At 35.8% G+C, this 576,716-nt stretch overlaps 1 protein-coding gene and 1 pseudogene across 2 annotated transcripts; both read right to left on the bottom strand.

Annotated features, from left to right (window-relative positions):
- Nucleotides 1-213,071: 213,071 nt before the first annotated feature.
- LOC143405749 (transmembrane protein 276 pseudogene) lies at nt 213,072-215,308 on the bottom strand (annotated as a pseudogene).
- A 12,393-nt stretch (nt 215,309-227,701) lies between these two features.
- On the bottom strand, nt 227,702-536,497 carry Ppp3ca (protein phosphatase 3 catalytic subunit alpha). Of its 2 annotated transcripts, XM_076865379.2 has the most exons (14): nt 535,711-536,497; nt 387,762-387,962; nt 307,076-307,200; nt 297,884-297,995; nt 296,686-296,831; nt 292,389-292,528; nt 284,159-284,236; nt 281,863-281,957; nt 266,608-266,733; nt 264,075-264,149; nt 243,586-243,670; nt 236,538-236,635; nt 233,412-233,441; nt 227,702-230,328 (listed from the first exon to the last, which is right to left on the bottom strand). In XM_076865379.2, the coding sequence occupies exons 1-14, from the start codon at nt 535,766-535,768 to the stop codon at nt 230,132-230,134; spliced, it is 1,566 nt and encodes a 521-aa protein (XP_076721494.1). In that variant the 5' UTR covers nt 535,769-536,497; the 3' UTR covers nt 227,702-230,131. The 2 variants fall into 2 exon arrangements, with proteins under 2 accessions (XP_076721494.1, XP_076721495.1); XM_076865380.2 differs by lacking the exon at nt 233,412-233,441.
- Nucleotides 536,498-576,716: the final 40,219 nt, after the last annotated feature.

Here is a 576,716-nt window from a genome sequence, read left to right as displayed (position 1 = left end):
TTTTGACAGACAGTTTGACTTAAAGCAATTAAACTCTGCCTCTAAGTTTAACATCTCAGTTCCACACGCTCCACCTCCCCACCCCCAAGTCAAAAACAGAAGGAAGGAAAGAAAGAGAAAGTGGACAAGATTTCATGTCGCTAGCTTCCCCGGCTCTTGATAGAAAGAAGTTCACGGATTCCTAAGCTATTATTATGCAATAATAACTACTAACTACAGCCAAAGCTCTCTTTTTATAAGGACAGGGAAAGGGGAGCCTATAAGTTCTATATTCAGTGAAAGTAGGAGACAGAAAATTTCAAAACTACAAATTGTACTTGTGGGCAAAAAGCAAGTAAAACCAGCAAAATCTGCAGGGAAGGTGATAGCAGCGTAGTAGAGAAAAACATGGAGAACAAAGGTAATCCAGAGGGGTGGATCTCAGTAATAAGCAGCAAATATGAACCCCTTCAAGGCAAAGGTCCCTCCAGTAGGAATGACTGGTAAGGCTGAGTTCTAATGGGCATGATTGATGTTGCCTGCCAGGATACTGGCAGTGGAAGATCTGAAAAAGCACCATCTTTCAAAAGCCAAAAGGAGGAGACTGAATTCTGGGTAGCAGTGTGAAGAAACTATGGGCTCACATTAGGTCTGACAAGCAAAGGAGCCATGGCCACACAGAGGGTTGTATTGTAACGAAGAAGTTCATCTCCACAAACTCCCAGCAAACTCTCCTGGTTCAACATTCCCACACTCCCCAAAGTCTCCTGGTGATGTCTTATTTGGTAAATTCAGTTCATTAAAATATGAGCAACAAAAACACCCAATAACATCTTGTTGGGGGTTTGATTATCTCTCCCCAAAATGTATGGCGAATTCTTAACCCTCATTACCTCAAAAGGTAACCTTATTTGAGAATAGCAACATTGCAGATGCAAATAGTTACCATGAGGTCAGACTGGAGTAGGGTGCACTTTTAATCCAATATTACTGGTAATTGTAAAAGAGACGTGGAGACAGGAGAAGATGATGCCATGTAACAGTGGAGCAGAGACTGAAGTGATATCTGCAAGTGAATGCATGCTAAGGATTGCTAGAAACTACCAGCAACTACCATCAGCATACTCCTGATGGGTTTCAGAGCAAGCATTCTCTCCCTGACATTTTGATGTTTCATTCACATCCTCCAGAACCGGGAACCAATACATTTCTGCTGTTTTAAATCATCCACTTTGTGTTATTTTTTTTTAAATGGCAACACTAGGAATCCAATATAATCCTTTCGATGATATTATAAAAACAGGGAATCATAGCAAAAAAAAATATTTGCAAAGAAAATTCATCAGAAAAATATTACCACAAAAAGATAAAAATTGCAACACAACCTTTTAGCATGAATATAGACGAAATTACAATTCTGAAGTAAGAACAAGGACTCAGGATGTTATGACCGCACGAAAGAAGCTAAAATGTAGACATGAGGACGTAGAGTGGAAACCAGTAGAATTTGTAGGGGACGGGGACAGGAATAGAAGAAAAGAGGAATATTTCAGAAACAAAGACTAAACTACAGGATTAGAAGAGATACTAATATCGTAGAAAATAAAATAAAAAATACAGATACAAATTGTGAAACAAAACCAGAAAAAGTGAAAGAAAAAGAATTAGAGGTAATATGATACCTAAAAGATAGGGAAAAAATGTCTAATATTCATATAATAGGAAAGTCACATAAAACTGAACAGTGAAAAGATTAATATTTAAAAATACATTTCAAAGGGCTGGGGTTGTGGCTCAGCAGAAAGCACTCACCTAGCATGTGCGAGGTGCTGGGTTCAATCCTCAGTACCATATAAAAATAAATAAATAACATAAGATTATCGTGTCCAACTACAACTAAAAAAATATATAAAACAAAAATACATTTCAAGAGACATATAAAACAAGACATCTACTATGAAGAGGAAACCATAAATCAGGAAAGGGGTACACTGTCACACTTAATGGTCAATATTGAGACAAAACCCACAAACATATTTAATTTTAAAGATAAAGCATCTCTAGGGAGCAGGAAAAATTAGTCAAGATGGTTTGGGTGAAGGAAAATTAAGCTATTTTCAGACTTCCCACACCATCTTTTTCCAGAAGATACAGAAAAGACACTTGTAAGAAAAGAAAGGGAGACACTTAAGAAAGATCAGTGTGAGATGAACTTTCTATAGCTGGTCAGACTGCCCTGCACATGTAAAAACTATAGACAAATATTAAGTTTTCTGGTTCATCCACAAGAATCAAGGATCATTATTCACATAAACTTCTCTTGGGGACATGATTAAGAGAGGAAACCCAACGAACTAAATTAAGATAGAAAATGGCAGGAAAAGAATGGGTGACAAGACTTCAGTACAGATCTACAGTTATAGTAAACTGTCCTGGCTCTCCGCTCTCCTAGTGACAAAAGTCTCCTGCTAATACTCCATTAGGGAAATTCAATTCATTCAAATCTATGATAACAAAAATACCTTCAACATCTTGTTAGAGGTTCACTTAGGATAAAATGAGAGGAAAGCGTAATCTGGAAATGTATAAACAGTGTAAAAACTGGGGTTGGAAGTGGGAGAAAATGTGGTAAGTAGTGTAAGCTTTACTGAAAGAGCTAAAAATTAAATGACATCATTTTAAAATGGGAAATCACATAAATCTGAAGCATTGGATTCTGATGGTCTGTCCTATTGAAATCTACAATGAAACTCATTGATTTTGTGGAATGACGGAATGACGTGCAGATTATTAGGCAAGAATACTTGTGGATGAGTAATGACCACAACAAAACAAGCAAAAAAAATGGGGACAATTGACATATCAGAAATAATATGGGATGTCATTTATTTTATCCAATTTCAACTTTGTTGATCCAGAAATAATTGATTCCTAACACCTATTTTCTATCTATATGCATTCTGTCACTTGCTCTCCATCTCTCTCTCTCTCTTACATACACACACACACACACACACACACACGCACACACATGCATAAACACATTTTATTTTCTGCACCAAAATCACAAATGATAACTAATACATTACTGAGCTCAGAATATTTTGAGTAAAATTGCACTTTCGGCTGCATAAATGGTACTTAAAGAAAACAATTCTTTAAATGATCATAGCAGAAATTGACAAACAGAAAGGAATTATATTGGCATAGCTCAAGTAAAGAACAGACTGTGAAGGATGAAGCAGCTGAAGAGAGTCTAAGTAGCAGAGACTGATGAACAAGCTTTTTCCATGTGCCACCATGGAGGGGGATGAGCTCTAACTTTTTAAAGTATTTTTGATACTTACAAATAAAATAAAAAATAAAAACCCAGGAAATTGCATGGATCACAGGCTATACATCATCCAGCTATATTTAATAGATAAATTAGGATACGCTCAAAAGAAAGAATATTGACTGGGAAAAGATGGAATAAATTCCCAAACAGTAAATGGTAACTAAAAAATATCTTGATCTTTGTGCCTACACTAGGGTATTTAAAGAAAGGAACCAGAACAATTTACTCCAGTCTCAGAGGTGAGAAGCTGGAGTAGAAAGAGTTGGAGAGGGTAGTACAAGAATGAGAGGCAGTCTGGGGGGAGCTCTTCCTGCTTATCTCCACCTCCTGTTCATTGTCTTTCTGCACGAACATCTTCACCCATGTAGTTACTGTGTTCACACTCACTCCTGCTTATTCACACTTTCAACCTCCTGCCATTTCAGGACTCATGCTCAGGGACATAAAATTGTTCCAGTTGTCTCCACCTTTCTAGAATTCTGAGACAGCCCCTTAAAGAGAATGCGCCTGAAGACGCCTATCTTTCTCCTGCATTAATCAGTAGTCCATTAATTAGTAGAAGATAGCAAAATCACCTTTGTTATCCCTCTGTGGTACCTTGAGACTTCCAGCTCAATGCAGTATTCTAAGCTTATGAAAATATATTCAATCTCCCTAAGTTAGGAGAACTGAAAGCTCCCCAAAACCACTGTTGATTAGGAAGGTACTTCAACCTGAAGCAACTTGTCAAAGGCCCATTAAGTTGACAATAGTATTCTCATAAGTTTCACAATACTGCAGTTTTGTTTTCTGATTCATAGTGTAAAATTTTCATATACTTCCACTTTGGGGAAGTTTGAAAAGTAGTAGAGAAAATTTAGGGGTAACCTAATCTTTCCTGGGTGAATTTTATTTTTGTGATGGTACCATCTGGAATTTAAAAAACAAAAGCAAAAGACAAAAAAAAAAAAAAAAGCATGAATGTGACTACATAAGCCATCTGCTACTGAAGGCCTTTGGCTATTCTTTTTCATACCTGCTGCCAAGGGAGGCCCACAAGACATTACATTTCCCAGATTAGCTTCACCAACAGCAAAACAGTAGCAGTGGAAACCCAACAACAAGTATTTGTCATATTTGTATGCTTGAATATTTTTGTATTTGTAATAAGTTAATTTTGAGATAAACAGATGAAGATGAAAGAGCAGAGTGAAATTTTAATCATTCTTAAGCAGGAAAGAGATAACTATTTTTTGGCATGGAAACTTTCCACTTTTAGTACAAGAAGATTGAGAGACGGCAGAGTACACTGTCAGTTCCACCAGGTTCAACAAATTGTTGCAGCCAAACAAAAATAGCCTTTCATGGTTCCCATTGTTCTGCAGCTGTTGGCTTCATAAAGCTTGTTGTCTCCTTCCTTGTGACTCATCATTATGGTTGCCCAGTTTCCTTTCTTGATTTCCTCCCCAAAGTGGTGATGTGTCATAGGAAGAGAGGACAGCCCTCTCAGTATCCCTTTCCAAGCCTTTTAAAGCACATCCATCCTGGAGCACTAATCTTTTTCTTCAAATAACTGAATTTCTTGTCCCATCTGGGCTCCGAGACTGCTTGAGAACAAAGATGATTCAGTCATTTGATAAGAGAGTCCGAATAGCTTCCTGCTTTAGAGGTCAAACAGTTGTGAGTTTCAAAGGGAACGTGTGCGTAAGTCTTAGGGCTCATGTATCTTTTTCTTTATGAAAATCTCATTTTGTTCCAGTTACTTTGTCAAAGAAGAGTTCTAGATTGCTTAAAGTATAATTTGCTTCTTGAGTTTAGCAATTACTGGAAAGGTTATGTCACATGTACATAAAACCCCATTCAGTTGAATATCAAAATTCTAACAATTTGACTCTTCAGTACTTAGAAGTGAACTCTTAAGTAAAAGGAAAAGATCACTAACATACAAAAGACTTCATACACTCAGATGGAAGAGCTTTCCATACAGAAATGTCTTAAAGCATACTGTCATTGCCCGGTATGTACTAAACATTGGATAAGTGTTTCTGATATTATTAGAACTTATTAGATCTTTTTAGACATAAATATAGCAAGCTGGGTTTCTATGTTTTTCAGGACAAAAGAAAAAGTGGACCAACAACATTTTGGAAATGGCAAAAGATAATAAAAGGAGGATGTTGTGATAATCTACAACAGACATCCAGCTATAAAAATGAAACAAGAAGGAAACCATATACGCAGTAGTTGGCCCATTTAACCCACTCAAAGATCTAGAGCACATCAGTTCACCCTTTAGCAGCACTTCATAGTGGTCATAGCGGCCACTATTATTTTAATTAAAAAAAGTCCAATGGAAAAAAGTCCAATGAAATTTCCTCTATGCCAAGATTGCAATGGAAGGCAATACAAATAAGGTCACAATTCAAAAAGAATTGTCCAAGGGCAGCACATTCGAAGATTTTCAGCTCTCAGTGAAGCCGTGCTGAAGCCATGGGTGCCATCAGACTTAAAGGTTCCCCCTCCTGCTCTCCTTGGGAACAGTTTAAAGACTCGGGAGAACTACATCATTCTCCCCTCCTCCCCTCCTCATGCTGACAATGTGTGACTCCCTTAGGAAAACCCTGTCTGATTGCCTGAAGCTTCTATCTGCCTTCCAGGAGTGTGGGGCTCCTCTGCTCTGGAGGCCGAGCCATGCATTGGTCCCCTTGGTCTGCTGAGGTGGCAGGGCTTGAAGTTATGACCCAGTCTCCCTTAGTTCTCTCTCCTGCCCATTTGAGCCTGCTGTCAGATCTCTCTCCAAGTCACCACAGTTCCTCCTCCGTGATCCTCAGAACTACACACTGCCACACTGCACCTCACACTCCAGCCCCAGGTGTATTATACACAGCCAGTTCCTTTTTGTCCAAGCTTGAGTTCCCAATGCTATGTCTCCCTGACAGGCTCTTTCCTTCTCCATATAGATTATGTGGTCCTCAGCGTCTCACATTTCATTCTCTCTTCTAGTGCCCCTCAACAATGATGGTATCTTTGATGATAATCTTTGGATGGTGATAACAGTGCAGTTAGGGTTAACAGAAAGGTCATCTTTAACTGCTAATAATCTACTGAGTTGGAATTAATGTCTAGTAGAGTTCCTGAAGTCAGACTGCCTGGGTTCAAATATGGGATCTGCCACCTACCACCTGTGTGACCTTGAGTGTATTAAACTCCCTGGGCCTCAGTGTTCTGAGAAATGGGTATACACATAGTAAAAAAAATTAGATTTTATGTTTATAGAATGTAAAGGACAGTGATTTCACCTAGTAAGAGCTATACAAGTGGTTGCTAAACAGGCATGGAAGGATGACCTGGTGTCAACCTCTTGCTTGTCACAAATGCATTACGCCAGGTAAATTACATCTCATTATAAAAATTACCCTGCTTTATTGCATTCCTGAAGAGACATGGGTGGATCTATGTTTGTTTGTTTGTTTGTTTGTTTTTAAAAGGAGTATTCAGGTCAAACAACTATGTATCTTGGTCAGACCAAAATAACTTTCCAAAGTTTCTGCAAACAGTTGATAGAGTATCTTAAATCTTGATGCACACACACACACACACACACACACAACACACCAAATACAAAAAAAAAAAAAACCACTCATCATCACTGGTTGCCACTATTGCTACATTGTAATTTTTCTACTTCAAACAGTGGCATTTTAATCATTCTGCCCATAGCAACTAAAGTCCTTTAAATTAACATTAAAAATTCATTCTTTTGGTTTATCCTTCCTGAATCAAGCTAATTAACCATCAGCCGAGAGCCCTTTAAATTATAACCTGAATATGTTACATTTTCTAATTTATAATGGCTCATCTAGGCAAATGGAAAACCCAAAAAGCAGTGAATTAATTAATGTTAATTAAAGAGTACAGCATGGAACAGATGCCAGGTCAATCTTTGGAGTGTGCCTGAAAAGCCATTGTTGGGACGAAGTCACCCTTTTGCAGAATATAGCTTTGGACAAAGGGCTTTGCTGTGGTGACCTTGTAAAGAATGAGAAAGAGAAACCAGAGATGAGACTAGAAGCAGCACTGAAGACTGACATTAGGTAATTGCATATTACATATATTACCTATTTTATATTACATATTATCTGTAATAGGAAACAAGGAGATAAGGGGAGTTATCACCCAAAGAGCTTCTAATATGAAGTAATGCTTTGCTGCAGAACTTTTGGCCACGATAAATATGTTCTATATCTATACTATTCAACACAGTTGTCATATGTAGACATTTAACACTTGAAATGTGGCTCATTTGATTAAGAAACTGAATTTTTCAATTTACTTAATTTAAATGTAATTACCATGTGACTATTGGTTATTGTATTGGGTATCTCAGTCCTGAAATGTCAGAGAAACATGCTATTTATATTTATTACTTTAAAACTTTGCAGACTTTGTTGGTGTTTCTCTTATGCCATGCCATGTGTCTCTATTTTGTCTCTCCGTCTGTCTCTGCCATTGTATCTATTTCTGTCTCTCTCACATATATATGCACACCTTTTGTTTTCTATTCAGTGTAATATTTATCAACTTAATTTGATTTTCCTTAGAGCTGTGATGATTAACTTGGAGAAGTAGAGCATATTAGAGTTTATGGAATAAATAAGAGAAAAAATGATGCATAATCAACATTATAATTTATTAGTGTAATTAGAAATATTTATATACAAATTATAGAAAAACAAATTGGAGAGATGATTCAGGAGACACACATAGTTCCCAACAAAAACCTGTGCTTGTCCTACCAGGGAAAGTATCCAATTTAGAAAGGGGTAGAAGAGAGAGTCCACAAGATTTTGATGTTGAACCAATTGGGAATGGGTTTATAAACTCCATGAACCCCTGAGTTAGCTTAAAAAGAGTTAAAACACATTGCACTTGAGGGTTGATTCAACCTTTTATCTCATGAGCTATCATATATAATTATTATCTCAATGGACATCAAAAATATTTGAGTGGTCTCGTGACTGAGCCTCAATAGATCCAGGAATGGGCCCTAAAGTCTCCAAAGAGTTGCTGACACAATTGCTAGTTATGCAGATTAGGCAAAACAATTTGGATTTTACACTAATATTCTTCATTGCCAACAAAGGTGTAAAGTTAGTTTTATTCACATTTTTAAAAACCACTGCATGCAAACAAAATACTTTCAAAATACAATAAAATTGTAACTCATTTTTCAAGATGTATAATTAAGAGGTTTACTTTTTTTTCCAAACCCATCTGTAATTCGATGGGGATATTTTGGAAGGAAGGCATAAATTACATAAAGTTTGTTAAGTTGTCCCTTTTCTCAAATGATTTTCTGTTCAACAAACACAGATTTCAAAGCCAATCATTTTCTTCACTGAGCCTTCAAATTACATGGCTTTCATCACCCCATGTTTTTGTACTTGACTTGAACAATATCAATGTCGCCACCTATAGGTCAAAAGGATATTGGGGTTGTTTGGGGGACCAAAATAAAGAGTTTTAAAAAACCATTGGCGAATTGATCATTCTGGAACATTGAATTTCATAGCTTCTTAGAATCCATGCTTTTATGCATTTTGTTGTGCTGTTGTTTTATTTTTTATTTTTACTTTGGTAGAAAGATTTTTCAAAGATACTAAGCCAGTTTCCTCACTTCTCAGCTCCTACAGTGAAAAATCATTAACACTTTTTGATGACTCAGGATGATCATCATTAATATGAATTACTATGCTAGTTCAGGGATATTTTTCAAGTGTTAAATGAATCCTTAGCAGAATCACCTCACAAAGCTATTCCCCTTGAGTATTTCACTCAGTAGATGACTCAGTTACCACTCTGGGCTCTTCAATTCCACTACTCATGGTACACACATATTCCCCCTTGGCAATTCTCATTCTCTAATATGGAGATCCTAGTCTTCTGCGGCTAGAAACAAGTAAGAGAAATTTGGGTTTCTCTTTGCCGCAATCTGGCTGGGCACAATTCAGGAGCCTACTCTAAACTTCTCTTAAAATAAGAGAAATTTGGAACTGAGTACATGCCTAAATAATTTACAAATCTTATACTGGGAATTTTGTGACTCGGATTTTGTCTCCTTGCATGAAATTTTTGTAACTTGCAACAGATACACCCTGCTTTCCATTTTTAAGTGCTCTATAGTTATGCATAATAATGAGGTTCATTTTGACATATTTAGAAGTTCCTGTAACACCATTTTCTCTCTTTCAATCCCCGGTATTCCCCCTTCCTTCTCCTCTTTCCTCTCCCAATCCCATTCCTCTACTCTACTGGTCTTCCTTCTATTTACTTATTTATTTTTTAATTGGTGCATTTAAATCGCACATAAAATTGGAATGGTGATATACACGCACATAGCATAATTTAGTCGAGTTTATTCCTCCGTTCTTCCCCATTGCCTCCGCTCCTTCTTCACCCTTGGCTCTGTGCTTCTGTGTCACTGCTCTCTCATCTATTTTCATGAGATCCCCCCTTTTTTTAAACAAAATTCATTTTTCTGACTAGCTTCCACAAATGAGAGAATACATTGAACTACTGACTTTCTGAGCCTAGATTATTCCCATTAGCTTGATGTTCTCCAGTTTCATCCATATACCAACAAACGGCATACTTTCATTCTTCTTTTTTTTTTAAAGTTGGACACAATACCTTTATTTATTTTTATGTAGTGCTGAGGATCCACACATCCAGGACCTCACATGTGCTAGGCGAGCGCTCTACCACTGAGCCACAACCCCAGCCCTTCATTCTTCTTATGGATGAATAGAACTCTATTGTATATACATATATTATCTTTATCATCTATAGATAGGCACCAAAGTTAGTTCCATAACTTGGTCATTATGGATTGATTATGCTGCTATAAACATTGGTATGCATTTATCACTTAGTATGCTGATTTTAGTTCTTAAGAATTGGGATAGATGGGTCATGTGGCAGTTCCATTCCTAGTGTTTTTGAGGAATTGCCATACACTTTACAAAGCAGTTGTACTAATATGCAATCTCAGCAATAATGCATAAGAGAACCTTTCTCCTCACATTCCTTTGGGCATAAGAATGCCATTTCTTATTTGGATGAGATGAAATCTCAGTGTAGATTTGCATCTCCTTGACAAATCATATTTAAATTTTTTCATATATTCGGCCATTTGTATTTCTTCTTTTGAAAACTGTCCCTTTAGGTCTTTTTGACCATTTATGGAGTGAGTTATTAGTTTTCTGATATTAGGCTTTTTTATTTTTTTTCATATATTCTGGTATTAATCTCCTGTTAAAAGAGTAGCTAGCAAAGATTTTCTCCCTTTCTGTAAGCTATCTTTTCATGCTCTTAATTGTTTCCTTTGCTATAAAGAAGTTTTTTAATTCGATGCTATCCTGCTTATTAATTCTTAATTTTATTTTTTGGGCTTTAGAAGTCTTGTTAAGGAAGTTGGTGCTCACACCAATGTGTTGAAAGGTCGTCCCTATATTTTCTTCTTGCACTTTCTCTATTTCTGGTCTAATTCCTAGGTCTTGGATCCATTTTGAGTTTGATTTCTGGTCAGGGTAAGAGTTAGGAATCTAGCTTCATTCTTCAAAATATGGCTATCCAGTTTTCCATGTATCATTTGTTAAAGAGACTATCTTTTTTGCCAACTTATGTTTGTGGCAGTTTTGTTAAGGATCAGATGACTATATTCATGTGGACTTGTCTCTGTGCCTTATCCCATTATCTGTTTTTATGTCAATACCATCATGTTTGTGTTACTATACCTCTGTTGTATGAATTGAGATCAAGTATTATGATGCCCCCAACCTCACTCTTGCTGCCCAGGATTACTTTGGCTATTTGGGGTAATTTATTTTTTCATGTAAATTTTAGGACTATTTTTTCCTAGTTCTGTGATAAATGGCAAGGGTATTTTGAAGGGGATTGCAGTATATGTGTACATTGTTTTTGTTACGGTGATTCTGACAATATTTAGTATACTTGTCCATGAACATGGTAGATCTTTCCATATTCTAAAGTCTTTTTTCAATTTCTTCAGTATTTTATAATTTTCATTATAAATGTTTTCACCCTCTTAGTTAGATTTATTACCAACTACTTTTTAAGTTATAATGAATGAAATAGTTTTCTTAATATCTTACTTAGCATCACACTATTAAAGTATAGGAGAACTAATGATTTTTGAGGGTTGATCCTTTATCCATCAACTTCACTGAATTTATTTATTAGCTCTGAAATTCTTCTAGAGTTTTTCTTGGGTCTTGTAAATATAGAATTATGTGATCAACATAGTTTAACTTCTTTTCCTATTTGTATACTTTAATTTTCTTGTGTCTAATTGTTCTGGCTAAAGTTTCAAGAAATATATTGAATAGGAGTGGTGAAAATGTACATCTTTGTCTTGTTCCAGGTTTTAGAGGGAATAACTTCAGTTTTTCTCCATTCAGTAGGATGTTGACTGTGGGGTTGTAATATACAGCCCTTATGGTATTCGGTATGTTCCTTTTATACACAGAAGCTATTGTACTTCCTTTCTCACATTAAAAAGTAGGCGAGGTTGGAAAGTACTGATGATGATAACTGGAGTTCTTTCTGCACAGACTAGGCTGATAAATTCCCATAGCAGGGCTGATAGCGAATTCAAAATGTGAAGTTCTGACCATTCTTTGGAACTTTGTTGGGTGGTATTTACTCCTGAGATATTAAATCCATATCCTCTGTTACTAGGCAGATACTGATCTCAGCTGGAATTCTGGGTCTCAGAGACATCCTGAAAATTTCACTTGTAGGATGGGGAAACTAAGCCTCTGCTAGTCTCACATCCTCTGTGAATGCAGACCACCCAGGATCAGAGCCCAAGTACAAATGCACCTGCTAACCAAATTCTGGCCTCTCCCCAGGTGGTCACATGAGATACCAGGAACACAGGGAAAGCAAGACTTTCTTCCCTTGGTATCCCCATCCTGGATACCTCTGGGCCCAATCCTCTCTGTCTGCTTCAGTCACACTCAGTCAGACATACACTGGACCCCATGTTAGGCATTGGCTGAGACAGCCTGGCAGCACTTTTTATGAATCCCCAGACTCCAGCCCTGAAACCTGCCCTGCAGCTGCTTCAAAATGGCTCCCGCCTCAACCCCGTTGCCACACACATACATAGAGCACTTTCAATCATAATCTTGCTTCAGTGTCTCTGAGTCAGTGAAAATCATCTTCCCTATTGGTTCCACAGGTTCTTCCAGGCCAGACTTATTTGCGGTGCTTTTCTCTCTTTTTGCCTGTGGTATCAATGTCCTCTGTGGTAAACTGGTAGCCTTGTCACCTTCAGCAAAACTGGCAAGTTGCCAACATATTAAATTTATTTTTATGGTCAAACTTCCTGAATTTCTGCGTGTCTATGATTATTGGATTTTCCAGTGTTGAATTTCAGTGAATTTCTTCCATTACCCACCTCTCTGAGAAGCAATATTTGGCTGCTTGTATCTCAAGACATGCAGCAACTGGAAAACACACCCTTCCTCTAATCCACCACCTTCCAAGTCACTGGTTTTGACTCAGAGCTGTGTTCTTAACAGGCAAGAGTACTGAATGACAGTTCAGGATAAGTGCTTCATTGATGACTTCCAGTTCTAATACTTTTAATTACAATGACTTTCCAAACATCACTTCTCATTATTTGCATTACTTCTTGTTATTTGAATGTCTTCTTATTTTTTTAAGAAAAACAACTTCTCTTATCCTTTTATCTTGTTTTGACTCTCACATGTGATGATTCTTCATGCTCGAAATAAAGCATCCATTTTTAATAAAAACTTTTTACGATATTAAAAATATTTTAAAATCTGTTATCCATAAATCTTTCAACACCACTTTCGATATGCCATATAACCATTACTAAAAACATTATCTTTTCTCCAAATCAGCCAAATGAATTATTCTGTGCAAGAGAATCTCCTCCAAACCTTTAACTTAGAAACATATTCTAGTAGTTTGGGCAAAGCCTTGGACAGAAATTCAGAGCTTCAAAGAAATTTGTAAAAGACCAAACTGTGTACCATCTACTGTAGACATTAAAATTATCAATAAAATTAATAACTTTTCTGGGGAAAAAGAGCTCCATTTAGACATCCATGATCCTTATTTAGAAAACTTGCTTTCTATTATCTCCCTATATCAAATATCTTATTATTTAAAAATGAATAACAGATAAGCAATTCATAATGACTAAAAAATTAGATATATTGGGAAATTATTCAGAAAGCAAACCATCCAATCCATCTTGGAAACAGCACCGAGAAAACAATGATTTTCCAGATGCTCTGTGGAGGCAAACAAAAAACAAAACAAAAAAATTCCAGAATTGAAATAATTCATTTTATAGTATTAAATACTAGCAATTTCACAATGAGGAAATGAAAAACACTTTTTTTTTAACCCAAACTTTCCAAATTTATTTAACCATAGAATCCATTTCCTCTTCTTGGAGTGCCTTTTAATGTTCAACTGAAGTACCTATTGCATATTCTGTAGCCAGTGGGCTACTCACAGATATTTCCTCCTCATCTCTTTTCAAGTCCACAATACATTTGCACTTCTTTCCATCTTTCACACTAAGGCACCACTAAGTTCTGCATATTTGTTGAGATAATGAAGCAGTTCTGACCTGCATCACTTCTTTGCATAAATTTGAATTGTCACTGTGTGATTTGCTACCTTCTCCTTTTATGCCTTGGGGAAATAAAACTGTGTCAAGGTGGTACTTGGGGCATCCTGGAGTAGTGAATGATTATTTTGAACACTGTCACAGGAAATGAAGAGGAATCGAGGAATTAGTTTAGTGGGATTAAAACTTCAAGATCCAGGGATGATTTGTTAAAGCAACATAACTAACTCTGAATGATACACTGGACTATGCAGAAAACAAAAAAATTAGAAAAGGCAAATCATCTACAAAGTTTTCAAAATAAATCACAGTATCAGAAGTGAATTCATTGAGATTTCTCAGGCTTTTTAATAAAGAAAATCTGTATATATTAAGAGTGCTCACTCAATGAAATTACAATCAAGCCACAGGGCTTCTGCTCATGACTGGGCAGGCATACAGGCATACAATTACAATAGTGATTATACACACTGGCTCACTTCCACTGACATAATTTTTTCAAAACACTATTCCTACCAGACCAAATTCATATTGCTCCTACTATTCTATTGTTATTAAAAGTTCATATTGTTATTAAAAGTTCAACTTGACATAGAGGTCAATTTAATTTTATTGTTTTTCTTGAATAAAACTAACTCTTCCCATTCAATTTCTGAACATTGATGAAAAGAATAGATTATTTATTTAATGTGCGTGTGTGTGTGTGTGTGTGTGTGTGTGTACATGCATGTGCATGGGTGCATGTTCCAGTGCCAAATGGGAGTTTCAATTTTTCTATTGAGGAAATTAGAAGAAAAAAGTCTTCTTTAATCATGACTGAAGAAAAAATTGATGTTATGCGTGAGGATGTAAAACAGCTTCTCTTCCTGAATAAGAGTCAGGTTTCTAAATCAAGGAAACTTCACAATATCAGCTTACATTTTAATTTGGTATTAACCTTTTCTAAAAACATAATAAGACAATAATCAATATTATTAGTCTCTCAGTTGACCAAACCACATTTCCTTGGACTTTCAAAGTCACTCATTTTTAATATCTGAACTTTTTTTCTTCTTGTCTCAGAGCCATGGAAAAACTAAATGAGTGATGTAGTTTAGATCACACTGAAAAATAATAATTAATAAATAAATAATAACAATAAAAAAGAATAAAAGCTTATTTTCTTGTTAATAAGCAAAGTGCTCCCTTAATTTGTCGAGTCTTCAATCTTTTAGCATTTGTTTGTTTCTTTATTTAAAATCACTGAGTATTCAATATCTATGCAGAGTTGTCAGGGAGCCTACAAAGAAAGCCATCAGCTTGTCTTCTCTACTTTCGAAATAATTCAAACTCTCAATAGGTACTTTAAATATGGTAGCCATTAGTCATATGTCACCACTGAAATAATTAAATAAAATTAAATATTCATCATCAGCATTAAACTCATCACAAGTGCTCAATCATCAGTTGTGGCTAAAGGTTACCATAATGAACAGTGCAGATACAGAACATTTCCAATGCCATAGAAAGTTTCATTAGATAGTGTAGGTTCTAGTACTAAAGCAGACATATTTGTAAACAATTATATAGTACTAAATGTCTTAAATAAGAGGAGCATAGGGTTAATAATACATGAATTTGTTTTACAGAGTTAGAAGAATTCAAAGATGATGAAGAGAAGATGGCCAGGAAAAAACAGAAGGTTGTTCTGGGCACAAATGTGAACATGTGCCAAGGTTCAGGTATTTGACATCATGTGTGATTAGGAACAGGGAGGAAAACATATGGCTAGTATTAAGCGTGGAAAGAAGGGATGGTATGAGATGAAGCTACAAACTTTTATCAGGAGCCTTAACTTGAAGGAGTTTGTGTGCCTTGTTAAACTTTGTTAACACCATTCTCAAGGAAAGCCACAAATATATTTTAAGCAGAGGTGTAGCATAGTCATATACTTTCAAAAACTATAATTTAATGTCTGCTAATGAAAATTAGTAAACTGAAACAAACTTCTGCTTCAATTCCATGGAAAGACTACAAAAAAATAAATAAAATATATGAATATAAAAATGATTTATATAATCTCTAGATAAGAAATGAAAAAAATAAAAAAGAAATGGAGAACATGGTAGAAATCATTGGTCAATAGGGCTTTATACTGAAAGGGCACCAGGTCAGATGAGGACCAGATTTACTGCTTGAAGCCAAGATTAGCAAGAAAAATCAAACCATTTCTGCAACATGAATAGATATGAAATATGGCTAATATCATGCAGGAAATAAACAGCTAGATAAAATGGAGCAATATCTTTGAATTTCTGAAGAAAAATAAATATAAACCTTATAAACCCAGTTTAAAGTCAATAATTAACCTTTTAAAGCAAAAAGAATAAGGCCTAGATGATGAGTTCATCAGTGAATTCCATCATACATGAAAATAAATTTTTCTAATATTCTGTTATCGCAGAAAACAGAAACAAAATTAATACTTCTTAATTAATTCCAGGAGGTCAGCTTATTCTAACATGAAAACTAAAGATATTATAATTAAGAAAACTACAAAATCTCATATGATATATACAAAATCCATGTCTGTCATGAACATAGATGCAAAAATCCTCAACAAAATATTAGAAAATCAAGTTACATAAGGTACAAAATATTATGCAACATAACAAAATGGGATTTATTAAAGGTAGTCAAGGATGGTTTAGCATTCAAAATACAATGTCATCAGGCACAACGATGGGTTAAAGAAGCGAAATCACATGATCATATCAACAGATGCAGAAAAAATGTTTAACAAAATAATACACTCTGTTCATAATAAAATCTCAGTACATTGGAATGGAGGGAAACTTCTTCAAATTGATAAAGACTATCTAGAAAACTAAAGATAGTATTGTATTCAATGGGGAGATGGAACAACAACAAAAAATTTTCCTACTAAGATCACGAATAAAGTACAGAAAATCACTCTTATTGCTGCTTTTCAACATTTTACTTTAAATCTGAGATAACACAATATGACAAGAAAACAGATGAAAAAGATGTAACCCATTTTTATCCATGAGAGATAAACCCCAAGACCCCCAGTGGATGCCTAAAACTGTGGTTAGTATCAAAGTCTCTATATACTATTTTTCCTATGCATACATACCTACTATAAAGTTTAATTTGTAAATTAGCACAGTAAAAGATAAATAATAATAACTACTAACTAAATAGAAGAATTAAAAATTATACTATAATAAAAATCATATCAATGTGAGTCCCTGTATTTTAAAACATCTTATTATATTTTTTTCTTTTCACTTAGGGGAAGTTCTTTCTAGCTTCTTTTGGCATATCTGAATTTATACCATTACCTTTCTTATGCTTTAGGAATATTACTAAGTAAAATAAGAAATACTTGAAAACAAACTCTATGATACCATAACAGCCCATCTAATAACTGAGATGACTACCAAATAATTAACAGATAAGTAGAGTACACAACACTGATATGTCGAACAGGTATATGCACATCCCTGGTCAATAAAGCAAAATGGCATGAAATCTCATTATGTTATTGAGATTATTGAGATTCAAAATTCATGAATTGTTTACTTTTGGAATTTTCCATTTAATGTTTTCAGATCATGGTTGACAATTGGTAATTGAAACCACAGAAACCTAAATTACAAATGGTGTAAACTATTGTATTAAATTGGAAAAGAAAAAATAAAACTGCTTCATTTATTTATTATTATATTTTTACAGGTGGCATTTCTATTTATACAAGTAAATCCAAAGAATCAACAATCACCAAAAACCTTCCTGGAACTAAAAAATAATTATAGTAAGTTTTTAAGATAGAGGTTTATTATACAAAAGTCAACCACTTTCCCGTGTACTAGCAATGAACACGTAGAATATGGAATTAAAGAATTTTACATTGGACAGTAAATTTTATATTTACCCTCCAAAACAAATCACTTATGTATAAATCAAACAACATATAGAAGACTTTCATGAGGAAAACTACAAAACTCTGATAAAAAAAAAATCAAACCAGCTAAATTAATGGAGAGATATTCCTTGTCCATGTGTAAATAAATATTTTGTATTCATGAACAACTAAATATTATCAAGATGTCAGTTCTTTTCAACTTCATCTATAGATTCAATGCAATCCCAACCAAAATTTCAGGAAATTCTAAGTTTTATTGGGAGGCAAAACAAACAGAACACACAACACAATAATATTAAAAAAGAATAATATTTAAAAAGTTGGAGGACTGACATTCAATATTCATTCTAAAGCTATAATATGGAAGAGGGTGTGGTACTGGTTAAAGAACACACAATGAGATTAATGGAACAGAATGGAGAGCACAGAAATAGAACCATATAATTATATTTGACTGATCTTTGACAACAGATTATAAGTAATACATGAGAAAAATTAGAGGGATTTCAAAAAATGGTGCTAGAACTGAACGTCTCCATGCAAGAAAATAAATCTTGGCATAGATCTTACACCCTTCACAAAAATTAACTGCATCACAAGGGTAAATGCAAAATTTCAAACTATTAAACTCCAGAAAACAAAAAGGAAAACAATCTTAATGATTTGGGGTTTAGAGATGATTTTTTGGATACAAAACCAAAGGCATAGTCCCTGAAAAAAATTAATAAGCTGATTTTTTTTCTCTTTGAAGGACTGTGAAAAGAATGAAAAGACAATACACAGTCTGCAGAAAATATTCACAAAAGATATAGAAGATACAGGATAGAACAAAATGTAATAAGAAACAAATTATAAATCAATTGTATAAATGATATAGAGGCAAAAATCATAAAATATTACCTTAGCAAATTTAAAAAAAAAAGGATATATTTCTGTTTCAGTCGACTTTTTCTGCCATGACTTGAGGACCCAACCAGAACAACTGTAGAGGAGGGAAGGTTTATTTAGGGGCTCACAGTTTCATAGAGCTTAGTCCATAGAAGGCCTGCTTCATTCCTCAGGGCTCAAGGTGAGGCTGAACATCATGGCATAAGAGTGTGGCAAAGGGAAGCAGGTCACATGATGATAGGAAAAAGAGAGAGACTCTCCACTTGCCAGATACAAATATATACCCCAAAGCCACACTCCAATTCCCACCTCCTGCAGCCACACCCTACCACTTCAATTACAATCAGTCATTCCCTATCAGAGAATTAATTCATTGATTCAGTTAAGACTCTTATAATCAATAATTTCTTCTCTGAACCTTCTTGCATTGTCGCACATGTGGGCTTTTGCGGGACACCTCGCATCCAAAACATAACAATTATTTTCAATTACCGTTCCTAGAATGTGTAGAAGACTCAATATCAGAAAAATACATTCATGTATGAAAGCACATCAACAAATTAAAGGTGATAAACCATATGAAGTTTTTCAAGAATTCTGGACAAGCTTTCTGCCACATCCATTTATGTTTTAAGCAATGCAATAATTATACAATACAATAATTACACCAAAAAGGGAAAGGGGTTTTTCTAACCTGATGATATCTGTTAAAAACCTATAGTAAATTCTTTCAGGATATTTTAGGAATACTCCAAATGAAAACAAAGATAAGAATACTTTCATCAATTGGATTTTCTATATCATATTGATCCTAATCTATGCAACAAGAAAAGAAAAATGTCTTTAAAATGTAAAACTTCTTTTGAATGTAGAGTATTTGACTATCTATGAAGAAATCACCAGTGAATCTACAAAAATAATGTTAGAACCCAATGAGAATTCATAGAGTTTGCTAGGAAAATGAATAATGTACAAAAACCAGTTATGTTGCTATATGAAATTATAAAATTTTACAAAATGTAATAGAATGAAATAAAAGGTCCAATTCACAATAAGAACTTATGTAAACACACATATAGACACATAAATAACAAATAAATACATATATATACATTAGACATGCAGACTCCCAATTGTGTACATGTGTCTAAAAATAAATCTGTTACACAGATTCAGTTTATCTTACATTTTATATCGTCAGACACTGTACACACTCACCATTAGTGACCATAGCACTGCACTAGTAGTGGCATAGCCAGAGAGCAGTTGCCTTTCAATATCTCAGGTACACTTCCATGTGTTTCCACCCCACAGAAAGCACTCAATTGTAAGAGAGGATGTTGAAGTGGGGGCAGACCACTTCAATTCAGAGATGCTGTCTCCACTGTTCCTTACATATTTCTATTTTATGCTTTATCCTTAGCCTCTGGGTAAGCATGGAAAGTTTCATTCCTCCCTACACATCTAAGAATTTCACCCTACTTTGACATTTTAGCTATATTTCTAACATCAGAATTCTGGATTAATACTTTCTCATCACATTTGGTTTCTGTTCTCATATCTATTTTGATAGATGCATTTCCAAAATTTCTAACAAACAAAGAGACAAATTAGTGTAGTAATAGATAAGACATGTAACATCTACTGCATGTTGGCTTGGACTTAACTATACAGGTAAGTTATTCCTTCACTTTCTGAAATATTCAGTGTGTTTTTATATAATTTGTTAGCCAATTTTCACCCAATTGGTTGCAAATGTACATACTTATAACCCAGTACTGTTTGTAAGTACATGTTCTTAAGAAACTCTTGCACATGTGTACAGAGAGGTATGAACACAATGCCTATTAGGAGATTCTCTATAATAGTGACTGTCTTTATTTAAAGATGATTTAAATGCCCACGATTAGTATGATGGAAAAATATATAGCAGTATATTCACAAAAAGTTATTGAAGGGAAGTTTGTATGCCCAATGTGCAGAGTAAATGTTAAGTCATAAAAATAAGGAAATCTGTCTCTTGCCAGCTGAAACTGAGATAGCAAATAGTAAGATATTGAGTCAATAAGTCTGTGAAAACTTCAGACTTGCTGATTATACCTGCACTTTTGATATTTGAAGAATGATCTTCCAAGGGCACTGTCCACCTATCACAAATTATAAAGCAAATGTCAGGTCGGGGCTTCTGCATCTCTGCTATGAATGCTCTAGCTTAAGTCATGATTGTTAATTAAAGAGTTTAATTTTTTCACTACCTTCTTTAAACTTTTACTTCACTATTTTTTAGAGTTCCAATTCTTTATGTCCCTTATGCCACCAAATGTCCTCTTTCTTAGGCCAACCAAACATTGACAATACATCTCCAGTTCACGGAAATATTGCCCTGTAAAATGTATGAAATGGGATATGTCAAGAACTTTGTAATGTTTTGAACAACTAATAATAAAAAAAGAAGAAAAAAGACTGTTGACCCTATCATTGAGGCTAATATTGGAAAAAGGAAATGCACTCATCAAGAAATAAAAAAAGACTTTTTCTTCTACTTATAGCCATTTATTTGCCTGGGAAAGAATTTACATCATACAACTGACTTGCATTCATTTCTAAATTTAGACATAGATAACTCTTGATCCTTTGTGACTAGAAGAAAATGGCTTGTTTTCTTTCCACTGTGAATAAATCATCTTTACAATATACCAATAAAAGATAACTAGAAATTTCTATATGGCATTTCATGGTTTTCCTCTCCCTACCCTAGTACTCTTGGTCTTTCAGATGCAAGCAAAGTCTAGATGTGGCACCTGTAATATTATAAGAATCTCAGAAAATAACTTGCTTCATCCAGTTGGGTAGGGGTTTTCCATTTCTTCCTTAAAAATTCTGTGTTCATCTCAACTAGTACATGAACTTCTAGCTTCACATTATTTACAAGGGTAATTCCATGTATACCAAATAAAAAGTCATTGCTGACCCTGGCTCCTGGCCTCAGACCCAGGGTCTATCTCTCCATGTGTAATACATTACTACTTCACCATTTGTTCCTGAGAGTGTTATCATTGGACATAATACCTCAAGGTATAAAGTATTTGTCCATTAATATCCTTACACTGTTATTCTGCCTTTGAGTATCCGATGTCAACGGAGTCATCAAGCTGGATCTGTGAGAACAATGAGCCGTAGAACCAAGATACAGACAGGAAAGTGGGTTGAGAGACCCACATAAGATCATGCTGTTGCTTTGAATGCACCGGGAGATGTTGATCATTTATTCTAATCTTTGTCACTTTAATGATTCTGTCCACAAATAAGGCAGTTCAGGGTAGAAATAAGGCCCAATTCCTGGGAAATGGGTTAATGGGGGTGGTGGTGAAGAAAGCAGTTTCTCTTATTAAATTGTTGGGTTTTAAACCTTTAAATAGCAATTGTATCCAAGACTCAAGCAGAAAGTGACCCAAACAGAAAGCGATTGATTTATCTGAGGAACTGCACAGTCCTGTGGCATCAATCAAGCATCTGATATGTTATCTGTATTCATTAGGGCGAATTAACATTGGCTGCTCTAATGAGTAACCTCAATCTCAATGGCCTCACACATGAAAGAGAAAGGAAGGAAGGAAAGAAGAGGGGGAAAAGGGAAGGAGAGAAGGAAGGAAGGAAAGAAAGAAAAAGAAAAAGAAAGCAGGAGGGAGGGAGGGAAATGTTTATTTCTTGTTCTTGACACAATTCCATATAAGTCAGGCCCTCTCCTGAGAAGCTCTCCTTGAGAGAAGAACTGAAGAAACCAGCTTCCTTACACTGGGTCCTTTAGTCATTTTAGAGTTCTGCTTTTTCAATCATATAAAAAGAGAAGAGGGGCGGGGCTTAAGCCCAGACCGGTGGAGTCATTTGAGAGACCAGGCCTGTGACCAGGCCTACCCCTCACCTCACTCTCCTCAGTAGCCCCAACATCACTGCAGCGCAGGTTGAGCAATGCGGCTTCTCTGCTTGTCTAAGAGGACGCAGGATCTTTAGGCTCTAGCAGGCCTCACACTGTCTTCTGGGAGAGTAATAAGAATTTTTTTCTAAGCAGCTAATCATGCCATAAAGCTTCTAGTGAACTGGACAACATCTTTCTCAGTGTTTCTAGTCAATAAAAAAACAGGTGGCTCGGATGAGACAAATCAAAGGCTAACAGGATCTAGCGGTTGCTTGAAGTCTCTGCACACAAGTTCTGAAGCCAACCCTGTTTCCCCTGAAGTTAATTTTGGAAATCTAGGTCATTAAGTAATTTATCAGCAAGAAGTCAAGCTTTCTTCTACTATTGCTGTGATCTGGTGCCCCAGTTAAAAATGGTGGGCCCCAGAGACAGGCTGCCTGGTTTGCACTCTGGATTGCTACCTATGTGATTTTGAACAAGTTCTCTCATTTTCCCTCTCTTGTGAAATTGGAAAAATGATCATACTTAACTCACTGGGGCCATGTAAGGCATAAATTTGAAACAGTTAAAAGTACTTAGCACGGTGATTAAATTCTGATACATTATCGCCATCATTATCATTATCATCATCATGAGCAGCAGCAGTAGCATCATTATCAGCATCAATATTTGCCACTGTTGGATTACACAATAATTGGGCACTTGTCCTATTTCCCCAGAGCCTGAAAAGCTGTCAATATTGATCTTTTGAGTATGTTTTGGAAAAGGTAGATTTCTAGTTTAGGTGAGTGATAGGTAGGGAAAGATGGTCTGGAGAATAAGGCCAAGAGAGACGTTGTAATTGAATAGAGAGCCCCTTTTGAGCTGCTTAAGCCAAAACCAGTGAACAATAATGGGTCAAGAAAAAATAGTCCAGAGCAAAACCTGGAATTCTTGTTTAGACTCCAATATCCACAGAACCACTGCTGAGCCTAGGTGGGTCAGGATTGGACAGAATCCAGAGAAAGACAGCCTTTGACAAGTTTAGTCAGACATCTGAAGATGTATGGACTCCATGACCTGCTTCAGTACTGTGAACAGGTAGAACAAGAAAGAGAGATGGGGGAGGGGGGAAGAAAAGAAAAGGAAGGGAAGGAGAAAGGGAGGAAAGACAAAGTTGAAAGGAAGGAGAAAGGAAGGGGGAAGGGAGGGAAGGGAAGGAAAAGACAATTAACAGGAAAGATAAGAGACAGAAAGTCTCACACAGAGACAATTTTCCTGAGGTAGACTATTTATATTCAATGTGCTATACTCTCACTTCTAAAAATCTCTACTTTAGTCTGTCATTCAATTTACTCACAAATTAGGTCCTGTCTTGCTCTTATCAGTAATCATGCCTCTGTTAGAGATCATCTAACATAATCATCTCAGCCTCTGAGATGATTTCCTTCTAAATCTGCCACATGTCTCTGGGGTCCATCGTTACCCTCAAATGTGAGTTATTGACGTTTTGAACCTTCCACCTCTTGGTTCCAGGCATCCACTGGTTTGCCTATTTATGTGCCATGATTTCTTTCCAACATCTGTTTTTGACCTTCAAAAATGCCATTGGTGGGCTGAGGCTGTGGCTCAGCAGTGGAGCACTCGCCTAGCATATGCGAGGCCCCGGGTTTGATCCTTAGCACCACATAAAAATGAATAGATAAAATAAAGGTATTGTGTCCAACCACAACTAAAAAATAACTACTTTAAAAAAATGGCATTCGTTTGTCAGACCCTAGATGTTAAGAATCTGACTAGTCCTACTACCATTCAAGTGCTGTTTCTCTCTCTCTCTTTCTCTCTCCCTCTCTGCTCATGTTTAGCAAACCCTCTCTTTAAGGAAGACACATCCTACAAAATTAAAGAGAAATTGCAAATGCGATCAATAGGGCAACTTTTCCTTTATTGAAGCTTGCAAGATTAGTTTTTAAAACTTGGATTGAAGTGTCTTTTAAATGTTCTGGCAGCTCTAGAAATAAATATTGGCATATATTTATTGAATAATTCCTCACACTAAACACTTGTTTTCACATTTTGTATGAATAGGTTTCACACCAGTTCCAGGTTCTCTGCATTAAGCATATCTCATGCTTATAGCTTGTATCCAAAGCAGGAACTAGTTCTCTCCAGGCGTCCTGGTGACATGCCATTAAAAAGAAAACATTGCGTTATGAAGCATTAGGAGCAACTGCTTGGTTTCACACATTTCCCACATTACTTATAGGGAGAATAGTATATTTGCTTCTTATTTCCAGGCTGAAAACAAGGTTGATTTCCTCTTGGGAAGTGGGTACCAGGAGGGGATTATGCTCAACAAGTTTCTTCTTTGAGTAATTATTGTTTTTGTCTTTTTAAATAGTATTTTAATTTTTGAATTGACATACAAAAATTGTACATACTTAGGGGTTGCCATGTGATGTTTTGATACCTATATAAGTTGTGTGGTATTCAAATGAGTTGATCTATATCCTCAAACATTTGTCATTTCTTTTTGGTGAAATCAAAGTCCTTTCTTCCAGCTTTTATGAAAAATACATTATATTGTCATTCTCTATACATACCCTACTCTGCCATAGAACACCAGGATTTATTTCTTCTATCTGACTATAATTTAATACATATTGATCAACCTTTCCTAATCCATCCCTAGCCTCTGCTGGCTTAGCCTCTGGTAACCACTATTTTACTCTCAGTTTCTACGGGATCAACTTTTTAGATTCTACATGAGTGAAAGTTCACAGTATTTGTATTTATGTTCCTGACTTATTTCGCTTAACATAAAGACCTTTAATTCCATTTATGGTGCTGCAACTGACTAGATTTCATTCTTTTTTATGGCTGAATAGTGCATTCTATTTTGTGTATGAACTACATTTTCTTTATGTGTTGATGAACACTTAGTTGTTTCCATTTCTTGGCTACTGTGAATAGTGCTGCAAATATCATGGCAGTGTAGATGTCTTTTTGATATATTGATTTGATTTGTTTTGGATATATTTCAAGTAGTAAGATTGCTAGATCATATGCTAGTTCAATTTTTAATTTACCAAGGAACCTCCATGCTGATTTCCATTATAGCAGAACCAATTTACATTTCCTCCATCAGTGTGCAAGGGTCTCTTTTCTCCACATCCTCGCATCATTTATGATCTTTTGACTTTTTGACAATAGTCATTTTAATTTCAATTTTTTAAAGTACTGAATTATGTCTCTGTGTTTTTTGAAGTTTGTAAAGTTTCCTTAGAGGAGCTGTTTTCACTTCTACACAATGGTGTACACCCCCTGACTACTCTACTGTCAATTTCTGGCATCTTATTTTGTCTGTTAGGCAATATCAATAGTTCCCTGAAAGTTCTTGATGTTTGTTGGAATGTAACAACCTCTATGTACTGAAGGACTATGTGTTTATTCCGGTCTTTGAAATCTGGCATTATTAATGCCTGCTTTTTCAACAAATTCCAAGCAGGCTGTTCATTTTCTCTAAGGCTCTGTGCACTTCTCTATTTCAGCACTAGATGATACCCCAAGTCCAAGTTTGCTATGAGTTGGCTGGTGTGTTGTCACTGTTTCAGCACTAGAGGGTGCCCCAGGCACACATTTGTCTCAAATCTTCTGTTGATTATTGTTCAGAATGCAATGGGGCTGTGCCTATAAAGGGTAGTCCATCCCTACAAGCCCTGGAGCAGACCCAGACATCTTGTCCATAGTCACCAACTTATGATCAGGTGCCACAGAACTCTGACTGCCAGTGAAGACTGAGACTTACTGTAGGGTGTTGTTCCTCGGCTCCTATACAACAGTTTGGTACTTTCATCCCTCTTCTTCCTACTAGGGGACAATAACTTTCTCCATATAGTGCTTCCCAACATTGAGGGAGGGATGGGATGAGCATTCCTGTAGCTATTGATACCACAACACAATACTGCAGGCTCCCCAGACCTTCAATCCTACCAACACTACTGCAGCATAGTAGTTTTGTGCTGTTATGGTGTCTTACGGCCTGAGATTGCTAAAGCCAGCTGTGGGTGATGCTGGCTGGAATATAAGTCTATCTGATGGGGGCTATGAGTCTCTGCCTGGCATTGGAGTGCATCCAATTCTCCACCCATGGCACTGACATGGGGACAGGGGACACTGAGATCACCCAGTGTTGAGTTTAACTGGCTTAGCAATGAATTCCAAGGTAAAATTCTGGACTTACTTTCATTTCCTACTCCCCATCAGATTGTCCTTCTTCATGTTGCACTGCCAAAGTTGGATGGGGTTGGGTGGTGGAGGCAGACTGTCTGTCATCACGCTAACACCAGCCTGGCAGCTTGTCTGTGGGCACCGGCCAAGGGTTGGGGCTATGAAGTTTTTCCTGCTACTGACTTTGATCACAGTGGGTGTAGTAATGGGCTTCAAGTCTACGGCCTGCAGTTTACTTTCTTTCCCTCCTCTAAGTAGGATGCATCTTGCCCCACTGTGCATTTGTAGTAGGGCAAGGGGTGATGCAGGCAACTCCTTTCTGCCTTCCTCAATGCACCCTTTCTTATGATTATGTTAAAACCCTATTTTGGTCTCTCTCCTCTTTCTCTAACTCTTGTGAAGGTAATTTTGTACATGAATAGCTGTTCAAATTGGTGTTTCTGTGGGGAGATGATTGATGGAAGGTCTTGCTCTGCAGCCATCTAACTTTATTCCAATGCTACTTCCTCCTTGACAGATATATCCTGTAGATGCACACAATACCTTTCTTTATTTTTTTAATGTGGTGCTAGGGATTGAATCCAGTGCCTCACATGTGCTAAGCAAGCACTCTACCACGGAGCCACAACCCCAGCCCTCCTTATGTATTTTAATCTACCTAATACAAGCTACATCATCTTGGGGAAAAGATTTGCATTTGCATTTGTAGCTCATTTTTTTCCTTCATGTCATTGCTTACAAGACTTAAATCTCCTCTTTTGATATGAACTCTTAAAAGCATCTAACATTGCAGTGAACTGCATTTTCAGGATAATTAATACACTTGAGATACCTAGCCTTAATTTAGATCACACCAAAATCTGAATGTATCAAAAAAAGAGAAGTGAAAAAGAAAATTCAACTTTTCAGATTTCTTCAGTAATCAATATAATTATAAAAATAAGTTTTCCTTGGCTGATATTTTTAGGATATGATTTTATTGTTGGAATATAATACATTTTTTATTATATATAAGTTTAAGATTCTAAGTTGTGAAAATTCTTAGACTTCAATAAACTAACATTTGTTTTAGACTTTAGAGTTGTTACTCTCTAAAACCAAAGAATGAAATATGTTAATGTTGTAGCTTTAAAGTTAAGTCTCCAACTTATTCTAATGGAGAAAAGCAACATGTTTTCATTTAAGCTCAATTAATGTTTTCATTTGAATAAATTGAATTTAATTTTGCTTATACACAGCTATATTACTGATGAAAGTACGAATTAGTAATACCTTCAAGACAGCAATTTGATATTATCTATCAATTTTAAAGATTTCTACATTCTTTGAGTCATCAGTTTCACTTTTATGAATTTTCCATTAAAATTCATTGATTCATGGGTTATGAATATACCAGGGTATTCATCCCAGCAGAGTTTGAAATAATTAAAGAAGAAATACTGCTTAAATGTTCATGAATAGAATACTTTCTTTAAAAATTTGTTAAATACATACAATAGAGTAAAATTAATTATAACATCTAACATATTGATTCATTAATTGAATTCCAGTATTTGTTGTATATCTATATGTTCCAGGCATTGTACTATAATGCACTAGAGAAGACTGAAATTAATAAATCAATTGAAAAAAATTACTCTTTGGTAGTTAGCATTGCAGTGGAAGTCAAAGACAATAAATAATTGATGATGGGTAGTTCTGGTCTTCCTCTTTATTAAGGATAGATAGTGAGGATATGGTCTGGGTGCTATGAAATTGCTATACTTAAAATAAAAATAAATTTTTGATAATAAATGGAAAAAATATACATAACAGTCTGCAAAACATATACACACCACAAAGTCATTTGCTTACCTCAAATATCTGAAAGAAACCAAGATAGTGATAACATTAGTAATTCTCCCTCTATGATAGTGGGTAAACAAAGGCAGGAGAGAAATTTTCATTTTGTACTTTCTGAATTGTGTACCATTTAAATATGTATATTTTAAAGGAAAGAGTTGGTACAAAAATAGGCTTAAATTTTCTCTAATGACATTGACCTCCAATGCTCTAGTGTCAGAACATGGTCCAGGGATTGGATGTGTGGGACCCACAGTTGGACAGGGAGGCTCTGCTGGAGTGGGGGCCCTGCAGGCAGGAATGAAGAGGAATGGCAGGCAGGCTGGCGCATCTGATGCCCTCTGGACTGGCTGTTGTCGGGCCTGCTCAGGCAGCTGAGTGTCAGTGGGCAAGGGGCAGGTGTGAAGGGCAGGCTCGCTGGATTCCCCTCTGGGAGGACAGGACCATTGGAGAGATCCTTAGGGCATGGGCTAGGCATGAACCTGGGAGACACAGGCTTCCCCTGGGACGTGTACCCTACCCTGGCCTTTCTGATGCTGGATGGTTGGGGAGGTTGCCCCATCGAACTTTCACCCAGGTTTTGTATGGATCAAAGCCCATGTCGGACAGGATGGTCATGATTGCAGGGTCTGGGTGTTTGTGTTTTGGGAGTGCCTCGCTACAATGACAGGGCGCATACGGCTCACCCTGCCTCAGCGATGGGTACCCTAAGATTTGCTGGTTCATGGGTCGCTTCTTTGGGTTTACAGTCAGTATCTTTTTTTTTTTTTTTTAGTTGTTGATAGATCTTTATTTATTTATTTATTTATAGGTGGTGTTGAGAATCGAACCCAGTGCCTCACACATGCCAGGCAAGTGTGCTACCGCTGAGCCCCAGCCCCAGGCCCTACAGTCAGCACAAAGCCTTTGTGCTTTGATGGGAACAGAGTAAGGGATGAAATACCTTGCAAGAATGATGTTTATTGGCACCCTGTCCGGGGTAGTCCCCATAAACAGGCAGCTCCCTGTCAACATAAAATACATCATGACACCCAGGCTCCCGATGTCTGCTGGAGGACCCTCATACTCTTGCTGCAGGATGATTTCAGATGCAAAGTATGTGAGAGTCCCTCAGAAATTGTTGACCTTTTGCTCAGCTGTGAACCTGGCGCTGAGGTCAAAGTCAGTGAGTTTAATGTGGCCTCTGGCACCCACCATGATATTGTCTGGCTTCAGTTCTTCACGCACGATGCCCTTGTCATGGCAGTAGCCCACGGCACACATGATCTGCCTGAAAATTTTCTGGGTCTTGTCCTCCTGCATGCTTCTGCCTGTGATGTGCTAAAGTAGCTGTTCCCCACCTGTGCCCTCCAACACCATGTTGTGGGTCCTGATAACCTGAAAGAGCTGGATCACATTGGGGTGCTCCAGCATATTTAACATGTTTGGTTTGGGGAGGACTGGGACGTTCTGCATGGCCATCTTCAGGACTTTCACTGCCACCTCTGCCCCAATGAGGCAATGGTGGGTCAGGTCAGGTCAGGATAAACATGCCATGCCCAATGGCCCTCACAATCTCATAGTGGTCTGTGAAGGCTTACTCATTGCAGGATCCAGGCCCCTGCAACTCGACACTACTCTTACTACTCTGGCTATCCATCCTAAGCAGCAAAACCCTCTAAGGATGTTAGCTTAAAAAAAGAAAAATAACAAACCAAAACAACAAATCAAAATCAAAAAACAAACCAAGGAAAAACAAAACAAAACAAAAAATCAAAACCCAATATCCACAGACCACAACCACCAAATGTTCTAATTATCTGGGAGTTCAACACATCACCACCAAGAACTTCCTGTACTAGTATACAAAACCCAGCCTCAGCCACCTACTTATTATATACCTTTTGCCCTTTGAAACGTCCTCACAATGGCTCCTTGTGAAGTCAAATCAAGAAATGGCCCAGTCATGCGTGGACATAACATCCAGTGGTCATCTCCCTTTGGGGCCTCAAGAACTTTTTCCAGAAGAAAACTTCGGGAAGGAAGGGAGGAAGTAGGTAAAGTAGGGGATGACATGCAAGGGTATGATTTCAGGCAGAGTCTCAACCTCAGGCTACTTTTGCAGGGGAATTCTGGCATCTAAATTACACCTCAGGGTTTGTCCCATCTTGGAACAGAATTCTGGAATTTCATAACTCATGCCTAACTGTCCTTGCCAAGGGAAGTCCTTGAGGATATGTAGCCACCCTGGGGCAATGGCTGTCTGTACATGCAGACACCAGGAAACCAGTTGCCCAAGGGCAGTTCTCCAAGAGTGACAGGTGCCAGTCAAGCACACTGAAGCCACAGGAGGGACACACAGAAGCAAGGCACCTGATGTAGTACTGGAAGTACCAACTGTGAATATTGTGGATTTCTGCCCTGAATAGAAGGGACAAAAATATGATCAGTTGCTAAATCTGTCATCAAAAGCCAGTTCAAGTCTCTATACCACCATTTTTTTTTTGGTAGAATGTTCACATATATTTCTAGAGTACTCAAAAAGTCTACATGTACATCCCAGAGGTAAATATGTTTATTTTTAAACTGTTTTTATTACTAAACTATCAGTTTTATTTACTGTTTCTGTCAGTTTTGTGTCACAGTGACCAGAATATCAGACAAACCTGGAAGAAGAAAAGTTTATTTGGGGATCATGGTTGCAGAGATCTCATGGTTGGCCACATCCATAGCTCCATACCCAAGCTGAAGCCAAAGGGGAAGGTTGAAATCTATGAAAGCTGCTCACCTCCTGGCAGCCAGGAAGCAGACAAAGAAAGAGGGGAAGTGGTTTCAGGAAGAAAAACCTTTCCAGGTCACACCTCTAGTCACCCTCCCTCCTTACCCATACCCCACCTGCCTACAGTTACCATTGGGTTAATTTATTCAAACTAGAATGGACTTACTAGGTTATAGCTCTCACAATCCAATCATTTCACCTCTGAACATTCCTGCGTTAACATAGGAGCTTCTGAGGGACATTTCATATCCAATCCGTGATATTCACTGTCATAATGTTTCATGCTTTCAAAATTTTTCCCTAGGCATTCATCTCTGTCTTTAAACCTCATTAACTCATTCAGGGTGCTGATGATTTTACTAGAACACAGTGTAACTCTTATTTCATATGTACAGAGAAGATTCCAGTTTTTCCTTATTTAGGCAAGGAGTAATCATGGTTTATTTGCATCCAGTTTGGGGCATAGAGTTAAAATGCCTAGTTTTCTCAAAAATAAAATAAATTTTAAAAATGGGGGGGAGACAGAATTGGATCAAGATTTTACACATTGGAAGATCAAAGAATTGGATTCATCCTCACTTCTTACTATATTCCCATATTTTTCTCTCTTAATTTTTCCCTACATTGTAATTCAAGGTTATCAATAATGAGAAGAGACTAAGTTTCAGAGGATCAGTTCACTCATGGTCCAGTTAGAGCACTGATTTCTGATTTAAGATTTCACACCTTTTAGGATATATAAGTAAATATAAAAAGTAAAAGGTCATGTGAACATCGCACACTTACTTAGGTCATGGATATACAGATTAACTGAAAGGGCAAGTTTACTTTATCTAAAAATTATATGAACCCAATACAACAATACTCTTCCAGGCTGATCAGAAGTTCTGTTGTCAGTTTTATCTATTTGATTAAAAGATAAGAATATGGAAACAAGTAGTTGTTAATAAATCAAATTTCTTTTGTTAGACGAATTATCTCAAAATTTAAGATCTATGAATAAAACACAATAGAGAGGCCTCTTCTTTGGTGAAAAAGGTGGAGAACACTTTCACCTGTCTCCCATGCACTTCTAGGGGGTTGAGAATATAGGGCTGATTATTAAGTGATCACTGATATTGGTCCCTATATGTTAGATGTAAGCAAGCCTCCTATCAATTTATTCTAGTGCTGCTAGGCTTTAATATCTTAATATTCAGATTTCCCAGATACCACTGCAATCTGTGCATTACACAACAGTGCCAGGCTTTAGGAGTGAGAGGGGGCTAAAATTCACCCATGCCAGGAGTCTCACTGTGGCCTGCGGGGCCCTACCTATACAGATGGTGCCCTTCTCAATTAACAAGTGGCACCACAGAGGGTAATGGCAGCTCTGTTCATCTTATTAAAATAACATATCTGACCAGATATTCTTTTCTTTGGATCTGCAAAGTTAGCTTGCACTCTAGGAAGAAAATTCTCAATAAACCTAGATATCCAATTATGAATGATTAATTATGTAGTTTTCAAAATAGTTCAAACTTGGTTTCAAGATGCCAAGGGAAGATTGTATAGATTGACACACATATACACAGACACACATATTTATGTATAAGTGAAAATATACTTAGCTAGGGGATTTATTCTGATACAGGAAAATGTATGCTCTTTTTATGTGGGTCAGATAATCGATCTTAACAGCCATGCTCCAGAATGCTCCAAGGGTCAGAGAAAAAGATGGCCTTTTTAGATTCTATGATTTCCTTAAATAATTTCAGTGAACCAATAGGATCCAATGCTTGGATTTTATGACCAAAACAAAATTATCCCTTCAGTTTCAAAATTAGCCCAACTCTTTAACCAGGTATTTATGACTAGTATTTTGTATTCATTAAATCTAAATGTCCTGATATATTTTTAATAAATTGATATAAAATAAATCTAATCCTAAAAATATCCACACTATCCTTCTGTGTCTTCAGAGAGCTTATAGAACTTCTCTGGTTATAAAATGTGGGTAAGACAAGACTGTCAAGTAGATACCTTTTCATTTTCACTTTCACCTGTCTTTCCACTGTTCCATTTTATTAGATTTCACTTCAAACCTAAAAAAATGCCATACTTGGTAAAAATACCATTTTGTTATCTACAAAGAGTGTTTTTTCTTCTTTGATAGAAAATGATAATGGTAGATTCTCAAATTTTAACTCTTTTATTTCTGACCCGTCTACCCCTTTGTCCAAGTTACAATGACATAATCTTTAAGTTTTCCTTTTTCCCCACTCCCTGCATAAGTGCAAAGACAGACAGACAGACACACACACACACACACACACACACACACACACACACAAAATTGAGTACAGAAGAAATCTATTCTTCTATTGAATACAGTTATCCTTCCATTGCTCTTTAAAAGGCAGGACCCAAGTAAATAGAAGTGTCAATCATTATAGATAGATATAGTAGAAAATAAAATTATATATTTTTTTTACAAATAATTTTTAACCATGTGGGAATCCTGAAAAAGAAAAATGGAAGAAAATAATTAGTCAGTAAGTAGCCTGACTTACTGTGTGCCTTGCGCTGGGCTACTTCCCATAACAGTTATAAAAGTAATGTAGAACACATACCTAGGTAAAGTGCAGCTAGCTACTGCTTAGGGAAATAATGTAATTATTGTTACATGATATTAGATTATATGTCTGTGCTACTAAGAACTCTAACACAATTCAGAGGTTCAATGGATTTCAGTGGACAGGAAAAATTTTATGAACATGAGGGGTCTTGAACTAAGTCTTCAAATGAGAGAAATTTAGATGAGTTGAGGACTGGAGAGAGCCAATCCTGGCGAAAGATACAGCAGAAGCGGGGTCCCTGGGAAAAGAGATGAAGAAAATATAAAGAGTAGGAGAAGGAGGTGAGGGAGGAGAATGGCCAACAGAGACAGAATTTATGAGTTTGCGCCCTTCAGATAAGAGGAAGCAATGCACCATGACAGCCTGCTAATTCATCTTGACATTGGAGTCAGAGGATCCTCATTTATAACCACAGATTTAAATAGTTTTCCAATTGTTTTTTGATTGAATGTTTCACCTCCACAACAGTCTACTATTGACAGTTGCTCACAAAGTAGAGAAAAACATCTAAATAATTCTGTCCCCATTTCAAAATTGAATTTTTAAAAATGCAGAAATTATTTAAAAATACAAACAGCAGAGTCATTTTTCTGTCTTGTCACTTGAAGGTCAATAAACATCCTATAAAAGAATAGGAGCAAGTGTGTCTAGCATCCCAACTGAGGAGGTCACAAAGACTACTGGTTCCCCAGAGATACAGAAGGCCCAACACTGAGCTCAATTATGTCTGTAGAGCACAAGTCAAATCTTGAGATTCATGTATAGTAAGCTGGATGCCTTTCATCCCCAGGGGAAATCAGGTACACTCAATTGCATATTTCTAAAGGCCAATTTCAATGTGCCTATTCAAAGTGGAGACCCATCCTTTGCCCTCTGAGAGTACAAATTTAATATCTGTCTCTGCAGCTCAGTGATAGTCCTTTCACCCCTCCTAAAGCACACAGCAAAGAAGTCATTCCCTCTGTGTATACCTTTTCAGAGATGATCCAGGGAAAAGGTGATATTTGTTCTGCATTAGTCTTTATGTTATTGACAAGGACTTCTCTATCTTCTGTGGCTTGAATAAAGCTACTGCACATGAGAGATGGATGCTAATGATAACTATGGAGACACCTGGCATTTGCTCTCTAGTCCTCTGACATTTATGTTTCCACTTTGATTTTTCTGGCTCATGCTCAAAGCTAGATTTTGTGTGTGTGTGTGGCACCCTGCTTGGCAGAAAAGCCTCATCTGACCTGGTAATAGTGACAGTGTGTTCTGGAGAAACCTTTGCAAGGAGTTGAATCAAAGGCAGAGATAAATGCAATTCTCTGCAAAACCAGTCTCTGTGGGAGCCTGGACTTTTGCCTGCAGGGACCATTCAGTAGAAGGAATCCCAGGCGGATGGGTGCTGTGCTGCATGGTGTTTATTCGTGCCACCTACTGGTGTGAACAAAATGCATGACCCAAGATTTGGAACTTAGTCACAGTTCCAGATCACACACAAAACTTGACAAAGTCATAATCTAATCAGAATAAATGGCACTCACCTTTGCTGTTTTTGCGACTAATTAAAGTTCAAAGTTGTCTTTCATTTCTCCTACCTAGAAGAGGTGAGTTTTTAAAGGTATCTGTTTATAGAGGTTGTTAGAAATGATGCCTGAATTATACACAATGTGGAATTAAAGAGGCATAAAAAAAATACTGTTTCGTGAACTAGACTAGAAGGGGAAAGGACTAAGAATTTTTCATCCATGAGCTAGGTAACAAAAGGGGATAAATGTAGTAACAGTAGAAAAGAAGAAATAAAAAGACATGCAGTTGAATTGTTGCATTATCATTTATTATTCCTATTGATGTGTTTTCTGAGCAATACAAGGTCAACAGCCAAAGAACATCAGAGAAAACATTTCTTAGGAATTAATTTGAATTGCAAGTGAACAGAAAGAATTAAGAATACAAACTTGCTTTATATCAGAATTTGAGCAGAATTGTTTGTTCCCTCTTCTCTTCTCCAAGACAGTTGTTTTTCTCCATATTTCTTCTCCTGAACTTGTCCTGGCTGGCTGAACTCTGGGGTCAGTGTCACCCTATCTTCTTTCTTCTGGTTGGGTTTGGCAATGATTGGGTACTGAAAGAGTGCAAAAGAGAGAGGCCAACATATTTCTTCCCTTATTTTGAAGCGGAACCTTGAGGCAATAGTTGAGTCCAATATCTTCCTCTTAAAAACAGAAGAACCCAGATTCTGAGAAGTAAAGCGGCCCTGGATCTCACAATCAGCCGCTATGATCTGAACTGGACCTTACCTTCAGGTCTCTTGACACTTGGTTTTGCTCTCAGTTCCTTCTACAGCATCCTACCCATTGCAGTGTTATTGGCTTATAAAAGGGAGAGTAAATTAAAATATGTAAATCACATCATAATGCAAGTTTTTTTATGTGTATGTGGTACTGGGGACTCTACCACTGAGCTTCATCTCCATCCCTTTTTATTTCTATTTTTCATTTTTACACAAGGCCTTGCTAAATTACCCAGGCAATGAATAGATGTTCCACAAATGAATGAATGTTTGAAAGCCATTTATATCAAATTCTTTGTTGAGATTTAGATTTTCACCATGACAGTTTATAGATCTTCTACTGAAACTGTTGTTCACTACCTTAATTACATCTGTTTAAAATCCTTATATTAAAAATGCAATGGCTCTATAGTACTACAAGTCAATTTTTTTAAAATATTGAAGGCAATACCTTGCATTCATTGGTAAAACAATTAAGAATAATTTAATAATTTGTTGTTCTGAAAATGCCCAGCCAAGACACATAGTGGTCATTTTCTTTCCTTCTTCCGTTCCCTAGAAATGTTCAGTATTTTGTATGCATCAGTCAGGTTAGGCTGAGGTGCAATAACTTCAAAATCTCAGTCTCCTAAAGCAATTAAAGTTTATTTCTTGCTTATGATCTATATCCCTTACTAGTCTCTTAGGAGGTCTTCTTCTTGTAATTAATTGTGGGCCCAGACTGATAAAGCAGGTAGCATCTCATACATTTTTCATTGCTGGCCCAGAGAGACAGTTCTAGAGAGCCTCATATCATAACAGCAATTAGTTGTTCCTGCCCTGAAGTGTCATGCATCTCTTCAGCTCTCACCTGAACTGGTCACATGGACAAACACAAGTGGCCTAGGAAGTGTAATCTTACCATCCCCAGAAGGCAGAGGCAGAAACTCTGGGCAAGCCTCATTAAGACTGCAGTAGGAGAGACAGAAACTATGATTGCTTTAGATAATCTCTTCCTACCCCTAACTCATTCAACACTGAGAAATCTTGCTCCCAACCAAGAAAAAACTTCCCTCTGTTTATTCTGAGGGAAAAAAGCAAGAGATTAGGGTGTGAGATGGAGAAATAGGAAGGAGAAGAGAGAAAATAGATAAAAACAAGAAAAGTCAGGAAGAAAGCAGGAAGGTAGAGGAGAGGCAAATCAAAGAAAATATAATTATTCCAGAATATTCATCATCAAGTGAAAAGGTCCAGCTGGCTTCAGTATATTTAGAGACTCCAACTTCTCTTGGAAATTTCCAGAATCACTACAGCTCCCAGAAGAGTTTTTTTCTGTTTACTTCTTCCTAATCAAATAAGAGCAACCGAAATTAATATTTGAGCCTTTAACTTATTCAGAGTGAGTTCACTAACATCGTCCTACAGAATCATTATTATCAAACACCAAACATAAGGCCCTGAGATGTTAAATGTGAATGTGTCATGGGTAGTGGGGCCTGACGTGGAGAAAAGCAGAAGGTAGAAGCAGAGAAGATACACTGAAAAGAAATACAGGGAAGAGATGATGTTCCTGGGGAAAAGGTCCCGAAAAGAAAAGGTCCTGGCCCCAAGCTTGGTGTTACAAACTGCCAGAGGGGTTTGAGTTTGGGGTTTGCTCTGGCCAATTTGGTCATGGCCTCTTGCACTTTGGATAATATTTGAGATTATTTTAAAGGCATAATAATAAGAACAAATGGTCAGAAATGATGAGGTAAGAATCAAGTTTTTCCAAGACTCATTTGGAATACAGGGTATAGAAAAGCAAGCTGTGGCCAAGCCACCTGTGCCAGTCCTGGGAGCCAAGGTGCTGCTGAGGGACTTCAGCTCATGGCCTTGGTCACTGCCAGGAGTAGCAGATGGCCCGTGCTGGACAGAGCTTCCTGTTATCTCAGGGTGCCTCCTCATAAAGATCAGCCTGGCAGTGTTCACTGTGGCTCCCTGGAGTCAGCTGCTATGGGAAGCCCCCAACACAGGAAAGCATTATATTAGGTCCCAGAGTTCCCCCAGTATATAGAAGGTAGGCAGTTCCCAGCTGTATGCTTTCTGAATCTGTATTTTATTTTTATATCTCTATTTTTCCTAAAAGGAGTAAACTATGATTTTGCAGGGTAACATGAACATCTTTAAGTCTTGAGCAAACTATTATTTTGAAGGTAAGATTTTAGGTTTTTTCCAGGGAAGAAGAAAACTTTTCCTGGGAAGAAGGCATTGGCCCCTATTCCCTTGACAAACATCCAAAAAGTCAATTATTGCATGTAATTTTAAAAGTTGAAAAACTAATGATGATTTTATGGGGCCATTAACCTCAAAGCATTTTTGATGTGTTCTCAGAGAACTCTGGAAGGGGGCGGCAAGGGTGGAAAAAAGTATTCCCATGAGTCTCCCACAGGGAAAAATCGCTGTGAACAGTCCTCCTTAAATTGTGTTAATAATTCAGTTGTGGGCACAGCCCTGCAATGTTGACACCACACAGGGAAGGGGGTCCCTGCTCCAGCGCACCTCCAGACTCCATCTCCACCCTGCAGCTCCTGCTGAGCCCGTGCCTCAAGTTGGCAAAGCCCGTGGGTGGCTGTCAGAGAATCACACTTTCCCCACCCACCTGGAGCACCACCCGCAGGGCTGCCATATGCTGCTGAGTCCACAAAGTGTTCTCTGCCTACAACTGTGGGTTGCAAATTCTCTGAAGATTGCAGGGTCGAATTTTCATGGAGTGTCTCAACCTGGGGGTGAAGCTTTTGAAATTTCCTGTTCACCTCTTAGCAGAGTATGCTTGAAAAATAGCAGATGGGTGAGCATCCAAAAGGTCATTGTTTTGTTCTGGATGGTTTCTTCATAATCAGGAAACATTAACAAGCAGAAGAGAGTGTTTTCTCCGACACAATACTGTGCAATACAGTTTTACGGGCCTGAAACTTAAAGTTCAAACATATATACATAAATTGATGCCATCTATCAATCTATGAATCTCTATATATGTATATATATATATATATATATATATATATATATATATATATATATTTCTCTCTGTGTGTGTGTGTATGCGTGCGCATGCATGCATGCGTGCATGTACTTGTATAATCTTTCTTTTAAGATGCACTTGGACATTGCTATTCAAAGTGTGGTCTTGGAACCAGGAACGAGGGCATAGCTTGGGAGCTCCTTGAAATGCAGAAACTGAAGCCCTAGTTCAGATTTACTGAATGAGAATCTATAGTTAAACAACATTCCCGTGTGGTTTATATACATGTAAAAGCTTGAGAAGCCACACCCTGAGACATATTTTACCCTTTGAGATACATAGATCAACTGAAAGGATACAGGATTTGAAATGAAAAGGTGGACTCAAGGGCATGTTGTGGGTGGCCATATAAAGTCCTGTCACAGATATGTTTTCCAGGTGAAGGAGAAAACTGTAGATCAAAACAGGATTATCAGAAATGGGATCTCAGATGACACCCAACCATTTCCAGCACCAGTCCTCCCCGTGGTGATAGCAATGAAGTTTTAAAAATCAACTATTGCAGCTTCAATTTAATCTGATTAGCATACATTTATATAGCATTTATGTTTTAGTTTTTCATCGCTGTAACCAAAACCCACAAGAAGAACAACTGAGAGGTGGAAAAGTTTATTTGGGGTTCACCATTTCGGAGGTCTCAGTGCACAGGTGGCTAACTCCATGCTGTGAGCCTGTGGTGAGGAAGCACATCATGGGGAAAGGGCCCAGTGGAGGAAGACTTTTCAGCTCATGGCAGGGCCATGAAGTAGGGTTGGGGGAAGGCCTCAGGGAAGATGAACCTTCTAGGGCATGCCCCTAGTGACCACCTCCTCCAGACACATCCCGCCTGTAGTTATTACCCATTCAGTCCATTCCAATGAGGATGGACTGATTATAATGATTGCAGCTCTCACAATCCAATGACTCTCTGAACACTCCTACATCAACAGAGGAGCTTTTAGGGGACACCATGTATCCAAACCATAACAACTTATTAGGTGCTAGAAAGGCTCTCAGCACTTCACAAACATTAACAGGGGCAATCCTGGTGATAAGCCTGGGAGGCAGGTATAGAACAATTCGCATTTCACCAAGGAGGGAACTAAGACACAAGATGACCAGGGTCAGGAAAGAACAAAACCAGGATTCAAACTATGGAAGTCTGGTTAATTGGGGGTCTTATAAAGGAAGGTCACTTTCTTCCTCAATGGTAGAGAAAATTGAAATCTGAATCTAGCCATTCAAATGTGACATTTTTAAAGAAGCTCTATATTATATTTTTAAAACTTGGTACCACTCTTGTTTTCTACTTCACCATACATCAATATTTATTTCAACCCAAAAATTATTTGTTTACCTTATGTTGATAAAAATGATGTTTCTAGATGCTTGCTTCACGTAATAGCTGCAATTTAGATGACCTTGTATGAGAGACATAGACTAAAATTTCCTCAAGAACCATCTATAGCAATATGAAGTCACATAGTCATGTCCTAAACCATTATCACGACACTTTAGAGGTTCTCCTGGGCTACAGAGAAGATTGCCAAACCACAACTTCCATCTGAAACCATAAGTTAGATAAGATAATTATAATTAAGAAATTAATATTAAATTAGAATGCAGTTAATATGAATTGCAATCTGGAGAACTGGTCCAAACACAAGAAAACTTATAAAAGAAAGTCTTAGTTCTGAGTTACTATTTTTATTTTTTGTAAATAACTATTATTTAATACTTTCAGTATTCTTGAAATTCTGCTTATTACTTACTATTTTTTTGTTTCTTTGTTTGTTTTTACTGCTTACTATTTTCAAAGACAAAAAAAAAGTTGGCACTTTATGATGTGACCTCTTTGGTGACAATTTAGCTATCATTAATCCATTTGCTATAAAATATCTAAATATTTGATATGAACCTGAGATATACTCAAAAAAACAAATAATGGGCCTGATGGATAACTTTTCTTCTAAAATAGAAAAGTCTACACAAATTTCCCATGTATTTTTCTTGAAAAACCTGAAAATATTGACATAAAATAATAATAATAATAATAAGTACTCCACTTGTAAGTACTAAGCATAGAAAAGTGTATTAAAATTTCTCAGTATCAAAAAAATATATTTTGAAGGTGAAACAGGAAGAGCAAGATTGATGGATAAATTCATCTTCATAACTTTGAAGCCTTCGGCCTTATTGGCATGGCTCCCCTGCCTCTGAGCTGCAGAGTCGGCCCACTCATCCCCACCTGGGCCCAGAAGCAGTGAAACAGCGCCTAGGCACAGGCTGGAGTGCTGGTGATGAGGGTGGGGCAGCCACGTGGAACTCGCCATGCCAATGTGGGCCTGAGGTGCATTGAGCCAGGACCAAGGTGAGCCAGGGCATGTGGACCTGTCACTCTGCAGCAGCCTACCTATGCCCAGTGCAGACACTGGCTCCATACAGTGCCACAGGCCCAGCTCTTCCAACATCCAAGATCCACTGACCTCAGCCTCCCTGTTTCCAACAGTGCAGGGAAAACAAAAGGGGAACAGATCTGAATGGAGATTGCAGGGCTAAACAATGGCAACGATACTTTTCCAAACTGTGATTAACATAAACTTGGACCAACAGGGTTGACCCAAGTGCTGTAAACCCCTAGACTAGCACACTCAGAGTGGCAAACTGTATCAAGTGTCTTCTCATCTTGTAAGAGCTCTAACTCTTTGGTTCCCATTTGAATAAATCCCACCCTCGTACACTCACTCTTCCTTGTCTGTGGGTTTCATTCTTCAAATTTGCAAAACAAAACTCAGAAAGAAAAATTGGTGGTGAGATGCTGAGGTCTGTTGCAACAGTGGAGGGCAGAGCCCACCATTAAGAGCTACAACATGCTGATGGACAGTAGTAGAAAAGAATCTGGCTTTGCCAGCTGTGACCCTCATAGCTGACCTCAGAAGGCATCCTTGGCTGTGAGTAGCTGCTAACATTAAAACAGGCTTGGTCATCTGCAGAAGGCCTGCAGCTTGTGGAAACCCCACCCACCTATAGAAGCAGTTTCATTATTAAAGAGTAAAATCAGAATCAGGGAGTAAAACCAGAACCAAGAAGATACCAGTGTGTTATTATGCCTGAGGACAGAAGCACAAGGAAAGTTACCTTCTGTAGCCCAGAATTCCTGGAACAACTTCATTCTGGTGGTTAAGAACATGGGTTTGAGGGGCTGGGGTTTTAGCTCAGTGGTAGAGCGCTCGCGTAGCACGTGCAAGGCCCTGAGTTCGATCCTCGGCACCACATAAAAAAATAAATAAATAAAGGTATTGTGTCCAACTATAACTAAAAAATATTTTTATGCAACCAGAGATATGAAAAATTGTGCTCTGTATTTGTAATAAGAATTGTAATGCAATGTCATATATATATATATATATATATATATATATATATATATATATATAATGTTATATTTTAAAAAAAGAACATGGGTTTGGTATGCTCACTGAAGATTGTTTTGGCTATTCTGGGCCTCTTATTTTTCCAAATGAATTTCGTAACTGCTTTCACAATACCAGACCTTAAATTATACTACAGAGCTATAATAACAAAAATGGCATAATATTGGCACCAAAACAGACATGAAGACCAATGGTACAGAATAGAAGACACAGAGTCAAACCCATGTAAATATAGTTACCTCATAGGAGACAAAGGCACCAAAAACATACATTGAAGAAAAGACAGCCTCTTCAACAAATGGTGCAGGGAAAACTAGAAATTCATATGTAGCAAAATGAAATTAAACCCCTATCTCTCACCATGCACAAAACTCAAAGTGGATCAAGAACCTATGTATTAGACCAGAGGCCCTGTCCCTATTAGAAGAAAAAGTAGGCCCACATTTCCATCATGTTGGCTTAGGAACCAATGTTCCCAAAAAGACTCTCTAAGAGCAAAAAGTAAAATCAAGAATCAATAAATGGGATGGTATCAAATTAAAAACTTCACAGCAAAGGAAACTATCAAGAACATAAAGAGCGAGCTTACAAAATGGGAGAAAATCTTTGCCACCTACACTTCAGATAGGGCATTAATCTTCAGGATATATAAAGAACTCAAAAATCTTTACACCAAAAAAAAAAAAAAAACAAACAAACAAATCAATAAATGGGCTAAGGAACTGAACAGACATTTCATAGAAGAAGAAATTTGGTCAACAAATGTATGAAAAAATGTCCAATATCTCTATCAATTAGAGAAATGCAAATCAAAATTACACTAAGATTCCATCTCACTCCAGTCAGAATGGCAATTATCAAGAATACAATTAACAATAAATATTGGCCAGGATTTGGGGAACATTATACATTATATTAGGAGGACTTGATACAAGTTGCCAATTTGAAGCCTCAGTGAAAAATTTTGCACCACTCATGAAAACTGGTACAGCCACTCTGGAAAGCAGTATGGAGATTCCTCAGAAAACAAGGAATGAAACCACCATTCAATCCAGATATCCCACTCCTCAGTTTATACCCAAAGGACTTAAAATCAGCATACTACAGTGATGTGGCCACATCAAAGTTTATAGCAGCTCAATTCACAATAGCTTAACCATGGAACCAACCTGGATGCCCTTCAACAGATGAATGAATGAAGAAAATGTGGTATATATACATAATGGAATATTTCTCAGCCTTAAAGAAGGATGAAAGTAAGGCATTTTCAAGTAAATGGATGGAACTAGAGAATAGCATTCTAAATGAAATAAGCCAATCCCCAAAAAACAATGACCAAATGTTCTCTCTGATTTGTGGATGGTAACACACATGGGGCAGGGAGAGGGCAGAATAGAAGTACTTCGTATTAGACAAAGGGGAGTGAGGGTAAAGGAGGGGGGATGCATTAGGATAGACAATAATGAATCACACATTACTTTCCTATCTTCATGTATGAATACATGACCAGTGTAATCTCATATACAACCACAAGAATGGAAAGTTATACTCCATGTATATATAATATGTCAAAATACACTCTACTATAGTGTATAATTAAAAAATACAATTTTTTTTTTAAAAAAGAGTATGGGGTCAAACAACGTGATAGAGTGACTGATTTTCCCACCCACTTGCTGTTCCTTCATAGGTTTGCTTGAAAATTAAACAAGAAATGTTTATATTACATTCAGCATGTTCCCTATCCCCTAGTAGAGGCTGAGAAAATGATTCTTTTATGGCTGTGTAACTTTGCCTAGATTTGCAATGTTGTACTCTACATTTTCTAGCCACTTACGCACACAAGTCTTTAACAAAAGAATTAACAGTCATTGGTTTCACTGACAGGACAATTCAACAAGGAGAAGCCTCAGTGTACAAGGTTGTGCCACAGAGAGATCACAGTAAGCCAATTTGGCCTCTGCCTGGGAATGTTCAAGTATCGCTGGCTTTATTTATTGAGTCATGGTCAATATTTACTATGCAGCGTGGTCATACCTGCTCACTACTGTCTGATGGAGATGGGAAGATTCCTGGCCCCTCTTATCTTAGACTTAACATCCTTGACAATATGAATTATTTTTCCCCCAAACATCTGCAATTCAGAATTTATATGCCAATTACTAGAGGTGGATGTCTATGAATGTTTGAAACAAGGTGAGGTTTCATTCAAAAAGGCCAGTAGGAACAGCTTCAAAGGAGGCAGCAAATGTCTGTGCAGGGCTTCCCAACAAAGGAGTCCAGCGCTCTCAGCAGGTCTCCAGCCTGTGCAAGGTTAGGCTCTTACCTCCTGTGCTCCTCTGATCCTGCCCCTCTGTCCTGCTTCCTGTGCCACATGCCTCCCAGGTTTGCTCTCCCTCAGGATCTCTGTCCTGGATGTCATTCTTCCTGGGACATTTTTGCCCCAAGTCAACATGGGCAGCTCCTTCTAGTCAGATCTCAGGCCGAGAGTCTGATCATTTCTCTCTCCTTCTCTGCTAGTTGGCTTTCTCTGCTCCCTCCTAGTTTCCACTCATAATGATAACATCCAATTTGCAGCTGGACCTGATTTGAGATGGTTTTCACGTCTTGACACCTTCCTCTTCCAACTACAAATCAACAAACAGTCTCCATGTTTCTTGGCTAGAATTCTCAAAATAGTCCTGTCTGACATCAGACTAGGTGAACTTTCCTGGCTCAGGTGTTCATAGCTGAGAGATGGAGAATATGGTCAAGTAAGTTCTAAAGGAGCCTAGGTGGAGAAGAGGGGGTAAAATATTCTTGTCTACTGTAATATATTTCTGACATCATTGCTAAATTATTTTATTAAGTCTAGCAGTTCCAAAATTTGCTCCTTTGGGTTTCTAAATATTAAAATGCAACATTTAATAATAATAATACTTTTGTTTTCTCTATGCTTTTTTCCTTAAACAAAAGAGTGGAAGATAAATTACAATTCTGAATTTATTGTGGGGCTTAAAAGAGTTAAATCATATAAAGTACTTAAGACATCACTTAGAACAGAACAAACAAATATTTGCAATTGTTATTGTTGTTATTAATCATTTTACAGCATATCATTTTGTAAGGCCTTGAAAATTCAGAATAGAATTTGGGAGTTGGTGGAATAGATATATGAGGAAGGGAAATAATCTGATGTAAAATCATAAGAAATGAGTAAATTTTTAATTATTAAATTATAGGCAAGTTACTTTGTTAGACATGCTGAAAAAAATTATTGAATTTAAATGCTGGCTTTCTGTGTTCCCACTGAGCAATATTTCTCAGTAAAATGTCAGCTCTCTTCCCTATGTTCTTTATTTTTTTTTTTTTTTCTGGTACCAGGGATTAAACTCAGGGGCACGGAGGATGAACCACATCCCCAGCCCTGTTGTTTTGTATTTTTATTTAGAGACAGGGTCTCACTGAGTTGCTTAGTACCTCACTTTTGCTGAGGCTGGCTTTAAACTCTCGATCCTCCTGCCTCAGCCTCCCAAGCTGCTGGGATTACAGGTGTGCACCACTGCGTCCAGTGCCCTATGTTCTTTCGACCATTACAGTCAACATCCTCTAAGCACCTATTATACCCAGGCCTTTATCTAAGTGATACCCATCTTAGATTGGTCTCTCCCAAGATGAGAAAATGAGTTCATATAGTTTGAGTTTGTGGTAGTAGTCCCAGGAAGCAACAGTAGGGAAGCAGGAAATTGAGGTAGGGGAAGAAAGAAGCTAATAATAAGGGGGAGATCATACAGGCTATTGCTATGACCCTTGGAGTTCAGTCTCACTAAGGAGCCAGTGTAGATTTCTCAGAGTCCCATCAACGGAGCCCAAGGGTGCTACTCCTGAGAAGTGTTCCCTCCTTGGTGCTTGCAGCCTGCCCAGCACCTCAATGGGCAGATTCCAGTCAGAAGGGAGAGCCACTGGACCAAGAGTGAACTGTGCTGGCTGTTGGAAGTCCTCAAGGAGGTCCCACAGAGGACAGTTACAGCATCTGCAACAATCAGGATTTCAAGATGGGAGACTAGAAAAATTTGCACAAGGTATCTCATTGCATGTGACATATGATTCTGCAGAGTACTTAATAAAGCACCTAGACACTTATACAGACTTTTAATAAAAAGGTGAGCCATGACAAATAGCTACTTGAATACATATATTCTGTGTGCCTTGATTAGGTAAGGATCGTTAAGACTTATAGTACTGTGGATTCTTAACTTTTGTAGTGTTAACTGTCTATAATAATCACTTTGATGATTAAGTTGAAAAAAATAAAGAAGATATAAAATACATAAAACAGTTCCTAATACTTATAAGCATTTAGTATGTGATTGTAAAGTTTTTACTGTATTCATAGCCTAAGTGAAAAAAAAAATAGTAAAAAATAAAACAATGTATGCTATATGTAGTAGACTGTATCATTATTCAAAAATATTTTCTGCCTCTTATTTAATAAAAGGATTATACTTCAACTTTGAATATGTTATTGGATTGGTCAATAAAATGTGAGTGAGAACTGAATAAAATACTTTTTAAAAAGCTTGAAGGAGCATTATTTGACCAGCTATTTCTTTTTTCTCTCCACTTCAAGAAGAACAAGTCCCTAGATTGGTAATACTTTTCTATCCTAGGCCTCAGAATGAAGACAAAATGGGACAAAATGCTGGCCCATGATAGTCAGAATATAAGCAAGAAATAAACTTGTTATTGAAAGCACTGACTTAGGGGCCATTTGTTACTGCTGCATAATTCAACTGTGGCTGACTGATAGACCATAATGAAAACACCACTCTCATGACAATTAGTACGTGTTTTAAGTTTTTTGAATACAAAGTGAAGTTACGGATCATCTAGCCAAATTATTAGGTTAAATGGCACTGAAAAAGGAAACAAGAAGTATTTAAGTAGTTATGGGCATATGCTTTAAGCAACGGTTCTCAAAACTATCACAATGCTCTATTTTTTAGAAATTTTAATTATTTAATACATTGAAGTGAAATTCATACATGCTATGATCCAATGCATAACTTTCTAAAAAATTATGATTTGTTTATGAAGTATTCCCTCAAAGCTCCTGTTGTTATCATGAGAATATTCAGAGGTAAAATGATTACACTATTAGAGCTATTCTCTAATTAGTCCATTCTAGTTTATTTTATTTTATTAGTTGCTCAAGACAATACAGTGATCTTGACATATCATACATTTAATTCAAATAGGGTATAATTCTCATTTTTCCACGTGTACAGATTGCAGGATCACATTGGTTATACATCCATGTGTATACATACAGCAATCCTAGTGTCAGTTGTATTCTGCTGCCCTCCTCTAGTTTAAATGGACTAACTGGGTGGTACATATAGGCACAATGGACATGGCTGGAGAAGGGTCACTGCACCCCTTTCCCTCTCTCCCTGGCTTCTATGAACAGAGAAGCACTCCTCGATTGCTCTGCTCTGCCATGATGTTTGTTTTACCCTGGGCCCAAAGCAATGGACTCGGCTGTCCATGGACTGAACCTCTGAAACCATAAGCCAAAGTAAACCTTTCCTCCTCTAATTTGCTCTTGTCAGATGTTCTGGTCACAGTGACAAAAAAAAAAAAAAAAGCTAATAGAAAATTTAATTATTTAATATTTGAAATGAAATTCATACATGCTGTGATCCAACAACATGCATAGCATTCTAAATATTCAAAACAATATTCTAACCATTACAAAAAGAAGAATTTAAAGGAAAGCAAGGTATAAGGTAATATATAATTTGATATCATAATAGAATAAAATGCATTTCAATATGTAAATAAATGTACAGCCATGCCTATACTTGAAGACACCAGTATAATTCCAAAGTACAAGAAAATGAAAGTGCAGAGGTCCAAGATACTTCTTGAATCAAAATCAGTGGTAGGACACTTAATAACAGATCATACTTGTTAATATGATAAAGAGAAAAATAGCCTTAATTGAAGTAGCAATAACAATATAATTATATATTTTGCCATAAAAGAAAATGCAAAAGTATATTTTTCACAAATGACTTATTACCTACAACTCTTATGCCAAAATAATTCACCCTTTTTATAATATATGAATATCAAAAATGTATCACATGAAACATACTTCTTTTAAATTTCTAACTTATGACAAATGTGTAAATAAATTTCATATACATGAAAAGACCTGGGGCATACCATGGAATATTACTCACTGACAAAAAGAAACAAACTATTTTGATACTTTGCAACACTGTAACTGAATCTCAAAGGCATTATCCTGAGTAAAACCCAGTATCAAAAGATTATATACTAAATGATCCAATTTATATGACATACCTTAAAAATACAAAAATCTGTAGTAAGCTTGACTGAGAAAAGACACTCATTGCTGCTGGGGTAAAGGAATGGTCAGAGTAAAGGGTATGACTCCTTTGAGGGAAAACTTGAGGAAGAATTTTGCAGCAGAACTATTCTGGATCCTGATTGTGGGGTGGTCACTTGAAATTTATACATGTCCTCAATTCCTATAGCTACACATGAAAGGGAGGGAGGAAGGAAGAAACAAACAAATGAACAAAGAAACAAAGAAAATGAACTCTACTATAGCTTAATTAATGACACTGGAAGAGTCAGAGACATAACCAATAGGATTTATAAAGAAATTAGTTGTTGGCTTTTGGGGTGATGGAGCCTGGAAGATCCCACCTTGCCTTGTGAAGGCCAGCAGACTGGATCCCTGGGAGAGCTGATGAAGTTCTAATACAGTCTTCGACTGATTGGAAGAGAGCAATCCATTTTCCTCAGCATTCACAAATGTAAATGTTGACCTCATCTCTAAGCACCCCCCTAGATGACTCACACACAAAAACTAGCCATTGTAACTGTGGACCACATACCCTTCTGTAGGCAAATTAATGATGAACAGGGGGAAGTAGTAATAAGAAAAGCCAAGTCTCATCAAGAAATACCCCAAACATACATAAATAAATATTGCATTATGACTTTCACAATTATATGGGTATTAAACATCAACATATTAAGAGCATGTGATGGGGAAAACAAAGAATTTCTAATATGCTTTGTTAATGAATGACATTTCATGTAATGCCTTAATTTTTTTTCTGTCTGTTCTTTGAATGACACTTAGTTTTAAGTCAGTCTCTTAAAGGAATCCCAGATTTTCAAGACCCTTTCATTATATGAGGTCCTCAGTTGACGAGGTACCTTGTAACTGAAAGAGCGTACATTGGATATCCATAAAGCAAGGGCACAGCTTCTTTGCTGTACCCAGGTTTTATGACATAGTGTCATAAAAACAAGAACCACCTATACATGTTACTCAGTTACAAATGCAAACTGAAACAGGTGTATGGATAAGCAGCTCTAGTGCCACAATAACACTCTTGACAACAATGTGAGTTTCTACAATTCTAAACAAAATTTCTAAATAAAAGAAAAATCTCTTCTTAGTTCTCATGAAGTTTTAATCCCTGGAAAATTCAACATGTATTAAGGTGTAGAAAAATGCTTTATGTTTATATGTATATACTTCAATACCTGTCTGCTAAATGTCAGTAGAATGCCCCTATTATTGTGATACACAAAAATCCCTCCACAAATTTGAAAAATGCTTCTAAAGAAGGGTCCTCCAGGGAAATCACTATTTAAGCTCTAAAAATTTATCATGAAGGCTATCACTGAAAGTTCTGTTGCAACTGAATTTCAGGAGACCTATTTTTCTTACCAAAATACACAAAGTAATTCTGTTCAAGTTTAGGGAGACTTGGCATATAGATTTCAGGTTAAACTGTTATAAGATCTTGGTCCATTGGCAGTTCATGCAGGGAGAAGATCTTCTTTCATTTCTTACATATAGTAGATGCTCAGTAAATTTGAAATCTAGGGTAGGTTCAGATTTTAAAAGCAAATCATTATTGGCATTATTGTATTATAATTCCTAAACTGAGTTTAGTAAAAGGGAGAATCAATCAAAAACTATATTTTCTTTAGTTCCTTTGTTACTTTCGGTTATCTCATTGCTATTTTACATCAAAACCAGCAACACTACAAACTGTATTTCCAAGGTAATAGGAGAAGTAGAATCTTCAAGAGAAGCTATCGCTTTTCATATAAACCAAAGCAAGGACTGATGGAAGGTGAAAATCTTGACCTTGGAATCATGCATGAGATATAAATGCATTGTGTAATTTACCTCATGAGCAATAGATATGTTGCTCTTCTGTTTTGTTTACTTGTAAACTAAATCACCATAACATGTTGCTAAGACAGTATGTATAACTGTTATCTCTGTAAATATTTTGGTATCCTATTAAAATGACAATTTACTGCTTCAGTTATGCTTCTGGTAACGTCATTTGTTTTGAATCATTGAACTAACTGAGACAGTAGGGGCCTTGATTATAACATGTACTGTCACTATTTCTGGAATAAAATACAATAAAATGAAGGGATGTGCTTCTCAATGATTGTTTATTACTTGATAATCACAGAGCCCTTGTAGCTATTCTCTATATTTCAAGAACTCCTATTTTTTTCTCAGGATCCAGCAGTTCTTTGTTTTAATTTATTTTCCTCTTAAATACCTCCTGCTATTTAGGCAATAATTCCTTCTAAATCAATTGTTAGCAGCAGTTAATGACTGGTTGGTTAATTAATAGCTCAAAGCAAAGCTGAGGGTGTTCTCTGTTCTAACAAACCACCAGACTCTAACTGGGGTATTATTGTTACTGTACCCTGTAATCAGTGACTCCTCACAGCCTCGCTGCCATGAAGTATTTTAACAGAAAGGATGAGTTGAACGGGAAATAGGAGATGGCATCATAAAATCAATCATAAGTAATATAGACATTTTAAAATTATTTGCTTGTCCAAATGATCCTTATTTCCATAGGATGTGCCAGTAGACGGGGTAAGATATCAGCTCGTGCTGGTAAGTAAGCTCATTTAACTGTAGCAGATTCCTCTCTTTAATCTCTAAGCCTCTAAGCCTAGAGTAGCTGCAGAAACCTCATGGCATTCTGAACGTTTTCTTTTTCAAAATGTAGTCTTGAGCTCTGCACTCACTGACACCAGAAAGAGAGAAAACACGCTGCACATTTTCTGCCTGAAAAACATGGTATACTTTGTGACATCAGATATGCCTTCTGTATGGCTAATAGGGAGAATGTGTGCTTAATCATTAGTGTGAGCTGCTAAACACCAAGAATCTTCCGTTCTATTCCTAATACCTTCTGCCTTACTCTATGTGCTCAGAGCAAAGGAGTTTAGCAAAGTTGTGCTTTGTATGACAACAACCCTATCAACCAACCAAAACTAGCGAGGACAGATATTCTGTAAGTCCCCCAACAAAAAGCTTAGAAGTGCTTAAATGACCTAAAGTTCTACCTCTTCTAGAAAAGTATTTTATGAACAGGTTAAACTGAAATGAATGCCAGGAAGATATTTTGTAGTTTACTAAAGTGATGCTTTCATTTTTCTAGACCCTCTTTTCAGCCCTCAATCCCCTGAGATGGTATTGGCAAGATGGCTTTGGTGACATCGTGACTCCCGCCCCCCGCTTTATATTTACAAGACATTGATATATACCAGGGTTAAATGATACCGTGGGGAGTTGAGATATAAATGTCAGCCACCATCTTCCTTCTACATTTCAGTGTAATAAGTGATTTTGGGGTGAAACATGAGATTATTGTGGAGGAGTAAATCTTCAATCTTCATTTCTGGCCTTTGCTGACAACAGAGCTTTCGGAACTGATAATAGAGGAGAAACAATGATGGAGCTGAAACTAGGAGGGGAAATTATGGGTAGGGAAGACTCTGAAGGGGAAAAGAGATGGAATATATGTAAACTCTGGAGTAAAAACATAAAACACAAATAGACAATATTACCAAATGTACAGACAGTGAGGGTCTTGTTTGGATGGTACACTCTGGTGAAAAACCACAAATAATGCTTTTGAATGAGTCAGAAAGGAAATAAAATGCAGAGCTCATGTCCCCTGTTTTCTGACAGGATTTCAAGCTTGGTTAGCAGGCTGTTGCTCAGATTTTTTTTTTTTTTTTTTTTTTTAGTAAAGTTTACTGCTTAGAGCTCCAGTACATGTATATTTTATTATTTTTGTGATTTCTAAAATCTCATAGTTCACTGAAACTGCCCTGGAATGACAGAATAAACATGCCCATTAAGATAATAAATTGCCAACAAGCTTCCTATCTGCAGAGATGATTAACAACTTAAAAGATTAAAACATCCACAGAAATGACTTTTTGACTAAACTGGGTTCTCATGTGGATTACCATCCCATGAGACTACTGGTAATGGTATAAGCTTCAGAATATAATGTTTCCACCAGTGATATTTCAGATATTCTTTACTTTATATCCATTTTAACAGTATTCTCAAAATAGGGAGAGTAGATTTATTTACATTTTAATAGGGGTTTATTTTCTTAATGTTAATATTAATGGAAAAATAATTATCTTTGCTTGCTGCGTATCTAGTTTATTCCCAGGGCCAGATTTTATTTCATTTAATGTTAGCAATAAGTCTTTCTGGTTAGTGTTATAATGTATATTTTAGGATGCAGAGTGAAGACACCAAGGTGTGGAGGTGTTTAGTGACTTGGCCAAGGTCAGCTAGCTGGCAGTTAGCAAAGCCAAAATTTAAGCACAGGTCTGTCTGATTCCAACAATTTCATCCAAGTAAGGAGCAGTGACCTTGGACTCTCACATCCATCTCTAAATCAAAGTGTGTATTTATAATGGTGACAGTTATTTTTTTCATCTCTCGAGCCCTATCATTGTACCATGTTCGTTTTATGTTTTCCAAAGTTTTATGTGCAACCATCAAATTATCTGGAGAAATAGAAATAGGGAATGCAAAGCGCTTCTTGCCTTGTGAGGTCTCAAGGTTAAGAATTACATGGCTGATCCTGAAATAGAATTCCCTGCCTCAAAGCTCATCCTCCTGGATGAACCAAGGGTCATTCTCAGGACATGAATCCAAGTACCATGCGCATACTGAGGTTTATTTTACTATATTCAGTGACTTTACTGAGAATCAACAGTAGGTGAAAATGTCTTAGTGCAGCCTCAGAAGTTCTAGGCCTAATAATTCTGCTGAAGAAAGACTGGAATTGTTCACCTAAACATTCACATGTGAGAATAATGCAACATGAGAATCAACAGCCAACTTTGGCACTTCTAAATGATCCTCACAATAATTATATCTGTGAGTCTTGAATTAACAATATTACTTCTACATTTGTCAAAGCAAAGGGAACAAAAATGTTATGCATGTCTTACTTGTATCATGCAGGGCATCCTTATTAAATTAGCTTGTATTTCATGACCATCACCTAGACTTCTCTGCTCTAAGGCAGGTTGGCATCTAAAACTGCCTCAACTATTAATTAGTAACGAATTGTAAAGCTGAGCATAATCTACAATTCTATGAGCCCAGGAGTACCTTTGTGGCAGATCACAGACTAATATTTTTATCAATTGGGGCATGTTTACTTTATGTAAAAATGTAAGAAGAAATAAGCCATGCACAATAAATTTGTTTTTTTTTTTTTTGCATATAACTGAATCAACATATTTGGCTTTTAAACCACACTAATTATTCACACAGCTGTAAATATTCAACATACTGCAGCAGTGGAAACTAATGCAATAAAAATAATTTTCAAATTCTGTGGAAATTGTTCTTCCAATTCCCTAAGTTCCCATATTCTGATTTATTAGAAAATGTTTATTCTCCACCAAATTGTATTCAAAGTGATATATTTTTCTATGCCTTCATATTATATCATCAGTAAATCATAATCTAAGAAGTTGTTGAAAAGTATAGGAAGTAACTCGGGCTCAGCATCTGATTTTGCAAGTTTCCAATTTGCAAAGAGAAATTTCAGGCTATGATCCAATTTTAGGAAAAAGAACTGAGAAATCAGGCTCCCCCTGGGGAAAAATCATACTAAAAAGAGCTGCTAATTGGAGTGGGGGACTTTTAGTCTTGGGGACAGCTTAAAGAGCACATATGGATAAGACATCAACAGAGGGAAATATGTTCCTTGTTAGAACCTTTGTTTACATTTGGCTAGAGAAGAAAATGGAAAAGGAGAAGATCTGGGTAAATCATGTCCCAAATGCCAGTAGAAGCATTTGGTTCCATCTCCTCGATTAGGTGAGAAAAATAAGAACCACCTCTTCATTTTTATACATAAGCAGAGAAAGGAACCAGTCACTCTACCCTATTTTTAATATGAAGAGCAAGAATAGAAATTCTAATGTGTCTTCAAATAAACAAGAACAACAACAACAAAAAAAAAATGACAAATCTCAAGGAAATCTTCATAATTTACAATACTGTCTTAAATTGTTTCTTCTAAGATGTACCTTTCCCAAAGAGGGTGTTCCAAAGTTAGGTAGTTGTAGCCAACAGAATAGACTCTGCAGAATTGAAAGAATAGCATTCAGAAGTTCCACTGTAGTTTAACTATGTGCAGGGTAAAAAAATTTGTGTTTGATTATTCCTCAGTCTTTTCCAGTCACTTTTGATTCATTCGATGGTGGGGAGAAGAAGGTGGTTTCTTGGAATGACATGGCTGGATCATTACCCTCCCTTCTCTTTTCATCTTGAGGGTGCTCATAATAAGAACCTCAGTACAGACCTTCCTGCCTTTTGCTGACTTAGGACAAGAACACAGAGGCCAAACTATCTGGAACACATACATCAAGTTGAAAAAAATCTTATGAAAAAATATATATTTTAGTGTTCTACCCAGGTAAATACCTTTCAAAACCACGTAAAGAACCAGATTGAAATTCTGAATTCACAGATGTTTCAGTTGCATCACAAGAAGGTGACAGGATGAAGATCTGTGTCCTGGGCTATGAAGCTTATAGATAGATATTTTCCAAGTCTGTGACAATTTTCCAACATGACTCCAAGAATGTGCAAATCCAAACTGAACAGAATATGCTCTGCTTTGGAAAGAAAGAAGGTATATGCATACTTTGGAAAAATATCCATCCAAGATAGTTTTTACACTTAAAATAGTAACTTATATCTGTTTGAAAAAAAACATTTGTTAAGAGTCAGCTCAGGCCTGAAAGGAATCAGCTGAATGTGAGTTAACTGGGCTCAACAAGGGTTGGGCTAACAGCATAACAGATGAGTCCTTGGATCATATCATTGTGGCAGATCACAGACTAATATTTTTATCAATTATGAATTATTTAGATTTTATGATATGCATGGTCACAGTTTAAGGATTTTATTTTCTAAATTATTTTCAGTATGGACATTCAAAACCCAACTTTTTGTTAGTTTGAGTTTTTAAATATTTTCTATTGTTTTCATTCATTCATTTTTTTTTTGAGTCATTTGCGTCATCTATTATTTACTGGCTACTTTTTCAGGTATGAGAGCTACACAGATGAATAAAAATAAGCTTTTTGCCTTCAAGGGACTTCTGATATGATTTGACCTACCCTGTGTTAAATAATCATTTGATAATATTATTGGAGTAATTTGAAAGTTTCATGTGTTTTTCCCCAGAAAAGCCTAAAATAAAATAGTTTGCAGAGACTCTGAAAGTTAGACACAATTTGAAGAATTCAACTAATTTTTTTTTTTTTTTTTTTTTACTGGAAATCAAGCAGGCCAGCAGCTCCACTTGGGCATCTAGTGCCATTATGAATTATGAAGCCCATCATATTCCTTCCTGTGTAACTAACTCATACTGAGAGCTCACTATAAGTAATTCACATTGCCAAGTTCATTATTTTATTTCCTCATAAAATCTCAAGATCTACACAGGACTGGAAGTTTCCTGCCCTCCTCACAGGAGAGTATCATGTGAAACTAGCAGCTCTGCAGGAATCTCACAGCTCTTTAAATATTACTTCCTGGCTAGAAAAGAGTCTAATTCTATGTTCTTCATAGTGCGTAACTCCATGTTGGTGCACCATAAATGCTAAATACCTATAATAACTGTGGTGGTAATCAGAATTTCTTCTCATATAAACTAGTTTGTCTCAACCTTGTTTTTACCCTGTGTCTCCTAGTAATTGTCTGGCGTTTCCCCTGCTGTTCTTGTCTTTTGTAATTACATCCTACTGACATGTCTCTTAAAGCATCTTAAAGTAAATGGAAGAAAGACTTAATTCCTTCTGCACAAAAGGAGCAGCAGGATGCAGGTGCCTAGCAGCCAGAATAATAATCTCAAAAGGAATAAGCAGGGTCTTTCTTTCCTTGCTCATAAATGCAAAAGAGGAAGAAGGGAAGGCAGGAAAGAGGAATTTGCTAGCATAAGTTGCTGAGGAGGGAAAACACAGCTTGTCTTTGTTTTCTTAGTTTCATTTCATTTCAGCTACAGCAAAAGTCATTCCTTAGCATTGGGGAAAGTACAAAGATGTGCATATAAATGTCATTTATTGGCATATATGGAGTATATGTTTCATAGAAAACATACACTTGTGGCCCGGTGGCAAACACAAAGTTGACATCTTTCCTACCTTACAGTTCATCATGCTGATTGAAAATCAGGCATTTTCTAGAACTATGGCCTTCACAACACCCTGATCTAAGAACACTGAGGTGATGTTAACTGTCGAAGTGCCACTAAGGTTGTCATAACCTAGTGGGCAGATACATTAGCTTAGGTCCACGGTAGTCTATCTATTACCTCGGGTACAACATAGTTACTTAAGCATGAAAATAAGGAACAAACATTGACTGCCTACTGTATGCACATTGGCTTATGATGCTTCATCTGATCATGCTCCCAACTGTATAAGAAAGTATACCAATCTTTGTTTTCCAAGTACAATCATCTAAGAGAGGAGAAGTGTTAGGCCAAGCCAAGATTTTTTTTTTTTGAGGTGCGGGCTACTGGAGATTGAACTCAGGGGCACTCCATGACTGAGTTACATCCTCAGCCCTATTTTGTATTTTATTTAGAGACAGGGTCTCACTGAGTTGCTTAGTGCCTCGCTTTTGCTGAGGCTGGCTTTGAACTATGATCCTCCTATTGGGATTGCAGGTGTGCATCACCACACCCGGCCCAAGTCAAGATTTCTGCTTGGGTCTGGCTCCACTTTCAGTGTCCTCCTGTTGACAAGTGCTAGTGATTGATTTGAGAAGAAACAAAGAAAAATGAAAGCTTGAGTCCATATCGTTCCAGGCTTCATTAAAATGAGACATACAAAGTGTGCTCCCATGTGATGGGGAAGGTGACAGCTCTTGCTAGGGAGGAGGAACTTACGTTCAGTGACTAGAGATGTCATTCTCTCCTTAGCCAACCATATTACGTTTTCTGTAGAGTATAATGAAGGGAGTGATGTCTGCAAGAATAGACAAAGTACCTATCAACACTAATCAGTCTAATGATCTCAAACACAGGACTGATCATCAGTGGATGAAAAGCAGTCTCTATAGGACAGCACTTCCCTGGAGGGTGGGTGAGCTCCTTACCCTTAGCTGAATGGGGAATGGCTGCTTTTTCTTTGTTTTTACCAGTTGCTTAGCAGACAGAACCATCTCTATCCACTCAAAAATATAAATATTCTTTATATTTTTATTGCCTGAAACACCTTTCTTTAACACTTCCAGGAGAAATTCTGATTGTCCTTCATGTTGAGCCTTGTGTGCTCTTCAGAGTGTGAAGAGAAGTAGTCATTCGTCAGTTCTCTAATTTACTCTCCATTAGAAATACATTGCTATTACACAATCCTATACAGAAGTTGTTAAAGTCATTTCCCCAAATCATCTTTGCATTCCCAGCTTTTGGCACCTTGCCTACCTAATACATAGTCGATATTTGATGTATCAATTTTAGTTAACTCTGGGTTAAGTAGACATAAAGGCCCATTCATGGAAAAAGGTCATATGTTGGTCCATCTGAAATGAATAAGTCTTTCTTTTTCCTTTCTTTTCCTCCCCGTTTTTGGGTTGGCTACTTGAGAATAGATGTTTATATTTAAAAATGATGTCACCCCAAAAGATCAAGCACTGGGCCCAGATTCTTTAGAATCTTCCATACCATGCAGAGAAACCCCTGAAAAACTTTTGCTTAATATCCACACATGAAAGAATGGGATCCTAATTAGAATAGAATAGGATCACTCCATGTATGTAATGTGTTGAAATACACCCTATTGTTATATCTATCTAAAAAGAATAACAACAAAAAACACTTGTATAATTTTCCAAAATCAGTATGTAATGTTAAACCCATTTATATATTTTTATACCAATATTTATGGAGCATCTGTGTTATAAGCAAGGAACTTATCAATGAAAACCATAGTCTTTACTTTCGAGTTTATAGTCCAGTGAAAGGCATTTTAAAACATAAAAAAATCATTTAATTACAATAATACATAAATACAATTGTGAAAATGATATACAGAAAAATACGAATAGTAAGGTAAGCATATAATAGGAGAAACTCATGTTTACTGAAGGGGTGACCTTAAAAAATAACATGAGGTAAAAGCAGGCTGTTAGGTAGTCCAGAAAGTAGATCTTGCTAGCTTGGGTTACAGTTCTGACTGAGCAGTAGATTCATTTGACACATATTTCAAATTTTTAATCAGTAAGACTTTGTGACTGGATAGAGAAGAGTTCGGGGAGAGAAGAATGAAAGAGATGACTCTCTGTAAATATTGATGCCATTGACTAAGGAACAATGATGAGGAACAATGGGTCCAGGAAGAGTGGGTAAATATGAGGAGTTCAATCCTGAACAAGTTTACACAGTGTTTGTATGAGTTATACAATGGAAACAAAACTAGATAAATAAGAATTTCATCAGCCTTCAAATGAACATTTAAAACAGTATTCTCCACTATTCCTGGGAAGGCCAAGGATAGTACTGTATTCCCAAATCTTAAATATCTCTGTACATTTTTTTTTTACTTGTGATTTTAAAAAAATTTTTTATTGATTTTTTTAAAAAAATGACAGTGGAATGCATTACAATTCTTATTACACATATTCAGCACAATTTTTCATATCTCTGGTTGTTTATAAAGTATGTTCATTTTGATAAGTTCCTATATTTTGAATCGTAGCTCCTTAAATTAAAACTTTAGGAAAAAAATACTGATTTCCAGTTTTCTTTATAGGTAGAGTACAGTCATGTCCCCTAAATTCCATCAATCAGATGTAGCTGCTGAGACTCTGATTTGGAAGTGATCCAACAAAAGCAGAAAGCTGGGCACCCATTTTCTGGTGTGCTGGCATTGTTTTGAAGTTGACAGTGACAACAACAACCCTAATAGTCCAGTTCAGAAGTCAAGTTCTGTTATTGTTCCTGAATGCTTAGAGCCAGTTTCTCCAACTCCCCCAATGATTCTGAGTAGTGTAATATTCCCTGGTAATTTCCATTCTGCTTAAAGTGGAAAGAGTTATTGTCTTCAATTAAAACAATTCAGTCTGATTAATACATAGAGGGCTGATTAGTAAAGTAATATATACAATATTAATATTAATAATATATATTACTATATATAATATATTGCATATTATTTTATAACAATTATTTTATACATTATAATACATAGTACATTCATAATATATAGCATATAAAATATCATATATTCAACATATAATATATATTATAAAATTTATTATACACTATATATTTTATATGTATAAATAAATAAACATTACATATAAAAAATAAAATGTCATATATACCTCAAAGAATGGAAAATATCACACAGAGATGCTTTGAAGAAAATAACCTAATAATTAACTTCATAGAATTAAAAGAATACCACATAAAAGGGAATAAACTTTCAAAACTTCAGGAAATAAATATAGAAGCTAATCCTAATAAGTCTATTTATAAATGGTGTCTAGGAGACAGGAAAGAAAAATGGAATGGAAATCTATGTATATAATTCTAAGTTTAACAGATGGAAAATTATTGCATAACACTCACACTCACACTAGGCTTTCAAATTTTCAATTTACATTCAATCCAGGAAATAGCTGCCATACAAAGCCCATTAATGGAAATGTCTGAAAGGGAATTTCATAGGCTGCAGTTTATATGCATAAGTTCATACATTTTCCAATAGGTATACTTACCTAAAACCAGGAAATCAGCCTTGCTCAAAACTAATTGTCCGGCTCCAAAGCCCCACTTTCCCCATCATAGCATATCATTCCCATCAAGATGTAGAAACGTCAAGTGCCAGCTTCCTCCCCCTACCAGTTAACATTTGTCTTACCAGGTCTGGCCTACACAGGCAGGCCCTCTTCCTCTAAAAATTAGATAGGCTAGAAAACTTGAGCTCCACGACTCATTTTTTCCTGGCTATAGTTTTCCCCTCAAGCTTTAATCTTGCAGAGGCTGAGCCTATTTTCAATCTGTGAGGATTGTTTTCAAATGATCTATTGAATTAATCGGAGTTCTTCACTAAACACTCCACTTTCATCCTTCTGCATTTTCAGCCTGTTTCCTATCTAGTCCATTCAACCTAGATCCTAGTTAAGCACAGTCGTAGACCTGAGGTTAGACTTTTCACTCCTTTTTAAATCTATTTAAATAATAAAGGGCAAGGGAGTGAATTCTCAACTTGACCTTGATTTTTTTTTTTAAATTTATCTCCAACAATTTTAAAGTTCTGTTAAGTTCAGTACTTCTACTAAGTACTTCCAGAATGCCCAAACAATGGTGTTATAACTCTCTTTAACTAGAAGCCATTATTTAAGGATTTTGTGTGTATATATATATTACTATAAGTAAGTATATACACACTAAACAAAAGTCCCCAGCGAAACTTTAGCATTATCAACAAGTGACATTTATCTCACTTTACCTATTACAAAGCACTTTCACTTTCACATTTATTGTCTCTTATTCATTATAAGGTAGTGAATACATGTATGAGCCATAATTAATGAAGAGTAAAGTTTCACTTAATGATACAGACTTAACTAATGGGCCTCAAACTTTAGCTTTTTGACCCCAAACTTCATTTCTCTGGAAAGTAATCAGTACTTATGACATATATAATAAACTCTCCACCCAAATTCACTCAAATACATCAATAAAACATTAAGTTTCTGATAATAAGTTTAAAACTTACATATAAGGAGCAGAAAAACATTTTACCATAAGTAAAAAAAATATTAATTCTTCATTGAAGTTTAAATCAACAATATCAGTACTTTTGTAAAGCTCTAAATGTAACTAAACAGGTTTGGGGTTGGTTTTTCCCAATTGGCAATTACATGTGATTGAAGCTGAATTACTGACAGACATGAGACTAGAAATATTTATATGAATGCATGTAGGTCTTACACATTCTATCTCGTTGACATGTAATAATTTACTCACTTTCTTCAATAATGTGCCTATACTACTAAATTAATCCCTGAAGAAATTTATAGTAAAAAATATAACATATAATATAAGCTTGTAACAGAATTGAATGTGTGCTTATGAAAATAGCTGTTAGTGGAGTTCAGAGAAAGGAGGAGATTGCATGATAGGGAGCAGGAATCAACAGTCCATGGGTTAAGGCTGGCCATGTGGCCACCACATGCTTTTGTGGATGAATTTTATTTGAAACAGTCACACCCATACAGAAGCAGTATTTTCTATGGTTGCTTTTGTGTGAGGACAGACCTGAGACTGTCAGTCCAACAGAGACTTAAGTCCCCAAAGTCTAATATTTACAATCTGATTCTTTCCGGATTAAGTTTGCTTGCCACTAGTATAATTGCAGATTTTATGGCAGTAGAAGAGCCATATCTGGGTCATACTGGGAAGAAAGCAGAAAGGGTTGAAATCAGGTGATTCAGGTAACAAACACAGAAAAAACAGAGGTGTAAGTAGGCTGTGACTGGGAACGGTCAAGGGATACTGAAAGGCTGACATGACTCCAAGAGAGAGTGATATTTGATATTTAGGTCATATAAATTTGAAAAGGGAAATTGATACAATTTGATCACCTTTTATACCAGGGTCATTAATTGACTTTTTTCTGAAGATCTTCATGGACAAACCACTAAAGTTGTGATCCAATTAAATACCAGTGTCCTTGTAGCCCAGTTTTGGATATTTTAAAAGAAGATATTATAGAAAAAAATTTTTGAACCTAAAATTACAAGGAATTGTATTCTTCGTTTTTTTCTATCAGTATTAAAAATGATCCCATTTGCAATAAAACCAAGATTTCTAAAAATCCTTCCACTCCTATTTTCTTAATTCCTATCTTTCTCCCTGTCCCTAACCTTTCACCTTCTATTTTCCATCTCAGCTTACTCAATATTTGGTACTATCCCTCCCTCCACACCTCTGCTTTCCTTCCTCCATCAATTTTCTTCCCTCCCATTTTCTGTTCTTCCTCTTCCAACTTTCCATCAATTCTCCTTTATACAATCTCAGGACACTAGAAAAGTGGATTCCCCTTATGGCAGGGGATTGGAGCTTTTTTTGTCATTTAAGACTGGCATCTTGTGAGACCTATGAACTCTACTTCAGAACAATGTTTCCAACTGCCTAAAATAAACTTCAGAAGACCATAAAGGAAATAAGATATATTGAAACATAGCTATCAAAATATTGAGACAAAAACTGTGTTATAGGAATAGATGTTTTATTAACGCATTTAATATCAGGATCTGGTGATAGTAATAACTGCTGCAATTGCAAAGTCATACATAGTATAAATGATATTTTGAAATATCTGAAAAACCAAAATATTGTCTATAAATACATGATTTCTATCTGTGAAAAGTACCAGCATTATTAATATGATTGTAGTTCATTGCTACTTATGTTCACAGTCAAAAATGTTTAGTTTTAATTAGAGTTCCACAAAAAGAATGATGGAGGTTTTTATCTTTGGGTTTTACCTATTTATTTATCTATCTATCTATTTATTTATTTATTTTACCAGCCCAGCCAGTTGGATCTAAGTTAAAAACTATTTTTTAGTTATTTAGGGAATAAAGAAGGAGAAAAGCTAAATCAAAAAATAAAGGCAAAAATATTTTCACAGGTAGAAACCTTGAGAGAAGGCTAAGAGTCTTGTTAAGAAATAAAAATTTTTAACCATCAAAATTTTTGAGTGAAAGTTAAATTAAATGTGGGATTTTTATTAAGGATTAATCTGGTAGCTACATACAAAATAATTTGGGGGAAAGGAGATATTATTAAATTAATGGTAAGGCTTTTATAATAGTCATGCATGAAGTAAACTACATTGGTTGGTTGCATTCAATTTGGAAATAGAACAACAGGTTATTACTTGACTTAGTATTTTATTTAACTGAAATCTTTAAATGAGAAGTAGATAACAATTAAGCAAATGTTTTCAAAGAATATTAATTATTTTGTTCCACAAAAGAGTTGTATCCCCTAAATTCTGCAAGACACACACGCACAGTCAGAATCATATACAACTAGAGAAACTAGTAAAATGGTTAGAAATCTATTGTGTTGAAATTGTTCAACAAGGAAATTGCTTGAAAATTCTCTCAATACACAAGGATTTTGGAGAATGGTTTATCTGTACGTCATGGAATAAGTATTAGAATTGGAGTATAAATTCCCACTGTCATTGCTAACTCTTAGGCAAATTTCTTTAAGTTTCAGTGCTTTGTCATTCTTAAAATGAGAACAATACTAATGATAGCTACTCCACAGGGATACTGAGAGAATAATTACTCTGTATAAGCAAAGCACCAGTCATGGTATTGGATACACTGTAGGTACTTTATGTGTGTTGATTTTATTTCAAAAATAAGAATGCACTAGATCCACAAATTAAGATGCTATCATTTAAAATCATCTTCAAATGAAAGGTCTCCTATGTTCTCTTTTCTTCTTGAATAAATCATGTGTTTGTTGTCCTAGAAAGAAAGCTATAATTTTCTTCCCCATAAAATTTCCTTGATCCTCAAACAATACTGAGGCTATAGCACTTAAGTATTCAGACTATTAGAAAGTTGAGTAGTTAAATTGGGTACTTTGAAAGAATTTTGATTGCATTGTATACTCCCATCTTATTGCCTCTGTACAAAATAATTATACTCTTTTGAACTCATGGTTTCCTGCACTAAGCCAGCATTCCTGAAGCTGTGCAGTCTCTGTGAAGGTAGAGCTTGATGCTATAAAGTGTGGTTTTACCGTGTTCTCTGGATAATGAAAGCAACTGTTAAAATAAAAAATTTGAGTTCCATGCAGTAGCTGGTAATGCAGCACAGGAGACTGGGGAGGGCTTATATGCTGGCTTCAGTGCTACAAAATTCATTTAAAGATGAGCTGAGTTTAATCTGGAAAAAAAGAAAAAGAAAAAGAGCTTTTACACTTTTTTTTTTTTTGAAAGGAAAATAGGTACTCAGGAGACACAGTCAGCAGTAAAGACTCTTTCCAAAGAAAATATATTTTAATGAATTAAACCTTTTCAAAACAACGGCTGCCTCTTGCCTCAGAGATAAAATGCCAGTCATGTTCCCATGACACATTTCTTGAGTCAAACTTGTATTCATGTTGGATTTTTCTGTGCCTTCCTCAATCTGACTATGACTTTTTACCTTCCAGATTCAAGAAGTCCACAGCAACTTCCTGTTGCCCATCACTTCAATTGAGCAAAACAGGATCATACAATTGGAAGTTTAAGCCAAGATGAAAAACAAGCATGATTTTTCCTGGCCCTTTCCTGGACAATAATTAGTCTGTTTTTATGATACTTTACTGAGTTTGCCTGAGAAGTCTACAAGCCGCCTCTAGTCACTAATATGACACTTTTCCTGATAAAACCACATTAAATTTTCTTCTCAGATTTTACCTCTTTGCATGCCTCTCTGTACACTGGAGTAGGTTTTCTTTGAAGACTGCTCTCTACTCAAACCTCATAACCAACGATTTATCACTTTTCTGCTTGCATTTCGAGAGACTCCTCATGTTCCTCTGTAGCCCACACACTGACATAGAAACAACACTATTTTTTTCTGCTCCCAAAAGTTTGCATAATTGCAAGAGCTGTGTGTGGGAGCTGTGTAACCATGCTGCCACAGGATGAAAGGCAAAGGCAATTTTTGTAATTCTGCTACAATTTAGGAAAAAGTATTGTAGAATTGCAGAAACAGGACCTAGGAGAATATGGAAAACAGAGGTCACAAATTTAAATGCATTTTGAGTCCAGGTGGGTAAAATTATGTAATGTGGTTATATGTTAGACAACAGAGTACTGCGACCTCTGGTGAATTGGATACAGTAATTGACATTAATTAAACACTGTGGTGTCCAAACAAAACCAGCAAATGAGCCAGTTCCACCCACAGTTTTTTCCAGTTCTGTGACCCGTAACCAGTCAAACTGCTCTCCTCCTACTCCTTTAACCCTCACTCAGGAATATATTCTCCCTCTTGCAGCTCAGATAAGAAAATACTAATATTACACTAATGTTAAGAAATCTGATTTTCTCACCAATATCTAATCCAAGGAAAGGTCTTGCTGTTTGCTTCTGAAATATATCTCATTTCAGTGTTCAAGACAAGATTACTATGAAGATTGTCATCACCTTGGGTTTTGGCCTACAAAAACAAACACACACACACACACACACACACACACACACACACACACACAACCTTCCAGCTGATATCTAAATGTTCAAAATTATGTTTCACACAACCACAGAAACCATTGTCCTTAAATATGTGATAAAATTGTGATAATATTCTTTTCTCACCTAAAAACCTGCAAGGAACTTCAATCATTCCTTGTGCTCATTCTAAATTCTTAGTAAGGATAAGGCCCTTTATAAGCACATTCATTTTCAATGACGCTTCCTTCTCTCTTACCCCTCTTTGAGCTCATCTCTTGTTTTAAGCAAGCTTGCTTATTACCCTGGACACCAACCCCGGTTTCTGAATTTCAGCTCATCTTTTCCTCACTTACTTCTGCCAGAATTATCTTTCCAATTTCCTTTTTATAGTTCTCGCCCCTTGCTCCTTCCAAACACTTCAAACTCAAGAGCTCACAGAAGAAATCACAGAGAAACCTTATAGATTTGGGGTGCATCAGTTATGCAATTACCATCTCAGCATTTCTGGACATACTGAGTTTTAAATCTCATATAGTTACCCAGCACATAATTACAAGAATTATGCAACTACAAGTATGGAATAGTAGCTAAAGTACAAATGAGAGTTGGACTGGGTTTATATCTTCACTTCTACTAGCTATGGGCCCTTAGCTTATTTAATATTTTAATTTTGTTATTTGTAAAGTAAGAGTGGTATAATGATATACATGTGTAATTCATCCATTTATTGAGCATCTATTCCATGGCCCAAAATGTTACCAGTGCTAATGATACAATAATGAAAATCTAAGATAAAAATATCTAACTATGTGGAGCTTAAGGTTTAGTGACTTGTAGGAAGAATAAATGAGATAATCAATAGATTAGCACTGTATTTCTCATAGGTTAAGTAGCATGTGAGTGTCAGCTATGAACAACATTCTTCAGCTAAAATGATATAGTAACTTGAGTGAACTAACAAATATTTCATGGAGAAAATGTACTGTGGCTACAGGGCTATCTCTGCACAAATTTAGAGGGAATTGAACTAGATATTGCAGTTAAAGATCAGCATGTGTTTGGACAATGATTAACACTTAGTAAATGATTTTTGTTGGTATAGCTGCTGCTCTGGTTGTTATAAATAAAAACCTTCAAAGTATTCTGGTCCCTAGCATGATACAAGCAAGAATTATTTTCCTCTTCCCTAATTTTGTTCTTGCAAGAATCTAATGCTCTCTTGGGAAAGAAGAATTTGTATGCCACTAGAAATACCAAATTACAGTCTCCTCTCTGCAATCATCTTTTTTGCAGTTTCTATCCCTGTAGCTACCTTTTTAATCTTCTCATTTAATGATGAAATCATGAGTATTTTCTTTAAAATGTCAGTAGTTATGCATATTTGTCAAAATGTAGTTTTCCTATACCAAATGTGGCAGAATCTGTTGAGCCAGGTGCTATATCCCTAGAAACAGCAGGAGTAGGATCAAGAAAATGTGTTCTAGAGATTCTAGAAACACTATTGGCAAGTCTGTCTAGGTCTGAGTGATTTAAATATTATTAAAAAGAGAACCTTGAGCTCTAGTAATTACTTCTTTTTAGATCAAGGTCACTAAGAGAAAAAAAATGTAAACCATATTGAGAATTAAAAGTAAAGGCAGAGAAGAACAAATCACTGATGATAAAAGAGAGCTTGTGACAGGCCTTCTGTAAAGCCCTTGTGCCAAATGTCCCTGGGCAGGAGAGGAGCTCTACTTCTTGGGAAGCAAACTGCTTAAATATACCCCTGAAGTTAAACACCAAGGTTGTCAAAAAGGCTCTTTTGAACTATTTTAAAAGGACCTTGGGTACCTCTCAACTCATTCTCTCTTATTTGATTCAGCTGTCACTGATATTATTTAGAAAGACCTTAATATATCCTCTCATTTATTCCTCACAAAAAGCCCATTTTCCCAACAAAGAAAATGAGGATATTCTTGTAACTATGTGGCTGGCAAATAGGCAAAGCCATGGCACAAATCCTGGTCTGTTGAGCTCCAGAACCAAGGTTTAATTTTTGTTGGTCCTCACAAATACGTGAAGTACTACAGTTTGGAAATTGGTTCATAAGCATAAGTGTTGGGGAATTCACATCACCACCACCTCGCTGGGTGCTCAAGGCATTGTACTTCTTTGCTTGGATTTCAGAGTATCATAGGAAGATGCCCTTGTGGGTATCTGTATGGCTGAGTCATATGGGTATGGAGCAAAGACTCAGGATTCTAAGGACCCTGACCTCTGTGCAGCCTCTAAGATAGGACAATGAATGGTATTTGCTCAGATAACATCTGAACAGTCTGCAGAGGATAATTCAGCTCATACACAACTCCAAGGTGATTGTTCCTGCCCATGTGACCCCTTCAAATCCTGTGACTCTTTGCCATTGCTGTTCTAAGTAGGCAGCTTTGTCACCACCTAGAAGCCAGATAAAAATGCAGAATCTTGGGCTCCATCTCAGACCTCCTGGATCAGTATTTGCATTTAATGAGATCCACAAGTGAACAGTAAGTTAAGAGTTTAAGAAGTTCTCAGATGTGTTATTTCTACAACAAGCCTGAGACAGAGGAAATCTTTGTGAGGCTTTCTACAATCTCATCTGCCTAGGCCTTTCGACAAGCTTTCAATCCAGATGCCTCTCTGGGAATCTACCTAGTAACAGATCCCAGCGTCCTCTTATTAAGAATTATCAAGCCTCCTATTTTCATGACCCATCTCCCATCTTCTCTTTACAACCCATAGGATTGTTGTTTTTTTTGTTGTTGTTGTTGTTTGGTTTTTTTCCTAGTCTGGGTGGACTTTAGCTCCTGTGTATTCTTGGTCCTGTACATTTCATCTGTCCTTATTTAGGTCCACTAAGAACCTACTAAGAGCTTAATCCCAAGAGATTAGGAAACTACCTCCAACTTCTACTTTGCCTCAACCTTTAACTGAAGAAATTAAATAGAAGGACCTCTATATTTGAGTTAGGAAAAAAGAAAGAAGCAAATTGGCAGGGTAGGGTGGGAAGGAGAAAACATTGATGAACTACCAAAAAAAAAAAAAAATTCCACAGCTCTTCTGTATAATGCAAATGTTTGAAGTGCATTCTCAGTAGCATGTTTCTGTTCATGTCATATAATATGTAGATTCCAAGAAACTAGGGCCTCGATTTGCTTTATCTTGTTCCCACATAGATGTTAGAAATATTTGTGGATAATTGTAATGGATTTAAAGCATCTCTGGCTTTGAGATTCATCAACAAGAAAATAAGCTCATTCTTGTCCTCTAAGTAGACAGGGCGGCAGTCCAGCCTAGCAGAGAGGGCTGACATGCAACTCTAGCACTTACCCACTGGGTGGCTCTGGAAAAGATCCGTAATTTCTCAACTCTTCTTCTTGTGAGTGAACATAATATTGTACCTAACTCAGAGTTTTTTATGAGGATTAAATGAGAAGATGAATGTAAATGTGAATTCAGTATAGGACATAGGATATACTGAATAAAGATAAGCTTCTGTTATTATTTCTGCATTACACTCACCTAGGCAACTGAAAAACTATGAGAGATTTTCATCTAGACATCTAGGATAGTAGATTATTATAAAAACTTAGTTGGAACCATGAGTAATATTAATAATTTTTTCAGTAATGTTTGAGCATGAATTATGCGCTACTTTCTCATACATTATCATCCATATTCCTCATCACTTTTGAGGCTGTTTTTGTATGTCTCTTTTACCTAATCACCAAGCCTGTTTTCTCTTTTCCCAAGAACACAGAGAGAGATCGACCAGATGGGTAGCCACCCTTGCACATGGGTGGGACCAAAGAACAGAGTGGAGTGGAATGTGTGAGTAACATGGCCTCCTCCATGGGCACCCGAGGACAGTATGTTAGGGATACAGGAGCTCAAAGATGGAAAGAGCTGAGGATCTTCATCTCCTCCCCCAGGAAAGTCTCAAAGCAGACTAGGAATGACCATTTTCAGTCTGATATTGGTAGGAAATAAAACTCTCCTATGTTCAGTTTCTGGCTTGTATTTGCTACAGTCACTAATCTGATCATGATTAATTTATGTAAGAGGTTAAACAGTTTACCTAAGGACACACAGTCTATGACTGGGGACCAGGTATTCTAGGTTCCCACAGCCTGTGTTCTCATGCATTAAACACTACTGGAATCAAAATTCACTATAAGAAAACCAAAGAATGTCTTGATGTTAGCCACCTAAAAAAATATGCAGAACAATAAATAGTAGCAGGGGATGAGTCTCAAACCTAGAAATACCTAAACTGGATTGTATTAGGAAGCAAGTGCATGATCAGACCAGTCACCAACCCTGGGTGTTCCCCACAGCTGTCGTCAGCTGCTCTTGGGAAGTGGTAATTTATTAGCAAAACAATTTTGCCTCCAGAACTTGTCATTGATTTTTTTTGAAATCTGTTGTCAGTTTTACTTCTCTCTTCATGGGTATTGAACCAGTGAATTGTGTGTTTGGAGCCTCTAATGAGGTTGGAAATGGTCCTGTGAAGTCACCATGGAGCTCTCACACCTCTAATTGAGAATCAAGTTTGAGACTGGGCAGAGATCAGGAAATGTTCTCAAAGTGCATGCTCACACTGGCAGCTGTTTGCTCAAAAGGCTCACAGGGCCTTTTCCTGACCAGAACCTTCAAGAATTAGGGCACATCTGTCTCCACTTGATTGAACAGATACTCTATACTCAAGTAAAATACAATACCTATGGTAACAATGAACACTTGCATGCTACATTTCAGATAACAAAGTACTTTCCAATGTATAGTTTTAGTGTCCCTGGAATGAAGGCATTTTATTAGTGTGATTCCTAAGAATCAGTGAGGTGATTTGGCAAGAGCAGAATAAAACAATGTATGAGCACTGGCCTCTGCACTCCAAAGCCATCATCAAACTATTGCAGCTCTCTGGGCCCAAATTCTCAAAGATCCTTGTCATCTCACAGCAATACCAATCAATGGGGCTGACTGTCACATTTTCAAATGATGGAAGCTGACCTATAAACAGAAAAATTATAGCCTCTGAGTGAAGGGGCTTTTTTTCACCATCGTCTCTGCTCTCCTTCCAGTCCACTCAGGAGCAGTGTGCCAGGCTTGGTCCCTTCAAACCTGCCAGGTGCCACTGCTTTGTCTTCATAATTCTTTGGTTTAGGTAGTGGTCAACATGGTTTGTGTAATTGATTTTTTTCAGCTTCCAAGTCAAGAAGCAGAGTTCTGCAGGCTCTGAGCTTCTCCTTCTGCTCAAATCTCAGCCTGGCAAAAGCCAAGTGAAATAACCTGAGCAGAGGGCAAGATGGTTTGCTCTGCTTTGCAACCCTCTCCCGGGCACTTCTCAAGAATAATAACACATGCAAAGGGGAGCATTCAGTTTATTATTTTCAAAAAACTCATTACTGCCAGTTCCATCTCCTCAGAGCTGAACTGTGAATGTGTCTTCCCACCTTACCACAGTATATCGTTAAAAAAAAAAAAATCCAAAAATGGGCTAAAAATATCTGAGCCAACTTTAGTGCTTCTGTGAGCACACCGATGACATCCATGGTGAAGGCAGTGCCAACATTAAACCCCAACGTCATGCCTTGATGAGTTAATTGCCCTAATTGAACATTAAGTGCAATGGAGGAAAAGGGTATGTTAATGCACGAGGCTTTATTTGTTCACACATAAAATAAATGGCAAATGGAGATTTAACATCTCATGAAAATTTGTGCAAAGACAACGTTTAAGGAGAAATAAGAAGTGTTCAGATTTGCAGATGGGGATGTCTCAAAAATATTCATGTTTCATCAGTTTTAAAAGAAAAAAAAAGAGGTAGGAAATAGAACTCTTATCACAGTTCCATGTCTTTCCCACTCAGCCTGGGTTAGTGGAAAGAGTAGGAGCCCTAGAATCAGGAAGACCTGAATTTTAAATTCCTCTGGCCCTCTTATTAGTTATATGATGATGGCCAAGACTTAATTTCTGTTTCAATTTCCGTATAATGTAGTGTTGCGAAGAATGCCTGTTTCTCTTGGGATGTTTCAAAAATTAAATAAAAATCACACACATACACACACACACAGGGCCTGGAGTCATTCTTAGTAAACAACAGGTGTTTAATAAATGTCACTTTCCCCCTTCACAGTGCACTGCATTGGAATACAATATTCCAATATTCTGCTTATTAGTAGAATCAAAAAGTGGATAGAATTAAGTGGAAAGAAAATAGACAGTAGGTGGGCTGGGGATATAGCTCAGTTGGTAGAGTTTGCATTGCATGCAAAAGGCCCTGGGTTCAATCCCCAAAACCGTAAATAAAAGAAAATAGACACTAGAATTTGATAGAAAGGTATTGTAAAAGCTGGCCAAAGGTCAGTGTGCAGGTTAACCTAAAAGTGACAGGACAGAAATAGTGGGTTTCAGAGCCAGCTCCCAAGCACAGGAAAATCCCCTGACACCTGCATTGTCCCCACCACAAATGGATGCTAATGAAATGAGAGACTATAGAGATTAGACCTTCGTTATTGCTGGGGAAAGATAATAAAAGAGTGGCAACCTACCCAACTCAATGTGGGCACAGATGCTGCTTCTATAAATTTCAGTTTAGGTCTCAGAGAAGTTGACTACCAGACTTTCCGCTACTCAGCAGCATAGCACCAAGGGCATCCAGAAAGCACCCAAATACCACTCACCTAGACACCTACAACTGCACCTCCTCCTGGGAACAGAGGGAGGATTGCCCTTGTTCAAGATTCATATGAGGCTGACCTCATTCTTTACATAAAAAGCACAGAATATTAACACAGCCCTGGACATATACTGGCAGAGGGGAGCAAAGTGTGCTGGCTCTATGGCCACCTCTATAAAGAAGGAGCCCGAAGGAGGGACCTTGTGTCATTCCTTATTTCTACACACTTCATCCAAATTTCTTTAACTAAAATGAAACTTTTACAGAAACTATTTTACTGTCAAAATTCGATGTAAGCTCTTCAACAGTGGATGCAACAGAGCAATGTAAGTTTCCAGAACAAGAAGGGGAACTTTTAATTACGACAAGTCATTGCAACTGCTCTTCACTTACCCTCTGACCTCAGCAACTCTCAGCCCTCACTTCCACTTCCCACAATGCCTTTTGCCTCCAGTGATTTACAGTGTTTATATACAAAGGAGTATTTTTGGTTTATAGAGAGAGTTTTTAAACCAATACCTCATGCTGTTTTATTTATCTAGCCTTTCAGTGACATTTCAGTATTTCTTTTCATGAGCTCCTAAAATATGCAGAATGCTAGATCTCTCCCCACTCCAATATTTCCACCCACTGGTGGACACACCTTGTCTAATAATCCCCTTGCCTTGATGTGGGCAAAACCTATCATGAGATGGAATAGTCACTCCTTGATTCTGTTGCATTATACCCACACTCACTTATAGCAGGGGAGAAAGATTCTCCTATGGGTTTTGAAGAAAAATAAAAATATTTAGGGTAAGCAATGCAAGCCTCTGTTTTTAAGTTTTAATGCATTTACTTTATGGTTTGGATGCAATAGGTCCTCGAAAGTTTCATGTGTTGGCAGCTTGTTGCCCAGAATGGTGATGTGGTAGCTGATGGAAACTTTTAAGATGTGGGCCCCAGTGGGACGTCATTGGGCGCTACCTTCACTAGGGAATGCTGGTTTCCTGGACTGAGTTCTCTCAAGAGCAAGTTGTTACAATTGCCTGAACTAAACCCCTGAGTCACTCTCTGCTCTCTTCCTTGTGATATGAGGTCATCTGCCCACACACACTCCCATTGTTCTGATCCGCTACCAGGCCTTCATGACAGCCCAGCTGATACCAGCACCAGGCCCTGGGTCTCCAGAACTATGAGCTAAATCAAGCTTTTTCCTAAAGTTAGCTTGCCTTGGTGCCTCATTATCATGATGAAAAGTTGACAACTACATAAGCAGACATGCCATGTGGGATGTTCAGTACAGAAAATGTCAAAGTGTGTGTCTCAAGTGGGTCGTCAATGTTTGAAGCAAGTTTTGTAGAACATTTCAACAATTTATTTAATATCTCTGAGTTTCCATTTCACACTTTAAAAATTGAGATAATAATAATGATGATGACGATGATGTTGATGCCTAGATGACATATTTGTTTTCAGAATTAAATGTAGTAATGCCTATTGATTGCCACATAGCCCTGTTCCTAGAGGACAGGCAGTCCAGTAAGCCAGCTAAACTTGTTCCAGATGTTTTTCTTTTTCATGGGAGAGAAGACCCATGCACCAGACAAACTGGTGCAATGCAATGCAATTCTGGAAACTGTAGTTCAAAGTTATGGAAGGACTCTTTGTCATGCAGTGGTACAGAAGGATGCTTTATTAAGACCTGCTACATGGCAGGGACAATACTTGATTTTTATTGTATAGGTTGGGAAATTTGAATATTATTATTCCTATTCTACAGATGAGGAAACCAAACCTGAAAGACATTAATGTCTTATAGCTAATGAATGGAAGTTCTAGTGTTTGTATCCACATCTATCTTATTTTATGTAGAATTCTGTTTACACAAAGAGGGCTTACATACAACTTGTAATTCGCTATAAATTGGGCTATAACCTAATTAATCATCCTATTACTTACTAATAAATATCTATGCCAACCATATATACAAGTGCATATGATATTTAAAATTGAGTTAATTATATTTTTTGCTAGATTCCCCCAGCCATAGCAACTTCCTTTTCTATTATGAGTTGACTTGTATTCTGTCAAAAAGATAAGTTGAAATCCTAACCCACAGTACTTTAGAACATATCCTTACTTTGAGAGAGGGTTTTTAAATAGGAAATCAAGTTAAAATGAGGTCATTAGGGTGGACCCCAGTCCAACATGACTAATAACCTTATAAGAGAGGGAAATTTGGACACAGACGCATGTAGAGAGAAGATAATGTGAAAAGACACAGAAAGATGACCATCTACCAGCCAAGGAAAGAGACCAGGAACAGAATTTTTTCCCTCGCGGCTCTCAGAAGAAACCAAAATCACCTAGATATCAGACATCTACCCTCTAAAACTGAGGGAGAATAAACTCCTATTGTGTAAGTCATTTAGTTTGTGGGACTCTGTTAAGGCAGCTCAAACAAACCAAGCATCCTGTGTTGGCCAGCTTTCCATCACTATAAAGGAACATCTGAGATAACTGACTAGTAGAGAGAAAAGGGTGTTTTTGTGTTTCATTGGAGGTTTTCAGTCCATGGTCAGCTGGCCTTGTTCCTTTGGGCCTGTGGTGAGGCAGCACATCATGGTGGGAGCATGTGGTAGAGAAAAGTGGCTCACATCTCATCACTAGGAAGCAAAAGTGAGGAATGGGCTGAGGTCCCACAACCTCCTCCAAGCTCATGGTTCCGATGACCTCAAAACCTTTTATGATATCCCCTCTTTTAATCATTTTATTACCTCCCAGTAAGCACCAACCTGGGAACCAAGATTTTAACACACAGCCTTTGGGGAAAATTTAATATCCTAATTATACCAACCCCCAACTTTTGCTCTGCATATTCTTTGTCCAAGTCATTGTATTCATTCAGCGGGCTCTGTATCCACATTTTCCCTACGTGATTATAGCTTTAGCATTCTCTTACGGGAAATTTTGTTCTTTCTCCCTTTGTGCCTTTTCAAGCTTATTTATCCTGTGTGTTATCATTCAATGGCTCTATCCCTAAAATACTTACAGAAACAAGACTTGAACATCATCTTGAAATATATTTTATGAAGACAGGAAGAAACAATAAGTAAAGATGCATGTTTTGATGTGTTAGACAAATTGAGGATTGGTGAGAAACCTAGTCTGAATTGATTAGAATTAATCCCCCAAAGAAATAAGCTACAAAAAAAAATCTATGTGAACATATTTAAGAGAACTTTAGGAAAGTCTGAATTTTATCCTGCAGCTATGAGAAGTAATCAAAGAGATTTCCAAGTTGTTGTTCTCTTTTGTTTAACAGGAGTATTATAATGGATGCAGTCTTTCAGAAAAATGCATTTGGTCACAGTATAAAAAGATTGATTAGAAAAAAGGACCACCATTATGGAGATCAGATGGGAGGTTATAAACAGTCTCGGGCTAAAATATTAAGGCCTGGGATGATAATGATGCAATAGAAATGGGAAGAAAAAACATGTATATGAAAATCTTATTTAAAAACAATCAATAACTCTTATGAGTCTTACTAGAATACAAGATGACCTTGAGTTCTCTGGGTAGAAGATGCAGACTTAATTTTCCTGCTAGTGAAAAGGAAAAAACAACAAATAACAAGTATCTTACTCTGCATAACACATGCTATTTTCACAGGCCTGCTTGGTGAATAAAAAAATATATTAATAGTTATTAATAAAACATTTCTGTTTTCTAGGTATAGGTTAGAAATCTTTTCTCAAATACAGCAGGAGTCCAACACCATGTGGAGTGTTTAAGTGTTGAATTGTACTTGCTTGTTAAAAGTCACATGCAAAGTAGTTAACCTCTATTTTGAGGCAAGCGATTTGTTCTTTTCTTCAGAAAGTGAAGGGAAATGTCATTTTTATTTATTAAGAGAAAAACCTGATTATGTTTACCTTGTGTTTACTGAACAAGTGTTCCTCTGGTGTGCACATACAAACACACACACACACACACACACACACACACACACACCCATTTACACCTGATCATACAAGATACACCAGAACTATATTATAAAAAGACTCACTTCTTCAGCACTTTTCAGGTACCATGAAGCTTAGCACATGCTAACTGATCATGTAAAGAAGAGCCAATCTCTTCCATTGTTTCTAAAGAATCCATTTTAATATTAGTTGGAGTACCTTACTCTGGATCTGCGTGAGCAACCAGGCCAGATAACAATGGGAAGACTAAAAACATCTTATATTTAAATCAATAATCTTAATTAAGGACATGTAATTCCTCAGTCACTTTCTCCCTATCATGTTCTTCCCTTGAATTATTATTATTTTTTTTTTCATTTATTTTTCTATTTTTTATTTTTTTTCTTTTTAATTTTTGTATTTTTAGTAGTGCATCATAATTATACACAATAGTGGAATTCATTGCTACATATGTGTACATGCATACAATATAACAATATGATTTGGTCAATTTTGGTCCCCAGTACTTTCCCTTTCCCTTCCCTCATCCCTCTCCTGCATCTTCTTCCTCTATTCTACCTGTCTCCCTTCTCTTTCATGAGATCCTGAATATTTTTTTTTGTTGGTTGTTCAAAACATTACATAGTTCTTGATATATCATATGTCACACTTTGATTCAAGTGGATTATGAACTCCCATTTTTACCCCTTATACAGATTGCAGAATCACATCAGTTACACTTCCATTGATTTATATATTGCCATACTAGTGTCTGTTGTATTCTGTTGCCTTTCCTATCCTTTAATATCCCCCTCCCCTCCCCTCCCCTCCCCTCTTCTCTCTCTACCCCCTCTACTGCAGTTCATATCTCCCCCTTGTATTATTTTTCCCTTTCCCCTCGCTTCCTCTTGTATGTAATTTTGTATAACCCTGAGGGTCTCCTTCCATTTCCATGCAATTTCCCTTCTCTCTCCCTTTCCCACCCACCTCTCATCCCTGTTTAATGTTAATCTTCTTCTCATGCTCTTCTGTTCTCAGTTACTCTGTTCTTAGTTACTCTCCTTATATCAAAGAAGACATTTGGCATTTGTTTATTAGGGATTGGCTGGCTGCACTTAGCATAATCTGCTCTAATGCCATCCATTTCCCTCCAAATTCTATGATTTTGTCATTTATTAATGCAGAGTAATACTCCATTGTGTATAAATGCCACATTTTTTTTTATCCATTCGTCTATTGAAGGGCATCTAGGTTGGTTCCACAGTCTTGCTATTGTGAATTGTGCTGCTATGAACATGGATGTAGCAGTGTCCCTGTAGTATGCTCTTTTTAGGTCTTTAGGGAATAGACCGAGAAGAGGAATAGCTGGGTCAAATGGTGGTTCCATTCCCAGCTTTCCAAGAAATCTGCATACTGCTTTCCAAATTGGCCGCACCAATTTGCAGTCCCACCAGCAATGTACAAGTGTACCCTTTTCCCCACATCCTCGCCAGCACTTGTTGTTGTTTGACTTCCTAATGGCTGCCAATCTTACTGGAGTGAGATGGTATCTTAGGGTGGTTTTGATTTGCATTTTTCTGACTGCTAGAGATGGTGAGCATTTTTTCATGTACTTGTTGATTGATGGTATGTCCTCCTCTGAGAAGTGTCTGTACAGGTCCTTGGCCCATTTGTTGATTGGGTTATTTGTTTTCTTATTGTTTAATTTTTTGAGTTCTTTGTATACTCTGGATATTAGGGCTCTATCTTAAGTGTGAGGAGTAAAGATTTGTTCCCAGGATGTAGGCTCCCTATTTACCTCTCTTATTGTTTTTTTTTTTTTTTTGCTGAGAAAAAACTTTTTAGTTTGAGTAAGTCGCATTTGTTGATTCTAGTTATTAACTCTTGTGCTATGGGTGTCCTATTGAGGAATTTGGAGCCCGACCCCACAGTATGTAGATCATAGCCAACTTTTTCTTCTATCAGATGCTGTGTCTCTGATTTGATATCAAGCTCCTTAACCATTTTGAGTTAACTTTTGTGCATGGTGAGAGAAAGGGATACAGTTTCATTTTGTTGCATATGGATTTCCAGTTTTCCCAGCACCATTTGTTGAAAATGCTATCCTTCCTACATTGCATGCTTTTAGCCCCTTTATCAAATATAAGATAGTTGTAGTTTTGTGGATTGGTTTCTGTGTCCTCTATTCTGTACCATTGGTCCACCTGCCTGTTTTGGTACCAGTACCATGCTGTTTTTGTTACTATTGCTCTGTAGTATAGTTTGAAGTCTAGTATCGCTATACCGCCTGATTCACACTTCCTGCTTAGTATTGTTTTTGCTATTCTGGGTCTTTTATTTTTCCATATGAATTTCATGATTGCTTTCTCTATTTCTACAAGAAATGCCAATGGGATTTTGGTTGGCATTGCATTAAACCTATAGAGAACTTTTGGTAATATCGCCTTTTGATGATATTAGTTCTGCCTATCCATGAACAGGGTATATTTTTCCATCTTCTAAGATCTTCTTCTATTTCTCTCTTTAGGGTTCTGTAGTTTTGATTGTATAAGTCTTTCACCTCTTTTGTTAGGTTGATTCCCAAGTATTTTATTTTTTTTTTTGAGGATATTGTGAATAAAGTGGTTGTTCTCATTTCCATTTCAGAGGATTTGTCGCTGATATACAGGAATGCCTTTGATTTATGCGTGTTGATTTTATATCCTGCCACTTTGCTGAATTCATTTATTAGCTCTAATAGTTTCTTTGTAGACCCTTTTGGGTCTGCTAGGTATAGAATCATGTCATCTGCAAATAGTGTTAATTTGAGTTCTTCTTTTCCTATTTTTATGCCTTTAATTTCTTTCATCTGTCTAATTGCTCTGGCCAGTGTTTCGAGAACTATGTTGACCAGAAGTGGTGAGAGAGGGCATCCCTGTCTTGTTCCAGATTTTAGAGGGAATGCCTTCAATTTTTCTCCATTCAGAATGATGCTAGCCTGAGGCTTAGCATAGATTGCTTTTACAATGTTGAGGTAAGTTCCTGTTATCCCTAGTTTTTCTAGAGTTTTGAACATAAAGGGATGCTGTACTTTGTCGAATGCTTTTTCTGCATCTATCGAGATGATCATATGGTTCTTATTTTTAAGTCTATTGATGTGGTGAATAACATTTATTGATTTCCGTATATTGAACCAGCCTTGCATCCCAGGGATGAATCCTACTTGATCATGGTGCACAATTTTTTTGATATGTTTTTGTATCCGGTTCGCCAGAATTTTATTGAGGATTTTTGCATCTAGGTTCATTAGAGATATTGGTCTGTAGTTTTCTTTCTTTGAAGTGTCTTTGTCTGGTTTAGGAATCAGGGTGATGTTGGCCTCATAGAATGAATTTGGAAGTTCTCCCTCTTTTTCTATTTCCTGAAATAGCTTGAAAAGTATTGGTATTAGTTTCTCTTTAAAGGTTTTGTAAAACTGCTATATACCCATCCAGTCCTGGGCTTTTCTTAGTTGGTAGTCTTTTGATGGTTTCTTCTATTTCCTCAGTTGATATTGGTCTGTTTAGGTTGTCTATATCCTCCTGACTCAATCTGGGCAGATCATATGACTTAAGAAATTTATCGATGCCTTCACTATCTTCTATTTTATTGGAGTATAAGGATTCAAAATAGTTTCTGATTATCTTCTGCATTTCTGAACTGTCTGTTGTGATATTGCCTTTTTCATCCCGTATGCTAGTAATTTGAGTTCTCTCTCTTCTTCTCTTCGTTAGCATGGCTATGGGTCTGTCAATTTTATTTATTTTTTCAAAGAACCAACTTTTAGTTTTGTCAATTTTTTCAATTGTTTCTTTTGTTTCAATTTCATTAATTTCAGCTCTGATTTTAATTATTTCTTGCCTTCTACTTCTTTTGCTGTTGTTTTGCTCTTCTTTTTCGAGGATTTTGAGATGAAGTATGAGATCATTTATTTGTTGGTTTTTTCTTTTTTAAAGGAATGAACTCCAAGCAATGAATTTTCCTCTTAGAAGTGCTTTCAATGTGTCCCATAGATTCCGATATGTTGTGTCTGTGTTTTCATTTATCTCTAAGAATTTTTTAATTTCCTCCTTGATGTCTTCTATAACCCATTGATCATTCAGTAACCTATTGTTCATTCTCCAAGTGATGCATGATTTTTCCTTCCTTCTTTTATCGTTGATTTTCAGTTTCATCCCATTATGATCAGATAAGATGCATGGTATTATCTCTATTCCTTTATATTGTCTAAGAGTTGCCCTGTGACATAATATATGATCTATTTTTGAGAAGGATCCATGTGCTGCTGAGAAAAAAGTGTAACTGCTTGATGTTGGGTGGTATATTCTATATATATTAATTAAGTCTAGGTTATTAATTGTGTTTTGAGTTCTATAGTTTCCTTATTCAACTTTTGTTTGGAAGATCTGTCCAGTGGTGAGAGATGTGTGTTGAAGTCTCCCATGATTATTGTATGGTGGTCTATTAGACTCTTAAACTTGAGAAGAGTTTGCTTGATGAACATAGCTGCACCATTGTTTGGGGCATATATATTTATGATTGTTATGTCTTGTTGGTGTATGGTTCCCTTGAGAAGTATGTAGTGTCCCTCTTTATTCCTTTTGATTAACTTTGGCTTGAAATCTATTTTATTTGATATGAGTACGAACACTCCTGCTTGTTTCCGAAGTCCATATGAGTGATATGATATTTCCCAACCTTTTACTTTCAGTCTATGTATGTCTTTTCCTATCAAATGTGTCTCCTGTAGGCAGCATATTGTTGGGTCTTGTTTTGTGATCCATTCTACTAGCCTGTGTCTCTTGATTGGTGAGTTTAAGCTATTAACATTTAGGGTTATTATTGAGATATGAGTTGTTCTTCCAGCCATATTTGTTTATTTATGTTACTAAACATGGTTTGTTTTCCTTTTTGATTATTTTTCCCCCCTTTACTGTCCTACCTCCCACTGTTGGTTTTCATTGTTATTTTCCATTTCCTCTTCCTGTAATGTTTTGCCGAGGATGTTTTGAAGAGATGGTTTTCTAGCTGCAAATTCTTTTAACTTTTGTTTATTGTGGAAGGTTTTAATTTCATCTTCCATCCTGAAGCTTAATTTCACTGGATACACGATTCTTGGTTGGAACCCATTTTCTTTCAGTGTTTGAAATATGTTATTCCAGGATCTTCTAGCTTTCAGAGTCTGTGTTGAAAGATCAGCTGTTATCCTGATTGGTTTACCCCTAAATGTAATCTGCTTCCTTTCTCTTGTAGCTTTTAAAATTCTCTCCTTATTCTGTATGTTGGGCATCTTCATTATAATGTGTCTAGGTGTGGATCTCTTATGATTTTGCACATTCGATGTCCTGTAGGCTTCTAGGATTTGGGATTCTGTCTCATTCTTCAAGTCTGGGAAGTTTTCTCCTATTATTATTTCATTGAATAGATTGCTCATTCCTTTGGTTTGGACCTCTATACCTTCCTGTATCCCAATGACTCTTAAGTTTGGTCTCTTTATGTTATCCCATATTTCTTGAATGTTCTGCTCATGGTTTCTTAACAGTCTTGCTGAGCTGTCTATATTCTTTTCAAGTTGAAATACTTTGTCTTCATTGTCTGATGTTCTATCTTCTAAGTGTTCTACTCTGCTGGTAGTATTCTCAATTGAGTTTTTAAGTTGGTTTATTGCTTCCTGCACTTCTAGGATTTCTGTTTGTTTGTTTTTTATTACCTCTATCTCCCTGTATAGTTGATCTTTTGCTTCTTGGATTTGTTTATGTAATTCATTGTCGAAGTGGTTGAAGTGATCTTTCATTGTCTGATTTTGCTGTCTAATGTCTTCCTTGAGACTGCAGATCATCTGAAGCATGTATATCCTGAATTCTTTATCTGACATTCCATCTGCTGCAGCTATTACCTCTTCTAAAGTTGAGTTGACCTGCATTGCTTGTGGTCCTTTCTTTCCTTGTCTTTTCATATTGCTCATGTTTCTTTCTGCTTGGTGAAACTGTTGTGTTTTTGAAATTGTCCCCCTGTATATTTATATTGCTCTTGTAAAGTTGAAAAGTCTCCCTTGCAGGGGCGGGCGGCGGCTCTGCTCCTCCTCCAATTGGGGTGATCTGTCTACCACGCTGGCGGGCCGCTGGGACTGTTCTGCCGGTCGGTCGCAGGTCTGCCTACCTTGAAGGCGCGGGTGGCGGCTCTGCTCTGCCCCTCCTCCAATTGGTGTGTCGTGTCTATCACGCCCGCGAACCCGTGGGCCTCTCTGCCGGTCGGTCGCAGGTCTGCCTACCTTGCAGGCGCGGGCAGCAGCTCTGCTCTGCCCCTTCTCCAATTGGGTTGATGTGATACCATGCAGGCGGGCCTCTGGGCCTGTTCCAGGCTCGGGCGGCGGCTCTGCTCTGCCCCTATTCCAAATGTGGTGACGTGTCTGCCGTGCCGGCAGGTCGCTGGGCCTGTTCCGCTGGTCGGTCACAGGCCTGCCTACCTTGCGGGCGCGGGTGGTGTCTCTGCTCTGCCCCTACTCCAATTGGGGTGTCGTGACTACCACGCCGGCAGGTCGCTGGGCCTGTTCTGGGCGCGGGCTGCAGCTCTGCTCTGCCCCTACTCCAATTGGGGTGACGTGACTACCACGCCATCAGGCCGCCTGTTCCAGGCGCGGGCAAAGGCCCTGCTCTGCCCCTACTCCAATTGGGGTGATGTGTCTATCACACCGGCAGGCTGCTGGGCCTATTCCGGCCGCGGGTGAAGGCTCTGCTCTGCCCCTACTCCAATTGGGGTGACGTGTCTACCACACCGGCAGGCCGCTGGGCCTGTTCCGCTGGTCGGTCATAGGCCTGCCTACCTTGCAGGCGCGGGTGGCGGCTCTGCTCTGTCCCTACTCCAAATGGGGTGACATGACTGCCACGCCAGCGGGCCGCTGGGCCTGTTCTGGGCTCAGGAGGTGGCTCTGCTCTGCCCCTCCTCCAATTGGTGTGACGTGTCTACCACGCCAGCAGACCGCTGGGCCTGTTCCGGGCTTGGGCGGCGGCTCTGTTTGGCCCCTACTCCAGTTGGGGTGACGTGATACCACTCCGGCGGGTCGCTGGGCCTGTTCCGGGTGTGGGCGGCGGCTCTGCTCTGCCCCTCTGGCCTCCACAGTATTCAGCAGGACCCGGACCGAGAATCAGTTTCCGCGGGTTCTTTATCCCTGGGCCAGAGCAGTTCCGGGAGCCAGAATTCGGCCTCTCCGGGCTCGGTGTGTGTTCTGATAGGAGCAGGCTCCAAGAAGCAGTTTCCACGGGTTCTTTAGCACTAAGTCTGAGTAATTTGTCTGCGAGACACAGACAAATGTCAGCCTGAAATTACCTGTTCTATAGCTGAAAGAGCTGCGATCAGTCGAAAACAGGGATGGTGACATCAGCTCTCCAAGATGGTGGCTGCTGGCTTCCTCTGTGGTCTGACCGGTGTGGAGAACCGAATTGGACCGTTTCCTTCCTCCGTCTCAAACCCAGAATTCAGCTCTGAGTACAGTAAATGCACAGCTGGCAGGAGCCCGCAGAATCAGCAGTGCTGAATCTTTGTGTTGCTAGCTCGTCGTTTCCCAGCGCGCGCCGCAGACTCTAGCTGCAGGGCGATTTGCTGAATAAGCAGCATGACCCTCCGTGCGGACATATCGCTAGCGTTTGAGCCCCCTTAGCTGATCCTCGTGCGATGAAAATCCTTCCACTAGGTTTTGGAGCACCCCAATTTTGCTGGAAATTCCTAACAAGATAGCTTTTAGCCGTTCTAACTCATCATTTTCTCGCACAGTGACGCGGTACATGGAGGTGATGCACTACCTTCGCCGCCATCTTCCCTCTCCTCTCTTCCCTTGAATTAAAAGAAGAGAATTTGACAACTAAAGAAAGCAAGAAAATGCTGCAGAAATGCCAAGGGCAATTGAGGATTTTGAAAAGGGGGAGAAGATTTTATGGATAGCAAATATTTGCTCCTGGGAATGTCAATTTTAAGACTCCAGATATATTTAAAGTGCTGTCACTATCTGAAAAGTGACAAAACAATGTAAAACCCCCCAAACCTTAAAGTCATCATTTGTTATTATATAACATCCCTAAATCTCAGATCATTGGATATTACCTTCCCTGGACAAAAGTTCCAAGGTTTGGGCAAATTTTTTTGCGAACTATTTGCTTAACTTCCTGTTTCAGCCTTGGCCAGGCAAATACAGAACTTCCTCTAGTCTAGAAATGAAATTCTTTTCATTTCAGGGAAAAAGTATGAAAAGAAACAACCTTTGAAAAATGCTGATGAAATGTAACTTTTTCCCATAATAATCTTCTGGCATTTATGACAAAGATCTTCCGTTACTTACAACTTGCAGTGAATTTCATTCTTGGCGTAGTTGCAACCAAAGAACTGACAGCGGAGGGATATTAATATATCTCTGAACAGTGAGGGAGCTGTTTTTCAAGTGAGACAGAAGCAATGAGTGTTTGGAACACCTCATACTTCAGTGAAATCCAATTTTCTCTTACAGGTTTCACTCAGTAGCAAGAAGGCCTGAATATTGCAATGCTTAGATTCTAACAGTGCATGAAACAGAAAAGACACTCTTCAGGGATGTTTTGGGTTTTTGTTACTTGTGAATGTAGTTTTATCTTGTCCAGTTCCAGTGAATTCTAACCACCAAGGTGAGACCTCGGATTTCTAATAATTTGTAGAGAATTATGTTTCCAGTAGTTTTACATATCCATCATGTCTCAACCATCTTGGTTTTGTGGACGCATGCTTTCAGGGATTTTCCAGTAGACTGGGTAATACTTTAAAGAAAATTCTTAGATCGTAGAAAAGGAGGGGTTTCAATAAGATGATATGGCATATAAGAAAGGAACTATGGTACATTTTCTGGTAGGAGGACATTAAAAGGTTCAAAAACTTCAAGGATGGAATAAACACTTAATGGAATTAACACTTGTGTGTTAGCCCTGCAAATAGGTCCCTACCTAGTCATGAGATCACCGTAGGCTCACTGGGGCAATGTACCTTGGAAAGCCTGTATCCTCTATGTTAAATTTTTGATACTAGGGGGAAAAAAATCAAACATAAAGAAGGTTGTTATGGCCAGTGAGGTATCTCAGTGGTCCTTTGTAAAATCTGCCATTATCAGCTAGACTCATAATCAATGATTAAAATCTGAGAGGTAGCTCACAAAAGCATTTTTTTGTCTCTTATGTGTGAGTCGTCGTTGTTTTAGCAATTGATAGAAAGTTACATTGTAAGTGTGGCAAGAATTTGGGAGAACTTGAATCTCCCGAATGAATCTCTGTTCAGAAAGAATAATGTCTGTTAGTTGTAAGGAGATTGGGGGACCCTATTTTAAACTCCAGGTTTAAGATATATGTGAAGATAAGTCTTAGAAGGAAATGGTCCACTTTCACAAGTATCCACAAATATGTGCCATATTTATTATGGTTCTAATGGCTGAGAATTAAAATCTGAACCAGCCCAAAGTGGGGTCTCAAATATTTTCTGTATTGCATCAAGAGCCCCCTAACTTTGAGGGGTGAACATCATCAGTAAATTCTTCAATTACTAGATGGGGTTCTTATTAGTGATAGTATTATTTTATTGATAAAGAAATTAAAGCAGCCATGTCAATTATTATAGCAGCTCAATTCACAATAGCTCATTATGGAACCAACCTAGATGTCCTTCAGTAAATGAAAGGATAAAGAAAATGTGGTATATATATTCAATGGAATATTACTAAGCTTTAAATAAGAATGAATTTATGGCATTTGCCAGTAAATGGATGGAGTTGGTAAATACCATGCTAAGTAAAATAAGCCAATTACTAAAAACCAAAAGCTGAATGTTTTCTCTAATATGCAGATGCTAATTCACAATAAAGGGGGCACTAGAAAAGAATAGAGTTACCTTAGATTAGTTAGAAGGAAGTGAAGGGAGGGGAGGGGATAAGAAGGATAATAGAATGAAACAGATATTATTACTTTATGTATATATGTGACTGCATGACCAATATGCTTCTACAACATATAAACTCAGAAAAATGAGAAATTATATCCCATCTATGTATGATATACCAAAGGCATTCTACTGTCATGTATAACTAATTAAATTGAATTTAAAAATATAAAAATAAAGCCTTGGCCAGATAGCTAGTTCATGATAAGGTGGGATTTGAACTTGGCAATGATGTATTAATAGCTGATTTTCCTCCTCTTGATATCAGACACCTTGCTGCTCTTAACTATTTGACTTGTTATTGGACACATCATCTTTGTTTAAAAAGGAGATTCTATAAAGATAGTGACATAAGATTTTCAGTGACACCATGTACTGGAAAATAAAATCCATTGAATCAAGGTGAGTCTAAAGAAAATTTTCCTAAAATTTGTGAATAATATCATAGCAATAGTTCAATCAACAATTCACTAGGGCTAGGGATATAGCACAGTATTAAAGCACTTGCCTAGCATGTGCGGGAACCCTGGATTTGATCCCCAACATCACAAGAACAAAAGAGAAAAATAAGAGTCAAACAAAATACACCATCTTTCAATACATGGACCTTATTGCATGGTACAGGATGGAATAACCATTTTTCATCCTGAGTACATCAGAAACAATAATCAGTATCAGCAGAAATATTTTAGGGTATAATTGTGCTCAGAGAAATAATAATTATTAATTTTGCAAAAAGACTTAGATATTGTTTGAGATAATGAACCATTTGCTATTCTGTTCGATTTGTTGGCTGTTGAGTCTTGATTTGATCAAGAGAAGATATGTTGATGATGGCACTTAAAATGAGCAGAAGTCTGAAGTTTAATTAATGGTAGGATGTGTGTATTTTTTTGTTTTAATTTTGCCATTCTGACCTATCAGCATTTCTGTGAGGAGAAATTAAACAGGCCTTTCCTCTCTCAGTAATATATTCTAGTCTCTTCCCCTTCCTCCTTCCTCTGCCTCGTCCTACCACATCACTGAAGAGGATATCTGGTCCACTGGATCTAAATATACTGAGCTCCAACCACATTGCTTCCAAAATTTCTAGTAAAATTGATCAGTAGCCATTAGAAACATCCAGAAATTTTGCTCTCAAGGAAATCATGCTTTCTTTTTTAAATCTCAAGATGCCTGTGGGAGAACAAAAGGAAACCTGGTGATACAGAAACCTAAATGACCTATCTATCAGTTATGATAATGTATGCTTTTTCTTTTTTTTTCTTTTTCCTCCAGAGTATGAACAATCCTTGTGAGGTTTCCTCCTACAGAACAGAATGATGTAGGTTTCAGACTGCTTATCATCCGTTCCTTGACTTGTTCAGGAATGTTCTAACTCCACTAAAGTGTGCATTATATAAAACAGAATTGATTGGCCTGCTTGTGGTGGTGAGAGGAGTCAGTATCTTTGTTTAATTAATCAGTATGTATGTTGAGTTGAAGATTAGCAACTTTTCTATATTCTTTCTAGGGAATGTAGAAAAATCAATGCTCACAAAGATGTTCTGATCCTAACCCCTACTTCCATTTCCTCCTCTACCTTCACTCATTCACAACACCCTTTAAAGATGTCAGACAACTGTGGAATTTGTGCTCTGAAGTCAAGCCCTCTCTGTATCTTTCTGTCTTTTACATACACCACACACACACACACACACACACACACACACACACACACGAATAGATATGTTTTCTGCAGCAGTAACCTAATCTGGACACCAATAAGAGCTTTCATAGTCAACCACTGAAAAGAATCTCCAGAGAATGAGAGGTAATTGCAAAGTATAAATTGTCCTGAAGTTTCTGATCCCTCTCTAAGAGAGGAGTTATGCTCAGCCAATGAACAGCTCCATGTTCTTCATTCCAGGATTCATTTTCCAAACCCTATGTTCTTTCTTATTGACCACAGTAATATCAGTTATCATTACACACTCAGTCTGGGTGATATGGGAGCCTTCCTTTGGCCAAACACTGCAGTCATAAGTTTTCACCAAAGCCAGCCTGCTCTCTTGTCCTTCCCTTTCACAGATACACAGAAAACTAGAGTCCATCCAAGGAACTTGGAATGAGAAAAGAGATCAATTAATGTTGCAGAGACTTTGATGAGAATCTTGTAGTTTTTCTAGCTTTGCATGATCTGATAGATGCCTGGAAACCCTGATGAGAACTTCAGACGCAGAGATTTCTCCATCAAAGATCAAGTTTTGGCAACCATCCATTTTCCAACTCCGCTGTACTTACGTGGACCTCTTGTATTTTAATTATACCAACTTTTACTTATTTAATAGTTTTTCAAGCTCATTTGTTATAAACAAATATTTGCATTTCAAATACATAAAAGTAATACAGAGATTCTTAGATCATTCTAAATGAAATTTCTAGGTTTTTGTGATGCGAATTTATATGGTGGTCAAGCATGCTATTTTGGAAATGTCAATGTTTAATATGATCCTAACTTTTTTTTTTTGTAGAAAAAAGCTCATCTTTTTCTACCCTCTCTGGACTTGCTGCTGGCCTTCCTTTCCGAAGGTTGAATTACAATCAGTTAAACATGAGGATATTTTAAGTTGGGAATAGCCTGCTAATGAAACTCATATGGAATTTCAAATTCTGGTTTTAATCATTAGTTTTGACTTTTTCACTAAGTAAATCTTTATACCAGAATGCTCATGAGACAATTCTGAAGTATCATTAGCATAATTGTTGAGCCCTAGGGATTAGAAATAGCACAGGTCTGGGCTGACGTCCATCTGTGCCACTAACTAGTCGTGTGACCTTGAGCCAGTTTTTGTATTTACATGAAGCTCAGGTTGAAGCTCTCTATTTAGCTTTTGTGAGGATTAAATATACTAAGGCATGAAGAATGCATTATTTAATGCCTGGAACATGATCAGTACCCAATAAATATTACCTAATATTATTGTATTATTAGTTATTCTTCTTCCCTCAAACATTAAAGGAACTGAACATACATCACTGAACGAAAAATAGACTGGCACCAGAATTTTCATCATAAAGATGAGGCTTGCAGAAAGTAGAGCAATACTTTTCAAATTTGAAGACAGTGAGATGTTTTTAATCTAGAATTTTATATCCATCCCGATTACAAATATGCCAGTGTCCACCAAAGACCACCAGGAACATACTTGTAGTTGAACAAGATTGGGTTAATAGGTCCTTACTGTAGTAAGGAAGACGTCAACTCATGGAGATCCCTGGGAAAACCTATATGAGAGTCTCAGGAGAGTTCTTGTTATAGGATGTAGGCTTGTTTTCAGAGATTTTGCATTGAGTTCAAGTAAACAGGAGCTTTGGTGCTGCCATCATATAAGAATGATTGTACGAGTAGTTACCTTAATAATTTTTATCTCAGCATCAGATGAAATGAAACAGAGAGGTCTAAAGCTTAATTGGTATGGAAGTAACAGTCATCCATGTTAACTAAGAGAAGGAACAATGGATGTTTTTATGATTTTCTCAGTGTTCTTCTGTTATCTCTTCTTAGACATGCTTTTAGAGTGATTCTGCTTTAGTTTGCTTTATTATGATCAGACAGTGGATGGACTTTTGTAAGAAACTACATTCCCTGGGCACTCATCAGACCTCATCAACCTGTAGATCAACAAATTCAGAGACTTTGCACTGGACACTATAATGCCTGAATGAGGCTCCATGTACAGTCCAAGGCTTGTTGAGGGAAAGTACTGTCCATCCTATCCCTGCCCTCCTACGGACTGTGCTCAGAATGGACACTAGCCACTGTGCCTTTCGTTTCCCCTGAAGTTCTTTAGCAACCCTATTCAACAATAAGGACATACAATGCCACTAATAAGGACATACAATGCTAAAAGGAAACAAAGGAGATGACATCACCTACCTTAGGGGAATCTGAAAGTGAGGGAGATAGATAACATTTTCCAAATAATTAATATTTTAAAATTATTGATCTAAACTTTTATATCATAAAAGGATCAGAAAAAAAGTGAAACAAAATAGAAGGCAAAAACTTTGAGAGGAAGGAGGGTGTGGAAAAAAAGAGAACACTTCTACACTATCAGGGGGAATGTAGATTGGTGCAGTCACTAGGAAAACAGTATGGTAGTTTTTCCAGAAATAATTATCATATTATCCAGCAATCTCTTCGCTTGGTATGTAAACAAAGCAAGTGAAATCAGTATGTGGAAGCCGCATCTGCACTGCCATGTTCATTGCAGTGTGAGTTACAAGAGCCAATTAATGGAAGCCACCTAAGTATTGCTCGAGGAATATACAAAGAGAATGTGAGGATATTACATTGTGTGCAAATGTGTATAGGCAGGATATTCATATACGCACACACACACACACACACATACGTATACATATGTGCCTTAAAAGGAGGTTATAATACCTTGTGACAACACGGATGTATACAGAGGATATTATACTAAGTGAAATAAGCCAGGCACTGAAATAAAAATACTATGTGATCTCAGTTAAATGTATAATATTTAAAAGAAAAAGTCAAACACAAAGAAACAGATAATTGAATGGTGGTTTCAAGGACAGGGGAGGGAGGAAAAGGGGAGAGTCAGAAAAAGTTACAAACCAGAAGTTATGTATCGTGAATAGGTTTACATATCTAATGCACAACATGAAGACTAAAATTACCAATATCATATTTCCTACTCAAAATTTGCTAATAGAAGGTTTTAGGTGCTCTGTCCCATCATGAACACAAGACGTGGTGAACTACGGAAGGTGATGAATAGGTTGATTGACTTAACTGTATGAATCATTTCATTATGTATATACATATCAAAACAGCATGTTGTGTCTCTCACACATATATAATAATAATTTTAAGAACCATAAATCAGAATAATTATGTTATAATATATCAAAAATATTCAATATTCTATTTTGAAATAATATAGCCAACTAAAACCACATGTCATCTCAAATAAAACACAGACCTAATATAGAGTACAAAAATAAAGCCAGGCATGATGGTACACACCTATACTCTCAGTGACTCAGGAGGTGGAGGCAGGAGGATTGCAAATTTGAGGCCAAGTTCAAAACCAGCCTCAGTAACCTAAGGAAGCCCTGTCTCAAAAAAGTGATGGCTAGGGTTGTACTTCAGGGTTCTATTTCTAGTACTGAGAAAAAATTCGAGTATCAAGATAAACATATTATCACTTTTATCATATTCTAAATATGAGAAATAGCTTCAGGATTTATGAATAAAGATTTGTGATCAACTTATTTAATTGCTCTGTTTGGGGAAAAGAAACCCACAAGATGAATTCTGAATCTGGGGAATAGGAGACAGTCCCAAAAAATAACATTTGAAGACTGCATTTAACTGATCTGGATTGGCTTGAGACTTGGCTGGCAAGCTACAAAATGAATAGCAACAAACAGTGATGTGATGTTCTGAGCGCCTGATGAGGTGTCCCACAAGAATTCATCAGTCTCACTGAATGCACAGTTTAACAGCACCCTTTCTGAGGTCGAAACAGTACAAATCTTCATAGAAACATTTTCAAAGTCCCTAGAGGATTTGGATTTTGGATTGAATGGGTTTTGGCACAACTTTCCTCTGTTTAGGAATTTTTTTTTTTTTACTTAAAAAAAAAAAAAGCAGGGGTGTAGGCAGCCCTCCAGTAAAATTGGTCAAATTTAACAAATGAAATTTCGTTCCTTTGCTTGTCTATTTCTATTTACAGATGAAATATAGGTATAAGTGAGAGAAAGCAAAGAAACTCTTCTATCAACTATGAAAGACAACCCAGAAGAGGGACATATGGGAGGCTCACTGGTGGGCCCAGGTGGCAGAAAGGCGAGTGAGGTGGACGCTCAAAGGTGAGTCCTTCCAGCTTCCCACTCTCTGCTGCAAGTCTTTAGGGAACTGAAAATTCACTTCTTTTGGCAAATTCTGTAGCCAATTAAATGTGAAAATTCTTCACACCTGTTCCTGTTAATAAGGCAAAGGTATTCAACATAGGAGAGGACTACAACCATGTGAATTGCAAGTTGCATTCAGAAATTGATTTTATTCTGGTAAAATCATGCCATTAATCATGCAGTGCTTCAACTGCCCCATCTATAAACATCAAAAATCTTTGCCTACACAGTCCTCACAGGATGGTATTAAGTCCAGAAAGTACTTTTCCTTGGAGAAAGGAATTGCATGAACCCAGGATTTTTCCCAACCTAATGAAATACTGACTTTCCTTCAAATCTACGTGGGGATATTATGATCTTCCAACATACCACCTACATTCCAAATATTATCATCAATATTGAAGTTCTTTGTATGACAGGGGTCTGAAAATCCTTCTCGATAATTCAGTCCCATATAATTATGTACCTGATCTAATATTCATTATGAAAAATTAAAGGGTAGAAATCAGTAAGCAATTGAAGCATAATATGCACTCAACTAATTGTCTAGAGGTATAATTAACTAGTTTATATTACTGAGGTGAGGGGCATAAATATAAAAGAATGAATAAAATAATCTCATTCCCAAATGAACAGTATTACCCTAAAGACCATATTTGCTTTGTTTTTATGAGGTGTACTCAGTTTTTATTTGAACATGAGGGTATTTTCCCGTGTGAACAAAAGATCTTTCTACTCGAGCCAATCTCTCTCTTCCTGATTTGTGTACAACAAGGATTTATCCTCCATGGTCCTGAACACTACGGTGACCATGCACCTGCCTTCCCTGTCCCCACCACCCCTATTCAGCACACACCAGAACCAGCATTTTTGCTGCTTTAACTAAAGGACCCAACCAGAACAACTGTAGGAAGAAAAGTTTATTTGGGGACTCACGGTTTCAGAGGTCTCAACTGGTAGACAGTAGCCTCCATTCCTCAGGGCTCAAGTTGAGGCTGAACATTATGGCAAAAGAGTGTGGCAGAGGGAACCAGCTCACATGATGATCAGAAAGCAGAGAGACACTGTACTTCAGATATAAAATACATACCCCATAGCCAAGCCCCAATGAACCACTTCCTCCACCTGCGTCAAGTTACCACTCAGTTAATCCCAGGTGGGATTAATTCACTGATTAAGGTTAAGGCTATAACCAATCATTTCTCCTCCAAACCTTCTTGCATTATCTCACATGTGAGTTTTTGGGGGACATCTTCCATCCAAACCATAACAACCTGCAAGAGCAACCCAGGAAGCTAATGAGACCTTATGGTCAAGGTCAGAAGACCAGTTTCTGCTTAAACTCCCCTCCTGTTCTCTGGCTTTTATTCATTTCAGTGTGCACTAAAACTTCCTAATCTTTTGAAGTCCTTGTTACATCAACCCACTAATGTCACTAGTAAGTGTTTACTAAAAGAAGACTCTAGTGCCTGATCTGACTTCCTGCCTCATCCTCCTCTAGGCTGCCCTGCTCCCTACCTTGGGTGTATACATCAGTGTGAAACCCTTTCCTAGATTGCATGGCCAACCAATGCCTCCGCCAGACATCTAAGACCCCACCTAAAAGGCCCTAGGTAGATTGTTCCTATTACTTTACATTGATCCCCTGGATTCTTAGTTTTTAATAAACTCAATTCCTTTTCATCCCTCAGAATTAACAAAGTAGATCTTTTGTCTCTCCTGATGAGAGTCCTCTCCTTCAATAGAACTACTTTAAAAATCCTACCAATCTTTAAAATCAGGTCCAAATTTACTCATTTTGTTTTCTTGTTTGTTTGTTGTTCTGTTTTTCATAGAAAATGTTGTGATATCTACTAGTAGAAATCCCCTGCATTTCCTTTTGAGTATCTCCCTATCATGTTTGTCATTGTCATCGTCATCTTCATCTTTGAACTACCTTAAAAGTTCTAAATTCAGGCTGGTACCACAAGTAGTGTGTTTATTTCCAACGCCCAAGCCCAACATCTATTAGATATCTATTAGATGCTAACTCCTTGGAGGCCAGAGCACTATGTCTAGGAGTTGTGCATCATCAATATTGAGCCAGTCAATGACTGACACTCTCCTTCACTATTTTCTCATCCGGTCTGTAAATGACAAAATGAGAAGGAATGATGAGGGAGTGCAGACGAAAAAAATCAGGGCATGCCAAAAATCAAAGTTCTGCTGTCCTATTTTTCCCCTCATTTGCAAATTGATTCTATGCCTTTGTAGCATGTTGTTTCATAGGAAAGAAAAGACTAACCTTGGGGGAGGGCGCTTTATGAAGAAAAATGAGGTGAACTGTGTAAGATTGCAAGGAAAGGGAAAGCTACTATTTTTCTTGTTTTCTAGTTTCATGATTCATTTTCATCTCCATTTTCTACAGAAGACACTAGAAGAAGACAAAAGTATCTAAGTTTTAACAGATTAAGGGGTTGTCAAGTGTGGCTCAGTGGTAGAATACTTACCTAGCACACACACAGCCTGGGCTGGGCTTATCCCCATCACTGCATTTACATATATGGCAGATTTAATCCTGTCCTCTATCGCCGATGAAGTTAGTAGGAGATCAGTCAACCAGTAAACAGGAATGGAGGGAAGACCTGCTCGATCCTCCTAATATTTGTCTCTTTCCCTGAACTCACACTTGGTCAGGTAGGGCCATTGTCCTTCTGGGATCTACTGGAACATACAATATCTTGCCATCAAGAAGACCCTCATGGATTCGAAAGAGAATCAAACAGATGACCATTGTTTTCCCAGAACTTTCACTCTTTAACATACACACAGACTTCACATTAAATAATTAAATAGTTGGAAATGTACAAAATGTTATTTGCATATCACCCACAGGTGTCACAGTCAATCTTTTCCATTTACAGGGGAAGCATCAACAGCATTGAGCACATATGTATTAAGCACTTACTAGTGGCATCACATGAAAGACTTTAGTATAATGCTTGTCACATATTAAATGTTGAATAAATGACGAAGAAAGTATAAATAGCCCCTTGTTAGGAAATTAGATATTTCTCCTTCTAAGTCTACTTCTCATTTCACTCCAATTAAATTAAGGAACATTGCAAAAGTCATTCCATCTTTACTGTGTTGATATACCATTCTTTTTTTTTAAAGAGAGAGAATTTTTTAATATTTATTTTTCATATTTTGGTGGACACAACATTTTTATTTTATTTTATGTGGTGCTGAGGATCAAACCCAGTGCCCCATGCATGCCAGGCGAGCGCATTACTGCTTGAGCCACATCCCCAGCCCCTGTTGATATACCATTCTTAAAAGCTTGATGTACAGACTGGGCCTGGTGGTGTATGCCTACAATCCCAGTGACTCAGGAGTCAGAGGTAGGAGGATTTCAAGTTTGAGTCCAGCCTCAGAAAGTTAGTGAGGCTGTAAGCAACTTAGCAGGATCCTGTTTCTAAATAAGAAATAAAAAGGGTTGAGAATGTAGCTCAGTGGAAACACATCTCTGGGTTCAATTCCTTGTATACAAATACGCACACACAAATAAAATAACCTTGATGTACAAAGTGTCAAGGGTCCTAAGTGATGATGGGAATCTCTTAAAGTTCCCTAGATTTGCAATTAAACTATACCAGTGATTGGACCACCTATATCTAAATCATCTGTGAAACAGAAATCATGGTACTAAGTACATATAACCTCTGTGAGCCTGAGGTGGGAGTGCAGACAGAGATATAGTCAGTTACTGGCAGAGAGAATTAAGGTATGTAAGTTGCTGCCTAGAAAAATATAAGACTCGATCCTTTATTTATAGGCCATAGATGCCCCAAAGAGTCATGAACTGATAGCACCTTCTTAAGCACTGATTCAAACCAGTGATTAACATTCTTCCAGCAAGTGGGTCATAGAAGAGGACAGGGGCTGCCTGCTTTCCACCTCTTAAATGCCCCAGTGGAGCTGCCCTTCCCACTTAGAGCTCAACTCAGATACAAAGGCACTCCAAGAGTGGACCTACTGTCACTGTTTCAACGACAGCCAAATGGCAGACCGCCGCTGCCTTTCTTTCAGTCTCATTCCAAACCCTCAACTTTATTACACCCTGTAGTCTCTAAATTGCTATGCAGGATTTTCTGAGGACTCGTCTGTGAGAACATCGTGGGCTGTTGGATGTGTGCACGCACTTACACAAATAAGTAATGGAGAGCTGGTTCAGGCAGGAGGACTTATATTTTTTTCTCAAATGACATATTTGAACATTAAAAGCAATGTATTCTGTTCTCCTGCTAGCAAGAATAATGAAACCAGAGCATTGCCTTCCCAGCAGCTCTCCCCTTTGAATCGTGCAAACCAGAAATGATCCTCTGTTTGTAGGCAGTAACAGCCCCCAGAAGCTGCAGGAACATTGCCAAGATCCCTGAAAAAACCTCCACAGCTAATTGGGAACTGGCTTATTAGTGACACTTTTGAGAGTCAGGTTGTCATTGAAGAGAAACGAAGGGGAACACGGTGGGCGCTGTAGCCTGGAATTAGGCAGTGGGAGGAGGGCTGGTTCCTGCTCTTCATGGGAACATTGCTCTGTAATTTTCTCAAATGCTGTGCTCAGCTGCCTTGCAAAAGCATTGGATCTGGGGAGGCTGCAGGCAACACCTTAGCCTCCACTCTCCCTTGAATGGTGCATCCCAGGATCTGCAGTAGGAAAGCTCTGTGGCCATTTCAAAGGTGCCCTGAATTACTTACCACAACTGACAAAAACTAATCTCACCCTCTCAGTTGACTTTGGACCATGTGTCTACATTCTTTGTGTAGTTAAGTGAAAGTATTTTATTTCATAATCATTAGACAATTTTGGTAGCAAATAACCCCTAAGGCTTTATGTCCATAATAAAACTACAGTAAAAGGAGGAATGAGTTGAAGAACTTTAAAAAAAAAAAAGTTTTAATTAAGTCAAAATACCTGTCAGGTGAATAAATTAGGAAGCATTACAAGAAATGCATATGACTAGTGGTTTCAATTAAAACCCTTGATTTATTTAATAAATAAATAAATAGATAGATAAATAGATAGGTAAATAAATAAATAAATGAAAGACACAGTGTCAGTTTCAGTCAAGCAGGTGCTGAACATGTCTAAGTGTTGCCTCGAAGCTGCTGGTGAGATGTTACTCTGATAACAAAGTGGGTCTTCACTCTTGCTTATTTACATCATGGTGCCTCATCTGGAAAACGCTTCCTGATTTCTGTGCTAATAGGCTATCCCTCACCCAAAAACATTTTTAAAGAATTGAACACAAGGAGACTCTATGTCCTTCAGCATTAGCAAGAGAGCTTTGTGTGGTAAGAACACACACAGCTTCTGTTTGTTGTACTCCCTACTGGGTGAAATGATGGGATATTGCTTCTGCCCTGTGAGAAAGAACAAAGCCTAGATGCTGGAATTAACTCCTGGAGATCCACACTGGGGTGGTGAACAACCCTGAGGAACTTTTTCTGATAGTACTCAAAGTCTACCTGAGCACAGAGAAATTGGAACATGGAAAGCATAGTTTGTAGCTACCTATTTTTTGTCTTACTCCATTAATCATCTATCTGATCACTTTCTGCAAATTCATTCTTTTCATAACAGCACTCTAGCTGGTGCACATTTCATAATTCAGCTCAACTTGTGACATAATAGATTCCCTCAATTTTAAGGTATTTTATTTCTCTCTTCAGCTCTTGCTCTGACCACATACATACACATGCATGCAGGTACACACACACGTGCACACAGTGCATTTTAGTAGCAGACCATATCGGGTTTGTTGACCATTTTCTTCTTTTTCTTCTCTGCTAGCAAAGCTTGCCTCCCACAAGAGAAGCTAAAATGTCAGTTATCAACATTCATAGCTTTCAGAATTAATGATGTGTCACAGATTTAGGGTGGCCATGTGACAGTCATGACAGTTTGATACAGTTGTTGGATGAGGTGTGTCAGAATCCTGAAGCAGCAATGTGAAGATGTGACACAATTCTAGAGCGACCATGTGATAAAGTTTATAGGTGACAAAGTGACACAATTTGGGGTGGCTGGGTGAGACTGTTCGGGGTTAGCCATGTATCAAAGTACTTGGGTGGTAGTGTGACACAAATCTCTGGTGGCCATGGAACACAGACCTGGGATGGCAAAATGATGCAGTTGTGGGGTGGGTATGTGCAAAATTCTTGGGATGGCCATGTGATACAATTCTGGGATTTGTGTGACATGAGATTGTGTGAAATGTCTCTGGTCACTGAAGTCTAAAGAATATTTGCTGGAGAATTTCTAGGAAAGACTCTAAAGAATGAGATGGAAAAAGACTTCACTGGGGCTGGCCCTCCCACTTCTCACCTTTAAACAGACTGACAGAAGCACAGGATGATGGACAGCTGCAGCAGTCTTCAAGCTGCAACCATGGCTGACCTTTCGTTCACTGGGGACGTAGACAATTGAAAGCTCCTGGAACCTTGATGGCATCCTATGCAAGGGCAGCATCCACTGGCCTGTGTGTCCTTAGATTTCCTCTTGAGATAATAAACTCCTGGCATTCATGTCATTACACATGTGTGCACTGTTTAGTTCTATCGCTTATATACCATTTCACTAAAATAGGAAATTATAAGCATTTGCCTACAGAAATTAAATGTATTTTTTTCTGGCAAAGACACATGCTACTTTTTGATGAAAGTTCAGGGCAAAATACCACTTTGAAACTTCATAGAGGATAACGTGAGTAATCTCCTTTAGTTATAAGTAGGATGTAGGCAGAACCCCAGACCTAGAGTAAAGACACCAAGACTTTTTGCTTGAACAAGTAATGTGCTGAAGACTCTGTGGTAAGTAGGGCTACTCAGTGAGCAACCAACTGGCACAGGAGGCCCAACGGCTTCTGGGAGATTAGAAGTCTCCCAATTCTTGCTCTCCACAGTTCAAAAACAGTGAAAACAATCAATTTTCCCCAGGGTATCTATACCTACAACAAAATTACCAACCAAAGAGGGGGTAGTCTCTCTAGGATTCAGTATAGATGAAGCTGAAAGCACTTTCCAATATCTATAATTTGTTAGTTTGCACAATAGTTGAGCATAAAATCTAAATGCCTTAGCACTAACAGAAAAGGTTGTGAACAAGCAAGTGTATGAAAGAGCCAGTGGCCAAATTGTATCATCTGTGCAGGACATGGACATGAATAATGGTAACATTGGGATTACCAGATGGCTACTCCCTAGTTGGTTTTTGTAAATGCAAGTAGGCTGAATCCCTTATCCCAACTCACTTGGTACTATGAGCAAGTGGATGGTCTCCTGGACAAATTGGGACTGAGGAAACCTGAAGGCAGAGTTAATGAAACTCTCACTAAAAGACTGATAGAGGTCAAATCATTAACTATATAAATGAAAAAAAAATGAATGAATATCTCAGTTTTCTCACATTATTGAATATAATAAATATATAAATATTTGCCTTGTCACATATGTGTCTACTTAAATATCCATATGGAGAACTAAATGACAACTTTAAATTGCTCCAAAATAAAATAATCAATTGAGCACTTATTCTTTTCTAATATAAACTTTCTGATCTCTGCCAACATGTCTTATTTCAGAGAGGATTCTTTAACATTTAAATAACTATTCTTCAAGAAACTTTCTGAGGTCAAATACATGTACAAAATATTCCTTACATTTATACTGGTTGTTTGAAGCAAGCCTTCTGTAGCCTTGAAAATTCAGTATGAATATTCAAGATGATAAATAAATAGATATGACTCCTCTAATATTATGTAAATACTGAGGCTTTCTTCAAAAACTAGTTGATACAGAACATGATTTGAGAAACACAGATTTAGTCTTAAATATAATGCAAAGATAATAAATGTTTAATTTTTGTGTATATTTTTAAATTAAGGATTTAATTATTCTAAAGTTATTCTAATTATTTGGAATTTAACCTGTATCAACTGGATTATTACTCCTCAGAAGTCTCTTTTTGACATCACGACTCTGGAATTTCTAATGTCAATGCATGATTTTGATGGTTGGAGTAGTTTCTTCAAATAACTTTTCAAAATTTGTTCATGGATAACACATTTCCTACTTCCACCCAAATATATGGCAATATTTTGCCTTTTGTTTTATTGCATGACATTTATCTTTGCTGTGTACAAAATCATTGGGTCCTCAGTCTTACTCTCATAATGCAACTTAAAATCTGTTATGTACTACTGTGTACAAGTTAGGAAAAAGTCTGGTTTTGTTCTTCTGTACATAACTATTGTTCAGGGAAAACAGTGGGATTACACCTATATACCCACAGCCTGTTTGTTTTGGTTTATATAATTTAATTTTTTGCTAGGATGTGTTCAATGTGTGTATCCAAAATAATTCCAAATGAAATTTGCAACATATTTTAAATCCATATGGTTCATTTACTGGAAGTCTCAGTTTGTTGGGGTATAGACATGAAAAGCATCCTTTTGATCCAATAATTGATACCTTCCCTTCACAGCAGTACTGGCCTTCCCTACTGTGTTTAGTTTCCTAATTGGCATCTAGGTTTGACTCAATAAAATATTATATGTTCTGAAAATCTCATTTTGGTTATTAAAAGATAAAATGCTTATTTTAACTTTGAATTTAGAAAATTAAAATTTACCCCCATTCACCCCATTTCTTCAGCTGTATTTGTGATTTTAGAATTTGAGATGTAGGGGTTTGGAGTAAGTAGCTCTGTGAGTGGCTCTCCTTCAGTAGAGATTTCCTTTAAAATTGAGGCACTGGAAAAAAGGGAAGAGGGAAAAACATCTTACTGTTGCTGACACTTGATTGGTAACTGTTTCCTTGCATGCTTCCAAAATTTGTCCATATTATATCATATATATATATATATATATATATATATATATATACAAAAAAAATATTGTATTTGTGCAGAACACAGGGGAAAATCATGGGGGGCATAATTGGGGCCTCCATACAGCTCTGAAATAGTAACTTTTTTTTTTTCAGCACTAGGGGTTGAACCCAGATGTGTTTAGCCACTGAGTCACATTCTCAATCCTTTTTATTTTTTATTTTGAGTCAGGGTCTCACTAAGTTGCTTAAGGCTTTGCTTAGTTGCTGAGGCCGGCTTTGAACTTGTGATCATCCTGCCTCAGCCTCCTGAAGTCAATGGAATTACAGGCTTGTGCAACCCACTCCTGGCTTAGAAAAATACTATTTATTGTAAGACAACAAAATATTAGTACCATTGTTTCAAGGCATCCATGAGGGACTGATGCTAGCATTTCCTGTTGATGCCAAAACCTTTAGACATTCTAGTTCCATATCCAAAATGGAGGAATATTTTCATATAAATTATGTATATCTTCTCCTATGCTTTAAATCAACTCTAGATTATTTGTAAAATCTAATATTCTATAAATTCTATATAAATAGTTGTTATACTATAATGTTCAGAGAATAATGCCCCTCTCAAAAATCCCATACATGTTTAGTAAAGACATAATTTTTTCTCGGAATATTTTCTTTCTGTGGTTGAGTGAATTCATAGATACAGAACTCCCCCCACAGAGATGACTTTATTGGATATATGTTAAATATTGAATCTATTTATCCTTCCTCAATAAAACATTAATCATATTTTTAATCAACTACTTGATTTTATCTAAAGAAAATATTAGTACACCTTTAAAATTCTTCCCTCTCATCCTTTTCCCCTTCCATTTCTATGCAACAACCTATTTATTTTCTGTCACTTTGTTTTGCTATCCTTGAGATTTAAATCTTGAGATTTAGCTATGCTGTTGCATGTATCAATACTTAATTTTATTTCCAAGAGTTATTATGTATAAATTAGCTTTATATTGCTGTGACCAAAGTTCCTGATATGAACAACTTAGAGGAGGAAGTATTTATTTTGACTCACAGTTTCATAAGTTCTGTCCATGGTTGGCCAACTCCATTGCTTTGTCCATTGCTCTGATCCTAAAATGAGGCAGAATATCATGGCAGTGGGGCATAGCAGAGAAAAACTGCTCAGCTCATAATAAACAGGAATGAGAGAGAGAGAGAGAGAGAGAGAGAAGAAGAAGAAGGAGGAGGAGGAGGAGGAGGAGGAGGAGGAGGAGGAGGAAGAGGAGGGACAGATATAGTTCAAGGACCTGCCCCAGTGATCGACTTCCTCCAGCCAGGCCCAGTAACTGATTAAAATCATTAATCCCTAAAATGAATTAATCCATTAACGAGGTTACTGCTCTCACAATGTAATCATTTCACCTCTGAACATTCCTGTATTGCTTAACACATGAATTTTTGGGAGGACATTAAAGTTCCAAAATACAACATATTCTATTGTAGATTCACTGCTATTTGTTTGTGGATTCATCTATTAATGGTAAATTGGGAGTTTTCACTTTGGGGTTCTGTCTCTTTCTTCCCACCCACTGTTTTGCTCTTTGTTATCGTTTAGATATGAGGTGTCTCCCAAAAGTAACTCAATGTAGGAAAGTTTAGACGTGAAAAGATTGGGTTAGGAGAGCTTTAACATAATCTGCAAATTAATCCAGTGATATGGATTAACAGGGTAGTAACTGTAAGCAGGTGGGGAGTGACTGGAGGAGATGGGTCACAGGGGACATACCTTTGGGATTTACATTCTATTGCAGATGAATGGAGTACTTTCTGCTTCCAAATTGCCATCTTCTGAGCTGCTTTCCTCCTTCACAGTTTTCCACCATGATGGGCTACCTTACTTTGGATCCAGAGCAATGGAGTCAGCTGCCTATAGATTAAGATCTCTGAAACCATGATTGTCAAATAAACTTTTCCTCCTCTAAAATTTTTCTTATCAGATGTTTTGGTAACAAAGGTGAAAAGACTGACTAAAACACTCTTCTTTTAGCTCTTGTTTTTCCCTTTTCTCTTCATGTTTTATAGATTTTTAAATTAATTCTATAAGTTTTATTGCTTAATTTTTCATCCTACACTCTATTACTATTACTCTTTCTTCTCTTCATTTGGTGGAGTCATGGTGATCATGCTTAAAGCTTCTATCACATGCTCCTATATGGTTTGCTTTCAAGTTGACATTGTTACTGGTGGTTATTCTCTCTGATTAAACAGTGCCAGGAATTGAATATAGCACTTTAAACATGTTGATTGGGTACTTTGATGCCAAGGTATACCCCCAGTTGGGACACATAATAAAGTGAAAATAATTCTTTGAAAATAACCTTACATGACAGTTTAAGAGATATCCATCCCAACAGATATATAAATTTCAATGTATAAGTACTGAAAAACTGAGAAAATAAGGTGATGAGACACCCAAAAAATTCTTAACTCCCCAGTAATTGAATACATATTTTTGAACTGGAAGACAAGCTATACAAAGAACTCAAAAAGTTTATTTAAAAAATGAATAAAAGAAGTGAGAAATGAGCTAAGGAAGACAATACAGATTATTTTTTAAAAATGTCAATAAAGAGACATAAATTCTAAAAGAGAACTAAAGAGAAATCTTGGAAATGAAAATGCAGGTAGTCAAATAAAAATTTAATGTACAGTTTTACTAGTAGATTAGATTAAATGGAAGAACGCATATCAGGGTTTGAGATAAGGCAAATGAACCAGAACTTTCAGACAGTAATTTACAAAATAAGAAACTATGAAGAGACTATGCAAGAGCTCTGAGGCAAGATTAAAAGACAAAAAATTTAACATGACATGAGAAAGGAGGGGAGATACAAGATAATAAAATAGAAAAATTATTCAGTGTAAGAATAGCAGAAATTTTGCCTAATCTTGTAAGTGAGATGGATATGTAGGTACTGGGGGCATTTAAAACTCTAAATTGACATGACAAGAAAAGAGCTTCTCCATAACACATTATCATTAGAAGGCCAAAAATTTAGGACAAAAAAAGAATAAAAAAAAAACTGTAAGAGAAGGCTGGAAACATGGTTCAGTGGTCAGGCACTTGCCTAGCACATGCAAGGCTCAGGGTTTGATCCTCAGCCCTAACATACAAGAAAAAAAAACTGCAAGAGAAAAATTCAAGTCATTTATACAGGCAAACATATCAGGGGAAACAGCATATTTCTCTTAAGAAACTCCACAGGTCAGGAGTGCATGGAATGAATTTCAGGTCCTGAAAGAAAATAATTGCCAACCTATATTATTATATATGGCAAAGTTATCCTTCAGAATAAAAGAAGAACAAAAAACCTTTCAAAGGTTTTGCAATAAAAGCAAAGACTGGTGGAATTCATGATCACTAAGCCAGCACTGCAGAAGATACTTAAAGGAATCCTACACACAGAAGAAGATGATAATAACCAAGAGATCAAGAAAAAGAAAAGTTTCATTGAAGGGGTAGATAAGCAATGAAATTAGAAGTGACTCAAACATGAATAAAACAAAATGTCCAAAAGTAATACATACCTCTGTATAATAACACTGAATAGTTTTAATTCTCTAATTAAAAGACAAGAAGATTGAATTAAAATTAGACCCAAGTGCATGTTTTCTGCAAAAAAACCCACCTTACCAGTGAATATATTCAAATGAAAATTAAAGAATGAAAATTGTATTCCATGCAAATGAAATTCAAAATCAAGCAGGAGTAACTATTCTTGGATCTGACAAAGCAGACTTCAAGATAAAACTAGAAGACACAAAGGTCACAACACATTGGTAAAGACAGCAATCCATAAAGAAGTTATAACAATTGTAAATATTTTCACCCCAAATGTTGATTCATCCAATTTTATAAGATAAACATCACCCAATATACAGGAACAAATAAGTACCAATACCATATTGGCAGGTGAACTCAATACACCACTCTCACTAACAGATGGGTCAACCAAATTGAAAAAAATCAACAAAGATAATGTAGAGTTAAACTGTAACTTAGATCAAATGGACTTAAAATACATCAACAGTATATTTAATCCAATGAAGAGAAAGTGAATACACTTTCTTTTCAGCTTCTCATAAAACTTTATCCAAAATATATCATAGATAAGTTCACAAGGCAAGTCTCAGTAAATTTTTAAAAAATTGAAATAATTCCCTACATTTTATAAGATCACAATGGAATGAAATTAGAAATCAATTGTGCAAAAAAAAGACATGAAGATTGAACAACAAACTTTTGAATGATGAGTGATTCATTAAAAGAATTGAGAGAAATTTTTAAATTTTTAGAATTAAGTGAAAATACTTAATTGAAATTAAGTGAAAATACAGCATACTACAATCTGTTAGATATAACAAAGGAATTATAAAAGAAATGTTTGAGAGTTCTTACATTAAAAGCATTCAAAAAAAAATCTCAAGTAAATAACCTAATAATTTATCTCAAGGTCTGAGAGAAAAAAGAACAAGTGGATTCCCAAACCTGTAGATAGAAATAATGAATATCAGAACTGAAACTAATGAAAGAGGACAGAAAAACAATACAAAGTATCAAGGAATTTGTTCTTTGAAAAGAAAAACAGGATTGATAAACCGTTGACCAAACTAGCCAAAATAGAGAAGGAGCTCAAATTTAAAAAAATTAATTTGAGAAGAAGCCAGGCTCAGTGGCACATGCCTGTAATCTCAGTGTCTTGGGAGCTGAGGCAGGAAGATCATGAGTTCAAAGCCAGCCTCAGCAATTTAGTTAGGCCCTAAGCAACTGAGAGACACCTTGCTTCTAAATAAAATATTTTTTTAAAAAGGGCTGGGAATGTGGCTCAGTGGTTAAGTGTCCCTAGGTTCAATCCCTGTTACAAAAAAAACTAAAAAAAAAATTATGGAAGAAAAGAAACTATTACAACAGACACCACTGAAATCCAGAAAATCATTAGGCACTATTTTGAAAACTTATATTTCAATAAATTGGAATTTGAGAAGAAATGGATAAATTTCTAGAAATAAGATTGAACCAAGAGAATACAGAAACGCAAATAGCCAATAACAAGCAATGAGATTGCCAATAAAGTGGCAGATGGACTGAACAGACATTTCTCAAAAAGACGTAGAAATAGCCAAAAATTATATGAAAAAGTTCAACATGTTTAGCTGTAAGGGAAACACACAAATCAAAACCACATTGAGATTCCATCTCATAACATTTAAAATGGCAATCTTCAAGTGCAAATAGCAATGAATACTGTTGAGAATGCAGAGAAAAAGAAGTATTACACACTACTGGTGGGACTGTAAGTTGGTACAAGCATGGAAGTTCCTCACAACACTAGAAATAGAATTCCTATATGATCCTTAGTATTTATCTATACCTTTCCTTGGTGTTTATCCAAGAGAAATAAAGTCAGCATACTTTATAAATACATGCACACCTATGTTTATCACAGCACAATTCACAATAGCCATGTTGTGGAATTAGCCTAGGAATTCTTCAAAAGATGAATGGATAAAGAAAATGTGGTGAATATATTGAAGGGCATCTAGGTTAGCTCCACAGTTTAGCTATTGTGAATTGTGCTACTATAAACATTGATGTGGCTGTGTCCCTGTAGAATGCTGTTTTTAAATCCTTTGGGTATAGACTGAGGAGAGGAATAGCTGGGTCAATTTTCCAAGAAATTTCCATACTGCTTTCCATATTGGCTGCAACAATTTGCATTCCCACCAGCAGTGTATGAGTGTACCTTTTCCCTCACATCCTCACCAACACTTATTGTTGTTTGTCTTCATAATAGCTGCCATTCTGACTGAAGTGAGATGAAATCTTAGAGTGGTTTTGATTTGCATTTCTCTAATTGCTAGTGAAGATGAACATTTTTTTTCATGTGTTTGTTGAGAAGTGTAGATGAATGGATAAAAATGTGGCATATATACACAATGGAATATTACTCAGCAATAAAAGAGAATAAAATCATGGCATTTGCAGGTAAATGGAATGGAGTTGGAGAAGATAATGCTAAGCAAAGTTAGTGAATGCAAAAAAAAACAAATGCCAAATGTTTTCTTTGATATAAGGAAGTGGTTCATATGGATAGGGAAAGGGAGCAAAGGAGGAAAACGAACTCTAGATAGGGCAGAGGGATGGGAGGGGAAGGTAGGGAACATGGGGTAATTAATGATGGTTGAATGTGATGGTCATTATTATCCAAAGTACATATATGAAGACACAATCGGTGTGAATATACTATGTATACAACCAGAGATACGAAAATTTGTGCTCTAAAATTGTAATGCATTCCACTGTTATATATAAATTTTTAAAAATGTAGGTGGGGGGCTGGGGTTGTGGCTCAGTGACAGAATGCTTGCCTAGCATGTGTGAGGCACTGGGTTCAACTCTCAGCACCACATATAAGTAAATAAAATAAAGGTCCATCGACAACTATAAAAATAAAGAATTTTTTAAAAAGTCAAAAAAATTGTGGTGTATTTAACAGAATAGAGATTCAGTCATAAAGAATAAAATTTTGTCATTTGGATGAAACTAGAGAGCATCATACTAATTGGAATAAAGCAAACACAAACACATAAATACCATGTTTTATTTCATATGTGGAAGTTAGATGAGGGGAAAAGAGACTGTCATGAAAGTAAATTGAAGATCAGCAAACAGAAGAAGGGGTAAGGGGGAGAAAAAAGGGAAGAATAGGGACAGTTAATTGAGAGTAAAATTAATCAAATTATATTATTATTATTATTTTGTAATTAGCAATATTGAAAGTCCTACACAGCCAAATTTCATTCAAATTATATTATATGAATGAATGACAATGCCACAATGAAACTCACTATTCTGTGTAATTCAAATGCAAAATAATAAAAATTTTATTTTTAAGTTTGTCACATTATTAATATTGTAAACAGAATTATTTTTAAATTTCAGTTTGTGATTATTGCCACTATGTAGAAACCTAATTGAATTTGCATACTGACCTTATATCTTGAAAATTTGTCAAACTCACATTTTACTTGTAAAAGATATTTTTGTCAGTTACAGAAGATGCTGTACACTGATAATTATGTTATCTACAAGTAAAGACAGCTTTACTCTTGCCTTTCTAATCTAGATGACTTTCATTTATTATTCTTGTCCTATAGTGGTCTACAGAACTTTCTGTACAATGATGAATAGCAGTCATGACAGTACACATCTTCAATTTTCCAGAATAATTTGTGCAGAATTGGTATCATCACTTTCTTGATTGTCTGATACAGTTTGTTAGTGAAATTACCTAGGCTTGTAGCTTTCTTTATGAAAAGATATTTTTACTAAAAATTAAATTTCACAGAGCAATACCATGAAGTCAGTAAAAGCCTCTGTTGGTTTACATCTCCTAAAATTTAGTGTGGTCATCTTATTATTTTGTACATATTATAATGGGTGGCTAGTAATAGATAATTTTATTGTCATTTTCACTTGCTTTTTTCTAATTTATAATGAGGATGAGCATCTTTTATATATTTATTTTATATCTGTATATAAAATTGTTCAAATATTGGCCCATTTTAATTGAGTCTTTTGTCTTAATATTAAGTTATAAGTGTTTGCAATATTTATTCTGAAGATAATAAATATAGTTTCCATGGGAGCAGAAAGAGAGATAAATGGGTGGAGAAAAGCAATGAAACTATTGTGTACAATGCTTTAAAAGTGAATTCTTATCATTGAATGTTGAAATCAGTAGAATGAAGGACACCAAGAGTGAACCCTGATATAAAAAATGGACTTTTGTGGTAATCATATGACATTATAGGTTTGTGAATATTAATAATTGTGCCATTTGGTGGGGGATGCTGAATATGCATGGGTGGGGTTGAAAATTATATGGGAAAATTGTACCTTCTTCTGAATTTTGTTTTGAACCTGGAACTGATAAGAAAAATATATCAATTATTCTAATTGTTAGAAAGTTTACTTTTAAAATTTATTTAATGTAGGATTATTGAGGTTATCTATTTCTTTTTTCTATTTCTATTTTTTAATGTTTTAATTTTAAGGTGCATTATAGTTGTACATAATAGTGGGGTTCATTTTGACATATTCATAAATGTGAATACCATAGTTTTCTCCAATTCAATCTACACCACCTTCCTCCTCTCCCGGTTCTCCTTCTTCTACTGTATTGGTGTTCCATGTATTTATTCTTTAATTGATGCATTATAGTTATATATAAAATTTCAATACATTGTGATATATTCACACATGCACCCAGTATAATTTTTCAACTGAATTTCTCACTTCTTTCCCTTTCCCTCCCCTCCTTTCCTGACCCACTTGGTCCTATGCTTCTATTCTACTGCTCTACCTTCTGCTTTCAGAAGATCATTTTTTAAATTCTTTTTTTCTCTTCATCTTTTGTGCATAAAAGAAAACATCAGACTCTTTCTGATCTGGTTTATTTCATTTAGCATGATATTTTTCAGTTCCATCCATTCATTTACCAGCAAATGACAATCTATTTCTTATTGTATAGATATTTAAAATTTTATCATATTGTGTATTAAAATTTAAATATATACAATATTACTTTTATTTTTTCTGATCATGATAATTTGTGTGTTCTCTGTTTTTATCTTAGTTCGAGGGTTATCTATTAACATACACATATGTAAATATATTATATATATTCACATATCAATATGTACAAATGAGATAGATCTAGATCTAGATATAGGTATAGATGATATAGATATAAATACAGATATAGGTATAGATATGTAGGCAGTCCTAGGGAATTGAGTCCACGGTTCAACATATGCTAGGCAAGTGCTCTACCACTGAGCTACATCTCAAGTTCTATCAATTTTGTTAATTTTCTTATAGAAATGCTTTTGAGGAGTTGGGCATGGTGACTCACACCTGTAATCCCAGCTACTACAGAGGCTGAGACTGGAGGATGGCAAGTTTGAGCCCAAGTGGGCATGACAGTGAGATCCCATCTCAAAAACATGGGATTTCATTGTCATGCCCACTTGGGTTTTCTTTATGTTTTTCTATTTCTTTTTGATTGTTTTCTGATATGATGCTATTTTCTTTCTTTTATCTACTTTGAGTTTCACTTGGCCCTTTTTTTTTCTTTGTAGCTTGAATGGAAATCAAAGTCATTTATTAATCTTTTTTTTTCTTTCCAGTAAACATTTTGAAGAATATACTTTTTCTTCTCAGTACTTTAATCACATCTTACAAATTTTAATGTTGTATAATCATGTTGATTTATTTCTAAATATTTTAATTTCTATTGTGACTTCTTCTATAACTCTTAAGATTTTAAATTTATATTATTAAGTTTTCATGGGGCTGGGATTGCGGCTCAGTAGAGTGCTCGCCTAGCATGTGAGAGACCCCAGGTTTGATCCTCAGTACCACATAAAAATAAATAAATAAAATAAAGATATTGTAAAAAAAAAAATTTTCAGACATTTGGGTATCTTTCTTTTATTGATTATAAATTTAATTCCAATGTGGTCAGCAAACATAATTATTAATTATTAATTATTAATACAATCTATCTTGATAAGTATAACACATCATGTACACAAAGGATTTTGTATTTGATGGGTTTTGACAGAATCTTCTATAAATGTTATTTAGTTTAGTTATTTGTTGAAGTCATTTGTATCATTACTGTTTAAATCTCTTATGTCATTACTGTTTTTCTGCCTACTGACTTCTGTAAATTTATAAAGCTATTAAGGTGTCTAACTACAATTATGGATAGGTCTATTTTTTTCCTTGCAATCAGTCCTATCAGTACTTTTCCACATGTACTTTGAAGCTCTACTACTGGAAGCATGTATGTTTAGAATTGTTATTTTCTTTGGATGAATTGATTCCTTTGTTATAAGAAATAACCTTTTTTAAATCTTTGATAATATTCTATACTCTGAAAGCTAGTTCATGTGATGTTACTATAAATATGTCAGTTTTCTTTTAATATTATCATAGTATACATTTCCTATCCTTTTACTTCTCCTTTATTTGTAGTTTTATACTTTGAGTGATTTTCTAAAGGTATGAGATAGAATTAAATTGAATTGAAATTTAACTTTAAACAATGTGTATGCTTCAAATGGCTATGTGCAGTCTTGACTGAAAAATGTTTTTTAATCTTGTTAACCCTCTCTTGTCTGCTCCTCCCTCCGCCATGGCATCCACTCTCTTCCTGGTTCTGAATTGTCCCTCTTCTACTTCCAGGTCATCTTTTCTTTGTCTAAGATTTACATGAGATACTTGTCCTTGTGTGTATGATTTATTTTGCTCAACTTCATGTCTTCCAGTCCCATCCATTTTTCTGCATACAGGATTTCTGGTACATGGTATAGCACATAATGTCAGGATTTATTTTGATGTAATTATACAGGCACAGAATATAATTTTCTCTAATTTAGTTCCCAGTAATTTCCTCCTTCTAGCTCCTGTTTCCTTTCTTCTGCTTTACTGCTCTGCCTTCTATTTATTTATAGTTTTTTTAATTAGTACTTTATGGATATACATAAAGGTAAAATTCACTGTGGTATGTTCACTTATGCACATATAGTTTGGGCAGTTTTATTCCACCATTCCTCACATTTCCTCTTTCTCTTCCTTCTCCCTCAATATTTTTTCTCCACTAATCTGTCTTCTATTTTCATGGGATTCCCCCAACTTTCCCCCCATTGATGTGACTGTAGCATTGTAGCATGCTGATTTTAGATTTTTTTGACATATACCAAGGAGTGGGATAGCGGGGTCATATAGTGGTTTTATTCCTAGTTTTGTGAGGACTCTGTACATTGGTTTCCAGAGTGTTTGTATTAGTTTGCAGACCAACAAATAATGTATCAAGATATATTTTCCCCCATCCTTGACAGCATTTATTATTATTTGTGTTCTTGATAATTGCCATTCTGACTGTAGTAAGATGAAATCTTTGCATAGTTCTGATTTGCATTTCCCTGATTTCTAGAGACATTAACATTTTTCATATATCTGTTGGCCATTCATGTTTCTTATTTTGAGAAATGTCTGTTTAGTTCTTGTTCTTTTGCCCATTTACTAATTTTTTTTTTTTGGTGTTAAGTCATTTGAGTCCTTTATATATCCTGGTTGTTAATCCCTTATCTAAGAACAGGTGGCAAAGATTTTCTCCCATTCTACAGGATCTCTCTTTACATTATTAATCATTTCCTTGCTTTGCAGAAGCTTTTTAGTTTGATGCCATCCCCTATTGATTCTTGGCTTAATTTCTTGCACTTTGAGACTCTTATTAATAAAGTTGATGCCTGTACCAAAATGTTGGAGTGTTGTCCCAGCAGTTACACAGTTTCTGATCTAATTTCTAAGTCTTTGATCACTTTTACTTGACTCTTATGCAGCATGAGAATTAAAGATCTAGTTTTATTCTTTTTTTAAAAGAGAGAGAGAGAGAGAGAAAGAGAGAGAGAGAGAAGAGAGAGAGTTTTTAATATTCATTTTTTTAGTTTTTGGTGGATACAACATCTTTATTTTATTATTATGTGGTGCTGAGGATTGAACCCAGCGCCCTGTGCATGCCAGGTGAGTATGTTACTGCTTGAGTTACATCCCCAGCCCAAGATCTAGTTTTATTCTTCTACATACAGATATCTACTTTTCCCAAAGTCACTTGATGAAGGATATCTTTTCTCCAACATGTTTTTGGCACCTTTTTCAAGTATCATATGACTGTACCTATGTGGATTTGTTTATGTTTATTCTACACTATTCCATTAATCTTCATGTCTGTTTGGTTCCAATACCATGATGTTTGTGTTACTACAGCTCTGTAGTATAGTTTGACGTTTAGTATTATAATGTGTCTGCAATCATGTTTTTTGCTCAGAATTGTTTTGTTCATTCTGGGACTCTTATTATTCTAAATAAATTCTTTAAAGAATATCATTGATATTTTGATGAGAGTCTCATGGAATTTTCATAACAATTTTGGTAGTGTGGTCATTTTTGATAATATTAATTCTGCCCATCCAAGAATATGTGAGGTCTTTCCATCTTCTAAGCACTTCTTAAATGTCTTTATTCAGTTTTCTATTGTTTTCATTGTAGAAATCTTTAAACTCCTTGATTAGATTTAATCCCACATATATTTGGAGGATTATTTTGAATGGAATAATTTACCTGATTTCTTTCTCAGTAGATTCATTATTGGAGTACAGGAAAGTCATTAATCTTAGGTTTGTTGATATTCTATCTTGCTGCTTTGCTAAATCTGTTTATCAGCTCTAACAGTCTTCTGGTGAAGTTTTTCAGGTCTTCTAAACATAGAGATGAATGTCATTAGCAAATAGATAATTTGACTTCTTTTCTATTTATATCCCTTTAATTTACTTCTCTTGCCTGATTGCTTTTGCTAGAATTTCAGGAATTTATTGAATAGAAGAAGTGAGAATGGAAATCTTTGGCGTCTCCCTGATTTTAGGGGAAATGCTTTGAGGGTATTTTTGTTTGTTTGTTTGTTTTGTTGTTGTTGTTGTTGTTTTTCTGTTTAGTATGATATTGGCCTTGGTTTTGTCATATATAGCCTTTACAATATTGATGTACATTTTTTCTATTTCTAGTTTCTTTAGTGTTTTAAATATGAATGGGTTATGGACTTTGCCTAATGCTTTTTCTGCATCCATTGAGGTAATCATGCTATTCTTGTCTCTAATTCTATTTATGCAGTGTATTACCTTTATTTGTTTGCATATGTTGAACCAACCTTGCATTTCTGGGATGAAACCCACTTGATCGTGAGGTACTATCTTCTTCTTTTTTTTTTTAATTAATTTTTATTGTTGGTTGTTCAAAACATTACATAGTTCTTGATATATCATATTTCACACTTTGATTCAAGTGGGATATGAACTCCCATTTTTACCCATATACAGATTGCAGAATCACATCAGTTGCACAACCATTGATTTACATATTGCCATTCTGGTGTCTGTTGTATTCTGCTGCCTTTCCTATCCTCTACTATCCCCCCTCCCCCCTCCCCTCCCCTCTTCTCTCTCTACCCCCTCTACTGTAATTCATTTCTCCCCCTTATATTTTCCCCCTTTCCCCTCACTTCCTCTTGTATGTAATTTTGTATACCCCTGAGGGTCTCCTTCCATTTACATGCAATTTCCCTTCTCTCTCCCTTTCCCTCCCACCTCTCATCCCTGTTTATTGTTCATCTTCTTCTCATGCTCTTCGTCCCTACTCTGTTCTTAGTTACTCTCCTTATATCAAAGAAGACATTTGGCATTTGTTTTTAAGGGATTGGCTAGCTTCACTTAACATAATCTGCTCTAATGACATCCATTTCCCTGCAAATTCTATGATTTTGTCATTTTTTAATGCAGAGTAATACTCCATTGTGTATAAATGCCACATTTTTTTTTATCCATTCGTCTATTGAAGGGCATCTAGGTTGGTTCCACAGTCTTGCTATTGTGAATTGTGCTGCTATGAACATGGATGTAGCAGTGTCCCTATTGAGGTACTATCTTCTTAAATGTGTTTTTGAATGTGGTTTGTCTTTAGTAAGGATTTTTTTATCTGAGTTCATTAAGGATATTGATCTGTACTTTTCCTTCTTTCCTCTGTCTTTGTTTGGTTTTGATATCAGGATGGTACTCATTTTGTAGATTGAATTTAGCAATGTTCTCTTCTTTTCCATTTCATGGAATAGTTTGAGGAGGATTAATATTAGTTCTTCTTTAAAGGTCTGATAGAAGTAAGCTGAATATCCATCAAGTCCTGGGCTTTTTTTAAAATTACTTTTTCAATTTCATTAATGGTCTGTTTACATTTTTTATATATTTATGATTCAATTTAGGTAGGTTATGTATGTCTAGAAAGTTGCTAATATCATCTAGATTGTCTAGTTTATTGGAGTATAAATTTTCAAAATAGTTTTAACAATCCTCTGGATTTCAGAAGTGGTGATAGCGTCTTTTTTCTCTAATTTTGTTGATGCGTCTTCTTTTTCTTTAGTTTGGGTCAGAATTTATCTATCTTGCTTTGCTTTTCAAAGAATAAATTCTTTATTTTTTATTGATATTTAATTTAAATTTTTTAAATTTTATCAACAAATTTTGCTTTCACCACTAGACAATAAAAGATTGATATCATTCTATTTTTAAAAGTTTAAATACTATTTATAGAGCTTAACAGTCTTTATTGTCAAATGCAACATGGAATTTTCTTGTGATTGATGAATGGTTTGTTTGTTTATTTATGTAGGTATAGTGGATATCACCAGGGACAACATCTCCAGACTTTTTTATTCTTCATTTTGAGACAGGATTTCACTAAGTTGTTAGGGCCTAAGTAGCTGAGGCTGGCCTTGAATTTGTAATCCTTCAGCTCCAACCTCCTGAGTTGCTGAGATTACAGACATGTGCCACCATGCCCATCTGATGAATTGTTTATAAAAACTTTTCTATATTAATTATCTCAAACTTGTATAAGAGCTCACACTGTACTGAGTAGATAGCTTATACCTAGTTTGAATGCAACTGAAAAGCACATCTGTCTCAAATGAATAAAAAAACCCAATATGTATAAAAGCAAAAATTCAGGGTGCTACCATTCTTGGTTATACATCATCTTACTTGTATGTCTGAAACATTGACATATCTAGAAATTCCACTGTCTTCTTGGCCATCGTAGGTAGGGCCATGCCTTACACCTGGTTACTAAAGAAAATGTCCAGGTCTCCCTGGTAAAACCCAACACACAGTAGGTTGAGCATCAATTGCTGACATCAAATTATATTGCTTGCTTATCTGAGCCCTAAGACCCTATTACACTTAAGCCATCTTCCCCAAATTTCTTTAACTAAAACACATATGGCTATAAGTGACTAGACCATGTACAATAATTACTCCAAGTTTTCCATTGTCCCACTTTTTACTAATACCCATGTATTAAATATCCCTATACCTAATTTCAAGGTGAAGAAAATACAGTTCAGCTTGACCTCTTAGGATGCACTCTTATAATGACACAATGTGTCACTTCACCCTTACTGCTTCACTTCACCCTTACTTCACTTCACTTCTTATTGCTAAGTTTCCCTTACCTGGAAGTGAGATACTTTTTCCTGAGAATTTCTAGATGTATTGTCTACCTGCTTTTCAGATTGCTATACCAAAGTGTGGAAATGCAGACTACCCTAGTCCCCTGAACTGATTCTTCAACTTTGCCATTTTTTGCTAACCTCTTTATCAAAGTTTCAGCAATATAGCACAATTTTGTAACTTGGCTCTTACAGACAAGTGGCAGGGCAGGGAAAAATTTAGGCACTTTCAAAGTTTTATTGAGTAGACATTGAACATATAAAATGAACCCCTCATTAAGCTTTGTTGGTTAGTGACTAGCCTCTGAAGCCGATATTGTTCTTGATGGCTCTTGTTCTTAGCTGAAGGTTTCAAAAAACAATTTCAGACAACAAGAAAAATGCCATTCAACATTTCATATTATCTTGTTATACCAGCATGCACTGATTTTCTCCTTTATCACAGGAAATTTTGTCTTTGACTATTGATTCTATTCTAATTTTTTTTCTCTCTTAAGGAATATAGCCAACTTCTGTAAGCCAGAGGTTTAACCTTTCTAGTACATTCATTCAAATGTCCACTCCATAATTATTTACTAAGTAGTTTCATGAATCATTCCAGGCATAATAAACAAAAACAAACAAAAATAGACACTGAGGTAAGAAAAATATGCATGATCACTTTTCTCACCATTTTAAGAAGCAAAAATGACAGGTAATTAAAAACAATTCCAATTAAGTGTGATACAATAAAATATTTAGAGAGAGGTTACACAAAGGTTGCATCTATACCCTTTCCTAGTACAGGGCTTGTGATCACCCCAGTGTTTCACTGCATATTCCACTGAACTTCAGTTTCCAAAGTTTTTAATCAGGTTTTCATAATACGAGCATGATTAATTAAAGAACTGTCCTTATGGTCTAACTCAGCTCTCCATTCTCTCCATCAAGTTGGGCAATCAGCTGATACAAGTAACTCAAAGCTCGAACCCTCTAATCCTGTGGTTGGTCTTTCTGGCATGGTCTATACCTGTCCTGAGTCACTCCATTAGCATAAACTATCAGGACTCACTATAAATATCACAGAGTTCTATCACTTAGGACATTCCAAGGATTTAGAGTATCCTCTCAAGAACCAAAGATAAAGATCAGATCAATTCTGTCATACCACTTTTCTCCAGGTGGAGATAGTTAAATATCTGATCTCTATCTAGGGATAGAGACATTGTGTACCACTATTAATATATGGTTTTAGACAGCATTCATTTAATGTATTTTTGATATTAAGCATCTTTTTGTCCCCACTCCCTAATCCTATGATGAAAAATTCAATTACATTGAAATCAAATCCCCAGAATACACTCCAAGACTTTCTTCCAAGACTCTTTAAAGATAACAAAGCCTATATGAATAAAATGACAAGATGGAGGAATAGAACTCTTTCATGAAAAGGCAGATAGTTTAATTTACACATCTGATATTCTTGTTTCTAGGCAGACATGTATCCTTAGGTGCTGAAATCAAGGTGAGCAATGGGAAAAGTATAAAACCTAGTGCTACCTTCTCTTAACTGAGTAGAATATTTTATTTGAGGGTTTTCTCCATCCTGATGAATTGGCTTTTTCTTTTTTTAATATTTATTTTTTTAGTTGTAGTTGGACACAATACCTCTATTTCCTTTATTTATTTTTATGTGGTGCTGAGGATCAAACCCAGGCCCCTGCACGTGCGAGGCGAGCACTCTGCCGCTGAGCCACAACCCCAGCCCCAAATTGGCTTTATTTTTCATAGAAGATTTCCCTGAGGTTTTTGACAGTCGTCTTAATTGACAGAAATGCTGGAGATTTTTTAATTTGAGTAAGAAGTAGGGGAAAGCTGAGCAAGATGTGAACTAAACATCATTTCAAACTATGAACCCAAAATATTTGTTTAAATTGCTTCTTTAAAAAGTGTTATAACACCTACTCATACCTCATTATACTTTTTAAATCTATTAATTAAAAGTAGGGTCTGAGTTGTTATTCTCTAGTAAAGTATACAGGGCAAAGTGGACTGATGCAGCTTCTTCACAAGAACATTTTTCTTCTGCACCACATTGCTCTTGAATTCAGAAAAATCAAATCTGTACACAAGTACAGGCTCCCACTTCGTAAAACATGGTGGTTGATAATCTTAGACAAAAGACCTCTCATCCAATATATTTTAAAATTTACCTTCTGTTTCTGTTTTATTAGAAATCTCAATTCAATACTTATTTATAAATCTAGATCTGATCTCATGTAAAAAATATAGTCACATACCAACCCTGCATCAACCTAATACTCTCCTTCCAGAATCTAATTAGCCATGTAACTTTCCCTGAAATTAGCCAACAACTGGCATCATATTCTTTTCAGATTAACTCTCTGTAAGGTCACCAATTTTATGTCCCGGGAGGATGAATTTGCAGCTGTGCACTAAACAATTCATCAGGGTATGTGAAGCATGAACTGTTGAGTTTAAAGGTGAAAGATAATTTCAGTTATCACCATGAACTATCGGCATCTTATTTTTTTTGGAAACCAACAGGGGGAAATATAGTGCATAAAAATAATTTAAACAACATCTGTTTTGGTCACTGTTAAAATTCTCTCTGAATCAGCTGAAAGGACAATCATTTCTGTCATGTGTGAATGCAGTGTTCTATTCTAAATGGGTTAAGTACCTGCTGTAGAAGAACACACAGGAAAGGCAGAATGGAAAAGTAAGAATAGAAGATGGCTCAACTGTGAGTCTTACAGCCTAATTTAACACACACACACACACACACACACACACACACACACACACATTAATCCACAGAGAAACTTTCTCTGACAGGTTGTGATTAGGTCAACTAAGCATGCTAAGCATGAGTCTTTCAGTCAGTTCCCTGGGTAGCCAGTCACTGAAGTCTTTCTGCTTTACTTTTCTCAACTCATAATGATACTCATTCCAAGAATGTGGACTCTATAAAGGTAGGTACTTTTTGTTCTTATTTCACGCCAGTTTAAGCACAATAGCTGCACAAACTTGACCCCTAATTAATAATCATTAAATCATTCACTCATCCATTTAATAAACATATAAACTGTTACAGGCAGCATGGGGAGAGAAGTGTGACCTATGCACCATCAGGGATATCACTGCTTTAATGAGACTGAGCACTAAAAAGAAGGAAACATGAGGTAAATATGTAGAACGACCTCTTATAATGGACATACATCCCAAAGGCCACAGGAGAAAGAGAAAAGAACCATTAAGTTGCCTAAAATATTTTCAAAATATACCCAAAGAAGACCACATGAACTTGATCCTAGTGGATATCTGAAATATATCAATTAGAGAAGAATGATAAAGATATAACAAATGGAGGAAATAACATGCTCAATAATCTTAAGTGAGAAAAGAGTTTCTCATGCTCCTGGGTCACTCAAAGTTCATTTGACAGCACAGAGCCATGCGGGGTAAATAACAGAACACTCAGGTTTGGGAACTGAAAGCCGAATTGGAAAGGGATTTATATCTCACACCAAAGAAGTCTAGATGTCTCTTAGTTAAGAGCCATAGAAGGCTTTTAACAAGATCAAAATTATTGTATTGAACAAGGTTTAGATTTGAATGTAGCTAAAGACGAGGACTAAATAGAAAATTCTCACACCAATTCAGTCAAGAAATGACGGGAATATGTACCTAAGGCAAAAGTAGAAATGGAAAATAAATACAATTTAAGATATTTAAAGGGAAGAAGAGTTAGTATTTGATGATTATTTTCAACTGTGTACTGGACATGATTCTAAGCTCTGGGGATAAAACAAAGAACAAATTTAACCAAGGAAGGCCCTCATTCCTGTGGAGCTCACAATCCAATGGAAGAGAGATAAGGGGGGTTCTATGGTGATCTGTTAGAGACATGGGTAGAAGGCCCATTAACTGATCTCTGGCACTTGAGAGGTATCAGAGACATTGTCTGTAAGGACATGAACTGAGGTGATTGTGGCCAAACACCACTGGTGCATTGCAGAGAGCTAAAGACAGGATAACCATGGCTAATCATTGGTTCAAGACAACATGTAAAAGTCAAGTGCCTTTTTAGTTACATTTAATATTCCTAACTTTCTGAAAATGGAGAACAAACAGAGCCAAATCCAGACCAGGTGCTGGATTCAAAGTATAGTTGAGCTTCAGTGAAGGGAACATTCTCGATTCTGGAAGTTCTGTTATCCCAAGGTGACAGTAAACATGGGACAGGAATATCTATGAGAATACAGTGGGGAATCTTGAACAGCCGTCCTCTGCTAAACCTACTGGACCTGAAGCAGGAGCATGCCACTCTTCTCGGTTAAAAAGTGGCCCTTCTTTACTTGAAGATCATGCAGAGGCAACTTACAAAACAATGCTTCTTTCCCCCAGGATCTATTTCGCTGGCTCACAACTAGACAATAAGATGGGCCAAATCCTGGTAACAGTGAGCTAAGTCTACTGAGGAGGAAAAAAATGCTGCAAAATTTTGGCTAATTTGCATTGCCAAGAGCTGCATGCTGAACACAGACCTGGACCCTGGGATGCTAGACTCGGAACATGAAACTGGATTGACAGTAAGGAGAGAGATAGGAACTGAAATAACAGAGACTAGGTGGAAGCGCTCAACAGTCAGAAGCATGGTGAGTACTGTTATCACAATAACAACAAGATCAGAGAGTTAGCCAGGGTCCCTGAAATAAAGAACTTTTACGATGGTTTATACAGCATCATTACCAGAGGCAAAAAGCACAGGAAGCCAATTATATATTGTGTAATTTATATAATCAAAAGAAATCCAAGTTTGATGGTTATAAGTCCAAAGATAATGACTCCAATAAGGAGTCATGATCCTTTGTCCAGTTTTTGGATAGAGCCAGTATTCTGGCCCAGAACCCACTGACTAACAAAGAGGCTAACTCCCTATAATAAAAAATATGTATATTACAGAAACACCACATTAAGCATATGCAGTATCGATTCTCCTATTTTTTAAACACCAAAGGGATTTATTCAGGAAACCATGAACTAGGAAAAGAGAAAAAGTTGGACTTTTCAGGGATTGCTGAGCACAGGGTCTAAAGTAACTCTGATTCCTAAAGATGCAAAATATACTGCTATGGTCCCCTATTAGAGTAGGGGACAAGTGGGGGTCATTAGTAAATGGAGTTCTGGTCAATAGTAAATGAGTGAGGCTTATAGTGGGACTATAGGATTCAAGTACAACACCCACAGTCTTATTCCTAGTCCCTGAATATATAATTGAGATGCTTTTACCTCATCATCAACTCTCACACTGGCCTGTGCTACAAAACTTATTTTAATAGGAAAAGCTAAGTCAACACCTCTGCATACCTCCCCTAGGTAAGAGAAAATATTTAAAAATTATTACTACATATACGGGGAATGGCAGAGATTAGTTGCAACCTCAAAACCTTGAGTGTAGGAGTGCTGGTCAATATCGAGGCTATTAGGAGAAATTTCAAAGGAATCATGGGCGTAAAAGCCTGACTTCAATGGATGCAAGAGAAAATGAGGATAAGCAACTTCTTTCAGGATGTTTGCTGCAAAAAACAAACAGGGGGGAAAAACGGCTTTAAATGTAGATTGTAAGAGAAATGAAAAAGATCAAAATCTCTAGCTTTTTTGATTATGTATGTGTTAGCGTCATTAATTAAAACTAAAAATAGGCATAGGATTAGGATTAGGGATTTGAAAAAGGAAAATAATCAGTTTGCTTTGAAGTCTATTTGGTTTGAATATTAAATTGCTCAATCTGGGTTAGCCACAATCAGGGACCAAGGCTTTTAGAACAGGGCTGTCATCTCAAGGGCTAAGATGTCTCTCAGACGGAGAATTTAGAATTTGAGCAATTCTTTGGAAATATGATACAGTCTGTACAAGACACAATGAGGTTAAATACCTGGCTAAATGGATACGTAGGCTCAAAACCCAAGAGATACCTTCAAAAGAACTAAAAGTACTAGTACCAGAATCTGTCCAATTTGGCTCCTCTTTTCTTCAAATGGGGAAGAAGTCTTTCAGGTTTGCCCAGATTCTCCTTCAAGTCACAAAGCTGGTAACAATAAAGCCCAGAGAAGGCAACCAAGGGATGGGGGTTAATCTACATCATAAGGAGCAACATCAGCAGGGGCTGAAGACTGAGGAGGAAAGGTCTTGAGAGCTCAGATTCAAGAACAGGCAATGGAAGCCTCAGAGAGCAATTGCTATCTGCTGCTGGATCCTCAAAGTTGCCAAAGTAGTGGCACCATTTTAACATCTGTTGTGCATGGAGAATGCTCCCAGTATATACATTTCACTGAGAGGCCATTTAAAGTCTGAAGAATTTTATTACCTCAAGCCTAGTAATTATTTTTTTTTTTACTGCAATCTTTGCTAAACAGGTCTACAGAGTCTTTATTCTAATGAATATATATTAAATGTTTGCTTAAGCATACTGGATTGTTTGTAGCACCATCCCATGCCATATGTCATTCGTGTGATTTTAATGTCCAATTTACTCTCATGTGATCACCAGGGAGTGTAACTTTAATTGTTATGGGGAAATTGTAAAGGAGGAAAAAATAAAATAAAACTAAACCTGATGACTAATGTTAGATTTGTGCCAGGTAAGTACAAATGAAATAACAATGCTCCAATCAAATATAAGTTCTCCAGTAGTTTGAAAACAACAACAACAAAAAAAAAAAAAAAAATTGAAAAAATGAGTTGCTGCATCATCCACGGTAACAAAGCAACATATCATGTAAAGGGCTCCTGTCTTAACAGTCCTCAATACATTTATCTTTCAAGTAGAGATACAACACTTTCATTCTAATCATAAATCTACCCCATTAAATTGATTATGCTAATTTTAAATATATTATTTTAAGTTTGTCTAGGATTTACAAATTTATGGTGCTTTTAACATATGATTCATGTATGAGCATGTTTAAGTAGCATTTTCACTAAAATAATTTAGGTTCATGTGGGAAGAAAGACCTTTGCCTCTAAAAAGGAGCTCTTTATTACTAACTTTGAGAAATAACTGAATCACACCAAGCCACAATGTAAGACTAGATGAAAAAGTGTACTGAGACAGACACAGGCAATAGGAGGTAAATAGCAAAGATGTAGAAAAGACGACAGAGAAGTATCAGAGAAAAGTAAAATGTTTTATAACTTTCTAACAAATCCACAGAAATTGTTATGCCCTTTGAATCCCAGATAATAGTATCTCAGAGTTTGAATTCAATAACATTCATTTATGTTTATGATATTTTTCACCATTTCACACATTTATATAGCAGACCCAAATCGTAATTTTGTGTTTTGTCTAAGTGAGCACTATATTATCTAAATGTGAGAAGCATTTTGGTTCTCTTGGTAACCATAGTTTAAAATAATGTAGTCATATTATGAACAATGGGGCTGAAAAGTGACATAATAAGGTATTATAATGTTGTTATGGCAACTGGAACATTACTGTTTAAACCCCCATGAATTTATAATTTTAAATCACACCTAAGCAACAAAAACTGTATTGATAAGTAATCAATCTTTATTCAGGGATTTCTATTCATTTATAAGTTCTACTTGCTCCCTTTAACTCTTAATTTATTGCTTATGCAATGTGAATTTTTGAGTAATTACAGCATTCAGGTAATCACAGCATTTACATCTTTAGTCTGGGTGAAATTACAATAAGATTTTGTCCCTCTTCTTCTTGACTTATTCCTTGTCACTGTCCCTCCCCCTGTTCCAACTAAGCTGCAACCAAACTGAAATTCTTCTCTTCTCTGAACAGGCCATGAGCTCCCTAATCTTAAAAATGCCTCTCAAATGTTCACTCCATGAGTTCATGTCACTCCGCAGCTTTCCCCCTAGATGTCTTTCTGCTAAGATAGAAAAACCAGATTCAGCAAATAAAAATTTAAGAAACCAAATTAAATTTGAATTTCAGACAATAAGTGTTTCACCTATGCTCATATATTGCATAGGACATATTTATACTATATTTGTTATTTATCTGAAATTCAAATTTAACTAGTATCTATTATACATAACAGCCCTGAAGCTAAAAGAACTCTCAGTGCTGTAACTTTTAATTTGTTTTAAAGCACACCCTCTCCCTTTGGTATGGCTAATAAAAGTAGAATCACTTATATAGAAAATTAAGACAATGGCCTAACACCTGATCCAGGCAGCCTTCAGCATAGCATCAAGCTCGTCCTCCCTGTGGATATCCTGAGTGTCTTTCCAAATTAATTGCCCAGACTATGGTGCCATGTTGATTGGTTTTATTGTCTCTTTTTCTAAATTCTTCTTAGCTTTCTCACCTAGTCCTAGGCTCTGACTGATCACAACAAAACTTAAGCAACTATAGCCCTGTACTACCTCATCTGGATGGTACAGGAACATGTTCCAGAAACTAGATGAAAATTATCCTAGGTTGTGTAGTTTTGATTTATTGAGACTTGCTTTATAGCTCAGTATATAATAAGATTGGGTAAATATTCTATGTACCCTTGAAAGGAAACTGTATTCTACAATTGTTGGAGAGAGTCTTATATATGTTAATTAAATCAACATCATTTTAAAGTATTCTATATACTTCTCAATTTCTGTCTCTTGTTCTGTCAGTAGCAGGATGGAACAAATGTTGAAGATAGTATTAAAATCTTTCACGAGTGGAAACTAATTTTGTGGGTTGAGTATATTTTCCTATTCCTTAGCACAAAAGCCATATATATATATGGGGTGTTTGTCTCTTAACACTTACAATAAACAATAAACACAGGGGCAGAGCATCGGAGAAAATAAATTGCCAAGTTTGCCTAGAAAGGTCCATAAAGAAACATGATACCTCTGATCACATGTCTTTCAGCTACATCTTGCAGCTAGCTGCTTGTGTACATCTCTTCTAAGGAAAAATAAGCAATATATGCATTCCTTGTTTTTTTTCATCCAGACTGACATCTCACAGATTGTGCCCAGACTGAAAGATGGATATAGATGTACATGAATGTTCCAAAGGCATTCTTGAAAATTATCCTAGACTCTTCCCTCTTGTTTCTGACCTGTTCTTAATCTCACTCCATCCTCCTTTCACCCTAAATTCTTGGCAGGCTGTGTCTTCTCCCCTCTGGCAATTTAGACTCAGTGCTTATAATTGGTCTCACTGGGGCTGTTCTCAGCCCTGTGTAAGAGATTTCAGTCCACATTCTAACTCTTTCCTGGACAGATTGTCTCAAATAGTATTGCCCATCCTAATCTTATCCTCTCATGTCTTGGCTAATACCCCAGCCAAACTGGGACTGGAATGGAACACTATGTCTCTCAAAATCAGATTATTTCACAGTATTTTTTTCTTTTCTGCTCTTCTTTGTGTTCCATATAGGTAAACAAGTGCCCTGCATGGCTGAAGAAAATATTCTGAGAATAGTGTATAAATTCAGTGAAAAGCTATTGGAGAAATAAAATTTGGATTTTATTTAATTGTTGAAAATATAAACAATTAGCAACCGAGTTGACAGCACTCCTGTTTCATGTTGCACTGTGTTTGTTTTATGATACTGTGCCATGTCTCACTTCTTCCAAACAAAAAAAATCACCAGGCCTTTCTGTTCTTGGTACCAATTTAACTGAGCATGTTTAGTACCATTATTACATGCAGAAAAGTGGGCCTACTGTTTTTGACAAAGATTTGGCCCCATTCTGTGACCACATGAACATATTATGCAGCCACCTGTTATAAGAGCCAGCAACTTGGTCAGCAACTATTAACCTTACTTTACTCTATCAAAGTGCTTAAAATGGGATGGCAATTATGAACAGAAGAGTTGAACAACTCATTTCTCAGGTATTTTATCAACCATATGCAATGTTACTGAATAGATCAAATGAGCATTCACAACCATTTCTTCTCTTTGCATAAATAGGTTCTAGGGTTTAAAAAATTATTTACTATATGACATTTCCTCCTGTATTGATATTCATCACAGCCTGTAAATGTAGAGCAGTTGATGTTTTATATCATTTTATATACACTCAAAAAAATGAGGATACAAAGGCAAAATAGTACTCAATAACCATTTGCCATCAGAAGCAAGGGATCCTTAAGAGAAGAAGTAGACTATCCTGTTAAGGTCTGTAAACAAGTCAGATTGGCACCTGTTATTTTGCCAGAGAAATGTTAGAGTCTGTAAACAAATCTGGATGGCGCCTGGCAAAATGCCAGAGGGAGTGGTTTGTGAAGTAACAAAAGTGAGCCATTAAGTGTGGAGATTCCTTATTGGTTGACTGCTGTATCTATTTTATGCTAATTAGATAAGCTGTGTAAAATGTATAAATACTGCTCTTATACTACAGTAAAGGGCTCCTACTCCTGCTGCATCAACGTACACAAGTCATTCGTCACCCCCTGGTTATTCTGCTGTAGCCGGCCTGCGGCACTATCCCATTGGGAATTGTCAGTGATCTAACTGGACAATTGACTTGGGCATGAACATATTTTGACTTTGAGCATATAACTCAAACTCAGTAAAACAAAGTTTTGTCAGTAAAATAGGATAAAAACCTATATCATAAGATGTTGAAAATATTGAATAACAGCATGTCAACACATAAGAAGTTATAAATAGATGATAACTATTTCTACTGAACTTTGTTTTACTAAGTTTGTTTAGGGCCCATTCTATAAACATCAGTCTGCAGAGGTAAGAATTAAAGTGGAAAAGGGGATACTTCAACCAATTGAGCAGGAAAGCAATTACAACCAAATTATAAGGTCACTGGGATTGGGAATTGAGTAGTACAATTTCTTGTGGAGGACTGGATGAATTGTTAATGATAGAGGCTAAGATGAGATGAATGATAGAGAAAAATCTGACGAAATGGTTTTGTGACTGACAATGTAACCAAGATACTTCTCTGAAAGAAGACCAGCTTCTTCTACAAATGCTGCCCCTGACTCAGAATCCTTTGGCTCTGTGGAATTTAAAGATGATTATGTAATTGAAAGGATTATCTACTTTGTGCCAAATTGTTCACACCCATAAACTTATTTAATTTTACAACTCTTGAAGCATTACTTCTTTTATAGAGATGATAAAAGTGAGGCTCATATAGATTAAATATCTTGTTTATGGTTTTATGGTTCATTAAAATCGAAGGCCAGAAAACCAAGGTCCATCTAACATGATAGCTGGATTTCATGCTCTGTAGATATACGAATTTTACTCATATTCTCTAATGTTGAGTGTGTTTCTAAGTTCTTTGCATAGAACCATGAACTAAAAAGGGCTGACCCATCATTGAAACAAAGATTAGAAAAACTCTACCACTACACTAAGGATATCACATAAAAGTTAGCTACCATAGAGAGTTAGGTGGAAGATAAAACTGAGACATTCAAAACCCAATCCTTCAGTATAAAAGCTTAGAAATGTGAATTTGGGGAATCAATGCAAAACCTATTAAGTACTGGCAAAATCAGAGTTTGGAAAAAAGCAAACATAAAACTATCCCAAAGAGATGTCTTCGTATGAATACAAGCAGGTCTTCCATAGAAATAATTTCTTCCAAAGAGGATTGACATTCAAACTTACAAAAAGACAGAAGGAGCAAACTACCACAAAGCATAGAAGCAACAAATATAAAACAATGGAAGAGATATTAAAACAAGTATATTTAAAGTGGTCAAATAATAATGGGAATAGAAGTCTAAGCAAGAAGAAGACATTGTGGGAAAAAGGCAGACACACTTTAGGTAGAACTAAAAGCAAATTCTTGAAATAAAAATATGGAAATCAAAACCAATAAAAACAACTTAAATTTAGGTTAAGTAGCTTTACTAGATACAGATAAAAGAAGAATTACAGAAATGGAAGGTTTGTAGAAATTATTTTGAATGCAGCACAGAAAGATAAAAAGATAGAAAATTTGAAGGAAATTAATAGACATGGAGAATAGAAAAGAATTTCCAAGATACATCTAGTTCATCTTCCAGAAGAACAAAAATAATGACATAAACACTGTCCAAAAAGATAAACTTTTTAGATTGGAATATTGGAAATGTCCAGTGAGTCCTGAGCAGAATTTGTTTAAAACAAACAAAATTCATACTTAGATTCTATCTAGAGAAACTTTAAAACCAATGAAGAATGACTTGGATAATCATGAACAGGGTGTTGCAAACCTGGATGCTGAAATTATGATGGTCTGATGGATGAAGAAAATACGAATTTGTCACACATTCACTAAAAACACTCCTTTGAAATTAGGCTTAAATTGCAGTATTAAGAAAGTATTTATATTAGAAGATGAATTTTCAGTGTTTATTTCTAATTATTTATCACAATGTCCCAGTCCACAAACTTCCATCTTAATGAAGCAGTATATATTAGGATTGTCTTGGGTTATTTGACCAAGATGGAAGCAAATGAAGACTCAATTTCTCATTTGCTTGCTTAAAATCTTTCTTGGCTTTATGCAGAAATTCTTAATATAAAACGAATTTAAACTGAAGTTTTGACAAGCAAATTGAGGCAAATAAAGTTTATCTTGTATGTAGTTTCTTACATTTCAAGTTCATGCAATATTTTCAATATGAACATCATTTTTAATTGAATCAAACTTCTGATATAAAAACTGTAATCAAGAAGAAGCTAAATATTGTATAATTTCATGAAATTTTTGATCACCAAAGATAACCACTTCCAACAATTTAATATTTCTATGGATGCAGAGATAATAGAACACATTATACCTCTTTCCAATTTCTTTGGTTATCATTTTACTCTTATTAGACCCTTAATAAATCAATTTTAATATTATCATAGAGAAAGTAGTTTGACATTTTAAAGCACTTCTTTTTTTATTTATTTGTATGTAGATATTCTTTTAATTAAGCATCTTTTCAGCATAGATAATCTCTAAAGGGCTCAGCAGTTTTTTTTTAACTTTCCTTTAATTTTCTAAATATGAAATGCAGGACTCAGCAGATTTTTCACTTTCCTTTAATTTTCTAAAAATAAAATGTTTTAACTCAATTCTCTCAGAGGCAAATGAATGAAGTTAAGTGAAAATCATGTAGCTTCAAGAATTATAATTATAACTATAATTCCATTATCTTCAATGAATGCACAAATTGCCTTTTATTATCTCAACATTTCTCCTAATTGTCAGAATGCAAGCTTTCTCTGTACTTTACCACTTAAGGGCATCTATTCATTTCCCAAGTCAGAAATCTTGACTTTTACTCTCATTTTGTTTAGATAATTAAAGATAGCACTGTAAAAGTACTCTCAAAGTGTAATGTACAGCCTGTAGTCCTAGCAGCTTAGGAGGCTGAGACAGGAGGATTGTGAGTTCAAAGCCAGCCTCGGCAAAAGTGAGGTGCTAAGCAACTCAGCGAGACCCTGTCTCTAAATAAAAATACAAAATAGGGCTGGGATATAGCTCAATGGTTGAAAGCCCCTGAGTTCAAGCTCCAGTACTATCCCCACAAAAAATGGTATGTACATAATTAATGGGAAGCATTAAATGCTGTTGAAAGTAAAAAAAGACAACAACAAAAAAAAAAAACAAAGAAAAGAAAGAAAAAAAGAAAATAGTAATACTTTCATTTATACCTAGTTTAGTAATATTTTCATTTATACCTAAAATAGTAATACTTTCATTTATACCTATTTTAAGAAAAATACATAATGCATTTATTATGAGTGACACAGGCCCCTCACTCAGTTCAGAGGACAGAGTGAGAAGGAATAGTACCTGGGATGGAGGATTGAGAATAGGGCCCTCACATATTCAATAGCAAGTGCTCAGTCGGGTAGATTAACAGATCATGCCCAGTTCAAACTAAGTTAATGCTTGCTCAATAGGTAGTGCTTTAAAAAGATTCTTGCAAAGAAACTGTTGATTAAAAAAATGCTAATACTGCATTTTTTTTTTCCAGTACCAGGGACTGAACCCAGGGGCACTTAACCATGGAGTGACATCTCCAGCCCTTTTTTGTATTTTTATTTAGAGAAAGGATCTAGCTAAGTTTCTGAGGGCCTCACTAAGTTGCTGCGGCTAGCTTTGAACTGTTGATCCACCTGCCTCAACTTCCTGAGCTGCAGAGATTAGAAGCATGTGCCACTGCACCTGGCTAATACTGCATTTTTAATGTGAACAAACTTCCTAATGTGAAACACATCACAACAATTTTAGCAATATTTAAAATCATGCAGCATCTTAATCCAACAGTTTGTTAATATCTACTAGCAATAATAGTATATTTAAAATATACTATTTGAAATTGCTCATTTTCAAAGCATATACTATTTCAAACCTATATATTGTTGGGAAATATCTTTCTGTTGTGCAAAAACTGACCAAGGCAATACAAATAAATCAATAACATGACAAGGCAATATTTGTTTCTCTGTTAGCAAATACTGTTTGAAGACACAAATAATTGCTAAAGATTAAAAGAAAATGTATTAGAACCATTCAAGCTATGTGGGAAGTTATAGTGTCTAATCATATTGCAAATATTTCCCCAATGCTCCAGCTTATAGTATTTGCTATATCTTCTTTCAATAAAAAACATATAAAAATACAATCTGTGATACATTAAATGATATATGTACTCCAAAATATGTGTTCTCAAAAATAGTGCATAAACCCACTGATATAGTAGCCACTCAAGAATTCTAAAAAGGATCTTGGGAGAGGATCACAATAAGGCCAAACATGCAATTCAACATTGCATTTTGTTTGATAAGCCATTGTAAAAACCAACTGAAGAAACACACACAAAGTGCTAAGCTTGTCATTCAACAAATTAAATGTATATTTTAAAATTAGACCTTTGAATAGAAAGGTATCTTTATAACGGATGTAATAAAACATAGAATGACCATGGAAATTTTGTTCCATAGAAAGATTTCCTTGTAATCACGTAGTTCACACTTAAGCATTACAGAACTTCAAGCCAACTTTATATATATATATATATATATATATATATATAGAGAGAGAGAGAGAGAGAGAGAGAGAAAGAGAGAAAGTATTCTAGGTTTAGGTTTGCTTTCCTTCTGCTATTCAGAAAGGCACTATTGATATAATGTAAACATTAAAAAAAAGTTTAATCCATCCATTATAAGTAAAGGTCACATTTTTACAGTGAATGAGAAAAATAAATGTTTTATTTTAAAAAGCAGAGCTACAGAGAGAACATTTGAAAATGGACATGTGAAATTATTTTCCTCATTATTTCTTGTTCTGAAAATGATGAACATCACATTAAAAGCACCATCCATATTTTTAAGAACTTGTTAACAGAATATTCCATGTGAAGTTTTGAAAAGTTTCAAATCAATTTGTAAAAAAAAAAAAATAAGAATGCAACATCTTATGCAATTAATTAACTTGGCAAAATGGCTAACTTACACTGAGATTGAAATTTATTAGAAATTTAAAAAAATTTGCATAATCAATAATTAGAATTTATTGCTTTATTAAGCATAGTGAGTATATACCACTTGTATTTGAATTTTTATTCTTTCCTGCAGTAACGTTTTGAGGTATAAAGACCATATGAATTCTTATTGAAAATAACCTTAATTAAACTTAATCAAATCATTACTCTATCACTCTCTCGCTTAAGCCAGATATTTATATTTTGTTTTCAGTAGTGAAGAATATTATATCATTCACATCATGCTCAAATTATTGTTTTTCATGCAGTTAACAAAATATTAATTTTAAAATAATGTTTATTCTCTATTTTATATTTAGAATGAATTTTATGTTTTATAATATATATCATTAGAATTTGTACATAATATGTAAGTATATAAATATGCATATTTTGTGGGTGGGACCTTAAAAAATTTTCTAATGAAGTTCTGAAATTCAAAAAGATTGGTGATGACTCCTTCCTGTTCTTTACACATTGGGTGGGAGGGTGAGGGGGTACGGGGTGGTGTCCACCTCATGTTCTTTGGTGCATTCATGCTCTTAACCAACCAGTATCAATATCACAGAGACGGGCTGGATTTTCCTTTGGGCAGAGAGGGACTGTTACCACACACAACAGTGAAAGCCTGCCACTCCACTCTACAAATGGAAAAAATGGCAATGACTTGGTGAAAACACTCAAGGCTTTTGCAGGAGGTCATGTTTCACTGGCAAAGATGAAAGTGCGATTTTGCATTCCTATATAATTAAATGGGTTAGAAGAATGAACATCTTATATTGGATTGTGGGAGGGGCCGAGGGAAAGGAGACATGGAAACACATTATTTTAAAGCCATCTGCTTCAGGCAGCTTTTCACTGCCATGACCGAAAGTCCTGACAAGAACAATCGTAGAGGAGGAAAAGCTTATTTAGGGGCTCACAGTTTCAGTCCACAGACAGCCAGTTCCATTCCTTGAGGTTTGAGCAGCTCACTTGATGATCAGTAAGCAGAAAGAGACTCCACTCATCAGATATAAAATATATACCATAAAGGCATGTCCCCAATGACCCACCTCCTCCAGCCACATTACCTGCCTTCAGTCACCACTCAGTCAATTCCTATCAATTCCTATCATCTCATAATCCAATCATTTCACCTCCAAATGTTCTTGCACTGTCTTACACACAAGGTTTTGGGGGACACCTTATATCCAATCCACAATGATCTGATTACTGAGGTTTGATTAGAAAAGTGAACTAAGCATGTGCTGTGGAGCAGGATATATGGTTCCCAATTGCATTAGTAGTGACTTCATGCAACTAAAATAATAGCTTAATATCTATAAATTAATCTGCCAGGTGTATGTAAAGATGCCCAAATCACAAGATTATTGTCAAGATTACAGAAAGTAGTACAGCATATCCATCATTCTGAAGCCTTTTACACATTGAATTTACAAAACTTCAAACAATTTAAAAAAAAAATCTTGAGTATCAGTATTACTTGCTTTATCCTGCCTTGACTCAAGGGTATTTCAAGAATGTGGGTTAAAGTCTGCAATAAGATGCATTCCAACACCCAGGGATCCCCCCTTCCTCTCTCCCTTTCTGTCTCTCTCTCCTCCTCTCTCATCCCTCTATTTACATGTACAGCTTCTCTGTGGTATAACTGACATGTAAAAATGGCACATAATTAAAGGGTGCAATCTTATGACCTTTGGGCTATGTATATGCTCATAAAACCTTCACCACAAAATTTAATGATGGTTTAGATATGAGATGTACCCCATAAGGTCATATGTGAGACAACAAAAGAATGTTCAGAGGTGAAATGATTAGAGTCTGAGAAGTTTAACTATCATGAACTTATTCCACCGATAAGGATTAACTGGATGGTAACTAGGCAGGTAGGGTGTGAATGGAGGAAGTAGGTTACTAGAGTCATGCATTGGGGATTTATATTGTCCCTGGTGAACAGAGCTATTGCTTCCTGGTTGCCATACCTTGGCTTCTTCCTTCCACCATATCCTTCAGCCATGATGCTTTGCTACAGAGTTGGCTGACCATAGACTGGACTTCTGTAACCATAAGCTAAAATAAACTTTTCCAGCTCTAAGTTATTCTTGTCAGGTCCTTTGATCACAGCAATGCAAATCTGACTAAAACAGAAATTCACATAAAGGGTGGGGTCATTGCAGTGACTACACTGACCATGAGGTTCAGAAGGCTTTGGCACTGGTCTGTGAGAGAAATTTTGAAAAGTTTAGAGATGCAAGCTGAAAGAGTTTCATAATGTTGTAAGTGGAACTTACTGGACAATTCTAGTGGGAACTCAGGAAACCATACTGCCAATAATGTAGACAGTAAAGACTGGGTTCATGAGGTTTTAGGAGAAGAAGAACTATTTTGGAAACTGTACTAAAGGTCATTCATGTTAATTTGGGCAAAAATGTTGTTTATATTTGCCCATGTCCTGAGAATTTCTGGGAGGCTTAATTTAAAAGTGATGGACGAGCTGGGCACATTGGTACATGCCTGTAATTCCAGTGGCTTAGGAGGCTGAGACGAGAGAATCACAAATTCAAGATCAGCCTCAAACACTCAGGAAGACTTTAAGCAACTTAGTGAGACTCTGTCTCTAAATAAAATATGGAAAGGGTTGGGGATATTGCTCAGTGGTTTTGTGCCCCTGAGTTCAACCTCTGTTTGTGTGTGTGTGTGTGTGTGTGTGTGTGTGTGTGTGTGTGTGCGCGCGCGCACGCGCACTAATAAATTTGATGGAGAAAATTCAAGACAGCACCGTATTCAGGTAGTGGCATGGAGATTGCTGGCAACTTTTAGCCAATTTTACTGTGATAAGCAAAAGCAGGAAGCAAAGCAGGAAAATTTGAAAAACTTGCAGTTGGAAACAAAACAGAGGCTAGGGAAGTTGTGGTTGTTGAAGGTAATATAGCCACCAAAGAGATGCTAAGTATTTTACCCAGAAATAATATGAAAGATAGCTCAAAGACATCTCAGGAATTAGCAAGACCACACCCATCTCAGGCTGAAGGGTCTAAAAGTAAAAAAAAAAAAAAAAAATCATTGCAGAAGAGACCACATGGGCATCCTGATTGCACAATGGAGCTCAGGAAGCTGTTTCACTGTGCTCAGCCCAGGAACTCAGAAGTGTATGTAGACTTGGCACCAACAGGTGATGCTGGTGCTATATGAAGGCAGGATGTGGAGTTAGAGGGTCATGGAGGCTTCCACCAAGATTTTTAAAGGAAGGTCTGAGAAGCCAGGTAAAATATAGCAGTCCCTGTGGGCTGCTGCTGAGAGAGGGACGCATGGAGACATGAGAAGGAATTGGAAGCTGCAGTAGTGACCCTAAGATTAACAAATGCCACTAATGTGAAATGTATGCCAAGAAAAGCTTCAGGAGTTGAGCAGAGACAAACCAAGAGAGGCCATATGGACTGCAACCATCAAGGCCATAGGGGTAGAGCTACACAAGCGCTTTGGAAAGAACATCAGAATGCCATGTTCCCCAGATGCTGGACATGCAGCTATAGACCTGTTTGCTTTCCTTTGATTCCATTCCCTCTTTCTATGTCCCTATTTCTCCCTTGTAAAATAGAAATGTTTCCTGTGCCTAAATATATATATATATATATATATATATATATATATATATATATATATTAGATATACGTAACTTGCTTTTGATCATGGCTCATGGAGAAGTTTGCCTTGGATGTCAGATGCAATTTTGGACTAGGACTTTAGGGAACTCTGTAATTGTAAAACCATGGGGATTCTTTGAAATGGACTAAATATATTTTGAAATTTGAGATGGGCATAGACTTTTGAGGACCAGAAGCTGAACATTATGATTCAGATATATGGTGTCTCCCAAAAGCTAATGTGTGATACAATTCAAGAATGTTCAGAGGTAAAATGATTAGATTGTAAGAACTTTAACCAGTGGATTAATTCAATGGTATGAATTAACTCGATGGTAACTCCATCCAGGTAGGGTGTGATTAGGTGAAGAAGGTCACTGGGGGCATGAGTTTGGGGTTTATATATTTTCCCTATCTCTCTGCTTCCTGGCTTTTATGTCCTGAGCTGCTTTCTTTCACCACATCCGTCTGCATGATGTGCTGCCTTACATTGGACCCAGTAGATTTGGTCAGCCATAAACTGAACTTATAAAACCATGAGCCAAAATAAACTTTTGCTTCTCTAATTTATTTTGTCAGGTCCTTTGGTCACAGCAATACAAAGCTGACTAAAACACCAATCCTCCCAGAAGTTTCCTTATGCTCAATTGCAATACTTCTTTCTTGCCCCTTTTCAATCCTCTCCATCACCAGAAAAAAACTGGTTTGCTTTCTATACCTATAGACTATCTTATATTTTCTTAGAATTTTGTTTAAGTAGAATATATATCACTACTTTTTTAAAAAATCTGGCTTATTTTATCCAGTGTATTTTGAGATTCACACATCCTTTCTTCACTCATTTTCATTACTGAGTAGTATTCCACTATGTGGATATGTCACAATTTTCCCTTGACTCATTACTGGTCATTGGAGTTAGCTATTACCAATAAAGATATTATGAATGTGCTTATAAAAATTTCCCTGTGGACTTGTGTTTCAATTTGATTGGAAAAAATGGTAGAAATAATATGTTTTATATTTTAAGAAATTGAAAACTATTTCCCAATGTGATTGTACAACTTTAGATTCCCAGAAGCAGTAGAAATTTTCTTCAACAACATTTGACATGATTATAATTTTCTGTTGTACTCATGTTTAAACTTTTTAATTTTAGACTTTACAATCTTTCTTTGCATTTCTCTCGGAACTTTTGTTATTGAACACCTTTCCCTATGTTTATTAGCCATCCATGAATCTTCTTGAGTAACATTTCTATTCAACTACTTCACTAGTTCTTTACAGAATTGCTTATTACAAATTTTAAGTGTTCTGAAAGTCCTTCACCACGTATGCAATTTGTAAATCTTCTCTCGCTGTGTTTAACTTGTTTGTCCATTTTCTTAATGGTATCTTTTAAAGAGGAACTGTTCTTTATTTTATGAAGTCCCACGTATCACATTTTTCTTTTAAGAGTTATACTTTTTGGGCTGGGATTGTGGCTCAGCAGTAGAGTGCTCGCCTAGCATGGGCGGGACCTGGGTTCAATTCTCAGCACCACTTAAAAATAAAGGCATTGTGCTGTGTCCATCAACAACAACAACAAAAAAAGATTCATATTCTCTCTCTCTCTCTCTCTCTCTCTCTCTCTCTCTCTTAAAAAAAAAGAATTATACTTTTTACCTTGCATCTAAGAAATCTTTGCCAAACCTAAGGTCACAAAGAATTTTCTCCTGTTTACCCACTAGCTGTTTGTTAGTTTTAGGATTTACATTTCATTCTGGGTCACACATGTTGTGTTAATTGTTATATAATTTGTGAGAAGTGAGATAAAAGAAATTTTGCTACAGGGGAGGGGCATATTTATATTCAACTTTTCCACATCATTTTTTAAAAAATACCAACCTTACCCCTTAGAAGTACTTTTGTTTCTTTCTATGAAATTAATTGATCATATATGTGTGGGTCTATTCCTGAACTCTGTTCTGTTCCAATGAGTATTTATTTGTCCATCTTCACATAAATGGAATGTAGTCTTGATTACTTCAACATTAAAGTAAATCTTGGAGCCAATATTATTAAGTACTACAACTTTGTGCTTCTTAAATTTATTTGGCTATTCTAGTACTTTTGCATTTCCATGTGAATTTTAGAATCAGCTTATATAAAGACATTATACAATGATTATTCTGGGACATGAATTATAATTGCAATCAATCTATAGATTGCTTGGGGAAAATTAGCATCTTAACAATTACTGAGTCTTAGGATCCAGAGGCATAGGGTATCTCTTCATTTATTCAAGACTGCATTCATTTCTCTTGAAATATTTTATAGATTTTGCTGAGATCTTGTACCTGTTTTGTCACATTCATGTCTGTTTTATATTTTTATATTATAAATGATGTGTTTTAAAATTTGAATATTCAATTGTTCATTGCTAGTGTACAGAAGCACAATTGACTTTTGAATATTTATCTTTTACGCTGCAATGTTCTAAACTCATTTGTCAATCCTTGTTTTTTTTTATAATCCCATAGAACTATCTTTATTGATCAAAGTGTCAATATATAAAGATCATTTAGTTTCTTAATGTCTAATATTAATGGTTTTTAATTTCTTCTACTTGCTTTTTTGGCTAGAACCTCAAGTGAAATATGAAACATATTGATTATAGCAGAGGACTTCCAATAGAAACACTCAACTGTCTTAACTTTTTAACATTAGATATAGATTTTTCTTAACTTACCTTATCAGATCAAGAAATTCCTAATCTAAATTTTAGTATTGCTTTTTTTACATCTATTGAAATTATCTCATGTGTGTTTGTGTGTTTGATGTGTGTGAGTGTGTGTGTGTGTCTGTTATGGTGAATAACACTGATTTTCAAATATTAAATTACCCTTGCATTTCTGGGTTAAAAGCTACTTGATTATAATGGTGTTATACCTTTTATATATTGTTGGGTTTGTTTGGATAATATTTTGTTGGGAAGTTTCTCTCCTTGTGAAATATTGTTTTTCACTATTCTTTTTTTATAATTTTAACTTTTATTCACATAAAAATGGACCTATTAGAAACATCCAGAACATTGTGCTCAACAGCAGTCTACATTCTTCTCAAGCACATGTGTTTTTCACTATTCTTAACATGCGTTTTCTGGATTTAGTATCATGGTAACATTGGATTCATGGAATCCATTAGTAAATATTGCTTCCTCTTCAATTATCTGAAGATGTGCGTAAGTAGTCATTTTACACTTAATGTTCGACAGAATTCATATTGAGCACATCATGGTATAGAGCTTCCTTTCTATGTAGGATTTAAGGTAAACTTCAAATTATTAAGTGGACATTGAACATTTATATTATATGTGCATTCTTCAATAAGCCTTGGTGTTTTATAGCTTCCAAAGAACTTATCCATTTTGTCCATGTTGTAGAATATATTGACATAAAGACGTTCATTTAATTCTCTGTCAGCCATCAAATACCACCAGTAAGTTAGAAGTGACTTCATTTTCTCATTCATGATGTTGGTGATTTATATATCCTGTCTTTCCCACTAAGTAATACTATACTGTGAATATATTCATGTGATATGTTTTTAATTTTCACTCCTTTCAAAATGTTTCAATTTTCATTTTGATTTCTTCTTTGAGACACAGTTTGCTTACATAGTCCATTCATCCATCAGTTGATTAATCCACTGAAGAGGTCAGAGCCCTCATAATTTAAGCACTTCCCCAAAGCCCCACCTCTGGAAAGTGTTGCATTGGGAAGCAAGTCCTCAAATACATACATGAGCTTTAGTGAACAGGCATGGTGGTGCCTGACTGTAATCCCAGTCTGATGCAGAAGAATGACCAGTTTGAGGTCAGCCTTAGCAAATTAGTGAGAACCTGAGTAACTTAGTGAGACAGTATAAATAAATAAATAAAATAGGCATGGGGATGTGGCTCAGTAGTAAAGCACCTCAATCCCTAGTACCAAAAATAAATAAATAAAAATAAATATGTGAGCTTTTGGGTGACAGTAGAGATCCAGACCATACAATATATACATACATATTATGATACTTGAAGTAATTATTTTTTTAGTGATTTATTTTGGATAATGCTATTTATGTTTCTTCAAGTTCACTCATCTTTTCCTTATTATTGTCTAATCTTCCATTCATTCCATCAAGGCACATTTAATCCTCATTGTTTTAAGATACCTATTTATCTATGGTTAAAATTTATTTTACGTCAGTACCTAGTATGTTTTCATAGTCATTTTCAATCAACAGCAGAAAAAAACAAAAACAAACAAAGATATTTAAAAAAAACCCAAGAACGTGTTACACAACATACGTATTCCAAGTTGAGGTCAAGCAATATGAAGTTATAAAGCTCTGTCTTGCTGTTTAGGCATCCACACTATAAATAGATATCATTTTTGAGATCTATTTATTGTCATTTTTTCTTTTTTTTTTTGCAGTGCTGGTCTTTGAACCCAGGGCCTTGTGCATGCGAGGCAAGCACTCTACCAACTGAGCTATATCCTTAGCCCCTGTTGTCAAAATTTTTACATTTTTTATTTTTGTTGATAATTTCACTATTCAAAATAGTCTGCAGGCATAGTGTCAAAGTGCTGCTTAGTGTTCCAAAGCACAATAAAGCTGTTTTGTGCTTTATGGAGAAGATACAAGTACCAGAGAATCTTGGTTCAATCATTTAATGCTGTTAGCCATCAAATGAATATTAATGAATAAACAATGTATATAAAATAGCATGTCTTTAAACAGAAACACAAATAAAATATATTGATTGGTTGATGAAAATTTTTGAGACTAGAAGCGTGTAAAAACCTCAATCTATTCTCTATTTTGAATGTAGGCCCCTCCAACCTCAATTCTCATGTTGGAACTTATGACCCAATGCGACAGCAGGATGAGGTGGAGTCTTCAGGATGTGATAGGCCATGAGGGCCTCACACTCATGGATGGGATTAGTTTCCTTATAAAAAAGACTGGAATAAGTTCATCCCCTTTGGCATTTCCTGTGTCTTCCACCATGTGAAAACACAGTGCTGAGCCTGCAACTTGGTAGCAGAATGGGGCTCTTATCATACACAAAAACTGGTGGTCCCTTGAGTTTGAGCTTCTCAACCCATAGAGCCATGAGGAAATAGATTTATGGACTTTATAAATTATGTAGGCTCAGGCATTTTGTTATAGAAGCACAAACAGACTGAGATATCCTCTATTTCCCATAGGCGGTGTTATCACTAATATCACTAATATTCACTAGTATCGCTAGTATTCACTACTTCAGTGATCACAATGACTATGAATTATCAGAATTACTCCCTTTTTCATCTCAGACATAGTTCTCCTTTGTCTAAAATTTCCATTCTCTATCATTGTGATTTAGGAATGTTTTATATTGACTAATTATTTAATTGGTTTAATGTTTTCTCCACCTTGTTGAACTTGTTATAAAAACAGTTCTGATTTTTTCTACTAATTCTATCATCCGTGTCATTCCTCAATTGTTTTTTCTCCTCATCTTAGGTACTATTTTCCTGCTTCTTTGAATGTTTGAAACTGTTTACTTACAGACATTGTGAATTTTACTTTTGGGGAGTTGATTTATATATTTGTAGGCCAAAAATATACTGAACATTGTTGTAGGATGCAGTTATTTGTAAACAGTTTGATCCTTTCAAGTCTTGTTTTTAAGCTATGTAAAAGCAAAGCTTTATCACAAGCCTCTTAAGGATCAAACTGACTGAGAAGACACAGAGAAAAACCAATATAAATACAGTTATTTTATACTAAACAATGGTGCCAAAAACATACATTGGAGAAAAGACAGCCTCTTCTACAAATGGTGCTGGGAAAACTGAAAATCCATATGCAGCAAAATGAAACTAAACCCCTACCTCTCACCATGCACAAAACTCAACTCAAAGTGGATCAAGGACCTAGGCATTAGACCAGAGACTCTGCACTTAATAGAGGAAAAGTAGGCCTAAATTGTCACCACGTCAGATTAGGCCCTGACTTCCTTAACAAGACTCCTAAAGTGCAAGAAATAAAATCAAGAACATTAAATAGGATGGAATCAAACTAAAAGTTTCTTCTTAGCAAAAGAAATAATCAATAAGGTTTGGGGGCTAGGGCATGATATTATCCAATGCCATCCATTTACCTGCAAATGCCATAATTTTATTTTCTTTTGATGCTGAGTAATATTCAGTGGTAGAGCACTTGTCTCTCAGGTGTGAGGCCCTGGGTTCAATCCTTAGCACCACATGAAAATAAGTAAATTATAAAGATATTGTGTCCATCTACAACTAAAAAAGATATTAAAAAAAAAAGAAAAGAAACAATCAATGAGGTAAAGAGAGAGCCTACATTTTGGGAGCAAATTTTTGCCACACACATATCAGATAGAGCACTAACCTACAGGATATATAAAGAACTCAAAAAACTTAACACCCCAATCAACAAATGGGCCAAGGAACTGGACAAACAATTCTCAGATGAAGATATAAAATTGATCAACAAATAAATGAAAAAATGTGCAACATCTCTAGTAATTACAGAAATGCAAATCAATACTACTCTAAGATTTCATCTCACACCTTCAGAATTGTCGATATCAAGATTACAAACAACGATAAGTGTTGGCGAGGACGGCGGGGAAAGGCAAACTTATACATTGCTGGTGGGACTGCAAATCGGTGCAATCAATCTGGAAAGCAGTATGGAGATTCCTTAGAAAACTTGGAATGAAACCACTGTTTGACTCAGCTGTCCCACTCCTCAGTCTATACCTAAAGGGCTTAAAATCAATGTGTGTGTGTGTGTGTGTGTGTGTGTGTGTGTGTATGTATATATATATATATATATATATATATATATAGAGAGAGAGAGAGAGAGAGAGAGAGAGAGAGAGCGCAGAAGCGTGTAAGAACCTCAATCTATTCTCTATTTTGAATGTATGTCCCTCCTACCTCAATTCGCATGTTGGAGATATACATATCTCCACATCAATGTTTATAGCAGCTCAATTCACAACAGCTAAATGTTAAACTGTGGAAGCAACCTAGATGGCCTTCAATAGATGAATGGATAAAGAAACTGTGGTATATATACACAATGGAATATTACTCAGCATCAAAAGAGAATAAAATTATGAAATTTGCAGGTAAATGAATGGCATTGGAGAATATCATGCTAAGAGAAGTAAAACCAATTCCTAAAAAACCAAAGGCTGAATGTTCTCTCTGATAAATGGTTGCTAATCCATTTTTGGGCGGAGCATAGGAAGAATGGGTGGGGCATGGGAGCAGGAAAGATGGTGGAATGAGATGGACACCATTACCCTAGGTACATGTAAAACTACACATATATTGTGATGATTCGTTGCATACATTCAGAGAAATGAAAAGTTGTGCTGCATTTATGTACAATGAATCAAAATGCATTCTGCTGTCATATATACCTAATTAGAATAAATACATAAATTAACATGAAAAAACTCAAATATATCTATGGAACATTGTAAATATTACAAAATTTTATTTAATTTTGCCCCACTATTGATAACAAATCTCCAAATCTCTAGAGTTATGATCTTTTTTGCGTTCTATTCTTTTTTTATCTGGTATTTTGATTTGGAAATTCTCGCTGGTTTTGACCTCCCTGGCTTCCAGTTCTGTCTTCTCTATGTGGCGAGACTGCTGGCTCTGCCTGAGGTTCTCTCACTGTGCTTTGACACAGAAACTCACATATGTTATTTCACAGGAACAATTATAGGTCTCACTCCATTTGTTTCTTGTCATGTTCCTGGTATTGCTGTTGTATAATATCTTAACTATTTCTTCATAAAATTTAGGCAATTTTTCATTTTATCAAGTATAAGTGTGAATTTGGTCTTGGTTCATCTTTACCATCATTCTTTACATGCATTTTCAGTACTGGAAAACTGACAATTAATTACACTCTTTTTAATCAAACAGGCTCAAAAATTATCCAGGAGAATTAAGCAGGTGAAAAAATTATGGGCTTACCTCTTTTCTGTATTTTGAATTTGAAATAATGTGTAAGCACAATCAAGCCACATGTCAGTTAATGTGAAAATTCAGTGAATTATGATAACACACATTATGGCATTTGCAAGTACATGTACATACTAACATATGTACATGCTGGTGCTAAGTTTCATCATAAGTCCTTAGCATCCATGTACCTAAAGTGCACAGCTAAATGTTATAAAGGGTTCAAAAATCCCTGCTTTCTATGAGTTTATATAAAAAATGATTGTGTGACATCGATGTAAAAATTTAGGTTATTGAAAGTTGGGCAATAATATGGCCTAATCCTTTGTTTTACAAATAAGAAAAAATGACTCATAAAAATTAAATGACCTTCCCCAAGATGCCACAAGTTATTATTAAAGGGTAAGGAAAGAGTCTTGGTATTGATGTATAATGCCTATTTTCTTTCTATAAACATTCCTTTCACTTAATTGTGAAGGTCTCTGTTCTATACGAGTGGGCGAAACATCTTCCTAAGTGATGCCAAGTGAACCTGGTAGGGTCCCAACAGGAGGTAGACAGAGTGAAAAAATTTAGAGAAGAAAGAGGCAAAGACATTCAAAGAAATCAGCCTCCTGGGACACACAGGGAGGAGGCTAACTAGACCAAGGGCCTGGTGGAGCAAGAAGAAATAGTATACCTGACATCCTTTCATATAAGCATATGAAAAGAATTTTGGCCACAGAAATGTCAAGAATATTGAAATTATCAGTTAATCATTTGGGGATAGTTAAAAAAATGTTTTAAAAACCATCTCTACTTTTTTTCATAAACCCAATTATTTTTAGGCTGAAAAAGAAATTATAATCATAATTTCCATTAAGAAAATATAGCTAATGAAGGAAAAATGACAAAATTCAAAATACATTTCTATTCCTGAGAGACCTAACATTTTTTCATCCTCACTAGAAAGGACCTTTTAACATATTACAAAGTGTCTTTCTTGATGGATTAAAAATCAATTCTGAGTGTCATGATTGAGCACTCAGCGCAATTTACCTAAATTTTATCATTCAGTCCTAAAAATGCCACTGTCATATTTGTTTGAAATATCAAATTGAGGAAATATAACATGTACAAATGACAGAGTAGAACTCTATGTTGTCTTTTGGATACTTCATTTGACATAAACCAAAGGTTGTTTTCACACTTTGACTTGGTTTACTATTTGTGGCACCAAGATGATCAAGTGGAATCATTTACCTCTCCTCCTACCTAATCTCAGGTAGGAGGAGAGGTAACTTAACACTTGTTATGTATCCTTTACAATGCTCATCACAGAGTAGTACACTCAGGTTTTTCACCATAAAATTATTGCAGAAGAAACACACACACACACACACACACACACACACACACACATACAATCTCCTCTCTGTTAATTGCTTATCTCATGGAGTCTTTTAAAATGGTCATATCACAATGAATTATGTTGGCAATAAAAAGATGGCTCATTTATAACGTTCATATAAATGATGCATTGGGAAGGAGGTTTTGTTCTGGTTGATAAAAGTTAATCAAATGCAAGATAGCATAAAGCAATTCAGCATAAATCTTCCACAGAGCACTGCTTACGCCTCCCATCTCCCAGGTAGGGAGAACATTTATCTGACTATTTCTAAACTGTCCCAATAAATCTTTGATTAAGAGAACCATATCAAAGTAGCTGAATAATGACTTGTTTTTTAGAACTGTTCTAGTAAATATATTATAAATGGCATCTCAGATTTTCAATAGCCTGAAGGCAGAGACTTAAATTTGTGAGAACCACAAATGGATGAAATAGGGAAAGCCTTTGTCCTAAATGCTGAGCTTATCCTTAATATCAGAGAATGTGCCACAAGGCAAAGTAAGAGGAACATGGCAAGATTGGGCTCTCTGATGCTTCCAAACCATTAGATTTTGTCTCCTTTCATTCCCAGAGTGAATATCAGATTCATGGGTAGTGGTGTTTGTAAGCCCAGTGGCAAAAATTCTATTACTCTTCATTTCAGATACTGTCCAAAGACTGAGACAATAATTTCAAAAGATAACTGCTGCCTTTATTTAGGATGCTGAAAAGGAAAATAGAGCTCACTGAGTAGACATAGCTTAATGAATGGGAGAAAATGGCTATAGTTTGAAGACACATGAATCTAACCCATAAAAATTGTTTGTTTGTTACCAAGTTTGTCTGATATACCCTTTTGTGCATGGAAACATTATGCCATATTATTCAGGTTTTAAAAATTGCTTAAATGAGTATTTCATATAGGACTAATTGATTTGAAGTATGATATTGAGAGAAAATGTTTTATATATATCTTGACATTTTATTTTCAGACTAGAAACATAAATGACTTCTGGTGATCACAAGCTTGGCAACCATTTTCCTTCTATTCTCACTGATCAGATACTAGGTCTTCATACTCCATTTGCTGATTATAATAGCTAGAAGTTACAAAGGATTTTTCTATGCACCAAACTATGCTTAGGACTTTCCATCTATTATTGCATTTAAGCCACAAGAGTCTTTGGGTTATGCAACCCTAGATCACAGAATGACATTCTTCTCCTGAGCACAGTGCCACTCCACAATTGCAATTGTTTATTTGTTTGTTTAATATGAGAGATAAAAGATAACAAAACATGAAATCCTCTAAGCTGTACTTCATTTTTAAAGCCAACTTTCTTTGAATATAATATACAAAACAAACAAAAGAAGTGCTTACTTTTGGAAGACTAACTACAAAAGAAAGGGGATAAAGATTCATAATAATAAAAACTTGCTCATGTTGCATGGCATTTATAGTGGCTCCATGTTATCTTTGAAAAGCAAGAAACATGTCTCCTCTTTTCTCTCTCCTGTTGCATTTAATTAAAATGTGATCTTTTCTAAATTGCCTGAGTCACTTGGCTCTGCTGTGTATATTGCAGGCTCCACATATAAATTCTTTACCAGATTTTCCATTTGGGGAGGATTAACCATTTTGCAATCTAATTTCCTTCCAGCAGAATGTCTCTTGTCCTTTGTCAATATTCAGGAGAAAAAAAAATGAGATCTCCAAGGGCCTAACTCTTTCTGTACAAATGAACTCTCAGGTTAATCTTGGTGATTACTTTCTCTTTCTGCACCCTCAGGAGAGTTTGCATATGGACAATTTCTTCTCAAATGGATAAGGATTGAATCCTATCATCCCCCATGTGTTCTGCCTTTACCACACATGGCTTGTGGCAGATTTCATCAAACAAATTCAAGCCTCTAGGCCAGAACTGTAGTCCCAGAGATTTTTCTCTTGGATAAGAATCTGGGCTATGATTTGGAACTTCCATCTTCTTGCTCTGGAGTTCCTTGACTGTTAGTATCGAAGAGCCTCTGAAAATCACCAGGGTCACTTTCCTCATTCTTCAATTAAAGAATCAGAAATCCAGATGGTGAAATAAAACTGATGCATAGGATTTAGTGGAAAAATACGTGTAATACGTGTCCACTGCTTTTTCTGCAAAACAGTTCTGCCTCATACACATGACTTTTTCATCATTTTTAAAAATTGTTGATATTCACTTTTAATCTATTGAAATATATCTAAGCAAATACTCCTATATTTCATCATCACTAGAAACAGTTTTCTACTTTTAACTTCTGTATAATAAGGATGAATCTAAGAAATAATGGTATCCTATTATTGCTTTAAGCAGGGCACAGTGAAGATATAAATGCAATTACCTATTCATGCACAATCTTTTTTGGTATTCTGTGAGCATAATTGAACAACTACAACCCCTTGACATTTGGCTGTAAAATCTCTTTAAGAACTTTGGAAGAATTAATATGTCTTAGCTGCTGAGTTTAATTAACTTTCTATCATATGATCAAAAAAAGATCCAGTATCGAAACTTGCAAAATGGGCATCATTATCCGTGTCCTGAAAGAATATATCAAAACAACAACGAAGAACAGCTACATTGACATCACTCTTTCACTCTTGATAATACAGAGAATGAAACTGTTGGAAAATGCAGGCATCAGACACCAAGTCAAAAAATTATTCAAAACAGAATCTCTGAAGAAGTTTAAGGATTTTCTTAACAAATGTATTTAGCTTACATATTCCATTTGTATGTGTACAGGAGTACTATATAATTAAAATCTCAATAAATTTAATTCTAAATTATATTCATGTTTCAGGATTATTGATACATCCAACAATGTATCTTGCCATCAAATGATGGCAATTTGGATTTGTCAAAATAATATACATGCTTAGTTTTGAGTATATTATTGACTGGAGAAAAGGTCTAAGTCATATTCTCAGTCTGTAAGAAATCTAATTAAAAAAGAAAAACACAAACCAGGAAATTCTCAGCAATTAAGACACAACATAATCAAGAATTAAATTTTATGATGGCAATCGTGTACTTGCTATTCATCAAAGAAAGCACTGTGAGGGGGCTGGTGTCTTCATTCAGGAAGTAAGGTATCAGCCGATCCACAAACCTTGTTTTGGAAGAGAATAAATAAGATATTCTCACCAGCCAAGTCAATAACATTGTCTCTGGGATGACAGGTTGAATAGGGCTGCTATATACCATGAGTGCTCCACAGAGGCACCTGGCTGAGGGAAGGAATGGATGAGGGCTAGAATCCCACCCTTAGTAGGCCATCAAACCAAGGATCCTAGCAGGGACATAATATGGTTTGGGGAAAGCTGTATTTTTACATGATTGACCCATCCAATGGCAACACGCTTTGCAATTCCCACTAAGGTGCCAGATGGGCTGGTAGAAGCCAAGGATGACAATACAGTCAATCTCCTTCTCATCCATTTGGAGATTAAAAGAGAGTTGCAAGGGAGGGTAGAAAGAGCATGACCAAAGGCTGATAATGGAAAAGATGCATTGCAAATTCAGAAGAAAGTAAAGAGATTCTTGTTGAGGAATAGAGGGGACTAAGACTGAATAGTAGAATAGAGATTAGAGAGGGTCTTCAAGGACAAATCTCTGAGAAAACTAGACTGAACTGTGAAATCAGGGGATCTTATTTTTCCTAGGAATAGTTAATTGAACTATAAATAAAGAACATATATTGGATTTTGTCTGCTAAATCTGAAAGGTTTCATCTGAGAAAAGACTGAGCAACTCTTATCCATTTGAACCTAATTCTAGTTAAAAGTAAGGAAAAATTTTCAGCTGTGAACATGGGGATAATGTAACAGAACAATGCTCATGGGAGGAGAAGATCATAGCATGGAGCCAGGACGGTGGTGAAGAAAAAGGCAAACTTGAGTCTGGAAGATCATCAAGGATGCACTTAGGAGTACTTGATCAGGTAACAGCAATAAAGGACAATGACACCCATGTCCCATTTTGGGTGACAAAGAAATCAGTGCAAATAATTATAAGTTTAGGAAAGCAAAACCAATAAGGGATGCTGAGAAGTGACAAGAGACTGTTTAGTAAACTAGAAAAGCCTCATTAGTGTTTCAAAGGTCTACAGAATAGAATCCTTTCATCTCTAGATAAACTCTTTTTTTCTTAAAACAAGAAGTAATATGCCTAATAAAAGAAACCATCAGGCTCAGAATGTACATAGAAAATGTTGCTGATTAGCCTAAATGCAGCCAATATTCCATAAATGCTAAATAAATGAGAAGTAAATATGCTAAACATTGATTTGCTTTACCTGCTCTACATTATTCTAAAGCCTTGATGGTACTATTCATTTTTCCCTCAGTGGGATGTACTGAAACCTCATTTTATGTTGAGGACAAATGTAATGTTCTTTTAAAGTCATGACAAATTGCACTGCACTTCAAGGAAGGCAGCTAGGATTGGGGTGGTGTAAGCATGCTGCAAGGGACCTGGAACAGGATTTGACCTGTAAATAGCACAGATAGAGAGGCAAGGGGGAGGAGTGAGGAAAGGAGATTGAGCTGTCAGTGCTGGGAGAAAGGCTAGCACAATTAATACAACACAGTAAACAAGAGAAAGACAATAAAAACACAGCTTCCATAAGTCAAATGTCAATTCTGAAAACTATGATGTCAGCACATTCAGCAGCATGTAAAATTCCAGACACGGACAGCCAGCATCAGAACGCCTGTTAGCAGGTGGAAAATGCTTGAGTTCCTTCAGGTAAATAAAGCAATGAAAAACCCAAGCATGAGCCAAAATATAGGGATCATGTAGGCTACTGAATCTCAGACACACAGACAAAACAGGGCTTTGCGAATGGGAGCACCCGAGAAGCCTGACCTTCTGAAATAAGGCAGCTATAAAACTAGAATGGAAAGTACCAGAATTGAATGTACAACAGAGAGATTTCCACTGTCTTCAAGGAACCTATCTCACAGTGAAAACTACTACCCAACACTGCAAAGTTCTTTAATTTCCCCAAGCCTCCATTCCCTCCTTCCTCATGCTAATGCTAAGCGATGTTGTGAAGTGAAAAAGAAAATCAGATATGAGGCACACAGTCGCACAGAGGATCTGAAAGGTAAAACATTCCACCATCATTAGAAGAGGAGGGGACACTTCCAGTTTTAGCATAATTTTTTTCTTTAAATATTTTATAAAGTGTATGCATTAACATATTACTTTTCAGAGAAAATACATTTTAAATTATCTAACTCAGAGGATTGCCACAGGGTCTCAACAAAAGTAATGCTTATCTCGAAAGTGTGCAGTATGGAAAGGGTCACACAGTTACATTCCACAGAAGACAGCGTTGTTGTGATTTTATCACTATTGCTACTGCTAACAGAGAAGGAAAGGCAAGCATCCACATGGTTCATATGAGCACAGCAAAAAGAAAATAAAGGCAAAGGCACAGTTAGGAGCATAAACAGCTATATTTAGATACAAGTGCTGGAATACTGACATGATTTAAGTTGAGTGGAATCCACCTAGGAAGGTCCCATGGTGGTGACACAGATTGAACAGAACTGAGCGTGGGAGAGGTGTGGCTTATAGGCAAAAGCATGAGAATTACAAAAGTGGTTTAAGATCTAGAGATTTAGTGATGACAACATATTTAAGTCCATTTTCTGTTTAGAACAAGTCAAAGCATTTGTCCTCTGTGACCAGAAGATCCAGCAAGCCGTGGGAGAGAGCCCCCAAGATCCTCCAGGAGAAAGGCATGAGGAAGGAAGCAAAATGTGGATGATTGATAGAGATGGACCCACTAACAGGAGGGGAGTGCTTCCCCTGCTACAGTGCTGTATACAAAACACCCCACTCACAGAGCTTGATGCAGTGGTCAGAATGGTTCATCCAGCTACTCCTCACTCCCATCTGCCTCATGGAGGTGGCAGCAACATCAGGCCAGGCTGCTCCAAGCATGTGAAGAGCTCCATCAGTTCACCTGTATGGACAAGGTCTTCCTACTTTCTCAGTGTGGTTCCCCTGAAAGGCCTAATATGGTGAGTACAAACTTTAGCTCTTGACAGTCACAAAGTGCTTTGTGTTTACACCATTTTCAGGACCATAGACAGGGCTTTTAGATATACCCCTTATTTTATTTTTTAATTATTATTATTATTATTATTATTATTACTATTATTATTTTGGTACTGGGTACTTAACCACTGAGCCAGATCCCCAGCCCTTTTCATATTTTATTTAGAGACAGGGTCACGCTTAGTTGCTTAGGGCCTCACTAAGTTGCAAAGGCTGGATTCGAACTGGCAATCCTCCTGTCTCAGCTTCCTGAGCCACTGGGATTACAGTGCAAGCTGGACCTACCACTTATGACATCTGGCTGGACCTACCACTTATGACACCAGCGGAGCCATTAACATGTGGGTGACAAAAATTTCCAGATTTTCTTAAGTGCTCCAATATGTTGTTCCCTTTCTTGGTCATCAGAGTGCTCTACCAAGTGATGAATTCATGTGACTCCCTGTTCACACTTTCTCCCATGGAGCACAGTCTAGGTCTTAGCTTTCTCTTCCCACACTCCTCTGTCTTACCCTCATGACTCCCTACCTCACAGTGTTCAGGTCCCCAGCAGCTTTTTTTCTCTGTCAGCACATCAAGATACTCATCTGCGTCTTAGGGGCAACCATCAGTCAAGAGATCCCTACAGGTTTCACCCAGTGCCTGATACTGGGTGTGTTCCTCAATACCCTGAGCCTTCTCTTGGTCAGTACCAACCCAGACCCTGGGAGTTCATTCCAGCAGATTTCTCAACGTGCTTTGAAGTCATCCTTTAACTTTTGTGTATTTCAAAATAGAAACTCACATCAAGCCCCCATTTATGGTTTGAGATGGGAATGAGATGCAACGTGGCATAATGCCTATAAAGGAACAGGTTCTACCATCCCATCTCTGGTTATGCAAACCCAAATTTTCCAGCACAACTTTGTGAAGTAGGAAAGCATCAGTATCAGAATACTCAGTTGAGGTTCGATGTAGACATGCTACAGAATAACAACATGGGAAGGACATGTGGATGGACTAAGTATTGACTTACAGATAAACTTGGGGACATGAAAGTGAGTCCAAACCATCTGGACTTGAGTGAGAAGAAAGGTGGTTGAGGTATAGTAGTCCTACAACATTGCATCCTGGTTATCAGAAATTAGTTTAGTATTTTTCCCATTGGCCATCTCAAGCCTCAAGCTGAGGAATAAATGATCATCCCTGTGACAGGCGGCTCACACCGTCATAATCAAATACCATGAACTAGAAAACTTAAATAACACAGACTTACTTCCTTATAGTTCTGGAGACTGGAAGTCTAAGATCAAGGTACAGCCAAATTAAGTTCTATCCTGAGGCATTTTCTCTTGGCTTACAGACAGCTGCCATCTCACTGGGCACTCACCTGGCCTTTCTTTAGTTTGTGTGCCAATAGAACAAAAGAAAGAAGTCTGACATCTCTCTTTAAAAGGACGCTAATCCTTTTAGATACAGGCCTCACTTTAACGACTTCATTCAACCTTAGGTAGTTCCTTAGGGGCTCCATCTGCACAGATAGCTTCCCTGGGAGTTAGAGTTTCAATACATGAATTTCAAGGGAGTATCAACATTCAGACCCTAAGAACCTATAAATAGAATGAGGATCTATAAGTAATATTTAAGAAGGCCCATGGGAAATTTAGAAATATAACTTGACTCTTAGCATAACATGAAATATTTGTTTTATAATTAAATGAGATGCTTTCCAAAGGAATACCAGGGAGGAGAAGGAAGATCATCTGGTTGGGCCATTTTTCCTTAAAAAAAAAAAAAGGTGTGGGTATGCTAGGGACTAGATAATACTTATTATGCAAGAAAGGGAAGCAAAAGGATTGCTGTGGTTAGGATCTAGAATGTTCCTTAAAGAACCATGTGTTCAAGGGTGGGGCAGTCAGGAAGTGATTGGATCATGTGGACACCATCCTCACCAATGGATTAATAATGGATGGCTGAATGGACTCCGAGGAGAAGGAACCTAGTTAGAGGGAATAGGTCACTAGGGGTGTGCCCGGATGGTTTCTCCTTTCTCTGCCTCTTCACTTCCTGGCTGCCATGAGCTGAGCAGCTTTCCTCAGCTGTGCCCTTCCACAATGTTGTCCTGCCCCACCTCAGGACCATAGCTACACAGTTGGAGGACCATGGACTTGAAACTCTGAAACCATGAGCCAAAATGAATAATTCCTCCTTTAAGTTGTTCATGTCAGGTGTTTTTGTCATGGTGACACACACACAAGAAAAAACTGACTAACATAAGGATTCAGTGTTAGAAATAAGAACTTAGGGGGAAATGTTCAGAAGTGGAGCTGGCAAGTCGAAAGAAAGCCATGCAATAACCAATATCATTTCACCCTACGCCCTTAACTCACAAGATCATAAGTCTCTTTGGACCTCATTTAACACAGTGATGAGGCTAAGCTGACAATTATTTAAAACTAGGGTAATGTCACCCTAATAGGAGGTAGGAAGCATTTGGAAATGTGTGACGATGTTTTAGATTGTCATGATAACTTCAGAGCACGATTTGCCTGTTTGATATCTGCAATGCAAGGGACAGTCCTCTAGACTGAAGAGTAGTTTCGTCTACATGCCAGTAGACACAGTCTAGATTTCTCTAAGTCTTAAGAAATACCTAAGACCTAGGGTTACGTTATTTTTCTATTCATTCATACATACATTTGACATTAATTACATTTCTGTGAAATATAAAGCAACTTGAACGGCCCAACATTAAGTAAGACATGGAGCTTACTTCAAAGAATCCATAATGTATAGAAGCAGACTTCTTGATACTTTCTGTAGTAATTGAACAGAGAAATAAGGAAGTGATTAATTAAAACTAGGTGAGAAGAATGGAGCACATCAGAGTAAACATATTTGAGCTGAGATGGAATGAATTAGAATACCAGCAAGTTACCATTGTGGTAAAAAGAGAGAAATCCAGTCAGGCAGAAGGAACAAGAGCAAAGATATGAGTGTGTGTGTCATATGGCATAGGATATAAAAGATAGTTTGTGTAGGTGAGATTGGCAAGGCAGGTTGAGACCAGATTGTGAAAATATTTATAGGTCATTCTAGGAAACTCATATTTCAATTTGTAGAAAATTGAGACCTATTAAAGGATTTGATGCAAGGAAGTAACATAATTAGTTATGAATTTAAGACAAGGGAAGGACTACTTCAGGATACTGTATTATTACAGAGAAGATGAGAACATTAGCAAAGGAGAAAGAAGAGACTCAAGTATTTCAGATCTAAAAGCAGCATATACTCTGTACACTGAGAAAGCTTATTTTAAAAAAAAAATGATAGGGTTGAATTTTCCAGGATACAGTAAAACCAGTTGAAGGTTAAAAAAAAAAAAAATTGGTGATACAAATATCTCCAACATTGAGGTTACTCAAGAACATGTAAAAGTCCCAGTGAAGGAAAAGTGACATACAGCAATTTATTATGACAAAACTGCATGGTTTATGACTTTTTTTAAGGTTAAATCAAGCTTTATTACTGTATTTTTATCTTTTGTATGAAAAAAGCTTTAACTTTATATTTTATTTTCTTTTTAGATGAAGATGACAGAGTATATTTTGATGTAGTATACATACATGGAGTATAACTTATTCTAATTAGGATCTCATTCTTGTGGTTGTAGATGATGTGGAGTTTCACTGGTGATTTTATGCTAATTAGGAGTAAGACTATGTTTATTTTAACAGTTTCAAGTTCACTCATCTACGTTTCCTTCAAGGATTGATTGGATTAAATCAGTTGTTATATTTCTAAAATACCAATGGATTCTAGAGAAAAAGTCTCTCAAAGTAATGATTTTTTTTTTTTTTTTTTAACATAGGTTGTTTCTCTACCAACTTGGCTGTCAACTGAGTTGTTATTTTTTTCTCAGACCTTCAGGACATAGTCCATCTGTTCAGTAATTCCTTAGCCTAAACAATATGAATAGGATGAATAACAAAGAAAAAAGCCAGCTATATGGTGTGGTGGCTATCTTTAATCTTTACAATGCTTAAATATGTGCATTTTGTGTTTCTACCAGTCATAACACACAAAACAATATATCAGTCTTTTCCCAGAGAGAAAACAATGTTGTTTTCCATTCTTCGTAAGCACCAGTGTTAATTTCAAGATTTGGTAAAAGTAATTAGAGTTCTGGATTGGCTCTGTTTTCATTAATTTCCAACAATGCTGACCAGATTCTTAAAATATATTCAGCTATTAGAAATACTATGGCGGGGAGGGGGGGTACCTGGTAATTCTGCTTGAGGAATCTAGGCAAGAGATTTCCACACTGGTTGAATTATAGACTCTGGCAACCAGTGTTGTTAGAAGCAGTAACAGATTTGTTCCCCTGTTTCTTTTTTGATTTCCAATTATTTCTACACTGTCAGAAAGGAAGTTTTAAGTGTCATACATGTTTGGTATTGATCATACTATTTTCATATAATCTTACTGTTTAATTATTTAAATATAGTGCTTATATATTTAAAAGGAAAATAAACATGTAAGACACAAATCAACTGTAGTCACACAGTCTTATTTAGGATGTGAGCTGATAACACAGAAGAGGTTCAAACTCAATAAACAAAAAGTATGATCATTATATACTATGTATTGTCATTCTAGAATTTCCCAGGATTGTGTCTCCTTCGGTCTTAAAGTATCGCTTGCCTATTCAAGTAACTCACATGCATTAAACACCCAATGTCCTTGAATACTTAGCTAGTCTAGGGCTATAAGACAATAAGAAATCTTTACAATGACACACACAGAAAAATCATTAAAAAAATTATACTAAAAATGTTTTAACTGGTGGGATTCACATGGTTTCAACTATATTTTCTTACTTTCTATTTTGAAATAATCTTAAATTTAAAAGAAAAAAACTTCATAGAGTTCTCATATACTCTTGATCGTGTTTACTTTAATGCTGTTATCTTATATAATTCAAGTATAATTTGAAACTAATATTAGTTAAGTGATGGATCTTATTCAACTTTCACCAATTTGTTCACTAATGTCCTTATCTGATCTAGCATACACACAAATATCCCACTTTACACTAATTGCTGTATCTCCTTGGTTTCCTCTAATCTGACAGTTCCCCAATCTTTCCATGTCTCGCATGACTGTAGCACCATTGAGAATTACTGGTTGATTTAGAATATTTGTAATTTGGGCTTAACTATTGTTTTCTCAACTTTAGTCTGAGGTTATACATTTTTTGTTAAGAATACCATGGACATGATATCTTCTCTATGAAATTACAGTTTGCCTGATGTCGATATATTTTAATTACAATGATGTTGATATTGAAAATTTTAAGTTGGTGTTTCTTAACTTTCTGTATTGTAAAGTATATTGAGTAAAATTCATTAGGACTTATACAAACTTATACAAATCTCCTTATTTCCTTGAAGAAAAAGATGTTATACATGATTCTTGCATTTTCCCTAATCCAGCTTCGTAATCAACATATCTTCAGAGACATGGATAATCCAAAATCAAGGGGGCATTAGGTCTGCTCATTCCTACTGTACTCTGTACTCTCCTACTGTACTCTCCTCTCCTCTAAGCCCTCTCAGTGGATGAGAAGAAAAATATAAAATACAAGTATATATAGTAGCTCACATATGCATATACATCTCTGTTTATCTCTGGATCTATCTACATGACTGCATTGAACATAAATTCACACTGGTGCCTGTAATATCAGTCCAACATCACAGAAATTATTCTGGGCTTTTCCTATTCCCTATTTGGAAAATTTTCTTCAACTATAAGAAATATTGATCTCATTATCTAAAATACATTTTACTTATGTATATAATCATAGTATACATAAAAATCAGTTTCAGAATTAACACATATCACTATGAGAAAAAAATGTACTGACTAGAATATACTATCTTGTATAGTATAATTTTTTTGGTCTGACCTCACAGATACTGCTTTCTAAAATTTTTGTTATTTTCTTTCCTATCTCTAGTTTTCTTTTTTATTAATTATATATTTTGATATCTGATAATACACATACATCACTGTGTGTGTGAAAGCATTCCTTATCAAAGACCACATTCTCAGAGGTCTCACATTGGCAGTAGGATAGGAATTACATGAATGAAATAAAGTACAGTCAGCTCTTTGTATTCATCATCTTTCCATCTATAGATTCCATCAACTGAGAATGGAAAATATTTGAAAAAAAGCATTATATTGAAGATGTATGGAAATTTTTGCTTGTCATTATTTCATAGACAATAACTAGTCAGTATTATGTACACTAAATCAGGTATCATAAGGGATGCAGAGATGATTTAAGGTGTACAGTGTGGGTAATGTACAAATAGAATGACATTTTATATAAAGGCCTTGAACATCTGCAGATTTCGATATTGAAAGGGGACCTAGAACCAATCTCCTATGCAAAATAAGGCAGGACTATGTTAAGATGATGTGCAATATAGGGTTCTTATGTTATTTTTTAAAATCTCATCATATCAGTAACGTTTTTGTTGTGCTTAGCTTGTGTTTTCTGGTATCTCTAGATGAAGTCTCAAGGCTGCTTTGCAGTTTTAGCCAAATCCCTTTCCTGTTTCTTCCCAGCTTACCATATTTGCCAGCACAGAAAATGGTCACATAATTTCATACCTGGGAAAAGTATGCTGGACATTTCATAATCACAGAAGATAGTGTAATCAAGGATGTATGCTTTTCAATAGAAATTAAAAGTCAACAACATCTTCATGTCCTTTGTAAAAAGTATATTCCAGGAAGATTTGGGACACATCATGGCCTACGAAGGTTTGTGTTGATAAACTTGCTCCCTCTCAAACAAATGATACATACTTGTTTTTTCTTATGCAAGTGTGACCTTGTGATAGCCAAGAAGATGGGAAACATCCAATTAACTAACCCTTCCTTTTGCCACAAAGAAAAGTAACACTTGGTCATTCATTATATACGACAAACCCAGACTTTTAACTCAAAACCTTCACTTAAAAAAAAAGAAAGAAAAAACAATAACTCATTGAAATAATAGTTTTATTCCAAAATTACTGGCAATTTATTATAACAATTATATTTTACAAGACCAGTTTGTATTTTCTAATGAGGAAATTAATATAGAGACACCATTTTGTTTTAATCGTTACTTACTTGTCTTCAAACCAAAAAAAAAAAAATCTGTCTGTCTACCAACATGCTCCCATTTTCCCCAATGACTGACTGCATGGAGCCCCATCAATTGTCCTCTCTGGCAATAGTCAATGTGGCCAGTTTCCCTCCTGGCAGAGAACAGGAAGTTTGGTCTTTAGGAACTTCCTGAATCTAACTGGGGGACTTGCCAGCATTTTCAATTCATCACAATTCCAATTTTATTTTATTTGCATTTCAATTTCATCCCAATGCATTCCTGAAAATCATGTTAAAAGAAAGCAATATTTTGCCTTAGATGTCTGAGGCTTTCTAGCACAGTATCCAGATAAATCATATATATGCCCAACAATATGCCACAGAAGCAATGATAAAACAACAAAAAGCCCTTTATCAAAATGTACTTGTCAAGTGTATGTCACAGACCCCATTGTAGTAAAAAACACATAGGAAATGAAACTTCAGTGGAACTATAAAACAGAAACTAAACTAAGATTAGTATACTGCATTGTCTGTAGCCCTAGTCATATGTATAATTAGCACTCATAGATTTAAAGTTTAGAGGATTTGGAATGAGAAAAGTAGAGATTATGGTAGTAAAAAGAATTTAGATGCATACTAAATGACTCCAAATCCATGAAGCTGGGAACATGCAAAAGTAACGTACGCTGTTAGAAATTGAAGAAACTGACTTTTTAAACGAGGTATTAAACAGAAAGGGACAGAACAGTGACCCAGGAGAAATTTTCAAACCTATTTCAACATGAAACAATGAGCTAAATCTCATCTACTTATCACATAGAGAAGGTACAAGGAATGTAACACTAAGTAAGTGGATCAGTGCCACAGAACTGGATGAAGAGAGGTGTTAAAACACCAGGCATATGCTCACTCCCTATAGCTGGCTGATCCATCAATCCTACTACTGCAATTCAAAGACATAAAACAATCAACAAGCATTCTATAACACAACCAACAAGCATTCTTTTGGGTATCAGTTTTTACTGAAACCAGAAAAACAGATGTTTCAGAAAAACAGATGCTAACATTTCCAGGGGTCATTTATTTTGCTCTCTCACAAATTAATGCTCAAGTTCAGCCATTCTAAATCTAGTCTTATGTTAACTCAGTTCTACTGAATGGCTTTTCCATAATCCAGGGGCAGAGACCTTGTCAAAAATCTTTGCTCAGTACAATTCCTGACATTCAGTTGAGAATGTATACTAAAATTAAAAACATTAAAACACACGGAAAATATATACCTCTTGCAATTTGCAAAAATACAGAGCTTCAGCCATGATACACGCTTGATTCAGAAACAATGACAAGAACAATTGTATTCAACAAATTCACAAACTCCACTAAGCTGCAGGAAAAACGATACTTATTAGTCCAGTTCTCCTACTGAAATAAGATAAGCTAAGTAGGATAATGAACTGTTCTTAATGTTTATCTTACATAGTGAAGGTTGATGTCTTAGTAGCTACCTAAAAGCAAACCTTTTTTGAAGGTGAAAGAGATTAAAAGTGTGTGTGTGCAGGGTGCACTGTGTGTATGTCTTGGTATGTGTTTGAGAATGTTAAAAAAGCATTGATAAGTAGGCTAATCGAGGAAGAAACAGTAATAAAGTAATTTGTACTGAAAAGATTATTTGTATAATTAATGAAATGAGTTCCACCTTTAGCTCTTTATTCCCACTACAAGAGGAACTACTCGTATAATGAGAATTAATAAACATTCCCAAAAGGTACAAAGTTTTTAATCTCTTTTTTTTTCCCCTTTGGAAAGCAGCCAACATCTAGTCTCCAATCCTCAAGTCAGGAGGATACATCATACTTTTTCAGAAAAACAAAAAGCTCTGACCCATATTTCACAAAAACACCTGTCAAAAAGCTCCAGGACACGAGGGATTTTCCTCAAATTCAGTGTTCTTCTAAATACCCCCTTTTTACAATGTCTGGGTAAGATGCTGCAGTATGCACCCAGCATCAGCATCACCTGAGAAATTAAAACTCAAATTATTCCTCTCTGCCCAGACCCCAACTCTGGGGAGAGAACCAGGCAATTTGGGTTTTAACAAGCCCACTTACTGACTATGAGGTGTGTTCAAGTCTGCATTGTTTGAAATCAGTTCCACATTCTTCACCATCCATCTGCAAAAAGCAACTCTTTGCAAGTTGCTGCAAGTTCTCTTCCTACTCCTTTATTTTTTTTTAAGATAATTATTCTTCAAGGTAGAATCATTTGTCCCACTTTCCACCGTTGATGATATTATTTAAACAGAATATACTCTCCCACTGGCAATCATTAGATATAAGAAAAATTTTGTCTATCACAAAATGTCATCAGCATCTGTTAAATCACATCAGGTCTATTGAAAACACAGAAGATATCTACAACCCAATCCTAAGCATGTTTCCAAATGTTCCATAGGACCAATACCTCACCTCCAACACACAGTGCTCCCACAGAGACGGAAAATTAGCATGTAAGACTTCCCTGGGAGACACTCTAGCCATCTTACTGATTTCTACATAATAATACAGAGTTAGTTAGTGTGTTACATACCTGGATTGAGACCTTTAAAAAACAAACAGGTGTAACTCTTTTCCATCTACCCTCTGGGGACAAATGATGTGAGTGATATAAACCTGGAGCAGTGCTTCTCAAATTTTACCCTGCCTCACAATCACATGAGGGCCCTTAAAATTACTGCTTGCTGGATCCTACCCCGGTTTCTAGTTCTGTTGATCTAAGGTGGCTTGAGAATTTGCATTCTACTAAGGTCCTAGGTGATGCTGATGCACCTGGGTCTGGTATCCTACTAGGAGAACCACTGGCCAAAGCCATTATCTTAGAGTGTGGTAAAGCTCAAAGAAGGAAACTGCTTCCCCAAGAGACCATGGGGAGGGGAATGGCAGTTAACCAGGAACGCTTGAACAATAAATAAAAAACTCCTACTGGTTTTGAACCAACATGCTTTTGAGGGGCTACTGGGTTTTTAAATTGTTTTTTTTTTAATCACAGTTTACTCTTAGCAATGAAATTCCCTAGAAAATTTTGACATCTTTTTAAAAAGGCTTTAATTTGTGCATTATAATTATACGTAATAGTGTGATTCCTTATGCCAATATTCCTACATGCATAAAACAGAGTTTGTTCTAATTCCTTCCCCAGTATCTTCCCTTTCCTTCCCCTCCTGGCTCCCCCAATCCACTTTCTCTACTATACTGTCTCCCTTCCGTCATTACATTCATCATCATCATCATCATCATCATCATCACCATTATTATCATCATTTTAATTAGTGCATTATCATTATATATTATTATATTTACATATATGTATATTCATATATGATTCCTTGTGGATATTTGGACATGAACATAGCATAATTTGGTATATTTTTTCCCCCGTATATTCCCATGCGTTCCACTCCTCCCTCCTTTTTGATCCCCTTTCGCCACTGTATTAGCATTCCTTCTATTTTTGTAAGATCTTTCCTTTATTTTAATTCATTTTTAAAAATTCTTTTTCTCTAGCTTCCACATCTGAGAGAAAATATTTGATCCTTGACTTTCTGGGTCTCACTTATTTCACTTAGCATGATGTTTCATCCATTTAGCAGCATAGGATATAATTTCATTCTTTATTACATCTGAGAAAAACTCATTTTCTTTATCCATTTGTCTGTTGACAGCTACCTAGGCTGGTTCCATGACTTGGCTATTGTGAATTAAGCTGCTTTAAACATTGGTATGAATATATCACTGATGGGTATGAATGCATCACTGATTTTAGTATGCTGACTCTAGGTTGTTTTTTTTTCTTTTTTTTTTTTTTTTACAAATACCAAAGAGTAAGATAGGTAGGTCATATGGTGGTTCCACTCCTCGTATTTGGAGGAGTCTTTGTTCTTCTTTTAGAAGTGGATATACTAATTTTCAAACCCACCAACAATGCACAAGTGGACCACTTTCCACACATCATCACCAGCATTTACTGTTTTTTGTATTCTTGATGATTGCCTTTCTAACTGGAATATGATCAAATCTCAGTATAGTTTTGATTTGTATTTCTCTAACTGCTTAGAAATGTTAAACATTTTTCAAAGACCTAGGAATTAGACCAGAAAAACTGCAACTGCTACAAGAAAATTCAAGGTTAATGTTGCAGCATATTAAAGCAGTCACTGACTTCCTTAATAAAACATGTAACTCAATAAATAAACAAAAAATCAATAAGTGGCACACCATAAAATTAAAAAGCTTCTGTATAGCAAAGGAAACAATTATGAACATAAAGAGAAAGCCTACAGAATGGGAGAAAACCTTTGCCAGCTCCTCTTCCAATTTAAGCATCTTTGAGAACTTACATAAGCAATATATTTAAAATATTCACTGATATGAAACAGTAAAGACACTACAAAACATAAAAACTACACAATGACATTTTGTACTTCATAATGAGAAATCATTGATTTCTAATTTTTAATCTTTTTGGTATAGTTTTTTTGGTAGCTATCTCCCCTACAATTTCAACAAGATACTTATGAGTTAATTTTCCTTTTTGCAATAAAGCATTGTGTTCTGGCTAGTTTTTTTTCCATCAACTAATATCTTTCATTGATGATAGCAGGACAGTTTCTTTGCTTTCTTGATGATTAGCACAGTGCCTTGGCACATGTTTAGATCCAAAAACAAATAATTCATGAGATGAATGACAACAAATAAGCAAATGTGGAAAATGAATAGATGAAGTTTGTAAGACTAGGCTTTTTGACTACCAGAGTTTAGGTTCCATTAAGTCCAATAAATGCATTCAATTTATACCTCCTTGGTGTGTTCCAGGCACTGTTGCAATGGTGGGTGACAAAATAGTGAGTACAACATTAAGGTCTCTACTCTCAAAGAGCTCAATCCCAGTGGAAATAGAACAAGCAAACTTTTATTAAATGCAATAGAGTCAAAAGGAAATAAAACAGAATAAGCAGAGTAAGTGGTCCATTCACTCAGAAAATTTAAATAGGAGGGTGTTATCTAAGATACTTGACATAGACAAAAGTGCCAAGCAAATTTTATTTGACATAGAAAATGGAAAAATCTCTATCGTGTTGGCAATACTTAATAGGTCCCTGTACTAATAGCTTTCACTTCACTAGTGTTGAAAAAAGAAAGTTTTAAATCCATTGACTTTGACAGAGCATTTATTGACTCTCACAATTCCACACAGCAAAAAATTTCCTTCTGTTTTGCGATTTGCTATATATACCTTTGTCATTTCATCATCAGCTTCTTTTTAAAATACTCTGACCAGCAATTGCTTGATTGAGAATAATGCCTGGGCTAAGAGCTTCAGCACAGGGGTAAAAGAAGACCTGGTTCAAGTCACTTAACTTTTGGCATCAAGTAAGTCTGTTCTTGAAAAATATTTCATTTTTCATTAAATAAAGAAATAACAATAGTAATGACTATTTCATACAATTTAGGGGGGAAATTCAATGAGATAATCACACAGACAATATTTACATTTAAACTGTCATTAAAGTTGTGGGATTATAATGAGGACCTAAAAAAAATTGTGTTCAATAGGAGTGAAAAAGTAAAGCAGTCATATGAAGAGTATCACAATTGGTGACCACAGTGGTAAAACCATTCTGGATTTTGGAGTTTTAAGATGAGGTTATTGTGGTGAGTGATTGAAATGAAGTGAGATGGAATAGAGTGTATAAGTCAATAAAGGGTTACAGTGATAGGTGTTGGCAGAACACCATGAGGATGGTGATGGTACGAGCCAAGTGCCAAAATTCTTAAGAAGTGGAAATAAGAAATCAGCAGTTGACTTTCAAAGAATAAGTGCTCTTCAATTACATTCCTCTATTACATGATCTAATGTTTCTCCCTTATGACAGTCAACTAAACTGCAATTGATTAATTTATTAATGCCTATTTTCCTTCAAAATTCTAAGTTTCTTGAATGTTGGAACCAAGTATATCTTGTTCCAAAGCGCCCGTATTTGTTTGTAAAATAAAGAGATGGATGGATATGGTCTATAAATGAATATGACATAGTACTAAAAATAAACACATCAAGATCAAAAAAGAGGAGAACTTTCAGGATAAAGTAAATAAGATGATTATGTGCAAAACAAAATTATCCTAAGAATACAGGATTTCTTAGTGATAGGTTACTCATTTCTTCCCTGTTTAATTTCTATGTCTTCTTTTCGAGATTCATAAACCAAATCATAATAAATCTGATCATTCATAACTAATTGTCCTTTAAACAACACTAAAGATGCTCTCAGAATCTCTCAGCATCATTTAGCACTGTAACAATACGTATTACAATTTTAAATGATTGTGGCTTTGAACCAACAATACTATATCTAGAAATTTAATCCTACATATATATTCATTCACGTATGTATGATATGCATATACAGATTCCTGTGCAAGGCTCTTTATAGTACCAAAAGACAAGAAAGACTCTAAAGGCAAAAATAGGGAATTTCTTAAATAAATAAAATAGCATATTCTTTTTTTTAATTTTTATTGTTGGTTGTTCAAAACATTACATAGTTCTTGACATATCATATTTCACACTTTGATTCAAGTGGGTTATGAACTCCCATTTTTACCCCGTATACAGATTGCAGAATCACATCAGTTACACATCCATTGATTTACCTATTGCCATACTAGTGTCTGTTGTATTCTGCTGCCTTTCCTATCCTCTACTATTCCCCCTCCCCTCCCCTCCCTCCCCTCCCCTCCCTCCCCTCCCCTCTTCTCTCTCTACCCCCTCTACTCTAATTCATTTCTCCCCCTTATTTTTTTTCCCTTTCCCCTCACTTCCTCTTGTATGTAATTTTGTAAAACCCTGAGAGTCTCCTTCCATTTCCATGCAATTTCCCTTCTCTCTCCCTTTCCCTCCCACCTCGCATCCCTGTTTAATGTTAATCTTCTTCTCATGCTCTTCCTCCCTACTCTGTTCTTAGTTACTCTCCTTATATCAAAGAAGACATTTGGCATTTGTTTTTTAGGGATTGGCTAGCTTCACTTAGTATAATCTGCTCTAATGCCATCCATTTCCCTGCAAATTCTATGATTTTGTCATTTTTTAATGCAGAGTAATACTCCATTGTGTATAAATGCCACATTTTTTTTATCCATTCGTCTATTGAAGGGCATCTAGGTTGGTTCCACAGTCTTGCTATTGTGAATTGTGCTGCTATGAACATGGATGTAGCAGTGTCCCTGTAGTATGCTCTTTTTAGGTCTTTAGGGAATAGACCGAGAAGAGGAATAGCTGGGTCAAATGGTGGTTCCATTCCCAGCTTTCCAAGAAATCTGCATACTGCTTTCCAAATTGGCCGCACCAATTTGCAGTCCCACCAGCAATGTACAAGTGTACCCTTTTCCCCACATCCTCGCCAGCACTTGTTGTTTGACTTCCTAATGGCTGCCAATCTTACTGGAGTGAGATGGTATCTTAGGGTGGTTTTGATTTGCATTTTTCTGACTGCTAGAGATGGTGAGCATTTTTTCATGTACTTGTTGATTGATTGTATGTCCTCCTCTGAGAAGTGTCTGTTCAGGTCCTTGGCCCATTTGTTGATTGGGTTATTTGTTTTCTTATTGTTTAATTTTTTGAGTTCTTTGTATACTCTGGATATTAGGGCTCTATCTGAAGTGTGAGGAGTAAAGATTTGTTCCCAGGATGTAGGCTCCCTATTTACCTCTCTTATTGTTTCTTTTGCTGAGAAAAAAACTTTTTAGTTTGAGTAAGTCCCATTTATTGATTCTAGTTATTAACTCTTGTGCTATGGGTGTCCTATTGAGGAATTTGGAGCCTGACCCCACAGTATGTAGATCGCAGCCAACTTTTTCTTCTATCAGACGCCGTGTCTCTGATTTGATATCAAGCTCCTTGATCCATTTTGAGTTAACTTTTGTGCATGGCGAGAGAAAGGGATTCAGTTTCATTTTGTTGCATATGGATTTCCAGTTTTCCCAGCACCATTTGTTGAAGATGCTATCCTTCCTCCATTTCATGCTTTTAGCCCCTTTATCAAATATAAGATAGTTGTAATTTTGTGGATTGGTTTCTGTATCCTCCATTCAGTACCATTGGTCCATCCACCTGTTTTGGTACCAGTACCATGCTGTTTTTGTTACTATTGCTCTGTAGTATAGTTTGAAGTCTGGTATAGCTATACCTCCTGATTCACACTTCCTGCTTAGCATTGTTTTTGCTATTCTGGGTCTTTTATTTTTCCATATGAATTTCATGATTGCTTTCTCTATTTCTACAAGAAATGCCGTTGGGATATTGATTGGCATTGCATTAAACCTATAGAGAACTTTTGGTAATATCGCCATTTTGATGATGTTAGTTCTGCCTATCCATGAACAGGATATATTTTTCCATCTTCTAAGATCTTCTTCTGTTTTTCTCTTTAGGGTTTTGTAAGTTTTCATTGTATAAGTCTTTCACCTCTTTTGTTAGGTTGATTCCCAAGTATTTTATTTTTTTTGAGGATATTGAAAATGAAGTGGTTGTCCTCATTTCCATTTCAGAGAATTTGTCCCTGATATACAGGAATGCCTTTGATTTATGCATGTTGATTTTATATCCTGCCACTTTGCTGAATTCATTTATTAGCTCTAATAGTTTCTTTGTAGACCCTTTTGGGTCTGCTAGGTATAGAATCATGTGATCTGAAAATAGTGATAATTTAAGTTCTTCTTTTCTATTTTTATGCCTTTAATTTCTTTCATCTGTCTAATTGCTCTGGCCAGTGTTTCGAGAACTATGTTGAACAGAAGTTCAACATAGTTCAACAGAAGTGAGAGAGGGCATCCCTGTCTTGTTCCAGATTTTAGAGGGAATGCCTTCAATTTTTCTCCGTTCAGAATGATGCTAGCCTGAGGCTTAGCATAGATAGCTTTTACAATATTGAGGTATGTCCTGTTATCCCTAGTTTTTCTAGAGTTTTGAACATAAATGGATGCTGTACTTTGTCGAATGCTTTTTCTGCATCTATCAAGATGATCATATGGTTCTTATCTTTAAGTCTATTGATGTGGTGAATAACATTTATTGATTTCCGTATATTGAACCAGCCTTTCATCCCAGGGATGAATCCTACTTGATAATGTTGCACAATTTTTTTGATATGTTTTTGTATCCGAGTCACCAGAATTTTATTGAGGATTTTTGCATCTAGGTTCATTAGAGATATTGGTCTGTAGTTTTCTTTCTTTGAAGTGTCTTCGTCTGGTTTAGGAATCAGGGTGATGTTGGCCTTGTAGAATGAATTTGGAAGTTCTCCCTCTTTTTCTATTTCCTGGAATAGCTTAAAAAGTATTGGTATTAGTTCTTCTTTAAAGGTTTTGTAAAACTCTGCTGTATACCCATCCGGTCCTGGGCTTTTCTTAGTTGGTAGTCTTTTGATGGCTTCTTCTATTTCCTCAATTGATATTGGTCTGTTTAGGTTGTCTATATCCTCCTGACTCAATCTGGGCAGATCATATGACTTAAGAAATTTATCGATGCCTTCACTATCTTCTATTTTATTGGAGTATAAGGATTCAAAATAATTTCTAATTATCTTCTGTATTTCTGAAGTGTCTGTAGTGATATTGCCTTTTTCATCCCGTATGCTAGTAATTTGAGTTCTCTCTCTTCTTCTCTTCATTAGCATGGCTAAGGGTCTGTCGATCTTATTTATTTTTTCAGAGAACCAACTTTTAGTTTTGTCAATTTTTTCAATTGTTTCTTTTGTTTCGATTTCATTAATTTCAGTTCTGATTTTAATTATTTCTTGCCTTCTACTTCTTTTGCTGTTGTTTTGCTTTTCTTTTTCTAGGATTTTGAGATGAAGTGTGATATCATTTATTTGTTGGTTTTTTCTTATTTTAAGGAATGAACTCCAAGCAATGAGTTTTCCTCTTAGAACTGCTTTCATTGTGTCCCATAGATTCCAATATGTTGTGTCTGTGTTTTTATTAATCTCTAAGAATTTTTTAATTTCTTCCTTGATGTCTTCTATAACCCATTGATCATTCAGTAGCCTATTGTACATTCTCCAAGTGATGCATGATTTTTCCTTTCTTCTTTTATTGTTGATTTCCAGTTTCATTCCATTATGATCAGATAAGATGCATGGTATTATCTCTACTCCTTTATAATGTCTAAGAGTTGCCCTGTGACATAATATATGATCTATTTTTGAGAAGGATCCATGTGTTGCTGAGAAAAAAGTGTAACTGCTTGATGTTGTGTGGTATATTCTATATATGTCAATTAAGTCTAGGTTATTAATTGTATTATTCAGTTCTATAGTTTCCTTATTCAACTTTTGTTTGGAAGATCTGTCTAGTGGTGAGAGAGGTGTGTTGAAGTCTCCCATAATTATTGTATGGTGGTCTATTAGACTCTTGAACTTGAGAAGAGTTTGTTTGATGAACATAGCTGCACCATTGTTTGGGGCATATATATTTATGATTGTTATGTCTTGTTGGTGTATGGTTCCCTTGAGCAGTATGTAGTGTCCCTCTTTATCCCTTTTGATTAACTTTGGCTTAAAATCTATTTTATTTGATATGAGTATGGACACTCCTACTTGTTTCTGAAGTCCATATGAGTGATATGATTTTTCCCAACCTTTCACCTTCAGTCTATGTATGTCTTTTCCTATCAAATGTGTCCCCTGTAGGCTGCATATTGTTGGATCTTTTTTTTTTTTTTTTTTTTGATCCATTCTACTAGCCTGTGTCTCTTAATTGGTGAGTTTAAGCCATTACATTTAGGGTTATTATTGAGATATGGATTGTTCTTCCAGCCATATTTGTTTATTTATGTTACTTAACATGGTTTGTTTTTCCTCTTTGATTATTTTTTCCCTTTACTGTACTACTTCCCACTGTTGATTTTCATTGTTATTTTCCATTTCCTTTTCCTGTAATGTTTTGCTGTGGATGTTTTGAAGAGATGGTTTTCTAGCTGCAAATTCTTTTAACTTTTGTTTATCGTGGAAGGTTTTAATTTCATCTTCCATCCTGAAGCTTAATTTCGCTGGATACACAATTCTTGGTTGGAACCCATTTTCTTTCAGCATTTGAAATATGTTATTCCAGGATCTTCTAGCTTTCAGAGTCTGTGTTGAAAGATCACCTGTTATCCTGATTGGTTTACCCCTAAATGTAATCTGCTTCCTTTCTCTTGTAGCTTTTAAAATTCTCTCCTTATTCTGTATGTTGGGCATCTTCATTATAATGTGTGTAATCTAGGTGTGGATCTCTTATGATTTTGCACATTCGATGTCCTGTAGGCTTCTAGGATTTGGGATTCTGTCTCATTCTTCAAGTCTGGGAACTTTTCTCGTATTATTTCGTTGAACAGATTGCTCATTCCTTTGGTTTGGACCTCTATTCCTTCCTGTATCCCAATGACTCTTAAGTTTGGTCTCTTTATGTTATCCCATATTTCTTGGATGTTCTACTCATGGTTTCTTAAGAGTCTCGCTGAGCTGTCTATGTTCTTTTCAAGTTGAAATACTTTGTCTTCATTGTCTGATGTTCTATCTTCTAAGTGTTCTACTCTGCTAATAATATTCTCATTTGAGTTTTTAAGTTGGTTTATTGCTTCCTGCATTTCTAGGATTTCTGTTTGTTTTTTATAACCTCTATCTCCCTGTATAGTTGATCTTTTGCTTCTTGGATTTGTTTATGTAATTCATTGTCGAAGTGATCTTTCATTGTCTGATTTTACTGTCTTCCTTGAGACTCCAGATCATCTGAAGCATGTATATCCTGAATTCTTTATCTGACATTCCATCTGCTGCAGATATCACCTCTTCTAAAGTTGAGTTGACCTGCATTGCTTGTGGTCCTTTCTTTCCTTGTCTTTTCATACTGTTCGCGTTTCTTTCTACTTGGTAAAACTGTTGTGTTATTGAATTTTCCCCCTATATATTTATATTGCTCTTGTATAGTTGCAAAGTCTCCCTTGCAGGCACGGGCGGCTGCTGTGCTCCTCCTCCAATTGGGGTGATCTGTCTATCACGCCAGCAGGCCGCTGGGCCCCTTCTCTGAGTCACATGGTCTGCCTACCTTGCGGGCAACAGCTGAGCCCCTCCTCCAATAGGGGTGATCTGTCTACCACGCTGGCGGGATGCTAGGCCTGTTCTCCAGGTTGCAGGTCTGCCTACCTTGCAGGCGCAGGTGGCGGCTGTGCCCCTCCTCCAATTGGGGTGATCTTCCAACTTGGCCAGGGGGCTGCTGGGCCCCTTCTCCAGGACGCCCGGTCTGTCTACCTTGCAGGCGGCAGCTGGGCCCTTCCTCCAATTGGGGTGATGTGTCTACCACGTTGGCGCACCACTGGGCCTGTTCTGCTGGTCGGTCGCAGGTCTGCCTACCTTGCAGGCTCGGGCAGCGGCTCCACATATTCTTAAAATTGAATTTTACGCACCATTTGAAATATCCTGACTGGTAACTATATCCATGATGTACTGTTAAATAAAAAATATGTATAGAATAATCAGTATAGAATGAACCCATTTTTAAACTGTGTTTACACAAGAGGAAAATGCAGAAATAGAAAAACAAACAGTGAAAGAGTGAGAAGGTTCTGGATAATACCATATTCTTCTCTGTTTCTTCCCTCCAACCCCACACCCCCATCCTGTCAGTTCTATTAATGAGTAGTCGTCTTTGGTGAGATTGACAATTTCATAGCATAATACATAAACATTTGCTAAGATATTATCCCCCCCACCAAAAAAAAAGAATGGTTTGTCTTGTGGATATTTCCCTCTGAAGTCTGTGAGGTTCTGTAGTGACCCCAGCTCTGCACCACTCAGAAATGAAGGAGCTGATCCTGTCCTTCACCAGGTGGTTCACAGGTGCTTCAGCATTGATATTTTTGGTGAAAGGTAGATAACAGAGATGAGCAAGCACTTGTGAAGGAAGAGAAAGAGGATACCAGAGTGAGAACAGACAGGATCACTGGGATGAACTCCACCATGGAATCTATATGATGAGTGACATGAAGTAAAAGCAAAGAAATGCTTTGCATCTCCCTCTGGACTTCAGACACAAGCATGAATACTGGTCCACATTTCAGGTGCCCTTGGTGTAACATAGTGTAAGATGCATGTGTTTACATACATGATCACACACGCAGTAAAAACATATATAAAAAATACACACTCTTATCAGTAATTGTTTTTCTGGAAAGGTTAGTTGAGCTGCGGTGAAGATGGAGAAGCATTTGTGGGTTGCAGATCATAAAGGAATGAAGACACAAAGGGGGGGGATTTTATTAACTTCTGTATTATTTGCATGATTTATAATGATCAAAATTGCTCCATAATTTTTAAAAGAGGATTTTTAAAGCCTACAAGTGAACTTCAACTCACCTGCTCAATTAGCGGGCCTGAGCAGGAGAAACAAGCTGTTTGTTTCACTTTCCTAAGGATGGTCCACTCTGCCATTAGAGTTGTCCCCATGTTTGGAATGAAATGGCTCTGAACCTTTACCAAAAAACCAAGTATTTGCTCTTTGTGAAAATGTTCATTCACCTATGCAAATAAATGAAGTACATATGTTATAAATTTTCATAATCAAGTGGGAAAAAAGATTAGATTATGCCATATGTCCTCACACATCTCATAGATCTCACACTACACTGATTAGCTATATTTTTTCATTGACAGAGCACCAGAATTTGTATTTTCTATTACCATCTAATTTAACTATCTTGAATTCTTTTAAGGTAAGAAATTTAGTGATTACCTATGGTATTCAAAGACTCAAGATATAGTGAGCAAACTAAACAAATTAAACCTTTCACGTAAACGGACTACCAGATTTTAGAAGTTAAAGTCACAATTAGCACTTAATAACTCATTGATTCTAGCTACAAACTGTACATTTCTATTTCTACATTAGATTGTGAGTGCTTAAAAGGCCAATGTAATCTTTTTTCTTTTTCTTACAACAGCTCCAAATGCAGTGTTGCTTCAAAAGCATACACCTCCTTGAATCAGCAGACTGAATTCATCACCCACAAGAAATACACAACTGCTCTTCCTAACTTTTTCTGACCATAATTACTTGGTTTATCTACTGATAAAGTATAATGTTTTAGTTCATCTGTTCATCATTCTTTTTGTAAGCTTACTTCATTTGGCTGTTTACTATAATTTGGAAAAGCAGAGAAGAGGTAAAAATTTAACTAATAGATTTGGCACTGAAAATAACTTGAAAGAAAGATCGGTTGGGGGTTAGATGTTTAAATCAAGGCCCAGCAACCACAGCGCCCTAGACTATTGTTAACCCCGACTTGTCGACAGTCAGGATCTAATTAGACCTCTCTAGACCTCTTTCTTATTTCACCTGGAAATGCCCCTGCTGTTGATCCAACAAATGAGCAAGTGCCTAACCACAAAGTCATGGAAAATGTACCTCATGAGTATCATTTGCTCTTATAAATATTGGAAAAACTCTTATCAGATAATGGGTTTTTTAAAATATACTTTAAAAAGATTGGAATGAACATTCCTGTTCATTTCGACATGTGTTTGCCTACCGTTTTTCATGTAAAACAGCTTCCCCATACTTCAGCTGCAGAGCCCGACTCCAAAATGCAAAACTCGTGACTGGGTGTGGGAGGGAAAAGACTAAAATTAGAGAAACCAACAAGCTCTAATATTAGGTATTTATTTTGAAAATGTCACTTCTAATGAAAACTAACAAGGAAATTCTTTAAAAATGAATTTGCTTGGTGTTTTTTGTTTATTATGTTGAAGTTTTACCCTACCCTAAATAAGAGAAATGGCTGTCCTGTATGCATTATTTTTAAAGATGCACAGTTAAATTTTAGAAAAAAAAAATACATTGTCAACTTAGTCATGGAGAGGAAGAAAATATTTGGTCTAAATAGAGAAGAAACTGACCAGGACGTAGGTGAGGAAAAAGTTAAAAAAAAAAAAAAAAAAAAAAACTAGAGTGATATTCTTCAATTTGTCTGAACCTTATAAGCTGCTCCCCATTTTCAGCCAAATAGTTAACACAAAAATTAGACATCACATACGGCATTTAGAAGGGGTACTGCATCTCCATGGTAACTGGTTTTGCTTAAACATAGCTCTGTATGTACGTACAGTCCAAATTAGCTACAGAAAAGAGAGACACACACACCATATTCCCGGAACTTAAAAAAATATCAGCCTGTTGTGTTTTTCTTAAGTGAGGTATTTGAGATCGTGCTTGTAAATGCTTTTTCTGTAAACTTTTCCTTTCTAGGTAGGTTTGTCTCTGATCACTTCAACTGTTATAATCCTGGAAATGATATTATAGATTAAATTTCAAATGATAACATGTGAAAGGGGTAATTTGTTTTTGCTTCTGGCTTTTGTCAGTAAGTTCCTTGTGCATGGAATCTGAATTGTATAACCTACCACTCTAACTTCCTACCTTTAAAATGCTATTTTCTTTGGCTTATCTTTGTGGAGTATTTTGGATCATTTTTCTTGAAAGATTAGCCCCAAATAGCATTTCCACCCCCACGGACTCCTCCTTATGATAAAATTGCTAAAAAAACAACTTAATGCAAATTAACAGAACTTAGAGAAAGAAAGGAAATTGCCACATTATGGTATCCAAACCAAGAAATGTCTCCAGCATTCTTCTAATAATTTTTGGTTGAGGAGTTATCTGAAAGAAAAGAAAAAAATAACTTACAGTTTGAACTCCATTACATGACTCTGGGGAAAATGTGATTCTTTGTGCTTTTCAAGCCTCTTGTTTTTTCTGACCTTTTTTCTTTTGTTTTCTGAGAAGAGAATTTAAATGTGATATAGTTGGGGGAGATTACATCATTTGCTATTTTATAATTTTAAGGACCACCCTGGTTTTTTGGCACTAAAACGGCATAATTTCCATAGTGTTAGTTAATATTTAACTTTTTTAAAAAAAGGAAAATTAATCATATTTCTGCTGAACACAAGTGAAATTATCCTTCTGCCTTTGGCTACAGGATGGATTCACAAAGTTTGCCCAATGTCCATACCTATCTCCTTTCAATTTACAGGAAAATTGGTACCATTTAATTGAGCCCTAATTATGTGCCAGGGACTTTGTGGAAAATTAATATGCTGTGCTTATAAATTTTCACAAAATGTTGTAAATTAGTCACTGCAGAAAAGGAAACCCATGCTCAGAAAGGTTGTCTTCCCAGTTTATAAACTGGCAGAACAGAGATGCAAATGTAATTTAAGAACATAATTTCTCAGCCCATTTCTAATGGTTCAACTAACTATGTACCAATATCAGCATATAAGAGCTTATCTATAGAGCATATTGTATTCTGGGTGTGCTATTGCTGATGCTGTTTAAGCATTAAAACTCACGCTTCTGTTGAAGGATCATAGTGGTGATCCACCAGGAGGTCTGAATCAAAAGTCAATACATCATCCATGTTTTCTTCCTCTGACAACCAAGACTCTCCATCGTGAAGAAACATTTCTTGAAAATTGTTTAAGGACATAAATGTCTTGGCCTCTGCATGCACTGAGAAGAATAAAGACAGGTTCAGCAGTAACTTCACAAAGTATGTGATTAATGGCAGTGTCAAAAGAAATGAAGCAGTGGCCATGGAGAGACCCATGCTCTTGAACTTCCTCGGAAAAGTTATTCCAGATAGTGGCAGCATCATCTGATTGGGTGAGACGGATGAAGAGCTACAGTCTGTCCCAGGTAAAGAGACAAGGACACCCTGCTGTGACACCAAGTGACTGGTGTATGGAAGAGAGATGACCTTCAAGAATACCCAGTCCAATGTTGTGTGACATCCTGGAGAGGGTCTTATGCCCAGAGTCAACAAAGAGAGTTTCCATTGGAGACTTTGGCTGAGGCAGTGCATCCCAACTGTGTGTTTTTGAATCCATGTTTCCATTTTTAATCAGTTTTATATTTTGGAGTTTCTGTACAGATTTTTAGACAAAAACCATCTTTTTTTTTTTTTTTTTTTAAAGAGAGAGTGAGAGAGGGGAGAGAGAGAGAGAGAGAGAATTTTTAATATTTATTTTTTAGTTATTGGCGGACACAACATCTTTGTACGTGGTGCTGAGAATCGAACCCGGGACGCACGCACGCCATGCCAGCGCGCTACCACTTGAGCCACATCCCCAGCCCTTTTTTTTTTTTTTTTTAAGAGAGAGAGAGAGAGAGAGAATTTCAATATTTATTTTTCAGTTTTTGGCAGACACAACATCTTTATTTGTATGTGGTGCTGGGGATCGAACCCGGGCCGCACGCATGCCAGGCGAGCGTGCTACCGCTTGAGCCACATCCCCAGCCCAACAAAAACCATCTTAAGTTTTAAAACATTGGAAAGGTCCTTCTCATATAAATGAAGACATTGAGTTGTAGACATAATTCATCATTATATTTCTTGTTTCATTAATGAGCAAATTGTTGGACATATTCCTTTTGATAGTAAATACATGAATGACCAAGATATTGTACAGTGTCATGATTCATCTTTAGTAACCTGCTAAGAACAATGAACATCCGAGGAAAAGAACAATGAAAATCTGAGCTGAAGGTCAAGGCCTCAACTCTTCTCAAATGTTTCACCATTATGTGCTTTGAGACTAATCAGTGACAGACACCTGCCTTTATTTTCTCTTCAAGATAAAAAGTGCAATATTAGCCTCCTTTACTAGAAATAGATTCAAAGGGCTGAGCTGGCAGGATGTTGTATCAAGAAGGAGCAAGGTTAAAAGAAACAAAATTATATGTCAAGCAGAGCAATTTTTTTGTATTATTAACTCAAAGCAGGAAGCTCTAATTCAGCCAGGGGATTGAAAAAAATACTGGACTCAAGTGTGAACTAACCCCAGGATTCTTTATTTGAGGAAACAAAAACAAAAACAAAACAAAAGTAATTAATTAATTAAGTTATTCCTGAGAAAAGTTTCCATAATTTAGAACAAGAGAATGATTTGGAAAAAAAGTTTTAGACCCAGACTTCCCTAGGTGTGAATCTAGCATGGCTGGGTCCCAGTTGTGTGTCCTGGACAAAGTTGTTCAGCCTCTGAGGACCTCAAGTTGCTCTTTATAAATGCCTGCAGGACTATGGAAGGATTACAGAGAACATGTAAAGGGCCCAGCACAGTGCTTGTCATTATTATTACTGTGCATTGTTGTTGTTTTGCTTGTGATTGGATCTAAAAACAAAAATTCAGACTTAGAGGGAAGCAGCTATTATAACTTTCTCACAGTAAAGATTATTCTGACTTCACCCATTTTATTCAGCAGGGAAATTCTAATTATTTGGTAATGGACGTTTTGAGCACTATGGGGGAAATTATGAAGCTTCTTAGCAAGAAAAAATGATAATACAAGAGAGAATGGAGATGCTGCAAGAGTGGTAGCACAAAAGTTAGACATAGATGTGTGTCTCTGTGATAAGAAAAGGAAACACGTGTTGAGCCCCAACTTTGTGTCCGATGTATTACTGATTATTCATGGAGGAGATTGGAGAAAACCATCAAAAACTGCAATGTTTTGGGCTGGTACAGAACTGGCTGTTTGTAGAGCTTCAATGCAAAGCCCAGTTTACTATGATAGAATTTCAGGAGATACGGAGGAAAAGCCATCAACTTAATGAGCAGGACTTGAGATCAGTGAGAAATTGAGATGGAACAATCTAGGTTAGAAAGGGAGAGTATATCTTGACAGATGTCACCTGGTATGCTCAGCATTTGTTCAATCAGGAAAATGCCATTTCACCTCTTGGAGGTTTATGAGGTTTCTTAGTACCACTGTAAACTCATGAAAAAAAAAAACAAAAAACTTCGCATTAGGACAAAAGCAGGTTGAAGGTTAAACTCACAAGAAAAATATTATCTGGACAACTTTTCTCAAGGAACCCCAGAGGTCTGGAGTCAGTGCTTTTAACTAGTGCTTGTGGTTTGAGGCTTAGAATTATGTCTGAGTCAAGAGACGCTCTGTTAGGGAAAAGAGTGGAATTGACATGATTGGGGAGGGCTTCCCCAAAATGACCTAGGTCACAGAACATGGAATTAGAAACTTATGCATTTTGAGGGCTTTCTAGAATAATGGACAAAATAATACAGAAAAATAGTACCTCATGTGGGTATAAGTTTTTTTCTTTACATATTGTTATGTTTTTTGGAAAAATAGTTTAGAAAGGTAGAGTATATCTTGACATCATTGTTTCTCACGTCAAGAGTCGATCAGGCTGACCAGCCACCTTTTAGTAGGTAGAATTAGAGTTTTAAAAATCTAAGCTGTATGGTTCATGCTGTGTGTGTAGGCCGGCAATGTTGACCACATGGACTGAACAATATAGGTTTTCTGTCATCTTGCACACAATGTGTCAGCCAGACCCTCCAGTTCTCCCAGGACAAGTTACTAATGTAATCTTTGTGGCTTCTGTTCTAAAGCTGTGCTACTTACTTGGCCTTTTTTGGATGTAATTACATGCTAAAGGGAAACATTTTTCTTTTGCAAGCAAATAGCTTAGGCTGAGTATATGAAATCACTCCATTTGAATAAAGGATTCATTTAATATCTTGAATTAAACAGGGTTAATGACTTGGTTCCTTCTGTGTGGTCCTTGAATGTACCCAGGAGGGATGCATGCTGCTGATGTATTCCACAAGGATAGTACATGGGGCAGGAGCATCCTGCAGCTTGGATGTGAAATCTTGGAGAAGCAACGTGCTGAGCATTCTAAACCACACTGGAAACTCGGGGTTACTTTGATCTCTGTGGATGATATTCTCCAGCATGCTGAATTGGCCATGTCCTTTACAGAGTTAGAGTTCTCCTCTGTTTCCTGTGTTCCCCTGTCTCTCCAGGCTGCATCATCAACTGGAGTTTTTCAATTTACACGCTGTATTTTCTCTTACCTTAGCCCTTGGGTGGATTATGGGATCTCTCTTTTCTTTTCAGACTTCCAGTCTAGGGAATCTCACTCAGTATCTAATCAATGTGTCATGGACACTCTCAGCTATTTGGTTCTGCCTTTGGTCCATTCATTGGCTCTATATTTTTATCCCTATCTATATTTGTGCTGCCAAGGCCATTCAATTCATCAAGACCTCATAAAGACAACTCATGACTCCTGCCATTGGCCTGGACACTGTAAGCAGCCGTTGTCCAAAAAGCCATGCAACATCAAAACCATCAGAAGTTTGATGCCCTTACCCTTTAATCCTCTAATACTAGGGTTGTCATATTTAGCAACTGAACATATAAATGAACAATGTTATATTTTTTATATGGATTATCCCCCAAAAAGCCCATCTGTAAGATGATACAAGAAAGTTTTGAGGTGAAATGATTGTGTTGAGAGCCTTAACCCAATCAGTACATTAGTCTCCTGATAGGGATTAACCAAGTGATTACTGAAGGAAGGAAGGTGTGGCTGGAAGAGGTGGGTGCCTAGAGGTATGCCTTTGGCACCTGTATTTTATCCTTGTTGAACAGAGCTCTCTCTCTGTGTTGTGCTGGGGATCAAGGACCTTGTGCATGCTAGGCATGCCCTCTACCACTGACTATACTCCCAGCCCTGGATGTAGCCTTTTTGAATGAACCATAGGGAACTCTACTCCACACTAAATACAATATTTAAAAATTCTTACTATCTTAAAATCATTCACATAGACAGAGTGATATGTATGTTTCTCCATGAACAGAAACTCACTTTCCTTTCATCTGGTTGCTTTATGAAACATACATATGAAGCATATGTTGGAACTAAGGATGGAACTTCCTCTAAGAAGAATCTAAAAAGGATAGAGCAGAGAAGTCCCCTAACTGTGTCTCTACTGTATTTGACATGCATATTTTATGCTGTCCTTTTTTTATTCAGTCTGTTCCTGAAAACCAAAGTGACTTGACTTATTTTCTTACAAAAGTATTTAGTAACTTCAAGCTAAACGAAACTTTTGGTGTCTTGTGTGTTAAGAAATGTAATCTGTACACTCTGGCTAGGACCTTTTAACTTTCAGTTATATTTAGAAGGGAGCTTAGGTTCAGAAAAGAATCTTTCTACTGTAAGGAGTCCTCATTTGTTGACTGTAACTACCTTAAGCAGGTCATCTGCATTAAAAGATGATCTGGGAGTTAACTCTCCTTTACAATAAGGAGACTTGTGTTGCCATATGGCATATTTTGATTCAAAATACATTAGAACATGGGTTACAAATGAGTTTCTAGTCACTTCCTGCAGCACCATGTTAGGGAGACTTCTCAGGCCCCATTCTGGCTCTGAAAACAGTTTCCTGATTGATCAGCATATTTTCCATGGTTTCATGTTTGGAGAGAAGTGAACACGGGTCTTGTATTTAATGTGTCTATATTAGAAGCATAAGGTAACCACATGAGACTGGAAATTAACTTCATATTGCTGGGATAAGAGAGCATTATCTGTAACTGGCAAAGGCAGCTGCATCTCTTCCTCAAATTAATGAGCTAGGACATTTGCTCAGCAGAGAAGCACAACTGCCTTTCCTTTATACTTTGCCATGTTCGTTTGCAAGAACTTGTGCTATGACTGAATGCTGTGTCCCTCCTCTCAAATTCATATGTTGAAATTCTAGTTCCCTAGTCCCCACCTTTTTGAGGTGAGTAAGTCGTGACAATGAAGCTTTCACGAACTGGATAAGTAAAAAAAAAAAAAACACCAGAGAGATCCTTGCTCCTTTCACCATGTGAGGACATAGTGAGAAGGCACTATTCATGAACCAGAAGTGAGCCCTCAGAAACCGAATCTACTGGTGCATTGATCTTGGACTTCTCACCTCTGAAATAGTCTGAAATAGTGAGAAACAAATTTCTGTTGTTTATACGCTACACAGTGCATGGCACTCTGTTGCCATAGCCTGAACATACTAAGACAACAACGTACAAAGCACACAGTTGCACATATGCTTGCACATCATCTGCATATAATCTCAGCTCAGAGAAACGTGAAGATATGTCATTAGCACAGGTGATGAACTCAATGCCTTTTTCCTCTCCATGTTCTATTCCATCAGAAGAACCATGTTTATGTTGCTTGAACTATTGTCCTAAATTTATAAAGTTTTTAGGGAAATACTTTTTAAATTTTACTTATAATTCTATTTATTTTGCTTATAATTTCTTTTTACTAATAATTCTATATTTCTAGCATCAGGCATTGTTTTCTCCAAGATCAATTCAGTTAATGGCAAATCAAACTCAGATCACCACTGCCACGTATGTAAAAACAACTTTCTTTATTAAAGAAACCAAGTCCTGGGGTGGGCGTTTTTCCCTATGTATTAGTTTTCCTGGGGAACCCCTCTGCCCTCATGCAAGCAGACTTGTGTGAGTTATTAAGAAATGGACTGGGGCTAGGGATGTGGCTCAAGCGGTAGCACGCTCGCCTGGCATGCGTGCGGCCCGGGTTCGATCCTCAGCACCACATACAAACAAAGATGTTGTGTCCGCCAAGAACTAAAAAATAAATAAATAAATAAACCTCTCTCTCTCTCTCTCTCTCTTAAAAAAAAAAAAGAAAAGAAATGGACTGATTGATGCTAATTACACCACATCTGTCTTGGGATTCCTGGGCAGAATTTCCATAATAAACTGGGTGAGGTTCAAAATGGGTGATTGGTTGGTCATCTGAGAAACCCTTTGGCATGCAGGAATTACTTGGCTAGGAAATTTCCAAGCAACTTTTTTTTACATCCATGAAGATTCCCAGAAGTAAGCCTGGGTAATTTCCAGTCCATATGATTCCATAGATAAGATAGCTCTGCACTTTCACAGCACCATATATGATGAAGAGGATGTTAAGTCTATTCATGAGTGACCCTCTGGACCTAGAAGCATCAAGGAATAACTGAACTTGGAAATAAGTGCACCTTTCTCCCCTTTACTTTTACAGTAGCCTGAACAGACTAAGATGATTTACAGACTAAGACAGAACTTTACTGTTACCTCCAGACTCACACAGCACTTGAAGTTGGTTTGAGGGTGCCCTGTATAATAGCCCTGGGAAGTGGGTAAATGGAGGTTGGGAGGCATCCTGGTTCTCACTTGCCAAGCCTTATGCTCAGCTCAAGTCTTCATCACCCCAAGGAAGAGAAGTTTTCCATTAGCTAGTTGCAGCTCAGTTAAGTCACAAGTTCTCTGAATCTTCTGGATAAATACATATCCTTTGAGCAGATCCCAAATCGGATGGACAACCTTAGCTGTTGAACAGTATTGATCCATCACTTTGGAAACCAAAGGGAGGTAAGATGGAAAATTAGGCCATATGTTTGAAACACACTGTTTTTCCTACATTTGCATTTCCCCTTGCTAATAATAGAGATGTTTGGAGTAAAGAAGGGGGTCAGGATTAAAAGCACTATTTGGAAGGTCACACTTTGCTGAGAGCTGCTGTGGTGTACTACAAAAGCACTCAGCACAAAAGACCCAAACCAAGGTTGCACTCTGCCACCCACGGCCTCCCTGTGTTTCATGGGAGAATAAAACAGAGGCTCTCTCTATATTTAAGAAACACTTAAAATTAACTTTTGCCTGTCAGTGTTTTAAAATTTAAGCTTTGGAAGAACATGTAGTATGATGTTCACACTCTAAAAGTAAATTAAAAATCTGTACCTTCACATTTCTATGTTTCGGTTTTTAAATTTTGTGATCTTGATTTTAATTTTTTGAATATTTTAACTGGTACACAAAAAACAGAAACATATGAATGGAGGTACCATGTATTTGATATATGTAGACATCATGTGAGGTTTAAATAAGATTAAACATATTTATCTCCTTCAGCATTTATCGTTTCTTTGTGATGAAAACTTCCAAAATGCTTTATAGTTCTAATCATTTTTTATCATGAAGGGACATTGAATTTTAATAAATGCCTTTTCTTGATCCATTGATATGACCATATGATTTTTGTCTTTCATTCTGTTAATATGGCACACTAGGTTTATTAATTTGTGTATATTGAGCCAACCTTGCATCTCTGGGATGCATCCCACTAGATCATGGTGAGTAACTTTTTAATGGGCTGTTAGATTCTGTTTGCTAGGATTTTAGTGAGGATTGTTGTTGAGGATATTCATAGGTAGTTTTCTTTTATGTTGTGTTCTTATCTGGGTTTGGCATCAAGGTGATGCTTGCCTCATCGAATGTATTTGGAAGAATGACTTCTTCCTCTATGTTTTGGAGTAACTTAAGGAAAATTGTGAAGTTCTTCTTTAAATCTTTGGTAGAATTGAGCAGTGAAGCCATCTGGTGTTGAGCTTTTCATCCGTGAGAGGCTTTTTATTAATGATTTAATCTTGTTACTTGTTATTAGTTTTCTATTGCTTTATGATTCCATTTTGGAAAGATGAACATGCCCAGGGATTTACCCCTTTTTCTAGATTATCCAATTTGTTTGTGCATGGTTCATAATAAATTATCTTTTGTGCTTCTGCTGTGTCAATTAGAATAGTTCCCTTTTCTCCCTTAATTTCTTTTTCGATTCTTCTTTTTCCTTTTCTTAGTGTACTTAAGGGTTTGGCTACTTTTTTGATGTTAGCATGGATTGCTATAAACTCCCATCAGTACTTCTTTTGTTGTATTCATAGGTTTTGGTGTGTTGTATCTCCGTTTTAATTTGTTTCATAAATTTTTAAAATCTTCTTGATATATTCCTAATTCCATCAAGTCTCCAAATGTAAGTTGCAACTTAACAACAACAACAAAATGAGACAATCAGTAAATTGGCAAAAAAAAAAAAAAAAAAAAAAAAAAAGGAGAAACTTCTGAAGAGAAGAAAAACAAATGGCCAAAAAGAAAAAAAGAAAAAAATGTTCAACAAGCCCAGCAATCAGGAAAATGCAAATCAAAAGTACATTATTTCACCTCACTGCAGTTAGAATGACAATAATCAAGAATACAAATAACAATAAATGCTTGCAAGGAATAAAAGGTACACTCATGCATTGTTGATGGACTACACATTAGTACTACCACTTTGGAAAGCAATATGGAGATTACTGAAAAGACTAGGAATGGAGCCACCATCAGATCCAGCTATCCTATTTCCTGTTGTTGGTTTAATTTATTTATTTATTTTTAAGTCAGCATACTATAGTGATACAGGTACTTCAATGTTTATGGCAGTGCAATTCACAACAGCCAAGTTATGGAACCAGCTCAGGTGCCCACAAACAGATGCAATTAAGAAAAGGTGGATTAATAAAACATGGTATATATACACAATAGAGTTTTACTCAGCCATAAGGAAAATTAAATTATGGCATATTCTGGTAAATGAATGGAACTGGAGAATACTATGTTAAGTGAAATAAGCCTGATTCAGAAAATCAAGGGTCCAGTGCTTTCTCTCAGATGCAGAAGTTAGAGCACCGTAAGGGATCTCTCTCCCAAGAGATCTCACAAAAATAGGACATTGGTGGAGTAGAGGAAGGAGATTAAGGAGGAGGGAAAAAGGATGAGAAAAGGGAAGAAATGTGGAATGAAAATGACCAAATTACACTATGTACATATATAAATATATATATGAATCTCACCTTTTTGTGCATCTATAAAGCACCAATTTAAAGAAACAATAAGTACATAGAAGGACAACCGGTAGAGTAGAGGAAGGGGAGAAGTGGGAGGGAGAAACGGAGAAAAAGGAAGCACTGGGGAATAAAATGAAGCAAATCATATTCCATGCTTGTATGATTTTGTCAAAATGAACCACACTACGATGCATAACTATAATGCACTAATGAAATTATTAAAAAGATATGAGAAAAAAGGAAAACTGTACCTTGGGAAGTTAAAAACAAAAAGAAACAACAAATTGCCTATTTTCCATTATTTTTATTGTTTCCAAAGCTTATCTTTTATTGATTTCCTGCTTTAATGCATTTGTATTATGATCAGAAAGATACTTGGTATGATTGCAATGTTGTAAAATTTGTTGAGACTTGTTTTGTGGCCTATCATATGATATATCCAGGATAATGCTCTATATGTTCATAAGAAAAACATGTACTCATCAGTTATTGGATATTTAAACAGCTGTAGATGTCTTTTGTGTTCATTTGTCTAGGTGCAACTTAACTCTAATGTTTCTTTGTTGGTTTATTGTCTGCATGCTCTGTCCATTGCTAAAGGTTGCACATTAAAGTCCCTAACTATTACTGTATTGCCTTTTGGGTCTATTAAAACCTGATGAATATATTTGAGTGCTCCAATATTGAGTGCATATATATTTAGAATTGTTATTTTTCTCTTCCTAAATTCACTTCTTTATCATTGCATAAAGACCTTCTGTGTCTCTTTACTGGTTTTGATGTAAAGTGTTTTTTATCTTATAGTAGCATGATTATTTCTGCTTTCTTTCCACTTCCATTTGCATAGAATATTTTATTCCATCCTTGCACTTTCAGTATGCATGTGTCCTTAGAGATGAAATGAGATCCTTGTAAGAAATATATAGTTGGGTCTTGTTTATTCATCCATTCAGTTCCTCTATGTCACTTAATTGGATAATTTAATTCATTATATTTAATATGATTATCAATACATAAGGTCTTGTTACAGATATTATGTAGTTTGTTTACTAATGTTTTGTAGCTCCTAGGTTCTAGAAGCTCAGTCCACAGGTAGGACTATAAGAAAGTTCCTTTTCTCTTATGTTTTTCCTTGGTGATTAAATGAATTACTCTAGTCATTTGTTTTGTTTACTTGCACATTAATTTTTGTTTTTCTATTACAGATTTTTGGTTCATGCTTACCATAATGCTCATAAAATATAATTTAATTATAACGAGAATTTTTGGAATGATAGCAACTTAACATGATCATAGTATAAGAAAATAAACAAGAGAAAATATCATCATAAGATGACTCTGCAGAGGTATTTCATTCTTTTCCAATTTTTGATTTTTTATATTCCATTTTATACCTTTGTATATTGCTTAACACTCAACACATTAGTGTAGTTACTGTTTTGGTTTTTAGCCTTTATGCTAAAGGTATGAAGGGTTTATGCCCCATGCTGACAACATTAGAGTGGTTTGAGTTTTCTCTATAATTACACTTATCAGTGAGATTTTTACTTCCTATGTCTTTTTTTTTCCCCATTCACATCTCTTTCTTCAGTTCTGAAGTGCTTCCTTTAGCACTTCTTGGTCTGGTAGAGATATATTCTTTCATAGACGTTGTTTTAATCCACTTTTCTCACTGCTGTGACCCAAACAACAACTTTTGAAGAGGAAAAGTGTATTTGGAGCTCACAGTTTCAGAGCTCTCAGTCCATAGATGGCCGACTCCATTCCTCATGGCCTGGAATGAGGAAGAACATCATGGCAAAAGAGTGGTAGAGAAAAGCCACTGAGGACATGGCATCAGGAGGGAAAGAGAGAGAGCTCTGCTCAACAAGGACAAAATACAAACCCCACAGGCACTCCTCCAGGGACCCACCTCCTCCAGCCACACCCCACCTGCCTATGGTTACCATCCAGTTAATCCACAAATTAGGTTAAGACCCTTTTAACCCAATCAATTCTCCACTAAACCTTCTTGTATTCTTTCACACATGAAATTTTGGGAGGCACCTAATATCTAAACCATAACAAATATGTTTTCTCTCAGTTTTGATTGTCTCAGAAACTCTTTATTCACCTTCATTTCTAAGGTAAGCTTTGCTGGATACAGTATCACAGTTGGCAACCCCACCACCACCACCTGGCTTCAATATACTGAATATCTCACTCTCTCTTTTACTGAGAAGCTGATGTTAGGCAAACTGGGACACCCCAAGGGTCATTTGTTACTTTTCTCTTGCAGCCTTGAGAATTTTTTCTTCTTCTTTCACATGTGAAAGCTTGATTGTAAGATGTCTTAAGGTAGACTTGGTTAACTGGTGATCTTTAACCTTTAACTTTCCTGTACTTCGATCTGTATATCTCTCTCTAGGTTTGGAGAGTTTTCTCTTATTTTTTCACTCAAGAATTTTTCTGTGATTTTAAAAAATTGTTTCCATTTATTTATTAGGTTTACTTGTTGGAGTATTGAGCCACTTCTGAGTATTTTTCTCAAGCTCATTGAGTTTCCTTAAAACAGCTGTTTTCAATTCTTTGAGAGTTGTATTCCATATTGATTACTGTCTGGTCAGTTTCCAGAACTTCATTTTGAGTACCAGGTGAGGTCATATTTTCCTGAAAGTTCTTAATGCTTGTTGGTATGAGACATTATCATACCAACAAGCATTAATAACAATCAGGTATTTATTCTAGTCTGCTTATTATAGCTTACTTTATGTCTGACTTTCTAGAAATTATAAGCAGTCTGCTTTTTTTTTCCCTCTGAACCTATAATTAGTTCCATTCTTTCAGCACTAGATGGTGCCCAGGTCCCAATTTGCCACAAGTCTGCCGTTGGTGACTTGTCACTGTTTCAATACTATAAGGCAGTCCAAGCCCAAGTTTGTCCACATTATTTTGTTGGTATATTGTTAAGAAAGAAATAGAAGAGTAACTAGAGAGGGTAGTCTCTCCCTGGGGCCAGGATAGGCTGCATTCCTTGTCCATAATTACTGGCCTGTGGTCAGGCACTGCAAAATTCTTCCCTGGGCAGAAGTTACTATGGTTGGACTAGTCCCTGGCTCCTGTGTCACATCTGTGGCCACTGAGGGCACCAAGCTGTGTCACACCCTGAGTCCAGCCACAAGACTAATACAACACTGGGAAAAGACCAAGGCCTGTACTCTAGTGGGCTGCCTGGGGCTGAGCAACATATTTAGACCCAGGGCCAAAACTGCTGTGGTAAGCCATAGGGTTGCTAGCTGAAATAGAAGTCCAACAGACTGGAGATGCAGGTCTTCCCCCAGCACTGGAGCTACTCCCAAGGCTTTGTCCACAGGTGGGCCTGGGCATGGGCCATCATGATTTGCCCAGTGTTAGATTTCCCAGTTCAGCCTTACATTTCATGGCAAAATCTTGTGCCTTCTACTCTTTTCTACTCCTAGCAAATGGGGTCTTTCACCATGCTATGCTGCCCCTGGTCAGGGTAGAAGGCTGACCCATGATCACCAGGGCTGCTGCTAAGCTGGGTCATACGTGAGTCTCCCAGCTGCAAGCACAGTGTCAAGTACACAGGCCCATGCCACACATTACTGGTAGTGATGCAAGCTGAAACACAAGTGAGTCTGCGCCTCTGGGCACATTTACTCCTGAATCAAATATTTTGAGGTCTTGAACACAAAGGATACCATAATGTTGTGCAGAAAACTAGTGGGAGTGATGGCCCCAAATCATGGATACAAGTAATATATAGTAACAGATATAGATGAGTCCTAAGAATGTAGGGGGAAATTTTTTTGAAGGTGTAAATAAAGCATGCTGCAAGAATGGGAATCAAGGCCAAATATCCTTAGTGGAATGATATCTGTGCTAAAGTGAAAACAGTAAAAGGAGTTGACCAGGTAAAAGGGCAAAGGGTGAGTACTGAAGGAGAAGTTTAAAAAACATGTCAGGTAAACATCATGTGTGAAGGCCCTGAGGCAAGAGCAAATAATTAAAATAAGAAATGATGTGATCAGTTTTAGAGAGCAAGACAGAGGCCAGAAAACAGATGCATACTTACTTGACATATTTTTATGCATTTTCTAAGTATTTAAATGAAAAAAAAAGAATAATAAGAGGAACTCAGAGATATGAGGCAAAGAGGTAACATTTGCCCCAAAACCTAAATGAAGTAAGGGAAGGAAGCATGTGGATGGTGAGGAGAGGGCTTTCCAATAGAGAAATCAAGAAGTTATCTGTAGTGAGAGCTGCTTGGTATGATTTAGGAAAAAAAAAAAAAAAGATACCACTTAGGCCACTATGGGGCAAGCAAAGGGAAAAGAGTGGAAATGAGTTAGAGAAATACTGAAGGGCATAGCCCACGGCTCTGGGTGAAATTCAAAAGTACTGCGAGATTGGTTGCAGAATTCATCATGTGGTTTCCATCTTCAGGGCCATCCTGAGCACTGTCTGAGGAATGTGGCCCAGGAATGGAGACAGACACAGTCATGGGCATAAATGAGAGCGGTCAGGAACAAGAGTCTGGCCTATGCTCTTGGGAACAGGGGTGCCACTCATGCAGATCAGCAATACTGGAAGAGGGTCTAGCTTTCTGGAGACGTGGCAGGGGGATTGCCACAGTGGAGAAGAGGATGAAATATATCTGCCTACTGGAGCTTGACGTCCTTTGTAACATCCAAGGTACTGGGATATGACAGTGGGTATCATCAGCTAACAGAATACACCTGAAATGGTGAGCTCAGACTAGGTTGCCACAGGAGAGAGGACATTCTGAGCAGAGAAAGGACCGGAGATCCAGTCACCAACAATATCAGCGTCTAAGTGTGGAGAGAGGTGAATAAGAATCATGGTGACAGCAACAAGAATGCATGAAGAAGAGGAGGCAGAAAAAGCAAGAGACTCAGAAGAGTTTATCAAGTGTTCATTGTATTCCAGGTGCAAACCTTCACGCCTGACACGTATTAATCTTCACAGAAAGTCCACCAGGGTTCTTTCGTTACCCTTGAATTTCAGTCATGTGACTAAATATAAAATTCTGTTGTCAGCTCTGTATTCATTTCGCTCAGAGATCTGCAGATTTCAGTTTTTCTTTATTTCAGGAAATAATTTCATTATTCATATCATTAGACGTTTCTTTTGCTATCATTCCACATATGCTGACCTCTTTTTCTCTATATATACTTTTATCCTTCTTTGTCATACACATTTTTTTTTCTGACATTGCTTCTATCTCTGTGGGTTTTCTTTTTTTATTTGTGCAATTTCCAGAAGCCTACCCACAGAGTTCTCCTCTTTCCACTTGTGTTTAATTCAAATTGTTTCAGTGTATTTTTAATGGTTGGGAAAGGGCTTTCCCTCTCACTCTCACTCTCAATTCTTTCTCCCTGAGCTCCAGACTTTAGATCATTTCCAGCTCAGACTTGTGGCTTCTTATTTTCTCTCCCTAATTACTCTGTATGTCAGTTGCACAGATTTAAACAACATCTATTTTCCCATTACAACTAAACTTAAATTTTCAGTCCAGCCCTATCCCTAAAGACCATTATTCAACTTTCTAACAAATTCATCTCAAAGTACACTGGCCTCTCAAACACTAGATTTTCTCTCTCTCTCTCACTAGCTTTTTTCTCCATCTCTTTTCATTCCATAAATGGTACCACTCTCCCCCCAGCTGCTCCCACTAAAACCAGTATTTATCACAGGTGTCTATCTTCAAACACTTGCTACCATTCGGAGAACTTTGCATTCTGAGATATGGAGAAAAGCCACCTCTGAGCTGCTAGGGACCACATTTCTAGTGGAATAAATGATCTGTCCCTTAAAAGGGTAACAGCAATTTGCTTGGGATGAATAACAATGGTTTAGAGAAGGAAAAGTCACTTAGTTAGTGGTGAAGGTGGCTTTAATCCTGGATAAATTGAGAAGTCAGGTTATAAATTATAAAGTGATCCATATTTTTAATACTTTTGCATTAGAGTAAGAAATACAGCTGGGGATATAGCTCAGTGGTAGAGCACCTGCTTAGCATATATGGTTGCCTTGAGTTTTAACCCCGCTACCCCCCAAAAAAATTATAAGAAATTATCTTTATATCTTTTTTTAATTTAATATGACCATAATATTTAAATAGTTTTGGTGTGTTTGAGTTATAAGAGCAATTTAAAATATGTAATTAATCATTTACATATGTGATTTTTAAGTTGAAAGTATAAAAATGTTTTAGGACATATTTAAGATACACCGTATTTATAAATCTACATTATTAGAATCAGAATACAGAATTTCTTAAGTATCTTGTAAGTTTTTGGTTTTTGTTAGATAAATCATTGAAATGTTTAAAAGAAATATGTTAGCTGTCTAAATGAAATTTAAAATACTGAAGTCCTTAAAAGTGGTTATTTTCACTTTATCAAATCTATAAATAGAAAAATGGGACTTCAGGGGGAAAAAAACCCAGTGTTTTTAATCTGACTAAGTGGAAGTGCAGAAGGGCTACAAAAGCCCCAACTCAATGCTACTTTTAACTGCCTGCTGCAAAGTAATTTTTTTGACAAATATTTATTGAATGAAATATTGAGATTGACTTTGTCTTAAAGAAATTTATAATCCATTGTAGATCTAAGCATACAATAAGACAATTTATTTAACAAAGATATAAATAAAGTTTTGGGGAAGTGAGAATTAAGAAACTGATTTATTTCATTAACCTTCACAGCAACCATGTACTTAACTATCTTTTCTTTTACATTACTTTTAACTTGTTCTTTATAGATACACATGACAGTAGAGCATATTTTGACATAGTATACATTCATGGAGTATAACATTCTTGTAGTTATACAGGATGTGGAATTATACTGGTCATGTATTCCTATATAAACACAGAAAAGTTACGTCTGATTCATTCTATTGTCTTTTCTGTTCCCATCCCTCTTCTTTTCATTATCCTTTGTCTAATTTAATGAATTTCTATTCTCCCACCATGTCTTTATTGTGTGTTAGCATCTGCATATCAGAGAAACATTTGGTCTTCGGTTTTGGGGTATTCGCTTATTTCACTTAGTATGACAGTCTCTAATTCCATCCATGCCAGCAAATGCCAAAATTTCATTCTTCCTTATGGCTGATTAATATTCCATTCTGTATATATATCACATTTTCTTTATCCATTCATCTGTTGAGGGGAACCTAGGTTGGTTTCATAGCTTAGCTATTGTAAATTGAGCTGCTATAAACATTGATGTGGTGGCATCACTATAGTATGCTGATTTTAAATTCTTTGGATATAAACCAGGAGTGGGATAACTGTGTCAAATGGTGGTTCCATTCCAAGATTTCTAAAAACTGGAATAAGATAAGGATGCAGTCTTTCACCACTTTTATTCAACATAGTTCTTGATAGTCTAGCCAGAGCAGTTAATCAAAGAAATTAAGGAACACCAATAAGACCAATACTTGCCAATGACATGATCCATTTAGAAGATACCAAAATATCCACCAGAAAACTTCTAGAACTCATAAATGAATTCAGCAAAGTAGCATAAATAAAATTAACACCCATAGATCAAGTGTGTTCCTTTATTAGTGATTAATGAACTGAAAAAGAAATTATGAAAGCTATTCCATCCTCAATGGCCTCAAAAAAAATGATTTGGGAATCAATCTAACAAAACAGGTGAAAGACCTCAATGATGAAAACTACAGAACACTAAAGAAATTGAAGAAGACCTTATAATATGGAAAGATCTCCTATGCTCTTGGATAGGCAGAATTATTATTGTCAAAATAGCCATATTACCAAAAGCACTATACAGATTTAATGCAATTCCTATTAAAATTCTAATAACATTCTTCAAAGAAATAGAAAAAGCAATCATAAAATATATTTTGAAAAATAATAGGCCCAAAATAGTCAAAGCAATCCTTAGTGAGAAAAAAATAAAGCAGGAGGCATCACAATACCAGACCTTAAATTATACTACAGAGCTATAGTAACAAAAATGGCATGGTATTGGCACAAAAAACAGACATGAAGACCAATGATACAGAATAGAAGACACAGAGACAAACCCACATAAATACAGTTACCTCATACTAGACAGAGGCATCATAAGTATACTTTTGAGAAAAGATAACTTCTCCAACAAATGGTGCTGAGAAAACTGGAAATCCATATGTAGTAGAATTAAATTTAACCCGTATCTCTCACCTTGAACAAAACTCAAAGTGATGAAGGACCCAGGTATTAGACCAGGAGCCCTGCCCATACTAGTAAAAAAAACACAGTTCCACTCTCCATCATGTCAGCTTAGAAACCAACTTCCTCAACAACACTCCTAAAGCACAAGAAGTAAAATCAAGGATCCATATATGGGATGATATCAGACTAAAAACCATCACAGTAAATAAAACAATCAAGAACATGAAAAGAGAGCCTACAGAATGGGAGAAAATCTTGGCCACCTGCACCTCAGATAGAGCATTAATCTCTAGGGTATATAAAGAACTCAAAAAACTTAACACCAAATAAACAAATATCAATAAATGGGCTAGCAATTAAACAGGCACCTCACAGAAGAAAAAATACAGTCAACAATTATATGAAAAAAATCTTCAACATCTAGCAATTAGAGAAATGCAAATTAAAACTACACTAAGATTCCATCTCACTCCAGTCAGAATGGCAATTATCAAGAATACAAGCAACAATAAGTGTTGGTGAGGATGTGGGGAGAAAGGCACACTCATACATTGCTGGTGGAACTGCAAATTGGTGCCACCACTTTGGAAAGCAGTATGGAGATTCCTCAGAAAACTTGGAATGGAACTTAACTACTTTTTTTTTTATTGGTTGTTCAAAACATTACAAAGCTCTTGACATATCTTCTTGATGCTGCTGAGTGAAGCATCTGCATGGCCCCTCCTCCCAGGCCTGTTTCTCAGACTTTGTTCAGACAAAGGAATAGGAATTTTATGGCAGTGTTTCCTGCTCTGAGGAAGCTGGACACCTCATGGCATGGACCAACACTCTTGGATTTTATTTTGAAACTGCCAGAGGGAAGCTGTTTCAAATTTGACGTGCATGTTTGATCTGGGACTACAGAACCATTTCTCAAAGTCCCATTTCCATGTTAGCAGCCTATTCAGAAGAGTATATTGTTAATTTGATCAAATGTGTGAAAAATTCAACTTGTAAGCTTGGTGAAATTTCAGACTAGACCATGTTACCTCTATCCAGAAGAACCTTGCAGAAAACCAGCTTTGGCTTGTCTCCATTCCCATTTAAAAATAAACACATCTATTCCTCAAGTTGTAGACCAAGAGCTGAAATGGTCCATCATCAGATGCTCATCTAGGGGCACTATACGAATTTTTCCAGAGCCCAACCATTGCATCCACTCCCTAACACCAATTTTACACATTGAAACCATTTATAGAGTAAAAATACCAAATCTTCTCCATGCCAGACCTGACTCTCTTCCTTTGGTAATCTGTGTTTCTATGTGTAAACTTTGTGGATGCATCTGTTTTAAGTTACATAAATATACCAAAAAAAGTATTTTTTAGCAGGAAAATTTATGCATTTCATATTCTCACAGCTTGAAAATGGCCAAGTTTATTCTCTTGAATAGATGCTCTGTGGAAAAAACCAAAAGAACAACTCCAAAGCAATATTTTGAGAATTTTTGCCAGTCTTGGAGAATAAGCAGCACATAAAAATAGACACATGTATATAACACATATGTTCATATTCTGGTAGTTCTGCTGAGATAGGGGAGACACTACAGATAATTCCAAATTGTCTGATGATTCAAAAATGTTCTATTTTGGCTCGAAATATGTTTCTATGCTAATATTTATGTTTTGAATATAGGTGTATTTAATATTCTTGTATATAATTGAAAGAAAATAAGGGAGACAGTAAGGTGCCCATTGTGGCCATACAGAAGAAAGGGTTTTGTGCAGCACTGGTATAACTACTAGAAGGATCTCACCATCAAGATAGCATCATTGAGATTGCCATCTCCCACAGCTGTGGGGGGTAGGAAGAGTTGGATATCTATGCAAGTGTCTTTCTTACCTCATTCCATAGGAAAATGTGAGTCTGTGCTGGAACCCCAATAACCACACTCTTCCCTTGGCCTCAGATAGCTGAAACAGAAGATGGTTCTAGTCAAGACTAAAGACAAGCAGGTAGTGAATCTCGGAGATGCATTTCCTGGAAGGGACTTCAGAGATGATTGAGGAGTCCTTGATACAGAGCTACTGTGTGCTTTAGGAAGTCCTTTACAATTTCCCAGCATTAACCCATAATCTCAGACAGTAATTGGTTTCCACTCACACTTCATAATGCCTGGTATTCTCTGTTAGTTCCTGCCCTGGGACCATACAGATGCTTTCATGTAGCTTTAAGGCAACTCTGCCCACCTGCTCCTGTGAATATGCCCCACTCAGCATGAGTTAAAATTACACTGGGAAGACCAGCTAGCAAAAAAGTCAGAAAGCTGTTAAATTTCCTGATTTTGTCTTTTTTACAACTTATCCTAATTCGACCTGTCTGTGCATGCTTTCTTTCACTGACCCTTCACAAATCTCTCCCTGAACCACACGATTACTTTTTATGCTGGCTACATTTTAAAATCCACTTTTCTTCTCTTTTTCTCTCATTTCCCATTAGTAACCCAAATATAAATCCAGCCCTAACTGATAAACATAGAAAAGAGATGAACCTCTATCAAGAAAACAAAAACAAAAACTTTTTTTTTAATAAAATTGGGCATAATAATAAAGAATTGGCAATCTGAAAATATAAATTCCTTTAACAGCTTAAGCACTTCCTTAACAAATTCCCACAATACTTTACATTTCTGTTACTACTTTTAATTTTTCATAAGAATCTATATTTAATAATGAAAAATAAGTCAAAATTTATTATTCATTTTAAATCATGGCAAACCATGTTTTTTATACTATTTTTATTGCAAATGTATAAAATTGTCAGATTGTGAATTTAATTAGTTTTGCAATGATGACCTGGCCAAGCAGTGGTAGTTTGTAATGTTATATCTATTAAAGAAGATATCATAATATCCTAATATCAAATATCCTAATATCAAAATATCAAAAAATTTCAAGTACAATCATTTTACCCTGAAGTGTGCCCAATTACAAGTTTTAAAAATATATCATTTACGTGTCTAAGTTTCCCAATAATGTAAGTTTTTAAATTTTTCCCTTTTATTTTATCAGCTATGGGATAAATAAAATATGCTGTGAATTCTGCATTTGCCTTCATTCTTAATAGAGAACTACCACGTGCTTTAGGCCCCAGAAGTCCCTTACAATTTTCAAGTCAGGGAAGGCCACCTGAATACGTTTCAACTTTCTTGCACTGTGATTGACGGGGATATACAACAGCTAACTGCTCTGATTTCAGCCCCTAAGAATTGACTTCACATTAGTAGAAAAGCAGTCATTTTCATGTGCCTGGGTTTGAGAACTTGTCATGGCACATTTTGGTAAAAAATAATTTAACCCACAGATTCTGTCATGAAAATCCACAACTATATACCTCTGAAACTAAAACTTTTATGTGCATAAAAAATATCTCCCTGAAGTTTTGCCAATAATTTTTCATTGACTGAGCAGAACTTGCTTCTTCAAATCCCTGGGGATTAAGTGTCCATATATAGCTACGCGGCTACTGAGCCCTGCTTGCACAGTGTAAAGCTTCCACGGAGTTTGGAAGTAACTCTAAAAGTAGACATGGTTTTCTTTAATTATTAAAATGTCTGAAGAATACCATTTTCATGGCTCACCAGATAAATAGTTGAGATAAATTTTGTATTTAGGCATTTGGCAGTTTTATTAGGCCTGATAGTTAACTAATTTTTCTCGAATGATCTATGCCCTGATGATTTCATCTTTAATTAATCTTGGTTTTGTGAAGAACTAAGTTTAATTTCCAGAAAGATTATTCCAAAATTACTTTCACCAACTTTCTATTTTCACCAAACTTCTCAACTTTCTTCAATCTAAACACCAGGTTATTCTTTGAAAGTTCATTTTATTTAAAATAAAACTGCACCTTCAGAAAAAAGTAAAATTTTACCCAAATCCTAATACAATTCACTAACTCAACAAATATCTGACTGCCTAGTCTTTGCTAGATACCTAATCCAGATAAAGGGATAAATTGGTTATGGAGCCATCCAATTTGATAATATTTTCATTTAGCTAATATTTATTAAATGTGTCCTATGTTCTAAGTGTTGGTAATAGATGTACAAAAAAGGTGGTTTTGTTTTGTTCTGTTTTGTTTTGTTTTAAGCCTAAGCCCTTGAAGGTAGAAAAAAATATAAACACAAAGAAATAAATGTCAGCCAGGTGCGGTAGCGCATGCCTGTAATCTCAGCAACTCTGGAAGCTGAGACAGGAGAATCATGAGGTCAAAGCCTGCCTCAGCAAAAAGAAGGTGTTAAGCAACTCAGTAAGACCCTGTCTTTAAATAAAAATACAAAAGAATAAGGCTGGGGATGTGGCTCAGTGGTCAAGTGCCCCTGAGTTTAATCCCTGGTACCCCCCCCCCCCCCACACACACACACAAAAAGAAATGCCCAATGGAAGTGCTGTATAAGTCTAGGAAAAAAAGAGAAGAGGTGGGGGTCTAATTCATATGTGAGGCAATGACATCAGGGAATCTTCTCACAAGAGGCAGCACTCAAGCTGACTCAGGCTTGAATGATCACTGGGAATTTTCCAGAGAGAAGAGTAGAGATGGGTGTTCCAAACGGATACACAGTATGTATGAATGTACAAAAATGAGAGAGTGAAGTAATTCAGTGAATGAAACAGAATGAAGAGTGTATATTGATTGGGAGTCATAAGATGTAAAGAAGGTCCTGAAATTCGAAACTGCTCAGGGATTCTATCCCCGGAAAATTGTCATATGATTCACCTGGTCTCCTAGTAAATACTGAGAATGGCTGGGTGGTATTTTTTGCCTCTGTTATTTGCTAAGAAACAGAAAGGCCCAGGGCTAGGGTACCTAGAAGAGTAAGGGGTTAAGAGTGGGTCTACACATGATTTGGAGGAAACAAAATTTTTCAAAAAGACAAAGAAGAGTTCTCACCCCCCACTTGACTCTTCACTCAACAGCAGAATGAGCCTCAGCTATACATTTCAAGAGGGCATCTGGAAGCCTGCCTGGGAGCGCTTTGTGCAATTACGTCATGTTTTTTTAAAAAATTATTTTTAATCAAAGGCATGACTTTTAATGGAGTATCAGTTTCTTTCTGCAGTAATAACCATGCATTCCATCCCCCATCCAAAACTTTGATTTTTATTTATGGGAGTTATAGCTCATCAGTTTTAATGATGGGAGTTAAAGTTCATCCTACAAGTGAGTTTAAGGTAAGTGCAAAAAAGACTGAAATAAAGAGAGTTTTTAGCTGATTGTGGTGTTAATTAGATAGTAGAAGAGTAAGGAGTGGTATAGGGAATGGAAAGAAAAGATTTGGAGATATGTTGTCTAGACAGAATTTAGTAATTTAACAGATGGATGTAAGAGGTGGGAGAAAGCAATAAAATCTCTGGGGATTTCTACTTACAAGTACAGAGATTAGACAGTCTCAAACAAAATCCACACTAATCACTGATGTAATTAAATATTACCAAACTAAAAAGAGAAATATATAAATCTCTACACATCTCCCATAACTGTGCAAATAAGACCAAAAAAAAGAAGAAGAAAAAAGAAGAAAAGGGCATATAAAATATGTGAACAATATATTTTAAAAATTAATCTAATTGTTATATATAGAATGCTGCACTCACAATGTCAGGATAGACTTTTCAAGTGTATTTGAAACATTTATCAAAATTGATAATAAGCTTGGAAATTGTCAGTTCTCTAAACATTCCAAAGATTGTAAAAATGGCAAAATATCTTTTTTATTTTATTTTTATTTTTATTTATTTATTTATTTTTTACTTTTTTGCTGGGCTTGAATACAAGGTCTTGCCCCACTAAGCAACACCTACAGGTTCCAGAATCTCTTCTTAAACCATAGTGGAATTAAACTAGAAAATAATAATATATCTATAAAATTTTTAAATGTTAAAATTTTTCAAGTACCATTTTTAACAACCCATAGATCAAAACAGCAGTTACAATGGAAATTACAAGGTATCTTAAGCATCATACAGGTAAGAATATAACATAATGCTTGCTCTGGTCTGCAGAAAAAGGGATACTAAGGAAGAAATGCTAAGGCCTTACCAGATATTTTTAAAAAGAAGAAGATGAGAAGATCACTGACCTAAGTACTTTTTAAAAAACATTTTAAAAACCAAAATCATCCAAAGAAGTTAGTCTAAAGAAAATAATCAATATAAAAGAATTACTTAAAGAGACACAAATATAAAACAGAGAAGATCAATGAATAGAAATATTGGTTTATTGGAAATATTGATAAAACTGATAAGACTTCAGGAAAATTGATCAATATAAAAGTCATAAAATTAATACCAAGAATTCTGAAAGTCCTTATGAAGTTAGTAGGTTTTTACAAATAATATTATGCCAAACATTTTCAAATAGACATTTAAATTGATTAAGTTCCAGAAAAACAGTCTATACCACATTGACACCAGACAAAATTAACAAAACAAAAAACTGTTATTCCAAGTCAGGGTAATTCAGCATTGTATATCCAGAATATACTCACAAACTTTACAATTTTTTTTTTTTAAACACAGAAAACCAATGGAAAGAGAAGCAAGTAACTTAAATAGAAACTTCATGGGGGCTGGGGTTGTGGCTCAGTGGTAGAGCCCCCCCCCCAGCATGGGTGAGGCTCTGGGTTCGATCCCCCAGCACCACATATAAATAAATAAATAAATAAATAAATAAATAAATAAATAAATAAATAAATAAATAGAAACTAACTGTTGCCTGGGATTGTGGCTCAGCGGTAGAGCACTTACCTAGCATGTGTGAGGCCTCAGGTTCGATCCTTAGCACCACATAAACAAATAAACTAATAAAATAAAAATTTTTAAAAAGAAACTTCTTAAGAGTAGACATTCAAATGCCAATAAATATATGTAAAAAAGTCATCAAATATTATTTTTTCTTTCAAAAATTTTATTCTTTTTAGTTATATACAACACCAGCATATACCAGTATACACCAGTATAAACCTTGACATTATTACAAAAGCATGGAACACAACCCATTCCAATTGTGTCCCCACCACTCCCTTGTTCTCCCTCCCTTCCCCTAGCCTCCACTCCACAGATCCCTCTTTAATCCATTTATAGTTTACTTTCTTGTTGTTTATAATTAGTGTCCTGTGGATGTGCCTGATGCTGAGACCCACCATGGCACATCCAAGGACACATTTATGGGAAGTTTGGTCAGATTCATTTCACTTTTCTTTTGTTTTCCCCTCCCATCTTCCTCCCCCTCAATTCTCTTTGTCTATTTATTCTACTGCTCTTTCCTCTATTTTGATGAAATTCCCTCTCCCTTTTTTTCCCCTTTCTTTCTCTCTCTCTCTTTTAAATCTCCCTCCTCCCATTTTGAACCAGCTTCCACATAGCAGAGAAACCACTCAACCTTTGACTTTTGGAGACAGGCTTATTGCAATTGGAATGAGAGACTCCAGTTTGCCAATTAAAATCTTAATGAGATAGCAATAAAAATATTTGAACATAACTAAAATTAAATAGACTGGAAGAATATAGACAATATGTCTATATTATTTAATATTAGCAAGGGGCTGGCATGATGGTGCATGCCTTTAATCCCAGTGGCTCTGGAGGCTGAGATAAGAGGATCATGAGTTCAAAGCCAGCCTCAGCAACTTAGTGAGGCTGTAAGCAACCTAGTGAGACACTGTCTCAAAATAAAAATGGCTGGCTATGTGGTTCAATCACTGGTGTAATACACACACACACACACACACACACACACACACACACACACACATCATTTTATTCATTCAAAATTTACAAGCAAGCTAAACCAACCTGTGACAGTAGAAGTAAGGAGAGAGAGAGTGTCTTCAAGAAGGGAGTTAGTGACTGAGAGAAGATTTCAGGAAATCTTTTAAGATTCTGGAAATATTCTAGTCTCCTGAGGCTCTGGAAATATTCTATTTCTTTTCTTGGTGATGTACACAGGAATCTTCAGTTAGTGATAATTTACCAAATTATAGTACACTTTTACAGATGCACTGATTAAATTTTTGCTACTGGCCAAAGAAAAAGCAACATAATATTCTGTGCTGTTCTATGGTTTCCTAATTCATTTGGTTTTCTTTTGAGTTTTTCCAAACTAATCTACCTTTTGAGATGCAAGGGTTAAAATTTGGGTAATAAAATAGTCACTGGTTCCAGATAAAACATTAGACATGTTCATGAATTATTTAGTTTTATAATTTCAGATTACTTTGCCAGAACAAATATGTGTGCCAGAACAAATACCCATCTAGGTTAATGCCAGCTAGATTTCTTTTTTAAATTCTCACTTCAGAGTGCCGAACACTGCAACAGGACTGAATCAGTTAATTTTAGTAAATTCAAGTGGCCCTGCTGACTAGTTCTTTGGTCTTGTTTGGATAAAGATTAAAATACAGGAGAGCAGAGACAGCTGATGGACCTTCTGTAGCTCTGACCCAGGGACCTTCCACTGTTCTCTGTCCTTCCAGCCTGCTGCTGATGACATAGGAGCATAGAGAGTAACAGGTGCTACAGAGTTTATCATTGCCTAACTGGAAGTAAACAGAGTGGTATCACCAGAATAGGAAGAAGGAATACATCTGAGTCATTCTGGGATAGTTAGATATATTATTTTCTGAAATAAGGAGTACTTCTAAACATATCTATTCAAAATTTTATCCTTGACACGGTGAAGGCTGTTATGTTTATATGTTCCAAATGACTCTATTTTCATTGTTATAATAAAATAACTAATCCTGGGTCATGTATAAACAACAGAGGTTTTGGGCAACCCACTGATTCAGTTCCTGGTAAGGGATTAATAGTGGATGGCATCATGGCAGGATATCCAGTGAGATGAGGAGGGAAGAAGCCAGAGGGGGAAGGGGCCAGTGTTGCTTTCCTTTTTCAGTAACAACTATGTCTGAGAAATAACCAGGGTCTCATGAGAGCTACATTAATTCCTTCTGAGATCAGTGCTCCCAATGACCCAGTTACTTCCCACTGGGACCCATCTCTTATGGATTCTGTTACCTCCCACATTGCTACATTGGGGACCAAGCTTCCAACACATGTATCTACCTTGGGAAAACCACATCCAAACCATAGCAAAACATACATATTGATTCTTTATTTTTTTTTCTTACCCCTAGGAAATAGAATTACTTAGGGAAATTTTATTGCTAGAGAAAAACTTAGAAGTGACACCTTGGGCCTCTTAACTGTGAGGGAGATGGGTGAAGAGGGAGCACAGAGTAGACACATCTAGACTCCTGGATTGAGGGTGGGGTTCTTTTTTCACACTTTCAAGGGTCCCCCATTGTCTTGGTCTCAGTCATTCAGAGACATCAAGACAAAGGAAGTCTTTATTTTCCCTTTGGAGAGAACAATACTTATGATTTTTTTAAACTGTGTTTCTTGCATGATACACTTAGTTTTTCTCTTCACTATGTACCCATCCCATTTTAAAGAAAATGCCTAGGTCCAGCAAAGGTAAATAAGGAGGTTCTGTTTTTATCCATGTCCATACTAGCCACTTCAGATCCTGGCAGGGCTAAAAAGGTAAAGAGGAGACACTAAATTTTCTGAAAAATGGAACCTCCTTCTCCTGTTTAAACTCCTTGGAATCAGTGTGCCTCTTTGACAGCAGCTGACTACATCCTGGTGATAAGTGGTGTGAGTACATAAGGCATCTCCTAATGGCTCGACCACACAGACAGCTACTCTGTCTGGTGACAATTCTAAAATCCTCTTTCCAAATTGTAAAGTGTCTTTAAAATCTGGAACCGTTCTAACTCCTTGATAGGTCCAACTGACACCTGGGATTAAGGTCAGATACATCACGGGGCCCCTTTGTCTAAAGCTGTGATGCCTTTTTGAACTGAAATAATGGACTGAAGGCACTGAGGCAGAACACAGCTCTCTGCAAACCCCCAGTGACATATTTACAGAACCAGGTCTGGCTGGAAACAAGGTGAAGGAAACAGTAACTTTAATTGCAGGCAGCAAAATGCAAAGGCCAGTTGGCTGAAAACCTGCCAAACTCCTACCATTAAAAAATACTGCAGTATTTTGCTGCCAGAAGGGGTGTTGGGACAAATTGCCAGAGGTAACTGTTATATAAGCCAGAACTCGCCCTGCCAATTAGCCAGAAACCATTGCTACATCTCTTCTGTCCAGAGTTACTCTGATAGGTCATTTGCAAGCTGTCTAGCGGTTTAAGGACTATACCAGAAGAAATCAATACTTCAGTGGGACAAGAGAAATATACCAACAGGACAAGCAGTTCTGTGGGTTTAGTTCCTCAGGGAGTGGTGATTCCTTCCCACTGGTTGGTGGTTTCAGTAAGAAAGCAAGATAAGCTCAGAGAACTCAGGCAAATGTCTTTTTAAAAATTGCTGTAGGTTTCAATGGAGCAAGGGTAGTAAAGCAAAGAAATGTGCCTTGGCTTGTAAAAAGGACGGAAAGGAAAGAAAAAAGCCCATTGAATTACCTCCTTTTCTTCATTAAAAGATTCTTGCACTCTGATTAGCTCTGAGCTCTGTAGCAGTTCCTTTAGGACTTTTCTCCACAAGAAAATTAAAGGAAAGCACAGGGGATGATTGTCAAGGTAATATAGATGAAGCCTTCCCTTCATGTTGCAGCACTGGAAGAGGCGGGTGTGAGGGTGATACGTCCCAGGCTCATCAGGAGGCACTAGCTAAGGAGGCCTGCCACCACCTTCAGCTTTCTGATTCCATCATAGGATCCCTCTAAGAAATCTATTTCATTTTTCTAGCATCCTGCCCTTCCCACCCCACCCACGCATACACTGACAATGGCACATTTGCAGTCTGTCCATTCACTGGCCACCTATCAAAGCCTCATTTTAATATATAAATTTTGCCTTGGCATCCACCTGCACAAATCCCTCAGGAATATTCTACTGCCTTTGATATTAAGCCTGAGCATGACACAGCAAACTCACCTACTTTACAACCATTATCTCTACCTGTTCCCCCTAAACTCTGTATTTCAGGTAGAGGACAGTTTACAAGGCTCCCAACCTGTGTGGCACATTCTAATGACCAAGGGAATGTCTGTAAATCCCAATGTCCAACTCAAACCCTATACCAATTATATCCAAATTCCTGGGGATGCAACTCAGCCATCAGTATTATTAAATATTTTCCCATGTTCCCAAGTTTGAGAACCAGTGCTTTAGGCCAGCTCTTACTCTTGCATTTTCCTAGATGAGGAGTGTGTTGATTTACATTGTTGTCAAAATGTCTCCTGATCTTCCTGTGGGACATAAGTGTCTGCTCCTTCAACCCATCAGTTAGTGAACTCCCTTAGATTTCCTACAGCAACCAAGGCACACTTGCATCCCAGTTCATAAGGTTTTTATCTTTTCCTCTCTAACTGGCTGAGGAAATCATTCTAGGCAGGAATTGTTTCCTTTGTCTCTGTCTCCACAGTGCCTATTGAGGGAGGAGAACAGATGCACTCCAAGACTCACTGACTTCATCCTCCAGACTTTTCTTCCAACTTCTGGAAAACGAAAATCTTTTGTTTAAAAAAAAAAAAAAACTTCACAGGCTTCCTAATTTTAGGACATAATAGAGAAGAAAGACATGTGGAGGTTAAGAGCATCACAATAACTTCAAGACTACCATTGTGCACCTGAGGTTTTGTTACTCACTGCCACTCTTGTTTGGGTGGGGGGGCCATTTCCTTCTAACTTGCAGATCAAAATATTGAAGAATGGAATTCTCTAGTACTCAGTCAAGAATGTGAAGTCTCATAAACTGTTTGATTTCATGGCCTTTGCCCAAATGGATTTCGTTCTTTTTTTGGCAAGACATGGTCCAAGATACATGAAAGCGGGAAGAAATTTAGATGAGTGTAGATTGGGGGCTTGGGTTTCCATTAAGAGGAAACTCAGATCACTTCCAAACCAGAAAAGGCTCCTGGATAAGATGCAAGAAGAACATTGTGAGAAAAGATCCAGTTTTAACAAAAAGAATACAAACATGGAAGCAATTCCTTGTTGGAAAGACATTTTAAAATTCTGAAGTCTGCAGACCAGGGCCTGCCATTGGAACTGGCAAAGAAAGAAGAAACAACTGACTTTCATTTTGGCTTTTGCCACAGACGCGATTCCTTTGTGATTCCTGCCCAAAGTCTCTGAATGAGATGCCTAGTGTGTATTCCAAAGACTCTGTGTTTGAGACTAGCACGAAAGAAGACACCGCACGCTCTTCTCCTGTTCCTTCCAATGGAAAGAGTTTTAGAAATTGAGCTGCTTTGAACAATATGTTGATCATGTTGTTTGTTTTGCAACATAGGCGGCCACCTGATTATCCCTGCTTAGGAAAATCACAGGATACGTAAAGGCAAAGTATAAAGTACAAAAACACAAATAAAGAGCAGTGTGCTTTCTTTGCTTATCCTTTGTCCTTTTTGGAATTGTAAGAATGCTCATGAGCAAAATATTCACACTTTTAGCAATATTGAGCTGTTTATGTTAAGGAGTTTCTGTTTTCAGGAGTAAATATAGAAAGGCACAGAAACTGTTTCCCAAAGAAACTAATATTTGAATGCAAACATAGCTTTTAATAATATCCTAAGCCTAAGATAGGTGTGTGGGCAATTGAAGATATGGGACAGAATACATATTAAATGTTTTGTACACCATTTATATGTGGTCAGATTTTTAATCATCAGTTTAATACTTTATCTCTACTTATTCTTTGGATACAGTAAAATTAGCTTAAACTATATAAAACTACTTTTTGTATAAATCAAAAACTGTTGATATCAGCAATTACCTTAACTTACTGTCATAACAAACTGAGTTTGATGTAACACAGACATTAGGTCCTAGAGATAAATGCAATCCTTTTGAATTTTGTCTTTGAATTTCAATATTTATCAACTTTTAAAATATATAGTTATTGCCATTTTACAGATGAAAGAACTAAGGGTTATAAAAGCTAAGTGAGTTATCCAAAGACACACAGCTTGTTAGAGGCAGAGATCTGGAACTCAAAACAGTTGTGATTCAAACACCCTGCTTTATACCTGTGGCTTGCTTTGCACTTCATATAGGAGCCAGTCAGGCTATTTCCAAAGACCTATTTGTAAGAGGTGCTAAAACATAAGAAATAATAGGAAACAAACTAAACCTATCAGAATTCTTCTCAGGATGAGTGCTGTGTGTTGGTTGGGAAACATACTTTGTTAGGCTGCACTGCAGAGGGGGATTGGTGGTGAAGGGCTACAGTCCACAGAATATGTGTACCCTCAACTGCCAGCTGTCAATCACTCACTCACTCACTTGCCCAGTGTGACTATACCAGAATAGTGCCTACTTGCCACCCCGTGCAGCTCACATGGTGTGAAGTGAGTGTGGAATCCAGTGTTTGTCCCCCTTTTATTTACACTTTCAGAAGTTCTTCCAAATGAATCCCTCAATTCCCTGGTCTTTCAAAGGCTGTGAATCAATATCAAATCTTAGGGTATGAAAAATGACCTCATCAATACTTTGCTCAGTGTAGATAGTTTGCTGTGTTTTGCTTTTTTGTATCCTGCAAACTCCAAATAGTTGTTCTTGTCAAACAGATACTTTATGCAAATTCGTCAATGGAAAAAAAAAAAGCACATTTTGGTGATCAAATAACTAAAAGCATATTGAGGCAAAAGATTCAAAAACATTAAAAATGTCCCTAAAGCCTTTCCCAGCTAGTCTTATTTTTCCACTGTTTTTAAGCCACTAACTCTTCTTCTAAGTTGCGTGAGAGTGTAAGCAACTTTCCAACTCAAAAACTACAATTGCTTCCCAGAGCACAAACGTGCAAACTTTTAGCAGGAAGTAGCACGCAAAAGGCAGCCTTGTCTCTAAAATCATCCATTAAGGCCAATCCTCAGAACTTTTGATCTTAATTAGCTAGACATGTTCCTAGGGCTTATTGGCAGGGCCATTTCAATTAATTTGACTTAATCACATCTCTTTTTTCTGGGATCTAGTTTTAGTCATAGTAAATTAAGAAGATGACTACGATCTTTAAAAAATACTTTATCACATGAAAAATATTACTATAAGCTATAAACATCATTTCCTGTGATTTGTGACTAAAAGTACCCAGTATGTTATACATGGTAAGCTTCAATTTCAGCATCTCATTTGATTCCTATGATCCTACATTTAAAAAACACAGTAATCAAAACACACTGTCAACAACCACAGTAGACTTTTGCCTTTAATAACTGGTCTCTGCTTATGTCTTTGTACCACCTAAATATCCTTGATATTTAAGGTTGACAAGATTGAATAAGAAAGGCATAAACACTGCAAGCAAACTTCAAAATTTTCTTTTAAATTTAATAGTTAATTTCAAAACAAAATGGGTTGAATGCTTAGGCATTTGCATATAGCTTTTCCTTCTGTTCAAGCTTAGATTTGCAAAGAAATTACTGTGTAGAAGAATATGTATAGAACCACATACATTCTATGGGATAAGTAACTTTTTTGCTTGTATTTATTTTCACATTCTGCATTGATTTTAGAGGTTAATTCTCATAATTCTTCTGAAGATATGAGTTAATGGGCCCTCAAAGGAAGGGAAAATCATTCAGATTGAACCACAACTAGTTAGGCTATAGTAACTTTTCTTCATAATTAGTCTTTGTTAGAATGTGATTTTCTATCTTCAGACATTTATGTGACAGCCATTAAGAATACAAATTCCTCTTGAAAACAGTTGAAAAATCTTTTTTTCTATGGTAATTCTTGCCTTCCTTATGTCATGTCTTTACCTGGTAAATGGCATCAGGGGCCAAGACTTTTTGGCCCCTGAAATTTCAGAACTTACCTCCAGTGTATTTGAGAGAGTCCTGGGTGAGGAGGGCATCGTACTTCTCACTTTGTCTTTTCCCTAACTTTGGATTGGAATGAGAGCAAATTATCTCTAGGGTCAGGATAAACCAATAGCTTCCTCATTTTCGTTCTCACCCTCTTTCACATACCGGGCCCAACTCAGGGAGGATGTGAAGATGCTAAGTACCAGACTGATGGGAATGATTTCCACCAACTCCAAGGAGAAGGCTCTGGCACCCTAGAGGTACAGTGTTGTCACACACTAGATGGTATGCAGGGAAAGGCTTTCAATGTGCTATATTTTATCATTAAAAATTCATATGGTTATTTTTTTAACATTCTACTTTAAAATCTCTGCCTGTTTAAATACAAAAATGTTTTAGATTATTTCCTAAGGAATCAAGTTGACTTACTCTGGAATTGAATTACTAACCATGAAATCATGTTCCAGGGATATATTCCAACTATTTCTATAAAATCCTGTGTTCTCTGGCATACCAGTTCGAGAATCTCAGATCTAGATAAAGGGGAATTGGTAGAGAATAAGACCTACATTTGAACTCTGGTTCTGTCAGTAATATGCAATCTTGGTTATTTCATTTACTATCTATTCTCTGTCCCTCTTTTTGATGAATGGAAATATTTTAACATATGTCAACTCTAAAATTCTATAAAAAATTTATTTTACAATTTTATACATATTATCTTTAAAATAAATTAAATCACATTAAAACTTCCTCTAAAATTTAATGTTTCTAGGAATAAATGAATGGAGTAGTTGTGAAAACACAAAGATTTCTTAGCAGTACGAAGAGTTTGTTAAAGTCGGGGAGTCTGATATAAAGCACAGAAATTGGTACCAGTGACTGATGATTCTGAGCTTCAAGATTTCTGCTATTCTCTACTTTTTGCATTTCAGGTGATCAAGAAAAAATTATTTAGTAAAATTAAATATACATTTATTTTTTTTCCTATGGCAAAGATACTTCAAAGTATCTATCCTTAAAATATGCTGGCAAAAGCACAAGGATGGCACTATTTGCAATATTAAAAGACTAGAAAATATCCACAAATTCATCACTGAATTATAGGTTGATTAAATAATGCTTTGTCCACATGATGGGGTACCATAGAGCTACAGTCACGACAGGGAAAGGATGTCCACATAGGTTGACTTCCACAGTATATTAAATGAAGGAACAAAATGGGGGAAATTGTGCATAGTATAGTTCACGTAAGAAAGGAATGAATAGAAACACACACGTATGTACATAATCTTTAAATGGAAGGAAAAACCAAAACCTTATTAGAAATAGTATCTGTGGAGGAAGGAGGAAGTTTGTTGGAGAGAACAAGCATAGACAAACTTCTTTGAATATATTTTTATTTTGCAAATATGACTGAAAATTTTACATAATTTTAGCATAAAAAATTTTCAAAAACAGTGCTAAAAAGCAAATGCAACACTGGTTAAAAAAAGAAACAGAAAAAAAACTTAAGTGTTTACCAAGTGGGTAGCTTAATTTCAAGGGAGAGATTATTTCAAGGAACTTTATAGCTCAGTAAATTGATTACATATTCCTGGTGGTATATATAATCAGACGAAAAGGACTACATCAAAACAACAACACAAAATCTTAAGATATTTTCAGTAACCACATTGTCAGAGACAGTGTTGATATTCTTATTCTCAAATTACTGTACATGGATTGTAGCATAAATCAAATGGGTGATTATGTTGATTCATTAGGAACTCAGATTTTCTCTGTGGAAGAAAAGAGGAACAGATGAAAGATAAAGTCAAGTAAAAGCATTGCAGTCCTGGACTTAAATCAGAAATCTTAGTATACACTCCTCTGTACATTATCTTTGAAAAGAAGCTCTAGATCTATCCCTGGATTGGTCTAGAGGCAAAAGTACTGAAGTGCTTCCATGGTGCTTACGTTCTCTATATTCCACTAACAGAAAACAGAGTGGCTCAAAGAAATGGCTGAATCCAGACCCTACACAGGAAATGTACACAACAAGCCAGGGATCTCTTGTTATATCAGGAAGTACTCAAAGACATGAATGTTATATCAACAAATTTCAGGAGCAGTGGTGTGCTGGAGCCAGGACACAGACAAGACTCATCAGAGTTCCTTGATGTTATGCTACCCAATGGATAAAAATTGAGTTTTTTCTGTTTCTTTTTTAACCAATATTCTGAATATTCTGACTCTGTTGTTAAAATCTTATGGCTTCTTTTTTATTTTTATTTTTGAGAGAGAGAGAGGAAAGAGAGAGAGAGGGAGTCTGTTTGCTAGTAAGAACAGCTAGATAGGACTTAAATTGAGAAGGTAGCCATGAACAAACATTTGATCATCAATAAAGAGACTACAGTGGAGTCAAATTCATCGAGTATAATTAAGTCTATGTGTTTGTAATGCTATTCCCTCACACTAAAAAGAACAAACCAAACCAATCAAAAGCAGCTCACTTGAAAATTAGTAAAGAAAAGGGTTCACATTTATTTTTCTTTCCTGGAAAAAAAAATATATAGGGTAAATAAAGCCTAATAAGTAAATATTATCCTTATAAATATTTGTCAGCTAATAAATGATAAAGAAATGATGGAATATCACCATTGAAAAACTCTAATTATTAAATGAGTTGGAGCAATAATCAATAAAAGCATCTAACATGACAAAGAGAATCAGACATTTACTTAACTAATAAATTCCATTCATGTAATAGTTTTGCTTCCTACACTCCCAAGTCCCTGCCCTATTCCTTGAAATTTAACCTCTGTAGCTATGGCAGTGCGTGGTGGGAGAAGGTCCCCACCAATCAGGTATCCTACAATCCAGTGATAACATTAGCTCTCTGGAGTTAGCGTAGACTCTGCAGCAGTGGCCCCTCTTTCAGGCACAGGTAAGTAGTAGGTACCCAAGTCATCCACATTTCTAACTTGGCTACAAATCAGGGTTCCCATGACTTCTTTCTCAAGTTTGGTAGTTTTCTGTGATGACACAAAACTCAAGGAAACATCTTTACTTGTTTGTTATAAAGGATAATAAAGGATACAGAAGAATAGCCAGATGAAGAGGTGCATAAAGCAAGGACCAAATGTGTCCTGGGTACAAGAGTTTCTGTCCCCATCAAGTTGGGGTATGCCACCCTCCCGACACATGAGTTTGTTTGCCAAACCAGAAATTCTTTGTACCTCATCTTTAACAAAATTTTCTTGAAGTCTGTTATCAAATTGGGCATGTTGATTATTACCCGAGCTCCAGCCCCTTTCCTCTCTCTGGAGGGTGGAGGTAGGGGCTGAAAGTGCCCCTCTTCTAATTGTGGTTTAATTTTGTTTTGGTGACTGTCTCCCATCCTGAGACTCTCCAGGGGTCCACCAAGATTTGCCTCATGAGAAGGAAAGACACCAATAACCAAGGAAATTCCAAGGTATTTGTGACCTAAGTGGCAGGACTGGAGTGAAAGACACTAGAACAAAAGATGTTGTAGCATTCTGAACTCTGGAAATTACAAAATTCTCAGCAGCTCTGTGCCAGGGAACTGTTATATATCAAAATAGCTCCATGTTTACAGGAATTACAAGGAACCAAGGGTCATACCAATTAAAACCACATAATCAGGAAAATTTAGACTATTGTAAAAGTAGTCAACAGGACAAATTTTTCAATATATTCAAAAAATGATTTGAAAACAAGTATAAAGAAAAGAGTGAAACAGTGTGCCTGGGAGACAGATGTTACAGAATAAATAAATTTTAAAAAGGAGTAACTGGTTGCAACAAACAATTGTAACATTAACTAATTGCAATGGATGGACTTTATTTCACCTAATTCAAACAAGTAGGGGAAGAGACTAAACAATTGTGAGACAATGAGGGAAATGGAAATAATGGCTACATATTGAATGTGTTGAGAAATTATCAATTTCCAAAGTAAAAGAATAGAATTGTGGCTATGTTTTTAAAATTAATTCATATTTTAGTGATATATGTTGAAATATTTAAAATGAAATGATATGATATACGGAGTTCACTTCAAAATAAAGAGTGAGCCAGGGTAGAAGTAGGTAGGGGTATATAGCTTTGCTACTCCGAAAGTGATCCACCAGCTAGTAGGAGTCAGTCATCTAGAATATAAGAAATGGAGAGTCTCACATCAAGCATAGAAAATGCATTTTAACATTCAGAGTTGCTTCATATGTTTTTTTGAAGTTTGCAAAGTTCTAGTACAGCAAACATAATAGACCATTTTAAGCTGAGTGCCAGATATATTAGGATATTATACTTTCTATATTTGTATTTATCTGAAAAGTTCCATTATTTAAAAAAAAAAACTTTTAGAAAGAAAGGAAGGTAGTTAGAGCCTGAATATTCCCAAAGTATTTTACTTCCCTCTTTACTGTCTTAATTTCCCTTAGCCCCCTGAGTCTTCTACTTAACCAATAGCACATTCCTTAATTCACCAAGATATCATCACAGGGCACACTCTAAATCCCTTGAATTCTAAGGTCATTCCTTCTGTGTTATCAAGGCCAAAATCCAAGATCTGAAAGTAGTTTTTAATGTCTCTGATTCTAGAGCCATCTGCAACTTCCCACATTATAGTCTTTTCCAGGGGAGTTAAACAGTGGGTGATGCCTTGTGCCAGGCATGATTTATGAAGCTTACAAGGGGACAGTGTTTTCCAGCTGTTTCCATGTGATGGCCCAAGTGCACTTGTCACAATGGTCATTCTTCTTTCTTTAGTGATTTTTAAAAATATTTTAGCACCATCATAAAAACAATTAAAGGGAGGGGAAAATTCATCATTTTATCCTATGGTGTCCAAATACAAAAGAAAATGGGGTTCAGAGGATCAGCCAGAGTAGAGAATAAGGAAAAGGAGCATCATTTATTTGTATTTTCCACCGTCTGTTTTAAGCAAGTTTATTTTAATAAACAAATGCATTTTCAAAGAGGTTCAAAACAAAAAACAATTAGTTCACTTCATGTATACATTGTCCCAGATGATTAGTTTTCTCTCTTTCCCACCAATTTTATAAATGATTGCCAAATAATATATAAATCCAAGGTTTTTAGAGAATTGCCCTGTCCCTGTCCAGAAATTTTATAAGCAAACCCCGCAGTGAGTGTTAATCAAATTCCATGCTGTGTGTGTGTGTGTTGTTTTGTTTTGTTTTTTAGAATTCCTAAGGTTGATTGGAGATCACACCTCTCTGAACCTGCAACTTTGCTCTTACCAGAATCAGGCCCCAAACATGTCTGGGACCCTGGCCTTTTCAGGTCTAGGCAAGTTCCTGCACTTGACTGGAGAAGAGACAGCACCTAAGCTCCGTTCCTGATCAATCATCCTGCAGAAAGCCCACTGCAGCAGGAGGGAGAGCCTATTCCTAGGGGATAGGCTGGTGGAAAGGGAGCTGGTATCCAAGGGAGAAGCCCTGCCTTGCTGTGTGCAGCTGTCATTCCCACTGCTGGCACTTATGCAGGGCCTGGCAGTAGGCCCAACTGCCTGCAGCCAGAGCCCAGCTACAGACATCCTCCTTTGTCAGTAGCAGCAGCAGCAGCCTCTCCTCCCCCAGTCGGCTCAGAAGGCCTACTACACCTAGCATCCGCACCCTCTCACCCCCTCATCCTATAAATGTTGGCTCTGAAAATAGCTACAATTATGATGGTCACTGCGACCACCAACAGTACTGCCTGACCAGCCACAGAGCAGCCTTCAGGGCCAAGGTGGTCACCAGCCACTGCCAGCACCATGACCCCGCCCAGGAGTAGGTTAGCAGAGGAGCATCCCCGTGTCCCCAGTGGAAGTCGAAGGCCGATGACTGTGATCACCCAGGCTCCAGTGAGACAATCTAAACGTGTGCCCAGCCCTGGGGACCAGCATGGAGACAGCAGCCAAAGCCTGTAGCAGGAAACCAGAAGCAGCCCCTCGACTTGACTGCGCAGAACTCACCACTCCACAGAGAAACCATTCCCAGCACCAGGTGGGACAGGACGGTGCTCCACTCACCCGGGACTTGGGGGCCATAGCCCTCGGGGCAGTAATGAGTTTGAGGAGACGGGAGAGAGTTTCAACTTGGTGTGGAAGAACAGAAGCGGGGGACTTGGAACCCTAAGGGCAGCTCTGCAGGAATTCCAGGTTCCAGGGTCCCATGACTACATCATGGCATAGGTACAGTCCTAAACTTTCCAGAGTCCAGAGGCCACTGGAAACACCTGTGCAGAAGGACTAATTCGACTGGAAAAGGCGGGAACAAAGCTTGGGAGCGGGGCAGGGTGGGCGTGAGCTCAAGTGGGCGCTGGACCAGGGAGACCCAAGGGCGGGACACGCAGGCCTTTGCTGAGGAGGCCTGGACCTGTCCCAGCGCTCAGGGAAGCGCTGTCCTGGCCTGGAAGGATCCGGCCATTCACAGTTCCTAGAGGCAGTAAGCCAGAGGCCGGCGGAAGGCCCACGGTGGTCAGCCCTGCAGCCTCTGGTGGCCTCCGGTGGTCCAGACAAAGGGGTCCCAGCCTCCATCCTGTGTATTTGTAACAGCAGCAACATTCTTTTAACCATTTGGAAGAAGTACATTTTACTAGTTAAGGTTCTTGCACATTGAGTTTGTAATTTTAATCAAATTTAGATTAGTGCAACCACTGTTTCTTTACTTTTTTTTTCTTTTTTCTTTTTTACTGTCCACCACTACTCTTTACTTTCTTTTTGAACTCTTAATTATATATGTGTGTGTGTGGTGTGTGTGTGTGTGTGTGTGTGTGTGTATATATATATATATATATATATATATATTTGAGCCTCTTGAATCATCTACCACTCACAGATATTTCTTTTGTTTTCTTTTTTGAATTGTTTCATTTTGGATAGATTCTGTTTATGAATTCAATATGACTAATATTTTTCTTCTACACTATAATGTAATCTTCCCCTAATCCCATTCAGTATACTTTTTCATCTCAATATTGTAGTCTCTATTTCTAAAACGTTCATTCGTCTTTTCTTTTTTTAAAATACATGTATTTCCATGTCTCTATTTAACTTTTGAACTTTTGAACATTTTGGTTACATAACATACTTGTTTTCTGTTGGAAAAGTCTAGGAGGTTATAGCAAAACCTGTTTATTCATTTGCACGATGAAATTTCTTTATTTTTTATCTCACTTATTATACTTTCAGCCCATTTTCATCAATCATATATTTTTATATACTTATATGTCATGCTACATTTTCTGAAATTTAATTTTGAGACACAGAATTTACAGAAAACTTAGAACAATGGATTCTGCCAAATAGCTTTTACCTTAAGTCTCAGTTAACATTTTTGCACAAAAATTAAGTTGCAAACATTAGCATGAAATATTTTCATCATATAGGCACATATAAAAAAGACTATCAAACGCCTATGAATTTGGTTGCAGGTCACTGACTGCCACTTTCATTTAGATCACTTCAAGACAAATACTTGTACCTGTCAAAACATACCTGGCCAGGTATGAAATGATACAAGCACACCCAAGGCTGCTGTTACTCAGAGAAAAACAGCATTATTCTATACTAGTGGATGGGTGAGAACACACTATTCAAATACAAATAAAAGCATAACTAGAGAAATTTCGTCCTTCCTTACTCCTGTGGCAAAACCTATGCTATCTACCTGATTGTCTCTGTCTGTAGCTTCTTACCCATTTCATTCCTCATGGTATCAATTCATCTTTAAACAGCATTGAGCCATGGGACCATGGGGTTAAGCACAGAGAAAAGAATTCCAAGAATACCAAAATATTTGATATTTGATTTGGATGACTCTGGGATATTTCCCAATTTGGCAAAAATAAGTATGGGGATATATGATTTGCTAGTTGTTATCCCCAAACACATTTTATAAGATCAATTGAGCAGATAGATTTGCATTATACTATTTTTTTTTTCCTCACTTGTAGATTTGAATCCTGTTTTGGCTCTGCATCAGGAAAAGCAGTCCTAAAATGCCATCTGCAGTTAATGCCTTGGTTCTGTCATGTCCCCTCTACCCCTGTCTTTCTGTTTCAATGCAGGTGCAGGGAACAATTCCTTTGTTTGCACATTCTTCTTAGTGTCTAGACCTAAAGGGAAGATCTTTATGCAATCTTCCCTTATCCTAGAACCAGCAGGAGCTCTTGTGGCCCACATGCAAAGCACAGGGCAGGATCTGGGAGAGTTTACATGCAGACTTCAACCAATGGGAATAGCTGGATAAATATTCCTATCTCCTGGCTTTTGAAGATGCAGTTCTGGGGCATTCTTCACTTTTAAATTACATTAGCAACTCTTTCCCAGGCTCTGCTTTTGAGAAACCCAAGCTGGAATTCCTTTTCCTCCTTTTATATATTTAATGCCTGGTTTACTAAAGTTAACTAGGTTTAACTTTACTTTCTTTATCAAATGTCCACAAGAACAAGAACTATGCCTGTTTTTGCTTTATCTACCACCACTTTTTTTTTTCTTCCAGCATATGAACTTGAGCAAAGAAATCCTAGTTTTCACACAACCAAACCAGCTGAATGCAGTAACACAAACTTGTAATCTCAGCTACTCAGGACACTGGGGCAGGAGGATTGCAAGTTCCAGGGCAGCCTGGGCAATTTAGAGAGATCCCATCTCAAAATAAAAAATAAAAAGGGCTGGGGATATAGCTCAGTGGTGGAATATCCCTGGGATTAGTCCTCCATATGAGAAGAAGGAAAAAAGCCTCAAAGCAACAAGTTTAAGTGAAACAAAAGGAAACTGATTCATGATTTAAAAACATAATATGCACTTTTCTCAGAATTTCATAAACTTTTCTCAGGAATCTTTTATTCACCTTGTTAATTTCATAATAACTATGCTGTAGACTCAAAAATTCAATAGCCAGGAGAAATTTGACCAGTTATCAGTATCTAATAAAATCCTTTGAAATTCAAAGCTTCCCTCATTTTCAGACCATGTTTATCTATTTTAACATAGAAATGGTACAGAGCCATCATTGTGTTGGGAGAGGTTCTCTTACTCTGAGATCACTCGTGTGTCTTGTTCTATCAGAACACCCACCACCACATGCATTTCACATTTTGTTATTACCCTCTGATTGTCTCTGTTCTCTGCTAAGTTGCATGTACTATGCTTGTTGTATCCACCACCCCAGATAGACACTTGGTTGGAACCAAGTGTATTGTCTGTAGCCAGGATAGCCTAACTCAGTTCCTAGAGCTCAGTGGATCTTGACAGCTGTTCACCAAATCAATGAAAGCGTCTTTCTCTTCCATTGAATCATTTGCTGTGCTCAGAATTAAGGACAACACAAGATAGGAAAGAGGAGGATGCAAGAAGAGAAAAGAAGGGAAGGGATGTTAGGAAAAGGAAGGAGAGAAAAAAGAATGGGAGAGGAAAGGAAGGGAGAAAACAGGAGTCAAGTAGACAGGAGTTCCTCATTAAGTAGCTTCACCAATTGCTGTTGAGTCTGAGAGACAATAGAAAGAAGTAAAAGTAAGGGCATTGCTATCCCAACCAAACAAAATAGTATGTAGAAGATAGCTAGACCATATTTAGAATGAAGTCTTAATACAAACTTAACCAACGCCTTTTTGTTCCTACTTCCTGAACATTTAGCAAGTACAGTTAGTATGTTTACATGAACTTCTCACTTATATTTATGAATATATATAGAAAGAGACATTACTTGTTCTTTTTCCATTTCACACTTTTAAGAATGTAAAAAAGCACATTTTCACTTTGGTTCTGAAGAGATAATTTTGATAAACCAATTGTTGACTGTTTTGTTAAGCAATTTTCAAATCTACCATGGGAATAACTATTAGTTAGTCCATACCTAGACCAGGTCATCTTCCATGTCTAACATGGTTTCTTCCGAACCGTTGATTAAACGCACCACTTCCCCATCCTTCTAATTTCCTTTCACCTAAAGTGTATTTGGCATTCTTATTGCTTCAATTCAGTGTGAGAATCAGAGAAATCCTATAGATTCTACTCTTTTCTCAAGTATCAAAAGACTGGAGATTCAAGTCTGCCTATTTTTAATTGAACTTGGAAGATAACATCTGTGTAACTTTCCTTATAAAATAATGGAGACCTTCTCAAGTGGGTCAAATTTCAACAAGTGATTTAAATTTGGCCTCTGAGAATCAAATATTCTTTCTCATTTTTTTATTTTCCATTCCTTATTGAATGACTTGGAGTATGATTATTACTTTCTTTCCCAATAAAATGTAAGGATTATAGACAGCTTTCCTCTTGGATACCAACATTGTACCCCTTTTCCTTCTTGGATGACTGTTGTAGTATGTGTGGGGGAATGTGAGGTGAAAGTAGTGAAGGACAAGTTAAGGAGAGTTTTCAGAGTCTAGCACCCCATCATGTGTCCATTCCCCAGCTGTAGATGCTGATATCCCCCGATGACTTCTCCAATCTGAGAATTCATCTATAAATTATATGTTCATGTCACAGTAAGGCTACTAGTGATCTGGATTTGTCAGCTGCTCGTGAGTTACTGGTTAACATTCTGAGCGCCAGATAAGCTCTCTTTGGTTTCAGTTTATTATCTATTTTTGAGTCTTCTTCTTCTTCTTCTTTTTTAATCAGATTCCATATTTCCTCTCATAATTCCTGTCCTGTTGTTAATCTTATCCAGTATTTGTTTTTTTCTTCATTTTTAAAATGCTTAATAAGCAGGCTGGCATTGGCTTCCTGGACAGAGGCCTCTCATCTGCTAAAAGAGTCTCTTTCATTTATTACATGGTAAGCTGTATACATACTTAGGTTTCTAGGAAATAAACTATATATTCATTATGGTACATCATATATCTCCCATAAGACACTAAAGACTATCTGTGATTCATTCATTCATTCCTTAGATATGTCTTGAGCACCTTGTTTGAGAACTGCTATAATTTTCTTTAAATAGTTTAGATGTTAATGTGCATATTGAAATCTGTTGCGAACACAGGGGCCAATGTGAGAACTCTTAGTGGCAAAATAAAAAAGGCACATTTATATCTATTGAAATAGAAGCGTGTCTGTAAAGAAAATTGTTCAATGGTTCAGTGGGAAAGGTATGAGTTGTACAACTCTTTTTGAAACACAATGGGCCAATTGGAGAAGGGCCATGAGATACCCTGAAGGACATGGAAGGACCTTGAGATACCCTGAGAAGGCAGTAAGAAGATCTGTGATGCAGGTTATAGGTGAGAATGAGAGAAGATGGTGGAGCACATTGACCATGACAGACATAAAGTTCTTTTTGAATAGAATGAAACTTTGAAATCATTTATAAATGTTGAAGAGGCAGGAAGACAGATGTACCAAACTAACTGTGTTTAGAAACTATAGTGACTTATTCCTCCAAAGTCCAGAATTAGCAACACTATTTAAGAGAAAGAACTGTTAGTTTTGACTGTAGATTTTTCCTAGAATTTTTGCTAAGAATTCACCAGTCTTTCAAGTTCAATTTCTAAAGAAGAATTCTAGTTCACTGCCAAGATGTGCTTCTTTCAGTCTCTCCTTCAAAGCAATGACACTTGAAGACAAAGTCTTAGGCCTGGTGTCCCATTTTCATTATTTTGTTTTTGTGTGCATTCACAAAACTGATCTACCAAACTTTTCTCATAATTAAAACATGATCAAGATATAATGGGCCATATGAGCAATTCTGCCTTCTAAATAATTTGAATTATTTGTGTTTTAATAGTACACAAATTTGCGAGAGCCAAAGATTTTTGATGTTTAAGAACAAATATATATATATATATATATATATATATATATATATATATATATATATATCAACAAACACATGAAAAAATGTTCATTATCACTAGCAATTAGAGAAATGCAAATCACAAAACCACTCTTAAGATTTCATCTCACTCCAGTCAGAATGGCAGCTATTATGAAGACAAACAACGATAAGAGTTGGTGAGGATATGGGGAAAAGGCACACTCATATACTGCTGGTGGGACTGCAAATTGGTGCAACTAATATGGAAAGCAGTATGGAGATTCCTTGGAAAATTGGAAATGGAGCCACCATTTGACCCAGCTGTCCCTCTCCTCAAACTATACCCAAAGGATTTAAAAACAGCATACTACAGGGACACAGCCACATCAATGTTTATAGCAGCACAATTCACAATAGCTAAATTGTAGAAACAACCTAGATGCCCTTCAATAGATGAATAGATAATGAAAATGTGGCATATATACACAATGGAATATTACTCAGCAATAAAAGAAAATAAAATCATGGCCTTTGCAGGTAAGTGGATGGAGTTAGAGAAGATAACGCTAAGTGAAGTTAGCCAATTCCCCAAAAAACCAAATGCTGAATGTTTTCTTTGCTATAAGGAGGCTGATTAATAGTGGGATAGGGAGTGGGAGCATGGGAGGAATAGAAGAACTCTAGATAGGGAAGAGGGGTGGGAGGGAAAGAGAGGGAGCAGGGGGTAATTAATGATAGTTGAATGTGATGATCATTATTATCCAAAGTACATGTATGAGGACACAAATTGATGTGAGTATACTATGTATACAACCAGAGTTATGAAAAAATGATCTTTATATATGTAACAAAAAATTGTAATGTATTCTGCTGTTATATATAAATAAAAATAAATAGTTTTTTTAAAAAAAGAACCAAAAATTGGATTTCAAAAGAAAACAATATTATGCCCAAAACTTAAGGCTCTAAACAGATGAAATACAGAGTGAGAATCTGGAGTGTACATCATTTGTAAGGATTGAATGTGGCAGAATTATGATTGCAAGCAACTCCAACAAACTGACTTCAACAGAAAACCAAGAGAAAAATAGAAATGTTGGAAGATTTGAGGAGCATCTGGAAGCAAGAACAATTAAATCAGTGTTTTCAGGTGACTTCCTTATGTAGAAAAATTAATTTTTCTCTGTTCTTCTTTTCAAGAACCAAATGCTTAAGGAAATTACTTTAATCGGTATGGTTGCAAAATAAGTTACAGATGAGATGTTAGACTTATGTATTAAATTAAACACAGCTATGTTCCATCTTTTTTTTTTTCCAGCTACTATATTTATTGATCGAAGTGGCTTAATTTACATATATTTCCTACAAAAATGCCTTGGAAATAGGAAGTCAACAACATTTGTGGTGAAATTAATTAACCACATTCTAAGCCAGTTCCCCAAAGCATCAGCTCTGCCTTAGGACATAGTCTGAGAAAGTTTAAAAAGAATATTGGAAAAGAAATTAAAACTCAGGGTAGATGGCCTGGTTTGTGATTGGAAAAGAGGTCAGGTGTAACATAGCATTCCATTTCATTTCTAAAGTGAAAAATGCCTACATATTGGCAGGAAAATCTGGTCTTCTGATTCAGCCAAGGAGGTCAGGTCAAAACTTTATTTTTAAAAAGAAATACATCATGTAATCGGTTGCTTGAAAGTAATTGAAGCTTGGCACAATGGGCAAACCATTTCCCCTGAAGACTCACTCCTCTCGTATTGAGCAAATGTCAGAACCAGACATTAAAACCTAAGGTTTGTCTTCTAATTCTCCAAGACTTTATTGTGTGTGTTTCACATGGACTTGTGTACCTGAACTTTCCTGGGCTGGTGTAAATGGTTCAGACCAGACTGCCTCTGATCACTGAGCACTTAAATGGAAGCAGGAATTGTAGGAGAACTAGACTAGAAGGAATGCTTAGAACAGCAATTTGTAAACCTTTAAGATCTAATGTTTCATAATAAACCTTCTTTGCTTGGTGGTATTTGATTTTTGTTAGGTCTTTTTCTTCCTTCCTCCCTCCCTCTTTATTTCTCCTCCATCCCTCCCTTCTTTCCTTCCTTTCTTTCCTCCTCCTTTCCTTCCCTTTTTGCTTCCTTTCCTCCTTCCTTCCTTCCCTCTTTCTTTCTTCCTTTCTTCTTTATTTTACTATAATCCAGGGGGGATTTACCATTGAGCCCCAGCCCTTTTTTTATTATTTATTTTGAGACAGGGTCTCACTAAGTTGCTGAGAATCTTGTTAAGTTGCTGAGGCTGGCCTCAAATTTGTCATCCTTCTGCCTCAACTTCCCAAGTTGCTGGGATTACAGGCATGTGCCACAGTGCCAGGCTGATTTTTGTGTTTTTTTAATATTCTAATTTACTTTCAATAATGTTAGCTTTAATTTTGATGTATAGTTTCTGTGTTTTAATACTTATATAAATTCACATAACCAGAGAAATCTGTTCACAGAATAGTTCTATAACACCCCAAATTTCCCTTATCCTGACTGACTCTTTGACCCTTGTCCCTGCCCTAACCCCAGAGAACCATTGATCTATGTAGCCTGTCACAATAGCTTTGCCTTTGCCAACATGACATATAAGTGCAAGCACTTGCATGAAATTTTTTGAGACTGGCATCTGTTGTGGGGCAATTCTCCATTGTTTCTCTGCATATCTGTGACAGCTTTTGTTGTGGGGCTAGAGGAACCCATTAAAATATGCAGCTCACTGCTGTTGGTGCTGCACTTTGCTGTACCTTTGTCTCTGACATGGGAGTGCTCTGTCTTCAGTCAGCATCTATTACACTATAATATTGTTACTTTTTAAGCAGGCAAAACCTCATACTTTGCACAATTCTTGATACTTTCTCCCCCATCTTGATTCTTATGCTATTGTACATCCCAATAATGTACTAGTTTCTGCTGGCTGCTGTAACAAAGCACCACAAACTGGGTGGCTTAAAACAACAACAACAATGTATTGTCTTACAGCACTGGGGGCTTCAAGTCTGAAGCAAAGGGTGGCACACTTCCTCTAAAACCATAAGGGAATCCTTTCTTGTTTCTTCCTAGCTTTTGGTGGTTTTAAGAACTCATTTGTGGGCATGGGCTTGCAGCTGCATAACCCCAGTCTCCATTTTTATAGTCACATGATGTTCTCCCTATGGTGTCAGTTTTTATATAGCTATCCTTTCTTTTATAAGGACACTAGGCAAATTGAATTAGGGGTCCACCCTCTCCAACTAATCACGTCTACAATTGCTCTATTTCCAAATAAAAGTAACATTCTGAGACACTAGGTGTGGGGACCCTGATCTATCTTTTTGGGGGGGAGGGGGAGGTACCAGGGAATGATCTCAGGGGCACTTGACCACTGAGCCACAACCCCAACCCTATTTTTTATTTTTATTTAGAGACAGGGTCTCACTGAGTTGCTTAGTGTCTCCCTTTTGCTGGGGCTGGATTTGGACTCACAATCCTCCTGCTTCAGCCTCCCGAATCACCGGGATTACAAGCATGCACCACTGTGCCTGGCTTTGTGACCTAACTTTTTTAGTGGAACACAATTCAACCCTTAACATGTAGTCTGTTTCTTTTTGTTGCTAAATACTATTTCATTAAATGGTTTGTACTACTTTTTGTTTATCTATAATTTGTCCATCAAAGGGCATTAGTGTTATTTCCAGGTTGTGGTAATTAAGGATAATGTAGCTATAAACATTCATATACAAGGTTCTGTGTAAACACAAGTGTTCATTTCTCTACAGTAAATACCTAAGAGTAGAATTACTTGGTTATAAGGTAATTTTATCTGAAACTGCTTAACCTTCTAAGAAACTGGTTTCTAGGTTGGTCTGTTATATTATTTTTGGATTTCCAACAGGAATGCATCCAAGTTCCAGTTGCTCTGCGTCTTTATAAGCATTTGATGTTGTCAGTTTTTTTTTTTTTTTTGTCCTGTATGAGGGTCCCCCCCTCCACATTGAAATAGGTGTGTAGAGTTATGTCATTGTGGCTTTCATTTGTATTTCCACATTGAGTAATGATATTGAGCATATTTTTATATGCTTATCAGTCATCTATATATCATGTTTAAGGTGTTTTTTGCAATGTTTAGCTCATTTTAAAATTTATTTGCTTGTTTGTTGCTGAATTTAGACAGATTTGCAGATATTCTGTATACAAGTCCTTTGATATAGCTGGGATCTGAACACATTTTCTCCCAGACTATTATGTTTTATCATTTTCTTAACAATTCCCTTCCTTTATAAAGCAAAACATGAGAATTGTGATGTAATCCAATTTGTCACCAACTTTCTTTTATAGCTTATGCTTGGGGTGTCATAAATGTCAACTGTTTGCCTAGTCAAGGTCACAAATATATTGTTCTATGCTTTAATTTTTGGATGAGGTGTAAGGTAGGGATTTCTGACAATGGATCTCTAATTGTTCCAGCTTAATGTGCTGATAAATTATCTGCATTGAAATGTTTTTGCATCTTTCTCCACTGACCACTTGTATGAGTCTACTTTTGGACTATACTCTGTTTTATAAATTTATGTCTCTATCCTTTCAATAATACTATACTCTTTGGAGTCATATAAATCCAGAGTAAATGTAAAAATTGAGTAATGTGAGTCTTTCAACATTGTTCAACTTTGTCAAAAACTGTTTTGGCTGTTTCACCTCTATATTTTCAATATAGATTTTAGAATCAGCTCTTCTATAAGAAAATCATGCTAGGATTTTGGATGGAATTGCACTAAATCTATTGATTCACTTGAGATGAAATGACATCTAACAATATGGAGTTTTCAACTCCATGAACTCAGTATGTCTCTACTTCTAGGTCTTTTTGATTTCATGCAACAACATAATTTCATAAGTTTTTGCTTCAGTTGTCATAAATATCTTAAAAGAACTTGAAAGAGAAACAAAGTCTATTAATCTTAACTAGATATTTACTGTCATCTCTTCAAAATATGCTTAGTAGTCATCCCTATGCTATTTCTTCTGATTTTAAACTGTACATTCATAAACTTTCTCCAACCCTTATTAGATGCCTACTCAGAAGAACCAATCAGAACCAAACAAACTGCTATAAATATTTTGCTTTTGCTTTCTACTCTCTAGATTTACTACACCTCTGTCAAGGTAGTGGTTACATTACTGCAGTAAGCAATAAATTCACCTTTGCTTTCTTTATAGGTTATTTTGGTGTTATTTTCCAGTAATCCAACTGTGTTGTGTGAACAGGTGATTCCAGGAGCTGTGAGAGGTCTTCTTTCTTTTCTTTTTCTTCCTTTCATTCTTTTTTTCTTTTCTTTTCTTTTTTATTTTTTGCAAGAGAAACCAACAGAAGAATAGTGTGAGGATGGAAAGAGGCTAGGTTCTTCATCATACTACTGATATACCAAATTAATCCTGTGACCTAGCCTGTAGTCCCAGATGTCCTTGTCACCTAACTGTAAATATCCTAGTGGTTGGAGCACAGTCAGATATTTGATTACTTGTGGCTGGCTTTCTGATACATGTAACTGAGTGGATGGCACCCTAGCTTATCATTCTCATCTCTCACTCCCCTCACTGGCATGCTTTAGCCAAGATGAATGACATATCTCCTCCTTTGCTCTTACCTTTTCTCTCAGGCTGAAAGTACCCTCCATACTAGCCCCATCCCCAGCTTGCCCAACTCCTCGTTCATTACCAAGTCATCTTCCTAGGAAGGGTCAATCCAAATGCCGTTTCTTTTAGTAAGTTTTTCTGACTACATATATACTCTCAGCCCCTGCCATATACACAATCTTCAACTACAGAATGTTTATATTAAGCATTCATGTAACTCAGCATGCTGTTGAACACCACGATAATAACTAAAGGTTACTGAGTGTTTATTTTGTGCCAGGCACGATGACAAGTACTTCATTTACATTGTCTCCTTTAATTGCCATGAAAAATTTCTGAATTGACTACTCTTTAAAACACTTCCTAAGTTTCTCAAGGCCACATAGTAGCAGAGCTAGAAAAATTCCAACTCTGGTCTAATTCTGGATCAGAATCGGTATGGAGTACATCACACAAAAGTGAGCATGTGTGGCAAAAACATTGATTTATTTTTACTGCTATTGCATTTTGCAAGATTTAAGATTGTTTCTCAAATTTCATTGTATGATGTTCTGTACTGGGCATTGGCAGGTGCCTAGTACAGAATTAATGTACCCAGTTGGTCCTTCCTCTGAGCTCCGGTACTCCCATCCCTCCTCCCCAAGCTCCAGCAGTCCCCTCTTTATATAAACAGACCTATCTTTATTAGCATTTGACCAACCCTGTCAGAATGGTGATTAATTATTTCTTACTAAGATTTTAGTAGCTGACAATGACTTATAGTTTCCTTCTATAATATTAATATATATTAAAATTTTTTGAAGGTAAGTTTTGTTCAATACACATTCAAAAAGCAAGAGTCAGATGGCAAATTGCCTCACATGTCATCCTGAAGAAGTTGACATATTATAGATAAATTAGAACTATTGTGAGGAAAACTAGTCGTCCCCAGAATTTGATAAAAAATTTTTGAAAGTAGAGGTTGAGCATCCATAATCTTAAAAATACAAAATCTGAAATTTTTTGAGTGTTTATAAGACTTTAGATGTTTGGATTTTGGAGAATTTCATATTTTCAGATAGGGGATGCTCACTGGTAAATTTTATGTAACTGTTTCCAAATCTGAGACACTTATGGCCCTAAGCATTTGGATAAGAGATACTCAACCTGTGTAACTTGACAAGAATGTCTTAAGACTGGAGTTTAAGTCAACTTCGTTATATAATTCATTATATATAATTGTCAATTTAAAGCTTTGCTGCTATAATGGAAACTTCTCAATTGATATCTTATATAGATGCTTAGTATGGAAAATCCATAAAAGGGCTACTGTAGCTGATGCACAGAGCTCAGCCCCGTGTTAGTATTCCCGTGAACACAGGCAGCCAGGGCACAGGTTGCCTATCAAAATTCTGTTCTTCCAAAAATTGAGTAGTTGAATAGATATTTAGAATCTTATTGGTGAAGAGTAATTTAAATATGATCTAATTCAATCTCTTTGAAGACAGACCCTTCTACCATGTCTAGTATGTGGCTCCTTCTATTCAGCATCTGTTAGGAGGTATTTGTGGTGCTTAAATTGGCCTGGGTTTTAACTCTTCCTATACAGGCAAAGCACTCACACTGTTTACTCTTTGAGTAAGCAGCCCTTCTTTGCTACTTCTACTTCATAAGTAGACATTTTTCTGACTTAGTACTATGTCTTTTGGAATAAGCACTCAATATCAGAGCTGTCAGGACTCCTGTTGTTCACCTTTTTAAGTTTCTTCAGTTTTTCCTTGAAACACATTCTTTCTCCTGCTGGGTGTCTAAGCCTCCCACAGCCATTTGAATTTGTTGATGCTGCCTCTTGAAAATGCAGGCACAAGAAGCAGCTACATTGCCTCTCATTACTATGCATGGATTTTTTTGGTTGAAAAACTGAATATAACATTAAGCAGGCTTTTCTGGTTAAACATTACCGTATAATATATCCAAAAGGAATATTCATGAAATAGAGGGAAAAGCAGCTCAGTGTTAAGCCAGAAACTGACTCACTGCTAGATGGATTGTTGACATTTAACATTATCATGAACACTGATATGTTGTTACAATTGCCAGATGTTGTGTGTGTGTGTGTGTAAAATAAGACTTTAGAACAGTGAGAGGAACACTGAGAAGCTCAATGTTCACGGAATGAATATAGAGTGCACAGTCACAGAACAAAGAAAAATGTTTAGGAGATCTCTCAATTGTTCAATTCAAGGGCTTCCGGTCTTAAGGAAACGTTGATACCCATGTAGGGTGAACTGAAAGGTCTAAGCTAGAAGGATCCAGTGAGAGAAGGAAGCAGTCCTCCCATGAAACACTAAGTAAGATCACATGCACTGTCCCAATTGTGGTGCTGAGTTCATGTTGGGGGCCCTGGTTTCTGCCCAGGGGGTGGGTAAAGGGCAGTGGACTGGAGGGTGATTTTGTGTGTGTGTGTGTGTGTGTGTGTGTGTGTCTGTCTAAAGGTACACTGGCATAAAGAATTCCAGAATTCAATAGTTTTTTTCAAAAGTTAAGTGAGATAAATCTAATCACTGAGACCTGGTGTGGAAGTATTGTACTTTTTGAAGAAATAAAACTTCAGCTCTGTAATGATTTCTTTGATAGACCAAAAGCTTAAGCAACAATATAGAATATTACTTTCCTTACCACTGACCAGAAAGACCAAGCAATACTCACATCAACTGCTTATTTTAATGTCAAATGTTTATTTCTATGCCATAGTTGCCTTAGCACAATTTGTAAAAGAAAGGAATCAAAAAAAAAAAAAAAGATTTTTTTCTTTTTGTCAGGATATTTTCTCCGCAACTGAAAGAAAGAAAATAAACACCTTGGTACCAGAATTACCATTTCTTTCACATCATTCTAGTAAGTTGCATCTAAATATTTTTCTTGGCTATCATTTTTTTTTTTTAGAAGGGGAAAATATCCACAGGAAAAAATGTTTGGATTCAGTAGAATAAAGATGGATTGTCTTTGTCAGAGAATATATCTGGAACATCTTTGTTTTGGTACACTGTATTACTAATCACCATATTCTTATTATTTCATATAACAGGCATACTTTATTACATAAAACAAAGTGCACTGAACATGAACAATGTTAGAAACAAACTGAAATCTGGTGTGTCTTAAATCTTTCGGTGATTTGATATTAGTTGAAGTACAGGAAGGAATACAAATTTCATATCCATACAAATGCAACTCTCCCTTGATGAAAATGCACTTAGTAGCCTAGTTCCTTCTTCCTTAGGAGACAGGGCAGCCGATACAACTGAAACAACCTGATAACAAATGGATGTATTTTTTTTTTTTCCAATAAAAAGGAATGTACGGGCTTCTTGACTGGTTCCCACATTCGAGGGAGCCAGAAGGTGGCATTTGCTAACAGACTTCTCTCATCTGATTTGAGACACAAATCCACCAAGATTCTTACAGCAGAAGTAGGCACCACACCTCAAGGTCACGAGGCCCTTAGAAGCAGCCTATCCAGGTAACTCTGCGCCCAGTGGTGGTGGCCCAGCACCTGGAAGACGCCCTGGTGGCTGTGCACATAAATCCCTCAGCAGACTCAGTCAAAGGGTGAGAGTTCTTTAAGTTCATGCACATTTTATTGAGTAGTAATATAAAATGCTTTTTCTTTTTCATTGTTACAAGTGCATGCTTTGATTGCCAACATTTCAGAAGTCAAATTACAAAGGCCAGGCTTTAGGCTGTAGTGAATTACTTGGGCACTTATACAATTGTTAAAAAATATGAATGGACTTTTGTTGTTGTTATTGTTGTTGTTTTCAGAATGAACCAGTTGTAACCCGTAACTGATATACAAAGGGGAAAAAAAGTGAAAAAAGTACATATTTTTGTGGCACATGACAGAACGGAACGAAATAACTAAACCGTTATGACGTTAACAGTTACCATGCATTAGAGTTTCACATGTAACTACAAACTTATTTAAATTTCACAAGGTTTGTTAAACATGCTAACCATCTATATGTGCACTGACAAGCTTATGTTAAAAACTTTTAAGAATACTCTCCCCTTTAGATTTTTTCAAAGCTTTTTGATTACAAAATTTCAAAGGCATTAAGCATTTTAGAGAATATAAAGTACGCCAGTATACATACATTTCCAGTATATATCAGACCACTAAGCGCATTACAGTCCCATACAGGCCGATACAGCCATTTTTTTTTCTTAAAAAACATGCATAGGCAGATTTTTTTTTTTACAGAATATAGATGCTTTATCACTGTACTTAATATGGTGTCTTGTTCACTATTACTTAAAAATGCACCACTCATAAATATTTAATTCAGCAAGCCACAACCAAGACTTGATTTATCAACAAAACCCCTAAATATAAACAGCAAAAAAGATAGGTGTAATTATTCCAGTTTTTTTAAACTTAAAGAAAAGATATTCATTGCCAAATTAATAAGATAAGTGTTATATGGAAAGAAGGGCATTCAAGCACACTAAAGAAACCTGAGGTAAGCATAATCTGTACAAAATTAAACTGTCCTTTTTGGCATTTTAACAAATTTGCAACATTCTTTTTTTTTTCTTTTTCTGTTTTTTTTTCTAAGACTGCCTAATTCAGTTGATAGCCATTGTGACAAGAGTAGCAAAACATTATCAATAAATAGTCCTTATTTAGTTTGTACATCATTTTTTGTTAAAAATGTTTGATGTCATCCATTTTTAGTGCTGCGACTGTAAACGTACAATAGAGTAAGAAATTAGACAAAATTTTCATGTCCAGTAACAGAATAAAAGGCCGTTCATTTACCTATCTATAAGTCCCCAATGCAGTAGGAAAACATGTTCATTCCCCTAACATTGCAGAATATACTAGCATTAGCTTCCTTTGAAAATTTTTTCCCTATAAGCATTTTTAAAAGGCATACCCAAAAGAGGTGTTTAATCACCACCCTCACCAAAATATAGTTTCTCTCTCTCCCTCTTTTTAATGATAGTGTAAACTGAATCCAATTCCTGGCCCCCAGAGCAAACAAGCTACCATCAGAGGCAAGAACATCCAACTGCTGATATGCAGCAATCTCCCTCATGCCCTGCAGCTCAAAAAAAAAAAAAAAAAATGTGAACAGGAAGTGGTCACTGAATATTGCTGCTATTACTGCCATTGCTGTCCGTGCCGTTAGTCTCTGAGGCGAGAGCTTTGTTGATGGAGTTAAGGTTGGCATCAGAGGGCATGGCATCTCTGCGAGGCGGCATCCTCTCGTTAATTCGGTCTAAGCCCTTGGCCTCTTCGAAGCTAGTGATCTTATGTTGTGGCGAAAATCCTTTGATAGCTAAACAGAAAATCATTAAGAAAAAGAGAAACAGGGTTAGCCAGAGGCAGACGAAGGGCACAGGAGGCGCATCAGGTGATGTTAGAGACTTCGCGGTGAGTGGGAATCCTTTAGTGGAGAACAACGTGACGGGACCTGAACACAACACAACAGACTCCTTACCATACTTGGAGATAACCAAAGGTTTGAAAACAGCCAATGTCTCTTGCCAACCAAAATGTCCTCTTGAAGTTTTTAAGATAAATGCATTTCTCTTGTCTTCATGAAAGTTTAGATCAAAGAACCCCAAGTGGATATGTAAAGAGGAAAGTGGCTTCCAGGGACAGGCCTCTGGAACCAGCATCATCTGGCCACATCCTTAGCATGGTTACCCACAGGGCCCGGACCTAGACAGACAGCATGTCCCCACTGTTACTCTCCCATGTGCTCTCGATGGCATATTCAAGAGAATCACTATGTCTTCTATGCCTCAAAGTCCAATGGACTTATAGCAGACTGTAAAAGGAGCCAGAAAAGAAATCGACTTGGGTATTTCCATGCCATCTCAGAATCCCACAAAGCAAACAACTCAATGGTGTCATGAAAAAAACGAAGAAATTATAAACTCTTATTTTTGCACTCAATTTTGGAAGCATATAGAGTGGGTGACAAGTTAAGATAAACTCAGAAAAATCCATATCAGGTCACTATGTAGAGAGGCTTTGTCTGCCCTTCAGCAGTGAACAGGCCAAACTGATGTTCATCTGGTGTCCAAAGCAAAGCTCTTTCTTAGTAAATCAATGTAGACATAAGTGGTGATTAAAGAAGAAAAGGGGGGGGGGAACCCTCTTTTTTACACTTTTTAGGAAAAATGAATTGGACTGGTTTAGATCCTATTAGCAATTAAAACACAGAATTCTCAAAGTGGGCACAGTGATATTTGAATTGTTTTCTAGTAACCCTCAGTACACTACAGAGATAGGTAAGAATTTGTATAAGGAACTTAACGATTTTCTTCCAAGGATGCATCAACCAGTGAGCTGCAAATAAAATACACAAATGTGGAACCAATGACATCAGTTTGCTTTACTCCCTGTGAAGTGCAAGACAGGTACTTAGGGGCCAATCACCAGTGCTGAATGAGGCTGCATCTCCATGGTGGATTAAGGACAATTTCAGAGTACCTTTATCCTCCCCACCTTATTTAGGAAAAAACGGAAAGCAGTTTCCAGCTGAAACTCTGCCAGCCACTCCTACATGAGTGCCTTTCATCAGTATGGATGGGATTCTTAAAAGAAAGATATACAAAGCTCATTACAATAACGATGAGAAATAGATTATTCCTCCTCTGTATTTTAAAGGTTAGCATAATGGTGATTAGTCAACCGTGAGAGGAAGTAGATGGGGAAATGGGGAGAGACCAAGGCCCAAAGCAAAGCTTCTTAATTTTTCTATAATTCGGTAATAAATTGTGAAATAATAGAGCTGTTTAATGAGCACCCACCCTGAAAACTAACTCAATTATTTTGAGGAACAATATAACAGCACAAAGTGGTACCCTACTCTTTTTCTAAACTACTTTGAATATCATTTCGTCATCTTGAATGAGTATAAAACATTTGTCGTTATAATTTATGAAGCGATTTTATTAATTGACATGGCAAAAGTGGAATCTCTAGGTTGTAAAAGCCAATAAAGAGGGAGCTTAGAAGTAAAAATCTAGCTAGAACAATGGATGTTTCTGGGATGGGGCTCCATTCTAATCATTTTTGTCTATGCTAGATGGAGGAATGTGCTCTGCTGTAGTTGCTGGTCAGACAATGGGTATTAGCAATTTACATTGGTAGTATACTTAACACAACACAGAGTCACAGAAACCACAGAAAACAGCCAAACTATCAACAAGAATGCACACTGCAGATTAGAATTTGCCAAGAGGAATAGAGAATTCCCACATAAATAGCAGTTTGTTCACTGCTATTTAGGAAGCAGTTGTATTTTCTCTTACAGTGCTGTCATTTCCCCTACCATATCCAAATCACGTACAAATTGTAAGTCTAAAGTGGCACGTTTTTACATCATACCAAAAGGACCATATGCAGACAATTTTGGGAAAAATAAGAAGTTATCTTGCAAGAACAAAATACAACTGAAGAATTTTGTTTTAAAGGGGAACTTCAAATTATACTTTATCAAGTTATCAGAAGATATGGCATAGATAATATTAAAATCTATTTTGATATGCAGTTCTCTCATAACCATATACTTAAAAAAATTTGCTCAAAACAGTTACAGAGGGGTTCAACTCTACTGTCATTGAGCAGAGTTAGGACACAGTTAGAGATGGTACATTCTGGATTTCCCCTGCAGCTCCTAGCACAGTGCCTGGTGCAAAGCAGACACTCAGTGAAAGTTAATTAACGGAGCGATTGCTTGATACTCACTATTCTTGTAATCGGCCACTTCCACGGGTGTCTAAGTGCATTTAGACACCTTATAATATTTTGCTACTGTTAACTGTCCTACAAATATCAGTAGGTTAAAGTTGATAAGGCTAAACAAACCTTTTATCTCATACACATCTGTCTCGTGTTGGAATAATTTTAGAGACATGAAGTAATACTGAACTATAACAAAGCACTATTCAAATGAACTGTTTTGGGCTACAAACTTCTGAAAGACTGGAAATTAATAAACTATCTTACTCTTCCTTTTCAGTGCTGCCTGAAAGTGATTTGAGGGAGGGACATGGTTCAGCTCCAAGAATACTGTTTATGTGTCATTTGTCAAAACAGCTGCCATAACCCCCACCCCACATCATTCAAGATATATAAATTCCTTTTGTTTTCTGTAATTATACTAGGTTCATTGTATACAGAAGTCAAACATAGCTTTAAGGGAAAAAACAAACAAACAAACCATAGAAGGACATTTTCCCCTTTAAAGCAAGAACATTTTGGTTAATACTGAGCCACAACTGTTAGCCCAACACCCACACACTCTGTACAAGCTACAGCAAAAAAAAAAAAAAAAAAAAAAATGAATACACCCAGCAGAGCCCTTATCTGTTGCAGGTACAACAGAAAGGGGACTGGCCAATTTACCTTCATCAGCCTCAATAGCCTCAACAGTAGCTGAAGAGAAGAAAGGGGGTGCAAAATGAATGAGAAAAATGAGCAGAGGATTTTTTTTTTTTTTTTAAACTCTAAGAACAAATCAGTGACGATCAAAGGAGCTAAGAGAACTAATGATCCTGTAAGTGCTGGATTCTGGCACAGACAACAAAACAGAAATGCTAAAAAGAAAGGAAACAAAAAAAAAAACACCACCAAAAAATGATAAGTTTAAGATTTGGCTACATCTATCTGAGTGAACTGCTTGGTTTTTGCTCAGTAATTAAATGACAAAATAATTTAACCCTTTATGAAAAGACTCAGAAAAGTTTTCTTTTACTTGGATTGAATTGATAAGGGATTATGTCATCTAAAATGTGCTTCTGTCTCACAGAACACTTTAAAACCTTTGCTGAATTTGGTGATTGATTTACTGCTTAAAAAGACCAGACAAAATGGTAGAACTTGAAGCAGAGCCATGATATCAGTGAGATAATTCACACTATTTAATATTAAAAGGTACTATTTCCTACTGCCATGCAAAGACAGGGGATGCAAATTTAAAGAAGGATAAAATCAATGTGTTCAAGCTCAAGTACATGTGATTCTTTAAATATAAACACTTGGGGGTAGGGATTGGCAAGAGGGTGAGGGAGAAGGGAGAAAGGAAGGAATGACTGTCTGGACTTCTTTTGCCAGGAAGAACAATTTAAAATCAGTTTTCTTTTCCATATGGGAATATCAGTTTTGGAAATGAAACTCTTGAAGTGTTAAAAACCCAAGTGGTAACATGGCAGCAGCAGCAAGAATTCTTTCTATCTGCATTTGAAAGAAGAGGCAGCCTACATATTGAAACCTCATCTAGGAGGTGTCTCAAAAATACACTGAAACAGCATATTTCAGAGTCAGAACTTTTATAGTCCATTGCTTTATGAGCAATTTTTATAATAAGGTCTGGGTCTATACTTTCACAGGTACATGAGTCCTTCTAAGTTATTAAGGCTAGTTGGTATTTCCCTAATTAAATGCTAAAATGCAAAATGTCTCAGTAACCCTTAACTGTTTAATATTAAAATTTTACCCCTTAACTTTAATTTGCATTTTTCTTATACTTTAAGATTTTACAAGTGGAACGACTGCCAAATCTGCACGCTAACTTCCTTCTGGTACATTCTAGATTCCTTATGGCAAAAATAGAGGATGATTGCCACCAAGGAGAAGAGCTGAAGACCAAAACACTGAGAAAGACCCCTGTGAGACAAGTAGAAGGGTGTCAGACGATGGGTTTTCAAGTTTTATTAATGTATGTGGTTTACAATACATATTAAGTTTTCCAAATCTGGGGACAAATGAGTTTCCAATCCACATGTCTTTTGCCTGTCTGGGGTATGTGGGGGTGTGTGTGTGTGTGTGTGTGTGTGTGTGTGTGTGTGTGTGTAACACAGGATAACACAAACCAATGGTTTTAAAATAAAGGAAAAGAAAATGCAATGACTGAAGTTAAAAATGCAGGTGGAAATCTAGAAAAGAAACAAAGAATTATAACAACTTAAGTAACTTAAGTTTCAAAAGTAAAGCAAAGAATCTGGAACCACACCAGCACTGACATATTAGAAATATGTACTGCCCGCTATTAAATGCATCCTTCTAAACAAATGAGGCCCCGAGTTTCTGATAATACACTTGCTGTGTCTTAAAATGTGCTTACCAGAAACTATAGATTTCAATCATTTAGGTAGAAGTGCATTTTGTGCACAAGTGATTTATCTATGCTTACGTTTTAGTGAGCTTTGGTGGAAAAACTTTTGTGTTTGTATAAAGCTATTAAAATAAATAATTTCCAGCTATCAAATTAAGGGAGAATTTACTTTAGTACTTTGTATTGTCTTATCCTCATTTAAAATTCTTTGAATTTCTGTGGAAATTCAGAGTGATTTTGGAATAAATTTATCTGATAATAAAGAGAATTACTGTGATCCTGCTTGGATGTGATCATTTAGCAATACCGTATTCATGAAGTTGATCATTAGCCTTCATGTAGCATTGTCTAAATAATGTAACCGTAAAAATACCTGAATCTTCTAAGATGAAGGACAGGGATGGAAAAGAAAATATGAGAAAGATTCAGGGAAAGACACAGGAAAACATGAGGCTGAAATTATTTAAAAATGTTATAGTGTATTTTTCTTTTAATTTTTTTCTGTGGAAGTCAAATCTAATACCAAAATTTCCACATTTTAAAATTTTATTCTAAGTAATGATAATAATTAAAATTGATAACCAGACCTTAAAAGAGTGTGTTGAGCACCATGCTGTTTAACATGGTTGCCACTAGCCATATGTAGATATTTAAATTAAATTTAATGAAAATTAGATAAAATTTAAAAATAAGTTTTTCAGTTGTATTAGCTGTATGTCAAGTGCTTGACAGTTATAAGCTACCAGTGACTTTGTACAGATAAAGAAATTTCAATCATCACAAAATTTCTGTGGTACAACACTGGTCTAAAAACTATGGTTTTCATATAGACTCTCTTAAAGGAAATATTGTAATTTCTTTCAAAAATAAAATTAGCGTCTTCTTTTTATTTTGGAAAGATAAACCAAAGGACACATAAGACTTCTAATATCTATTTAAGTGGATAGTGAAATCAATCTTTATATATTCTTAGACTGTTCAATAAAATCTAGTTATGGATGTATATTTGGGTGGGTGTATGTTTATTTCATCAATAAAAAGATAACCAGATATCTATTTAAAATATGTAATTAAAAACTTACTTTCAGCGATTGATTGGCTCTTAGTAGTCAAACCTGTTGTGCGTGTCTGCAAGCTGAATGAGTCTGCATATATCTCAGCCTGCAAATGTAGATTCCTATGTTGATGAGGGAATGGGTGTAAGGGTTGGGAATGGGTGTAAGGGTTGCACTGCAGTAAGTGGAGGTGCTATTATCATGGATATGACTGACCAAACTGATGTGGGGGTTTCAGCCCTTCTTCCAGCCAAGAAGAACTGAAGACCAAGACAGAGCTTGAATGAATGGGTAAATCAGGGCTCTGGTGGCTCAGCTGGCTATGATGCTCCAGGGTCAAGGTCATACCACTGGCCTGCTTACCGCTTTGCAGGGTTTGCTTCCCTCCAGAAAGTACTCCGCTGGGGAGCATGCCGGTGGGGGTCAAGCCTTTCAGTGTCAGCACACTCTCACTCTCTTCTCTGGAAGGCACAAACAAAGAGCAGGTATTAGTTTGGAAGGAAAACATTGCATGTAAGAACCGACATTGGCCCTTGTGTTGGCTCTGTGGGATTTTTGTTCATTTGTTTTACTTAGAATACACCATATTTTTTATACATTTACATAGAGGAGATGCCACACAAATGATGACGTTACATTGTGCAATTGTGGAAATATAACCTCTTCTGAGTACTGAAGATACAGAAAATAATTCCGATTTTGTCATCAGATATCATATTACAAAGTGTTTGTTGTGTATCCCCCAGGATAATAGTAAACACGTTCAGAGAGAATTGTGCAGAATGCAGATGCAAATTTTTCAGCCAAGGCTCAGCAACAGTAAGTAGACTGGAAGGGAAAACCAGAATATATGGTAGATTGAGAAAAAAAAAAATTGAACTATGGATTAGAGTTCCAGGGTTTACTTCCAGGGATCACTAAGGAATTTTGACAATACTTGGGGGAAACAAAAGAATAGCAACTAGTCAATAAAGCAAACGGCAAAATGTCTTATTAGTTTTTCTTTTTCAGCCACTTTCCCCACTGATTTGCTAATATAAAATTATTTTATTATCCACTAGGACAATTATTTCACAATAATTTTAAGTACTTCAGTACTTTAATTACATTTATTTATCATTTAACACTATTAATCACTTTGATTCACTCATAGATTTCAATGATTACATTAGCATAAAATAAGAATAACCTTACATCTTTTCACTGCAATCCTTCATAAGTAGAAAATCCTCCATAAGTTTTTTTTTAATTTATTTTTTATTTTTTTAGGTGGATACAATATCTTTATTTTTTAATTTTTATGTGGTGCTGAAGATTGAACCCAGTGCCTCCTGCATGCTAAGTGAGCACTCTACCACTGAGCCACAACCCCAGCCCCTCCATAAGGTTTTAATATATACATATACATATCATTTGTGATGTTTAATATATATATAACTACTCAACATTTTTAAAAAGATTTCTAAATCTCAAAACTCTTCCCCAAATCTGCTACTTTCATATCAGTAGCCAACTCAGAAATTGAAAATTTCATCTTTTAGCTATTTGAACTTAAAGTATCACCCTGCAACTTCTTTCATCCTAATACCTCAGCTACTCTACCAATAAATCCTGATGGCTGTACCCTCAACATATTTCCAGTGCTGTACCACTTCTCAGAAGCTTACTTTCTCATTCCTTTGGTAAACAGCTTCATTGAAATCCAATTAATGTAGCACACAGTTCGCCTATCTGCAGTGCATGATTCATTCAATAGTGTTTTGCTTATTCAGAGAGTGGTACAACTACCACCATTATCAATTTTGGAACATTTCATTACCTACAAAAGAAGCCCTATACCCATATTAGCTGTCACTCCCCATTTCCTCCAGCACTGTGTAACTCCTAGTCTACTTTCTGCAGGTTAATTTACTCTGGACATTCAGACAAATGGCATCATATACATGTGATCTTCTGTGACAGTGTCTCTTGCTCACATCTAGCCTCTCTTGCCTGCTGAGAGCAGCCTCCCAATAGTCTTTTTGCTCTACCCTTGTCACATGCCTGCCCCTCCTCCCATAGCTATTCCAGCACCACAACCCCAAGGAGTCTTTTAATACCAAAGCCAGATCCTGTCACTCCTCTACTCAAAACCTCTAATGGCTTCTTTGAGAAAGGGTGAAAGGTAAAACATTAGCAAGTTCCTCATGGGCCTTTAAAACACTAGACATCTAGTATTTTAAGCCCATGCTCTCTCTTCTCATTCATCTCTCAGACTACATTTCCTACTTTGTCCATTAGGGTCCCTCAAACACACCTAGTACACTCACCTCAGGGCACTGCACTTGCATGGAATCTGACCCCGGGTGTCTGTGTGGCTCACACCCTCTGTCTCTTTTAAAAGTATTAGGGTTGAGCCAGTCAATCAATCATTGTGTACTCTCATGCAGGTATTTCACCCTTTGCAGGACTCTGCAATCAAATCACTAAAGGTCACACAAAGAAGAAATATCCTGAATGCTAAATGGATATGGAAAAATTAAAGAGTACTGCACAGAAATGTACTCATATTTATTTTCTTTTATATTCAGATTCAAAATAAGGCCTTAGCCTCATGACTGGTTATTATTCATACTTAAATAAATTTGGTATCAAATCCTATATTAAAAAAAATAGGACAGCTCCAACAATAAAAACCTACATTGCTCAGAAGATAAACTGAATTACTAGCTTCATACCTATAAAAGGTTTGTTAGTCTAGAGTAATTTTTTCTCAATGTTCAAAATTTTGACTTTTGTGGCCAAAAGTAGAAAGACTTCTTCTTCTTTTTTTTTTTTTTTAATCATACCTTTGGGCTTAGACACCCTCAGGTTAAAATCCTGTCCTATGAGGTCAGGATGTTGTTTAACTATTTTGGGTTTCAGTTTCCTTATCTATCAAACCATATCCATAATTATAGGATTTCTTTGAGGATTAAGTGTTATACTTTATGTGAAAGCCCTGGTACAGAAGGTGGTCATTTTCCTTCCTTCCTCACCAGCTTTGCCTTTGACATTCAACTACATTCCTTACCTCCCTCACTTGTGACTCCCATTCCTGCCTCACAGGGAAGCCACACCTCAGGTTTCTGGAGGCTTCATCATTTCTGAATTCCAATAATCTTTGCTGCATTCTTATTCTTACTGCTTTCTTTGCAACATTTCCCACTGATGCCCGTGCCCTCTGTCTGGAAAGGCTTCTCATACCCAGGTTTTATAACACTTTATTTCTTCTTCTTCTTCTTCCTCTCTATTATCCTTCTCAGTTCCTTGGCTGATTTTTGCCATCTCCAGCCCCTGCCACACATGGCTCTTAACCCTTAGAAACAAGGCTAGTGTGAGCTGAGATGTGCTGTAAGTGTAAACCACAGGTAGATTCCAAAGACTCGGTGAAAAAAACAGGCATGGAAAAATAGCTCCTTAATAGGTGTAACACTGATTTTTTGTTAAAATGACTAAATTCTGAGTCTCTGTGTTAAATATTTTGTACTCCTTCACTGTGGTTTCTAGAACATTTAAGATGACAGATGTGGCTCAGCTTACATTTCTATTGGAAAGTACTGGTCTGAGGATTAGTTTCTGCTCCTGCCTTTCACTATTCGCTTTAGCAAGACCATCCTGTATACTGCTGTAGTCTTTTCTCCTCTCATTCAATCCTCTGTCTGCATTTCTAAACCCCCACAGTCTCTCTGAAGCTCCAAGGCAAAATTTCTAACTGCCTCTGCATGAATGTTCTGCCAAATCTAACCCATCTTTTAGATATTCAAATACTTGTTCTTTCTTCTATAGCAGCATCTTATAGATGCTGCTATAACCACATAGGCTAGTACCTCTATAGAAAACCCTCAGAATATTTTCTCTCTCTTATCACCCCTTAAATAGGTAAAGGGTTTTGTACAAACAACAGAATCTGTTCTATTTTTTTTTTTTTTTTTTGGTACTACGAATTGAACTCAGGGCACTTGAACACTGAGCCACATCCCTAGCCCTATTTTGTATTTTATTTAGAGACAGGGTCTCACTGCTTAGCACCTCACTTTTTGCTGAGGCTGGTTTTGAACTTGTGATCCTCCCATCTCAGCCTCCCAAGCTGCTGGGATTACAAGCATGTGCCACCATGCTGGGCAGAATATGCTCTAATTTTAACAGTAAAGAGATGGCTAAAAGGCTATTAGAAAACTCTCAGATCCAGAGAAGTAGACTTATATGTTCTGTACCAGTGCAAATACCAGGACCTATCTACATTATGGGGTCAATATGGGGTCAGCTCCATAAAATGCTACCATGGATGCTGACAGCCAACACCTAGGCTCTCACTAATGCTGTGTAGTTATTCTCAAAAATACCAAGACAGAGCTTTTACATGGCTGACTTTTCAGATTCCACACCTCACAGAACAGTTACCTTCTCCACTTGCTGCTTCCTTATGGTGTTCAATGAGAAACAGAAACGTTATGTGTGTTCATCTAATTGGCAGATCCTAGACCACTTGCCTATACTTTATCTGCAAAGGCTGCTGAAAGACAGTTTTCTGGTTCCCCTATAATGTTGCAAATTTCTGAAACATGAGGTATGTGTTTAGTAGCTATATCTAACCATTCTGGACTACTGCCCGCGTTCACTCATCATGTTCTAGGCTTATAAAATCTAACTTTTCAAATTCCTTTATAGATCTATCCCTTCCTTTGCATTCCTCCTCCCACAGTTGGTCTAACCTTTTGCTTGCATTACTTCAATAGCTTCCTCAAAGTGTTTCCTGCTGCCAATAAGTCATCTTGCTAGCCAATCTTCACACTTTCATTAACACACACACACACACACACACACACACACACACACATCTAATCATGACTTACAGCATGCCTCTCACCCTGGGAAAACCATTCCAGGACTCCTCGTTGCCTACACACAGGGAAATCAACACACTTTATCATGGTTTCCAAGGCCTGTAAAGATCTGGGCTTTCATGCATTTTCAGCCTCAATTTTTACAAGATTCCTCCCTACCTTCACATCTTGTAAACTGGCCCTTCTACGTGCTTAGAATTCATCACCACGCTGCTGGTAGCACTTGGAATCACACTAGACCACCCAGTTCACTTTGGAGTAAGACTCCGCTCCACTCATGTGGAGTGCTGCCGGGGACAGGTGGTCAGCCTTTCCCAATTTCCTCCCTAAAGGGAGGTCACCGCAACCTTGTAAGCTGGCTGTGTGGGTTGCGGTTCAACGTTCATAACATGGGGCACGGCACCTGGCATTTAGCAAGCACCTCACAAGAGGATGCCACCAACACTGCTCTGAGGACATGCTTTCGCCTCTTTCAGGAGCGCCTTTACCACAGGAACCCCATGTCCTGGAATCCAGCCTCTCCTTCACAGCACTCCTCCATGAACATTCCCACTCAGGAAACAGAAAGGCTCCCTCCTGTCCAATACCACAGCAGAGCATCTGTTCACATATTTAGCAAACACTTCATAGTCTCATATTAACCTACATGTCTGCCATTCAAATTTCGACTGCTAACTCAAGATGATTCCTTTCTAATGCTCAACCATTACTTACTAAGCTCAGTTTACTTTTTCCTAGATATGATCCCTCTGCATACCACTACAGATGCTTTTATTACAGGAAAGCAGTACCATGCACCTTATTCTACTTCCAATTGACATTTGTAATCTTGTAAGTCTTTGATCATCACTGGGTTCAAACAGTCCATTCCTTAATTAGGAATAATCATATCTTGAATACTGATATTCAAGGGACTGAAGGGATCTTCCAATAGTAAGACCTATAGGATTCTGTAGCATTGCTTCTACTACCATCATGGATATGAAAAACTCACATAAAAATGTTTTTTTTTAATATTAAGCAAGTATTCTCCCATTTTCCTAACTGCAGTTTCATATGGAAATGATGAAGCCATTCTCATTTCCCCTCATAGAGACTTCAGATAGAAAAAGAAGAAAGAGCATTTATTGGTAAACCTAAGGCACAATAGGTGAGCAAGTATTGATGAGGTGCCATTTGACCTTCTGCTCTTTATATAGCTGTTGAAGCCCATGTCTTCTTGCTGGTCCTCAAAACTGCTAGAGTTGTTCCACTTAAGGGTCTCTGCACTTGCTGTTCCCTTTACCCTGAACTGCTTTAACCTGTTCCTTCATGAAGGTCAGCCACACGGGCTCCAAGCCTCTCCTCAAGAGAATTCCTTGTTGGCCGTACACTAAAGTCAGTGCCTTCCCTCCCACTTGTTATACCCTTATATCACTTTATTTTTTCTCTATGATATATAATCAGTGTTTTAAATTTTATTATATTTATTTGTTGCCTGAATGAATGAGTCTGTTTAGTTAGAAATGAAGAGATGAGAGCAACGGTGGTCTCTTTCTTTAAGGTGTAGGGAGCAAGGACATTCCTGTTCTCCGCTCAGCAGGCCTTTTGTGATGACACTGGCTGTTGAGTTACTGCTGACTCGTTTTGGGTGTGTGTGAGAAAGGATGGTGATGATTTCATCCTTCTTGTGGCTTCCTGCTTTCTGCACCAAGCCACATAGTTAAGATAGAAATGGCAAGAGGAGAAACAAAAAGACCCTGCATAGCTTTTTTTTTTTTTTTTAATGAGAATTTTTGGAAAATCTTGACAAAAATTAGAACATGAAATTATACAATATGAAAGTGCAGTATTTCCCAAAGCATTTCTATTTTTCCTAGTGTATGTGAAGAAATGTGAACTGACTGTACTCCAAATAAACACACAATATTTTACAATAATCTTCTAAAAAGGAATATAGTTACCACATATGATCTAGAAATAGTTGAATTTAAATAAAGTGAATTCCATTCAAGAAAATATTTGTTTTCAAAACCCATGCTTAATAATAACAGCATGATTCATAATCCACTTTAAACAAACAAACTAGTATATGGGAACTAAAACATTAAATAACTTTTTTTCCCTTTTAGTGATTAATGAGAATAATATGGGTTCACATGAACAGCTCTATGGGTTGATGCTCATTTCCTAGAAATCTAGTGAAATGCTCTGGATAAATTCATCTTTTACCGCAAAGCCAGAGTGAAAAATAAAAAGGATTATAATAGCTTTCCCTGTTTCACAGGATACCCAACCTATTGTGAAATAAATGTTTTAAAATCCTGCAGCAAATAGAGGGATAAAATGTGATGCAATTGATTAACAATTTCTTCAGAGAAATAATTTAGCAGATTGCAATGTAACTAAAGCAGTGGAGAACTCACACTATCATTTAAAAGGGACAAAATAAAGAAGAGCAAATATATATTAGTAAAATCTTTAAATTACCAGATTAAAGTGTTAAAATAGTTATTCAGTGACACATGATAAAATTCAAAACAGAAATAGAGGAAAAATGATCCCACCTGAGAACTGAGAACACTCTGGCCATCTTGCCTATTGCTCGGATCTTGTTCCTAATCACCTCCTTCCGGGCTGCAGCTGTTGCTCCTGTATTTTAAAAGAGAGTTGAGTAGTCAATGACATTTATCTAAATGCAATTATTTTGCAAATTTATGTAAGTAATAGAGTATAGTAAGCAAAATCAGCTTTCCTTTGTTTTTCCTTAAGAGGATTCATCTTTATGTCAAATTTGAAAATCTTTGCTTTGGGCCATGTGATTCTTGAGGAGTTTCCCAAATACAAAGGAGTAACTTTTGAGAATCCCAAAGGATCTGGAGTGAGTAAAGAGAGAGTATCTCAATTCACAATAGCCAAGCTATGGAGCCAAACTTAAGTGTCCTTCAACAGATGAGTGGATAAAGAAAATGTGGTATATATACACAATGGAATATTACTCAGCCTTAAAGAAGAATGAAATTGTGGCATTTGTTGTTAAGCAGATGGAAGTGGAGAATATCAGGTTAAGTGAAACAAGCCAGTCTCAGAAAACCAAAATCCAAATGTTTTCTCTGATATGTGGATACTAACACATAACAAGGAAGGGAAGGGAGGAGAAGTATAGAAGTTCAGTAAATTAGACAAAGGGGAATGAAAGGAAAGGGAGTGGGTATGGGAATAGGAAAGAAAGTAGAAAGAATCAGACATAACTTCCCTATACTCATATATGAATATATTATTCCAGTGTAAATCCACATCATGTACAACCACAAGAATGGAATCCTAATTGGAATGGGTTGTACTCCATGTATGTATAATATGTCAAAATACACTCTACTGTCATGTATGCTTAAAACTAAAACAAAACAGAACAAAAAGATAGCTGAAAAAAATATCATGAGAAGATAAGGGTAGGCTCTCATCCTTCTCTTTTGTTCCCCTCTTCTACCTACAGTGGAAGGAAGAGTTGAGTCCCCAACACCTGTCACTTATTCCAGACTCCTGCTGGGAAAGCTACTTAGTAAACTGTTTTTTAAAAAAATCTCCCTTGAGGTGATCAAACTGGGATGGCTCTGAACTCCCCATGTTCCTTGGAAGATCGTTTATAGGATTTACTGGTCATAAAACATTTGTTTTAGCACTTGATACTCCTTTATCTTCTGGCTGGTTCAAGAGCTCTTAGAGTAAGAAGTAGAAAGCTGAACTGGATTTAGCTGAGAGACAGAGGCACTATCTATGTTAAAAAGTTATGCATGGGTCTGTCCAGGTTAAGTTTTCCAACTTATTCCATTTCCTAAATTAAAAAAAAATCAATCTATGTAGGCTATTGTTGTTAAAGCATTTTCTTTTTTTTTTTAACCATGTTTTCTTAATATAGGACCTTTAATTCAGCCATTTTGTATTTTTCTCAAAATGTGTTTGGATTAAGAAACAGAAAAATACTTCTCTTAAGACTTTATAATACAAGGTAGAAAAGGATAAAAAGTCATTTGAATACCTTATATAGGACTTTATAGAAAGTGTTAATTCAAGGAGATAGCCTTTCTTTCTACTGCCTCTAACAGATACACTATAAAACATTCTTTTCAAACAATATCATGATGTTCCTAATCTGGAAGAACAGTTGAATCACATAATTTGCTGAGACTGGAGTTTATAGATGAACACTGGTGTTATCTTTTGGTCTTTCAATCCATGAGAAGAAAAAAATTTCTGACCTTTCTTGAAGAAAATATTTCTGCTATTTCTTTTGGCAGTTTTTATGAATGCAATTTGAAAATATTTTTCATTCTTTAAAAACAGCCAAACAATTAATGCCCATGCTAACATTTATATAAGAAAGAAAACTTGCAACAACATGTACAATTTTTAAATGGTTAGAGAAAAGGCCTCTGCTATTCTCTCCCTTCCAAGAAAATGGAAACATAATGCCCCACTTTCTTTGCCTGGGTGGGTGAATTTCTGAAGGTGAAGCTGACATCCATCCATGCCACAGGTATGGATGGGTATTCCCCAGAAGGTATGTAACAGCAAGGGAGTCAGTATTCTCCAGCTTCCTTCCCTTAGACTTCAAAGAAACTCACATTTTTGTCCATTTCGTTCTCTCCTGTTGCAATAGTATCATGACAGCTATCTCTTACCTCCCAACATATTCAATAAATGGCACTTACTCTTGCCAGCTATTCTGCCCGCAACTGGGTGGAGAAAATTTAAATCCATGTGGGAGAAAGCAATTCTCCTACTCAGTCCCTGTGGCAATCAAGAACCATGGCTTTACTGGGCGCATGGTGCATGCCTATAATCCCAGCAGCTCTGGAGGCTGAGGATTGAGAATTCAAAACCAGCCTCAGCAATATCGAGGCACTAAGAAACTACTCAATGAGACCCTGTCTCTAATAAAATACAAAATTGGGCTGAGGATGTGAGTCAGTGGTTGAGTGCCCCCGAGTTCAATCCCCGGCACCCTCTCCAAAAGAACCATAACTTCTCATTCACTATGAGTTCACAGACTCATTATCTCCTGGTGGTGTGTGTAAGATTTCTACTTTAAAATTATGCTGAGAATTTAACAATATTTATTATCTATGGTTTGTCATTAGTATTCTTTGAACAATAAATTTTGCCCTGGAGGTCATCTAAGAGGCTGACTTCATTGTACCTGGATTTAATATAATAATCAATGATGAAGAAACTTGTAATGGATAACTTTAAGAAAAAAAAAGTGAGAAGGAAGTAATTTCCTTATGGTGATCTCCATATATGTATTTAGTTATTCAGGTTGATGTTGTTTTCAGTCTAACATTGTGGTATTACTATTTTTTTTAATTTAATATTTCCCACCCCTGCTGACCCAATCAACTTAGAAATTGTGATGCGCCAAGCAAGGGAAGAAGAGATCTTGGCTATTTCAAAAACACACTGTGGCCAGATTGTGAAATCAATCCAACAGACACAAGAAATGGAAAATGTGGGGGAAACTCCAAAAAGGGTGACTATATTTAGAAGTACAACCAGAAAAGCAGCAAGGAATGGTTGAAGTGTCTGGAAATAAAATTGCATATATTTAAGAGAATGAGGAAAAAAAAACCCATAAATTTAAACAAATGAAAAATATATGAGAAGAAGAATCTCACAGAAAATTTTCCAATGAGGGACTTAACAGAAACCATAGAGCAGTGGAAAGTAAGAATCTAAGTTGAAAACAAGATAAATGGAGAGAACTCTGCTTCCCAGCTCAGAGGGAGCTGATGCTAAGAAAAATGATCAAATAAATACTAAATTTCAAGTGCAAAACGAGCATTCTGACAGAGCCAGTATACTATTGCACATATTTTCAGCTCAAATGGAGAGTATATAATAGATATTTTATTATCTATCCATAGTTATATTTTCCCCAAAAATGGTGAATAATAGATTATATAAATTTTCTTAATTAAAAAAAGCATTTTAAAATTTACCAATAACTCAGGTAAAATATTTTATTATCCATTTTATAAAATTAGAATATATTTACTCAAAAAGTCAAATAATGTTAACATGGAGTATAAGAAGAGACGTTAAGACAAGTCTCTTAATGTTTTATCCTGGGATCACCTTTAATATTTTCCAAATAATCTAAATCTAAATTAAACTCCTACTAAACACTTGCAACTTCACAAAAATATAAAAATGCAAATAAAATGTGTAGATTAATACATACTTGAATTTCAAGGAATAAATGTAGTGGGATAGAATGGAGTCAGATATAAATGTCTTGGTATACTTAGTATTGCTATTCCTAGTTTTGGTATTTTTCAGAGATCATAGCAAGTCCTCACAGCCCAAAATTGAATGGAAAGATCAAAAAAGAGCATGTTTTTGGAATTTTATAATCAACATGTAAATATAATGTCATATTATCATGTAAACATTCTTGGTATTGTTCTGGTGAAGTTGTGGCCAGGTACTACTGTAGCACAAATTAAAATTCAGTATATTAAAGTACTGACAACACATAAAATACCTTTGACAGAAAAACTGAGGTGACTTATTTTTTTTTCAGTGAAAAATATAAAATCTCTTATTTTAACTTGAAAGTTCAAATCAAAAGGCAGTATTTCATATGTTGAGAAAAGAATAATTTTAAGTAAAATTTCATTTTGTGTTTTCATTCTTACAATTATCGCGCCTTTTTTTTTAAGCTTTTCCTTTCAACTTTTAAGTTCTGATCCTTTTATACCTGGGGCATGATACTACCCTTTCCAGAATCTAAGCAATCCTGCATAGTCAATTTTCCTCAACATGGAGGAGGTTAATATACAGACCAAGGGAATCTTTAAAGATTTTCTTTAAAGTGTGTCCCTCCTGGCCTTAACGCTGCACCTTGCTGGCTTCTTCTGAAGGTTTAAAGGTTTCTGTGACAAGTGGCCTCCTGAGTGAGTGCTGCAACCCCACAGGTTGGGTTTTAGTCTCTGAAGGGAACAGGAAAGAAGATTGCAGAGAGGAGGGGCCAAGTGCTGTGGTGAGAGAGACTCAAAACATGGGTATCTGCCACACATTACAGATGCTGGCTCTGTCACCCTGCTCACATTTACCACTGTGAGCTACTACTATGAATTTCTTCGTTTAAACTGAACTAGGAGTGTGAAGAAAGTGCTATGTTGAATACAACTTCTTACCCAAATCAATCATTCATTCATTCATCAAGCATTCATGTGAATCCGATAGCATAGAGCAGGTATGGCTAGCAACAGAAATGTGAATAGGGCATGGACTCTGCTTTAGGAGATCATGGGAAAGATGATAACAGACATTGACAAATGTTCCAGAGGAAGTGGCAGCAATGCGTTGGACTTGACAAGAAGTCGGCAGAGGATACTGAGTGCAGCTCTTCTAAACTGCACATTCCCTAACTTCATGTGGGGAGTCTGAGAGCAGCCATATCATGGAAATCTGCGAATGCTATAAACCAGGCCATTTTCCCTTGGGAAGATAGGTTGTTAGACATTGAACAGTATGCCACAGGACGCAGGTGCACAAAAGAACTCTCACAGAAACAGTGACAGTCAAGACATCTTGAAGGATCTTATTGAAGGATAAATAAACATCAAAAATAGGGAGAATGAGCCTTCTCCAGAGAGAATTTTTAAACATATAGAGGCAGAAAAAACCCGTGTATATTCAAACAATGGTTGAGAAGTCTGGTGTAAGCAAAGTTTAGGCACACAGGGTCAGTGTTTGATGAGAGGGAAACAGGAAATGGCCTGGGAATAACTTGTAAAGGCTTCAGCTGAGAACTACAGGCAAATAAAGAAATTGAGACACTGGCATATGTACAATGTGTGTACAATAAAATTTTGTCAGGCACCAAAACAGAAACCCATTGATGGATGGGTAGAGGGATAGATATACAACCAAGCAAATATAGTCAAGTGTTAGTTGTAGAGAATAAATGGCGTACCTTGGCACTGACTATAAAGTTCTTTCAACTTACACATACTTATGTAACATTTTGCAATAAGATGTGGAAATATTAAACTACAGTTGGAAGAGACTTAGTTTTGAGGCAAGACACACACATACAGAGAGAAAGGGAGAGAGAGAGAGAGAGAGAGAGAGAGAGAGAAGAGAAGAGAAGAGAAGAGAAGAGAAGAGAAGAGAAGAGAAGAGAAGAGAAGAGAAGAGAGGTCTCAATGTCCAGCCCTTCTTTCAGGTGATTGGGATAATGCACAAGCTTGCTGATAGAGGCAATGACAAAGTTTCTGAAGTCACCCTCTTACCACCCTCTTCTCCTGCAGGCTCCTGCTGAGAACCGAACTGTTTTGTTTTATAAATCCAATACAACGGATTCTAACTAGTTTCGATACATCTTTACAACTGTAAGAAATGAAGCTGGCCAGGGATATGAAAATTTTATACTCAGATATCTTATGAAATAGAAATATCTTTTCTTATTACTAAAATATAAAACACTGCTTTAAAAATTATTATTGCCATTTAATTATTTTCTTTTTCATAAAAAGACTACAAAAACTTTTTCATTTCATTATTATATTGGCCTCAAACCTTTGGTTATTATGTAGGCTTCTTATTAAAGTGTTTTTGTTGTTGGTATTGAAGATTGAGCCCAGGGGTGCTGAGTCACATCCTCAGCCCCTCTCCCCTTTATTTTTACTTTGAGAGAGGGTCTCACTAAGTTGCTTACGGCTTCGATAAATTGCCTCAAACTTGTGATCCTCCTGCCTCAAACCTTTTGAGCTGCTGGGTTTACTGGTAGGCATTACCATGCTCGACTCTAATAATTGAAAGTATTTTTAACCAATTCAATTATATCTATAGATGTATATTTAAATAAAATATTATATAAAAACACGTGCTTATGCTAATATTTCATACTTTTTCAGAGGAGAGAGATATTTTGAAGTCTGCATTTGCTGGTAGACTTCAAATTTCTTTAAATTTTTAATTCAAATTCTAAGAAAAAAATACATTTTTACCATTCACTGCTTTTCCAAATTCATTAAAAGTTAAAATTCATTTCATTTATATTCTATATTTTAGAGGTATTTTACTGGAAAGTAAAATTCTATCATGGATCATTATGAGTAAACCAAGTTTAGAACTAACTTCAGATTTTATTCTTCAACAAATACAGCAAATACTGAATGTGAATAAAGAGTACTGATGGAATGAAGCACAAAGTGTTAAGATAAGAAATATCTTTTGTTATGTTACATTAAAGACAATTATGGGTTTGGTTTCTATCCAAAATTAATACCTCTAAAATATAGAATATAAAGCAAAGGACACAATGTGACTTAAGATGCATCTAAGAAACTTAAATAATAACTTCACTCCGCACCTTTCTACAGAAGATGATGGAAGTTATAAATGTATAGACTGTCCTTTTTGGGAAACTGTTTGTCCCACATTTGAGGTAAACCATGTGCTATATAATCCCTAAGTCTTAGCTTCCATGTCCTCTCATTCTTGACCTGGTTCAACAATAACACCCCTTGGGCTTCTATGTTCAACAAAGAAATACTTTCCAGAAGTTATCTGGACATCCAGTTGTTTTTTTCCTTGAAATAAAAACTGTAGCCATTAAAATTTTTACTCAGGTAGTGCCAAAAGAATATTCTTTAACAAACATTCCACTCAGCCCCAATTTTAAATAGGTATAAAAAATATAATATTGTAAACATTGTAACTTGAAAATGAAATAACTACACTGTTAATAATGATATATTTTAATTTTAGCAATGCATAGTCACCCATTTAAAGAAAAATTCATGAATGAGAACTTCAATGTTATTTACAAATCTCATATTATCCTTTTCTTCTTTGAAATTGTACTTGTATTTCTCCAATTTCGTATACTACATATTTAAACTTTAAAATGTTTTTAGCACTATATGATAATTTTCTGTGAAAAATATGCTTAGAAATTTAAAGATGGTTTTAAAAATTTCCTGAGACAATAAAAGGATCTAAATGTTTCAAATTTTCTATGGAATAAATAGCTGATTTATATTAGTTCCTAATTGAACCAGACAGCACAAATCTATGAAAAATGTTTACAAACATTTAACAGGCATAGCAATAATGTTTCATTGGAATACATCTCTTAATAATAGGGATGAGGGGAAATTACAATGACTTAAAATTGAGGAGGCTTCCTAGATACTAAGTTGCTCCAACATTTCTGTTTAGTACTTTTAAGGTAGTTGCACCTCAAGGCAATGTTCATAGTGATTATGTCCAGGAATACCTATGCCTTCCTCCTAAAATGGGAGAAGAAACAATGAGAAAAAGGTGATGGGAAAGGAAGCTGTGCTGAGGCCTCCAGCCTCTACCTCAGGCACCTTTAAGAAGAACAAGAGGAGGTTGAATATGCTATCACCGAGCCCTTAAAGCTCTCCTTGAAATGTCCTGGGGTTATCCCAGAAGTACAAGTGTTCCAGCTCCCCAAACTGCAGTTCTATTAAGAATTACATTACTCAGTTGCTAGAGGTGAAAGATGTCAGAAAATCTCTGACTAAACTTGGAAATCCAAGTTTAGAGCTGCCATCTAGGAAGGGTCAGTGCTGGTTAAATCTCATCCAAAGAGATTGTTCACTACTGCCTAGGCACATGTGTAGGTTACCCTTTTAGGTACAGGAAAAACACCTTTAGACAACAAATTTTTAAAAAAAATCCTACAAAAATTTGTCTTTTTTGAGGATTAATTCCTAAAATATTTAGAAGACTTTCTTGATTTGGATTCTAACTCTACTATTTATTCACCAATAGGTAATAAAATTGCAATAATGGCTACTCACTTCAAGCCACTCCAAACCACATATATTGAATGTCTTCCATATATTTCTTAAATCAACTAAAATCTCAGCATGTCATAGAGCTCACAAGGGTGCGATATTTGGCATAAGGCTATTCTGTCTTATATCCAATTTTGAAAGCAGCAGAAGATTCTGTAAAATATATATTTTAAAAATAAGAATCCTCTTCTGTGTAATGGATTTTTAAGGAAGGCCAAGATAGGTCAGATTGTTTTTTCCCCACCTTTCTGGTCATGAGCTATAACGAAATTCTTTAGATGGAAAGTCTTAAAAAATGTACAGACTACTCATGTGTCCAATCCTGTCATTATTTGAATAATTTCTACTTAGTTAAAAGCTACTTTCATTTACAAACTCCAGTTTGACATGCCTGCACTATTGTTCTCTGAAATGTCTCTATTTGACTCTTTAGTAGAGTTGCAGATATTGACAATATATATAATTCTGACTTGGTTGAAAATTAGACTCTACAATAGACTAGGAATCTTCTGTTGACTTTTCTGGAAATGGTCACATTCAGCCTGTGCCTTACAAAGGACATTTCAGATTCTTTATATTTACAAATGGAGAAGCTAATAGCAGAAAGTCACTGATTTTATAAAATGACAAAATAAAAACAGAACAAATAATAATTATCAAGTTAAAACTGTAGATTTATTTTCTAAGAGAGAAACAATCATAATGCCTGTCTAACCTTTCAAGGACAGTTGTGGATATAGATGAGGCTGTAATAGGTTAAAAAGGTATTTATTGTAGACCTAATTGTGCTGGATGACTGTATGCAGACTAGAACTTAATTCTGAACTTGTGTAGGTTTATAATTTACCCAATACAATGATATTTAAATGCCATCTCTGAAATTAAACAAAAAGAAATGAATATACAGACATGGCAAAATAGTGTTCTTGTCCCAGGCTCTTTTCCCTTGATATTAAGCTAATCAGGCACCACAGGACTGTGCACTGATCCTATGCAGAGGTGAAGGAAAAAATGCAATTACTTCATCTGGAAGCAAAGAATGGCCCAGGCACTGACAAGTATTCAGCCTACCCTAAACAAAGTCATCTTCTGATGCTGTTTACAACCCAGGCAGGTTGTTTTACTGACACACATAAATTGCAATGAAGCTGTGTAGAAAGAGGAGAACTAGGGAAATGAGCAAGAGGTTCTGTTCAAAGATCAGTGCACAGGCATGCAGAGGCAACTTAAAGAGGCAGAAGAGACTTCAACATCACTTAAATATACAACTCTCTTTGAAGAAAGGGATGTGCCAATCAAAAACCTGTCAGGTAGTCACTGAGGCAAACATTTGAAATGTGCAGGGACATTTGTCTAGGGAGGTACTGTCCAGAATCAATGGCCTTCAAGTCTTTTGGCCCTTCTATAAAGCTTCACACTGTACATAAATGAACTCATCACTTCTTTTATTTATTTATTTATTTTTGGTACCAGGGATTGAACTCGGGGGTACTTGACCACTGAGCTGCATCCCCAGCCCAATTTTGTGTTTTATTTAGAGATTGAGTTGCTCAGCGCCTCGCCTTTGCTGAGGTTAGCTTTGAACTTGGGATCCTCCTGTCTGAGCCTCCCAAGCCACTGGGATTATAGGTGTGCGCCACCGTGCCCAGCCTTCATCCACTTCTTTTAACATACCTAAGTACACTGGCATGTGAGATCCAGAAGACAATATTGAAGAAAATCTGCCCTGCAGTTAAAAAAAACCTAGGTTTGAACCCCATCTCTCTCATTACTAGCTGAGCTATTTGTGGCAAATTAATTACTAAGCTTCATTAAGGCTCACTCCCTTATCTGTAAAGTGAAGAATGTTTTACATATTTTATTTGAATTATATCATATAATCCTCAGAACAGAATCTATGAAGATGGTACTGACTCTTCATTTTACAAAGGGTAATTGTAAGGGACAGAAATGGCAAGTTATTCCCCCAGGGTCATCAGCTAGAAAAATGTGACCAGAGTTAGAATTCAGTGAGGCAGCAGACCAAATGGTCTATTTCATGGGTGGCTGGAAGAATTAAATAAGTGGTGTGTTCTTATTCTCATCCTCCAGCAGACACCTGTGCCAGGTACTGTGCTACTTTCTAAGGCACTTAAGCATTAGGCTTTAGTATATGGTAAGTATTCAAAAGGTTTGCTATTATTAAGAAGAAAAAAAATGCTTGTGAAGATATGAATATTTCAGTTCTTCTAATAATTATGTTTCTCTCTGCAAATTAAATGACTGAGTATGTGATCTCGGTGAATATCAAGCCTGATTTGTGTTTTGTGCCAAGCATGGAGTCCAGACAATGGCAAATCACTAGGGGAGAATGTCAGCAGCCAGGATGCTGCTGGCTGTGCCTTCAGAACCAAATTCACTACCCCAAAAAGATGCACTGGTGAAAAAGAATCAAGATTTCTATTTCTATAGAGTTCTGAGAAAAAAATGGGAAAACAGTTTTATAACTTCTCATGAGCTAAGAATAAAGATACAAAAATAAGATAGCTTTTTTTTTGAAGAGTGGAAATAGAATATCTCATAGAAAAATACTTTTAAAATTGAAGTTTCCTGAGCATTTGTTAAACTTTTCAGTGTAGCCTTTAAACATGCCATCAAATCAAGCAATTACTCTGAAGAGAATGTTTTATAAGCCTAGAATCACAACTCTTTTGCGGTTGTCCAATCGGTATTGATTGGACAAAAAAAAATTGATATTTTTCATAAAAGTACAACTTTCAGGTTAAAACCTGGACTTTTAGTATGTTTACTATGATGAGAATCATGAACGTGCTGCCAGAAAAATGGGAAGTATAGATCTTTTTGGGGAACGGTACCAGTTTTCAGAAACTGACATTACCCACTAAAATTTCTCCTGGGAAGAATTCTACATGCTCAATTATCTCACCTCTGCTTATGAGAAGTGAAGTTGTCCTAAACCATAGAGAAATACATACAAACAAAGCCATTACCTTCCCTGAGAATAAGACCTCTATGTTTTGATGTCTTTCAAATAAAAAATGCATTAAGGCTTATAAAACACATGCTTATTTTGCTTATTATACAATCTGTTCTGTTACCTCAAATAAATATTACAAATAAATTTATGCTTAGATATTCAATAGCTCATATTTACTGTGTTGGCTAATGCCATCATTAGTTGAAGAAAGGTTCTAATGCTAAGAAAGTCAATTGATTTTAAAAGTATAAAATTATCATACATTACATTGTATATGTATATCATACCATGTATAGAAATACAGCATAAAATATGGAGAATTTTCAAAGCATTTTTAAAATGTGGGAATAATATTCTTACCCATGAACATAATAAAATCAACTAACTGCAATAGGAGTATGGCTGTTTTCTAATATTTAGCTTATTCTGCAAAGTCTGAGCTTCCATGCAATGTGAAAATTATGCCAGGTAATTAAGAAACACATTTGTGCAAAGTCATGGCAGTATAATACGTAGAGAAAACAGTGCTTTGGATACCTGCATTACTGAAACAAAATGACAGGCCAGACTTGGAACTGATTAAAATATGATGGCAGATACATTGTTTGATAGTCAAGGCTGAAAACATCAGTAATTGTAAATGTGATGGGAATCATACATCTCTGCCATTCAAAGCCCATGCATTTTTTTTAGGTGTAAGTGTAATTAAAAAAAGTAGTCATCTATCCTAAAGAATACAAAGTACAAATAATAAATTTATACTGACAAAAATTATTTACTTCCTACATGAAGCAATGAAATACCAGGCAACTGAAAAACATCAGCAATAAACTGGGAACATAATTAACAAAAGACTTAAAAAATGCTATCTTTTACAAAATATTAAATCTTTCTTTTTATATTTTCTTTTAACCCTTCCCCAGTTATATAATGAAAACTTAATTTTTACAAAAAGGTGAGAAAATTTATATACATCCTTGTGTATAATTTTTTGGAAAAATTATATGATCTAAATTTCTCATATATTCATATATTTTAAAATGGAAAAATACATAAAAATATTTTTTCTTGAACTTATCAAGTAGACAAATACTAGAAAGATGTCCTCCATCTTCTTCTTTTAGGTATCAAATACTTTATTCTGATTTTACCATAATCACTCCCTAAATCTTCTAAATATTCTATATGTCTAGCATGTTTAAAATTGGTCTAATTCTTGTTCCACTAGACCCTTCACCAGATGAAGGCAGGGATACATGTATTTTTATTCACTACTGAATACACAGAAAAAAAGATATTCTGTGAATATTTTTAATAGATAAATGGAAAGAAAAATATAATATGTAAAATAAAAAATATGATGTTAAAATTGAGGCATTCTGAATTTTATTTATTCATTTTATTGTTTCTAATTATTTCATTATTTTGGGGCTTTCATAATAATAAGATAAATTTTACTATTTTCCTGTTTTCAATAATCTGATGTCTGATAACCTCAGTAACTGTCTTTATATTTCCTTTTCTGGTCAGACTTATAGATCAGATTCATTTTTCTGTATTGGGTACACATTTTTAAGTAGCTTCCACCTTAGTTTTTGCATTTTCCTGATTCTTGTGCCTTCTCTCTGATCAATCCTACTTTCTCCTTCAGTCGCTTATCTTTTTTCCCCTCAATTTTTGGATATTTCCTACCACATTCACAATTTTGGAGGCCTATTCACCTTTAATAGATTCAGTTATGACTTAATTCCAAGGCTCTGTCACCCACACAGATTTTGTCCCCATTTCCAAGACTCCATTTCCAAATGCAGTCTGAGCACTTCCAGAGTTACATGTAGGTCCGTTCTACCCAAACTCATGTCCCTAAGAACTCATCTTTCTCCTGAAACTGATGAGTTTTTCCATAAATGTTATCCTAGGCACCTAGGTTTGAACCATCAAAATCAGCTCTCAGTTCCCTTAACTTTTGTTTAAGTCCTGTGGATTTCATGCTGTGAAGTGATTAGAAAGCGCTTTTGAAAAGCTCCTTTTTAATTTCTTTTGCACCTCCATCTTTGTTCAGTTCTAGGCACCTCCACTTGGATATATTTTATTGAGTTCCTAAATTATACTTCTATTCATCCTTTGTTCAATGGAAATTGAACAAATCATTTGAACAAAGCATTTTTCTAGACAGCATTTTCTCAAATACTGATTTTATTATGCTACTTGTCTCTTGAACAACTTTAGGTTAGACATCAATATGAACCGAATAAGGACCAGATCACCATTGTGCTGCTTAGGGGATCTTTTTTTAAATTGTTATTTTGTGTTTATATCTCTATTTTAATTTCTACACTAAAATTTATCACATTCTTGGCTGGGGGTGTAGGTCAGTGGTAAAGTGCTTATCTACCAGGTACACAGTTCTGGGATTGATCCCCAATTGTCAATTACCATTGGGATAATAGCTTTTTTTTTTTTTTTTTTTTCCCAGACCAGGAACCTGAGATACAGGATGCTAAAATGAGTTTCTCTAAGAAATCAGTAATTACAGCTACAAGAAGAGCTCTAAACTAAAAGCTCTTTGTACTTCCAGATGCACAAAGCAGAGGGAACTTTCCAGAATGAAATTTTCACCTTTAATTCATTCACTCCACTTAGATTTTTAAACTAACCAATCACATTTAGATGTTGTCGATATTTGCCAAAGACAATCATTTGACTTTGGCAAGAATTCCTTTACTTTTAGGGTCCCAATGTATTTCTGCATGAGTTATTGATGCTAAGTGCCTTTTTAGTAGGTCAAACATTTGTCATGGCAAATAAATATAGTTTTTGTAGAAAATAATATGACCAAATCCCTACAGAGGCACTTATCATGGACCAATAAGATGTCATGTTAGTCCCACTAATTCTCAACACTGCACTTAAAAAAGTTCTATACAACTTTTTAAAGCTAGACAGAACCAAATGATGAGACACTCTGGAATCTGTGATTTAGATATGAAGAATTACCTAATAATCTAAAGCAAGATAATTTTCTTGTATACAACTTAGATGGCTTTGCAAAAGGCTTACAAAAATCGGCTCCCATCCCATATTCAATAACTTCCCTGTGGTTAACATGAGGAAAAGACAAAAATGTGGACAAAGGATAAGAGCTCTACCATGTGGTTTTGCTCTTTAGTTGAAAGCAGAGACATAAATTCTAATTCAATATTGTCTTTCCAGTGCAGCCTGAATTATATTTGGCTTGCAATATATTGCTTTTATTATTTTTTTCTTTCTTTTCTTATTCTGCAGGATTTCAGTTTCACCTCTACAATTTTTCCTGGTTAGTGAGACTTATCATATATCAAAGTCTCAAACATAATTTATGTTTTAAAAATATGGTCTCAGAGTCTATGACTTTAAGGAACCTAAAAGAAAGTCTCAGATAAATACATATTCCTATCTCACCAAATCATCTCTAGGATTCTAAGGCTTACTACTAATTCAGATTTCTTTACTATAATAATAAACAAGAAAAGAAAGTTTTTTTGATGAAGATGGCTTCAATCCTGTCTGCTTTCCCCCTACTTTGGGATCTCTTTCTATTTCTTGGTTTAAAATGAATCTTCTTCATTAATGAGGATTAACTACCAAATGAGATTCATCTACTTGGATTTCTTTCTTCTCTAAAATGTTCTGGTGAACAACAACCCTAAATTGAAAACAGACTGTCATTTTATCATCCAAAATCAGAAGTGGAAACAGGAAACAAAGACCCCAATACATATAAATTTGATCAGCAGAAGACATTCATTGGCATTAAACTTCTTCCAAACTTTACAAGATAACAGAAGTTTTGTATTTTTATTTTCAACATAAAAAATATAAAACCAACCACAGGCCAATTTGAAACAGCAACTCTTCTCAAGATTGGCTATCAAATTCCTTCATTTGTAAGGCAGAAACTAATGAGAGAATCATGATGTGGTTTCAATACAGCAGAAAACTGTGTGAGCCAGGGGACTTTCTGTCTGCTCAGACATACCTAAATTTTTAACATGATGAAACACTTCACTTTGTAGACTAGGCTGAGGTTGAACAAGTAGAATAAACCTATTTCATTTGCACAGAGTTTCATGTGCAGGAATAGTGTGAAATCCATTTCTTTAAAAATTTTACATAATATTTTACAAAACTTTTAACAAAACAGTCTAAAAAGTATATTATGTTTAATTACTAGTTTACTAGTTTATTTATTTTTTCCCATCCTGTTGGTTTTTTGTAGTCTCAGGCATTGGAAAGATCAAAAGTCTGAGAACCAGGCAGATGCTAGTTTGAATTCCATCTGTTACTTTACCAGCTCTATGAACTCAGGCTTTAAATTTGCTGAGTCTCAATCACTTCAGATGTAAAATAGGGACAATAATAGTACCTATATAAAAAAGCTGCTTTGAAGATAACAGTTAATATGTTACCTAATAAATTATCTAAGACACTTAAACAACTTATAATGATGCCCAACACATAAGTGTTAAATTCTGTCATCTTTACATATCGTCCCCATTAAATGCTAAAGGGAAGTTGACAGATGCTGAAGGGAATGAGGAGAATCCCTATTTGCTATAGCCCTACAGACAGTAAGAAGTCAACCTCATCAAATAAAAATGATGGACTGTAAAGTCATTATTACCTTGGACTTTTTAGTTGACATCAGATATGGGACAAATTTTGAGAAGGGCCTGATAGATGACTCACCAGGAGGTGGCCCCACTTAAAATAAATAGGAATTTAAGGAAGAGCATTAATTAAGTCCTTTGATGTCTGCTGACTCCTGGTTGTATCTATGCAGGCAATAGGAGGAGCCTGGCAGGCAGATGCAGAGGGCCAGCCCCCAGGGACAGGCTGCAGACTGCTCGTAGGAAGGGTAGGGTGGAAGAACTGGAACTTTATCCCAAGGTTGGAAATAATGCCACAAAAAAGACAACTTCAAAACATATGCTCAACAAATTGTATTTCCAAAGGGAGTCAGATTTGTGGGAGGCTCAAGGTGTTCTTGGAGCACTCTAGAAGTAATTGATGGTTTTTATGTCATGTTGAATAAAGTGCTAAGTCCCTTCCTCATTGCTCACATCAAAATGTACAATGTACTAAGCTGAATATATTTCTAACTAAAAAAAAAAGTTATTAGTTCCCCCTTTAATGGGAAAATTTATAAGACAAGCTAAAATATCAATGTCATTTAGAGGTCAAATCTTTGAAACAGGAGGGCAGCATCTGCTAGCCTTGACTTTAGCCCATTTCAGATTCTGGATCCGGAAATCCTTAACAGTTTAACTGGACATGATCTTCAACTGCCATCTATTTAAGTGCTGGCAGACAAGACTGTACTAAAGCTAGGAAATTCTGGATGTTCTTTATATGTTTTACATCTAATAGTTTCCAAATTTCATAGAGAGGCATCTTGGGTTTTACTATCACCTTATTTAGAGAGGAGAAAACTACTCACAAAGGGCTAAAATAGAGCCTAAGATTTTTTCCTCATAGAACCAGCTTCTTCTTAATCAAAACCTATTTTTAGATGCATATGGAGCCTGTCCTTGTTAAACATAGTTTTTCTTCTTTACTTCCTTGAGGTTCTTTTTCTGGGAAACTCTTTTCAACTGCCTATCTCTTTCCTCCTGCCCACCATAACTTCTACACTAAAGACATAAAGCAAGAGATCAAGTAAATGTGTCTCTTTAGCCTGTTTATAGGAGACAAACCAACAAATTTTGAACAAGAGAATAAAAGACAGCGGGGGGGGGGGGGGTTGTGGAATTTCCATACTACCTATGAAGCAAAATATGTTATGTCCAAGAGACAGGATACCAAGGAAATGCCATCTACCTCCCCTAAAAAGTCTGTCTCCTTCTTCTCATCCCCAAACTGATAACAATTATATATAGAAAGGTAGAACTTTTAATATATCTTAAACACTTCTAAGTATTCTGCATTAATATTGCTTCAAAATTTTAAACATTAGTTGTATTCTAAATGCAGATAAGGAAGATGACATGTATTAAAGCAGAAGAAACTGTTCAGAAAAAGGAAGAACTGACTGATATTTAAGTTGACAGAAATGGACCACTGAAGAAAGCTGAAAAAAGTAAAGAACACAGTTCTCATGTATGCCAGCTGGCAAGATCATCTGGACCATTTACCACCCTGCACTTGGATAGGGAAGAGTCATATTTCTCTGCAGGACTGACCTCAGACTTCAGGATAGTGGAGTGTGCTCAGAAAGAAACAATTCTTTCAAGGGTCTTGAAAAAGAAAATGCACTCCCATAAGTGGAATTAACAGGCTTCAAGCCAGTTGCTGATGAGCATGGCACATTGATTGGAGGTAATTATTTGAAAGCAGAGGAAGTCAAAATATATCCTTTCATGTAAGTGATTGAAGGGGTGTGTAAGGAGAGATGACTGGAAGTGAAGTAGACACAGAGTTAGTCTTGGTAATGTTTATCTGCAGGAATAACCTGTGCCATTAAAATATGCAGGCACTTTTGGCCACAGTACCTGACACATAATAGACACTCAGTACATATTTGCTGAGTGAATGGGTTCATAAATAATTACAAACATATGTATGCCTACATAGTTCTATTCTACATTATTATTCTTATATTCTTATTTTTCACACTCATATATATTCTGTATACATAAATATTATATATTATATTCTTATATATTATATTATTATATAGTCTTGTGTTCTTATTCTACATATATGTGTATTCTTATTTTACATTATTAGGGCATATATTTATAAATATTGGCTAATGGACTTGACTAAAACAGAAATTTGTTAACAGGGAAGTATTCTTGTATTAATGGTAAATAATTTTGAGAATTTCAGTGTTCAGAATACCACATCCTGAAGTGTAACAACTTGGCATGCTAAACACTTAGAACTGAGAGACACTCAGTTCAAAGCCTCAGAATCAAGGTCTTTCTGACCTTCTCCCATCCTGCTCTCTCTCATCCCTTTCTTCTCCTCTGAAGTATATAAAACAGAATTGCCCTCCCCCAAAGCAAGCCATAAAACCTAGCAAAGTTACTGTCTCCTTTATACTTTGAAGACCCTCATTCCACAGGGGTCTTGCCCTGAATGCAGGAAAAAGGAATCTAAAGGAATTCAGGAGCAATCTGAACAGGCCGACTTTGTTGGGCTTTTCCCCTCAGTCATTACCATGTGATCAAATCCTTTTGTCTAGTCACACTTTTATATGCTGCCCATGCCTCACTGGACCCCAGCATAAAAACAGGCATTTTTTCCTTGCCTTTCTGGGTCTTTATTTCTGTTGTCTCCCATGTAACACAAAACTTTGCTTAAATAAATATATTATGCTTTTCTTTTGTGGACCTGACTTTTGTCATAGGATTAATCGTCCATTGTGACCCTCATGATGGGTGAGCAGGGCTTTCACACCTGTCCACCTTTACAAGGGTAAAAGGAATAGTGAGAAGCAGCTACTAGAAAGTGTTGATGTTAGTGTTCTTCCCTTAGGAAAGAAGTTTCTGCCATTGTGAATATATTATCTTTTAAGTGATAACACTATCCAAGAAAAAGTTGAAAAGAACAAATAAAAAATCTTACAAAGATAACTATAGCAAACTTGGCTATAACATGAAGCATCTAGAATCTAGATGAAATGCAAAATGTCCATTGATTTTCTGCAAATTTCAAAAACATATCAACAGATTTGCTTAAGTTCTCGTGACTATTCTTAGTAATCTTAATAAAACTTTATTTATTATCTCCATTTTCTCTTTCCTTCCCTATATTGCACATCCCCATGCCCTTGAAATGTGGTATATGCTTCAAAAATAATATACAGGAACACATAATGAAGACAAGAGAAGTTACAGAAAGGAGAGTAAGTATAAGATGTTGGGAAAAAATTGAGAAGTTTATATTTATTTATGTATATAACTGCATGACTTTTATTTATTTATATATTTATTTAGGCTTTATTTATATAACTGCATGGGTTATATTTTATTTTTGCCTGAAGCTTAGGTATTTTGCATTTAAAGCTTTGACTGGCATCAAGATCAAGTAAATATTAAATCAGGCCACTCAGATACTAAATTTTAGAAAGGGCCTCATTCTCTTTTCATTTTACCCAAGTGCAGTTGTTAATGACATGTTAACTACTTAAATTCACCATAACATCTAGTTTCCCTCTGCCACCTTCAGTTTATTTGTCTTAGTTTATAGACATTATCTGTTTACACATCCCTAACCAAACTGCAATCTCTTTAACAAATAGGTCTCGAAGGCTTCTTGGAACCTGGAGTGACCTATGCAGAGGAGGAACTTACTAAATGTTTGTGAAAATGAAATTCACTCTTGCACATTCCAAAGCTACATTGTTGTTTATTTCCATTCATTTAGGTGTACTTTTGTAAGACCCAGAGAAATTTTTTTCCCTTCATTTTAACCTCACGGATCTTTGTCTTTTGTAGAAAAAGTACACTCTTTCAGGATAACTGAATACCAAATTAAAAAAAAAAAATCACAACAACAGAAAACCTCTCATAGCTTATTCATACTTATTACTACAGATATAAAAAAACTATTGGGGCTGACATAAGTACTAACAGATAAATGCCTTCTTTTATCTTAAATGTCAAAATATTAATAACTGACAGGAACAACCCCACTAACGGACACATTCAAAAACCGCTCAGTTGATGGTAATATCTGCCAGAGATAAAGGATGATATCTTTTTTAAGGATGTCAAAAAAACTCATTAGCAATATGAGCTACAGAGACATGGTTCTAACATATTTATTTAATATATTTATTTATACTGGGGATTAAACCCAGGGTTTACCAATAAGCTCCATCCCAGGTCCTTTTTTTTTTTTAATGTTTTACTTTCAGACAGAGTCTCATGACATTGTGAGAGGCTGACCTCAAACTCATGAGCCTCCTGTCTCCTGAGAAGCTAGGATTACAGATGTGCCAGCTGAAAGATGGTTTTTAAGGGAGTTTACTATTTAAACAATATCTTCAAAGCAATGGAACAATTCTCTCATGGTTTTTGTTTCTTATGTTTTTTTTAAGAAAATAGAAAATAAAATTATGTTTTTCAATCTCAATAGTATGTTGAGATTTAAACATAACCCAAATCTCAGAAACATATGCTTAGGGTGAGCATTGAATTGCCAAGTAATATACCTGGGAAATAGCATTAGTACAAAGACCTAGGACTCTTACCATCAAATCCATCTTCTTCTGACCCCAGTTCATCATCTGAGCAGATGTTGAGGACATTTACCAGCATTTCAGTCACTGGATAGAAAAGAAAATAAAATCCAGATTTTGTTATAACCTTAATTACTACTCTCAACAAGTTTAGTACTGGAGATTCTCAGTGTACAGAATCACCTGCAAAGCAGTTTATATAAAATCCACATCATAAAAGACACAGACTTTGTGATTTTATGTAGACTGTATATTTATCAAATTATTATCTCATCCCTATAAAATGTACTGCTAAAATCTATCAGCTGAAGGTCAACAGAAAATGGGTAAGTCAAGTATATGAATGTGAATATCAAATAAATCTGTGAAGATGCAAGTAGTTATTTTTTAATTTTTTATTTATTTGCAAAATGATTCTGCATGATCTAGATTAGATTATAAACTTCTGTTCAGTAAGGACTAAGTAAATTCAGATTTCATTTTTAATTTTTTTTACTCCTCCAGAGAACCCAGCACAATGACAGGCATGTGGCTTTGTACTTAATAAAATTTGTAGATTGATGAATTAATACATTTGAAGTTATTTTGAAAACAAAAATCTTCAAGAAGAATATTAGAAATTTTCCAAAAATGGCTTTAAAATAACTTAGTTATAGTTTAATCAGAAATTTGTTAAGTAGATTACAATAGACTTACTAAAATAAAAGTATTATACACATACTCAGGAAATTAGTGCTGTATTATTCTTACACTAATGTAAATGGTATTACATTTAATATTTTTTGAAATTAGGTTAAGTTACTTTCTTTCTTTTCTATTTATTTATTTTATGGGAATTGAGCCCAGGGTGCTTTATCATTGAGCTACATCCTCAGACTATCCCCCCTGCCCCAACCCTGCTTTTTGAGACAGTGTCTCCCTAAATGGTACAGCCTGATCTCCAATTTGTAATCTTCCTGTCTCAGTCTCTCTAGTCACTGGGATTACATGTGTGTATGCCACCAGTTGGGCACAGTTGAGTTTTATCATACATATGAAGAGAAAGTTGCAGACTAATTCTTTAAAAGGTACTTTTAAAAGTAATATGAGGGGCTGGGGCTTTGGCTCAGTAGTACAGCTCTCATCTTGCAAGTGTGAGGCCCTGGGTTTGATCCTCAGCATCACATATATAAAATAAATAAATAAATAAATAAAAGTAATATGATATTTTAAAAAAATGTTCTTGAAGATAAAGTAAAACCTCAGTGGAGCCAAAATTAATGCAGAGGTTCAGTTTCATAATAAAAAATGAATTATCTTTATTAATATATTAGTGTGTTGTTTTATAATACATGGTCAAAATTTGAATAATTAATGGAAGCCATTCAACTCAAGTGTGTTCAAGAGCATCCAATAGTTATCAGGATTCAAGCTGCTTTGATTTCCGGAGGATCCAAGAGACAATTTTACCAGGTGCTGCAATTTGAGCAATGCAAGAAAGCATCCAATGTAGCACTGGCAGGACACTATGAAAATGTACTTGTGACTTATTTTGGTTTCCAAAGGGAAGAATTTTTCACTGACCACTCACAATTTGGTTTGTGATATTAAAAAAAAAAAAAATATATATATATATATATATATATATATATATATATATATATATATAACTCAAATATTATGGGGCTTCAGAAAGATGTGTAGCTCTTCTCTAAAGCTCCCCACAGCACACCCTGTTTTTCTGAAACACGTGAAAACTCTTATCTTTATTACAAACCCACTTGTGTCCTTGTGAGGTACATGAGAAGATGCATTAGGAATGATCTGTCTGTCACTGAGAGGCCTCATGACTAAATGTTCATGGGTTTTTGCTGAGGTTAGGAATATATAAAAGTAAAACAAAAAAAGAAAAGAAGGAAGGAATGAAGAAAGGAAAAAAGGGAGATAGGAAGGACAGGAGCCAGAGAGGAGAATAAAGGAGAGAGAAAAAGGGAGGGAAAAAAAAAAGGAGGAAAAGCCAATTTCTGAAAAATTCGGTCAAGTTAATACACAAGGTTTCAAATATAAATTTGTCTCCCTGTTCCTACCTTGTAACACACTAATGCTCAATATATTTTTAATGAATTACTCTTTTAATTGTTTTATGAGCTATTTTTCAAAATATGGTGGCCATAAAGGGCTACCAGTACCATGACCATTACTCACATTAGAAATGTAACAAAAGTATGTTGAAACCAGCTAAAGCTATCTTTCTGCTATTTTAAAATTAGATTATTCTAATAAGACTTTATGAGTTCTCCTAATATTCTAATGAATTCTCCTAATGAATTCTTATAAATTCTCCTAATATATTCCTCATTTCCTGTTAACCCATTCATTGTATATTGTTAATATATACACAGTGACACACACTTTTGAATCTCTTCTCTCATGGCCCAGCTTGTCATTTTACTGGTTAGACCAAAGGATTTCTGTTTCTGAACACTTCCTATTAAAACAGAACAAATCTCCTCTCCTCCCATTATATGCCATCTAGTTAAGGACCTCTCAAGATTGTACAACACACCTTTTTCCCCAACAAATGGCAGGGACCAAGTGAAAACATCCATGAAATTTGGAAGCCAGTATGGATGGGGAGAGCAGTTGAATTGCCTGATATTCATAACGTTGTTCTCATATTTCAATACTGCAGCTAAAAACAACAGAAAACAAACAGAAAGAAGCATGTTAGATTCACAGCACGTTTCTGCTTCTATACATGGTTTAGTTGATTATGAAAACTCAATTATTTGACTTAAGTTCCAAAACATCAAACCAAATTGCTTTATCAGTCCTGAGTGCTTAAACTACTTATGGACTTAAGCTGTACCCACTGTAATGTGTTTCTGCACAATATGTGAATAGTAAATATGAAGCAGCATCATAATTGGGCAAATATTTATATAAAACAGTTAATCAAATGTCTGTTGAGAATTGTATCAGGCTGCTCTTGCAGCCAAGAGCATTCCACTCTTATTTAATACCCGATGACAAGAATAAAGGTGGCATGGCTAAGTTAGTTAGAAATAATTTAATAGTCTCCTCAAATATTTGAATTGAATTTCTGTTAAAAAAGCAAACCTTTTGTTCTGTAGAACTCACAATAGTTGTACAAAATAGTTCAGATTAGATTGCTTTTCTGACTTAATCAAATGTTTGGATTGCATCCTACATAAAATGATATGCCGCTGACCCTATCCTTGACTTTTGAAAAAAGGCACAGAATGGATGACTTACAAAATCAAATCTGCATATTTCACTCTGCTTCCAGAAACACTTGATTTATACCCCTATACTGCATTTATCACTTGGCTTTAGTCACAGGTATCCTGTATACACATGTTCTTTCTCCCACTGTCTTTAAAGATAAGTACCACACATCAAGCTTTATAGCCTTTGTTTCCCACATATCACCTCACTCAGTGCCAGTGCTCAGAGGGTAAAGACAAATCTTGATATTTCCCTTACATTTTTTTTTCAAGCAAACTATTCTAAATTTCCCTGAACTTCAACAAGAAATGTGAGATCATTTCTTTGTACTTTTCATCCCCCTGTTCATCTCTGATCTAGAGGCAGGCCAGATTGGCAATGCCTCTGTGTAACTGTGGCTTAGTGTGCACACAATCCTTCAGGTGGTCTGGATCTACATAGAGTATGAAAAAGATATATAGTTTTCTGTGAGTTGGTTACTATGTGTATCATACTGCAGCCTGATGACAATGTTGATGTTTTCAGCAGCTTCCAATGGACTAAGCTCCTACTTATGCACAATAAGGGCTTTGCTTTGAATTAAATTCCTGGTGCATGACAATGGTTCCAGGGAACAAAGAATCACAAACACTTTGGGAATAAGACATTCAACTACTACAGTCAACATCAATATAGAGGGAGTCATCCTCTTTTTCTTGTGGAACCTTGAATCCTGCATATATTTCTGGAATGAATTCTCTTTTACCTTATTCTATAATTTATATGCTATATGTCATTTGGCCTAGGAATACATTGATATATGGTATTAAAAACAAGCAAAATAAAAAACCATGGCAATGATTTTATTATATTGAAATCATCATATCAATACTTCTGATTTGGGGGATGGAATAGGCAAAGTATTTCTAATGTCTGCCAAGTTCTACCTTTCCATGTAAAAGTTCTTTACTATTTTTGAATATTGCACATTTACAGCAGGTGTATATCCTCATATATTCAAAATAATCTTTCAAGGCTCTAAGTTGTATTTTCAAAGAGTAATTTCACATTTAAGTTTCCCCTGTTTTTATTAACATTAGGGTGGGGAAGTAACAGGAAGAAAAGAAAAGAATTATAGTCATTCCTCTGTATTTAGAGTTCCGCATCCATGGATTTAATCAGACTTGTATGGAAAATACTTGAAAAAAGGAAAAATGTGTCTATATCGCATATGTATGAACTTATTTTTCTTGTCATTAGAAGAAATTCAGTATAAGAACTCTTTACATAGCACTTACATTATATTAAATATTATCGATGATATAGATGATTTAAAGTACAAAGGAGGATATGCATAGGACATATGCAAATACGATGCCATTTTATATAAGGGATTTGAATATCTGTGAATTTGGGTATCCACAGAGGGTCCTAGAACCAGTCACTTGTGGGTAAAGAGGCATGACTATATTATTATGAACAGTGCCCTGAAGTACAGAGAAAGGCTTTATAGTGAACTGTCACTTAATCCTCGAGGTAAGTCTGAAAAGCAGTGATGCCTGACTCTCATGTTATGGATAAAGGAAGTGGTGTGGACAAATGAAACTTGCTCAAGATCATGCAACCAATACCTGGCAGATCTCACCCACACTCCAACTCCGCTTTTCCTGACACCACATCCAGTCCCCTTCCACCATTTCCTGCTCTTTTCCATAAATTATAAATGCATGAATTCTAGTTGGACCAGTTATTCTAATTTAATTTTGAATGTGGAATTTATAATTAAAGAGGTTTTAGCTTTGCCAGATTCCATGTTTGAGTGAAATGGGGTGCAAATTCAGAAATGAAGGTGGCGCTTGTCTTAAGAGATTAAACAAAAGTACTGTTTGGTAGCTGGTAAGATAAAAGTGATTATTCATTCTACATTGGCTCTACACAATTGAGTATCTACTGATAAAGTAAATACTATTATTACATTTTATTTTTGCTTATCAATAACAGAAAAAACATATTTTAGCAGTAGCTACATTTACTGAGCATCTACTATATACAAAGTGCTGTGTTTGGCCCTTTACAAACATGATCACAAATCTTCACAATATTTCTCAAAACTGGTTATCATTTGCATTTTGAAAATTAGCAAAAGCAGAGATTACATTATTTGCCCAAATTCACTGGAATTAGCAAAACTCAGTTTTGGCCTTAATCTAAAATTGCTGCCTTTTCTAGTATATATGTACCCACTCTAACAACATAAATCATTTAATGTCTATCAAGTTTTGAACACAGATTATTTCTCCTTTTCTGTTTAGTCTCTTTATAAAAGAGCACTGAACTGGAAGACCAGGAGTCCAGATTACTAGATGGATTCTAATTACTTACCCAGTTACTTTTAAGGTCCCTAAGTTAGGTCTCAGTTCCCTCATATGAATATAAGGGATAATATTTTATTTTTATAATATTTTAGAATTTATATAATCTCTTTCCCATTTGAATGATTGCTAAAAAACTTCTAGAAGAAAAACCTCATCATTAACACAATGACAGATTAATATTCTCAGTAATTTTACATGTTATTAGTAGAACTTTTTCTTACTTTCCCTAAGTTTAAAAAAAGAATAACTTTTTCTTAAAAATTCAAATACACCAAAATATATATTTTTTTCTTGGCAATATAATCTATTTATGAAAAAATACTCTTTGAATAACCTTATATTAATTAGTTATTCACTAATTTTTTATATTTTTGTATAACTACAAATCACCAAAATACATGAAAAAAATTAAACCAAATTAGTTCCAGATATCTGCAGTCACGAAATTCACAGTTAACATTTCATGTTCCACCTCCTACATCCTCCGTCCCTGCCACCTGCCTCCGACTGTCATTGGGATTACAAAACCCAACTGGAGCCCTAATAGTGTGCTTTTCTCTGAAGTACTTGAAAGATGTCCATCCCCAGTGCAATACAAATAATACAATTGGTTGTACTTAGAGAACCACTTGAGACCACCTCCTGAAACCTTCTTAGAGAAATAAAGAGAGGAACAAAAGTCTACTAACAAGGAGCTCTTGTATGTTGCTGGCAACTTCACATGACCTCATGCTATTAACACTTGTATCAGAGGTCTGGAGAGAGACTGTGACATACATATGGGCCTTATGCTATTAACTGTAATTTAAAGCAGACCAGACAGCAGCACAGAAACAAATACTTTTCTGTTGCACCTGCAGGTGTGAAGAACAGCTGGAAGAAAAATTGTTGTAATGGAACAAATACTAATTTCATGAATCTGGAGGCCTGACTGGTAGTTCTTTTCCTCGTGTCTGAATTAACATCTGAAAATTATGCAAATAATTGACCCATTCAGGTACCTGTAGAACTCTGTCTTCAAAGCCATGCTTCTTTAGATTTAAAATCAGTAAACAGCCCATTCCTACTTAGGTGAATGGGGAAGGAACACTGCATGTGCCCTGTTTTGAATAACAACACTGGGGTTCTGTATTCAGTGAAGTTCAAGGAACAGAATGCATACCTTATTCCATTGCTCTATCTAATAAGCCATGCACTAAATTGTTAGACCACAACTAAATCTAGAAAAAAAGGGGGGGGGGCTCTTATTTGACAATATGAAAATTTCATGAGGCATAAAAACTTTTATTTCATAAGAACTTGGTAACATGTATCAAATCTTTCCATAATCGTTACCACCCAGGGAAGCTGATGACAAAGCAATAAATGGCAAGAAAAGAAAGATCAAACTAAAGCATCAAAGTTAAAAGAAGTCATTAAAATATTGCTACTAAGAAGCACTGAGTAGTTCACCAAAACACGGGCTCAGCACTTTTGAAGTGGGTTTCAAGAGGAACACATGAAAAACCTCAAGGTTTCCACATTTCAATAAAACCCTGGTGAAGAATGAATGCTCCCACCACACACAGACCTTCCCAACACTGCTAATCTTGTTTTAAGATAGGGGACCGTAGAGGGCAAAAGACAGAGAAGACTTCAATGTTAGTCCTTCTTTCACATTTTGCTAACCTGTAATTGGCCATCCACTCTCATCTTCAAGAGATGGGAAAGTGGGACAGAAAAGAAACAAAAATGAGAGGAAACCAAATAGGGACATTCCAGAATCACATTATAATTCATCCAGAAATAGTAAAAAAAATGCATAACAGATCTAAGATATGTTTTCCTTCCCATCCTTCTACCTGCAGATGCACTCGCAGAAAAAAAAACTAGCACCTATGTGTTCTTTGGGCAAAGTCCTACCATTAGAATGAGGTGTAAAGGCTTGGTAGATATAGTTCTTGAGGTAGGATGCATATACTCATATTCTATGCTGGTATGTTGCATGAAAGGGGTGTGAATTCTGGGAAGCAAGCTATACAGTTTATTAAAATCTTCTTTTTCTCAAAATGATTCCTTTGGTGGTATAATTTTCATTTAAGATTATGAGGATATATATATTCCTACTTGGGTGAATGGGGAAGGAAAATACAACCATTTGTGTGTGTGTGTGTATATATATATATATATATATATATATATATATATATATATATATGGCATACTTTATGTACATATAAACACAGCCTTTATGATTCCTTGTATTATTGTTATTATCCACTTAGATAAAAGGCAATTTACTAATTCAGGATGGTTACTGTATTTGGTGAGCAAGGATTGCCCTTATAACTCATTTTTACTGTATACCTCATAGGATTAGCCATAAAGTATGTGTTTCTATCATTTATCAATATAGATCTCCGCTTTTCAATTTGTAGTAATTTGGCCATAATGATATTCTTCATATGAGGAATTTAACAATTACACTACATGATTTAGTACCTAATACAGAGTTTGTCATAGGCAAATTCTAAGTAAGTTCCATATTATGACTAAATTTCAAACAACATAAACATTTATTATTAGTGAATACCCACAATATATATCTAACTTGAAATTGCAAGATAATGAATTTCTAACAATAAATTTTACTGTGTATATTTAAGGTCTATAGCACGTTGTTATACGATACCCATAAAAAGTACCACATTAACTATAATGAAGCAAATTAACATTTTCAACATCTCACATAACTACTGCTGCTTGTTTTTGTGATCAGAGCAGCTATATTTCTACTCATTTGTATGTGCCAAGGGCACACTTGTGTCACCACATATCATACTTTTATGACTTAGCCTTAGCCCTATTCCTATTACTTCATCCAGTGGGAAAATCTTCTCAACCTTTATATACCTTTTATCCTTATATATGTCAGCTTCATGGTGCCTACAACAACTGCTTTAGCTTTTTTACAAGATTCCTTCATAAAATTTGGTTAATGTTATCTTATCTACACCAAGGAGGGGGATACACTAACTATTTCTGTGAAATAATTTGAGTCGATCTTATACTTACACGTGTTGGTGTGTTCAAGCATATCTCATGCACATTCAAGAACATGTGCTTCCCTTTTTAATACAGCATTAGCAAATTACAGACCAGATTATTATTCAAATACAGAAACATGAGTAAAGCGGTCAAAGGAAGAGGAGGGAAGAAATGAAGAGGCATAAATCCCTTTGATGCTTTTACAGGGTTATATACTAGATCTGGCATATAGTTGATGGTCGATTGGGTTGGTTGAAGAAAAGATCAAGAAAAGAAAAGAGAAAGCAAGGACAAGAGGGAGAGGAGAAGAAGAAAGAAAAAAGGTAGGAAAAAAGATAAAAGAAGTTTTCAGAAACATAGAATATGATCTTTCCGGAATACTAATCACATAACTAACTCTCTGTATGAACAGGAGTCTGAGGGGAACATGAAGGAATTTAGAAAACAAAGGCACTGTGCCACATCAGAGGCCACACTCTTTGATTTCAAATTGCAGGGGTATGTAATGGAAATCAAGTAATATTGGCTCTGTCATAGCAATTGCATGAACATTATTTTCTCCTTATTTCAGCTTTACCTTCCCAACATGTAAAATGGAAATGATAATAACTTGATCTCCTACTTTTCATGTACAAAGATTGAATCTAATATATGATCAATATACATGATAACAGATATGATCAGATGAAATACTTGTCACCTGAGAAATGTGAAGTGCCATATGTCAGTTTCAAATTCCTTAAGGAGGAGATATCAGTCTGATTTGATAGCTTGCCATTTTATAATCCCACCTTATGGGTCACATCTATATACTGGGATGCAGAGAATCTGGGGCCAAAAAGTTATCCTGGGATTTAGCTCAAATCAAGTCAAACAGTGTGAATCATCACTACTACCACCAAAATCACACAGAAAATTGAATTTCTTCCAGTACATGTATTTTGTTAACAAGAAAGAATTACTGATGAGTTCTTTACCAGTTTCAGCTTCCATACTGTTTTATGTTCTAATACATATTATTATAATGCTCAGAGGAGGCCAATGTAAGTCCAAACTAAGAACATAGAGCTTTGGCAGAAACTTTAAGATTCTGGAGGAGATGCAAGGTCACAGTAAGCACTGTGCCCCTGGCCTGCTGTCATTCAGTGCAGGTGATACTTACATATCCAAATGTAAAGTAAGGGTAAGTGTGTCCTGATGGGAGGCACCTGGAAACCACAGATCCATAACAGAACCACCTTTCAATCTTGTCTTTGGTATTAAGCCTTGAGCCATAGCTTACATTGGTAGCTTACATTTAGATTGGTATCTCTTAAGATATTCCTGGTACTGAGTTAGTGTTAGTCCATACACTTGCTATCAACATTGTTTCCCATGGAAATAATGGACTTTGGCAGGTCTAGAATTTCTATATAATGAATATAAAGTGACAGTCTATTAATTCAAGTCTTTAACATTACTTATATTATACTGTCCCTCTTCCCAATAAATGCTTTGTAGTGAATTAGATTTCTAGAGTAGTAGTTTCAATCCATTGTAAGAATCTTTTGACTATCAGATCTATCAGAAAAAAAGGATTTCAATGTCTCAAGACACATTTCTTGGTTGTTCCTGATCAAGGGACAAAAGGACATCTGACAGTGAATCTTTGTGAAAATGTATGGAGGCTTCATTCAGCTTGAAGGTAGGGCCTTTGTTTCAGTTAAGGTCCCACATAATTGTGAGATCTGAAATCCAGTAATTCTATAGACAAACCCCTGTGAAAAATAAATATTTTACTCACATTATCACTTTGTTGAAGGTCCACAGTTACTTTACCAAGAAGGTTATGTATTATTATTATTTATTAGAGCAAAGGTACATAGATTACTTGTAGATTAATGAAGTAGAAATATACACTGAGAATAACTCATAAACATTAAATCTCAGTGGCTAGTTTTCTATTTTACCATTATTTCCATTAATTCAATGTTTAAATGAAAGCAAGAGCATACTGGACTAAAACCAACCTACTTAAAAAGTGGCCCGCGGCAGTGACACTTATGCATTGGAACTGAATAAATAAAGACACAAGTGTAAGTGCTTGAGGGGCTACAGTTTAAAGGGAGAGATGAATTATTTATTTAAAAAATGCAAAGAGTATTCTTACTACATTTTTTTATTAATGGAAAAATTTGGATACCTAGCACTCACATAATTTTGAAGTGATAATAAATGACTTTTCATTTCAAAAGCTTTTCTTTTCACACTGAAGAACAGTTAGAGTCACCTAAACACAACAGAGCCATGATTTGAAGAGCTTTTCCCTGTGAAAATTGCCCTGAGATCTTTCATACAGCAAAGCTAAGGACAGAGGTTAATAGGTTGACTCTGGAGGCAGCAGGCTGAATTTCCATCTCAGTGCTCTCTGTGACCAGCTTCTGTGAACCCTGGGGAAAATGTGCAATCCCTCTGTGCCCTAGCTTTTCAACTATCTAATCAAGATTATAAGGTACTTCATAGGGCTGTCGAGAGAGTAAATACATTTAGACATAGAAAACACTTTCAGCAGTGTCTGCACATGGTAAGGACTAAAACAATGCTGTTACTGGTATTATTGGCTATTCGTAGGAATAAAGTAAATAGCATATGCATAGTATGCTATCAAAATCAAGGGAAATACTAACATTTACAAGACACATTACCAACTTCAGATTCTAAAGAAATATATTCAGCTGTATCATTCACAGTGACAACAGAAATGACAATGGAAAAGAAAAGGTAACAATCAAAGACGGACGAATTCCACATGTTGAGGGGTCCTGGATTTGAAGTCAGTGAATAGAAGCTCTCTGCCGAAACCTCTCCAATGAATGTTATCTGTCCTTCTCAGATAAAACTGATCAAAACTTCCTAATCTCAAACGCTGTTCAGCCTTAAATGTCTACATCAATTTCTTTTCTTTTCTATGAACTTATATTCATGATAAAAGAATTAACATTGAGTTTTTGCCCATAGTTTCTGCTTGGCCCCTCATAAATTCTTATATTCTACACTTTTTCTTGGTAGATCCTCTTAGTTTTAATAGTTATTAAGAAAACAGTGAGTATAATTGTAAGATACTCCTAGGGCTAAAGAATAACAATGTTTATTGAATAAATCCAAAAAATGAATTTTTTGAGGGAAAGTATTTTACATATTGTTTTTCTTAAGATTAAAAAAAAAAAAAAACCCAGAAGCAAAACAAAACAGAAAGTGAAGCACTAGGCTTACAATTTGTCAGCAAACATCAAATAACAAAATACTGCCATGAATATACGTTTACAATTTTTAAATATTAAAATAAGCGACCTGAGGTAAAGAGTCACGCAAAACCAATTAAGAAGAGTTTTAGAGATAGTGGGAAAAAAATCAAGAGCTGGCAAAACTGCAGCCATGGGAAAAAAAAACCCTCTGTATCAATTTTATCCAAAGTGTAAACAACTAGCAATCCTATTTACACCTGTGGTTTTAAGGACACAAAAAATGCTTGAAAAATGTTTGTGTCAATGATAAATGTTACGACCAAACTTGACAGGCTTCGGACTCTGCACTTATTATAATGGCATTTTTCTGCCAAATAAGAATCCTCTTTTTATTTATCAATGTTATCTTCTTGGAAAATATTTGAGGTTATTGAAAATGTCATATTTTGGTAACACACACACATACTAATGCTTTTTATTAATCAGCAATTCTTCTAAGTTGTATAATTGAAAAAAATCTAAATATCTCAACAGATTTTTCCCAGGCCTGGTGATGCATGTCTATAGTTTTAGCGACTCAGGAGGCTAAGGCAGGAGGATCTTGAGTTCAAAGCCAGCCTCAGCAAAAGCAAGGCATCAAGCACCTCAGTGAGACCCTGTCTCTAAGTAAAATACAAAATAGGGTTGGGGATGTGGCTCAGTGGTTCAGTGCTCCTGAGTTCAATCTCCAGTACCCCTCTAAAAAATGGTAGACCTAGCTGTGCATAGTGGTGAATTCCTGTAATTCCAGTGACTCAGCAGGCTATGGCAGGAGGATCACAGGAGGAGGATTCAAAGTTAGCCTCAGCAACTTAGAGAGACTCTGAGCAACTTAGTGAGACCCTGTCTCAAAATTGAAAAAATAAAAAGAGCTGTGGCTGTGGCTCAGTGGTTAAGTGCCCCTGGGTTCAATCACTGATACCAAAAGAAAAAAAAAAAAAAAAGGACCTTTGCATCTTAAAATTATAGTAAATTATATTCTTCTTTTCCATCTTCTAAATCCAATTTTCCAGCTCTCACTTACCAAGTACTTTAATATTAAATTCATTTATTCCCTTGGCTGTCATTTTAATCTCTGGTCTTGATTGCTATATTAGTTTGGTTGCTATTTATATTTTCCTCTCAACCCAAAATATGTTTCATTTAATAAATTTCCTTAATTTTACTGTCAGTACCTGAAATAGTTTTAAACCTCTGGTATATATGATTACATTTATCTAAATATATTCTATATATCCATTAGCTCACCCACTCACCCACCCACCCAAGAATTATAGAAAACTTGACCCACATGGAAATCCTATGCAATCTAAATTAGATTCCTTTGAAGCATAGGTGTTTCTGTAGAGAGAAAAAGGACCTGCTCTTTTTTTTAATCAGGTGTAAAACACATTTTTCCAGAGGTTCATTAGAGTATTTGTACAAACTAAAAATTTTAAAGCAGTGTTTACATCTGCCACAGTATTTCTGAATTCTAAGTGATTGTACTCTTAAATTTCACTTTCTCAGTTAAGCTCTTCTGTTCCCATAGACTAATTTCCAAATACTACTCTTTTCTTTGTAGCATTTTCCAAATATTCTTTAATATTGATTGGTTGAATTATTTACTTAATATCTATCACATTGCAAGATTATAAAGCACACTGGGGCAAAGACTATGTCTGCCTTGTTTAAATTATATTCCCAACACCTAGTATGGTACTTGAGGTATACCAAGTTTTTGGTAAAAGTTTGTTGTATTGGTGTATGGATATGGTTGAAGCCATTTTTCCAGGAGGCAAATTATGAAGAAAAAAATGAAACTATGTTTCATTACTTCATTTTTCATCTGGTATATTTAAAGAATTAAGAAATAACTTTTTCTTTAGGGATCAGATTCACAGAAGAAAAACAATTCAAATGCACAAAGTGCTCTGCAAATGTTTAACTCCAATTTGGAAAGGGTATTGGCACTGATTACGGCAATAATTTCAAGTGAGATAAAAAAAAAATCTCTGAGTCAATACTGATAGGGCACTTATTGGGCACTGTCTTCTATTAATTCCTAGAAGAAAAATGCTCCAATCGATTCATGTATCAACTGCCTACCAGGTACAATGTACACAGTCTGGCTTCACAATATCAATGTACCATGTACAATGTTAATTCAAAAGCTTCATATTTCAAATAAAAAATAAATAAATGGTTGGCATGTAACTGGAATTTATGGGAAAACTAACTAAAAATATATGATATGTATAAGAAAAAAATGACTGGCATTGAAAACATTCAAAGGGGGTCTTCATGAAAACAGAGATGGAAAGGGTCTAATCTACCTAGATGGGCAGGGTGCAAGTCAAGCATTTTAGATGGAGAGATGGAAAGTCAAAAGTTGTTGAGGGAAATGAGCAGAACAAGTTGTCTACAGTAAAGGGTTCACTCTGAAGTGAAGAGGCAGGTCATAAGGTAGGTAAAATAATATATAGTGAAATGATAAGTAAAAAGCTGAAGAGAAGCAGCCTTTTCCTGCCAGCTTTAGTGAAGCCCTGAACTAACATGTGGCATAATAATAACCTAACATATTCAATGATGATAATATCTTAATATTGCATAGCACTTTGTTTCAAAGCAATTCCATGTATTAGTCACAAAAGAACATTTTCCCTCATTTTACAGAGATAGCACTGCACATCCAATAAATCGAAATGAGTTATTTGTTTAATGTGATTCAAACCTACATCTTTTGCCCTGGCATCTTGCAGTTGTCAGAGTGAGGAAACAGAAGCAGGGAGACCAGTGAGAAAACAATTATGTTACAGCCGACTGCAAAGGATAAGAGCTGACAGAATTAATGTGGGGTTCACCAAGAGATGGAACACTCAGTCCTCACTTTCCAAGCATTTCTTATTAGCTATAAGCCATTAAGGATTACTAATCAGAACTATTGGATATATAAATACACATCTGATCACAACTATTACTTTTTTAAATTAAGATGGCAGAACAAACATACTTTTATTTTGTCAGAGAGAATCACTGTTGTCTAAATCTGCAGGAGCTTTACAAATCAAACCATAACATAACTATTGGGTTATAATTCCAGAATCCTTTATGGTCATCCATCTCTAAGAATCAGATGTTTAACTCAGAGACTTTTCAGTGTTATTTTTCTATTAATTGTATTTTGGAGGATCTCTCAACCCAATTTCATTGCACTGCTTTTTAATATTCTAGTTAACACTGATTTTATTCAAAAAGAATAATCTTCACTTTAGCTGTGAATAATTGACTCCCACTCCCAGATACTGTACACACTGTTAGCATAATAGCTTTAAAGTGCTTCAGAAAATTTACACAAAAGTCTTTTGAAATTATGTTCTAACTGAAGAATATGTCTTTCTTTTTCCTATCAGTTTATCCTTTTCTCTTGGGAGACTTTCTTGTTTTATGAAAAGGTTCCCAAAATGAAACACTTCTATCTCCTTCCTAAAAGACTGCTCTACCCTAAGGCAAGAGGAAAGAATAAAGAACAACACAGTCTCAAAACTCAAAAATAGCTGTGCCCTGATACCTGTATGTGTGTGTGTGTGTGTGTGTGTGTGTGTTTAAAAACACACGTGTTTTTAAGTTCCTACCTTGTTATCTCAGAACCATATACAAAGAAGCAACATACACTATATGTGACGAGTGGTTTTGGTCTTAACAAAAATCATATTACCTACGATTAGAAAAAGCAAAAAGAGGCAAGACCATTCTTACGGAATAAAATCCCATTTTAATTTTTATTATTCTATTTTTGTTTAATTGCTAGAAACCTTGTTTGTACATGCTACTTAGCAATCAGTCTCTGAAAAGAACATAACTTTTTGGGTGTTCCTTTCCCTAGGTTTAATAGAACAAAATTTAAATGACATAGAATAATAAAAACTCGTGTTCATATTTTACACACCTAAGAAAAATTATAGGATCCTGATGGGATGTGTAATACGACCTACTGAGTTCTTAAACTGCTTGGTGCTACTTCAGGTGCCCTCTATAGAGCAAGATTGAAAACCCTGGGAATTGATTTTATATACAAAGTATTTGCTGCTTTAAAAAAAAATTCACTTGTTTTGACTTTGTGTTTTCCTCTTTCTCACCAAACACTGGCCAATATTTATGATTCAGGTCATATTTTATCTCAAACAAGGACTTCTCTGACCATTCCAGAAAATTACCCCTTGTCAAATGTATTTCATATTGAGTCCCTTGGTTTCAGCTAAATCACATTATGTCTTATATTTTTAGTAAGCCACTAAAATCTTGCTTTGTCAACTGCCTCACAAGCACATGGCCTGCAGAGGACACATGTTATTTGACTTTGCAAACTTCATGCCACAAGAGGCAGCACCTCATTTCTAGAATTGTCTTGTGCTCCCTGCCACCCTCAAGTGTGACAGAAACCGCACTGTGTCTACTGATAATTATGTTCCTGAGTACAGAAAAGGGGGCCATAACTGTCCATATAGCCATGAAAAAGATTGTACAGTGATGGCAAACTCCATCCAGCAGATGTCTCTCTCTGGGCTCTTGGGAAGGGAGTGGGAGGGTTGTAGGCTCCATCTGTAGGAAAGAGCAAGTGTGTGGAGGGAGAAGTAAGGAACAGGAGGAGAGGTGGGGCAGCACTATGATTACACCAGATTTGCCTTTTGTGGGAAGATCCCTGAGAGCTCCAGAATATATGAAGGTCATGGTCTATCTCTGAGAAGAAGGAAGTGGGAAGTACTAGCCAGGGAAAGTGGAACACCAGAAACCAAGGCAACAACCTATTAAAGACAGAACACTCAGCAGGCACTTGGGAATACTGGAGGTGAAAGCCCCTATTAGGCATCCTGTACACAAGGCAGGAAGACATCCATCATACCTGACTTATGCATGGGAATGGCTCCTAATTATAGGAGTTTTCAGACTGACTCAGAAACCAGGCTGCCTTTTTCTGCTTTTCCTGGACTACGGCTTGATTGAGTTTTCCCTTCTGGTCTCCATTTCTCTTCATCTCTGAAAGTTCTACTCAGACTTGATACCCATGTAATGTGCAGACCAATATCAACTAGAGGTCATGTCACTTCCGCATTTGATCACCTATCCTGACATACCTATAACATCATGATTTCCAAATTAAGAAACTACCTTTATGAAAGAGGGTAATAATGGATCCCTTGCTTTTCCTCTTTTTTTCCACAGTGAGTAAATAATGTCCTCTTGTTTCCCAGTTTCCCCCTCACCACCTCCAGGCATAATGAATATGGAATTTCAGAAAGCAAGTGCAGGTCACTGAACTTGATGGTTAGGTTTCATCCCAGTTCATTACTTCCTAAATGAGTGACCTCAGGCAAGGCAATTAACCACAGGGATTCATTCTGCATATCAAAAAGGGGGAGATTAAGCTAATAATATTTACCTTGGAGCTTACTTTTACTTATTCTTTATTTTTTTTAAGAAATGAATCCATACTTGCCTAGAAAGAAGACTCTTGGTAGGTGCTCAATAAATACAATTTGAACTTGAATTTCAAGCTATAGTTTCTTTATGCTGCACACCTTTTTGCTGATCATTTATACACAGGATCTCACTACTCTTATTCAAATACACATCCTTTTTAGGGACCATGATATTAGATTACCTTTCATTGTTTTTTTAAAATATCTCTAACTGCCAGAGCAGCAGCTGATATTCTTTACAGACTTTAGAAATGTCTTGAAAAATATTTTAAAGGTACCAGTGCCTGGACCCCACCACTGATCAAATGTGTCTCCATGTGGAATCACAAAATTGGCATCAAACAAAAATTAAAAAAGTAAGAGAAAAATAAATGGTTAAAAATCCTTAAAACCAAATCAAAATAAGGCAAGTTAAAGATTAATTGCACATGTTATACAAGACCTCAAGAAGAGTTTAAAAAGGTCTTACCTTTGTTATTGTATACATCTAAATAATTTGGTGCTGAAAAAATTGTAATTAGAGAAGGGAAGCCTGTTGTTTGGCTTTTCCTGTACATGCGATACCTAAAACAACAAATATGAGTTAAAAAAAAAAAAGGTTAGTGTGCAAAAAAGGTGATATCAAATTACAGATCTGGAAATAGAAATTTAAATGAAAATTAATTTCTATCTTTCAAAAAGGATTCAATTACATAATATTAAATAAAATATTCTCTCTGAAGTCTTTTATAATCCATTTCAGGAGTGACAATGAAAACATACAATCATGTATAATTTCCAAACAGATATGTTCTAAATTCAGCAAACCTCTGGGGAAGACAGGATTTTGTGGAAAACCACAGTTTATTTGCTTACTTAAAAATGTGTTGTGTGAATCAATTAATATCAACAGGACTTTTTAATTGAAAATGAGCAATTGATGAATCCCTCCTTGGGGAAATTGTGAATATGTCATCCAGTTTTTTGTTTCTTTTTGTTGTCGAGTACACATAGCCAGCTTCAGTATACAAAGTCAAGGTGTTAGGATTAATAGTGTTACTACTGTCTTTCACACTGATCTTTTTCCCCTTGACAAAGCTCAGTTCCATAAACAAAATGCTTCTAGAATACTTTAAGAAGATTTTACTAGTTGTTTTCTTCAGAGAAAAGTAGTATACCTGAATAGTTTCAAAAAGAAAAAAAATCGAAGTCTTTTTAAACTTATAAATTTTAAAATGGCTACCTATCAAAAGGTACTATTTGAACTACTTTAAGAACCCAGCTATATAAGGCACAGTTCATCTACCAGAAATAACAAATGCAAGACACCAAGAAAATGATAAAATTTTGTTTTCTAACCATGCTTCTAAGTGGGTATTCCTTACATCTATTTCATAGAATTCATGAGATGCTTTTTTGCCCTGATGGAAAAGATGTCCTGATTATTTGAGAAGTATAGTGCTATTTTATAAATTAGTTTTGTTTTAGTAGAAAAATGTCACTGGATTGCTGGTTTATTTCCAAAGTTCTTATGGCTGGTCTGTTTTAGTACTGATTGATTAAATATTACCCTGCTGAGACAATAATCTTTAACTTGCAGACACCAGCAAAGCTTGGTAATAAATAAAATTCTAAAATGGAAACAGTCTACAGATGTCCAAAAATTTAATCAGATATAAATTTCCATAGATTTAATCAGATATTCTTTGGAAAGAAATCACTCAGTCCAGGCAAAATGCTTATATATAACCTTCATATAGTACTGAAGACTTATAGAAAAAAATGGCCTGGTTATAAGTGGCAAGTCTTTGTATATTGCTTTATTTATTGGACCATTTTATGTCAAAAATATTGACAACTTTCTGAAAGTATAATGGTTACAAGTTATCAAGATAATTGATTGTTGTTCTCTCTATTGATGAACTGCTTCAAAAAAAGCTAACTTTGAAAGGAACTTAAGTTTCTGCTTTGTTCCTGGAGCATGCTTGAGTGTGGGGGGGGGCTTCTTAGAAACAATGTAGGTATCCTATGTTGTCAATTTCAGAAAAGTTCTAAAATCCAATATCGAAAATATGAATGAATGCATTTTTAATAATTTAAAGGCAAACAATGCCTTTCAGTGGAGCATAATGGAAAAGGGTATTCAAAGTCAAACCCTAAATTTGTTATGCTAATTTCTTCCTCATGTAGATTTAATGAACTGCTGAAGTGAATATATTTGACATTTCTTAGTTTTCTAAACTCTGAAAATTGGTCTATGGTTTAAAAATTTACCAATCAATAATCAATTTTATGTAATTATTTACTGAGAACATATGAGTTTTTCCTTTGTTTAAATGTCCCTATATGTTTTGTTTTTTTTTCCTTTAGAGCTCTACAGTGATCAGGAATAGCATTCTTTAAAACAAAAATATAACATGCAATATATTTTAAATATATACATGAGATTCTCATTCATCTTGTCAACCAAGACTGAAATGTAGCTGGTAATTTACTCAATTAAAAGACAGTGGTCAAAGTAGGAACTGGGAAAAATAAGGGAGGAGGTTGCCTTACAGTACTTTAGAAAAGCTGAAAATTGACTTGTTTAAGCTAAAGACTGAAGAACTTTAAAAGGGGCTTTACCACCAGGGATTCTGCCCTACCTGCCTTGTCACTGACCATTTTAAGACCTAAATCTGTCTGGGAGTGAGTCTGGCAAAAGGGAATCCACAGGGCCTGAGCACAGGAGGAAGTTTTCAGAAAGGGGCAATGTACAATTTTCCCAAATCCTCAAGTGTGCTTACCCTGCATCTTGGGCTTCATGGGCTCGGAGTATAGATAACAAGTTATTGTGCTGCAAGAATTCACAAACAGCTGGGTAACTGCCAGAGACAAAAAGAAAAGAGAAGTATCTGTTATCAAGTCATCAGGAGTCCCATATTCACCTCTGATATCCAGACCAGTTTGATAGAGCATAATCAAACATACACCATTCCTGAAACAAGCTTCTTGGCTCTAAGGACAGTTTGGTCCTATGGCAGAAAAGGCACCTATAGCAGTAATCATGATCAAACAGGGGGTGTATGTGAATTGGAAACAAAACCAACCAGGCCATTATATAATAACAGTGGAGTGTTCCCTCTCAGTCATGATCAATTTTTACAAATTTCCATTTAAATACAAAGTAAACAGAAACATAAATATATCATGAGAATGAAACCTGAATATTCCCAAACACGACACCGTTTGTACATGTGCTTGCATGCACGAGTATGCAACAGAAAAGTGAGCTACGAAATGCAGGAGAGTAAGTGTACTAGGAAATCAAATTCGGCTGATCTAATATTGTAGGTACATTAAGCTGACTGTATTGTGGCAACATCTAAATAAAATTATAGACCTTCACAAGATTTTTAAATTGTACATTATATATTATCAAGAGCACTTCATATCAAAACTTATTTATCTTGACTTAGTAAATATATCCAATATACAATTATTATGTTTGTCTTAAAAGTTGCAAACTCGAAGGACTCCATTATACGTGAAATTGAAACTACAAATTAAAATCTGAGAAACCTTTTTTACAATCACAATATCTCTGTTGTACAAGTTTTTAATGAGATAAATGTGTGTTATAAAAATGAATTTTGACAATTCAAAACCAATACTCATAAACAAACTGCAGATATTTACTAAAACCTAACCTATATATACAATAGACAGCATTCATCAATTATAAAATAGCACTTTGTGGTAATATTTTAGCTGTTTATACTACTAAAATAATTTACCATAAAAATGATGAGTGTACTTTCTATGCTACATTTGTATAAATTCCCTCATCAACAGGAAAAAAAAAAATACCACTAAGATGGCACAGAGTTATACATCAATTGATTGTAACAAAGTTTCAGTTCTTTAACAAAAATGGGATCAAATGCTGAAAATGATCTCTGTGCACGTCTGTGTGTGTGTGTGTGTATGTGTATGTGTGTGTGTTACAAGACAGAGAAAAAAAGGAGACATGCATGACGCCCCCACTTCCTAGCTGTCCCAGGTCCACCTGGTCAATAAGCCATCCACCTAATTGGTCAGGAGTATGTCTGAGAGACTGGTGAAGATGGCCTATGCCTCTATGTGGGAATGTGCCCATCTGGTATCTAAGACCAGGAACTGACTAGCCCATGTCTTCAAAGTCTGTTCTACTTAATGAAAAGGTGAGTCTCTACCCATTTCAAATAAGCTGAGAAAATAAATCTTTATTTCAGAGACAATGGCTGGCCTTTCAAAAACAGCATGTTTGTTTGGTACATTTTCAGCTATAAATGCTCAGCTAAGGAGTGTCATTGGAGTATGTTCTAAATGAATGTTCCTCCCCCATCACTTGAGCGCTTTATAGTCCTACTGCCTTTGAGGCTTTCTTTGAGGCTTTATAAGACAGTGTATTGTCTTGTTACATTGTTGGATGGGGACTGCTTGCCTAGTTTGTCACTTGCCAGTGTAAAATGGCTTCGTTAGGCTCTCCCCTACTCCTGCCTTTTGAAACAATTTACACTCCCCTAATGAAAATATAATTTCAATATATTTTATTCATGCTAAGTTTGATACCGTAATATGTTTAGACTGTGTTTTTCCTCATAAAAAAAATATGACTTTGAATGGAAACCTGAAAAAAATAAAATTAACTAAGCAGCAATTTGTTGATTAATAGTATTATATAAGGTATACTCTATTATTTACATGGAAAAAACTCGTTTTGAAGAAAAAAATTATAAATTTAAAAATATGCATAATTAAATGCTCAAGCTTTTAAAGAATTACCCACAGTTTCCTAAATAATTTTTAGAAAATATCAAGTATCCCCTAGATTCCCTTTACTGATGAAATACTTGCCAAGGGTGCATTAAAATCTTAAATAGTATTTGAAAAACAACCAAAACATTCTACAATATTTCTATGCTTTTTTAATGGAAATGATCACAAAACAAAATATTCAAGCTGAAAAGCCATATATTTATATGTAATAAAATATATGGTTCTTCATAAAAATATATGTGTATATATGTGTATGTGAGTGTGTGTAAGATAAAGATAAAATAGCACAAGTTTTATACAACCAATATGAAGCAAGAAAGCATTTGGTTCTGCAGTTAATTAGGGAATTGTTCGTGAAAAATCTCCTTTATGTGAGATCTTCAAGGAAATGATCTTTGTGAATGAGTAGATGGGAAAGGGGTAGAACCTTATCCAGAAGGGGTAGACAGAATGTGGACTGAGTAAGAACAAAGGTGAAGAAGGCAGAAAAGACAAAAATGTGATAAAAACAGCAGGAAAACCGAGTTGGTACTAAGCAAACAACTCCATTATATTAGCTTCGTTCTGTTTGTTCTCCTCTTTTTCTTTCTACAGCATATTAAACTATAGTTTTGATGTTGAATTAAACCTCTCAGATTGAAGACTTTATGATTTTACCCAGCAGGCATTATTAAGATGTGGTTTTATGGTTATATCTTTGTAGACACTCCATTTTTTTTTCTCCTTGAAAGGTGAATTCTTTTGCCCTGTATTGGTGAAATGATGCTTCTCACTGGAGAAGCCTTCACCAAAAGCCCCCACACCCCAATCCCAATCAGTGCAGAAATGCTGCATCCTCTGCTTTTATAATGCACAGATCTAAGGTATCACTTATGTTGTAATGCAAAATATGTTCACATATCTGCCCTCAGCAATAGTGAGTGTCTTAACAGAGGGATGAACTGTTTTTGCCACTCTTCCCACCTAAACAGTTGGCAACAATCTGTCAGCTTACTAGAGTTCAAGCAGAGTTGGGGAGGTAGCCTCAAGAGAAGCAGTTAAGCAGGTGAGAGGTGCAAAGGGTTTCTCTCCTGCCTGATGCTTCAGCAAAGCAGAGGCAGAAAGGCTGCAATCACTTGCCAAGGTACCTCGTTGGCAGCCTCCACCTCCTAGGTACCCTCAACCTCTCCCAGCCCTACTGCATTCTCACTTGCTTCTTGATATCTACTGTAGATGGGCACTTAGCCCTGGATGATCTGAGTCTTCCAAGACACTGTCAGGATTATCTTTTTCTAGTACTTGCTGTATTTCTTCTTTGCCCCAGGGTTCTCCAACTAATTTGATTTTACCCACTAGGGCTCCAACTTTTCCTGCCAGGCTTCTGCAGAGCTTAAGTCCTCACTTATACTTGGCTGCAGGCGGCCTCAGGAGTGGCAAGCAATCTTTATTGAAGGTAAACTTTTTATTTTATTTTGTGATGTTAGGGATTCAATCTAGGGTTCGTGTTTGCTGGGTAAGCACTCTACCACTTAGCTACATCTGCAGCCCTACAGCAAACTTTTTATTGAAGTAAAAAACCAATACAGAAAAGGGCACAAATCAAAAGATTACAACTTGATAACCTTCCGCAGAGTGGACACCTTGGTAACTAATATTCAGATGAAGACAGGGAACATAATCTGAACCCAAGAAACTCACTGCTCCTTCATAATCATTTCCTTACTAAGTATCCATCATCCTGGCTTTTAACATTATAGATTAGCTTTCTCAGATGCTGAGCTCATTTGGATGGAATCAAATAACATGTACGATTAGTAAATAGTACCTGGTCTCTTTTGCTCATAATTATACTTGTGACACTCATCCATATTGCTATGTGCAGTCTAATATACATATTAAAGTTTATTATTCATGCTATAACTTGGTATACATATGTACATACGTTTACCATGTATAAAAATAGAACAACTTAGTCATATGAATGTTCAGCTTCAGTGACAACAAAGCAGCTAAATGTAATTTGGGAACAGAAGGGAAGTAAAACAACCCAAGTGGCCATTTTTGCAGAACTCCCCCACATTCCTTGCCTGTAAGAGCTACCCCTCCATGACTGGATGGATATGTTCTCTTCATCTTTTCAAACTCTGGTAACACCTGTGCCTAAAGCCCTAGTCCACCTTGTCTTTGGGTTAAGACTCCTAACTCCGTATTTGTATGCATGTGTGTAATGGCCTGCACACCTGTGATGGCACTATGTATCTTGCACTTGGTCTGTTTTTGCTGTTTGCTCTCTGCTACTAGACTATCATTCCCTTAAAGGCAGAGACTCTGAGCATCTATACAACTTAGCAGAGGGCATATACAAGAGGTGCTCAGCCAATGTTTGTTAAATAACTGAATAAGTGAGTGGATTCTCATAAAGGATGCCCATGAATGGAAGTGTAGAAATAGGGAAGGGGGGGGGGGGAGAGGATAGTGATAAAATTGGGAGCAGAGAGCTCTGTTGTGATTTCAACAGATTAAAACTGCCCAAATTTTCTTCAACTTAGAATGGGAGGGAAAGAAGGCAGGATGGTTTAGTTATTGGTGATATTATAAAGAAAGTTTTAATAAGACATGATGTCTGATTGGTGCTAATTTCAATATAAGAAGAAAAGGCAAATGTACCTGCTAGTCTGTATAACTGGGAGACTGAAATGCTATTAAAACTAAACAACCAAAACCTCCAAAAAACCAGGAGGCATCTCCATGGGGATTAAGCAAGTGGGAAGTATATACCTGCTTCAAACAAGTTAAGTGCAGGTTAAGGACAATGGAATACCTAGACAGAAAGTTGCATCAGACAAATAGACATAGGGGATTGGAGCCCAGGAAGATAAAGAGATGAAGGGCAAGACAGAGATTAAATAAGCAAACCACAGAGTTTAGAGTTTACAGTGGACCTGGGCAAGTGAGCCAGGTTCCTAGAAGAGAATGTGAATTAAAAAAAAAAAAGTATGAAGAAGACAAAGAAAGAGGCAGCATCTGCTGCTAAATTAGAGGAAAATAAGTTGGGAGTAGGGAGGAGGAATTCAAGAATTTCAAAAGGGAAGGGAATGATAAGAAGGTCAACTGCTGCAGAGAAATTAAGCAGCATGTAAAGAGATGAAACTTTGTGATCAAGAAATCAGAAATGATTAGAGTGAGATGTAACTGCAGCCTTCAATACTAACAGTGTCTGTCAATATGTCCTTCAAGACTGAGCGCTTAAAGGAACTGAACTCACTCATTTTGAAGCAGGAAAACTCAAAACAAGAAGCTAATATGATTCATTCAAGGCAGAGCTACAAATTGACAACCTAAGCACCATATCCTGCCAACAGTTTTCCTTTGTTTACAAGAAAGTGAATATTTTTCCTCCTATGTCATCTTTAGTCTAACACTTGGCCTGCTCAAGTAGCTCAATTACCTGCTTGAACATTATAGGCATTTGAGTATGCAAACTCTAAGATCATAAAAATAAATGTAGCACGGGGGCAAAAACAGATTCCCATGGATTTTTTCCTCTCCATCACTTTGCCTGTCTAATAAGTCTCAGGGACAAAAATCCTTCTGATGTATTTTTCTGTATAACTTTTGTTTGAATGTCAATCATAACCAAGATAATATGTTAGATAGCGATAGGATTGCATATTGTTATATATGCAAACTATACATGAACATGAAAAATAAATCTGGACGTGGTATATGTAAATTACTCCAATTAATTGAACAGGTAATTGTTGCTAAGTTTCTCTACTAATTTCATGGCTTGCTTGTGTCCATCTAGATGAACTGTAGAAACCATCACCTTAGAAAAGGCCTCAATATTTTCAAGATGTTGCTAAAGGCAAAAGGACCAAAAAGCTCCAGGAGAACAGGAAAGACATTTTTATCTTTCTAAGACAAAACATAATCTAGACTTTTCTGCAAATAGTTGGAATCTGTGAGCTGCAGATTTTAATACTCAACCTCACAATAATTTGTTATGGCTAAAAGATTATAATACCTGTAAGAACCTCCTATGAAATGATTTAATCATTTTGTGGAGAATAAAATCTGAAAACATGCTTAATTCTCAACTTATCCAGTTGATAGATTTTATTCCTGATCTAAACACATTTTTGAGTATATGTTCACAAAATAAAAATACTACACTTTATGTAAGTTCAGTATGGGACTTGTTTCAGAATGGTTTATATGGATAGCTAATGCAGAAAACTCATGGCAGTATGCCATGCTATGAATTAATGAATGGAACTCTATTAAAATCCAGAGTTTGAATTTTGTTTGATACTATGATAATAAAGAACAACTCAGTGGCATCACACAGGTAATTTAAACATCTAGTATGATTGGGGATTTAATACCAGGTTTGGAAAATTGAACACTTGGCTTTTATATACTTCAATCATACTTAACTTTTCTCTAGAAATAACATCTTTAATAAAGGATCATTCCTAAATTAACTACTGCAAAGAATCTTTAGGATTTTTTCATAAATATTATACGTGTTTCTTCATTTTGTCCAAAATAGCTCCTTAGACTTGGTGCCCAAATTTTCAAAACATAGAAGTGGATTATAACTTTTGGATAAAAAAGTTTAGAATAAACCTCTCTATTACTATGTATAAAAAGATTTTTTTAATCCTTCACAGTGTATGATTTTCTACCTACAACCTATAATTTCTCAATCACATCAAAAGAATAACAACACTTTTCCCTCATAGTAAAATTATATATATATTTATATATAAATATAAATAATGTAAAACAAAATGTTCTACCATGGAAAAGACTGATCAAAGTTATACAAAGGATATCTGCTTAATTCACAGATAGAAGGTATGCAACTGGATGTGTTTTACAGAATTCTTCCAGCTCTGCCATTACCTTAACTGCCTGCCTGGAATTGAGCCCTAACTTTGGGGAAATGCCAGATTCGGTTTTAGGAAAGAAAGAAAGAAAGAAAGTAAAGTGATGGGGGAGGGAGAGGGGAAGGGGAAAGGGAAAGGAAAGGGAAGGGGAAGGGGAAGGGGAAGGGGAAGGGAGGGATGGAGGGAGGAAGGAAGGAAGGAAGGAAGGAAGGAAGGAAGGAAGGAAGGAAGGAAGGAAGGAAGAAGGGAGGGTGGGAGGTAGAGAAGGAAGAAAGGGAAAGAAAGAAAGAGAGAGGAGGATGGAGGAGAGAGGCAAGGGGGGAGGAAGAGAGAGAGAATGAGAGAGCAGGGGAAGGAAGGAAGGAAGGAAGAGAGAGGGAGAGAAAGCAGATGGAAAGAAAGTGTAAGTTAGTTAATGGGTAGGTAGATAGATATACTCTAGAATTTAAATTCTCAACTTTTCATAACCTGTTTCCCTCTTTAAACTTTCATGTAAGCCACAAATCTAAGACAGGAGATCCTAGTGAAACTGAAGACAATCAGACAGATACACTGAGCTAAAATTGGGGTGACATGTCAAGAAAACAGTGAGCACATGCAGAAACCCAATTATTTGGTAGATTTCTTTGTAAAGTGTTCTGAAATGCTATGGAATGAATAAATCCCCAGAGATCTGCAAATGTAAAAATATTTTAACTTGGTTATCAAGGTGCTAAAAATAAATTCCCTATATACCTATCCAGCTGCTAATTTTAATTTATAGAGGAAGCTTGACAAACTGAAAAAAAAAAAAAAAAAATATATATATATATATATATATATATATATATATATATATAAATGTAATTTAATTAACCAACAGAAAGTTATTTTTCTGATTGAATTCATGAGAACTGGTAAAAATTTTTAAATGTGATTGCATATTTAATGAAAACTCAAGGTCGGTCATGGATTTTTTTCCCCTGGAGTTCTTGAAGTAGAACAGATTTTCTACTTAATCCTACCATCTTCTTCAGCAGCCTCTCCACTCTCACATCACATGATCTTTTCTGCCTTTTCTATTCTTCACAGAAATTGTGTATTTATGTATGTGTGTGTGTGTGTGTGTGTGTGTGTGTATATATATATATATGATATTTCACATCAATTTATTCATTCATTTATTTATATTTTCATTGTGAGAATGCTAAGAACCCATTTGAGCCAAACTATCAAAGTGAACCTTTCGCTTATCCTGGTTACCTAAAGGAGTTATACAAATGTCATTAAAGAATCCAATGGCTGCTACATTCCAGCATTTATGAGGCAAACCTGTCCCAACCGGCGAGCCCTGGGTCCTCACCTGTAGAAGTATGAACATCCCCTGACTGTGTTGTGAGTGAAATGTTCCTGAGTCTTCTCATTTCCAAAATCCTCCAGGGGGTCTGACCACAGGATATCACACATGGGTCCATAAGCAGGTGGTTCTTTGAATCGGTCTAACTAAGAAAAATAGAAGACAGAGCAAAATACTAATCTTTGGAAACTTGGAATTCAAAAACCAGAGGAAACCATGTCCACCTGCCTCTCCCCAATAGGTGAACTCTACTGCTCACTTCTCCTCTGATTTCCTTCTTTCCTTCCCATCTTCTTTCCTTCCCAATAGGTGAACTCCACTGCTCACTTCTCCTCTGCTTTCCTTCTTTCCTCTTCATTGCCAAGTCCGACTCCTTCCTTCTTTCTCCAGATGAGCTTATTTCTTTTTGGTCTTTATTATTACCTTTATCTTTCTCTTGTCTCAATAGCCCCCAAAGTTTCTTTTTCCCTTTCTCCTCTCCTCTTTTAATCTTTACCTCTCCTTACTTATTTTATTTATCCAAGTGTTTTAGCCACTGCCAATTAATGTGACTCCATCTGTGTTTCATTTGGAAAGGAGAAGCGTTAATTATCTTTGGGGAGATTCCTCCTACTTCCTCCATTAGATTTTTTTATATTAACAACAGGATTTTGGAAGCAGAAAGCTTATGCTTTAAGAGGAGCTACTTGCTATATGACATTATGGATATTAATTCATTAAGGCCCATCTAGGTGTCTAACAAAAGCACATGTCTAACAAAAGCACAGTCTTCCATACAACTATGGAAGAAGGAAATAAAAGAAATGATAAGGAATCAAATCATTCTACAATTTTGGGGTCATTCTTTAGCTTACATTCTGAACATTACAGTTTTACCTGAATCATTTATATAAAAACATTACAGTTTTACCTGAATCATTTATATAAAATTTTCAGTGATAAATGTTTATCAAAGTCATATTTCAATTTAAAAAGGTGCATTTAGGAAGTATGAACAACATAACTAGAAATAATAGCCCACCAACAATCTGATAAGATCGTTACTTGAGTTTATCATAATTTAATTGCAATGAAAAAATGCATAAAACTATTATGAAAATCCATTAATAATGGATGTACTTCAGAGTCAATACTTGACTATTTGGAAAAATCCAGTAGAGACAGCTGAAATATTAGGCTGACAAGCAGTAGAATTCTCTATTTCACCTGGGACATACAAGATGATGAAGTAATGGTTTTTCTATATTCTGGTGTTTCATATTATCTAAAGAAAATAAGGAAATATTTCACATTTTCAACACCCAATGAAAATTTTCAATAAGACACCTCTATATTTCAACCATTATATGAGCCATATTCATTATAAATGTAGACTTTGTTTGAGATATTTAAATAACTTATGTCTTTGAAACAATTCATCCAAGAAAAATATTGCTTGTTCATGCAAATACATAATTTCTTACAGAGAAATAAGAATTTATTACTAGAGGTAGAACAGTGGAGGAGGGAAGGTTTTCAGACCAATATAAATTCCCAATCATAGGTTGGGAAAGCAACCCTAATATAGAATATATTCTGGAAAAAAGTCAGTCTAGAGGCTCACATCATCTACACTAAAATATGTAAATACAAAGTGAAATAAAGTTAAGTGTAGTAAAAACTCTGACACATAGTGAAATGCAAACCTCAAAATCATTTTATGGCAAAGCTTAGAATTTGATGATATATATATAAAATTGTATAGAATATCTGAAATATGCCAAAAAGTAAATTCTGGGGATTGCAGGTATATTTTTTTAACTATTCAATGTACCATGAAACCTTTAGTGACTGATTTGAAGAGTCCATCAGGTTGTAGAAGAATTTGGCTAACTTCATATATAAAGGAACTTTCTATACATGAACTCCATGATTACCTTTCAACAACATATCTGTATAGCACTTTAAATAGAAAGCAAAGACAGATTGCTAGGAGGACCAGAAGCAAATATGTAGTGGTGTCTTAAAAATTAACCCAAGTAAAGTAGAAAACAGAGGTTTATTTAATGTACCCGTCTTTGATTTTAAAAATAACAATCATGTAATTCCTTTCTCGGAGGAAAGTAAATCCGGCATAATTTACAATTTATCTAGAACACTATTTTAACACCTGCTCACTTGAACCTTAAGGATGGAAATCTCCTGATAGAAAAAAAATTGTATGCTTTGCTACCCTAAATATATTTTTTCTCTAAAAATCAATAAGCTTTTTAAAGAACACTGAGTTCCTGGGAGTAGAGATTTATGATATCTAAATATGTTCATGATTTAATAAGTTATTTCCTCAACATCATGAGTTTCATGAAGAAAAATTACTAAAGAAACACAACAAATGAGAATCATGTAGAAATGATTTTTTGTGTGGGTTGTAGAGGTTTGTAGATTATATTTTTATCCATGATAGTATCTTTAACAAAATAGCTCAATAGCCATATCTTTTTTATTTATTCTTTGTGGTGCAGAACTTTATAAATCTATATATCAGCTGTGTTCAGATAAGGAAAGGGCTATATTGAGTGAATTTTTCACTCATCCTCCCTGTTAGGATACTTGGCAAGTTTCTCATCCAAGTAAGTCCATAAAACTGGATAAAGTTAACTAAAACATAAATGCACATCCCTGAAGCCCATTACAGAACAACTACAGCTATTTATACTCTGACCTATTCCATTTTCCATTCTGTACTTATTGTAGTAACTGATTATAAGGTTACTAATAAGCGAAAAGCTCACATGACTCTTTGATTTCCTTCTCTACTAAACACTATGGGAAAATACTATTTACTAATTTAATATTAAGGCAATTGATGGAATTAACTGATAAATATTATTCAACATATAGATTTCTGAGATTAAGCACTGAAATTTTCAAACACAGGGAAATGTAAAAAACAATTAAGTGGCAATGATTCCAACAAGTGACACCAAGGGATCTTTGTAACAAATACCACTTAAGGAATAATAAGCAAGGGTTGGAATTTGAGTTGTGTCCACTATCAATCTTAAGTAAATCTATATTCAAGCAAAAAATTCTGTACTCATTGAAATTAGGCCCTCACTTGTTTGAGCTACAGTCTACTTATAACACATAAGGCTTAAACAAGTAAATATTAAATTACATATTTAATATTTACTTGTTTAAGTAAATATTTATAACATATTTATAACAAAACTCAGCAGAAACCTGATTCAGTTAGAGCAATTTAAAAAAAATGTGACCAAATTATTATGGCAAAAATTACTGGGAGGAGTAATAAAAAAATTAGAATTATTTTCACCTTTCTTTTCTTCTTTGATATAAGTACAAGGAAAGTTTCTTAGGTCTCTAAAAGTAGAGGGTGGAAGTTTTGACAATAAATATGGTTCTCAAATATTCAGAATTCTTGAAGAGAAATCTTAGTTTAGACTTCCTAAATGGAAGCTTGGTAGTGAACAAAGTCTTCTCATCACATATAAAATGCCATATATATTTGTAAACAAATACCTTAAAATAATTCCAGGTAATATTATTTTAAGATAATATAAGAAGATATGTTTTTGGGGATTTGGGCATCAAGAAAAAATGTGTGGAGTTTTTTGATTATTTTTTTCTCACACTGTTGTAATCAATAATGTTCAAAAGCTAAGTAAAGAAATAAAAGAGAGATTCTTATATTATGTAAAACTATGCTATATTACTACATTTTCTCATTAAACAAACATAGCATGCTTCCACATTCAATATAAATAATCTTCCTTTCTGGCTAAAACAATAGTAATAGCCAATGCTAAATTAATTTTTTTTAAACTTCTTAAAAAGTCCATTTTTTTTCTCGTATCTCTCAATACAATTAACAGAAAATTATCTTTGCCATTGTTAATCTGTTACAATATAGTAATAAAGAGTAGAGATAAATACATAATAGGTACACATTTTAAAGGCCAACTTTGTGATATTTTCCCAAAGACAAAGCACCATTTCTAGCCTAATATATCATGAATATCCAATGATTATTTGAAAAAATCTCAAGGGCAATGTTTTATATTTATAAAGATACATGCCACATGGACAGAGAAACCTTGAGGATTTAGAGATGAAAAATCTTCTAGGTACAAATATAACTTCCTTTTAAGAACAAAACTTTAATACAAAGAGGAGACTGATGACTACCTTCAATCATTTTAATTCAAAAAGATACAATTAGTGATGAATGTAGGGAAAGTGATATCTTTATTTATTACAGAAGCACACAAAAGTATCACATTTGGAAAATAAAAGGACTTACTTTTCTGATGTCGTCTAGAGTGTTGATCTCTGGAGACAATCCGCCATGTACACACAGGAACTGCTGGTTCATCAGGGCAGCCAGGGGAAGGCAGTCGAAGGCATCCATGCAGGCGTCATACACGCGCTCCGAGTACTTTATTTTACCTTTCAAACGTGGTGAAATGTTTACTCTCATGGTTTCATCATTAGTATCAATGCATTAAAATAGTTTTGTTTCTTTTTAACATTTTCTTGCCAATATGACATGATAAGCATAAAATTACACTTTGCAAAATTTTGAAACAGAATCAAATACAACTTTTAAAGATTTATATGTAAATCTTAATATGGTATTTTATATTTTTATTACTCAAGCATATTTTATAATTTTTATGACTTTTTTATAGCAAAGAAGAGACTTTTTACATATATTCTGGCTAATCATCTGTAGACATATCACCACAAAAATACACACTTAACTGGAGACCAAAAGAATGATGGCCATAAAACTGGCTGATATTACTGAATAATTTTATAGAAAAGCCGATGGCAAGAAGTTTTCTAAAGTTATTCATATCTCACTCACTGCATATTGCTTTTCCCCTATTGATTTGTATCTAATGTTTTGAGAGAAGTCTTCATGCTCCATTGAATACATGAACACATGACAGAAATTGACGTTTTAGTGGAAAATGGGGAAAATTGAGAGGAAGAAAATGAAATTACATGATGTACTACAAGCTCCTAGTCTTGATATCTAAAGAAGAAAGCCATCTCTTTAATTTTGTAAAGTAGATCAGAGGTTAGAATACATCAGATTCAAAAATAGGAACGAGGTTCTGTCTGACCTCCATTTGCTTTTCTTGAGTGATGTGAGATTTAAGGGTAGAATTATTGTCTCAAACAGTAGTACGCTTAACTGGTTTAAAAAGGAAACTTACTTGCCTCTTAAGATCAACTATACCAAATATCAATTTGAATTCTCAAATATACTCAAATATTAATCTGAATATTAATTGGAGAATTTTTAACTTGAAAATAAAATTTGAATTCCTATAACTGCTCAAGCTTAGAAAGAAATAGGCAATAACATGAAACAGTGTCACTTGAAATTTTTGACTGTTAGGCAATGGATCACATTGTAATGTGCTCTTAGTTGATTAAAATGACAATTTACTACATACAGCATAAAAAGAAGAAGCTTACAGTATACTTACATTCTTGTTTAAATGTGAAATACTCTGTTAGATGTCTACATTCATGATTTCCACGAAGTAAAAACAGTGTTTTGGGGTAAAGAATTTTCAAGGCCCACAAATACAGCACACACTGAGAAAAATAAAAAAGAACATGAACATCAACATTTTTCATTATACTTATTCATTCCATTGCATATCAGGAACACATGAATCAAATGTATTCTCATGACCAAAGACCCGCAGCCTAGATCTTATTAGGAAGGATAATGACAATCATAACAAACACCCAGCTGGTACAAAGCCCAGGTTCACCTGTGCTTGAAATACATATGCACCGAGGATCACAGGCTACAGGAAACAACAGGGTGAGCGGTCAACAGAAAGAAACTCATGTGGCCTGTGGGAAGTGAGGGAGTGGTATGTAGAAACACAGGGAAAGAGGAAGAGGCCTAAATCAAAGTACACTAGAAAGAAAATATACTGCCTAACAGTAGGAGAAGGATTATGGTGAGCAAACAAATAATAAACTTAAAAAGACACTTTATTTATACATCTTCATTATTTTAAAAAAATTATGTAACCGAAATGGAAGAAGAAAGCAAGGGCAAGACATGATTTGCAATTCAATAGACAAGCCAAGAGATGCGGATTTTGTTGTGATTTTCACTTACTTTCTCTCTCCTTCACTAACTCCCTGACTTCTCCCATGGAGGCTCCTGTTTTACCTTTCAGTTTTACATATAAACATTATTAACTCAATGGCCAGAGAATCTCACATACTAATGACAGAAAATACATTTCATATACCTTAAAACTCTAAAAGTAGTTATGTGTCGCTGCATTTTGTGGGACAGTGATGGCCATCGATGCAGGCACCACGTGTGGAATCAACCTGCACTGCCACCCTCTTCCTGGAAGGTGCGCTAACTGGAGCTAAGCAGAGTACTCAAGTACTACTATGAAGTTTGTTATCCTCAGCTGGCATTCATAAGAACCCTCAGGGAATGGGAAACCATGCTTTGGAAACAAGTGTGCTACCTCATCCTCATGAAGTTTACCTTCTAAAACTGAAGATGAGCAGGCAAAACACCACAGAAATACTGAGGCAGGTCCGATTCTGGATACTCAAATTTAGGACAAAAATACACAAATAACAATCAGCTTCCCAACATAATATAGATATGCCCAATAATATCTATGGAGAAAACTATTGCCAATTTATTTGCTGTGCTACCTGTGAGGAATAATTTCTTCCATCAGTTTCTATGATAATTTAAGAAATGAGTGGAGATGAGTTATATTTGAATAGACAGCCCAACATTTGGAGAAAATACTAATTATCAAAGCACATGAGTATTACTGTAATGTTCAGACAAGATTTGTCTTAAAATAATAAAAATGTGATTGAAGAAAAAAATAAAAGATTGATATTAAATTATACATACATCATTTCTTTGATTAATTTTCTCATTACCACTTCCCAATTTTAGTTATTAGCTAAGTGCATGAGAACTACGATATGAGTCCTTCTGAAGAGGTGACCACATGGGCTGTATGAGTGTTGCTTGAAGCCTCACGAACATTGTATGTGCAGTTCCCTGTCATCTCAGTGGATGGCATGGTGGCTTAAGGAGGCTCTTGTGTATCAGGCTTGATAACTCCACTGACATGTTTTAAAGAGTGATGTGTGTATTACTCAAACTTTTCTCAGGGGCTGGGATTATGGCTCAGTGGTGGAGTACTTGTCTAGCATGTGTGAGGCACTGGGTTCAATCTTCAGCACCACATATAAAAAAAATAAATGAATGAATTAAAGGTATTATGTCCATCTACAACTAAATATAAAAATATTTTTAAAAAGCTTTTCTCACATTCCAGGGAAGATATTTATAAACTATCATCAACATCAATGAAAGGATAGCTCCCAATTTAAAAATGTAGAAGACTGTATTTTAATTGAAATTATACACACACACACACACACACACACACACACACACATATTTTTTTCCAAATAGGTCATTAACTTAAAATGTGTAATTTGGAATAGAAATGAGTATGGAAAGTCCTTTAAAATATATTTACATGTAGGCCGGGCCTGGTGGTACAGGCCAATGGCTCTGGAGGCTGAGGCAGGAGGATGGCAAGTTTGAGCCAGCCTCAGAAACTCAGCAGAGCCTAAGAAATTTAGCTGCATCCTGTGTCAAAATAAAAAAAGAAAAGGAATGAAGATGTGGCTCAGTGGTAAAGTGCCTCTGGGTTCAATCCCCGGGAAAAGAAAATGAAAATAATAAAAAAAAATAATATATATTTATATATACATTATGTATATATAAATATGTATTATATATAAATACATATTATATATGTGTATAATGTATATGTAAATATATATATTCACTTGCTGAAATTGCTATTTTGAATGCAATTTATTTACATGCTTAGACTGCACTGTAGCTATCTTTTGGGTACATGCCTCCCAAGTCATAAGTCAATGAATTTTTACATACGTATACTTCCATGGAACTGCTACCTAGATCCAGGTATATTCCCATACCCAGAAGGTTCCTGTGTGCCTCTTTCCAGTCAGTATCTTCTGAACATGTAATTTGACCTTTAGATTAGTTTTGCCTGTAACAAGTTATCTTAAAGCAAAGCTTTAATCTCTTCATTTTAAATCTTAACTACATTTTCTTTAAACTCTAATACTCTAGAGAAATCACATTTTAGAACCCATATTTTCTTTTGGGCCATCTGTTAAAGATCTTGTTTTGACATTAGCATGTGGCTTTATAACTTTATCACCTCTAGTCGTAATTACTTCTTACTGAAGCACTTTCCTAATTGAGCAAAGAGAGATACAAAATTGCTCTGCTAAATATTCTTAATCATGTCTGTTTACGGCTTTCCAGTGATGCAATACACATTTAATTTCCCTTATTATTTAATGAATGCACAGTACCTATGGTAGGAAATTAAGAAATTCTGACTCTATTTCTGCAAATAAAAAGGAAGGAAGGAAGAAGAATAAAGGGAGGGAGGAAAGAAGAAAGAAAAGAGAAAGTAAGAAGTCAAGAAAAAAAAAAAGATAATAACTCAATTTCCAAATGGTTGGCTTTAAATACTCCAAAAATGAAAGTTCTCTTTTCACATTTCATTTCCTCTTTCTCTGTGGCAAGAATAAAGTGTCTTCCCAAACACTGACTTAAACCACAAATGCAGCAATATGGAAGAAGGAGCATGGCAAATGAAAGGGTAAGGGTGGACTGGGGAGTGGAGCCCTGCCAGCCCTCGCCCTCCACATCTGGTGGACAGAGCTGCCAAGCACAACATTGTCTGGCTAGCAACTATTTTGCCATTTAAAGTTCCAATATTCTGCACATTAGTTTTTGAAAAAAAAAAAAAAGAAATACAGTCTCTTGTAAAAAAATATTATCATAATCAATGAAGATAAATAAAAATTAGTTAAATAATGGTTATTTTTGTCCATGTGGTATCAGATGGTAAACTGAACACAATTTTCACTGAATTAATTGCTCAGGTAGAAATAGCACAATGTTAGCTAGCTTTTCTACACAGATGTAAATGAGTTGTACCAGTTATATCAACTGAACTGAGTCTTTTCATTCTTATCCTTAATTAAACAAATATTTACAATTTAAAGTAGACTGAGTCACTCAAAATGAAAGATGAAGCATCCTTTATCTTTGGATTATTTTTCTGTCACAGACATCGCTTTCTCCTAATTCTGTATTTTCTCCAACAAAGCAATACTAAGGATATCATTTTCTTCATTAAGTTGTTGCTTTGACAAATAACATTGCAATGGTTTGCTTTGTAATTTATGCTTTTTAACACTATCCTTAAAAAAATGCATAGGACAGAAAAGGAAAATGTGAAGGAGGAAACAAGAAGATAAAAATGAAAACACACACAGCTTTAGCTATATATTAATCAGCTCCCTCAACTCATTTATTATCTGAGCTGTGAAATGTTCCAATCAAAAGTGCTCCACCTCTATCACTGGACAATGATGAATCCAAAGATGTGCATTGTTTGGGACAAGATCCAAACTCATGAAATGTTAAGTGAGCTTCTCTAAGACATCCGTTGCCTGGTCTGACATGCATACAGAGAAGTACCAGGGGAACAGCAATGCCTTATAAGATGAGACAGCCAGAACATTTCTTCCTCATGTCTGTGGCAACACTCTGTCACCTAACATCCTCTGTTGTGCTACTTGCTCGTTATTCTCAGGCAGAAACACGGAGCATTGCCTGGCTCGCTGAGGTTCACTCTAGTCTATGAGTTCACAGCTAATAAACAGGATAACTTTTCACCCTTAAATATGTTTGAGACCTGGGTTAGGATCTGAATGTAAGTGGAACAGGCAGGGCCAGCTTGCTCTAAAGCCCAAGGCACTGTATCGCATAAGGGCTAGAAAGAGAGTCTAATGAACGACAGGGAAGGAAACAGCTGTGTGTGCCTCTGTTTGCAATTCTGAATTTTTCCCTGTGTTCTCAGAGAAACACACTCAGCCGGTGGACCTATATATACACATATGCTTGATCAAAGAGATTAGGTGGTGTAATGCAATCATCAAAAAGAGGAATACTTGATGTAAGGCAAATTATTACTCAAAACAAAATTACCTCTTTCATCACTACTCAAAAGCTTGCTTGTTTGGGGGCTAACTTTGTGGGAAATGATTTCTAATCTTGGTAAAGAAGAAAATTGGGGAGGCAGGGGGAGAGCGCATAAAATGAGCTATATGTGCTCCCCAGAGTATATTATCTCCAGTCTGTAAATATACCAAACAAAAAAATACTAGAAATTCGAACCTACCCTTCAAAGCTGATTTGGTAAAAATTACATTAAGTGGTCCTTTTTACTCAAAGGGTAACCAAACAATGTCTGCAGTGTAGCCCTAAATTATTGAGACGAATTAAAAACCTTTTGAAACCTGTTAGGATAACACACACTGTAAAACTAAGCTCTTATTTTAGGATTTTTCTTAAACCAATAATACCATTCTCATAGAGAATATTTTCTATTTAATGCTTTGCCCTTCAGATTATTTATGTGTGAATGTTAGTATATTCATGGGTAAGTGCAACAATGTGTATCCCTTTCTGCATTACTGATGTGTGCATTTTTTTGTGTTACACTGTGGTACATCTGGTGAATATGTTATGACCAGGGTGTAGGATAGTAGAAAGAGGACAAGTTTCGAATCCTAGCATTGGCATTTACCTTGTGTGTGGCTCTTTCTAAACCTCAGTTGAGACACTTCTGAAAGGAGTTTAGGCATTTACATGTAATTTTCAAAAGGCATTTACATGTAACTTTCAAAACTTGAGGAATAAATGAGATAATTTACACCATGAAAACAGCAGCATTTATGGCCTGTGAACAGTGTCAGCTTCCTTAATCCACAATAAATATCCCTGAAGTATTTTTGGTAAGTATACTTTATATAAATGTCTGTTCTATTTTAATATGATGTTGATATCATTGCACCATTCTTAAGTGCCCTCAAAAGTCACATCTAATCAACAAGGATCATTTTACTTTGAAACATTTTGTCATTTTGTGTGTGTATGTAGCAAGTTCCTTGGGCTGTACTCTCAGACCCTTGAAGTTTAATTAAAAAAGTGTTTGATGATGGAGGCTCTAGTATGTGCACCTCAGAACTTTTAAATGTCCCCATTTGATATGTCACTAACTTTTGTTTGCTCTCTTGATCTTTTGTTTGAATATTAAAAGAAACACACTATACAAAATATTGCAAATACTTTTGTGATTCAAATATATATATTAACTGTAGACTAATCTACTGAGGAAACAAGTTAATCATTATTGCTTTTCAAATTAAAAAACAAACACAAAACAGAGCTAAAAAAAGCTTTAATTAAGAAAAGCTTAGGACAAGTGGTTTGAGGCCAGAGATTCAGAACCCTACATTTTTCAATTAAAAAAAAGTCAAAGGTAAATAGAGATCCATGAAAGTTATGAAATATTAAAATCCAAAGACAGTTGATGAGATAAGAAAGTCCAGTTGTGCTGTTATTCAAGCAACACAAGATTTAGTGCTTTTTCTTTATTACCAATTTAGTAAAAATCATTATTGTAATTTTTATATTTAAAAAGATACAAACTAAGGTGTTAAAATCCACAAATATTATGATAATAAATTTTTTTTTAGCCAGGCACCATGACACACACCTGTAGATACAGCCACTTGGGAGGCTAAGGCAGGAGAATTCAATGTTCCAGGCCAGCCTGTTGGACTTAGCAAGACCCTGTCTCAAAACAAAAAATAAAACAGGCTGGGGCTATAGTTCAGTGCTAGAGCACCCCTAGGTTTAATCTGTAGTAAAGAAAAAAAAAGTTCCAGCATAATATTCTATCATTTGACTGATAAAAATAGTCATTCTTAAGAGAAGAGTGTCAGGATTTCCTCACTTAGAAGGTGAGCTTTGAAATATGCAGACCACCTATTTCATTTATCTTTGGAATCTTTCTTAGAAGCAATATAAATATTAAATTAGTAAGATTACTTTAAGAAGTACTAATCTTTTTATTATTTTACTATTTACTTACTATTCTATGAAGCCCTATTTGAAGGGGAATGGCAGAAATCTTAACCTCTCCTTGCTCTTTTCTGTGTCTCACTGTTTCCCCTCAAACCTGGAATCACTTTGGAATCACCAGTGGTCATATCAGCAAATTCCCATCCATCAGAAACAAGTTGAGGTATATGTGTCACTTTAGGGAAACATCCTTAAACAAGACTGCAAACCCTTCTCGTATTTTCTTTTTATTCTTGCTGAAAGTACTGCGGAGTCAGAAGAATTGAAGCTACTATAGATGTCTTCGGTCATAGAAGTTTACTTTGAAATGAGGCCATGAACATCAGGGAAACAAGGCAGAAAGAGGCTGGGTCCAGGGAACTATGGGGGATCACACAAGTCCTGGTGTGTCCATATGGGCTTCTCCTAGAGAAGTAGACTTCTATATTGTTCAAATTACCATTATGTGGGTGGGGGCTTTGTTTTGTTTTTGTTGTTGTCTTTCCTTGAAGATATTTACCCTAATGTGAGATAAAAGTTTTACAAAATTTGTACTCAGTTGCCCTTCCCTGCTGGTTATGTTGATCAAGTAGCCCAAGAACATGACCAAGACTTATGAGGTTAACCTAGGTCTTCTCTGTACTTTGCTCACCTCAATCTCCCTGCCAGCTAAATCTTACTTGTTCTCTGATTCAGTTCCTAGTGAGCTGCATCCCACTATTCTCTCATTTTTCTATATCCTAACAACACTTATTTTCTGTTCCTCCTTTATCATAAAATTTTTAATAACCCATTCAAAGAACTGAACCATGAATGATGACCTATTCTAGGCTTTGGATTCTATATAGATTTTTGTACTTACATATTCCTGTATAGATTTATGCTTGTAGAGATCAAGGATATATGTTACATTTCTCTATATTCTTCCTAGTTCCAATACCATGTATGTATTTTTTTACATATGTACATATATGTGTGTCTATACATATATATTTCTACACCTAATGGTGATGGACATAAAGAGAATTAATGACTTTAGGTTAATCAAATAATCAAGAAACAATTGCTATGATTTTAAAGTAGAAGCTGTTTGAGGGTGGATGTTTTTCAACATTAAATACTTGTTCAGTAAATCAATATGATAATAAAATTTTAAAAACAGAATCATTTTTATATGATTGTGAATATATGATGTTTGTGAGGCCTCCACACAGTTGATGTATTTCTTGGAATAGATGTTTTCTTTTTTAATGTTTTTTAAGGACACATAATGTCATTTAGTATACTCTGATCTTTAAAGCTATATTTATATATCAAACCATTTCTTTCAATAACATCTGTTGAGCTTTTACTGTGTATGAGACACCATCTTAGGGTACTAGGAAGAACAAACATTAAAGAAACGAGGTACTCTTTGCCTTTATTTTTAATGTCATTTCTATTCATGTAAAGCAGATGCAGATGGGACGCTGAAGAAGAACTTCTACTCAAAAGTTATCTGTTTTGTTTTATTTAATCAGTTTGATAAATTACTGTAGTCAGATGACAGGTGCCAAGAAAGACAAAATAGAGCATTCTCACATACGCACACAAATACACATTCCAAGCACAAACCCATATGCACTTTGTTACAATTTACAAAGGTAACACTGTCTCTCAGTTATAAGCCATAAACATGCTAACACATCTCTTGTTTACCAACTTTGATTAGTTCTTTTAATGGGAAATAGAATTATCTACTGTAAATTAAGGTAATTTTTTTTCTCAAATTTGCAAGTGTAAAAATGTACAAAAGGCAAAACCTTACTCCTAATCAGTTTTTTTCACATTAAAAAGCACATGCTGGGGGGCTGGGGTTATGGCTCAGCGGTAGAGTGCTCACCTTGCATGTGCAAGGCCCTGGGTTCAATCCTCAGCACCACATTAAAAAAAAAAAGCACATGGGGGCGTTAACTAAAAGTAGGATTTGTAATGTTCTATCCACTAAGTGTACTAAAATTCCTTTGTTATAGACTAGAAATTTCTATAAGGCAACTACAATTATTGCTCTTATTTCATAAAGATATTATTGGACCATAACTGAATGGCTAAAAAAAAAAAATGACATTTCTTTATTTTTTTGTGGTGCTGGGGATTGAATTCAGGGCCTTGTGCATACCAACTGAGCTATATCCCTAGCCCTTGTGGCATATATACACAGTGGAATATTGCTCAGCAGTAAAAGAGAATAAAATCATGGTATTTGCAGGTAAATGAATGGAGTTAGAGAAGATAATGCTAAGTGAAGTTAGCCAAATCCCAAAATGAAATTCCGAATGTTTTCTCTGATATAAGGAGGCTTGATTCATAGTGGGGTAGGAAGGGGGAGCAGAAGATGAAGAGACGAACTCTAGATAGGGTAGAGAGGTGGGAGGAGAAGGGAGGGGGCATGGAGTTAGAAATGATGGTGGAATGTGATGGACTTTATTATCCAAAGTTCATGTATGATGTCACGAATTGGTGTGAATATACTTTTTATACAACTAGAGATATAAAAAATTTGTGCTCTATATGTGGAATAAGAATTGTAATGCATTCCGCTGTCATATAAATTTAAAATATTAATAATAAAAATAAAAAAGAAATGCCATGGACTTACTTCAATACTGAAGTACCCTCTGTCAACATAGTCCCCCAAGAAGAGGTAGCGAGTGTTGGCAGGAGATCCTCCCACTTCAAAGAGCTTCATCAAATCAAAGAATTGTCCATGGATGTCCCCACAAACTGAAAGATAGAAGTAATATTTATTGTATGGTCATATTGGGTTACGAATCAGAATTTGATCATAAAATTGTAGATCCATAATTAACTTACAGTTAATTTTTAAGCCAAAACATTATTTTGCAAAACAGGAGAATGAGACAGAAAAGCTAAGTACATTGTTCAAGATTCACAAGTTAGTTAGTAGCAATCCTGGCTCTACCATCGAAGTCTACTATTTTATAAATTAACTGGAAAAAATATGTATAATAATAATAATAATAATAACTATTACTGTTATGCATTTAACAATTTTATAGAAACACTGTCAAGAACTTCATTAACATTTTCTAGTTCAATTCAACAATGTCATGGGATATGTTTTCATATGCAATTAAGAGATGGAGAAAGATGTTTGAGAATTTGGCATAATCTGAAAATGAGGTCTGACTGCATAGCCAGTACACACTGCCTCTTAAAGAAAGAAGATCTTGAAATGTATCATAAAATCAATATTTTTTTGAATATAAAATGTAATCAATTACAACATACATTATTTTATGCATAACTAAGAAAAAGCATTAAACTCAAGTTATAAAATAGTATTTTTATAAAATATATCCTACTAACAGATGTTTATATAAAGGCAAATTGTGTATTAGAAAATATTAAAAACAGTACAAAAATTAGTGGGAATTGATACTTCTTTAATTTCTTACCTCTTTTTTTTAATATTTATTTATTTTTCTTTTAGTTTTTGGCGGACACAACATCTTTGTTTGTATGTGGTGCTGAGGATTGAACCCAGGCCACACGCATGCCAGGGGAGCGTGCTACTGCTTGAGCCACATCCCCAGCCCCATAATTTCTTACCTCTTTTAAACACAAATTCTTGAAAGAACATTTAGTCTCTCCTTTTTAAAATCATTTACTCAGGACTTATTATTTCATTTGCTACTTTCAGAGCCTTCAAAAATCAATATTATAATAATATTACAACTGAGAAAACAGTGTACCTTAGAAAGATTATGTAGCTTGGCAATATGACCATTAAAAATGAATGATCCAAATGAAAGGAGGGGAAGGCAGGGGATGTGGGGATAAGAAAGATAGTAGAATCAAACAGACATTATTAATTTATGTACGTATGTGTCTGTATGACCAATGTGATTCTACAATATGTATACTCAGAAAAATGAGAAATTATATCTCATCTATGTATGATATATCAAAGTATATAAGTGCATTCTACTGTCATGTATAGCTAATTAAAACAAATAAAAAATTAAAAAATAATGTATGATCCAGTGCCTAAATTTAGATTTATTTCATTCAAAGCTTTTCTTTTCAACCATCACAGTGTAATATCTTCAATATGTGTATTTATATATATTTGTTATACACATAATATTTTATGTACGAATGATGAACATGATGTGGTGGTTTATGCAACACCAAGAGGCTCATGAAATGAACGTATTAGCAAATAAGAAATCAGGAAGCCAAAGGATGATATCTCAGATACTGTGATCACAAGAAAGTCACTAAAATATTTTAACTTCATTTTTTTGCCTGATAGAAGTTGACAGTAATAAGAATGAATCCAAAGAGTCCATGGTTGAAACAACCATAAAACAATAAATGAAATAAAATGTGCAAATTCCTGTTTTTACCACTTAGGAACAGCTAATAAGGACCACAACTCTCTAAGTCTGCAATAGGTACAGGTGGGCTCTGTTTTTGAGTGTGTTTCTTCAAAATCTTAGTCCACTAAAACATAAGCTGTAACTACTAATGAACCCCTTTTGTGGATAACAATCACATTGCTTCTTCCCTTCCTTGAGCATGAGGTACACTGTAGAAATATCAGAAACATCTTCTCCCCTTTTAAAAATAATATCACAGGGCTGGGGCTGGGGCTGGGGCTCAGTGGTAGAACACTCGCCTAGCACATGCGAGGCACTGGGTTCAGATCCTCAGCACCATATTAAAAATAAATAAAATAAAGATATTGTGTCCAACTACAACTAAAAAAATAATATCACAGGTTAGAAGATTATATTTATAAATCTATACATTTGTTTTCTTCTTAGAGTTGAGCATTTTGCAAATGGATCCTTATCCTGAAGGATAGTGAGGAATACGATATCTTAGATACAATACATCAAGCCTTTTCTTGTCATATCCTGACAGTATAAAGAACATTATGGTTCAAAATGTGCCGGGCATAAATGCCAGTACCCCCTCTGGAGGAGACTTTCATCACTACATTTGGAGTTACAAAAACAAAAAGAAAAAAAAAAAATTAAAACTTAAAGTAATAACAATAAATGTCTATTTTTAAAACTGCATTAGGTTACCTTGTTGTATGATTTTTAAAGAGATAAAACTAAATCTTATTAGCTAACAAATAATAAAATAGCTCATCTGGTTTATTCTTTAAAAGGATAAATTGGTACAGTTTACTTAACAAAAGCACCGATTTCTCTCAAGCTGTGGGAATTTTGATACCAGTTGTGTATGTTTCAAAAATTACAAAAGAAAGAAGATGTTTGGCTGGAAATCTTTTTTTTTTTTCCCCCATGTCCTCCAGTAAGCTAAGAGTGTGAAGGAAGGACCTTCCAGGAAGAAAAGCATGAAGTAGTCACTTTCTCAGACTGCTCTGGCCTGTCTTGCAACTGACCCTCTTCCTACAGTGAATCCCTATAATAGGGATGAGGGCCAATTAAGAGGCAAGGCTCAAAGAAACTATGAAGCCAGGTGACAAGGTGAGACACAGGCTTCAAACATTATTTGTAATATTTATGACGGCTTTTGCCTGAATAATCACATTTTACGCTACTATTAAAATATTCACAAGTGAAAATGGTTCTATCAAAATCTTTGAGGCAGTATGATGTAGTATTTAGACTTGGACTCTGAAACCAGATCATTCAGCTTACAATTCCTGCTGTACCACTTACTAAGTGATCTTTTCTCTAAGCTGCAACATATTTATTTTATAAAATGGGGTGATATTGGGGTCTTACCTTACTAGGCTATCTGTGAGGATTTAATGAGCTAATATAGTAACCAACTTAGAAGGGTTCCTGGAATTTGATAAGAAATGGATAAAGTTTACATCAAGTCGCATTTCCAAAGAGACACATTTAAAATGTTCAGACCTCAGAAAGAATGGTATTCTACTGCTTGTGGTTGGAGGGAATGTGAGATGGAAGGCATTCTCAAGACATTTTAAAGCATCTTCCCTTTCTATACAACCCCCTTGGTATGTGTTGTGTGTGTGGGTGAGTGTGTGTGTGTCTGTCTCTCTCTTTTTATTTTGAATCAGGGATTTAGCCCGTGGTCATTTACCACTGAGTAACATCCACAGTCCTTTTAATTTTTTTGATACAGGGTCTCACTGAGTTGCTTAGGGCCTCACTAAGTTGCTGAGACTGAACTTGAACTTGTGATCACTCCAGTCTTAGCCTCCTGAGTCCCTGGAGTTAAAGGCTCTTTCATTTCAATTGCTGTCCATAGCTGAAAATCCCATGATAATTACTTTTCATTTCTCCAATCAGTGACATAAATACCAGGACATCCATTCAGGTTATAGAATGCAGTTTAGGAATTAAAAGATTTTAGCAATTGACAACATAGCATAATTAGGTAGCCAGAAAAAATAAACAAATAGGTTCTAGACCATGAAAATATTATAATATTATTTTCAGTTGGAATACAGAAGTACGTTATCATTAATATAGTTTTGTCAAATCAGAAAATTGAGCTCTTTTTCTGTCTTATAATAACTTTGTGATAAGAGATCTCAATGATTTACAAGATGACTGCAATTATTGGATCTTGGCTTGATGACATAAAACAGCAAAGAGCAATTAATGCAAACCAGGCATGGAAAACAAATAGCTTACAATCCAGTTACTTGTATAATTGTCATATTATCACAGACTTAACCACAGAACAGCCACAGAGTTCTAAAATCATGCTTTTATAGTAAGAACCACTTTTAATAATGTTCAGCAAAGGAAAATAATTTGCACATATAATTATTTTTAAAAATTGAAGCCCAACTCAAGGAAACAAAAACTCAAAACTTGCCTGAAAAATAAGGATTTTCAAGATCAACTTATGATCATTTTTAAGATAAATCACATTGTTTTGTCTTACACCTTTTTCACATGACTTACCATTATCAGAAATTACCTAGATGACTTATTTTCATGTCTGTTTCTCTCCTGTCTCTTCCCGTTGGAGAACAGCCTCCACTAGGGTGGGTAACTTGCAGTGTTGTTCACTTTACCCCAGGACTACAATGTCTGAGGAGTCCTCCACTGAGCCCAATGTCATGCTTACTTTGAAAACTCATTTAGTAGGAAGTTAGAGATTTTGAGGGGTTCTTGAGATTGCTAGAGATGAGGACAAGTTTGTGGAATTTGCTTTAGTGGAAGCCAGAGGCCTTCAACTTAGAATCTGAGATAGGGGCTATTTTAAGTCTTTCAATTGCAGGAATCAACAATGTACAGTAAGACTGGGAACTAGTGCAGGACGCCCATGCATTTTATGGTAGTTTCCTCACTTGGTTCTACATCAGAATACCCTTGGGCAAGTTTTGAAACTAAAAATTCCTGGGCTCTGAATCAGTATCTCTAAGAATTCATATTTATTACCAAGCTCTTAGATGATTAGTTCGAACGACTAAACACACCTGGACTTTTGAGCATCTGTCAAAGCAGACATAGGTCTCATTCTGCCTTTTTGCGTGGTTCTGCTTATAGGTTAGATGTGGAAGAGATATACATCAGACAGGCAAACTCTTTCCATGCTCATTCCAGGTTAGTGTGAGATCAGGATTTTTACTATTATGCGAAATGATCATAATGAAGTGATTATTTGATAGAGTCTATGGGGGGAGAATTTAACATAAAAAAGGATTACAAATTTTGTTTTTTTGGCAGCATTTTGTTGTAGTTATTGCTTGGACCTTGTGTATTTTAATTATAAGAGACTTATTACAACGTTCTGAAATTTAGGTCATTCTTTGGATATCAAACTTTAGAAAGAAAATGACCACTATACATTGGTACTCAAGAGGATGGAAAGTGAGATCCAGAGGAAAGGCTGCCTGACTTTGTTTTCTATTTACCATGGCCCCACCCTCCATCCTGTAGGGGTACTGAACACAATGATATCCAAAGAACTACAGCATTCCCAGTACCTACTGATGAGGCAAGCTGTCTGCTCCCAGTTGCCCACAAAGCTAAGTTCTACAATCTTCTATTTCATTTAGTTTTGACAGCATCTCTAGGTCAAACAAGTTATTATAAGTTCTGTTATGCCTTCAAAGCAAGCTCACACTTCATCAACATATTCTGGTTTACTACATTCCAATGATTCCCATTATTTGCTTCTCATTCCCAATGAAACACTGCTAGCGGGCAAGGTTCAACAGATATTGTGCATATTTTTTGCAGAAAAGTAAAGAGTCATGACATTTAAAAAATTAACATGGTAAAGACATTGAAATAAAAAGTTTTTTTTTTTTTTTAGCCATTGCTAATTATGTACATTATCAACCTAGGATACCACAAGACAATGGTTATTTTCCCTGAGAGAACTTTTCCCTTTGCCTTTGATAGGAGAAGTAAGAACTAACAAACACACTGAAGAGATGAATCTATTTGAAGAGGAGGTGGCAAAGTGGTCAGTAATATCTTGGTGCATCCCCTGGGTGACTCAGTGGTTCTGAGTATGGCTAATCTAACATACTATATATACTGAATGGGGCATGGGTAGCCAGCACCCTGCAATGCTTTTACACTCTCTCTTCCAATCAGGAAATACACACATACTGCCTAAATACTCAACTGCTAACTATGACTTAAGCAATCATTACTTTGGCATAATTGTCTTTTATATGGCTTTCCTTATTCCATAATTCCTGGATCAGTTTAAATAAAACTTTACTGGAAACAATTTCACACTGGAATGAGGTGAACAACTTTTGACTTAAGTGAATTTATCTTTTGAATTTTGAAGCATGAAACATAAAAATAACAATCAGAAAATATGGGTTTTTATTTCTTACAGAAGGCAAAAGTCTCCTGCCCCCCATATCATTGGTAGAAAGCTAGTTTTAAAGCTTTGAAATCATTCGCTCAAGGGGGTTCACATATAAACAGAAACACAGACATAAACATGTCTGTGTATGTGTTTGTAATATAGCTACTCACCACAAATGAGGATTTAGAGATTAGTGTACTTATCAGGGAGGCATTAATCAGAATTTCAGAACTTTTACAGACTACAGCAAAATAGTGCTAAAGAAAAACAGGAAACAGCGAGGGAGTAACAAGGGGGATCTGGAAGTCAGCTAAGTAAGCTCTTGTGATATACAATGAATCACAGGACAAGTCTAAGAGTCTCTAAAACCAGCCACTATGAAGTAGAGAAAATAATGACTAGCTTGTTGAAGACAAAGAGACCCTTAAGAAGAGGATCTCAGGCAAAGGAGGAATGAGAAGTTGGAATGCTAACCATACCTAGGACAAAATGTTTGCCTTGCATATCCTGACCAGAGAATTATGTATGGTCATTGAGAAGAAATGATCAATACCAGAATGTGAATTATATTATATGTGTCCTAGGTATACTAACTTAATAAATATACAAATGAGAATATCTATAGTATAACAATATTTTTCAAAGAATTCTACTGCTTCTGTGTTCCTATTGGCAATTAAATTATTCGAATAGAAAATATAAGCCAAAATACAGAGGGTTAAGGACCCTACAATGAGGTCCCAGTAAAATTGCTACATACTTGATAACTTGAAAAGGTCTCCGATAACACTGTTATCCTGAATAGAAGGGAATAAAAACTAAAATGTGAAATATATGCTTTCATATGAAAGCATTCACAATAACGTGTACTCAGTGTACAGACTTACATATTTGGTCCTGTTTACTTGCCTATATGAAAGAAAATCTACCAGAGAACAGCATTAATTTAACTTGTTTTTGACAATAAGCAAAAATTTTATGATGTCATATAATTCCAGAAAATTGTTAAAAAGAAAAAAGAAATTGAAAAAAAGAAAGCCCCCAAAGTATCAAACAACAAAAAATAAATTATACATAAAAATAGATTTTTAATGGACCAGCATTTAAAAATTGCTTGGCAAGATGGTATCAGAACCATGACTTAGAATTCAACTGCTTTTAATTTTTGACTCATTATTTATTTTTCTGTAAAGACCTTTTAGTTCCTCCAAAATACTGGTTTTATCATCTTGGAAGTCTTGCATGAAGTAGAATAACTTCCTGTACAAGTTATTCCAGTTCATACTAAACTAAGAGATCACAGATTTTCCTTTAGAAAAGACATTCCTGAGTTGCTAAGGAATTTTTACTATTGAGTTTCACCCCACATTTAGCTTCATTGACTTTAACCCCATATTTTTTCCCTAATAGTCACATATTCCCTGGATAATAAAATCCTTAATGTCGAGGAACTAACATTATGTCTATTTCTCAGCATAAGGGGATCAGCCTATTGAATCTATTGGTTTGATTTTTGAATACTCTATCCTACTATAACTTTTTCTTTACTCAAATCTGCAATTTTTCAGGGAGAGATTCTGTGTGCAGATATTGTGTTGGAGGTTAACCACAGAGGGTACTAAAGTACCCTTCCATTTCCTCCTGCTGGCAATCCCCCTCAAGCAGCCTTCAGGGTATGATAAATTCAAGTACAAACCACGGAACCAGTATGTGCAGTTCATTAACAGAATGTGTGACTTCTAAAGTCAAGTAATTACTGAGATAAAGGTTACACAGGAATCATATTATAGTTTGTTATAACCAGAAGTCTCCATCAACTGTATACTAAAACAGAACAAAAGAATAAGGTTTTAATTCACTAAAGAAGTGTACTTCAAAATGATTACTATTTTCCCATAATAAATGTCATTTTTCAGTTGTTAAAACATGTACTAGATAAATTCTTAAATAGGTCACTTGGGTTTGATGATGTAGGAAAATATTGAAAAGTATTCAAATTAAATTAAAATGTACTAAAAATAATTTTAAGAATAAGGCTATAAAATCAAATATATAATATTAGCATCAGTTCAGATCAGTAATAATTTTAAATCTCATCATTTGTGTATTTACAAATCTGTTTAACAAAAATAAATAAATTATCTATTAGCCAGCGTTAATAAGAAATAATACAGGGTAATCAAAAAATGACTGGAATATACTATAGATTACAATAGATAATAACAATTTACAACAATCTGGTACTAAATACTTCATTATTACCTTAAATATCAGTTTGTAACCATAATTATAAAGAAAGAAATTAGGATAGTCTGTATTTTTTTAATTATTTCATAAAAGGAGCAAGAATTTACAATACCATGGTTACTACCACAGTGTAGTCTAATCAATGGAAAGCAAATTATTGAAACTTATGTTTATGTTATTTTTTTCTTAGAGTTAAGTATTCTTGCTCTTGAGATTGTTTTTGTAGTTAACTTTTCCTTCATAGACTGGATAAATTAGATTTTATTCACCAGAGGAACTTGATTTATTGAACAATAATGCATTTGTTTCAACTGTTATCACTATTTTTCCATTTAAGCAAAAACACATTATAATAAAGATGCATAATTATTACAGGTTCAAATGCCATTGTGGAATTATATAAGTCACATTTTGGTTGTGGTAAATAATAATAAATAAATATGGACAATGCTAATACATTATTTATAATTAAATTTGTTCATCATTCTCCATTTATCTAAATTCGACCATTCCTAAAAACTACTGGTTATTTCATAAGTAGATTTATTTATATTATGCTGATCACTAAACTTGTGATTGTCATCTTTAATGAAGAGCCTTTGATGAACATTATGAGTTGATACAATTTTAACCAAACATACATCAATTTGCTAGTATGTAGAAGCTACTTAAGTTTCAGATCCCTAAAAACACCCACCAGGACCCTAAAGAAGATCTCATTCCTGCTATGAGATATGAGGTGTGTATCTACATTTTAGTGTTCTGAATTTGGGCCTTTCAAGGCTATATTTCTAAGGTCTTGTTTGTTTGGCAATCGTATTCTCTCAGTTCTAGCTTTTTGCTTTGTCCCAGGTGTGTTATGTCATCTGGGGGAGAGTCAGTATGGATGTAATAGTTAAGAACAGGGACTCAGATGCTGGATAGTCTGGTCCTCCAAACTAAGCTCCAGCACCCAACCAGCCCAGTGACCATGGAGAAGTTAGCCAACTTCTCTGAATTTGTTTTCTCTTTTGTTAACATAAATAGGAAAACAGCACCTTTCTCCAAGAATTAAAGCTAAACCAATTAATATCAGTTAAGTACTTAAAATACACTTGACTCATAGGAAATGTTATAACAAAGTTTTGCTATCATCCATCTCCCTCTTAGCTCAGAAATTTTTGCAACATTTGCATAAATCAGTTTTTTTTGTTTTGCATGTATATTCCTCTTGTTTTGCCTTAAACAATAAGCTGTAGTTTCTCTCTTAATTAATTTCCTATTCATTCTTGCTGAAGCAGCTGTCACTATCTAAGGAATGCTTGGGCTCTTCCAATTTGCTTTCCCCAACCCTCTCCTTTGCATATTCACGCTTTATTCTTTTTTAGTACATTTTTTAGGCTTGGACCATCTTGCTGTGTAAATTAGCACTTGTGTAACTGGGACAATATATTTATTCTTCGTAGGAGGCCCTCAACTGCTTTGTCTATAAGGGGCCTCATAACAAAACTTATGTTATAGAATTTTTTGTAAAAAAATAAAATAAGGGAGAAAAAGTTTTAGTGCATGCCCCGCAGTGGTACAATATGAAATGTTAGATGTAGCAGTCATCTCACGGATTATCTGCCTAAGAAAGATTTTAAATATTCTGCAAGCTTTAGATACAGGAGCTATAAATCCATACTCAATGTAGCCATAAGGAGAACACATAAAATTTGTTCTGTTTTGGATTGTTTGCTTTACTTTTTATCCTAACATATGCTATTATATGTATTAAAAACTGTTAAGGCTAAAATCAAATGGACTAGGTCTTATGCTCTATAATTTCCATTTTCTAGGAGTAAATATTTCCAAATGGCTTTAGTGATATTACCCATCTTTTAGTGGGTGGCCCATGATGAGATTCCAGTTAGTCTCATTTTCTTTTCTAGCAAACCTCATTAACAAGACCACTCTGGTTCATGACTGTGTAATGGTAGAAATGTTCTAAAAGCTGGAAGTAACATAGTAAGTAGAAGAAATGTAAGACATTTCACCAAAAAATAAATAAATGAATGAATAAATAAAATACATTTCTTAAATTTCTGGAAAACTCCATTAAGAAAAATCTTCTAAGATAAAAATAATCTCTTTTTCTTTTCATGACACTCCTCAATTTTGACAATTTAAATAACTACATTGTTTTTAGTATTTTAAAAACTCAAGGCAAGTAAGTTAATGATATTAAATCTAAAGATCACATATACATTATTAATTTGGAAATTATAGACAGTGGGAATATTAGTCAAAGGTGACTTTAGCTAAAGGTGACTTTCAAGCAGTCAGTTCTTTATGCCTACTTGTATATAAGCAAAGCTAGTAAGTGCTATGCTAAAACTTGTAAGTCCTAATAAGATGCAAGATTAAAGTGATTATAGCTACCACTTCTTCAGTAAAAATGTATAGGCTTCCTTGTCATATGTAGCATTTAGAAATTGAATTCTTAATTCTGAATTGACAAGTTATTTAAAGTATATGACATTATATCCCATAAATATGTATAATTATTAGGAATCAATTTAAAAATAATAATAAATAAATTAAATAGGCAATAAAAAACATGAACAACTTGGACGTGTTAGAACATATTAATCTGAAAAGTAGTTAGAGAAAAGTATTACCTTAAAAACTGAATCTGACAAAAATAATAACTTGTTTCTTAATTCTAATTTTCTTTAATCTTTTATTTCCTTTTCTAAATCCTAATAAAATATCTGAAAATAAAAAGAATAAATCATTGAAACATGAAACTTCTGGGCACTGGTTCACAGTTAGAAATTATAGATTCAAGCCTTGGGTCTTTTGTTAGTCTTTGGTGGGCAAGTCATTTCTTTGAGTGTTTGTCATCCATCCAATTTCTTAATAGAGGCATCATACACACACACACACTTTTAAAATAATTGTTAAATTATAAATATAGTTAATTTTAGTAATTTTTTAAAAATAAAATTTGGGAACCTGTATTAGAGTATCGCAAATATCCATGTCTGGACTAATATTCACTCAATTGAAGAAGGCACATTATTTTGGGGTCTTAGTATATGTTATAGTGATATGAATCATTTTTGTTTATGTCTATGAAACAAAGCTGGGTCACAGTTTCCTAACTTGATATTAATACTTGTATCTATAAATTTATACATTTTTTACATTTAGTTATTCGCTTGTCTCAAATTTAAGCATACATCAGGTTTTATGCAACTTGTTTCTTTACATACAGCAAATATCTAATTAAATTATTCAAAAACCATGTTTGTCTAACATGTCATACAGAGCATTACACTCAGTAATCATGGCAAATTAATGTAGGTGTTTAGAAAATATAAAATAGCTGCTGATAACTCATCATAACTTGTGATTCATTAGCAATCATAATTTCAAATTTAGTTTAAGTTTTATAAATTAAAAATGATGAATGTTTGTTATACATTTGAATTGCTGAAAAGGCAAATCAAAATTGTCAATCAACTCTTACCCCATCCCTTAACAAAATAAATATTAAAAAACATGTTCATAATGCATGTTTGATAACTGATTAAATTGCTCTTTATAAGGAAAAAGTTTGTTTCATAACACCCTATAATTTAAGTCACCTTTCCTCATAGATTCACTTCACTGAATTTGCAGAAATTTTTGCATCTTGCATATTCACTATTTAATATATGATAAATAAAATTTTTGAATGTTCTTAATACATGTAAGACTATCTTTTAAAACAGTATCTCTTTGTTACTAGTCATGTATATGAAATATATTTTTAAAAAAATACTTGATTTATTTTAAGTCATGATATTTTATGTATTTCATGACAGAGTAAAAAATATTTCTATAATCTTAAGTAATAACTATGAATTAGAATATTTTATTCAGCTTTAAGGGTAGGTAGTTGTTATTTATCTCCTATATGGTTGGTGTTATAAATATTTAAAAAGTCATTATGTTTGCAAATTCATAAAAAGACAAATCTATATGAATATAAAATAATTTTAATATGTGTAATTTTATAACAATGGGATACAAATGCAACAAATTCCCTTCAGAAATACAGAGCATGCTTAGTATATACCATCTTAAACACATGGATAGTGACCAAATGGTGCTTTCAACCAATGCTGTTAATCTGATCTTTCATTAAGGAGACACTGACATTGACCTCACATTTTTTTCCCTGAGGCCCATCCACAGACATGTGAAATGTAGATGACTACGGAAGTGTAAGAGGTGTTTAGTCTAGAGGCTTCTTAGCACTTAAAGTATCTCAACTAGAGGAAGAGAGAAAATCAGACTCTACTCCTCAGGGCCCCCCAAATGATTCTTAGCAAGTGACAGAAGTGAAAAACATGGGGCTTTTCTGGGCATGGTGGTGCAGGGCAGCAATCTCAGCAGCTCAGGAGGCTGGGGCCTTAAGCAACTTAATGAGACCCTGTCTCAAAATAAAAGAGTATGGGGATGTGGCTCAGTGGTGGAACGCCTCTGGGTTTAATCCTGGGTACAAAAAGACAGAAACAAATAAACAAACAAACAAAAACCTGGAGCTTAATTGTTTGCTGGAGTAGCCATGGCAAGTGTGATGCTTTTCCTCAGTTTCTGAGTAAGCAATTTTCCTCTCTGTGCAGTCATCTTGATTGTTTGTAACCTACCCCTTGCTTATTAATAGCAAGACCAAACAAAGGCCAGTGTGGCTACAGTTCCACAATGGCTGCAAATGTCTTCTGCAGGCCCGGAGGTACATGAGAAGTGTTAGGGGTCACTACTATAGGAAGATCTACTTCCTTTTTTTTTTTTTTTCTTTTGGTACTTTAGTTTCATGCAAAATTTCTTTCTGTATCCATGCAAATGTACATGTGTATGTGAGGGGTGTGGTGGGAATAGATTGTGCTGCTTAGAATTCGTTTTGGAATACTGCTCATATAGAGAAAATCCTACACAAAATCAGAAATTAAGGAAATGAAGGTTGGCTATCATCATTAAGGTCACTTAATGAAAGGTAACTGACTTGCTGTGCTGATAAACTTATAATAAACTGAGAGTGAAAGGAAGCAACCTCTAGGTAGAAAAGTGAAAATGAACCAACATAACTGGATTGCAAAATTAAAAAAAAATGATTGATTATAAGGTCTATGTGAAACAGCAGGACATAAATTAGAACAGAAAGGTGGCATTAGATTACAAGGGGTCTTAGATTCTAGCGCAAGGTGTTTCAAGAAAAACCATCTCAACAATGTTCAAGAAGATAAATCTTGGAGCTCTATGGAGCATCCAGTGGTGCTTTTGACTGGAGGTTCACTGAATTAATACAGTCCTAAGGCAATAAATTATAACATGTGTCAGTATGAAAAAGTAACAGAGGCCAAGCAGAATGTTCTTAGACATCTATATGATCATTATAAATTAACAATGTCATTCATTTGTACCTTGACTTTATAAATATTAGGTACCTATGACATTCTTACAATATCCCATTTTATATTAGGTCCCAGGAATGTAACAGAACAATTTAGACACAATCAGTGCTTTAATAAAATAATATCTGAATATAAAGAGTAACAATAGTGTATAAACTATATAAAAGCAGAGATTTTCTTCTCTCTTTTTACTGCTGGATCTCTAGTGCCTAGGATTGTGCCTGACACATTTGGAATCCTCAAGAAGTATTTGCTGAATATCTGAATGCATAAACAATACAATGGGAAGGGTGAACTTAGAGAAGTTTCCTAAAGGGTATGGTACTGGAGCTGAAACCCACAGAGTGCAAAGGAGTTAGTCACAGAATGGCAGGGACATGAATACTGTTCACAGCAGAAGACAAGAGTGGCATGTTAGGAAGTAAAAGTAAGATCTGTAAATTTGGAGTCTAGGCGAGGAATGAAAAGAGATGTGGCTGAAAAGATTAACAAGGGACAGATAGTAAGGATCTTGTCATTCAACCTGGGAAGTATGAACTCTATCCAAAGAGGAACCATGGAAGGAATCTGGGCAAGAGAAACATTCTATCTTGCCTCTGGCAAGTCACTCTTGCTTCTCTAAGCCTCAAATTCCTAATGTGGGGAATAAGGACAATAACACCTACCAGGCAGAGTGGTTGTGAAGATTAAATCCGATAAAGCTGTCCTAATTGGCACAGGTTAGGAAATCAACACAAGCACAGCTCAGCTCCACTTGATTGGAACTGCCCCCTTATAAATGATTACCATCATATTTCAATGTTTAAAATCTCACTAGTATCAACCTATGCTTTTAATAAATTTTGCATATCATATTTTACATTTTTCCTTCTTTTCTTTAATGTTAGGTGATAAGAAGCCAATGGTCCAATTCTACAACTGTAAGTGCAAAGTGCAAGACATTCTTATTCATCTCTTTTCACACAGTATATTTATATCAGAAAAAAACTGTAGAAACACTTAAAGTAGAAACTATACATGAATAAATTATGCAGAAATTACTAGTCTGGTGTTGGGTAACACATTTTTTATTACCATGTTTTCAAACTGCAGAGTTCCTTAATTGATATTTATTATTAAAGGACAAATAGCTAAACATCTACAGTTTTCTGAATTATTAATTGATGTACACAACTCTTTTCACTGTTTGCAATTACAAGCAAAGAGTTTCAAAGTGTATTAAAATACAGTGATTGAATTCATCAAAGCTTTGGCATGAAACAGAGAAGTATAAATTTTTATTAGTGTGTAGGTGGAGGGATATAAGGTATCTCAACCTGAAGCTACAGGCAGTATCTGCTCCCAAGATCTTTGCAAATCTTGCAGTTCGGAAATATTAATAAGGATTTTTTTCTTCCATAAAATGCAGAACAACATATGCACCAGCTTCAGGCACAAATGGATCTGAGATTAAAGAAACCTCCCTAACTTTCCACTCTCTTATCAGCTTCCGTCTGCACATCGGTCTTATTTTCAGACCATGCAGAGTGAAAGTATTTCAGACTTAACTACAAGTATCCTTCATATCACATCCTGTCACTTTACTGACTTAAGAAGTGCCCCCCTTCCCCCAATTCCAATTGCAGGAAATCTTAGCCATGAAACAGCTGTGACTGGTCCCTTAACAGTCCCCTGCTCAACCTTACATCAATCCCCGTGTTAGGGAATGGTCTATTCTGCCAATCTGGAAACGCACACCCACTCCCACTTCTTGTTGAGAGGGAGACAAAGTCTTTTAACAAAAATATAAGGAATAGGGGGAATAAATATTCTAGGCAATAATTTCAGAGGTTTGTGCACTGAAGAAAATAGTGCAATTCTTGAACTTCTTTTTATCATAAAGATTATTTCAGTAGCCATTTCAGTGCTTTGACTAGAGGGTAAGTGCCCAATTCTGGAAACTCATTGGAATAGTTATAATAAGCACTTTATCTAGATTCTGTATGGAGTTTATGCTGGCTTCTTTTATATTACAGACCCAAATCCCTGAAGAATCTGATTGTCTATTCTTTAGCTTTTCTAAAGCCATTCTTTCTGGCTATAAGTCGTGTGTTTATCATTTTCTTCTGATTATCATTTTCTCACTTCCAATGGAGTTGAATTTCTTTTTATAGACATCTTTTTTTCCTCCCAGAGAAAATACATACTCATACCACACAGTGGTGGGAGGAGAAGGAGACAGATGTACAGGTAAATATATACACAATGCTTTTTAGAAAATTGATAATGAAATTCAGATGCTGAGGGGTCCACTATCCTAATGTGTGAGTTAAATTAATACATGTAATGAACCACTGTGAAAGGTCAGAGCTTAGAATGTAAAAACTGTGGATGCCAAGAGACTACTCTTCTACCATATCCTGTGATGTCTAAAATATGGTGAAAACATTTTAAGTACCATGACTCATGTCTCTGAATATGGCAACAGTTTTCATACAAAGATCAAGTGTTAGAAAGGCATGGAAAACTGGAAAAGAAACAACTATATAAAAACCCACTTAGGGAATGATCTAATCTTCGTTGATTCAAATTCCTGTAAGGATTAGAAAAATTCTACCTTAAGTACACTTTCCATATTTCTCTTTCCACAGTTATCATTAATACAGTATTTACATAAGACTTTCTAAGACATATAAGAGATGAGTTTATTAATATTTTAGCTATTTATTGCTTATTATCTGTAGCCATAGTCCTCTATTTGGGGAATCATGACTGGTTAATCTGGAAATATTGAGATGCAGACACACAGATTATTGTAATAAACCTCTATTTTGTGATGTGCCTTTTATTCATGGTATTTATACATTTATTTACTTATTTACTTATCTATCTATCTATTTTTGGTATCAGGGATTAAACCCAGAGGTGCTTAACCTCTGAGGCATATCCCCAGCCCTTTTTATATTTTATTTTGAAACAGAGTCTGGCTAAATTGCTTAGGGCCTAACTAAATTGCTGAGGTTGGCTTTGAACTTTCAGTAATCCTGATTCAGCCTCCCAAGCCACAGGGATTACAGGCCTGCACCACCATGCCCAGATCATAGTATTTTTAAACATGTTAAAAACTAAAAAACTCATATCCACTAATAACACTCTCAAGAGCAGATAATACCTAATGGCTACCCACAGCAAATCAGTTAAGTTCTTCAACCTGAAGAAAAACATATTGTCATCCTTAGGAGACTTTAAAATCTCCTTACACAAGAGATATCTATCTGTGTTGGAAATTGGTCAGACAACTTAAACCTAAATGCTGTTTTTATGAAGTTTTTTTAAAACTATCTTAATACTCCAAAGCTTTCAAGATCTTATTTATTCCATGTTGTAGGAAAGGTACTTCCCAAAGTGAACAGGCTCCTTGGTGCCAGTAGTAGGTCTATAGCTAATTTCTCAGAAAACTATTTAATATTGCAGTTATTCTAGGATTTAGATTCAAGCCCCAAACGATCCCCTGCCCTCATAGGACTAAAATATTGCTTTCCTTTATCAGAGGTTTAGTTGGGGTTATATTACTCATTATAATAAATGTCTAGGGCTACTTAGCAGATAAATTCAAAATATCACCTTTTCTTAGATCTCAAACTTCCAAACCCGTTAGAGAAAACATCCAGTTTTTCTATTTTGAATGTCCATGTTCTCAAAATTATATGGGTTGAGCAGCAGTCCAAAAGACATCTTGCTGTTCTATCCTCTTATAGCTATGAATGTGACTTTATTTGGTAATAGGGTCTTTGCAGATGCAATCAGGTTAACATAAGATCATACTTCATTAGGATACGTCCTAATGAGATTCATCTGATGTCCTTGTAGGAAGAGGAAAAAAAATTGAACACAAAGACGCAGAGGTCATGTAAAGATGGGAGGCAGAGATTGGGGTTTTGCTGTCATGACTCAAAGAATGCCTGCTACTCTAAGGAGCTAGAAGTTGAGAAGCAAAGATACACTCCCTCCAGAGTTTCTGGAGACAAGATGGCCCCACCAACATTCTGCTTTCAGACTTCTAGCTTCAGAACTGTGAGACAATAAATTTCTGTTGTTTTAAGCAACCTGGTTTGCAGTTCTTTGTTATGAAAGCCCTAGGAACCAGATATACCAGATTTACTCTTCAAGTATTTGAGTTTTAGTCACATACACATAACAACAATTTGAGTTCTTACAAAATATCAAGTAGTGTTTCTAAGCATTTTAGATGCACTAGTTCAATTAACTTGCTTTCCTCCTACAGTCCCAAGAGGTGTAATAACTACAGAAAGTAAGTACTTATTATTTATCATCACTTTCTAGACAGAGAATTGGGAAAGGTGAATATAATTGTCTAAGCTGGATAAGTAGCAGAACTGGAATTCAAACTCAGATAGTCTTATCCCTATGCCTACACTCCACACACAGGACCTTTAGCCATCATAAGTATCTGGGTCTTTATGGTAAAACATCCTCCATATTCATACATCTAGGCCATAAAATCTTCCAGTGTACCCTATATTCTAGTAAGAGTTTGGCTATTAGTTGGCCCAAGAGCTGACATGAAAATCCTTCTCAAAAAAAAAAAAAAAAAAAAAAAGAAAGAAAAGAAAGAAAGAAAAACCAGGACAAGGGGATGGGGGAACCTGAGTTCAAAAGTAGTACCTTGTAAAGGCCATGGAAGTTTCAATTGAGGGCAAATTGTGTCATATTCATGCTGAAACCCCTAATGCAACAGTTTATTCTGTACTCTGCATTTTTAAAAACATACCAACAAAACAGAATATACTCAGGAAGTAGGATTAACATTATTTGAGTCTTGAAAGCATTTTTTTTAATAAATAAAAACTATTTGGTCTGGAAAACAAAATAGATGGAAGCAACATTGTACTCAAGTACAGAGAAGCTTTCATGATGAGGCTTCAGGAGTATTTTGTTTATTTGGTTTTTTTAGAGGGCAAAATAAAGGCAAATGAAGTTAAAAGAAAGCCCTCCTTAGTCCAATTTTTTTTTTTTAAAAGACTCATTTTTAACAAGAAAATCATTCAGAGGAATAGCTGGCACTGTGGTATAATGAGCTCACCCACAAGTACAAATATTTAAGCTCAGTGTGCAACATCAAGTTGTTATTTCATCATACCCCTGTGTCTTCCTTCCATCTTTTTTCTTTCTTTTTTTTATTAATGATTCTCTTCATTTGCCACAAAACAGCTTGAACTCTGGTTCAAATGGCAGCACAACCACTATAAGGAATTGAGTTAGTCACTTAAATGTCCCCATTTGAAAAACTGAAATAATAATGTTACACCTCTTGGGACTGTAGGAGGAAAGCAAGTATACTGCATTGTGATTGTCACTATTATATTCCTCCTCCCTTTTCCCTTCTCCCTTCTTCTCCCTTCTCCCTTCTGCTTCTCCTTCTTCTTTTTTTATACCAGGGATTGAACACAGGCATGCTTAAACCACTGAGCCACATCCCCAGCCCTTATTTTATTTTTTGTTTTGAGACAGGGTTTCAATAAGTTTCTGAGGGCTTCACTAAGATGCCGAGGCTGACCTTGAACTTGTGATCCTCCTGCTTCAGCCTCCTGAGCTGTTGGGTAGGATTACAGGTGTTCACCACCATGCCTGGCTCACTATCACATTTCAATGACCTGAAGATACCACTAGACTGTGAGATACATGATTAGTTTATGTACAAGTAAACATTAAACAATAAAAATTTTCTTATCACTTAAACTGTTTATTACTCATTATGAATAAAACATGGATTAATATATTTCTAAATCTCCTTACCATTGAATTTGATTCATCAGACTCATTTTTCACCTCAGTACCATTGCTGCTGCTTTTTGCACCAAAATATCATCTGTGCTCCTGATCATCAAAAGTGCTCCTGATCCCATGTTTCTTAAAGTAGCACTCCGGTACTATAACAAGGTTTCACTGATGTATTTTGTGATTTGACATATGATAGGCAACTCTCTGCTTGTGTGTTAGTAAGAAAACATAATGCATTTCATCATCTTAACAGTAATCTTTATATCTGAGGTCCTTCCTGTAAAGCGCTTGGTTTTTGCTTTGTGTGAAAACTGGAAATTGCATGTAGCCCATCAATAAGGAATTTTTTTTTACTAATATTAAATTATACCTCACTGTCCTATTTCTGTGCTTTTCTGTTCCACAACATTTAGTTACTTGAAGACACTGTAAACAGCAATTAAAGTCAACACTTGTGGTTCCAACAATGCGCGTAACTCAGACTAAAAAATAAAAATAGCTTTGTCCAAGTCTGTACATGAGAGCTGGCAATGGTAACCACATCATGATTGTAGCAATGTGAACCAGGGGCGATTTTTAGAGGAATTAACACAAGAAAAAAATGCATCTGAGAAGTAGTGAAATATGGTTATTATTGGATTTTTATAATTTTCCTCAACTATAAGAGAAGCATCTATCTAAATATGTACCCCCTTATTTACATAAAAGGGTAAATATTTGTTTACATAAATAAATAAACATTTGTTTCATAAACATTTGTTTAATGGAATGAATTCTGGAAGGTATAACAGAGAGTGTAGTTTCTGCTACACTTAACTGGAGTAGAAGATTATTCAATTACATTCTGATACTGTGATTCTTTCATCCCAAAGCAATTTAAAAGGCAAGAGAGGTGGAAGTAATGGATCTCTGATCAAGATCATGCCTTGAAATGCAACTAATTAGGAATCACAGAGTTGTCTGTGTGTCCAAGGAACAGTTTGCAGTTCCCCAGCATCATGCCCAGTTGGTGTGAGAAGTCACATAAACATGACGGAGCTTTCCTGGGTGTGCTAGTGGGAGACGTCATTTCTACAGCTCCTCTGTGGACTGCCTAGATACCACCCTCCCTTCCCCATGCACTCAAAGAAAAGTCTAGGTCATGCGGGAGCAGGGGCAGACTTGTGTCTCCTAGAGATGCAGGGTTCCCACCGGCTTTGGTCTAGATGCCTGTCCATATGCTATTTTTTCTTTATATCGTTGCTGATCTCATTCTTTTCAGAGTCTCATCATCCCCCATGAGTATTAATTGGTCAGTGCAGTGCTGCCCTCCTCCTCCAACATTTCCTCCTAATCTAAATGTGTCATTAAAATGAGAGCAATTTACTACTCTCCATGAGCTGAGAGTAAGCATGTATAAATTTGGTAAGCTCATTATAATTGTAGCTGTCAGTCCTCAAAGGAAAAAAAATAACATAATAACCTTCCACAAAACAAACAAAAGCAAGCAAGGACTGTGTCTTTATTTTTTGTAGGTGATAAAAAAAATGTTCATTAATGTTGAGCGATTGTAGTTATATGTCTGTGAAGTTGATATCTTGCTCATCTTCTTTTTTAGAATTAATTAATTAATTTTTATGATGGCAGAATGCAATTCATTTCGTATTACACACATAGAGCACAATCTTTTAAGTCACTGGTTGTATACAAAGTATTTTCACACCATTCATGTCTTCATACATGTACTTAGGGTAATGATGTCTAACTCATTCTACTGTCCTTCCTACCCCAAAGACTCCCCCATTATCCTTCCTCCCCTTTGCCCTACCTAAAGTTCCTCCATTCCTCCCATGCTCCCCCACCTCCTCCATTGCCATTATGAGTCAGCATCCTCATATCAAAGAAAACATTTGGCTTTTGGTTATTTGGGATAGACTTATTTCAATTAGCATTATATTCTCCAACCTCATCCATTTACCTGTACATGCCATGATTTTACTCTCTTTTAATGCTGAGTAATATTCCATTGTGTGTATATATCAAAGTTTCCCTATCCATTCATGTACTGAAGGGCATCTGGGCTGGCTCCACAACTTACCTATTGTAAATTGTGCTGCTATAAACATTGATGTGGCTATCTTCCTGTGGTACGTGTTTTTAAGTTCTTTGGATATAAACTTAGGAATGGGATAGCTGGGTCAAATGGTGGTTCCATTCCAAGTTTTCCAAGGAATCTCTATACTGCTTTCCAGATTGGCTGCACCAATTTGCAGTCCCAGCAGCAATGTATGAGTGTGCCTTTTTCCCAACATCCTTGCCAACATTTATTGTTGTTTGTATTCTTAACAACTACCATTCTGACTGGAGTGAGATAAAATCTTAGAGGAGTTTTGATTTATTTCTCTAATTGCTAGAGATGTTGAACATTTTTTCATATATTTGTTGACTGATTGTATATCCTCTTCTGAGAAGTGTGTGTTCAGTTCCTTGGCCCATTCCAAAACCAGTTGAAGACACATCAAAGAAAGAAAACTTCAAACCAATATCTCTAATGAACAAAGATTAAAAATTCTCAATAAAATTCTGGGAAATCAAATACAACACAGTATTTGAGTTCATCTCAGGGATGCAAGGTTGGTTCAACAATATGGAAATCAATAAGTGTAATTCATCACATCGACAGATTTGAAGATAAAAATCATATGATCATCTCAATAGATGGAGAAAAAGCATCTGACAAAACATCCTTTCATGTTCAAAACACTAGAAAATCTACAGATATCAGGAACAAATATCAACATTGTAAAATCTATATATGCTAAGCCCCAGGCCCACATCATTCTCAATGTAGAAAAATTGAAAGCATACCCTCTACAAACTGGTAACATACAGGGATGCCCTCTATACCACTTCTATTTAACATAGTTGTTGAAACTCTAGCCATAGTAATTGGACCGACAAAGGAAATTAAAGGGATTTGGATAGGAAAAGAAGAACTCAAATTATCACTATTTGCTGATGATAAGATTCTATACCAAGAAGACCCCAAAAATTCCACCAGAAATCTTCTAGAACTAATAAATGAATTCAGAAAAGTAGCAAGATATAAAATCAACACCTATTAATCAAAGGCATTTCTGTACATCAGTGACAAATCTTCAAAGAGAGAAACTAGAAAAACTACCCCATTTACAATAGTCTCAAAAAATATAAAATACTTGGGAATCAACTTAACGAAAGAGGTGAAAGACCTCTACAATGAAAACTACAGAAACACTAAAGAAAGAAATTAAAGAAGGCCTTAGAAGATGGAAAGATCTACCTTATTCTTGGATAGACAGAATTAATATTGTCAAAATGACCATACTACCAAAAGCACTATACAGATTCAATGCAACCCCAATCAAAATCCCAATGACATTCCTCATAGAAATAGAAAAAGCAATCATGAAATTCATCTGGAAAAATAAGAGACCCAGAATAGCCAAAGGAATCCTTAACAAGAAGAGTGAAGCAACTGGCATCACTATATCAGACCTTAAACTAAACTACAGAGCAACAGTAACAAAAACAGCATGGTATTGGCACCAAAACAGACCTGTAGATCGATGGTACAGAATAGAGGACACAGAGACATACCCACATAATTACAGTTATCTCATATTAGAGATAGGTGCCAAAAACATATATTGGAGAAAAGATAGCCTCTTCAACAATGGTGCTGGGAAAACTGGAACTCCACATGTAAGAAAATAAAATTAAACCTCTCTCTCTCACCATGCACAAAACTCAACTCAAAGTGGATCAAGGATCTAGGAATTAAGCCAAAGTAGCAAAGTAGCAGGACATTTTCTCCCAGTGGAAGAAAAAGTTGGCGCAAATCTCCATCATGTCAGATTAGGCCCCAACTTTCTTAATAAGACTCCTATAGTGCAAGAATTAAAACCAAGAATCAATAAATGGGATGGATTCAAACTAAAAAGCTTCTTTTCATCAAAAGAAATAATCAGTGAGGTGAATAGAGAGCCTACAGAATGGGAGAAAATCTTTACCAAAAGCACATCAGAGAGAGCACTAATCTCTAGGATATATAACGCACTCAAAAATCTTACTCATCTTCTTGAAGTATTGATTTTACCATAACACTTCTATGAGCAAAAATAATGGCTATTTTTTTGCTTAAATGACAAAATCCAAATTTCCCATCAAAGCACTGCATATTTTTCTTCTCATTCAATCCAGTCCTGTCCCACCTCTCCAGCCTTATCCCCAGTGAGCCTTTTTGGAGAAGCAGTTGATACTGTGAATAAGTGCATGAGCTTTATTGTTCACTTAGCTGATTCAAATCTGGGCTTTACTTCTATTAAGTGCACAATTTTTGGACAAATAAATAAACCCACATGGGCTTCAGAGTACTTATGTCTAAAATGGGACTAATACATCTAATTAACTGGCTTATTATATGATATCATATTTAATTACCAAACTCATTATCTGACACATAGTAAGTTAATATAAATGGTAGGTATAGAATAACAGAAGCATTTCACTCTGCACTCTTATCTGAAATATTAGTAAGCTGGTGTCACTACTCATTCTATACTTACAATAAATTCACATCTATTTATATATGGTTACATTTAAGGTTATGCATGTGACCTTATGGTTCTATGATACACATACATAGGGTTACATCTAGACCTTTATGTAACTTTAATTATAGTTAATACTTTCATATTATAATATTATATGAAATGAAAATGACATGAATTATATAAGTGTTATAAAATGATGTATATAAAGAAAACTTTCACAAATAATCTTCAAAATAATAGCAACGAAATGGAGTATTTTAGTTTGCTAAATAAAAATGTGGAAACTAAATCTCAGATTCAGGATCACCTATTAAAGTGATTGGGCAGATTTAGTGACAGGCTCAGGCTCAGGATTCTTTTAAGCCTGATGCAGTGATGTTCACCATCCCAAATTTATGTAGGTTAACTAGAGGGCCAAGAAAACCTTTTTCATGTTCTCTATAGTGACTAATACTATACCTGGCATTTGCACATTGTTGAAGCTCAAAAAAATTTTATTTAATCCCTAAAAGAATAGGGCATATGCATAAAAATGCTTTAATACCACCAGGAAAGAGTAAAATCTAAATAAGAGTCATGTTATATTGACAAAATGAAATGGACCTTTTACCCAAAGTGAGTTTTGCTTTGTTTGCTTATTTGCTTGGTTATTTTGTCCTATAGCTGTGGAACAAATAACAAAGGGCTTTGAGTATTCATTCTGTTTTCTATTGGCTTTAAGCGTACATCTCTTCCAATACTACTATTATTTGAAAAAACACACTGAAATAAATAGGGTGAGGTAATTCGGTCCCCTAAAGTCTATAACAATAATTTCTCTAATGGAATTTTTAAGCCACCAGGCAATAGAGTGTTACCATGTAATTACAGATTTTGGCCACTAGCTGTCTTCTGCATTGCTTTTCCAATGAATTTTTCATAGTACTTACTTTCCTATTTTACTAAGCTTGTTTGCTTTCTAGAAGTGAACAATTAGGAATAAGAATTCCCCATTCCAAGCTATTAATTAATTAATATGAGTTTTGTAAAGGTTAATGATCATTTCCAAACATCATTCTATCTCAGTTTACGAAGGAGATTATCTGCATAAAATGTGTATCTGTCCTCAGGAAAGTGGAACTTATACTGTATTTCTCTTTACAATTTACTTTTTTGAATTAAGTTAGATTTTAGCATGTATCTATGCTGAGTTATAAATGCGAAATTCAGCATTAAAGCCTTAATAATATTCTCATTTCCATAACATTGCCCTTTTAACACATAAATCTCAACAGACAAACACACGTGCCCTATGCAATACTTCATCATGCTAATGTCAGGGAAGCCCTAGGAAACTTGAACAACTCTCTTCAGTGGCACTTGGAAGGTGAATCAAGCATTACTGGTGCCCGAGGACACTCTCCTTTTCTATCTTCTCTCTTTCTTCAGTGTTATCCTCTCTGGATAAGATGTATTAACTATGTGCTTCAGAATAACATGAAAAAAAATGTATTCTGCCAGGCATAGTGGTACGCACCTGAAATCACAGTAACTCAGGAGCTGAGGCAGGAGGATCACCAAGTTCAATACTAATCTCAGGTACCTTAGTAAGACCCTCAGGTCCTCAGCCAGATCCTCTCTCAAAATAATACTAATACTACTACTAATAATAATTTTTAAAAAGAAAGGGCTGGAGATATAACTCAGTGGTAAAGTGCCCCTATGTTTAAATTACTGGTGCCAAAAAAGAAAAAATAAATAAAAGAAGTGGTGTTCTAACTCATATTTTTATTTCGGAAGAAATAGTTTGCCCTTTTCTTTTGAAACCATTTTTGGTAAAAATCAAATACATCCATGACCAGGTCATAAATATTACATTATGGGCAACGAGAAATGACATCAGGATTATCATACAATGTTCCAAAAGCATTCCAATTAAGTGTACAACACTGGAATTATGGGCCTGGCTATCTCTGTGTCCACAGACACATAAATTTCTTTTTAAGTACATGGTTAAATTAAGCAGAAATAATATTATCTGTTTCTAGTATTCTACCCACACAAAACAAATAAAAGTGGGTAGAGAATTTAAGCTTAAATTATCCATAACATTCACCAGTAGGATATTTTCATAGAATACTAATTTGGATTAGTTGCTCATAATTCAATAAACAGCCTAAACCATAGTGGAAACAAAAATAATATAATTTTAAAATGTCAAAAGACCAATATTTCACTTCCCTGCTCAAAACCCTTTAATGGCCTCCTATTTGAATTGAGTAAGTCAAGTCCCCTATACTGTAACCTCAATTTCCCTCTCACCTAGACACTAACTTCGCTTCAGCCACAGTGGCCTTGATTTCCCAGGGTTACAAACCAGCACCCGCTTCAGGGCCTTTGCACTCCTCTGCCTACAGAATTCTGCCCCCTAAACATGTACTCTCATCTTATCTGGCTCTACTCAAGACAGTGCTCAAGTGTTATCTTCTCAGAGAGGCCTTTCTTCCCTTCTTCTCTACCCTATATTCTCTACCCTACATCTTCCATCCCTCATCCTTCTTCAATCTTCTTCAAAGCACTTGTTATAACCCTAGATTAAGTATTTTTTAAATTTATCTGTCTCTATAGAATGCAACATCAAGAGAACAAAGCTGTGGTTTCGTTCATTTCAGAATCCCAACAAAATATCAGTGACAGTCTCAAAGAGCTTGCTGAATGAGTGGCTGAATGTGAGGTTGGGTGATGTAAAGGCTGAATTTGTACAGTGAATGTCACCTCGCAGACCCCACCTAGTGTGGTGCAAGAATCCTGACCTTAGCATGTCGGTGGAGGAGGACTGAGAAATGTGCTGATTATCAGGAGAAAACCAGGACTAACAAAAGAAAAATAGTAGCTGTGGTTGATTACATGTTATCTGGTCAGATTAAGAAAATGGATAATATATTTAAGACACTAATTAAAAAAAAAACTGGTATGTAAGCAAAACTATGTTATAAAGGGGAGATTTCATGATTCTGGATATGTTCGTAAATATCTGTGGAGAAGCAGAACATCTGATAAATACTAAATTGGGCGTGCTGTAAATTTCTCCCCAAAAAGAAACAGTGAGGATCACTACTTGTCTATATCTGACTTCTATGCACAGAAAAGACCTGGTGTGTGTATTGGAGGTGACCCCAAGTTAGTGGAATCAACTAGCACTGGAGATGGAGAGGAAGGAGAAATAACAAACTCCAGACCCACATTATAGACTTTCAGAATGAAAAATAGTGGTAAGGACCGTGATGTCCATCACTGACCATCCATCACAGGGTCTGTGTTGTACAAAGTGCTGTGCACTCAACCTTCTTCCACCCTCAGCCTTCTCCCATGGAACTTTTCAAAGACTAATAAATATACAAGAAAAACATCCATCAGATATTCAGGTAAGGGAACTGACAATGGGAAGAACTCAGGTCATCCATTTTCCCAAAGAAAAGCAGCAAGGGATCCCAGAAGTCTGAGCATCATGTTGATACTTGACGATCAAGGGTGTCACATCACATAGGGCAAGGAGGAAGATGCCGCTCACCCTGAATACACCTGGCCACGTATCTGGATCGCATTCCTGATCTTGCTGTGCTTTTTACCATGCCTCTGGTCACCTCTCTTTCCCGTCACCTTTTCAGGTTTCTATGTCAACTCTAGGTTTTGTGTTAAGACTTCACACTCAGTAATCTTTACCACATCAGTAAAAGGTGAAAGGCTAGGATCCGCATTCTCTGTGACCTGGTTCCCCACTCCCTACCTCACCCTTTTGTCTTCACTCTGATCTCAGCTGGTCTTTACTCCTACCTGAGGCTAGCGAATCTGCCCGCCATCTCGCTCTTATTTCCTCAGCGATCATGCTCCATCATCTGTTATTTATTCCCTCTTTTATATTTCTAACTTCTTTTTCTAATTATTTGTTTCAAAATATATTACTTCAAAATACTTATGGTATCTTTCATAGTCAAAATCTTCCTGGTCCCTCTTGTCCTTTTTAGCTACTAACATACATTTCTCAGTCAAGCTACCTGAAGGAGCGGGCTACTTTGAGTGCCTCCCTTTCTTCAGTTCCCAGTTACTCTCCTTATTTGAAATGCTTTGGGACCAGAAGTGTTTTGGATTTTGGAATACCTGCATATCTGTAATATGGTATCCTGGGGATGGACGTAAGTCAGACATGATATCCATTTGTTTCTTATATACCTCATATACATGGCCTGCAGAAAATGTTATATAGCATTTGTAGTGTGCCTGCATTTTGACTGCAACCTGTCATATAAAGTCAGGTACAAAATTTTCCACTTGTGGCATCACATTAACACTCAGAGCATTTCAGATTTGGGGGCATGTCAGATTGCATATTTTTGAATTAGGGATACTCAACTTGTATTTACTAAGTCTGTGCTTGTAAATCCTAAATATATAAATACTCAATAAGTATTTCTGAGTTAAATAGAAGAATGAACACTCTATTTAGTCCACTCTACTCTTCTCAATATTCTCTGAGGTTGACAATTCATGCTTCAGGAACTCTCTTTCATGGTTTTTACTATGCCTTTATCTCTGAAGAAGGGGGATTTTATGCAAGGTTCTGTGCCATAGGCAGTGTTTTCCAAAATTACCTGCTCACAGACTAAGGTTAGAAATATGTTTAAATCATAAGCTATTATAAAAATACATCTCTACAAACACAAAAATATGGCTACTTCCTTTATTTTGTATGATGAAATTATATATTCTTTAACATTCTAGTTTTTTCATTAAATAAAAAAATATTAGATTGATACAAAAAATTGTTTTCATGATTCATAGATTGTGATGCTACATTTTTAAAAACATTGCTACATGGCTCTGTGTGATGGCACATGCCTATAATTCCAGCAGCTTGGGAGGCTAAGGCAGGAGGACAGTGAGTTCAAAGCCAGCCTTAGCAACTTAGAGAGACCCTATCTCTAAATAAAATATAAAAAGGGCTGGGGATGTGACTCAGTGTTTAAGCACCCCTGGATTCAATTCCTAGTACCAAAAGAGAAATGAAAAGAAAGATTAATATTAAAAAATAAATAAATAAAAATTAAAACACCACTGTATATTTAATGTTTGCAGAAAATAGCTTAAGGAACTTAACATTTTGGATTAGTTATGCCTTTTTCTTACCAAATATTTAACCATATTTGTTATTGGAAAGCAGTTAAAGTTGGTCCAAACTGTGGGAAAATCCATGTAAATGAGTGGAAAAAAATTATAGGACATTTTTAAAGAAAGAATATGTTATTTCTTTGAAGTTCACACTTTACTTTAAACTATAAAGAACTGAAGGTCATGGCTTTAATGAATATATAAAAAAAGGTTTTGTATAAAAGCTGAGCTTAAAGTCATTAGCAACAATGTTAAATGCTAATCATCCCCTTTGAGCTATATTTCACATTTAATTTAGTTAAAAAACATAAAATCTACTCACAAACATTTTCATTGCAAACTTCAGCCTTGTCCAGAGCTAAGTAAGAGGAACCTAAATTTAGAAGTGCTTAAGTTAATGAAATTTTCTCCATTCCTACAACTAGAATAGTCTCACCTGTATTTATCTTTTTTGTGATTCAGTCTCTGCTAGTCTACAAAGTTCCCAATGGATATTCCTTATTCTCTGTTTCATCCAAATGCACTCAAAGAACAGCAGAGATTAGGTAGGGGCTTTGCAGTAAAGCTACCATTCCCCAAGCACTAATGTAAATAAGGCAACACTTGGTGAGGAATATTGCTGAGCTCTTCTGATGTCATTCATAATTCTCACAAGAATCCCGAATGTCGACATTGTCTTCTGTTTACAAAGGGTATAGTAAGTAAAGTGACTCAGGATATACAGTTAGGACACACAGTATCAAAACTTGAGAAAGAACCAGAATATGATGTATATTTACCATCTACCAGACATTATGCTTTACATGCAGTCTTTAATATGTACAACATCCCTCTGAGATAAGTACTATTTTTATCCCCACTTTTCCAGATTAACAACCTGAAATAGAGAAAGATTAAGGATATAGAACACACAGAAAGTAATTGAGGTAAGGTTTAAACTCAGATTTGTCTCAAAGTCTATAGACTCTTTCTATTGAATTTTCCTTTGCCAGATGTATTAGACTAAATTATCAAGGACTTAGAATTCAGAGTTTTTCTTTTTGGTGAATCATTTCCCATTTTTAAAAATTCTTCTCTAGAACATACAATTAAATCCAGGCTTAATTTTCCTTTAAGTTTTGCAAAAAGCCATTGCATTGTTAAACAATTTAAAACAAATTTGGAGACTATTTTTCAGACACTCCATGAGTGAGAGTTTGATAGCTAGCTGTAGTATATGATGAAAGAATTCAGAAGGATGCCTTTTATCTGAGCATATCAAAGGCCACTAACTAAAAAAAGACACAGAGTTCCTATTACAGTGAAGGGAAAAAAAATAAGCTGAGTCCATTGAAATATAATACAAGAATGTTGGCATACAGGTAATTCACAGATATTATTACCTTTGCTATTTGAAATGGGACCAATCTGGATTCTCTCCAAAAGCTATTCTTTTAAAAGCCTAATATACTCAATTAATTTGCAACAATTTCCACTTTTTTTCGTTACCACTCTCCCATACTTCATTCCCACCTTTACACCCATATAGATGCGCGCGTGCACACACACACACATACACACAGGAAAATCAGACATCATGCAGCTCTCTCCATGACTCACAATAGCCTATACTGAAAAATATCTAGCATCTATCATTTTAGAAACTAAATTTTTAAATAACTGGGTTATCAAATCGCCTAGGACAATTATTATTTCCAAAATCTAATTTAAAAACTTGGCTTCTTTAAACTAAGATCCATTTTTTCTGCCTGAAATAGATACAATCAGGTAGTTTCACTGGTTCTGGGTATACGGCACACACACAAAAAACCCATCTCAAAATGTTTGTTTCAATTCTTGCCTAAAATGTAAATAAGAGAAGAACCTTTTTCTCTCAGATACATCAAAAGTAGCATTATTACTGAAATACACTTAAAATTAAATTTCATCATGGTATCAAACATGTTAGGTCTTATAGAATTTTTAAAATGTTGTTGAAAAAAATATTCCCATTGAACTAGATATGAAATAAAAATAAGTTAGGAAAGGTGAGTGTGACTTATGAATCACACAACTCCTTAAATTACATATATAGTTTTTATTAATTACATCAAGGTAAGTACTCCCATTAAAATCTGTGACATTTTATTGCTCCTCAATATGACTTTTTCATGTAGAATTATTTCTAAACATTTAGTGCTCCAGTTAGCCTGTTTATTAATATATTAAAAGTCTTGCTCATGAAGGCTAATTTATCTTTCTAAATTCAGAAATTACAGATGCCATGGAAAGAAACATTACCATAATTTATGTTTTATACTTATAAACAGTGGATTCCTGAATGATATTAATGACTTGCTATCCTGTTCAGAATGCAGAATTAATAATTTAGAGTTGTTGACTGAATTCCCAATTGAATCAGCACACATATTTTAAAAGTAACAAGCAGATGAACTGACACCTGTTTGGATTCCAATAGTATTTTATCTATCTATCTATCTATCTATCTATGTATCTATCTATCTATCTGTCTATCTATCCATCCATCCATCCATCCATCCTCCATCTATCTATCCATCCATCCCAGGGATTGAACCCAGGGGCACCTTGTCACTGATCCACATCCCCAGGCTTTTTTCTCTTTCATTTTGAGACAGGGTCTCACTGAGTAGCTTAGGTTTCACTAAGGAGCTGAGGCTGGCTTTGAATTTGCATTCATCCTGACTCAGCCTCCTGAACTTCAACAGCACTTTACAAGATAGTGAGTTCTTGGGGGCCTGAGCCTGTCTTGTGTCTCAGATGGTAAGTGTATCATCAGACCCATGAAAGGACAGGGGAACAGAGACTCTGAAGCAAAGTAAGAATGGACAGCTCTCTCAAGGGCATCATCATATCTGTCAGAATTTATATATTTAATGGTTAAAAGGTGTAAAGCAGGCAAGTCTCTCAGGGTATCCTATTACCAGATTCAAAATTAGAAAAAAAAATTTTAAAGCACAATATATTCATATATTTAAAAAAGCAACATATCACAGCAATAGTTCGTATTTCACTAGTATATCATATTAATGAATAAAGCTCGATTTAAATGTTTTTGTGTTGTGTTGAGGTTTCTTGTTATATTCTCAAAAGCAAGAGAAATTGGTACTTTTTAAAATGCTGCTGTTGAATATGCCATGATTTTATTATCTTTGAAAGCAGGAACTCGTGTGAAATAAATTGTTAATTTCTTTAAAAGGTATTTAAGGCAGAAATAGATAAAATTAAATTAGGAATAATTATAAAATTATTGAGCACTTACAGGTATGAGGCACTATCTTTCCTTATATGAACTGTATCATGTAACCTTCACAGCAACACCAGTAGCTAAAAAGAAAGTTATATGTGATACCAGCAAGACATGGCTTGGGTCTCACACGCTTTCTTATGTAATTCGTGTGTTAGGAAAGATTGTTCTCAGAGATATAACCCATGTTAAAAATCAATGAATGCATTAATCAGAAGCTAAGGAAAGAAATTGCTTTCTAGTTCACAAAACTGAAAAATCACCTTTGAGAGTCTGCATTAATTCAACCCCAGGGAAAGAAGAAAATCAAACATGAGTAGAAATGGAAGAATTCTGCTGAAGGTTACACGTTTGGTATCAGGACCAAAAAAAATTGAAAATGTTTGCTTGTTTTGTCTTCATTGATGCTTCTCACACTGCTTAAGTATTAGGTGTTGAAAATTCAGACAATAATGCATTCTGTATCACAAAGGACATGATTTTCCCTGACCAATAGTGGTGAGCTAAGCAGGGCAACCCCAAGCCTAACATTTGCATTTCTCAAATATTTATCAAACACTGATAAAATTGTCAAGTACAATCATTAAATTATAATTGAGATCTTAAGTGAGAGGTGATGGTAGTATCAGCAGTACTCCCAGGGTTCAACCATCTCATTAGGTCATTACACCAGCAATGACTAGGTTACTGAGAGAGAACAATGAGTAAAACCAGGTGGTAAGGTCCTTAAAAACTCTATTCCCTATATACCACCCATTCCAGTTTAATAGGGAGCAACCTAAAGGTAAGAGTGATAGAATGGTTGTTCCAGAGTAACATGAATTCACATTCATGATAAATGAAGCCAGGATTTGAAGGCAGGCTATCTGTCTGTTCTTGATACCCAGACTATACTGCCCTATAGTAGACCTTCTACTCTCTGTACAAAGACTGAAAAAAAGGAATATATAATTAGAATTTTAAAGGAAATTAAAAGATTCATAATATGCTCATCACCATGAATATATACTCTATTGGCATGTGCATCTTTTAAAAAAATACAAAAAATATCAAAAGGCCAAAATGCTTTATGCTCATCCCTCAGCATACATGAAGGATTGCTTCTAGGACTTATTCTGGATACCAAACTCCATAGATGCTTAAGCACTTATATATAAAACTTGCATATAATATGGACATCCTCCAATGTCCTTTAAATCATCTCTAAATTGCAAAAAAAAAAAAATTCCTAATACATTGTCAAACTGCACACTTTGCTACTTAGGAAATAATGACAAGACCAAAAAAAAAAAAGTCTTAGTTTTTTATAACAGATTTAATTTTTTAAAAATATTTTTTGATCTAGCATTCTTTGAATCTGTGAATGCTGAACTGGCAGATATAGTAGAGTGACTATATTCTGCAGTTTATTCTAGAGTTCTTGATTTTTGAGGTTAGATCGGTGATTCTTCCAAATTTTGTGCTTGTACTACTGCTGATTCTTGAGTTTTCTCAGTGCTTTGAAACTATGATAGTTCCTAGGCAGCATTGAGCAGCATGAAGAGAACTCACCATGGAGACAGAAGACTTCAGCATAGCAGGTTTAGCACTTTACTAACCTAATTCTTAAAAGTTTTATGTTACTCATCCATTAAACAAATTAACGTTTGCCTTTCTTGCCTCAGTTATTGAGGGAACATGTATTAAATTGCTTTGAGCATAAAGCCCTTTATGGAACTACTGTTATCACTGTTAGAATATTAAAAAACAGAGTGATAGCATAGTTATGATCCATCATTATTTCCATTAACTCACTGGAACCAAAGTATTTTTTGACTTATGTCAAAATATTGCTATAATAAAGCATTATATATGACATTTTGTGCAGAATAAATAAAGTACTAAAGAAGCAAAATAAAGACTAAATGCTTTAGAGTATTTTCTGAGTCTATAAATTCATACAAATGGCTTCGTCTTTGGCATTCACACACTAGATTGTTTTTCATTTAACTTTTGGATTTTGTCAAGGTATACAACATATTATTTGGGGAAACAAACACAGAATCCCAGTCCTAAGGGAGACCCACATGACCTTTTCCCTGTGTGTATCTTCTAGGCTTACTTACTCTTCTATGCTATAAACTCTACACAGTCAACAAGTTAGTTTAAAATGAAATAAAGATTGTGTGACCAAATTGTACAATGACTATAACTATTTATAATACTTCAAAATTAAATTAAAACATTATCCATAAGACATTCCCTTTAACATTACTAGTTCATGCTGGAGAGCTATTTTATTGCATGCTCAGGGAATACAGCCATGGACCTTTGGTCAGGATTTAAATATAATAGTTGAACAATCTAGTTTGTTCTGAACAAATAGTCATCTGTTTACATTTTATCTTGATGAGTTTCAACAGATTTACATTTTTCTTTTTTTTTCTCTTTTTGATATTGAGGATTGAACCCAAGGGTGCTTAAGCATCAAGCCACATTCTCGTCCTTTTTATATTTTATTTAGAGATAAGGTCTTACTGAGTTGCTATGTGCCTTGCTAGATTGCTGAGGCTGGCTTTGAACTCACAATCCTCCTACCTCAGCCTCCCAAGCTTCTGGGATTACCCTGATTTTTCTTTCTTTTCTTTTTTTAACCTAGGAAGGGATACAGATTATACCCAAACTTAAGCCAAAATTTTTAATTGCTTTATATGTATTCAAATATTCTTGTATTCTGGAAATAAAATATAGACAAACCTCATTATTTCAGCACAATTGGAAAGATAATGTATATGTGAACTGCTGAAATTCAGAACTTCAGAATATTTTTCAAATATTTCAAGACAGCAAAGATAGTATTTTAAGTTTTTTTCTAAATACTCACAATTTAGTATTAAAGAACTTTTAAATTAATTATTTTTTTCAGTAAAAATGTACTGACTAGATACATCAGTGATCAAATATATAGAAAAAATCACTTTTAATGCCTGGAAATACCTTGAGACTTTGTCCTTGAATGTAACAATCAAGGATTTTATGAAACCTGATAAGAAATAGATAATAACTGAGTATAATGAAAACTAAGTAAAAAAAACGCCTTTTGGATATTTGAGGGTTTTTCTTTTCATGAGTTATCTTGAAAACTTGTCAATTCAAACTGTCTAATCACATTCTGATATGAGTGCTCAATGAAGATGTTTGATTTTATAAGATTATAGAATATTATCCCTTTATCCATTAAAGTAAGAAATAGGCCATTGTTAAAAATTGTTAAAAATACAATAAAATGCAATAATGTAACTCAAGAGTTAATTCTGCTAGAAACAGACTTCTCCATCATGAGGTTAGGCTCTTGCACAACTTTTTCTTCTTATCAATCAGTCAATCAGCAAATATTTAAGATAACCTACCATGAAGCAAGCAAAATATTACACAATGGAGAGAGAAGAAGAGAGAAAGACATGGTCCTTGTAAGAAATAAACAGCCTAGAAAGAAATACAGATAATGTAGATCACAGAGAGTTTGATTAAAAGCAAATTTAAGTGCACTGGTCTCACTAAAAGGAAGAGTGTGTAGGCAGCAGATTGCAAACATTTATGGATAAGATTCCTTGCAGGAGTGACATTTAAGTTGAGACTCAAAGGGTAAATGAGATTTATCTGGGTTAAAGGGGAACTTAACAAATTCCATGAAAGGTTAGTATCCAGTAAGACCAGAGTCTGTAGTGTCAGGGGAAAGGACACAGAAAAGCCCGGAGAAGAAAGCCACCCTTAGCCTTCCAGCTGTGGTAGAGCCTGGATTCTGTCCAAAGGGCAAAGAGGAGTTATTAAGGGGTTTTATGCAGGGGCAGTGGCCTGACTTGTACATGCAGAAAGGACTCTGTGCGTGGGTCTGAATGAGGCAGGCAGTATGTGGAAAAAAGAATTCAGGCTTTTCTCAGCATGAAAGCTAAACAAAGCATGATATTATATCAAGGAAAGGAGCATCCCTTGTTAAGTTCAACTATTAGCAAAAAACACATTATCATGTTTATTTCATCTTCTTTTTTTATAATATTCATTTCAACAGCACATATTGCAGTTCAAGATTTCTGGAGATATACTGATGACAAAAGAGAACTGTATCTTGGGCACATGGCATATAAAATTCTAGTCATCACTACACATGTGTTTGTTTAGCCACTAAGAGATCTTTGAACAAAGAATCAGGTCAACAGAGAGGGTGTCAAAATATCAACAGAATAAGATTCTGTCAGAGCTTAATTAGGGCTGCCAATTAGAATAGGAAACTGAGTATCCTATTAGCACTCAGCTGGGCTTCCTCCTCAGTGAGGGGGGCCCCCATATCTTATCTACTGAGAAGAAAAGGAGTTTTATGAGGACCTCTTCCTGGTGGGCTTAAGTTAACAATGACAAGGAACACAAAAATCCCACTCTCAGAACTGCACTGAAGACTCACACTCCAGTAATGTCACCACATCTGTCCCAGCTCGCTTTTATTACAAGAACAGACCCAAAACTACTCAAGGTCTTGTCTGCTGTTCTTTGATAAAAGTTATTAGAGAAAGCCCATGGCCACATTTGAGACAAAAAAAAAAAAAAAAAAAAAATCTGTAATTCAGAAAGAGCAAATATTCTATCAATGAACCAAATTGGTTTTTCAGGAAGTACCATGTTCATTTTCACATCATCAATATGATAAATACTGCTTGTTTGCCTCCCTATTTTCCTCATCTATAAATTAGTGGTTTTTTGTAGTTGTAAATGGACAGAATGTCTTTATTTTGTTTATTTATTTGTTTTTGTGTGGTGCTGAGGATTGAACCCAGTGGCTCACGTATGCTAGGCAAGCGCTATACCACTGAGCCCCAGCCCTATAAGTTATTTCTTATTCAGAATGTTTTAAGAACCATGAAGGGTCCTATTAGTTAATGAGAAAGTTTTTAGTGCAGATGTTCTGTACAGACTTCAGACACTACCAGCGAGTAAACAAGAGAAAATATTCAAATCCAAAGTAGCATACCCAGTAACAATTCTGACTAGCAAACCTACAAACAGTATCAAAATTTAAATTAGTCCCAACTACTGAGCAGCACATAGCTTATTCTACACAGAAATTTGGAAACAGTTCTTTCCCTAGGCAGGTGAGATGAGTGGTAAAAAATATTCTGTGCTTTGGGGCAATAAAAATGTTTTCAACACATCTAAAAATCATAAAACCTTCTACTTGTAACATAAATTCCAACATCTTATCACAAAGGTAATACAAAGTGACTGGATTTTGGAAATTGCTGGTTAGAGCCTACCCCAGAGTTGCTTAATCATTGCAACTCCAACTATGACTGGGTTTCTCCACCTCAATAAGAAAATCTCCAGCTACTCAAGTGCTTCCATTTTATGAATTTTAAATTGCTCTGCATTCCACTTCTTCCACTTGGCAAGGAGCTTAGCAAATGTAAATCTGTTGCAGAACATATTCATTCCCAGAAGAAATATTTTAAGATTTAATTCAACTCACTATGCTAAAACACACAAACAAAAACCTCCCTAACCTCAAGGCAGAGGAATCAATCTCATTCTTTCCTTTTGTTGTATCCAGTACCTAGTAGACTGCTTGTCACCTGTTGTACACTTAATAAATGGTTGATGAACTGAACAAAGAATTAAAGAGTGGGTAAATGCATAAAATTCATACATGTGGAATGGTTTCCTTGAGCCCCCTTTCCAATGAAGAACTAAAGCGGGCATTTCTTTCTGTACCGGAGGCCTCAGATTGGCTCCCAGGAAGAGAAAATGACCTCCCTGCTTTTATGCCTTAACCATACCTACTCAGGAGAAAGAAGCAGGACCTCCAAGATCAGGGAGGTGGCAATGCTTAGAGGATGGCTGGCCTTTATACTCCAACCTTTGTTAGGCCAGGAGAGATAGTTTCTTTCTCCTGGGAATGAATCCATTTGGCCCCAGGCTTCTAAGAGAAGGGATAATTACATGACTAATATAAGGAATTGTTAAGCATAAATGATTCCTTTGTTGTAAGTTCCCACTTTGGGAAGCATATAACTACTTCGGTGAGCTAAATGCCTCATTACTGCTTAAAGGTAGAGGAATTTTTCTTCTAACTTGAAATAGACTTCATTTTCAAAGCAGGAAATAACTTTGAACTCAACATCAAATGTGGTAGAGTAAATGTTGAGAGACAAAATAACAAATTCATCAAAAAATATCTATACTACCAATACTACTACTAATAATAATGGTAGCAGATTATAATTATGAAGCTCTTACCATTGCTGACTACCATTCTTATACTCACAACTACCCTACAGGTAGGGAGGCAGGCATCATTCTTATACCCATTTAGAGATATGAAAGTACATTCAGGAGGAGGCAGAGGGAGGCTTCATAACCAACCTGATTCTTGTATCTGTTCTATGATTCAATTATGGCTTTTCACATTAAACTGGGAAACCAGCTTTGCTAAAGCAATAAGGTAGCAAAGATAAACAATTCTGAACTGACTTGAATGCTTCTTTTTAGTATGTGGTCAACCTCTCAGTCCTAATTCAATTACCTTTTTGTGTCAATAAGCATTAATAATGGAAGCAATGACATTTGATTATGCCTTTGGAATCCTCTTTAAGGAACATGGAGTGCTCCTTAACTGCATTTCAACTGCTAGGCCCTTTACAACCACTCAGGTCCTCAGGCCAAGCCCAGAGGACCTGAACACAGACAGGAAGACATTAAAGAAAGAGTACCAGATTTGAATGCTGTTTTAAAGAAATTCAGAAAAAAGCACAGAGATAGGAAAATTATACTCCAGGGACAAAGAACAAACTGATTTAGCCAGGTCTGCAATGTTTATGAAGGAAAGCAGGGGATAGATGGGTGTGAGGCAGACTGTGGGCGGCCTGAAAACCAGCTTCATTGTGGCCTTTGAACTGATTTCTAGAACTAATGGTGAATCACTGCAGATTTTTAAACAAGACATGAGGAATGCAAAATGGTATTTTAGCAAAAATTAATCTAGCAGATTAAAAAAAAAGAATTAGAAGAGAAAGAGACTAACTACAGGCAAAACAGGCAGGAAATACCACAGCCCCTTAGCAATCAGACTTAACATTCACAATTTCAACTTTTCCCAAGTGATCTCCAAATGTTCTCATTTCTCATTTTTCTAGGGCACAGAGTTATAAGGTCGGTTTGTGAAAGAAGGCAAGCTGTTAGCCAGCACCACGCTTCTGCTTCTCTGTGAGGTTGTTTTCCCCTCCCAGGTCCTGTACTCAATCTGGCTTACTAAATGATGAAAAATGTTTCTTTATACAAAGTGCCCCCAAGTAAACTCCAACTGCAGGTGCACAAATAAACAATGAGTTTGGAAAGTAATAGGATTGGTGATTTAAATGTTAAAGCTCTACAGATGAGTTCCTTGGGAATGTCAAGCCCTTTTGTACTTTCCACACTCAATGCCTTTATGTTAACAAGAAGAAAGTGGAAATAGTTCAGGAGGAAACAGAAACAAGAAGGCATGAAAAGTAAATAGGGGCAGGCATGGTGGCTCAGTGGTAGGGCACTTGCCTGGCATGCATGAGGCACTGGGTTTGATCTCTAGCACCATAGGAAAAATAAACAAAAAGATAAAGGTATTGTGTCCATCTACAACTAAAAAAAAATGTTTTGTTTTGCTTTGTTTTGATTTAAAGTAACATAGGAGTCAGTAGGTGATGAGAGAAGTTGATGAGGGAAAATAAGAAACGAAGAAGGTCTCTAAAATTTCAAGCCTGAGAGACAAGACGCATGCCAGGGTCTTGAGTAAAATAAATCTTAGAGGGGACCCTGCACAAGAAAAAAGAGCTGGTGTCTATGAGCATAAAGATTGACTTAAGTGAACCCATGTCAGGACAAAGAGAACTGATCTGTGTAATTTTGGCCAATACTCTTTTAATGTTAAGGACTTTGGAGCACTCTAATTGCTTAGTTTACAAATCAAAATTGTATAACTTTACCTCTTATTTCAGAAAATGGTCATGAATCCAGAAAGTTTCCCTGATAGGCACAAAAAAACTCCCAGTTTTCAGGATCTAATTCCAATTAGTATCCAAAGTGGTATAATGCTTCAACTTTCCTGTATTCAAATACGTCCCATTGACATGCATTATAACTGAGAGAGTAAGGCCACTGTGGAAGTAATTTTACTATGTTAATTTTTCGTCTTTGTTTTGAAGGAAAAGCTTCAGAGTGACAAATGTTCTGTGAAACAATTAAAGCTAGAAAATCACCAACAAGGTGAGAAAGAAAGAATAACCCACCAGAAACCTGAGACTTCAGACCCAGAAAATTGCTCACAATGACAAAAAGTCATTTTCTTGAGTTCCTGCCAGTTCCTGGTAGCAAGGCAGCTTCATCTGTGCTCCCCAGGGAGGCAGCAGCTCCAGGGGAGATGTGCAGTGAACAGAGAATGTGTTATGTGGAAATAGTTTTCAGATATATCACAAATGGGAGCCTGGTGAGGAGAGAAAAGCTGAAGCAATGTACAACAAGAAAAAACAGTACTTAAGCTGAGAGGGATTTTGTTTTGTATAAAAAGATGTTTTTGCAATTCAAATGAAAAATAGAGACATTTAGGGGTCTCTTTTTTCGGTTTTAATGTTTAAGACTCTGGACCTTTGCACCCTATCTTATTGAAATGTTTCCGGAGGAACAATGGGACCAGTTAAAACTTGGTACCATATCCTGGGTCAAGGTTTTCTGGGCCTCAGTGACATCAATTGTGGCCTTTGCTATAACAGACAGCTGGCACTCAATAATCAGTATCTGTAAGAAATCAGCCAACTGCAATATTCAGTAATGAGATAGAAATCTTATATGCACCATGAATAGAATACAATTTACTAAACACAGTCAAAGCTTTGTGTTCACATTTGATGCAATGGCTAATGAAGTTACCTAGAGTATTTTAATCATCTTAAAGTTAATGTGTATCTCAGTAACATTTACAAAATATTTTTAATCAATATCATTCATCTTATTTAATCTTCACACTGCTCATGATACTCCATTTTGTGAATGAGAAAACTAAGGCTCAAAATGTTTAAGCAACTTAAACCATGAAAACAGTGGCAGCTTAGCAGACTCCAGGGTTTGGCTCAGAAGTCAGGACTCCAGAGTTCCCTAAGGTTGGTAGCATTATTGTCTATCTTCTGCAAATGAGAAACTGAGTCGGAGAGTTTTAGGTAAATGGCCCAAATTCTGAAGATAGCAAGTCACACATTCTGCCAAAATGTGAATCACTCCTGGCAGTATGGCCTAGGGCCCACAGGGAGCTCATCAGGAGGGGGAAGTTGGATCTAGAAAAGGGGCAGATTCTAAAAGCCAGTGCTTGGCAGCCACTGTTCCTCCACATCAGGTGGTGCTGATCTAAGCAGGTCCTCACCAGTTACCTCCCTTGCTCTCCTCACCCCACTTGCCCACTAATCCAGGCCCTCCACTCCTGCCTCATGACAGGAACAGTGGCCAGCCCCAGATTTCATCTTAATTTCTGTTATCTCAGGAAGACAGCAGGGATTTGACAGTAATACAACCTTTCCACTCAAAAGCAGGTTTAGACTTGCAATCAGTTTTTACTTTACGTTTCTTTCAATTAGGTAAACTGGATTGGCCTTTCTGGTGTCCATAGGAAGGAAGCTTTGTTTATTACAGGTTAATATTGGTCTAATTGGTCATAAGTTTGTTAAATAAAACTGATTCAGAAGTCCTCATAATGTTCCTAGTCTTGAATTTATATTTATACAATGTGCTGTATTCTCATTACTTTAAAAATTCACACAAAATAATCTTATTAAAGCACTGAATAATTCCAGAAAGAAATCTTTCAACAATATACATTTATGGATGTAGGGCTAATTCTAAAATAGATATCAACCAGGACTACGTCTTTCTGCTTGCTCCAGATACCTGAAATACATACATCAAAACCATCTGTACACAGAAATGGGGCCACTGCTAGGGGCAGTATTATTCTTAGAGTTACAAAAATTGAAGCTATGGATATTATATTCTGTGTGATTGTTATTGAAAACTGCCTAATCAAAAATATTAACGTGCACATCATTATAATAATCATGAAGGGAGAAGGCAGCAACTACCTTGGGAAATTAAAGAAGGAAAATGTAATAGAAAATAGAAAGTAGAATAGAAAAGTGTGGCTGCTACATTCCAGACTATTTTGAACTGCGATGTGTCATATAATTTAATTGTGTTATAGGTAAAAACTTTCCTAGTGACTGCAATGATGAAGTAGCAATACTGATTTTTTTTTTTTTTTTATCATGGCAAATCCAATGACAAGGACTGTTGATCATAAATAATTCTAATCCTTACCAACAAGGTTTGGGTGGCTTTGGGCAAGCAATTGATCCCTTCTGCCCCAATCCTTTCATTTAAAGGAGGAAGAAAGGGGCTAATGTAATTTCTTTAGTTTCTGCCAACTTTAATGTCCATTAACCCCCTGAAAAATAATAACCTCAAATTTATGTCTAAATCAAATATGAGGCAGTCCAATCACGATAAATGCACAAAAAGATCTCAGTACAGGATAACTATGATGCATTCTTAGGAGGCAAAGTACACTCTGTGAGATTATTAATAGTACCCTCATTGGTTTCTGTGAAGTAAAATTTTCATTTGAATTGCTTAAAACAGGCCCAACCGGCTCTCTCACTCAAGCAGCAAACACCTTTCAATGACTGTGCTTCAGAAAAAGATGGTGTGCTTTCGATTTTTACAAGCCAGAAAGTCATTTGTGTGTTTTAGATACCAGAATGTATTTATTCTTTAAAATAATATTTTTTAAGTCAGATGAATGAAGATCTTGTTTAGAATATGTGTGAGAGCAAAAGTATCCAAATAGATAATAAGGGGTCAGATTTTAGAAACAGAAAAAAATGAGCCCAGGAACTTAGATCTGCTAATGTCAAAGAAAATCTGAATGATTGTTGAGGTTCAAAGTGACAGCTCAGGATTTAAGGGTTTCTTTGTCTCTACAAAAATAAAAAGATAATAAATCAATAAATGTTTATTGATTATTTTTAAAAGCTTCTCCCTTCATCACCATGAATTCAATCACCCATAAATCATTTCACTAGGTGCTATAATATGGTATGGCACATTATACGTTTTCTCAGACTATAATTTTTGTATTTAGTGAAACTAAACAGATTGCCTTAGTGTTGCTATGGGAACATTTATCAGATGGCAAGTGGTTCGCAGTAAGCTATCTGCTGCCAAATGGGAGAGGATTCATAGCTCTAAAAGACTGGCAGTCCCAAGAATCATTTAAATTCAGACATTAAGAAAAAAAAAAACATTTAGTTGACAATTATGATTTTACACAATCCAAAAATGTCTTTCAACACATACAGGTGAGTACAGTGTAGATCTTACAAAACCTGGTGAGGGATTCTGAACAAATTCAAGTACAGGTGCAAATTTCTGAAAGATACAGGAAAAGGAACAGATGCAATTGATATGTAAGAGAAAATTCATTTGTTCCCAAAGAATAGGAAAGGCCACTGTCTTCTTCGCCAGCATCCCATAATAGGCATTGTCCTAAATCAGGCATATTCATATTTTTTCATCAGCAACAATCTGTACATAACTTGGGTATACATACATTCATATATTCTATAGGAAAGCTGATAGTGCACACTTCTTTTTTTAAGATAAAATATATAAATATATTAATTACATATCAAATTAACTTCTGTTTCTTTGATGCCTTGTAGAAAATGTGACTTTTGCCGAGCCCTTGAAAATGAATTTCTTAGCCAAAGGAGTAGAGTTCACAGACACATGTAAACATACACAAATTATATGTAATTTACAATATCTTGTCCCTGGGTTTACATTTCTTACTAGCAAATTTGATTCTCATTCTCTCCATTTAAGAACCTTGGGTTTCACTTCACTTAGAAAATAGGCAAGGCTTTGACAAATCTTCATTGTTAGCATTCATTACCACACTCTTACATACTCTCCCTGTATAACAGGGGCTGGGAGTCTAAGAACTACACTTCCCAGATTTCCTTGCTTCAAGATATGGCTTAGGTTCTTCCAGGGAGATTTACGTATGTGATGCTTGAAGGTCAAGCAAGGTGGAAGTTATCCTTTCTCTAGCACTCAACCTGGCTGTGGTTGGTGAGCTTTGGTAAATACTTTTCAATGACTGGCAATTCCATGTTCCAATATGAGTCCCCAGTTTAGGGGCTATAGAGTAGATATAGTCTGAGCAAGAATTTCCTGCACCGTGGATGGCCTCAGTATTCTCTTATACTCCAGTTTATACCACCATATTGAACCAAAACAACAACAAAAAACCTTGGCTGACAGATACTCCTCCATGTGTTCCAACAATCTGGATCATATTTAATTCATTACTTTAAACTTCCTTACAGTTTTAAATGTCTAGTGTTTCTATTTCTTGTCCTCAGCTCTTTATCCAAGAGAAACCAGTGTCTTAATCTGCCACATTTCCAGAGGTGCCAGTGCACAAGTCAAGGTTATAGTCTGGAAGTCCACACAAAAACATAGAGCATAAGCAAATATGGTCTCTGCCACTGTCTGGTGGAGGCTTTGAAGAAGATGGAGCTAGCATTCTCTCATCCTTTCCTTCTCATGCCCTCAGGAAAAGGTGCATGCTCCCTCTTCTCTCTACTCCTTACACTTGGCAAAAGCCTGAGCTGGATTCTGGAGAAAATAGCACTTGACAATGAGGGTAGCCATTGTGTTCAACATTCTCTTCTTTTTTCTGGCTTGTCTATGAGATAGTAGGTTATAGTTTAAATATTTTGGCTAAATTTAGATGTAGAAAAAGGTAGAGCAGACCTTATACAGTTTTTGAGTCTAGTGCAGAGAAAAAGAATAGAGTATTCCATTTCTTTCTGCTTAGCTTCTCAGGTTCTATGTTGAGGTTTAGTGCCAGAGGCTGAGCTAGTAGCCATTTATCATAAATAAATGCATTTCTATCATGACTTTAGGTGAAAGATGGTAGATGAAAGGATTTTAGTATTTGTAACTCTACATCTAGGCCTTCATTATTTGTACTTATAAATGACCACTGGAACCCACTGGACATGAGTGGAAGAAAATATTGGTAAAAACTGTTGTGCATTTATATGCAGCATATTATATAATTTAACCTAATTCAGGATTAATAAATATTTAAGTTTCATTTTACCAAAACAAATAAATTAATTAAAAGCAATGCAAACATATAGGAATTTATACATACAAAGTGTTTTCTTTATTTATTCCCATTTACTATGATCTAGTGATTAGCATTGACTTTGTGGGAGTCAAAGTCCTCTTTGAAGTATGAAGGATTGGAAGATTTTGTCCAGTAATCTGTTGGGTAGAGTAATACCTGAAAAGTGATCCCTGCATCTGTTCTGCAGAATTTTCAGTTAAACAAAACAATAATAACAAAGTCAACAAAAGAAAAACTAGCTTATTTCATGTCAGATGACGCTCCGTATAGAAAACACTTTTTTTGCACTCCTTTTGAGGGTTAAGGTATGATGTATATGATTTAAAAACAAGAGTAATCAAAGAAACACAGACATTGCACATTTATCATTGCATAAGGAAAGTCTTTCAAATATGTGAGTAAAATAATGCCCTTTTAATTAATGGAATACACATTAGCTCTTTAAAGTGCTGCATACAGCTCCTTTTCTATTTAATCAGGTATGTTCTTAACATTTAAATTTTGAGATTAAACCCTTTTCCTTGTTGCTTTACGAAAAAAGAAGAAAAGTTTACTAGCATCTAAACTTTTTCTCTTCATTAATGTCTAAGCTGTCCAAATATTATAAAACTTGGGAGTACATATCAACAAAACTTATCGCAAAAGAACTAGAAAAACACAAGTACAGAGCAATCTTTTATGAGTCATGGGGGAAAAAAATAAATTTCTCAAATAATATTATTGACGCCTATGCAATATACTGTCTTGTTATAGTTTGGATCCTAAAGGCTCATGTGTTGAAGGATTGGTCCCCAATGCAGCAGTATTCAGAGGTGGGGCTCTTGGGAAATGACTGGATCATAAAGGATACAACCTCATCTAATGATTGATCTATAGACAATTCATAGCTGAATGGACCTTTAAGAGGTAGTAAGAGATGGGACTTAACTAGAAGAAGCAGAAAACAGGGTATGCTTGGGAAAGGCACATCCTGTCCTCAGACCCTTCACTCTCTCTCTCCCTCTCTCTCTCTCCTTCTCCTTCCCTCCCCCCACCTCCAGCAGCCTAGAAGTGAGGACTTTTTTCTGCCACATGCTCTGCCATGATGTTTCTGTCTTGCAAGTAGGCTGAAAGTAACAAAGCCAGCTTACCAATAACTGAAATGTCTGAGGCCATGTAGCAAAATATTTCTTTCCCCTTCTAACTTATTTTTCTCAGGTGTTTTGTCACAGTGACAAAAACGCTGACTAACTCACTGGCATTAGCTTTACTGGTAAGGCGACGAAGGCCAGAGATACATAAAAACTTCTAAATAACAGCAAAAATGATTTTTATGTTAGAGGGACACATTTCACCTCATTAATTTTATAAAGGCAGGATGATGGAGTGAGGGAATGAGCAAAGTTTGAAGATTGCAGGCTTGCTAAATTAGTGAAGTAAAATTTCAAGTTACAGTGAGGTAATAAAAATACAGTCTGGAGAAGCTGCAATACAAATTTCCTTAGCAAATTTCGAAAAGATAAACTTGAATTTGCACTTACATTATGACCCCAAATCATTTTAGGAGGAGACATATACAACAACTATTTGCATCACTTAACAAAGTATTTCTAAGCAAAGAAATTTTCCTTGTTATAGGCAATTAACACTAAAGCTAATGTTTTACAGATGCTGTGAGGTTCGAATGATAAGATTTTCCTTTCTCTTCAACCCATTGTTACTGCAAGTTTTCTCAGGTACACAATTCTGTGATGTTTGATGACTCATTTCTCCTGCAAAAGTATTACAGGACTGCCCATCTAGGGCAGTGCAATGGACAGTTCCTTCACATCCAACCAAGTGGATTTTTAATTTGCAATAATCAATTTTGGGTCTGGGATTGTAGCTCATTGATAGAGCACTTGCCTCGAATGTATGAGGCACTGGGTTTGATCCTCAGCACCACATAAAAATAAATAAAAGTATAAAAAAATCATTTTCAATACAGACATCCCACTTTTATTCATTTTTACCAATTCCTTTTGAATATTTAGAATATTTTTTCCTGAACACTTTCTTGTCCCCAAAGAAATTTTTTTAAAAAGGTGTGGGAAAAGAAGAAGACCACATTTCCTAAATTTAATTTCTCATTGCCTAGGTCATCTCTGCCAGCAGTGGTGTGCCCTGATACACAGACTTCACCTAGTATAATTAATTTCTGAGGAGACTAAACTGTTGTTATTTTGGATTTTAATCAACATTATTACCTTCTATAAAACTAATCATTCAAAAAGTAGCTAGTTCATTATTTAAAATACGAATAATAGAGTTTCTGCCTCCAGGGACTCCAACACTCCTGGTAGTCACATGCAAGCAGAATCATCTGGAGCAGCTAATTCTGCAGCCCAAAGTACAGACCTCCAAAAATCCCAGCCTCTGTGTCTGCATCACCCATTCCTGGGCTTCTCTGTGTTTTACTGTAGCTATGGCAGCTACAACACCCTCAGGATTCTAAGTGTGTCCCACCTGGCTCTCAGCACTCTTTGTCTTTGAGGGGAGCTGAAGTTGGTTTCTACCTCTCAGATTCCAAAACTAAGGATTTCAATAATGTGAACACACTTATTGGTTGCTACTTATACTGTTCATTTTATAACATTAATATGTATGAAAGCTGCCTATACTCAGTTCGAGCCAAAAGACTGATTTCATCACCTTGTACTATTGGTGTTACCAAGAACTAGATTATTAGAAAACAATGACACAATAAGAACAACAACAACAACAAAACCCTGATATAATAGCACATGGCCAGTCTCTCTTTCTTGCTTCCTCTTTTTAATTCTACTTGCAAGTGAACATTATGACCTGAATTCGGGAGAAAAGTAGGTGAGCAATGATTTGCCTTAAGTCAAAATTCAAACTTTCATGCTTCCAAATGAATGCATTTGTGTCATTAATTGTAAGAAATGGGACACATACAAAACATTTTTTTTTAGGTAAGATAAATAATAGATTCTGTAAATGTCTGTTATTGTGTCAGACTGAGAAACCACAGTCATTAAAGAGTAATAATGGTGATGATTCCTAGCATTTCTGCAGAGGCTCTTGGTTAAGATCCCTTAAGAACAAATTGTTTCGCAATGCACACAAAACAGCATGTCTTTCTGGCTGAATCCAAGCCACATGGTTATCAGAAAATCTTCAGCTAGAGGGCTTCAATATAAAGCTCCAAAGAAGGGATTAGTCAATATTTAAATCATTATTAACTGAATGGACATGTGTTTACCAAGTGCTTAAGATATATCAACTATTATTCTAAACAATAAGAAGAGAGCAATAGGGAAAAAGAAAAAGAAATAGGAAAAAATAAACATCCCTTTCCTCCTTGCGTTTACAATCTAATGAGGAGGACAGATAATAAGTAGATTAAAAGCTGAGCTGTAAATTGCATCACTGGATGATAAGTGCAATTAAAGAATATAAACGAAGTATGCCTGAGAGAAAAACCCAAGAAATGGTCAGTATTAGGGGAAGAGGAGCTAAAAATTCATATAGAGTAGTCCGTAGGCAAACTGGGTAACTTACTTTTGAGCAAAGACATGAAGGAGGTCAAACCATGTGGGTGAAAAGTGATCTGGGTAAAAAGAATAATGAGTACAAAACATGTTTGAGGAACAGAAAGGAGGCCAGAGTGACTGAGATGAATAAATAAGGGTGACAGAAGAAACAGATGAAATTAAAGAAAACTGGAAACAGAAGAAGAGAAGTGTTAGGGACAGGTCTTAGATGAATCCAAGGACTGGCTGTCTTGACCTCTCTACCAGGAAGGGGTACAAAAGTTGTATGATTCTACTTAGGATGATTCTACATGATTCTACATGTAGCCTGCCCATCAGTCAATGTGATCCTAAGTAGAATCCCACAATTCTACTGATTCCAAATGAATCATGCAATTCTACCTAAGCAAGGGAGGATCTGGAACACACTTTAAGTAGAGGCCACTGCAATCACCTAGGTGAGGTGGCATGGGTCAGCACAGAAGTGGCAGAGATGACAAATGTTCAAATCTGTCTGATTTGTTCTAAACACAGTCCTAAGAATTTTCAGAAAGGATGTGAAAGAAAAAGCAATGTCAGGAACTCAGTTGTAATATTCCAAGATGGGAGAAGAGTGGAAGGATCAGATTTATGAAGGAATTTCAGGAGTGGGGCTGTGCTCATCTTTGAATCTACGATGTCTCCTAGTCAAGGCAAATGAAGTGAGCAGTTAGAAATAAGACTGGATTTAAAGGGAAGGACTGGGCTGGAGACACAGGTGTTTACGAAGCATCCAATAAAAGATAGTTTTGAAAGTAGAAGAACAGGCCAGATGTCCAAAGGGAGCTCCTATAGACAGAGGAGGGAAGGTGTCTAAGCACTACACCTCTGGAGATTCTTGGAGGAGGAAGAGCTTCCAAGGACACTAAGTAAAAATGGCCATGAGCTAAGGGAAAGGCAGGAAAGCATCATATCTTGAAAACCAAGTAGACAAAGTATTGTAAGGAGGAGGGAAAGTCAACTTGTCAAGAGGCCCCAAAAGAGAAGGACTCAAAAGCTGATGGAGAAAAAAAAGGCTGGCACAGTAAAAAGTGAACCTCATCTATAAGACCATGAACACTAGTCCTTGAAAATGAGTATTTAGAAGCATTCCATCATATCCACATGTCTAGTAAGTTGGACCTCATTATTACATTAGATAGTCTAAGTCTGCTGCATTGGATACATCTGCTTATACACAGGTGTTGTTGCTACATGTCCTGAAAAAGCAATGGTAAACCCTTGGAACTACTTTTTGATAATGCTATCTTCCCTTTATTCAGAGGATGATCAATATGTACTAAATTAAACAATGATAAAGCTTCTTCATGGATTTTAATAACAAATGCAAACAGGAAATTGAGATGCTCTCTTTTCCACAAGGGCAATTAATCACAATAAAGAACTACAGATAAGCAGTTCAGCAATTATCTGCTTGCAAGGGTCAACAAGTAGGCCTGCCTGTTCAATGAATCTCAAATGAGTGTCTAGATGGGAATCATGTGTAGGTAAGTTATGAAACTGAATATTGCCTAATCCTAATGAAAGCACCTAGATGAAATTCACCTGCACCTCCTCCATGGATTTAACTGGGCACCTAGAGAAGATGATGAGTGAAACGGAGAAGGAGTGGCAAGCATGCACAGAGCTGCTTCAAGGACCAAACATGCTGTGCCCTTTGCAACCCCAGAGGGCACTGTTCATTAGGCCCCAGGACATGGGACCAGGAGCCAGACCTCTCTCACCACGTGGGCAGCTCCAGCGAACATTAGTCAACCTCTAATCCTAAAATGAAAAGCAATCATAGTAATGTCACATGCTAAATATCCTTTGAGATCAACAGAAAATAGGCAAAAAGGAAAAGGTGGTTACTAAATGCCTGTTACAGTTTAAGATCTGAGGTGTCCCCCAAAAGCTCATGTGTGAGACAATGCAAAAAAGCTTTAAAATGAAATGATTGGATTGGAAGAGTATTAACCTAATCAGTGCATCAATCTCCTGATAGGGATTAACTGAGTGCTAACTGCAGGCAGATAGGGTGTGGCTGGAGGAGGTGGGTCATTGGGGGTGTGCCTTTGGGGTTTATATTTTATTCTCTCTCTCTCTGTGTTTCCTGTTCATCATGTCCTGAGCCACTTTCTCCTACCACACACTCCTGCCATGATGTTCTGACTCATCTCCGGCCCCAAAGAATGGAGTCGGCTGTCTGTAAACTAAGACTTCAGAAATCATGAGTCCCCAAATAAACTTTTCCCCCTCTAATATTTCTTGTCAGGTCTTTTGGTCACAGCAGCAAAAAAGCTGACTAAAACAGTCTACATGTGGGTTTGATGATTTTTTCCTTGCTACACCTATGTTCTTAGTATTTGATTATAAACTGCTAAAAGGCAGGAATTGATCACACAAATGCTATGTATAAGAAGCTGTAAATATCTTTCTTAATGCTACCTTTCATATATACAATACTTAGAAACCTTATAGCAATCTGTAAAAAGAGGCTGCAAGAAATGCTGATTCAGAAGTCATTTATTTATTTTTATTTTATTATTTTTTAGAGTGGAAAGTTGAAGCTTTATTAAAGGACAGTAGAAAAGACTTCTCCCTGGAGGAAGAAGGGGACCCAAGAGGTGTAATCACCAGAAGTCATTTATAATCCAGGTTTTTAAGACAGACTGGTGATTTTTATCCTCTTCAACTTTGGGAGTCCATGAAGATTCCAAAGAGAAAAATATTTCATTTTACAGTGAGTATCATGTGGTATAGTTTAAATTTGGGAAGTGAATTATCAGGCAGGACCATGTTCTTTAGCTTTGCCATCAATTATAGAAATTTTCCTATTTCTATGATTCCCCATGTAGAATTCAGTATTTACTGAATTTGCTAGTATTTTATGATCTGCATCACCCTCAGTGGAGTTACAAATCATAACACAGGATACAAAAGTGACTTTCAGTAACCCTCATGTAATAATTTAAAATTTCTGGATTGCTTATTGAAATTATAAAATGATAGTGACCTTAAAACAAATCATGCAAAATCTACCATTTGAACTATCAAGAAATTATTTTTTCTGTAAGTATATTAAAACATACAGAAAAAAATCCTGCTTCTTTTGAAAATCACCAACAGAGACTGGGCATGGTGGTACACACCTTCAATCCCAGCAATTTGGAAGGCTGAGGCAGGAGGATCATAAATTTGAGAATATTCTTCAGCAACTTAGACTTTGTCTTAGAAAAAAAAATTTAAATGAGAAGGAATGGACAAGGATAGTGGAATGGGATAGTCATCATTATACAAAGTACATGTATGAAGACTTGAATTGGGTGTCAAAAATACCTTGTATACAAACAGAGATATGAAAAATTGTGATTAAAAAAGAAAGAAAAAGAATGGAGATATAGTTGAGTGGTAAAGTGTTCCTGAGTTCAATTTCCTGTACCCCCCCCCCAAAAAAAAATAAGTAAATAAGTCAATAAATAAATGAAAGAAAAAAGAAAGAAAAGACAAGTAAAAAAGAAATTATCAATGGAGAGCAAATAGCAGAATATACTGCAAAGTACCTGAGATGTTTGGCTTTAATCTCCTGATCCTCAAGGCTACAATAGAGTCTGCAGGAATCCCTAATTATTCATTTGTTTTGCTTACTGATCACATATTTCCAACCAGCTATCAATACTCACTCAAAGGCAGGCAGACATACAGAGCAAAGTTCAAAGGGCAGTTTGTCAGTACTCACACTCTTGCCCTGCTGTGTGTGTAAACTCCTTCCTGGGTCACTGAAGCTCCTCACTCTTACCTTTGAGGTTTGCATCAGCACTCTGATGCATGAAGATTTTGAAAGGTAGAGCTCAATTCTAACTGAATAAGAATCTTCTACAAGGGGACTTTAGAGATGTGTATTATTTAAAACTCTCCAGTTGGTTCTGACGCACACTCCATCCAGCTTAAGAACAGTTCTTTGAATAAACTCTTCTAATGAGGCTAATAGGTGAATACTACAGGATACAGAAAATTCCTTGAGAATTTCTACTACATGGTAGTTGTACTAAAAATAATAATGACTAAGTCTTACTGCACACCATGTCTTGCCCTGTTCTAAACTGTTTCTCAGTGTTCTTCCTTTAGCCCTTATAAAACCAATACTTTCTCTAATCTGCAGGAAAATGGAACACAGAGAGGCTTAGTGAGTTGTGTAAAGTACCGAAGCCAGTAAACACAGGGCTGGGTTCTGATCCCTGGTATGAGGATGCTCAGCTGCTTGTGCTCAGTCACTATTTTGCAAAGGAATTTATACTAACTATCCATTAATTCACGAATTAGTTTGGTAAATAGGAACAGGTATAAAAGACACAAATGATTCTCCATTTATCCTTTGGTACTCATCACAAATACAAAAAGTTGTGTAATGAGTTTAACATCTATTTCTGCTAGGATAAAAAAAACGCATGAGAAAATGAGCATGTATCTTGTTTACATGAGCACACTGTATTTAAAACAGTGCCTAACAGCACTCAATAAATATTTGTTATGTTTGGCTGACTGAATGTATGACAGTATGGAGACCACAGATGTGTATTTTCTACTGGAAAAGTCATACTTGTGAACAGAATTAATATAGAGTGTTTTATACCCTATCAAAATACCTATAGAGAGCAGTGAGAAACAAGAAGAAACTGAAAACCATCACAGTTGATTCTGTACTACTTGATTTTCACAACAAACCCAAAGAGGCAGGACAGATATTTTTCTCATATTCTGTAGGCAAAAACCCCCAACATAAGTGTGCTGCATTCTCCAAAGTGGAGCTATAGAAGTGAAGAGATCTGTGTTCAAATCCTATTTCTAATACTCCTCTCCCACACCGTTGTGCAAGTTCTAACCTCCTTGAGTTGTGGCTATTTCATTTATGAAAAGAGATACACCACTATCTTGCTGATTATTCATTGATATATTCCAACCACTTAGAAGAGTGGCTGGCATATAGTTGGTGCTAACGTAATAACTGAATTGTGGGGCTCTTAAGGGCTTTAAATATGAAAACATGCATAAATTAGTGAGGACTGTGACTAACTATATGTTAGTCATTTAGTCCCCTTGTAACTAAATATGCCTAAAATGTTATCTCCACTTCCCTCTCCCTTTAAAATCTTAAAAGGAACTATTTGTAAACCTTCCCCATTTCAGATTCCTTCTGAGCACATGTGGCCCCTTCCACAGTGAGTCTTAGGAGGGTTAGACCTATTTCCATGAAATCACCTAGTTCACTAAGGTGGAGGTGGGGACAGAATTTAATCTTTAAATCAGGACAGGCTGTAACTTACACTCGGAGTTCATTTGCTTTATCATTCCCAAAAGACATATTAAACATAAGTACCTAAGCTCTCATTTCTAAAAACTGTAGCATCTCTTTAAATCATTTTATAATGATCCTATTAAAATAAACAGTTTACAAAATTATAACACCACTTTATTTTCACAATTCAGACTAATAAAAACCAAATCACTAAATAGTCACACATCAGATTTCTTTCCATGATAAAAATCATTGCCTGGATATTTAAATTTCATATTCCTGGATTTATGATAGTCCATATAGATACCGAGTTCCATAGCCCATCTCCTTGCTCACTCTCCTCTCTCACTATTGCCTCTTAGTGGAGGACTAGAGACATCTGCCCAGTGTAGCAGTGAGGCTATGATTTTGAAGATAGATTCTGGGCATTGAAAATGGCTTTTAGGGACTAATGGACCATTAATGGGTGGTGGCCTAGGCTATAAGTGAAAATGTCCTGTAGGCTCAGCTAGATCCCTATGAGCAGAGGATGCTATGTGGAGGCCAGGACATTCAGCCTTGTGCGAGGAGGGAAAAACAGCGCTTGAATGTTTAAGAGTGTGCAAACCTGGTGGTTTCCAACTTGAGTGTAAATGAAAACAAATCCTAACATAAGAGGACCTATGGTTTTAGTACTAAAATGAAACCTTAGATGACTTCTACAGTTATAGACAGCTGTAGCCACAGTCATTTTTATTGATAGGTAAAAAAGAACATTATTGTATTTACATCACACCCATATTCTTCTGCAGTAGGAAAGGCTGTGGTGTCAGGATTTACACAGACAGAGATAACAGTGCAGATACAGGTTCAGACTCAGAGGTGGTTAAGTTTCAATAACAGTTCTGTGAAGATATTTTTTTTTTAATTTTTAGATGTCAATGGACATTTATTTGTATGTGGTGCTTAGAATCGAACCCAGTTCCTCTCACATGCTAGGCAAGTGCTCTACCACTGAGCCACAGCCCCAGCCCCTGTGAAGATATTTTCTATCCAAATGATTTTAATTTTTTCAATCAAAATGATGTGTTTGATAATAGCTAAATTAATGTTATGATATTAGTAACGATCATGTCAATACTAATGATAGATAACATTGAAATGATAGCATGACTTAAAAAAAAATCAGGTACATGCTTCTAGTGTCATTCCTATTTTACAGATAAGACAATTTTATGGGCTAACTAAAGTGTAGAGATGTTAAGTTGCTTAGGTAACAAAACAGGCAGATTCAGAATTTGAACCTAGATCAACCTATAACAAAGCACCAGCTCTTTCATACACATGTAATCTTCCAAATAATCCTCAATAACTATAACAATAATTTCATGGCACAAAAGTGGAATTAAGTATAGAAATCATGCTTACATAGAATTAAAGCAACTGATTTCTACTCCAACTTCAGCTTTTCACTAGTCAAACAGCCTTGTAATGAAAGAGAACTCTCTGAGCCTCAGCGTTTTCAGATTAGAATGAGAAATGAAGCAGAGCACCTGTTTCCCAAATCTGTTTCTTATGTGATTTTTTTTTTTTTATTCTGCTGGTGACTAGGGCCTCCCATTTCATGTTTAAAGTCTTGCACAATACTTAATTTGAAGAAAAACCTGAGCTGTTAATAAATAGTTTGGAAGTCACTACAGTCAATAACTTTAACCTTATCAAACTTCTACAAAGTCTATAATCTATTCAATATTTATGTTTTTATCAGTTTGCCTTTTTCAATAGTAATTAGTTCTCTCTCTCTCTCTCTCTCTCTCTCTAAAGAGAGAGAGAGAGAGAGAGTAGATGGACACAATATCTTTATTTTATTTATTATTTTTATGTTATGCTGAGGATGGAACACAGTGCCTTATGCGTGCGAGGCAAGTATTCTACCACTGATCTACAACCCTAGCTCATAATTAGCTCTTTTTAAAGTATAAACCTGAAAGGTTTATTTCCAAGGAAGTGAAAAAAAATGAAAATATTCAGTGGATTGATCTTCTCCTCTAAGATTTCACAAAATTTCAGGAGGCTGAGGCCGGAGGATGCAAGTTCGAAACCAGCCTCAGCAACCTAAGAAGGCCCTAAGTAACTTGGTGAGAACCTGTATCAAAAAAAAAAAAAAAAAAGTTGGGAATGTGGTTCAGTGGTGGTTAAATACCTTGGGATCAATCCCTGATACAAAAAAAAAAAAAAATCACAAAATTCTGGATTGGGGGATAATTCACCAAAATCCAGATTTCAAATATTTTTTTTTCCCAAAAGGAACTTAAGTCATCTTGTATTTATGAATTCTTGTAATCTGGCTTAAAGATTTTCTAAAAAATCTTGAATTGAGTGAAACATTTCCTCTAATAATGTATGGGAGCTTTATGAACTCTGAGAATGACTTTTAGGACAAGAGGAATCTAGAGTAGATGTGTGTGAACCTAAATTTGAGATTGTGTAAAATTTGAAGTACCTAAGTAGGCACCATCATATGTGCAGTCCTTGATCTAAAAGAACATAAAAGGTCATGAATTCTGAGTCTGAGTCAGATGAAACCCTCAGTTGGCTACACAAACTCGCAAGGTGAAGAAAGAAACAGAGCCTGCAGTAGTGACAGTAAAGCTAGGGCTCACACAGTGTGTGCTATGTGCCACATGCCACTCCAAGAGCTTCGTAGATATTAACTCATTTAATCCCTACAACGACTTTCAGGGACACACTGACACACCAACAGTGCAAGTAACTTGAATAGTCACAGAACCGGGAAATGACAGGCTGGGATTTCAGTCTATGCACTGTGACTCCAGGCCATGTAGTCACAAAGGGGTACGCTTTGTGCAGCGGGAGCTCCGGGGACAGCTGGAGGACTAGGGCAAGACTTAACATCCTGGAAAATATCTTGAGACATGATAAAGATCTAAGATAATTCTTCTGGTTGAAGAAAAGGAGATGTGAATGCCCTGAAAGCCAATGTTAAAACAAAGACTAAAGAAAGGAAACAAAAGAATTTCCAGGAAAAGCTGGAATAAAACTAGGCTTATTTTTGAAGCCACAGAAATCAAAGGAACCTGTAAAAGAGAAAGGTCTTACTTATGAGAAATTAAAGAGACCATGAAAGGTGAAAGCTTCAATGGGGACATAGGGACCCACTGTGGGAGGTTCGAGGAGTGAATGAAACCAAAGACAAGGCATGGGTGGGTGATTCCTGCACCACTGGGCTGCCTCCTTTTATTGATGAGAAAACAGGAGGAGTGAGTTGAACTGATGTGCACCAAGCCTCCTCCAGCTGGTCAGTGGCAGGTTCCCATTCCTTTCCTCTGCCACTTGAGTTGTTTTTTGTGGGGTTTCTTCCAGATATGAGGCGCTTTTTTTTCTGATTTTATCTTAATGTTCACTAAAGGAGCATTGAATGAAACAAAAGGAGTTAAATCTTTATGATATATACACTTTGATTTTTTTAAATTGTGCAGCCCTGTATAATATTAAGAACATGCATATTTGAATCTGTTTTCCATGCTTGATGAGAAAGCAGCAGCTCAGAAATGATGATCTTTGGGTATGAAATGCTTTCTATTTTCAAATTGAGAGGGGAGAACCAGAAAGAAAACTCAGCAAACAGTGGGGCAGAATGTTGTTTGCTTTTTAGGTATAAAGGAACGAATAAAAGTTGGTTCTATCACGTGGAGGAGTGAGTTCGAAAAACTTAAACCACTCTATTTTCCACAGGAAATAGAGAATGGAGACCTGTGGTGCACTCCCATTAGCATTATGTGGTCTCCACCAAACCCTACTTTCTCAAGGCTGAAGACATTTAAAGGTAATTATGGGGAAGATGAGGGAAACTTTCCCAGCACTTAAATAGGGATGGCCATGGAATGGACAAACATCAGGCTTCTCAGGTCATTACCTCTGTCCTGCTGCCAAATATGATGTAAGAAGAAGAAGTGGTGTTAGGTCAAGGACAAAATGAGAAGTACCTTAAGGGATTACTTTATTTAAAGGCTAGTGGGGAAGACTGAGTTAGTGTGTGTTTTCAGGATTTAATTGAACATAAATATATTATATTCTAATAAAGCCAAGATAAATTGAGAAAGTATCATGAACATGCTAAAAAATGAAATCACTGATGCTCTCCATTTTTTGTTCACAGAGCAAAGAAGGGCAGTGGAACATAATGTGGAGCCTTCGGGGCACAGAAGAGACCCAAGTTCTTAGCCCTAGCTCAGCATCAACCAACTGCACATGACAGGGACAGACCACTCAACAACCATTTCATCAGACCTTCTGATCTGTAGCTACCGTGACCAGCAAGTCTCTTCCAAAAGCAAAATTAGGGTGACAATGCAAAGCACGAAAATAATCACAGTAAATAATTCAATGCAGAGGGACAAATGATTAACTCTTAAGAACAATCAAAAGATAGAGGAAAAATGGCACTGTTCATTAAATTAATTACCATTACTTACTACCTCTATGAAATACTTCTTTAAAAAAAATTTTAAAGAACTACAGTGAAACATGGCCAACATCTAATAAAACATCAGAAATCATGTGATACATTAGAATATTTTTCTTAAAATTCATAAATCTACTTTCGTATCGTTATGATTTTTCTCTTTAGCCATACAGAAAATGATTCAAATTAAAATACGACTGATCCACTTATTATTACGTGACAAGAATATGAAAGAACACGTACTTAAAGAAGAAAAGCATTTTGGTGAAAAAGAACTCTTCTAAAAAAAAAAACCATAGGGATGAAAAGCTTCTGCTATAATAATACAGATTATGTTAATGACATAAGTCATTATGAATATGGAAGAACTCAAAAATATATAGAAATGGTTCTGAAATTGTTCAGGAAACCATGATGTGGTGGGAAGCAACCAAAGTTGAGGGTGTCCTTCACTTTGATATAGAAGTGTTTTAAGAAATGACAAAAGGAAATCCCGATAAGTCAAATCAAATTTCTAATGAAGATTAGTCACTTTGAAGCTATGTAATATATACTCTGAGTAAGAAATACATTTAGAGACTCAAATTTGTCTCTTAGAGAAGGCTTGGGTGTATACATATATACCTGTATATATATGTGTACATATATACATTAATTTTACTAGTAATAAATGATAACTTTTATTTATTGGATTCCTACTACAACAATTATTGAGTGAGAAACTTTTCAAACCTTCTTTCAAGTCTTAACATACTGTAGGGTAGAAATTATAATCATGTTCCACATAATGACACATCAATGACAGACTGCATCTACAATGGTGGTTCCAATAAGATTCTATTGCATAATGAGGACACAGCTGTCAGAAACAGTTGTAAGTACAATTGATGGTGTTCGCCTAAGGACAGAACCACCTAATGACCAGCGCTGGGAATTTGTCCCATTGCTAAGCAATGTTTGACTGCATCAGACACATGCACAGAGGTGTAAGTGCACAGGAGCATGTCAGGCAACTTGTTAGACTGAATTAAAACCTATTTTTGCTTAATTCTTAAGCCAGTGATCTTTCCACTTGGTGACAGGGTTACTCTTATGACATTCTAATTACATATACAATAGAAAGCAGATGTGACATAATGAAAGAAATCACACAGGATTGAATACATCCATGCTCCAATTTCACTTTCTATACAAGTGTTCATATTTTTCTACTTAGCAATCACATGATGAATACTGAATAAATCTTTAACAGTAGACTTAGATTAAATAAATAGAAAATCAAATTCTCAAAAAAACTTGCTTTTATATTTTAATAATTTATTTGAAATCATGTTCATTACTGATCCTTAAAATAATCTATCCAGCAAAGACAGGCACAATGTCCGCTTTTACCTCAACTAGTCAGACTATGTCTTCTTTTCCAAGTCCGGCATTTCTCAGAATCCTTTGATTAAATGAAATGCTTAATTAACTACAGCCCTTCCTATCTCCCTTTCTACCCTTCCAAACTGGACAATTACGTACAGTGAGTCAACCCCCAAACCTATCGCAGTCTATCCTCAAAAAAGGTCATGTCTATATCCATGGTAATTTTCCATCAGTGCCTTTCTAGGAATGAGCATTTGTCCATACATTTACCTAGTGGTGTCTAAATCCAACATAAAACCTTCATGCTGGTAAGGGAGCCCAGACATTCCTCATATGAACAGAAGTGTCCCTATTGTCCCTCCTGACTATTTACTCAGATATGACCCAATCACACATGAACTGTGTCTGATGAATCCTCTCCTGATCCTCAAAATGGGCATTCTTTGGTCACTGTCAGCCACTGGATAATTATTTCTTTCATCCATGGCTAGTTTCCAGTGATTTTTGCTTTGTCTATGGATCCTGAGCCTTTTTGGCCAACTGGACCAGATCCTAAACAATCTTATGAATGCTTTCATCATGTTTGATCCACCCTTCCTTCAATTTTCTTCCCTTTCTTGAACTCTCTAAAACTGTGTGCTAGTCTATATTGTTCATTTCTCCTATCCATTTCTGCATGCACTGAAGAACATTATAAAGCATTCTAGTTTTGTTATAATTTTTGAACAACTGACTGACCTACTCCACCATCACTATCCTAAATTTCTAATGCTTCATTTCCTCTGGTTCATCTCATGCCAGAAGTATCCAGAAAAATCACAGGTCCCCTTATAAGTTATTTAACTTCTTGTAAAGTATATTTAGAATTAAAACAAACAAACAAACATACATATCTAGGTCTAAATTCCATCTATGATCCATCTATGATCTCACTCCATTTGGGGATAAGATTCCTAGTTTTGGATATTGTCTCAAGAAATCCTCCATCTGGCTGAAGTAGTTCCATCAACAATGGAACTCATTCATTGCTATAACCACTCACCTTGTCCCTAAGCAAATCACCACTGGCCTCAATTAGGTGAATTGCCAATGACAAGGAACCAAGAGCACTGTCCTATGTAACCATTCCACCCTGCGTAAGATTCTGCCTATAGAACGGGGCATGCACACCTTGGGCAGAAGTGACTGCTGCTACTTTTTCATCATAATCTACCTGTTTCTGCGAAACCCTGCAATGTCAGAGGTAGAGAAAGCTTTCTCAGGGATGCGGTTCTACTGACACTGACAAGTTGCTAAGAGCCGCTGAACACCTCTATAGGTATGTACTCAGCACAGCACCTATTTCAGGGTAAATGCTCAAAAAATGAAAACCATAAAAATATTTGGATCAGCTTAGTGTGTCAGTCTATATTGTTCATTTGTCCTATGCATTTCCCCCATGTGTACAAGAACATTATAAAACCAGCACTTTTACTTTGTTATAATTTTTGACATTTGATTGGCTTACCCAACCATCACCATCTTGAATTTCTAATGTTTCACGTTATTATTTCCTGGAAAATCACTCACATCTATATTTAAATATAAACACATGAAATTTATACAATTTATTGATGTCACCCACACCTTGCTAGTGAAGATCATCCTAATATGTGCCTGTGGTATACTGTTCTGTGGTCAGCCACAAATGATAAGACTATGATTAATGTACCCAAGTTAATGTACCCAAAGTTATAGTTCAGCTTGCCCATTATTGAGACCACATGATCAGATCTGGTGGACTTGACAGGATAGAATAGGGGCCTTGAAGGCACAGTTCCAGGAACAATTTAAGCTGTTTTGTCTGGGGATGGTCCTAAACTAAGTGTGTTGTGCTGCTGTAATTACTAACACCATACCTTTTGGGATCCTAAATAGAACAAGTTATACTCTATTTATGTATAATCTGCCAAAATACATTCTACTGTCATGTATAACTGAAAAGAACAAATAAAAAAAGTGTAATGGTTTGAAACCTAAATTATTCTCCACATTGGCCATTTTGAAAAGCCCACCTGCTTATGTATTATGTAAAAAACTTACCTATGTCTTCACTAATTCCAGAATTTGGCCTTCTCTGGGACTACTCCAAATATTTATTTGAAAGAAATAATTAGCATTCTATCTTACAATAATAATCTCCAACAACAATAATAATAATATGTCATAATGAACTCAACTACAATGTTCTTATACTGGGAGTTTAAAAGCACAACCAAATCAAGTGGTAAATAAAATTTGCGGAGCAACTTCATGTTGGAATAAATATTGCTCCAATAGCTCTGATTTAATATTTCAGAATGTGGACTGAAAATAATGCAATTTTTTCTTTACTAGCTATGGATGAGAATCTTTTCAAACTGATGCAATATCACAAATTTACAGTCACATATTAAAAGTAGAAAATAATAACAAAAGAGGTATATCTGCTTTTAACACTTCTACTAGGTATATTATGGGCCTTTATACATATGTTGATGATCACTAAATAAAAGCAATTAAACATCAGAAGAAATAATACTCTAAAACCCTGAGAATACTTTGTAAAACAAGTCCACAAAACTACCATACAAAGCTCAAAGAAAATAATGAAACCCAAATAAATGAAATTTTTATAACTTAGAATCAAAAAGAAAGAAAAAAAAACTATAAAATTATTTCAGGGGGATAATCCTCTGTTATGCAAATTATTTTTCTGATTTTCGATAATCCTCAAGTAACTATAATCTGGTACCTAAAAGAATCTGATGAAAACACACAGAGGAAAGCCCATCACATTTTCAGACAGACTGCTCAAAAATCACATTTGACATGTAAAATAGAAAAATGCTAAGAAGTTGCTTTTTGACATGTAAGAAAAGAAATACATTACTATGAAAGGATTAGATTAGATAGAGTCTCTTACAATTCAATGATTCTATCAAAGTTTGGCAATTATGAGTTTACCCATGAAAGGCACAAAAGTAAGTTGTCAAATCTTTACATAAGAAATTATGAGAAGACATATATAAGGTGACAAGCTAAAGAGCACAACACAGATGTTATGAAATGCAATCGTGACAATCAGTAAGCCTCTCAAGTCAAAATAAAATAAGTGTTGACAATAGTTTATGTCTCATGTAAAAAAAAAAAAAAAAAGAGTATTCCAGGTGTGGTGGTGCACACCTGTAATTCCAATGGCTTGGGAAGCTGAAGCAGGAGGATTGCAGGTTCAAAGCCAGTCTCAGCCATTTAGTGAGTCCTTAAGCAACTCAGAGAGACTATCTCAAAATAAAAAATAAAAAGGGATGGGGATGTGACTCAGGGTTACGTGCCCCTGGTTCAATTCCTGGTACAAAAAGAAAAACAAAAGGTCTGATTTCACCTGACCTATGTCACATGTAAGTCATCACAAGAAGCTATGCTGTGATCTACTCTATTTCCAAGACAATGTAACTGGAAGAAGAATGAAAAGTAGCCCTAGTTTTTTCAGACAAAAATAATGTATATAAGTATCTCCAAAGCCTCTAAATTTTCATGATGATAGAGTAAAGTACCTAATACAGGCAGGCATTAGGATAAATAGTAAGGTTGCTTTTGAGAAATTTTAGCTACCATAATTTCCCCCAGGGAACTTGCAGTCTTATTGAGAGACAAGATACAAGACAAACATTCAACAACAAGCATACAGGGGAGGAAAAAGCACTTCCTATCTTATGGGTCAAGGAAATCTTTTCAGAGGACACAAGACTTGGTCTGCTCAAGAAAAAAACAAAATATTTACATCAATGGGAAAAGAAAAATTCCAGAGAAGCTATACCTCAGATAAATGGAATTTCCCAAATGTACCTCAAAATAGAGAAACAAAAAAAAATCAAGATTCATTAAAAGAACAATATATTAGCTTCTCTTTGGAAAATAATAGTGTTTATGGAAGGACTTCATATTAGTTATGCTGGATCTGTAGGGGAGACATGAATGGATATAGACTCAGAATTAGAATACAAATTATAATAAAGATGCACATGTAATAATGTCTTCAATATGAGAAAACAATGGCTTAAATATGAGAAAATACTTCTTTGTATGTGAATAATTGAAGCTAATGTGGCAAGTACACAGAATTGGAAGCCAAGGACCCTTCTATATTGGTACTTTGCCCTATTCGACATATGATTTCCGTCTCATGGAAGATGGCATTTTCAGCTTCTGCCATGCTAAGTATATTTGCAAGAAGGGCAAAGCAAAATGAGGAGGGCATTACATTTCTTCTTGGCTGCATGATCTAGAAGTGACCTACCACTTTTGCTCAGACCCCCTGGATCAGAACTTAGTCAACTATATATAGCTACAAGAGAGGCTAGGAAATTTAGTCTTCAGATGAGCAGGCATGTGAACTACTTATGAAAGGTAAGAATTGGAAGAATATAACAGGGAGACAGCAGATCTGATTGACTCACTTCTATAGAAAAGTGCTTTACAATGTCCCCTATAGAACACTATCAAAATCTTCTGCCTTTTATTCTACCTGATATCCTAAAATCTATGAATGTTATCATTACATATAATCAAAACATGCATGAGGCCCTGGGTTTGATTCTCAGCACCACATTAAAAATAAATAAATGAAAATAAAGATATTGTGTCCATCTACAACTAAAAGAATATTTTAAAAATGTATATCATGGACACATATGAAAGCAATTATTAAAAAATTTAATTATAAACATTGCACATTATAAAATTTTGCATGGAGTTAAAGAGTATGAAGATGTGAAAAAAAGAAATAGTATATATACTCATTTAATTAATATTACAGCCCTTCTAAAGTATTTAAAACTATGTAAGTATGATTTTGTGTCTTCTCTTACTTCGAATGTTTTTATTTTATGATTGTTATCCTAAGAGTAAGTTTCTCTATTTGCCATTGTGCTAAAGACAAATTGTCCAGTTGGTCACTTTCTGTATGAAGTCTATTGAATTCTCCATTTTTCTACATCCGTGCTTCAGTATGCCATTATATTACCCCACCTGGTTCCTTAAACATTGCAATACACTTACCTGTGGACACTGTTCCACGCTGATTTGGAATTATTACTGTGAGAAATGGATAATCAGAGATGCTTTCTAAGCAATGGAGTGGTAATCGAAACACTACCTTACTGAAATTAATATGGTGGCTTTTTGCAAGATCACTTGGGAGTATAAAACAAAGTGTGTTGGAGTGGACAGACCAGAAGAATTAAAAACAAAATATAGCTTTTGCCAAATGGAAATAGCAAATAGTGCATAGTGTAGAGTTATAAGCTAACAACTATGGGAAGACAGAAATAGCTAAATTAGAATAAAATAGACAAGTGACGCCCATAGATTTCCACTGGTGTGTGATTTGACATCCATTACCCAAAAAGGAAAGTGATCAAAGACTACAGAACACAACATCTCAGGTTCAACTGAAACAGAAAGAAATAGGTAAAGAACAGAAACTGACCATTCCAGTTAGAGGAGATGCAGGCAATTAAAGCCACTGAACAGTCTGGCAAGGATAGAACTGTAAATTGAAAGAAGAAATCAGCTATCTAGCTCTTGAGATAGAATAGAGCACTTTCTGAGAGCTTCTAGCTCAGTCTCAGTTACCTGAATGTGAGTCTAGGCTGATGCGTTAGATTATCGAGGCTATATATCATGAGCATGTTATTTGTGTAAGCTCTATCTAAAATTATTCTATCCAGTATTGCTCCCACTATTGGCTATTGAGCACTTGGAAATACAGTTCATCAGAATAAAATGTGCCATGGGTATCAAATAAATGTAATAATTCAGAGTTTTTAAGAGGAGAATATGAAATAATTTATTAATAATTTTATATTGACTATGGATTAAAATAGTATTTTAGATAACAAAAGCTAAACAAAATTTTTTTTGGTGGGGGGTACCAGGGATTAAACTCAAGGGAACTGGAACATTGAGCTACATCCCCAGCCCTATTTTTTACTTTGTTTAGAGACAGGGTCTCACTGAGTTGCTTAGCACCTCACTTTTGCTGAAGCTGGCTTTGAACTCATGATCGGCCTGCCTCAGCCTCCCGAGCCACTGGGATTACAGCATACACGGCTACGCTAGATAAATCAAATGCTTTTAAAATTAATTTCACCTGTCTCAAAAATTTTAAGTTGTTATTATAAAATTTAAAACCACAAGTGTGGCTTATATGATAGATTTCCAGGAAAGAGTCCCTGTCTACAATAGGATATAACAATAGTCCCTACCTCACCAAGTGGCATAACACAGGCCATACAGTCTGGTATGCATTGTTAGGTGTGTAGTAAGAGTTCAAAGAATGTTAATTACCATTCTTTACCTCTTGGAGTTGGGAAAGACCTAAGGTAGGAGCTTCTTTCCAGGGGGAGTCAGGGCATGTGGCCTGGACACCCCAGTGCCAGGCAAGCATCAGAGTCAAGGGGAAACTGCAGCAGGTCTATAAAAATGGAAGAAGCAGCTGGAAGCAGAAGGGTAGAAGCTGTTAAGGCCCCAAATATATTTTGAAATAGAAACCAAACTGTTGAGAGCCACAGCCAAGCGGCCCCAGCAAACTTCCAGCTGATTGGCTCACCAGTGAGCCTCTCAACCCCCACTCCTCCCCGCTCTTGAGGCCGATTGGTTGGGTCACATGGGTGGAGCCAAAAGAGTCCCCCAATGAGCAGCTCCGTGGTCTGAAAGGGCGGGGGAAACAGCCCAATGAGCATCACCACAGAAGAGCCAATCAGCTGGCAGCTGGAAGTTTGCTGGGGCTGCTGTGAACCAATCAGCTGGAAGTTTGTTGGGGCCGCTTTGGCTGTGGCTCTCAACACCAAACGCCATCATTAAATTTCCTTTGGTCCTAGTACTTGCATGTCATTTTTCCTGAAAAAAAAGGTACAATTTTAGAGAAGAAGTGACAAGATAAATAATAAAATTATTAAATAATAAGATTTTGTTATTTTTATCAAGGTTTTGCAACAAATGCTATTTAATGGAAACTTCAGAGGAGGGGGCAAACAACAAAATTTATTTTGGAGTTCATCCTTCACTAAAGAGCCAATAGGAACTGAGGGCTTATATAAACTGAATTTCATTGAGTGGTATTAAAAGGACTTCAGGTCTTCCAGCATATTTTAATTCTTACTTCACCTCACTAACTGTACTTTCTCTATAATTTGCATAACATTGAGGGCATAATTTGGATGATTATAAACATAAGTATCATTAGTTACTTGCTTCAAAGCATTAGTTAAGAATATCAGAGAATTTCCTGTTCAAGAATATTTTAATGAACTGTCTATGGGGCAACCACCCTGCCTCATTGGGCTCTGAAGCAGATTTTTATGGCTTTGTATAATATTATGATGGAAAGATCAGAGCCCTCTAGATTATGGATTTTCCAAGTCTGTGACCCTGGGAAAGCTCTGTAAATCTCTCCAGGCCTCAATTTTCTCATATATAAAAATAGGCATTTAAGAGTATCTACCTCCCAGAGTTCTTGCTGAATCATTCACTGCTTGAAATGGAACCTGAAACATTTGGCTAACTATCCAAAAAATAGCTTACATTCCTCTATTGTACATGAGAGAATAAAGGTATGTTTGAAACCAATCAATATATATCCAATGTATATTGTTTTGACACATGACCTCTTAACCTACAATTTCTTCTTTTCTCTGTCTAAACTTCATATTTGCCTAGTGTTATCTTGAAACATACTAAGAAATCATTATAAGGGTAGCCTAAGCTTAGAAACTGTTGCAAGACTTTGACAAAATGGTATACAACAAAATATTCCCAATGGATTCCTCACCAGTAGGAGGGGGAAAAAATCACTGGAAATCCCTGCACCAATTTTCTGCTTAAATGTGAGAAAGCAAACTATGGTTGCATATTACTTGGGAAACACAAAATCCAGATAATGTACACTTTGTTGGTAGTTCCATGAACTGTTATTTAAAAAATCAATCACAAAAATTAGAAATGAAAGGGTATTGGTGCAGAGGAATTGTCATCAGTGAAAAGAATCATTATTTTCAATAGCAATTTGTGAGAAACACCCACTCTCCCTCAGTTTATTACTTCTAATTAAAAAAATCTTTAAGTTCATATTTCATTGTACTCTTATTTCTTATTTTCTTCTTTATCATTGATGTACTGAATGTAAGAAAAAAAAACTTCATGAAAACAAAATTTATTTTCTTTAACTAAAATTAATGTGCATCTGGGCTGGGGTTGTAGCTCAGTGGTAGAGCACTTGCCTTGTATACATAAGGCACTGGGTTCAATCCTCAGCACAACATAAAAATAAATAAAAAATAAAGATATTAAAAAAGTTAATGCTCATTTCCCAGTAGTGAAACTCCATATCACACACAACCACAAGAATGGGCTCCTAATTAGAATAAGTTATATTTCATTTATGTATAATATATCAAAATACACTCTACTGCCAAGTGTGGTGGAACATGACTGTAATCCCAGCAGTTTAGGAGGCTGAGGCAGGAAGATCATGAGTTCAAAGCCAGCCTCAGCAAAAGTGAGGGGCTAAGCAACTTTGTGAGACCCTGTCTCTAAATAAAATATAAAATAGGGCTGGGGGATGTGGCTCAGTGGCTGAGTGCCCCTGAGTTCAATCCCTGGTACCTGCTGCCCTTCCCACCAAATATACTCTATTGTCATATATATCTAAAAAGAACAAATTAAAAATTAAAAAATAAATTAATGCTCATTTGGAATTAAGAAAGGATGGATAGAGGATAGCTATGGGCCTGAGGAACTGTCAGCTCCTTTTTCCATACCAGAGCCCTCGAGGTTTTACCCCTGCAAAGTTCTGCTATTTTGTTCAAACTGACAGAGATACAAGGTCTCTGTTCTAATCATCAAGCAAGGGAACAGAACCAAAGCAGCATTAAGACTAACAGCCACAGCAAACACTTCCTAGAATAATATACCAACACAGTTACTACTTGGGGTACTTAGTTTACCAGTTTTGTAGTTGCAGCTTTGAACTACATCTGAGCCACAGGAGTGGGAACAACACTAGTGAACAGATGAGGAAGCTGAGGGTCAAACAATGGTATACAACTAGGAGGTAGCTGACCTAGAATGCTAATGGATGATTTTTACCCAGACACCATAAATTAAGTCCCTATTGTTATTACATGATATACCTCAAGTGACTTGTACAGGAGGCATTATATCACACTTTCTATTCTCATCCCTTTTTATTCTAGTCACTTTATTTATTTATTTATTTATATTTTAGGAGAAACTGGCTGGACCAGAACTCTGAGTAAAAGCTGAGATGCTAAACAGGTTATAGTAGGAAAAGAATCTATACATTGGCTCAAAGTCACATGCCCTTAATAAACTAAACTAACCAGCCATGATTTATTAAGTGGACTGGACATTTTATATAACAATGCAAACAACTTACTAATTTTTGCCTAGCTTTGATATATATTTAATAATTATACCAGCTTTCTCTTAAGAAGACAAAGAAAGAAGTACTTAAGATTAAGCTGAAGTTCACATTAAAAGGAGGTGGACTTTAATGTTTAAAACATGACAAAAAGCATTTCAAATGAGCAATTTCTTTTCACGTTTGTGGTTATCTGATAATCTCTTATTTACCACATGATGGCTAAATACCCAAATTTTATCTTCCAAAAACTAAATGAAAAACATATGCAATTAAGTTTTGACAGGTGATTCTAAATATCTATGCATTTTTAGGAACAAAATTGAGTCCCTAAAATTGGAGCCCAATTATAATGTTTTTCCCTAAAGAATCAAATTACTATGCTAATAAGGCAAAGCAAATATGCTTACTATTTTGAGAAAACACAAAGGAAGATATAAAGTATCTGTTGTTTGACATGTAAACACATGTCCTTACCTGTCATTTAAAAAACATTCTTCATTAGCAATAAAGGACATACAACTCTGATGGCAGTTAAAAAGTACAGCTACATGTATCAAATGCATACCACCAGATGGCATCTTAAATCAGGCAACACATTTGGAAATCCTGAGCATTAACAACTGTTTCTGAATCAGGTTCAAGAATCCCAAATGGATTTTTTTAATATCAAAATGTCTGACATTAATCATGAAATCCAAAGGACCCAATCATAATACTTTCCTTTTAAAAATACTCTTTTGAATATAACAAAACATGAATCTGAAAATGAGCACAGTATAAATAAAATGGTAAACTTGACATTAATTTTGTGAAGGAAAAAAAGAATTCATTACAAATGGAGCCAGAAGAGAAAAAAGGATGCTCAGTTAATCATTTTAGATAAATTTTTTGTTTTTGTTTTTGTCTTTGTGTTGTGGTGCTGGGGATTGAACCCAGGGACTTGTACATGCGAGGCAAGCATTCTAAGACCTGAGATATATCCCAGCTTAAAAATGGTATTTTTATGTTCAATTTTCCTTCCCACTAATCTTTATTTTATTCTTGCACAGAGGTTTGTTTATTGTAAATAAATTAATTAACTTTTTTAAAAAGTATAGAAGCACAGAGAATTAAGAAAGAAACTAAAGAGATAAGTTTACAGAAAGAATAAAACAGGCCAGGTTTACTTCACCGACATATTTAACTAGTGACTATGAAATTCAAAAGCCACACTGTCCAGACCTTGAGATCTCCAGGAACACAATGAAATAAAGCCGCTTACTCAGATAAGTGGACACACCAACTGCCAAACCAAATAAGAATAGAAATTAATTGCAGAAAAATATATGATACCATAAATTAGAATCAGAAAATAACCACGTGAGCAGACATGGAAATGTTCAGAATTTTAAAATAGGATGTGGTTTCATCAAGATTTCTGAAAACAACAACAAAATACCCGAATAAAGACCCCTGAAATGGGATTTGCTGTAGTTTCTCCACCGACATATAATCAGTACAATCCTATTTTAACAAAGTACATTTTGCTATAAATGCTATTTTCCTTATGATAAAAACAACTTAAAGAGAGAATTATTACCACTTTGTTATTTCTCCCTACATTTTAATGTACACATACACATACACATACACACACACGCGCGCGCGCGCGTAAGTAGATATACACAATGCACTACATAAACCTTTTAGGATTTCATATGAGGAAAACAACACTGGATTTGAAAGCTATTTCTTCTCCTCTTCAACAGATTGACCTAGTTCTCAAACCATTCCATGGACTTCCATGTTACTTGATGAGAAAAGGGTCACTCAATGATGCTGCTGGCAATCTGTACAAGATTCAGGAGAAGGATGAGCTTTTGCCCTCCAAGACAGAAGCAAAGACAGGAAGAAACTGCCTACAGGCCTCCTCTCAGGTAATGAATCTTTCCATTAGCAAGATGTTTATAAAAGCGATTAATGTTCTTAAATAATACATTTTACATACCAAGAAATTATTTTCAAGTACTATACAAGTAAAGCATCTACCTCAAAATTTAACACATTCTTTCTCTTACTCTTCAACTAATTAAACCACAAATTCTTCTAGGTGAAAAGACTTCTGACAAATTTGAGTATTTTATTTATCCAGTATCTCAGGGTCAAACACTTCACTAAGATCAAAATCAATACATCCTGGGAAAATCAACAATTTCAGAAAAAGAGAACAATAAAAAGATAACTGCTATTTAAATGATTCTCTCTCTCTCTCTCTCTCTCTCTCTCACACACACACACACACACACACACACAAACTCAGAGGTTTCCATTATATTATTATTATGATGCACTCTGTGCAAATCAGCAGTGCATTTACATTAAAACTATTCTGAAATAGAAGAACATCCCAAAATGAAAATAAAAGATATGTGTCCTATATATTTAACATTTAGTGGAACAATAAAAAGAAACAACAATGATAACAACAAAAAATAGTTCAGGACAATAGAGCTAAATGGCCACTCCAGACTTAATGATTTCATGGACTTGTAAAATTAACCTCTATCACCATATAAAATGCAAAATCACACAGCCAAACTGCCTGAATTCTCACCCCAGTGCTGGTACTTGCTACCTGGTTAACTGTCCTAAGGATACTCAATTTCACTGTGCTTCAATTTCGTCACTCCTAAAATGGGGGTGAGAACAATAACTTTTTCATAGAGCTGTGTGAATTCTAAGGGTTGAAAAGAACAGTGTTTGTAACAGTGACTAAGAGTTGAACAAATATGAGTGAGCCCCTACAACAATAACAGGTCATTATTTTTTCCACCAAAAAGCCATAAAAAAGAATTACCATCCACTGACACCATAGTTTTTTATACAAAAAGAAAGTATTCTCACTAAAATAGGAAAGATAATTCCATTCTGGCTCAGTAAAAACTTCATCATGGATCAGTACCAGTCCACAACCCATGTTTAGGACTTTCCGTTATAGCCCCTAAGTGTTACTGGCTCAAGAAGGAGCCAGTGGGAATCTAGAACATGAATCAGATTGAAAACACGGATACAATCTGGGTAGATAAAAGCAAACACCTACATTTTTCCTTTAAAGTACCTAAGAGACTTTCTTTACCTGTAGGTATTTCAGCATTATTTGAAACACCATCATTTGAAATACTTTTTCTCTGAAAAGCCACAGTAGTACTAATTTTCATATATCCAACCTTCTTCAAAAGAACCAGAGTAGTTATTACTCCAAGTGATCCTTTTCAGATTTAAAAGAATTTGGGGGAATGTTCATGTTTCTATGAAAACAACTACAGGAGTTGCATTACTAAAGCACTCAAACACTTCTCTATTTGTGAAAAGTAACAACTGACCAAATACTGAGAAATGCATGGAATACTGAGTTTTAAAGTAAAAAATACCTGTGTTTGTAACTATAGTATAATTGTAATGACCATCAGAAACGTTCTGTGAATGGTGGTCCATGTTTATTGAGGTCAGTAGATTATTACTGACATATGCACACAAACATTGAATTTCCGTGGCTGAGCCACAAAAGTGGTGTTTGTCACCCCCAGTTCATTTAAACATGCTTTTGATTCTTTCTTTCCTTTACAAATTATAGTGGCTTCCTATACTCAACTCTGGGACAGGATGTAAAGATAAGTCCTGTGAATGTTTTTTACTGGAAAAACTAAATAGATAATACTCTATGCCCCCAAAATGCTAAGCACTATTGTTTTGCTTTGCTTGTATTATAGTAACACATTTTACTATAGAATGCAATAAATATAATCGGCAGGCAAAATAATTTATCCCTTACATTTCTTGAGAACCTTTAGCTTCAGCATTCTTCATAGTTTCTTTAGTTAATGAATAAGAAAGAAATTCTCATCAAATGAACTGAAAGCATGTGACTCCAATTCTTTAATATCCAGGTTGAACAGTGTATATACAACATAGTATAACTAAGAATGAGTTGAGTAGATGATATCTGAACAAAGCAAGGTCTTCCCCTTACTAGCTATGAAAGGGCAGTCCAAGTACTTAAACCAGTGGTTTCCATAGTTTGGTGCCTGATCAAGAGCATCATTATGACTGGGGAATTTGTTAGATATTCAAATTGTCAGGTCCTACTCCAGACCTAAGGAATCAGAAACTCTGAAGGCCATGTAGGAGATGCAGAAGGGCTTAGGCAGCCAGGACAAGATAGTGAGTGAGGAAGTTAGTGGTAGGGCCAGAAAAAGGGAGTATAGAGAGGGTCTTCTGATGAAGTCAACTTCCTACTTGACAAAAGCACTCATGGACATAAGTGGTGAACCCAATTAGACAGACACTTCCTTACTTGTGCTCCTCAGTGGAGGATCCAACAGAAAAAACTAAAACAGATTACATGGATAGAGGGGCACCAATCAATAATAGTGAGGAGAGCGTGGACAGGGGAGGAGAAAAGGGAAAAAAAGAAATTCCAGAGAGCATAAAAAGATTAGGCCAAAACTTCCACACCAGATTCCCAGCTCCGGGGCCCCTTCTTTCCACAGAAGTTTCTCTCTGTACCTCTGTTGCTTTTGCAATTAACCTGCTACTTGCATGCTCTCTCTGTGTCCTGTTCTTCAATTCTTTGCTAAACAGAGATGACAAACCCAGAAACCCTAGATGGTAATAGACAGACCAAGCAACCTATGTTTTACAAAGCCCTCCAGGTAATTCTAATCCATGCTCAAGGTTGGAGATATCATTGTGGTAGAGTTGCCCTTTTCTCATTTATAAAATGGGCTTCCTAAAAACATCCAAGACCAGAGAGGTGAATGGATGAGTGAAAAGGACTTTGGCTCATATGCAGTGACCTGTTATCATCATTATCTCAAAAACAAACCAAAAAAAAAGCCTAAAATTAAAGAGAATAAGGACAACAAGATGATGTGCTGCTGTCACAGGCGAGGACAGAAAAATGCTGACTTGCCAGCAGTGGGCCAGATACCAAAATAGGCCTCTGGCTGCAGAGCAGGCCCCAAAGATTCGGCCTCTGAAGTTCCAAGTGGGCAACATGCCCCCAAAGCAATATTTTATCCCCATATAAACTAAGATCACACCGCCTCATAATGACAAGTGATAGTACGAGAAGAATAAACACTGATCTTTTAGGTCGCAATCGGATTCCGATCCCCACTGAACTCTCCCCAGAGCACAGGCAAGGGGAATTCTCCTAATTGACGTCAGCTGCTGTAAGGGAAGGAATGCCATGACCTTAAACTTGGCCACCAGTCCACTCTCACATCCAGGAACAAAGCCAAAGGGTTCTCCTGGCAACTGCCTGACATGCTAAATGGCAGGCCCGGCCACCGAGGGAATCCTTTTCTGCTCTAGAGACAAATCCCCCACCGCAGGAAACAGACAAACCGGAGAGATTAGCAGTTTGCCCAGCGGATGCTGGCCTATCCCCTCAGCCCAGAGAGCAGAAAATGAGTTCTAAATCACTATTCAGCTCCTGGTCTGCCTTTGCTTTACAAATAAGCAGAATGTTCCCTGCTAAGCCAAAGGGAAAACAGGAAAATATGAGAAATTCAAGAAGAAATGTAGCAAATTGGATCCCTACCTAAACCCTTTTACCATAGTCAAAAGTCTCTAATAGATGTTGATATTTAAAATACAAACTAAACAGATGTTTTAAAATCAACTTTGACAGTCATTTATTTAAAAGGCCATGTAATAAAAGTTGAATCCAATCCCTCGACTCTGCCAAAGTCATCCTGGCTCCCCTAATGGAGTATAAAAGGTTCCTAATCAACCTCTCTCCCAAGAGTTCCTCTGCCCCACCCTACTTTATCTCATCCAGGATGCTCTCCTAGGCACACACTTCATTATGTAACTGCCCTGCTCAAAGACCCATGAAAGCATGGACTACCCACTACTTACAGAGCTTTAGAATGTGACCCTGGCCTTCCAACCAGGTCTCACTCACTGGCCCCTCTACCTCTCACACCCTCTGAAACCCTTTCTTTCCACAACAAACCTCCAAGAACAAGCCTTGCCACTTCACAAAACAACACCAGAGTAATCAATATATTAATATGCTCTTGTCTTAATCTAGAATACCCTTCCCCCAGCATTTTATTTTTTCTTTTTGGGGGGATACTGGGGATAGAAGCCATGAGTGCTATACCATTGAATGACATCCCCAGGCTTTTTATTTTTATTTTGTTTGTTTTGAAACAGGGTCCCACTAAGTTGACCAAGTTGGCCCTGAACTTGGGATCCTCCTGCTTGAGCCTTCAGAGTTGCAGGGATTATAGGTGTGAACCACCATACCCTGCCCCTAGCATTTTTACAAAGTAAAATTTTACTCATAATACGTGGTTCAATTTAAACATCATGTAATATGTCAACATTTTCATGGCTCTCTACATTTCTTTCTCTGACTGCCACACCAGTTCTTAGATACCTTCAATACAGATCTTTAAAAATTATATAATGGCCGGGTGCAGTGGCACATGCCTGTAATCCCAAGTGACTCAGGAGGCTGAGGCAAGAGGATCACAAATTCAAACCCAGCCTCAGCAACTTAGCAAGGCCCTAAGCAGCTCAGTGAGACCCTATCTCTAATAAAATATAAAAAAGAGCTGAGGATGTGGCTCAGTGGTTAAGTACCTCTAGATTTAATCCCTGGTACCAGGGATAATATGATTAATATATATATATATATATATATATATATATATATATATATATATATATATATATTTTATAGTAATTATATGTTTATGTGTCTGACTCTACAATTGGACCTTGAATATTCTAGTCAAGGACTACATCTCATACATCATGCATGGTACTAACCTTCTAAAACAGATCTCAATCATCTTCAGGTCAGTTAGAATCTCAGCTATTTAGTAGTTTCTTAAACTCAAAAACAGAATAGAATCATCATTGAGTACTGTTAGAGAAACCTTAGAAACTTAAACTATAGAAAACCTTTTTGTCTATTAATTAGCTATATTTATTTGGATGCTTCTTAATTTGTTTGAGAAGAATCTAGGCCTTTAATCTAATCAATACTTTGATAGACTTATCTTGGACTTATTCCCATGTGTATAATCCATACCTCCTGTACCAGGCAGATGCCCAGTAAATGCTTGCAAAATTGAATTTCTAAAATGAGTGGCCACACTGATATGTGAAGCTTTTTTGAATCTTTCATATGTACACTTGCAAGGGAACTGAGATAAATTCAACTCAATTTTCCAAAGAAAGTTAAAGAGTGATACTTATTTTCTTCACAAGATGCCTTGAACTCAGAAATACACACTTCAAATTCAATCTCGGAAACAGCTGCCACTTGAACCAGGAAAGTCAGCTTAGAGGAAAGAAGAGAACTTGTGGTGTACCCCTCTTGTTTTGACAGGGAACTCAGAGAAGATGGCTAGTTGGCTTCCACGTCCACACTCACACTGCTTCATCACTCTCTTCCAAGGGACAGGTGCAGGAAACACCCTGGTCTGTCTGTCTTCTCCAAAGTAAAACATACAGAATTTTAGGGGGGAAATTCTAAATGAATAGAAAACTTGCATTCCTTTATGTACACATGAAGGAGGAGGCCTTGTGCCCTTAAACATTAAAGAAATGCTAATGCCAAGAAGTGCAATCCAGAGCTCCAATATCTAGGACATATATTCCCAGGCTTCTTTTGAATGTGAGTAAACCATGGCAGATGTTAGCATGACTCCTCCCTAAACAATTAAAAATAAAATACTTTTATCAACAAAATAGGAGGGAAGGATAAAGAGAAAGCTGAGAAGCAACTTCATGTATAATTAGAACATATTTGATACATCCTTTTGAGAGTTTATATTCTACTCAAAAAGTTACTAGGTTTTTAGTTTCTACCTTAACCCACCACATTAGCATTTTTAGGAACTTGACATATCCCGGGTGTGATATTATATTGCATATCATTGAAAACCACTAGAAGGTCAGGGTTCAGGCTTTTACCCTCCCTAATAAGAAGTCCTTGCTTCTTTCTCTTAATCTTTCTTCACAGATTCTCATTTGTAACTATACTATTTTCCTTCTCCCCACCTCACCCCTCCCTTCTTCTTCTTTTTATTCTTTCTTTTCTAAATTTTTAGATACTCTATCTTCTAAAGTATGGAGTTCTGAATTGCATAAAGAGTACTTTAGCTTGAAGATTTTTAAGTGTAGACTATGCCTTTTACTGCACACCCTAATATTGAAGACTTTACTGATTCAACTGCCCAAAGAATAAATTCTAAATCTAAAAATAAATACTATCCTGTTTGTTCAGCTGTCCAGATAAAATGAAATCTTAGAATACAATCATGTATCATAAAATTTCACTGATAAATTATAAGAAGTACAAGTTGAGTATCTGTTATCCAAAATGCTTGGGATCAGAAGTGTTTCAAATTTTGGAGTTTGCACATTTAGGAATATTTGCAGAGACTTTATTCTTCATCTAAAAATCTGAAATGCTATGAAATTTGGAAATCTTGAGAAGACACCTGATGCTCAAAAAATTCCAAATTTCACAGCATTCCAGATTTCAGATTAGTTTAAATTTTATCTCAAAATACAAAGAGATTGTCATTTTATCTGATGAATGTACCGTTTTTCTTGGAATGCACCCCATGTTTCAGCTTTTGCTTAGAAAAAAATCATAAACTGGAATATATATCCTAACTCAGTTGCTATGGTCTGGATGTTTCCCTGGAATTCCTATGTTAAAATCTAATCAACAAGGGGCAGGTATCTGGAGGTAGGGACTTGGAGAGGTGATTAAGATCAGGGGGCAGAATCCTACTGATTGAGATCAGTGTCCTTATAAAAGAGCCTTCCAAAATCCTCCCTGTGTGATCCTTCAGGACAGAGCCTAATCAAACAATAGATAACTAAGCCATTCCAGAAAACATTTTACCTTGAATATCTATTTTACACATTTCCTTTTAGCTATAATTATCACTTCCATTAACACCTACAAGGCTCATTAGTGAATTCAACATGAATTGTTCATTGGAAGTGAAGAAAAAGTAAAGTAAATAAAATATCATGCCATTCATTCTAATCAAAATTAATGATAAAGATATAATGCTTATATTAATAACATATGGGTGTGAATTCATTGCAATGGATTTTTTTTTTATTCGTTTCACCAGTACTAGGGTTGAACACAGGGCCTGGCACATGCTAGACAAATGTTCTATCACTGAGCTACATCCCCAGACCCCAATGTGGATTTTTACGTAATAGATACTTTAAAATTTTAGAAGTGTGGTATGCAAGAGAGTAAAGCATGTGTTGTCCTTGTATTTTTACAGTCCTGAGAGCTGGAGATAACAGGTAACTCAACTGTATAATTTGTTCACAGTGCCGGGCACAGGGTTAGCTCTTGATTTTGTTGCCCATGGCCCATCAATGGGTTAAAACTACTAGAGCAGACTCCTCCTGCTGCCAGCCTCTACCCATGGTCATTTTTTTTCTATGTTAAAAGCAAGAAAAATAGCCTTGCTAATCAAAACTAATATGTGAATAAGGCCAGTTTCTTTAGAATAGGAATTATTAGAAATGTTTTGATAAAGAATGGCCTAGTCTGATATTAAAGATTTTCCTTCTAACAGGCACACTCAAATATGCATATGAAGGACAATAAAAGACATGAAAATTTAAAAGAAAGAAACTCTTCATAATGTACATGAGATACTTCCAAATGACCCCTCTCTTTCAAAAAGAATAATATGCTGTGTCTAAATGTTTTTCCCTTGCCAAAATAAAAATATTTCCAGGAAAAATAATCATTTTTAGTTTCTCTAAAAATGAAAACTTAGAAGTCCAGCAGACTCCACAAAGAGTCAATCAAAATTCCATGGGTATTAGGTGCTCTGTTTTTCTGATAAGATTTAATGGTTATGACCTAAAAGAAGCAAACTTACACAAAATATGTATCTGTCCACAGGAAGTAACAGAACCAAAAAATTTAAAAAATAAAGACTTATCTTCCAGGTCTGGGGTTGTAGTTCAGTGGAAGAGCTCTTGCCTAGTGTATGTGAGGGTTTGATTCTCAGCACCGCATATAAATAAATAAATAAAAGCAACTAAAAAAAATATTAAAAAAAAGACTCATCTTCTAAGCAGAAAATGCCATAGGAAAGAGAGAAATTCAGACTTCTTCTAAAATCCAGTGCTTCTCAAATTTTAATGTACATTGGAACCCAGAGGACCACCCAACTAGAGGACCTGATAGAACACAGATTGTTGGGCCTCCCCCCAGTGAATCAGATTTGCCTGATTCAGTAGTCAGAGAGTAGGCCCTGAGAGTTTACATTGTACAGGTTTCCAGGTGATGGCAATGATGATGTCAGTCTGGGAATCACACTTTGGGAACCACTGCTTTAACTTGGTGACTTTGTCAACACTGTAGAAGGCTTACAATAATCTTTCCCAGTGAATAAATCTGTATGCTTTATGGCAATTCATGTTTCCACTGGCAGAGAATATCAATTCTTAATTATATCAGAATATTTTCACTATATCTACATTGCACACCACTTTTAGAACATGACAATTTTATAGGTACTTAGTACAGGAAAATAAAAAATATTTTTGTAGACATTCTATCCTTAGTCCTTCAGTGGAGATTCAACAGTAAAGAGTATGATGGTAAAGTATTTGAAGACTCAGTGTAGGCACAAGTGGGCAGACTCCATTCTCAGGACTTACCTGTGACTGGTGCATCGATATCCAGCAAGTTTTTTTCCTGTCGAAGAATGGAAGCACCCTCTGTTATTATTCTCAACGCAACGCTCTCTTCCAGCCTGCCCTCCTTCATGAGATGTGCTTTTAAGATATCCACACGAGGTTTTCCATCATTATCAAACACTTCTTTTGCTGTGAGCCGGTGACTTGGAGGAAATGGAACAGCTGAAAGACAAAAAGTCAAATTATTACATTAACTGAAATTCAACAACAAAAGATTTAGTCATAACCACCAAATATCCATCCCTGTCTCTAACCACCTAGAGACATATTTTTAAAAGTTCCCACATTAAAATATGATCATGCATTATCAAGAATTAAAGACATCTTTCCCCCTTTGATTCTAGATGTAATGTGATTGCTGAAAGGAAATTTGCAGTTTGTTATTCATTCAGTACTCTCTCCGACACATAAAAGATCCTGGTTGAGTTTTGTTTTGTTTTCTTAAGGAATGAAAAGTGTCCTGTTAGGCAATAACTCGTTCCACAAAACACAATAATTCCTAAACATCCAACCATAACTGACCAGGGCAAAGATACTTCTCCATTGTGAAGCAGGCTCTTCTGCTGGGATTAAGGAAACAGAAAACAGCTGCCCCACCAGATTCACTGCTCCAACTGGAGCCCAGCACTGAGCTACTGATTCTCTGTTTAAGGAGAGAAGGGACTCAGCAGAAAGGTGCAAATGCACCAAAAACTAAACAGGAAAAATCAAGATTTGCATGTGAAAGTGTGTGCCCTTGAACTGAAAGGGTATCTTGAAGATCAAGGGAAATGATATAAAGACAAACACTACTTATTCCTTGGATTTAGAACCAAACAGCCTCTCTTCTACCCATCCCACCCCTTCTTTACTGTGAGAAGTTCCCTTATAGCTACAGTCATCCTCATGTCTGTGAGTCTCTCAGTCATTCATTCAGCCATAGCCTATTCACCAAACTCTAGTATAGTGCCAGGACATCCGACATATGTCAGAGATGGTATCACAAAGGTTAAATAACTGATAAAAGGTCAATGAGCCACGCAAAAACTCACCATTTCTCTATTTTACACACTGGGTGACAACTCGGATCTATGAGCACTATCTGGCAATGAGCACAAACGTGGATTCAGGTTACTTTCAAGTGCATTTGCAATGCCCCACATGCAATGGGAGCTGATCCATGAAACTTCTTTTCTCAGGAAGAAATTAAATTAAGGAATACACCTGACCCTCCCACTTTCTAAAATGGTCTCTCAAAAGAGCAAGACTGAAGGTGGATGTGTGCCAAGAAATTCTGTGCAATCTAATAGCACAAATTTGTTACCTGAGTGAACTTGTAACTACTTTATAAAAATATCAGGAAATAAACCTTTATGGATGGATGCAAGCATGATTTTCCTAACAATCCAGCCACATCTATGGAACTACGGCGCCACAATAAAGTGGCAGGGACAGACTCAGTGGATAAGCAGGAAGCTTTCATGGTTAAAGGAACCTGGGTGCAAACCTTGGCAGTGCACACTCCCCAGCTCAGTGACCTTGGGCAAATTCAATAACCTCCTTTGGCTTTAGTTACCTCATCATAAAGTGAGGATTATGTCTACCAGATGACTGGTTTAATAAATAAAGTAAATAGTAATGGCAGTAGCTAATAGTTATAGAGCATTTATTTTCTGCCAGGTGTTGTTTGGTTAATAAAATTGGACACAGCAGTAATGCTGAAAGATGAGTAAGGTATATGTACATGTGTTTATGTATAAACTCATTTAGTTCCCATAACATTGCTGTGGGGGAGAAACTTGAGGCTCAAAAATATAAACACCTTCCTAAGATAATCACCTGGTGATTTGTGTAGACACATTGAGTTGAAACTCAGGCAGTTGGATGCCAGAATACCTGTGTTAGCAACTAAACTGCTTTCCAGAAAGCATTTAATAATTAAAAAGTGATTACTAACTCACTTTTTTTTTTGGAATTGAAATTCTAATAAATACTGAGAGATGTTTCTTATAAATAGAAAAAGTTTCAATTAAAAATCTTTAGTTTCAAGATTTGGGGCTGCTTTATAAAATAAAAGCAAAATGTATAATTTCAAAGCATCGGGCTCAACAGAAAAAAATTCAAGCTTTAAGTAAGGACGTAAGAATAGAAGGAAATTAGGTCATTAAATTTGGGAGTTATTTGGTCCACTTTATTTTGTTGCCACCCCCACAATTTCTTGCAGTGATGACTAATGTGGATAATAAGAAAACATGGGGGGAAAAAAAGGAAAGAAAATATGGAGACATTTCAGCGACCACATTATTACTGTTTTTTAACTGAGCTCTTTATGTGTGTTTAGAGGTTAACAAATATCTTACCTAGCATTGCTTCAAAAGTATTCAGGCTATAGGATATAAACTAAGATGAAGGATAGAGAGGGGGAAACTTCAAAAACATACTTGGGGCCAGGGCTGATTTAAAAATTAAAAAAAAAAAAATGATTTGCCAAGATGTGAGTTAGACAACTGCGAAGGTTTAAATGGTTCTGCAAGATTTTCAGACAAGAATCACAGGAGCACAGACAGTAAGGGGGATGATATTACTGTCAGGCAGATAAAAGCAGTGGGCTTCTGCCACATTGCTCTTGATGGTCTTATTGGACTTCACACAGATCAAAGGATTAAACCTGAAAGTGCTGCAATATTTAAGATGAGAGGCAAAGAAACAGCACCATAGCGAGAGCCTCAGCTTCGTGAATTAGACTTTCTCCAAGTCCCTAGACTCTCCAAGCCAAGACCACTGCAATAACAGATGCTCCACCCTTCAATGCAGATTTTATTCCTTCCAGTAATTGCTAATCCTAAAGTAACTGGCTAAGGTAAAGCCACCTGCACCGAGATGCTGGAGTTGGTTGCAAATAAACAGGGTGAGAACGAAGAGGAAAATGGCCAATCAGAGGGCAGTGTTTCCAACTGGATGATAGGGATTCTGATGAGATGGGGCCCTTTACCAGTTAGACAGATGGTAAGGCCTCAGGGAACCAAGATGAGCAGCAGTGAGGCCAAGCATCGAACCCAGAGAAACTGAGAGCCAAAGAGAAGTTTTCTGGGACAAAAATAAGAGTGGGCTAATATTTGTGTGTTTGTGCACCTTTTGGCTTCATAAAGAAAATACCAGCTTTATAAAGGTCACATTTATTTGCTTTCTCTGTTCATCTAGTGTCCCACATGTAGGTCTGTGCCAAACATTGAACAAGAACTATTTGGACCAAAGAATCCAATGTGCTTGGAAAACATTTTTTTAAATTTTATTTCATTAACTCATTGTGAAAGTGTCTATGCTTCATATAATAAAATTAGATTTCTCCTCCACTCCTTTGCTTTAAGTATTACAACAAGTTGCTTTCCTTGATATATACCAGAACTAGTGAAATTAAGTTTGTGCATGCTGCTTCAAAGTCTCAAATAGCTGTTGATATTTGGGTTGGCTCTTTCCAAAACAATTTTCTTAAAATTTCCTATTAGGTACAGAATATAATGTTGTAAGACTTCTTAGAAGCATCCTATAAATAGATAAAAATTCTCTCAGCTTTCTCTACAATTCCCAATTGATGCCACTTTTTTTCCCTCAAATTAATAAAACAGTAAATTAGCTATAATTTGGGACATGTACGTCCTTGACTGACTCCTAACAGGAAACATCACAGATGGCTTTAAAAAGCAAACAACACAGTGGACTAGGATTGTGTTCTTTTGTCACGAACGGGATATCTGGCAGATCTTCATTTCCAATGGTCAAGAATGTGGCTTTGCTGCTTTTCTATTTCCTGGTACACCAGATTTCATCTATCTAATGTGGAGAAAAGTTACCAGATTATGTACCCAAATCACATATATCCAATATTGGCATCTATACAACTAATATTGAAGCTGTTATCAGTTATACATGCACCAGAAAGAGAAGCATTCCAATTTAGAAACACCTGTAGTCAGAGGATGTGTCTGATGATGGCAAACACACCTCCAAAAGAACAGGGGTCTCTTCCTGAGTTTTGGGTTAAATACGTTTTAAACAACTACTATGTGGCAAAGTAACTATAAGTGTTCTCTTACCATCCTGGGGTAGATCCAGGTATGGAATATCTGTTTTTCAAATATGAGCTGCTTCAACCACTATTGAAGAGATTCCCAATATTTTATAGGAAACATCTGAGTCATTGTCATGGTAACACCTTCCTCACAAGGAAGAACAGGATTCCTGCTGCCTGACCTCTGCCTGGAGTAGTAGCATAAATGCTGACAAAAAGGAATAATGCACTTAAAAGAATATTTAACAAAGTGTTATTTTTTTTAAACCTTTGCTTTTATCCTCTAACAATATCATACCTGGAAACTCAAGCATATGCAGAGTAGAAAGGAGCCTAAAACAATTGGCTCACCTTGCTTTTCTCTGCTGATGGCTTCCAAGGAGTGCTAACCAAATCCTGGGGCTTTTATTGTTTTGTTTTTGTGTTTCATTTATTTATTTTGTCAGAACTGAGGATGAATCCTGGGCCTTGTGCATGCTAACCCATACTCTATCACTGGACTTGCCCTATTACCTACTCCTGCATTGTTCAATATGGTACTGACTAGCTAACATGGCTCTTTAGCACTTGAAAATAACTATTCCAAGCCAAGATATGCCACCAATCTACAATAAGCCCTGGATTTAGAAGAGTTGATATAATTTGTTCCTGAAGTTAAATTCTAGCCTTTGTCCTGGTCAGCCTGGCAACCAAGGAGCCAGTTGGCCGACTAATCCCCAGGAGAAGTGTTGACAGAGGTGGAATGGGCAGACTGGAGCGTGGGCTGGGAGCATGGGCAGCAACAGCACAGAACCTGCCATCATCCCCTCACAAGTCTGAGGCATGGTGAGCTAGGGTATAATGACCAGCAGCCCAGCAGTGGCCTGGCCCAGGCAAATGAGCAGCAAGGAAAAGGAGGTTGGGACAGGCCCAAATGGTGATTGCAGGAACTTTCAGACTCAAGGGCTAACTAATAGTGTTCAAACTTTTCTAAGACTTGATTAGCATAAATGTGGACCAATGATGGCATTAGCCCAAGAGCTGTTATCAACCGCTAGACTAGCTGCAACCTGCAATCAGGTGCCCTCTCGCCCTGGGAGAGTTCTTTCTCTTTCTTTCTCACTTGAATAAATTCTACTCCTTTCACTCTTTCACTCTTGCCTTCCATTATTGCCCATGGATTTCATTCTTTGAATTTGCAAGACAAGAACCCAGAAAAAATTGGCGGTGAGCTGCTGGAAGGCATAGCCCACCATTTAGAGCTGCAACACGCCACTCAATAATAGTAGAGAAGAATCCAACTTTTCCAGCTGTGACCCTCAGAGTTGATGCCAGCAGGCATCACCTGCTGTGATTAGCTGCTAACACTAAAATGGGCCTTCTCAGCTGCAGAGTCCCACAATTTACACAAACCCCACCTGCAGACAGAAGCAGAGAATTGAGTTTCATCTCAAACCCTGGATTCTGAGTTAATTCCACCTATTTTTGTTACTTTTTAAAAATATGGCTATGTGAGCATTTAAAATGACATGTAATCCTTTTACTAGAATACTATGTGACATATACTTCCTATTACTGGACAATGGTGTTCTAGATTCTGCATTCCTTCTCAGTAAATGAGAAAAAGGTGAATGGAAATTATATTCCTTAGCGTTTCTTTTAACTTTCATTTGATTCCTACAAAACCTCAAACTACTTCAAAACTGACTGCACATTTGGAATCACTTTTGCAAAGAATAATGCCCATTCTTTACCTTTAGAGATTTCTGATTTAATTAGTTTAGGGGAGAACCAAGTCATTGGTATTATTTTAAAGGGGTCCCAGACAATATTAAAGTATGGGCATATTTTTAAAGAATCCTAGATAATACCAATGTGAAGTCCAATTTGAGATCCACCAGCCTATACTGCAAGCAAAGGCATACAAATGCCAAGCCATTTAATCTTCCCCCAAACAGGCTTCAGGCCAGTCAATCAACCACAGCAGATGCAAAGTCTTTGCAAGTCCAGACACGTTTATTTATCCCTTTCTGTAATCAGGACATGCACAGGAAGAGCTCTTGTCCCATATTTTATGTGGCTATTCTGCACAAGGGCTGTCAAAGATACTTGTGTCAGCACATGTTAAGAAAACAGCTTAAGGATATCACATGTCAGACACAAAACACATTCTGGCCTGACCTCAGATTGGCACTCCATCCATTCCCTTCTGGAAATTTGTATATGTTACCAACCTCTATTCTAATCAAACCATATCAATTAACCAATCCATCATGAAGCACCTATGAGGTATTTATGCACCACTTTACATCCTAGGCAATGAGAAGGGCTGGGGAAATTGGATAATAGAAAATAATCATAAGCAGACACAGATACTTGAAGAGTTCACTGTGTCCTACAATTATTAGTTGCTTTAGAAAGTTTGCAAAATGATAGACTATAAAATTGAAGAATTAATTTAAAGATAATAAAACAAAATGTGAGCAGTAAGGGGGAGGAAAAAGTATCTTTATCCACAAAAAATCTTTATACATCCAATGGTTAAATTTAGGTTCCTAGAAATACTTTGATCTAGATGAATGGTTCTCTTCAAGTGTTTAATAAATACATAAACTTTAGATGACTCCAGAAGACAAGATTCTATTGTAAAGGGACATAATGAACTGTTTAGCTCAGCTATTCTAAAATACAATATACCAATTAAAATATACAAAAGTAACTCCACCATCAGTCATCAACATATGCAAAATCTGACCCTACTTCTGAAGAAAATAAGGAGTATGTAAAAGGAAGTAAAAGACTTTTTGCCTTGGGCTGGGGATGTGGCTCAAGCGGTAGCGTGCTCGCCTGGCATGCATGCGGCCCGGGTTCGATCCTCAACACCACATACAAACAAAGATGTTGTATTCACCGAGAACTTAAAAATAAATATTAAAAAAAAAAAAAAAAAAAAAAAGACCTTTTGCCAAATTTTTTTTAAACTTTCACTTTTATATATATATACATATATATGTGTGTGTGTGTGTGTGTGTATATATATATACATATATATACATATATATATCTGCATTCTTATTTTTATGTGGTGCTGAGAATCGAACCCAGTGTGTCATGCATGCTAGGCGAGGGAGCTACCACTTAAGCCACATCCCCAGCCCCCCAAAATTTTATTTGTGCTTTAATATTGAGCAATTTGGTTTAATTTATACAGAGTTCAGAATTTTTTTTTTAGTTTTATCAGTACGGAGATAAAAGTTGATCCACACACAGCATATCTGTATGCAAAGTATGCAAAACTTTGCATGGAAAATAGAGCTAAACTGCAGCTATTCTCTAAGAAGATCCAACCATAAGAACACATTTATACTCCTGCAGATAGTCATCACTTGCTTGTTTGGAAGTCTAGTTTTTATTGTAGATATTAATGCCTGTCAAATTAAAATATGCATGCCTACCTCAAGTGTGGTTGACTATCTTGTAAACAGAAACATCCAGTCCCACTTAAGATTAAAAAAGTGATTATTCATAGATCTATAAGTAAAATTCTGATTTACTAATTTGCTGGTGTTTTTCCTACTGCTGTGATGAGGACTTCCATCCTTAGCACAGATCTCCTTACCCAGCTCCTTTAAATGCTACCATAGAAGTCCTAAGCCTTAAAATATATTCAATTAACAAACACAGTATGTGTCCTGATAATTTCACTAGCAAATTAAATACCTCCTTTGGTTTTCTTGAATGTTCACATGCAAATACAGGACAAATCGTATTTTATGTAACATCCCAAAAGTGATAATAAAAGGGTACATTATGAATGGACTCCAGGCTTTCATTGAAATAGCAATTTTGTTTTGCTTTCTGGCTCATGGACTATATATCATTCATAGTATGTATCAAACTTAACTGTGTTATATGCTATAAGCAATTATTCAATAAATATCAGACAACAACTTACTACAGGGATTAATGATTAATTAGAGAAAATGAGTACCTGAATAGTATAGTCACAGCTTCTTTTATTAACTGAATTTTAAAATAGTTTTCATTTAAATATGCTTATTTGTATACAGGACTTCTTTTTGTTCCCACATATAGCTTTTCTCATTCTCCTGCCACCATGCATTCTTATCTATAAGGACCTAAGAACAAAGGAATGGGTAATAGTTCACAACCCCCTCAACACATAGTCTTGGGAAATTCTATCACATAACTATTTTAATTTTTGATATTTTGGGTAATTCGTTCCATTACAATGTAAAATAGCTTATATAATGAATTATGTAATAGTGACTCAAAATGAAAGGTTATTTGACAAAAGTTTTATTTTAAGAGTTTCAAAATATTTCAGCATTGCTCAAAAAATATTTTTTAATTTGTAAAATGCAAATGTTATATCCAAAAGTCTAGTAATTTACATGGTGGTCACTGTTTCATATATGGACAGGAGCAAAACAAAAGTATATCATCTGATTTTGAAATACTATTGAATGTTTACATTAAATTAATAATTTTCATTAAACATTAAATGTTTTAATTCAAAATATTTAAGTAAAAATAAATACTTTAAAAGTTTTAAATATATAATTGAGGAGCTATTGTTTTATAGAGCTTCAATTTTTTTTTAACTTTAACTTAAAAACTTATATATTTGGTTACATTAGGAAGTACTTTAGCTACACTGAAAAATCTCAATACTGTGTGAAATGACTATAGCAATATTTTCAGCAAAGAGTATTTACAGTAATCTCCAGAACAAAACTTACAGTAATGCATAAAATTCTCTCATTGGGATGACTTTCAACAGATGAGTTTCTATTTATTTATTTATATGCTCTACTTTATTTATTTGATTTTTAAAATTATTTTTATTTTTTGGTTTGGACATTTTCTCTAGAGAAATACATCATAGGAGATTAAAATCAAGAAACAAATAATGATAGATACTTCACACAATTATGATTTATATCCCAAGTGAGCAAGCCCTTTAAACATGATAATCGCCCTGCAGAAATGAAGACTTCCCAGGGATTCTAAAACTTTAGTTAAGCCAAGGCACACTGGACTCCTCAGAAGTCCTCTATTCAACAGTGTAAAACATAAAGTAAGCAAAAGCTTTACCTATAGTGGAGCTGAACTACTTTATTAGACATTCTGTGATAAATAAGAACTTTAGAAACCTCTGTATTAAAAAATAACAACCCTGCAAAATGGAATACTGACTTCTTTGTCCTCAGTGAGCAACTTGCAAATGGATATTCAAAAATCCATCTATGCCCACATACAAGTCTTTCCTTTCACATTCACAATTGAACTCTAGATGGTCACCTGTTTTCCATGCCCACCTGTGCCCAACGCAGTCCCTATCATCTGTGATTAAAACACATATAGATACATGAATCATTTTTTTAATGAATAAACTTTCTCCTTTGAAAGGGTCTCCATAAAAGGGCAAATCTCTGTCCCAAATAACATCAAATAAAGTAAGCCTAAGTGGCAATGTGGGGATGTTACCATGTTGCCGCTTTTGCCTATGAAGGGTGATCATTTAACAGAAAAAGAAAAAACTATTATACAGCATTTTGTATCTTTGCACCACAGTGAAGCAACGATCGAAATATTTGGCCTCAGAGGAGTCACCCCCCTGAGAAAGGGGCAGGAGTGAAATCTCCAGGTTTGCTTTAATTCCCTGGGGCCCTGCCTCTGTCTTCCCTTCTCCCAGTAGGCACCAGAGCAGTTTGCAGTAACATGAGGCCCAGTGGGCCTCTCCAGGCTTCAGTAATGCTTACGCTGTTTGCCTCATTCTGATGACCAGACTTGTTAACTGCTTTTAATGGTCCTTGATAAAGAAACACTTGCTCATGTGAATAATACAGCATACAAGAGACCCCAATCCCTACTTCCCCCAATGTGTAGGACCCAAACCACAATATTTCACTTCTCTGTATTTAAAAAGTGGAATGTTTTAATGAGTATCACCTACAATCAGGTCCTCTCAAACTTTATTTTCATTTTTTGTATTTAGCCTTAAAATGAAATTGCCAATTCTCATTTAAAACCAAACACTAATTTTCTTAAGCAAAAAAAATAGAAAATGGGCAATTTCACAGTAAAGCATCAAGAGACTACAATTCATTCCCTTTAAAAGAGTCATTATTAAAAAATAGTTTACACTCCTATGTAGAGCATATCTTGAACATCATTAAAATTTTTTCAAATGATGAAGGAAACATTGTTGGAATTATAATTCCAACTGAAAATTTACAGGTAATCCTAAACCTCACATTAATAATCACTAATCAAAAAAACAAAAATAATTACATTCAACAATTAATAATCAAGTTCCATTGAGCTCAGTGACCTGGTATTGGGTAGATATTTGACCAATGCGTTTTTGAATGAATAAAAACTTCCTACTTGCTCACAATTTGGAAAAGTTTCCCTGGTAGAAGAAAGAAAGAAGAAGAAGTATTCTAAGAAAAGGGAATAGAAAACTGACTTTCTTCAGATCTAAAAGTATATAATTATAAAAATGAGACCTATTGTCATAATAACTCAGAAACTAAAACCTTCTTTTTTAAATGTCATTTAAAGTACCTGTTCAGGAAAGAGACCACAGATACCACATGGTAGGATGGGAGCTGGGGCCACTCCCAAGATGACTCACAGACAGACACAGTAAAAAAAATGAGCAACTTCTAGACAGAACACTGCAAAAAGAGAAGAAGTCACTTCAAAAGTTTTCATGTGCTACGTGATTCTGGTCCCATATATGAATGTAGGATCACAGATAAAATCTATTGTTACTTATGACAAAAACTAATGCAATAATAATAAAAATAATGATACATCAAGACCACAGGGCTTCAGTGATTTTACGCTCCTAAAGTACTATCCCATTAAGTTTCAAAGAACAGTTCAAATATTTCCTTTAGACAAAATGTTCTCTACGTTTATAGGAATTCTATTAATAAACATTTTATGAAGTATGCACCAATAGAAAATAACTTTTATTGTTAAATTTAAAACAAACATCTGAGATTTTATGAAACTCACTTTCTCGGCACCTTTATATTATAAGAAATCCAGGAGGAGAAAAGCCTCCTGTCCCCTCTTTTAAGTACCTGCAGGACAAGTTATCTGCCACCAATCAGACTAAGTCCAAATCTTACTAGTAGACACAAATGGAAATTTTTTTGTGAAATGCATCTGTCAAGAATAGCTAAAACCGAGATTTATCTTGCTCATTCTAAGCACATATTAAATGATAAACAGGACAACAAAATTCTCATGATATATGACTTTGGGTTATGGTTCCTCAGAGCACTCAAAAAAGGATCAGTCCCATAAATTGTTCATTATTCAAGTTTAAAACACTCCAGACGTGATGGTGGGCCATTTAGGAATCACTGTCAGTGGTATTTTTAAATTAATAAAATTGAATTTTAGTCTTTATTACATGTGCAGAACTCAGAGCTGGTAAAATGGACATTTACTATTTTTTTAAATGACCTGGTTATTTAAAATCATTCACAGCCTTAAAATCCCCACTTAAGAAGTCAGTATTACTAAATGTAGAGATATTGAAAGGCTAATACAAATGTAAGATATGTTCAATGAAAAGTAATCACACAGAAATATAAAATCAGATGGAGTAACAACATGCACTACTCCAAAAACTAGGTTGTGTTTCACGTTGCAATCCCTTGACACATAATGCTGCTCCACTCATTCAGAGCTGTGCCTACCATCATCCTCACCAACCACAGGGTCATTCCACACTCAGAATAGGGCCTTGCCACAAAATCTATGCCCCTTATTCCACAGGAAGCAAATAGAGCCATTCTCAGCACCCTAAATAGAAAGAGGTGAGCTCCTGACATGATTGACATCTGCATATAATTCTAAATTTCCTAATTCCCTGAGGGATGTCAGGGCATATTCACAAAGTCCATGATGATATATATTTCACACTTCATAATTATGTCTTATAACAGATCACTCACTAAACAATGCACTCTGCTTCAAAGAAAGGGAAAGGTATACACTATCATTATGCAGAATTTTAAATGACTTACTGTTTTTAAGAGCTGTCCTAGTTATGTGATAATTTCATCTTCAGCAAAATACCTCCTTTCCTGATTCCGGTGGCACTTAAACAAAGGTTTAAATACCTTGCCAATCCTTTTATTTTTGGTATATGACTCAAATCAGGAAAAGGTCTTTATTCCCAAAAAATGTGGGAATTCATTATGAAGTTCAAAATATTCTTCAATTTGTTAATACTCAATGTATCAGGTGTATTTTTTAAAATGACAAGTAGGGTACACTCATTCATTAAATATTAGAGAAAAAAATCTACCCATTATGTAAGTATAAAAAAAAACTAACTTAAATCAATTTTCATTATAAGCCTAAAATCTAAGAAAATATCAAAACCTACAAAACTGCTTTTCTGATATGCTTCTTTTCCCAAAATAACTGTCATTAACATTGTTGGGGAAATATTTACAATTATTAGATAATTTATACATACATAAAAGGGACTGTGGAGTGTAGTAAACACTAAGGGCTAATTTTTTTTAAATAATAAGAAAAAATTGATTACTTTTATGTCCTGAGGAAGAAAAATTCACGTTCAGCTCACTAAATTGCCAAGTTACTTTGTATTTAAGGAGAGAGAAAGAAAAGAAAAAAAAAGAAAAGAAAAGAAAAGAAAGAGAAAGAAAGAAAGAGAGAGAGAGAGGGAGAGAGAGAGGGAGAGAGAAAAAAGAGAGAGAGAGAGAGACACGGACAGACAACCCTAAATAGCATGTGAGTTTTACTAGACAATTTCTCATAGCCATTTGCAATAGTGACTCCCCACATAGTCAAGTGGGACTCAATTATTACGCTCACACCAAATGATAAACACGACAAACAATAATCACTGGCCCAAACTCTTCTGAACTCCCATGCCACTAGACTCTAATTACCCTGAGGGTTTCCATGCTCAGGAGACAGAAAAAGTATGTCCTGAAAGCAAAGGCAGAATCTCAAGTTCTGATTCTCTACAAGAGGATTTTTAAGGTGTATTTGGAAACAGGACTGATGTCTTCCTTTTAATGCAAATAATTTTTCCATCCCAGATATAGCTATTCAAATAATGAGCATCTGTGAATAAACATTGAATGCTGTGGCTCACAGTGGAGACTATCCATTGACCACAAGGTCTGCCACCACTTTTGTACTCATGCAACAAAGAAATGGAAATATGGATAATTTCCCTACAAGCATTTCTATATATACATTTATACATTTGGATACAAAGATGAGTAAGTCATCAAGAACCTCCCAAGTTTCCAGTGGCTCAGGAGGCTAAGAAAGTAGGTTCACGAGTTCAAAGCCAGCCTCAGCAATGGTGAGGCACTAAGCAACTAAGTGAGACCCTGTCTCTAAATAAAATACAAAATAGGGCTGGGGATGTGGCTCCGTGGCTGAGTGCCCCTGATTTCAATCCACAATACCAGGGGAAAAAAAAAATCCCGCCAAGCTTATATTTTGAAAGTTACTGATCAAAGAATGGGTACCAAAAAAAAAAAAAAAAGTGAAATTTTTAAAAAAATTTTTTTAGTTGTAGTTGGACACAATATCTTTATTTATTTGTTTTTATGTGGTACTGAGGATTGAAACCATGGCTCATGAGTGGGAGACAGCACTCTACCACTGAGCCACAACCCAAGCCCAAAAGTGAAATATTTTAAAACACAATTACTATAAGAAAACACATTAGAACACAAAACAAATACCAAGTAAAGGAAAATTGTAGACTTTTCTGAAAATACACAATTAATACAAAAGAGGAAAAAGGCAAGCTAGACAAAGCATCAAATAAGTAATGGGTTTATGATATTTTTGCAATTTTGTTTATCACACAAATATCTGGGAAGAAACTCCATGGTTTAACTGAGTATCAAGAGTGCACAACCCAATGAAGCTTCAAGTCCATTTCACCATGCTTTCTTCACCATTACCATGGTAACTATCTAGTCTAGTTCCACAGTAGATTGTTGTCTGGGTTATTCCAATAATGGCCAAACTATTTCTCCACATTCCCAGGTACCTATTCTTGATTCACCTTAACCTCATACCCTATAGTTTACCTATTCCCAGGAACTCACTCCTCCAATTTAAATTTCATATATTTCTTCAAACTTTTCAGAGATGATAAGGAGGTAAAAGCACAAATCCAGAAGCCAGAATGCTCACGTAAACTACGTCATCTTAATCAAGTTATTTAACTGCTTCTATGCTACAATTTTCTATTGGTAAGTTAAACACTAGACAAATATTTGTAAAATACCTACAACATTATTAAAATAAGTATTTCATATGCATTCCTCATTATTAACAAATATTTTGCTTACCTCCTTCATCATATGACCTCCTAATCATCCCTATTCAAATGTATTCAAATGTTACAACCTCTGAAAAGGGCAGAAGCCTGATTTCCACCTAAATCCTCCACACATGTGGATACAGAATGCCTATAAAATGTCCCTTCGTCACCAAACGGTTTTCTTTACTTCATGTTTATCTCTGTCTTTAAAACACAAAATACTCACTGCCTATAATAATTTTCATACTCTCACATACAAGATGCTCCACAAGCCACTAGACGGCTTCCATGATAAATTTTAAAAAATGTATTCAAATCTGAAGTCATGTTATTTCAGATTATTCAATTTAACCCCCAAATTTTCTACTAGGAAAAAAAACCCTTAGTTTCAGAGTAAGAGGAATAGTAATAGCAATAATAGCAATAAAATAATAAAAATACTAATCATTAGCACTTGCACAGAACTGAACACATGTCTGATACTCTTCTAAATACTTTATATGTGCTAATTTACTGAACCTTCCAAAGACAATGATATGGGTATATTATTCAATTTTTCTATATGCTAGACATCAGGCACAAAAAACCTGAAATGACTATATCAAGTTCACAAAGCAAATAATTAGAGAAAGCCAGGGCTAACAGCAGGGCTCCTGGTTGCTGCTTTGTGCTTTTACGTCTTGCTATACTACCTCTGTGGATAAGAGCTGATTCATCCAAGGATCCAAAGATAATGAAGGGCAAAGCCAAAAGTACTTAGTTCTCCAGATTCCCTTTCCTTGTGAATTCACCATTTTTTACCTAGTATGATAAACATAGCAGCCTTCCAAACTCATTTATCTATTATGATGTATGATTCACATCTCAACACAATTTTCTAAATGTGATATTATTTATCCTGCATGCACACTTTGCTCCTTGAACATCTTATTTGGCTCCTTTATTTTATTATTTAATCACTTTCATTATTGAAAGAAACCAAAATATTTCAACGACCAAATAGTTCAGTATTCAGCTTGCAAATGGTAGAAGTTTTTTTGTTTTAATTTGTCTTCGGATGGGTAAATCTAGAGGCAAAAGAATCCTGCAAAGTATTTCCACTGAGCTTGGGTTATATCCAAAATCCAAAATTTTTCCATCAATGCTAGCTGCTACCTCTCAGACAGGCTTGGAATTTTGTTTAAAGTGTTCCTCCCCTACCTTTACTCTTTAAAAAGCTTTCTGGCCAACCTGCTATTGACAATTTCCAGCAACATGGAGCAGGATCTGAGCTCTAAATGTAGTAAAGTGTAGTGGTTATTAGTTCTAAATTAGCAAATTGCCCATCATCACATTCTCTTTAACAGCTCTGGGTCCTTGAGAAAATTCTTATGAAACTAGTTACCTTACCTGTAAAATGAACACAATAAAATATTTACCTCAAAAAAACTGTTGAAAGGATTACATAAGATAATACTTGCATAAGTACTTAGCACAGTACTTAGTGTGAGGTAAGTACTCACATTTGTTAAGTGCACACACACACACACACACACAAACACATTTATTGCTATTGTACTCCAGTGAATTCCCACAAGATTTCCTTTGTTCAGAATGCCTATATTTTGTAATATCCTTGAAAACCCTCATTATACTTGGCATATTGATTACTCAAAACCCTGCATATTATGTAAATGCTTATATCATCTAACTGGCTTAACAGGAAAGAACTTATCTGCCAGTTGGCATTAGGGATGGTCCCATGATGGCTATCTAATCAAAAATTTATTTGTCCTCATTGGCAAATATGAAAATTCTGACTATCAGTATAATATGACCTTAGTGGAAGGCTCAAAGGGGCAACTCACAAAGAAGCCTGATGATGAGCAGGCCTTCGAAGAACATCAGATTTTATGCATACAGAAGCTTCTCCCAACTATAGTGCTAGGATAAATAGATGTTTTATTACTAAAAGAAAAAAGAAAAAAACAGTTTTCAAGGGGAAATGAGCTTCAGAATATCTATGTTAAATGAGGTTAAATGGTTTTATTTGGGGCAAGTTTTCTTAGGGATTTGAATGGGTTATATGTCTTGTGACATCTGGGAGGATGATCAAAAACTTAAAATAATGCCAAACAAGGACCAAGAGTTCAATCAATGTTTACTGTTATATGATGAGTGAAATGAGAGCAAAAGTAGAAAAATTTGACAGCTTTCTGTGTTGGGACTTACCAGGAAAAATATCAAGAATTATTCTAGGCCAGCATTGAGAGGTGACCACCTCTCATACAGTAGGACATGTTGGTCTTCAGTTATTGATAAAGTGTCTCCAGGGAAGAAGATCTGCTCCTACATATTCGGTAAGCAAAATTAAAATCTCAAAACTGTAGAGTGTAACTCTTCCCATAGCAGGGTATTGTGACAGTTTCCTTTCTCAGGTTGATGCATTTTGAAGTCACTCATATAGGTTTATTGATATGACTAGCTACCAAAATCACCTGGGAAATCTCATTGAAATACGCAGTGATCAAAAGCAAAGATCCAAACTTTGTTATGAAAAAGTCTCATTTCGATAATCTCTGACTGAAGAGAAATCCAAAAATCACTGACACACTAATTAGTCATGTGCCTGCAAACTACCATATCAACTTTCTTCACAGTCATTTCTCTCATTTTCATTTACATTAAAATAGTTCTTTACGCAGCATGCAAGAGACAAATGTTAAAAGCACACAATCTATTCCCCCTAGTAGGAATAATCGAGAATTTTCATTGCTATGGTCCAAAAGTATAATTGTGGACACTTTCCTAATACAACTCTTCTGTCCTTTCTTAGTATTTTGTCCTGTATATATTCACTGGATTGAGTGTGCACTAGGGAAAGTCATTTTACCAAATGTGATTATTTACAATGATATTTATAATTCATAACATAATAGTATGCAATATATTATTAAATTTATCAAATGTAATGTTATTTCAAGTCAAGAAGAGAAATTTATGTCAAATTTATTTAAATACATACAAATCACCATATAATTGAAACAAAATTATTCAGTTAACCAAAAGTGTTTAAGCAAAATATAAGAGAATATAAATAAACCTCTCTTGCTAAGAAATACTTATATGTAACAGAACAAGGATGTCAAAAAGTGCACAGAATATTTTAATCAATATGCATTATGGTGATTTCTTCCAAATTCATCATTTATAATATTAGAAAAGAAATAAAAAAGTTGTCTCTATTTTCTTTTCTACCTATTAACCAACCAGTTAATTATTAAGCAAAGTATAATGTTTCAACTTGTTACAGTGCAAGCGTTTTCTTTCCTTTGTTAGAGAAAGGTAAACTATAAGAGGAGAAAAAATTAAATTATGTATGCCAGAGGATAAGAACTTGATTACAGTTCTAATCCTTATTCCCCTTCTAAGGATTAGAATCCTTATTCCCCTTGTAAGGATTAGAATGGTAAATAAGTAATGGCTAAGTAAAACTAACTTGTTGATTTCATTTAAGTATTTTAAATGAAAAATTCAATAACTCAACAAAGCTAATGAAATTTACTCTGCAAGAGACCTCATATTTTCAATACACTGTTGATTCTAAAACAACAGAAGAAGGTAAAATGTATTTTACTATATAAAATCAAAATAAATGCCATGTAGCAAAGATTTTAAAATGTTCACTTTAAGGTTAATGCTCTAAGTATCACCAGAGTTCAATAAAAGGAACATAAAGAGGTGGAGAAATAGAAGATGCATTCAGTAGATGAGAGACTGCATGAAAACCAATTTAGAACATTTTTCATTAAATAACTATCTGACTAAACTGAAGAGAAAAAAAATCCTTAGTCTTCAACCTTTGTGCCAATAATGATTAATAGAAGAATCTAATAATTATGCTGCTTATTGGGGTGATTTTTTTGGCTGACCTACATATTAATGCAGAGGAAAGACACTTCACTATCAATAAACTGCATAGCACTACACCAGACTTCTCATCTGAAAATATTTTTTAGCCATGTAAGGAAAAATGTAATATGGTACCCCCAAAACTGTAATTAGATGAACTATTTTCTTCTCATTTTAATGATGAATTAAGGAACTGTGGTGATAAAAAATAAGCAGAATTATACTTTTTGAATCCTAAATTTTCTTTAGTGTTTTCAATCACAATACAATGAATCATACTTCACCAAGGCATCGCCAGATTGGGGTCTTGCATGACAAAACCACATAAGTCCTTCAAAACCACTTAGAAGTGATAAATTCCATTAAAAGTGTCCCATGGATTATAATAATCTACTTCTTAAAATATAAAATAACCACATACATCTATGGTAAGTCATATGAGAAACCATTTTGAAAGACAGGCTACTAAAAAAATCCCTTTGCTAAAGTCATATACAAATATTAATAATGTACCTTCAATAATGAGGAAAAATAAAAATGTTCCAAAAATTATATAAGAATGCTATTTGAGATAACAAATGAATTACATGGGGTATCTTAGTAACTTTTCTAAAATTCATTTAAGAAACAAACTACAGTAATGGGTAATCTAAGGCCAGACATTCTCTGTGGGTTTCATTTATCCCTGAGCACTTTACTATGGTATCTAGAGTTTTAAATACTTGGATTTCAGACCTGGCTCTACTACGATCATATAAAGTGTTTATTTTTCCAATTTGACAGATTAAGGAAAAGAGGCTAAATACCTTATATAGGTTCACTGTAATATTAAGTGGCAGGGTTTGGATGTACACCCAGGGACATCTGGTTTTAATTCTATATACTATGCACACTAAACGACCTAATCTATGAAATAAAATTGGTATTCTAAATAACTTTCAGAAATGTATTTGATTTTTAGACTAACAAAAACAAATTTATTTACAGGCTGAGTGAGTGATACAATGTGGTATAATATTTACTGGTCCTCAAGTTAGCAGAAAGAAAGATTGGGGTAAGGATCTGCCATTCACTAGCTACATAAACTTGCCCTTTCATTTCATTTCTCAACCACTCAGTTCTTTTGTAGAATGAAGAGCGAAGAGTTCCAACAATCTCCAGATCCATTCCATTTTCAAAATGAGAACCACACAAGGGTGTGGTATGCATGTATGCACCTCTGATAGCCATCTCAATATTTAACAAAACCTAGGGGGTTATTCCCCAAACTACAATTTTAGGGGAACACTTTGAAAAACAAAAACAAAAAAAAAAGTGCAGTCAGTTGTATAGAATGGATGTTGTACAAAGGGATAAGGTAGAAACTACAGAACCAAAATCCTAGCATCACTGGAGGAATCAAACCCTGGGCCTTTTTTACTTCCTGCACTGGGTAGACCCACACCCGACACAGGCCAATCCCAAGCCCAGAGTGATGCTAAAGGGATCTACATATTAATAAAATATTGGTTTGTCTGTTTGGGGGAAAAAAAACAAACAATGGTTCCATTACTCCTCTCTGCTTTCTGAAGCTTGAGAGTGAACCTCACTTGGAATAGCAGACCAATAAGTGAATTCGTAATTAAACTTGATGCAAAGAAAATGGGAGGAAAGAGAAAAACAAAGAGAAAGAGGAAAAATCAGAGAAGTTGGAAGAGAAAGAAAAAGAAAGAGGAAAAGTTATTAAGTGGACTTATAAAGAACATACCCAAGTTTTCCTTCTCAATATGAGTAGAAAAGAGACTTAGTACACTCTTCCCAAAGAATAGGATTATATACCCATCCAATTCAAAGTTAAACAAAAAAAGCAATTTGTTTTTACTCTCATATATTTCATAGCTAACATTTACTACGGTAAGGGAGGAAATGCATTATATTATATTATCAAATAATTTTTTCCCCTTTGGAGTTGGAATGTGGAAAAACAAGCACATTCTGCCATCCATGTGGAAGAATTTTTCCCCTCATTTAAAATTTTTTGTTACACCCAAATTTGCCCATAGCACTCAATACTAAGGTCAACTTCTATTTTCACAAACACTAGGAAGGCTGAATAATAATCACTAAAAGTTTAAAATTCCTTTCTAGAAACAATTCATTTAGAGAAAACAAAGGAAAAAAATCATGGAAACAATGGAAAGTACAGTACATTCAACATCCTGATAAGGTAGGAACACAAATAATAGAATATTTCAGTGATGAAGATAACTGAAAAACAAACTACTCTCTGAGAAAAAGGAATAAGACTTAATGAAGTAAAGGATACGAAGGGAAAACTGACACGGTTGATGACTGAAATGAGCAGACACAATTTTTTTTTTTAAAACAGTCTTGTATCAGACACAAGCAATCAGCAACCAATAGAAGAATCTCTCTGCTCTATGTGTCCTCTATATTTTTACTAGATATCTAAAAGCTCCCTCGTAACACAAATAAACACTTAAGTCCTCTTGAGAACATCTGTTGAAAATTTGAGTGTGTCCATTCATTTACACAGCCTGTTCAAAGTGCCCACTGTGTCAGACACTGAGCTAGGTGTTGTGGGAATAGTCAATGTTCACATGACATCTCTTTGCACCAAGAGCATGAGAATGGTCTTGGAACGACATGGATGAGGTCCTCAGCTTCACTGCAGAAGTCTGATGTGTCACATTTTATGGTATTGTATCCAAAAGTTTCCTATTTCCTCATTACATCTAGGAAGTATAATATTCAAACAACTGTTTAAAATGTGGGATCATAGAATAAGGAGAAAATAAATTTTATTCCACAGTAAGAATAAAATTACAAATGCAACAAGTTTGGGACAAATACAATAGTCACAAGTTAGTTCTTAATAGAAATACTTGAGATACCAAAAGACTATTTAAAGAAGATCTAAATGTAGTAATGAAATTACATAGAGTATTACTGACATTTCCATTAATATACTAGTACAATTTCCTCAGTAAGACTCATTAAACATATGGGGGACATTTCCAACACATACTTACTTCCTTAACGACATCACTAAATTTATAGCCTGATTCTTCCTCTACTTTTCATTGAAGAGACTAGCCTACCATGAGTGACACATGTACAGAATTTTAATAAAATATTCTCTCCTCTCCCAAAGTATTTTCCAGTACTGTGAATATTGCAGATATATATTAAGCTAAAAGTGAAGATCCAGAATATTATTTTCCCAAGTAAGCTTCTAAATCAGATTTTGAAAATTAAATTAAGAACTAGCATGAAAACAAAGACAAAAGGGAATTAATTTCTTCTTTAAAAATAATTAGATTGTGATAATAAAATCTCACCATTAAGCTCAGTACACATGCTCTGTTTCATCTACCTTTAAGTAGACCAGCCTATAAGCAAAGGTCACTTACAAGTTATTTCCAAAGAGAAATTAAATCACTTTATTCTGAACCTTCAGTGGTGAAAAATGAAAACTTTATTCCCAGAAGCTCCATTTTCCTTCAATTAAAGCAACCTTAAAAGTAGTCAACGCCTACAACGAAATGAATATTCAAAACATGTTACAGCCTTCAGTACTGTCACTTAGGAGAGGCTGCTTAACAAATTATATTCCATGTAACAATGCAGACTGATTTTCTAAATGTATTCTTTAAACTGCAAAACGAATAAGTCAAACTCAAAATCAACAGTCCCACATTTCCTTCATTAACAAGATATACAAATGCATGACTTCATAGCATTAAGAATGAAACTAACTTCACATGTAATGTAGCCAAATGAATGTTATTGAACATCCATAATGATCATTTTCCATGAAGTTAAATACTTAATCACAAGGTTTGATTAACATGCTCTGGTTTCTTGCATGCCATGTCATCATTATAATCAGAAAACTGGAAGAAATTTTCTTCAATTAAGTATAAAACAGATGATCACACTCAGGAAAAAAAGTATGTCTCATTTCCAGTTACAAAGTTATGCTACAAATACATATGAATATTCACACCTAAAGGAAAGCAGATGATTCAATGGCCTAATGTTTACAACAGACTTGAATATTTTCAAATCCTCTTGGAAAGGTTTACAGAATGGATTTATAAAATAATTTTATGAGTATCCAATGCTTTGTTTTGCCTGATTATTCAGTACTGGGGATTGAATTCAGGGGCACTTAAACACTGAGCCACATCCCCACTCCTTTGTGATTTGTTTTGTTTTGTTTGAGACAGGGTCTTACTAACTTGCTTCAGGCCTCGCTGATTTGCTGAGGCTGCCCTTGATCTTGCAATCCTCCTACTTCAGCCTCCCAAACTGCTGGGATTACAGGCTTGCACCGCCATGCCCAGCCTGATGTTTTGTTTTTTACAATTTCATAACAGCATGTTTGGGGATTTTGGTACTTTAGTTTGTTTGTTGTTTTTTTCTTTTTGCCTTGTTTCCTTTAATTAACAGTGAAAATGATAGTCAAGTGAGAGATGTGAAATTAACATATTCCTTTCTCACAGAAATATTTCAACTTCTATTTTAATCTATTTCTTTATAAACAAACTAAAATATAATCCAAAAAATATATGTTATTGACACGTGTTTTATTTAACATAATTACTGAAGCTTTCAGCTGGAGATCAATAGGTTTGAATTTAAAAGAACTAGTTTTTATGATGTTCAAAGTAGAATATACTTATCTGGATACAATCAGAATTATGGAAACCCCTTTTTTCTAGTTTAATTATTCTTTTTACCTGTTACGTGACAATGAAATATTTCTGTTATTTTTCCAAATTCCCATTTTGCCTAAGGATAGCATCTGTTGTCCAATGGCTCTCTTACACAATCTCTGTCAATAATTCACTTATACAGTCACACACATACATAATAATTCATATTAAATTATGGCAGGTATGAAACAGATTGTCCTCCTTGGACTAAACCATGAGAAGTCCAAGTATTCTGCTTTAAATCACTCTACATCAGTCTTGTAACAGAAATTCCACTGACCAGGAAATTTCTGATGATCAAAAATAACATCAAGGAAAGACAGTAGAATGAAGCAGACATAACTTTCCTATGTTCATATATGAATATACTACCAGTGAACTCCACATCATGTATAGCTGTAAGAATAGGATACTAATGAGAATGTTATACTCCATATATGTACAATATGTCAAAATACACTGTACTGCCATGTACATCTAGAAGAACAAATAAAAAACTTGAAAAAAAATAATAACATCAAGAAGAATTGAGCAATTCCAAGTAAAATTCATTCATGGTACAATTTGTTAAGAGACAGCTTTCCAAATTCCTCTTATATGATGACTTGCTTCTACAGATTCCAAGTTTCACATACATTTTCCATTAGTTGTGAAAGTTAGCAAACATTGATCACAATTTTACGTTCTGTGAAATCTGAAGTGTTGTAATAGAAAATTATCTGAAGACCATAAAAAACTGGACATCGCAGTGCGACTTTCAAGGGATTCACATAAAATTACATGAAATACACAGCAGCCTCTGTAGCTCTTATATGTTATAGAACTAAATCAGTCTATTCATATAACTTGGTTTAGTAAAATGATATCTTATATAACTATTGAAGATTTGCAATTCTATCAGATCTGATGTATTCTAGGTCACATTGCTTAAAAGTTTGTTTCAAAGAAAAAAACACATTTTGAGAATTAAAAGGCATTCTTGTCTGCTTCCCTTCACAGAAAAAAAATATACATTTTCAAATTGGAATTTAAGTCTCAAAATCATTTTACTAAAAAACAATAATATAAAAAATTATGTCAAGCAGCTTGCTTTAATGAAAACCACATTAAAAAATCAAACCCAACCATCAGCAATAAGTACATGGATAGAAATGTAAGGAATTTCCTAGTTCCCAAATGTCAAGTGTTAAGGATGACTGCCTGTCACCAGAGTGGACACATCATAGTACATAATAACATATGCAACTCCAGAACATATGGATTGTACAAAAATAATATAGAACAACATCAGCCCCAGTTACTTTTAAACAACTGCTTTATGAACAAAGCACACTTCCCTCGGACAAAAATACATGTCCTAGTCACTATTGATGACTGAAAGCTCACACATGCTTTCTCTCCTAGACTGTGCTCTTAACACTGTCAAAACACATTTTAAAATAGAAGCTATCCAACCAACAGGAGACATCCAAATAATCCTTAATTTGTTTTTATTTTCTTATGAGATGTGTCTTATTGGATTTTTCTCCTTTTTTCTTACAAATATAAAATATCCTATATTTAAATTTAGGGGTCTAGATTATGAGTGAATTCTGAAAATACTTTAAGTCATCATAATTATCATTTTTTTAAAACCATTTGGGAAGTCATTTCTGTGCTGATGTATATTATTTGAAGAATTACATGAAGCAGCAGTGGGACCCCTATCACAAGCACATTGCCACATACCATAGGATGTTTCACTCGAACCGCCAGTCAAATAAGAAAGGAGAAGTTGGCACTCACAGGATCAGGAGTTAGACATACAGCTGGGTTCTCCAGTCATGCATGACAACCTTATCATTAAAATATTACTCAACAATAGAGGAGAATAAAATCATGGCATTTGCAGGTAAATAGATGGAGTTAGAAAAGATAATGCTAAGTGAAGTTAGCCAATCCCAAAAAAACAAATGCCAAACGTTTTCTCTGATATATTCATAGTGGGATAGGGAGAGGAAGCATGGGAGGAAGAGACAAACTCTAGATAGGGCAGAGGGGTGGGAGACAAAAGATGGTGTGAAAGTATTTTGTGTACTATCAGAGATATGAAAAATTTGTGCTCTATATGTGATATGAATTATAATGCATTCTGCTGTCATATATAAATAAAAAATTAATAAAAAATAAATTAGATAAATAGTATGTGGTAAAAACTCTCTTTCTAAATAACAGAATAGGACAATACTTGAAACTGACCATCTACACCCAAACTAAGAGAGATCTAGTCTTAGAGGAGTGTTTTCTGAACAATGCAGGGCAAAAGTACTAACATCTTGAATTGTCTTCTTTTATATCGAACATCAGTTGAGAAAATAATAATGTAAAGCAAATTCTGAAAATTTCTGTATTTTAAAACATACAAAATGATTAATATTTTACATAGGTTTTGGTTTTAATTTTCTCAATTCAATACATTTTTCAGACAATGCTCTTTTACAATTAAGGATATATGACTTCTCTTTTTGGTTCAATGATACATAATAGGAAGAAACAAAACCTTTACCTATTGAGGTGTTCACTGTTAAAAATCTCTATTTCCTCATTCTTCTATATCATATTTAAAGGTAAATCCATTCTTTTTCAAGACAACTGCCAGCAGTATCCCAGAACTAAGAAGGGCCAGAAGTAATACATCAAACAAGAAACCATGAATCCAAGAACCAGGGCTGGTCAGGAACTTCTGTTCATTTTCTTTTTTTTCTTTCCTCCTTTTCCTCCTCCTCCTCCTCCTCCTCCTCCTTTCCCTTTCATTTTTTTCAAAGAATATATATATATAATACATGGATAGAATTCATTTTCATTCTTAAATAGTATCCCAACTTATAAAACTGGGCTACTGTTTCAGAATAGTATCCCTTTCCTGATCTTGTCTCAAACACACATTAAAAACACATTCAGTAACAGTGTTAAAACCATGATTGTTCTGTTTGGCCATTGCTTTTCTAGTCCTCAAAAAAAAATATCACACAATAGGTTAATTTTGTTTTTCTTTCATTCCTGTGTGCTTAAGTAAGTGTGCAAGAGAGGAAGGGCACACCTCATACCATTCGCATTGCCCAACATCACATATGGAAATGTGATTATTTTTCCCAATGTTTCTTTACTCCAAGGTCATGACTATCTGTTGGCAGGTATCCAGGAATGGACAATTTGTTACACTGATAAAAATGTAGTTCATAAAACTATCCTTTGTATCAAAGATAGGCCGATTGTACAAGGATAGAATATAGAGCTACTCTTAATCAAATAATAAAAATATGAATGAACTTTCATTTAAAAAATATTTTTAAACTATTTAAACACAGTTATTTTTATTCCCAAATCTCTAAGGATAAAGCTAAGCAATATCCTATACGACACATAGTTACCAAGCTAAGATTAGCTGTAAAGACACAGTTGAAATTTAATTATGCATGCCAATTGTGCAGGAAACTGGGTATCATAAACAAAAGGATACATATGTGAAAGATAGACATTTGGGTATCTCTAACAGTCTATTAATGCAGATTATTTTCAATGAAAAAATGAAGTCATTCTGAAAGGTCTATTTAGATCTATTTACCAAGGCTTCCCAACCTGTCAAACTATTCACATTTAACTCCTGCATTCCCCCATGCAAGGGATGGACTAAGTAGTCTCCCAGACTAATGAAAAGATTGGCTTAAATTTGACCTTGGCTCTCTCTTTATAATTAGCTGATTTACTCCCTAGGGGAAAGAGGTAATTAACTTACTGGTTCAGAACTTCCTTAGGAAAGAAATGTAACTGTCTCTCTTAAAAGGGCTTTCCTTATTGCAAATTTGATGTAATCTCAGATTTAAATACAAATTATTATTTACAAAAGTTTTCCAAACATATTAGCTTCTAAGCTTCACACACTAGCCTAATAACTTAGTTTGGGCCAGAAGCCCTAAGGGACAGATGGGTCTAAACCATCACAGAATTAAAAAAGAAAACAAAACTAGAATCCAGGTTTCCTGACTCTCAACTTAGTTCTCGTCATCTGATTCCACAATTACACGTCCATAGATTGTTACAGCAATATTTACAATATAGGGATGTTTCAAATGTAGATAATATATTAGCAAAGCTAAACTATACACACTTTTGAAAGCATTCATTCCAGAAAATTACCTTTAAAATAAAATTTTCATCTTTCTCTCCTTCTACAAACCAAAACTCTAATGCTTTTATACAATACACAAATAACACCACAATTTTATGTGCAATTATATAATACAATAATAAAGCATCACTCTAGAAACCAAATGTAACTTTTAATCTAAAATAGTTTCTTACTCAACAGGCAGAAATGTTAGAAAAAATAAAAATCAATGTTCAGTAGCCCTTAAAATTAAAAAAAAAAAGAAAGAAAGAAAAGGTATATTCTTCAGAACTGCCTAGAAAGTGGATAATCTCATCTCTAAAGAGAAGTCTGTGAAACCATTACCATAGGGGAAAAAAATGAAGAGAAAACAAAGTTATGGAATTAATATTACCTCAACTCAAACAAAAATCATGAAGACAACCAAATCTGAAATGACTAAAAAGTATGAAAGGTGTGAAGCACAATTATGGAACCATATGTTAAGTGACCACAAATTTATCATCTAAACCAGGACACTTTGGAGAATGAAAAGGATGCTATTAATAATTACTGGGACAACAAGCATAAATTGGGATTGTCCTGGAGGAAAAAGGAAAGCAGGACGTATGGACACTAATTCTATGTCTTCACCAAGTGGATTTTTTTCAAGGATTCCCAAACATTTCAGTTTTGGGGTTTCCTGATAGCTTGTCTGTCTTAAAGGTCAGAATTTTTTCTTCTTTAATTCCCTTTGACCCTTATTTCTCTTTCCCACTCTAGGAAAATATTGTCCAGGTCCCTTAACTTTTCTTCTGCGCAAGTTCTCTTTTGTGTATTAAACGGAAGCAAGAAATGTTTATTAGTCTAAAAACTTCCTTTAAAAGCTATTACTTTGACAATTTCACTCTATTACCCCAATGTTTCCATTTCAAAATGTCACTGAAAAGCCCTAAGGAGAAAAACAGCAGTCTGATTTCTTCCTACACTAATACACTGTTCTAGACTTGAAATCACCTGAAACAGGACTATGAAGGAACTGCTGTAGCCAACTTGAGCAATGACTGTTACAAATGCAAAGTCTTCCAAAATTAAATATTCTGAATAAATAAGAAAATTTTTGAGGAAGCTAGTCAGTATATATTACAAATATGTTTCAAAGAAACTCTACAGTTACAGTTTCTGAAGAATTTTTCAATTACATTTCTTGCTTAAGGTTTTCCAGTAGCTTCTCAGAGTAAAGCCAATGCCCTCATAGGGCTACATGACATAGTGGATTCCCACATGGGACACCTCTTTTGACTTCTTCCTCTCCTCAGCCCCCACCTCATTCACTCTGTACTAGCTAATCCAAGTCCTTGGAGTCCCCTCAGAGAGCCAGGATTTGCTGTGGCTTGAGCTCCACAGAGGAAGCTAATCCCTCATCTCCTCTAGGTCTTCCTACATGTGTCACCTCCTGCCACCTTCTTTAACCACCCTATTTTTAAACTGAACAATTCCTGCACTCTCGATCTTCCTTTCCAGCTTCATAAAATCACTATTTGATATATCAAATTTTTAACTTTTTCTGTTATGATCCCGTTAGAATGCAACTTTTTAAAATTTTTTTTTTAGTTGTAGATGGACACAACACCCTTATTTATTTATTTTATACGGTGCTGAGACTCGAACCCAGTGCCCCATACATGCCAGGCAAGCACTCTGCAACTGAGTGGCAGCCCCAGATCAAGAATGTAAATTTTATGAGGACAAAAATATGTGTGTTAAATGTGCTTACTACTGTATCACCAGTAGCTAGGAAAACAACTGTCATTTTAAAAAGAGATCCATAAATATTTGTTGAATACATACACTAATAGTCTAAGAAACGTAACCCTTAACTGAACCAATATCACATAGAAAGCGTAGTTAGCTAAAGATAACCTAAAATTCACAGATAAAATGGCCATTTTGCATATAACCCTTTGGGAACCTTTGAACTACAGAACTTTTTTTTTTTTAATTTTAAAGAATTTATTCATTCCAGAATGATTTTATCAGTAACAGGAAGAGCAAATTAGAGTTTCCTTATGTGTTTAGCAATGTTTCTAAAAGTAATGTTAAATACATACTTTTTTTTTTCTTTTTTTTTTTTTTGGTACCAGGGATTGAACTCGGGGCCCTGGACCACGGAGCCACATCCCCAGCCCTATTTTGTATTTTATTTAAAGTCAGGGTCTCAATGCGTTGCTTAGGGTCTTGCTTTTGCTGAGGCTGACTTTGAACTTGCAGTCCTCCTGCCTCAGCCTCATAAGCTGCTGGGATTACAGACATGCACCACTGCGATGGGCAATATACACAAATTTGACAATTAAAAGGCATTTAAAATAGAAACAATTAAGATAATTTTATATATTATGAGCAAAATACTTATATGAAAACAATGACTCCTTTCAGTTTTCTTAAACATCTGGGAGAAATGTAGACTTAACAGGACCTTCTCTGTGCCAACTACATAAAAATGAAAATATCAACACTTGAAACAATGCCAATCAAGCTTCCACTCCTGTGCTCAAGATGAACATTTGTGTTTGAGTATAGGCAATAAAAAATGTGGGTGTGCATTAAAAAAAAAAAAAACCTATATTTGCTTCAAATAGAAAATATTTATGGAAAATAAATTGTATTACATCCTACAATCATGATATTGAGGTTAAAATAGCTGAAATGTTGAAATTCTAACATTAAAATAATATTACTCTTGTTTTATATGATTAAACCTTTTAGATCTAGGATCTAAGCTTTGAAGGACTTGAATATAAATGGTTAAGGGAACTGTGTTGAACAAGTTTTGCCATGTCTGCAGTACATCTGTGAACTTTTTGAGGTTCCAAGCTTCTTTCAGTGTTCTCCAGTTCCAAGTTACTCTTTCTCACACACAAACACACACCACACACATCTGTCTCCATTCTTTTCTCTGCCCTTATTGTTAGCAAACCCAACACGTAGGCAAAATTTCCCAAATTAGGACCACGAGATACTCTCAGTCTGTACTTGGAAAAGGCATGTGTTTCAATGACCCAGCCTTCCTTGTGAATAATGGGGCACATTTATAACACGAATGACCAAAGTCAGAGAATGAGGACTACTGATACATTGAAGAGTTTTGCTAGGTAATTGAGTCAAGGACTTTCAAAAACAAAACAAGTTCTAACTCAGTGAAAGTACCAGTTCAAAGTATCACTGAATTAAAATACCAAACATGCAGCCTGGACTGTGATGTGGCTTCTTGAAACTCAGCATGGCTTGCCTAGGCTCAGTTTTTTTCAGAGATTTTACAGAAAAAGATCACTATTTGTATTAAACAAACAAACAAATAAGCATGTATTTGGAGAACAATGCTGTTATGGTTCAGATACAAGGTGTCCCCCAAAAGCTCCTGTGTTGATGCAGGAATGTTCAGAGGTGAAATGACTGGACTGTGAAAGCTATAACCTAACCTGTCCATTCTAACTTGAAGGAACTGACTGGCTGTTAACTACAGGCAGGTAGGGCATAGTTAGAGGAGGTGGGTCACTGTGTGTGTACCTTAGTAAGGTGCATCTTCTCCATGTATCCTCCCCCTTCTCTCTGCTTTCTGGTCACCAAGAGTGGAACAGTTTCCCTCCCTCAGGCCCTTCCACCATGATGTTCTGCCTCTTCTTGGGCCCAGAGCAATGGAGTCAGTCGACCACAGACTGAACCTCTGAAAATGTGAACCAAAGGAATTTTTCCTCCCTTAAGTTGTTCTTGTGAGGTATTTTGGTCACAGTGATGAAAAGCTGAATAACACAGATGCTTAAAAGATTTTTTTTTTTCATGTACAGACTGAGCTTTCAAAATATGTTCCCAATTAGGAAGGTCTCTCAGAGCTATTTTTCCCATGTAAGAAGATGATCATACATCCAAGCAATCATGTTATCTTCTGGTACAAATGTTTGGGAAATATTGAAATCATGAAATATCATCACTTCAAAGTGAAGTAAAGTGAAACATTATCACTTTAAGCAGAAAAAAGAAAATATACTTACTACCATAAGCCTGTCCATGGTTCAAGCAGATTATTCTTTACATGAAACAACACATAAACTGCAGATACTGTACAAATGTCTCTTATAGTAAGACAGAGTCTATTTCAAGTAAGCATTCTAAAACATAAAATAAATGCAGTCCTGTTAATAAATTCAATGTTGAAAATACAAATGTCCATAGGGTCGTGATATATTGATTTGTACATTCATACATACACACATGAACGTAAATGATATCATTTAATAGAGACGACACATGATAAAAAAGAAAACAGGCCCTAATTAAATTCCTCTTAAGAAAATGAATGCTCATCAATTTCTTAACAGATACATTGTGTGATACATAATTTAAAATTAACACCATCTTTCTTCTTTGACACCTGCTTTTTCTCATATCTCTTCTCTCTTCTTATTTTACATGTAGGATTAGGTAGGACTCTCATATATTATAGTACAACAGTTCAAGCTGTCTCTTGTTCTATAAGGCAAGAAACACAAGAAACACATTTTTGCATGTGTCACTAAATCTTCATCCTAATACTTTGGCAAACTGAAGGTCACTCATTAAATTGGATGCACTAAGGGGATAAAGAAAAAGATAAACAAGTGCATAAATTTTAACTTCCCTGCCTCATGTTTCAGTTACACTGTGGCTTCTTCACGCAGAGAAAAGAAAATATATTTACTACCATAAACCTGTCCGTGCTTTAAGCAGAGCGAGCAGACATTCATTCTGCAGCGCATCATTAGGAGGGGCTTCTCTCAGCAGTTTTTCAAGGTAAACTTGATTTGATAAAATTAAGTTGTGTAGTGCATAAAATGTAATGTGAAAATCATTTTAAATAAACACAAACTCCTTTTCCTAGTTAGAGAACAAATAGTTAAAATAATTGTGCTTCAATGGAGTCAGAACACAGTGTCTCTTTTTCATGATATGAATCTGTTAGCCACCTAAATAGGGAGTGCTCTTAGAAACTATCATGAGACAATCTCTCAGGGCCTCCAGAGACTGAGCAGAATTATAAGACTCTCCATTCTCAGAGAAAATTACTGAAATGTTAATATGGGAAAAATCTTATGAGAGTGAAATCACAATTCAAAATATGAGAAGAACATCCATAGCATTTGTCAAAAGCCTTACAAAGTAATCAAATTTCATTTATATATAAACCATTTCATTCTGAGATATGGAAACTAAAAACCACACAAATAACATTAAAAAGACTCGATTAAAGGCAATATGCAAAAAAAGGATTTTACATTTTTATCTTCTCAAATTGTTCTAATTTGGGACTCTTTCATTTAGTTCCTCAGAAATAAAAACAAAATCTCTCCACAAACATCTGAAAAAAAAAAATCTTTCATGGCAAAGGAGCTTTTTTGATTTTTTTAAGATGCTTTTGTGACTGCAAAGCACTTACTGAAATGCACAAAAAGTCAACTATCAAAGACTTAAACTCTCGCAAAAGAATAGGGCCAGCCAACCCTAACAGAGGATCTATCCCTACTGAAACACACTTCTTTATTAGTTACAAGTACTTTGGCAATGACATACTACTGAGAAGGGAATCATTCAATCAGAAAAAAAGATCTGGAAATACAAAAACTCTAAAAAGACAACTTCTTTATAGTGTAGTCAGTGCTGTGCCATTAGATAATCAGTTTTGATTTTCCAATTAACAAAATGCAAGGGCCTGTTTGGAGAATTTATTTTTGATTGGACAATCAGCATTTACATTCTTGCCACTCCACTTAACAATAAGCTATTTCTGCTGGGCTAATATGAGTTTGCAAAAAAAAAAAAAAAAGTAATATAAAAACAGAATGATTAAATGAGTCTAATAAATAACTCTTTGCCTTTAAAGCACTGCAGAGTGGAACAAAACATATAAAAAAATTTTTTTTAGGAACCAAACAAAAAATAATTCAGCCTGAAACATAACTTCTAAGGAAAAGCAACCTCTTAAAGTACCAATAGGGTAACAATTGTTCAGAATAAAGATTTTTATTAATTACTTTACACATAAACATACATAAACGCAATAAATTTTGGAAAAAATATTTTGCAGTTTTGAATGAAACTGCAAATGCTCAACTGCAAAGCTAAGAAAGCTCGAGCTTCTAGGCTAGATCTAGGAAGTCAGTTATGTATTCAGTTATGTATTTCTACTGCTGAGTCCTCTGTGCAAAGAAAATGACTGTTCTTCAGGATCCAGATACCAAGTATATAAGAAACAGATAAGAATTCTTCCAAAAAAAAAATGTCATTTTGTGATAAGCTCTTCTTTGGCACCTTTCAAAAACTGTACTTGGTTCCTACTTGAACTACTCATTTGTTGACAAAGTGAAGCTTGAATACACAACTAGGGAGGTTGGCAGTATGCTATGAGGTGAAGAAAGTGAATCTGAAGGCAACATTAATATAAATTGAGCCCTAAGGAGTTAGTCACAGGTTACTCAGTCTCCACGATAATCCCTTGGCCAAATGCTGAGCTAATTGCTCCCTTCTGTATTGTATATTATTCCCAATGTTGTCCACAGGGCAGAGAGTTAAAAAGAACAGAAGGCAAAGGGAGAAGCAGAAAAAAAAGGGGGATAAATAGAAGTACACTAGATTAGGCAGAGGGAAATGAAGGGAAGGGAAGGGATATAGGGGTAGGAAGGATAGGGTAATAATGTCTGATTAATTCCACTATGTACCTATATGACTACATGACCAGTGTGATTCTAAATCATGCACAACCATAAGAATGAAAAGTTATACTCCATTTATGTATGGTGTGACAAAATGCATTCTATTATCATATATAACTACTTAGAACAAATAAAAAAATTTAAAATGGCACATAGTGCTCTCTGAGTGGTAGCTGTTGTAAGACAAAAACTGAGAATTAGGAAAAAACAGGACAAAAATCTCAGGTAATGAGATAAAAGGAGAAAAGGCTGCATTTGAAACTATTACTGGTCTTGAGATATATACAGACAGGTAGATAGAATTTGAAAGAATTCTATTAAAAATTCTTATTAAAATTTTCATCACTCAAATCAGTATAATTTAATGAAGGTGAATTTCATTATACATCCTAACAAATATTAAACATTGTTATAAAAATCTTCAGAAGCCTTTAATTATAAGTCAGGTGCACGCATGCACGCACGCACAATCAGCATGTCAGCCAGATTTTTCTTCTCTCGTCTTAGATTCTTTCTATTGCTAAGACCAATATCACCTCTGCCTGAATTATAATTTTTTTGTAGCCTTTAAAGTATATCATTTTATTTATCTATACAAAAGAAATAAACTGTCAATTATTTTATAACTTGCCACCAACCATCAGATACATCTAATTTCAGAAAGAAGTAGAAGGAATGTTCATTCCTTAATGTATGAAGTCTCCCACCTGTCTGCCTCCTGTCTTATCTACCAGTTGCACCCCACTACCGTTCTTATCCATAGGTAACAATACTCAACAGCTAAAAGGCCAGGGTCTCCCTTCTGCCTATATCAATGAAATCTAAATCAGATACTGACAGCATACAAATTGTTTCACACACAAGACCCCCATCAGTTGTCCTGTCTTACCTCCACTTACACAAAATAACTCTACCCTGAAGTCAGAGGGAGAATTTCTCCTTTCCACGAATCTATTCTCCACTATTTTCAAGGCTTCTGTGTATTCTATAAACTATGTCTTTGATCTCCCTTCCTGATCTTCCTCATCTAGAAAAACCTTATACTCCATACCCTGTGCTTCATGAAGTTTTTTTCAAAACACAAAGTCACCCCAGGAGCATAAGTATATAGATAAGTTTTTTAAAAAACAATTTCTAGATATTCATTTTCCAAATCTCCTCTTCTATAAAATTATTTCCTACAGAATACTTCTGGTTGTACATAAATTCTTTTCCATTCCAGTTTTCTTTTTTAGGAATGTTGTTCTCCATTTTTTCAAATCTTACAACGTTGTGTTGCCCAGAGTTTAAAAACCTCCCAAGCTCCAAGCAACTAAGATAACACAGACCTCTAGTCTAGAGGGAGAATCCTGTAAGAGCAAAACAATAAATGTCAAAGTCAGCAGAGTTTTAATTTATCAGGCCACTACATTCCACACCTTGATCGATCTCTAAGTTGGAAATTATCAGGCCATTCAATTTAGCATTAGAGATCAAGAATGAGATGCTTAGGATAAGTTTATTTAAATTAAAAAAATGAATTTATATTTTTCCTTACCAAAAATGTTAAGTCTGATTTGGCTTTTTAGATTGATATATGAAAACTAGCTTTAGTCATGAGATAATGTGGTAGACATTTTCCACTTCTAACTAAATCCAGGGTTGGTGGCTTTGACCAAACGAATATAGATGTTAAACACACAAATGTAACATAAATAAGGAACTACATCCCGTTTAGTATGACAGTTATCATATCTTATTACTAATACTTTTATATGTCTGTCTCCCTCCATTGAACTGTGATTTCCTTTAAAAAAAAATGTAAGCTGCATGTTAAGACTGCTCTTATTCTCTTAAACATGAAACATATTATAGATGTTCTATAAATTTTTGTTCAGCTATTGCATCAAAACCATAATTAAATCTTCTACTTAAAAATTCCTACTAGAGTCAAAAACAGTGGCGCATGACTGTAATCCCAGTGGCTTGGGAGGCTGAGGCAGGAGGATCATGAGTTCAAAATCAGCCTCAGTAACTTAGAGAGACCCTGAGCAACTTGTCTCAGAATAAAAAAATAAAAAGGGCTGGGGAAGAGGCTCAGCAGTTAAGTGACCCTGGGTTCAATCCCTGGTGGAAAAAAAAAAATCTTACTGGAGCATTGTGTTAATAAAATATATATTTCTTAATTTTTTAATTGATTTTTTTAAAAATAAATGAAAGTGGAATGCAATACAATTCTTATTACACATATACAGCACAACTTTTTCATATCTCCGGTTATACACAAAGTATGTTCACACCAATTCGTGTCTTCATACATGTACTTTGGATAATGATGTCCGTCACATTCCACCATCCTTGCTAACTCCCTGCCCCCTCCCTTCCTATCTCACCCCTTTGCTCTATCTAGACTTCATCTATTCCTCCCTTGTTCCCCCTTCCTACCCAACTATAAATCATCCTCCTTATATCAGAGAAAACATTCGGCATTTCTTTTGGGGGGATTGGCTAACTTTAGTTACCATTATCTTCTCTAACTGCAACCATTTACCTACAAATGTCATGATTTTTTTTCTCTTTTATTGTTGAATAATATTCCATTGTACACAAACACACACACACACACACACACACACACACACGCCACATATTTTTTATCCATTCATCTACTGAAGGGCATCTAGGTTGGTTCCACAGTTTAGCTATTGAGAATTGTGCTGCTATAAACTTTGATGTGGCTGTGTCCCTGTAATATGCTGTTTTTAAGTCCTTTAAATATAGACCCAGGAGAGGGATATACCTTCATCTTGGATAACCTTTCTCACCATATTTGGGAGCAGCTCCCGGATAGGATCTCCATCTGGCCAGGTAACAAGTTTCCAACTCAGCGCCCCCCCTCCCAGCAGCAATAACATAGTAACCCCCCAACACAAAAACAGCTCTCAGTTGGGCAGGTGTGCAGTGGGGCTAGAGTGTCACCCACCTGCTGTGAGCCTTGGTGTGAGAAGTCCCACAGATGGGAACTGTTAAGGGAGAGGGAGACAGGGCTAAAGTTTGGAGCCTAACAGAGAGACCAGGAATTGGGAAATCTCCAGGCAAGATAGGGAGATAGTACCCAGTACTCAAGTCATAGGAGCCATCCTAAAATGAGACCCATGAGGTGCAGTCTCCCTGCAGCGACTGGTGGGTGGCACTCCCCACTTCCAGGAGCCCTGCACCAGGATCAGTCTTCCCACCCTGGCTACCTCCACCAACGGGAGGGCAGAGACACCAGCTAACAACAGTCAATCCCACCTACTGGATGAGAAGAGAAGCAGGAAAGAGATATCTAATACTAGCAACAAACCTGGTTTCTTCCTTCGAGTATTTTTTTTCCTCTTTCTCTTCTACACTTCTATCCTCCGGCCCTCACATTCCCAACATATGTGAAACCAAGAACTTTGCATGAAATAATTGAACAAAGAAGAGAAGCCCTCCTTGTAAGTACTTGAGTGTTTACTCCCACCTCTGAACTCTCACTGCATATTACCTGTAACTCAGATCTCAGTGCTGAAGAAGTGACTTCATTATATTTCCTATTCTCTATAAAATCAAAAGCTTCCCAAAATGAAGACCTTCATCAAACTGACCTCTGCCATCACCTCCGCACCTAATAGGTTGGTAAGCCCTAACCTGACATTTTTTAATGAATTATTTTAAATAAACTTATCAGCCTTTGCTCTCTGGAATGCTGATACTTAATATAGTCTCACTGCTATGAATTTTGGCTCAGGATGCAGAGGGTAATTCCTAAAAAGAAAAAAGTGCTGTCAGTATATGAACATGATGCCACTGACTCACCACAAGCAGGGCAGGCGCGCTGAGTTATTTTTTTCCAGTAGAGTAATGATGAATTGTGCTGACTGAGCCATTTGGTTCCTCCTGGGACTAATGGCACACATTTTTTATATACTCTGCCAGAATTTAAGAAACAATTTTGGGGCACTGAACAAACATGAAAAGGTTGTTTCTAAAAAATAATTAATAAAGTATCTATTTCACTCAAAGGGATAATACTACGACCAAAAAATAAAATACATAAGAACACGTACTGCTTTATGTCTAGTTGGGAGTACTTCAAGTGGATATCTCTGATTCCATCACTCAGGAGTCAGTTGCTGGTCTCAATATCTTATGATGGATCACATGTAAACCCAAAATTTATGAGTTCAATTTCACATGTTTGCCTTTCAGTTTGCTCAGTGTTCATAACACAGGTCACCTTCACAAAGAAAGGAATATTATATTACATTCCAAATTCTATAGAAAACCTGCTTGCTAAAACACTTGAATTCTACATTAGCTGCATGCCTTAAATTTAAAAATACTATTTTTTGTTAATTTATTCTAAAAAGTCAATTTTTAAATATATTTAATAGTATATATTCTATTTCAACAATAGAAAAAGATATAATCAATAATAAATGAAGGGGCTGAGTATGTGACTCAGTGGTAGAGTGTTTGCCTCTCATGTTCAAGGTCCTGGATTCCATCCCCAATATCACAAAATGATAGTAGTAGTAGTAACAAGAGAGGACCATCATGCACATTGACTATATTTATTAAAATACTATTCAGTTATAAAGCTTACCATGAAATAAAACCTATTTTATAAATACAGGCTGTTTCTTTCACCTTCAGTTAAAGGATTTCTGTGTAGGCTCATATTTAACTCCCGTGCAATGTAATCGATATGACATTTGCTGATATTCCTCCAACAAATTATTCAATTTCACATGAATTACAAAAATGAGAGTTGGGTTTTGCTGGGGGTTTTTTTCATTTGTAATTATTTTTAAAGAAAAGTCTACCTAACTAATAGGATTACATTAAGTATAAAATAATTTCTAAAAACTTCATATTGAAAGTATTTTTAGATGTACAGCTACAAGAATAACTATGTAGAAACCTGAATGGAACAGTGCTGTTTAGACATACTTTGTCTATCAAAGTGGTGAACATCCTGGTTTACCAAAGATGGAGAAAGAATTTTTTTGCTGAATTTAGGAATTTCAGTGCAAAACCCAGAAAAGTTGGTTCTAGGCAAACTGAGAACCATTGCTAGCCCTACTTAACACAGCAAGCTGAAACTTGATGTTCAGTTACTGTTTATATAACAGTAAACTAAAAGTAAGTCATAAACATTTTTAAAGGAATGAATTGATTTCTTATATAACTCAGGATAATTTCTACTCCATTTCCATATCTTAAGTAAAATGCAAATAAACCCTAAAAGGTTTTTGAGAATCCACTATGTAGAAAATTAAGCCTGTAATGTTTATTTTTCACTTTTTATTATAAAGTTAAATGGCCTTGTGAATTTAAAAGTAAAGAAAAATAAATAAAATGAGCAAACATTAAATATTTTACACAAATGAAAACTTTAGTAAGTCCAAATCTAGGACTTTTCAGGAATTTTTAAATAAATGCTTTAAGTAGCCACCTATTTTTGTGTGTGTGCTTCTTTGTTCTCAGTAAGTGAAAATAAATTGCTTAAAAATGAATAAAAGTTACAGAAAGCCCATCCTTTTAACATGAGGTAAGGTTAAAGCAGAGAGAAATTTACATGTTCAAAGTGAAAGATATACAGAGATAAATGTTATCAGGACATGACTTCCTTTTACTTAGTCATTAACTTTCTGCCTAAAAACCAAGATCTTTACTCTTTTATTTTCTTAACATAAACTAACAAGAGTTCAGATAGTATTTTAAAGTTATTATGAAAGGGAAGAACTTATATGCCTAGAAGAGATATGAAAAATGAATAAATATTGGGAATAGGTTGTATTTAGAAGCTTTTTTAATACATATATTACCATATATACACACATATATATATTCATATATATATATATATTACTGAATGTAACAAAAAGAGTGGGTGTTTTATGATGTAAATTATTAATGCATGGAAAATAATGTTTGAGACATTACTTCAAAATTATAATTTTTTTCAAAAAGATATACCTGATTTTAAACTTTCCAAATTATATACAGTTTAGACAATTTAAGGAACTATATACTTTGTATAATAAGTTATATCCCTCATTTGGGTTGAGGTTAAATTACCTTAGGAATAAATGTAACTGAAAATGGTTTTTTAAGGTATCCCATTTGGACCTCAAAGAATAGTACTGAGGTTGACCATTTTTCCAGACAAGCAATCTTCAATGCATGTCACTACAAACTTTTGAATGGTTCATTAGACATATGTGTACATAATTAACACATCAGAATAGATACATACAGATATACACACATACACACACACACATCCCAATATGGATATATAATATATATGTACTCGGCTTCAGTATTAGTACTGGCATCAATGAAAAATGATGTGCAATGGAAAATGATTGCTAATACAATTCTTCCCTTATGACAGAATAAGTTTCAAGAGGGCAAAAACTAATTTGTCTATATCCACAATCTATACATATGCTTGGGGATAAAATAGATGCACAGTAAACATGTTTAATTAATAAAACATGTTAAGGCCATTAATATTTGGATTTTAGAATAATAATGTATAATAAATACTTTAGTGCTTTTTCCAACAATTAGTTGAAAGAATCTGATTTTTTAAGTACCATTTCCTCACATAACTAACATTTATCCCAAACAACACCAAATAAACCATTTGATGGTCAACCCTCAGATTGTTTCACCTCACATTTAGCTTCCTTCACTGATGTCAGAGAAGGTAATGTGCAAATTTCTTACAAAATGATTATAAGTTCTTTTAACAGTAATAAGCCTTTGTACTGTGTAGCACCCACTTTTCAATAAAACTGACAATTTTTGCTATATTTAAATTTAAATTTGATTCTATATTTATAGGGCCTAAAAAGGAAAGCAAGGAAAATTGTCAAATTTACCATGGCTTGACTGGAAGAACCATTATATTACCACAGCTGATGATTCATTCAAATGATCCAGAACATGAGTTGTGACAGGCTTTGGGCCAAACTTTGGGGGAAAAGGCAATAAGATAAACACCAGCCCTGTGCTCACAGAGTTTGTAGTATACTACAGTACCTAGGTAACAACAACCAAATGAATAAACAAAGTAATCACAAATTATAGTGAGCACTGTGAAGAAATGGGTATGAACCAGAGAGTAAAAGGGGAAACTAACTTCAACAGGATAGTCAGAACAGACTCTGCTGAGGAAGTGATATTTGAGTCAAGATCTGAAGGATGATTAAAAACTCAGTCATGTGAAAAGCAGAAGGAAGCCCATTCTAGGCATAGACAACAGCCAGTGTGAAAGTCTGAGGTAGGAAAAAGCTTATTAGCATTCAGAAGAACTGAAAGGAAGGAAGCATGTTGACTTGAGCAAATTTGAAGGGTGGGGTGGGACCCAATCTACAGTTGGAGAAGTAGGCACCAGAGAAAAGAAGGTATATTCAAGTGCAATGAGAAGCTATGAAAAGGTTCAGATGCCCAGCAGAAGATCCCTCTCTTTGCCATGTGCAGAAGGAGAGGGGGAAAGCAAGAATTCGAGCTGATGACAGTCAGCACTTTGCCTCGCTCATTGATGAAATTTTACCATCTATAGGAAGCAAGAGGGTACATTTTAAAGTGGTTTCTTTCCCCTGAATTGCTGATCACTTATGTTTTACATCACCTGATTTTTGCACTAGCAACACATTCTTTCAAATACACATTATAATATGTCCCTAGGAAAATCTCTGCACTCAGAATATCAGCATTTAACCTTGGCTCTTCTGTGTACTAGTTTTGAGAAGATTCTACTCTCAGTGTCCTCACCCTTGTAAAAGGGGATAATAACAGAACTTATTTTATAGAGATATTATAAAAATTATATGATAAAATCTGTGTCAAATTCTTAGAATATCAAGCTAATCACGATTAAAGTAATCTATATAAAAATCTTTGCAACTAAATCCTTATAATCAGAAATAGTAGCTATCATTATTGTATTATGAAAGTCTCCCTTTATTGGCTACACTTTTTACAGTATTTTGAAAATACGATTTCTCCTGGAACCTCAAGTCCAGCAAAACATGTCACAGCTGGATGTGTGACTTCCCAATTAACAAGATCTAATGCATACATACTAATACTTTTCTAAGCTAGTGGGTGAATGCAACATTATCATTTTGTCAACTGAATCATATGAATGAGATTTATTCAGCACTCTGGGGAGTAAAGAGTTGTATATGCTGATTCAGATGCTTAATAGCTAAATAATGTGCACACAAAATAATGTAAAAAATATATAATGCATGATAAGCTTATAGTAGAGAAAACAAATCAGCAATGAACTTGCATAATATAACATTTAATGTTAAGTTTGAAACAAAGACATTAGTTCCATAATATTCTCAAGAAAATTACTTTCATTTTTATGGAGAAAATAATGTATGGTATAAAACAAAATTAAATATTTGGGATTTGTTCATTCCTTTTAAACTTGAATGTTTAACTACTGTTTCCATAAGAATGAAGTTAATATATACTTAAAGGCGAAAATGTTTTAACTCAAGAAAAAAAAAATCCCTTTAAGACAAATTAATACATTTTTGATTTAAAAAGCAGTTCATAAACCCTTTGGTGTAACATTAATTATTAAATGTATGATAAGATTTTTTTTTTCCTTAAAGATGAAAAACTAAGGAAAAGTTCTAAAAATGGACGTGCAGGAAAGACATTCAAACTTACTTTCCTCCAAATAAAGTACTAAACTCCCCCAGGGCTGGTTAGAGTCCAAAAGTGCATAACTTAAAGAGCTGGGATTCAAAAATCATATTTTCTCTACTTTAAAAATCAATATTTATCTCAGACCACAACTAGATCTTAATTGTTTGTGGGAAGCTCTTCAATTTTAATGGATATATAAAGAGAATCTCCTCTGCTCACCAGAGACTAGAATCATGTTCTCAATGTACTCTATCACCTATCCCTCAACCAGCCTTCTCAGAGACTTAATTCTCTCTCTGACCTAAGATGTTTTGAATGTCTTACACAATTATTGCTTTACTGGCACTTTGATGACTCATAATTATTTTTAGGATCAAAAATCTAACATAACCATCCTCCTGTTTGCCAGTACTCCCAAGTATAACTGAAACACGCACACCTATCAGCAACAATTAAATCAACCTCCACCTTCCACAAACACTATTATTCAAAGAAAGTTTATTGAAGGTCAGGAAACAGATTGTGGGGAGTTGTGAACCCCTTGAGCAGAACTTCAAACAAAAGCATTTCTGCCAATAACAGCAAAGAGACTGCTTAAGGTCCTTAGAGTATGCTGCCTGACATCTTATCATATGCACATTTAAACATCTCACTCTGTCTGAAGCAAACACATAAATTGTTTTCAAAAAATGTTACGATCTCACTGAAGTACTTTTCAACAAAATTTTAACATTTTGTTTAATTTTATTCACCAAAGCACTAAGGTGCTTTGATGCCACTCAAATTACATCCTTCTTCTTCTCAATAATCAGTAAGAAAAAAAAAAATTCCTCTTCAAATGTAGGAGAAGAGCAAAGAAGAAATTAGAATATTTTATAATTACAGTTGAAAAGCAAAAAGAATTTATGGGAGGGGGTGGGGGAGAACAGAGGGTAAACCTGAAGTAATAGTTAATACAAACTCACAAGTAATTAGTAACAATGCTAAAATGGTGATCCTCTTAATGACTTTTTCTGCTTTTTGCAACTCTCATCTGAGAAAATATGAAGACATATTAAGGCTGCCCTGGGCCATCTACACTGAACAAGTAGTAAAATAATAAAGGGTTACAGCCCAACACTAACTAAAACTGACTCCTCAAAGTCATTATCCCTTTAGGGAATCAATTACATCAAGGATTACACAAACATGCCAAGGCAGTCAAAAATCTCACTCCTCAGACATAATAATAATTAAAATGCAACTTCCCTGTGGTGGTGGGCTCAAACACATTTTACTGTACACTAACATCAACCAAATCTTAATTAAATACAATCTAGACTCGGTGGCTAAAGGAGCTTTAGGGTAAAGGTAGACTACAATGACTGCTTTTTAGGGTAGCTACTGGAACACAGAACAACCAGTTTATACATCATTTTGTCTGCAGTTCTGCACAATCTTATGTTCAGAAATATGGTAGACAAACACATTTTTAAGAAGGAGGGTATACACAGGATTAATGCAACAGTTAAGATTGTGAATGCTGTGAAAACCTTGGGCCTTTAAAGTTTATATACACAATAGAGTTCTCTTCTCTTCAGAGGACATCACTACACAATACCAAGAGGGACCACATGCTTCAGCAGCAGCTACTGGAAATTACCAAATTACATAAAATTAATGGGATGTGGCTCTTTGCAATGAATACATTTATAACTAAATGATGAGTGCATTACACTTTTTATCCCACTGGGTGAGCTGCTAGAGTAATCAATTCAATCAGTTCTATTAGAAAGACCCACTACATGTTTTATGGACAGCTTTGCTTTCTTTTCCCCACCCTTCCTTATTCAGATTTCTGTTTGTGTGTAAGGAAAAATAAACAGATTAGTCTTTGAATTTAAAATCTGGGATGCAGGGAAGTCAGATAAACAGATGGCAAAAAATAAGGGAAAGTAGGATTTGCATTATACAAAGATAAGAGAGAATAAAAAGAAACATCAGAAATAAGTAAAACACTTTGTGGACAAATCAAATCATTTTCATTTTTAGAATGTAAAATATGGTAAAATATTCATAAAAAAGTTTTTTAAAAAAAGTTTTTAAAAGCAAAACCTTAGGATGGAATTAGTGATCCAACCTTACAAGAATCCAAAGCAAATTGAAGCTTAACCTAAGTCCAAGGGATCCAAAAAAAAATCCGAAGAGGCAACAATCCCATGAGACTCCTTCCAAAGAGGAGATGTGTGGTAAAGAGATAAAAGGCCTAGTCTTTAATTCTTACAATGAGGTACACCTGCGCATCCCTAAGAACAGCTGCTCCAAGTACAAAGCTGCAATAAGAGACAATATCAACGCTAGTGTCTCTAATATTAGTAAGTGCACAACAAATTTTTGCTGAGTAAACAAATGGAAGTTTTAAAATGTTTTAAAAATCTGAGAACAAATTATTCTAATCATTTTATGTTATGTTAATTATGTTAACAATAATATAATCTGAACTATTCTAGTTCTCTATAATAATAGCTGTTATTAATCTAGTTTGTACCATTTGCCAGGCCCTCTTGGAAAAAAAAGAAAACAAAACAAAATATTAATCTGACAGCAACTTGATAAAGTAAGATCTACTATTACAATCTTCTTCATCTATAAATCCTTATTTATAAATGGAAATTACTTAAATATAGAGCTCAAAAATACACCAAAAATCATACTGTAACTAGATTACTTAAAATTCAAACATAAAACCCCTGCCTCCATCAACAGGGCTTTTAAACAAAATAAATTCACCAACACATGTACTCAATAACAAACTGGAAAATACAGAGACAGATATATAGATTGATAACACATGATGAAAGTGGGATTTTCATATAAAATTGATAAATTCATTCAGAATCATTATACACTGTATAAACTGTGCTTTGCAGTCACTACTCTTTAATACTCTAGAGCTATCAGATATCAATTATACAGCATCCTACTAATACACGACCTGAATCACTACTCTGTCTTCCAAATACATCCTTCCCCTATCCTCAAATACACTCATAGAGCTGGGGTGTAGCTCAGTGGTGGAGCACTTGCCTGGTATACATGAGGCCCTAGCTTCCATCCTCAGCACCAAAATACACACACACACACACACACACACACACACACACACTCATAAATGCACTTCATGGTGTTTTTTTTTTAATAGATGTGATAATGCTTAACACAAATTCTCAAACAAAGAATCATGGTAGAAACACCTACATTATATGAATGTTTATAGACAGTTGACAGTTCATCAACAACTTATTTACTACTGATGGCAACAGCATTATATTAGGAACTGAAAAGAAATAGACAAGCAATTGAAGTTGTTAACCACTTAGTCTTTTCCTAAAACAGTTTTTTTTTTTAATCTAATTAAGATATAAACATGTGAGATGGCCTGGAAATTATTTTTTAATCCACTCATCTCCAATAGAAAACTCATAAGCTACTAGTTGAAAACACAAGTACTGAAGAGAAATAGGAAGAATCAACTGTGGGGATGCAGAGTGCCACAACACAGAAGTCAAGCTTAATAACTGCATGTGCTTCAGATTGTTCAGTAAGAAAAACATAATTTTAATAAAAAAATAGTAAGATTGGATTTTTCCACCCATTTCATGCCTCATAGAATCACAAGACTTGCAGGCTGTCCTGTATGTGTCACTTTCAAAAATCTGTTTATATTATGAAATCTGTTTCATAATTGAAACGTTGCTTCATAACTTGTCCTTGAATGAAGGCTCAAGGTGTCATTGACTCTGTGTTTTATTACCCACTAGCATGGCAGCGGCTCTACAGTGGAATATTACTATGTTCAAGTGAGCAGAGGGGTTAAGAGTGACCATAATAGTGGCTCCAAACCAAGAGTGCTTCCATATCCTGAGGACATGTTTGGGACATCATTATTTCCCTTATACCCACTCCTCATAACCTACAAACTTGCTGAAACCTCTTCTTATTTTCTATTCAACTTCTTTAAACTGCCTGACCCCCACCTTTGTCAATCAGTTTTTGGAAGTTCCCCGACTTCTATATGCAGTACATGTGAACACGCATAAGCAGAAGCGCACATGCACATGTGCACATCCACCAGCAACACACAACCTCCCTGATGCTCTCATCTGTGTCCCTAAGGATACAAAAAACATCGCCCATTGTGCACCATCTGTATAAGAAATACCATACCAACTGACAGAAGCGGCTGTGAAAATGAGTACAAGGTTAAGGCTTCTTGGCCGGGAGTTGCATGTCCTAAGTTCAAGTGCCAGCTCTTCTTACCTGCCTGCATGGTCTTGGGTGGTTATTTCATCTTTCTGACCCTCGCTTGGAAAATACATGAACTCCTAACAAAGATGTTCCTAATACACACTCCACTTTGAAACTATTAATCCTTAAAAAAATAAAAGTTAATTTTAAAAGAATAGTTTTAACTTATATAATAAGGTTTAGTATATTTTTTATGAGACCAAAATGTTCTATCTCATGATGACTGAGACCATAGTCTCTTACTGAGTTGGATGCTGGTTTCCCAGGACCGAAGGCGAGGTTGAAATATTTTCCAAATATTACTAATACTTGAGACACGAGAGGAATATATCAGTCACTCTGTCTCTAAATCAACTCAATTTTAGTTCCAAAGTATCATTTTAAAACATGCTTCCTCATACAGGTTTGTTCCTTAAAATATCTTTTACCAAAAAAAAAAAAAAAAAAAAATCACTCTAGGACGAACTTCCAATAATATGGATATCTTTATTCTGTACCAATGTCTATTCTTTACCATACAAACATTAAGTTAGTGCACACTTATATGATCTCCTATTGTTGTTGTTTAAACATTTCTGTAATATTAATAAGAGTGAATCAGAATGTCTAGATAATTGACCTCTTTAATCTGCAAATTGAGCAACCCAAAAACAACATACAAAAAAGTCAAAAGTCAAAAGTCAAAAATGAAATATACTATTGAGGAGCTGAGGTTGTGGCTCAGTGGTAGCGGGCTTGCCTAGCATGTGTGATGCACTGGGTTCGATTCTCAGCACCTTATACAAATAAATAAAATAAAGTTCCATCAAAAACTAAAAAAAAATTTTTTTAAAAAAGAAAAGAAATATATTATTGAGAGCACACGACATGCTGATTTCAATTAAGTCCATGGAATAGAAGGAAGTGAGAAATAATTTCCTCGGAACATCCCAAAAGACAGCTGAATAACAGCACCATTAAGGGGATGCTGTCCCTTTGCAGACAAAAGAAAAGCCAACAGATCACATACATGGACTCCCACTAAAGCTGCACAGGAAAACAAAAGGCTCAGAACAGAACTGGTTAGTTGATGTGACAAACACTTTCTAGATTTTAGAAAATTTCAAACTGCTTTGACACCTTTTCCTTGATTATTTTATACATGATGCAATGAAGTATGGAACTGGTTAATATGACATTTATACCTAAGCCCTCAGCTCTGTGGCACCCAATACCTGACTCTGAAATGTTTAAAGGTGCTAAATGTGGCTCTGTGAGAAACTGCTTTAAAGGAGACTATTTAAAGTCATTTCCAAGCTATGTCATAATTTTATATGCATCACTGACAAAAAAAGAAAGGAGAAAAATGGACTCCGCCTATGAAATTGAGCCATCAGCTCTATCATCACCATCAGCCCACATATTTAAAAGAAATTCACAGAAATTAAATGAGATTGGTGAGTAGCTTCTCCATACTTACTTCAATGGATATATTTTAAAAAAAAAATCGCTTCCCATCACGGCTTTTAAAAGATAAAGAGAAGCAATCTGATTATACAAAAGAGAAGGCTCACAGACTGCACAGGAAGATTTCCAACCTTGAACCTTCCGCCGTCCCCTCCTCCCACCATCCAACTGCACTTGCTTATCACATGTTTAACTCACCATGTTCTCTCATATACACCAGCTCTTCCCTGCTACCTCAGTCTTATTAGTGATGCCACCAAATTTGCAATCTTCTGGAACAGAGCTATCTAGGTCTTATTTCTGTTTTTTTTTTCACCCTTTTATCCTTATTAGTACAAATAAAAAATGCATTCAGCCACTAAACCAAGCACTTTACCGTCATTTTATTTAATGCACCATATCAACACATTCTGTAGGGTTTTCATTTGATTAACTAACTTCTTGAAAGTATCTCTTATCCCTCAACGTTGCTGCTGCCACCCTTGACCAAGCTGCAGCCTTCCTCTGAAGTATTTCAAGAGCTTCTATTCTTTCTCTATATATCCAGTTTATCTTAAGAAGATTTATCTTCCTAAAACACCACGGCATTGTGGTGCTCTAAAACCTACATTGATGCCATCAATCTCCTTCTAAATATTTTCCAAAATGTATTTTGTTGTCAAAAGCAGATAAAACAAACCACACACACAGAGACACACACAAACAAACAGCAACAACAAAAACACTTATAGCCAACTAGTTTTAACATATTCTGTTTGCCATGGTTCCTTCTTAAAATTTCATCATGGACATTAACATATTAAAATCTCTGAAGTCTTGAGGTATAGAAATCTGTAACCTTCCTTTGGCCTACCATATTCTACACTTATATGAAGAAGAGACCCCCAAAGCATGCATTAATGAAGCAATTTGGGAAACACTATTATCATGTTTTATTCTAAACACTTTTCTATCTCTTGATTCCCTCTTTAGTCCTGTGGACCAGTGGGCACCCAGCCCTCCTTATTTCCTATCACTTTCCCTTATCTCTAATCTCTCCAAATGCACTCATCTATTTCTCAGCTCAGTTGGGTATATTTTGACTCTACCCATCTCTGCCTCCCCTTTTCCACACAGTTTTACATTGTGCTAGTCTCCAGAAACTGGTGCAAGTCACAGTTTATCTACAAAATCTTCCCAACCACCTCATCCTACTTAGGCCTCTATCTTTCCCAATTAAAGAAGAAACTCTGTAAAGGAAGCACCTATATCTTATGTCAGTGTTTTTTTACTTCCAGGAAAATGTGCATATCTTGGCGTCTAAATGAGTCTGCTTTGACGATCATATTACTGATGACCTGAGACAAAGAAATGCCCAATTGAAGTAAGATAGCAACTGTGACATATACACTAGAACACTGTTTTTGAGAAGAGGACAATGAGATGTTTTTTATTTATTGTGATCATCTTTAACCAGTGAAGTCATATAAAGAAATATGATAGCCCAAAGTGACTTGAAAACAAAGTTTTGGCCACTTTTGTGGCCTTAAAACAAAAAGAACAGCCAAGAGCATTAGAAAAAGATTTGTGCAGAGAAGCAGCAAGACATCTATTTTTAATGCATACCTAATAAAACCTTAATTAGTAATAAATTACATGTAATTTGGGTTATTTGGAGTTAAAATTTTCCTTTTACTATGGCTTTATAAATACAAGGAAAGGATCTAATATACAAGTGCTACAGAAGAGACCATGTATTAACTGCAATCTAAATTAGTTTACACACAAAATACACAGGTAAGTAGATGTCTATGGTCATTTTGAGGACTACTTTATATGTAGACTTAAAGGGCTCTGTCACTGTGATCTATAATCAGTTTAGTTAAATTATAATGCTAATTAATCAAAGGTGAAAATGGTTAGTCTTTCTGAGCCAGATGGGTAAACTTTGAGTTTGTAGCCTTATCCTGTAACCTCCACCTTGATCTTCCAGCTGTCCCATAAAATGAAAGCATGAGAAAAATTTACCAGTCTTATGAGAAGAGCAAAGTATGTACAATAAATAGAGCATAAGCAATTCCTTCAAAACAGAGAATTCATTTGCAATCAAATGCAAATAACACAGAAACTTGCAAACTAGAACAGAACATCCTTTACCATAAAACAAATTTTGTGGAATTCTGGATATTAAGTATTTTTAAAGTTTCATCGACTAGAGATACAGTAATGTCCTCCTTCTATTCTGGAAAATATGTTCTGCCATTTTAATAAATGTCTGCCTCCATGCTATCACTGAAGATCTTTCCCTACCAGCCCTTTCTATGCCATGTCACATTATCCTGTCCTTTGTACTAAACGCAACATGTGCATCATTTCTATAATTATTTTAAGCAAAGAATTCACAAAATTTAAGTGATCCAAATTAATGTGTTTTCCCTACATATATTTAATATTTTTCATTCTGTGATTTATTTTGTATTAGAATATATTCAGGAAATTCAAAACCACAGTAGATATTTCAACAGGAGAAATTTAATATTGGAAATCAGTTAACAGTTGTTGGAGGACTGAAAGACTGAAACAGCAACTCTGAAGTAACACAGAAACAAAACAGAAGAAATAACCTTAATATTCAGTGAATGCTACTAGGCATGTGTCACTTGACTGGGCACTGCTCAAAGGACAAGAAACCCTTCTTTGTCTCACAGAAACTTAACATTAGAGAGAGATGAAGAATTGAGTGATACAAGCAATGTGTTAGAAAAGTATGTGTTCAGTTGTTCTTGAATGGTACTGGTAAGGAGGTCAGATATGGCAAATTGAGAGATTAGAAGACTAAAGTTTAATCTGGACACTATATATTTCTTATTTTTAAGTCCATAAACTTCTTCTGGCTCTCCCAAAGCCAGAGTACTAAAGATTTTCACTAGATGACCAATAAGATTCCCTCTATCTCTAATATTCTAGGGTCCTTTCCAATGCAAATTGCAGGAAAAAAGTCTTAAAAGGTAGTATGAGGTAAAAAGAACTTGAGCTATAGAGCCAGATGGACCTAAGTACATTCAATTTATAGATTAGAATTCCTTCCTGTGTTATTCTTGTTACAAGTAGAGATGCTACATTAAAGGCATACAGAATAAAGTTGGTGCAGAATAAATGGCAATTGTTGAATTAAAAGGAAGCCACTGTTCTAAGAAAGTCAACTGTATCACCATATTTAAGCTACATTCTCATCTCTCAAACATTTAAATGTATACAAGTATCATCACTTTTACCAAACAGTAAACTTCAACTTCCACAGTACATGCAATCGCTCTAGGGAAGGGGTTTTACCTTCGCCACTGACACCAGCTGATGGATACATAATCAACTCAATACTGGTTGGATTATCTTTTTGCACTTCAAATTATTAATCTGTCCTCTTTCCCCAAAGATATGAATGATGCAGATTGAGATGCCCAACAGCTATACACTGACAAAATTTTCTGATTTGTAATTAGTGGAGTTCTATTAATTTTCTTCTGTCTGCTCCTCATTAGCACTCATCTTTGTATTTCAAACCTTTAAAGGGTTTTTAAGACATCTATCAAAGATTCTTAAATGTTAAACAACACTTAAAAAGAAAAAATTCTAAATTATTGCTTTGGGGTATTTTTAAATTTGTTAAAATTAAGGGAAAAAAGCTGAGGCTAATTAGTAGAATGGAAAGCTTTTTAAAAAAGTTATTACTACAAAGATGATTTAGATTTCCTCTTTTGCATTTTCCACGTTGAACATCACTTTAATACACGATTAGCAAAGGTAACACAAATAAGTCTTGTTTTAGCTTTACATTTTTTGGCATATAATATTAAGTGTTTCTTAATATCTTTTCTTATCATTTGTCCTTATACTAATACATTAAAAGTACAACATGTTTTCTTGGAAGAAGTTGCTAGAAACTTTTCATTGCCTGCAGGAGGAAAGATGAGTGTGAGTGTGTGTGTGTGTGTGTGTATGTGTAAATGTATTCATTCCTCATAAAATAGTAAAGTTCAGCACAAGAAAAAAAAAGTACACAAGAAGCTATTATTCTGTGAGAAGGCAAAATATTTCTTGATATTCTCACATCAGTTATCAGAACTAATTGGGTTTTAAGAACATGACAAAGACCTAAAGCAAACATTAGCTTTCGATTTCATTTTACACATTTTCAAAATATTTACATGTATTTTTTTTTTATTTTCAAAGTAGGACAAATGTCAACATCATATTGCCAAGTTTCTGAATATAGTCCCCCATGTCATGTTTTGTATGACAAGGCTAATTTCCAAAAATATAAGTTTACTATTTTTATATTGTATCACATTTTAAAGAGGGTCTCATCAATGCATTTGAAACATAATAAAAAAACAAATTTGTTTTCCAATTATTTTTTTACAAATTATATGCAACTAACCCTTTGTATAATTTTCCCAGAGCTAAAGCACAACTGAACAGCCATCAAACATTAGCTTTTGGATGACTACACACTTTGATGCTGAAATGCTATACAAGATATCAAGGTAATAATTTATTGGAAGTGTTATTTAATATGTAACCTCTGTATTATTTTATGATATCCATTTTCAAACCAGTAGAAAAAAATTCGTTCTTAGAACTTGAGAACCAATGAGATTTCTGATATAGATCAATCTAAACCTTCCGATAGATTAGGAGACTGTTCCCTAGATAAGTTAAGCCCCTTACCTAAGGTCACACAGTTCATGTGGCACAGTGAGAAAGCCAAGGATTAATAATCAGACAGACTTTGATTCCAGGGCAAGCTCTGCTTCTTACTCTATCATATTTTACATATGACTACATCCTTCAAAGTCTTAGTTTCTGCATCTGTGAAAAGGAAATAATGAAAAATATTTCATATGTTGCAATGAGAAACAAATTTAACAGAATATTATGGTACATAGATGGATATTAAACTTTTGTGAGCTGCCATCATTATAAAAAATAAATAGCTACAATTAATATAGTTTTCTGGCCTTCTTATCTACACCTGACAGAGAAGATACAGTGCTAGCTTAACTTGCTGGTAGCTTTTAATTCAAAATACACATTTTTCCCATATACTTTTAAAACTAATTCCAATTACCTGAATCTCATAAATTCAAAACTGTTCCTTCTGCCACCTAAATATTAAATTAGCATAATTGGCTAATCTTAAGTGACTTTTTTAAAAAGCTTTCCATTCTACTAATTAGCCTCAGCTTTTTTCCCTTAAGTGAGATTAATTTTTTTCCAACTGCAAAATCTTAATAGCGTTAATGAGTGAGTGTATTTCCCTTTGTAAATACAAAAGATTTCTAATATCTATGTTAATGAAAAATAAAAATTTTAAAGGCAAATAAAATGTCTCAACTGTGGTTGCCAATTGGCCTTTCTCCTGAAAAATTAGTTTGGTATGATGATTAAAAAAGTAAAAAAAGAAAGCGTTGTTCCTTTTTTTGAAATAAGATATCTTTATAGCCTATAAGGAAAGAGTGCTTTCTATTTTATTAGAAAAACTGCACTTCTATTTAACCCAAAGAAAATTCTCACATCTCTTATTTTAACTTCTCCATTATGAATTAATATTAACATATGAAGAACTGGCAATAATTCCCTTTGCTCTCAAAGAGTCAGAAAATTTTGTCTATATGAATATAAATATGGAATGGTGAGAACAATATGACAGAGGAAATCTAAAGAAAGTCCTTTGAGGTTTCATTTATCAAAAATACAGTTTTATTTATCAGAAAAAGAAATGCAACATATATACCTATTACACAGGTATATATAAATATATATGTATATATATATTTTTCTCAGTGTTCTTGCAATGATGAATAAATTTCCTTTAGTATATTATGAGAGCTATGAATGACAGGTACCTATAAAAATCTCTGCTTATAGTTTGCTAATTATAAAGTTTAACACCAGCAGGGGCACACACCTGTAATTCTAGATACTCTGGAGGCTCACACAGGAGAATTCCAACTTTGAGGCTAGCCAGTACAACAACGGAAGACCCTGTCTCAAAACACATTTTTAAAAAGGCACAGGGATGTAGTTTGGTGGTAAATCACTTGCCTACCATTTGTGAGGCCTGGGTCATTCTGCAGTACCACACACACACACACACACACACACACACAAAAGTTTCAACCCCAGATGTTTTGCTACTGTGTAAAAGTATGAATAATACACAGTATTCCTAGCTGCTAAAAGTAAATGGAAACATCTACATAAATTTCACAGTGAAAAAAAATAAGCTGTATATAACAATAAATGACTAGCTCTTCGGAATACAGTACTATGAAATTTCACCCTTTAGAATCAACAACTATTTGTTAAATGTTCTATAATTGTTAACCACAGGGATTCTCTAGAGTGCTTCTGAATAATAGGAAAAAAAGTGTGGAAATTAAATGTAACATTCAAGCATAAAGGTGTACAATAACAAATTGCTGCTTCATTAAAGTATATTCTAATGTCCTCTTTCTTTCCTTTTCCAAGAGTTCAAAGATGAAGGGCCCCTGATTTTTGCCAGCAGGAAGAGATTTTTTCCATTTCCAAAAGAAAAGAGTAAAACAGGGTCTCCAGCTCCACCTTTAAGCAAGCACACATAAATGCCAAAATCTGTCAGGGTAATGAGACTCACAGGACAGTCACAAGCCAGAATCCTAAACCACTTTCTGGACCAAAGGCTTCAACAGAAATTTCTACAGAAACTCAGAAATATCCACTCAACAAAAATAACATTATTTCTTACATTTTTTTCTGATTTATATGTCATTTCTCCCTAGTTGGTATTAACTCAACAAAATAAACTAAGACACACTATAGTGGAACAGATAAAGAAGGGTCTGGTGGAAAATCTCTGTACCTAAATTTGTAATTCCATGGTAACGGCTTTCAATTATATAAAAAAAGAAAGAAAAAAGACAAAGACATACTTCATGGAATTTTGAAGTTCCCAGAACTTCTGAAGACCATATATTGAACCCACATAGGTCCAAGTATAATTCTGCTTCGTGGATACCTGATAATAATGACAATAACTTTCTCTGTGCTAACATTATTCTTTATACCTTTGCAGCCTGATTCAAAAGCTCAACACCTACTATCTCTTTTCCCTCGAATTAAACAGTCGTGATCTATCTCCCTTTTCTGACCAACTACTGCTCTCATACTAGTTCACTCTACCATGAAGCCCACGCAAAACCCCTGAGGAAGGTGAACAGAGTGAATTCTATGGCTATTATGGTTTGGATGTGAACTGTCCCCCAAAGACTCTTATGATGAAGGCTTGGTCACCAATGCAACAATGATTAGAAATGGGGCTTTTAGAAGTGACTGGATCATGAGGACTCAGACCTCATGAGTGGATTAATCCATTGAGAGCTAAATGGACTACGGGGAGGAAGTGGATGCCATAGGTACATGGGACTTATTTGGCGGAAGGAGGTCACTGGGTGGATGCCCTGGAAGGGTATTCATGTTCCCTAGCCTCTCCTCTCCACACCTCTCTCTGCTTTGCAGCTGTCATGAGCTGACAGGCTTTTGCTTGTGAGGACCTTCTAGATGATGCCCCTCAAGCCAGCTGACCATGGACTGAAACTTCAGCGGCATGAGCTAAAATAAATCTTTCCTCCTTTGGTTGTTTATGTCAGGTATTTTGGTCACAACAATGAAAACATGACCAATATCAATGGCCATCCACCTGCTGCTGATCCAGGGGTTTGCCACTTGTTAAAGACACATGCTTCCCACGCAGGGAGCAAAGGATTGACAAGCCTAATACCAGGGGCAGCTCCGAGGGACCACAAAACCAACTCCAATGTATATTCACAAGGCCCTGTAATAAACAGCAAAAAGATAAGTGGAGTAAAGAGAAGGGAGGAGGGAAAGAGGAAGTACAGGGGGCTGAATTAGAGCGAATTATATTCCATGCTTTTATAATTATGTCAAAATGAATCCTAATATTCTCTATAACTAAAATGAACTAATAAAAAACTGAACTAAAAAAAAAAAAAAAAACACCTGAGTAAGCTACTTGGGTCTATTTTTCCAATAATAGGGTGGCAGATTTGTTTGTGATCAATTCTGACATAAACTTCACTCAGAAACCTCTAATGCTGTATTGCATATAACCTATAAAAATCAAGTGTTTTTAACCAAACTCTCTCCTTCCATTAAACATTGAGGGGAAGGTGTACGCTTGCTACTATTTCAGAGTGAAGAGACTTTTAATATGTCAAGGTATTTGGTAAACTCAATCAGCCATTAATATACTTTCAAAGATTCCTGGACATTGATCAAGAGTTGACCAAAACCAATGATGACAATGTGGATACATGCAAATAACAGACAAAGCAACACACTGAGACTGCTTATGAAGCATTTCTGCTTATGTTTCTTTGATGAAGTTACTCATATCGAAATACAATCATCCCAAATGGCACAGCTTCCCTGACCAATAACCACAAAATGGAAGATCCCTGCTATATTATCTTTTAGACACATTCTTACAAGTTATACATGTGAGAAGCAGATGGTGAACGTCAACTTGAACCATTCCACCATCTGTTCTTTATACAGCTAGTCAAATTCAGAACATTAGTCAAAGACTAAACAAAAGCAATGATATTGTTGAAACCCAAAGTCCCTGTCTTTCTTGAACTCTCAACAATTGTAATACATATGCAAAGCACCTTTCAAGCACAAAAAGTTACTGATAAATTTGGAATTCAAAAACATTTAATAATACATAAATATAAACATATACAATATCCCACAGATACTTTCTGGACAAAAAAAAAGAAAGGAATTAAGAAAATGTATGCTAAAATGGGAGGGGACACAGAAAATAAATTGCATTTACAATAGAAGGATATACACAACAATCATAAATACTCTGGCACAGTTTATATTCATTTGTATTAGAGAAGTGGTAAGGTTTGGTCTGAAAAGTCTCCAGAAGGTCGTGTGCTAAAAGCTTGGTTACCATTCTGTGGTGCTATTAGGAGGGTGGAGCAACCTTCAGGACCTGTGAAGAAGAGGTAAGTCATTGGGGGCAGGACTTTGAAGGGTATATTTTGTTCCTGACCCCTCTTGTGTGCAGGTACACTCTCTATCCCTTTTTCTATTTCCCTCGCTCTTTCCCTCTCTCCCTCCTTTCTGGCCACCATGAGGTGAGCAGCTTTCTCCACCACAGTGTGCTCCCTGCCATGATGTGCTTCCTCACCAAAGGCCTATGCAATGGGTCCAAGTGACCATAAACCAAAACTCTGAAACTGTGAGCCAAAATAATTATTTACTTCTTTAAGTGGACTTTCTCAAGTATTTTATCATAGTGATGAAAAGTTAAATAATACATAGAGCATAAAGTGTGTTAATGAGGGAAATCTTCTGAGATATGCTGGTTTCATATTGGATTTTAACAAAAAGTGGGCTTAGAATAACACTTTCCACCACCGTATAACTTTTATTCTTAAAATACTTTTTTATAATTCATGAAGTGGGAAATTCAAAAGTAAAATAACTTTAAAATAGTTACTAGACCTCATGAATTTATGACAAATTAGAGGTTGCCCCTCATTTTAAATTGACCTATATCCAAACGAACACAATAAATATTACTCATGACAACATGTACAAAGAAATTATGCTAATAAATTACCTCTTTTTTATAAAATCACTTTGTTATATAAATGTATATAATACTTATAAATAACTAATACTTGGGACTTAACTAGATGATAGGCTAGACATGTACATTTGCCAGATAGTTATAATGGCACACATTTCTACAACACTTACTGTATACCAGCATAGCTCTAGTTGTTTACATCTCTTAGCTCTGCAATCTCGAAAGCACCTTATCCAGGCTTGGCTACATAATCCGCAGTACCCAATGCTAAGTGAAATATGAGGTCCCTTATTAAAACTGCAGGAAGAAAAGCAACCTATTTCCTCCATGATATCATGACACATAATCAGGGCAAAGGCAAAAACTTCACAGTACAAGCCCCCTCCTGTCCCTAGAACTCAGCACAGGCACCAATGGCTGAGCTGACTCCCCGACCCCATGTCCAGGCTCCAGATAGAGGTAGAGGAAATGCAGTAACCAGGAGAAGCTGCCTCCTGAAAACCCTCCTGGGAAGTGAGGAGGCAGTACCCAGTGGGACCACATGGAGCAGAGGCTCCATGCTTCATTATCCTACATGACTTCACTAAAAAACAGAGATTCGCAGTTAAAGCTGTTAAGAAAGCAGTCAGCTTGTCACTGCTGGGACCAGATACCTGCCATAATCAACTTCGATGGGGAAATGTTTTATTTTGAGGTTTCAGTTCATGGTCATTGGCTCCACTGCTCTGAGTCTGAGGAGAGTGAGAGCATCATGGCAGAAAGGCATACCAGAGAACAACTGCTCAGGGAGCTTATGAAAGGTGGAAAGCTGAGAGAGAGGGAAGAATGGGCCAAGACAAAATGTAGTCCCCAAGAGCACACCCTCAGTAACCCACTTCTTCCAACCATGCCCTACCTGCCCACAGTTTGTACCTCCATGAGTAGTCCATTCACCTACCAAATGGATAAGACTACTCATGAGCTTAATGCCCCAGAATCCAATCACTTCCCCAAAAATCCCACCTCTAGACATTACTGCACTGGGGAAATGTCTTCAATACCTGAGCTTCTGAAGGACATTCTAGATACAAATTACAACAAATGACAAGCTGAACACCTAAATACCGAACACAGGGCTACACTTGAGCACCGGACCATGTGCAATGTCAGTGGCTGCATCATGATGAAGTTGGCCCTGACTGCAAATACAAACACTATTATTATATCCAATTCACAGAAAATAATACTTTCCCCAAAGTCACCCAGTATTTATGTATCACAGTCAGCATTCAAACTCAGCATTCGAATGTAATCCTAACTCTAGCATCTATATTCTTCACACTACACTCAAAAGAAATTGAATGAAATACATATGTAATTTCTAATTTCTGGTCTATAATTTCTAAATGACAATCTCTAGGCTCTGCATGTTCAGAGGTCATAGATAAAATTGTTATAGACAAAGACAAAAGTACTAGAAAATATTCCAGACCTTCCTCATTTATGTAAAAATGACCCAGATGTAGAAAGGCAATGATTTGCTGATTGTAATTTCCAGAAAAGAAAGAAGGGAAGGACTATGTAACACACATTAACAGTGTATATATGCTTCAATAGAGAGATCTGAACATTAAAAGATCTGATTCCCAAAGTACCATTTACATGAATACCTGAGTCTTAGAAACCTAAAGTAGCATTCCAAATGTGACTTTATGGGTTTCAAAAACAACAATGATTGTCAGAACTTGAGCCCAAGATGTGACATCTATCTGGCATTTTCACATCTCTTTTCTGAACACCTTTCCTCTTTCTTGGCCATTTTTTCCTCTGACCTCTCACACCTGGAACCCATCACCTTATCTAATCATGCAAAAAGAGTTTACTCTTTCCCATTACTTATACAAGTACAGAATTCCAAGGTCCCTAACAGTGTCATCTTTTTGTTTCTAGTAAATATTTATTAAGCAAATCTGATTTTCTCTTTAGACTTTAAATTTCATATTTGCAGGTTATCTAATTAAGTTAACACATTACAATAGGTTAAAATAACGTATGGCATAAATAAGAGCTTACCATTCCCCACTCCACTCAAAAGACTATTCTTGGTCTTTCACTGAATGAAATAGTCAGAAATGTATTCATATATGAAGGGAAGAGGGGAAAGTAGCACCTATTTCTTAAATCCACTCTTAGAAAAAGAAAAATCAATCCCAGTTTCCTCTGTGAAGATGTGGTGAAGAACATAACCTAGAAAACTGACTCAATCCCCACCAATTCCTAGTAGTTTGTTCTTCCAGGTACAATTTAGAAAACTGTGCTAGATATATTAGTGTACATATCTGCTTGAAGTTCTAAACCTATGAGGTCAAGGGTGAGGCCCATTAATCATGTTTGCATTCAGCAGGAAAACCTTGTATATATTAAGCTCTTAATGAATAATGAAAGAATTATCAGATACAATTCACAGGTTCATTTCCATTTATATACTGATTCTACACATATGATCAGGAAATAAACTATACATTCTGTAAGTAGGGGAAGTTTCCTTTTTTAAAAACTTGTCTTGCATTTTGAATTTTTAAAGCTGCAAGATTCACTAACTTACTGATTCCTCTATCACTTTCTTCTAACTCCAAAATGCTGATTATTACAACAACTAACAATTACAGTTTTTTGGCAATGACGATGAATAAAAATAATATATTTTATATTTAAGAAGCAAGTTATAACTCCATATTATTACAAAAATGGAATTGTATTCCCTGACATCATTCATACAGAAATGATCAATGAGAGAACATTGTCTAAATGAACTTTGTAGACCAACTTCATTTGAAAAATTTAATATAAGTATCATTCGGCTATTCCATCAATTATTCTAAATATTAGATTTTGAGTCTTTACAAGCTTTGTACTTATAGCCACTATGATTGCTATAAATTGTTTCAGTGACTCAATCAGCCAATGGCTTGATTCTCCCTGTAAACTACAAAGTTCTTGAAAGCAAACCATGTATTCAATTAATCTTTGCCTCTTCAATTTTACATAATCCTGAGCCTTCTGTCATTGACAGGAAATGAGTAGTATGCGAATGAGTGAATCTTCTACTTTCCCACAATACTGAACGTGAAATAAGATATAAAGTAATTAGCAAAATATTTATTTCACTTCTCTTTTTAACAACCTAGAAATCTTCAAATTTTACAACTGAAATCACTGAACTGGGAAAGCCTATTCCTTCTGACTTCCAATTTTGTTCTTCTGCCTGGGGAATTACAGCCCCTAACTCATAGCAAAGCCAAAGCCAGAGGCCTATCCTTTAACATCTCTTACAACAAACCTCTTTGGACTTGCTTCTATTTATCTCAGATCATAACATCCATTTCTCCATGTGGTTATATCACATCTAAAAAAGAAGAGCCACTTCAGATCATACTACAATATTTAAATAACCAGTAACACCAAGGACCTTTAAATGTTTATTAACCCTGATGAATTTTTGAGGCAGAATATCTGCAGAAGAAGGAAGGAAGGAAGAAATGAAGAGAGGCAGGGAAGGGGGAGGAGGAGGGGGAGGGGAAATGGAGGAAATAAAGGGACTAAGGGGAAGAAGGAGAGGAAGAGGAAGAAAGAAGGAAAGCAACGCAGGAAAGAGAGGGAGGAAAACCAGAAGGGAGCAAGGAAGGGTCAACACACTGCCACAGAAAACTCAGCGCTCCACATTCACACCTAAATCCCACCTTCAAACGGACTTCTCCTCTCTCTTCCTTTCCTCCTCCCCAACTCAGTTATTATTTTTTCTATTTCACCAAAAAGGAGTTCTCTATTTTCATTTTATTTTAGAAGAAATAATGGTAAAGACATAATGTCTTCAAGTTATATTGGTTACTTACAAGTGCAAGTTACACTTTTTTTTTATTTTTTTTTTTTTACTTATTACATTATCCAATTTACACGGATAGTTCACCTAGCACTTAATAAATATAAAGCTCTGCAGGAGAAGGACAACAGAAGGGATAAAAAAGTAAAGATACAGACTCTCCTCTCTAATTTTTCACCACATTTATCACATTAACCATGATCAATTGTATTCTTCAAATCAGAAATAAAAACAAATGTGATATCTTCCTATCACCCAAAAGAAAATGAACTCTGCAAATGTAAAAGCAGTCTATTATTTGTTAATCATCTGAAGATAAGAGTGAAATTTCTCAAACTTAAATAAAGATTTATTGAATGGTTTTTACATCTACTTCTGTATGGTGCTACATGTACTTAATTACTTTGTTCAGAAGTGTCCTGAAACATTCTCAGCCTCTTTATCTTGCCCTTCTGTTTCATGACTTAACTGCTGTTGGCATTGTGTTAATGCTAGTTTTTCATAAAGAAGCCATTAACTAATCTTCAAATCTACTGTTTACCTTACCCCTACCTCCCATTTTTTAAGTAGGATAATGAATAATGTTAAATCATTTTTCTCTCTTTATCTACACTTCTAGTCATTAGATGGCCAAGGCAATTGGTGAATTACCAATATGGTTAACAATTTGTATTCTTTTCTGCCCTTGGACATGGCACTGATCTTCTATTTTCCACTGCTGCATATCAAAATTTTTACTGTAAAAATATATTTCAAAATGGAATAAAGGCGCGCTATAGAGATCATTAAACGGAATCTGTCACTAGCACAACATCAACACTGTATTATCATCTGCTGTCAAACTAGAGTCCACAGTGCAGTTGGAAACTGTTCTAAAATCATTTAATGCCAGAATAGACTCCTAGGAGAAAGTGTTATCTTTCAGGTTACAGTATTAAAACTAGTGATGCGTAATCTCAGCTATTGTTCATTCTGGTAAATCACCACTTGAATGATTTACAACAGGTTGCTAATTATATGATGGGGTGCGCGTGCAAGCGCGCGCACACACACACACACACATACACACTGCTAGAAATTGCAAATGCCCACCTGCTAGAAGTGTAACTACATGTGCTTTCAAAGTACAGCAATCATGATCACCGGCCAACACTGAAGGCAAATATTTGTCTAGCAAGGCTGCCTGCTCACTAGTGTTAGTACTCACTGATATCAAATAAACCATATCTACAACAGAAATTTCCATTTAAATGATCATTAAGAAGTCTGATGCAGTTAAACTGAGTTATGATGATTGCAGAATTTTAATGATGAAAGGAGTCAATAGGCCTGTTATGAAACAGCTGTGTGTTTTGGGAATGTTTGCCAGTAGGATTGCCTGGTCCCACGAGTAGCATCAAAATCTCACGGTTGTTTTTCTAGGGTAGCAGATTAAGTCACAGGGACTAAGAAAAACAATGAGGACAAAGAAAAACTGGCATTTATTATGGCAACTGTGATACAAAATTCTGAACTAGACACCATCAAGTATATTACTTTATTTAGTATTCTCATTAAAGTAAGAAAGTAAAGTAAGTGTTGTTGCTGCCTTGTTTTTTGTACATAAAGAAATGCAGGCTTTGAAAGATTAACTTTGCTAGGGTAACTCAAGCAGGAAGGGGTGGGATTTGAATGTAGATATTTGTGATCACAGAACCCATCCCAGCCATGCTACGTGCTCTTGAACCTGTCGCTTGATCTGAGATTCACAGCATCCATATCTTATCATGAGCTCTAAAGACACTTCCATGTTACTATTTACTCCTGGTTCTTTAATTCTGTTGTCTTCCTGCTTATTCCTGTATGAATGCATAGTGAAAGGTTGCTTAATTCAGGTAAGGTATACCAACACTCCCAAGTGAAAAAGAACCAGGCAATAGGTTGACTGGTTGCCTCCACCTGGTTAGAGAGGTAAACGTTTCCAACTGCACTGACAATTCCATATTCAAGTGACAGAATCCAATGGGCACATCCTGAGACATTTTATTTGACATTTACGAACTGCTATGTGTTTGCTGTGAGGTCCACAGATATTTATTGTTTATGGGTTCTGTTAAACTTACCTAGAGTGTGAAAATCGGCGACAAATGGTTTAATATATTAGAAGTATTTAACAGACAGAAATGTTCTGATGATTAAAAGAATTAGTATACACAAAATACACAGAATAGTGTCTGGCAGGCAAACCTGCTCTATATAATCCTACTTATTTTTAACTTATGATGGATGATGGAGATCTTCATTCATGAAATCTTCAGAATATGACATAATACTACTGTCCAATACATTACAGAAAATATCAATAGCTGTGTAAAAGCATTCATTCTTACCATAACCATACTATTTACTTTATTCAAGAAAATGAGATTCTGATTATGCATTATTTGTGTTTAGAATGTACCCAAGAAATTTTCAATTAGTTTCTCTATCGTCTGTCCAGAAAATTCAGAATGTCTTTTCAGTGTCCAAAAAGTAGCCAAAAATAATTTATCTTAAAACCTTGTTAACAAATAAAACTATCTGAAACAAATTTACTTAAATTGTGTCCTACTGCTCCAAAGGCAGAAAAACATAAATTTTCATCCAAGCTATAGGTATTCAATAAATATCTGCTAAAAAAATAAGTTATTGTATAAATAAATAATAATACTTTAAAAGAAAGGCATGTTTCCAGTTGTGATATTAGCATTCAAAGCAATACAAAACCAGGTAGGGGAAAAAAATTCCAACTTTAACCAAGAAGACAGTATCTGAAATATAAATACAAAGCTCTCATAGATTATTTATGGAAAAATACCTATAAAGTAATGGGATTAAGACTTTATGAAGAAAATGGACCTCGTAGAGGAACCTCAAGGAACTATCCACATGGATTTTCCTCTCTGAAGTGAAGGAACTATGGCCCATAGTCAGTTTCCCGAATTTTCTGCTGAATCAATGACCCAAGGAGCAAGCAAAAGATACAAAATGAAAAAGATATAAGAGAAGAGGGTTCCTGTATTGTTCCACCTCAGTCTTCCTCTTGGATGAGAAGGTAATCTAATATTCCTTCAAATATCTCAGTATTCTAAAGACTTAAATCAGTAAATACCATCTAAATCAGAGTTAGCTGATTAATTAATTAGATCTGCTCTGGTGGGAAGGTATAACTTGAACACAAAACCATAAACACTTTTCTACCTAGGGAATCTTTTGGTCTTTGAACTTCTTTCTTTCTTGTTCACCTTCTGTTGAGTTAAACCACTTCTCTATCACCACCTATTTCCTGGTTTTGTTGTCCTTATTTCTCCCCAAAGAGTCAGGGTGAGTCTTCCTGAGATGCAACTCAGAAAGAAGAAATGGTGAGAAATGGTAAGCTTAGCTTTTCTCTCAAGTTTGGCAATGAAATCTGCCGTTTACCCTCTTGGGGGAAAGAAATCATTGGGATATTATATTTCAAAATCATTGGAAAACTATCTCTTTGAGAAGTAATCAGACAAGTATATGGTTGATTCCAGAAACCCCAAAACCACTCTAATGAAGACTTTCACCCAAGTCTTCCTAGTGCTAAAAGGAGCATGTAGCATATTCCCAGAGTCAGAGGAGCTTGTTTCTATTTTTAAATCTTCAACTGACTCCATCTAGACAGATTACACCTCTTCATCTCTGTGCTGGGTTTCCCCATTTACCAAAAACGAGAACCAAAGATTTTCTTCAGTTTATATTTAAATACTTTTATTACTACAAACACTTCCTTCTCTCCACTCAGAGGAAAACAACACTGCAAGTATGTTCCTCTCTTCTGTCACTGTACTCTACCACCTCACATGCCAACTGCTTCCTCTCATGTGTCCTTAAGATAAAAGCAACTTTGGAAACTGGTCAAAAGGCAGGTTTGTGAACCCAGCTGATGTGAATCTGATTGCTGGGCCATTTTCTTTTTGCTTTCACCATTTCCTTCTTCCTGTTCAGTTGACAAGTAAAGAGTTATTCAGTCAACAAATATCCACAAGGAGCAGGGATGCCATACTGACCAAGATCATCAGGGAGATCAATAAATCTCAGTAACTTGAAACACCCCACCCCATGCCCACAGGCCAGTTCCCACAGTGGGGCCCTATTCCTTTGCACAAGGGGTTGCTTGTTATACCAAGTAAGAATTGTCTTCCATGAGAGCTAAAAACAAGGCATCCTAGTAGTACCTTTACAAATGCACTCATGCTAGAGTATATCTGGCAAAATGTAAAAGTAACCTGGTTAAAAAAGTATAAAGCACAGAATTATAATGCCAGAGTTATTTCACACTGCTACACACAACCTTTATATTCAGAAAAATTTACAAATTCTGAGAAGTATTTTAGGGTCCTTGTATAGAAAACCACAACGTTGTCCTAAAAGATGCTAACCTTCAGAGCAGTAGATCTGCAAGTTAAAATAAGTATGCAAATCTTCTTTCATATGCCCCCTTCTCTCAGACTGGTGCATTCTGTATATACTTTTGTGAGCCCCATGCCCCTGTGAGCCTCTATGTAATCCACGCAACCTGTTTCAAAAGTGTGTACTAACAAAATGCTCAAGGCCGAGAACATAGGAAACTTCCTGACCAATTTTAATACTAATTACTCCATCCTTTCAAGGCAGAAACTGCTGTTTTCAGCCTCAGCCAATTTTAGCTAGCTGACCAGTTTAGAAAGCATTATTATAAAATGCAGTTTTTCTTAATGACTCATCTTCAGCTGCACAGGCATCTGAAGACAGGGCAAATCATACCAAGAAGAAAGGTGAAAACTGCTAGTGCAGTAAAGATCTTTGGTTTTGCTGGATTTCATACTGTCTCTTCATTTCATTTTTCCTTAGATAATTCTCAGCCAACAAAATACTCTGTGTGTCTATGTATGTGTGTGATTATAAATGTAATAACTTAAAACTTTCTTAATATACTTTCCAGTCTCACAGAACACTTCCTAATCCAAAAAAGAGAATTCAAAGTCTACTACATGATTTAAATGTCCTGATAAAATCATTCCTCAAAATAGCATATCTGATTTCTCAAGAAAACTTTTACTTTCCTAGTATGTATGGTAATACCTAAGATCTTTCTAGAGTGATACTATGCCATCCAAATAAGCCTTCATATTAGAAGGTCTTTCATTAATAAAACAACCCTGACAAGTCAAAATAGTTAACTCAAGACAGGATGCCAATGACACACTATCATTTTCTACTTTCCCTAATATTTAAATCCACACTGTCTTCCCCTTCTCCTAAAGCAACAACTTCTATTCATCTAAAATAATTCATTCCATAAATTTCCCCCTGACAATTTTAGAGTCACTTCTCAATTATTATCATCAGGTAAGTTATCCTACAAAAGATGCTAATTTCTGTTTCTAGTCAGAATCAGCACCTACTTTCTCATTACTTCTATCTGGAATGAGCTAGAAGGGAAGATCCATTCAAGTTAAGAAAACCACTTAACGGCTTTCACTGTCCCAGGGAATGCTTGTGATCTAGGGAAGGAGAAGGACTGGAAACAGACACTGCACAAGTCAATGACAAAAGAAAAACTTATGGCACATAAGCAAAATAACATTATCATTAACTTTTACGGAATATTTAAGTATACAGCAGTCCCTAGCTAGACATCATATATGTATATAGTTTTGCCTAATTCTCATAAAACTATGAGATAGGTACCATCAATATCTCCATTTTGAGATCATGAAGCTGAGGTCTGGCAACGTAAGTCACTTAACCAAGATTAAAACAGGTGGTAGGTCAAGGCTCTGATGGCGTTTCAGTGGTATAGACATGATTTAACTCCCTCAAGACTTCAATCACTTTTGAATATAAGAAAAGGGATACTGCAAAAAATTCTACAAAACAATGCAACAAATACCTCTAGCCTTGAGCATTTCAGAATCAAATGCTTGAATCTGAAGCCACAAAATAATTTCTTTACTCTTTAGTATTTATAGCAAGACATTCTATCTACTGTGTGTAATATTATTTTCCACATTGTTTATACCTGTTTCAGATTGTTAAAAGGCATGTCCCCAAACAAATACATTTCTCCAAAAGCATTTACAAACACTACATTGCAATTTTTAATATATCTAGCTGAAAGAAGATAAAAACATGCACTACACTTTATAAATTACTGAGGCAGAATAACTCACTTAAAATAATCAGAATTTTATTTTGTGCAAAACATCAATGATCCCATTAAAAAGCATGTATTGTGTCAGAGATTTACATTGCACATTAGTTTAGGAAAATCAACATTACTCATCAGTTTAGAAAAACCTACATAATCATTGGCTCTGCAAATTCCCAAATTAATATTTAGAAAATCATCATGAATTTTTGTACAAATTCTAATCATCATCAATTTTCTTACAAACATTTCCTTTTAAAAATACTGATATTCTATGTATATGTCATTAGCTTCCCCCACCAAAAGCTATCAAAAGAAAGAATAAAGGATTAATGCTTATTCTCTCCAGAACTCTTCTTGTATCTATCAATAGAATTTAAATATGAAATATTCAGAAGGTAATTAACCTTCCTACATAACAACAAAAAATTACTTTCAAAGATTTTTATGAAATCATTATAGTTATACATGGCAGCTGTGTTCATTTTGACAAAATCATATATGCATGGAATTTGATTTACTCCATTTCAGTCCTTGCTTTCCCCCAGGCCTCCCCCATTCTCCTTCCTTTACTCTACTGATCTTCTTTTCGCTCATTTATTTATTTATTTTTGATTGGTGCTTTCTATGCATCCATAAAACTGGAATCCCTATAGTACCTTTATATATGCACACAGCATGATTTAGTTAAATCAATTCCCCATTTTCTCCCATTTCCTGACCCTTCTCCCTCCCTCTAGATCTCTTTCTACTCCACTGGTCTTCTCCTATCTCAAAGATTTTTAAGAATTGTTCACTGAGTTAAATATTAACCAGGAACTAAGATAGAATGCAAAGACTTATTTTTAACATATTTTATATTGCTTATTTTTTAAGAAAAAAAAGGAATCTGCCAATCTCCTCCATATTTTACTAATAATCACTCTGCAAATAGGCAACCAAAGAAAGTTTTTCTGTACTCTATAGAAGCATTTTAAGTGAAATCATAAGAGTATATCCAAATATCCAGTCTTCCCCTAACCTAAGATTATAGAAATATTTCTAGACTAGTGTGATCTGAATTCATAATATAAAATACTCCCAAAACTAAGTGTATGTATGAAACTATCTAAAAATTTTAATTTTTATTCACTTGTTACATGGATTTTTTTTTATTTGGGAAATAGTATTTGGCAACAAGAAGATATTAAGCCCTCTTAAACTAAAATAATAAAGTAGCATTTCAAATTGTAAGGACTAGAAGGAAACAGTAATTACTTAGCTGAAGCTTCTCATTTTACAAAGAGGTGAATAAAGACAAGTGAATAAGTGTCTCAGAGAATTAGAAAATCTCCATGCATGAGACTGCAATGTAGGGTTCACAATGTTTAGTTTCATTTTCCTGGGCCTATACATGTTCTGTCACTTTCAACTGGACACAATGCCTTCTAAGAATAATTAGGAAAACACAAATCATGCTAATGTTGACTCTGATAGCTTTCTACCTGACCATTTACTTTTTTAGTTAGTGGACTTAGCTGAGAAGAAAGTCTGCATTAAAATCTATACCCATGGTTGACTGAGGGGGCCCTAGTATCTTCTCTTGAGCAGTGGGGGGCTCAGAGGAACCCAAATAAGAGAGGTGCAGAAGAATAAGCAACTGCAGAGAATCAAAGCTGAGACTGTACCACCATGATTGACAGCAGATACCAACTTATTTAGCTTATGGTGCACAACACACCATAACCCTGTGTGTTCTCTATACGCAGTTTGAAAATACAAGTAAACAGAAGAGGAACCTAATATTCTTCAGGATATTTTCATTGTTTTCAGCTCTCATTCTTATTAAGGTCGCACCCAAGCCCAACACATACAACTAGAAAGTAGTAGTTATTCTTAGTATATGGGAATGTGTACTCTTTCTTCCACCTCAAAAACCTTAGATATCCAATGATTTAAATAGTGCAGTGGTCCTTAACCTTGATTGAATATTTAAATTCCCTGAAGGGCTTATACTAAACACTAATTCCTTCACCACATCTCAGATTAACTAAGTCAGAATTTGTAAGAGTAAGGTCAAGACAACAGTGCCATTCTTATGCCTCCCACTGAAAAATGTGAATTACATCTCAATCAATGGAAAAAAGTCTTAGAATATCTCTTTAATAAAGTGCAATACAAGAGGGGCCTTAAAGAAGAAAAAAGATGGGTTCCTTAATTTCCAGGAAGGATGCTTTCTAAAACTGGGTTTTTTTCCCATGGACAACTTCATATCTTTATTTTCATATTATCCAGTGAGTTCTCTTTTCTTATTTTTGCCATGATTAATGGCAAAATATCAATACCCACCCCCATACACACACAAAGGTCAGAGCTGCTTAGTCACCACTAGAAGCATCTCTCTAGACTAATAGGAACCATTAGTTAAATTGTTCATTTTTTTGTTCAAACAGGGAATAATCTATTTAACCACATTATCATCTACCCCACATAAACCTTATATTATGTCTATTAAAGTACCATCCCAAAGTTTTATGTAAATACAAGAGAAACCTAGAAATGCTGTGCAAATTATCTTCCTGGGATCATTCTTCACACTTTACCAAGTTCAGTTTGGTGGTCAGGAGAATGTTTTAATTGGTATAACCCAAAAAATCATTGGAATTATCTTCATCCAGAACTATGTTTAGAAGATTATCTCAATTTACAGATACTCATAGTAATTAACAATTCTGTTTTTACATAGACTTCAAAAAGAGGAAAGAATAAATATCCATATGAAGTATTTTTCACATCCTAAATCAAATAAAGCATGAATCCTTTCCATATTTTTTTTTTGTCTATACAACAAAGTTCTGAAAGGAGGTAGTGTTTGTTTCTGTCTCTCCCTCTTTCTCTCTCTCAGTGATTCAGCACTTAATTAGTAAATGAGAAGGTACTATCATTTATTGCTGCCTTTGAACTGTGAGAGTTTGAATGTGTACAGAAATTAAGTCTTTCTGAAAGTCTTTGAAACAAAAACTGAAATGACTTCTAAGTCCTATGTAGAAAAAAAATTAATTCCTCTTGAATGTTCTTCACATTCCAGATTATATCAACTAGTAAATAACTGCTATACAACATAGAAAAATGTGCAATGAACAAATGCACATGAATCCAGTTTATTATGCTGATCTCTGTCACTCAGTCTCTATGTTCATCAAGATGCTATATGCCCAGGTGCACAATCCCACAGGCCAGCGACCCTCCATTTCTCACAGTGCTTTGTTAATTTCAAATAATCATTAAACCCATATCTTATTTAATTGCTCAAGAAAGTGTAATAGACCCATATGCCTATAGAAGCAATGGAGGCAAAGGAACTGTGGAGGAAAGAGGGAACAGAGGAGGCAAGAAGGGTTCTGCCAACATACGCCCTTATAAAAGGATGTAACCAACAAGTCAGGTTCTAATGTGAAATCTGAATCCTCCATGATGGAAACTAAGGCAAACCATTTAAGTCTCTTTGCAGATCAAACAATTCTCTCTGAACTGGAGGTAGCCAATCACCTTCAAACTAGATGATTTTTATAAAGACAATTCAGAAGAGGAACAAAAAATTGTACTGGTTTTCCTAATCTCTGACTGCATTTAGTTTTCTTGTAGGCCACTGTACATCAGCCATATGCAATAATGCATTACAGTCGAACTTGTTCAAGACATTCCAAGATAGTCTTGAGTTTTTTTTTTTTTTTTTTTTTTTTTTTAGTTTGGCCTGAATGCCAAAGAACAGTGAGATTCGTCACATATAAGAGGATGGGGCATAAAGAAAAAGTAGTTGCTTGTGGTGAATGGTGATTCAGGGAATGTACCTAAACATGAATCACCTGGAGATGAATAAATAATAACAGTGATTTTTTTTTCTCCCTCTCCACTCTCTCTGTTTTTGTAAACATTTTGAGAGAGAAGTTGAATAAAAGGTAAGGAGTGGCTAAATTCCAAATTTGAGTGATAAACCAAATAAAAACCACACATGACCATTTGACAAACGCCATTGGTCATTTGCTCACCAACTAAAGAAAGACCTAATTGTATGTAATTGCAGGTGAACAAAACAGGAAGACCAACATTGATGAATGTTTCTAAGGTAAGGTAGAGCTCACATGTTCTACTAAGAAAAACACAAGACTGTACTTTCCACACTGCATCTGTGATATCACAGGAGAGAGAATGTGGAATATCATGTTACCTGTACCTGAAATGACTTGAGTTGTATTTTATAAATACAAGTAACCAGTAAAATAACTCTATTCCTCAGCTAGTTTACCTTCTTATCAAGTGCCTTGGATATAATAACGATAATTCCAGCCTGTTTTTAAATATGCCACCATTTATTATACTTTTCACCAAAATTCTGGAGTATCATCATCAGTCTCCATGCTCTTGTTCTTTAAACTGTCAAAAGACGTAAAGCCACTAATAATGAAAAGGAAGAGTAGAAAAACTTACATACATCCTATACTTTTGTGATTTTTATACGGCATCAGAACTATAAAAAAGTATGCAGCATTATAAAACAGATACTTTTTTTTTGTACTAGGGATTAAACCCAGGGCCACTTAACCACTAAGACACATTCCTTGCCATTTTCTTATTTTTTTGTTTTAATTTTGTCAGGGGGTCTTGCTAAATTGCTTAAGTCCTTGATAAGTTGCTGAGGCTGGCTTTGAACTTGAGATCCTCTGTCTCAGTCTCCAGATCCACTGGGATTACAGGCCTGTGCCACTATGCCCTGTAAGCAAATGCATTTTGAATGAAATTACTGAATTCAAATGTAGTCCTGGTTTTGTGATAGTTACTGTTACTAGTGCATTATAAAAATTAGTCCTATATTGTACACTGAGTGACTATCTAATCTCCCTCATTTAAGGTCAGAGTGTTATTAACTCAGTCTATACCAACTCCAACTTAAGAATAAAACTAAAAACCTATGAATAAGAATGGCCTAATAAAATGGCCTAATAAAATCTCAAGGAAAAGTCAAGGTTGGGACTAACACAAAGTTGTCTTTAAGTGTCTTTAAGTATAAAAGGAGAGAATAAATATAAATGGTCAATAAGTGTTGATTACTAATGTTGCCCACTCTCATATACAGAATCTGACTGATCAACTCTTGTCGTCAATAAACCAAACGTTATGAAGCTGCAGACTACCATCCCTAGGTATTCCTATTTGGACCACGTGATAGGGCTATGATATGAAATCCAAAAAGACATTTTACCAATCTTCTTCAGCCCTGGAGCTTCTTTGGTTACCTAGGATTGAAGTAATATGCATGTGCAGATTTACACACCTTCTTGCACAGTGGGAGGACAATATAAATGGAAGTGAGCTGCTTTTCTGTTAGAAAAACAAATAGTAGTAGATAATTCTTGTATTGCACAGAATATGCATTGGAAATACGATGAGTTAAAGGTTTCCACAAGTCAATGTAGTCCATAACATATATAAATTACCTATAAATATGAATAAAGACTTCTCCAACCATATTTATTCAGGGTTTATGGTATGCTAGGAAGAACGTCTTATACTTGGGAATATACTGCCCCTATGCTCCAGGTACTCATAATCTCTTGTGAAAGACACTCAACAGTCAAATAATCACAGGACAGTACTGGTGCTTTGACTTCTGCTTTGAGGAACTTAAGAATGAAGTTTACTAATACAAATGCATGAAGCCAATACTAGACTGAGACCAGAAGAGGAAGGATGTGACAGAATTTGGCAATGGTTTCTAAAGGAGGTAACACCTAATTTGACAAAGAAGTAGAGAAAAGTGTTTTCCAGGCAGATAAAAGACCATGTGAAAACCTCTGAAACAACAGGGAGCCTGGTGGGGAAGCAAATAGGAACCCAGGGATGAAGGCAGCTCAGACTTCAACCTTTAAGTAAAGCAAAATCAAAGAGATTTTGATAAAAGGAATAACACGGAAGCCTACTTCTACATGCCAGGCTTTGGCCACTGAACTGCCCCAAACTGTGTTGTTTAACACTAAATACCAGCCAAACAGTTGGAGCCACCTAACATCTAAATTCTTCTCCAATTAATCTTTTCAAATCTTACTCTCATTTCTTATTAGGCAATTAATTGACTCAACAAATATTTTCTGAAGATGGTGTGCTTTGAAGAAAAAAATAAGGACTTAGAGAACTGGGGTGGGAGGAGGCAATCAAGATGGACAAAGATACAGAAACAGAGATATGGGAAGGGAGAGCAACCCAATGCAACACTGTCTAAGTATGGCAGGAATTCAGTGTCAGAAAACAAGGCAAAGAATGAAAAGGTGCAAAGGGGAGTTGAATGCCTTTAATTTAATTTAAAAGTTAAAAAAAAAAATTCCCCATGTCTGCAGAGAGAATCCAGGGGGCACTAGGGTGGGGAGAGCCTGAACTGGGAATATCAGAGAAAGGTACTGTGAATAGTCAAGAGACAATTTGGACTTGAATGACAAAAACTCTGAAATGAAAAGAAGGCAAGTGAATCATTAGAAGCAAAGGATTCCTATGAAATCATCATGATTAAAGAAGGAAAGCGGGTGAAGAAAACTTAAGACAGGTAAAGGGCAGAAGTGAAGTTCAGAATTCATCCCAGGACTACAGGGAGTAAGTTCAATGTCATCTTCTGGAGGTGTCCACTAATAACTCTTTCTGAATTCCTTCTTATTTCTTCATTTGCATCTTTATAATGAAATTTTTTTCAGGGTAAGAATTCTGTATTATTTTTATCCCAACCCTTAGCTCTGTGTCCAGAAGACATTAAAAAGACTAACTCTTTGGCATCTTAATTAAGTTAATAAATACAAAAGCACTTGAGGTAGTACCTGACTACAGTAAGCAATCAATAAGCATTAGCTAGTAGTATTATCAACTCTTTGGGTACTAAAATACTATGATTCTGAGATAATACCCATTACTCTTCATATTTAATAGCAGCAATAAAGTATACTTCATTGCACACAAATAATTCACATGTCTAATCATTTAACACACAATATTGTTCTTGTGTTTACCTTTAAAATTTTTCAAACTCTTCTAAAAATAGCTAATTAAAAGATAATCTGATACAGTGAATAATAAGTTTTACATTATGTTTATAGAAATAAATCTTTACTCTTTAATAAAACTTTTTGAGGGTTCATTTTTTAGTACTACTAATAATAATTTAGCAGAATATAATAGTTTATGTGTCAATACATGATTCTAAAAGAAAAATTAACATATGTAAAGATGTAATTATGTCTCCTGAATCTTCATTTTAATAATGTACACTATTGTAAAAAATAAAATTTAGTTACTATACTGCTAGCAAAAGTGAATTTCAAATTGACAAAAATTATTTAAAATGTTCAATAACTTGAATCCAAGATGTGATTTTTATCATATAGGAATATATAATCATAGTTTACACACTGCTGTTTACTCCACTATTAATATATTGTTTACGTTACTATTAACTTATACCAAAGGATTTTTTAAATTTTTATTTTATTTATTCTAATTTGTTATGACAGAATGAAATTCAATTTATATTTTACAAATAGAGCACAATTTTTCATATCTCTGTTTGAACACAAAGTAGAGTCACACCATTCGTGTTTTCATACAGATACTTAGGGTAATGATGTACTTCCATTTGCATCTCATTTCACCATCTTACCTACCCTCATGTAACCTCCCTTCCCCTTTGTCCTATCTAAAGTACATTTATTCTTCCCATGCTACCCTCTATCCCCATTAGGAATCAGCATCCTTATATCAAAGATATTTGATATTTGGGTTTTGGGCTTGGCTTGTTTCACTTAGCATTATATTCTCTAACTCCATCCATTTACCTGCAAATGCCATGATTTTACTCTCATTTATTGCTGAGTAATATCCCATTGTTTATATATACCACATTTTCTTTATCCATCCATCTACTGAAGGGCATCTAGGTTGCTTCCACAGTTTAGCTATTGTGAATTATGCTGCTATAAACACTGATGTGACTGTGTCCCTGCAGTAAGCTATTTTTAAGTCCTTTGGGTATAAACTAAGGAGTGGGATAGCTGGGTCAAATGGTGATTCCATTCCCAGAATTCCAAGGATTCTCCATACTGCTTTCCAAATTGGTTGCACCAATTTGCAGTCCAACCAGCAATATTAGAGTGTGCCCTTTTTCCCACATCCTTGCCAACACTTATTGTTGTTTGTATTTTTAATTGCTGCCATTTTGACTGAAATGAGATGAAATCTTAGAGTAGTTTTGATTTGTATTTATCTAATTGCTAGAGATGCTGAACATTTTTTCATATATTTGTTGATTGATTGTATATCATCATCTGGGAAGTGTCTGTTCAGTTCCTTGGCCCACTGATTGGTTGGATTATTTGTTTTTGTTTTGTTTTTTTGGTGTTAAGATTTTTGAGTTTGTATATATCCTAGAGATTAGTGCTCTATCTAATTATACCAGAAGATTTTTAATTGTTTATAAATTTTTTTAAAAATTAAAACAAGTAATTTGCTCATTTTTCAGAAATGCACTCACTCGCCTGAATTAAAATCATTACACAGAAAAACAAAATGTCTATAAATTCTCATTAGTCTATTTTCAACTAAATTAAAGGGAAAGAGACAGTACTCCTTTTCTACTAAAGTACCTGCTCACAGTTAATCATCAGTGGGGGATATTTGAAAACAGAAGACAAACCTGTCCCATCTCAGTGATGAGGTGCACAGTGGTTAATGGGCCTTCAGCAACTAGGAGGAGAATTCTGATCTTTCAAGTTATCAACTTGAACTCCATGGTGCTATGGGATCACAAGCTAAAATAAACTCAAACACATAAACCATCTTCAGCTATAACAGTACCCTAGATTTGTCAACATCACCATAAAAAGCTGCCAAATGAACAGAAAGCAATGCAGAGAGTAACACTATATTTAACTATTCCTGAACTAAAGATAAAATTTCACCTTTATCTTACCTATATACCTAGAGGAACCTAAAGACTCAGATCCCGTAATAATTCTGACAATGAATCATTAACATTTGCTGAATCATATTAGGCTTCAAATATTAGCCAGACATTTAAGGAACAAGTCTCTGAACCAAATGTCCAAGACTTATGTGCATTTGAGATATCTTCCTTAACCAGCTATGGGAAAAAAGCCAAGGACAACAGCATGATTTGATTTTGATGTTATGTTCATGAAAGCAGTCTTGGCATTTGATTCTTTTAACTGAATTGGCCCTTGGGACTTCCTGATAAATATTAGCTGCCCAAAGTTCATAAATTTTTGTTCAGCCCGGGAGAAAACTAGTGAGGATTGCAAAAGAACAGTCACCAACTTCACTGATGATGCCACCAACTTGTATATTGTTACTTTTGAGCCATGGTAAACCTACCTTCAAAGCCTCCCCAAGAAGATGGAGGCCCTGAACTACGAGATTCCATGGTTCTCACCTCCTCTTTCCTTTAGAGGCTCATTCTGAGTTCTAAGTATTCCCGCTCTTTATCAAGGCAAATCTCCCCCTTTTTCCTTTGAAACTGCCTCAATGCCCACTCAAGTCTATTGTCTTATCAATTATGTACACTATTTCTCTTCTATTTGCAGATTCTCCTGTGGACTCTCTCCTTTCTCCCTTCCTACAAAAACTCTCAGTCTCCTTCGTGTTTTTTGTATTAAGTAAGGCAAAAAAAGAAAAATCTTTTCCCCGGTCTATTCCACCTCAACACAGTATCTTTTGTGACATGTAGAGGGAAGGAAAGCAAAAGTGAAGGCAGCCTAAGTTGACTCTAACTGGGCACTTCCCACCCATCACCTCATCTCCTGGTTTCCTTGTTGAGCCATCTCTACTCTGATTAAATTGATCTCCCAACTCACAGAACTCTTATTTTTGTCCTCAAGCTCACTATTCTTTCCACTCAAGCTAGAAATGCTGGGACACCCCAGAACTTGTCCTATTCTCTCGCCCCATGAATATAGTTTCTAAGTCATAATTAGTAAATATTTCCAATTTTTATCTCAGTTATATCTCCCAGTGCCAGTGTATAAGTTTGGGTACTTATTACTTCTGCTTAGAATACAGTGATACTTATTTGGTCTATCAGTCAATCCACTTCCTAGAACAGGCTATTATAAATTTTACTCTAAATAAATTATAGTCTAACTGGGAAGTAAACAGTGGTCAAAATAACTTTCTTTATGCCCTGATAAGAATAATTCTTTAGAAGCTTGGCAACAGTCATGCCACTATCACCACAATCTTCACTGGCTTCATATTCATGTCATGTCAAAGCAATGTGGTGATGATCCACTTTGTTTCACAGCTACGAAATACAGAAAGTGGAGGCAGGGATGTTGCTCAGTGGTTGAGAGCTTTCCTAGTGTGCATCAAGCCATATGTTCAATCCCCAGTACTGTAACAACACAGACACAACAGAGAGAGAGAGAGAGAGAGAGAGAGAGAGAGAGAGAGAGAGAGAGAAAATACTACTGGCATAATTAAGCACCAAAAGACAAACAACATGAGGAAGATAACATACAAGTTTTTATATGGTAAGAGTCCAAATATGGCAGCACTTCAGAAATGTAACATCAGAAAGATGTTAGAAGAAAAGCTTTTACTTAGGCGGCCTCTATGAGCTTGTCCTAGTTTTCTGTGAACAAGTGAACATTTCATAAACTTTCCTTGTTTCCATGGTAATGTCTGTGACTGAGTTTTCTCCCGAGGATTCCATTCAATGTTAGGAGGAATTCCTACAAATGAAGTTAAGAGCACATAGCATGTGATATGGTAATGAAGAAACACTTCACATGCTTCTGGGTATGATACATTGCAATCAAGCTCTTTGGAAATATTGCACAAAGACAGCAATTTGCAAGAGGCCACAATGAAAAAAGAAGGTGTTCAGTTTGTAGCATTTTTATTTCATATCTGTGTTACTAAAAGTGTCTAACTATTGCTATCAAAATATCCATGAGAGACATGAATAAATCCAGGCATGTGCAAGGCACCTACAAAACCCAAAGTACCCTTTGAAAGTAAAATCTTCAACAATTGATGTAAATATGTATCTCAATCTATAATTCTATCACAAGGCACAATATATCAGGTAAATAGATAAGCACATTCAAACTAAGTTCCCGTCTAACACTGAGTGCAAAGGAATGGCCAGCCCACTGCATAATATCATAATTTCCTAAAAATATGTTTAGAAACACAAAGCAACTGCCTACCAATTATCTGGCATATACTGAACTATAGAACTTAGATACAAAAAGTTGTTTCTTGGTGTACCTCCTAGAAATGGCACAGTTTCATATTGGTAAAAGGACCTGTTCAATTTCTTTCATACTTTGTTTAAGTTGAAATGGTTTTCTCTCTCAATTTACAAGCTGGTTGGACCAGTCACTAATTCTCTACATATGTCTTAATAATTTACTAAGATCTATTTTTTAACTATACTACCATTATTACTGGCATTCTAATAAATAATGGGATAAAAATTCTTTTGGTAACATACTTTATACTCCAAAGTATGTTAAATATAGTGTGACTACATGGAATTTTTAAAGAATAGTTCCACAAGCTTTATGTAAAAATCAATTCTAATAATTTTTAGTTGGATCTCTGTATTATATAAGCTGTCAAGTTCTTGCATTTTCCAAAACAGGAAAGACCTATTATCCTATTAAACTTACTGTAAAAGTTACTCATTTTACATATATCAAGCTTTATTCTCCCCCAAAATTATTCTGTGAGTAAATGTATATAATAAATGCAATATAATATACATTATGTAATCTGAAAAATGGAAGGAGTTCTTTATTTGAAGAGGGTACAAATTGCGTGATTCCACCAGAATTAGGGATAGCAGTTCATTTAGGTCACTGGCAACCCTTCTGGTCACCTCATGCAGGTCCTCCTCAAGGTCTCACTATGTCACACAGAGATACTATGCTCCAAATATCAGCACTCACACCATCTTCTGACATCTGGGTCTCCCTTTACAGGATTATGTGCTTTCAAAACTTCAATAATTAAAAAGCAGCATTTAATCCTCAAATAAACTCAGGACAAATAATACTAAGAATTCATGCACCTAGCTAGAAAGTTATATCTAGTATAACTGAAATATTTTTACAATTCTTTCATTCAACCCCATGAATATTTTGATGACTAACATAATTGGTAAATTAGGTTATTCACTTTTCCATGTACATATTTCCTACCAGAAGTTCAGCATAATGCTGTTTGTGTATACTTGATAGTCTTCTTTCACCCTCTAAGTAAAGAAAGGAAATGCAATTTTAAAAGGCAGAAAGAATTAGAAATTTCTTTCTCCTGGGTAAGGCAATGCGGCAAGAATATAAATAAAAATTTGATAAATAAGGACAAAAACTTCTAACCCACAGTTTCCTATCCATCTCATAAATTCTTTACAATTTTGCCCTTAATTTTTCCCTGGGTGGGAAGAGCAGGATCTTACCCTTCCCCTCCCATCTTCAGGAATCATTTGTCTTCCTGTTGCTAGTGAGTCAGCACCACCGGAAGTGGACAGCTTCCTGCTGTTCATTAAGAGGAAAGTCTTCTCCCCCAGGACTGACACAGTGTAGCTAAACCATAAACAAAAGTAAAACATGGATCCAAAAGTGTGGTGGAAAGAATTGACACACACACACATACAGAAACACAAAACACAAACAACAAAAATACTAAGCAAATTTTTATGTTCATTGACACAACTCACCTTTTAAAATAAAATTTTAAATACACTGCTATTGTCTCAGTCATTGCTAACAGTGATAACAAGATTATGATTATTAACTCAATTTGAGGAAAAAGTGTAATTTTGTTTATTATTAGTTAGGCTTCCCTGACCCGACTCCCTACACCTCAAGGTAGGTTAGTATCTTGCCACTTTCCTGTGGATCTCTTAGTAGGTAACATAAGACTGTCCTTAGTAGGTAACATAAGACTGAAACTCTGTTTTTCAGTCACAGCTTCTCCACCACAGGACTTCTAGCTCTACCATTTAATTATAACACTTAATAATACTACGTGCCACTTACTGCATAGTTTCAATATACTTGTCCTGTTACCCACATTTAATCCCATAACTATCTTATGAAGTCTATTAGCTCCATTTTATATTTAAAGACATGACCTAGAATTATAAGTAATTATAACTTAATGGCAGTCAGAATTTAAACCCACATCTGTTAAGCACCAAAGCCTGGGTAACTACCAGAGATATCATGCCTCAACCTATAATGTACAGAATATGCAGTATACAGTATAGAATAAGACCATCAAGTAAACTGATCTATTTCAATAAAACTTATCCAAGAAAAGGATGCTTTCAACATTACTAACAATTACATGTTTTCCTTTAGCACTGATCCCTCTGTTAGGCTTTGAGAAGTGGCACTAGCGGACTAAGGATTATATTATCAGATAATCTGGGCTCTGATCCCAGTTCTCCCACTTTCCTGCTCTGTGCCTTGGTTTCCTCATTTGTAAAATGTGTGTAATAAGGCCATCCTATAAAACTAGATGACTCAGTATTGTACAGTTGAACCAGAACCTGCACTAGGTGATTGTTTAAAATAATCTTCATGCGTAGACTGTATCAAATCTGCTTAATGGCAAACTCTGTTGACAGCACACAGACTTTATTTATAGAAAAACAATTTTAGATCATCTAAGTAGTATCAGACCTTAAGATCGTTTTAAGTTCCAAGCAGGTGGATTTTGCAAATTTTTACTATGATCCTCCAAACAATGACAATAGATTTAAGCATAATATATATTAAAGAATGTTTAAAACTCAAATTGGTATAAGTTATGATCTAATTCAAAAATTGTTTTGTATCATCCTAACACCCAGTTAAAAGCATTAGTTTCTAATACTCTTGACTGAAGGAATGAAGAACAATTTTCACTCTTAGATTTTATTTTAGTAGAGAAAAATAATGAAAATTACTTATTTATTAAGACAGCTCACATTTAATAAGCTGAAATTTTCTTTAGCCTCTTCAAAAATAAGCTTCAATATACATAAAATCTACAAAGTAAGAATGAATTAAAAAGAAATTGGAAATTTTCTTTCACAAAAATACTACTTTTATAGAAGAGACAATACCTGTCAGCACTTCAGACTAAAATAAATTAAATTAATAATAAATTAAAATAAAGAAATCATCCTGGGTCAACAATTAAGAGCAACTGTCTATTAAAATTAATGCTTTAAGTAAATAAATTAGATACCTGGAATAAAACTGGGCTCATATATGAATATTTCTAGTATAATCCACAACACATTCAACCACAAGAAATGTAATAGACTGCACCCCATGTATGTATAATGTGTCAAAATATACCCTACTGTCATGTATATCTAAAAACAACAAGCAAATTTTTTAAAAGTATATAAACCATTTAATTAAAAAAAAAGATACCTGGAAAAAAATCATTCAATAAAGAAACTTCAGAATAAATCTCTAAATAGCATCGAGTAGATTAAAAGAAAACATGATAGATGGGCAATGTGTTTAGGTCTCAATTCTATTTTGCAATCTTTACTCAAAACTGAAGGACATCCCAGCTATTATTTTGCTACTATTTCCAAAATTATCTAATCTTTAATTATTTCAGTCCAACTAATTAGATCAAAGATTTACTGAATCATTTAGTAATTTAGGACAAAGTAGTCTTCAAAAAGAATACTAACCAACTCTACATCTAATTTCCCAATTCCTTCTTTTAAAATGAGATTCTTACAGAGTTTACAAATATTCCCCACTTCTTTTCCTTTTAATCCCTTCCTTAGTATTCTATACTACATTACACATAAAAGTCATGGAATTCTATAAAAAAAAGAATACTTGATACATTTTACCCACATTAGTAGAATTGTGGAGTGTTTTTCTGCTTTTAAAATCTCCCACAGGACTGGGGTGTTGCTCAGTGGTAGAGTGCCTGCCTAGTATGTAGAAAGCCCTGGGTTCAATGCCCAGCACAACGAACAAGCAAACTTCCACAAATCTATCCCCAGAAATACAGTCTATATAATTCATTTAATACTTCACTTCATAAGATACCAATAATCAAGTAAAGTGAAATTTGGTTTATAAATCTAACAGAGCTTGATTATAATCCAAGTCATTTTAAGCAATAGAACAATTTATAAGAGATAAGATGTGTGAACAATAGCACTTCAAGTCTGCATATCTAATTTTTATTTCTTAATCAGAAGATGTTCAAAAGTTCAAAAATAAAACAATCATTTTCAGTGATTGGGCTCCAAAGGTTAATGAATTAACATGACTCAGAAGCCTTTCATTTGATCCTGTTTGCTGAGTAGCCTCATTATTTCTTCATGACCCTCACATTTAATGGTATATACTCCAGCCACAAAGAACATCTTTATGTTCTTCCATCTCGCAGCCTTAAACACAGCTCCTTCCCAGGCTACTCCTGTACTTTCTTCAAGGCTCCTCTCTTACCTGCTCCTCATTTGGCTAACTGCCACCAATCCCTCAGGTCTTGCTTGGTTCAGTTGCCACTTCTCATCAGACACCTTCCCAGCCTCAGGACTACAGATAAGCATCTTCCCTATCCTCACAGTGTCTTGTTCTTTTTAAAAATAACCTATGGAACATTACATCTTCTTTAATATCCAATTCTGAAGAATCACAGTTGGTGTATTAGCTTTCTGTTGCCATGACAAACAGCTAAAATAAATCAACTTACAAAGAGAGAATTTATTTTAAATCATATTTTGGAAGTTTCAATCCATGACCAATTAGCCCCATTGCTCTGGGCCTATGGCAAGACAGCACATCATAGCAGGAGTGCATGTGGGTGGGAGCAAAACTGCTCACCTCATGGAAGGGAAGCAAAAGAGAAAGGGTCTGGGTTCCACTATCCCCTTCAAAGGCACAGTCCGCAATGATCTGAAGACCTCCAAGGAGGCCCCACCTCTTAAAGGTTCCACCTCCTCCCAACAGTGCCAAGCTGGGGAATCAAGCCTTCAACATGTGGGCCTCTCAGGGACATTCCAGATCCAAACTATGACAGTTGGCAACATGTTACAACCTTTGACCTCCTATGTTCCTGTAGACTATCACAAAGAAGATACAAATCTGAGAAAAATACAATTCTATCAAACATAACTCATTAGAAAACTATTTCCTTAATTATTTCCAAATACAAGAGGCCTATTTGAGAAAAACAGCAATTCATCTTCAACATATTTGCACTTAATACTGTTGAAAGTAAAACTAAAGAACTAAGATCATTCCAAAATTTACCCAGGATTTAACAAAGTAAGTTACTTTAAAGTCTCCAAACTGCAAAGTACTATGCAAATATTAGTCCACCTAGCCCTCTATGCTTTTCAACCTTATTTGCTGAAATCTTGTTATGAAGAGAAGTCACATTTACATCTCATCAGGGTTTTGTATCAAGGTTGTGGAAACCTGCCCATCCTAAGCAATGAAGAAAACAACACCTCCAGAGAAGGGCCCCTTCTGAGAGTCAGTATAACCTGAAACCTGGAGAACACACAAGTTAAAAGGAGCAGTAATTTGAGTCAAGAGGGCATCCCTAATTCACACAGTCTGTCTAGAAAGCACATGTATCAATTTTCATGGAAAGGAGAATATCACAGTTATTTCTAAACTTTCTAAAACAGTTTCCGTCTTTAATTCAAATTCTTCTTATGCTTTCTCAGATGTTTTCACTGAATTTGTTTCAAGATCACAATATTTGCCATTTTTCTTTATTAGTATGTTTCTCCACACTTGTGAGTTCATGATTTACATGGCATTATCACATACACTGTCACCAGGCTCATGTCTTCAACCATCCCATCATGTACCGATGTTCCACGTACTTCTCAGATGTCCATTGTATGCCAGGAAATAGGGTTTTCTCTTGAGGGTTTATATAGTAATATTTAATTACATATATTCAAATTAAAATTATATATACCCACTACATATATATGAGAGAGAAAGAATGTGTGTGTGTGTGTGTGTGTGCGTGCGTGCACAGTACAACAATTTTACAGGTTTGTAGGTTTACAAAAAATTTGAACAATGAAGCATTCCCTTATACCCCCTATATCCACACAGAATTTCCTGTAATATTAACATATTGCGTGAGTGGTACATTTGTTATACCTCATGAGCCAATATCAATATATTACTATTGATTGAAGTCCTTGGTTTACATCGCAATTCAGTCTTAGTTTTGTACATTCCATGGATTTTGACCAATATATAAAGTATCTACCCACCATTACATTTATCATAAAGAATAGTTTCAGTGCCCTAAAACTATCTCATATTCCATCCATTATTCTTCCTGCTCTGCAGATGCCACCCATCCCCTCCCCATCATCCTTCCCTCCCCTGATACCCTGGGAACCACTGATCTTTTTATTGTTACCACAGGTCATCCTTTTCCGGAACATGATGTTATTGAAATCACACACTGTGTAGCCATTCAGATTTGCCTCTTCCACTTAGCAGTAGGCATCCATCCACTTCCCTACATGGCTTAATAGCTCATTTCTTTTCATCTCTGAATAATATCTCATCATATGGATAGAACATCTTTTTGTTCATCCATTCACTTATTAAAGGACATCTTGGTTATGTCCACATTTTGGCAATTATAAATAAAGCAGCTATAAATATTCATATGGAGGTTTTTGTGTGGACCTAAGTGTCCAACTCATTTGAGTAAATATTAGAGAGTATATTTTTTAATGACAAAGCTAAAGCTCCGTTTATTAAAAATATTCTACCTGAGAAGACTCTCTCATTGGCATTTAGTTGTCAATATTTAGATAACTTGATATACAAGAGTTTCTAAGGGTATTTATTTCCTCAGGGGCCCATCCATTATCTAGGATAAAGTGGGGCACACACTCAGTTCACCCATGCATGCAATTCCTGTTAGAGAGTGAGAGAGAAAAGAAAAAGGAGTCACCCATCTTTTCTATAAGGGAACAGTACGCAACTTTGCTAAAATGCTCACCAATATATGTCCATTGTGACCTAAGGGGTCTTGAACTGTGATTCCTGAATCTCTCACTCTGGAATCACCCCATGAGACTTAGGAGCATAACATTCTTAAAAAACGAATGACAAGCCAATCACCTTTTCACCAAAAAATTAAACAGACCGGTAAATGTGCAACTGCCTTCATCATGTTCTAGTAACAACACTTAGCTAAAGCAAGTTGACAGTATTTAGAAAGTACCTACTATGGGCAAATCACTGCAAACAAGGTCTCTATTTTCTATGTTCCAGTGATTTGAGTGCTCTGAATTGTATGTATCAGTGATTCATAATATTCTTAAAAAGAAATTTCCATGAAAACCAAAGCAATGAATCATTACATTAAGACGGTGACTATATTATAATCTTGTAAGTCTTTTTCTTAATCTTCCTAGGATTGTCTTGATTTTTCTTAAATCCTACGTAAATCCAGATATTTTCTCCCAGTCACAATGTTTGAACCGGCTAATACATAAAAACCCATTTTTTATATGAAGAGAGATCTACTTCTTTATTTTAGCAGCAAACATAAAAAATAAATAAGAAATAAAAACCATTGCTAAAAAAAATTAAGAACAGTTTTTTTAACTATAGCTTTAAAATTCAATGTTTTAGAATACATTTAAGATTGTGTTTAATCTTATATAATTTTTAAATTATAAGTTTAGACAGAGGGAAGTATGTTTTAATATATATATTAAGATTATTTGTAATTACCAACTTGATTATTACATATTGAGTACATACACTGAATTATCACACTGTACCTCATAAGTACATACAACTAAAAAAATAAGTTAGAAGATTATTCTATTAATACTCTCCCTAGCATTTGTCAGTCCTACACTATTATCTCATTATTCCAAATTTTGCCTGAGAACTAGGTCCATTAACTGCCAAAAAGACACTGATGTCCTCTATGCCCTAACAGCCTGCCATGTTTTAGAAACAGTGCCTGCTCAGAAATAGAGTTGTCCATTGTGACCTAAGGGGTCTTGAACTGTGATTCCTGAGTCTCTCACTCTGGAATCACCACATGAGACTTAGGAGCATAACGTTCCTAAAAAATGAATGACAAGCCAATCACTTTCTCACCAAGAAAAGTTTGTTCAATGTTCTAAAGTCAACATAACAATTGTGGCAGGAGATCCAGATTAGAGTAAAGATGACCATGTAGAATTCAAGTTGATCTAAAAAAAACTGAAGAACATTTAACCACAAGAACACACAATGCTATTTCAGTTTACAGAGAGCAAGGCCAAAAAAAGGAGAAAAAAAAATGGATCCAGAAGCAAAAAATGGATGAGTAAGTGTAAGGCAGAGTTTCAAGGTGGGAAATGGGTTGTGGGTAGGTAGCTTAATTAAAAATCTGGGGGATGACATTTAGAAAGCAATGAAGTAACAAGTAACAAAAATGCTTGAGGCAGTACTAAAGGGGTAAGAGCCTATAAGCAGATGACCAGCAGCACCAGACACCTGACTGTGCTGCGCTTGTATGATCAGCCAGCAACCATTTCAAACTTCCATTAGTGAAGAGCTAAAAAATCATTCCTGGGACTTGCATGTAATTCCTGTCATATAGTTGACACGCTGTATAAATTGTGTCCTTTGGTGTCAAAATAAGTCTGGCCAGTCTGGCCAGGCAAACGAGCTCCAAGAGTCATTCACCAGTCTCAACCAAGCAGCCTGATTGAAACCAGCTGAGCCAGTGACATCACCACAGGCTTTTTACTATAAAAAGGGCAAGCTCTGTGAGGTCAGGAAGCAGAACTAAGCTCTGTGAACAGAAGCCAAGCGGGGAGACAGACAGAAGAGCCAAGTGAAGTTCAGAGGAGGAGAAACTCATTCCAAGAAGCAGCTAGACCAAGCAATTTGTTCAGAGACAGCTGCAAAAGTAAAAGGCACACAACGGAAATTTCCCTTAGGAGTTAGGGACTGCTATTTTCTCCCAAAGAAATAATGAATCTAAAGTGAAGCCTCAAAGGAGAACCGAAATGAAGCGCCTTCAAATGTTCTATTGGTGAAACTGAATTAAAGTGTAGCATCACCACAAAAATTCTGTAATCTTTTGCTCAATGTATATTAACTGAGCTCCTACTACACTTCAGGCTCTGTTGTAGAAAGAAGGACTACCTTAGTGAACAAAATGAACAAAAACCATTACTGTTTTAGAGCATATATTCTTGGAATGTAAGATAGCCAATGTACAAATAGAACACATGTCGAATAAGCATTATAGCAAAAGCAAAGAGGAAATGTGGGTGGCCTGAGAGTGCTATCTGAGTAAAGGCTTAAGGAGGTGGGGAGTCAAGCCTCCTGGGTATCTGGGAGAAGAGCGTGGCAGGCATGCGGAGACATGAGCTGGAGCATGTGCACTGTGTTGGAGGAGCTTCGAGAACACTAGTGCTGCTCCTCAGAACATGGGGAAGCAGGAGTCTGAGTAGGAACAAGTTAATGTAGATGGGCAAGTGAAGCTGCCAACAGGCATTTGGAAATAACAGAGCAGTGGCTCTGGGGAAAGATTCAAACTAAAGATAAAACATTAGGAACCTCAGCATATCCATGATAGCCAAACGGAAGAGATTGCTCCATGAGTGTGTTGCACAGAAAAGAGAAGAACAGCGTCCCGATGGTTAGAGGCTGGAGAGATGAAGACTATCCAGGGAAAATGGCCCATGAGGCAGGGGAAAACAGAGAGTGATTCCCTGGTACCCCAGTGCCCACAGAAAGAGAAACTGGCCAAGGTGATAAATGCTGCTCCTAATGCAAGTCTCATGGGCCCACCACTGGACTTATGGGCCTAGGGGTTACTTAAAACTATTTAATGAAACTATCTATGATTGAAAAGACTGTGAAAGAACTTGCCAAAACTTTCTGAAATTCTTAGTTTAGACTACAGTACAGCTGGTTTTTAAACTAACCAAATATTAATAAGAATGTGGTGAAACACACCTGATCCAAGTCAGGTAGGAAAACAAACTACGGTTTAAATTTATTTTCCTTTTCCCTTCCTCTCATAATTTCATTTTCACTTTACTTAGTGCAAAAATAATCTTTCCTAAATTCATAAAAGTTCTTGTCTTTACAGAGCAAAGGTTGGCTTGCTAGTTCTTCAAGGTGCTGTTTGCCTTCTGTATTAGGTTTCCAAAATGCAAAACCTAGGGAGGCAAGCAGAAGAATCTGCACTCAGCATACATTCAATCAGACCCTAGGGAGTCTGTAAGTTCACATTCACAGGGCTTTCCAATATCTATAACTGAAAATTAACTTTGCTATTTCCTGCTCTATCTTCTCAGGAAAATAGCTAGTCCTTATAGCCAGATTATATTATCTTCTTCCCACCCATGACAAGTTTAAACGAATCTTGCAGTTATTCTATATTAGCAGAGATAATCCACTTGGAAAATCATTTCAATCTGGCTTAACTGCTAAAACTGACTTTGAGTAGGAGGGTTTTTGACAGTCTGAGCCCTGATAACCACTTCATACCTACCTGGTGACAGCTGGAACCAGAGCTTCCTGGACACAGAAAAAGCTTCAGTCTCTCTAATCTGTGAAACCCAAAAGGATGCTGAGGGATTCTGATGGGAGAAACAACGGGCACACCTCACCAGAGTTGAAGGGAGGACTTAATTCTGTAAGATATGGGTCTTACAGGTCCTCCTGGATGATCAGTTCAATTTCATAGAAGACACAGAAAATCAGGCCTGAATTCCCCACATTAATAACAAAACAAATTCCTTTGGTGGGTCGGTACTAAAAGTTGAACCCAGGGGTGTTCAACCACTGAGCCACATCCCCAGCTCTTTTTATTTTTTAATTTGAGACAGGGTTTTGCTAAGTTGCTTAGGGTCTTGCTAACTCCTTGAGGCTGGCCTTGAACTCCTGCCTCAATCCTCCTGCCTCAGGCTCCCAAGCCACTGGGATTACAGATGTGTCCCTCCATACCCAACACAAAACAAACTATTAAGAATCGAAGCCTACACTACTAAGTTTAATCACAAATTTTTAGCATTATCATTGTGCAAAATAAAACAACAACAATAAGAAAAATTTACAGGAAAAGACCCAAATTTCAAAAGAATGGCTTTTCTTTTTTTAAAATTTAAATTGGTTCTTTTTCATTTTATATGACATTAGAATCCATTTTGTTATAATTATACAAGCATAGAATATATCTTATCCTATTTGTCTTTTCAAACAGTTTTAACATTTAGCTGGTCAACAACATAGTTCTAGATGAAAGCATGCCTCTGTCCCTAACCTAACAATTGATTTTCTGTGTGAAGGTAGAACAATCTCTAGGCCTTGGTTTCCTCATGCCTAATAGGAGAACTGCTTGTTCAAATGACTCCTATTATTCGTTATAGCTGTCGTGTTTTATGGCTTATTTCTATGCAATGTTAGAATGTTAATCTCCCAGGTTAATGAATTTTTACTCAACAAAGAGTAGAATTATTTTACACTTGCAATAAAAAGCTAAGTCAGGCAAAATACAAGTATATTAGCAAATAAAAGTATTTTAAACTTAGAAAATCAGTGCTTGCAGGAAACAAAGATTCCCTTTAAGTAATGTGATAGATAATTCTCCTGGGCTCAAATTTCCTTCTGCCCTGGGAACTGTCATGGAGTGTTCCTACTTAGATACAGCAAATCTGCAACCCAATAGTTGTTTGATTTGAGCACAGACACCAGATTCATGCAGATACAAAAAAAATTTTTTCTCCCTGTAATTATTGTTTTCAGCTGGTAAACACTGATTGGGTATCACTAATAAGTAAGTTATGGGAACAGCAGCTCTGAAGAGCCCACCACTCCAGCTTCTGTAGTCCTAGGTCCCTGTGCCCACTCTGCCTCCTTCCTATCCTCAGGACTGAGATTCCTACAGTTCCATTAAATACTACAAACTATATAAATTTAAGCTAATTAAAACTAAAAAAAAAAAAAAAAAAATAGAATCCAGTTCTTCAGCTGGGCCAGCCATATTTCAAGCACTCAGTCACTGATGCCTACTGGTTATCAGGCTGGAAGCCAGACATGCCGGGTATTTCCACCACTAAGAAATTTCTAGTGGACAATGCTGCCCAGACCCCTCTGATAAACCTTCTGTGTCCTTAAACTGCCGGGCTCAGGATTTGTTTGGTTTTGTGTGTGTGTATTTTTCTTTGACTTGTTTTTGATTTGCATCCATAAGCATCTCAATCAGAAGGAATAATGACATCTCCTTGGAAATCTTGTAAAAGATGCCTAGACACCCCCCAAGAGTTTTAAGTCACGGAGTTAATTGATTTTAAAACTTAAAAATGATTCCCATCACTCCTGGATTCCTTCTGGGTCACAGAAACATAGAATGTTAAAGCTTAAGAAAACCTGAGCAAACACCTAATTCAATTCCCTGTTGTTGTTGTTGTTGTTTTCCACAAGAAGATATCAAGAACCAGAAAGTTCATAACTAGCTTTTATTTCTGTACTTAACTTTGGTTTAATAGGTTATTTAACACAAGATAAATAGGATAGTAACTAAAATGTAATATACTACATAACTCTACAAATCCCATGATTACACAAGTAACAAGGCATGAAGTTTAAATATTTATTTACTCATCGAGCTGTTTCTACACTGAATCCTTCCCACTCCCCACCCCCAACACTCTTTTTTCCATTTGTTTTGTAAGATGCATTTGCTGTGGTTACCATTGAGTTCAGTGTCATAATTCCTCATATCTAAAAGGCACAGAAAACATTCTGTACTTTCAAATCAGGGAGCATACAAATGCATTTGTTATTGTAATTTTATTTTTTACTAGAACCTTTATGTTCAAACCTTCCACATGATTAGTCATCAGTGCTGATTAGAATCTGGGTAGCTGGAGATTTTTTATTCAGTTGCTTTTGAACAAATAGTAACCAAACATCATTTAAAAACGTGTGGATTAAAATGTCATACCTATTCATCAATAGACTTAAACTAGCTACAGCAAGTTCCTTCAGCATCTTTACAAAGCAATATGTGATTCCTAATGAAAGGAAGAAAGGAAGGAAACCACATGTGCCCACAAACCCCAAAAACTGACAGGAAGAAGGATCTCACACCTAACTATGGTGAAATCTGTAATCATCCCCTCAGCACAGAGAACTTACAGGTTTCCTTCAGGTAAATATAGAATTCAAAATTTATGCAATACCAATTTTGACATAAAGGTTTCCTCTTAAACTACTCTTATATTTCTTGCTTTCCTAAAGTCAAATGTTGTCAAGTGCTTGGAATTTATAACATCCCAAACACCCCTTCCATTACAGATAAATTACTTACACTTTTCCCCCATATAGATTTGCATCTGATATGGCTAATCTATGAATAAATGGAGTATAAGAGTTGTGGCCCCTGCACAGAACAAACCACTGAAGACCCATCTCTTTGTACGGCTATTCTTTCATAAGGGTAAGCAAGCCAAGACTGCCCCTAGCTTTATCACATCACGCAAACCAATGTTCCATATCTTCTGAAACAAGGGTACACACGTCAAAGAATTAACTAAGACTACTTTCTTTTTCCTTCCCTTTCAATCACCGGGGTGTTTCTATTTATACATTTATTTGTTTCACAGAATTCCTACCCACGTAGGTGCTGGGCCTTTCCTATCTCCGGGAAACACCTCTCCCAAGACGGTCAGGCATGACCCACAAAGTCAGCAAGAGGAGGTTCTGAACTTATCAGTGCTGTCACTCTGAGCCATGCCATTAATCAATGCCAGAATAAACCTTCACAAATCAGGCTCGTGGAGTGCAGCCCAAAAACCTGCGGTAGTCTTTCCACAGAAAGTTTTGGCCAAAAGCTTACACAACAAAAACAAAGAAGCAAAACAGCAGAATTGCCAGTACCTAAATTGCATTGCAAAAGCCCGTGTTCTTTAGAGAAAATGTGGAAAAGCCAATAAATATATCTCGAGGCAAATGAATACAAATGCCAACCACAATCTTGGAATGGCTTCTGCTCAGACACCTGACTCTTTTAAAATACTTGCACACACCATGGAGGGGGTCACAGATTATTTAGGTCATAATATTTTGCACCTGGAAATATATTTACTATAGTGAAAAGTTACCTAGAAGGTAGAAAAATCATGCCATCTTAGAATGAAATTTATGGAGTTCATTATTTTGGTAAAATTCAAACCACTGATTTAAAAACAAATCTTTCTTACATAGTTGAAGGAACTCATGACTGAACTTGGCATCTGTTGGACCTATTTGCATTTCAACATAGAACTCTAAATACTACTACAGGCTACTGTATGTGTCAGAAATTTACCCAAGGTTCATTTTAACCATTATTCCAAAACTGATTAGTTACGGTAAAGCTACAAAAAATTAAGTGTTAGGGATTTGGCTCCAGCAGACACAGCTGGTCATGACAAGCCACCATGGAGGAATATAAAGACCTACAATAGGAGCCTGGTCCTTTAACAAGGTCTGAGAAAGTGGGTCAGCTGTCACCTGTGATGGGGTTCAGACTCTCACAAGAGAGTGGTGAGCTGCAGCAGCCTAGGATCAGTTTTCGACAGCTGGGACTTGAACCTTCAGGCTTTGAAAAGTCCTCGTAAACTTTTTTCCTAGTGGAAAATACATATTTTTTCCCCAACAGGTTTTAGGTTATACAACAGGGGAAAAAAATATATGTGCATGTGTGTATAATAATATTTTTCTCTTAAGAAAAAAAAATGAGCACTTTAAAGCTATCTACTCACCATTTAATGTTTAAACATTAAATAAAAAGCTCATTCTCAAATCCATATTTCATTTCTCAAACCCAGTAACTGACAAAGTAGCTACCAGCAGAAATACCTTAGATAATTTATCTTGTTGGAGCAGAGTCTAAAATATTCCAAATAGTCACTAGTTTTACATTTTTGTTTATTTTAAGCATATTTTAAGCATGAGAGTCACAAATGAAAAAAATCTCGTTCATATTTACATATACTTTTAACTTTTTAATATGTACATTTAATACTGTAACACCATAAGGGCCAGAGTTAAGAAGAGCTGTTGGAAAAAGTGATGTTTACCTTTCTTCTTAACAGAGTTCTTGTTTTGCAAATATTCAGCATGGAAATAACAATCTCTGATCAAACAGTAGCAAAGCACTTTAATTTATATATATGGGGGTGGGGCAACTCTCAGCATGGGGTACAGAGTTCAGGTACCCTAAGGAGCCTGTCTTCTCTTATTCAAGGGTACTGAGTACCTAGGCTTTACGGATCCACCATCTTCTCACATCCAGAGAAAGGGAGATGCTTGCCATTTCAATCAGCACACACGGAATTATTTTTCTGCCTTCCAAAATGGCTAGCTTGCATGGCATAAAAAAAGAAAGAAAGAAAGAAACGTAATGGTAACTAGTTTTCTATGAATTTTAGCTCTTTTCTATTTCTGCCCTCCTTTGCCCCAATTGTGGAAGTCGGGACAGGTTGAAGATACTGTCACCTTCAAGAAAGCCCTTTGTCCTGCCAGATTAAAGTCATGCCAGCAACCAAAGTAGAATCTGCTATAAAAATAGGAGTCTGAGGAATCCAGGAAGGCAAAGCTCATTGGGAGGCCAAGGGTTTACACCGCCTGCAGCTCTTAGTGATAGAAACACAAGACTCCTCCATCTCAAGGAGCTATAGCACTAATCTTCTCTGCCAAATTAACTAGTTAAATTAATAAATCACTAAAATGGCCAGGTGTCTGGCTGAAAAACCAAAATCAGTGATTGTTTATAATATACATATGTGTGTGTGCTGTAGAGTCACAGGTGAAGAACATTAATCTTCTGCCCTTTTACAATTCTTAGCTTATACATAAGGTCCATTTACTTTATTGAAGTAAAATAATAGTCACCCATGCAAAAAGAGAAAAAGTGCATGGGGATCACCTACAAACCTAATGGAAAACTATATACAAAATTAATTCCTCCCTCCCAGGTCATCTGAATGTTCAGGTACCCCAGGTTCAAAGAATTCATGGATAACAATGATTTTAAAAGGTAAGAAAGGAACTGGCAGCAATACAGTGCTACCAAACGCAGGAATAAGTAAGCTAGTTACAGAGGCATGACTATGTCTGTGAGGTGGTAAAAATATTATCTGTATATTTTTTAAAAATAAAGGAAGCAGCTGTCTAAATATTTTAGCTTTTTTCAAAAAAAAAAATGTTTACACACTGTTCTGAGAATAGAAATAACCCAAGTTAAGGCAATGCTTTAACCCATTAGAATACAACAACACACACACACATACACACACACACACACACACACACACACACACACACACACGGCAAGGCCTTGTTTCCCTTCATCTTTCTCCTTTCTCCTTTCTGATTTGAGGCACTTCCTCCAGACTTGGTTGCAAGATGGAAATCCTGAAAGTGAGGGCCATCAACAATATCTACCACTCTCCAATGGTGCGGGAGAAAGAAAAAAAAAATTCAGTTTCTACTTTCTTGTTTTAATTAAAAAAAGCACTTTTATAAAACCATTATAAATATAATGCAAATCCTCTTATTTAAAGATATATCTACACTAAACACATTACTAAAATTAAATTTACAACATAAAGGGCTTCAAACCTAAAATATGCTTTTTATTTTGCAGATTTCCTTTATCTCTGTCTATCAGAATAATATTAGTTGCATGGTTGAAGTCATGTTTTCTTATAGTTCTTTCCTCCACATTTTCATTTGGTACATCACCATAAACATTTCTATATGCACATTTCTGTGGTTATCGTCACCAAGAATTCCATAATATTCCACAAATTTAATAAGCTATATATTCATTTGCTTGTTTCTAACCTTCCTTCTGAGAGAATGGGTAGAAGATGGAGTCACTCTTATTTGAAGGGGACTATCATGCTTTCCATTGTTCTATTGCTGAATATTTAGGATGATTCCAAGCTTTTCCCTCCTTTTGTAACTAAACCTGCAGTGATCAACTTCATATACTATAACTCCTTTACTCGGTTGAATTACTTCTTTGTGACTAATTCTCAGATGGATCAATGAGTCAATGGTTGTAAACATTTTCACCAGCTAGCATGGGGCATGGCTTTATAAAATGTTCATACCTGCTTTATAAAACCAGGATAGCAAAGTAAAACAAAAAGCCCAGTATTTAATTCAGTATCAAGACAACTATTTGGTCAATTTTTTAATTCTCTTAATATTTTTTCACTCCTTGGAATAAAAAAAAAAAAAAAAAAGTGAATGCTGCCAGATAAACTTCAAAGATATATCTCCCAGAGTACAGAATAAAATCAATATTCTTCTGATTGCAAAAATCCATTCTCTTATATGACCATTTTAACAATTTGGTGTATATCTTTTTTATATACAAGCTTATGTGTATGTATGTAATTTCTGACACTTTCATTTTACAAAAGTAAATCTCTCCTTGTTATCAACCGTGAGTTCATTATACAATTTCTAGAAATCTCTCATTCAAATATCACTTGATTCCAATTACACATTCAATTTAGCAACGTCACTAGGTATTCTGACAATTTTAGATTAACCGCTTCTCACAGATACAGATACACTAAAACAGAAGATAATTCCTGTGTGTGTGTGTCTATGCATGCATATGTGTCTATCAGATTACTTTCCTAATGCTGCTTAAGACTAATAATGAAATGGTCTTGTGTAACCTAAGATCATGCTCCTGAAGTGGAGTACAACAAGGTGTTAGGAAGGAAGCTAGCGTGACATCAGAAATATGCCACCCTGGTGTGGACAACCAAGACTGAACAATGCTAATACTGTACGAAGCAATGTGGAAACCAAAAGTCACTTTTGGTTTTAAGAGATGAGTGACATAAAGTTAAAAGTCAACAGAAATTCCTGAGATGTGCCAGAAATGGTGCTTTTTCTAAAGGACATATCTGTGTTTCTAATTTGATAAGCCATAAGCTCCCTTTATGAGGAAGATCTTTTCTGTCATCTCTCCATTTGATCTTTCTGGGGCAGTCCCAGGAATCTTTTTCCATAACCCATACCCCTCCTGTTAACAGCGGTAGAACTGTAGCAGAATTGCCACCCCAACTGAATCACCCCCGTATTTGCTTTCCTCCTCACCTTGTTTTATTTTTAACATAAATCTATACCTGACATTTGCTCACTTACTTAATATATGTACTCCTATGTGTTAATATAAGCATAAAGAAGGAATTACCTCTTTATTCTTACTTCAAGACAACAGATATTGAATACCTACGTATTCTGGTCAAAGGGAAGGGAATAGTAAACAAGAGAGACCAAATTGTGCTCCCTTGGAACGCTCTCATTCCAACAGAGACAGGCACACTCTCCACTACACGAGCAAAACATAGCATGTTAGCAGGCAGTGAGAGTTGTAGAGAAGAATTACACAAAGGAAGAGTGCCAGGTGAAGGTGAAGGTAAAGGTGAAGGTGTGTGGCTGCAATTTATATACCCTCTCCAATACCTGGAAGAGGGCCTGGGGCAGTCAAGAAACAGTAGCTCATGGCATGGGCTAAAGCCAAACAGCACATCCAATTCCTTGAGCACAGTGATTGATTTTGAGATATTCAAATAAAATCAGAACCATTAAAATATAAGAGATATGGGAACAGGCAAGCTCCACCAAATGTAGTGTTGGGAACACAAAACAAGGCTTGGAGCTGCCATCGCCATTTTGCTACCATGAGCACAAAGCCATGGAAGCTCGGAATGAAGGCAGGCGGAGCCCAGGAGAGCTAAGTGACCAGCACTGGGCACATCATTTGATCGTGTGGTTCACCAATACCTGAAGTTTGCTGAACCTTGACGATGCATGTAGCTACTTAAGGCAGTAAGATTCTCCAAGTCAACTAAGTCAGTTCTCCAGAGGTTGAGACAACTTCCTCCTTTGCTTCCACTAACAGTTCTCGTAGGGGCAATTTCTTTTTTGGAAAAGTTAAGAATTGCTGTGTGACATTGTTTAATTCACTCTAAGCTAGGTTTCCTGTTACTTGCAACCTAATGAGTCTCCACTGACATGCATTCTAATTTATTATATAAAGTTAATGCAGATTATGTTCCCAGCTCATCATGCTTTGGAATATTCCCTCTTCTCTCCACTCCCAGTCTCAGCCAAGGGAAGGCGTGCCCTCCTGTCTACCAATCCACATCCGTAGCTCCATCTCGTTCTCAAAGCTTTCACCTATTAATCCATGCATTATTCATTCAGTCATTAATTCTAACCAGTGTTTATCAGGCATTGTCAAGGTTCTGAGAATAAGATTAATAAGGCACAGTCTTTGTTCTCCAGGACATTTCAAAAGAGAAAAGAAACAATGGAATAAATATCTGAAGTAGTAAATTCAGTACAATAGTTGCTTGGACAAAGGTAACAATAGTGTGAAGGATGAGAGGATCAAAAATTCCTTTGGAATGGTCTAGAACTTTCCTTGCCTTCTCTCTCCACACTGATGGCATCAACTTAATGCACATAGCTCTCAAAGTGCAAGGCATCTCTGCCCTAACGTGTTGTCAGATCTTTGAGGGCAGAACTATCCAATCCTTTTATAGCGTCCAAAAATTCTAGCATGTAAAGTCTCCAATAAATGTTTATTAAATTCAGATATGAGTGTTTCATACTCAAACTTTTGAAAAGATTACAAATGCCCTTTATTTGTCACCCTAGTTAAGTTTCATTGTGTTTCTACAAAATACTAATTTTATCTCTTTGAATAGCTTAAAGCTTATCAGAAGAGCTAATCCTAAAGTATCAACACTTGCATCACCCAGGTCATTTCCTCCTGGCCTTGAAGTCAGCCCAGTTTCTGTAGGTCCAAATAACTTCCTGCTTTGTTCTCACTCATAGGAGTTCTAGTAGGAACCAAGAGGATAATTCCCTTAAAAAGTTGCCCTTTCAAGCACCATATACAGAAGACATTAAAGCTGTGGCAATGAACTAGATACTATTTATTCCCACAATACTCCTTAAGCAAGTTATTATCTCAGTTTAAGAAAAAAAAAAAACTAAAAGACAGACAGACTAAGTTGAACTAAGTACAGTTTTTAGTCCTCAGGTTATTGAAAACAAGAAGAAGCAAACAAACAAACAAACAAAAAACAGGATATAGGGGGTTGTCACAATATGTTCCTGAAGGAAATTTTACAAATTCTCAAGAGTTGATAGAACTTAAGGAGGAAAAAAAAAAATGTGTTTCAAATATGGTGACTACTGAAAGCATTGACATGCTTTGCTGTGAGGATAATCTAATATACAATACCATGTTATGTAAATATTTAAAATATCTTTCTAAACTATGTGAATATTTACAGGGATATGATAATTTTGGAAAAAAAATGAACTTGCTAGCCATCTTGTCCAAATCTCATCCACTCTTTCAACACCTTATGTTGAAATTTTGGTACTATCATAATGCTGACGCTACAGTCAAAATGCACGAGAAGCAGGCCTAGACGTGCTCCTCACTTACAGTGCAGTCCACGGGCCAGCGCACTCCAAGGCGCAGGGCAAAAAGGGCGAGAAGCTCAGGAACAGGTCCTTCCTTTTCTCTATGTTAATCCTACCACCCTTTCAATTCCTCCTCCCTCACCTCCTACCTCCGTTCCATACTCTATCATAAGCCCCTTTAGTCCTTTCTCCACACTTTTCCATAACAGCAGTTACTGACTGCCCAGAGCCCAGGACAGGGGAGGAGGCAAGCTCAGGAAAAGGATAACCCTCAGGCCTCCAAGGAACACCTCTCTTTTGCTCCATGAGGGCAGGGACATTGGCTGTGCCTCTGACGCCAGCACTGGGCCAGGCAGACAGCAGCCCAGCCAGGGCTTCTGTTTCCTTAAGAAGGGAAGGAATGCTGGTCACATTCTCTTAGCTGTTCCCTACTCTAAAGCATTCCCTCCTTTTCACCACCTAGATGATGCTGCTGTCCCCACCTACATGTCTGCTGGCATGGAGTGGGACGCCAGAAAGAACTGCATTCAGAGGTCTAAGCCCTGCCTTCCTTTCTACCAGGGTCATGCATTGAGGTGACCTTGGGCAAGTTACCTCTTCAGTCTCAGCTGAACCAAGGGATTCTTCAGTGATTCTATCCCCATGTTCTAAGCACTCCTACAGCTTTGCTTTTATTGTGTTTGTTGATCTGTTTTCTTCTCTAGCTCTCTGCGGCTCTGTGAGGGCAGGGACACTGTCTGTATCCTCAGACACCAGCACTGGGCCTGGCAGACGCCTCGGGGGCATTAGTGAGGAGAATCAAAGTATAAACATTACTTCAACACTTTAAAACCTATCCTATCAAAGCAATAGGGATACAAGCTGCTTTTTTAGTGGAGCCGTCAGTTGTCAGTTGACCATGTTACCTTGGGAACATCATCATCTTTACACTTATGGAAAAATGAGTGAGATAATAAAAAGAACTCCCTAGGTCCTGTCTTCATGTTCCAAGACTGGTGTAGGACTCCAAGCATTGCCTACCAACACATCATTCCAATTATGAGCCACTAAATTAGAGGGTCCCTGTAGTTCTAGCAATATATAACTGTAGGATGCACACTAAATTTTACCATATCTATTCTTTTACCCATGTATATTTCAGCATTGAATTTGATATCCACATGTCAAGTAAACATTATGTGTCCTATATGTAGCTAACTGGGTAATTTGTCTCACTGAAGGATACATTTATGTCTCTAATACCGCTGCTGTATTCTAAGAGTATGCTTTGTGAATTTTAAAGATTAAAAACTAATACACTGCATACTGCAATGGGGAGCTAGAGACAGTCCCATCCACCCAGGGCAAGGTTTCTTAACCTTGGCCTTACTACATTTTGTGCCAGATAGTTATTTTTTGAGAAAGGGACTGACCTATGCATTGTAGATACCAGCATCTCTGGTCTCCACTCACTCAATACCAGCACCACCCCTTAGTTGTAGCAACTAAAACTATCTAGGGAAATTGCCAAAGCCAACCCAACTCCTGCCTTAGAAACCACTAAGGGAATAACATTAAAATAATTAATTATCCAGAGTCTCAAAATATAAAATACTGATTAAGGTGATCATCATACAAAGATAGGCTATGGTATCAATATGCAGTTACAATTCTTTCTTGTGTGAAAGAATATTTACTTATACAATAGTGGCTTAAACACCTTATGAATAATCAGGAAAACAGCTATATCAAAATAAGCATCTATTTCCCAATTTGTACATAAAGCTTACATAGGAGGAAAATCTCCATCATGGAGCACATACATGTCCTAAGACTATTAAGAGATTCTAGCTGGGTGTGGTAGCATATGCCTAAATCCCAGCAATGCAGGAGGCTGAGGCAGGAGGACAGCAAGTTTAAAGCCAGCTTCAGCAACTAAGTGAGATACTGTCTCAAAACAAAAAATGAAAAGCATGGGGATGTGGTTCAGTGGTAAAGGGTCCCTGGGTTCAATCCCAGTACCAGAGGGAAAGAGTTTCTAAATAAAATTTCCTGAGCTTTCCTTTTGGAAAACTGGACACCTTCATTCAAAACCTCATTTTAGATCTCATGAGTCAAGGCTGTGTCTAGACAGAATAAAACACAACTGTGACCTGGCTGGTTTCTTGATATGACTCCTTTGCTTTAAACTTCTCTTTGGGGTCTAAACTACAGCTTGTTGCTGTCCACATTCATAAATTTAACTGGGTAATTGTCCAATCTACAAATAACTTCTCCTATGGGCCTTGCCTACCAAAACATCCTAAAGATGTTTCTATGCCTCGATGTGAAGGCTCTTGTGACTTATTCTGAATCCCAGCAGAAGGTATGAAAAGAAAAGTTACTGATTCACACCAGAAAGTGAGACCTTTTGTTTCAGGGAAACAAAGGAAACAACTTTTGAACTGCAAACTTCTTTACTACTGTAAGGCCTCAAAAATGTCTCCTTCTCAGTGAGTTTTCCTACTTAATGGATTTGGAAGCAGGCAAGAGTTTTGTTTTTATTCCTAAAGGAATATTACATATCTTTGAAGCAAACATGTCGAGGAAACACACTAACATTAAAAAATATATATTTATACATTTAAACATTACTGAATAAAAGGAATTGCCTAAGATCATAAGAATTAGCAATCTTGTAAAAGCAAGTAATTTTATCAAACAAAATGCAGTTAATCTCAATCACAGAAACCGTTAAGTCATTCTAAATTCCTGTCTGCGTCTAACTTACATTGTTGATAAGAAATTAACCATTACCCATGGAATATTTTTTGCATCTACAATTAAACATAGGAGTTTAACATGCGCACAGTTTTTAAGTTTACTACTATCTCGAGTCTAACACAGTCTACACCTCTCCCAGAGGCTACCAGTGGTTCACTTTCCTCCACCTTCATATGAGCAGTCTGGGCAAATGACAGTCACACAAAACAAAGATGAGTGAACGACTTTCACTACGTTCCAGGTGGTGATAACCCAGTTTATCTTTTTTGCTCTGAGTTATCCTCTTCAAAAACAACCAGAAGGTAATTAGAAGCATATGTACATTAGAGAATGTACATTTAAAGATGAAATTTTATACGTCCTGTAAATTTTGGTAACCATGTCATTTTATTTAAGGGTTTTTATCACACGCTAATTTTCTTGAGTATTTCCATCAGGCTCCCCAATTTTTATTTTTAATATACCAAGGAAAATGTTTCTGGCTTGTTATTACAGATGTGTAAAAATGTACATTAGTATAAACGTGAATACAACTGATAAGGTAAAAAGTCCCAAGCCTACACATCAGGAGACTTACAAACAGAGCGGGAGTATCAATGGTCACAGTAAACACTGCTGACCCCTCCATACACAGGTCCACAGTCAGGCTACCACAGAAATGTTTTGAAGTTAAATAAGAATATGTTGAAATTACACTGAAATGAGAGCTTGTGAAATGTTTCGATATACAATCCTCAAATCAAAATACCATTGGCTCAGAGGTAATAACAAATAATAATATTTTTTTCTTGTTGTCTTTTCAATGAAGTTTAGTTACCTCTGTCAATGATACTGGCAAGTGATATATACTCTGAGCCTCCCTAGTCATCTCTATTTTTCCTTTAGAGTTACAATGGGATTCATCCTAGATTAATAAATATTATCTCCATTAATTCTATGCCTAGCACACTGTAAGTACAAGAGGAAGCCTCCATTTTAAATACAGAAACTAAGGCCTGGGGCAAAACTAATCACGACCCTAACCATTTATCACATTCCAAGAGATTACAAAATGAGCATGATGAACGGGCTGTCATAGTAGAGGTCACTACTTGAGCAGGACAGTGCCAGCAGATCCATGTAAGTAAAGCGAAGAGAAGGTGGCCTGCAGTTTCTTCAGAACCGCAGGTTACCATGCAGAGGGCAGACTGGACAATTACTCTGTTTCCAGAAAGAGGAATTCACGGGGTAACCAGCCCTGGGAAAGGGTCAACCAAGCCAACCACCACACACAGAGACAGCTGCTAGCATAGACACCCCTTCTGTCATGACAGAAGCCTCTGAAGACTTGTCCTCTACTATCCTGTGCAGGAACAGTGGTCTAGGTAATAAGCATCCCCTGCATTAAATCACAGATGCTGAAAGTCTGCTGCATATTGTTTTTATCATTTTTAAATGAAACCACGAGGTTAGCTTTGTGTATTTTTTTATGCCTTTTCCTAATGTTACTGCCCCTTTTGCAGCTCAGCTGTTTGTACATTTCTCTCAACTGTTTCAGGAGTGAGAACACATGATACAAAGCAACAGGCCCAGGAATCAGGGAACCAGCTCTTAAACTAACTGGCTCTATTCATATTTCGTCAAATCCCTGCTAGGCTTTCTCCAAAGGTTCCTCTCAGTTTCAAAGATCAAGAATTCTAGTACTTCCCTCAAAAAACCCCACAATCAGCACAACTCAGTGGGTCTGACAGCTCCTTCTATGATAGAATTACAGAAAGGTCCACCCTAAGACAAAAGTCCCTAAGGTGCAGCCCAATGTCATTAAGAACCAAAGACTTAGACAACCTTTTAAAGTAAACTAAAGCAAGTAATTTTTTTTTATTTGAGGTCATAAGGTCACCTCTAATAACTGGTTGCCAATACCACACTTAGCAAGAATCTTCTGATAGATACAGATATAAATATACTTATGAATAAATTTTATATATCAGAATGTTTATCCTCTCTAAAATGTGAAAAAACAAGTGCTTGATTTTTTTAATCTTAATAATCCACTAAAGCAAACATGTAACTGGTGCCACTCAATATATTTATAATTTCCATTACAAAACATTAAGCTTTTTTTCATCAGGTCCTAATCATTAGTAGGTAAACATATATTTACACTGTCCTCCTTATCATGAAGGATTCAAATCTTACAAAGTCCTAGAGTTACTCTAAAAGGAATTCTTTCAACACACTTTTAGTGAATACTTCTGTGTGCCCAACTCTGTTTGGCACAGAGTTTGCAAAGCTGATTAAGATAATGGTCTCTGCCCTCAAGAAACACAGTCTCCTAGGGAGGAAGAAAAAAAAAAAGTAAATAGACTAATAACAGACTAACACACAGTCTATTTCAGAGAGACAAATAATTTGGGTCATAAGGACAAATAAGCTAACATATCATCAACTTTATTTAACAGATACAAACTAATAAGATTAGTACACACACATATTAAACATTTCAAGCTGTTAAGTCAAACTACCTGTAAACACTTTGTATCCAGGAAATGTGAATCACAGTAGTATTATAAAACACCATGAGAAACATTATAAAACATTAGTCAGAAAACTTATTTGGATCATACTGTCAAAGTCACACATATTGGCTTGGGCTTTAGTGATATATAAAAGACAAAGATCAAGTCAGAAACATAAACTGTGATGATAATCCACTAGTGAAATGGCATTAGTGTTGTTACCATGGTGACGAAGCAACATTTGCCATGACTTTTTTTTCTTATTAATTGCTCAAGACAATACAATGATCTTGACATATCATACATTTGATTCAAATGGGGTATGAATTCTTATTTTTCCACGTGTACAGATTGCTAGTATTGCTGTATGTATAAACGTGGCTGCCATGACTTTTTAAATTAACTTCTCAAATCTCTTTATGTCACATAACACTTTATATGGTGGTCATAAATGTTATTCCAGATTGTATGGTATCTCCACTCCCCAAAAGTAATTTACCAGAATAATTCTGAGTCCTCTCCATACTCAGATTCTATCATGTTTTTTTAAACACTATTCATGTAATTTGTTGGAGAAAATATAAAAAATAGAAAAAGTACTAAACTAAAACTTTATCAATCTTTTAGGAAACAATTCAAGATATAAGATTTTACTTTTAAAGCATTTCAGATGTCCTTAACAGAAATCATAATTCAATGTATTTACACATTGAACAAACTTTTTAAAAAGTACATACATACATTTATATATAAAATGTCTCATTTATATAAATACATATACCAACATGCTCTACTGACATATAAGGCAGCATTGAAGTCTTTAAATTTCCAAGTGTTATCAAAATGATATTTATTATCAAAAAAGAACATGATCTTCACTACTTGCTAAATGAGGCCCTTTCTATGCAAATGTTTCCAAAGGAGTTAGTGTTAGGAATCACCCAGTTTACTAGATCATTCTTGACCTAAATAGCGCAACTATGCTCACTCCTGAGAAAAGTAATCCTACTTGAGGAATTTAAAGAATGGTTTACATATTTCAGGTGAGCTTTTTTGTACTTCTGTATATACTTAACATAAAGTTTACTCCAATTGTTTCTCTTTTAAAAGCAATTTGTATATATACACGTATATTTTAAAATCATATATGTGATCAACAGAAACCACCAAATAATAATGTAATTAAAATAAAGCATGCAAACAAGTGAATGTTTGTATTTGTTTTCTACAACAATTGGTCCATCTAATTCACTTTATGGAATATCATAAAGAAATTTCAGTTGAAAGAAAAAAGTAGAAATGAAAGAAAAGCTACCCAGCTTCTTAAAAGGGTACTCTCTTTCTTTTAGACTACCTGGATTTATGAAAATTTGTTATTCATATGATAATAGGGAATAGTAAAATGTATAAATGCTACAGAAAGAGTCCTAGATTTAGAGTAAGGATATGAATTTGTTCATTTATTTGTGCCAGAAACACTCCCTGGCATGTTGTTCAAATGAAGTCCCATCTCTGTCATTAAACATCTATGCAACCATGGACAACTAAGTCCCTCTGTTTTCCTCATGTTTCAGGGCCCTTCTAGCTATAACACCATAAGAAGATCAAGCTGCAATGATACACTATTATAAACCTCTTTGTGTTACATATTGAAAAAGTGAGATTAAACTTTCCTAAATTGGTATGCTATCAGAGAGTATTTAAAAATTCTTGATCTGTAATAGTTTGTTATAGCATCCTCTAATAAGACTAACATATCTAAGACTGTCATTGCAATGAACTGATACACAGGATACTCAATAATCTACAGCAGTAACTAGCTAATTCTCAATATTATCATTCCCATTTCAGAAAAGGAGAAACTGAGTCTCCATGCCCTGAGAATAACTGGCTCTGTCCGCAAGACGAAGCTCAACATGACAAGATGAAAGTCGCTGGCACGCAGCCACCACTTTTGGAGGCCTCCCTAGTCACTCTAGGCAGAATTACAAAGCACAGGAATCAAGTTGAAAACTTGAGAGCCAAATTTAGATATCACTCATAAATGGGGAGTGAACACTAAATATACTTTCAGTGGTATTCAAAGTTAAACCATAATTCAAATTCACATCTTCATCCCAAAACCCTAGATGGACTTTCATCAAGATAGACTTTGATCTCCACAGTGAGCATGTCAAAATGGATGAAAACACAATGGCAGAATTTATATTTCACATACTGATAAATTCAGCAATAATGTCTTCATAAAATGTATAACTCTGCCTTATTTTTAAATAATATGTTTCCTTAAGGTAAAAGGGTAAAAATTTCTACTTGAAATGTTATCTGTACTTTCAAAATCATAAATTTAATACTCATACTTATTTTACCTCCACCACTCCAATTATTCTCCTAACCTAAAAGAGGAAAATATCCATTTTGTCCACATATGCACAAAAATACATGAATATACACATTATATTAGATAATTGGTTTTTGTTAAAATGTGATATGAAATACACGACTATGTTTATATGTATATGTATATATATGCATGCCTGTAACCTTCTTTGTTTACTTGCATTCAACTATTTTAAAAATACCTGCATGATATTCTATAGTTTGTATGTACCAAAATCTATTCCAATTTTTCCCATTAGTTTTTAGTCAAGAAAAATACACTTTTTAAACAATTAGTTTATATTAACGACACACAATGTGTTAGCAATAAACATCCTTTTATATTAGTATTTTATGTAGGCTAGATTTCTAAATTGAGAGAATTACTACAACAAAGAGTACGGATATTTTACCTATAAAAAATTCACATACACAGTATATAAAAATATCAACTATTTAAATAACCTTACTACCATCAGCTATCATAAGTCCTTTATAGTTTTCCAATCTGAAAGAAAAGAAATAAGACTTTTTAAAACTTTTCCTGACCACTCATAATATTGAAAATACTTATAAATCTTCACTGGCCATATTTGTAGTTTGTCTACCGGTCATGCCTTTCAAAAGAGTTTTTATTTCCTTTTTGTTGATGTCCCAAGACTCTTTACTAGTTGCCTATCATACTTAAATGCCAATATTTTCTGCTAGGTTTTTCCTTCTTTCTATTTATTTATTTATTTATTTGGGTGTTTCTGGTAAACATGCATGTTTACTTTTTATATAACTAAATCTGTTAATCTTTGTTCTACAAAGATTATCTTTCTTCTTTGTTTTATTACAGATTAAGGTTTCTCAGCACGTTTACAAAGACACCTCATGAAGATATTTTACTAATGGTCAACTGGTTTCTGCCAATATTTTTTACTTAGATTGTCTTTTGAGTTATATTTATCCTGTTAATGCATTTAAAGTAATTTTTAATTATGGCTAGAAGCTATGCCATATTATATGCTGAAAATTCCACATTTTTTTTTATTTAACCGAAACGTTGTTTTATCATTTCAGTAAATTTCTCTATGTCTTGGAACCTGCTTCTGAATTGTGCCTGACAATGTTGGTTTCTATACCAATAGCGCCCTTTTGTTTGTAAATTTTGATTTCTGATATAAGGACAATATTCCCCTGTAGTCTCATTTCTATAGATAAATTTTTTTCTTTATGGCTTTAAAAATGAATGCAATAAAAATATGAACACAGATCACTGTGCAAAGTGTTCCCATTTGGTCATGTAGATAAAGAAGCCACGAAACAACTTCTTCAATTCCTTCATGTTAAGATTTTAAACATAATTATATTCAAAGAGGATTAAAAACATACATGTTCACATAGCTAACAGGTTTTAACTACTAAGTAAGTTCACAGATTCTATACTCTTTATTCAATTAGTTAATTTTACCAACCCAAGTAACTAAAAACTATGGACGAAAAATTTCTCACATGACCTTACCTTTTTTTTATATAGCAAAGCAAATGCAAAAATCTCTTTAAAAAATGTTCTTTATTTTATATGCAACAATTTATGAGACTAACTTTAAACAGGCCAGTCAGTCTGGCCCAATTTAAGGAAAAACATTGAGGCCATTGAAAATTAACTGAAATGTCAACCCACTTTAGAAGAAAGCTATTAGTAAAACAAGGGTGAAGTTACAAGCACTTGTGAAAAGCATAATAAATAAACAATGAGGCCCATTCAAGGATGCTAAGGAGACATTTGGCTTTGCAGGCCTAAAACAAGAGACAGAAGAACCAGTTCCCATGTGGGCACCAGTTTGTTTATTTTATTTTGCTTATCTGAAATCAGAGCAAATGATCCCAGTGGGTTGGAATGGTTTGAAAATGTTTCTGGGCATGTGGGGAAGGAAAAAGTGCCTTGTTTTCAACAAGGGTAACTGTTTTGCTTATGACAATGAACTTTAAAGCTCATGACTGAAAACTAAAATATCAAAGGCCATAAAAGGCATTATTCTTTCTTATTCTCATTCTCTAACCTTTTTCAGAAAAGATATAGTAAATATTTTCTACATAGCTCTGGGAGGACTGCACAGTGTGACCCATGAGTTACTGTTTATGGAAAGGTACCTGCAGAATTTCTATGTTTCAGGCCTCAGTACAAAATACTAAATTAATTTAGATGGCTACTTTTAATCATAATTGAAGTTTTCTAGAAAACCAACAAATACTTAAGATGTGGTATGAATGTATGTCTTAATGATTTCCTTTGGGGCAAGGTTAGTTGATGAATAAGCCTACAATATATTTCTATGAGAACACAAATATGGGGAAATTATAACAATCACCCTTTTCCCACATAAAATGTAAGAGCTAAGGGGTTGGAGCTGTGGCTCAGTAGCAGAGCATTTGCCTAGTACGTGTGGGGCGCTGGGTTCGATCCTCAGCACTGCATATAAAAATAAGCAAATAAAATAAAGGCATGATGTCCATCTACAACTAAAATATATATATATATAAGCAAGAGCTAATTGTAACTGTAACCTCTGAATAAGACAAAGTGAGATTTGGATTATCAAAACTCTCTATTCAAGAATAATTTCAAAATAAAATCATTTGTCATAATCTATCTACTTCAAAGACAGAAAACAGGTCATCAAAGGTTGGGGAAAGGTTAGAATCAACCATAAATTTTGTAAAAAGCACATAAGTTCTTCTAGCATCTAACAGCGTAAAAATGTTTTAACAACATTTAAATATCATCAAGATACATGTAGTCTAATAAATAGTTTTTTAAGTCATTTATTCAAATGGTCACTTGTTTAGTGAATCTGAAATGACGAAAATATAATGCTCTTCAATACCTGAGAATATTACCACCCATTAAACCAGTTAATTTCAAAGCTTTAAACAATGCTTTACAAGGATAGGATTTGCTAGAAAGGTAGACTTGAGTAACAGATTATTTATTTATTTTGCAATCAGACATCCAAAGGACGAAAAAGTTTGAATTTTTACCTGCTGAAAAGGAGAGCCTACTTGACTCTCATAAGACAAAAGGCAGTCCACCACAAACACAACAGGCAAGGCTATAAATTCCTCCGTGCAAGAAAACTCGCTTTTTGTCATATCCATGGAACATCTATTGTTTGGTTAGCTGACTGTGGAAGGGATTTCTAAATTGGTTGGCTGTCATTAATTTAATTGTATTTTGGAGCAGCTAATTAGGGAAGGCACTTTTCAGCGTGCGAAATACTGCCTCGGGTGAGGGTTGAGTTAGTAGCCAACTTTCACCCCACACCCCTACTTGCTTCTGAATCAGTGCTCTGTCTTGAACACCTACCAGTACACTTCTGGAATGTGCCCTGCCTCCTCCACCTGACCACCAAGGTGTCCCCTCCAGAAAGATACAAATGACAGTGCTCATTAGCAGCCAACAGAAGGCAGCACTTGGAGGCAGAGCCAAGGGGAGAGTGAAAGAAACATTCCCACCAAGAAACTACTAATACACATAGGAGCTACAGAAAAAAGTAAATAAATATGTTTTTTTTTTAAAAAGTAAGTAAATATGTGCTGTCCATCCATCACCATCCTCACTATTTAATCTTCCTAATAGAGCACAAAAACTCATTCTGACCTAAAAGGAAAAACATTAAGCAGAAGCAACCAAAAAATAAACAAGTTGAGCTACACATTTTATTTGCTTTGCTTTTACTGTAATTCTGAAATTGGTACATCAAGTATTATAGAATTACCGACTAAAAGAACCTAATTCTACTCCATGGAGCTTGGTAGATGTGTGAAGGTATACTCTGATTTTTTTTTTTTTTTTCCTTTCTTTACTTACTGGCATCTCTATTAGTTAAGATGTGAGAATTAGCCCAGATAAGCCAGACCAGCCACGGAAAACCCCAGGTCTGGGAAGTAGACCAGGACAGAGATGAGTACATGCTCTTTCCCCTCCTGCTACAGGGCTGCTCAGGGAGCATCCTTGAGGGTGTTGGTGAATGCACATCATCACTGCTTCTCTCAAGCACTGAAGCGAATGGTGGTAATGCAGGTATCAGCGCTCTGCAAACACTCAGTGATGTTTCCCAGCAAAATGCATTAAACTTACATCACCGTGTGCACATAAAGAACCTAAAATGGAATTAAAAGAACCTGATGCCCTAATTTCATTTTAAATCAAAACAGCAAATGCCACTGACATACTGTACTGTATTTATACAAATGACTCCAGTTTTGTTGAAAGTCTGAAGTCTGAGGGTAGAACTCTACCAAATAAAACTTTCGTCTCCAGCCATGTGCTGTGATCACAGCTTCAGTTTTCCTGATCCACAAGAACTTAAAACAGGATACGTTGAAATGAGAATGAATAATTGACTTATGTCCAGTGTTTGGGGGCTTTTTCCTCTGTGAAAGAAATCTGAAAATGCGGTTTTGGCAACACAAACCCAGGGAACCAGACAGATGATCATGGTTGGCTGATAAATCAGCTTTAAAAAGATCTCACCTGTCAAAGTTTAATACATACAAGGCAGAGAAGCTAACTCTCTAAAACAGTTTTCTGCTAACAATTTACTCTTCTTGATTATGTAACAAATGGTATACATCTTTGCTTAAAAAAATGCAGCTATAGCTGGTCATATACCCAACATTTTAAAAGTCCATACATTGTCAATTACAAAATATTCCCCTTAACAGAAATGTTCTTCCACTTCCAAACCTACTAGATGGAACTTGGATGCTTGCTGGCTTCCAGGTGAAGCCTTCTCCAGAGCAAATACTATGTTCAGTGATTTTTCACCAGCCAAAGTAACCCAAAAGGTTAAAATCCGACTATTCACTGCTTTTTGAAAGATAAACTTCTTTTTTAAAAAATTATTTTTGTATTTCAGTTCTATGGTAAACAGCCACTTTAGGATAGGAATCCTTCCTTATTATGAAACTACTGAATCTATTATCCAAACATAATGAATGATAAAGAAAGCACAATGGTAACTGAGTAATCATGGGAGAATTTCCTAATTATATCTCACATGTTTTTTAGCTTTTTCATCTATTGGGCGTGGTCCCCAAACAATTTAACAATACATCTTGTAATGACTCACATCTACCTATTGAAGGGACTGTAGTTTGTGGTCCTAAAGATTCATACACCAAAAATCTGGCCTGGAATGTGAAATAAAAAGCAATTAATGGAGATTTTTTGGTGGTTTTCACACGCAAATATCTTCATGCTGTGAAACTGAATTTTTTAAGTTATTTTCTTCCAAGAAAAATATACCTGAGCCAAAATAATGCTACATTTTAAAACTGGAAAGGAAAAACTTCCCTATGACTGCTTAATATTTTTGTTATTACCACTCTATAAAATGTACCCCAGCCCCACCTTCCTCTGTTATTCCCTTTCTGTGCTCTGAGAATAAGGCCTTTGTCATCTATGATTTATAAAGCTGCAGGAACAGAAAGGGAGAAAAGATACTACACATCAGGTGTTAGCCTCGTACTTCCTGTGGCTTCCAGTTGTAAGGGGCTTTATTCCCGGGGATATTATAAAATGACAAAGCTCCCTACTTGACAATGATCCATAAATAATAGAATATAAGAAATATAATCCTTCTGAAACAGGGGCCATCCGGCTTCTGAAGCAGTTATGTTGTGAGGTAGGTGTCTTACAAACATTTGAACCCTAAAAGGTGAAGCAGGAGGAGGACATCACAGTCCCATAAAATCATTTGTCAGGGAAGACATTCTTTTCTTTTCTTTTATCTGTCTATCTATACATCTATTTATTTATTTTGGCACTGGGGATTGAACCCAAGGGTGCTTAACCATTGAGCCACACATTCCTATCCCTTTTTTAAATATATATTTTACTAGAGGCAGCGTCTCCCTGAGTCGCTGAGACTGGCTTTGAACTCTCAGTCCAACATGACCAACAGGAGCAGTAATTACCAAGAAACAAATATGGCCCTGCCTGAAAACAGACCAGTTAAAAGAAAAAGAGGAAATGGAGGGAGGGTGGGGGTTATGGATGGATGGGTGAAAAGGAGAAAATTGAAGAAGAAAAGGGGGAAACACACGCACGCACTGCTAGGTAAGGCCCAAGGAAAATTCTAACTGTACTTTTTTTTTTTTTTTTAAATCCAGATATACCTGCACAAGAACAGACTTGATTCTGCTGATTTTTTTTTTTAATCTACGGTCAACAGTCAGAATTTACCTGGAAAGAATCTGTCTTCTAAGGTGTAATGCATTGAAGCGTTTCTATAGAATATTTCTACACTGTCTAAATGAAATATATATGTATTTTAAAAATATGCTACATATGACCCTATTTTTAAAAGAAAGCATGTATTTATTGATTTATTCTAATGATTCAAACTCTAATTCTTTGTTCCATGTCCTAACAAACTTGATATAATATTTCATATGAAAATATCAGTACACAAATCAACCAATTATCTAACAACTACTTTTTTTAACTTTTTAAAGTTGTAAATGGACACAATAGCTTTATTTTATTTATTTACTTTTAGGTGGTGCTGAGGATCAGAACCACAGCCTCACACAAGCTAGGTGAGTGCTCTACCATGGAACTGCAGCCCCAGCTGCTAACAACTACTTCTGTTGAAATAAAATGTGCCAATTGTACTAGTTAACTCTAGTTTTTTGTTTTGTTTTTGGTGTACTAGAGATTAAATCCAGAAGCACTTTACCACTCTGCTACATCTCAGCCCTTTTGTTTTTTATTTTGAGGTACTTTGCCCAAGCTAGCCTTGAACTTTTGATCCTCTTGACTCAGCTTCCCAAGTAGCTAGAATTAGAGGCATAAGACAACACACCAACTCTACTAATTCTTAAAAAAAATTTAAAAAAATTTTTTTTTTTTTTAGTTGTTGATAGACCTTATTTTATTTATTTTTATGGGGTGCTGAGAATCGAACCCAGTGCCTCACACATGCCAAGCAAGTGCACTACCACTGAGCCACAGCCCCAACCCCTCTAATAATTCTTACTATATTTAAATCAGTGAAAATAAAAGCTTCCCATGATTAATTTCCTGTTGTTCTACATAGAAGTTTATTTTCACAGCCGGCAATGTTTAAAAATATATCATTATTAGTACAATGCTACAAAAATGTAAATATGACCTAAACTAAAAAAAAAACTTGATTTGGGCTGGGGCTGTGGCTCACCGGCAGAACATTCGCCTAGCACATGCAAAGCCTTGGGTTCGATCCTCAGCATCATATAATAAATAAATAAAGGTATTAAAGAAATAATTTCTCAGTAGCCAATACTAATGATTATTATACTTTTTTTTTTTGGGGGGGGGTTGTAGCGGGGATTGAACTCAGGGGCACTTGACCACTGAGCCACATCCCTAGTCCTATTTTTTTTTTCTTAAAGAGTGAGAGAGAGTGAGAAAGAGGGAGAGAGAGAGAATTTTAATATTTATTTTTTTAGTATTTGGCAGACACAACATCTTTGTCTGTATGTGGTGCTGAGGATCGAACCCGGGCCGCACGCATGCCAGGCGAGCGCGCTACCGCTTGAGCCACATCCCCAGCCTCCTAGTCCTATTTTGTATTTTGTTAGAGAGGGGTCTCACTGAGTTGCTCAGTGCCTCCCTGAATTGCTGACTCTAGCTTTGAATTACCTCCGCCTCCAAAGCAGCTGGGATCACAAGCGTGTGCGACCAGGCCATTATGCTTTATTTTAATATTGATTTGCCAGGCTCATTGGAATTACTAATACAGTTACAACTCTCAAACTTTTTCAAAAAGAGTTATACCTATTCTTGCAAAGAACAGAAAAGGAAATTATATAAAGTGCATTTTAAAAGAAAGCATTCGTTTCAGTTGAAAAGTAATAATATGTTGTACTTCCACAAGAAAAACTGCTTGGGAATAATGTATGAAATTAAAGACAAAATTTAGTAGAGTGAAAGTATAAACATTTTTTATTTAAGGACTTATTCAACTTTTTAAAAAACAATGATAGATTTAGATTGTTAAGATAAAGTTAAATTAATGTATCTAAAATGGAAGTAGCAAGTTATTTGAAATTCTTCATCCTAAAGAAATGAGTAGAAAGTTTAAGTAACACTAAGTGAATAATGAAAATATCAAAATCTGTTTTTAAACAAAGACTAAAATTATAAAAAAATTGCTTTATGAGGAAGACTAATTTTAAAATCAATAAGTAGTCATCAATTCTCACTTGTTAATAAGTCACAGCAAGGAAACAGATAATTCATTATTTCTTATTTGCTTGTGAACCCAAATAGAACTTATATTTCAAGAGATCAGTTCATGTTTTTACAAGTTATAAAAACATAATGCCAGATGTTTAATTTTTTTTGCACTATATTCCTACTATTTCTTTGTCCCTAGAGAAAAACAATTAAAATTAGTTGAGCACTTAGTATGTGACAAGGCACTATGCCTAGTTCATTTTATTATCTAATTTAATTTTTATGGCTATGCACTTGAAAGTCTGCATCCTATTATCTAATGAGGTATCTAAAAATCATAAAAATGGAATAAGTTACTAAAGTCCATGGAACTCTCCACTGGGTATTCTGCCCCAATTCACACTCCATGTCTGTGTCACAGGTCAGCCTATGACCTGAGATACCATGTATCCACACAGGACTCCCACCTCTCTGTTGGGGAAGTCAAGGTTCTGAATACATACATGCAGGCACACCTTGCCCAAACCAGCCACTGATGTATTTCTCTATTTATCTTTTTCCACTTCAGGTAGACATGATGATATGCAGAAAAGCTACTTACAAGTTATGCAGACTCTGTTGTCTGCCATTTTCCTTTGTATCCTACAACACACTATGCAATTATTAAGACAAAAATGATATGACATTTAATGAATGTCTACTCTTTTCTAAGTACTTTTCTAGGTGAAATAGAGAAGTATTCCTTTCATTATTAAATAGTTGAGAAAGACAGTAAGGAGTATTAAAAAAGCATTTTATAAGGTATAAAAAGATTACTTCTGATTTGAACTGAGAATGAGATAAAGGAAATACACACATATTAGCATACTTACTGTGCAATGCTTTCACTGAACTGCAATTATATAAAATGGATCATTACAATACCTTTAAGTTCATTTTCATTGTAAGTATATAAGTTACAACTTGGATTTTTTGGTATAAGACATACATAGAAGGCTAGAACATTATGTTTGTAATTCAATAGTTACTAGAAGAATTCAAGTGGAAGAAGAGATTTTATATAAGAATCAAAAAGCCAGTTTTAAGCAGTAAATAAAAATATTTAGAATCCTACTTATGGAACTAACATTCATGAATTACTTTCTTTCTTAAGTTGGTTGAAAAGACATTTGTTATGTTAAGATACAGGTTGGGTGGACAATGAAAAAGTTAATCAAAATATCTCCTCTAGTAAAAGTCACTTGTAAAAGCTAAGCTGTACAATAACTAGCTGAAGAAATTTCAAATGATTATTAATTTTTAAAAAAGAAACATACATATTAGTGCTCCAAGGGACAAATATCCAGCAAAAGACAGAATGTACGGAAGACAATCAGAATGTAAAAGGAAAGTGTGCAGCACTTTCCACCAGCCACCCAACCAGACAAGCCACAGGTTGCAGGTGAAACCAGAGTCCTTGACATCCTAACCTGCAGTCTATACAAGACACAAGGAACACATACAAAGCACATGAAAATGTATACCATAATGTAAGACTTTTACGTTATTCAGAAAAGCATTCTGACAAATTTCCAAAAGCTTATTTCTTTTTCCCTTTCTTCTTCCAATCTAAGCAAATCCTTCACGTAGATCTTTTAAATGATTCCATTTTCTTTAATCTCCATCTTTCATCATTACTAAAGAGCCCATCATTGGGAATGCATTTTTCTATGACAAACATCTCTATTTCATTTCATTTTATTCTATTTCTTTTTGAGGTACTGGAGTTTGCACCACTAAGCATTTTCATTTTGAGACAGGGTCTCCCTAATTACTGAGGATGGCCTCAAACTTACAATCCTCCTGCCTCAGTGTCCCGGAGTCGACATAAATATAGGCATGTGCCACTGCACTTGGCTGTTTCTTATTTGTTAGTAGCAAGAAATTCTGAGTTCTTGAAGGATATACTATATATAATTAACCTCTGGGACAATCCACTGACATTTTGACTTAAAGCAAATGAAGAGTCATCCTCACATCAAGATATGATTTTTTTACAAGCTTCAATTTTCTTGACAGCTAACATTAACATTCCATTTGTATAGATCACTTTCAAAACAGCACAGTCATGGGGATTTAATATAACTTCCTCTTCGTTTCAGTTTATGATCCATGTTGAATTAGGAGAACAAAAAAAAAAAAAAAAACCCTGTCCCGAGTTTCCCCAACAGTCTCCTGATCAGCACTTCATGTTGGTAATACTTGGAATATAAAACGTTTTCAGAAACAATTCAGATGGCACAGCTGTCTGTGCAGAAGTCCCATTAAACTAACTAAAAATTCTTAGAGGAAGGCATGATTTATTATAAGCAAATGGACACTCTGGATTTTTTAGTAGCAGGATTTTAAATGAAAATAAGATGATATAAGGTACATGTTGTTTGGATGTTTTAAAACTCTATTAAACCTAATTTTATAATGGTGGTGAAAGTGAGGCTGAAATAATTAAATGTCAACTCCAGCTGATGAATGAACACATGAAAAAAAAAAAAAATGAGAGAACTGATCCCCAAAACTATTCTGTTAGGAGTACTGCAATCGAGGGACAAACACTAGAAAAACATAGTCATCCCCACACAGCAGGAAACACTGGTCTGTCAAACAACAGGAGAGAAAATTGAGCACATTTGCAATGTTTAAATGCATTTAATGCCCAGCAATTTCATCACCTATCCTACATTTCAGACTGGGAGGCAATCCAGAAACTAAAGGGAATTAAAAATTTGTAAAAATATGTTTGCACTACGCTATCTGACACTTACTTGTATTGGCAACATTACCGTAGATATTTCAACATATGTTAATTTTAAAGACTAAGTTCTGAGTTAGGCTAATTTATCATATTTTAATTAAAGAGATGTTACCATTCAAGTTGCCAAAAGATTTCATTTTCAAAACAGTAACTCTTACATTTCTAACTGCTCTGTGAAAACTGCAAATAACAGCAATATAATACCTCTCACCATAAGCCATCTGAAATAATGTAATGGAAAAAAACTAACTCCATATATTTTAAAAGAATAAAAGTCATCTCTATCAGAGACTTTTATGTATTTTCATTTGAACCACACAGAGGGAAATTGAAACAAAGTCCCAAAATCCCTCCAATCTGTTTCTCCCAGATATCTGAATGCCCGCCTTCCTTCAGTATATGCATCATTGCACATTCCCTTCCCTTATGAGAAATGCTGTGTGGACCAACAATAGATTTCACTTGTGTTTTTCTCAAAGCACACTTACAAACTACAAGCTCTTGCTTTAGTGGATTTCTTTCACGTAAGTACAATAATCCCACATAATGAGAGAAATCTTAATTACATCATTACTGTAAGTTTCTCCATAAATAAGATCCGGAAACATAAATAACAGGCCCTGAAAACTCCATTTTCATTTCAGGTTGTACTGAATTCCTTCAATTACCTTTTTATCTTCTGTGACCTTCTGTAACAGTTCTCTGGTGAACGGCCTCTTACCTTGCACAAGTTTTCCTCTATTTTTTCTGCCAGTACCCTTAACGTGTTCCATTTTCTAGCATCTTTATTCTCTCTATGCCATTAAAGGAAAATGAAATTTGATAGGATCTCAGATACTTTAACATAAGGAAACAAACAGGAAGTAACAAATATAAATATTGAGCATCCTTCTGACTACATGTTGGGTCAAGTATTTACAGTTGTCCCTTGTCATCCATGATCCATTGAGTATACCAATATCTGCAGATGCTCAAGTTACATAAATGATGTAGTAGTGCACATAACCCATGCACATCCTCTAGTCAACTCTAAATCATCTCTAGGTGACATACTAACATAATGTAAATACTAAGTAAATAATTGTTGTACTGTTTAGGAGATGAGGCATAAAAAAATGTCGGAACAAATTCAACACAGATTGAATTTTTTTTTCAAATATTTTCAATCTGCAGTTAGCGAAACAAGAGGTGGAACCCATGGATACAGAGGGCCAACTCTGCAGTTTATTCAATAATAATTAGAAAATACAAAGCTATGGTCTGAATGTATGTGTCCCCAGAATTCACAATATCCTTGGTACAAGAAGTGAGACCTTTGGGAGAAAATCAGGCCATGAAAGTGGAGCACTCATGAATGGGATCAATGCCTTATAAAAGGACATAGGAGCTTATATGTGGCCCTTCCAGCACATGACATGATGATAAGTCATGCCCATCTCGGAAGAGGACCTTCACCAGAACTCAACCATACTGGCAACATGACCAAGATTTTCTTGCCTCCAGAACTGTGAGAAATAAGCTTCTGTGGTGTACAGCCACCCAGCCTGAGCAAACTAAATCACACTAACACTCTGGTTTTACAGAAAACTGAGACTTAGGTTAAATCCTTTCCCAAGACTGTATAACCAGTGGAATTCAAAATCAAATTCATGTTCTTTCCCCTCTGAGTAGTTTTCCGTGTCCCTTTATATACTGACATTTACATGTGAGAGTTTGACTCACTCATTAGAATACAGAAATATGACCATGAGCATAAATCACACAAGAAAGATCCGATTCATTGGCCTTTATGGATGGGAAGGGAACTGTATCTGTTACAATAACAATGGCTTAAATAAGAAGTTTAGCTTTCACAGAAAATAAGTCAAAGTGGGTAATCCAGCCTTAGAATGGCAATTTCACAAAGATCCTGAATCCTTTTACCAGACTCCTCTATGTAGAGAGTGTCTTTCTTGCTCTCATAGTCCAAAATCGCTGCCAGAGGCCCAGTCATCGTATCTGTGTTGCAGGAAGTAGAATGAGGGATTCGGGAACAGTGTGTTACTCCTTCATTTTAAGGATATGACCCAGAAGTAACACTCACCATTTCAGTTTCCCCCCTAGATAGAACCTACCACAACAAGCATTCATTTGGTTGTGAAGTAGGTCAGGAAATATAGGCTTACTGGCTGGGAGGAAATGTGCTAAGCTAAAAATCAGGAGTTTTTACTATCACTAAAACAGAAGCTGGAATGGACATTTAGAGGCAGCTAGATGAACCTGTCATAGGAATTTGTATATATTCCTAATTTATTCACAATATTATCAATTTACCCAACAAATCAGACGTAACTGAGACGGACAGATTCAGTGGTATTTCTTAGGAAGAATACCTTACCCCAATGGATTTATCTCATTGGGGTAAAAAGAACAAATGTTACTTTTGAGGAAGTTATTTTCAACATTCATATTATTAAAAAAGAAAAATGCCTATCAGACAAAATCAGGTGGGACTGGTTTTACCAATGGCAATCTTTTTTTTTTTTTTTTAATAGTCGTAGATGGACAGCATGCCTTTATTTACTTATTTGGTTTTTTTATGCGGTGCTAAGGATTGAATCTAGTGCCTCACACATGGAATCAATGCCACTGAGCGACAGCCCCAGCCCACCAATGGCCATCTTATTGCAGAGTTAGACTGCTTGGCTTTCGATCAGGTAATCATAAAGAGTCCTACCAATGGGTGTGCCACTGGGCTTCGGGGACTGTTAGCCATCCAAAAACCTCTGACCTAACATGAAAAGGTCTTAAACCAAGAATGAAATAGAGACCACAAGAGAAAATGCAAACAACGTTGATAAGGATTAAATATGAAAGAAGCCTCAGTAATCAATCTTTACCCCAGTATTTAGGTACATTTACAACTGTCCTTAACCATCCTCAAAGGGAACCAAGCCATGCTTTGTCCCTTAAACACAGCCTCAGAGCCCCTCAACTCAGTTTTCTCCTAATATGGGTAGGTACATGCTTGTTGGTGTACACACACACACACACACACCCTTAAATGTCTCCAGAGGTAAAGTGATGCCATTTCCACTAATTCAATCCACAATCAAGATAGTAAAATTCATATATTTGTTAAAAGTTTTCAGGTAAGTAAATTTCCTTATCTCCTCACCATCCTAAGCGCTAGACTAAACATTCCAAGTCTTTTCAAACCCTTTTCATGTGTTTCTATTTTATATGTTTTAGTATATTTCGCCACTCTTTAGATTTAGACAGATTTCCAAGGATCATGATTAAAATAAAAGCCTCAAAATTAAACCCAGAAACGATGGGGGTTTTATTCCCCAGGGCCATTTTGCGGGAAGGTGGTGGAACCTTTCAGAAATGGAGTCTGGTGGGAGGTCCCTAGGTCACTGGGGGCATGCTCTCAGAAGGTACTTCTCATTTGACCCCTTAAGTTCTCCTGGAGGGATGTTATAGAAAGAGTCAGACTGGTTCCACCCAGTTCTCTCTGCTCCTGATTCCAGATATAATCTTGGTCCTGTGGGCATGGACATTCCTGTCTTTACTATTCACCGTGAGGTGACACAGCCATAGAGGCTGCACTCTGCCATTTGGACTTTGAAATTCCAGAACTGTGAACCTCTTTTCTTCATAAGTAGCTTGTGTCAGGTATTTCATTACAGTAATAAAAAGCTGATGAACTCTAGATAGGGCAGAGGGGTGGGAGGGGGAGGGAGGGGCCCCGGGGCTAGAAAAGACGGTGGAATGAGTTGGACATTGTTACCCTAAGTATATGTATGAAGACATGCATGGTGTGAATATACTTTGTATACAACCAGAGAGATAAAAAAAATTGTGCTCTATATGTGTAATATGAATTATAATGCATTCTGCTGTCATATATAACAAATTAGAATAAAAAATTCTAAAAAGCTGAGTAATATACTGATAATAATGTTTGGACACTTTTTCCAGTATTAAGAACACTGTTTACTAAGCTGGATGTTTTGTGGACTTGGGTCTACTTGATGATCCACTGATGACAGCCCCAGCAATCTTTCACTCTCTTCAGAGACATGCTGTCTCATGGCATTTAATATTAGGCTCTAAAACTCATCACTGGGCTGGGAATCCCATCACCACTACTTACAAACCATGTGACCTTGGTCAAGTTATTTACCCTGTGATTTAGTCTCTTCATCTATAACATGTGGCCAATAATATTTCTTAAGCGTTATTATAGGCAGTAAATATTAATTGGAAAACAGGTGAAAAATATGCTGGAATACTACCTGATACATATAACACAACTGAACCAGTATTGCCTATTATTTTTTTATTTTTGAGAAAAAAAGAAGTTGAAATGTAGTAAATAACATATCAAAGCAATCTGGGAATATAAACAGTTTACTAAAAAATGATAGCACACATGCTTTTGAATATTGGATTTGTGTGTGTGTGTGTGTGTGTGTGTGTGTGTAATGTTGGGAACTGAACCCAGCCCTTCTGCCTGCCAAGCACACCACTCATTATCACTGAACTTCATCCCAAGCCCATAAATTCATATTTTAAAAAATAGATTCAGAAAAACTAAAACTATTGAATAGCATTTAAAAAATCACTACTAAAATAACCAACTAACATTTGTTCATAAAAGGCCTGGACTCCGAAAAGTCCTATACCAATTAAACTGTTCCTCCTAATTATGCACTTCACCACTGAGCTCTACCCTAACCCTAACTTCCCTGTAAACTAAATTTACAGTATACTTCATAAAATGAACTACAATGATTAAATTTCCTTCTAAAATTTTTTTTAACAATTGACTTTCCCAAGAGAACAAACACAGAGAAATATTCACTTTTCCTTGAATAATGAAATATTTTTGAAAGAAACCATGGAAGTGATAACAGGCTTCATTATGATATGAACAGCAAGATGAGAGAACTTCAGAAGCAAACAGGCTTCATTAACGATATGCTGAGACTCCAGATAAACTGCTAAGAGGTTGACTTGATACTCACATGGCCAATTAAACCATTAATCTAGGTGCCATGGTATCTTACTAAAATTACATTTGAGGATTCTGTACATACAGAGAACTATAATAATTGTTCTGCAATATATCCAGTAAGCCTTGAAGTATGTAATAGCTACTAAGAACAGAAATATAATGGACATGTTCCAGCAACAGGTATTAAAATATCCAACTGTAGCTAACGATGAAAGAGGTTCAGATACCACAGGTTCCTAAAGTTGGGGTCAAAAACCTTGTGTTGGATTCTAACTCGGCAGCCAGCATTCCTTTTCCAGTACAAACATCAAACCCACTACAGATTCAAGAGAAGACTGCTAGTCCATTATGACTCACAAGTCCCTGAGCATAAAAGGATCTGGAATCTAGGAAATGTGCAGAGATGACTGGTTTAATGATTCTCACTTTTTCTAAACCTTAGGTTCATAAATCATTTTACACAGGTTCCACCCTCTCAAAGCAGACCAGTCGGCTTTTGCTGAACAAGCAACCCTTTAAGTAAAAATTCTAAAACTTTTAAATTGGCAGCAAATGAGAACCTAATGAAGAGGAAAAAAATGACTTTAAAAGCAGACACCCATTGAAAGATTTTCTTAAAATCTACTGAGCATTTAAAGGAATTCTCTTCCAGAATGCTATCAGGCTCACAAATGCCTGTTTAAAAGGGGAAGAACAGAAAAGAAAGTTCTCTCGTCTTCCTTCAATAATGTGCACCTCCAAAAATGAGAAACAAACTACATTATCACTTTTCAAAAATCAGGAGTACACTATTTGAAAAGTGATGACATTTACATTCTTATTTCTGCATGTCACTATGGGAAAGACTACGTTATCAATGGAGGGTCCTGATTTAAGGTTCACTTCATTCAGAACCCAAAGATTAGTGTTCATTAATTTCAATACATTTCTAGGACTCTAAGTTCTATGAGTGAGTCCTACTCAAGAGCACCCAAAACTTTCAAATTACAAGTCATGTTACTTCACTGATGAAAATGAAACTCTCCTGTATAACAGAATCATCCATTTTAAATGACAGTACGTTAGGTGATGACATGAAATTGACAGCAGTTCCATAAAAGTTCACCTCTTTCATCAAGGAGCAAGTCAAAGGAAGAAAAAGCTTCTCAAATTAGTTGAATAACTTGAGTTTAGAATCCATTCAGGAATATTTAGAGGAGGTTTTGGTACAGAAGTGTAATAATATCAATTACTAAAAGTTGTTCAACATTGACAGAATAAGCTTACACCAATAAACTTATTTGAAATAAAAATGAATAGCCTCCTAAGGTCAGACAGCAGACCCAGTAAAAACTGTTCAGTACACTTGTCTTTGTGAGATCATATGTATTGAACAGCTGGGTTCATATAGCTCCTGCACTTCTGTTTCTTCACTTTAAATGAAAAAAAAAAAAAAAACCTGCTTCCTGGAATAATTTTGAACAATACATAAGACACTGAGTATCTGAATATCCTTCACCCAGTCCTCAGTTTCCATGGAAGTCAGTGAATTCAGGGACAATAATCCCAAAAAATTAAGAAAAATCATTAAATCTAAGAACAAGATAAGGAAATACCCTTCCACCATACACCCTTCTACTCTACTACTAAGACTTCAAACATACACACACACACATACACACACATACAATTTCTTGTAATTTTTTCTAATAAATAAATAAATACCAGAAATAGCCTTTCCCAAATTGTAATGTTAAAAGTTTACATTAGAGATCATGCACTAGCATTAGGGAGGCATTCCATATAAGCTACCCCACATGGCTACCCTAAAATGTGATCAAACTACATTGCTCACCTAAATATTACAATGTTTTTAAAACAACACACATGCAAAAGGAAGATAGTATTTTTTAAACCTATCGGCAGTCACAGAATAGCTTGAGTGGCATATTCTGACAGTCCCTGACTGAAAGGTATTTGACTTGGAAGTCTTCAACTTTACAACAACATGAAAGCCACACACGTTCAGTAAAGACGTCAATGCTTCAAATTTCAAGTTATCTTTGCCCAGGAAAGTGATGTACAGCAGGATACTCTCTCATGATGCTGAGCAGTGGCAGCAAGATCCAGCTCCCAGCCAGCCGGGCAATCCTGGGGGAGGGATAGACTCTGCTGTCACAGTTAGCCAAGCATGATGCATTTATGGTGGGGGGAGCACGATCTCCCTATAAATTGGGGAGTATCTATTCTGTGTGTATGTACATGCATGTATCGACTTATTATTTCAGGGTGTTTCCTACAGTGCAGGGGGCTTGGATTCCAGGTGATGAACTATGGTGCTTAGGAAGAAATAATCAACTAGAAAAGGACAAATCCTAAAGCTACCAGTGTCTGACCAACGCTTAAAATAACCATAGGAGCTCCTTCACTGCACTTGAGCTCAACAATATTCTGTAATTAGGCTGTCATGAGTTTGTAAATAGGTGGGTCTAACAGACCTGGATTTATTCATCCAAAATGGGCCTGTGATCCACTTGGGATCCTCAGGGCAGAACATATGGATTTTCATGAATATATCAGGCTTATTCTGAGATCTCTATGAAAAGCCCACGGCAGCCTGGGTCTCCTACTGAGCATCACTGCTCCAATATGGAAAACCTTGCAGGGCTGTGATGCCAACAACAGGAAGTCTTCACAGAAGAGTAAAGGGGAAGAGAAGAGTGTCATGCCAGAGTGCTTAAACCATGTCACTCCCATGCTGTTCCAGTTGTAGGTACAGAATTTTTGCTGAGATTTGTATTATTTTCTATCAAAATACTGTTACCTAATACAACAGACACATTTGTGCTTTTATATTCACCAGTGCTCTGTGTGATCCAAAACTGTAATTCAGTTTTCTCACTTATATTTCACAGACGATAATACTTATAAACAAACTCCAGGAGAGCAAACTTAGATAAACTTGTCCATACGTGTTTATTTTTTATGCATCTTTAACTCCAATCCAAAAAGTAGGGGATGGTACAACTGACTTACCAAGATACATTACTAAAGGAAAAGACATAGTTGAGAAACCACACACATTTATTTAAAGAAATACAAGAGCATTCAGGGCTGGATGCTACCTTAGCATGCAGTATCACATCAATAAAACAAGGAAAAGCAATCCTTGCCCCAAAGGCTTAAAAGTATTAGCAGAGACCAAAAGTCTATCCAATGAGGACATGTGTCACTCCACCTTCAGTGCTGACAATAAGGTCTTTGTCTTTCGTTTTCTGCCTTTATATTTTCTTACAAAAAAAAAAAAAAAAAAGCTGTGTGTGAGAGGACTAAGGAGCAGAATTCATTTGCTTTCTTCTGGCATGAAACAAGGAATCCTTCCAAGCATATGAAGTACCAGTGAATCAGCCTCCAAGATGGGGATAATGAAACAAAAACAAAGCTTCATACCAAGGCGGCACCAAGCCTCCAATGTGAGTGAAGGGAATTTGACTTGTGTACAGAAGCAAGAGAAAATCAAGAGTCAGATGATAGCGCAGCCATACTGTGAAGAATGAGGAAGAGAGCCATCACAAGGCGGTTGTGGCAGCAGAGAAGGTGGCTACCAAGAAAACCATTCACAGTGTTTTCCTCAGCAAAAGCCTGGCCCTTCCCTTCCACCCCAGTTAAGAGAGGGGAAAAGAAAAAAGAAAAAAAAAACCTCGTCTCATATCCTCTAAGACTTCTCCCCCAGGATCCTTGGTAAATGAGCTCTTTTGAACATATTTAGGCTTTCTGGTTAAATGTTAAGTAAATAATAGTCACTCTCTTCACAAAGCATTTTTTTCTGTGCCAATGAAAACATGCCCAATCTTGCCCATGAAGAAAAAAAAAATGGATTCCACAGTCTATTCCAAAATGCATGCAAAGCTCCAGTGCTGTGGTCTGCAAAGCTTGTGTCTCCCTGAAATTCATACATTGAAATCCTAATCTTCAAGGTGATAACATTAGAAGGGGAGATCAGTGAATGCCCAAAAAGAGATTCAAAGACACCCCTCACTCCTTCCACCTGTGAGGACACAGGGAGAAAGTGGATCCTCACCAGACACTCGACTGACACCCTGATCTTAAACTTCTCAGACTCCAAAACTATGAAAAACAAATTTCTCTTGTTTATAAGCCATTCCGTTTATGGTATTTTGTTAGAGCAGCTGAACAAACTAAGACATCTACAATAAAGAGATGAACTATTTAGTTGAGGGAAAAACATCAAAATGATATAACTTATTAAAAAGAATGTTCAATGTTGCTGTCACAATACTTTTTATATATTAAGCTTACGGAAATGCATATATGTGCATAAATATATTTATTTAAAGCATCAAAAAGTAAAAATAGCATTAAAGCGTTAAAATATTGACATTTTAGCCACAATTTTGCCTTCTGGGAAGTAAAGGCAATGAACCAAATGTTTGAACTCATATTTAATGATTCAAATAGTCCCTTGTTCACCACCACACCTGTCTGCCCCATTTTTTCCTCCATGCCTAAACTGAAACACCTGTAACTATTCCTGAAACAAAACCAAACTATACAATAGTACTCATCAGATGAAGGACCTTAAGAAAACTCAACTGTTATGGGGAAGGCAATGATTTTAAAAGACTAAAATTTGGATTACTTCATTGCCTCTTGGGTGAGGAATATAAAGCACTTCAAGAAACCATGTCTAATTATGTTTGTGTTATAAGCATGTTAGCCCCCTCTTCACTCATGGCTTAGAAGAATTCCTGGCACAAAGTGAATGTTACAAAATACTCAATATAATTTTATAATATAATGATATTTTTCCAATTAAATATGCCATACGTCAAAAGAAAATATGGCTTATATATGAAAGCACAGACTTTTAGCCTAACAGTTGAGTGATTTTTCAGTGGGTTTAAAACAGGATTTTTGTTAAGGAAGTGAGATCTGTAGTGCCTCACGTATTCAGATGGGGATTCTGGCTCCACTTATTTCTTACTGCATCTACTTTGTGCCACGCGATCGTCTGATTGCTTTTCACACGTAGTGCTTCATTTTTTTTCCTTATTCTAACTCTACAGATAGACACTGTGATTATTTCTGTTTTAAGGTAAGGAAACTGAGGCACGTAATTATTCTTACCATTGTCACACAGCAAGAACTCAATGCTGCTAATTTGGTTCTAAACATTCCACTATAGACAGCTCAGGGCAAGCAGCACATGAATACTCCATTTGCCTCCACTACTCCATTCCCTCCTGCACCTTCTTTCAATTACGTCACTGAGCACTCACAGTAACTGCAGCTGAATGCACAAAGTACAGACTTGAAACTGACTTAAAGAAAATCAAATAACCATGTGTACATTAAAGAAAGAAAAAAAAAGGGACAAAAACTAAAAATATTTAGAATCCTATGAAGTGTAATGAAGTGAATTTACTTAAAACTCTTGGCCTGGTGTTTGTCTATTCAGTGTTTCATAATACTCTTCCTCCTTTAGCATAACTTTTAATCTGAAGGAACACATGACATAAAAAAATAAACAATAAATTCTGGTCACACTTTCACTCCATAATGTCAAGGGAGGATAAGAACAGGGAAGCTCAATCCTGCATAAAAAGGCAATCAATTTCTGTACTACCACCAGTCAGTGACCTACAAAAAGACTAAGTGCAAGTCTGGAATTTCTTTCATCTTCAACTACTATGCAGCATCATTTGCAGTGTATGATTTACAAAATGAAGTGTTTTGTTCAGAGTTAAGTAAATGAAACAGAATTAAGAAAGGACTGTAGTCCTATTAAACCCATGCACTTTAAAGTCTGGCCACATTTAAGAATTACCTGTGAGATTCCTTCTTAAAAATGTCATTGTTGGGGTATTATAGAAATGATCATTTGAGGGGGCAAAAAGAGGATGCTGGGGTCTCACCTGGTAAGTCCACTTCAATTGGCTAGGGACAAGGGTAGGCACTGGTGAAAGTTTTCCAAATGATTATAATGTGCAGCTGCTGTGAGGCACTGTTTAATTGCTACCTGCACTTCTCAAACTTTAATATACATAAAAATCAACTAGGAATCTCATTTAAAATTTAAATTTAAATTTTAAACATAATATCACATGTTTAGAATCAAAAATTTTGATTCTAAACATGTGATATGGCTTGACAGTCTGTATTTCTAATGTACTCCCAGATAATGCCCACCCTAAAGGTTATATAAACCACATTCCTGAGCAGCAACATTCTGTCTCCCCATCAATAAATTATTCTAATCAATATTAAAAGTGAAAAAGACATTGAAATTTGAGGCCATATGGAATATTCCTATGTTTCTGTTAAAAATATGACCAATTTTTGAGAAGCAACTTAAAATACACAAATTATTATACAATGTGGGGTTATTGTGAACTAAATGAGTACACATTAAGCATGAGGGACTGTTCTGATCCTAGACTTAACACTCTGTGAGTTATTTCATTACTATTTTTTTTTTTTAATTTTGAGGTCCTAGGAATTGAACCCAGGACTTCACACACTCTTGGCAAGTGCTCTACCACTGAGCTACATCCTCTGCCCTCATTACTACTTTATTAATCACTGGATGGCAGATAATGAGTAAGTTATCAAGAAAATTGAATGCAGATATATAACTTGATTTACTGAAAAATAAGTTTTTTCTATATGGCATGCTCTCCTATACTCTGACCATTTCATTTAAAGACAAAACATCAACCCCATAGTGAAAGTTTATGCATTTGATAACATGATGCCTGGGATTTGTTTTTAAATACTTTAATAAAGAAGGGGGAAGGAGGAGGAAGGAGGGAGAGAGAGAGATGAAGGAGAAGAAAAGAAAAAAAGAACAAAGGAAATATAGTAAAATCTCCATAATTACTCTGTGGGACAGGCTCAATGTCCTCTTCTCCTATCTACTAAGTATACTTGAAATTTTTCAAAATAAATTTAGTTCTGTTTTTGAATCTCAACTTCACCACTGAACAGCTCTGTGATCATGAGCAAATCATTGAACTAACTAACTCTAAGACTTCAGAATGGGTTCCCATCTTAAGAACCTCAGGGGATTGTCTTGAGGATAAAAAGAAAATGTGGAAAAGCCTGACACAAAACAGATCACATTATAGAGATAAACTTGGTTTGAATTCAAATTAGTCTATTGTAAGAGAAGAACAAGGAGTGCTTCCAAAATAGGAGCAGTTGAGTCCTGAATGAAGACAATGCGCCATGATAACGCCTTTACAGTTCTTCCTGTTACCTCTTTCATAATGTTCTGGACCAGATTCCATCAGAAAGAGCAATAAGTAACACTCAAAGAACACCCAGAATGCCATGTCTTGACAGCATGCATGAGAAGGCTAGTGGCCTGACACCATAATCAATGCGGGTGCCCTGCAATCAAGCATCTCTGCTAACTTCTGTATATGACAATGTCGTCTGAGAGTAACATAGATTCTCCTCCCGCTCACTCTCTTCCATTTGCCAAAATCTCTGAGCAGTAGCTGGGGATGACATTTGGGGGGGGGGGGGATAACACCTTGAATACAGGCCAAATCATCAAAAGCAAAATATCACTTTTGGAGGAACCTCTTCATAGGCCAGAATCCAAATAAGAACAGATGGTACTCTTTATTATCTGCAGCATAATTACATAATCATTTAAAAATATACATTATTGGTGAAAATTTCATCATTCTGGAAATAAATCATTCACAAAACCTCACAGCTGAAAACCTTGATAAGAAAGAACACAATTCTAACAATATATAATACCAATACATAGCTAAGCACAAGAGTCACAATACATAGCTTAGCACAAGAGTGAAAAGAAAAGCATCATTAAAAATAGTGAATAAACACAACACAATTTATGTACATTTTCTTTTTTTAATTTGTACAAGGATACGCATAAGAACTTTACTTCTGTTCATGTCAACTGAATTCTTATGAAACACAGTGACTGAATGGGATTCTAGCATGCCTTTCCCATAAGAAAATCTCAGAAGCCTGGAATGTACAAATATTCAGCCTCCCTCATGAGATCAAGAAAGAGCAAAAGCAGTAAAGTATTGACCTGTGGAATTCTCAAAAAAAATAAAAAGTGCTCTTTAAGTTAATCTCCAACTTCAATTTTCACTTACAAGACACAGATTTAATCCACATTTTAAAAAACAGTATTCACATTTGTGTCTTACATATTTTCATACTTTCTTCATATATGCATCCACTGGTATGTTTAAGCCTTGGTTATTTTACTTAGATATTCCTATTTGGATATAGTCTTAGCTGATATTTGCTATACTTATACCATTTGAATTATCTATGTATGCAATAATAAACACTGGGCATAATCATATCTCAAAAATCAATGCCCTTATAAGGTAAAGCTTATTTCAGGCAAAGTCTGGCTTCAGTATTAAAATAAACACACATAGCAGGAAAGGTGTAATGTATATTTTGGTTTTTCAGGCCATGAAAGACCTTACATTTCAATAAATATTAGTTCACAAAACAAGAACCTTCAATAAAACACCCTAGCTGTACTCCTATTTAAAAACAAAGTTATTTGAATTTTTTCATGTACATGTCAACAAACACATTTATAAACAACAACCAAAAAAAAAAGGAAAGAAAGAAAAGAAGTCATATTGAAGTCCCAGGTTCACAAAAATGTCACAGGGAAAAAAAAAGAAAAAGAAAATAGAAACCCATGCTGATTCCTGCAGGGAATAAATCTTCCCACATGCAGAGGCATTCATCAGGAAGCAAGGGAAAGTAAGATGCCCCAGTATGAAATTTCAGCTCCCTGAATTGAAAGACCCAGAGAATCAAGCAAGGTGCTAAATCTCCCCTTACACCTACAGGTAGGACCTGCAACTACTCAACCACAGGATTTCTCAAAAGTCAGTCAAACCAGGTTCAGCTGATTCAGAAATATGTTTATCAATCATGCACAAAATACAAATTTCTCTAATCACCTGCCATGGAAGACCTGCCAGGGAAGGAGCATTAAAATTCTGAATCACCACCCTTTTCTTGTAAAGCATTTCTTTTACTCAGTTTAAAATTCCAACTGGGCTAGCTTTAAACGTTCATCATGTTACAGAATAGTTAAAAGCGGTATATAAAAAATTCTGATCTCAAAACAATTCACATTTGCATCTAAGATGTTACAATGAAACCACATAACTCTGTTCTCAAAATGTTTCATGTGACGACTCCTTGAAGTGGCTTTCACTTTAGCTATGTGTGGCTTCCTTTATTTGCTTTAGTGACAAAAATATGAAAATGAATATAAAAAATCAGTCTCTACAGAGAAGGCCAGAGGCATGCAATAACTAGCACTAGATTTATTTTTCATAGTTTTAACCTAGAGGCAAAATTCAAGGTCCAGTAAAAATGACTCCTTCATGTAATTCATAGCACTTCTTATGTTTCGGATTAGTTTGTGTTGTGACTACAAGGTAAGGTCAGTTGATGTCAAGTAAAGCCTTGTTTACAGTCTAGTCTCACTGTGTATAAGCCTCAGCTACATATTTTAAAAGAGACAAAAATACTTGTCCACTACATTACTAGATTTTTTTCCCAATGATGTTCCACAAAATGATTTCCAGCAGCTGGTGTTTTATACAAAAACGAATTTCTAATACAGTCTCTTTTTCTATCAATTCACAGGAATGAATCTTCCCACACTGTTTAATGAATCTGTCTCAACTTCCCCTCAAATTAATATTATTGCAGTCAAAGCCAGGGTTTGAGGTCAAAACTACTAGAATCCAAATGCCCATTTCACCACTTACTCATGAGGTAACCTTGAACAAGGCATTTAAAGTGAGGAAATGCTCATGCTAGGCACATATATTAGTATTATTATTACTGTTAGAATAGAAAGTTCAAAAGATGTAAAATCTCTTTATTACTCATGTATTTACTTTAAGCAAGATCCTACAAAAAAGTAAATAGCCTACAAATTAATAAAGAGTTTTCTTCACAAGTGAGTGTGAAGCTGGGTGCAGTGGTACACACCTGTAATCCCAGCAATTTGAGAGGCTGAGGTAGGAAGACTGCAAGTTCAAAGCCAATCTTAGTACCTAAGCAAGGCCCTAAGCAAATTAGGGGGAACCTATCTCGAAATAAAAAAATAAAAATGGGCTGGAGATATGTCTCAGAGGTTAAGAATCCATGGGTTCAATTCCTGGTACCAAAAGGAAAAAAAAGCATGTGTGAAATAAAATACATTATAAATCATATGCCAATAAAAACTACACAAACTCTCTAATCATTGTCCCTGGAATATACATTTCTTCCAACTCTGTGAAATCACCAAAAATCAAAATAAAGCACAAGGTAGGCAAAGAAATTGGACCTTTAAAAATTTTATAATTCTAAACTATAGCCATAGAGAAATATTAAAGATATACCAAGGGCAACAATTGCTCAAGTGCCTCTTTGAATTTTTATTTTTATAGAAGCCATAAACTTTTAAGTAAAACATGTGGTAATTTGTACTGTGTTACATATGCAGAACCTAAAATAAAAATTTGTGAATGCACTCATCCAAATTTTCTCCAAAAATTAATTTGGTAGGCAGGTTTAGGTAAATGCCTAGACAAATCTATTGACATATATGAGAGCAAATAACTAAAATAAATAGATAGAAGAATCTAATTTTTTTAAAAAAAATCAAAAAAAGACAAGAATCGGAGGATAAAGATAGCATTGAATGAAACCGAGGTATTAAGGTTTTGCATTTAGAATTATAAAATACTTAACAAACTTCACCATAAAGAAGACCTGGCTTATGAATTCTTCACATGAAAATGACCTGGCAAGGGGAATGAGAAGGGAAGGTATTTTTTTTAAATCAAGGGTATTTAATAAAGTGATTCAACTTGGGCTATTTTTAATTTGAAAGTATCATATTGAAAGAAAATGGTACCAATATTATTATATTTTTGTGAGATACAGGAGTATCTTCTCTAATATATCATTTTAAAAAAAAAAACACAGAATTATGTGCCAAGCATCAAGCTAAGCACTAGGGAAATCAAGTGGATAAGATCTTGCCCTCAATATTTCAGTTAAGGAAGAAAAAAATGTGTTGCAAACATTGGTGATGCACTATGTACAAAATACAGGAGGTAGCACAGAGAGCTGTGCATAATAGATTCATAAAAGTTTCACACTGGAGATAAAAAAAAAGTTGCATGGAAAGTCTGATTTGGATTTTTAAGTTTAGTTCATTTCAATGAACTTCTATTGTAGATTAAACACAGATAAACATTCAGAACACACATATGAATAAAAATCTCCTTTAGACTCTCATTGACTTATAATCTAATATACTGGAGACTTAAATGCAGTACAAAGTGACACATGCTTTATAATAAATGTTTTCAGAATTCGTACCTAGGGTCAAATATATGAAGAATTCCTGTTCCTACAAGTAAGAAAAACATAGGACAACTGAAAGCAAATTTAAAAAGCATTGTTGTAACAATGCATGAAAATTAGTGCCTGCAAACAGATAAGGTCGAAAGAGAATGAAGTTGGGAAGCTGCTGTATAAGTAAAGTATTTCAAAGGCCTGAACTGAGCGGCATGTTTAACTAATGGGACAGATGGTGGTAACATCACCCAGGGTAGAAAAGACGGAACCCCACTTCATTTTCATCATATTCATCTACAGCAACTGAGGTGGGGTTTGAGAGACAGTTCCAGAGGAAAAAAAAACTAGTTTGCAACTATAGATGTGCTAGTCATCAGTCTACAAGTAGTAATCAACCCCATAAGACAAATAATGCCTGGAGGAACTCATAAAGGAATAGAAGAATATCAGCCCTTAGGATCTGGCAAACAAGCCAAAGAAAGATAAAAACTCCTCAAAGCTAGTAAAGACAATGTTTCAAAAAGGAGGAAGTGGCCAATCATATCAAAGATCACAGAACCAGAAACTGGACAGTCACTGCTAACATTTGCCAACTGTCACAGTGAAATGGCAAAGGGCCCCAAAATACAGTGGATTTGACAGTGGACAGGAAATGAGGAAGTATATACTTTAAGGCAAATTACTTCTAGAAGTAATTTTGAAAGCTTGACTTTCAAAGGAGCTGTCCAACAATAAAATAACATCAAACATATTCTGGGCTCTTAACACCAGACTAGGCATTTTACATACAATTCCTCTCATTGCTACAAAGTTGCAATATGAGCATTATCCTTTCTAATTTTCAGTAAGACAAATGGTTCAAGGTAGTTACATGATTTGTCCATGGACACACAAGTTGGCATATAGAGAATGCAGGATTTAAATGTGAGTTTTATCCACCAGTAAACTAATGCTCTTTCCACATTCTGATGCTGCCTTCCTACCACTGGAAATAATTTTTTTTTAGGAGAATGGGTGGGGATAAGTGGCTTCCAACCATCTAATAGAAACATAATATTTAAAAGATAATTTAACTAGTTGACATTTACAGTCACTTCCACCCTCACAGCCTGATTCTGTTTCACTATATGCTACTCAAAGATCTCTTACAATAGCTTCAGAATTCCAGATACAAAAACACCCATCAGTTCTTTGCAACACCCTTCATACTACCTCTATTATAAAATAAGCTCCATGTCGTAACATCTATCTATATACAGTATACCAGAGAATATTAATATTGGTTAAATATATTTTTGTCAAAAATGAAAGGAAAGTCTATGAAAAGTTAATCAGTCTCATTACCGCCCTTCCACAGCATGTTGTACCTTCTGCTAGTGAAGTAATTACAACTTATATTGCCATGTTAAAGTCACTTTTGCCTCCCACACTGGGCAATCATGTTCAGAGATTGCTTACTTTTTATTGGGTCCAAGAACATAGTACAAATCCTAGGCAAACAGCAGGCACTAAAACTTTGATGCACACATGAACAGATGGATGGATAGATGGATGAGTAGATGGATGTTTTGATAAGGGAAAATGTTTTAAGTCATTTTATACTTAATAAGTGAATCTATTCACCAAATGAGATAATTTTATTATACTGGAGATGGAGGGAAGGCAATTTGTAAGACTGAGTGATAATTATAAAAAATATGTCATGAGATTTTAAAAATGAAGCATGAAAGTTCATACTCTTAAAAATCTCCAGAAATACAAGATTGTTCCTGGTTTCAACAATACCAAAGGGAAGAAAATTTAAACTAATCAACACACTAAACTATGTTTTTTAAAAAACGAGTTACTTTTGAAACTTTTATCCAAAAGAGCCAATTTTCTCTCAAAGAACCGATAATAGAATTTCAGACACGGTAGTCCCCAGGAGATGTTTAAGGAGGGAAGCTTCAGAGAACATTCTGAAGTCAAGGCACCTAGCTGAATGTGTCAATATCTACTCAATTTACAGACCTGACTAGCAACAGTACATTCTCCCATTGGAGGCCACAGACTTCTTCCCAGGGAGGCACGTGACATGAAATTCACCTGCACATAACATTAGCATGGGTGAATTCATGTTCTAATAAATTGTCATCAAAAAAGGTTCAGGAACATACAAGAAAATATGAAATCCACAAAGATTTAAGGCATATTCTTAAAAGCAAGGAGACTGCAGCTTATGCATGATGCCCACCATGACAGATACAGCTCCAACCTTCATGACAGAATGAAAGTGAAATTAATATTTTGAGGTTGAACTCAAATCCACTCTAGCTTATATGGATATATTTTTAAATTAGGTTAGGCATTTGCAAACTTTGTATGTTGTTATCAGCAGTTAACACCTCAGAGTTGAGTTTAACACAGAAATACTATGACACCACAGCAGGTTGCCACTGGCCTCCTTCAAGTCGCAGTGAAACTTAAACTTATTATCAAATTACAAAGGAATCCATAGGTTAATGAAATTCAATGACTGTAGAAGCTTTGTATCAACAACCATCAAAGACCAGGCACAAGTGAGAGCAGGCAGAAGAGGCAGGCTTTGCTCTGGTCAAGGCTGACTTGCCTTCGTGATGTGATGTGATCTGAAAAGTAAACAGGCAAGAGTGTCCTCTCAATTATCCCCACTGACACCATCTTGGCGCCATGCTACCATCCTGTCTTTTATTACTTGCCTATTATAAATAAAATGTGAAAACTCTACGTTAGAAAGTGATGTTAAAATGCAAGAGCTACCCATGTTTTCTTGGATCCTCCTACTAATAGGGATTAGGTATTTGACACCTTGAAGCCACAGGGTCTGGGAGAAAATAAAGGGAATTTCAGTAGAAAAGGCATGATGTTGAAGAATACCATGGCAGTGGCAATCCTTGTGCAGCCAAGGAACATCATGGGATGCATGGCTGGGGGCCCACCTTTGAGAGATTTCTGAATCCTAGACAGCTTTAAAGTCAGCATGAAGACACAGATGGGCAAGGTATGAGAAACTGGCCAAGATGAACCTCTGTCTACTTTTCCATTTTCAAGGGATCCAAACAACCTGACTTGGATTTAAAGGAAGGCCTCTACAATGGAAGATGACCAAGAAATCACCCTGCAGGGGGAAACATTTAGAAGACTTAAGAATAAGAACAGTTTTTAATTATTAAATGACCTCTCAGAGGAAAATTGATGAGCCTCATTCTCTGGAACCCTATAAGGCAATTCTAAGAACAACAAGTGTGTATCCAGAGAGTCCGATTGTAGTCAAGCATAAGGAAACATTTCTTGCAAGCAGAGATGTCTATGATAAGCAAAAGTCTTATGCAGACCTCTCCCTCTCACTAGAAATGTAACATGTAGTGGCTAGATTGCCCAGTCCAGGAGACTAGACAGAGGGGCCCACATGGGGAGCGGCCTGTGCTAAAATTCTGGTGCACCTTTCAATTCTATGAGTTGTATTTTTCATACACAGGCTCAGACATAAGTAGATATAACAAATAAAAGGTTTCCCTTATCCCTTCCAATCCTCCTCCTCAGCACACAGAGGACTGGTTGTGGGCCACATGGTCAAATTAGGTTTCCAAAGTTCCTTGCAGCTTTCAAAATCTCATAATGTTAGAATTAAACTATGCCTTAGCAAACAGGCTCCCAGTTAAAACTAAAATAAATGAGAATCATCCATTCTCTCCATTCACAAGATTCCCATAATCCATTCCACTGTTAAATGTTGCTACCTGGTTAAAATTTTTTAAATATGCCACCAAATTTTCTGATGCTTCAAAATACTGCTTTCTCTTCTTCAGTGACAGGAATGGTGAACAACATCTGAATGTGAACTACTACAAAAAGAGGGCCTCTAACTTTCAAAACCTTAGTTAAATCACCACTCACCCTTTTCAGATTCAGACTGTATAATCTTTCAGTTCCTGTTACAATTAAAGTTCTTTAATCATCACAGAGACATTTTTTTAAAAAAAAAATATATATATACTCCAAAACTTTACCCTTGCATTTCTAGAAGGGCATGTGAGATGAAACAGAATATTCAGGAATAATTCTAACCAGAGGTGAAAGCCATAGAGATTCATTCCCAGTTGGTGAATGCAGATAGAAGTTTAAAAAGATTTTATGTTTGAAACTGTACTTTGCTCAGTCTTCCATACCTTGAAGAGAAAATAATCCTGTGCTAGGGAGATAAAGTCAGTCCCAGACCATCTGAGACTATAAGTATTGTTTCAGAATGAAAATAAAAAGGAGCTCAGAAACTCCCACCTGCCCGGCTAATTTAAACAGAAGCCAGTGGACAAATCTGGGATAGTAAAGGTTCAGTGATCATCTGTAAGGACAGAACTGAGAGTAGGTGCCTCGTATGCTGCCTCTTCATTGGTGTGAATTCTGGAGCTGAGCTTTTCTAGACATCATTCACTGGGTAGATGGGGAAAGCTATAAGTAGTCTGTACTCATGCCGGGGCTGAAGGTTTATTGTTGGCATATACACACTCAGTCACCTCCTATCTGGGTGTGCAATGTGTCTTACATCTCTAATTCCCAAACTTATTAACTTTTATTCATTTGCATTTGCACATTATAAAGTATAATCTAGACTTCCTAACTGCTTGTCACCTAGCCCTCCCCCAAATTAGTATAATCACTAGTCTTCCTGAGAAACAAGCCATCATCTACCTTGGAGAAAATTAACCTATACACCTTTTGACCTACACAAATCCAGTAAAAACTGCTCAATCCTCTGGGAAAGGCACTCCTACCAATTATGCGTGTACATTCTGGCTATTGGGCAAAAACTATAAAAGCCCAGTTAATAAAACAGAGCATTTTAAAAACACATGAAAACACACTTCTACAGGATTGAGGCTTACAAATCAAGAGATTCATTGGATGTCTGTAAGCTAACCATGACTTAAGATCCATAAATTTTCAAACTAGAACTCTATAATTTAAAAACTTTGCCAGGCACAGTGGTGCATGCCTGTAATCCCAGTGGTTCCAGAAGCTGAGGCAGAAGGATCACAAGCACAAAGCCTGCCTCAGCAATTTAGTGAGACCCTGTCTCAAAACAAAAAAATATGGGTTGGGGATGTGGCTCAGTGGTTAAAACTGCCCTGGGTTTAAAAAAAAAAAAAAAAAAAAAAAAAACTTTTATGTCTATCTTATCCTTTGCCTGTTACTTCATTAATTTAATAACCAGGTATCAAACATCTGTTCTATAGCAGGCTCTGTGCTGGACCTTAAGGTATGAAGATAAGTTGGCTGCTCTCCCCAAGGCCTTTCACTTCCTAGGGAAGAGAGGCAGACAAGTAAACAAATCATCAGAGCAACTTGCTCTTATCAAAGTGAAATGAAGAGGCTGACTCCCTTTTCTCCAACTAAAGATGTCAGGAGAGGCAAATTCCAGAGTAGATGACAAATGAACAGAACTGAATGAGAAGGACAACTACTGTTATCACAATAATTAAGCCCACACAGAAAAGGTATGTGTGTACTTTAATAGCATTAATGATACATAAATAATCAACAATACAAGACTGTATCATTTTTAAAAAATTTAATTTCCTTGTTAATAAGCAGACAAAAAAATAACACATACTTGAAATCCTGACTCAGGACCTATCCTTTTAAGAGAATGTATTATGCTTTTAACTTAATTTCATAAAATGGCATAGCTTACAAGATGTTTAAAAACAAATGTCACTAGATGGCTCAAAGCCCACTAAGGAGAAAATAAAAAGTCAGCAGAGTTGGTGACACTTAAAAAAAAAAAAAAAAAAAACAAAAACTTCTCATAGCCCATAAATCTTTCCCTTGGGTAGGATCCAGTGACATTTTGGGGGCCAGAGGAAGGCAGGAGATTATACGGGAAAAGGCAACATTTCTATATTACAACTATATTACAAAGAAATGTTTTTTTCTTCTTCTTCTTCTTCTTCTTCTTTTTTTTTTTTTTTTTAATTTGGGGTTTTCTGGATTTTGTTTTGGGTGAGTTGTTGTTGTTTTCCATGAAATATGCCAGGTCATTTTCTCTTCAAGTCCAGGTCTGGGAAATAATTAAAATATATAACTCACCCAATAAATCCAACACTGAGTGATTAACATATCTTTTCTCACTTGTCAAAAATTGATTAGCCTAAGGGGAAATACAACGAAAACTGAAAGAAAGCTTTCAAGTTCAAGCTAATAAGCTAAGGTGAAAAGAATTCAGCCTTTTAAATTTAGCAAGAATAAAGTCAGTTCAAATGACCAACAAAATTGCCCTCAACCTAACTGTGTCACCTTATTAATGCCTTCTCCTCATGCTCCCTTCCATGATTGGCTGGAGATGGAAGCACTCCATTCACCAGTCACCGCGCAGAACCATTTACAATGAATCAGAACTTGACATAATGACTCAAAATAAATATATAATTTATCTCCATTTATTGTTTCAGAAGGTAACTCTGCAATGTCCAAATTATTCAACAAAAATTTATTCAGTGCATAAAAAGCAAGGCATTGAGCTAGACACCACCATTCCAATGACCACATTTCCAAACTATAACTTTAAATATGCTTAGTAACAAATCATTTTAAGCATTTCCAAGAATACACAGCAACCTGAGACATAGTTTAAAAACAGACATAGAATTTACAAAATATTCTAATGTTACATAAAAATATCCAAACATTTAAAATAAGAACTAGCAACTCCTTCTGTCCCATGCACACAACTCACCCCCTCCCCCACCACCAAAAAAGAAGAAAAACACTGGGGCAATACAGATAGAGACTCTCTTTAAGTCTTAAACTTTTAGAGTTGATGTTATTTTCTTAATTTAGTTTCATATAAATAAAACACTCTGAAGGCCAAACATCCTTCTTCTGGTTTCATAACTGCAGAAAGTACCTGAAATTAACAAACATTGTAAGGTGGTATGTCATAAATTAGAGGCAATTTTTAAAAATCCCTGATGTCTCCCTGTTTGTTGAACTCTTTTTTACAGACACATGCAACATTCCCAGTTGTAACAGAGTTTGACAGAAAACCCAACCAACCATCTTTAAAAGCAGACTATTTTGCTGTGAATCAAAATCATGGCTTAGGGAAATAAAAAGAAGAAATGCGTAAAGTTCTATCCCTCTCTATGATAGTTTCAAAAAACCCTCCTTAACTCCAAAAATGCAGCATGTTAATAATTTGTTGCCATTTCCTCAGTCAGCATTTTCTAAGGTTTCTGCTACTGAAGTGCACATCTGCGAAAATAAATTTGAGATCTCAGCAGTGGATCTAGGTCTTCAAGCTGACAGTACATCTGATTTAAGCCATTATTCAGAAAATTCAACCATGGAAGAATGTGGAATTTTAAAATTTTATTTCTTATATAAAATATAATTGCTTAATATAGGAGGCAAAACTATTAGAAAATAAATTAAAATTGCTGAAAATATCAAAAGTACTAGAGACTAAATTTATAAACTGAAATTCTGTCTTGGTGCCTGTATCATTCCCACCTAAAGATGGATTTTAAAAAGGAGTGAAATACCTAAGAAGCACTGGTTGATATTTTTGCCCAACTGATCTCCACAAATTAACAAAATCCTCAGACCAGAGCAACAGTGTGGGTCATTATCTGAGGTACAGGCTAAGAGGCTTACAACAGCACTCTTCAAAATAAAAGTAAGTAAATATGCTGTTTCTACTTCTGTGTCTATTTTTTTGAAAAAAAAAACAATGTTTAACAGTATTTCTTCAATGACTCTCATGCCAAAATCAAACCAAATTATAATATTCATCACAGGAATGTTATAATTCTGCTGGTATAGAAATGTATCAAACTATTTTACATGGTTAGTAATTTAGTAAAACAAAATAGGAAACAAAGTGTGATGACAACTTAAAATACATCCAAAAAGGAGGTATCAATTTTCAAAAATATTTTCAAGAAGAGCCTCTTTGTTCAAGGAAAAATTTGCTTCCACTTACCTGTAGTCTAGTCCTACCTGTCCCATTCTATCTATTCTGTCTCCATTTCTTTAAACATACAAATAAGCGTCATCATAAGCTACTGTTGTAGACCCAAGGCATTCATGGTTTTCAATATTACTGGTTCTTACTATTCTGGAGTGACCTGAAAATACATAACATGTTGTCATTTGTAATTCTGTCTTAGCAGTCACTGAATCACCATTCCCAAAAGGAAAGACCAACTGTAACCATTCAAACTCCCATATCTCATTCAATGATTCTCTAGTCCTCAGAGTGGTGGGTATAATCACTGTCCTTTACATATGGGAAAAGGAGCCTGATGAGTTATAATACGCAACCTAAAAAGACACTAAAGTGGGACTCAAAACCTCACCATATCCTTAAATAGCACAAGAATGCAATACCAGAAAGTTGCTGAAAAAGTTGACAAAGTAATTTTTTAGTAATTATCCCAATTCCATATCATGAATCATCACCTTTCTTCATATTTCTGGAGGTGTCCAACACAATTTCACAAAACGTTCAAAATGGTAATTTAACTGGATTTGCTAAAAGGAGAATATCTCTAGAACAATGCCTTTTTCCAATGAGGTCACTCTAAATGGATTCTTTATTTGGTTTTATAATTAGCTTCAACTTTACACATGGCTGACACAAAAAAGATAAGGAAAAGCATAAGAGGCCAATTATAAAAGTTATGTATGCACGGTATATCCAAGTCATACTTCATATCTCTAAAATTATAAATCAAAACAGGTCATAAACAAATAGACTTTTAAAAGGCATATTTTTCAACTAACAAACAATGTCAGAGTAAACCTCTCTAGCTAGACTCCAAGGTGCTAATTTTTCACATTTTAACTCAGTGTCTTAAAATATATTGTCCATTAAAGTAAGGGTTCTTCCCCCACACTTCAATAAAAACTGTTCTTCTTATGTTTTATTGATAACACTTAGAACCACTGGAATTTTCTTAAACTCTCAGGTGTTGCCTTAAGACTTAAGATTACAAGATGTTTTAAAAGCTATGAATTTGTGGTATATTTACCTTACACAAGTCCAGAAAGGAAATATTAATGAATCAACCTGATTTGTAACTAACAATATGAATCTGCATACTGTTCACTAAGTCCTGAAAAGGATTTGTTCTCTAAAGTATATTATCCCTGACAGCACTATGAGTTAATTAGATTAGCAGAACCTTTTCTTCACATCCAGCACTGATGCAAAACTTACCTACCAAACACTGATGCTTAATCGTAATAAATTTAAATTAATGATACTGAATTAATAAGGTTTCATTATACTCAAATGGGAAACCAGACACATGAAACAACTCAACTGGCTGTAACAAAATTCAGTAAAATAAAGTCACAATGAGCTTTTCTTGCTGTATCACTAAGAAAAGCATTATTGGCTACTTACTCCCCCATTTCCAGAACCACACATGACAGTTATAACTGATGTACCATATTGTTGTTTTCATTTTAAGTAGTTTTACTAGTCTCTCAGCTAGAAATACTGGCTAGCCTGAATCCTCATGTAATATTAATTTACTTTACTTACAACTTCTTGCTTGCATGGTCTTTGATACCTTTCCAGAATTGTCCTATGAGTGTCTGTTTACACCAAGAGTATATAAGCTGGCAGTATACAAGAAAAAAAGCTCGTTCCCCATGGCCAATAGTAACCTTACACAAAGCACAACAGTGCACTGCCTAGAGTATTTGAGATTCTCAGGAACTCTACCCAGAAGTTATCCTTCAGCTGCATCCCAGGGTATCTGAAATTTCTACATTAAAATCAATTAGGGTAAAGGGCCCATAACAAAATACCTGAAGATGTGAAGAGATACATTAAAAAGTCACACACTTATCATCACATAGAACTTAATTTTCTCTATGTATTTTTAACTGTCACACAGCAAAGGTCTATGGCCACAAGAGAATGTTAGGGCTACACAAATCATTCCAGGCAGGAATAAGTACAAAGCAATGAAGAGAAGCCAAAGTTTAGAACAAGGCCTGTGAAGTACCACTGCAGAGAAAGCCAGATTATAGAGTATATTGAAGGTAAGGAAAAGGAGATGGTTACTCTTCTATTTATAACCCTCTTTTGCCTTATACCTATGAAATAGTCCCTTAAAAATATAATGTAAAATGGTAAATAATCAAATTGTTCTGCTTTCCAATAAATACCTTTCCAAGATGTTTTCTCTGAATTCTTATACTTTTTTATTGTTTCTAAGAACAGTCAAAATGAAATAACATCTGTTTTACTAATTGAAGTAATTTTTCTGTTTTGAGGTAATCTAAATAAATACTTCCCACTCCCACTTCTATCTTCCCTTTCATAAGGTTTAGAAAATAGATCAGGGACTTTCAACACACTTTGGCAGACTCTACAAACCTCAAAAATGACACAGGTGACACTCAGACTCAACCTACCTTTCTAAAGTTGCATTCTGGAAGTGCAAATCAAAAGAGGTGTCAACAAATCAGCACAGAAAAATCCACAAGCACAGCTTTATTTGTACACAGCAATTTGCTACACAACAAAAGTCAGATCATAGCAATAAAGATAACTGTAAGCAAATATCAGGATATGCCAAGGTAATAATGAGATGAATGTTTCTCATTTCTGTATGTATACATAGCAAATACTACAATATATTCTTTGGAAAAGGAGAGAAGACCTAAGTAGCACAAATATTTCCTCAAGGATAAACCTGTGTTGAAGACTTGACAACTGAAATGAAATTCTAGCAATATTTTGGTGTAAATACTTGTTTAATAAACTATATATTACCTACTTTTTGTAAAAAAAAAAAAAACACTTAATAATTTGTTTTCCACTCAGTAAATATATACTTTCCCCTTACTGAGCATGTGTATTCACATTCAAGAGGATCAAAATAGATTTTTCTCAAATAACTAATCACAAAAAATTCACGTATGACAAAATGTTGATTACAATCTTGAAGAATGACTTTTAAGCCAACAATATAATCAACAAGAAAGTATAACAGAAATAGCATCAGTGTGCCCACCTTAAAATCAGATTCATCAATAAAAGTTTTTTCTATAAACAAAATCCCTTATTTAAGATTTACGTCAGAATCCCTATCAAAACAAATGCAAGATTAACTTTTCATCTTTTGAGTCTATTACGCACATTTCCATTTCACTTGTGTAAAAATATGTAGATCAAATTTCTGGAATTATTGAGAACTGTGTACTTCTAATGAAAAATCATAACAACATAGCATGGGGGAAAAGGTAAAATAGCTATGGAATGGTTAAATAGATTCTGCCATATTAACTGGCAAAGACACCAAGGCAGAATTATGAACAATTATTTTCACATTGCTCACTTGATAACAACTGTATGTTTACATTAGGAATCCATATTTCGTGATTTAAAAAAAAAGAAATGTGACCATAAGTGTGCATGATTGTTTTTTAATTGCCCACACATTGACTGCAATTAACCGAACTGTAAATTTACCTTAATTGTTTTGAGAATAAATAATCTTAACCTACAGAATGAAGCTACACCTTAACATTACACATTAGGGAGATCTTGGTCATTTTCTGATATTTCAGTAAAAGGTCTTCATTTTTGAAAATGTCAACAGAAATCTTTAATACTAAACAGTTCTTTGGAATGAATTTGATTTGACTGTTTACATAAGGATCCATGCCTGCAGAAAAAAAAAATCATAGTTGTGCATCTAACTGTAGTCGTATTTCTAATCATTTTTGCAAAACTATTTCCTCCTTATTTTGATGGGTCTGTGAATCTTGCACAGAAGCAGGAATTATTCCAATATAATCAAAACAAAAGAAGACATCTTATTTCTCTTTCTCAAAAAAAAAAGAACACAAGTTCCCCCTTGAGTCTCCGGCCACCCATTCACCTCACTCACACACACACTTCACACACACAATTACTTTAAAACTGAAAGGCACCGGATCTTTTCTGTAACCCCAGGGAAACTTATGTAGTCTTTAGGCTGCTGTGTTACTTAGCCTAAGTGCTCCTGGTGCAAATGACTTTATTGCCTTGCACTCTAGTTGCATGCTCTGGCCCCATCAGATAACATCTCTACACATAACACAACACCACACACACACACACACCCCACACCACCAGCCAAGTTTCCAATTTCAGAGGCCGGTTCCGCACACAGTCCATGTTCATCTCGGTTATGTTCCGTGTCCTGACCCCACAATTAAGGGACACTACTTAATCCTGGTGGATCTGCTCTGTTGCCTCATTCTTGCAAGAGTCCCATGAAGGTTCCTCCCCCACACCACCTTGGAACGTGATAAAGACGGTGGGATCTCTCTCTACAGTGCAATAGAGAGGGCGACCACAGTTTGTCCCCTTCCTCACCCCTGGCATCCCGCCTTCTCTTCACCAGCAATCAGAGAACCATCCCTGCACCGAGTGTATACATAAAATCCAAGGGTGGAGAATTAAATAGCCCGTTACAAAGGGTGCCAGGGGCATGAAGAAAATAAGCGGGATGAGGTTCCCGAGGGGAGGTGTGCAAGCGAGGGGAACCCTTCACGAGCAATGACAGGGCGACAGAAGGATGTCAGCGGTGGTGAGAGAGGTTGGAGAATGGCTTTTTATGTCGTTCTCAGGCGTTTGGGGGAATCCCGGGGCGGCGACGGCATGGATAGGGGCTCTCCGGTCGTTCCCAGCCTCATGATCCCCCACGCGCCCCCTCGGCCACCTTCCCGCGGACGGCCACCCCAGCCCCGCGCGGAAGGAAACGCCAGGCTCCCCCCACGCTCTCCCGCTCTCTCGCGAGTCCTGTGCAGGCCCTTCCAGTGGGAGGGGGAAGGGGCGCGGAGGGAATTGCTGCAATGGAGCACCGAGAGAACCCTGCCCCAGCGAGGTAGTCCGTGGAAAGCCACGGCCACATAAAAATGCCATATTAATTTTTTAAAAGCCATAAATCACCCCCTCCCTCTGCAAAAGAAAACCATAAACCCGATCCCATGCAAGCCTGCGAGCAGCCACCCACTTCCTATTTCTGTCATAGCAGCTACACCCTGCCAGCAACCACCCCCGGGGCGCCCCCTCCCGCCACCGCCACCGCCACCCCCGCCGCCGCCTCCCCGCGGCTCAGCCATTTGCCAACTGACGCCCCCGTCAATAAAAATGCCCCAAGTGGAGCTGAGAGGGAGGCGTGGGGGAAGGGCGCCGCGGGGGAGGGGGTTCGCGGGTTGCACAATATCCTAGAAGGTCCGTGGCTGGAGCTGGGTGAGGAGAACCCTGGGCTGGGGGAGGGGAGGCGAGGCGAGCCGCCCGGGCGCCTGCGGCACACCGTGCACCCGAGCGACCGTGGCGCTCCGCTTACCTTTCACCACCCTGTCGGTCGTCGACAACTTGGGATCAATTGCCTTGGGCTCGGACATCTCCAGCCGCCGGGGGACAGCGACGCGCTGCTTGTCCGTCCGACTGCACACCCCCACCGGACCGGCGGGCCAGACACTCAACGCCGCCGCCGCCGCGCTGCAAACCGCTCGGCTGGAGGTCTGGGCTCTGAGCTGGCTTTAAAGTTACTGCCTTCTCCGCGCGTCCCTCCTCCGCTGCCGCCGCCTTCACTCCTCCTCCACTGCCGCCGCCAGCCCCGCCGACTCGCTCCGGGCTGCGCGTGTGTGGTGGTTATTTATTTATTTTCTGAGCACGCCTCCCGGTTCTTCTTTTATTCTTGGGGGAAGGGGGATGGGGAGGAGAAGCGCACACACGAGTACCCACCCCGGCACGGAGACCGGGCACCGCGGAATGGAGACCCACGCGCGCACACGGCCGGGATTAAGACCGATCACATGGGGAGGGCCGGGGGCGAGGGAGAAGAGGCAGGGCCGCGGATGTCAGTGCCACCAGCAGCGCCTCGGCGTCCCCGGTGGCGTTGAGACGGCCGCCGCTGTTGCTGCTGCTGCTGCTGCTGCTGCCGCCGCCGCCGCTGCTTCCCCACACCGAGCGCCGACGATGCAGCCGCCGGTGCCGGGGCCGCGGTAGACGTCCCGCTGCCGTGCTCGCCCGCGCTCGCCTCTGCCTCCCGGCACCGCTCCTTCACTCACACAGGCACAGCCGCGGAGCTCGGCACACACAGTCCCGGGCACAACCTACCCTCCTCCGCCGCCTCCGCCACCGCCTCCGCCGGCCACCGCCACCGCGCCCGCCTCCGCCTCCTCCCCTTCCTCCTCCCGGCCCCCGCCTCTAGTGCCGGGGTAGCCTCCGCCTCCTCGCGGGGCCCGCCCCCGGCCTCCCGCCCCGACGTCGCAGCCCCGTGCACTCATTGGCTAGGACGTGTGTCCCTCACTGCCAGGTGGCGGCCTCCGGATTCGTCCCGCCCCCCGTTCCTCCTGGCTGTCCCCGCCCCTCGCTCTGTTTTCCACCAGCTGCCAGTCCGGCGGGCCTGCCGCCTCCACCGCCCAGTCCTTGCTCAGGTGTCACTGTTGCTGGCAGGCCAGGATTAGGAAAGGAGAATGGGCAGGGGGTGGTGGCTGGGAGGAGAGGGGCTCTACCATGCCACCCCCACCCCCACTTGGCTTCCTACCCTGGAATCCGCATACACCCCCGCGCCTCCTTGGCACCCGCGCCTTGGCGACTGGGTTAAGCTGCAGTGTGAGTAGCCAAGAACGGACGGTGTCTCCGGGTGTGTGCGTGGCCTGCGAGAGGGCACGGAGAAGGCGGGGAGAGGAGTGAAGCGGGTGGGGGCAACCGAGAGAGGGCGGAGGAAGGAAGAGCGCGAGGAGCTTGGGGCCCACGGCGCAGCTGCTGTCGCTGCCGCAGCTGTCCAGGAAGAATCGCCAAAACTACGACAAAAAGAAAAAACAACTTACCTTGCGGAGATGGGCTCCGCCTGTGATGGGGTGTACGGTTGTATTTTCTAGTGGGCTTTTGTGTTGGCGGTATGGTGGCTGTTACTGTTTCCCACCCATGCATGCACACCTTAAGAGGAGGGGTCCCTGGTCAAAAGTCGCGGACCAGGGACCTGGCTGAGTGTGTCTGGCGCTTCGGGACACAGGACCCGGCTTTCCTGGGAGGGTGGGGACAGGAGTCCTCGCGACCCCGGGCGATTCAGCCATCCTAGGCTGCCCTGTTGCACTCTATGGAGAAATGTAGAGCGGGAGAAACCTGGAAGTCGCCTTTTGACTGTTCACACAAGGACACTCAGCCACTGTTTAGGACAGGCGACACCAAATCTGCCTGTCATCCACTTGGTACTCAGGATGTCCGAAGGACCTTGGAGCTGTAGGCAGTTGCCCGCCCTGGTATCTCAGGTTGGAAGGAAAGTTAAGAATGCTAGACGCTGGGGGGCAGAGTGATAGTAGCAGAAATGCTCCTTTCAGACCAGAGGAATCTTAGAAGTGGTTCTCCCTCTGCCAGGTGTCATCTCAGCCTCTCCTCGATCAACCTCAGCTCCAAGGACCCTCAAGAAAGTTGGAATTCTGGAGGGAATTATGAAGAAAGTTAAATTTTTCACCCTCAGTCCTTCCTGTTTTATTTGCAAATTCCAAATGGGTTTTTCCTATCTCCTGAATTGAACTACAGATCCAATAAATGGCTTAGAAAAAGGTTTAGGAAGGCAGGAGATGGAGTCAGCAGAACTGTTTTGACGACAGGGATTAGATTAAGCTCAAACTTGAAAACTAAGTTTTAATAACTTATTTTTCGGGCTGGTGGTGCTGGAACACAAGGGGTAGTGTGAACTGCAAGAAGTAGGAACACACACTAGAAAGTAGTCAGCCTCTGGGGAGGCCTCCAAGATAAGGGACAGGATATGGGGTGTGTCCCACCAGCAAAGAGAGGATGCCATGGGCCCAAAGGGTGAGATTCTGCTGGCCAGTTTACAACCCCAGAATAGGATGTGGTAATTAGGCAGACAATTTATTCAATAAGTATGTATTGTGCTCCTTTTATTCATATGCCCGACACTGTGGTAGGTAATTTATGAGCCTGCATATAGGGGTGTGGTGCTTTAAAAATGGTCTTCTCTGTCAGTAAAGCCTAAAGTCCGGCATAGCTTTCAGAAAACATAAAATCATGTGCTCCTAGAGGTCACCATAATCTCCTCAGAAAGGGTTTGTTGCAAACAGCCTCCTGGACACAAGCAGAGCTAGTTGCTGAGGCAGATTTGGGAAGTTGGTCCCAGGCCAGATGGCACACAGAGAGGGAAGGATGCCAAGACCTGTGGGTGAAGAGGGCCTGCTTCAGGAAAGACCAGGAAACCATGTCCAGGGATGCTCACTTCCAAGGGCAAAACATTCTCACACACGTGTGGCAAACAGATAGAGTTCCCACTGTTATTTGGACTAACTTTCTCCAAATATAGGAAAATGCCATTGAACCAACATGAGAAGGCTTAGAATGTCAACAACATAGAGAAGTTTTATGATAGAGATAGGAAATAAAGGCACACCTTGCAGTCACACCCTTCAGTCCGCTACAGGTCTAGGACACCTCCTAGCTGAGGTATGTGTGGGAAAAAAAAAGTTATGAATCATAATCACTTCACAACATATCTTATTATCATCAGGCATTTTTAAAGCATGTGTATAGTTCCACAACTGTTGCAACATAGACACTTCTTAAACAAATTGGACCCTGCTCCAAAGAAAACTAACAGCAGCTTAAAAACTGGGAACTAGTTAATATCCGTAAACTTGGCTTACTGAACCTGATAGCCAAATTATCTTTTTTACTCAGATATTCATTTAGACGTCCAACTGTCTGCAACTGCCATTCTTTTTTTTTTTTAATCCTGTTAGACTGTCCGAGCTATTCTTGATTATATTACCACTTCATAGAATTACCTTACCTTTGGAATTTACATTTTCAAAAAGTTATTTCAATTTCCATGAGCTGACTTTGGAAATGTCCTCTGCTTGTGAAGAAAAAATTAAGAAAATAAAAAGTTAGCCCCTCCCCCGCCAAAAAAAAATGCACTTTCCTTTCCATAATCTATCTCTCTAGCATCTGCCCAGCTAGGGAGTCCATTTTCCAGCCTGACCCTGGATCCAGGCTAAAGTGCTCTGTCACTTGCTAGCCAAGGTAGTTAAGGAGCAGATACACATTCTCCAGTCTATCAGCTCCCATCCTTCAGTCGCATACAGAGGCTTCTAAGACTCAGGGACCCACAGAACATCATGTGGTTAGAGCTGAGTCTTCAACTAAAGGAATGCTGTCACCTATGAAGAAAATCTGCATTATAAAAATTATTTCTTATAAAGAAATAATCTTCTGTTGGGTTATTCCACTAGTTGAAGATATGTTTGTTAGGGTAGGTAGTAGTATTATATCATACAAAACTCATTTATTTTATTAATTGAAAGAATAAAATCCTTAGTTAAATCCCAAAGGCTTGTGTAACTGTTATATAAGAGAACAACCTGAAGACTAAAAATATTCCCTCTTTTAATACATGAACATCAAATCTTAATTTTCTGTGAATGAATTATTCATTTACCAGTTGTGTTTTGAACACCTGTTCTGTACAAGGTATGATGTTAGATGATGCATAAAAGTATAGAATGAAGAATGATTCAACGATTTTGTTTCTCCACCCAATGATCTCAAAGTCTTACTTTATAACTGTTACATACATATTATCTTTACAAACAATTAAGCATAAAGAAGCTCCTTTCTCTTACTATTGGAGAAAACAAACTAGTTTGCTATTAGTTTCATCAAAAATAATAATAAAGATAAATATGAGGGAAACTAATGTGTACTTGGAATCATGTGCATTTAAATGCTTTATACCGTTTGGATGCAAATTATAGGAAATGAAAAGTATTTTGTTTTGCTTACTAAGTGATCTGCTATATCCAGAGAAAAAAAGAAAGAAGAAAAGAGGAAAGAAAGACATTGTTTTTTATATCTTATTTTGAGAATAACTTTTAAAATATTGGACTTTGATTCTGGGGTGGATTTACTATCATTTGGATATTAGACTTGAATAATAACTTCTGGACATAGCTCTTCTGAGTTAGATATCAGTATGTTCTATCTATATTCTCACTTAAGATGGTGGGATACAAAGTTGAAGGATCTGTAAATAGACAGTCAGGCCTGGAACGGCCATGAATGTGTGTGAATTTCATGTATGTTCTTAAATCAAGTTCCCACACCATTCCCTTCTATTGGTATGGAGTTCTTTCTTGTTTACTATAGAGGCTCTATGAAATACACTAGTCTACATGGATTTAATTTGAGGTTCAAACTAAAAGGCCTTTATATTGTTGATCTTTTGGATTTGTCTTGAAATTTTCTTGAGCCTTGGTTTTGTGAGGAGGTAGTTTAATTCGTTTAGACAATTCTGAACATTAAGCATTTTTATAGCAAGTATATATAGGAAAACATATAATTTTTCCACTATGGATTAAATGAAAATCTTTGAAATTGTATACCAAGTTCAATATGGAGAAATACTTTACATAAAATTTGGCAAGAATATTTGATCAATGTTCATTTGGATTTAATAACCAAATATTCATTTTATTTATATTTGTATCCTCATTTCATATCCAAGTTCTTGGCACAATGTAGGTGCTCAACAAATTTTGTTGAATGAGTTTTAAAATAATGTGTTGGTATTCACAGTATGAGATAGATGTTAGGCTAAGTACCAGGGTCTCTATTCTCAAGGAGATATCAGTATGACCAAAACTCACAAACACACATATGAGAGAGAAATGTCACTAACTATTTCTCCTAGACAGTTTTAACTTTAATTTAATTCCAGACTTTGAAATTATGAATAGATTGTGCCAAGTCATAAATGTTTCCATTAAGAAGAGCTTTATATTTGCCATTCTATTTTAAAAATCCAAGAAACAAATATGCTGTAAAATTTTATGTATTTTGGCCTTTCTAAACTCAAAAACTCAGAATATTTGACCTAAAATGAGCTGAAATTTACATTTGAAGTGCTTTGAGAACACTTCAACAATAATAGCAAAGAACTCACTACTCAAACTACAACAACATTTTAGGAGACTTGATAGATCAATTTAGAAGAACTTTTTCTGGTCCTTTAAAGGCAGATTTACATATGCACAACCAGTAAATAATTAGAAATGAGTTTTATCCTTTGAAGCAGGCAGAGATTTGCCCTTACTAGAACAAAAGTTTGCCCATTACTGATTAAAAGTTCATGAATTTGCAAGTAAATATTCTGTTCTTAATTTGAATTTGGCACTCAGACCAGCCACCTTTCCATTTACTTCTAAGTAGTAAAGTTTTATTTTGCTAATACTCAGGGCTAGTGGAAGGCATATATTCAATAGTTACTGAATATCTATACCTATCAATCACTGTGAATGTAATATGGAAAAACCAAAGTCTGTACCCTCATAAAACTTACATTCTAGTCAAGAAAGACAGATGATAGTAAACTGCACTTGCACATACACACAGGCCATGGCAGTGGGCTGGGGATGACCATAATCATAACACACAGTGGCTAGGGCACTGAAGGAAGTGACACAAACTGCTGTGGTAGCCATGGCATACCAAGAAGGGGTCTCTGAAAAGCTGATATTTGAACAGAGATTCTCAAGATGATGGAGATGGCTCTGCAGCCACACAGAAGAAGTGAGTTCCAGAAAAAAGGAACAGTAGAAGCAAAGGCCCTGAGGGCAGAGTCTGGTTGGCATCTTTACCAACTGTCAAAGGAGGCCAATGTTGCTGGAGTGAACTGCAAAGAGTGGTATAAGGTAAAGTCAGAGAGATCGTGTAAACTCAGCTTATACAAAGCCTTTATATAATAGGAAAGACTGAATTTTATTTTGGATGAAATGAGAGGGATTTTATCATATCGGCTAGACAAAACAAGCAAAGTGATGGGAAAAGAGAAAGGGCAGAAGTGGAAAGACCAGTTGAGAGACTCTTGTCATGACCCAAACTAGAAATAAGTTGGTTAGTATTATGTAGTTTAGAAGGGAGTGGTAAGAAGCATCCATTTCCAAATATATGTAAAAAGTTGACCTAAGAAGATTTGCTGATGGATTGAATACAGGATATGGGAAAATTGAAAAGAGGTCAAGGAAAACTTCAAGCTTTTGGGTGTGAGCAAATGGAAGGTAGAAGTTACCATTTACTGAGAAAGGAAAGATTGGAAAGGAGGAGTCTGTTTCATGAAGAAGAACTAAACTTAGATATGTCAATGTTGAGTTGTATGTTACGCGTAGAAGTGGAGATGGCATGCAGACATGTAGGTCCTGGACTTGAAAGGAGAGACCTTCAAGTCTCTGGCATTTGAAGTAGGAAGCCATGGCAGAGTCATGCTCTATTTCAGTTCAAGGGTAAGGAGAAAAGGGGACCAGCAAAGCCCATGGAAAGGGACAGCTTATGGAATAAAAGGATTATGTCTCTAAAGCCAGGCAAATGAAGTAAATTGTGTCAAGGATGCTGACAGATTGACTAAGAGGACAACTGAGAGTTGTCTATTGGTCTTAACAGAAGGGGAGATTATTGTTGAGCTGCACAAAGAAGTCTTGTATACCTACTTCAAATAGTACCACATTGCTCTCTGCTTCTCTACATCGATTCAGTTCCTTTTAATATTTTAGACTAGTTAACATTATGAGTGGGATGGATTTGTTTGGCTACTTATAACTAGATAAGTAAGAACCTTGAGAACAGGACTGGTCTGTTTTGTTCCTGAATCCACAGTGTCTGCAGTGCACTTGGCACACACTAGGTCACTAATAAATGTTTGTTGAAAAAGTGAATATTCTATTATAATGCAAGTCTGAGTGAGTTTTTCTGATTTTTTCCATAGTTTAAATAAGCAGTTCAAAGTATTTGTAAGAAAAATAAAAAAATTTCATGTTTAGTGGGGTTTTTTTTTAAGTCATAAAACTAACCTTCGTAGAATAAAGACAGTTGACTTGGGCCCTCAGGATGAGAAACGGAATGGGAATTTAGGCATTCAGTTGTTAGCATGAGGTGTGTCTCTCACTGTAAGAGTAGTTACTTGTGTAGATCCAGTGAGAGCACAGTATTACTCATATTTCCTCTTTCTCCAGATACACAAAGAGTTCTATTGTTTGTAACATCTAAGCTATTCCCTGGTGATAAGTTAGGCCAGACATCAGCAATTTTCAGGGAGGAAGTAAGTAGAATTGGGGTTGTGTTTTTTAAAAGCAGTCCCTCAAAAGAGTTTCCTTCTCTCTTTTGGGGTGTCCCTGATTGCCCAGGCCAAAGAAAGACTGTTGGTTGGGGAAAGTGTGCTAGATATGTGTCAGGGTATCTGTCCTGTTAAAAGTACCCCATGAATTGAATATGCTTTCAATTCTTACACTTATGACAGACGATGTTTTGATTAAATCACAATTTACCAGCACCAGCACCCTTATTTTTAGGGAAAAGGCCCAGTCACATCACCTGCTGAGTGATCATTTGGGTCATAAGTTCAACCACTGGCCTGGGAGTGGGGCCGGGTTGGACCTGGGTACCTAAACATCTTACTTGAAGTCACCTAAAGGTTGGTGACCTTTAAGTTCCTTGAACTATTTTACAAAAGAAACTTTATCCTAGTCAGATGCCCTCTGTGAAGAGTTTGACCTTAAAATTCACAGGAAAGTTTGAATGAACTAAGGTGGCCACGGGGACAGGACACATGTGCAGGGAGTATAAACAGATGATGCCATTCTTGACAGAGAAGCCATGGGTCAGAGTCAGCAGAGGAAGAGAAGCTACAAACTCTGTGTTCCTTTTTGTCTTTCAAGCTGCCTGGTTGTTTAACTTTTTCCTGGATATATTAGGTCTTTCAGTACCCTTACAATAAGGGTTGTTTTCCAGAGCTGGTTTGAGTGTTTTATGTTCCTTACTAACTCCCCTACTATATGTTTGGCAAGAGCCCTCCGGTAAATCAAATGTAAGATAAAAAGAGCAGCTAAGATGTTTGTAGCATGCCCTCTGTTCACTTTTAAGGGTTGACACCTTTCAATTCAAGTGGTTACGAAAATCCATTTCTTCATTAAGAAAATGACTACCTTCTGATCCCATCCTTGCCCATCCCAGTTGTCTCTATAGCACACCCAGTGCCAAAAATAAAATGAATTCATCAGTATGGATGGAGAAAGGAAGAAAGACAGAGAGTCTAGGCAACAGATAGTCTCTAACTGGGGAGTCTTGGTGAGCCCTGGAGCTATTAATTAGACATTCTCCACGCTAGTTTCCATGCCACCATCGGGAAGATTCAGACAGTGCTGCAGTAAAAATTGAAGATCTCAGGAGCTTACCAGAAGTTTGAGGTCCTCTGCAGGTCTGGGCAGCCTGCCAGGGCAGCTGTCCTCCCTGTGCTGACTCAGCATCCCAGTGCCACAGTCAGCGCAGGCATCAACAGGTGCTTCGACTGTCACCCTGCAGGAGGCGAAGAGAGGGCTGGAGAGGTGAGGCCCAACAATCAAAGGCCTCTGCCTGCATGGCACTCATGAGTGACTACACTCACACTCCACTGGCCTGATCTCATTACTTCACCTAATTTCAAGGAGGGCAAAGGTCCATAATCTTCCCACCTTTCCAAAATTAGAGGGAAACCAAATATTTATAAAAGGACACAAAGCCAAGTAGATTTCTAAATAATCTATCCTGTGGGACCTCCAGGCTACTGTTTGACATCCAATGACTAGGGATGTGTCTTATCTGTTTTACATGCCAAGATAGTCTTAGAATGACCATGACTCCTGTCCTGCTTCCAACCTTCTATCCCTCTTGCATGGCCTCTACTGGTGTAAATCAGATACACTCCATTGGGACTGGTTTGGTATTAAGACATCTGCCCTGGGGCCCCATCAGCCTATACCAGATTCCTGGTATTAATACTATTTGTTGTCTTTTTCCCAGCTCCGTCTCCCTCACTCTTCTCATACCTGTGCCTTTGCAGGTAGGCAGTGTTGGAAAAAGAGTTGACAAACTGGATTGGGAAAAATGCCCACTTAATGTGTCTTCACTATAAGTAAAAACACAAAATTCCTTTCTATTTTTTGAAAGTCATGAGCCAATTATCTAAAAATATGAATATACATATTTACGTATGTGTGTGCATATATGATTGTTTATTTTTGTGAGTCACAGCCTTTTGTAAGAAGTTAATATGACTAATTTAATAATATGCAGATTTATGATTATGCAGCATCAATGCCAAGCAGTTTCTGTGAAGGTCATGTTGGTGCTATTTTTGACATGGCAAAACATATTGTGTCTCTTCTAACTTTGTTAGTCCTACAGTGTTATGGCTTTTCTTCCAAGTCAACTTGGCTAGGCTATAATTCAGTTATTTAATCAACCACTAATCAAGATCTTACTATGAAGATAGTTCACACATGTGGCTAATACCTATAATCAATTGACTTTAAGTAGACTACCCTCAATAATGTGGGAGAGCCTCATCCAATCATTTTAAGGACTTAACAAAATAGAGGTTTCCAGAAAGAAGAAGGAATTCTTCTTCAACAGCACAGCATCAATACCTGCCTGGGTTTCCTACCTGTTGGCCTGCCTTGAACAAGTCTCTCCCCTCCCACCCCTGTACCCCCCACCCCCCCACACACACACACACGACAAATCACACAGTCATGAGAAGATTAAGCTCCTTACTTTGCTTTCTTTTCTCATGGTCTGAGCTAAGAATTGCTGTTCACCTAAATACCTACTTCCAAGGTAATTATAATACATAGGTACCTAAGGGTTGGGGTCACTAAATGTTTACCCTGAGAGGAAGATTCATATAAAAGTGATGTAGACAAGATTTTCCAAGGAAAAAAAAAGTAGTAAGAAAATTAGGAATGTGTCAGGGAAGCAAAGAAAGTCCGGCAAGGATTAGATATCAAGCAAAGACCCACAGATGAGGAAACTTTGGTGCAATCCTGCAAGGAAGTTTATAAGTCACCTTAGAGCAGACTCATCAGAGCCAAAGAACTAAGTAAATATACCCAACAGTCAATGCAGAAAACTGCCTGGGGCTAATGCCAGGCAAGTCTAAGCACAATGCCCCCAACAAAGACACAGGTAGAAGCACATAGGGAGCTGTTTGCACGGAGACGGGAAACTTAGAGGGCTACAGACAGGACACTGAAACCATCAACTAGCCAGGATTGAAAACCATTTGGAGAGAGGGAGGATTAAGGAAAATAACCACACCACTTCATTAAAGAAAGGGAGTTAAAAAAAAATCATATCTTTTCTCATACAATATCAAATTTTCCTCCTTTGCAGTTTCACTTACAGATGGCTTCACTCCTTCCCCATTTCCAATCCTCAACTAATGTCCCTTTTTTGATGCCTGAAATTCTCAAGTCACAGAATATAGCATTTAACCCATTTATGGTTAAAACGAAAACATTCTTAAGACAGGAAATGCATTGAGTCAACTCAGAGCCTAGGCCTCTCCCAGGTGTTTGTGGCCAGGGCCCCTTCCCAGCCTGGGAGGGCCTTGGGTGCGTGCTGAGTGTTTTATCTGTTCAGAAGCCTCATTTCAAACATGACTCATCAATGATTCTTCATGACAGCATCTCAACACTATAGGTTGGTTCTCCTTGTTTTATTTTTGCCATGATATGGTGGCATATCATTGTACATATGCCAAAATTATGTTTTCACCTAGTATTTCCTTGATTTGCAATGATATTATAGAACTTTTTATATGTTTAATGACCATTTTGATATCTGTTTTTTTGTGAAAGATTATTTTAAGTCCATTTCCACTGGATTGTCTTTTTCTAACTGATTCTTAGCACTTCTTTATGAATTCTCTTCTAGAATTTACCATTTTATTCTAATAGTGTTATCTTTTATATATATATAAAGATATATCTTTATATATACACACACACATATTGTAGTTGGACACAATATCTTTATTTTATTTATTTATTTTATTTTTATATGGTTCTGAGGAACAAACCCAGTACCTCACAGTGCCAGGCGAGTACTTTACCGCTGAGCCACAGCCCCAGCGCCTAGTGTTATCTTTTGATAAGGAAATATTTTGAGAATTTTAATGTGATCTGGTTTGTCAGTCTTTTCTCTCAGAGTCAAAAGTTTTTATATGTTAAGATATATTTGTATATTTCACATTTATAAAGACATTCTATTACCTTTTTAAGGCCTTATTATTTTATTTTTCATATTTGATTCTGCAATCTACCTGGCTTTATCTTTATTTATTATTAAGGTTATTAATTGTTAAGGTTGGTTTTTCCATATGGCTATTCAATTAATCTAACACTTAACTGACTGCAGAGAGTGTCCTTTGCCACTGTTCTGCAGTGCCACATGGGAAATTAACCATATATCCATGAACACTCAGGTCCTTTTCACAATGGTGTGATTGTGTGCTTGTCCCACTAACTTAGTGGAGGGGAAATATTTATTTCTGTATTCCTAGCACCGCCTATAAAGTAGGTATGCACTGCTTTCACATGAATGAATAACTTAGAGAATAAGTGGACTATGTGGATTCACCTTTTTTAGTTATAATAAAATGTATGATGAGTTTTGTTGCTGAGTGAATCTGTCAGGAGAGACATTCTTTCTTCTTCAGCTACCTGTGTTTCTCTCTTGAGCCTCACTTTAATGTGGGGTCCATGTATTTCTAGTGAATAATACAGGTGTATTCAAGAAAGAATACTAAATGATTGATTATTGGGACTGGATTACAACTATAGAAATTCTCTCCTCCAAATTCTCAACTCGCAAATGAGCAAAGTGATGTGTGGAGACCTAAATTCAAGTCACAAAGGAGGCAATCTCCAAGACACTCTGGCCCCTAAGGTGCTTCTATTGACTAGGTTGCCTACTGAAGACAGGCAGCAATGGCCTGAGCTTAAGCAGCAATTGCATCTGTGATTTGTATGTGGTGCTGAGGATCCAATCAGGTCCTTGCACATGCGGGGCAAGGGCACTACTGCTGAGCCACAACCCCAGCCCCCATTTCTTAAATTTAATTATTTTTTTAGTTGTATATGCACATAAATACATTTATGTATTTATTTGTTTTTTTATCTATTTATTTGTTTATGTGGTGCTGAGGATCAAACCTAGTGCCTCACACATGCTAGGCAAGCTCTCTACCACTGAGCTACAACGCCAGCCCCACAATAGCCATTTTTAGCCTACATAATTTAAGAAAAATAATTATACCTTACAAGTGTTGATTATTACTATGTTAGGCATTACACAGGAAGTTCTGCACTTCTGATCCCATTCATTCATTCAAACTCTCCCAAGAGGAGAGCATTGTAATGTTCTCACAGAGATTAAAGAAGTGACCCAGGTTTACAAACACCAACAGTGGTTTGGAATCATAAAACCTTGACTCTAGACCCTTCCACCCTAACACTAATACTGAGGTGGCTTGTTCCAACTGTTACCATCAATGAAACTTCTGACAGAAGGTTAAAATTTCTGTTGCTTAGCAAATAACTCATTACAAACAAGAAGTTTGGGGTCCAACTTTTTTTCCCATGACAAAGGGCACAATATAATTCAAGACATGTGTATACCATAAAGGAATTTAAAAAGAACAAATATCATGCACAAAACAAAAATCATTAAAATTTTGCTATTTAATAACAAGAAAACCATACTTTCCCATTGTTCAGTTCATACTATTTTAAATCAAAGCAATGTTATTCTGTAACTATCATATTTATTTTTCTAAAATAAAACTTTTAAATTTTAAATAAAGAAGAATTATTATTAATGACTAGTTCACCAGAAAAATATAAGAAGGCAATGAATGTGTTTAAATGAAAATTATCAACAACATACATGCTTAATGTTTAAATATTTTAAATCCAAAGGGTAAACAATGTTCAATTTTAAAAATCTGCCAAAGTATTGGATACTTTGTCTACAGATTATTGCCCTGATTAGGAGTTACTTAAGTATTGATGTCTACATTTGCTAAAAGGAAGAGAAAAAACATACACCAACTTCCCAAAAGTTATCAGTCCATTTTCTCTATATATCTAACTGTAAAAATGAAACTTATATGTAAATTTGACTTTAATCCACCTTTCTAAGAAAATGCTATCATTTTTCTTCCATTAAGGCCTAAGCAGTATATACACACACTTTATATGTCATTTGAATTTTGTTGCTCTGAATCAACTTTCCTGGCAGCAAACACTGCATTTCAGTTTCACTTACAAACTGTATTGAAAGGAATGGGAAAAGGTCAGCCTGTTTAAAATATGTTTTAATGTGGTAGAGTTGTCAACAGAGGTGTCCCATATCCTTTGGAAATTTGAATGAATGTGATCTGGTTTCCACTTCTAGGAGTAGTGGCTGTTCACAGAGCTCTCTGTAAAATCGGTCTTTCCTTACCATGTTTTCTCATGTTTCCTCATGTGGCTTTGAGCTCCTAATCTACATGGGCTATTTTAGTTCTTGGCCATTTTACACTCTCATGTCAATATCCCCTACCATCACTGTTTCCTTAAAATTTCACTCTTTATCAGCATTTCATGAATTAATGAACATATTGAATATTTTTGAAGAGTTTTGAGGAAGGACCATTTCACACAAACTACAACATGTGCCTTCTTGTTAACTCCTTTGTTCCTCCTATTCATTCTGGTATATCCCAAAGATGGGACTCCCTCCATTTGTTCTTCCCTTCTGTATTATATCCCCCTTCTCCAACAGACTTTCTGAAGTGTACCAGCCCTGCCAAGTAGAAATGCCTTTCTTACCTCCAACCTCCACCTAGAATTCTAGTAAATGTTATCAGTTTCTTAAATATAGTTGTCCTTCCTATCCTTGGATTTAACTAATATAGTTAACAAATAATCAGAAAGCAATTATGACTGTACTGAATATGTAGAAACTTTTTTCTTATCATTCTCTGAATAATACAGTATAAACTCCTTACTTAGTATGTATATAGAATATAGAATCAGCCATCATAAGAAATCTAGACAACCCGTACACTCAGAAAAATGAGAAATTATACCCCATCTGATTCAAATGTATGATATGTCAAGATCATTGCACTGTCATGTGTAACTAATTAAAACAAATTAAAAAAAATCATAACATGCCAACAATAAACAAAATATATATTATAAAAAGAAATCTAGAGATGATTTAAAGAATTACAAGAGGACATGCATTGGTTATATGCAAATACTGCACAATTATATATAAGGGACTTGAGCCTCCTCATATATTTGTGTAGGAGGAAGCCCTCAAATTGATCCCCCAGGGATACTAAGGGACTATTTTTTAAATTTGTTCTTTTTAGTTATACACAACAGTAGAATACACAACCACCATTCTTGTGGTTGTACATGATGAAGAGTTATACTGGTCATGTATTCATATATGAACATAGGAAAGTTATGTCCAGTTCATTCTCCTGTACCAAGGGACTACTGTATAAGGAATAAATCCTTTACCTTTTCAATAAATGACCCTTACTTTTTACTCAAAGTAATTCTAAGATAAGATAAAACCCAAGTAAAGAAAAATATATTACATGGGTTCAAATATGTGTGATAATACAAAAGTTACAGAGATAGTATTTTCTAATTTTAAGCAAGAGTTCAGTCTTAACCATAAAATATCCAAAAACTAGTTAATATTACATAAAAAGAAAGAAAAAATATTTCAATCAAGAGGGGAGAGATTTAAAGTTTGGATGATGCACTGGTATGTGGAATAGGTGAAGATAAGGGACTATTGGACGGAATTAAATATGCTTTGCAAGATCAGATTTCTGTTTTCAACAATTAAGAAATAAATTTGGAAATTTAAACTTTCCTACTCAAGAGTTTGTCAGTTTCAGTTCAGGTTTCTGTATCCTGGTGTTGCTTCCAATGGAGAAGACAGAAACTGAAATGAGACCAATATCTGACATATTTTTTGCCTCCACGCATTTGCCAGGTTAGAAGCCTCTCTCCATATTCCAAGAAGATGAATGTAACAGAAACAGAGTGCAAGGGAAGCCAGATGGAAAGTGACTAAGAGGTCATGAAAGTAAGCAAAGCTTTAGCCAGTCTATATGGACCTTGGGATGAGGAAGGGAGGAAAATTAAAGCATTGAATGTTCCACATAAAAGGTATCTCAGTGAAAACTCTGGCTTTTATTGAATGACTGGAGGAGTGATGGCTAACTAAAATGTATTGGGATAACAGAACAAGCACCCATGCATCTGTACTAAACATAGGAAATAAAACTACTGCAAATATTATCAGAGCCTCTTGTGAACTCTCCCTTATTGCATTCCTCTGAAGTTGGCATCACTCTTCTGGATGTTTTATATTTCTAATACATATGTATGAATTCCATAAATATATGTGGTGTTATTTTGCATATTTTAAAAATTATAGAAATGCTATTATGCTCTCTATATTTTTTAGCAACTTGCTTTTTCAACATTGTCTTTAAGATTTATTCATATTTATATATTTAGCTCTTATTATTTCATTTTAACCAATGCATAAGTTTTATTTTATGAATAAGTGCATGTTTATCCAGATCCCCATTAGCAGACATTTAATTTTCTTTTGAATTTAATTTATTTATTTAGCTATTAAAACCAATGCTACTATAAATATTTTGGTAAACTTCTCTTTGTGTACATGTGTGAACCAAGCATATCTAACAGAAGAATCATTGCCTTGAATGCTGTGTATATTTTCATTGTTATTCAATATTTCAAATTGCTTTTTAACCCAATTGAACCAATTTACACTCTTCCAGGAATATGTGATCCTCATTAACAGTTTTTATTTTATCCAATCAGATGCATGTGAAATCATATCTTATGTTTTCAAATAACATTTTTTTCAGAGTAAATATGCACTTTGGCATCTTTTATCATGTTTACTGGCCATTTAGTTTCCTTCTGAGTAAACCACTTGTTATATCTCTGGTGTTTTGGTACTATTTCAACATGGCTAGGCTAGAACTATGCTTATCAGAATCCCCTTCCCCACATGATTCCCCGTTAGTCAGCCAAAAGAGAAATTTATATGAGACTTGGAAGGGAGAAGTAAAGCAATCACCATTTTTCTTTGTAGAGTATCATGACTGGAAAAGGTAAGATATAGACACAGATATATTGGTAGCTTCCAGCATGTCCTTTCTTTACCCTCCTATGTGTAGCTCTTCTTCCTGGTCATAGGACTTGCCCCATGAGATCCAGAAGCAGCAGCATTCCACAGAGCCTGTCTACCTATGCACTGCAGTTCCAGCAGCTGGAAGAACCTGTCTCCAGGAGGATTGGGCAGTGATTTTTCTGTATTATCTAATTTTCCCCTTTGGAACCCAAGTTCCCTAGTTACTCCTACAATTATGTAAGTTTTTATTTAGGTATAAGTTCCTCAGAAAACAAAATAAAACAACACAAAACTAGAAAACCTGGAAACTTGTGAACAGCAAATACAGAAGCAGGAACCCCACAGGCTAAGATCTGGGAGAGAAGACAGAAACTGAAGTAAACGCAGTATCTGATATAGTTTTTGTCTCCAAGCATTTGCCAGATGCTAAGCCTCTCTCCATATTCTAAGAAGATGAGTGTAATGGAAGCAGAGTGGAGGAGAAGCCAGGTGGAAAATGACTAAGAGGTCATGAAACTGAGCAAAGCTTTAGGCAGTCTGCAGACCTTGGGATGAAGAAGGAGAAACATTAAAGCATGGCATGCTCCACTGGTAAATTCTGTGGCTTTTATTGAACGACTGAAGGAGTACACTGGGGGAGTGATTGCTAACCAGAAATGGAATAGAACTTACACAACTGGAACCCAGTATTGTTTAAATAAAAATAAAAATTATCATTAATGGAAATATATAATGTTGCAATAATATAAATGCAAAGGGTAAAGAATGTTTAATTTGAGGCTGTGGTTGGAGCACTTGCCTAGCACATATGAGGCAGGGTTCTAGCCTCAGCACCACATAAAAATAAAAAAATAAAGAATAAAAAAGTTTAGTTTTTTAAAAAAGAATATTTAATCTGAAAATCTGCAAAAGTATTACATTCTTTATTTAAAGATAAATCTATAGATTGTTGCCGTGATTAGGAGATATGTAAGTATCGATGTCTACATTTCCTAAAGGAAAAAGGAAATATATATGTCTGTTTGCCAAAAGTCATCCCACCATCCTCTGTTCATATCTAGCTGTAAAACTACATATCAGAAAATTCAAACATACTGAATAAAGCCCATTTATTTATAACTTTTTTAAAAAGATACATTTCTAGTTCTTAGTTGTGCATGTATAAGAAGATTAAAAGTCTTCACTCTATCCTAACAAGTATAAAGCTCAATAAACTGAAAATTCAACACATCTTTCTGGATTCATAAGAGAAATGAAAACACAGGACAAACTGGTGCCCCAAATTTTGAGAGATAATCGGGAATACAGAAAATTACAAAATAGTGAAGCTGAAGCCTCCATGGGAAGCAGCATCAGAACAGCCTGAACTTTAATCGACAAATGTCTTGAATACGAGAGTTTAAAATCCCAGACAGACCCCTAGCAGGCTCAGATGGATTCACTGGTGAAATGTTCCAACCATTTAAGGAAGTAATTATATCAATTATCTAAAATGTCTTTCAGAAGATACTAGTAGAAGGAATGTTTCCTAACTAATCCTGTGAGGACCATATGACCCTAATGCCAAAACCAGATAAAGACATTATAAGAAAACTACAAAACAATGTCTGTCTTTAATATGGATAAAAAATCGAAATGAATTTGCAAATCAAATTCAATAATGTATAAAAAGAATTATATACCACAGCCAAGTGGGATTTATCTCACTTATGCAAAACTATTTTGACATCCAAAAATCATTTAATGTAATCTATAACACCAAAGGGCTAAATAGGAACAATCATATGATCATGTCAATAGATGAAGAAGAAGTATTTACATACTCTAATACGCTTCATGATAAAAAGAGAATAGAAACTCTTAGGGAACTATGAACAGTATAAATCTTCCTCATCTTAATCAGGAATATATACAAAAGACATGCAGCTGACATCATTTAGTTGTGAGGAACTCAAGACTTTTTCACCAATATCAGGAATAAATCAGGACTATCTCCTCTTGTCACATCTTTTCAACATTGTCCTGGGAGTTTTACACAACACACTAAGAACAGAAAATAAAGATATACAAACAACAATGGGAGAAATACAACAATCTTTGTTCATAGGTAACATTTCTTATGTGGAAAATATAAAGAATGAAAAAAAAACCCTCATGGTATTAAAATCAATTATAGCAAGGCTTCAGGATATCAGATTAGTATATAGAAGTCCATCACTTTCCTACACATCAGCAATGAATAAGTGAAATTTGATATTTAAAAACATAACACCAGGGGTTAGGAATATAGCTCAGGGGAACAGTATTTGTCTAGCATTCATAAGGCCCTAGATTTAGTCCATATAATTGCAAAAACAAACACACCACAGCACAATATCACATTTGTTAGCACTCACAAAAATGAAATACTTTTATGTAAATGGAAGAAAATTTATACAACATTTGAATGAGAAAACCCACAAAACTGTGATGAAAGAATTCAGAGAACTAAATAAATTGAGCGCTATACTTTGTTCATGGATAGGAAGAGTCAATATGTCAAGATACTAATTCTTAAAAAGTTGATCTTTGAGTCAATGAAATCTCAATGAAAATACAAGTTGTATTGTGGATATTGACAAACTGATTCTATAGATATATGGCATAGAAAAAGGCCCAGATTAGTCAACGCACTATTAAAGAAGAATAAAGTCAGGTAATTGACACCACTAAACTAACACCACTAAACTAACAATAAAGCTAGAATCACCAAGTCAATGTGGGGTTAGAGAAAGAGTAAATAAGATCAATGAGTGGAGCAGAGAGAAAATAGACTCCCCTTAAATGTAGTCAGTGAGTCTTTGACAAAGGAGAAAAGACAATAACCAAAGAGAATATTTTCAACAAATGATGCTGCAAGAATGAATATACTAATTAGAACAAATTAAAAATAAAAAATAAACAAGAATGAATATACACATTCAAATGAAACAAAAAACATGGACTTTGCACCCCTTGCAAAAATAAATTAAAATGTCTCATGGTCCCTATATGTTAAATGGGAAACTATAAAACTTCTCAAATCTAGATGGCCTTCACCTTGAATTTGGTCATGATTTTTTAGATGTAAGAACTTAGGTACAATTCACCATGTCCAAGAATCAATAAGCTGGATTTCAGTGAAATTAAATATTTTTGCTCTGCAAAAATCACTGTCAAGGCAATGAAAAAACAAGACACAGACTGGGAGAAAATATTTTTTAAAACTTATAAAGAACTGTTTCCCAACACATATGAATCTCTTAAATTCAAAATCAGCAACAACAAATTCTATTTTAAAACAGGTGAAAGATTTTGACAGGTATTTCACAAAACAAGATATACACATGGCAAGTAAGTATATAAAAAAGATGATGATGATGATGATGTCATTAAAAATTTAAGTTGAAACAACAATGTATACCACTGTGTACTTATTAGAATGGCTAAAATACAGAACAGTGACAAGGTAGGGGTTTGAGCAGCAGAGACTCACATTCAACTGCTAGTGGGAATGTAAAATAGCACTACTACTTTAAAAAATATTTTAACATTTTCTTTTTTTTTTTTCACTGTTGGGGATCCAACTCAGTGCCTTGCACATCTTAGGCGAGAACTACCACTGAGCCCTTGGTTTAGAAGTTTTTTTACAAAGCTGACCCTGTACTTACCACACAATCTTGCAATCATGCTTCTGAGTATTTACCAAAGGAGTTAGAAACTTATGTCTGCACAACTTAGAAGCAACCAGACAGTTCTTCAGTAAGTGAATGAAGTATGTTACCTACAGACAATTGAATAAGATATGGTACAAAACACAAATGAACTATGAAGTCATAAAAAAACTTGGAAGAAACTTAAATGATATTATTAAGTGGAAGAAGCCAATCAGAAAAGGCTACAAAGTATTTATTCCAACTATATGAAATTTGGGAAAAGGCAAAATATGGAGTTGGTGAAAAACATAAGTAGTTTCAGGGGTTAGTGGAGAGGGAATGATGACTAGAATAAACACAAAAATTTTTAGGGCAGTGAAAATACTCTGCATAGTACTTTAGGGATAAAGTCTAAATCTATAGAATGTACATTGCCAAGAGCAAGCACTAAAAAGTAAACTATGGACTTTGAATGATAATGATGTTTCAATGTAGGTTTATAAATTGTAATAGTTTTACCAATATGTTGGGGGTTCTTGCTGTGGAGGATAGCTATGCCTCTGTGGAAACCAGACACACATGGGAAATCACTGTACTTTCCTTTCAATTTATCTTTGAAATAAATTAAAACTTAAAATTTTAATGTAGAGGAAATTATTTAGCTAAAATATACATTTTTTTAAATTTTAGAGCTTGGTAGAAGATAACACAGATGAAGATTAATCAGCTGAAACACCAAGGGAAAAATATGGAAAAACACAGAAAAGACTTATAAAAACATAGAGAATGTTTTAACATATAAGGAATTTGTGGTCTAGAAAGAAAGAAGAGAAAATTAGAAAAGCAGCAATGTTTGTAAAGATAATGGATGAAAAGTTCTCAAAACTGGTGACAACTCTATAACAATATATTTATCAAGCACAATAAACACAAAGCAAGATAAATACATGGAACATAACATGTAGAAACATCATAATAAACTTCTCGAAAATCAAAGGAAAAAGTTCTTAAAATCAGCCAATTTTTTTTCTCTTTTTTTCCTCTTTTCTTTCTTTCTGTTTTTTTTTGTTTGTTTGTTTGGTTTGGTTTGGTAGTGTTGGGAATGGAACCCAGGGTCTTTTACATACCAGACAAGTGTTCTACTACTGAGATACACCCCAGCCCTCCAGAAAATATTTTAAAATGAAGCTTAGTAAGTAGAATCTAATATTTTATACAAGTTCAAAGGTCCCTACATAGCCAAGACATTCTTGACAGGGAATACAAAGTAGAAGGATTCATATTGTTGGATATCGAGACTTAGAAAGCTACAGTGATTTAGACAGTGAATAGTCCATTTAAGAAGAGTCAAATCATCAAGTAGAACAGATGAGAAAGTCCATAAAATAACTTTCAAGTGTTTATACATTTGAATTCCTTCAAACACGACACCGAAGAGATATGTAGAAAGAATGTCTTTTCAATAAATAGTATTAGATTGAATATGTATATGGCGTGGGGGAAGGACTTTGATGCTTACATCACAATAGATAGAAAAATCAATTCCATATGGTTTGCAGATATAAATGAGCAAGAAACAGTAATCTTTGAAGATTATAGTAAAATCTCTTGAGGTCTGCGAGAGTAGAAAATCATTTCAATCTTGATAAGCAGCACAACATTAAATTTTTGTTTATTGACAGATACTATTAAAGACTGATAAAGAATACCATTGGACATGTGGTACAAATGTAGCTAGTAAAATTCAAATTGTCATTATGAGATTCCTCTACACTTAACAAGATGGTATGAAATCATCAAGTCACATAATACTGTAATAGCATGTGAAGTGAACCACAGAACCAAAAAAGATTGATATAAGAACTCCTCAGAATTTTCTACTAAAGTTTAATGACACATTCCTGATGACCAGCAATTTCACATCTAGGTTTCTGTTCAAAAGAACCATGTGCACTTGTGCACTCAAAGACCGAACCAAACACATTTTTTGACTGCCTTATCTTGCATTTGTCAATGAAAACAACTCAAATATCCCTTAAACATAGAATCAGCAAAATCTTATATATTCATCCACCAGAATACAGCAATAAACATTAATGAACTTGCATGGAAACAACTTTAAAACGTAAAGTATTTATGGACAGCCTTTCTGCTTACCTTTGAAATCCAACCCCAGTTCAGAGTTGAACTGAGAATCACCCAGCTGACAATCAAGCATGGCTTTGCTAAAAAGTGGAGTGCACAGGAGGAGACTTTTGTTTCTACTAAGGAGGTAGAAAGTGGAAAAGAGTGTTGCTTTCATCCTAACACCAAGAAAAGGTCAGATGAACTACATCATGGTAATGTTCTCAAACTTGTCATAGAGCTTGGATTTTAGGATAGTCAAGTGACCTGAAGTCCATGGAATGACAGATCCCTCAAAGCAGAGCATCAAGAGAGCAGAGAAACTGTTGTTTTCTGATTTAGATCTAGATGGTGCATAGAGACCACTGGGGAGTTCTCTCAGGCAAAAAGTCATATAAATGCTAATTTTCCCCAGATGAGTTTCCTTATTTCAAATGTTGAGATTGCTCTAAATTTTCCTATTTTTCATCTCTCTTCAAAAGATGTTTTTTTAAAAAAAAAATTTGAGAAGTTATAGTTGTAATTGTTATAAGCCAAAGGATTAGTCTTATACAAGCAATTTTATTATTATTGGAAACTTGTGATTAAATTTTATCTTGATCTCATATCAAGCAACTTTACTAAGCTTTCTTGTTGTTCTAGTAATTTTTAACATGGTTGGTAAAAATGTGTAATGCATACCATCTGAGAATGAGAATAATTGCAGTTCCTTTTTAATCTGTATGCCTTCGTTCTTAATTTTGTTCTTCTACTACTTTAGCTAGAACCTCTGGGGAAAAAAATGGAAATAAAATCATTGAAAGCAGATGTTCTTTTCTTGTTTCCGATTATAAAAAAAATTACTAAATTTACACCATTAAATATTACGTATGCTGTGGAATTTGGTAGATACTCTCTGTTAAGTTATGGAAATTTCCTTCTATTTCTAGTTTGTTAAGAGATTTTTTTAAAAATATGTTTTCACATATTGAGTATGTGTTGAATTTTATCAAATGGTTAGTCTTCACCTATTAGGATATTTATATAATTTTTCTTCCCTGAAAATAGTCCAGAAAATTATTATTATATTAATTGATTTTTGGAATTATCTAATACCAGTCCACATATATAAACTCAAAGCCATCTTCATGACCAAATATTTTGGTCATTTTTTTGTTTTACTGTTTCATGTGTGCTTTAAAAAATTATGATAAGTGGATGTTAATCCATAAGGGGGGGCATGGGATTAATGGAGGAACTTTGGATGGGGCAAAGGGGAGGGGGAAGGGGGAAGGAGATAGGAAAGATGGTGGAATGAGATGGACATCATTACCCTACGTACATATATGATTGCACAAGTGGTATGACTCTACTTCATGTACAACCAGATAAGTGAAAAATTCTGCTCCATTTGTGTACAATGAATCAAAGAGCTTTCTACTGTCATGCATAACTGATTAGAATTAATAAAAAATAGCATTTTCTTGATTTTGATTGACTATATATCTTCATTAAATCAGGCTTGTTATTCTCTTTGATAATAGACATGTCTTTTATTTTCATTTGTCTATGTATATTTTAAAATACATTTTCCTACATCTCCATTGTTATATCTTTCTGTTGAGTTTTCTTTAATTCATAATGTAGAGGCAGTGTTTATTTATTTATTTTTATTTTTTTATTTTTTAAAGAGGAAGATTCTCTTTTTTTAAAAGAGAGAGAGAGAGAGAGAGAGAGAGAGAGAGAATTTTTTAAAATATTTATTTAGTTTTCAATGGACACAAAATCTTTATTTTTATGTGATACTGAGAATCGAACCCAGTGCCCCGCACATGCCAGGCAAACTCGCTACTGCTTGAGCCACATCCCCAGCCCAGGCAGTGTTTATTTTTAAAATGCTTTTTGAGTGAATGTGTATTTTTGTCTGGTCTTAATATTGCTTTTGTAGTTTTCCTTTTAGGACTGGCTTTATATTTTAAAAATGTCTTTAATGTTCATCTTTTCTGCCTTTATATTTTTAAGTATTTGTTAAATTTATCGTGATGTGTTATATTATGATTTATTTGTATTATTTTACTTTATGCCTACCTCCTAATACTTCACTATAACTTATCTCAATTTCCTTTGGAATTATATATTCTATAGCTGTTCTTTAATTTGCTTATCCTTTAAATGCTGCTATAAAGAAATAAATGAGTCTAGATTCCTCAACAGTTAAAGGACTTCTGAATTGTTTAACTGAGATTACCCTTGCATTCTAACATTTTTAAAAACTTCATTATTTATTTATTGCTAAATATATTTATACTACATGTTTAGATACAGGCAATGCCTGTTAAAATTCATAATTACAAATTATTTCTTTCTATTCTTTATTTTTCAGTTCTAAAGTTTGTATTCAATTTTCTTTATCTTTAAAGGTTTGTTTATGCTAAATTCTTCAATTTTTTTGAAAATGTCATTTTGTCCCTTTTGACAGTTTAGATGGATATAAAATACAGGAAATTATTTGAAAACATTATTGTGCTATTTCACAGCTTCAATGTTACTGTTGTAAAAACCTATTAAATTTTTTTATTGTCATGTGTTTATGGAGAATCTATTATTTTTTATCCTCAAATATTTTCTGTCATCACTTTCATTAGAAGATATTTAGATTGTCTAATAAATTTGATTTTATAATCCCACATTTACAATCATTATGCTTTTTGAACTTGAGAAATCATGACTTTCATTGTTTCTAGAAAATTATTGGAAATGGATCTCTATAGATGTTTCCTTTTTTCATTGTTTTTTCTCTTATAACTAATTAGATACAGAATGGTTTTTCCATTTTAAATTTCATGTCACTTTTTATACATTTTTTTCTATTTATTTTTCCTTATTATGGTACATTTTGAATAATTTCTCCAGGTATATAATGGTATATACTCTAACTCAATAGGTTCTTCTCAATCCGTTTTTGAACCTAATTCTTGCCTCTACTTAAAAAAAATCATTTATTACATTATTTTATTTCTTGCAACTCAATCATTCTAAACTGCCTGATCTTTTTAGAGAGTATTTCATTTTCCTTTTGTTTAAACAATTGCTTCTTTCATCCCATCTATTGTTTCAAATAGTATTTTGTGCCACATATTATACGTCTATAACATGAGTGAATTAGGAATATATTCCTGCCATTAGTTTTCTGTTGGCTCTGGCTCATTGTGGATATTTTCCTCAAGGGTTTTGTCATTTTAGACTGTGAAATCGTGTTCAGTTGGCTTTATCTGTTAGAAACCTGGGAGAATGACTTGATGATTTATCTCTACAGAAAAGTTTTAGATTTGCATCTGCCAAATTTCTTAGAAATCTTATCACTTTGGGAAATACTTTTTGTACTAATTTTCCAGACCATGAAAACTATATAAATTTAAAACACACATTTAGATACAGTTTCAGTAGTTTGTTCCATCTGTGGGCAAATATTAAAATTTCCTTGTCATATTCATATCCAAGTGTACAGATTTAAATGAAGTTCACACTTCCCATCATGGATGACATTCTTCAAGGGTTGAAATTGTGTTAGTCATCTTAATTACAAATCATGGACTCATGGATGCCTAGGGCTTCGTGTGCCCTTTAAAAGACACACCTCTTGATTAACTCAGCCCAGCCAAACTTCTGTGACTACAAACTTGCTGGTGCCTGATTATAACACCAGCCCTCAATTTCTGTGTTCTAAGAGATAGTAGAGATTTCCTTTGGTTACCAGCAAATGCAACATTTGTACAAAAGAAGTTTATACAGGATTTTTATATATTTGTCTCAAGAGGGGTGTGTGTGGAGATGGAGAGGTCTGTGTTTCCATCATTGAATACAAAAGTGTTCCTGGAAAGAAAGATTGTCTTTTTTTTCACAACTCTTCAGTATAAAGCCATAAATTAGGTTTTTCAGTAGCTGATGATAACTGCTAAGAAAGACAAAGTATTGCTCAATTAAGAAACTTAATTGACTTAATTAATCTTAACTATGCTAAACAGTCTATTGTTTTCATTTAATAATATTAAAGAATAGTAAAATATAATTTATAAAGAAACTATACTGTTTAAAATTATTGAGGACTCCTAAAACCTTTTACTTTAATGGATTTAGTTACCATTGTTTACCATTTTATAAACTAAAACTGAGAAATTTTAAGTTTCTATTCAGCAATTTATTGAATGGTAGCCATAAAAATCCCATTATGTTTTACCATGAAAATGTTTTCATGAAAATTACATATATTTTCCATAATAAATGAATAAACAAATAAACATCAAGAAGGGTGTGTCTGTTTTATTTTTTCACTTATCTTGTTAACATCAAGCTTAATGGAAAAGAACTGGATTCTCATGTTTCTACATTTAATGCAATATTTTGTTGACTTACATAAAGACATGCTGTTTCACAGAGGAATGTAATTAAAAAATTAAGGAGTATTTTAAGAAAATCATGTTTATTCTTTTTGATTCTGTACCTTTCTAGGAAGAAAAATTTAAGAAGTCATGATCAAGCCCTTGGCTATCTACCTGCCTGTGCTACATGGAATGGGAGAAAGAGAGCTGGAATACCATAGCACTATTGGTCCCTGTGGCCAAGGATGCAATACGTTCCCAAATCTCCTCCCAACCCTAAATAGACTTTTCTTTTCCTTTAGTTATTTTCATTTTCTTATCTTTCCTCCTCTTTACAATTTCTAAAACATCAAATAGTAAAAGTTTAGTGGCATCTAGAAAAGAGAAAAGGAGTTTGAATGGAATGTGGGAGATGAAAGAAATGAGAGTGACAAAAGAGGCTGAAAATAAGATAAAATAATGTATAATGTGGGGGGAAGGGGACAGAGTGGGAAGATAAGCAATAGATTGTAGATAAAGGCAGAAATACACAAATGACAGGAGCAGAGGACTGAAGCAGATACAAAGAGAATTTCTTATTTATCAGGAAGAGAGCTACTTTACAGAACTGTAAGAACAATGATACAAGAAAATGTTTTGTATGGTATATTGCAGACTAATATTTTGTCAGTAAAATGGCTCTAGGAAAATGTAGTAGTTATCCATGATTGCCGGGCTCTCCCCTTCATTTCAAAGGTGGTATTAAACCTAACCCTTATTTTTTCCTAATATGTGACAACCATCATGGTGGTATCAAACACCTTTAGAATTTTTTTTAAACCTTAGATTCTAACTCCCAGGTTAAAATAGTAGATCATTTATTTCGCCATTGTGTAAAATAACTTTTTTTCCAATTATTTGTTTATTTGTTTCACATTTCAAAGTCTGCCCTCTCATGCCAGAGTCTCATTTTTGCAGTTGGAAATGTTGTATCTTTTGGTTTTAATCTAATTCAACATTCTGCTACATAAGTAATAGTTTCTGATTACTAGTATAGGAGTTAATTTCTATTTTGTCTTTGCTTATGACTCTGTGCAATATCCAAACAAGTTTTTTTTTTTAATTCTCTCAAGAATAACCAGCTTTTGACTGTTTTCTTTGAGATATCTCAGAGGACCAGTGTCCTTAGGAAAGACTTTATAAGGAATACTTAGGCCTTTATCTGGATAGTTGCTGGCTCCAAGTTCCTGCTAAGTCATAAGTAAAGTTTGGATAATCCTTCCATAAGCAACTTTCTTTCTGGGCTTTGTTATATAGAAACTCATTTGCCATTTTTATGCCCTCTCATACCAAAAGAAATTTCGGCAGTTTATCTCTGTTAGCTTATGATTTCACTGCAATAAAAAGTTTACGCCATTTATAGACTTGGAAATTTGGCTCTGGACTGCTTCCTCCAAATTATTTATAAATCTATAAAAGAACATTTCAGAGATGAGTTTATTTATCATTATCCTGTACTTCTTGCTCAAAATCATTGTAAAACCACAGTTCTAATCACTCTGATCACTTGGTGACTAAATTATGTTAATAGTGTTTGATGCAGAAAATTAATTGAAAATCTTGATAGTTTATAACTATTGATTCTCATTTTCTCTATATTCTTTCAAATAAGTTCCAGTTCTCCTGAAACCATTTATATATGGTGTGTTTGTGTGTGTATTCAAATCATCTTATTTTTCTATGCTTTAATATTTTGTTTCAATTTGTTCTAAATTTTAACAACCTCTGAAATGGAAGAGAAAGTTTGCAATCATTATTTCCCCGTGTTTCTGCTGGAACCCTTTTTGTAAGTGCTTATCGCATTGGAAAAATCACCAGCTGTCTTAAACATTCTGGGAAATATTCCACAACTGAACACCTTGAATTTTTCCAGTTGGTATAGGTCAGTGACATTCAGGTAAATCATTTATATTGTATTTGTTATTAGGTCTGGAATAACAAATAGTTTTATTTTTATAAGTTTCAAAATTCCAAAATATCAATTTCTAAAGCAATTTGGGAATGCAAGTTTTCCATTCCCTAACCTCTCCCCAATTAAGGTCCTGACAAATAATTTATGATCCCCTAGCTGCTCTTTTTTTGACTTCAAATTCTTCCTTTGTATCATGATCCTTCAGTAATTTAATAGATTTCCTACCAAAATGTCCCTCTTTATCACAATAGTGTTAATTTTGAAGGTTCTATATAAATAGAAATTTTAAAGTATAGTTTGCTCTATCTGGTTTTTAATTGTGAGCATTTTAGTTAAATATGGTAGTAAAATTATCCTATGAAACTAACATATTGGAAGAAACAATTGTCTATATACCAGGGTGAGGGCAGGAATCTCAGATATCCATCCCTTACTCTCAAATATATGCTGGCTCTCATCAGCCTGCAATTGATTCTTAGATTCCAGCTTCACTGGGGTGGTGGTGGTGAACCTGTAGTTAAGATTTCACAAGGTTCTATCACAATTTTGAGTACAAAAGAGGAGAGAATCCAGGGGGAGTTAAAACAGTGGTTCTCAAAGTGTCATTCCACCTCAGCATCCTTGGCACCACCTGGGGACTTGTTAGAAATGTAAATTTTGAGGTCCACTGTACCCCAGACCTGCTGAATCAGAGGCTCTTCCAGTGGGATCCTGAAGTCTGTGTTAGAACAAACCCTCCCAGTGATTCCAATGTCCACTAGAGTTTAAACCCACAGTGTTGGAAACTTAATTCCAACCATCAAAGGGCAGGGAATGTCCTGCAGCATGGCTTCTCAAACGTGGGGCATGTAGGAATTGCAGGTCTCGGATGACACTTAAGACTATATATTTCTGAGAAGCTTCTGGCTGCTGTTGCTGCTTTGTGAGCTGTATTGATTGCAAGGCCACTGCTCACATCTCAGAAGAGAACATACCAGGAGGTGCCAGGAAAAACAAGCTCAATGGGGTGACCTTGACAAGTTTGGCCCAACACTGAGGGAGATCAACTAACTTGGCTTGATTAGGAATCTTGATGGCTGACACAAAGAAAGGTCTTATCCTGAGTCCAGGATTTTAAGAGAGGTGATCTGACATGAAAGGTCAGTAAATAAAGAAAAGAGAGTGTGTAAGCTTTCAGCTGATACCAGGTTGATTATATGGTTTGAGACTCCAAGTTATACCATAGTACAGGTCTCTATAGAAATCTATGGAAGAAATAGCTGTGGACATGAACTTTCCAGAAGCTATTCTAAGTAGGCACAAGGACTCGGACTATATTCATAGAAGCAGGGGAAGCCTAGGTTGCGTCAATGCAACTTAGCTTAGAAAGCCTGCCATTTGGGACTGCTGTGGGACCTTGGCCAAGGTACTTATTATCTCTGTTCATGGGTTTTCTCATATTTAAAATGTGGATAAAAATATAATGTATTTTACTGGATACTGTTGGACACTAAATGAGGAAAGATTTCCAAGGCACTCAGAAGAATTCCTAACACACAATAAAACATAATAAACTATTTTTTTGGTCTGCATCTTGGTCTTCCCTTTCTTGTTATTACCATTACATCTGCCACACTGCCACATCCATCCTTCCCACTAGATGTAGAAACAATGAGGCAGAAGAAATTATGGGCACATCAGAATAATAAAAAGTCAAACAGTAGAGAACAAATTAAGATGATTGAGAAAGGACTCTGAGTAAGAAGAAAATTTACCAGAATAATGAATACTTACATTAAATATTTTCATATAAAGAAACTAAAATTCCTTTATGACTGAGTTCCAAAGGATAAGTAACCTAAAGCTATCCTTTCCAGAGTCATTTTAGAAATGTCAAGGTGTTTTAGTAATATTTAAGAAACATAGTATAACTTAAAATTTATTCACTTTTTTTGGGCCTGGTGGCACATGCCTGTAATCTCAGCGACTGGAAGGCTGAGGCAGGTGGATCTCAAATAAGTCATCCTCAGCAACTTAGTGAGACCCTCAGTAACTTAATGAGACTCTGTCTCAAAATTAAAAAAAAAAAACAAAAAATGGGCTGGGGATATAGCTCAGTGGTAAAGTGCCTTTGACTTAAGTCTCCAGAACCTTCCTTCTCCCTCCTCCCCAAATTAATTCATTTTCTTTTGGCTTTTTTAAAAAATTTTATTCATAGGCAAGATTTGTCTCCAATCAATCTTTTGATATGGTGAGCTGCTAACAAAATGAAGATTCTCTCTGAGGAGCACTTCTCTGGAGTTTTTTCCTTTTCATTCTTTTAAAGAGAGTCGTCGATATATTGATGTGTGTTGCAGAAAAAAAAAAAAAAAGATAAAAGTTGTTCCTGAAATCCCCTACCAGAATATGGATTATAAGAGGCAAAAAAAAGAAGGATTTTTGCACTGAAGTTGTGGCTCAGTGGTAGAACACTTGCCTGGCATGTGTGAGGGCCTGGTTCAATCCTCAGCACCACATATATAGAAATAAACAAAATTAAAAATCCATTGACAACTAAAAAATATTTTTAAAAGGCTTTTTTTTCTGAAATTTTGTACAGATTATTTAATATATCCCCAGGATTACTTGTTATTGGAATTACTTGACTTCCTTTTCAAGAACATAAATTTATATTATCACAAAATAAAACTTGGGTTTTATCTTGTTTTAATGCATTTATCACATTTTTTCTATTCAGAAAAGAATGCTTATAGTTTAAAAATGACAAGTTACTTTAAAATATCTTAATAAACAACCCCCCACACACACATACACGTGTGTGTGCGTGAACACACACACAGAGTCATACACCTATGCATATATTTCTAATGAAATCTTTGGGTTTAATGAATTTTCAGGTATTTCCAAAACACTACACATTTAAAATCTCAGCGAAATAAAACAAAACTAAAACCCCATGTGAAAATATAAATCCACTGGGATTTTTTCAGATTTTTCCAAGTTCTCAAAAAAAATGGGGCTTTAAAAATGATTTTCAGCATTTGATGGTTTTTGAAATATGCAGGTTTGATCACTGTTAGCGAGTTTCCTTACTGCCCTCCATGAAAGCAGTGCACAGTAATAATGTACATAAATCTTTTCTACCCAGGCAGAACTGTTGTCTCACTCAGTGGTTCAAACAGCCAGTAATATTTAACTTGTATGCTTCATGTAGCAATAAAACAAACAAATGGCCCTCTCAAAAGTTACATCCTGCATTATATAAATATTCCTCTTGAGCACATTGTAACCTGCCTTGCCTCAAAGGCAAGATCACTGTCTTCTGACCACAAAGTATTCTCCTTATTGAAGTCTAGACATTTTCATTGATTTTTCTCATATTGCAATGAGATTGTCTATGCCAATAAATTAAGTAACAATATTTAATTAAAATACCCAAGTCATGTTATTATCAATTAGCATCTAACATTATCAATAGTAGCAAATGTAGAGGATCTTCCTAAATGAATTAATTATTTTGTACTTCAAAAGTTATATGGAGATGGATTGGTGATTAAAGAATCTATAGATCTGAATTGATCTGGTTGATGCACAAAGCTAGTCAAGTTTGGCAGAGGGATTTTAAGACTTACAATGAACTGGCTGTGAGAGACAGAATGTATTCTACCCCTGGTTGGTTATGCTACAGTGTAAGCAGAAGCCTGAGCCCATGAAGATAAAAACCAACAAACTGGTCCTTTTTTTCCTTTCTTTCTAAAAGGAAGCTGATGAAAGTGAAAGTGTTCAGGAAAGTTTCTCGTGAGTGTGAAATAATGACAATGTAATGTGAAGAGAAAAAGGTGGAGGGGTGGTGGATAATACCCTGCTTGAAATTTGAGTACTTTGAAAATCACTTAATTCTCCAAACTTTTGCATTTTTGAATAACATTGTGTTTGTTCTTAATATTTTAGAATACAACATTATTCCTAAACACACACAGTTTTATTCACCTACAATAAGATCTGATGATTATACTTTCAAAGAAATCATTGCAGATGGGAGAATGATTGACAGTAAAGCTGGTGTCTTCCTTGGGTGCAGTGACTGGGAAGTTTTGCTTTCATCTCCCTTATAAAAGTTTGGTGTGTCCTAAGCTGGAGATTGCTCTGGTGAGATTGCATCCATTGCCTGTGCACATCCTCCCAAGCTATTCTTTGTCACTTCATGGGGCGGGGCAAGTAGCATGTGTGTGGCATGCTGCTCTCTGAGTGATTCTTCTTCTCACCCTGGAACCTCTTGTTAACATGTTAATTTTCAGGAAGGGAACAATCTCTGAAGCTTCAGTTTGTGACAATATATACAATGTTTATATGATTCTTTGTTTTAACCTTTTAAAAAAATTATTATTACCTGACCAACTAATGCTCCTAATCTCAGTAAATAACGAGTGTTCTTCCAGTACTTTCTATGGTGGTGTGAGTTTTTGCTGTTCTCCTCCAGCCCCCAAATGCTTCTTCCTTTATTAGGAGTAAGAAAGCATTCAGAATATTGATCCCCCATTTGATGATGTATTTTGGGATAGGTCATTTAGTTGTTTAAAGTACTTGTTTGTTAGCTTCTATACAATTCTCCACTCCTGAATCCCCAACTTCAAATACTTTTCCAAAATCAGGTATGAAAACCAACATCACTGAGTATGAGATATCCCCTAAAATGGTTTGTGTGGTAATAAAAGATTGTTCAGAGGCAGAATAGTGAGATTTTGAAGCTGTAATCTAGTCAGTGGATTAATCCATTTGATGGATTAATACTTTGAATGATTTACTGGTTGGCAACTCTAGGCAGGTGGGGCATGGTTGGAGGAAGCAGGTCACTGGGGACACACCCTTGGGCATTCTATTTTGTCCCTGGCTCCTTCCTCTCTCTCTGCTTCCTGGTTGCCATAAACTGAGCAGCTGTCCTCCACCACACCCTTCCACTCACCTCATAGCCAGAGCAGGCAAGTTGGCTCACCGTGGACTGAATCTCTGAAACTGGGAGGCAAAGTCAACTTTTCCTCCTCTAAGTTATTCTAGTCAGGTATTTTGGTCACAACCATGAAAAACTAACACTAGTGCCCGCCACATGGCAGGGTAAAATGTCAGGTAATTTATCTTCTAAATTTGAGATTTTTTTTTTTATCTTCACAGAGTTGAATACTTTCATTGTATTTTGTAATTTTTAGGTCAAAGAAGATAAGACGTTGTAGAGAAAACAAAGGAATATGAATAAAGTACATATTTTGAAATTTCTCAGCTGAATTATGTTCTAGAGGATTTTAGTTATTTCCTGAGGGAAAAAAGTAAATATAAATGCAAGTAGGGAATATTTTTATGTGTTAGAAAGTGTATTTTTATTTTATTTTAAATTTTGGGGGTACTCGGCCCTATTTTGTATTTTATTTAGAGACAGGGTCTCACTGAGTTGCTTAGCACCTCACTTTTGCTGAGACTGGCTTTGAACTCATGATCCTCCTGACTCAGCCTCCCCAGCTGCTGGGATTACATGTGTGCACCAACACACCTGGCAAAAAAGTGCATTTTTATTGTCATGTAAAGACACATTTTGGCTTTACTTTGACATCTTGTAACTTACCTATATCTCAAACACTTTTGAAAGGTATTGTGAAAAAAAAAGAGAAAACTAGGTTTATAGTTATTTTGGGGGGAATATAAATGTTAAAACATTCTTTCTTCTTGTGCCGTATATTTATTTCATTTCCTTTCATCTCCATTTTTCCCCCTGTCTACTGTCATATTTGACCAACTTTTTCTGATTATATCTTCTCAAGTATTCACATTTCTTCTATCTCTGAAAAATATTATCCAGTTTTTCTAGAAAATTTTAGCCTGATTTTATTTCTCTTACTTTTCCTTGTCTGCTACCTAATTTTCTCAGAAGCATTCGCATGACACAGGAAACACAGGGAATTTTTTTTTTTCATGTGACTATGAGTGTGTTATAGCAAAATAGGTAGACCTTCCGAGTTTTCATGAATAGAATTGATTTGACTTATGGAAGTGGTACATGTGAGCATAACTACATTTATCCAGGAAAGACAAGCCCAGCTTCAAATTATGCTAAAAGGTGGATATGTTGAAATTATTGAAAAGAATCTTCTGAGATTGAAATTGAAGGGGAAACAAGAAAAGAGAAAATAATGAGGGAAGAAGGATAAAGCAGGGTGTCTGGTGAGGAACCAAAGGCAGCCATGAGTGGCATCTGGGAATCTGTGTTAGGTAAGACAAACATTAAAAACCCACAGGTGTTCTATAAAACGAACAAGGTCTGGCTCATCTCAACACAATGGTCCCTATGCAAGGCTTTGCCATGCCAGTTGCCATTTTGGTTTTTTGTTATTCATTCTTTAGGCTCCATGAATAGAACTTTGGTCAATGAACATTTATTTTTTTAACTACTTTATTATTTCTCCTGATTTTTCCTTTATGTGTCACCCAAAGCCTTTCTATCCAGTTTTCTGCCTCCTGTCACCAAGTTTCCTAGCTCTAATAGAGGCAACCACTGCCAAAGTTAAGCATGAAATAGTGACTGAATTGCAGTTCTCAATTGGTCTGTAATATTATTGCTTCAGTTTGTCTCTCTGGGTTATTCAAATACAATGATTTCAATAGTTCTTTCCAGATACCATATTCCATGATGTGAAGCTGATAAAGATGATGTAATTTGTAAACCATGTCCTCCTTTATCTAAAACTACCACTCCTTTGGAATTTAATACATAATGTTCAGATAAAATATTCAAGTATTAGATGTATCAGGCTGGTATTTATACATTTTATAATAATTTTATTGACCAACAATTTATATCTCATGAAATTTCCCATTTTAAACATACATACAAAATTGTGCAATCATCACCACCACATAGTATAAGAAGTTTTCATCACTGCACACCCTAAAGTAAACCTGCATCCATTAGCCATCACTTCCTATTCCCTTCTCTGTCCCCTGTTGTCTTTACAGTAACTGAGCTGATTTCTGTCCTTATGGATCTGAATATTCTGGACATTTCATATAAATGGAATAATAAAATGTGTAGTTCTTTGTTTCTGGCTTCTTTTGCTTAGTACTGTTGTCAAGGCTCATCCATATTAGAGCATGTATCAGCAATCTGTTCTTTTTCATTAGTGAATAATATTTCATTATATAAACATACCATTATATAAACATAACATTTGTTTATCTAGTCATTCACTGATAGGCATTTGGGGTATTCTATGTGACTATTATGATTAATACTATAAACATTCATGTTTTATGTTTGGTGTGTACATGTTTTCAGTTATTTTAAATATGCACCAACGTGTCAAATTGGTGGGTCTTGTGGTGAATTAGATTCCTATGGTTGCGTTACAAATTTACCTCAAATTTGGCTGCTTAAAAGAGCAAAAACTTGTTAGTTTACAGTTTTGGACATCAGAAGTTCAGGAAGCCAGGATGGCATTCTTTCTGGAAGCTCTAGAGAGTCTTTTCCCTGATGTTTTCTAGCTTTAAAAGGTTGTGTAATAAGAATTGTAATGCATTCTGCTGTCATATATAAATTAAAAAAAAATAATTAAAAAACAGGTCACCTGAATTCCTGGGCTCAAAACCCATCCCCTATCTTCAAAGACAGCAGTAGAGCATCTTCCCATTGTTTGCTTCCTGTGGCTTCTGCTTCCACCAACACACCCATGGGACTAACTCTCTTGCAACTCTCATTTCTTTATGCGGACTTGTGATTACAGTAGCCTGCCTGGTGATCCAGGACTGTCTTCCCTTCTCATGATCTTAACCTGATCACATTTGCAAAGTATTATTTGTCACATAAGGTAACATGTTTACAGATTCTGATGATTAGGACATGAGCAGCTTCAGGGGTTGTTATTCTGTCTACCTTAGGCAGTAATCCTGTTGTATTGAACATCATGAGGAAGTGCCACACTGTTCTTCAAAGAGGGTGCTCTGTTATGTATCCACCACCCATATTGCTTCTTGTTTTCCCACATACCCTGCAACATTGTTGTTTTAAAAATAAGCTTCATTGTTTAGAGTAGTTTAAATTCCCAGCAAAAATAGAGAAGGAAGCACAAATGGCTTACAAAAACACCCTGTCCCCCTACATGCACAACCTTCCACATTATGACCATAGCGTACACAGTGCAGTGATAAATTTGGTATGATCAGGGAGCATCAATGGATGTCATTATCAGGCAACGTCCAAGGTTTAGGGTTCATTCTTGGTGTTGTGGTTTCTATGGGCTTTGGCAAATCATGACATCTACCCTGCGTAGTTGTATCATGCAGAATGATCTCATGGCCCTACAATCCCTTTGCTCTCAGCTTCTTTGTTGCTCCCTTTCTTTAACCTCTGGCAAATCACTCACCCTTTTTTGTCTTCATAGTTCTTCTTGGTCTGAAATGTTGGAAGCGTATGGCACATAGCCTTGTCATGTTGGCTTCTTTCACTTAATAATATGCTGTGAAAGTTCTTACATGTCTTTTTGTGGTTTGGTAGCTCTTCTTTTCATGCCAAATAACTCAATTGTCTGGATGTTATATCATTTATTTATTTATTTACCTACTGAGGGACATCTTGGCTGATTTCTAGTCTTGTCAATTATTAAAAAAAAGCTGCTACTAAAACATTTGTAGGCAGTTATTTTGTGTGTGGATATATTTCTTCTCTCTCTCTCTTTTTCTTTTGGGCAAATAATAAGGAGGAGTTACTGAATTTCATGGAAAAATATGTTTAGTTTTATAAGAAATTGCAATTGCCAAAGTATATTTCAAAGTGCCTTTTTTTTTGCATTACTCCCAGTAATGAATGTTCAGGTTGTTCTGTATCTTTACCAATATTTAGAGTGTTAATGTTTTGCTTTTGACCACTCTAATGGTTGTGTGGTTATTTCACTTTAATTTGCAACTAATGACACATTTTCATGTGATGATTTTCCAGTGGCATTTCTTATTTTATAAAATGTCTGCTAAAGTCTTTTGTCCATTTAAATCAGGTTGTCAATTTTCTTATTATGAAGTTGCAAGCATTCTTTGTGTATTTTAGAAAACAGTTCTTTAACATGTGTGTCTTTTGAAAATGTTTTCTCCATCTCTGGCTTGTATTCTTATTCTCTTGACAGTGCATAACTTTTAATTCCATGAAGTCCAACTTAATCAATTATTTCTTGATGCTACTTCTTTTTTGCTGGGAGGATTGGAACCAGGGGCACTCAACTACTGAGCCATATCCCCAGTCCTATTTTATATTTTATTTAGATTCAGGGTCTCACTGAGTTGCTTAGCTCCTTGCTCTTGCTGAAGTTGGCTTTGAACTCACAATTTTTTTTTCTCATGCTTCAAGCTCTAGAACCACTGGGATTACAGACATGTGCCACCACGCTCGGCTTGATACTACTTCTTCTTTTTTTCTTTTTTAAATTTATTTAGTTTAATTAGGAATAAATGGCAGCAGAATGCATTTTTATTCATTGTACACAATTGTAGCATAACTTTTCATTTCTCTGATTGTATACAATGTAGCATTGCACCATATGTGCAGTCATACATGTACTTAGGGTAATAATGTCCATCTCATTCCACTCTCTTTCCTTCTCCCCCATCCCCCCTTTGCCTAATCAAAGTTCCTCCATTTTTTCCATGTCCTCCCCAATATGGATCAACATCCACTTATCAGAGAAAACATTTGGCCTTTGGTTTTTTGGAATTGGCTTACTTTGCTTAGCATGATATTCTCTAACTCCATCCATTTATCTTCAAATGCCATAATTTTATTCTCTTTTAATGCTGAGTAATATTCCATTATGCATATATACCACAGTTTCTTTATCTACTCATCTATTGAAGGGCATCTATGTTGCTTCCACAATTTAGCTATTGTAAATTGTGCTGCTATAAACATTGATGTGGCTGTGTTATTATAATATGCTGATTTAAAATCCTTTGGGGATAGACCAAGGAATGCAATAGCTGGGTCAAATGGTGGTTCCATTCCTAGTTTTCTAAGGAATCTCCATACTGCTTTCCAGAGTTTGGAAAATTCCAAGAATTCGCAGTCCCACAGCAATATATGAGTGTGCCTTTCCCCCACAACCTCATCAATACTTATGTATGTATTCTTGATAACTGCCATTATGATTTGTATAAGATGAAATCTTAGAATAGTTTGATTTGCATTTCTCTAATTACTAGAGATGTTGAACATTTTTAAAATATATTTGTTGATTGTATGTCTTTTTCTGAGAAGTGTCTATTCAGCTCCATAGCCCATTTATCGATTGGGTTGTTTGTTTTTGTTAATTTTTTTGAGTTCTTTATATATCCTAGAGATTAGTGTTCTATCTGATGTGCGTGTGGCAAAAATTTGCTCCCAAAATGTAGGCTCTCTCTTCACCTCATTGATTTTTTTTCCTGAGAAGAAGCTTTTTAGTATGAATCCATCCAATTTTATTTATTTTACTTTAGAAGTCTTGTTAAGGAAATCAGGGCCTACTCTGACGAGACAAAGATTTGGGTCTACTTTTTCCTCTATTAAGGTGCAGGGTCTGTACTCTAATTCCTAGGTCGTTGATCAACTTTGAGTTGAGTTTTGTGTGTGGTGAGAGATAGGGGTTTAGTTTCATTTATACATATGGATTTCTAGTTCTCCCAGCAACATTTGCTAAAGAGGTTGTCTTTTCTCCAATGTATGTTTTTGGCACCTTTGTCTAGTATGAGATAACTGTATTTATGTGGGTTTGTCTCTGTGTCTTCTATCCTGTACCATTGGTCTACATGCCTGTTTCGGTGCCAAAACCATGCTGTTTTTGTTACTATAGCTTTGTATTATAATTTAAGATCTGGTGTTGTGTTGCCTCCTGCTTCACTCTTCTTGTTAAAGATTTCTTTGGCTATTCTGGGTCTCTTGTTTTCCCAAATGAATTTCATGAATTTCATTGGTATTTTATTAAATGTATTTATTAAAATACATTGGTACTTTAATTGTGATCACATTGAATTTGCATAGCACTTTGGGTAGTATGGCCGTTTTGACAATATTAATTTTGCCTATCCAAGAGCATGGGAGATCTTTCCATCTTCTAAGGTCTTCATCAATTTCTATCTTTAGTGTTTTGTAGTTTTCACTGTAGAGGACTTTCACCTCTTTTGTTAAATTGATTCCCAAATATTTTATTTTTTTTCTGAGACTATTGTGAATGGGGTAGTTTTCCTAATTTCTCTTTCAGAGGATTCATCACTGTTATATAGAAGTGCATTTGATTTATGGGTATTAATTTTATATCCTGCTACTTTGCTGAATTTATTTATTATTTTCAGAAGTTTTCTGTGAAGTTTTTTTTGGAGGCTTTAAGTATAGAATCATGTCATCAGCAAACAATGGTAGTTAGAGTTCCTCTTTTCCTATCTGTATCCTTTGAATTTCCTTTGTCTGTCTAATTGCTCAGACTGGAGTTTCAAGGACTATGTTGAATAGAAGTGGTGAAACAGGACATCCCTGACTTGTTCCAATTTTTAAAGGGAATGTTTCAAATTTTTCTCTATTTAGAATGATGTTGGCCTTGGGTTTAGCACAGATAACTTTTAAAATGTTGAGGTATGTTCCTACTATCCCTAGTTTTTCTATTGTTTTGAACACAAAAGCAAGCTGCATTTTAAATGCTTTCTCTGCATCAATTGATATAATCATATGATTCTTATCTTCAAGTCTATTGATATGATGAACTATATTTGTTGATTTCCATATGTTGAACCAACCTTGCATCCCTGGAATGAACCCCACTTGATTAATGTGCACTATTTTTAAAATATGTTTTTTATATACAATTTGTCAGAATTTTATTCAGAATTTTTGAATCAATGTTCTTCAGGGATATTGGCCTAAATTTTTTTTTTCCTTGATGTGCCCCTGCCTGGATTTGGTATCAGGATGATACTAGCTTCATAGAATGAGTTTTGAAGGGTTCCCTCCTTTTCTATGTTATGGAATAATTTGAAGAGCATTGGTATCAATTCTTCTTTGTCTTATAGAACTCAGCTGCAAATCTGTATTGTCTCAAGCTTTTCTTTGTTAGTAGGCTTTTGATGGCATCTTCTATTTCCTTGCTTAAAATTGATCTGTTTAAATTGTGTATGTCCTCTTGATTCAGTTTGGGCT

This window comes from Callospermophilus lateralis, chromosome 8 (genome assembly GCF_048772815.1).
Source record: "Callospermophilus lateralis isolate mCalLat2 chromosome 8, mCalLat2.hap1, whole genome shotgun sequence".
Classification (NCBI taxonomy): domain Eukaryota; kingdom Metazoa; phylum Chordata; class Mammalia; order Rodentia; family Sciuridae; genus Callospermophilus; species Callospermophilus lateralis.
This window is presented reverse-complemented; position numbering and strand designations above follow the sequence as displayed.

Excerpts from the sequence above, each read along its gene's own strand:
- Ppp3ca (XM_076865379.2), bottom strand. The coding sequence starts at position 535,768 with ATGTCCGAGCCCAAGGCAATTGATCCCAAGTTGTCGACGACCGACAGG. Across the intron at positions 296,832-297,883 it reads TTTCACATTTAAACAAGAAT|GTAAAATAAAGTACTCGGAG; the intron begins GTAAGTATACTG and ends CACGTTTGAAAG. Across the intron at positions 236,636-243,585 it reads AGAGTGTTCTCAGTTCTCAG|AGAAGAGAGTGAGAGTGTGC; the intron begins GTGGGATCATTT and ends TGTGCCTTCCAG.